Source organism: Myotis nattereri (genome assembly GCF_964212035.1).
Source record: "Myotis nattereri genome assembly, chromosome: 2".
Lineage (NCBI taxonomy): Eukaryota > Metazoa > Chordata > Mammalia > Chiroptera > Vespertilionidae > Myotis > Myotis nattereri.
In genome coordinates this window covers 162,107,224-162,678,941 of record NC_138076.1, presented here as the reverse complement: position 1 = coordinate 162,678,941, position 571,718 = coordinate 162,107,224, and the positions used below count along the sequence as shown (strand labels likewise).

At 46.4% G+C, this 571,718-nt stretch overlaps 13 protein-coding genes across 33 annotated transcripts; 4 read left to right on the top strand and 9 right to left on the bottom strand.

The window, feature by feature from the left end:
* Positions 1-6,297: 6,297 nt before the first annotated feature.
* CBX5 (chromobox 5) lies at positions 6,298-38,755 on the bottom strand. 6 transcript variants are annotated; one of them, XM_081083805.1, is made up of 6 exons: positions 38,487-38,622; positions 38,158-38,321; positions 19,386-19,564; positions 14,462-14,648; positions 10,891-10,991; positions 6,305-7,939 (listed from the first exon to the last, which is right to left on the bottom strand). In XM_081083805.1, the coding sequence occupies exons 2-6, from the start codon at positions 38,173-38,175 to the stop codon at positions 7,789-7,791; spliced, it is 636 nt and encodes a 211-aa protein (XP_080939931.1). In that variant the 5' UTR covers positions 38,176-38,321; positions 38,487-38,622; the 3' UTR covers positions 6,305-7,788. The 6 variants fall into 6 exon arrangements, with proteins under 6 accessions (XP_080939934.1, XP_080939931.1, XP_080939936.1 ...); XM_081083810.1 differs by lacking the exon at positions 38,158-38,321 and adding an exon at positions 33,387-33,488 and having other exon boundaries at positions 38,487-38,616; XM_081083809.1 differs by lacking the exons at positions 38,158-38,321; positions 38,487-38,622 and adding exons at positions 20,860-20,982; positions 21,650-21,988.
* Positions 38,756-39,155: 400 nt separating this feature from the next.
* HNRNPA1 (heterogeneous nuclear ribonucleoprotein A1) lies at positions 39,156-45,637 on the top strand. Of its 4 annotated transcripts, XR_013995562.1 has the most exons (12): positions 39,186-39,296; positions 39,844-39,960; positions 40,260-40,406; positions 40,532-40,742; positions 40,836-40,928; positions 41,008-41,100; positions 41,376-41,450; positions 41,672-41,830; positions 42,382-42,537; positions 42,764-42,829; positions 45,230-45,303; positions 45,496-45,637. XR_013995562.1 is itself a non-coding variant. In XM_081083778.1 (11 exons), exons 1-10 carry the CDS (start codon positions 39,282-39,284, stop codon positions 42,817-42,819), a joined length of 1,122 nt encoding a protein of 373 aa, XP_080939904.1. In that variant the 5' UTR covers positions 39,186-39,281; the 3' UTR covers positions 42,820-42,829; positions 43,066-43,403. The 4 variants fall into 4 exon arrangements, 2 of the variants coding, with proteins under 2 accessions (XP_080939905.1, XP_080939904.1); XR_013995561.1 differs by lacking the exon at positions 41,672-41,830 and having other exon boundaries at positions 39,167-39,296; XM_081083778.1 differs by lacking the exons at positions 45,230-45,303; positions 45,496-45,637 and adding an exon at positions 43,066-43,403.
* A 2,992-nt stretch (positions 45,638-48,629) lies between these two features.
* Positions 48,630-55,822, bottom strand: NFE2 (nuclear factor, erythroid 2). 4 transcript variants are annotated; one of them, XM_081083801.1, is made up of 3 exons: positions 55,554-55,814; positions 51,101-51,270; positions 48,630-49,894 (listed from the first exon to the last, which is right to left on the bottom strand). In XM_081083801.1, the coding sequence occupies exons 2-3, from the start codon at positions 51,212-51,214 to the stop codon at positions 48,887-48,889; spliced, it is 1,122 nt and encodes a 373-aa protein (XP_080939927.1). In that variant the 5' UTR covers positions 51,215-51,270; positions 55,554-55,814; the 3' UTR covers positions 48,630-48,886. The 4 variants fall into 4 exon arrangements, with proteins under 4 accessions (XP_080939927.1, XP_080939928.1, XP_080939930.1 ...); XM_081083802.1 differs by lacking the exon at positions 55,554-55,814 and adding an exon at positions 51,500-51,755; XM_081083804.1 differs by having other exon boundaries at positions 48,636-50,249; positions 55,554-55,822.
* Positions 55,823-77,178: 21,356 nt separating this feature from the next.
* On the top strand, positions 77,179-104,094 carry COPZ1 (COPI coat complex subunit zeta 1). 5 transcript variants are annotated; one of them, XM_081084338.1, is made up of 10 exons: positions 77,179-77,246; positions 89,109-89,177; positions 90,682-90,763; positions 91,374-91,465; positions 93,086-93,141; positions 94,477-94,554; positions 94,743-94,794; positions 95,985-96,023; positions 101,184-101,260; positions 103,516-104,094. In XM_081084338.1, the coding sequence occupies exons 1-10, from the start codon at positions 77,229-77,231 to the stop codon at positions 103,658-103,660; spliced, it is 708 nt and encodes a 235-aa protein (XP_080940464.1). In that variant the 5' UTR covers positions 77,179-77,228; the 3' UTR covers positions 103,661-104,094. The 5 variants fall into 5 exon arrangements, with proteins under 5 accessions (XP_080940464.1, XP_080940466.1, XP_080940467.1 ...); XM_081084340.1 differs by lacking the exons at positions 101,184-101,260; positions 103,516-104,094 and adding an exon at positions 96,805-98,273 and having other exon boundaries at positions 77,206-77,246; XM_081084341.1 differs by lacking the exon at positions 101,184-101,260 and having other exon boundaries at positions 77,209-77,246; positions 103,516-103,666.
* A 3,833-nt stretch (positions 104,095-107,927) lies between these two features.
* On the bottom strand, positions 107,928-110,025 carry GPR84 (G protein-coupled receptor 84). The gene is made up of 2 exons (XM_081085211.1): positions 109,845-110,025; positions 107,928-109,355 (listed from the first exon to the last, which is right to left on the bottom strand). Exon 2 carries the CDS (start codon positions 109,345-109,347, stop codon positions 108,139-108,141), a length of 1,209 nt encoding a protein of 402 aa, XP_080941337.1. The 5' UTR covers positions 109,348-109,355; positions 109,845-110,025; the 3' UTR covers positions 107,928-108,138.
* Positions 110,026-126,059: 16,034 nt separating this feature from the next.
* Positions 126,060-146,706, bottom strand: ZNF385A (zinc finger protein 385A). 3 transcript variants are annotated; one of them, XM_081084292.1, is made up of 8 exons: positions 146,649-146,706; positions 140,433-140,569; positions 132,218-132,328; positions 130,483-130,645; positions 128,360-128,602; positions 127,792-127,961; positions 127,500-127,595; positions 126,060-127,361 (listed from the first exon to the last, which is right to left on the bottom strand). In XM_081084292.1, exons 1-8 carry the CDS (start codon positions 146,656-146,658, stop codon positions 127,131-127,133), a joined length of 1,161 nt encoding a protein of 386 aa, XP_080940418.1. In that variant the 5' UTR covers positions 146,659-146,706; the 3' UTR covers positions 126,060-127,130. The 3 variants fall into 3 exon arrangements, with proteins under 3 accessions (XP_080940418.1, XP_080940419.1, XP_080940420.1); XM_081084293.1 differs by lacking the exon at positions 146,649-146,706 and adding an exon at positions 141,603-141,701; XM_081084294.1 differs by lacking the exons at positions 132,218-132,328; positions 146,649-146,706 and adding an exon at positions 141,603-141,694.
* A 3,737-nt stretch (positions 146,707-150,443) lies between these two features.
* ITGA5 (integrin subunit alpha 5) lies at positions 150,444-173,687 on the bottom strand. Of its 2 annotated transcripts, XM_081084124.1 has the most exons (30): positions 173,441-173,687; positions 165,758-165,888; positions 164,357-164,469; positions 164,103-164,223; positions 163,392-163,453; positions 163,256-163,301; positions 162,869-162,994; positions 162,595-162,639; positions 162,426-162,469; positions 160,010-160,066; positions 159,781-159,833; positions 159,065-159,273; positions 158,637-158,828; positions 158,366-158,411; positions 158,091-158,192; positions 157,842-157,897; positions 157,550-157,704; positions 157,125-157,262; positions 156,927-156,994; positions 156,424-156,574; positions 156,245-156,337; positions 156,020-156,099; positions 155,805-155,885; positions 155,595-155,700; positions 154,780-154,932; positions 153,779-153,862; positions 153,565-153,678; positions 152,859-152,960; positions 152,171-152,293; positions 150,444-151,529 (listed from the first exon to the last, which is right to left on the bottom strand). In XM_081084124.1, the coding sequence occupies exons 1-30, from the start codon at positions 173,668-173,670 to the stop codon at positions 151,446-151,448; spliced, it is 3,165 nt and encodes a 1,054-aa protein (XP_080940250.1). In that variant the 5' UTR covers positions 173,671-173,687; the 3' UTR covers positions 150,444-151,445. The 2 variants fall into 2 exon arrangements, with proteins under 2 accessions (XP_080940250.1, XP_080940251.1); XM_081084125.1 differs by lacking the exon at positions 158,637-158,828 and having other exon boundaries at positions 173,441-173,686.
* A 36,820-nt stretch (positions 173,688-210,507) lies between these two features.
* On the bottom strand, positions 210,508-229,300 carry GTSF1 (gametocyte specific factor 1; the record flags this gene model as incomplete). Its single annotated transcript, XM_081083986.1, has 7 exons — positions 229,261-229,300; positions 224,927-225,027; positions 223,023-223,149; positions 222,531-222,614; positions 222,011-222,074; positions 220,571-220,665; positions 210,508-210,536 (listed from the first exon to the last, which is right to left on the bottom strand). The coding sequence occupies exons 1-7, from the start codon at positions 229,274-229,276 to the stop codon at positions 210,508-210,510; spliced, it is 516 nt and encodes a 171-aa protein (XP_080940112.1). The 5' UTR covers positions 229,277-229,300.
* Positions 229,301-233,089: 3,789 nt separating this feature from the next.
* Positions 233,090-233,498, bottom strand: LOC308512816 (cytochrome c oxidase assembly protein COX14-like). The gene has a single exon (XM_081082481.1). It carries the CDS (start codon positions 233,459-233,461, stop codon positions 233,288-233,290), a length of 174 nt encoding a protein of 57 aa, XP_080938607.1. The 5' UTR covers positions 233,462-233,498; the 3' UTR covers positions 233,090-233,287.
* An 18,172-nt stretch (positions 233,499-251,670) lies between these two features.
* NCKAP1L (NCK associated protein 1 like) lies at positions 251,671-295,215 on the top strand. The gene is made up of 31 exons (XM_081084263.1): positions 251,671-251,802; positions 252,858-252,968; positions 254,336-254,428; positions 256,463-256,519; positions 258,295-258,437; positions 259,614-259,704; positions 259,795-259,932; positions 260,839-260,887; positions 260,985-261,141; positions 265,708-265,764; positions 265,998-266,094; positions 267,018-267,127; positions 267,298-267,430; positions 267,804-267,885; positions 268,078-268,136; positions 268,354-268,499; positions 269,673-269,805; positions 270,098-270,217; positions 272,390-272,535; positions 272,842-272,973; positions 275,896-276,114; positions 277,582-277,712; positions 281,177-281,274; positions 281,422-281,515; positions 281,666-281,748; positions 282,092-282,172; positions 285,704-285,797; positions 287,118-287,234; positions 287,816-287,925; positions 290,390-290,479; positions 293,618-295,215. The coding sequence occupies exons 1-31, from the start codon at positions 251,701-251,703 to the stop codon at positions 293,747-293,749; spliced, it is 3,405 nt and encodes a 1,134-aa protein (XP_080940389.1). The 5' UTR covers positions 251,671-251,700; the 3' UTR covers positions 293,750-295,215.
* Positions 295,216-300,720: 5,505 nt separating this feature from the next.
* PDE1B (phosphodiesterase 1B) lies at positions 300,721-327,289 on the top strand. The gene is made up of 16 exons (XM_081082898.1): positions 300,721-300,878; positions 300,966-301,088; positions 317,631-317,744; positions 318,677-318,859; positions 319,028-319,094; positions 319,424-319,540; positions 321,907-322,047; positions 322,431-322,531; positions 322,638-322,763; positions 322,888-322,989; positions 324,054-324,174; positions 324,587-324,668; positions 325,018-325,126; positions 325,619-325,749; positions 326,224-326,343; positions 326,875-327,289. Exons 2-15 carry the CDS (start codon positions 300,979-300,981, stop codon positions 326,325-326,327), a joined length of 1,608 nt encoding a protein of 535 aa, XP_080939024.1. The 5' UTR covers positions 300,721-300,878; positions 300,966-300,978; the 3' UTR covers positions 326,328-326,343; positions 326,875-327,289.
* Positions 327,290-329,236: 1,947 nt separating this feature from the next.
* Positions 329,237-534,798, bottom strand: PPP1R1A (protein phosphatase 1 regulatory inhibitor subunit 1A). 3 transcript variants are annotated; one of them, XM_081082900.1, is made up of 8 exons: positions 534,760-534,798; positions 340,830-341,052; positions 336,369-336,429; positions 335,393-335,430; positions 335,018-335,081; positions 330,835-330,990; positions 329,856-329,968; positions 329,237-329,372 (listed from the first exon to the last, which is right to left on the bottom strand). In XM_081082900.1, exons 2-8 carry the CDS (start codon positions 340,911-340,913, stop codon positions 329,364-329,366), a joined length of 525 nt encoding a protein of 174 aa, XP_080939026.1. In that variant the 5' UTR covers positions 340,914-341,052; positions 534,760-534,798; the 3' UTR covers positions 329,237-329,363. The 3 variants fall into 3 exon arrangements, with proteins under 3 accessions (XP_080939026.1, XP_080939025.1, XP_080939027.1); XM_081082899.1 differs by lacking the exon at positions 534,760-534,798 and having other exon boundaries at positions 340,830-341,559; XM_081082901.1 differs by lacking the exon at positions 534,760-534,798 and having other exon boundaries at positions 329,237-329,369; positions 340,830-341,076.
* Positions 534,799-542,833: 8,035 nt separating this feature from the next.
* Positions 542,834-548,128, bottom strand: LOC308513104 (uncharacterized protein). Its single transcript, XM_081082897.1, has 5 exons — positions 548,019-548,128; positions 546,774-546,821; positions 545,419-545,595; positions 543,428-543,517; positions 542,834-542,953 (listed from the first exon to the last, which is right to left on the bottom strand). The coding sequence occupies exons 1-5, from the start codon at positions 548,074-548,076 to the stop codon at positions 542,934-542,936; spliced, it is 393 nt and encodes a 130-aa protein (XP_080939023.1). The 5' UTR covers positions 548,077-548,128; the 3' UTR covers positions 542,834-542,933.
* Positions 548,129-571,718: the final 23,590 nt, after the last annotated feature.

The window sequence follows — 571,718 nt, the reverse complement described above, 5'->3', positions numbered from 1 at the left end:
CATATTTGAAAAGCAACCATTTTATTAGAATCAATACAAGAGTATGAAAAGAGGGAAAACAGGAGGGTGGAAGAGGGGGAGAGAATGAGGTCTGCATTGGATGTCAGTTGTGGAAACACATAAATTGCCTACTTTGGAACATTTACATTTAAAAGGTGAACATATATATATATATATCACTTATTCTAAAAAAAAAATTAAAAATCAAAAGCAGAAATGTTTGGCTAAAATAAAACCAAGAAACACAACCAATACTCCCCCGCAAACCAGAAAGTCCAGAGAGAATTTAATTTTCCATTCAGAAATCTGGCTATAAAGTGTGATTTGTTTTGCTACTCAGGATGGTATGGTGCTGAGAAACCCAGCCTCTTGAGTCGCTTAGAGCCCACCTGTGGGAAGGCTGTGGGCCATGGCTACTCGGCAGGATGCCAGCCAGTGCTCTTCATCCTCCAGAACTCCACAGAACATGTTGCCGCCAGTGCTGGGTGAACAGAGGAGCAGAGTCCACAAAACACGGAGAACCGGAATGTGACGGCAGCGGGCGGCCAGGACCTTGTGCTTTTTCATGGGTTACACATCTAGGGCCAAGGAGGGGAAGGAGAAAGAGCCCTGCTGGGAAAAGGAGCTGGGTGAGCCCCTAAACTGAGATGGAGAGTAAGGCTCTTGAGCCCACACCTGGGCAAATAGGAAGTGTCCAAAATTCTCCCAAACTACAGGAAAAAGTCAGTCGGGTTCACTGTGGACACTGTGATGCTGAACGCAGTGAACTGAATGAAGCTTTAAAGCATAGCAATGCCCAATTCCAAGTATTAAACATGCCTCTAGAAAAAATTTCCTAGTGTGGCTCTTTTGGGGTGGGTGGGTGGGTGGAGGAAGTGGTTATGTTTTTCAAACCAGGTGGTTTCTGTGGGGAGGTGGAGGCTTGGGTACAGGTACCATGAAGGGCTGCAGTGTCCCAGTTGTCTGGGGGTTAGTTTGGGGAGTGATAAGCAACAATATAAATCAAACCCAATGTCTTTACTTTGCTTCTGAGACAGCTCGAGTCTGTTCCAAGTCCCTGGGGCATGGGACCTTAATTCCCAACCTGCAGAGAGAAACAAGCAGTAGCTCCCCTGCCTGGTGATCCCTGAATCCAATGCTCTTGGGTCTAAAACAGCCTCTCTGTGGATGCGAGATACAGAAAATACTAAGTGCCTTCCCCCTAAACATTCTAAGTCTGGACTATTAAGACTCCAACATTCACAAAAACACTGTCAACATCTGAACTAGCAGCTTTGATGAGGGGTGGGGGGCAGAAAACTTTCTGAGCTCCAACCATGGGATAGCTCAGTGAGGACTAAAGCCTATGTCAGGCCTGGACTTAGGCTCAAAGCGTCCTCCATTGAGGACCCTAAAGTATTTTATCAACTTTTTTGATTTACAATGCCTCACAACACCCCTGTGAGGTAGGTCAGTATTATTACCCCCATTTGACAGATGGGGAACTGAGGCATTGAAAGGAGTGACTTGCCCAAGGTCAGCCATTATGAATCAGTTGAGGAGGTTGGCACACATAGTCAGCATCCACTCAATTCTTATTCCACTCCCCTGAGCATCTGATTTCTTAGAGTGCACTTGGGAGCAAAAGGAAGCCAGTTAAGTACACATCACTCTGCAAACTAGATCAACTCAAGCAACCCACACGTATTAACTGGGGGCGATTATGTATCTAGCATATGTGAGGAACCTTGGAGAAACAAACTGCTTCTGAAAGCCATATGTTAATAGATGTTTTGAAAATAAAATTACATTTAAAACAGTAAGGTGAAGGACTAAGTCACACTGATTTCCCCAAGTTCTGCACCGAGTAATCCAAATTCCTAAAATCCAGAATGAAGCAAGACCACACTCAACCAGAAAGATTAGAACCATTCCCCCAGCAGTGGTCTTGGTAGTGCTCTGAGCTGCAAGGTTGGCGGGGAAAGGCTAACAGTAATGGTGACAGCAGCCACATCTCTACAGGCTAAACCAGGAGCCTAGGAACCCAGCACCACCAACCTCCCTCCTGCAGCTTCTAGAAGACAATTCTAGAAGACAGAATCTTACCAACCTTTCTAGACTCAGCTCAACTTCTGGAATTGCAGCATCTTCATAAACAGCTCAAGATTAAGGATATAAATGGTGACCCCCTACTTTTCATTTCAGAGAGAGGGGATAAAGTATTCTCTATAACTAGTCATAAGACTCTTATAATATTCTTTCCTCCTGCCATAACACTTTAACAAAAAGCAAGCAAAAAACACGTTCCCCCGCTCCGCTGGATTTACAGTGGATTCTGGTAGAAATCATTATGACCCTCTTCCTAAAATTAGGGGGGAGTGGGGCGTTAGACTAAATCCACAGCCTGCCTTGGCTTAGAATCAAATACTAAACCCATACCTCCTTGCAGTGGCCAGAGCAGCAAGACCCTACATACATCAGAAGCCCAAAGAATGATTTATCAACACACACAGCATATATTCAGGGATACTCTACTTCCGGGAAGGACCAACCATTCCAAGACCTAAATATAAACCTTTTCTCATTGATTGCTGATCACACCAAGTCCAAAGGATGAAGTTCAAGACCAATTAACAGTGGCAATGACAGTTCAGATACAGTCTGTGTTTGGAACTCCTCAAAGTGTGACAAACTGGCCACTGGGGCCCGGATCAACTGTGAGGGTCACACCTGCCAATGCCAGGGGACATCACACACACAAACACAGAATGGCAAGATTAAAAGTTCATTGCATTCAATTTGACCTAATTTCTTGATAATAGTTTCCTATTAGACTTTCTGATTAATACTGATGGCTCTTACCTAGGCTGTGATAATTAGGTTTTGATCTATTGTGACATTAATGATCACAATCAGTTGACTTTGAAATTGTCTTAATTAATGGCTCTTCCCTTGTAGGCTGCCTCCAGTGCAGTTCTGTCCCGCCTCCCCCCAGCCCAACCCCGCCTTATTTTAACTCCTTCTCCTACTGATCTGAGACAAATAGCATTTGGATAATCACTTTCTTTCCATAAACCAAGATTTTAAAACATTTCTCTGAGAAACAGTATGTTAAGTGAAATGAGCATTGGGATGAAAGGCGAGAGAACATGCTGCCAATGAATAGGAAGAAATCCATCTTAAAAACAGCCAAAGTCAAGCATGTTAGAGGCAATGACAAGTCGAAGTAACTCTAGAAAGACAAGATGAGGTAGTTTAAAATTTAAGAAATCCAGCGCAAGCAAAAAGAAACTAAGATTGTTTTTATGAAACGATCCCAAAAACCTTCTCACTTTAGTTTTCCAGGAGTTATTCTAATTCTTGGGAATTCTGACTTCTAAATAGTAGCCAATTCTCAATCGTCCAGGCAGAAAAAAATATCTTTTTTTGTGGTCGGAGCTAAAAAATTTCTCAAGGTCAGATTGTTACTCAGTGAGGCTAGGCCCCGCCCAAACTGATTAAATAGAAAATCCCAGGATATGTATGTTCATGGGGTTCCACATAACTGAGACAAGTCTCTGCTGAGAAATCACCATCTCGCAGTGCTGGATAAAACCACACCGCCCGGAGCAGATGCCCAGGGGCCAACAGAGGTGCCCCCGCCTTCTGTACAGTAAGTCTCCCATCACTGTCAAAAATGTCCCTGTCTTAGGCTTAAAGCCAGCCTCATGTTCATTCCTCCAAAAGAAAAGAGAACGTGAAAAAGGCGTGAGAAACTGATAAAATGTCCATGAGGAATAAATGTTACAGAACCCACAATAACATAGCAACACATAATTGGATCTGCAACACAGTATTCTCCACAATAAGGATTAACTATACCATGACTTTGGCAAAGAGCCTATATTAGGGATCAAAATCTGGGGTTCTCAAGCCCCACCCACCTGTTGTTCTCTCTCAGTAATAGCAGCATTTCTAACCAACCTTCAGTTCTTTTTATTTTCTGGAATAAAACAAGCCCTTGTGGTCTATCTATGACCAGTTAACTCAGTTCATCCAAGGCCACAGGTCTTTTCCACATGTCAACCAATTGTTAGCCTCCTGCTTTAGGGCCACAAACTGTATCAACTGCCGTCTCTGCCTCCAAATCAGAAATGTGTATCCACTTAAAGCATTTATTACACTGAATATTAATAGTCAGTTTACTCCACACCAGTATGACAGTTCTTTGAAGTCAGGAAGTGCATCTTTTTGAACTTTGTATCCCCTGGGCCAAAAAATGTTGAATGGATGTTGATATACACTAGTGTAGCTGGATATGGATGGCTGAATACAAATCTGCCACTATTAATTGGGTAGAGGTACCCAATTCTTAACATATGCTCTTGGATGCATGGCTTGGTAAAGTCTGTTTTTGAAAACATAACTTTCACAATTAGTGGTAAAGCCAACATGAAATTGGAATACTGGGTCCAGACCTTTCCTTTTTCTGCTTTGCTACAGGTATGCTTGCTTGGTGGTCTGATTACAAAGGTACAGACCTCAACACTAAATTTTTAGTCTAAAACTTTTTAGTCTAAAAATCTAAACCTAAAGAATGGAGTCATGGGTGCAAAATAAGCTTTTCCTTTGACCTAATTTGTGAGAAACAACTTCTACATTTTAAATCTAATGACATAACCCTTCCTGGGGTTCTCATGTCACTTTAGGCCTGTAATGTCAGATCCTAAGGGCAAAGACAATCACTCTCCAACCCAAAACAGATCCCGCTGTATGTCAGGTGAGCTGGCCTAAACACAGATCCAACAAAATCACAGGAAGAAAATCCCAAGCACCTCCTCCAAGGCCCTATGATGTGATCTAGTAAATTGAAAGTAAATGGACGCCAGGGTGGCTACAGAACAGGAACAAAAAGTTAAGAATAACTGCCCAGGCTATGGGAGCAGACCAACCTTTCATGAAAAAACAAAAGGTAACACACAGATATGGCTGGGGGGGGACAGCCAAGGACCATCCAGACTTTTGTGTTCGAGAGCACCACAGGTCCAAATGCTCCCGAGCAGACAAAAACTGCCTGCCTCTCTCCAGGTTAAAAATGGGTGCTACCATCAGGGCTGATGTTTCTAACAGTTGATCTTAATGTGAGGGTATCAGTCCTGCCCAGAGCTCAGAAAAGTGGCTACATTAATCTTGGTAGACTGCTGGGCAAAGCTTTACTCCATTCTGTGAAAGAGAGATCCTTGAATGTTGATCACTAAAGAAATTATTAGAAAAATGTTTTCAAAGAACACAGCAAAAACATACTGAGCATCTAAGACCTAGATGTTTGAGTGCTTAGCCCATGGCTGTTAACTCTTCTAAGAGAAAACCCCATGAAAACAAGTTTCTGTTTGAGGGTACAATTCTCCAAGGGCCAGGACAGCTTCTCAACATTAAGACAAGCTTGAGGCCTAGGAGGGCATCTGGTTTCCTTTCTGCTGAGGGCTGAAAGCAGTACTGGCTTCTGGCTCCCTATTCCTATAGAAGCAGCTGTGGACAGGCAGGAGAGGGAGAGAACAAAAGTTGTTTTGGTGGCACTCAGTATTAAGACCTTGATTCAATAAACTGTGGACAGAAAAAGGTGAGCAAAAAGTAAGGTACTGAATGTATAATATAATACTGGGGTTGTTAAAAGAAAATCAGATTTTGATAAATGGCTACATGGTTAAGCAGTCATTTTCTCCACCTGCCAACTGAGACCCAGATCACTTCCTCAGGGACTCTGGCCCACTCTAGTCCTATGCTTATATACCCTAATTGATATCCCCGATTATCAGTATGACAAATCAATTTCCTGACCACCCTTTCTTGTGAATGCCCATCAGATTAGTAGTAACAACTGTCAATTACCTAGCACTTGATCTAGGCCTTTAATTCCTTCAGAGAGTAAAGGAAGATGGAGATAAAACCCTTACCTACTTGAGATATGGGTAAGTTCTTACCTAATCACAATACCATTCAGAAGGATTTTCCTGGATGACTTAAACCAAAATCTTCATGGTTCCAGTCTGTCATGTCACTGCATCAACAGCTGTCTTTTCAACTGTGCAGTATAATTTTTGACATAATTTATAGAAGCACACAGAATTCAATCAACAGCTAAGCAGGGAAGCAATGTTAACAAATGCTATGAATGGGTATATGATTTGCATATTATTCAGCTCAGTTCATCTGTGGACTAGAAGCAATCTATTCATTCCCCTCATTACTCAAAATAACCTAGAAATGGTTGAATACTCCTGCCAGCTATGTTTTAAAAATCAAAGCAACAACAAAAACAACCTTGATGACTGGTGAACTCGAGTTAAGGCTATTTCAAGCATTTATTCTTATTCCCTCAGCTTTGGGCTAGGACAAGGATGCTCAAAACCCTACTATTTCTCCTTATTTTTAGTTTTGAATTTTTAGCCTCACCCTCCCCCAAAAGAAAAAAAGAATAAAGAGAAGTAGGGCATTTCTTAGCAGATAGACAGGTTATCAGAAAAATAAACTCTCAATATAATGGCAAAACAGGAGGAAGCTAAAAGGAAAACGGTTGTGTCAACATGCTAATGCCAGGGCCTGTCATCTTCTGAGGTGATAGTCTTCCATGGAAACACATTTTTAAAAAGATACAGAGTTTTAGGGTGGAAAAAGGAAGAGCACTGGGGACTCTTGGCAAATCCAGGAGTCAACAAAGCAGGACATTTATGACTATAAACAGTATGAATATTTAAAACTGATAGTGTTGCCAATGGCTCCCCTCCAAGAATTCCTCACTGAAAATAATGGCGTACAGGGGAAACTGGTGTCCACTGAGAAGTGAGGGTCAGGTTCGAAGCCTCTTTGGTTAACAGGAATGCTTTGGGAGGCCACAGACATTGGCAGGGTTGGAGGGTGCCTAGCACCTTGGCACAAGCAAGCACCAGGCAGTCACTCACACCTACATAAATATATAGTCCAAATGTGAGGAACGGAAGGAAACAATACATATATACCATATGTAATAATAAAGACAACTGTATTCTACCCCGTCAGCTTCATGTCCTAATAGCTAAAAAGCTCCACAGTTATTAATCTTGTCATTTTATGACAGACTACACCAACTTACAGAAGCAGAATTGGGGATTGCTAAGAAACAAAGCCACAAGTCCTGGGGCTAAAAGGAGTGCCTTGACAAATGTGAATGTAAAATTTCAAGTCCTCCAAGGATGGAGCTACTCTGGGAGGATGGGTGAAGATGAACAACAAAGGGTGGCCCAGAAGACCACACCAGAAACCCTGTATTCTCCTGGGTAGAGCTGAATGAGGTTGGGAAAGCCCCAACAGGTAGGCAGTTGCTATCGGCTATTTAAAAAGACGGGTAACATCTTTTCCATCCCAAGATCTCAAGCAAAGGCTAGCTGGTCATCAACATGTTTTAAGAACCAATTTTACCATCACTGTAGCAAAATCCCCCAAATCTAAAAGTGACCAACCCTGAAAAGATCAAGACTCTCAGGTGATTAAAAAGTTAAAACTCATCTTGAGGTCACAGGGGAGCAGAAGAAAGAGATCAGGGCAAAGGAAAAAATTGTGGGAATTTTACACACAGTATGCAAATGCCTGGTCTTCACAGAGAGACACTAATCATGAATCAGACCATCCGTTATGTTACAAGAAAACCAATACCAACATTTCTCCCGTGGAGCACAGTGATAAGCACATTTTTGTATGAATGTGTTTAGGATAGAAGGGGTAGGTAGGAGGGAGAGGAGGCAGGGAGGTGAATGTATTATGTACAAAGAGCAATGACAGAGACCACCCCCTTCTTTAGCTCTTTGCTGTTTCTTTCTCTTTGTTTTCCGCATCCTCAGGATATGCATGCCACGTCAGTCTCTCTTCATAAAATGCTATCACAATCTGTGGACATTTTACATTAGCTTCTTTTGCAAGAACCAGGTCTGCTTCATCTGTGTCTTTCCTGGGGAGAAAGAACAGGAAAGAGACTTAAGAGAAGAGGAAGTAAGATTGAGTCTGTCCAAAAATAGGTTCCTGTATTTAGTTAACTTGATTTCCTCTTCATCCTGATTTCAAAGTGAGAAGAAGCCTACCAGTTCAACAATTTCTTTTTAAAATTTTTATTAAATTTATTGGGGTCTAATTCAGTATTTTCAAGGAGAAATTTAAGTAAATTAATTAAATGATGGTAGTCCACCTCTTATTTGTGGTTTCACTTTCTGCAGTTGGTTACCCAAGGTCAACAGTGGTCCACAAATATTAAATGGAAAATTCCAGAAATAAATAATTCCTAAGTTTTAAATTGTGTGCCATTCTGAGTAGCATGATGAAATTTCATGCCAGCCTGCCTAGGATTTAAAATCATCCCTTTGTCCAGTGTATCCACGCTATACATAAAGATATCTTGAGCCCAGCCAGTGTGGCTAAGTGGTTGAGCATCGACCTATGAATCAGGAGGTCAGGGTTTGATTCACAGTCAGGGCACACATGCCCGGGTTCCGGGCTCAGTTCCCAGTTGAGGGGGAGAGAGGGAATGTGTGCAGGAGGCAGCCAATCAATGTTTCTCTCTCATCATTAATGTTTCTAACTCTCTCTCATTCTCCTTTCCTCTCTGAAATCAATAAAAATATCTTAAAGAGAGAGCACATAAATCTGATTACAGTAAACTGTTCTATTTTATCATAGATTATTGTTGTTAACCTCTTATGGTGCCTAATTTATAAATGTAACACTATCATAGGTATGTATGTATAGGAAAAAAACATAGTACATATAGGGTTCCATACTATTTGCAGTTTTCAGGCATCCAGTGGGCAAGAAGGGGGGAGAGGTTGGAATGTATCCACCACAGATAAGGGAGGATGACTGTATTACTAACTATTGCATTAGTGAATATCACTTAACTACTACATCAGACAAAAACAGCAATCTTCACAGCTAGAATTTAGTTGGGAAATAGCAGGTGTAATCAAAAGGCTGAAAATTATATAAATTCTGTTCCCATAATTTTTATTTGTATGTGTGAGCATGTGCACGAACACACAATCAAACCTACATTCACTCCTACTGATTATGCATAAAGTGATCAATCCAGTTTCTGGATCAAGTGAAAGCGTCCTAACCCTCCTCATCTGGTGTCCTTTTAAACATTCTTTATCCTTTTAGCCAGAACTGTAGATTGGAACAATAAGAGAACAGAAATTTAAGTCAGCAACAGTACTTATAAAAGGGAGAAGAGTAGGAAAAATGTAAAATCTAGTACTAAAATGAAATGTAGGAATTAACCTGCAAAGTTCAATTATCCAAGTTACATAGGCTCTACTATAATATATAACAAAAAATACAGCAAGTTTCTTAACCAGGATTCCAAATCAAGGAAAAAAATTTGTAATCAAAATTCCACTGAGATGTGAGTAAAGACAACTACGTCCTTGCCTAGAAAATGGAAATGTTTAATTCATAAAGGTAAGTATTATGTGTGAGAAGAGGGGAAAACTCATGGCTTAGAGAAGATACTCAAATTTGGACGGTGGTGCAAAGAGCTAGTTAATATGTGACTATAAACCATAAGTAGCACACATGATGGAGTGGGAAAAGCAGTCAACACAGCTCCTTACTTCTGAAAGAGTATAGTGACTCTCCAAAAAATAGGTTTTTGGGTAATTTACCAGCAAAATTTTGATCAAATAGCCCTAGCTGGTCTTTCTCAGTGGTTAGAGCATTGGCCCTCAGACTGAAAGGTCACGGGTTCAATTCTGGTCAAAGGCAGGCTTGATCCCCAGTGCTGTTTGGGGTGAGAGGAGGAGGCAACTAATCAATAGATCTCTCTCACATGGATGTTTTTCTCTTCCTCTCCCCCTCCCTTCTAAAAATCAATGAAGAAAATATCCCTGGGTGAGGATTAACAACAACAAAAATGGCCAAATTGCTGCTCAGAGAAAAGAAGAACCCAGGAACTTCGTAGGGGATCATCCCTGGCAGGCAGGCTGGCCCCACCCCAGGATCAAATAAAATGTTACACCTTTTGATTATACATTTAAGATAATTAGCTTCCTAAGTGGTACTAGAGCATGAACCCTCTATTTAGAGACCAAACCTAAATCATAAGCTCAGAGCACTTGGATAGAGAAGGTAGTGGGGCCAGACCATAAAACACCCTGTCTTTTAGAAACCAAATTGAGTGGAAGTAACTACACTTTCCTCTAAGAGCCATTCCCTCCACTGGATGAAATTCTTGTGCTTTGGCCAGTATTATCCTTAATTTTTCTCTTTTATTATTATTTTTCTCTTTTAGACATTATTCATTGGTCTTGGTCCTCAGTGATGGCAGAAAGCCCACTCGCTCCTATCCTATGGCCATAGGCTCATGGTCTAAGGCAGTGGTTCTCAACCTGTGGGTCGCGACCCCTTTGGCAGTCGAACGACCCTTTCACAGAGGTCGCCTAAGACCATCCTGCATATCAGATATTTACATTACGATTCATAACAGTAGCAACATTACAGTTATGAAGTAGCAACGAAAATAATTTTATGGTTGGGTCACACCATGAGGAACTGTATTTAAAGGGCCAGAAGGTTAAGAACCACTGGTCTAACGGTAAATGATTCAGAACTGTGTAAAAAAAAAAAGTGGTTAGGTCATGTTTATGTTTCCCACCTCAAATCTACCCTTGCCTGGAATCTGGGCTAATATAATTTGGCTTAATACCAAAACTTGAGAATGTCTTGAATTCTTTAATTCATTCCAAACCATAATTCTCATTTAATACAGATAGTTGGTGTCAAATAAAGGTCCTTGACAATCAAAATATTTGGTTGGGAAATACTCAGTCTTCCCTCCCTATCTTCCATACAAATTCAAGTCACTGGCAAAAGAAACCCCACAATTGTAGAGTAATATCCAATCGCTCTCACCATTTCATTAGGAACATTAAATCGCCACAGGAATCTGTTGCCCCAATGATCTTTTCCGGTTCCAGTCCTCTCTCAAAGCCCCGAGCAATATCATTGCTTTGCTATAAACAGAAGATGAAGAAAAGTTACAGCTGCATAAAAGTTAAAACCTATTTCTCAGCTTAGCAAAGCACAACCTAATTTAATATCACCAGATACCATTTTTGTAATAAAATTCTTAAAATTTAAGAAATACAATACTGCATCACCCAGTGACAGTGATGCCAAAAGATATTTTTGCAAGAAGATGCAGTTGTCCCACCAGTATTCCTTCAAGATTAGGAGTGGCCCCTAAAACTCTTTAATATCCCGGAGTCATCACCTAGGAACTCCTCTAATCCAATCTCCTTAATGATATCAATTGCTTCTGAGATGATAAACAAGTCCATGTTTACCCAAACTAGACCCTTTTTTATATTATAAAGTTCAAGTATACCACATCTCTCAATCTTTACTTTTTTAGACTTTCAGTTTACCTTAACACTGACCAGTATTTTTAATACTTCTTTTCACAAAGTCATCCATATTTATGAAAGAACAGAGGTACGAATGATTCAAGGAAGTACCATAAAACAACAAATTTCTTTCAGAGTTCACACAATGCATTACGCATGCTCTTGAAGAGGCCCTGGTCTGTGCCTATCCGCTCCTAATGTGGGTGAGTCATTAGCATTAGAGAACAGAACTGGAAGTGATTAAAAACAAACAAGCTGATTATTCTCTAGGGGAGTATTCAAATTTGGCCAGAATGCAATCAAGGTAAGGAGTACAGGGTCTGATCCAGGTCTGATGGCACTGGTGAGAACAAAATTTTATGCAAAGCAGGTAATTTTTAATTTTGTTCGTTTGTTTGTTTCAGAGAGAAGGGGGAGAGGGAGAAACAGCAATTTGTTGCCTCCTGCATGCACCCCGACTGGGATCAAACCCAAAACCTGGGTATGTGCCCTGACTGGGAATCGAATCTGACACTTTTTGGTGTGCAGAATGATGTTCCAACCAACTAAGTCACACCAGACAGGGCACAAAGCAGGTGACTTTAAAAACCTTATTATGGAAGATAAAGACTGCACAAATGAACTCACATCTGATGTCTGATTTTCATCAAATCTCTTTGATCTGACATTCACCTCCCTTGCTCTCTTCTGAGACATACAAACATTCAGGGTCCAGGCGGTCTCCAAAGATACCAGAACCCACACTGGGAAGGAAATTCCATGCATGGATCAAGGGAGACACTGACTCAAAAACATAGCCTTTTTGGGGAGCTCTTAGGGGAGGAGGTTCCCAGATGTGCACACAGATGGTCACAGCTGGAATGCTGGCACATGAACTGAGTCGTAAATCATAGCTGGCAGCTGAAAACAGTTTGCCACATAAGGAGGGAGGGGAAGAAAAATGTTCAAGCTGCTGAATAGGTGACGAGGCGAGGAAAATGCAAAAATCATCACACAGGCAGTAATCTTAAATCAGGCATAATGCCAACTGACAAATTTCTTCTGCAGTGGTCAAAAGAAAGAAAGGCAATCCCCTCCTGTACCTTTAAAACTTACATCACCTATCTTCCTAGCTGCCTAGATGACAGCCACCAGCACTGTTGAGAATGCTGTCGGGGCCCCAGATGAACATTACAATATGAGGGACGAGTGGGGACTGTTTTCAAGGTCGGCAGCATCAGAACCTGGCCTACGAACAAAACTCTGCTTTGGCCAGTAGCTCTAAGCCAGACTGTTCCTTTTTAAAAACACAGAAACCTTAGGTTGAGGATATAAACACTGTATGTCACAAATGGCTAAAGTCTTATGCTGTGTTGTTTTCGGTCTCTTTACTTAGCTGTAGAATTAGTCAAATGACAAAAGCCAGAATACAAAAGGACTAATAAAAAAAAAGAAGGTATTTTAAGTGTACACCTGAAAGGTATATATTAACCAAGGTTACCCCAATAAATTTAAAAAAGAAAAAACCAAATCTTAGCTCCTTAGAGAAAGGCATTCTCAAATTCTTTATCAGCAGTTTATTATAACGATATAGTTTATCACAATGATATACACACCTCACCAGAATAGAGCAGTTTAAAAAATAAGGTAAAAATAAAATCAATGAGGGAAGCAAATAAGGAGACAGCCACAAACCCAGAGTCCTTTTTCACTTGCAGCCTCCAATCTTGCACTCTTATATCAATTCTTTTGGGAAAGCTGGTCTCCCATTTTCTCTATGGAGACCAGATCCAACCCACAGAAATTGAATTTAACTGGTCTAGGGTACATTTTTGGCTCTGGAGGTTTTTAAAAGCACACTCCCCACACCCCCGTGGTTCTAATGTACAGCCAGAGCTGAGAACTAATGCTCTAGAAAGACAGGTATCCAAGTAGAATGAAGATAAACAGGGATGCTTATGACATTGATGCTAGAAGATTCAGAAGCAGACTTAAGCTTTTATTTTATTAAACTTTAAGGGTATGATACATCCTTCACCACAAAACGCTTCACGACCTTGAAATAAAGGAAAGGAGTGGAAGCTTGAAGGGGGTGTATATGTATATGTATATGTATATGTATATGTATATGTATATGTGTGTGCACTGATGGAAAAGATATAGATGAAAAAAGAGGCACTAACACTGTTCATGCTGGTCATTTGAGATCTAAAGCAGCTGAATAAAACCAAAATTTTATAAACAGACTTTACAAACTGAACAATAAAAAGATTTCAAAAAGAGATGAAGTCCTGGCAAGTGTGGCTCAGTTGGCTGGAGCATCATCTCGTGCAACAAAAGGTTGTGGGTTCAGTTCCCAGTTGGGGCACATAACTACATTTCGTGTTTGATCTCCGGCCCTAGTCGAGGCGCAGCCAATCAATGTTTCTCTCTCATATTGATGTCTCTATTTCTCTCTCTCCCTCCCCGCTTCTCCTTTCTCTCTCTCTCTAAAAAAAAAAAAAAAAAAAATGAACGTGTCCTTGAGTGAGCAAGGATAAAAAAAAAAAAGGATGAAATTAATTTCTTATGTAAAGTACATAAAAATAAGATCTAAAAAGAATATACATGTCAATGAACTATACACTTTAAAATGGTTAATTGTATACATGTGAATTTCATCTCAATGAAAAAAATGAAAGAATATAAAGGATTGAAAATAAGGGACTATCTTTGGAACAAAAGAAAAAAGAAAGTAAAACAGTAAATGTTTTAAAGCCCTTTCTATCCTTAAAATTCACCAAAAACATTCCTCTTTAAGACAGCTTAGCCTTGTTTGAAGACAGACAGTGGCGGAATGTTTTATAGGGATTTAATTTTGCCACCTTAATATAATTCAGTGTACACATATTACATTTCTCATTCAGCCAGGAGGGGGCACTGTAGTTAATCAACATACCTCCCTAGAAGCTCTTTTGTTCAACTATTTTACCTTGAAGGCCATCCTTAGAACAGAAATAAACAAAATGAGGCTCTTTTTTTTTGGGGGGGGGGCGGGGGGGGGGAAGAACGGGGTAGCAAAAGAATAGTTTGTGGGAAAAGGGGGAAAGAAAACTTACCTCTCTCTTTTTTTTGGATTTGATATCATCAGTACTGTTCGAGAAACTGGATTTCCTCTTGTTAGTTTCTGACTTCTCCCTGGGTTTGTTATTTTCACCCTCCTTCATCTTCTTATACTTTTTCATAAACTCAGAAATTAGCTCAGGGCAATCCAAATTTTTCTCAGGTTCCCAAGTATTGTGCTCCCTGGACAAGAACAGAGAAAAGAATTAGGGGGGAGAGGGGAGAAATCTAACACCTTAGTTTAAAAAGGACAAATAGACAAAAGGGAAAGAGACCCTACACTTAAAAGGAACACATTTAATCCTAGGAATCTATCCAAGAAAAAAATGAAAAAAATTATATACCCACAAAAAAACTTGTACACAATTATTTATAACAGCATTTTAATAGCCAAAAGTTAAAAACAATTCAAATGTCCATGAATGGTGAATGGATAAACAAAATCTGGTATATCTATACAATGAACTTCTATCCAACAGCAAAAAGGAACACAATACTAATTAGTACACGCTACAACATGGAAGAACAAAACATCAAAAACATTATCTAAGTGAAAGAAACCAGATGCAAAAGTATATATTGTCTGATTCCATTTTTATGAAATGTCTAGGAAAGACAACTTGAGACCTTTAAAAGAAAGCAGATCAGTGGTTCCCTGATGCTGGTGTCTGGGTCTTGGAATTAACTAGATATGGGCTCAAGGAAATTTGTGGAGAGGTTATGAAAATTTTCTAAAACTGGAGTGTGGTTACACAGCTCTATAAATTTACTTAATAAAAAATTCATGAATCATTTATTTTCAATGAATGACTTTTACAGACTGTAAATGATACCTCAGTAAAGGTGTTAAAAACTCAAATATGAACTCTATAAGTGGCAAAATATGATTTCACACAATCATCTATGCAAATTGTGAGAGGACAATCTAATAAATCATACCCCGCCCCCAGTTAAATATGTTACTTATATCTTGAAAAAATGTCAACAAAATTATTGGAGGATTGGAAATCGTTATTAAAAAAAAAAAAAAAAGGCAGTTTCAATCATAAGAAGACTCAGAAGTAGGAATTGGAATAATTAATTCAATGGTCTGGATTCAAGTCTACTGTTACTAGTCATTCAAAAATATATTATTATATTAATAAGCAAAATAAATAAACCCAAACTAAATAATTGGGTCTAATTAAACTTGAATCAAGGTAGTCCTATTGGGTTATATAGAAAGGACTAGTTTATATTAAGATACATCTGTAAACATATCAGAGAAGCAGTTCCTACAATACTTTCATTGACTTGGGAACATTATTTTATGTCCTATCCATTTTAGATATTTTGCTGCTTTTAAAATAAGGAATTTTTAGGTAGGAATGGTTTGAACACATGACATAACTTGATTCAGGTAAGAAGCAGAATGATGAAAAAATTTGAGATATTTACTCCAGACTTAAAACAACTTTCTGCAGCCCAACTGGTGTGGCTCAATAGTTGAGTGTCGACCTATGAACCAGGAGGTCATGTTTCAATTCTCAGTCAGGGCACATGCCTAGGTTTCGGGCTCGATCCCCAGTGTGGGCTGTTTAGGAGGTAGCTAATCAATGATTCTTTCTCATCATTGATGTTTCTATCTCTCTCTCCTTCTCCCTTCCTCTCTGAAATAAAAAAATATATTTTAAAAAAGATATTTGCAACAACTTTAACATAACACAGAAATATCTGCGGCTGCTATTAATGACAAAGTCATGGGTATTTCTAATAAAAAAAAAATGAGACAAAATTTACTTTTAAATCGTTTGAGCTAGAACTAGAAAAGGCACTTGTTCATAGCCCCTTTTCAGCCAAAAAAGATTCTGTACACAATAGCCTTCCCCATATCCACAGACCATATAGCTTACTATCCCAGAAGTAATTAAGGTACCAAAATCAAGAGGCATGACAACACTAGATGTAGGGGTAGGAGAGTCTCTGTTCACAGCATGAAAGGCCAGTCCTATAATGGGATTATCCCTTTTCCTACCATATTGATAATGCTGTTTCTACATCAACCAAGGAAGAATCTGACCACTGCCTCACAAGCAGTAGGTATTTAGTCGTAGACAATGCTGAAGGGGCAAAATTCCAGTCTTTAATAAAATCCTGGGCATTTCTGACAAATGCTTAATCTGTCTTTTCCTTTTCTATCTTTCTTTAGAAATATGAAGGGTATATTCTGATTGTTGTGATAGCTACCTTTATAGCGCTCTATGTGATAGAGATGCTAAGCATCCTATAATGCACAAACTATCCCACTTAAAACAATGCTCAAGATAAGAAAATTTGATTCATGTAATGAAATAACCTTATGTTCCAAAGGCTCCTGATTCATACCTTTATCCAAAGATACGTCAAAACATTGAATCTTTTAGTATACTTAAGCCTTACACTTTAAAGCTGTGATGTTCAAATATGGTAGCTACTAGTCACATGTGACTCCTGAGCACTTGAAACGTGACTAATCTGAACTATGTGCTATAAAATGTAAAATATACATCAGATTTTGAAGACTTCATATGAAAAAATAATGTAAAACATCTCAACAATTTTAAAATTATTGTTGAAATAGCATTTTAGTATGTTGTATTAAATAAAATACTAGTATATTATTAAAATTAATTTCACTTTTCTTTTATGTGGCCACCAAAATATTTAAAATTACACATGTGGCTTGCATTATATTTCTACTGGATATTACCACCCCAAGGAGCCTAAACCATGTCCTATCAGTTCACTGGAGTTCTGAGAAATCTATTGTTATCAGACATCCTGAGAAAAGAAGTAACCAGCAAATGAGGCAAAATGCCTCATGATTACTAGCTTCATATATTTCACCTTTCAAGCTACTACTTCTATGCTTCAATGTATCTAGTTCTATTTATTCCAAAGAAAATAATAACCTACTTTAGTACTTCAGCATAAAACCAGTTACTGCCTAACAGGCATTCTGGCCATCACTTTAACAGGGGTGGGCAAACTTTTTTACTCGAGGGCCACAATGGGTTCTTAAATTGGACTGGAGGGCCGGAACAAAAGCATGGATGGAGTGTTTGTGTGAACTAATATAAATTCAAAGTAAACATCATTACATAAAAGGGTATGGTCTTTTTTTTTTTTTTTTTAGTTTTATTAATTTCAAACAGGCCAGATCCAGCCCGCGGGCCGTAGTTTGCTCACGGCTGCTTAGTATCATCCTTAAAGCTGACTTAAAAAGGTTTTTAACTGGGTATTTTTCTTTTTTAAAATATATTTTTATTGATTTCAGAGAGGAATGGAAAGGGAGAGAGAGATAGAAACATCAATGATGAGAAGAACCATCAATCGGCTGCCTCTCCACGCCTCCCACTGGGGATTGAGCCTGCAACCTGGGCATGTGCCCCAAACCATGACCTCCTGGTTCATAGGTTGGCACTCAACCACTGAGCCATGCTGGCTGGGCAAATGGGTATTTTAAAAAAATAGAATGACAGGTAAAGGAATAGATACATTAAAATGTTTATTGTAGTTGCCCTGACTGGTTTGGCTCAGTGGATAGAGCGTCGGCCTGCAGACCGAAGGGTCCCAGGTTCTATTCTGGTCAGGGCACATGCCCAGGTTGTGGGCTCGATCCCCAGTGGGGGGGCCGTGCAGGAGGCAGCCGATCAATGATTCTATCTCATCATTGATGTTTCTATCTCTCTGCCCCTCTCCCTCTACCTTCCTCTCTGAAATCAATAAAAAAACTTTATAAAAAATGTTAATTATAGAAACTAGATGTTATGTATCTGAGTGTTCACTCAATTTCTTTGACCTCACTGTACATCTGAAAATTTCAAAATAAATACTTGGGGGCAGGGGGTATGGTGAGGGGACAATACACGGGACTGTGGCCTCGTATTTAAGTATCATTGGCTCAGTTGGTTAGAGCACCACCCCAATATGCCAAGGTTATAGGTGTAATCCCCAGTTAGGGCACATACAAAAGTCAACCAATGAATGCATAAATATGTAAAATAACAAATCGGTGCATACCCTTTCTCTCTCTAAAATCAAATTTTTAAAAATCAAGTAACAATTGAACTGGAAGGAAGGAAGGAAGGGGCTTCATCCTAGGGCAGTTCTGAGATCCAGGGATCATTTTGGAAAGCTATGGGCTATAGAATCCATGATGATGACTATTTCTTTATCATCTTCTTCAACATATGTATTTTAGCTTAGTTATATACAAAAGAATAGTAACAGTAACAGTTTCTACTTACACTGAGCTTATGTGTCAGGCTCTGTATATCTACCCAACATCTCTATTACAAGTATTATTTCTTATCCCTATTTTACTGAGAAGGAAAAAAAAAAAGATTAAGGAACTTAACCAAGGTCACCCAGCTCACATCATCATAAGTGGTGGCATAAGAATCTGAACCCAGGCATCCTGGCTCCCAAGTCCATGTTCCTAACCAATTCATTATATTTACTGCCTCTCAAAAGCATTATCATTAGAATACCAGCTCCATGCCAAAACCGGTTTGGCTCAGTGGATAGAGCGTCGGCCTGCGGACTGAAAGGTCCCAGGTTCGATTCCGGTCAAGGGCATGTACCTGGGTTGCGGGTACATCCCCAGTGGGAGATGTGCAGGAGGCAGCTGATCAATGTTTCTCACTCATCGATGTTTCTAACTCTCTATCTCTCTCCCTTCCTCTCTGTAAAAAATCAATAAAATATATTAAAAAAAAAAAAAAGAATACCAGCTCCAAAGAAGGGGAAGACTTTGTTTAGTTTATTGCTGCATCTTCTGACTCTTAGGAAAGGAGTGCAGGTGGGGAAAGAAAAAGACAAAATGGTGGTAGTTCATGGGGAAATAAATCAAAGGTGTCTACCTCTGCAGAGTCCTAAGGCCTAAGAGAAGGCACTTACTCAGAAAAGCCTTTCCACTTCAGTAGATATTCCACTTGCCCCTTAACCACACGCCTATCTAGCACCTTCTCCACGACGTATTCCTCCTCATCCTCTGAAGAAGAACTGTCGGCTGTTCGCTTGGTTTTCTTTCCCATGTCGCACGCTGTTCCACCTGGAGGACTAAGGCCACTAGGTTCCTGCAAACGGGAAGGACATAATGGTCAGAATCCACGTGAGGAGTGAAAATCTGTCTCTTCTTAAAAATCCCCACCTGAGGATTTGTTTACTGATTTTAGAGAGAGAGAAACAACAACTAGTTGCCAGGCCAGTGTGGCTCAGTTGTTAAGTGCCGACCCAGGAACCAGGAGGTCACAGTTCGATTCTCCATTAGGACACATGCTCAGGGCTGCAGGCTCCATCCCCAGTAGGGGGCCTGCAGGAAGCACCTGATCAATGATTCTCTCTCATCATTGATGTTTCTATCTCACTCTTCTTCTCCCTTCCTCTCTCTGAAATCAATAAAAACATTTTTAAAAACCAAAACATCAATATTCGGTTGTTTCCTGTACCCTCCCCAGGGATCAAACCCGCAACCTAGGTATGTGCCCTGACTGGGAATTGAGCCTGAAATATTTTTGATGCACAGGACAATGCTCCACCTACTGCGTTACCCAGCCAGGTTTCTCATCCTTTAAAAGCCAGCCCTAGCCTCAGGCAGGCCCCCCTAAACTGTGAGAGACCTGCTGTGCGTTGTGCTAGACTCCCATTACAACTGGGCACAGGGGAGCAGAGAAAGCACAGGCCAGGACAAGTTTCTGTCTCTTCTTGATGAGATACAAAGGGTATAACACAACTGCCAGGTACCCTTCTCTCAGGCCTTGAAACATTCTACATATGAATCCTAAGAATTTAATGAAAAATGGGTCTATCCCCATTTTCCCAACCACAACTTTCTCTTCAACCAACAGGACCCAAATTAGATGGCACAACTGTCTAACTCCTCTAATTTCAGATTCCTAAAGTCAAGTAGTGTGATATGTCTCTCCTGGCTACTCCTGTAATTGTTTACAAGCCAGAAACTAAAATAGAAATATGGAAAACCTGCAGTTAAAAGAATCATGATAGATAGAACCTTTCCCTCTATAGTAAATAAGGTTCTTTATAAAACTGAAAAAAGAAAAGCCACCAAAATGTAACTTTCTGCTCTGAGCATCTTGACTGGTCAGTCTCTTAGCAGCACAAAAAAAAAGCATCTTTCACCACATTTTCAGTGACTCGGTACATTTTCCTTAAACAAATTGAGCTTGTCTCTTCAGGACGTCCATCAGCTCACAATAGCAGGACATCTCAAACACCCTGAAGCTCCTTTTTCATTTGGGGCTGGGAGGGAGGCAGGGAGGAGAGAAAAAATTTTGTCCTAAAAATCAAAATTAGTCATTGGATTGCTCAGTAATTCTCAAAGCTCAACTAATACAAATAGTTAAGGAGGTACCTCTCCTAACTTGAGTTGGCTTCAGGCCAAAGAAAGAGGAGGAGGAAAGAGAAGTCTGGCCCCAGACTCACATCAACATGAAGCCTCAAAACACAGAGGAACCATTCATTGGCCCAAGGAAAGCTGAAGGCAACACAAATGGAAATTGAGTTAAGCTCAGAAATATGCACAACCAGGGGGTACTCAACAGAGAATCTAGTTTTTTTTTAAATTCCCACGTTGTTACCATAATCATTTTTAAGAATACTTCTTTAACCATGTTAAATGGTGCCTACAGTCTGGATTATAAATTAGCAGGAATTGTTTTCTTAGCTGAACTCCATATTTATCTTTAAAGATTTGTTTCAGCAATCTCTATAAAAATATTTCCATCTTGACCAAGACCATTCCCAGAATTAGGGAAGGTCACTACTAGTCTCAGAATTTTGTTCAGGCCAAGTAGCATAAAAAGTTGCATTTAATTTACTTCAAATAGCAAAATTTAAGGAATTATTCCAAGAGTAAATAATTGGACACCGTATCTTCAGAACTTGCTAGCAATAGGTCTGCCCACCAAAAAAACTGTCTGTACCCATTACTGCCCTGTAATAAAACTAAGCTTTCATTAAAATACTTTATTTGGAAGAGGAGGTGGACGGGAGAATGTAAGTATGGGGCTTCAAAATAATTTTTCAGCTTCAAGAAAAAAAATATCTGATTTGATTTATTTAAAATTAAAATAGCCTCCGACCTCACCAGAGACAGGAAATGTCATATTCCAGGGAGAGCACCCCACCCCACCCCCACTCACCTTGGAATTTCCGGGAGCTGAGCAGTTTAGTTCAGAGCGCTGGGGTTAAAACCAGCCCTGGGTTAGATGCATGCAGTTAAGCATTGTGGCCATGGCCTCCCCAGCCTCACGAGGAAAAACAAGGATTTACATATGTGTTCTTCAGTTTGAGGGAGAAAAGGGGAAAATCTCCCTTTACAAATTCATGCAGAAGGGGCTCCCCGAAGGGAGCAGATGAAGGGGGGTTCTCTCCTTTACCTACCGGATCGCCCCACTTCTTTCTTTCCCTCTGGGCTAACAGGAGGGCCTCCCCTCCCAGATCTGGGGCTTGGCGGGCAGGCAGCTCCCCCGCCCCCACCCAGCTGCCTGGGCGCCACTGCGCAGCTGTCCCAGTCCGTTGCCATAGCAACTGGCAGCAGTACTAGACTAAGAGGGGGAGAGGCAAACTGAAAAGTTAAAAGCCTTAACTTTCCTTTTCAGTGAAGACTGGGCGAAGAAGTTGGAAGGTACCTACCTTGGCCTCAAGAGCTCAAGGGAATTGGTTCTTGGGTTTTAAATCCAAAACTGTGCTTATTCCTAAAACCACTGGAAATTAATCAGTAGCATTTTAAGATCATCCAACAGGATTATAGCTCAACTGGAAGGGGGAAGGGAAAGGCTAGGTTCCTCTACAACAGAATCAGTGCAAACCACCCATCCCCTAATCCAGCCCACCAGAAGCACTTTACACAGGGCCTCTTCTACCATCTGTCACTGAACAGTTAATTAAAATTGCTTGGAGAGTATTTGGGATACGATATAACTGTCCTTATTTAAGAGATTACCAGATACAGAAACAGAACCCAGAGCCTAGAAGCACTACCGAAGAACTTTTCAACTGAAATTATAGATAGAAAAAAAATACTTAATCCTTAAGTACTTTTAAAAAAGCGTAGGGGAAAAAACAAATGAAAATAAAAAAAGAAAAAAACAAATAAAAAACAAAACAAAAAAGCGTAGGGGAGAGCAGTCCAACCCAACCATTACTGTTAAAACCGCTTCTCACTAGTTGTTCTTGTAATGTTATATAGAAAATTTTAAAATAATTACTACCCATCCAAAATATATATAACTAAAAATTATATAGATATCAATAGTCCCTATACTTGAGAAAAGAAGGACTGAGACAAAGAAAAATACCTAGAAACCTGCAGTCCCATAAATTTGCATTTCTCCTGGTCCTAAAGAACATTTTAGAGAACTCCAAAACCCTGCTCTGCTTTATAGATACTTGTCTTTAGAGCTAGAAGTGGCTGCCGTAGGCCAGTAATAAAAAAGGGATGATAAAAAAAAAAAAATCAACCTGAGGAAAAAGCAGAGAATGGTTATTATTTTGGTTATCAAACAGAAGAAATTATAGGGTATGACAGCAAAGCAGACAAGTTTTCAACTACAGATTTTCTCAACTTTGAATGAATCCATCATGATATCTGAGTAAAAGTTGCTTTTTGTAACTTTTCCTAACTTTAACTTCGCAGCTAAGGGATGAGAAGAAAAATATTCCAAGATGTTCTAAATTAAAATTACAGCAACCAGAGTGAGAGAAAGAGAACATTAGTCTGGTAATAGCTGTGGACCAAGTCTGAGAAAAAACTTCTCACATTTCCTATGTATCCGTTGGAATTTAGTATTAATTTCCAGGTGGCTATTTCTGTGATTATCCAAAAGGGAAAAGCCAGGTGCAACAGAATCCCAGGAGACTTCGCATCTTATTTACACATGAATTTTCCAATCTACTGCCCACAGCTAATCACAAGAGGAGACATTTCTTCCTTAAGGACTTTACTTGTGCTATCCCAGAACCAGTCCTGTTTTACCTTCTCCCATCCCCTTTGTCTAAAACTAACGTAAATCCTTTCAGAACAATTACATCTTTCTCCTCCCTGATATATAAAAACGCTTGCAAAACTCTAGGACAACAGACATGTTGTCTCTCCTACCTAGCCATGCTTCTGGTGGTTTAGACACCATGCCCCAAGACCAGTCTTTTTTTTTTTTGCTAGCAATGGCATGATAAACCTATTTAAAAAAAAAAAAAAAAAAAAAAAAAGACTTGCTTTAGTGGAAACTAAAATTTTTTTGTTTAACTGGTATATGAAAATAATGCCAAGGAATTAGATCAGTGTTCTGATTCTGTGATGAACTTGCCAAGTGTGATCTTGAGTAAATAAATTTTCAATCTAATCCCAGAATCACTAAAATGGGCCAAATAAATCCCCACCACCTACCTCCTAGGGAAAGAGTGAGTTAATGTTGAAACCAAAGAGCTGTTCAGTCCCCTAAAGAGAAGCTTTTGTAAAAATATTATAGGGCCGAATACAACAGCAGCAGGAAATATGACCTTCCAAATTCCTAAGCCATTAAACCATATCACATATGCAGTAACTCCTGCAGCTCAACATGTTAGACAGCAAGAAAGGAGGAACAGTGTCCCTGTTAATTAGGCAATGGTAAACTAATAAAACTTCAGAGGATAGGTATGCTCTCTCTTAAGGGTAAAATACTTATTCTTATGCTTTAAAACTCAAAAAAGCAAAGGAGATGGCAGAAATAGTAATTCTGTGAAGGGATAAAGGACAGGAAAGAAGATTAACACTTTAGCAACACTATCATTTCAGGGAAAAAACAAGTGAATTCAAGGAGGAAGGGACAAAAATATTCTGGAGTCCACCCTTCTCGCTAAAATAGCAAGGACTAAAGAGCCAGATCAATTTCCTTCTTCCCACTCTTAAGACCTGCCTAAAGGGCACACTGCTGAAGTCCCTTATTCTTTGGGAAATGGGTTTTGTAACAGCTGACAAATCAAATTGGGCCTGATGCCAGGAGTCAGAGTCCAACCATAATATTCTGTAAAGAATGGCATGCAATTGTCTTGTAAATCTCCTGGACAGTCACAGATCAGAAGCTGGCAAGGATGACGACATAGTTCTGATGGAATGTGTCTTATCTTAACCTTGAAGTTACAGATCTGCTCAGGAGCAGCAGTAAGAAATGAGAAATGCACCCTGACATCGGAGGGGACATAATTCTCCTTTAGACAGTGCGACCCAGTGTATTAGGGTCAAATGAAACACAAAGCCAGACAGACAATTTAAGGGCTAGAGCCTGGACCAGATAAAGCATCAGGACTGGTGGTTCAAGCTGAGCTTGGGAGGAGGGAGCGTTCCAGTATGAGAAATGAGACATGGCTGGCAGGATGATGGAGTGATTATGGTAGAACCCCAATACGATGCAGGAGGAAGAGAGGATAAGCCTCTGAATGCAACCTTATCCTTGTGGAAATCTCCATGGGAAGCGGTGAGTAGCTTCTCAAATTTCTAGTCTTTCAGGCATAACAGTTCTCACAGACCCTTTCTTGAATATACGCAGGAACTCTCTGTTAAAGATATCAACATCTATAGACAAACTCCGGCAACTTAACTGCCCATAAGGATACAAGAAAAGAGCAGGCCCCACCAACCCTTTATATCAATGATACAAGGCAAATTCACTTTGCAGGCTTCTCCGTGTCAGGGAAAAGACACTAAACCAGGGATCTAGTGAGAGTCAGCCTTGGAAAAACATCAAAGAGCACTAAAGTCAGGCACAGTCAGAATCCACATTCCAAGTTGATAACAGAAGACATTTTTAACAGATGAATCTTCCAGGGGGGAAAAGGGGGCACGCGGGGTGGGGAGTGAGGAAGTGAGGCAGAAAGAGAGGAACCAAAAACCCCACACATTACAAGGATAAAAGAAAAAATGTGTTAAAGCTGCCAACCCCCAGAAATTAAAGAGGAAAGCTAGGGAAATCCAGAACAGATAATGGTTAACAGTTGTATTAACCAATCAATCCTGAAACCACAGAACCACCCACATTGGGTCTCTGATATGGGTCTGCTCTGTATAATTCAGGCTCTCCTCTAGCCCCTCTTCAACACTACCTGTTTTGGCGGCTTTTCTTAGAGCTTGGTGTAGCAAATTTTATTTTCATCATTACTTACAAGCAAAGGCATATATATATATATATATATATATATATATACACACACACACACACACACACACATATATATATATATCATAATTCTAAATCTTTCTTAGGCTTTTTGTGTATTATTTAAAAAGTTATGAAAAATCACTGGTGCCCTAGCCAGTTGGGCTCAGTGGATACAGCATTGGCCTGCGGACCGAAGGGTCCCAGGTTCGATTCTGGTCAAATGCACATGCCCGGGTTGTAGGTTCAATGCCCAGTAGGGGGTATGCAGGAGGCAGCTGACCAGTGATTCTCTCATTGATGTTTCTCTCTCTCTCTCTCTCTCTCTCTCTCTCTCTCTCTCTCTCTCTCTCTCTCTCCCCCTCTCCTTTCCTCTCTGAAATAAAAATATATATATATATATTTTAAAAATTAGAAGAAGAAAAAGAAAAAGCACTGGTAAGTTGCCTCACTGAACTACTCACTTAACTATTTGATGGTGGTAGTCAGATCAAAGGTTAAAATGTATAATCATTGAGCTCTCTCTCTTCATTTTAGAGTTTCAATATAAATTCTGTAAGTCTAATAAGAAGGCAAAATCCTCCAGGAAAAAAAAAAAAAGCCATTCTAAAGAGTAGAGTAGGTTGAGGGCATATGCAAAGCTCCCTCTCATATGTATTAATTAAATATGCCACTGATGGGTGACTTTACTAGGCCCAGCCTTAAGAAATTCCCATTTCCCCTCTAAGGCCCTTGGGGAAGGCTAGTGGCCTAGGTAAAGATTATATTGTCAGCTACAACTTGTCTTCAAAGCATCCTCTATCCAGTCTTATTGTGACAAAACAGATGAAAAGAAACCAAATTTATACAACTATTTTAATCGGGTCATGTTCTTTGCTCTTTAGGACCTATAAGTACAAGTGGTTTTAGGTTTGTAACACATACTGCATAAAACTAAAATACCCTCTATAAAGATGCTTCCTTCCACTAGATTTATGTTTTCCAAAGTATCAGCTACGTGGCATTTTGACAAAAACACAGCATAGAGATGCACATTACAGCTGTCCTGGCGATCTCAGATTTTGTTAAATGGGCTGATAACTACCATTCCACCTCCACCAAAAGCCCATGAGTTCCCAATTCAAAAGGAGTTAAAAGCTTTTTAAGAGACTGGATTAGAAAAGAGTTGAGAAAAGATTAACTGTCGTCATTAACACCCCTATCATTAACAAGTCACATATAGACAACACAAACTTTATTAATAGAGAGTGTAGGAGGAAATGTTCTCCCTTTGGCTAGCACAGGTCCAGTTTGCAATCCTTTAAAATCAGGCCAAGGCACTGCTTCAACAAGTCACAGAATGATTCTGAGGCCAAGCATTCTGCTTGTTGATTATCCAAGCATCATGTTCCACTGCGTAAGGGAATAAAGGGCCTTTTTCTTTCAGATTAAAACATATACATCACAAATGGAGATAAAGGCTGCTCTGTCTATTCTATTTGGCTGCTCTGTCCTCCAAAATCAAAGTACCATTAAAAAATATAATGAGTATGTACTACAGCAATGTCAAAACTGTTTGAGTTGTAAGTCTGGTTCACTGGTATATTTGCAGTAGCACACAAATTCTTGATATCTCATTATCAGATCACATTCCCACAAAATAAAAATTTTATATGGGATTTGTTTCTTTCCTTTATTAAAATCTACTGAATTTCTTCTCTCAAATGTCAATCTTTGTTAAATTCAGTTAGGGTGCACTTAAACCATCACAAAGCAAGAGATTAGATACCAAGATTTATGAGAAGGTAGAATTCAGCAGCACTATGGGCAAATGTCTTCCAGATGGTACTTTCCAACAACTCTATCCTTGGAATATACTGAACTCATCTCAAAGCACTATGGCCTCAGGTGGGTGTTAAATCTCACACCTACCCTCTCTTAATTAAATGTGATGATGCATGAACTAGATCCTGTTATCTTTTGTAAAGAACCTGGAGATTTCATCATAAACAAATCTTAAGAGAAATGAGTAATAGCCATGTTTGAGTACATTACCATGAATCTTATAGCAGAACATGTTCACAAAATATGGAAGGGTTAAAAGAGAACGAAAGAGTCCACCCCCAAATAAAATTATGGTCATAAAGCATTTTTCAAACAGCCATAAAATTAAGGCCTGGTACTTACCGCTCTCATTTGTATAGATTTTAGAATTCAGCAGCTTAAGGGTAAAAAGGCCCTTTCAGGTCATTTTAAACAAATCCTCATTTTAAGGAAGAGTTTCTACTATGTCAGACAATTTATATTCTCTCATAATCTAAGTTTAGTGAAGACATTCAAGAGATATAAAAATTAATTTGTATAACCATAACTAAAATTTCTAAAATACCTCTATTTTAACTGTTGAGATGGTATTAGAATTTAAATCAATATGCTAAAATCTGATTAATAGATGCTAACAAAAAAGGGAGGTTTCATATAATTGGAATAAGAAAGATATCTCAGACTATAAAATTTCAGGGAGTAAAAGAGAGCACTCATTCAACATATGGGATAATTTTGTGCTTTGCCGTTACCTTGGTATATTTGCAACATGAATTATATTGAAGTCATAGCCTACAATTTAGATAAATAAAATCAAGCCAGTATTGAACTTTTCCCCATCCCATACAATAGAATCCTTGGCAGCTCCTTGGCCATCTATTATGATCTTGACCAATTTCTCTCTGTGGCAATTTAAAAGCTATAAAAAAATACATAATGGGTGATGACAGGAGAAACAAACCCACACCAGAAATTATTGAACCTTGTAGGTCTTTGCAAGTATCTATATTGACATTTAAGTATGAGTTACTATGCCACAATATCATAAAAGTGTGCTCTACACCTCAGATATATTGATAGTTAAATGCAAAGGCAGGCCACCATCAGATAAACGACTACAGGGATGGCCAATCTCAGACCACCCAGCTCTTCCACCGAGTATTCTGATGTGTTACTTAAGACAAATAAGATGTTCCTAACTCTCTTTTTGTCCAGCTTCCAAATACAATCCTGACTCAAATCCTAAAGGGATGATTAACATAGTAATTCTGATCCTTGCTCTAAAATTGTTTGCTTGGTTACTGAGGGCATATTAAGAGTCTAGCCCAGTCTTCAACTCAATGGCTGAGGATTCTAATAGTTTACCCTTGGTTAAGTCAGTGGTTAGCCCTGTCTCCAAAGGTTGTTATAAGAAAACTACTAAAGAGGTAACTTGGTTTTTTTTTTTGTTTTGTTTTTTTTAAATATATTTTATTGATTTTTTACAGAGAGGAAGGAAGAGGGATAGAGAGTTAGAAACATCGATGAGAGAGAAACATCGATCAGCTGCCTCCTGCACATCTCCCACTGGGGATGTGCTCGCAACCCAGGTACATGCCCTTGACCGGAATCGAACCCGGGACCCTTGAGTCCGCAGGCCAACGCTCTATCCACTGAGCCAAACCGGTTTCGGCTAAAGAGGTAACTTGTTAACAATGGTAAGATTAGGGGTAGGACCCTGGCTGGTGTGCTCACTTGATTGAAAGTCATCCTGTGCACCAAAAAGTCACCTGCTTGACTCTGGGTCAGTCTGCATGTATCTTTCTCTCTCTCTCTTTCCTTTCTTCTCTCTCTAAAATCAATAAAAACATATTTTTTTAAATATCAGGATTAGGAATAAGATGTGGGTCCTATTCCAACTAAATCACTGAAAGGTTGAACTGAACAGTTCGCTTAACCTTAAGGATATTAGTTATTTGCTCTACTTATCTCATAGGTCTGCTTTGTGAGAAAAATAAAACTAGAAAACACACCCTAACCGGTTTGGCTCAATGGATAGAGCGTCGGCCTGCAGACTCAAGGGTCCCAGGTTCGATTCCGGTCAAGGGCATGTACCTTGGTTGCGGGCACATACCCAGTAGGGAGTGTGCAGGAGGCAGCTGATGGATGTTTCTAACTCTCTATCCCTCTCCCTTTCTCTCTGTAAAAAATCAATAAAATATATACTTAAAAAAACAACTAGAAAACACTTCAAAAATGTAAAGCAAAAGAATTTAAGTGTCTGATAACAGATGAAGTTAAAAATAACAAATGCTTTGGTAAGTGTTCCCTCCTCTTACATTTTCCTGAAACATTGTGTAGAATTGATATTTCTTCCATGTCTCTTAAAATTCACCAGTAAAGCCATCTGGACCTGGACTTTTCTCTGTGGGAAGGTGTTTAACTACAAATTCTATTTCCTTAAATTCTATAGGGCTAGTGAAGTTCTGTATTCTGCAGTAAGCTTTAGTATTTTGTCTTTTAAGGAGGTGATTCATTTCATCTCAGACACTGAATGTACTGACATAGTTTTTCATAATATCCCCTTACTGTTTTAATGTCTGAAGGATCAGTAATGATATGTCTTCTCTTATTCCTGATCCTAGTAATTTGTACTTTATTTTCCCCTAATCAGACTGGGTTTATTAACTTTATTGTCCTTCTCAAAATACCCACTTTCTCTACTGTTTTTGTTTTATACTTCTATTCCTTACTGCTTCCTTTGGGTTTAATTTGCTCTTCTTTTTCTAGGTTCTTAAGACGGAAAAATAGGTCACTAACTGTAGACCTTTCTTCCTTTTTCTTTTTTTAATCTTCACCTAAAGATATTTTTCCATTGATTTTTAGAGAGAGTGGAAGAGAGAGGGAAAGACAGAAACATCAATGTGAGAGAAACACATCGATTGGTTGCCTCCTGCCTGCACCCTGACGAGGGCCTGAGTCAGGGAAGAGCCTACAACAGAGGTACCTGCCCTTGACCGGAATCAAACCCAAGACCCTTCAGTCCACAGGATAAGGCTCTATCCACTGAGCCAAACTGGCTAGGTTGACCTTTTTGCTTTAATTGAAGCACTTAATACTATAAATTTCTAAGCACTGTCTTAGTTACATCTCACAAATTTTGATATGTCATGTTATCGTTTTTATTCAGTTCAAAATATATTCTAATTTTCTCTGTAATCTCTTCTTTGACCCATGGGTTACTTAGAAGTATGTAATTGCAGATATACATTATTTCAGTTCTATTGTTTTTTTCTTTCATACTAGCGGCCCAGTACACGGATTCGTGCACTGGTGGGGTCCCTTGGCCTGGCTGCAGGGATCGAGCCGAAACCTGCTCTCCAACATCCCCGAGGGATCCCGGATTGCGAGAGACGGTGCAGGCCAGGGCAAGGGACCCTATGGGTGCACAGTCAGGGCTGGGGAGGAACCCCAGGAGGGCTCCAGGGTGTGTCTGGCCCATCTCACCCAGTCGATCAGCGGGACCCCAGCAGCAAGCTAACCTACGGGTCAGAGCATCTGCTCCCTAATGGTCAGTGCGCGTCACAGTGACTGGTCGAACAGTCAGACACTTAGCATATTATATAGGATATTTTGAAACTTTATTATTAGTTGTGCAAAATTTAGGATTGCTGTGTCCTCTTGATGAATTGATCCCTTTATTATCTAACCTAGTGTTAGCTATGTCCCTTACTTACCTCATGCTGCTATGGAAAAAGAACAAGAAAACACTTTGGAAAATATACAGGAAACAGAAGGTAAAACGTTTGATGATAGAGGAAGTTAAAAATAACTTTAATGAATTTTCTGAACTATCTGTAAGTTTTATCTATGCTTGTCTCCAACTATTCATATAAATAAGGTTTGCTTATGTTTTATCAGATCCTTTGATATAATTTATTGCTGTAAAGTACTGAACAAATTAGCAGTATATTACACTCCACATCTCCATCTGAGGTGAGTCTTACTGATTTACTCCATGTGCCCTGATGAGAAACAAGGCACATGAAGTTAAAGTATTTGCCTCAGAAACCAAACTTAAGACAGAGTTCCCAACCTGTTGGTTGACCTCGTTAGCACAGGGCATTTTATTCCAACATAATTAAATTATGCCTGCTGGCTCAGATATAAATTTGCTTTATTCTAAGAAATGTAGATTATAATCAGAAAAATACTTGAATTTGGTTCCTCCTCTCCATGAAGAAATAGATGAATGTGTTATAAAACTTGATCTTGAAATAGTCCTTTCAGCAAATAATTCCATAATTTCTAGTGTCCTTCCTAGCAATGAAGCACAATGCAACAGGAACTGAGTGAGTTTGAAGAATCAGACTACATTTGAAAAATTCTAAAACTAGGCCCATGACCTAGTTTCAGGTAGAAAAATCTGTCAGTGTTTAATTTTGAGAAACTACTCTTACTAGAAAGGAAATCCAGCCTACAAAGTCCACAGCCCAGCTAGTCCACTATTCTCTTTTTAGAAAATCACACACAATTAACAAGTACAGGTTTGTTGCCCTGTGTTAATAATACTGCAGGGAGTTGACAACCAGCCAACAACTCAATCTTATGTCTCTCAAATCCTAGGCAAGACCACACCACCAAACTACATTGACCCAAAATATTAGATGAGTTTTTTATTTAAAATTATTGACTTATTGACTTCAAAAACAAACTCCTGGACATTTTAGGAGTCACTTCATGGAAGTGTTATGTCTAGAAGGTTATTAGCTATCACCTACCCAAATTCTTCCATCCTATATAATAAAAGCGTAATATGCTAATTAGACCAGACGTCCTTCTAGACGTCCTTTGGGAGGAAGCTGAGGCAGAGGCGACCACCATGGTGGCAGGGGCCGAGCCCCGTGCAAGAATTTCATGCATCAGGCCTCTCGTGTAAGAAAAAGAAACTGAGGACAAAAGAGGAGAAATGGCTCACCCAAGGTTACTATATCAATGCTTCACGGCAGAAATAAGAACCCAGGTTTCCTGAGCCTTTTTCCCATTTGCCTCTCTCATTTGCTTTAAAGTAACCTTTTCTTTCTTGAATTAGCTAAAATTTATCTGGATAGGAGTTAGAGACCCAGAGTGTACGGATATGAATGACTCCAAAAAAAAGATATCCATGTCCTAATCCCTAGAACCTGTGAATATTACCTTATATGTGATTAAAAGATGGGAAAGGAGAATTTCTCTTGGATTATACAGGTGGGCCTGAAACGCAGTCACATGCATCCATGTAAAAGAGGCAGAAGAAAATGGTAAGACAGAGCAAAGAGAGATGAGACCACAGGCTGAGGCTGAAAATCACCAGAAGCTGAAAAAGGAAAGAAGGGACTCTCCCCTAGAGCCTCCACAGGGGGCTCAACACTTAATTACAGATTTCTGGCCTCCAGAATAAGGTCCTGTTATTTAAAGCCACTAAGTGTGTGGTAATTTGTTATAGCAGCCACAAGAAACTAACACCCAGGGAGACAAGAAAAAAGGAAGGAAGGAAGGAAGGAAGGAAGGAAGGAAGGAAGGAAGGGAGGGAGGAAGGAAATGAAATTAAAACAGGGGAAATAAAAACTTTAAAATCATAAACTGAATATATATAAAACCAATTACTGATACAAAAAAGAAATGTGCTTCAAGTGACCCAAAGATTGCCTAAAACCTCCAATCCCTCATTTCAAAGGGTAAATTGAGGCAATCACAGGATGCAATTTACCCAAAAATTTTGGCAGAATCTGAGTAGACAAAACCAAAAAGGTTTAGTATTTACACAGCTGCTAAGAAAAACAGTGTAGGCTTCCCCTCAACATGCTAGCTGGTAGAGCTCCTGGACAGACTAAACATAGGCAACAGTTGTCACTGCGGGTGTTCTGCCAACAGAAGTGTAAAGTTGTCATCAGAAATGAATATGTGGCTTCAAGTGGCTTACAGAAATCCAACAAATCTGCGTCTTGGACTCTGCACAAGCCAAATCTTCTCAGGATGACCTGGACTCCTTCCCATTAGTACAATGATCAGCTAAAGCCATACTCTATAAGGAGCGAAGGAAAATCAAAATTTACATCAGGAGAAAAAGATAATAGCCCAGAGTCCAAGTTCAGGAATAACAATATGTAAATAGCAGCCATAGTGACTGAGTCAGTTACAAGTGATATTTCACACTATAATTTATTACTTCTAAAATCACAGTACACAGCTTTAGGCCCAATTTCAGATAAGGTGAATGGAAATAAAAATAGAGCAAGTAAAAGAACAAAAAAGGAAAGAAATGCCTTACCAGGGGTTGTTAACCCGTGGTCGGCAAACTGCAGCTCGCGAGCCACATGCGGCTCTTTGGCCCCTTGAGTGTGGCTCTTCCTAAGCCTTAGGAGTACCCTAATTAAGTTAATAACAATGTACCTACCTATATAGTTTAAGTTTAAAAAATTTGGCTCTCAAAAGAAATTTCAATCGTTGTAGTGTTGATATTTGGCTCTGTTGACTAATGAGTTTGCCGACCACGGGCAATAAAATAAATAAATCATGCTATGTGTTTAAATAAAATACTGTACCTCCATAAAGGCAAAGAGTACTTGTCTTCCTCAGAAGTTTGTATTCTGGACACCTTTCTCTCTTTTCTGGAGCTACTGTCAGGGCTCTGTAAACCACCAGAACTTTGCTACACATATAAAGATCCACTCAGAGGTTATGTAATTTCTTTTTCCTCAACCATCATTCTGCTCACCTATTGATGGGTTTTCAGTAAAGATGTGTTATTTTCCCTTTTAGGTTTGGCTGCAATAGTATGCCTCTAAAGACTGAGCACAGTGCTCGAAATTTAATTTTTGTAATATAAGCTCAACATTTTGTCTTGTTAACAACCAAGACAGGTACTCCGAAGGCAAGAAAAAAAGCTCTGGCTGGGCAGCTTAAATTGGTTAGAGCAGTGGTTCACCTTTTTTTGGCCATGCCCCACCTAAGCAACTCTAAAATCCTAAGCTCCCCCACCCCGTGCCATATAATTCTTATTATTCAAAAAGTGAGCTCCTATTCACGTGGAGGAAGCCTAAAAGGTCATTAACTTGGTCTAAACAAGCTTCCAAAGAACATGGCATCCATGAAAAAGAAAAAGAAAAAAACGAAAGGACAGTTGTATTGAGGAAGAAATCACTAAGAAATTGTTTTAAAAAATAACAATATGAAGTGATATGAAAAAATAGCAAATAAAGTTTCAAAACATAACAGAAATGCATAAATAGGTCACAATATATACTTATATACTGTATATGAAGCCCCTAGAACCACAAGAAATGCATAAATTTCACTGTTAATAACTCATTCTCGAACTGCCCCCCTTAAAAATCAAATTGCCCCCCTGTGGGGCGTGTGCCCCACATTGGGAACCACTGGGTTAGAGCATCCTCCCCCTGTGCCAATGCTGCGGGTTTGATCTCTGGTCAGGGCAAATACAAGCATCAACTGATAAATGCATAAATAAGGGAAAAACAACTAGATTTTCTTCTCTCTCCCTAAAATAAATAAATAACTTTTGAAGGCAAGGGAAAAATAAAAGGCCTAGCATTGGAATTTTCAATGTGATACTCTCAGAACATCAATGAAAAATTACCCACTGCCCTAGCCGGTTTGGCTCCGTGGATAGTGTGTCGGCCTGCAGACTGAAGGGTCCCAGGTTAGATTCCGGTCAAGGGCACATGCCCAGGTTGCATGCAGGAAGCAGCTGATCAATGATTCTCTCTCATCACTGATGTTTCTCTCTCTCCCTTTCTCTCTTAAATCAATAAAAATAAATAACATAAAATTATTTTTAAAAATTACCCACTAAAATTTCCCCATCAGAGAAATGTTCATCAGACCTAGTAACTATGACACTGTAAGAGAGTTCTTAATAAGACAAGCAATTTTTACTTGCACACCACAGTAAACCAAAAACTCCTATTCGAATCCTGAAATCTTTCAAATTAAAATATATAAGAAGCATCAAATAAGGGTTCATTGATTATTTTGTTTATAAATCTAAGTAACCTGGGCTAGAGATGGGAGGAATTCACTCAGAGAGTAATTTAAGGTGGCATAATTTGGTTACCTATTCTATAGATCAGTTGTGTTTCTTTCTCTAAACTGTAGGTCAGTACACAGCTGCGAAATCAGTTCAGTAGAAAATGACCTACGTTTTTAAGAAAATGAAAGTGTACTGTAGATGCAAAAAATATCAGTGTGTGCACTTGTATTTGTACAGTGAAAATTGTTTCATTGTATGCACAGGGTCAGAATAAATGTGTTTCTTATTAAGGATCAAGGTAAAAAAAGTTTGAAACGGATCCAAAAGAATCCCAGTACAGAGGCTTAACTCACATGAAATGCAAGAAGCATCTAAAGCAAGTCTACCTTCTTAGAAAACACATTTGCCATTACTTTTGGAAGCCAAACATAAGATGCAATCAATGATAAAAAAAAAAACACAAAACTTCATGCCGGAACCGGTTTGGCTCAGTGGATAGAGCGTCGGCCTGCGGACTGAAAGGTCCCAGGTTCGATTCCGGTCAAGGGCATGTACCTGGGTTGCAGGCACATCCCCAGTAGATGTGCAGGAGGCAGCTGATCGATGTTTCTCTCTCATCGATGTTTCTAACTCTCTGTCTCTCTCCCTTCCTCTCTGTAAAAAATCAAATATATTTTAAAAAAAAAAAAACTTCATGAAATTTTCCCTTTATCCAATGGAACAATGATCATATCTGAAGAGATAATCATTGGGATTTAGTGATCCATTTACCAAAGGCCACTTCCCAAACACTTCACTCATCTTCTCCCTCAATTTCTAATTGGTAAAAGACTTAGACAAGAAAATCAACTCTAGCATCTGCAATTTTATTTTTTTAATCGCCTGAGGATATGTTTTTATTGATTTGAGAGAAAGAAACATCGATCCTTTGCCTCCCATACACGCCTGGACCAGGGATCAATGCTGCAACCTGGGTATTTGCCCTGACCTAGAATCAACGCCAACCCCTCAGTGCAAGGGAGGAAGGATGCTCAACCAACTGATCTACCCGGACCAGGGCTAGCATTTGTCATTTTAGGTCAATAGTTTTCAACTGATGGAGATTTTGCTCTAATACCCCCCCAAGACATCTGGCAATGTCTGGATACATTTTGATGGACACAAAAGGGGGTAAGGAGAGGTGAGATGCATTCCTCCTACCAGAAATGTCAACAGTACTGAGGTTGAGAAATCTTGTAGACCAAGACTGTAATCTTTTCAAACCTAAAGAAATCACGGAAAGATATCCTGAACCTATAGCCCTTTAGTTTTTATAAACCAAGCAGCTATATTATTAGCATACCTACAAATAGTTCATAACCGAATATGAAATAGGTTTGTCCTTTTGCAAGTGCCAGAGAACGTGGAAATCCCTCCTCTATTCACTATAAGCTCAACTAAAATTATCTGTCTTTTATGTTAAAAGGTCTCTAATCATAAGGGTACTTCATATGTAGCTGAACCTGTTACAGTATTTAAACATTTTTCCCTTGACCCTAAATAAATCAGTGACTAGAGCAGCATATATTCTGATATAGCCAAAATGTAATGAAAATTTCTATATTTTGCTAAAAATCTTAGAATAAGCAAAATGGGCATTACCAACAGGAGATGGACTACAAGTAAACACTTTGAAGGAAATATAATCAAAAGACAATAATCTAAGTGATGAATGAATCCTCCTGCCACAAACAACCTAAATATCACCCTCCTCAAGCAGCTTCCTTCTTATCCAAATTCAGAAAATCTCAGAGAAGTAGCAAAAAGAGAGGATTAGAAGCTCTTTAATGGTGTAAAGAGACATATGTGGTGGGAAAAGTTCCTCAAAGAAAAAGGCAATGGGAAAGATGAATATTTCTTGTAAAGGACTTAGCATGATGCCTAGCAGATACTAAGTACTCAAAAAGTTACTTTTTTATTTATATGTTTTAAACCGAGAATGGCCTTAGTTTCCTAAGGGGAAAACAGCACTCTTTCGCGGTGAAAGGAGAATGGTGGTGAGAAGTACGCGATTATGAATGGAAACAAACAAACAAAAAAACTTGACTTTTTAGCTTAATCTTAATCACAAATTCTTATAATCGCTGCAAAGATTTAAACATTAGAGATACAACTTGCCTCGATCCCACTGTATCATGAAGCTTTCCAAAACTTTCTCTATGTTTTTACAAATATTGAGTTGCCCGTGGAAATAGGCATCATGTAGATTTTTTTCGGATGCCTTTCCACAATACATAGAGCCTTATCCCATTCATTCTAACACTTCAAGGAAGTCTTCCTAATGGAGCTAGTCTCAAAGTCAAAAACCTCCCATGGATGGTGGGAAGTACAGAGGTGGGAGAAAATGGCAAACTCAAGGTATCCAGGAGCAAATGCAGTTTCCCTGCCAGGGAGGTTTATAGGATGGAGGCCTAAAGGCTTCGTTAGAGAAGTCAGTGTGGACAAAATACCCACCCCCGACGCGCCATCACGGGCATCGAATACCCTTCCTTGCCACCCCAAACCTAAGACCTCTGTCTTTTGGAGCGCTGATTGGACGACCAGCCGAGCGCTCTCCATAGGATGTTTTACTGGCTCCAGATTTGGTCCATCCGTTTAACCGCCCGACTCCCTCATTCCCCATTGGAGTCAAACCGCTGCCTCTGGGAGGAGCCCAACCTACCGCGCGCTTCGTGCTCATTGGCTCAGTGAAATGCTGCTCAGGAGGAGAAAACCCGCCTCCCACATTCCGATGGCCCAAGGGCCGATCAGTCTGCAGCTAAAGACAGACTCAATTGGTCTATACACATGCCAGTCAAATTCTTCGTGGGCAAAGCTCCACAGAACCTGCGGGGGTAAAACATCCGCCCCTGTCCTTCCATTGGTTAGCCAGACCCACCGCTCCCCCTTCACTAGCCCCCACCCCGCGATCCATTCATTTCACACAATAACGGGCTCAATTGGAGTCGGTTCGAGACCTCCCATCGGTAGGCAAGACTGTCCGCCACTTACCCGGGATCGAGACCGATCTCTCACGCAAATGTCTTCTCTGTTTCTCTGTGATGAGAGCCGGACCACAAGCCACCGCTGCCGCCGTCTTCTGCGCAACGCCAACCGCCCGCCAAAACGGATCCTTCCCTGCGCCTGCGCTACCAATCCTGGGACCAGACCTTTTCTCCGCCCATTACGCCTGCGCAAAACGAGGCACAACTCCCGCCATTACGCAGGCGCTGTAGGTTCGCCACCGTCTCCCGCCCGCCATTTCACGTGTTTCTTGAGCCAGGCGGAACTTCTTAATGCGCCTGCGTGAACTCGCCATTTTACTACACATGCGTTCAGCTGGTGGTTGTTGCAAAAAATAAAATTGTCACATTCTACTTTTTGATACATAGTATTAATCATGCTTTGACAACTGAGTACAATGTAACATTTGCAGCGTGGAAGATTAGAATGTTATTTAAATACCCTAGGTATATTTAAATATGAATGATTGGTTGGGTAGCCAATCAGAAGAGTTAAGAATAATACTACTCGGGAACCAATAGTCTCCGAGGGGTGGGCACTGCGTAGAACGCCCAAGGGTGACGTTGCAGCAATGCGGCACCACAGACCAATAGGAGCAGGAAGCTATGTCAGTTATCCTATCAGAGCTACCAAGGGGCGGAGTCTACCAATGCCGCAAGGGAGGAGGCGGGATAAAAAAGCGAGGCCGAAAGTAGGCTGGCAGATACGCTCCTTAGATCACTCCTTTCTGCTGGTGAACGCCGCGGAGTAAGCATCGTTGGCATTTCCCCTGTAGCAGTCATCATGTCTAAGTCTGAGGTGAGTTAGACGCTCTCTACAACTTCACTTTCTCCCTCGTCCCTTCCTGAGTTCCATGGGATGCAGTGTGGATGGGCTGCTTGCACCAGCCCATTCGGCAGTTCTTGGGTCGCGCCCAGGGCCTACCCCTCCCGAAGTTCAGGTCGCCATTTTGTCCTCGTCGTGGCCATGAGGCCGTCGTCCTGAAACCCTTAGTTATCAGCCGCTCGTCCCTCCCAGTAAGACTCTTAGGCATTACACCGATTTTTTTTTTTTTTTTGCTTTGTCTCAGAGGCGAATTTCTTAAAAGCAATTGTAATCTCTTACTGGCAATGGATCCCTCCCACCTAGTCCTTTTGTTGCGCGTGCGTCGGGAAGCAGGGACGCATGCGCCCGCGGTTTCCCAGCCCAACAGAAGGTCTCCCCCACGGGGAGAAGCACGTGGCCAGTTGCGACCCGCGGGAACAGTATGAGTGCTACCACCGTGCTGTCTAGTTCTGCTTCTCTTACGGGAAAGGTGTTTGGCGTTAAGCGCCCACTTAACGCTCCCCCCCCCCCCTATTCTTAGTCTCCCAAGGAGCCGGAGCAGCTGCGGAAGCTCTTTATCGGAGGTTTGAGCTTTGAAACAACCGATGAGAGTCTGAGGAGCCATTTTGAGCAATGGGGAACGCTCACGGACTGTGTGGTAAGGCCTGGAAGAGACAAAAGGGCAGTAGAACCAGTCGATTTTCCTGGGCTTGTCATGCTCTAGTTCTGTCTGAATGCTTGGGAAAATTAACAGGATTCCAGTTGCAGATAACTTGGGCGGGAAGGTGTGGGCTTAAGTGATTAAAAGGCTTTTATTCCTAGATTTACTCTAGGTGGGTAATGGGAGCTGCAGGGCTTTGTATAAAGGGCCAGTATAAAGTTTCCTGTACCTTATTCAAGGTGGAAATGTCAGTGGCTTTGGGGATCTTACTGTGTGTTAAATGAATTACATCTCAGGTGATGAGAGATCCAAACACCAAGCGCTCCAGAGGCTTTGGGTTTGTCACCTACGCCACCGTGGAGGAGGTGGACGCAGCCATGAACGCGAGGCCACACAAGGTGGACGGAAGAGTGGTGGAACCAAAGAGGGCTGTCTCGAGAGAAGTAAGAGATGCTTTTTCTTTCCCCTTGGAAGTGTGCCGTTATGTACACTAGCGATGGCAAGAAACTTCGGTCCTGATTTTGGGATAGGTCCTGCTCTAACTTAATTGGGGCCTTTTCCCTCTTAGGATTCTCAAAGACCTGGTGCCCACTTAACTGTGAAAAAGATTTTTGTCGGTGGTATTAAAGAAGACACTGAAGAACATCACCTAAGAGATTATTTTGAACAGTATGGGAAAATAGAAGTGATTGAAATCATGACTGACCGAGGCAGTGGCAAAAAGAGAGGCTTTGCTTTTGTAACCTTTGACGACCATGACTCTGTAGACAAGATTGTCAGTAAGTATCAAGGGACATGTTTGCTAAGGGTTCTGAAGTCTGGGTTGTGTTCTAAACCCTGAGATACTGTGTTCTTTTTATCTTCAAATGTAGTTCAGAAATACCATACTGTGAATGGCCACAACTGTGAAGTAAGGAAAGCTCTATCTAAGCAAGAGATGGCTAGTGCTTCTTCCAGCCAAAGAGGTGGGTTTTTTGCTTTTATTAAACCTTAAAGTCCAATTCTAATTTGTATGGTTCAACACTTAAAACTTTTCTTGTTAAGGTCGAAGTGGTTCTGGAAACTTCGGAGGTGGTCGTGGCGGTGGTTTTGGTGGAAACGACAACTTTGGACGTGGAGGGAACTTCAGTGGTCGAGGTACTGGATTATACTCCACTGTTACCAACTGATAGTAAGCTTGTAAGTTAATTAACGCAGATAATCTGTGGCAGTATTGTAACTACTGGTCAACATTTCCAAAGTTACATTTTATCCAAATGTTCTGACTTCTCACTAACCAGAAGTTAAAGACTCTGGTATGGAAATCATTTTTATAGTGCAGGAACTACTTCCTAGAGTTCATACTGACAAGGCTGGAATTTGTATGCAATTTATATACTTCAAACCTGCTTTAAAATTTTGCTCTCTTTCAGGTGGCTTTGGTGGCAGCCGTGGTGGCGGTGGATATGGTGGCAGTGGAGATGGCTATAATGGATTTGGTAATGATGGTAAGTTTTGTTCGTTGTTTTAGGAATTAGACAAGTGAGAAGGTTTTTTGGCTGTCTACAGAGTAGATGGGTAGAAACTAAAACTTGAGTGCATCTAGTGCATGACAAGCTAAACTCTGACCATAACAGCATGATTCAAGCAGGCTGTTTCCCATTAGCCGTAAAACAGATTTTGATTGTTGAATACTTTTGTCTTATTGAGAAGAATTGTATTCTTGTAGGTGGTTATGGAGGAGGCGGCCCTGGTTACTCTGGAGGAAGCAGAGGCTATGGAAGTGGTGGACAGGGTTATGGAAACCAGGGCAGTGGCTATGGCGGGAGTGGCAGCTATGACAGCTATAACAACGGAGGAGGCGGAGGCGGCTTTGGCGGTGGTAGTGGTAGGTATCCAGTGATCCAGGTACTTGGTGCAGTAGCTAGATTAGTCTTGTAGAGTTATGCCCATGTGGGGATGAGATGCTCTTAAAAGCATTATGTGGTACACTGCATGGTACTTTTTAATGGGCTTGCTATGCTACCTCCTAGCTTTAAGCTGGGGCCGCCTCACTCCCAACTAGTTGAATAAGTGGATAGTGGCGTGTTCAGCTGGAACTAGATGAGCTGTAGTAGGATTTAGTGTTTTAACTTCTTTGGGACCATAGGCACTTAGTTGATGTATCCAGCATGTGTTTGCTGTGCCCCTGGATGGATAAAGGCCTTCAAGGCTAGAGAATATGCTCTGTTGTCATGGTGAGTTGGGTACTTTTTTTTTTTTTTAACTACTGGATTATTCAACTGAATGCCTTGTCCAGAAAATATAAAATGCAAAGATAAACGTTGGAGCCATCCGAGTTTGGGAGAAAGAAAGGCAAGGCAGGTCGTGCAACCTCGTTTCCCCCCCCCCAACTCTGAACACTAAATAGATTCAGTACAGCCCTCTTTCCATTCCTAGGAAGCAATTTTGGAGGTGGTGGAAGCTACAATGATTTTGGCAATTACAACAATCAATCTTCAAATTTTGGGCCTATGAAAGGAGGAAACTTTGGAGGCAGAAGCTCTGGCCCTTATGGTGGTGGAGGTCAATATTTTGCCAAACCACGAAACCAAGGTAGGGTGCATGTATATGTAGTATTGGGGGGCTAAGTGTATTTCTAACTGGTACTGGTTATAAAAAGCTGATTTAAAGCCTTCAAAATACTGAAGTGATTGGTAGTTTGCAATCAAATTGAAAATATCATCTGAGCTTAAACTCAGATTTTAACTTTATTGCTTCAAATATAAACGCATTACTATAGATATTTCCAAAAGTTTAAAGGAACAACGCTTATTCGTAGGTGGCTATGGCGGTTCCAGCAGCAGCAGTAGCTATGGCAGTGGCAGAAGGTTTTAATTACTGCCAGGTAAGTAAACATCTTTTTGTATTTTGGCTTAGTTTTCATAATTGATAATGAACCCAGTAACCCTAATGTAGCTAAGCAGTGCAACATAGTTAACATTATAACTTCAGTAAAATTGTGGATATTAAGCTAATAATTCAGATCAGCAAAATTTGTGGGAAACAAAACTTGATATTGGATTGTAGCCTTTAAGTCTTAATATGTTTAGATTAACAACTTTATTCCATATTGTTCAACAGGAAACAAAGCTTAGCAGGAGAGGAGAGCCAGAGAAGTGACAGGGAAGCTACAGGTTACAACAGATTTGTGAACTCAGCCAAGCACAGTGGTGGCAGGGCCTAGCTGCTACAAAGAAGACATGTGTTAGACAATACTCATGTGAATGGGCAAAAAAAACTCGAGGACTGTATTTGTGACTAATTGTATAACAGGTTATTTTAGTTTCTGTTCTGTGGAAAGTGTAAAGCATTCCAACCAAGGGTTTTAATGTAGATTTTTTTTTTTTTTGCACCCATGCTGTTGATTGCTAAATGTAATAGTCTGATCATGACGCTGAATAAATGTGTCTTTTTTTAAATGTGCTGTGTAAAGTTAGTTTGCTCTGAAGCCATCATGGTAAATTACCCCAACAGTGTGAAGCTAGAATTCCTTCAGGGTGATGCCAGGTTCCATTTTAAATTTACTTACAAACTGCTTGGGCACAGAAGCCATTGTCTTCAGAAACTTTGGTATAGTTGAATTGACAGTTACTGTGTTGTGACCTGGAGTTCACCATTAAAAGGGTCACCCAAGCAGAGTCATGGAGTTTATTTGGTTATTAATGATTGTTGGCACATCCTATGCAATATATCTAAATTGAATTATGGTACCAGATAAAATTATAGATGGATATGAAGCTTGTGTATCATCCATTATCATGTGTAATCAATAAACGATTTACTATCCTCTTGAATGACAACTGTATGGATTTGGGACTGGCAGAGCTTTGGACTTTCCCTACCCACCACCCCTGATAATGTTGAATACTTCTATCACAATTCAAGTTCAAAGCTTTGCCAGAGAATAGAAACCAGCTGCTGGCTAATGCCACCCCAAAAGTCAACAGATTTAGAGTATTTGGGAGATGTTTTTTAAAATTGGCCAGCACCAGTAAGAAATTCTTACTCCTACACAAAATAGGCTTACATTAAAGGAAAACTGCAGTTTCCTTTGTTCTGGTTGGGTGGGCCTTTATAGAGGTTTATAGATTTTAACCACACTAGTTGCCTATTTGGAAACAAAAATTATGGGCATGTTTAGGAACCATACTGCTTACAAACATGATAACTGCAGTTTTCCTTTAAACATGGCACAAGATCACACAACCATCCTAAAATGTTAATTGTATGGAAAATGGTTTCTAAATCTTTTAAGTTACATACTATCCAGTCATTGTTATTTGTATATAGGTTCTTTTGAGCCCTCCCCTTTGATATTTTCAGTGCCATTGTACTTACCTAGTAGCATAGAGATTTGTTTATCACTAGGACTGTATTTCATCCCATGGGTGTGTTACTTGGAAGTCTGGGGGCGGGGTGGTGATGGGTGGGAGGTGGAGTGGAGGCGGGTGGGAAAGCATGGATGGATGATACAGTTCCATGGGTTTGATATTGGCTGAGTTTGCAATGGCAGGTGGAACCTTAACTATTGAGGGAGTTTGCAGATACCTCAGGATTCCTGACAATGCCTTTAAAGATCCAGGAGAGATGTTCAGCTACTAGGAACTGCTAGCAAGCATAGCGCGAATGGCTCCGAGCTCAGACACTCTACAGCTGAGAGTAGACACTTGTGGTATGTGGAGTACAGATAAGCCAGGGGCAGGCCACGGCACGCTCCATGACAGCTAGGAGGGAGTGAATTTTCAGTGACCATCGCAAGGAAGGAGGCAGACAAAAGTAAGGCACACCTGACTCTTAGGACTAGCAGTCAGAACCAGGAGGAAAGGTTTTATTGCTATGCTGGTAGGTAAGAACAGATTTTACTTACATCCATATAGTTATGTAAAGTCCAGTTTTCTGTTATATTTCCTTATTATATTGAGCCAAAACTAGTCCAGTTAAGCTGAACTTGGTTTTTCTGGAGATGGATTGTTTTAAATTGACACCCTAGCCTTGGTGGATAACAATTGAAGGAAATGAGTGCTTTAACTGTATCTACTATGAATAATAAATTTTTGGCCTTTAATTTTATTTCCTACTTCTTTGACCCATTTCCTTAAAACAATGGCTCAAAGTAATGCATTAGACTCTTCCCCAAAGTGATGGTGGGAGGGTGGGTGGACCATTAATTGGGGGGTGGGGGACTTAGCCTGAGATGGGACTTTATCTCAGAAAAGCTAGTTCTAAAGGTTGTTTGCTTTTCTAGGGAGGAGTCTGGTACTACAGGCTTATCAACACGTCTTAAACAGAAACTCATCTGTCCAAGCTCATGGCTAAAAGGTAAATTTTTATAAAGCAATGGTAAGCAAATGATTGGTATTGCCAAAATAGAATGAATCTGCCTCAGAACCAGATTTGCTAATCTGATCTAAAAGAAGTCTGTTAATAAAGCAACTGGGTTCCCAGTAAAAAGAATGGGAATCTTTCATCTGCTTATGCAAATACTTGATAACTTTTTTTTTCTTTTTGCAGGACGACCTTATGAGGACGACCTTTATCTGAGCCAATGTGTACTTCATTTTCACTGCCATGCAGTTTTCGTTGGCTGTGTTGCAGCTTGAATTAATCATTCAGTCTTATGAATGGGATTTTAAATAAAATGCTTTTAACTTTTGTTTCTTACTTTCATTTTCTCCTTTTCATGATACTTAGGGTAAACTTGACACTGCACCCCTCAAGTTTGAGAATGGGAAATAGAGGAGGTAATGATATACCAGGTGTCTGCTAAACCAGAAAACTTACTAGCAGAATCAATCTAAAGAAGCAGGGCCTCATGTAAAAAGTCATTGCATTTTGAACCTAGCAGTTAAGGTAAATGTTTTAAATCACAGGCTGGTGTTCAGATTAACAAGGAAGGATTGGGTTGTGGGAACTGAAATCTGAGAGGCTGGGCTCTCGCTGCAGGGCAGAATTGTGACTGGTAGAAGTACGCTGGTAACTGTTGCTCCACTTGAGAACACATCTTTTTTTCTAGTTCTGGCAAGAGAGAAGTTGTAAAAGCCAGAGCTGCTCCACTCCAGTCTCACAAGAGCTATGCTTATCTGTTAAATTCTGGAGGCGCATAGTGGATATCCTCTTTGGTGAACAAGTATGTATTGGCCAGGTATCTTAGGCAATGTTAGCAAAGGTTTAACATTTTTCCCTGCTATTTTTAGGAGGTCATCCTGCCTCAGTTTTAATTAGCTAAGGCGGGGTGGGGTAGCAAGTACGATATCTTGCTGCTTAATCTCCATTTGTGACAAAGTTGCTAGATGTGGTTTTTCACATGGTGGTTTGGTGGGATAGGGCAACTTGGGCTACCAGAGTTTACTAAGTACATTTTTATTTAATTTCCTGGGATGATTGGTTAATAAGAGCTAAAAGCATTCTTATTGAAGAACTTCAACCCTGTGCAGTGTGGTGTGGTTGGCTGTTGTCTCATACACCAAAAGATGGTTATATTCCATTCCCAGTCAAGGTACATGCCTGGGTTGCACTCTCAGTCCCAGGTAGGGGGGCATGCAGGAAGCAGCCAATCAATGTTATACTCACATTAACATTTCTCTCCTAAAAATAAAAACAATTGTATTACATTCTGTGTACTTGGATGGATGCTTTACTGATACAAGTTAGAGGAAATAGACTCGAGGAAGATAATTACCTTGTGCTAGTTATTCAAAATTGGCTCACACCCAGTTTACTCTCCAAAAGCCTATTCCCCCTGCTTTAAGCACATACCAAACAATGTATATGATCGTCTTCGTGGTAATGTGTACATAAGCATAGCATTGTCCTCACTATGTCTCATTCTTTGAACCAGAGCTTATTTGGTGTTCAGTGAATTGTTGCCTTTATGAGCTGGATTAGAATGAAAACTGGTGTCCCTTAGGGCAGCCTACAGTCACCAACCAGTGGTCCATGAGGTCTGAAAGGTTTGCAACCACTGCCTTAGGGGAATAATAAGTTCCTGAACAGTTAACCCCAGGCCCTGCCCTCTACAACTTGGTCCCACATGTTCAATTTTTTGGAAGAACAAAAGTTGCCAGCACCAGTTTGGCTCAGTGGATAGAGCGTCTGCCTGTGGACTGAAGGGTGCCAGGTTGGATTCCGGTCAAGGGCATGTACCTTGGTTGCGGGCACATCCCCAGTAGGACATGTGCAGGAGGCAGCTGATCGATGTTTCTTTCTCATTGATGTTTCTAACTATCCCTCTCCCTCTCTGTAAAAAAATCAGTAAAATACATTTTTTTTAAAAAGTTGACAAGTGTGGACTCTTCAGATCTATTAGGAATAGAAAGCATTACATTACTTTCAATTCCCTAAACTTGGACATGTTTTGCAGAACGTGCAGATATGAAGATTTCACATCTTTGACCACTTTTCTGCTTTTGTCTCACAACTGTAGTGTCACTATCAGAATCTGGAAGTAGCCTTTGCCGCTTTGGCTCAGTGGACAGAGCGTCAGCCTGCAGACTTAAGGGTCCCAGGTTCAATTCCAGTCAAGGGCATATGCCCAGGTTGCAGGCTCAATCCCCAGTGGGGGGGCATGCAGGAGGCAGCTCATCAATGATTCTCATCAATGATGTTTCTCTCCCTCTCTGAAATCAATAAAAATATATTTTAAAAATAAATAAAAATCTGGAAGTAAGGTTTCCCCATTGGAATGGAGCTAGTAAAGTTGAATAGAAGTATAAATAGAAGCGAAATGCCAAAACAAGTTTGTGTAATTCAGTGCCTGAGAAGATTGGGAACCACCCAACTCCAAGGATATGAAAGTGTCAGGGAGAACTCAGATATGACATCTGAAAATTATTGTTTCAAGAAAATTCTATTGAAAAAGTACACACTAATAAAAGGCCCTTGGTCTTCAAGGATCTAGAAAAGGGTGGGGAACAAGAAAGTGTCTAACGTAACTAGGGAGATAGGAAATTTCACAGGACCTGGCTGGGTTGGGGGTTTAATCCCCAGTCAGGACACGTGCAGGAATCAACCAATAAATGCATGGGTTGGGGAATGGTGGGTCGATGTTTCCCGTTCTAAAATCAATAAAAATTTTAAAAAAGGAAAAGTTCACCGAAATGCATATGGTGCTCTACTGTGGAGCAGGTTTTACTCAGACTTGGGTGTGAAATCCCCTAAAACAGACATCCAATCAAATTCTCATTCCAATCAAGAGTTGCTCACTCGGTTGTCTTAGGGAGCTCTGGAATATTACCCCGCCGGGCGGAGGGAGTCCTATGGAAATAGGCAGGAGGAGGGAAATAGCAAAAAGGCCTGTGGGTATTCTAGGCTCCTGTGTTCCAAAAATTGAGAGAGGAAAAGCCTAAATAAGCCTCAGGGACCTTGCATAGAAACTCTAGCCAGCGTTGGCGGCAACCTCAGCTCTATAAATAGGGGGCCGCCAGGGAGGGTGGAGTTCCTCGGATCATTCACAGCCCCTGGCTCTAAAAAGGATGAAGGTGGTAGATCGCATACTGCTAGAGCCAAAATTGTGCGTGCCGCTCTTACAGAGAGCTGTAGGGGAAAGAAATGAGCTTGGCAGGATTTCCTCCCCCCAAAACCAAGAAATGAGCTCTGAGGAGAGCTCCGCTTCATCACCCTCCCTGGAGAAGGAAGACACGGTGGAAAACTGTTTCTGTAGAGTGCTTTATAAACCAAAGCTCAAACAAGAGGTGGAGGTTGGAGACCTGGGGAGCTGAATCACAGAAAGATTCCAGCTTTCCCCTCACACACTTGTCTCACAGCAAGCCTCATTGAACACACCTTGGACCTAACGTGTCAGGTTTTTCACTGTTGTCCTCTTCCGGGCCTCGGGGCCGGGGAGTTCCTTTATCAGAAGGGAATGAAGGGAATCTCCATCACTGGTCCGCCCAGCTGGGCCAGCTCAGTCTGAGGCTTCCATCTTGCTTCCCCGGGGCACAAGGAATATGGCCCCATCAGCAGCCTGTTGCAACGCATACTCTTCAGGGGAGTAGTTGTTGCCAGCTTCATCCCGAAGGTGCTGGAAAATGTCACGGTACAGCTCGGCCAGCTGTTGGCGCATCACCTCTAGGGTCCTGTCGGCCTCCCCACGGGCCCTGAGCAGCCGCTCCCGCTCACTGCCCAGCCGCTCCAGCTCCCGCTCCAGCTGCACGATGGTTTCCAGCTTTCTCTTGCGACAGTTCTGGGCAGCCACCTTATTCTTGCCCCGCCGTCGAATGTCCCGGACTAGTGCCAGCTGGCTTTCTGTCAGCGGGTACCGTGCCAACAGCTCATTAAAGTCATCTACCGGCAAGTTGACAATCTTGTCCGTAGGGAAGGGGATCTTCATGGCCAGGGCCCGACGCTCATCCCGACTCCCTGCCTCCCCCCGTGCAGTGGGCTTGGCTCGCACAGGGCCTGAAGAGGGCTCTAAGGCTAAGGGGGTCTCAGCAGGTGGCAAGGCATAATTGGGGTGGGCCAAGGCGTTGGGCATAAGTGAGTAGGGGTACTCCACCGGATACATCTCTACATACTCGCTATGCCGCCGACCAGCCTCTGTCCCCTCCAGCTCAAGAGATTCAGCATCACTATAGTTCAGGGATAATCCTGAGTCGGATTCTGGGTCTTCTTGAGGCTTGGGTGGCTCCGCTGGCAGCCCAATATCCAGGAGGGCTAAGGGGTCTGGGAGGGGTTCACTGAGCAGGCCTGAGAGAGTCAGTGGCTTGGAGACTGGGATGGCCATGTTGCCATAAGAATATGGGGGGTCTGGGACATGAGTTGAGGATACTGGGAGCTCATAAGGTGGTGGAGGAAGGGGGAAGCCAGCATCTGGGTGGATTGAGCAAGGACAGTAAGTTGGGAGTGGTGGGGGCCCAGGGTATGGGGCTGGGGCTGGAGGCTCAAACGACGGCTCACTTGGGGCATTTAGGCCCTGCAAGAAAAGACATAAAAAGAGATTTGGAGACAGGCTGAGGAAGAGAACCAGCTCTCTCAGGACCAAGCTCGGTCCTTCTGAAAGACCCAGTGAGATAACAACAAAGGAACAAAAAGGCACTAAAAATCATCGAAAGCGTCTTGTAAAGTTGCAATGCAAGTCTTCCCAGAAGAAAGCAGTTTAAACAGGAATGGATATCACTGAGGTCGGACTTCAGAAAGAACTAACATATGGAATCTCCTCCTCAGGAATTCTTCTGGGTTGAAATGGCTCATGTTTCTTTATTTCTTTCAGGAAGACAAGGAGTTGTCATCCAAGATGACCCCTCAGAACGCTTTCCTGCTGTGGTTATCTAGGGTCAAAGGGTCAAGTTCAGGTCCTGGCCATGCCCTGGGTGCCCAGCAGAGGGAGCTGCTGTGTGGGAGCAGGGCTTAGGGCAGATCCCGGGGGCCCATGCATAGTGGTAGGGGAGAGAGGGTCAGGCGCAGAGCCAGTTCCATCTCACCCAGCTCCGGAGTGGGCAGCTGTGTCACCCTGGGGGCTAAGAGGCACCTTGGGGAGCCCGCGCCAGCTCTACCCTCCACTCTTCAGTCCCTCTGCCCCTGCCCAGGTGCAGAGAGGAGAGAACATGCTAGAAACAGGGCCCCCAAAGCACGTTGGGGAGCCACCCTGCTCTAGCCCAGCTGGGGACAAAGACCTTATTGTTAGGCCAACAGATACCCCTTTGTCCACTAGCAGGAGGAGAGGACCCTGGCATAAACTGACCCCCCTTCCTGAGGCCCTTGAACTACTGCTCAGCTACCTGGGGGAAAGGGGCCCAGCTGCTGAGGGCAGGGGGAGAAATGAAGGGAGAAGATGAGCAGGATTGGAGGAAAGAGAGGTCAGAATAAAAGAAGGTGAGGAAGGGAAGGCGGGGCCGGAGGTGGGGTAGAGAGATGTGTGCAGAGTGGCTGCTGAGAGCATACATTCCCCAGTCAAATCCTTCCTTCCCCACCACTCCTGTCCCCTGCTCTTCCACACCCTTTCCCCTACTGTTCTGGTCTAACATCCAGATCTCCCTTCTACTTCAGCCCTTCCTTTTCCAGTGCCTGGAACATTTCCAGCTTGAGACCCTGAGCCCTCCTTGTTCCAGCCCCCTGCCTCAGTCCCAGCGAGACTCTCTGCTTCTCTACTCTTCCCTCCCCCGCCCCCAGCTCCACTCACCTGAAGCTCAGTGATGGACATGATCTCTTGCCAAGTCAGTTCCATCTCACCCAGCTCCGGAGTGGGCAGCTGTGTCACCCTGTTCCTGCTCTGCTGGGGAGGACACGGGGGCATCCTACTGGGCCAGGGCCTGGTCCAGGGTCCCCCAAAACCCAAATGGCCCCAGCAACCTGTGTCAAAGGAGAAATGGGGTTAGGGCTCTCCTACTAGGGGGCAGCAATTTTATCCTGCCTGCCTCCAGAGAGAGGCTCCTTCCAATGTACCTGAGAGGAGAGACCTCATCCCCTCCCCCTCACGCCAGACTCATCAACCAGCTCCTCCAGCTAGAACGTCTTTTTCTGCAGTGTGACCTCCATCTCATCTGTAGTCAGTTCCTTTGGGAGCACATTAGGTCTTTACCTTTTTTTCAGGCAAGATGCCTTCTCTTTACCCTATTTCTTTCTCCCCAAAACTGTATCACTGGCTGGGGCAGAAGTCACGTCTTCTGGATTTTTCCTCCCCATTTTCTGAGGCAACATCAGGGATCACTCCTGCTTTCCTCCTCTGTTCTCAGTTTTAGGATCTCAGCCTTTTCTTCCCAAGATGAGAGCGAGTGCGCAGGCATCCCCAAGGACTGTGTTGTGGGAAGAACCACGCAGACAGTGCTCCCCTTCTCTGAGATATGGCCCAGGCCTGGTGCCTGATAGCTGCCCTGCCCTCTCCTCCTATCCTGGCCCTGGACTCCCCTGCCCGGGCCAGATAAGAGGTTTATCAGCTGCAAACAGCAGAGGAGGAATGGTCTCTGCAGTCACTGGACCTCTGCCCTGTGTCCCTGCAGGGTCATCTTGTCCATACCCCAACCCACAGCCCAGGACCTTTCCTCTTCCAAAGTAACAAAGATGTACTAAGCATTTGTCAAGAACTGTACTAGTGTTTTACAAGCATTCGTTTATGAGGCTGATTTTCACCAAGATCCTATAAGATCCATTCAGACATTGAAACCCAAGCTGGTAAATAGCAGTCAGGTCTGGAACCGCTACTGACTGAGCCTACTCGCGGCTAGTCTAATAGCCTGTATCGCCTCTAGGTGCCTTCTCGCCCTTTGCCTCCATACCCCAAGCCTTTACTAGTGGTCCACATCATGGATTCTTTCTGTGGGATCTTGGTCTCTTTTTTCCTCTTTTAGGGAATATCGCTTTAGAACAGCGGTTCTCAACCTGTGGGTCGCGACCCCTTTGGCGGTCGAACGACCCTTTCACAGGGGTCGCCTAAGACCATCCTGCATATCAGATATTTACATGACGATTCATAACAGTAGCAACATTACAGTTATGAAGTAGCAACGAAAATAATTTTATGGTTGGATCGCAACATGAGGAATGGTATTTAAAGGGCCAGAAGGTTGAGAACCACTGCTTTAGAGCCTTGAATACATTTTCCCCTCCAGCCCCTTTTCTTTTGATCTGGGCTCTAGCTGAAAGTCTGCCACAAAGTAGCTGTGTGATGTTGGGCAAGTCATCGCACTTCTCTGAGCCTCTTTCCTCATTTGTAAAACTAGAGTGTTGGACAAGTGGAACTCGGAGGTCCCTTTCTGCTTGGACAGCTTAACTTTCTCAGCAAACCCTCACCTCTGCCTTCATCTTCTCTCTGTCAGTCTTCTCCTCATCCTACCTCCCTATTCCCTGTCACCCTTTTCCCCTGCATCTGTTCTCCCTGCCTTCGGCAAGAAATTCCAAGTAAATTTGGCAGGGACCTCCTGATCTCTTAAGGCCGGACACTACTCCCTACTCCTGTCATATAAGTAGAAGCAGTCAGGCTATGGGGAGGGGAAACATAGAACAGAGGATGGGACGGAATGACCTCAAATTGCATGACCTTAGATTACCACAAGGATGGCCTGTCATAGCTATTTGGTTATGGAGTCCACTCTTCGAATCTCACAACATAATTAGAGAGAGCTGCAAATTATTCTTCAGAAAGAGGACCTCCTCCAGCCCCTGCCCCTACCCCCTTGTTCTATTGCCATCCCCAGAGCTGAGAGTTGGTATAGGCGCAGGCCCCTGGCCATTGGGCAGAGTGGGTGGGGTGTTTATGTCTGTCCAGGATGCCATTTCAACACCGGAAATCCACCCTCCCCCACCCAGGTTCTGAAGGAAATTGCCCAAAGGCAAAGTGAATGGAGAAGGGGTTTATGGGGCAGGGACATTGGCTCTTGCCTCACAGTCCTTCACACACCCACCTACCCCCACCCTTTGTCTCTCATATCTTCCTAGGCCTGACGCTTAGGTGCAATACTAAGATTCTGCCCTAGGAGGCAGGAGAAAGGTTCTCTGGCCTTCCAGATGCATGACCTTGGGCAAATTGCTTCTCATTCAGTCTCTTCCATTTAATGGAAACAGGATGAAGAACCTCCTTGCTGTGAGAGGCAGTAGATTATTTCTAGCTCAGGCAGTCACAAACCGCATTGTGCACCGCATTACCTGGGTACTCATAAAAACAGAATCCTGAAAGCCACCCCAGACCTACTGAATTGAATTCATCAGTGCGGGTACCCAGCAATCAGCATTTTAACAAGTGCCCTGGTGTTTTCGAGACACACTAAACTGGTCCAACCGGCAAGTGGTCTCCAGGCTTCTCCTATCTTCCAATCTTTGGCCTGGGCAACAGTGGGTTCTGACTGCCCCAATGGCTGAGACTAGATATCAGCCTCTTCTCATGAAGACCAGGAGCTCAATCTCCACCTCACCCTAGGACAGGGAAATGAGAACCAGAGGGGAGCAGAGAGAAGCAAAAAGTTGGGGAAGGGGGAGTTGAGAGAACCTCGGCATCAGCTTTCTGATATAGTGGCAAGTTTGCACCAGGCCAAAGGGGAGGAGTATGTTTTTCCCTAGACACTCAGTGATGGGTAGTGGCCTATATGCCAAGCGTAGGCCCCTTGAGTCTTCGGAGCCTACTCTCCTGAGGATCAGCCAGGGTGTAGCAGCCAGTGATATAAACCGGGGAAGAGAGTACAGTGAGAATTGGATCCAAAAGAACATCACACACACACACACACACACACACACACACACACACACACGAACATCACAGAGGGTGCAGAAACTAGAGAATACTGGGAAATGGAGGGGGACTCTCTGTGTCCCTTTTCTTTTCGAATAATCAGTTTCCACTTCCCAGTTTAGTGGTCACACAGCCATCTTACTCCCCTACATTGTGTATCAGGTAGGACTGGAGCCATCTCCAGGGACTAAAATCCACCCTCTTTATTCTCATCCTGATGGTCCTGATGGTCGTACCCAGAAAGCTCTCACCACAGTCCCTGAGTGCTCACAGAATGATGCCACCTCTTTGCTTAGGGATACAGGAGGACCGTGTAGGGAGGGATGCTGGGGGGAGGAAGACATTTGGCCTCAACTGCTGCCCGGAGCTCTAACTGCCTTGACAAGGCAGAGGGGCACTTGCCTCCAGGAGCCTCTTCTGAGGCTAACTAGGCCACTCTACCTTTCCAGGTGTCAACAGAAGCAGTGAAAGAACGAAGAGAGATCAGTGAAACTTGGGGTGTGGAGTAGCCAGTGAGCAACCTACTTGGAGAGATTAGGAAGAATCCCCGAAGGGAGAGAGGGACACACAGATGAGGGAGAAACAAAGGGAATGGAGGGAAAGGAGATGGAGTTGATCAGAACAAGATTCAATCTCCTGGGGACATACACAACTCAAACAGGTGAACGGGAACAAGGGGGAGAGGGACAAGTGTCTGCCATCCTGTCACATAGTCCCTAGACCCCAAACTGCAGTCCTTTGGCCAATGACTAGAGTCCCAGCCCCAGCCCCTCTCCCCTTCCACTGCTTCCCTGCCCACTCCCCTTCTGCTGCCATGACTTCCAGTTACGAGGAACTACACTGGGGATGGGACCCTTCCCCTCCCCTCCAGCCCAAGCTGATCTCTATTGCCCAGAGAAGAGAAGGGCAAAGGGAGGCAAGAACTAGCACCCCACCCTCCCACCAGCACATCTTGCTGCAACAACACTTCCAATGTCTCCAATTCCTCAGCCTCCACCAAACCGTCCCAGCCGGCTGGACAGGGCAGCATGATGAAATGGCGAGGAGAAAGAATGGTACTTTCTCCTGGGAGTCTACGATCTTCTCCAGGGCAACTAGCCTGCTGAAGGGTTACTCAGGGCTCAGGGTCATTCTCCAGCCCCTCAGGGGTGCCTCAGCGGATCACCGTCTGGTCTCCATCCACAGCCGTTCAACCCAAGAATCCCAGAACACTCCAGAAGCCATCTAGATCTTCTCCCGGAGGAGTTCCCAAAGATGTCAAATTCCTAAACCAGGGGCAGCTTGGGAAGGTCTGATATCTCTTAAGAACATGCCAAAAGTTGGGTATTTCCTCCCTCTTCCTCCTCCGCCCCCACCCCCCTCAGCCTGTCCCTGGATCCCACTAGAACCCCCCTCCCACCCCGCCCCTCAGCACCTGTGGCAGGCTCCAAGTTGGGTGCAGAGAGATGAGGCTCCAGGTGCTGTCTCTGGGGAGGCTGGGCCTGGGCTGACACCTCCTTCGCGAGGATCCCTGCTACCTCTGAGAACCTGGGAGGTCTGTGCCCCGCCCCCTGGCCATTGCTGAGCGCTGAGTCTGCAGACCCAGCACTGAGTAGGGGAAGCTGCTGGGCGGTGCACCAGCCTCCTCTATGAAGCCCTGGGCCGGAGTTCTCCGTCCTTCCTCCAACCCTCCCCTTTCCCTGTGGCCCTCCTCTTCTCCTGCCCCTTCTGGCCAAGGGAGGAAACTTGAGCCCGGTGTGGTTTCTGCCCACACCCCACCCCCACGCTGATCCCAGCCAGCAGGGGCACACATGGCTTCAAGCCTCTCCCAGCCCTCCTTTTGAGCCCAGGAGACCAGCCAGGTCTGTGCTTCTCCCATGCACATAATGAGTTCCAAGCGGATGTTCCACTCCAAAGGGACCTCTAAACATTATACAGGCTGTAACCTCCTTCCCTCTGCTCGCCTGACTCTCTTAGGGACAGGGAAACTGAGTCATAGCCAGGCGGAAGGGTGCAGAAGAAAAGGGCCAGGACTCTGTGTCCGGCTGTTTAGGCAGGTGGGCATTTAGGGCTCTGCTTTTGTTTAAGGAACGCCTGGGTTCTGGGAAAGGGGTAGGGGAGCTATTTGGGGGAGAGGCAGCGGCTGCTTTGATGTGTCCTTTCACCTGTAGCCTTCGCCCCTCCCCCTACAGCCTCAGATGTCCTAGGACAAAGGCCTCTTTCTTGGCCAGGTTTGCTGTCAGTGTGAGGGGAATTGGTGTGTGTGTGTGTGTGTGCGTGTGTGTGTGTGTGTGTGTGACATTATTCACCTCCCTTAAAGGGGACCCCAGGTGCCCTCTGTCCTCCTTTCTCCCAGGCAAGGCACCCCAACCACAAGGCAGCCACATACCCTGGGCAGGCCAAGGCACGTGTGTAGGATATCAGCTCTGTGTCAGGTCAGAAAGTACCCCTAGAAGTCACTCTTCATCCCTTTGCCTTCAACCCGCAACCCAAGTCCCAGGCCAAACATCTCTCTCCAGAGACTGTGAGAAAAGAACCTTGCTTCCTCCTAGCTCTAAGGAAAGTCCTTCCTAGGTCTAGCTTCAGTCCTTACAGCTGAAACTTACCCTTTTTCTCTAATTCTTTTTTCATATGGTGCTCAAGTTAAATTGGAAACAGTTAAAGACTGGGGAGGCAGACAGATGCCACCCCAAAGTAGGTCTGGCATTCAGCCAGTATTCTCTGATAGGATTGTGTTCACTGTTAAAACAATGAAAATGTTCTGCCCCAGCTGATAAAGAATAGCTGCTGGGAACCCTCCAAATATTCCCCACCACCACATCAGCCACCCCAGTTCTCTCTCAGGACCCCCCACAACCCAGCAATACAACTAAGCAATTCAAGAGGCAATGCCATACCACCTCGTTTCAGCCTCCCTGCAGCCTGTGTGTGTGGAATGTATCAATGCTCATGCCACACCTATGGTTAAATGTTTTGAATTCCATCCTTATCCCAGGAAATCATGATTCTACATGTATGATCTATGTAGGACAGGAGGTGACCCAGGGCTTCATTGCATGTTATGTGTGGGTTCAGAATCTCTTGATGACTTGGGCATGAATCTGGGTCACAAACTCGAACATTCAGATATAGCTCTCTCACTTGCACACTTATTTGGGCACCTCACAGGGGATTAGGAGTAGTGATAGTCACACTTATGGCTGATTAAATAATGATATCAGGTTATAGCTAGTCAACAAACATTTATTGAATGAAAACTACCAGTCAGGATACTGTGGCATTGTAGATACAACTATGGATACACAAACCTATTCATTTATTCATTCATTCAACAAATATTTATTGACTGTCTACTGTGGGTCACACTCCAGGATCACTAAGATGAATAAGACAGTCCATGTCCTCATTCATAGTCTAGCCGGGGAATTACACTAATAAAGTTCTGTAGCCCTAGCTGGTTTGGCTCAGTGGATAGAGCGTCGGCCTGCAGACTGAAGGATCCCAGGTTCGATTCCAGTCAAGGGCACATGCCCGGGTTGTGGGCTCGATCCCCAGTGGGGGGAGTGCAGGAGGCAACTGATCAATGATTCTCTCTCATTGTTGATGTTTCTATCTCTCTCTCCCTCTCCCTTCCTCTCTGAAATCAATAAAATATATTTTTTAAAAAGTATGCCGAAACCGGTTTGGCTCAGTGGATAGAGCGTCGGCCTGCGGACTGAGAGGTCCCAGGTTCGATTCCGGTCAAGGGCATGTACCTGGGTTGCGGGCATATCCCCAGTGGGAGATGTGCAGGAGGCAGCTGATCGATGATTCTCTCTCATCGATGTTTCTAACTCTCTATCTCTCTCCCTTCCTCTCTGTAAAAAATCAATAAAATATATTAAAAAAAAAAAGTAAATAAAATTCTATAGAAAGTACTGTGAAACTTAATTTCTGTTTGGTAAAATTCAAAGAAGACTTCACAGAGGGGGTGAAAATTAAGCTGAGCTGTGGAGAATGACTAGGGGTTCACCAGGCAGAGAAGGGGAGAAGGGTATTCCAAGCAAAGGTGTGAAGGCACAGAGGCATAAAACACAGCCTAGTACTTTGGGTGGGTGTAGGGGTAAGATGTAGTAGAAGATAAGCCTGGGAAGTTTGACTGGGGCTAGATTGTAAACTGTCTTGAAAGTCAAGCTAGGGAGGTTGTATTTCATCCTGTAAGCAATAGGCATTCATAGAAGCATTTGAAGCAGTTTACTACTCATTAGGGGGACAGACATCGACAGGTAGGCTGAGCGAAGTGAATAAGCAGCCTTCACTCAGGCAACGAGTCCGGTGGAGGTGTCTCTCCCACCTTCCCCTCACTCCCCTCCTGTAAAAAGAGGCCGTTATTGCGGTTCCCAGGCTGTGTACTGCCTCCAAACACCCTTTACAGCCCTTGGGGTGAGAATAGCTCCTTTAACTCCCTCCTCTCAGATTTCTCCTGTCCAGAGTCAACCCCCTTCTACCTTAAGTCTCCTTTGCTTAATGTAAGATTAACAGGGGATTAGGAGCCTGAATGGGTTGGATAGTGCCTGTGGCTTGGCAAGGTACGATACCTAAGATCTTCTTATCCCTCAAGATTCCCCCTCTTCAGCAAAGGTAGCAGAGACAGAACATGGAGAAAAATGTGGCCACGGATCTTTACTACTATACCATTCCCCATCCCTGCTACTCACCCCCCTCCAAAGACTGACTTCTTGTCATACCCCTGCTCCATCCACCCCCACCCTCACCCAAAAGCGTGTGCACACCACCGCCAGCATCAGGTCAAGCCACAAGCAATGTTGCCAAACACCCCAAGGGGTTATGCAACCAGCTTCCCGAGTAGGGTAGGGCGGGTAGAGGTGGAACCAGGGGAGGGCTTGGGTCCCAGAAGGAGCTGGCTGCCTTGCCTGCTTGCCTGCTGGTCTGACCGCAGTGGCCCCAGGGGGCGGGGGCAGGGCTGTCCCTTTATCAGTGCCCTGCAGTGTTGCACCCGCCACCCCCTGGCTTCCTCTCTCAACAGACGGAAAGAGGAGGCAGCCACAGGGGCAAGGGGAGGGGTGGGTGTTATCCTAGGCAGCAGAGCCTGGCGGTTGCCCGGATGGCAGGAGTAGGTAGTGGAGGAGGTCTGGGACCTCTTAAGGAAGTAAGTGGTGGGGGAAAGAGGGGATTTAAACTGAGGCCCAGATGGTGGGTCAGACCTCCTCAGCCATCCACTGTTTTTCCCTTGTGTTCTAGTTGGGTAAGGGTAAGATAGAAAAGTCATTGAGGAAGTTCCTTTCCACAGATAAGAATTCTTAGAGGATTGACTCAGGAGTTGAGGGGACACTGAGCCCCACTCTCAGACCAAAACAGCTGGCTGTTGTCAAGAGTCCAGGGAGTTGTAGGATTGAGGTTCCCACACCTGGTATTTAAGAGTTATGCCCTGCTAGCAGAGCCCAGCACTGAGCCTAAAATAGATGAAGGCTCATAGATGAGTCCAGAATAACCCAGAAGAAATAACCCCTTAACTCTAAATCTGGAGAGAGAAGTAGGTTGCGTGGCATATAGTAGAACGAGAGAGGACCAGATCTTGAATTTTAAGACCTGAGTTTGAATCCCTGTATATATTAGTTATGTGGCTTTGAGCAACCCAACCTTTCTGAGTTGTTTCCTCACCTGAGAAATGGAGATAGTGATGTTAACACCTATTTAGTGGAGTTGTTGCGAAGATAAAATGAAATCAATGAGAAAGTGATTCTAACCAGGCTGGTGCTGCTCAGTGATTGAGCATCAAGCTATGAACCCTGAGGTTACCAGTTTGATTCCTGGTCAGGGCACATGCCTGGGTTGCGGGCTTTATCCCCAGTATGGGGCATGCAGGAGGCAGCCGATCAATCATTCCCTCTCATCATTGATGTTTCTATCTCTCTCTCCCTCTCCCTTCCTCTCTGAAATCAATAAAAAAATATATATATATTTTTTTAAAAAGAAATTGACTCTTATGATTTAGATGGAGGCTTATAAACCTGGAGGCCAGGGTGCCTCAGGGGCTTGAGGAACTGAGAACAGTCTATCTGGAAGCCAGATTCTGATAGAAACATGCTTGGGACAGACAGAACTAAAGCCAGTGGGCAGCCAATTCTGGGAGAGAGCCAGCACTAGAATGCAACAGTGTTGGGGGGCCATGGGGTAAGGACGGTCGCAAGACTTCCAGGAACCAGCCCTCAGGCCATGGTTCTCCCACCCCAGCAATATTGGGCAGGGCCGGTTTTAGCCACACAACGGGCACAGTGCCAGCCTTATGGGCTTCAGTCATCTTCCAGGAACCCCAGAACCCCTACCCTCACCCTATCCTGTTGCAATCCTCTGCAATGGGCAGAGCTGCCTAGGAAGTCCCGCCCTCTGCTCCATAGAGCATAGAAGGCTTGATGCCTGTTTATTTCCTCCTTTTCAAGGCATCCTGTTTATTCCAGCCTATCTTTGCTCCTGCTGCTCCCTCCACCAGAATACTCGCCTCGGCCATATCTACCAACCTGAGGTCATATGGAGTGGAAGAGAGGTCTGGGTTTGAGTCTCAGCTCTCCACTTAGCAGTGTGGACTTGGGCAAATTATTTCATCTCTTTGAGCCTCAGTTTCCCCTTGGTTTCCATCACAGGTTCCTGTGAGGGATCAGATGAGACAATGTACATACTGTGCTTATGCAGGAAGTATGCTCATGTTGATTCCTTTCCTCTGATCCACTCTCCAAGGCCCAGTTCAGTTCAACTTTATCTTTGCAGCACTTTTACTGGCTGCCTCAGGCCATACACATATTTCTCTGGTCTAACTCCTTTTGTAATTATTATGTATATTAGAGAATTTATGACCTCACTTAAATATTTTCTTTTCTAATTGAACCATATTGTGTCTTATTATATCATCCTGTAATAGTGATAGTATAAACCAGGGGGGGGCAAACTTTTTGACTCCAGGGCCACAATGGGTTCTTAAACTGGACCGGAGGGCCGGAACAAAAGCATGGATGGAGTGTTTGTGTGAACTAATATAAATTCAAAGTAAACATCATTACATAAAAGGGTACGGTCTTTTTTTTTTTAGTTTAGTTTTATTCATTTCAAACGGACCGGATCCGGCTCGCGGGCCGTAGTTTGCCCACGGCTGGTATAAACTGTATTGTACAAAATTTGTCTCAAATACTATAGTATAATGTTTAAGAGCATGAGTTTTATAGTCAGAAAGGCCTGAACTCAAATCTTGGTCACTTTGAGATGTCAAGTTCTTTAATATCTCAGGACTTATTTTTACCCATCTGTAATTTGGGGATAATAATAATAATAATAATAATAATAATAATACTTATCTTACATGTTATTGTGAGAAGTAAATGAGTTAAAAACTGGTTTTGTATGTTTAATTCAGTGATTCAGGGCCCTGGACATAGTAAGCATTGTTAAATGGCACATACAGGGTGGGGCAAAAGTAGGTTTACAGTTGTTTGTATGAAAAATAATATAATAATTAATAAATAATAATACAAGAATAACTCTGTGGCCCTAGCTGGTTTGGCTCAGTGGATAGAATGTTGGTCTGTGGACTGAAGGGTCCCAGGTTCAATTCTGGTCAAGGGCACATGCCTGGGTTGCAGGTTCAATCCCCAGTAGGGGGCATGCAGGAGGCAGCCGATCAGTGATTCTCTCTCATCATTGATGTTTCAATCTCTCTCTCCCTCTCCCTTCTTCTCTAAAATCAATGAAAATATATTTTTTAGCCCTGGCTGGTTTTGCTTAGTGGATAGAGCGTCAGCCTGTGGTCTGAAGGGTCCCAGGTTCGATTCCAGTCAAGGGCACATGCCTGGGTTGCAGGCTCGATCCCCAGTGGGGGATGTGCAGAAGGTGGCCTATCAATGGTTTTCTCTCATCATTGATGTTTCGATCTCTCTCTCCCTCTTCCTTTTTTCTGAAATCAATAAAATATTATTATATTATATATATATTTTAAAAAGAATAGACTCTGTGTTTTGTGTCCTTTCAACTGTAAACCTACTTTTGCCCCACTCTGTATATGGCACATTGCTATTAAATAATTAAATAAATAGTAAATATATTAAATTAAATTGTTTAATAAACCTTTAAAAATATATATTTTTTTATTGATTGCAGAGAGGCAAGGAGAGAGAAATAGAAACATCAATGATGAGAGAGAATCATCAATTGGCTGCTTCCTGCACACACCACACTGGGGATGGAGCCCGCAACCCGGGCATGTGCCCTGACTGGAATCAAACCAGTAACCTGTTGGGTCATTGCTCAATGCTCAACCACTGAGCCACGCCAGCCAGGCTATTATTTTTTAAAAAATTTATTTATTTTAGAGAAAGAGGAAGGGAGAGAAAGAGAGAGAAACATTGATGTGAGAGAGAAACATCAGTGGGCTGCCTCCCATACTTGTCCCTAATGGAGATCAAACCCACAACTTGGGCCCGAACTGTTTTGGCTCAGTGGATAGAGCATCAGCCTGAAGGGTCTCAGCTTCAATTCCAATCAAGGGCACATGCCAGGGTTGCGGGCTTGATCCCCAGTAGAGGGCGGGCAGGAGGCAGCCAATCAATGATTCTCTCTCATCATTGATGTTTCTATCTCGCTTCCCTCTCCCTTCCTCTCTGAAATCAATAAAAATATATATTTTTAAAAACCCTACAACTTGGATATGCACCCTGACCTGAATCGAATGGTGACATTTTTAAAATATAGATATTTATTTTTTAATTGATTTCAGAGAGGAAGGGAGAGGGAGAGAGAGATAGAAACATCAATGATGAGAGAGAATCATTGATCGGTTGCCTCCTGCACGCTCCCCACAGGGGACCCAGCTGGAAACCCGGGCATGTTCCCTTGGCTGGATCGAACCCAGGACCCTTCAGTCTGCAGGCAGATGCTTTATCCACTGAGCCAGACCAGGTAGGGCTTAATTTTATTTTTTAAATAATCCATCTACTTCCCTTCATGTCCAGAACTACAAACTTGCAAAAATTGTTAACTTACTTGCTTCCCCTCCATTGAATTTTCTTAGAAAAAAAACACTCAAAACAATTTATGTTAAATCCAAAAATTTAACAAATTAGTTTCTCCACATCTATACCTGGACAGCTAAATATTGATGGAGAAAAATCTCAGAATCTTGCCTGCAACCCTGGCATGTGCCCTTAATTGGAATTGCTGACTAGTATCACTTTTCAATTTATGCTACCAAAACTCAACATTTCCAAATAATTCTATATTTTCCTGGCAAATTCTCTTTTCTATTCTGCTCAATAACTATTTCACACCTTCTTTCTTCTAAAATTTTCAACACCTCCTCCACTTCTCTCTCAGCAGATGACCTTGTCTCATGTTTCATTGATAAAATAGATGCAATTAGATGAGACTGCCTTATTTAATACCAAACCCATCAGCTCACTTGCATCTATTCCCACATGCTTGGCCTTCTACCTTATCAAGATGAAAGAAGTATCCCAAGCCCAGCTGGCATGGCTCAGTGATTGAGCATCGACCTGTGAACTAGGAGGTAGAGGTTCAATTCCTGGTCAGGGCACATGCCCGGCTTGCGGGCTCAATCCCCAGTGTGGGATCAAGTGTGCAGGAGGCAGCTGATCGATGATTCTCTCTCATCATTTATATTTCTGTCTCTTTCTCCCTTCCTCTCTGAAATCAATAAAAATATATACATGTATTTTTAAAAGTATCCCTGTTCCTGAGTAAGGCCAAATCCTTTTAGCTCTGTAAAGAGGTGAGGAAATTAGATTCCTGTGAATGCATAGCTAACATTCAATTCCACACCACAGCAAGGTTGTTCTCTATACAGCGGGCTAGGTGGGTTCAGCGCTGAGAAAGAGTGAGAAAATAATTCAGAGGTAGGACTGAATCACAAGGTGCAGTCTTCAGAGTTCATCCAGGTAGAACTCCCAACCCATCCCCTCAGATGGAAGCAGCAGCTGTATACCTTAGGAAGCTTCCTTTTTGTGGTCTTAAGTTTCATTGTAGTCGTATGTTGGGGAGACCCTTCTATACCTCAGAGATAAGGACAGATTGCTGCTAGGTCAAAAGATGCTACCTTCTTCTCTTTTCTCCTGAAGTCGTACTTCACTGTTAGCGACTGCCCCACTGAGCACCCAAGACTTAAGATGTCCTCACCAATAGTCTCGTGGAGGGCATGTGCCCACGTCTCCAGGCCAACAGCTGTTGTTGCCAATATTCTGCTGTCTGTGATTACCACTTTTTGTGCTGTTTCCCATTCGGTAATCTATGATTATTTAGCAAGAATCTACTATTCTTTAGCAAGAGGCAGAGCAAGCAGGGGGAGGGGTTAGGGTTAGTTCAGTGGTTAGCACCCAATCTAGGAGAACTGTATGTGGCCCTAGGCAACTTGAATCACTTCTGAGTCTCTGGATTCCCCCTAAAGTGGAAAAACAAAACAACATAAGCCTCCCTCACTATCTCTGTGGGTATCCTATCTAACAAAGAGGGAATATGCTTATTGACTGTCACACCCTCACAAGATGGCAGTGCCCACAGCTACAAGATGGCGGCACCCAGTCCCATTAGCCCTGCCTCATCCAGCCGGAGTCCCCCAGTCCCCTCAGCCCCGCAGGGAAAGGCAGTTGGGGGTGATCAGGCCAGCAGGGGAGCAGTTAGGCATCAATCAGACTGGCAGGGGAGTGGTTAGAGTGTGATCAGGCTGGCAGGCAGGCAAGTATTTAGGAGCCAGCAGTCCCGGATTGTGAAAGGGATGTCCGATTGCTGGTTTAGGCTGGATCCTGCAGTGGTCCCAGATTGGAGAGGGTGCAGGCTGGGCTAAGGGACCGCCCCCCCTGCAGCCACTGTGCATGAATTTCATGCACCAGGCCTCCAGTATATGAAATAAGGCTCCTTCTACACCTGGGTTGATGGGTTGATGGGTTAATGTTAGGGTTAAGGTGACCAGAGATAGAAACGTTGGTTTTTCTTCTTTTCAAAAAATCTTTAATTGTTGAAAGTATTACAGATGTCCCATTTCCCCCCTCCCCCCCCCACCGCCATTTGACCCCTTCTAGCCTGCACTGCCCTCCCCACCCCCCCACCCCCAGGCCTTCACCACACTATTGTCTGTGTCCATGGGTTATGCATATATGCATATAAATTCTTTGGTTAATCTCTTCCCACCCTCCAACTCATTCACCTACCCCCACCTTCCCTCTGAGATTCTACAGTCTGTTCCATGTTTCTATGTTTCTGGGTCTATTTTGTTCATCGGTTTACTTTGTTCTTTAGATTCTGTAGTTTCCACTTAATCCGCCACCATTTCTGATTTTTCTTCTTTAAGAAGATCTGACTCTTAGCTTGAATGCTCAGAAGTTGATTTGGTCAAATAATTTATCTTGTGAGAAATCATTTATGCTGACCAAACTTGAAAGAGCATATGGTTGATTTACATAAAACTTCCAGTGGCTTAGAAAATCCTTTTGGCTGATCAAAATATTTGACCATTTGGAAGTCATATATAATAATTATATTATATTTAATTGGATATAATATAGGATTGTCTATATTATATTCAATATAATAGGATTGTCTATCAGACCATCAAACCTCAGAGGGAAGGCAGGGGAGGGTGGGGGGAAGGAGGAGAGATCAACCAAAGGACTTGTATGCATGCATATAAGCATAACCTATGGACACAGACACTAGGTGGGTGAGGGCTCAAGCAGGGAGTGCGGGGAGAGGGGGGGGGCAAGAGGGGGATAAGGACACACATGTAATACCTTAATCAATAAAGAAAAATTTTTTTAAAATATATTTGACCATTTGGAAGTCAAATATAATAATTAAAAGGTTGTTTAGTGAACAATAGGAATTAGTTGGATTTTTTTAAATCCTCACTTGATATTTTTTCATTTATTTTATTTTACTTTATTTTAAACTTAGCTTTACTTTTTTAAAAGTATATTTTATTTTTAATATATTTTATTGATTTTTTACAGAGAGGAAGGGAGAGGGATAGAGAGTTAGAAACATCAATGAGAGAGAAACCGATCAGCTGCCTCCTGCACACCCCCCACTGGGGATGTGCCCGCAACCAAGGCACATGCTCTTGACCGGAATCGAACCTGGGACCCTTGAGTCCACAGGCTGATGCTCTATCCACTGAGCCAAGCCGATCAGGGCTTAGCTTTACTTTTAAAATATATATTTTTTTTTTATTGATTTCAGAGAGGGAGAGAGAGAGAGACATCAATGATGAGCCAGAATCATTGATTGACTGTCTCCTGCATGCCCCCATACTGAGGATCGAGCCTGTAACCCAGACATGTGCCCTTGACTGGGGTCGAACCCGGGATCCTTTGGTCCGCAGGTTGATGCTCTATCCATTGAGCCAAATCATCTAGGGCTAGTTGGATACTTTTAATGGCTAATAGAACTGCATCCACATATTTTATAAATATATAAAACTAGGGACCCAGTGCACGAATTTGTGCACCTTGAAAAAAACTATGGGCCATGAGGCTGCGGTGGGCACAGTGGCGGGTCTTGGCCCATCCTCCGTGCCCCTGCCTGGCCCTCCCGCCATGTCCCCAGTCCCCTGTCTGCCAGCAGCCACGCTCCTGCCACCATCCTCCCGTGCGCTGCCTGCACTGGCCCCACTCACATCCGCTGACAGTGCAGAGCAATTGGGGCTGGTGCTAGCAGCAGGGGTGAGTTGCAGTTGCTGCCCCAATCGCCCCTCAGGAGCAGGGGGAGGTGGAGAAGCCCTTAGGGGTGATCGGGGCCAGCAGCCACTGCTCGCACATGCTGACAGCTCCAAGTGATCGGGGCTGGTGCTGGGCGCCAGCAGTAAAGCGGGGCCAGCACTGACAACAGGTGCAAGAGGCAGGTGGAACCGCGGCACGCGGGAGAGAAGAATTTGCAGTAACCATCAGAGGCTCCCCCTGATGGCAGTGACCAGTGCCCCGCCTTGGTCTGGCGCTCCCACTCACCTGCTCCATCATCCCACTGCAGTTGATGCCCACCATGGTCTGTGTGCGCCCCCTGGTGGTCAGTGCACGTCATAGCTAACAGTTGTTCGGTTGATTGGCTGTTTGGTCTATTTGCATATTAGCCTTTTATTATATAGGATATTCACTTGGGTTGGCCAAACAAGGAATCTTCTTTCTATAAATGTCACTAGAGAAATATTGACTTTTTTTTTTTTTTTTTTTGGTTGGAGGGGGAATTCTATGCAGACAACCTCCCCCTTCTATGAAGACAAGGTACAATTCACCTGATTGGGTTTCAGCTCCAGCTTCAGCTCCAAGTTAATATAATTGATTCTGTTTATGTTCACTCCAGCCATTTTATTTTAATTGATTGGATTAGAGTTTGATTGTGTTAGGGCTCCAGCCATTTTACTCTAGGTGATTACATAGGCTACTAGAGCTTTAGAGATACTGTATTGATAGAATTATTCTTTCCTGAAACAACAGCAGTCACTTACTACTTTCACATATGGCTGACTTTGACTTTTTCTAATTTCACTTGTACACAGTCTTTTGGGTGTATTTTCCTACTGCTACTATTTTGTGTTCACTGCAACCTGAAGAATTGCAATGGATTCCCAGTTGGTTTTTCTGCCTTCATCTCCCCTCAAATCCTCCTTTTTTTTTTTTTTTAAAAGCAACAACATATATATATATATTTTTTTAATATATTTTATTGATTTTCTACAGAGAGGAAGGGATAGAGATAGAGAGTCAGAAACATTGATGAGAGAGAAATGTCGATCAGCTGCCTCCTGCACATCTCCTACTGGGGATGTGCCTGCAACCCAGGTACATGCCCTTGACCGGAATCAAACCTGGGACCTTTCAGTCCACAGGCCAATGCTCTATCCACTGAGCCAAACCGGTTTCGGCAACATATATATTTTTTTATTGATTTCAGGGAGGAGGGTGAGGGAGAGACAGATAGAAACATCAATGATGAGAGCGAATCATTGATCGGCTGCCTCCTGCACACCCCCACTGGGGATCAAGCCTGAAACCTGGCCGAGAATTGAAACATGACCTCCTGGTTCACAGGTTGACGCTCAACCACTAAGCCACCCTGGCTGGGCTCCTCTAATCCTTCTTGCACACAGTTGTCACACTAATCATCTTAAATTTTCTTCCATACAATCTCCAAAATAGGAGAAAATACTTGCAATTCAGGCATCTGAAAAGGGTCTACTATCCAGAATATGTAAAGAACTCTCAAAAAATACAAGCAAACTAACTAAAAAAAGGGATAAATAACCTGAGGAGATATTTCTCCAAAGAACATATACAAATGGCCAAAAAAGCACATGAAATGATGCTCAAATCATTAGTAATTAGAGAAATGCGACTAAAAATCACAATGAAACATCATTTCACACCAACTAGGATAACCTTTTTAAAAATAGGAAAATAAGCCCTAACCGGTTTTGCTCAGTGGATAGAGCATCGGCCTGCGGACTGAAGAGTCCCAGGTTCGATTCCGGTCAAGGGCATGTACCTTGGTTGCGGGCACATCCCCAGTAGGGGGTGTGCAGGAGGCAGCTGATCGATGTCTCGCTCTCATTGATGTTTCTAACTCTCTATCCCTCTCCCTTCCTCTCTGTAAAAAATCAATAAAATATATTTTTTAAAAATAGGAAAATAAGTGTTAGTGAGGCTTGGAGCAATAAGAACCCTCATACCTTGGACTGTAAAATGGTACAATTGCTGTGGGAAATAGTTTGGTGGTTCCTCAAAGAGTTAAACATAGAATTACCATATGATCTACCAATTTTACTCCAAGTTATCGAGTCAAAAAAATTGAAAATCGGTCCTCAAATATTTGTTATACAGGGGGGGAAGGGGAGCTTGAAAAAAAAAAAATATTTGTTATACAAATACTAATAGTAGCACTAGACACAATAGCCAGAAGATGGAAACACCTGAAATGTCCATCAATTGAATGTATAAACAAAACAGGATTTATTGAGCAATAGAACATTATATGGCCATGAAAGACACGAAATAATGATATATGCATCTTGAAAACATTATGCTAAGTGAAAGAAGTCAGATGCAAAAGATAAAATATGGTATGGTTTTATTTATTTGTGCTTTTCATAGATACAGAAAGCAAATTGTTGGTTGCCAGGGTCTTGCAGGAAGGGAAAATGGTAGAGGCTGCTTTACGGGCACCAGGTTTTCTTTGGGGGTGATGAAAAAGTTTTTTAACTAGAGATGTTGGTTGCACATCATTGTCAATGTACTGACTGCCACTGAGTTGTACACTTTAAGACGGTTAAATTGTTATATTAATTTTGCTTCAGTTAAAAAGAATGCTTCCATAATCTCATGCATCTGCTCAGAAGTTTTCACTGGTGTCCAATTACTTGTAAGATAATAAATAACAATAATAGACCTTTTTACCCAGCCAGATGTTATGTGGGTACCCTTCTAGTTGTGGTGCTCTCTGCTGGGGGGCCCAGCTTGGGGTTTAGACCCTAGAGTTCTCGGTGGCAACCCCTCAGAGTCGAGATATCTCCCTGGAACTTCAGTTGCTGTCTGTAGGCCTGTGGACAGCCCTTTCACGCCTCTGCCCTTCCTACTAGGCTCTATGTCAGCGGTTCTCAACCTGTGGGTCACGACCCCTTTGGCGGTTGAACGACCCTTTCACAGGGGTCGCCTAAGACCATCCTGCATATCAGATATTTACATTCCGATTCATCACAGTAGCAACATTACAGTTATGAAGTAGCAACGAAAATAATTTTATGGTTGGGTCACAACATGAGGAACGGTATTTAAAGGGCCAGAAGGTTGAGAACCACTGCGAGTCTATGTGGTCTCCATTTTTGGTCCTCAGTTGTCAGGGTCCTCTCCTGCCAGCCTCCTGTTGATTATTCTGGAAGTTTTTCTGTATTTTAGCTGTAATTCCAATTTGTTCCTGGGAGCATGTCCGCGCAGCATCCACTTATTCTGGCACCATTTTTAACCTCTCCATCCATCCATTTTAAACCTCAGGGTTCCTGCCTATTTCTCCCGCCCTGTGAGTTCAAACCTCCTTTCAAGTTTTTAATGAAATGTCCCCTTCTTAGTAAGGTCTTGACAAACCTACTGAACTTTCTCCCTGTTCCTCACGTCTCCACAAAGTATACAATACCAGTCCAAATTGTGCAACGTAGTGTGATCGTTCTGAGCCTCCTTTTCTTCATGACACTTATCACCACCTAACCTCCTTAGCATTTCCTTATTTGTTTGGTTATTGTCTGCTCCTGCTCCCCAACCACAATGCAAGTATTCCAAGAGCGCAATGACATTTGTCTACATTGGTCACTGTTTTTTATTTTTTAAAAATATATTTTTATTGATTTCAGAGAGGAAGGGAAGTGGGAGAGAGAGATGGAAACATCAATAATGAGAAAGAATCATTGATCACTGCCTCTTGCATACCCCACTCTGGGGATAGAGCTTGCAACCTGGGCATGTGACCTGATCAGGAATAGAACCACGGCCTCCTGGTTCATATAGGTAGACACTCAATCAATGAGCCACGCTGGCTGGGCTGTTCACTGTTTTTATATACTGGCTGGCCCATGGCCGGCATTCAATAAATATTTGTTGAAGGCATGAATGAATAGAATAAAATAGAAACATTTCAAACATAGTTATTCATAATTAGCCTTACATTTTTTAATTTTAAAAAAAGAAATTATACCCCATAAATTCCTCTTTAACTTTTGTCAATTAACCTTTCATTACCATTTCTCCAAATTAATGCATATAGTTCTAACATACATTTTTCTTTTCTTTTCTTTATTTTTAAAAATAAATATATGTGTTGTTGTTGTTTTTTAATTGATTTCAAAGAGGAAAGGAGAAGGAGAGAGATAGAAACATCAATGATGAGAGAGAATCATTGATTGGCTGCCTCCTGCACACCCCCACTGGGGATTGAGCCCACAAACTAGGCATGTGCCCTTGACTGGAATCAAACCCCGGACCCTTGAGTCCACAGGCCGACGCTCTATCCACTGAGCCAAACCCGCCAGGGCACATTTTTCTTTTAAATAGTTATTGATTTCTAGAGAAAGAGGAAGGAAGAGGGAGAGAGAGAGAGAAACATTGATTCAAGAGCACATCAGTTGACTGCCTCCTGCACGTCCCTCACTGGGGATCAAGCCAAAATCCCGGCATGTGCCCTTGACCAGACTCAAACCAGCAACCTCCCAGTGCACAGGACAACAGCCAACCAACAAAGCCACACCATTCAGGACATAACATATATTTTTATTAATTGCATATGAATCTACACTCTGGATGTACTATAATTTATTCAATATTCTCCTATTGATAGACAATAATATCATTTTAAAAATATGTGTTTTTTAAATTTATTTCAGAGAAAGAGAGAGGGAGAGAGGGATAGAAACATCAATGATGAGAGAGAATCATCGATCTGCTGCCTCCTGCACACGCCCTACTTGGGATTGAGCCTGCAACCCAGGCATGTGCCCTGACTGGGAATCTAACCATGACCTCCTTTTCATTGGGTTGACATGCAATCACTGAGCAACTCAGGCTGGACACAATAATGTTATTTTTGCCATTATAAACAATGTTGCATGAGCATTCTTATATATATGTATCATTATGTATTAGGTTGTATTTGTAATTCATTAGGAGAGGATGTACCCATGTTTTGTTTTGTTTTTCCTCTTTAATATATTTTTATTAATTTCAGAGAGGAAGGGACGGAAAGAGAGATAGAAACATCAATGAGGAGAGAGGACCACTGATCAGCTGCTTCCTGCATGCCCCCTACTGAGGTTCGAGCCTGCAACCCGGGGATATGCCGTTGACTGAAATCAAACCCAGGACCCTTCAGTCTGCAGGCCGACATTCTATCCATTGAGCCAAACCGGCGAGGGCTGTACCCATGTTTAATTTTACAGGATATTGCCATAATACTTCAAAAGAATGTAACAGTTCCAACTCCCACAATCATCTGGTCTCATTATAGCAGTTACCTAGGTTTGTATTAAAGGCATTACGCAATCTGGCCACAAAGTACCTTTCCAGTTTCTTTGTTGTTGTTAATCCTCATCCAACGATACTTTTCCATTGATTTTTAGAGAGAGTGGGAAGGAGGGGGAGAGACAGAAAGAGAGAAACATTGATGTGAGAGAGACACACTGATTGGTTACTCCCACATATGCCACTGACCAGGGCTGGGATTGAGCCTGCAAGTGAGGTGCATGCCCTTGACTGGGATTTAACCTGGGACCACTCAGTCTGCGGGCCAATGCTCTATCCACTGAGCCAAATTGACTAAGGCAGTATCTTTCCAGTTTGATCTCCATTCTCTTCCCTAGTTGAATCCTCTGTTTCATGAAATCAATCTCTCAAAGATTTCATACACAACCCTGAAGACATTAAATTAAGTGAAATGAGCCAAATACAAAAGACAAATATTATATGATTCCACTTATATGAGGTATTAGAATAGTCAAATTCATATAGACAGAAAGTAGAATAGTGGTTACCCAAGTTCTAGGGAGAATGGGGAGTTATTGTTTAATGGGTACAGAGTTTCAGTTTGGGATAATGAAAAAGTTCTGGAGATCAATAGTGGTGATGTTTACATAACGTATATGAATATGCTTAATGCTACTGAACTGTACACTTAAAATTGTAAATTTTGCCGAAACCGGTTTGGCTCAGTGGATAGAGCGTCAGCCTGCGGACTGAGAGGTCCCGGGTTCGATTCCGGTCAAGGACATGTACCTGGGTTGTGGGCACATCCCCGGTGGGGGATGTGCAGGAGGCAGCTGATCGATGTTTCTCTCTCATCGATGTTTCTAACTCTATCTCTCTCCCTTCCTCTCTGTGAAAAATCAATAAAATATATTTTTTAAAAAAATTGTAAATTTTATGTTACGTATAAAATTTTAAAAAATTGCTTATGCATCCCAGCCTCCATACCTATATTCATACCAAACACTATTAGCCATTTCATCAATGCGTGAATGAATCAAAACCTAACTTAACATCCTCTCTTCTCCTGGACCTTGACCCTCCTGCTCCCTAAACCCCCAGGGCTCACTCCCTTCTCAATTTCTGTGTCCCTTATTTGGCATTTAATCCTAAATTGTGCTTTAACACTGCTCATTTGTCTTTGTATCTTGCATTTTCATAAATATTGATTCTATTCAGTAAAAACTGAGTGGTTACCATTTGAGGGCTGGATGCTAAGGAAATAAAATGAATAGGAGAAAGTATGTCTCAGATGGCAAGTCTGGTGCATTAGAGTTATGTGTTAAAACATGGCTATGACCAGAGTCAATGATGGCAGCAAGAAGATGTTCCACCCAGAAAAGATGTTGATTTTGTCTTTTTTTAAAAAAAGCTGGTTTTTCTCCTTTTAAAATAGCACCCAGACATTTTATTTATTTTTTATTTTTATTTATTTCAGAGAGGAAGGAAGAGGGAGAGAGAGATAGAAACATCAATGATGAGAGAGAATCATTGATCAGCTGCCTCCTGCAAGTCCCCCACTGGGATTGAGCCCACAACCCGGGCCTGTGCCCTTGACCGGAATTGAACCTGGGACCTTTCAGTTGGCTCTATTCACTGAGCCAAACCGGCTAGGGCACACCCAGACATTTTAGAACACCTAAAAAATATGGAAACATTTTTTAAAAGTCCTAGCACTTTAACACAGCCATTGGTTCCTTTTTGGTATATTTCTTTCCAGTCTGTCTTTTCCTCTACACATTTTCAGTAAATTGTTTGTAACCATATATACATGCTTTTAATATATATATTTCCAGTTGACCCTTGAACAATGCAGGGGTTAGAGGTGCTGACACCCTGTGCAGTCAGAAATCCATGTGTAATTCTTGACTCCCCCAAATTTAATGTTGACCGGAAGCCTTACCAATAACATAAACAGTTGATTAACATATTTTGTTTTCTATGTATATAACAAATAACAAATAAGCTAGAGAAAAGAAAATGTTATTAAGAAAATCATAAGGAAAATAAAATACATTTCCAGTATTTATTGAAAAACACACACACAAAAATGGAACTGCGCAGTTCAAACCCATGCTGTTTCAGGGTCAACACACATATATATATATGGTGGGGAGAGCATATGCATTTTCCATTTGATTGGTTCTTAAGGGTTTTCCATTTGAAGAGGGGATGGAAGCAAAAGGAACAAGAATGATCATAGGACTTTAATGCTAGGTTCCCATTTTCCAGAAGTGGCAGCTGTAATCCAGAGAGGGTACAAGGATTTGCCAGAATTCTCGCACTTATTAAGGCAAAGTCATGACAAGAACTGTCTCCCATCCAGTTAGTTGTCTTACCCCTACTCCACAGTTACCCAATAGGCTGAAGAGCTAAGAATCAGCCATCTACTAAAACAATGTCTGACTATTAAAATTTGTCAAGTTAAACGAAAAGAAAAAAAAATTGTCAAGTTATTTCACAATCAAAGAAAGAGGAGCCAACTCCCTCCCCAACCAACTAACATCACACGCGTTTCCTCTTCATGGTCTCTATAGATCATCTGGAACTGGGGTAGGGCACTTAAGATAGGACCAGAACAGGCTATACCACAATCAGAGGAATGGATTGTGGGTAAGAACATGGTTTTAGAACCAGACTCCTTGTGCTCAAATGTATGTATCGCTGCCAATTAATACTTGTATGGCCTTAATTAAATTATTTAACTGCTCCCAGCTCCACCATTTTCATGTACTTAGTAATGTATTAAGATTTATCATGTGCAGGACCCATAATAAGTGGTCAATAAATGTTAGTATTATCATTAGGCTTCTAAGCCAAGGATAACCTTATGATGCCAGGCACAATGCTAAATGTTTGAATAACTCCCCAGTCAGAATAGATGAAGGCTAAGCCCTTGCTTCTTCCAGATAAAAGGCTTGTCCCCTTGGATTTTACCGGTACATCACATACACTCCTTCACAGCAAATGCTACCTCTGTAATTTGTTTTGTATTGCTCTATACTTTACTCTTAGGCCCTCTGACTCTACTCTGAAATTATTAGAAAAACTCCTGAGTAGGTTTGGAACTCCTCTTCTTAGGGGAACTCCTAAAGACATAATATCAGAGATGGGCGGATAGCTCTGGCGATATAGGAGAATGGGGGAAGAGGTGTGTGTGTGTGTGTGTGTGTGTGTGTGTGTGTGTGTGACCAAGGAACAGAGAGAGGGGTAGGGGAAAGTTAAACCTTTTTTAAAAATATGTTTTTATTGATTTTTATTTACTTTGTTTTTCTTTTTTTAAATTGATTTTTAGAGAGAGGAAGGGAGAGAGATAGAAGCATCGATGAAAGAGAAACATCATTAATTGGGTGCCTCCTGCACACCCCACACTGGGGATCGGGCCCACAACCTGGGCAAGTGCCCTGATTGGGAATCGAACCACGACCTCTTGGTTCCTGAGTTGACGTTCAACCACTGAGCCATACTGGTTGGGCAAAAGTTAAACTTAAATTTTTTTTATCTTTATTTTTTAAAGTATTACAGATGTCCCCCTTTATTTCCCCATTGACCTCCCTCCTTCCCACTCCTGTCCTCCCCAGCCTTCACCCACTATTGCCTGTGTCCATGGGCTATGCATATATGCATCTAAGTTCTTTGGTTGATCTCAAAACCCTTCCCTATTGTGAAATCCCTGCATTCGGTAAACTTCTCTTTTCTCATTTTGCAACGGCTTGTCCCTACTGGAGGACTGCAGACCCTACTCCCTAGAGCAGGGGTGGGCAACCTTTTTTGTGAGTGCGTGCCAAAACCAGCAAAATCTCTGACTAAAAATTCTTCTGCGTGCCAACCCTAATTTTTTGAGAACATGTTGTGCCTACTTGATATCTCTTAAGGTGTACGTATGTGAAGAACCTTAAAGAAATAATAAAATTCATTCGAGTGACAAAAACACAGTATATGATGATGAAAAATATATTTATTTTTTAATGTATACATGTACACTGATAGTCCGACAGAAAACTTTATGACTCTATTTGATATTATCAGTGGGGCTTTTGCTGCCTCATCACTGATGACAGAGATTTTACATCAGGTTTATATTTCGTGACCTTCAAAGATATGCACGAGCTACTACTTTCATTCGTCAGGCTACTCCATTAGGAGACTTAACAAAATTCATCACTGAGAACAAAGATTCACAATTGTAAATGGAAGATTATGAGAGGGTTTTGCGTGCCGCCAAAAGTTACTGGCGTGCCATGTTTGGCACGCGTGCCAGGGGTTGCCCACCCCTGCCCTAGAGCCTTCTTTATCCTGGACCTTTTACTTCTTTGTCCCTCCTACACTCTCCTCTCTGCTTCTCCAAAGCTCTAATAAAATAAAATTTGCTTTTACAAACTCTCTGGGTCCTTCCCGGGTCTAGCACAGCCTGGCACTCCACTTTGGGGAGATTATTCCTGTTTCAATCAACTTTCTGGAGGCTTCGGTTTATCTAGTTAACACTTGGGCAGCCCCTGGCTTTATTCTATGGCTGTACAGCCTTTTTGTGAGGATGCTTAAGTGATCTGAGCGAATCTGAGGGAAGAGCAGCAGGGTTTGCCAAAGCAACCATGGATATCAGGGACTTAATGAGAGCTCTTGGAATAGAGATTTGGGTAGGATTCTGACGGGAGCTGCCAGTTTTAAGGGCTAAGGAGACATAGCGCCCCCTAAAGGAAGTGCGTATTCAAGCGGCTAACTCAGGGGACGATATCACGTGCTCTTCTCCCTGCCAATTGAAAATTACTATTCGCTTCCTCTGTTCCCCATGGAAACAGCCCCGCCCCATGGACCTCCCGCCTCATTCAGTGATGAGGTTTTGGTATTTTATTGAGTGTTTCAGCTGACAATCAAATACCTGCGCCTTACGGTTGGACACCTTGCTTTCGCTAAGCAAACTAGTATATTTATTGGTCAATAAAGCAATAACTGGCACCCGGCCGTCCAATAATCCCCAGGCTAGGCGGGGTCTAATGAGGGCGTCGGGCCAATCAGCGGCGGCGTTGTTTTTTGCGGCTCCACGTCGGCACCAGCTGCGGGGCAAGATGGAGGCGCTGATCTTGGTAGGAGCCGGGGCAGCTGAGATGCTGCGGTGTCCAGAGGGGCCGGGAGTCGGGGTTCAGCCTGATTGGGAAGGGTTAGAAAGGGGAGTTCCGGGTAACCCTCGGGGGCCGAAGGCGCGGCCAGCCCCTGAATAGCGTGTGGCCTAGAGCAGGAGCTAAAGCCTCGGTTTAAAGTGGGAAGCTCTGCCGGGGAGAAGGTAGAGTTGGTGGAAAGTTGCAGGAAGCACAGGGAGTCCTGAGGACGCAAAGGTTCATGAAGGAACTGAATTGGGGTCTTTCAGGTTTCCCCGATTCTGAGCCTGGTGGGTGATATCCTGATTTGAGTTTCCCCAATCTCCAAACTCGCCCCGAATTGTAAGAATAGAGTGCAGGCTTCTTCTGTGAGTTGTCACAATCTGACACTCCTTTGATAATTGCCTTTCACATTCCTTCGAAAACTGTTTTCTCTTTACTTCGGTTTCCTGTTAATCCACTTTAGATAGACTTGTCATGCTAAAGAATCAGTCTTCCATCAAAGTTCGGGAATACCTGGTGGAGTTAGCGTGGCTTGTGGGACGTTTTTCCAGACTCCTTATTCTGCTCTCCCTTTTCCTGCCCATTTAAACTTGGGGAATTATTCCTGTAGGATCTGGGATGCTAACTCTCTCTTAGGTTATAGGCAGGGAAATCTTGGTGGTTAAAGGGGTGTGTGTCCACATGCTCTTTTATGCTTGTTCAAACAAATAAAACACGATTACCTCTTCTTTTAAAATTGGACCAGAGAATTTCTCTCAAAAGTGCCCCATCTGTTTCACAATTTGGAGGTGTGTATGGGAATTTAGCTCCCAGCTCCTTCCTCAATTGAATTGAGCTCTAGGCCTTTTTCTTGTCTTTTTTTCTTTCCTTCAGCTCTAATACATGTACACATTCAGATCTTCGTCAGGTAAAAGAGAATAACAGTTTCAGTTACCTTTTTCAAAGTAGCAAAGATAGAGATAATTGGTCAAGTCTAGGTAAAAAGCTTAACATTTGAGTAGTTTGTATTTTTTTAATCTGAGTAGTTTTTAATGAGCTATTGTCTGTCCCAAGCAGTTCATCACTGTTACCAGTTAACAGATGTGGGATAAGTTCCAGGGAATTGGTTTCTTGGGAAGCTCTTAGAAATTTTTAGACTTTCCTACATGTGTTTAGAAGGGAGCCTGTTTATAGGTAAATGAGTGAGGGAGATGATACTTGGGGAGCTGTGTGTAATGGTCAGTTGAAGGACTGATATGTAAAATCTCTTACATTTTCTCTTACCTCAGTTCTGTCTCTGCTTCCTCAGTGAAGCAGATTTCAACCTGCTTCTTTCTTATATTTATTACCTAAGATGCCCCATTCACAGATCCCTGATAACCTGGTCAGGTACCCCACCCCTGTACTTTGCTTTAGAAACCGTACTGATTTTCCCAGCTGGTGTGGCTGAGTGGTTGAGTGTCGACCTATGAACCAGGAGGTCACAGTTCGATTCCCAGTCAGGGCACATCACATGCCCAGGTTGCCACTGCATTCCCAGTCGGGGGCGTGCAGGAGGCAGCCAGTCAGTGAGTCTCATCATTGATGTTTCCATCTCTCCCTCTCCCTTCCTCTCTGAAATCAATAAAAATATAAAAACAAAACCAAACCCCTACTGATTCTCTGTCATGATGAACCTATATAGTGGGGTTAGGAGAAACCAATGTATAGGGAAAAGGGCTTGCTCAAATAAGTACAGTGTCAAAACTAGATTAGATTTTGATTCCCAATCCCAGAATAATTCTCTAACATTACCTCATCATCAGCTTCCACCTCTTCAATATACAAAATTGTACTTTGACCATCAGTTATGTAAAGTACCAACTGGTATCAATTCTTGGGCTGATCTCCAGAGTTCTTAGGATATTAAACTAGTATTTTCCTTTATCTGTGTCAATTCTTTCCAACCTTTTTTTTTCTCTTTACAATTTCAATGTATTTTGGGCTCCCAATGAATAATTTATATACCTTTCTCACCATTCTAGCCCTTCTCAATTGGAGTTCCTGGAGAAAATTAAGCCCTAATAACCTGAGGCATTGTATGTAATGAATCAACTTCTCTTTATCACAATGGTACTAGTTCTGTAACGTGCTTCAGAGAAGTGAGAAAATAGTCATGGAAATAATTTTCAGCATTCAGTGGTTCAGATGAGGAACGCTTGTTGGGATTTAGGTGATATTGCCTAAGTTTTTAATTCTCTTCTCACTACCCTCACATACTGGCCTACAAAATTTAGCTCCATCTGATTCAGAATCACCCTTCCTCATTGCTCCTTTTATTCTCTTCCCCTCTTCTGTCTACTCAGCAGTAGCTCCTGATTCTTAGGTCACCATTTTCATTATGAAAAATATGAAGAATCCTTGGATCTGAACTTAGCTTTCTTCTGAACTAAAGAGTTTACTGTAACTGCATAGTATTTAACAAGCCACTCCTTAGAAAGGGAGACAACTTCTAAAGTTCCTTTACGCTTCCTCCTTTCACTTAAAAAATTATTTTTTATTGATTTTTAGAGAGAAACATCAATGTGAGAGAGAAGCTTCGTTAGGCTGTCTCCTGCAAGCCCCTTATTGGGGATCGAGCCTGAAACCCAGGCATGTGGGCCAACCAGGAATCGAACACGGAACTCCTGGTCCATAGGTCAGTGCTCAATCACTGAGCCATGTTAGCTGGGCTCCTTTCACATTTTTATTACCTGGTTTGGCTGAACCTCTTCAGAAATCTGATCAAAGCTATTCTATCCTCACCTCTGCAAGCACATACCTGTAGAATATTGAGAAGAAAGGAAGGGTAAGCTAGAGGAGATCAAGAAGAACCATCAGTTGAAATTTGATCTGATTATGAGTATATCTAAATATCACTAGGTTCTCTTCATTTAAGGATTTTACAATGGGTCACATTTCTTTTTGTTTCGTTTTGTTTTAATTTTTTAAAATTTTCTTGTTTGTTAATCCTCGCCAGAGGATATTTTTCCATTGATCTTTTAGAGCGTGGAAGAGAGAGGGAGAGACAGAGAGAGACATTGATGTGGGAGAAACACATCGATTGGTTGCCTCCTGCATGAGCCCCGACCAGGGCCCAGGGCCCGGGCCGAGGGGGAGCCTACAACCAAGGCACATGCCCTTGACCGGAATCGAACCTGGGACTCCTCAGTCTGCAGGCCGACGCTCTATCCACTGAGCCAAACTGGCCAGGGCACTTTTCTTTCTTTAATTAAATAATCCAGCCCTAGCTCTCAAGCACATTCATCTAATCTTTCTCAGGTCTCCTTGTAGTCTCTAAGGAAACAACATTTCATTGCCTTCTGTTCCTAGTACTTAGTAATGATGCTCCCAGCCTTCATCTGTGGACTTAGCTTTCTCTCTCCTGCTGTTTTCTTTCTTTTTTTAAAAAAATATATTTTATTGATTTTTTACAGAGAGGAATGGAGAGGGACAGAGAGTTAGAAACATCAATGAGAGAGAAACATCGATCAGCTGCCTCCTGCACACCCCCTACTGGGTATGTGCCCACAACCAAGGTACATGCCCCTGACCGGAATCGAACCTGGGACCCTTCAGTCCTCAGGCCGACGCTCTATCGACTGAGCCAAACTGGTTAGGGCTCTCCTGCTGTTTTCTGCTGGTTATCCCTTCCTTGTGAATGGAGAGGGATCCCTTCAGGTCACCATTCTCCTTTAATAACCTATGGAATCTTAAAGATAAGGCTAATCTCCTTCCTTCCTTGGTTTACCTTTTTTCTCAAAACGAATTATTCTAGCAGACTAGATCCTTAAATCTTCCTTCATATATTTCATTTCTCAGTCCTCTTTGGATTCACTTTCAGAGTACTTTTCCAGTGCTTTATGGACCAGACTTCTTGTTTGAATCTTTTTCTCTCCCCTTAATAACTTTTTTGTCCTAAAAAAAATTACCAAATCCCGAATTGTAAACCTCATTCAAACACCAGGGCATCCAAAGTGCACAAGAGTATGCACATATGGAGGAGGAAACTATGCAGAATACATCAGTGAGTCTTAAAGGTTGATATTGCTCTGTGGCCTTCGCTCCCTGAATCATCTTAATGGGGCTTTTGTGAAATTCCTTTGGCACTAACAGTAGAGGTACTTGGCCTAAATGTCCCCTCCTCCTGCTCTGGGCAAAGGTATCAATTACATTAAGCCCCCAAAGCACTCCCATCTCCTTCCTGGCAGTCCCCTGTGCCCCTCTCCCAGCTGTGTCCTTGCTGGTGCCTGGCCCCTCCATTTCGTTAGGAGAAACAATCTCGTTCCTGCACTGTGGAGATATATTTCTCAGCTAGGGCGCGAGCAGTGCCAGCACTGCCCCCGGTGAGGTCCCTGGCAGCCATAAAAATTTTTATTGTGATTATGTTGGTGTCGGGGTGTCCATCTGGGTTATTGCACACCTAGTTTAATTGATTGAAGTTTAATTTATTGACACTTCAAATTAAATGATCAGAATAAACTGTGCTGTTGCTCTGGCCGGCTTGTTTTAATGGTTGATTGCTGGAAGCAGACCTCGGCTTGAACTAAAACCCCTAAAGAGCAATTGACGCTGCTTCTAACTCTCCCCATGTCTTGCCCTCCAAGAAGACCTCGTTATAGATTTCCGACGTATTTATATATATTTTTTCCCTCTCCTTCATAGTGGTGGGAAAGAGTTGGTCCCTGGCAAGGTATAAATTACATCAAAGGTCTAGGAGAGCTGTCACGGTCAAAAGAGGAGGAGGGGTGCCCACGTGAAGAGAGCCAGACCCTTGAGAAGCCAGGTCTTCCCTGGGAGGTAGAGGATGAATGCAATTATCCAAATATTTGAAGGAGCATAGTGGCAGATTTAAAGTCTTTCTCATCTGGATACTTGCTACTGTTTTTTACTTTACTCCACCAACATGACTTGACAGAATATTGACAAGCAAACTAGTTATGGAAAGGGGAACTAAAGAAGCAAATAAAGGATAGAACAGGAATAAAGAACCAGTGCCCAACTACCCATCTATGTTAGAGCAATTAGAAAGACAAAGGCAGAGTGCCCATGGGCAGCCGATGAAGATGGATTGGGAGGTTCAGTCCATGAACATTTTAAGATGCCCCTACTGGCAAGGGCCCACCCACTTTCTGCCTCTCCTGATTCTGCACAGAATAGGCTTTCTCCCAGATCAGAGTTCTCTGGTCTTTAGATTCCCTAGCCTGGTCACCTCTTCTGGTGTTCGACCACATCTCTTCAGGAAATCTTTCAAGGAAATCTTGCGTGCTGCAGATGAAGCCTAGGTCTTATTTGACTGTTTTTTAAAAAAATATATTTTTATTGATTTCAGAGAGGAAGGGAGATGGAGAGAGAGATAAAACATCAATGATGAGAGAGAATCATTGATCGGCTGCCTCCTGCACACACCTCACTGGGAATCGAGCCCACAACCTGGGCATGTGCCCTGACCAGGAGTCAAACTGTGACCTCCTGGTTCATAGGTCGATGCTCAACCACTGAGCCACCAAGGCTGGGCCTTATTTGACTTTTTTTTTTTTTTTTTTTAAATATATTTTATTGATTTTTTACAGAGAGGAAGGGAGAGAGATAGAGAGTTAGAAACATCGATGAGAGAGAAACATCGATCAGCTGCCTCCTGCACATCTCCCACTGGGGATGTGCCGCAACCCAGGTACATGCCCTTGACCAGAATCGAACCTGGGACCTTTCAGTCCACAGGCCGACGCTCTATCCACTGAGCCAAACCGGTTTCGGCCTTATTTGACTTTTTAACTTTCCCATTATCAAGGCAGATAATCCCCATTTATAGCCAGTTGGCCTGGAAAGCTTTGTTTACCAATTTTCTCCCTCCTTTTCTCTTGTGTAGTTTTTAGAAGAAGACCGAAACTAAGGGAGAGGCTAGCAATTCTGCCTCCAGGGTCGATTTGGGGGAGCAAATAGATTGAAAGATGAACAGAGGCTATCAATTCAGTCTTTTTAAGACTAGCTTGTTGGTGCTCACTTCAACAGCCCATAGACTAAAATCGGAATGATACAGAGATTACTTGCACGGCCCCTGCACAAGGGTGACACACAAATTCATGAAGTACTCCATATTTAAAAAAAAAAAAGACCAGCTTTTTGTTTTCAGGAGCAGATGGAGGGGAGGGGAGAGTTGGGAATAAATTAGGATACCGATCATGATCAAGGACTCATCAGAAATGGATCTATCCCCACTTGATTTTTCCCTTTGCTGAGTGATATTTAAATGAGGGCTCCTGAATTACCAAACTGGGAAAGCAGAATGTTCTAATGTGGCCCCCAAGCCTCAGGTGGAGAGTACTCTGATTTCTGCTGGTTCAATTCATTTCTCTTCCTAGTAAGTACTGCTTACTTTGTCCCACATTGCTGTAATTGTTTCACTTCCATAATAGTTTAAGAATTAGGGACTGTGTGGCCTCTGGGCATAAAATTCTCTAGCAGACTGGCTTTCTGAGTTTTAATACAGGAACAGCTTGGTTATCCTTGTCCTGCCTGCCTCAGAGCAGCCAAATTTAGTCTTCAAAAGCTGCAGGGTGTGGTGCTGATCTTTGCTCCCCTTGCTGGCTGTGTTAGTTTTATAAATCATTGATTAATTTATGAAGGTCACACACATATCTTTTTTTGTGTTTTTAAAAATATATATTTTTTTATTGATTTCAGAGAGGAAGGGAGAGGGAGAGAGCAATAGAAACATCAATGATGAGAGAGAATCATTGGTCGGCTGCCTCCTGCACCCCCCCCCCCCCCTACTGGGGGTTAAGCCAGAAACCCAGGCATGTGCCCTGACTGGGAATTGGACTGTGACCTGGTTCATAGGTAGATGCTCAACCACTGAGCCATGTTTGGCCAGGCGGCCATACACATATTTATTGAAGTCATTAACTGGTGCCAGGCAGAGGAAAAGGAGTGATTTATCAACGTATCACTCATTTCCCTCTTTTTCCATTCCCTCCCCACACCTTCTTATTCAGAGAGAATTTCATTTAATTCTAAACTTAGGTCGATGAACTCCTTCAAATCATAACAATTTGTGGATGTGTATTTTCCTGGTAACAAGGTCCAGAAATTCCATAAGCTTATCAGAGGGGTCTGCTCTACTTCAAAAAAGGTATTAACATGAACTGATCTAGCTCAGGCCTCTCATTTCTCCAGTGAGGAAGCTGAGTCCTAGAGAAATGTAGAACGTGATGTAATGGATGGCGGATCCAGACTATAATACAAGGATTTCTTTGGAGTTTAGAGACATTTTCTCCTAATGTAGTGTCAGAATTCTTGGTAACTGGGCATTCACGTTTTGTATCTATTTTCAGACAGGAAGATTCTTTCCAGGTATCTCTTCTGCTGTCAGTTCTTCCTTCCCATGACATGCTCAGTGTCCTGTATAACCAATATTTGGTCTTGTGTCATCCAGTTCTGTGGTACCTGTGGCTCCTGAGCATTCTTTCCTGAGCTGTGCTTCTTGAATCTAAGGAACCCTTGGGTAGTATATGAAAACTGCTCTTCCCTGTCAAAGCATTCACCTAATTCTTTTCATTTCAAGTCTCTAGGCTTGTGGCTGGCAGATTGGAGCCCTCAACCCCAGGGGAGCTTTTCATTTTCAAGAAGTCGGCACAGAGTCAGGGAGCAAATACCTGCTTAGGCCATGTAGAGCTGGGATTGGTATCTAGGAATTTCTCCTTCTAGTGTTTACTGTCTTGGCTTTACTTTATAAATAGGATTGAAGGAAGAGCATCTTGTTTCTAGTTGATAAAGATCTGCTACCAAGCCAGAGTACTACTTTTTGGCATGACCATAACGATTTCTTTATAAGTGGGGAATGAAGAACTTTCTAGGAATCTCAGCCAGATTCTTGTGCCCGTTCAGCTCGTGTACAGCATCCTCTGACTTCTCCAAGGCTTCTTGGTCCCCCTCCTCCAAGTGAATCAAGTAAAGTAATTAGAGCCCCCAAATAGCCTGTCTGCCTGCTCCAAACACTCCCCCAGTCATCTTCTGACGGCACATCTATGACCTTACCCCAAAGTGTTCTTTTACTATGTACATTGTGAACACACTTTAGTGCATTTTTAAAAATAAAGAACACAATAAATATATTTTTATATGTTTAATTGATTTCAGAGAGAGGAAGGGAGAGGGAGAGAGACAGAAACATCAATGATGAGAAAGAATCATTAATCGGCTGCCTCTTGCACACCCGACACTGGCGATGAAGCCTGCAATCCAGGCATATGCCCTGACCGGGAATTGAACCGTGATCTCCTGGTTCATGGGTCGAAGCTCAACCACTGAGCAACTCTGGCCAGGGCAATGTAGTGCTTTTTCCAGAGTCCATCTCTCCTAGTTTGGCTTACAAGACACACAAATAGCTCTTGTACAGAGCTGCCTTTTTAAAATACTTTTGCTAATGATTATAATCCTTAGGAAACTGCAGGTCATCGGAAGGCCCACAGGGGGCAGCACTAGGAATGACTCTTCCCCTCTAGTCCTTTGTGCTGAGAGGGGGAATACTGGGAGATGTTGATTTTTCCCCCCATCTGGCTTCAGAATCCCCTTATTGAGATCCAAGTCTCTTTTGCACCAGGCTGTTTGCTTGCTCAGTGTTGTTTTAGCTCTCCTGAGGAATCCAGTCTCGGTTTTTCTTTTCTTTTTTTTTTTCCAGTCTCGGTTTTTCTTGGTAATAAAAAGCAACATAAAAATCTATCTGAGCCACCCAACCTCCTACTACAAATTAATCTGCCTACACATCATTTCCAGGCACCATTAGCATTTGAGGTGAAGTTCTGTTATACACTTAGGCTGTGGCTCTCTGAAAGTCAGTGCATCACAGAACTTTGTCTCGAAAGCTTTCTAGCAGCTACCCATTTGGGCGTGGGAGGGAAGAATAGACCTTTTAAATCCCTTGAACATGGTCCTAAGCTTGTAGGGTCTTTCTCAATAATCAGCATTTAATGTGTTACAAGGTCAAGCCTAGTCCATTGTTGAGGAAGCCCATTTCTCAGTAGCTGGGTGTTATTTATAAACTTGCCCTTTGCTAAAACTTGAAAGTGAAATTACATTATCAGTAATGGCTTTTGGGGCCTTTAAACTGGCTGGTTTTATGGTGTGAGAGGAATTCCTGGCCCTCCCTACTCCTGAGATGTAAAGGCCCCGGGCTGAAGTGTAACCAGCTGCAGTCAGGAGGTGGCAGGAGAAGTAAAGGAGAAGCTGCTGGCTCCAGCTGTAGCAGAATAGAGAATTAAAGCAGCATTTAAGCTCTTGCCTAAATTCTCAGCCTGATTTCGTGTTGTTAGTCCTTTGGAAGTTTGAAATGACCAGCCTCTTCTCTCGTGCCTTCTTACCCCTTTCAGAGCTGTAAAATAAGTCCTATCTGGTCTTCTCCTTGACTTCCTTTGCCTGTCTTTTATCTTTCCCAGGAAGATCCAGTATTTTTATTTGGGGGTTTCCTTGATAGCATCTTCTAAAAAAACTCATGAAAAGAGCCAGAAATCTGTTTCTCTTTTTCTGCAGGCTGTTTTAGGTGCTCACACTTGGTTGGCCACAAAGGACATTGTCTGACTCTCCTAGTTGGCAGGTGGCCATAAGGGTTTTTCTTTTCTTTGGGATCCCATTCTTTCTAGGGATGCCAGACTCTATGGCTGCAAGAACTGGTTACCTATGCCAGCTCAATGCCCAGTTTAGACCATTAGGAAGCTCTCTAGGGTTGCTGTGAATGCAGATGGAGGAACAGAGCCAAACATTTCCAGGGAAAAGATTGTAGGGGAAAATATTTCTTCTAAATTTCCCTCCTTGTGGACTTCTTTTCCTCTCTTAAGGAAACCGATTCCCAATGGTGTCTCTTTTGGTGAATTGAGGATCCACGTTGCTATAGAACTGAGCCTGCTTTTTGGGAAGATCTTTCTGTGGGGAATTAGGAAACTGCTTTTATTTCTGACCTATTTTTTTTTTAAATATATTTTATTGATTTTTTACAGAGAGGAAGGGAGAGAGATAGAGAGTTAGAAACATCGATGAGAGAGAAACATCGATCAGCTGCCTCCTGCACATCTCCCACTGGGGATGTGCCCGCAACCCAGGTACATGCCCTTGACCGGAATCGAACCTGGGACCTTTCAGTCCGCAAGCCGACGCTCTATCCACTGAGCCAAACCGGTTTTGGCATTTCTGACCTATTAAATGAGAATCTAGAGTCTTCCCTCTGCTAAACACAGAGTTCCTTTGGTTGACAGAGGAGTTCTTCGTGCCTCATTTTCCAGAGTAATCTATATAGGGTGGGCATCTTTAAGGACTACTTATCAGAGGAGAGATAAGTTGGTAGTAATATCTCCCAAAATGGCCACACTAGATAAGCTACCTATATCTGGAAGTATAATTATAAGAGGATCCCCTAGATGTATACTACATCAAAAATTTTTTACTTTATTCTGAAACTTTAGTCTCATAATCATTCAAAAAATATTGAGAGTTTAGTATGGGTCAGGCATTGTTTTGGACACTTGAACAAAACACAGAAATTCCTATCCTCAAAAATTGAAGTGGGGAAAGCTTATACTCTTCACCTTGCTGTTAAAAGACTGGGTTGCCTTTCCTCATTCTTAACTCCCTGAGCTAGGGGTGGTTCATTGCAGGGAACCATAAACCTCCTGGAGCCTCATGGGACAGTTTACCTTTATAGACGCAGTTTCTGGGTCCTTGGCAGTGATTCTTTCCTCCTCTCTCTTGGGTCTTTGTTAAACACATGCTTGGGGAGTGTATTTGGCCCCTTTGAGGACTGTGGTTTTCCTAAGTAAGCCAGGAAAGGGAGATAGCAAAGCAACAGCCTTGTCTTACTGCACAGGGGACAGATATCAGTGGTTAAGTAATATTGATTAGAAAGTCAAGGAGTGTGAGCCTGTAAACACCTATACACATATCACTGCCTTCCCTCCATTCTCTTTCTTCCTCTCCTGGTTAGCAGGTTCTTTAGAAGTTGCAAGAGTAGAGGAGCTTTTAGCAAAGTGACACGCTTTGCAGTTATTTGAGTTTTGGTGAGACCATTGAGGTTGAGGCTGTGATTTCTTTATGAGAGCCCGTGTACTCCAAGTTTGATTCTTGGTAGTGAAGAAACACCCCCTCCTGCTCTTTATCTCCAGTCCCCAGAGTGGACTGGATCCTCTTAGACGGATCCTCTTCTCATTGCTTCTTAACTTCCCCAGAATTCAGATTAGTTTTTGTCCTGGCAAGTTAAGTGGTGGTGGTCTGAGTATAGCAGAAGAATTGGGATCATAGGGGAGGTCTTGGGAGATGGATGACTCACTGGGCTGCATTCAGAGTTGTGTGTGTGTGTGTGTGTGTGTTCGTGCGCTGACATTTCCCTCTGTTCGGTGTGTGGGTGTTTAGGGAAGGCTTGCTTTATGCCTCTGCATTGCTACTGCATTGGGACTGCGGAAACTTCCAAGTACATCAGGGCATTCGGCCCTGTTTTCAAATAGCCTTGTGCAGTGCCTATTAATTAATCTGGTCACATTCCATACTCACCTGTGAGGGAGGGTAATTTGGAAACAAGTGTAGCATAATATTTGGAAATAACAGCATGACCTACCTTGATTAAGCACTCTGTAGGTCTGGCTCAGAGAAACTTTATCTGATGCTGCTTTGGAGTCCTTTGTTAAAATGCCCCCTCTCTCAATTCACTTCATTCACCACTTGGTCATGCTCAGTGGGAAATGTCAGTATCTAATCAGGTTGGGATAGGAGACACACAGAGGTACCCAGTGGGACTAGGAGAAGGTATCTGGTTTGCCAGTGGTGTCAGGAGCCTTCAGGACTGAAGGTATGTTCCTATCTCTTCAGGAACCCTCCCTGTATACTGTCAAAGCCATCCTGATTCTGGACAATGATGGAGATCGACTGTTTGCCAAGGTAAGATTCCCTTTCAAATTAGTTCAGGAGCAAGACAAAGACTTACTCTGAGATTTGAATCTTGGGACTGTCCCTATTAACTGATATTCCTTGATACTGTAATTTTTAAAATTCTTCCATCTTTTCCATGTCTACTCCAGATAAAACCTAAACTGCTTCTGTCCCTTAGTTGCCCTGTTTCTCTGCTCGCTAGCCTCAGACTTTGACCTCCGTTGTTATCAGCATCTGAGCGGTGAAGAACTTTGCAACCTTGGTTTCTGAACAAAGCAGTGTCTAGATGTGAGAAGTAGCCTGCCCATGCCCATCACTCCAGTCCCTTTCCCTTCTACTTTTCACCTGCCTGGATTTTTCCAGGGAAATTTCTTGTAGTTCTAGCGTTCCAGCCCTAGGCCTGCAGTTACCACCAAGCTTGTTGCCTCCTGGCTTTCCCATTGTGATATTTCTAACTTTGGATCTATTAAAAAGAAGAGAAAGGACACCCCTCTGCTCTCCTCTATGTTCTCCCCCCTCCTGTAGACATTTTTTCTGTCCCTGGTGTATTAACTCCGGGCAAGCATAGCATAAATCAATCAGCAGGTAGAGATTAGTTTAGAATTCACCAGCTGTTCCTCCCTGTAATTGGATGTAACTATGCAGGACACCTTTTGAAACAGTTATCCAGTTACTAAATGCCAGACCTGTCATAGGTCTTCAGCTGACTGCGACGGATTAGCCCCTAAAGAGCAGAGCGATTTAGCAGCCCGCATCTCCGCCTCCTTGCCAGGGAGAGCTTGGGAGTGGGCTCAGCAATGTGCTAGATTGCCTCCTGCTTCTTTCAGTTTGCAGACAAGAAAGCTAAGCTATGAGAGCACATAGGGTAGGGGTTGCCTTTCTTTAGAGGAGATTTTTGTAGCCTTTCCCTATTCCTCAGCTTCATACAGTCTGTGCTTTTAGGGCCGTTTGTGTTCTCTAGCACTGCTCCCTGACCTGGGGTAGCTTCTGGGAAGCACTTGAAGAGAGTGGCCTCAGGATTGCTCTCCTAGAAAACAGAGAGGGGCAGAACCTCATCATAGGACTGGTAGGCCTCTGCCCTTACAGTCTTAGAAATGTAAGGTGAGGTTGTTTGGAGCAGGGTCCTTAAAAAATTATTTTTGTATCTGATTACTTGCTGCCCATTCCCTGCCTCTGTAGTTCTTCCTTCTTCTTCTTTTTTTAATATATATTTTTATTGCTTTCAGAGAGGAAGGGAGAGGGAGAAAGAGATAGAAACATCAATGATGAGAGAGAATCATTGATCAGCTGCCTCCTACACACCCCCGCTGGGGATCGAGCTGGGACCCTTCAGTCCACAAGCTCTATCCACTGAGCAACACCGGCTAGAGCAGTTCTTCCTTTTTTATGTCAGTATTTCTCCCTTACCCCATGCCTTGAAAGAGAGAAATCCAAGATCCAGGGCAAAACACAATCACTAATCATTCTGGGCTCAGCTCTAATGACCCAACCCTTCTCCTTTCCCTCTGGCCAGTACTATGACGACACCTACCCCAGTGTCAAGGAGCAGAAGGCCTTTGAGAAGAACATTTTCAACAAGACTCATCGGACTGACAGTAGGTCATTTTCCTTTTCACTACTCCCTGTGTTGGGGGAACCATGGTGGGAAGGGGGTGGCAGCAGGACTGCGGAGAAAGGATAAAATGACTCTGCCTCCTTTTTCTCTTTTTTCCTCCTCCCCTCATATAATAAACTCTTCAGAAATGTAATGGGGAGGTGAGTGTACCTCACGCGGGAATACCGTGCTGGAAGGTTGGCTGTTAGCTACCTGTCTAGTCTCTGGATTTATGAGCCTCACTTGACAAATTTAACTGCAGCTCTGCTTATTGTACCGCATCCATTAGGGCAGGTAAATGGAAGTCTGTAAAGGTGACCGCTCTGCATTTTCACCTCCGAAGGATCGACTAGTATCCTGTCTCTTATACAAGGAGGGAAATGAGAGTAGTGGGGGAGGGGTTAGAGGAGAAGATACATTTACTGGTAGACTTCCCCAAATTTATACTTCCCTTCTGCTACCACCTATAAATAAAAAGCAGATCAACTTTGGGGGTCATTCGACCTGCATTATCTCAGCCCAAAACAATTGGATACCAGGAGTTCATGGTAATTCCTTCTGTCCCACTTTCTTGTCTCAGGCCACCTACTGTTTCCATCTTTTCCCCCCAGGTGAAATCGCCCTCTTGGAAGGCCTAACAGTAGTCTACAAAAGCAGTATTGATCTCTATTTCTATGTGATTGGCAGCTCCTATGAAAATGAGGTGAGAATCCCCACCCCTTTGCTATCTCTGATCCTACTTCCTAAACCACAGGCAGGACATAGTTACTGCTTCTGGGCCTTAAGGAGTACCACATCCCTCTGCCTTCTGGCTGGGATAATGAAGTTTTTAGAGATTCCTGCTGGCTTCGCCAACGAATCAACCTAGAATAGGAGTTTTCCCAGATCTTTTTCCCAACACATGTAGGAGATGTGTTGGTTTTTTAAAATAATTTTTTAAATATATTTTTATTGATTTCAGAGAGGAAAGAAGAGGGGGAGAGAGATAGAAACATCAATGATGAGAGAGAATCATTGATCGGCTGCCTCCTGCACGCCCCCCATTGGGGATCGAGCCCACAACCCTGGCATGTGCCCTTGACCGAATCGAACCTGGGACCTTTCAGTTCGCAGGTCGATGCTCTATCCACTGAGCCAAACTGGCTAGGGCTAAAATAATTTTTAAAAATTGATTTCAGAGAGGAAGGGAGAGGGAGAGAGAGATAGAAACATCAATGATGAGAGAGAACCATTGGCTGCCTCCCGCACACCCCTTACTGGGGAGTAAGCCTGCAACCCGGGAATCAAACCAGTAACCTTTTGTTTCATGGGTTGATGCTCAACCACTGAGCCAAACCAGCTGGGCTGGATGGATAATGTCTTTTAAGATGGATTTCTGAGATATGGTCAAGGTTGGGGGGATGCTTGCTCCTCCTATAAAGATTCCATACCTGACTTGATTTTGGATCAGTTAGCCAACATTTTGGGTCATGTTGAAGCTATACATTCTGAATGGGTGTAGTCCTTGAGACTTGAGACTTGTACACTTGAGAAGATTGGGTGTAGTCCTAACCTGCTTCCTCTGCTCAGGAAAAACTACCTCAGGTAACAAGTTCTAGGAAGGAGAATAGATAAGTAAAAATAAGCACATAATTTGAGGCAAAATTAGAAGTTTGAGAGAACCAACTCTTACTGAGCTCTTGTTGCTATAAGTACTTTGTAAAGTACATTGTTATTGAAACCTTACAGCACTTCTTTGAGTTGTAGGCATTGGTGCCCTTGTTTTGTACATGAAGAACCATATGAAATTACTAATATTTAACTACTGTTGAACTACAAAAGTGGCAGTTTCATGTGGTTCAACCTAATTTTCCAAGGTTACACATCTAGAAAATGGCTCAGCTGGAATTTAATCCCAGATCTGTCTGACTTCAAAGCCCATGCTCTTTTGACCAACTTTCTGATCTCAGATATTGCTTGGTTAATGATTTCTCTAAGATATCAGATAACATATATAGTTGGTAAATACATGCAGAGCAAGCATGTCAAACTCATGGCCAGTGGGTTTCGAGTTTGACATGCTTGATGTAGAGGATTATGACAGGAAAGTTCTATTTAAACAGTCTGGTCAAAGAGAGACATCAAATTGTAAGATCATGTGGCAGAATTTATTTCTGGGAGAAACCACAGGTCCTCTTTCTGTTTTGCTCTCACTTCCACCTTATGCTTTTGATCCTTGTGAAAGCCTGTGTCTTTTGATGCTTAACCAATTTGAGGGTTTTATTTTCAAGTAGCAGCTTTCAGTCTCAAACCTTATCCTTCTGCTTCTTCTGTCTCCCAACAGCTGATGCTCATGGCTGTTCTGAACTGCCTCTTTGACTCATTGAGCCAGATGCTGAGGTGAGCAGTCCATTCTTGACATGTGTTTGGGAGAGAAAGTAACTATTCTTCAGGCCCAGGGATTTGTGGGGAATCAGCAGAGGCTCCAGAGAGCTGATTTACCTTCAGAAGTTGGGCTTATTATTTCAGGGTAACTCACACTGATGGGGAAGACTGGATGAATGGAGAGTATGTCCCTCTGGAATAATTCTCCTAAGAAAAAGGGGATTGGAAGGGAGCAGAGTCTTCCCCTCTGTGACTACTCTGTTCCCCAGTGGCTCTGCCAGAGTTCTAAGCACCCTCAAAATGCTCTCCTGGACTTCATTCTTTACATTAGAGATCGGAAAGGGGCAACCATAGGGAAATGTCTCAGATAAAACATCTCAGTACCTGGGGAATGGAGTCAGCGCTCCCAATTTTTCACTTTAGCCCTTAGTTTTTTCCCTTCTGTAGAACAGGAAGAATGTGCCAGTTACCCTCTCCTCCCTCCCATCACTCCACCAGTCCTCTGTTCCCCATGGAGATGGGCAGTAGACGTAAGATACTCTTCCTGAAAATATAAGGGCTCTGAATTTCATTCCCCCAGCAGCTCCCAAGTGAACCCAGCACAGACAGCCATCCGGAGCAGAACAGCAGGCATTCTCAGCCTCACAAAATCAGCAGGGTGAATGGCTCAGATTTCCTCAGGAAGGGGATGATTTATTTCTTAGCCAGGTGAATGAAAGACTTCATTTCGGGTAATCTAGTGAAAGAGTCAAACTGACGGATGTGACTGGCCACAAGCACTAACCACCGGATCTGAGGCTGGTGGATGCTGTGTGCCCTGACTGTTCCCAACCCCCTTGTTGGGCTTCTTTTCAAGACCTGAGCAGAGCTGTGGGGGGGAGCATGGGGCGGGGGGGGAGGAAAAGCAGCAGAGAGAGGCTTAGAAGGTTTGTCAGAGCTTGAGTGCAAATAGAGTTTGCACTCAACCCCTCCCCACCTCCTGCCACCACTAGATTGAGTTTTAGCTCTTTATTTCCTTTTTTCCACCCACCGATGTCAGCATTTATGAGCTATGTCATGAGCAGCATCATGGCAGGTAGGAAAGAAACAATAGCTCCGGATAATCAACCCTTGAATAGTCAGAAATTAACTGTATTTTTTGAATCTCTTTCCTGACATTACTGATCCTTTCTCAGCAAACAAGAGTAGGAAGGGGTTTAGAGTGGATTAGCTAAAAGGTTCTTATTTACCTTATTTCTTTGTGTGGTTGGTGGAGACATTTATTGGTCTAGTGTAGGATCCCAACTAGGACAATGTCCTAGGATTTCCTTTCACACATGGGCTCGTTGTTCTTTTTTCTTGGGGACTCAGGAAAAATGTAGAGAAGCGAGCTCTGCTGGAGAACATGGAGGGGCTCTTCTTGGCAGTGGATGAAATCGTAGATGGAGGGTGAGTTCTCTGACTTGCCTGGACCTCCCTGGATCTAGGGTGTGTGTGTGTGTGTGTGTGTGTGTGTGTGTGTAGGGGGCGGGGGGTAACTGCCCTATCCTAAGGCAAGTGGGCTGAGTGGCCAAAGTATCTCCACAATGAGTTGGTCCTTCAGGAGAGAGTGAATGATGGTCTCTCTGTCTTTGTAGGGTGATCCTAGAGAGCGATCCCCAGCAAGTGGTACACCGGGTGGCATTAAGGGTAAGCAGGAGTGTTCCTCTATATTCCTCCTCTACTCACTTTCCAGGGCCAGATTTGCTGAGTGTATCTAAGGGTCTGGGCTTGTAGAATATATACAGTCTTCTGCTTTTTCAAATTCTCACTGTCCCAAAGAAGGGAAGCAGAGGAATGTTATTTCTGCCCCTAACCTAGTATCTAGCACCTCATATGGTCTTTGCATAGAGCGCACATTTAATACATACTCATTGAATCAATGATGAAATAAAGATATTTTAATATTGCTGGTCCTGAAACTATAAAGGAACCTGAAGTTGGTTTATTCTTCCTTTGGGGATGGTTCACAGTCATTTGAAGAGAGTCTTCCTTGTCTTTTAAGGTCTTATAAAATGAGGATAACATCTCTTCATCAGGAAGTACTTATTTGCTAGAACCTCAGTCCCCTTTGGTGCTAGTGATAGCAGAAAGGGGTGTCTGAGTTAACCATAGAAGGCTCCAGGTCTGCTGGGGAGATAATGATGGGTGCTGAGAGAGTCCACCAGCAAATTGTGGGGGTGCAGAGATGTCTGAGCAAAGCAAATCTCCCCGTTCACAGAATGTCCCATCTCTGACCTCCACAGAGTGAAGGCTGACAGTGCTGGGTAATGGGAAATCTTTCCCTTAACTGCCGAGGGCTCCATTTGCATAGTTTAATCTTCTCCTCTAACATATGTCTCTATGTGGCAAGAGAGAGGGGCCCCCCTACCAACTCCCTCCTTCCCCTTCTCAGGCTGCTGTTGCAGCAGTTTATTTCTTCAAATTAACATGCTGTCGTTACCCATCGGGCCTTGCAGGATCCATTAAACTATCCCTGGCTCCCCCTCATCCTTTCCTTAGTGATATTGATATTCAGGGAAGGTCTTCTCTGACTAGGGAATCAGGTCCTCCTAAGTTGTGGATCACATAACCTGCTGATTACTTGGAATTGAATAAATCTTTTAAGAAGTCCTCCTGCCTTAAAATAGAGGATGGAGGAAATAACCATTTTTTGCTCACAGGCCCTCTGGCCAAGTAAAATCGTGACTGTACTAGTCCCTAGGAAGGACTGAGAAATTTAAGGTATCTGCCCTTTGCTTCAGTTTAAAGGACCATCTCTTCCTTGCCCACTACCAAATGTCAATCGGGTCTTGCTCCAGCTTTCTCTCACACGCAGTGCTGTTTCCTCTGTGTTGTAGGGTGAAGATGTCCCCCTCACAGAGCAGACCGTGTCTCAGGTATGACTTTTCCTTTCTTCCACTGGACTGGATCACTAAAGAGGCTAGCATAGCATTCCACAAAGTCTGAATGAAAGTAAAGATTGAAGGCGCATCTTCCTGGACTCCCTCTTATTCTAGAGAATTGGGATTCATACAGCCAAATTCTCCTCCCCCACCCCAACTTCCACCTGTTTCCTGTGAGCAGTGGCTATCAGCCTTGGCGTGTACCCTTCAAACCCCCCCTGCCGGATGCTTCATTCAGTGATTGATTCCTCAGCAGAGGCTTGCCTTAAGCAGATGGTCGGTGTGTGTACACACACACAATCTCTCTCTCTTATTATTCAAATGAGGGCTAAGTTGGAAATGCATATTCTAGAATATGCAGGTTTTACAGATCCATCCTGCTACTTTGCAAATAGATTTGTCTACCTGATGGGGGGAGCAAGGGAGAGATTCGGTTTTCTAGCCATTTGGAATTCTCACTAAGAAGTCCATCTGGGTGTGGTAACACACATACAACCCTTTGAACATATGCCCAGTAACCCCCAGTTTTTTTCTTTCCTCCCAGGTATACCTCTTCTCTCTTCATCCTCCTAATGGATTTGAAATTTTTTGCCATTTCCCAAACTGACAATCTTCTAGGGTCTTAGAGAGCTTCTTCCCATTCTTCTACCTTTGGGGATTTTCTACTTGCCATTCTTCTAAGGACAGGGAAGGCAAGTGAGGGCAAAGAAAGCCCCCATCCCCATCCCCACCCTCTCCCCCAGCAAGCCCCTCAATGCTGCCCTTGTCCCTGCAGGTGCTGCAGTCAGCCAAAGAACAGATCAAGTGGTCACTTCTTCGGTGAAGACCCCACTGTTCCTGGCTCCTCACCCCCTCAAAAAATCCACATGTCTGCCGTGACTTCTCATCCAGTCCCCCAACTGATGCTCTCAGGATCATCTCGGGGATCACAAGGGATCCTTAAATCACCATCCTGTCTGTGGTTGCTGCCCCCAAACCCTAGGCGCTTCTCTCTCTCTCTCTCTCTCTCTCTCTCTCTCTCTCTCTCTCTCTCTCTCTCTCTCTCTCTCTCTCTCTCTCTGCAGTTCTGGGAATTAAGCTCCCAGGAGATGTGGATGCAGGGCAGGGGAAGCACCTCTTCCTTTCTAGACTGGATTATGTTCCCATGTCCTCCTATCCCACTTATTTTCTTCTTCACTTCTGTGCCCTTTGCTGCAGCTACACGTCAGATCAAAGCAGGAGAAAGAATGTGCTGAGTGTTTATCTCCCTTTAGTTTTATCCAGCCTTCATCCCAACAGTCCATATGTCCAGCAAGGGGAGGGAGAGTGAGAATTCTTTTCTATAGAATGAGTGGGGGTGGGGTGGGGATAGGTATATCTAGTCTCAGCCACCGCCCCCCTTCTAGCCTCAGCATTTTCTCCCATTCCTTCTTACTGCCCCATCCTCCAGTCTTGGAAAAAAGATTGGAACAGCTCAAAGGCAGGGGACAGAGTGGAAGAAGTTATTTAAATTTTACTGGATAGGGCTTATAAAATTCTGTATTTCAGTCACAGCTGCATTCTTTACCCTGATTCTGGCTTATAGCTTCAAAACTGCTGTGGTCTGTGTGTTCACTGTGGGAGTGTCCATTTCTTGGTCCCATACCTTAACTCTACCTTCACTCCCCTGGGATGTTTGCCTGGCTTGTCCTCTCTGTACCCTGGAGGAAAGCCAGTCCCTGAACTAAAACTCTATTCTAGTCTTGGGAGGAAGAGTTTCTGCTCAGAACTAGGGAGGGGGTGGAATTTATGACTTGGGCCTCTGGGCTCTCAGTCCTGTTTGCTCCCCCACATGCTTTTCACTCCCCTGCCTTGGGCCTGCAGTCTCTGCCGCTTAACCCTATCCTCTCTCCGCCTCAGCCTTATATCCAGGCAGTAGGTCTGGGCTCTCCCTCTCTAGGTCGCTGCGAGAGAGATACCTTTCTTCAGAAAACCTTCAGGATGTGGATTTCCCCATGGAGATGGAGGATGGAATACCCACTCTTGAGTCTAATCTTTCCTCTTGACCCAAAACTTCCCAGGAAAATGTCTCAAAAAACCTTCTTCCTGAGACTTAGGGTTCTGCCTCACCCACTAACTGCTATTTCTCCAAGACTGAAGTGGGTGCACAACTGGGCATATTTGAGGGGGCATTTTTGTGTAAGAGATGTCTGGAGTCAGGGGATAGCCACCTTCATATACTGCTCTGTGCGAAGTGGAATAAAACAGATTTCTTTTTCCAAACTGCCTTTGTGTGATGTTTCTGTTTCTCTTCCTCTCTTTTTGGCAGCTGCTCCTATTCCTCTAGCATTCCCCTTCACTCCCCATCTTATAATATTTCTTCCCTCTTACCTCAGAGACTCCCCAGCATTCTCCCCCACCATCGCTGCCATCCCTAATTTACTGGCCTGTTTGCCTCCTTGGCATCTCTCAGTCCCCTTGCCTGGAAATTGGCGCCAGGGGTGGGGTGAGATGGTATTTTCTCAGTGGGAGTCCCAGGGAACAGTTCTCCTCCACTCCCACCCCCCCAACCCCCAAAGCCAGCTGCCTGCTCCCGCCTCAGCCATTAGTAACCCAGAGACGCGCACCTGCGTGGGGGCTCTCCTCCAGACCCTGCTCCCTTCCTGCACCTCCCACTCCTGCTCTGAAATGGCGCTGAGCGGGTTATTTATCGGAGCCAGTGCTGCTCCAGAAGGTCAGGACGGTGGTGTAAATAACCTCTTCTCGCCATTTCCCCGTCCCTCCAGAGCCTGCTCCCCTCCCCCTCCTCCACCTTTATTCTCACAAATGAATGTGGCTGGGCTGGCGCAGAGCCTGGCCCTGCATCTTAATGGGGCAGTGAGCTCACAAGATGGATTTAGCTGGGGGTTTTATGGTTGCCGCGGCGACAAGAGAATGCTTTGGTTTTCTTTCCCCCTTCCTCTGCAGGATTTTAAGGAGGGGAAAGTGTGGGGAAGTCTCCTCTGCACTGCTGTTTGCAGGGTCTCCTTCTCGGTCACCTCTACTGCTCATAAAATGGGCCTGCAATTCCAGAATTCAGCAGGAGAAACTGCATTTAGGACCTCAGATAGGAAAGTGTGAGGGAAAGAAGGTAACGAGTGGAAGAGCCTCTCCAGCGTCAAGACATGAAACCTAGCGTTGTCCAGTCTTGCCTGCTCTTCCGTGAGAACCTGGCGATTAAGCTGAGCAGCTATGGGCACTATGCTTGGGGTCCCCCTCAGCAGATAGAAAAATGCTTGGAAATGCCATCCCTGCAGTCCTGCATTGAAAATTGGGATATAGGGGCTGGATGAGGGCTAGGTACGTGTCTGCCTGTCCGCAGTGGGGAAGAGCATCACCCTCCTGTTCTTCCTGCTCATCACTCAGCATTGCCCCTGGCAGGGGGCATGTCAGTGTGAGAATCGGTAGGTGCTGATCACTGATAGTGTGGAGAATGGAGTTCTATCCAGTTCTCAAATTGGAAATTTTTCAGAGCTTGTTTTCCCAGCCTGGCCTGGTTTGAACTTTTCCTGCTTTCTGTTTCCCACTAGGAATGGAACTCTGGTTCCCTGACCTACCCAGTCCTCTGGCCAACAATTTTCTTTCAAGACTATGAGCAAATCATCCCCAGCACTGACTAAGCAGAGACTGGGGAGCAGGGTCTGATTATCTCCCTCCTTTGGTCCCTTTCTGTCTGATTTGGGGCCTCTTGTCTGTGTTTATGAGCCTCTCCCTCTTCCCCAGGGGATCCTGGGAAGCCCCTCCTCCCCTCGCCCCCTTCCTCCTCTTTGGCTGGGAAAGTGACTGCAGCCTGAACAGTGCCAGACACCTGCCTGCCAGATGTGGCGATTCCTCATTCTTCTCTCCCCGCTCCCCAAGTGTCTATCCTTTCCCCACCCCACTGAGCTCAGGCAGAGAGAGCCCCCCCACAGGGTGATTTAGTGCCACAGCCCCTCTTCCTCAAGTGCCCCCTCCAGTTCCTCTTCCTCCCCCTGGTACCCATGCCCCTCCCCCTCTTTTCCACCAAGTCCTGCAGAGGCTTTTCTGGTACTGCCTCCTCCCACTCCCACTCTGAGGACCCGGCTGTGTAAGCCCCAGCTCCTGGCCTGGAGAACGAACGGGTGGGGCGGAGGTGACTGGCCTGTTTCACCCATGGGAGAGTACATCAGCAGGGCTGAGGACAGTGGCAGCCAGAGCTGATGTCATTCTCACTGGTGGGGGGGGAGGCGGTCAGGGAGGAGGAGGTGAGTGGGGAGGGAACCAGCACTCCAACACTGCAGAGGAGAAAGAGGTCTCAGATCTGCCCAGGTAGGCAAGGGAGCTCAGAATTGTGGCTGCCTGGTAGACATCATATCTTTGTTTCTCTGGCTGGTTTCCAGATCTTGTCTCTGGACCTGTGTCTCAATATGACTCAGTAGATGCCCCTCAGCTCCTCCTCTCTAGACCTAAAACACACACTTAAAGGGGACTCTTAGTCCTTTTCCTCTCTTGTGTCTTTATAAATCTCTCTTCCCTCTCATTTCACCCCTTCTCCCTTAGTTGAGCTATCTTGGTCACCTGCTCCCCCACTCCCACTTTCATCCCATATCATAACACAATATGATCCCAGACTGCCCACCAAGGCAGGGACTCATTCAGAGCCTCTTTTCTCTTCCCCATCCCTCCTTGAAATCCGACTGTCCCCCTGGGCCAGAGGTCTCTGGGGTGGCACTGAGGTAGGGGAATGGCTGGGCCTAAGAGGGCAGACACAGGACAGATGGAAAGTCCAGTGAAGTAGGAGAAGGATAGGAAGATCCAAAGAGAAACACAGTGAGAGTGAAAAAGTGACTGGGAGGCAGAGGGGCAGAGGCTAAGAGTTAGCAGAAAGCCAGCATAACAAGCTGGGAGAGTGAGAGAAACAAAGAGAGCAGCGAGACTGGGAGCAGAGAAAAAGAAAAAGAATGGAGAGAGAAGGACGGGAAAGTCACAGCTAGAGAAGGCAGCTGGGGAGGGCTGGTATGGGTCAGGCTGGCTCTCCTGGGCTCGCTCCCTCCTTCTGATGGGCCATAAATCTGTGTGTGTGCGCACACTGGTGTCTGTCTGTCCATCTATGTGCATGCACGCACTGCACGTGTGTACAGGGGTTGGTGGTGGGCAGAGGGATGATTCCCACAATATCCTCATTCTCATTTGTTTCAGGAGTCTCCCTCCTTGAGGCACCCCACACCAACCCCTCATTTCCCAGCATTCCTGATGCTCCAGGGGCCATTCCCAAGGTATTTCCACATCTCAGGAATCCTGGCTTTCTCACTTGGAATGCAGACCTGCTGGAATGTGCAGTCAGAATCTATAGAATCAAGAGGCCCCATCCCCTCACTGCCCACCCCCATGCCTGCTCACCAGCTGCTCCTGTCCATCTTCTCCTCCCACTCCTTGTAGCTCTCCCTCCTCCTCAGTGACCCTCCCCCCAGCCTCTTACCCCTAGCTGGCTGGGGCCCAGGTTGGAGGGGAGACAAAGACAGGATTTATCACCGGGATAGAGAAGCAGCCAGAGACCAGGGCGAGGGCAGTGGCTGACCTCCTGGGCTGGGAGGGAGTGCTTCACCAGATGCCGGGAGGCTGGAAGCCTGGGTTCCAATGGCTCTTGCTAACAACCCCCACCTTTTCCCATTCCAACCTTGTTCTCTTCCCTGTCCCTGGAAACTTAGGAAACAGAGAGAGGATGGCCTCCAGATGATTTTAGGCCTCTGAAGGAAAACCTGGGAGGAGATCGATGTCTTAGGGTTATTCTCTTACGGATACTGAGGAGGATTTGGAAACCAGGGAGCAATCAGAAAACGATAATTTCCAAGACTAGAAGAGTTCAGGTTTAGCACTGCAACAGATGAGATGGAGAGGGACTTCCTCTAAAATAGAGGAACTTCTCTCAAGAACAGGCCCTGATTACCAGTAGAGAGAGAGAAAGGCGATTCTCGGTCCAGAAAGATGGGAGATAGGTTCTCACCTGGAAGAAAAGGGTTACTAGCTCCAGTCCCTCTGAGGCAGCCTTCCTTCCTGAGATCCCCCACCTGCCTCCTGAGGAGGTATGAGGAGTCGCTGGACCCTGCCTTTACAGTAAATAGGCGATTGGCCTGAAATTTTCTCTACTCAGCAGGCAGGGCGTGTGCGCAGAGAGGGAAGGAACGGTATGATCCAGGAGTTTCCGAGAAACCAGACCATCTATCTTCCGGCGGACAGCTCCTGTAGCTCTCCTAGCTGTCCTTGGAGGCCCACCTGCCCCTCCAACAGCTCCGTGTATCAGAAGCCTCCACAAACCCAACTCTGAAGCTCTCACACCCCTCTCAGCTCCTAGCACCCAATGCCCTGCTTCTTGCCTTCACCCTCCTGTCCTGGGAGGAAGCTGCCAGAGTTCCCTCCAACGGAGAAGGGGGTGGAGGGAAGAGAAACTGAGGTGACGAGAGCTTCCAGCCTACCAGTCTCACCACAGTCCCACCAACCCGTTCCCATCCGGGCCTGGTAAGGGAGACTTCTGTGGTTTCCTTCTAAATGCTTCGCAAGCTGGGACCATTCCTTCCGGTCCTGACGGAAAGCCAAAATTTGGAAGTTTCATTGGGAAGGGGTTATAAATTGGGGGGAAGAGACTGAGAGAGCACAAAAGAAGTGGGGGGAGGGGTGGCGCAGGGTAAGGATAAAATAGGAAAAAAGAAAAGATTCTCATTTTTTCCCTACTCCCCCTCCCCCCAATTGAGAAGGCAGATTTACAGCCATGGTTTGGGGAGGGGGTGGCGAGCATAAGGAAGACAGATCTGCAGTTCTGCCCTCTGAGTGTCTGGGTACTTAGCTTTAACTCCCCCATTAGCATCAATCCCCATCTTGCTGCCCATCCGTCTTCTGACATCAGCTCCTTCCCCTTTCTGTAGCCCAGGCTTTCTGACCCTAAGTGGCTCTTAAAGGGCCAGTCTAGACCCTTCTCTCCTTCCCTTCTCCCGCTCGAAGCAGCACAGCCTGGCGCTTGTGTGTGCTTTGGGGGGAAGAGCTCCTCCCTAGCTCTCTCTGTTCTCTTTAGCCCCCCCCTCCCCTTATATCAGGGACCCCATTTTTGTGCACTACCTACCCAAGCCCAGAGCAAGCCCTCTGCCTGGGCTGGGGGTCACAGCACATGGCTGTTGGAGCCGAGTGCTGGAGAAGGCACGTGGATCCCTGGGCAGATCCTCTTTCCTCCCTCATTTCCTGGAGGCCCTGGGGCCGGGTGTTTTCATTCCCCGCCAGCGGTGGGGGTGGACCGGTTGGGGGTTGAGGCTCCTAGGAGATGCCCCAGCCCCCCATTCCCAGCCTCCTTTCCCAGGGACCCAGGCTGCGATGTGTGTGTGTGTGGGGGGGGGGGGGTTCAAATCTTTCTCCCTGTGCGGGAGGTGACTTGCCAAAGAAACCTGCCTCTGCATTTCCTGGCCATTTTTCTATTCCTCAGCAACGGAGCTCAGGGCAGCAGAGGGGAAACTGGCTTCTCCCGATTTCTCTCTATCTTCTGCAGAAATGCTGTAACTGCACTCCAGGGGCTATGTGAATGCCGGATGCTTGGAAAGTTCCTCTCCCATCTGCCTTCCATCCTTTCTGCTGCAAAGATCTGTGGTCCTCCGAGGGGCTCTCCAGGAGTCAACCCCCTGCCCGATCTGTGAAACTCATTCTCCACCGCCCTCAGGGCCCCCTGCTCTGGCTCAGGAGCGAGAGGGAGATGCTGGGTGGGTGCCTGGGGAAGGTGGCCTTGCTAAAAATAGGGGCTCCCAACGGCACCCCCAGCCCCTTATTTATCGCCTTCCAAACCCCTCTCTCAAAGAAGCATAAATACGCATTCCTAATCCTGAAGGCCAGCCCCGAGCTCATAAATTTGACTGGGGAGATGGGCACGGGGGAGGGGCGCGGTGCGCGGGAACCGGGAGCCCACTGCGACCCTGGGGAAGCGGACCGTCTCGGGCAGGAGGCGCCGCCGTCCCGGCCAGCGCCCGGGGCTCCAAGGGGAGGGATGGTGTCTCCCTCAGTAGTCACCCTGGGGGGAGGCTTTTCTCACTGCCCCCCCCCCCCCACAAATAAAACCCTTGGCGCCGTCTTCTCCATCGGTGCTCATCTCCCTCCCTCTCTTGGCGATGGCCTCCTAGTCCTGTCCTGCTCCTCTCTCGCCTCTCTCCTGAGCTTGTCTCTACGTCTCTGCTCCTCTCATCCTCGCCCTTTCATTGTCTGAAGAGCACATTTTCCGTCTTATTCAGTCTGGGCAGTGCTGCTGGAAAAGTCCCTCTCAGTCCCCCTCAGCCATTTGCCGCCTTCAGTGCCCTTCCTTTCCAACCTCCTTCCTCCCCTCCCCTCACCTCCTTTTTCCCTCCCTCAGTCTGTGCTCCTCAGCCTTCCTTTTTTTTTTTTTTAAATCACCCCTTTGGCCTCCTCAGTTTCCCCTCTGCGCTTCAGCGCAGTATCCTCTCCCCCCACTCCCCCCTCAGACTCCTCCGCCCGCGTCTACCCGCTCCGACCCCCAAGTTCCCCTCCCGCCGGGTGAAAGGGAAGGGGGAGGAGGCTTGAGGCGCAGGTAGAGGGAGCGCGGGGCCTGGAGGGCGGGAGAGAAAGGAGAAAAGGGGGAGCGCGGGCGGAAGCGGGGGCGAGGGGAGGGGCATCTCACTCCCCGGCGGCGCCCCCCTTCCCCGCAGTCACTGAGCCGTAAATCAGGGCCGAGGCAGTTTGGCCAATGGTAGAGCGACTCGTAAATCGGCCTGTCAAGCTCAGCCAATGAGAGGTGGCGTTAAATCAAGTCCTGTCAGCGCTCGGCCAATGAAAGGCCCTGGGTTGACCATAAATCTGCCTGAAGGAGACAGCGACGGAGAGAGAGTGTGCGGGCGAGCGAGAGCGGCGGGGGCGGGGGCGGGGGAGCCGAGTGCGGGGAAGGCGGGAGCGGGAGGGGCTGAGAGGAGCCTATGCGCAAGAAGGCGATAACACTGGTACTCAGAGGTGAAGACAGCCGCAGGACAGACGGACAGATGGAGAGAGACAAAGAGAAGCCTTGAGAGACAGCGTCTGAAAGTCCGGGACTGAGCGCGGGCTCGGGCGGGAGACGGACACTGACGCACACTCAGGAGGCCCCCCAGTACACGTACTCCCCCAGACACGCGTGGGCTCCGCATCGTGAGGGACTTGAGGCTGGACTCGCGCACAGTGTGCACCCGCGCGCGCGAGAGAGCCTGAGAGGGCATCTTCTGCCTCCTTCCCCTCAGCCCTGATGGAGATTAGGGAGGGGTGGATGTGTGAACTGTGGAGGGTGAGGGAGGAGGGGCTTGCTTCTTGCTAAGATCTGTCCACTCGGTCTCAGGCTGCAGGGTGCCTTTCTGTGTCCCTTTGAGTCATTTTCCAGCGACTGATAGTTGGGAAGTCCCTCCTGAGGTCTAACCTCAATTCCTATTGCTGTTCATTTCTACTAACTAACACTTTTAAATTGCTTTCATGGAATATGAAAACGGAACACTTTACAAACCTTCAGAGAACTGTCAACTTTCAGAATCTTAGAAGGTCTGAGCAGGAAGGACATTTAGGGATCAATTGGTCACTTGATTTTAGTTTTATTGTTTTGTTGTTTTTATTTTTTAAATATATTTTATTGATTTTTTTACAGAGAGGAAGGGAGAGGGATAGAGAGTTAGAAACATCGATGAGAGAGAAACATCGATCAGCTGCCTCCTGCACACTCCCCAGTGGGGATGTGCCCTCAACCCAGGTACATGCCCTTGACCGGAATGGAACCTGGGACCCTTCAGTCCTTCAGTCCGCAGGCCGTCGCTCTATCCACTGAGCCAAACCAGCTAGGACTGTTGTTTTTTAATCCTCACCTGAGGATATTTTTCCATTGATTTTTTAGAGAGAGTGGAAGGGAGGGGGAGAGACAGAGAGAAACATTGATGTGAAAAAGACACAGTGATTGGTTGCCTCTCCCACACCCCCAACCAGGGCCAAGGATCCAGCCTGCAACTGAAGTGCATGCCCTTGACCTGAATGGAACCTGGGACCCTTCAGTCCGCGGGCTGACGTTCTATCCACTGAGCCAAACTGGCTAAGGTGATTCTAGTTTCAGAAAGGCTGCTGTTCGACACCTGGGCTGGTACTGACTGAGGTCAGACTCTGCCCTCAACTCATGGTCATACCACTTAATAGCCTTTTGACTTTGGACAAATTGCTTAACCCAAATTGTCTATTTTTCATTTGTAAAAAAGATATTATAATAGATACCTTATGGTCAATTTTGTGGGGATTACACAAAATACATTTACAGGATTTAGGACAGTCCCGGGGCACATAAAAGAGGGCACTCCTCCCTCATTTTTGTACAAATAATAAAGCCTGAGGCCCAGAATGGTCAAGGGTCCTGCCCGGGTTCACAGAGCTAATTATCAGAGAACCTGGACTGGAACCTGGTCTCTACGCTCCTGGGCACGTGTTGTTTTTGGCCCTTGTTATTGTTCACTCCGCCTGCCTGGGCCCAGCCGCAGTAGCTTGAACGCCTGAGCTTGATTCCGTTCAGGCTGCTGTGATTTTTGTGGAAGCGGATACTTCAGAAGCACGTGTTCCAGATCAGGAGGCAGCATTCCTGGGCCCTTGGAGTGTTAAATGTGAGAGTCTAGCTCTGTCCACCCCACTCTCTGAGTCTCTCTGGACTTGACTTTGTTCTCTCAGTCCATGGACTGGGGGGCAGGGGGGAACAGCATGCAGCCAGAGCAGTGTTGCTGTCAGCATGACTCACCTTCCATCCCCAGTGCCCACCCTGATCCACCACCCTAACCAAGCACTGTGCACAGTAAACATCTCATGAATAATACATGTATAATTAATTCTTTACTTTTCTCCCTAAGTTTAAGGAAGAGCGAGGGATGCAGATACCTGGGTCTCCAACCCTGCGGGCTGAGAGGAGAGCGGGTATCTCTGGACTCCCGGTCCCTCTGACACCGTGTGTCCTCCACAGGGAAGCCAGAAAGAAAACGCAGAGAACCAGCGTCACCTGGTGGTGACAGGTGCTTTAAATTCGAGAGTGAGCCTGCAGCAGGTTGACAGGATGCTGGGCAGTCTGGAGGAAGGGAATGGTATGATTTCCCCTCAGCCTGGCCCCTGAGCCTTCTTAACTAGAGTCTCTGTTCTGCTTTCATAACCCAGGCAGACAAGAGCAAGTCTGGGGGGAGTGCGGGGTCAGGTGAATTAGCTCCAACCAGTGTGGCCCTGCTAGGGCAACTAGAACTGTCTGTCATTGCTTCTGCTAAGCCAGTGGTTCTCCACCTGGGCTGCACATTAGAATCACCTGGGGATCTTTTTAAAATCCTGGTTTCTGGGCCTCATCCTCCGGAAATTCTGTTTCGTTGTTACTAATGTTGTGGCCCCACCCCATAACAAAGAAACAGAATTTCCGGAGGATGAGGCCCAGAAACCAGGATTTTAAAAAGATCCCCAGGTGATTTTAATGTGCAGCCCAGGTTGAGAACCACTGTGCTAAGCTCAGTTTTATTTCCACAGAGCGAGAGTCCTCTCCCAGGACCATTCTCTTTGGATAAGTCAAGAGTCAGGGGGCTAGCCTCACTTGAAGTGGTTTGGTTATCAAAGCTGAATTTAAAAAAATATTTTTTTAAACTGAAAAACATCTGTTTGCAGGGATGAGGGGGATCCTGGCAGCAGTAGTTAGGAGTAGTAGTAGGTAGGAGCCATTTCTGAGAAGTTAAAAAAAGGCAGGCTAATCCTTTTAAACCAAACTCACATGTTTTTTTAACCTGGAAACTCCTCAGCTGAAGGCGATGTCCTGACCTAGGCCCACTGCTTCCTGCTCCTGCTCTGACCTGACCCCCCTCCCCAGACCCTCCACTATTAAGTTCCAGCTGCAAACCAACACTGGCTTATTTCCTCCTTCTCCAAAGACCACACCTGAACATTAAAAGGATGGAATTCATTTATTAATAATTAATAATGCACCTTGGGCAGCCTGGGGCTGAAACACTGAGCAAGGGATAGAGATGTCTGGTTTGGGGGTCAAGGGGAGGTTGTCCGTGAAAATGCCCACAGGTTTTACTCTCATCTACTCCATACCAGCTGGCCACTCTAGTTCTGGATGAAACAGTCTCAGATTCTGGTGCCGAACACAGTTCTAAGGGAGCTTACGGAAACTCCGGAGCCTGCGGAAACTCTGGGGTCCTCGTTGTAGGAGGGAGACATACGCTTGGCGGAACTGGCGGTTCATGGCTGCATAGAGCACAGGGTTGATGCAAGCATTGAGCCAGGTGAAGTTGGCAGCAAGCATGTGGACAACCCGGGGAGCCCGGACCTTGGCATCCAGGATGTTGAGCAGCAAGAAAGGGATGTAGCTCACGGTAAAGCAGATGAACACAGCAAAACACATCCGAGTCACCTTCCCAGACTCTGATGGAGAGTCCTGAGCTTTTTGGGCTCCTTTAGTTGGCCTGGTCTTGGCAGGTGCCTCCGGAGGGCTTTTCTCTGTCATCTGCTGAGCGACCTTGCTGCTGCTCTGGTCCCCCACTTCTGACGAGTCTCCTTCCAAGGTCTGGGTGGTGACAGCACTGGCTGGCTCAGATGAAATCCCCTCACTGGGCCTTCTTGATGCCACCCCGCTGTCCAGCTCCTGGAAATGACCTGGCACGGCTTCATCTGTCCCAGCCACATAGTGGGAGCGGACATCCGTCTGGTGCAGCTTGTACTGAACCAGCGCCTGTGCTGCTCGCTTCACCTGGCGGTGGATGAGGCAATAGAAGACGCCGACACTGCTGAGCCCAAGCACAAAGTAGATGCCCAAGAGGATGGTGGTGTAGGGTCGGCCTCGGATGCGGTCAAAGCTGCAGGTGCAGACTACGGGCACCAAGATATAGACATTCCAGAGCGGGGCAAAGCTGGCCACACCTATCACCCAGGTGCCCACCAGAGCCAGCACTATCCCCTTGGCACTGAACACTTGGGGAAAGAGGTTAGGGTGGGCAATGAGGAGGTAGCGTCCCAGGGCGATGAGGCAGAGGGTGAGGATGGAGACAGAGTTGGACGTAAAGAGGAGGAACCCAAACACCCTGCAGAAAGTGGCGCCAGTTCTCCAGTGCAGGTGGAGGTAGGTGTCCACGGAGAAGGGCTGGAGAAGGGTGCAGTAGAGCAGATCGGCTACCGTGAGGTTGGCGATGAGCAGGTTGAAGTGGGTACGGAGCTTGGGCTGGATGGCCAAGGCCAGCAGGGTGAGCACGTTGCCCACGGTGCCCGTCACAGCCACCACCACCCCCCAGATAACTGCCACATAACGATAGCCCACCACAGACTCGTGGTAGCAGGAAAAGTTGGCATCAGAGGTGTTCCACATGATGGAGGCTGAAGGGAGTGAGTAGAAGAGGAAGAGGGAGTCAGAGCTTGACTTTGAATTTGGATCTCTTGAACTACTCTGCTCCCCTGGACACCTGAACTGCTCTGGGAGCTCACCCGCCTCCCGAGCCATTCCCGGCCTCTTCATCTCAAGATTCCCAACCCTCTTGGTCCTTTCCCATTCTCAATGATTCTCCCAAATTCTATCTAAATACCTTAATCTCTGCACACTTCAAACTCCAGGCCTTATTCAACATCTATCCACATTCTCGTAGTAACCCCAGTGCCCTTCAACATTTTTAATTCCTCCCCTGTCCGCTAAGACCACCCAGGAGTCCCCTGTCTGTACCCAGGGTACTCTCTGCTGTGCTTTGCTACACACACATGCTGGCCTCAATGTTGTGTGTGTGTGTGTGTGTGTGTGTGTGTTTCTGTTTTTACCACCTCTGAGATGCAGAGACAGAGAAAGAAAAGTACACCCACCACAAAATTACTCACCTGAGTCTCCCAGCCTTCAATTCTCTCTCCAATGGGAGAAGAAATCAAACTCACTCAAAGGGCAGTCCCTTCTAGTGGGCAGTCAGGCTTCACACAGGAGGAACCCTGCTCAGGTCTCTTTATACAAGGCTGAAAGAATAAGAAACTCCTCACTTACCCAACCTGAGCCACTTCCTTCCTCGTCGCTGGTTCTGCTTGTTCTGCTTTGGCTAGTGAAATCTGGGCTTCTCTGTTGAAGTTCCCCTGCTACTTACCCCAATGCCATATCAATTCCTTCCTTTCTCTTTTCTGAGGCCCACGCTGTTTCCTTCCTCTCTTTGCATAGCAGCACACCCGTAAGGTCATTGCCAAGAATTGTTGAGGCATGGAGACAGAGTACCAGGACATCTGGGTCACTTCTCACGTGGCCAACAGACAAGACCAAGTTCCAGGAGCAATTCTGCGTACCCCAGAGGCCTTGACTTTGTTTTGGGGGAGTACTACCTTCCCTCTCTCCAGGACTTGGTGATGGTTCAAGTCAGAATCCCATGTGATATCCTAACACATGTAGGACATTTGAGACAAAGGGCACAGGGTGCAGAGTCATAGAGGCTTTAGTGGAGGTGAACAAAAAGTGTGAGGTAAGAAGCAACAGAGAAGATCCTGGAGAGGTGAGCAAGGCTGAGATTAAGAAAGGCCTTGTGGCCGAAACCGGTTTGGCTCAGTGGATAGAGTGTCGGCCTGCGGACTGAAGGGTCCCAGGTTTGATTCTGGTCAAGGGCATGTACCTGGGTTGCTGGCATATCCCCAGTGAGAGATGTGCAGGAGGCAGCTGACTGATGTTTCTCTCATCATCGATGTTTCTAACTGTTAGGTCGGAGAGAGCCCAGGATCAGATACATGCAGACATGACAAGATAATGGACTTCCCCTGGAATTTCTCACAGATCAAGGTGCCAGACACAGATACTAGCTTCTTCTCCCTGAATTCACATACCCCCACACAGATAAGAACTTCGTCCTGAATATTCTGCCCATCCCCTGCAGCAGAGAATTCCTCAGCTCATGTCCCCGCCCCTCACCCAACCCCCTCACCCCACCGCAGTATAAAAAAAGCGCCCCCCTCCCTGTTGGCGTGAATCCACGTGCCCTGTCCTTGGGGTACGTGGGTCTCCCGGGGACGCAGAATAAACCTTTTCCTTTCCTTTCTTTTACCCCAACCATAAAATTATTTTCGTTGCTACTTCATAACTGTAATGTTGCTACTGCTATGAATCGTCATGTTTATCTGATATGCAGGATGTATTTTCATTGTTAACCTACAACCACAAGCCTTGGAGCCTAGGTGGATGGGACTTCACACTGTAATCCTCACAGTCCCCGCTTCACCAAGGCCAGCCCAGGTACCTTCTTTTGGTGCAACGGCACCTTAAGCAACTGCATGAACTCCTCTGACCCGGGCCTTGCTTCGTGGTCACAGTAGTTCCCCAACTAACCTTGTATGGAGAGTCGGAGCTCACTGGCTGCTCCCTCCATCCCACCCCCGGACCTGCCGGGCTGCCTTCCTCCCTGTCATGTTAGAGGTGAGTATCGCTACCTCGGTAGGCCTCACTGGGGGGCCCTCGGGAACAGTCTGGTCACTGCTCAGTACTTTAATGACAAGCTCCAGTTAGCCCTGGAGTCTACTACCGCCTCTTTTTAGCCTCCCTACAGTGACAAGTGACATCAGTAGCCCAAGTAGCCCTGCAGAAGCAGCTCGCCTCAGACCTTCTGACTGCAGAAAAAGGAGGAACCTGCATATTCCTTCAGGAAGAATGCTGTTACTACATCGAGTCCGGAGTAGTGGAGCAAAACGTAAACGTACAGACCCTGACTAAGCTGACTGAAGAACTACATGCAGGACACTTCCAGGACAACTCTCCTTCCGGCTGGTTCCAAAGCCCCTTAGCCACCTGGGTCCTACCCATGATAGGGCCCCTGATTCTCATCTGTGTTCTTTTTTCTCCTAGCCCCCTGCCTCCTCAAGTTCATCCACTCCCGGATCGCGGAGATGTCACGAGTGACTGTGAATCAGCTCCTACTCCATCCCTACACTCGGCTCCCCTCCGACCTGCCTCTGCCAAACCCTGGCCTTTAACTGTCCCCCCCCCTTCGCCGCCCATGGTCAGCTGGAAGCAGCCAGAACGAGTCGCTGTCCCTTATCACCAAAAGGCCGGGATGTTAGGTCAGAGAGAGCCCAGGATCAGATACATGCAGACATGACAAGATAATGGACTTCCCCTGGAATTTCTCACAGATCAAGGTGCCAGACACAGATACTAGCTTCTTCTCCCTGAATTCACATACCCCCACACAGATAAGAACTTCGTCCTGAATATTCTGCCCATCCCCTGCAGCAGAGAATTCCTCAGCTCATGTCCCCGCCCCTCACCCAACCCCCTCACCCCACCGCAGTATAAAAAAAGCGCCCCCCTCCCTGTTGGCGTGAATCCACGTGCCCTGTCCTTGGGGTACGTGGGTCTCCCGGGGACGCAGAATAAACCTTTTCCTTTCCTTTCTTTTACCCCAACCATAAAATTATTTTCGTTGCTACTTCATAACTGTAATGTTGCTACTGCTATGAATCGTCATGTTTATCTGATATGCAGGATGTATTTTCATTGTTAACCTACAACCACAAGCCTTGGAGCCTAGGTGGATGGGACTTCACACTGTAATCCTCACAGTCCCCGCTTCACCAAGGCCAGCCCAGGTACCTTCTTTTGGTGCAACGGCACCTTAAGCAACTGCATGAACTCCTCTGACCCGGGCCTTGCTTCGTGGTCACAGTAGTTCCCCAACTAACCTTGTATGGAGAGTCGGAGCTCACTGGCTGCTCCCTCCATCCCACCCCCGGACCTGCCGGGCTGCCTTCCTCCCTGTCATGTTAGAGGTGAGTATCGCTACCTCGGTAGGCCTCACTGGGGGGCCCTCGGGAACAGTCTGGTCACTGCTCAGTACTTTAATGACAAGCTCCAGTTAGCCCTGGAGTCTACTACCGCCTCTTTTTAGCCTCCCTACAGTGACAAGTGACATCAGTAGCCCAAGTAGCCCTGCAGAAGCAGCTCGCCTCAGACCTTCTGACTGCAGAAAAAGGAGGAACCTGCATATTCCTTCAGGAAGAATGCTGTTACTACATCGAGTCCGGAGTAGTGGAGCAAAACGTAAACGTACAGACCCTGACTAAGCTGACTGAAGAACTACATGCAGGACACTTCCAGGACAACTCTCCTTCCGGCTGGTTCCAAAGCCCCTTAGCCACCTGGGTCCTACCCATGATAGGGCCCCTGATTCTCATCTGTGTTCTTTTTTCTCCTAGCCCCCTGCCTCCTCAAGTTCATCCACTCCCGGATCGCGGAGATGTCACGAGTGACTGTGAATCAGCTCCTACTCCATCCCTACACTCGGCTCCCCTCCGACCTGCCTCTGCCAAACCCTGGCCTTTAACTGTCCCCCCCCCTTCGCCGCCCATGGTCAGCTGGAAGCAGCCAGAACGAGTCGCTGTCCCTTATCACCAAAAGGCCGGGATGTTAGGTCAGAGAGAGCCCAGGATCAGATACATGCAGACATGACAAGATAATGGACTTCCCCTGGAATTTCTCACAGATCAAGGTGCCAGACACAGATACTAGCTTCTTCTCCCTGAATTCACATACCCCCACACAGATAAGAACTTCGTCCTGAATATTCTGCCCATCCCCTGCAGCAGAGAATTCCTCAGCTCATGTCCCCGCCCCTCACCCAACCCCCTCACCCCACCGCAGTATAAAAAAAGCGCCCCCCTCCCTGTTGGCGTGAATCCACGTGCCCTGTCCTTGGGGTACGTGGGTCTCCCGGGGACGCAGAATAAACCTTTTCCTTTCCTTTCTTTTACCCCAACCATAAAATTATTTTCGTTGCTACTTCATAACTGTAATGTTGCTACTGCTATGAATCGTCATGTTTATCTGATATGCAGGATGTATTTTCATTGTTAACCTACAACCACAAGCCTTGGAGCCTAGGTGGATGGGACTTCACACTGTAATCCTCACAGTCCCCGCTTCACCAAGGCCAGCCCAGGTACCTTCTTTTGGTGCAACGGCACCTTAAGCAACTGCATGAACTCCTCTGACCCGGGCCTTGCTTCGTGGTCACAGTAGTTCCCCAACTAACCTTGTATGGAGAGTCGGAGCTCACTGGCTGCTCCCTCCATCCCACCCCCGGACCTGCCGGGCTGCCTTCCTCCCTGTCATGTTAGAGGTGAGTATCGCTACCTCGGTAGGCCTCACTGGGGGGCCCTCGGGAACAGTCTGGTCACTGCTCAGTACTTTAATGACAAGCTCCAGTTAGCCCTGGAGTCTACTACCGCCTCTTTTTAGCCTCCCTACAGTGACAAGTGACATCAGTAGCCCAAGTAGCCCTGCAGAAGCAGCTCGCCTCAGACCTTCTGACTGCAGAAAAAGGAGGAACCTGCATATTCCTTCAGGAAGAATGCTGTTACTACATCGAGTCCGGAGTAGTGGAGCAAAACGTAAACGTACAGACCCTGACTAAGCTGACTGAAGAACTACATGCAGGACACTTCCAGGACAACTCTCCTTCCGGCTGGTTCCAAAGCCCCTTAGCCACCTGGGTCCTACCCATGATAGGGCCCCTGATTCTCATCTGTGTTCTTTTTTCTCCTAGCCCCCTGCCTCCTCAAGTTCATCCACTCCCGGATCGCGGAGATGTCACGAGTGACTGTGAATCAGCTCCTACTCCATCCCTACACTCGGCTCCCCTCCGACCTGCCTCTGCCAAACCCTGGCCTTTAACTGTCCCCCCCCCTTCGCCGCCCATGGTCAGCTGGAAGCAGCCAGAACGAGTCGCTGTCCCTTATCACCAAAAGGCCGGGATGTTAGGTCAGAGAGAGCCCAGGATCAGATACATGCAGACATGACAAGATAATGGACTTCCCCTGGAATTTCTCACAGATCAAGGTGCCAGACACAGATACTAGCTTCTTCTCCCTGAATTCACATACCCCCACACAGATAAGAACTTCGTCCTGAATATTCTGCCCATCCCCTGCAGCAGAGAATTCCTCAGCTCATGTCCCCGCCCCTCACCCAACCCCCTCACCCCACCGCAGTATAAAAAAAGCGCCCCCCTCCCTGTTGGCGTGAATCCACGTGCCCTGTCCTTGGGGTACGTGGGTCTCCCGGGGACGCAGAATAAACCTTTTCCTTTCCTTTCTTTTACCCCAACCATAAAATTATTTTCGTTGCTACTTCATAACTGTAATGTTGCTACTGCTATGAATCGTCATGTTTATCTGATATGCAGGATGTATTTTCATTGTTAACCTACAACCACAAGCCTTGGAGCCTAGGTGGATGGGACTTCACACTGTAATCCTCACAGTCCCCGCTTCACCAAGGCCAGCCCAGGTACCTTCTTTTGGTGCAACGGCACCTTAAGCAACTGCATGAACTCCTCTGACCCGGGCCTTGCTTCGTGGTCACAGTAGTTCCCCAACTAACCTTGTATGGAGAGTCGGAGCTCACTGGCTGCTCCCTCCATCCCACCCCCGGACCTGCCGGGCTGCCTTCCTCCCTGTCATGTTAGAGGTGAGTATCGCTACCTCGGTAGGCCTCACTGGGGGGCCCTCGGGAACAGTCTGGTCACTGCTCAGTACTTTAATGACAAGCTCCAGTTAGCCCTGGAGTCTACTACCGCCTCTTTTTAGCCTCCCTACAGTGACAAGTGACATCAGTAGCCCAAGTAGCCCTGCAGAAGCAGCTCGCCTCAGACCTTCTGACTGCAGAAAAAGGAGGAACCTGCATATTCCTTCAGGAAGAATGCTGTTACTACATCGAGTCCGGAGTAGTGGAGCAAAACGTAAACGTACAGACCCTGACTAAGCTGACTGAAGAACTACATGCAGGACACTTCCAGGACAACTCTCCTTCCGGCTGGTTCCAAAGCCCCTTAGCCACCTGGGTCCTACCCATGATAGGGCCCCTGATTCTCATCTGTGTTCTTTTTTCTCCTAGCCCCCTGCCTCCTCAAGTTCATCCACTCCCGGATCGCGGAGATGTCACGAGTGACTGTGAATCAGCTCCTACTCCATCCCTACACTCAGCTCCCCTCTGACCTGCCTCTGCCAAACCCTGGCCTTTAACTGTCCCCCCCTTCGCCGCCCATGGTCAGCTGGAAGCAGCCAGAACGAGTCGCTGTCCCTTATCACCAAAAGGCCGGGATGTTAGGTCAGAGAGAGCCCAGGATCAGATACATGCAGACATGACAAGATAATGGACTTCCCCTGGAATTTCTCACAGATCAAGGTGCCAGACACAGATACTAGCTTCTTCTCCCTGAATTCACATACCCCCACACAGATAAGAACTTCGTCCTGAATATTCTGCCCATCCCCTGCAGCAGAGAATTCCTCAGCTCATGTCCCCGCCCCTCACCCAACCCCCTCACCCCACCGCAGTATAAAAAAAGCGCCCCCCTCCCTGTTGGCGTGAATCCACGTGCCCTGTCCTTGGGGTACGTGGGTCTCCCGGGGACGCAGAATAAACCTTTTCCTTTCCTTTCTTTTCTGATTCACTGGACTCTATTTCTTGCGCCGCCTCCTGAGCCACCTAACCTCACACTAACTATCTCTCTCCCTTCCTCTCTGTAAAAAATCAATAAAATATATTAAAAAAAAGAAAGAAAGGCCTTGTGCATCCTGCTGAGGAGCTGGGCGTTGTTTCTTTTCTTTTGGTTGTTGTTGTTTTTAATGTTTTTCTTGAATTTAGAGAGAAAGGGAGAAGGAGAGAAACATCAATCAACTGTCCTCCACTCGCCCCTCTGGGAATCCAACCGGCAACCTCTCAGTGCCTGGGATGATGCTCAACCAACTGAGCCACACCAGTCGGGGCAGCAGCTGGGTACTACCCAAAGGTGCTGCGGAGACTGGCACTAGGAGAGCTTCGAGGAAGAAGTGAAAGCTTGAGTTCCGGCAGAGAGCGCAGTGAGAAGCGCTCAAGGTTCCCAACCCTCTTAGTCCTCCTCCCGGCCCTCCGGCCCCGGCGGGTGAACTGGGGGGCCCCGGACGGGCAGCAGGCTCTGTCCTGCAGACCCGGAGCCCTCCCTGCGGGTGCCCACTGCCCAGGCCCAAGCTCAGAAGCAGCAGTGAATCTCTCTCTCCACCCCCACCTCCACCTCCGCGACCTGAGGGCGGTGGCCTCCCCCAGGGGCATCCTGTGCACCGCAGGATCTCCAGCCTGACCCTCCGGGCCTAAGCGGAGCCCCGCCAAGCCACCCCGACCAGCCCCTGGACGAGACCAGCCCCCCCCCCCCGCCCCCCAGGCCACGCTGCCTTGAGCCACGGGCGTGGCGGCGTGGCGGGGCGAGGGGAATGGCCGCCGCTGGAATGCGCAGGGGGAGGCCCATAGGACCTGGGAGGCCCAGAGGCGGGTCTGCGTGGACACAGCTCGCCCACCCTCAGGGCTCCTGGGGTGACTCCTCCGTCCCAGTGGGAGGAGACCTCACCTCGTCTGGACCCCGATGGACAAAGGCCTTCACCGGCCGAAGGTGAGCGGAGCCCCATCCATGGCGGGTGGAGCGGTGAGCGGGCCTTCGGGCGGTTGGTCTTTGTTCTACTATAAACCTTGATTTCGGAAGAGAAATGGCGGAAGAACATGCCACATCCGACTACTAGGAAGGGCCCGCCACCCTTTGCGAAGATTTACTGGCCCTTTATAGGCGCCTGTGTATATCATACGAAAAAGCTGCTCTCAACTTTCCCCCTAACCTTTCAAGAGAACTTTGCTACATCTAGGCCTTCTAGATGTAAAGAGGTTGCCAACGTATGATAAAGTAGAGTTAGAAAATCACACCTCTTGCAAACGCCCATTTTTAAAAAATGTATCAAAAGAAATGTCTTCTGGAAATGACTTTGAGATGGAATTGTCAAACCACCGCTAGAAACGGCGCGCGACACCCGAAGGGACACAGCCACGTTCCCCGTGGGTGAGAGGACCCGGAGAGAAGACCTTGGGCAGGAAGGAAAGAAGGTTCTATGCCAGACTGGTCATATTCAGAAGACATTTTCATATTATAGCCATTGTTTTATGTGTGCAGCTTATTCCTCACGACTGTGTAGTAGTTGACAATGCCAAGTACTTTTTTGAAATACCTGTCTTTCTATATGCTCTGAAGTGCCTGATAAAAGTAGAGGTAGTAAAAAAAAAAAAAGACATTTTAATAAATACCTTGTTAAAATTCATATCAAATACTCTTATTTTGGGAAATGGCCAAACCACCTCTTTGACAGTACACATTTGTGCACTGGTTCAAGGGAGAAGGAAGGGCAAAGAGCTGGATGCCAGTGTGTTTCAAAAGGAGGCAGATTAACCATTGTCCTTTATGTTCATGCATTTAGTTTTACTTAACTGTGTATATAATGTTTATATACTATATATATAGTGTATATAATGGACAAATGAGTTCTAATTTACAACATCTAGTCTTTCTAGATGCCAGTGTATGACAAAAGTAGAGTTAGTTAACTAATGCATTTAGTACATTTGTGCTAAAATTTCTAGGAAAGATTGTCTTCTGAATATTTGAGCATTGTAGCCTACATGGTTGGTGGAGGAGGGCAGGAAGGGAAAGATGGTCTTAGGTTACAATGTTCATATTTCAAAGACACTTTTGGATTATAACTGTTAAATGTGTGCAGTTTATTCAAAACTGCTGTGTATATAGTGGACAAATTAAGTCCTTTTTTGAAACATCTAGTCCATCTAGATGTTTAGAAGTGCCCAACGTATGTTAAATGTAGAGGTAGTAAAATATCACTTTTGTAAATATCTTTTTACTAAAATTCATAGGAAATACTATCTTTTGGGAATGGAATTGTTAAACCACCTCTGTGAGCAATATACTATAGTCGATATTTGTTCAGTAGTTTGGAGGAGGTGGGAGGAAAAGAATTGCAAAAGGTAATATGCTAGTGTGTTCATATTTGGATATTTTCAGATAAAGCCATTTTTTTTAGGTGATTTTTTTTTAATTTATTGCTTAAAGTATTACAAAGGGTATTACATATGTGTCCATTTTATCCCCCCGCCCTAGACAGTCCCCTAGCCTCCCCTATCCCCCAATGTCTTATGTCCACTGGTTATGCTTATATGCATGCATACAAGTCCTTTAATTGATCTCTTAGATAAAGCCATTTTTATATGTTATGTGCATTTTGTTTTGCTGTGTATATAGTGAACAAATAAGTCCTAAAATTGCAATAGCTAGTCTTTAGATGTTAAAGAGGTTGCCAGTATATGACAAAGTAGTAAAATTAACATATTTTGTACACTTTGTGTTGAAATTCATAGGAAAGCTTGTCTTGTGTAAATGACTTTTGGATATGAATTTGTTGAACCACCTCTAAATATTACACACACCTGTACTTGTCCACTGGATTGGTGGTGAAGAGAAGTGAGTGAGGGAATGGTTCAGGCCAACGTGGTCATATTTAGTAGATTCCTCGGATTATAACCATTGTTAGTATGTGCAGTTTTAACAGTGCTGTGCATATAGTGGGCAAGTAAGAATTATATGAAATATCTAGTCTTTCTAGACATTTAGAAGTACTTGATGTACTTAAAAGTAGAAGTAGCAGAATAATGCTTCTTGTAAATAGCTTTTAAAACCTGATAAAAAATATTTTCTTTAGAAATGGAATTGTTAAATCACCTCTTTGAACAGTGTACTCTATATACTTGTTCACTACTAGGTTGAGGGAGGTGGGAGGGAAGAAATTGCAAAAAGATGTTTTGCTAGCGTGTAATAGAAAATTTTAGCTTATCCTTTGCCGCTCTATATGTTACATGCATTTCATTTACCTCTACTGTATATATTGTGAATATACTGGACAAATAGATCCTAATTTTATAATATCTAGTCTCTAGATATTAAAGAGGTTGCCAATGTATGACAAAAGTAGAGTTAGTAAACGAACACATTTTGAACACTTTGTGTTAAAATTCATAGAAAGGCTGTCTTCTGCCATAACCGATTTGGCTCAGTGGATAGAGCGTCGGCCTGTGGACTCAAGGGTCCCAGGTTTGATTCCGGTCAAGGGTATGTACCTTGGTTGTGGGCACATCACCAGTAGGGAGTGTGCAGGAGGCAGCTGATTGATGTCTCGCTCTCATCGATATTTCTAACTCTCTATCCCTCTCCCTTCCTCTCTGTAAAAAAATCAATAAAATATATTTTTTTAAAAAAGAAAGGCTGTCTTCTGAAAAGGACTTTGGAAATCAGATTGTGAAATCTACCTGTAAGTGACACATGTGCCTACTCAGCCCCTCGAGTTGGTTGTGGCCAGGAGGAAGTGGAGGGCTCCAGACTAGAATGTTCCCATAAGGAAGACACTTTCAGATATAACCACTGTTACATGTGTGTAGTTTATTCAACTCTACTGTGTAGATAGTGGACAAACTTAAGTCCTTATTTGAAACATCTAGTCTTTCTAGATGTTTAGAAGTAAACAAAGTATGTTAAAAGTAGAGGTAGTAAAATGACACATTTTGTATATATCCTTTTGTTAAAATTCATTTCAAATACTATGTTTTGGAAATGGGATGATCAAACTACCTCTCTGAGCAGTACACATTATTATATTTGTACTGATTCAGGGAGGAAGGAGAAGAAAGTGCAAAGGGCTTTATACCAGTATGTTCATAGTTAGGCAAGATTAACCATCTTCCCTGTGCCTGCGCATTGTGTTTTACTTAGCTGTGCATATATTGTATGTGAAGGACAAACTGTTCTAATTTACATCATCTAGCCTTTCTAGATGTTACAGAGGTTGCCAGTGTATGACAGAAGTAGTTAGTAAACAAATACATGCTGTCCAGTTTGTGTTAGATTCCTAAGAAGAACTGTTCTGAAAACATGAGAAGTAAAATTGTTAAAATCCTCTCTAAGCATTACAGATGCTTATTGTGCTGTCCACTGTGTTGATAGAGATGAGAAGGGGAAGGGTTTTAGGCCAGAAAGTTCCTTCCTATTCAGAAGACACTTTCAGATTATAGCCTCTATGTGCAGTTTAATCAAACAAATCCTTATTTGAGATGGCTAGTCTTTCTAGATGTTTAAAAGTGCACAACATACATTAAAAGAGTTAAAGTAACACCCTTTAAGTATTTTTTCTGTTAATTTATAGGAATGGTGGTATTTGAGGAATGGAATTGTTAAATTTGATGTCTTGGAGAGTATGCTGACTGTTCACAAGGGAAGGGGGAGGGAAGGAAGTACAGAAAAAAGGGTTCTGTGCCCATGAGTCTTCAGAAAAATTAAAATTATCTAACCATTGTTACATATGTGCATATTAGTTAATATTGCTGTGTACTCAAGGATAAAGCCCGAAGTATATAAAAAGTAGAGGTAGTAAAATAATCCCTTTATAAAAGCCCTCTTGTTAGTTTTTAGGAAGGACTGTCGTCTGGAGTGCCTTTGTTAAGCCGCCTCTTGGAGCCAGGTGTTCTGTATTTAGTCACTGACATGGTGGAGGAGGGAGAAGAAAAAGGGTGAAGGGAAGGGCTCTTTGCTAATATCTCCATACCTAGAAGAAAGTTTTAGGTTATAACTATAGGTCTATATGCATTTTTGTAAAGTTCCTGTGTTTATTGTGGACAAGGTTCTTTTATTTTGCAACATTGGAGCTTTTTAGATGTCCTGAGGTGACAATGTCTGATAAAAAGTAGAGCTAGTGAATTAACCAATTTGTAAATATCTTTTTGTTATCATTGTTACAAAAGAGGCATCTTGGACATTGAGCTGTTGAACCATCTCAGAAATGGACATCAGGACTTGTTCATACCGAGGGGTGTGTGTGGATGTGTTTGTATTCACATTGTGGTGATAACCACTGATGTGCGTGCATCTCTTTAGACTGTGCTATAGGAATATGTTGTTGAGTACTTCCGTCAAAACTTGCCACCTTGCTAATATTTTAAAGTATAAATCATAATTCTATTAGAAGCATTATACTTTGTGTACTCTTGCTTTGGGTCTCATTTTTAATGGAACATGAAGGGAACGCATTATTTTAATTGTAACTTTGTGAATATCTTTTATCTAGAGGTTTGTTGCTATTTTTGTCCTTCATGAAATTTTTGTCACCAAGTAAGGCAGGATTACATTTTCTTCCAGATTGAGTTGATGTTCGGTATTCTTGGTTATCAAAATACTCATAGCTTTGGGACTTTGAAATGGTAAATATTCATGATGTGTGAGAAAGCATGATACATAACTGTACCATCTTAATTACATAAAAGTGAAAGTTGTGTAGATACACAGGACTTGGACACGTCAGACTAAACTGCTTGTGATTCAGGAACTGGGAGGAGGGGAGTTATGGGGGGAAAAAGAGGAACAAATGTAATAATCTGAACAATAAAGATTTAATTAAAAAAATAAAAAAAATAAACTGCTTGTGATTATGGATGGCTTAGTTCTTTGCTTGTGTTTTTCAGTTTCCTATATATGCACATGTTAACTTTAAAAAAATAAATGTTAGCCGTAACCGGTTTGGCTCAGTGGATAGAGTGTTGGCCTGCGGACTGAAAGGTTCCAGGTTCGATCCTGGGCAATGGCATGTACCTCGGTTGCAGGCACATCTCCAGTATAAAATATATATTTTATATTTTATTGATTTTTTACAGAGAGGAAGGGAGAGAGATAGAGAGTTAGAAACATCGATGAGAGAGAAACATCCATCAGCCGCCTTCTGCACATCTCCTACTGGGGATGTGCCCGCAACCGAGGTACATGCCCTTGACTGGAATCGAACCTGGGACCCTTCAGTCCGCAGGCCGACACTCTATCCACTGAGCCAAACCAGTTTCGGCAATAAAATATATTAAAAAAAAAAATAAATGTTATTTTAAAAGCCAAAAAAAAAAAAAAAAAGAAGAAGTGAAAGCTTGCAGATCAGAAATGAGAGAGAGCAGTAGAGGCACTACAGTTCAGACAGGAGACAGGCATGACAGGGCCTGAGCTAGGCCAGAGTCAACTTCATGAGCATGCTACCTGTTCATTGCACTGGGCCAACGTCCAGTGCTTGGTTTAATGTTCTGCAGTCACTGTCTTGAGATCTTTTTTGAACATGGGGTCCTGCTTTTTTTTATTTTGCACTGGACCCCACAAAGTATGTGGCCAGTCCTGGTTAGGGCAGTGGGTGAGGGGATAGAGAACAGTGATCAGGACCTGCAGGTTGTTAAGAAGTCAAACAGGACTTATTTAGTGACTCCTTTGATGAAGGGTTGGAAAGAAGGAAGACTAGGATGAATCCCAGTTTTCCAGGTGGGTGGTGGTGCTCTTAATAAGGTAGGGAATGTGGGGAGCGTGACAGGTTTAGGGAAGAATTAAATCATGAAGTCAGTTTTAGACTAGGTTTGAGGTGGTTGTGGACAATGCTAGTATCCCAGCTTCTCTAACCCCAATTTCTTCCAGCACCCCTATCTCTCCCCACATGTGACCCTGACCCTGCCTTTCTGGATATACAGGGCAAGACTTCTGCATATACAGTCTCTGCCTGTAATTATTATTATTACTATTACTATTATTATTATTATTATTATTACTAGAGGCCTGGTGCATGAAATTTGTGCACTGCGGCAGAGGCGGGGGTCCCTCAGCCCGTCCTGCGCCCTCTCGCAGTCTGGGACCCCTTGGCGGACATCCCTCTCACAATCCAGGATCCCTCGCTCTTTATGCTCAGTTCACTGATCCTTAGCAGAAGGCTCTTTACCACTCGGTTTGCTGCTCCTTAGTGCTGCTGCGGAGGCAGGAGAGACTCCTGCCACCGCAGCTGCGCTCTCCAGCCGTGAGCCTGGCTTCTGGCTGAGCCGTGCTCCCCCTGTGGGAGCACACTGACCACCAGGGGGAAGCTCCTGCATTGAGCATCTGCCCCCTGGTGGTCAGTGCGCATCATAGCGACCTGTTGTTCTGGTCATTCTGCCAAGATGGTTGCTTGGGCTTTTATTATATAGATTATTTTTAGCTAGAAAGACCTAACACAAACAAGCAAGCCCAAAAGTCATTGTTGGGTTCCATGAACCCACAGTAAGCTCCAACCTGACTTCACAGTTGACAAATCCAGGAAGCCCCTATTCCCCTTTCCTTCCTCTTTCAGAGCCATCACCCGCCCTCCCTTTCTTCTCTAAGACTGAAAAGGGGGTAAAGAGAGAAATGAGCAAAGATGACACTCAGGAGGACCCATGGCCATTCTGAGTTCTGGTCTGGCTTTTTAAAAAAAAATTAAAATTTTTTTTTGTTGATTTCAGAAAGGAAGGGGGAGAGAGAGAGATGGAAATATCAATGATGACAGAAAATCATTGATTGGCTGCCCCCTTACACCGCACGCTGAGGATCCAGCCCACAACCCAGGCATGTGCTCTGTGACTGGAATCGAACCCAGGACCTTCAGTCCGCAGGCCAACGCTCTATCCACTGAGCCAAACCAGCTAGGGCTAGTCTGGCCTTTTTTTTTTTTTTTTTAAAGCCTTATCTTTATTGTTGAAAGTATTACAGATGTCTCCCATTTTTTTCCTATTGACCCCCTCCACCCTGTACCCACCCCTCCCATGGACTTTTTTTAAGTCCTCACCTGAGGAGATGGTCTTGCTGAATTCAGAGAGAGAGGGAGGGAGAGGGAGAGACGGAGACAGAGGCAAGGACACGCTGCCTTCCTTTCGTGGCACCTAGACCAGTGATGGTGAACTTCTGACACGCGAACTCATTGTTTTGGTTGATTTTTCTTTGTTAAATGGCATTTAAATATATAAAATAAATATCAAAAATATAAATCTTTGTTTTACTATGGTTGCAAATATCAAAAAGTTTCTATATGTGACACGGCACCAGAGTTAAGTTAGGGTTTTTCAAAATGCTGACACGCCGAGCTCAAAAGGTTCGCCATCACTGACCTAGACCAAGGATCGAACCTGAGCCTGGGTATGTGCCCTAACCAGGAATCAAGCCCATGACCTTTCAGTGTACCGGAGGACACTCAAACCAACTGAGCCACACCAGCCATGGCTGGCCTGGTCTTTTTTTGTTTCTTTTTTTTTGTCACCCAGCAGGCCTAGAGAGAGTCACTAGCTACTCTTGGGAGTGTGTGGTTGAACTGAATTCTGGAGATTCTGGGAATAGGACACCTATGTCCCCTCAGCCCCGTTATGTGAGAGAGGAGTGTGCTCTCCTGTCCCACAGACCATTTAGGGGACCAGATGAGAAGGTATTCATTCTAGCATATCTTAAATAGCATGGTCCCAGTTTTTTGGTCTTGGATACATGAAGTCTCAATAAATTTTTAAGAGACCCAAGCCTGCTTATTTTGCAGATGGGGAAATTGGGGTCCAGAGAGGGGAAGGACTAACCCCAGGATACTATTTATATGAGGCCAAGCAGAGCATAGAGCTCAGATTCCCATTCCCTGCCCCCACTTCTCATGCCTCGCGTGTCTCTGGCATGGGTTTCCCACCAGAGGCACAAAATCTTTTTGTTTTTTTTGTTCTTGTATTATCATTTATTTATTTTTTATTGCTTAAAATATTACAACGAGTAGTACATTTCTCTCCTTTTTTTCCCCCCCTTTACCTTCCCCCAGCTTCCCCTACCCCCCAGTGTCTTGTGTCCATTGGTTATGCTTATATGCATGCATACAAGTCCTTTGGTTGATCTCTTACCACCCCCCACCCCCCGCCCCCAACCCTCCCCAGCCTTCCTACTGTAGTTTGACAGTCCAGAAGCACAAAATCTTGATTCTTTCCTTTGTCTGAGACTGGGTCTAGCTCTGTCTCCCTAGATTCGTGAGACACACTGCAGCTGTCTTAGACTAGGGGAGACTCCTTTTTCATGTGGTTGGCGCCGCCTGGTGGAGTTGCAGAGAATTCGCAACAGCCGTGGCTGCAATCCGAGACCTGGGCTCAGAATGATTCCCTAAGGCCAAGTTTACACTTGAGCTGGGCCCAAGGGGGGGTGAGTGGGATGGGGAACCCCTGCTCGCTTTGCACAAGCCTCAGATCTTGCCTCCTCCCACCCCCATTTCCCTAACCCCGTCCTTCTGATCCCACTTCCTGTGTCAGTCTCCCTCACCATACAGATACATATCCCGGTGTGGTGTCCTTGCTCCCCCAAACAGCGGGCAAAGATTGAAAGTCTGAGTCTGGAGAACAGAGGGCAACGAATCCAGACTTTATTGTCAGGGAGAGGGAAAAGGGAAAGACACGGGCGGGGGCCAGGGTTGCTACATTATCAAGCAGAAAGAGTTGAAGGCCAGTGGGGGGCCGTCCCCCTCCCGGGTCAGTGTTTGGAAGGGCTGACAATACGGAAATCACAGGGGGTGGGGGGAGGTCATGCCCCCGCCCAAGTCGTACTGTGGTGTCTGGTGGGAGGGGACAGCTATTAGGTCTAGGGACTGGGATGGGGGAGGCTACAGACTGCAAATCCTGCGGAAAGGGGCGGGGGGCGGGGGCGAGGCTTCTATTGCTTTTTGCTCACAGTTTTGCGGAAGGCGAGGCGGGGGTGGGCTTGGACTGGACACCCCTTGCCCCCCTCGGTACCCCTTGGGCGATGGGTGCTGGTGAAAAGAATGGAACCCGGACTGGGGAGGAAGGTGAGGGAAGGGTCTATAGGGGCATCTACTTGGTCCCACCCAAGTGCCAGAGATGCCTCCAAGTGCTGCACCTGCGATGGGCCCAGCTAGACCTGGGGCAGGAGCATGGTGCGGGGCGGGCACAGTGAGGTTGCAGGCGGTAAAACCAAAGTGCTTATGAGGGATCCCGCCTATTCCCCTCCCCCTGTGGAGGACGGGGGTGTTCACGGAAGCGCTTCAATTTTGGGGTAGGGGGCCGGAGTCCCAGAGTCCGCTTATTGCCAAGAAAATCCATTTCTGCCCCCTGGACCCCGACCATGGCTTGTGAACCCCGTTTTGTGCTAGGTTTGGGGGGAAGGGCTGGATGGACATGGCTTTTGGGAGGGGGGGTGTCTCCAAGGGGGCTCCGGGTGAGACGGCCCCCCCTTTTCTAGGGGAGAGGAAAGGGCAGGGGGCGGGGTTCCCTGAGATCTGGGGTGTTCCCCCCCTTCTAAAGCCCCCCTCCCCCATCACCCCTCCCCTTTCCTGGAACCCCGTACCTCGGGGTGGGGGGTGGGGAGGAGAGAGATCATTCAGGGAGTGCCAGGAGGAAGCCTGGGTCCCGGCTGTAGGTGGGGGCATTGAGCGGGAGGGGGTTCAGGGTTCCGGTCAGTAGGGGGAGAACAGGATGGGTCCATGCGCCGTTCGGATGGGCCCGGGGGCCGGGTGGAGCAAGGGGTGGGTGATGGGCGGTCCCTGGAGAAGAGGAGCTGCTGGAGCTGGGCGCAGGGACAGCGGGGAGCCTGCTGCCGCTGCCATTACCGCAGCCACCGCCAGGGGGCTGGGGAGCAGGCCGCCGGCCAGGGACTTGGGCAGCTCCTTGGAGAAAGTCAGTGTGCTCTGCAGGGGTGGGGGAGGAGACGGGAAGAGAGAGGGAGAAGTCATTGTTTGGCCAGTAAACCCCACCTTTCCCCGGTGCCCCTTCTTCTCCCTGCACCGGTTCCCCAGTTCCGAATGTTGCAGCCCCCAGTGCCTTACCGCCAGCTCCGCGGCGCCCCTAGGCTTCTTGTGACGGCTCAGTAGCGGGTTGGGCTTCCCGGCCACACCATCTCGGTGCCGGCGGCTGGAAATGTGCTGCGGGGTGAGTGGGTAAGGGACTGTGAGCCCCCAGGAAAGGAGCAACTACCGGGAGGCAGCAAGTGCCTGGCCCCGCCCCTCCTGCAGCACCAAGGGCAGCCCCATACAAGAATCCTCACTCAAATTCCCTATTCTCCCTTCCCTCTTAGAGGGGGGAACTCCCCAGAATTCCTGGGAAGAGCCTTGGACCCACCTGTTTCAGTTGGACCTCCGAGTTGACCTTGACATTGCAGATCTCACAGTGGAAGGTTCGGTCCTGGGCAGGGGCCTCTGGTTCCCCAGGAGTGGTAGGCCCCAGCCGAGGGTAAGCTTTGATGGGGCCCAGACCACTTCGGGCCTCCAGAATTGTCTTGTGCTTAGTACCTGAAACCCACAGAGAGCAGAAGGTAAGGAGCGAAGGAAAAGTTCTCCAGGCCTACTAGGCCTCAAATACCCACATTCCCAATTACAATATGGGAAGCATCAAGTATGAGTGTGTGTGTGGGGGGGGGGGTGGGGGGGGATAGGGTGGTTCCAAGTCCCTCGGGATCCTCCTACCCAAGTAAGCAAAGGGTGGGTCCGGAGAGAGTCATAAGTGAAAGAAGTAGGGTGGGCAGGAGGACTGAGGCAGTAAGGGACTACGGAATGGTGGAGATGATTAGGGAGGGGGGGAGGGAGGGAGGGAGGGAGGGTACATGGGTATTCAAAGCTAGGAGAGTCAGGATGTCGGGAGCAGGAGGGGGCTGAGACAGGGGACCTGGGGTGGGGCAGGGGGCCCATACCTTTGTTATGTGCCTCAAGCTGGGACAGGGAGTTCACTGCCACCTTGCACAGAGCACAGTAGAGCAGCCGCTTGGCCTTTTCCTCCTCGTCCTTGCTACCCCCAGGCAGGGAAGCTGAAGCTGGAGTCCCCGCTTCCCCTTTGCTTGCACCCTGACCAGTCTCCGGAACGCTGGGAGGGGATGGGGAGCCAGGCTGTTTCTCTGGGGATCCTGGGGCTGGACCCTGTCCATTCTCCATGGAAACTGTTGTTGGGGGAGAGACATAGGGATCACTCCAGGTGGCTTTTGGAGAAGACTCTTTATGTGGAGGAGACCCACCCCATTTCCTGGAGGGCAAGAGCCCAGGAGTCCCCACCCTGTGACAACATGCATGCTCTCATGCCCTGGGCCAGAGCCAGATGTGGTCCAGCTGCTGCAGGCTGGGAGTGAGACTGTGAGGCCTGGCTCACTCTCCTAAGCTCCACTGGTGTCCCCTTCAGGGTGAAGCTGGTAGCCAGCCTTGCCAGGGGGGAGAGGCCAGCCTCGCCAGGGGGAGAGGCATGGAACAAGGATTCACCCCTCAATGGCCTGCCAGCCAGCCTGGGCTTCCTGCCTGGCCAGCCCCCTTCCCAGAGTCCTGCCTAGTACCCAGGGAGGCATATGCCCAAGAACTCTAGGAAGGCACAGAGGCGGGATGAGCAAGGAGAGGTTGGGAGAGACAGACACAGACATAGTAAAGGGAAACAGAGACAGCAGAACCGGAGAGGACAGAGACAAGGATGCGGGCTGCTCTATAATTCATGACTCGATTAAAGATGCACAGGCCTAGGCCTCAGCTCTGGGTTCTGGCTTCTGTACAGGGGAAACTCTAGCGCTCCCATTCTTGCTCCAGTAGCTGATCCAGTTTCCGGGTCATGGGGAGGCTGGCTCCTGAGGAGGCTGGCGGTGGGGGTGGGAAGCTGATGGGAGGGGACCTCCTGACCCCTGCAGGTGTCCGCTTGCTAGTGCACAGTGTGGCGTTTCCCTTTATTTCACTTATTCGTTTCTGACATCCTTTATCTCAATCTCGATCCAGACAGCACATCTCAGGCTGGATAGGACTTAATGGCTTACAAAAGCGGGGCAGGTGTCCTGATCTCTTTAGAGAGAGTACCATAGGAACTGAGTGAGGTAACATGCATAAAGCACCTACAACAGTGCTACTGAGGAAATGTTACCTACCACCACCATCACCCCCTCTTTACTGAGATGTTATCAAATTAACCCAAGATGATTAGGCGAAGAAGCAGCCAGAGCACAGTTAAAACTCAGCTCACCTGCCCACCCTATCTGTGCGTCCCCGAGGGGTGTGTGTGCCTGGTTCCCAAGCTGGTGGTACAGATGCTTGTTTCTCATTCTGCTTAGTGGGGCAGGAAGGACAGGCAAGGATAAGGAGGAACTAGGCTGCTGGGTCTCTCTGGAGTTGGCCATGACTGACATCTGATGTGGTAATCCTAGGATGGGGGTGGCTCATATCTTCCAGTCATGATATTCCTTCTTCCCAGTTTCTTGGCTGGGAATATGGTTGAAGATGGCCACTAGCCATGAGGGAGAAAGAATCTCAGAGTTGCCTTCTGTAAACCCGGAAAAGACCTCAAAGATCTTAATGTTTCCCTCCCCTATTTCCCAGGAGAGAAAACTCTGGCCCAGAGAGGTCAAAAGATCTACCCAAGATTATCCATAAAATTGCCTGGGGGTCCTGGACGTGCAGTCTTTCCTGAGGGCAGCCGTCATGTGCAGGTCCTCAGACATCCTGACTTCCTCCCCTGCCCCTCTTCCCAAGATGAGGGGCCTCTCCCTGGATCTGATGGTTCCCTTTTTCTTGAGGAAGTTTGCCAGGTGGCCTCACCCTAGCCCCTCTCTGAGTCACGGGGCAGTGGGGAGGAGAGACAGTGGGAACTCTGTTGAGAGGACCTGGGGTGCGGGTGGGGTGACAGAATGGAAATTTTGCATCACTGTACTTGGCTCCAGGACTCACCTTGGGTGGGGGTGGGGGTGAGGTGGGGGCTGAGGAAGAGAGAGATGAAAGCAGAGGAGAGTTCTGGGAAGTGGGGAAAGGACAGGGAGACAAGATCAGTTGAAGAATGTAGGAGAGTCAGACATACCTGGGTGGGGGGCTACTCCCTCTCCATTTGCGGGGGTGCTGCCTGTGGGAGCTGTGTCTCCAGGTTCCCGGATGCCAGGCTCCCTGCCTCGGGTCTTGGCAGCCTCAATGCCTTTGACTCTTCGGGCGTGGCGATTACCCTTGTAGTGTGCCTCAGCCTGGCTCTGTAGGGGTGGAGAAAGAAAATGGAAACTGAGATCACCTTTCATCTGACAATTCTGCCCACAGAGCTCTTTCAGGTCCTGGGGGGGTCTCAGCAGGATGCAGGGAATCTCTCCCTACACCAGTGAGATATAAAGCCCCATGCCCAGGAGACCTGCTTACTCCTGGGGCTCCGACTAGCTTCTCAAGTTTGAGCCCAGACTCCACCCACTACCACACCCAGGGCCTGGTTGCTGATTCAGGCTTCCCACCTAGTCCTGAGGTGAGAGGGGAGGGCATCACACCTACAGAATCCTAAGTGGGAGGGGCCTAGCAATCAGGCCAGTTAGCATCCTCTTAGACTCCGGGCCTGTGTCCCCTGGTCCCAGGATCCAGCCTGTGCTGCTTCTACCCTCAGCCTGGGAACCCCAGAAGCTCTGGGGCCTGGGCGCTACACTGGCTACTGTCCCCTGGGTCTCATTTTCCCTGTAGCCTCTGCAGACACCCTGGAGGACCCTGGCCCCAAGCCCAGCTCTGGAGACAGAAAAGCAGCAGAGACAGCTGTCAAAACAGAGCCTCTTGGTTGGGGAAGGATAGGGAGGGCAAACAGAAGGGAGGGCTGCCTGCCATTGGCCCCCACCCCTCTGGTCTTCCACCTTCCACCAATGAGTGGAGCCTGGGTTGGGAGAGGGGATGCCTGGAGTTGAGATGAAGGGGAGGCCTGAAGCTGGGTTGGTCCTGGCTCCCCCCACCCCCATGTGTACCCCCTGCTAAGAGCACACAATCCTGGAGCTACAAGGTCACCCAGACAGGAATAGAGTAGAAATAAAAGGCGTGGATAGGCAGAAAAAAAGACCGACAGCCTAGGGGTGGGGCAGTGGTGTTCAGAGCCTGGCAGCATGGTGTGTACATGTGTGGGCTGGGTAGACAAACAGAATATGCTTTATTTTGCCATACTCAGCAGAATGAGGCTCTGCTGTTTTTCTCCAAAAGCTCTTGGAACCTGCACCTCACAAAGCCCCCTCTAAACCCACACAGAAGTCCCAAGGGAGCCTTGGAGGGAGGAAATCTGGGAGGCCAGACACCGGGTTTTGAGTTCTTGGTGGCTTCTCCCCATGGGAAAGTCCCATGGGAGGGAGTGGGGGGTCAGGCTTTGTGTGTGATTTGGAGGGAGGAGGGGGAGAAAGGAGGAAGCCAGGAGGTTAAAGGGAAGTGGATGGGCCAGGGAAAGAGTTCAGCAGAGGCCAAGGAGGGCACAGGCTCGGCAGGGGAGCCAATAACCTAACTCAGTTCTGCACCCAAGGACCAGTGGGCCAGAGGCCACATTCCCACCCGGACACCGATGGCCACCTGTGTTCCAAGAAGCTCTGAGCCAGAGATACAGCAGTCCTCAGGGAGGAGGGCTCCGCCTTAGCAGACTTCTCAAGTGCCTTCTGTCATTTCATGCCCTCCTACAGTACCCCATTCCCTGCTCTGTCCCTGAGAGTCCCTTAATCCCTGCCCCTTACCCAGAGTTCCCAGCCTATGTCCTCTCCCAAGATCCCCTGGCTGCTTCTGCTCCACCCATTGAGTGGGTGGGTGGCTGGGCTTCTTACCTGAGAATTGAAGCGGATCTGACAGACATTACAGGAAATGATGGGCCTCTTAGTCTTGAGCAAGGGTCCCCCAAAAGTGTGGGAAAGCACAGCCTTCTGTACAGGGTCCATCTGTGGAGGCAGGCTGGGGTGAGCCAGGAGCCCCAGCACAAGCTCATGTCCATCATCCCCCCAGTGGCAGGAGCTGGGTTGAACCAAAATCGCCAGGGCCTCTTCCTTATCCTTCAGTATCCTGGGGGCTCTGAGTCTCCATCCTCTGATTTCCTCCCAGCCCAATCTTCACAGCACTGGAAGGGACCTGAGGGATAGACTGGCCCAGGATTCCCATTTGACAAAAAGTGGGAGCAGTTTGCCTAAGGTCACATCATGAGTTAATAGGAGAGCTGGAACTTGAACCTGGACTCCTGTCTTGGTTCCTCATACGCTGAAGACCCACTCTGACACCCTGACCTATCTCCTACAGCTCGGCTGATCCACCAGAGGCACACTGACAGGAAGTCTCAAAGCACCCCAGATCCTAGAGCCTTCAGTTAAGGCCTTTTTGGGTGTTTTTTTTTGTGTGTTGTTTGTTGTTTTTTTTACCTCCTCTCTGGGGCAAGACTGTCTACTAAGCTAAGCTTCTGGTCCCAGGAGACAGATGATCCCAGAGTCCATCTCTGGGCTCCAAGTTACCTTAACATACTCACTCCCTGGACCTCTTTAAGGCAACAGTTTCTAGAAGGAGTCAATACTCAGGAGAGAGTAGGGGGCTCTAGCAGATAATGGGGAATAAGTGGGGGAACCTAAGAAGCTGGGTTGGCCTGAACCTTCCCTGACCACAAGGCTTCTGGGGCAGGGCTGTGGGGCTGGGCGGGATTAGAAGCAGGCTCTGCCCCCACCCTGGGTCAGCAGATGTCTTTGCAGTCTCCTGCCAAGAGTTCACATGAGGAGGGGAGTTTCTCTCTGAGGCTTTCCGCTATCAGGGGATAAAGCCAGGGGCCTGGAGGCAAAAAAACAACAACACTGCCTCTCTGCACAGTCCTCCTCCCTTCTGGCCCCTGGCAGCCAGGGAAAGGGGAGACTGGAATGCAGCTGAGGTTGAGGAGGGCTGGGTGATCCTCTGCACTTCTCATAAAAATGGAACCAAATTAGAGCGGAAACCTTATCTTCCAGGTGGAAGGCTCAAGTAAAAAACAGTTGCTGGGGACTTGGAAGGTCCTTAGCTCCTCAGCTGAGCCCCTCCTTGGGCCTAGGACTTCATGGTTCCAAGTAAGACACCAGAGGCAGGAATGTGAAGCAGCGGGAGGAAGGTGGTTCAAGTCTGGAAAGCCCACACATCCTGTCTTCCCTCGCTCTCCCAGTAGTCTCCCCGGCTGGGTGGGGAATGTCAGGAAAGGGGCTCTAGCATCCCTGGGAAATGTGCTGCCCAGGTGGTAGTGGTAGAGGCAGGACCATGACCAGGTTCAGGTCACTGGTCTTACTGACAAGTGTTTGGCCTGCCTGCCATTGGCTGGAAGCAGCCTTTCTAGTGGCTCACTTTCACCTCCTGAAAGCCCAGGAATAGCCAAATGGGAAGAATGGGTGTGTCTGTGTGTGTGTGTCTAGGCAGGCTGTGATCAATCTGTGCATGGGTGGAGTGTGAAAGAGTATCATGTGCTGTGTGTATATCATTTATGTATCAACATTTCTGTGTCGGGGGTTCTGCTGACGCCATGAGTGGCCAGGTTGTGTAATCTTCAGCTGGGTGTTTATCTGTGTGAATGGATGATGTGTTTGGCAGAAAGAAAGACAGACCAAACTGGAGACGGACTTTAATCAGAAAAAGGAGACAGATGACTGCTCTCAGCTCCCAGTCTCCAGTCTTCGGTCCTTCCTATCCAGAGACACCCCCTCCCCAACTCTGCCCCAGGGTTCTCAGTCCCTGGGCTTCCTCACATGCTGGGTGGGGAATGGAAGTCAGCCCAAACAGAAACCCAATCTGGGCTAGGAAACTTAAGTAGATTAAAATAATAGGGAGAGAGGAGCAGGATGGAGAGGGGCGAGGGGAGGCCCCTGATTCTGTCTACGTCCCACCCCATCACCCCAGCCTGCTCCCCTGAGTGGCTGAGGACCCAGCGCCCTGAGGATGACTTGCGGGCTGATTACCCCAGCATCCACCCCCTGAGACTGGTCCCTGCCTTCCTTGAGTCCTTCTTCCAGGGTCAGAGCCTTTTCTCTTGCACAACCCACTCCCCAGGTACAAGTCCATAAATACCCACTAGGGGTGGGCACGGGCAGGGAAGAGGGCATCAACCCAGTCAGGTGTGTCCTTCCCACCCTCTCCTCCAAGAACTGAGGAGACACCAGGCTGAAGATGAGGGCTGCTGGGCCCAATCCCTGTGCAGGTGGAATGTGAGCCACTGAAGTGCTGCTTCAGGCCAAGGTCAAGAGGCCCTGGTGACCTAGATGAGGGCTCTCTGGGGAGGGGAGGAGGCCAACGTCTCCCAGAGCCCATTCCCCTCCACAGCCCCTTCCCTGGGATTTTGGCCTAGGAACTGCCTAGGAAAGTCCACAAAATGGTCCCTTCCCACCTGCCCTCCACCAGCAGACGTGAAGGGGAATTGCTCCCTGAAGCTGGGGCACAATGAGTTGGGAAGGGCAAAGGGGAGGGGAGGGGGAAACCAGATCAGGAACACGAGGTGGGGGGGGGGGGGGCTATGATTATATTTCCTTCCATTGCCCTTTATCTGCTGGTAACTGCTGCCCCTTGTCTGACCACCCTACTTCCCCATCCCCCCAAATAAAGGTGAAAAGGGATGGGGGTGGAATCTTAGCGATGGGAAGACCTGAGGGACAGGACAGACAGAAATCGGAAGGAGAAGGAGCTAGGGGGTATCTGAAGAGCAGGTGGAAGCGGGTGGGGGAGGGATGCTGGGAAGGAGAGACTGGGATGGGGTCAGGCTGGGTGAGGGATCTGAGCGGCATGGTAATTTTAGGGTGGGTGTAGGACCTGATGGGATGTTTGAAGATCTGGGGGACTCCGAGGACCTGTAAAGCTGAGTCTGGGGTATCCGGTATGGTGGCAGCAGCCTGCGGGCACTAGCTGGGACCCAGAGATTGGTTGGGGCCGCGCCGCCGGTGGTGGGGGATGGGCCGGATAACCCGAGGACCCGGCGGAGGGAGAGGAGCCAGCCCCGCAGGGGCGGGCGGGCGGGGATGGGGTGGGGGTGGGGGGCGCTGCGGCAGCGGCGGGAGGCAGGGAGAGAGGAGGGGACGGGTGGCTTACCCTGCGGGACCCTGGGGGCCGCGGCTCCATGGCCCGGGGTGGCGGGCCCGGGCGGGGGCCTTGGGCCGGGCCGGGAGGGGCAGCCCAGGGAAGCGGCTCTCGTTGCCCGGGTGGTTCGGGGCTGTGCGGCCGGGCGGGCCGGGAGGAGGGGAGGCGGCGCCGGTAGGGACCGGGCCCGCCCCGGGGGCGGGGCCGAGGGCGGGCCGAGGGCGGGGGCGGGAATCGGGAGTGTAAGAGGCAAGAAGAGGGGCTCGGGCGGAAAGCGGAGGGAGAGTCCCTGGGCTGACGCTAATTCCAGGGAAGACCTAGTCGTGGTGTGAGGGGCCACTCGGCCTGGCATGGGGCATTGACCAGATGACCTTGGCTTTCCTCCACTGGGGACCCTTGCTGGGTCTAGTGTTCCCACCAATCCTATGGAGACCCTGTTTCTCTAGCTCGGACATTTCTCCTTTTTTTCATCCAGTCCTCCCTGACCCTCTCTCCCCTGCTGACAGGCTCTCTTCCGAGTTCCCAGACGATCCTTCCTTGCTCCCTCTGCACACGGGCCCTGTGCCCTTTTACATGCCACTTTCTCTGCTAGGGATGGGAAACGAGCCCAGGTAGCCAGGCGTCAGGCCCTGCTCTCTCGGCGACCCTGGACGGCAGGAGCTGCGGGCACCCAGGGCAGAACCGGCCTCAGGCTGGGACCTCGGTCCTTACCTCTTCCTACCTCCTTCCCTCGCCCGCCACCTGCTGGAGAACCAGGTTCCCTAAGACTTTATGTTTCATGCACTTGCTGCCCTCTGGCGGTCCAGTGGGGCAGCATTGGGTGATGGGGGTGGGGGTAGAGGGTGGCAGGAGAAAGCAGCCCACTCCCCTAGACACCTCATCCTCTCTGGACAGGTTCTAGGATTCCCTCTCTCACTTCTGGATCTCATCACCTCCCATTCCACCTAGGGCAGGGAGATTAGTGGAGCAGAGGACTGGATGGAGAGAGAGAGAGGGACAGAGAGAGAGAGAGAGAGAGAGAGAGAGAGAGAGAGAGAGAAGGGAGAAAAGGACTGTCTTTGGGAGACATGAGGGATGTCCAAGGGCAGAGGGACACATAATACAGGGAGGAGTCTAAGGGATAGGAACTGTCCAATTAGGAGATGGATCTAGAGGTATTAGTCCAGGAGGGAGAGACTCTGACATAAATAATAATAATTCCACTACCACCACCATCTAATGTTGGTTGAGCCCTTGGCATGTGCCAGCCTCTGTACTGTGAACTCTTTGCATGGATTATCTAATTTAATCTTCACAACCACTATTCTAAGTACGATTATTATCTTTATTTTATAGATGAGGGACCTGAGGTTAAATAATTTGCTCAAGGTCGTAAACTAGGAAGTGGCTGAACTGAGATTTGAATTTAAACCTGGGCAGCCTGACTGCAAAGCCATGTTCTTAACTGCTGCACAGAGCTGCCAAAGGCCTGTCTGCAGCTTTTCTGCAGTCCTCGTCCCCCTGCTGCAGAAGCCGACACTATTGATGCAGCCCACCACACTCACTCTCTTGGCTCCTCCAACCCTACAGGAACCTGCTTCTCTCTCCACTCCACCCCCTTCAGTGGCTCCTCCATTTCTTTTGCTGTGGCCCCCTCCGGTTCCCACTACCTATTTCTGCTTATTCCCCAAGGCTGAGGCCTTGGCCATACTATCGTTCTCTCTCTGATCCTCCCTTAAATAAAAACAGTAGCAATAACATAATAATCATAGCAGCTAATACTAATTGAATATTTACTTTGTGCTGGGCATTATGATTATATAATGTGATTCTCACAACCTTGTGAGCTGGTACTATTACTATCTTATTTTGCAGCTGGTAAAACTGAGGTTCAGAGTGGTTAAGTAATTTGCCTAAGGCCACACAGCCAGTGCTTTTATAACATCAATTCAAATCCTGCCAGTCAGATACAAAATACCCTGCTGCACTCTCCAAGCTCTGCTCCTGGCTTTATATTGCTATTCCTCAACCCCCACTAGAGGAAATGGAACCATGCACCCTGGGGAGTCAGAAACTCTGGATTATTCATGGGAATCACTAAGTAGCTCTGTGATCTTGGACAAGTCATTTAACATCTCTTGGTCATTATTTCCATATCTATAAAATGGGAGAGCCCAGCTGGTGTGGTTCAGTGGTTGAGTGCGTTGACCTATAAACCAGGCGGTCACGGTTCGATTCCCAGTCAGGGCACAGGCCACGGTTGCAGGCTTGGCCCCCAGTGGGGGATGTGCAGGAGGCAGCTGTTCAATGATTCTCTCTCATCATCGCTGTGTCTGTCTCTCTCTTCCTCTCCCTTCCTCTCTGAAATAAACAAAAATATATTAAAAAAAATAAAATGGGGGAAATGATGGGTGATCCGAGGGTAAGTGAAAATCAGGCATTTACGTGGGAGAAAGTCTTCCCAGCACTTTCTGCTCTAATTACATACAACCGGCTGCGCTTTCTCAGGTGCTCTTTTCTAGACCTTGTTCATGCTATTTGCTTCTGTCTGAAACGTTCTCTAAGACTCCTTTGAAAATCCTACTACGAATTCTTCAAAGTTCAAATAATGTCACCTGCTGCAAATTTTTCCTCTTCTCTCTTTTTCTCCTGCTTAGCTCACGTTGGTCCCAGGGGGACCACCACAGCCAGCGAGTTTTTCTTGACACCCTCTTGGGCTCCCATGCAAGCTAAATGCCTCTGACACAGCTCTCCTCACACTGTAGGGTAACTGTTACCTTGTTATCTTTCCTACTAAACTGTGAATTCCACAAGGGTGTGAACTGAGTCTTGTGTGCTTGACACCAGGCACAGTGCCTGGCACACGGTAGATGCTCAAAATAAATTTATTTTTTGTAGACTTGGATTGTTAGTGTCTGTTTCACAATATTTGTTAGCTCTTCCTCTGGTTTGCATTGCAGATTGCTACGGTCATGTCAATGTATCTCCCCTGAACGGCTCTTTCCAGATTGGGCCACCTCGTTTCATTCTCATGTCTCCGTCATGTCTAGAGCAGCACCTTGCTTATAGTAACTACTCAGTTTTCTCACCTGTAAAATGGGAATAAAATCACAGCTACTCCTTAGGGTTACTATCAAGATTGAGAAATGAAAAACATTTTGTAAACTTCAAAGTGCAATACAAATGTTGGTTTGGATTCTTTGGGAGAAGTTCGGAGGAAGCAGCTGGTATTAAGAGAACTCTATTTGGAGTCACAGGCTATGGGTTCAAATCATACCTTAGGCACATACTGTGTCAATTTAGATAAATTACTAAACCCTCTGAGCCTTAGTTTCTGTCTTTCATATGTCTAACAGGAAAAATAATGTCTACTTTGTTGGGTTGTGGTGAAGATTAAATGAGAGCATGTATAGAAACATCTACCATAGTGCCTGGTGCATAGTTGATGCTCAATAGATATTTATAGCTGAATATGGTTTGATGGTGGTTATTTGAATTGAATAAAGCTGACTTCCCCTAAACCTTTAGCTCTAGCCCAGTCTCCAGGCCCCAAATTCTAAATGTTCGAATTTTGGGCTCCATGTCCTCAAGGGGGTTCAGCAGCACCATGAGGGGTCAGCTTCCTCCTTCAACCCCCTGCCCCTGTCAAGGTGAGTTCTTCCTTCAAATCACAGCATCCCAAACACTGGAGTCATCGTTGACTCATCCTCTCTCTTCTCCCCAATCCCCAAATACCAGTTGGTTACCATGGTCTGTCAATATTTCCTTGGAAGTACCTTGCCCATCTCCCTTCCGCTTTCCTCACGCTGCCACTGTCATTAAACGCCCACTAGTCTGGTGCTCTAGGCTTCCCTTAGGCCCACATTGCTGGGACAGCCTCCTCACTGGCTGCCCTCCTCTAGCCTTGCTCCCTTCCATCCAGCTGTTCCACTCACCTTCCTAAACACTGTTCTTTATTGACTAATTTGAGAGAGAGAGAGAGAGAGAGAGACGAGAAGAAGAAGAAGGAGGAGGAGGAGGAGGAGGAGGAGGAGGAGGAGGAGGAGGGGAAGGAGAAGGAGAAGGAGAAGGAGAAGGAGAAGGAGAAGGAGAAGGAGAAGAAGAAGGAGAAGAAAGTGATTCGTTGTTTCACTTATTTATGCATTCATTGATTGATTCTTGTATGTGCCCTGACGGGGTTTCAAACCCGCAATCTTGGTGTATCAGGATGGCTGGGGCCTTAATCATTGCTCTTGCCAAATCACTCTCCTGCTCAAGAGTGGATAATGGCTATTTCATAGGGTATTAAATCTAGACAACTTTGCCAGCCCTCCAAGACCTACCCCACTGACCATACCCACCCAACTGTGGACTCCAGAGAGCTGGAACTTACAAACAGGCACGCTATGTCCCTGCTTATTTCCTCTTTCTGGATATTTCTGTCTTTATGGATAGCCTATCACCCCTCCCACCTCCTTGTAATCACTACCACCAATCTAAGTATTGATACTTCTCTAGATGATAGACTAGATGAGATGAGTCGTATAAAACACCCAGCACAGTATCTAACCCATAGCAAGACCTCAGCAAATATTAGCTATTGGTATAAATAATATACCATATAACCAACAATATTTGTAATAGACTAGAAGTAAGGGAGATGCGATCCTAATCCTCACCCAAGGATATTCTTTTCTATTGCTTTTTAGAGAGAGTGGAAGAGAGAGGGAAAGACGGAGGGAAACATTGATATGAGAAACACATCAATTGGTTGCCTGGCCCGGGGAGGAGCCTGCAACCAAGGTATCTGCCCTTGACCAGAATTGAAACCGGAATCAAACCCGGGACCCTTTGGTCCACAGGCCAACACTCTATCCACTGAGCTAAACCAGCTAGGACAAGGGAGATGGGATTCTAAAAAGAGACAAGGAATTAGATACAAGGGGAAGAAGAGAAAAGAGCAAGGGTGGGTCCAGGGAGAGCGGAGGTCAAAGGAGGGTTGGGAGACAGGCTGCTGCTACTCACAGTGCTGTAGTTGCCGAACAGGCCCAGGGTGGGGGCCGGCTCCAGTGGGAAAGGCAGGATTTGCTTGAGGTCCAGCGGGGGCTGCATGATGGGGGTCTGCCGAAGCAGAGGGAGGGGCCCTGCCCGGCTCAGGCTGCCTGAAGGGCAGAGAAAACATTGTGTGAAGCAGGAAGATTGAAGCCTGTCAGTCCCACTCCCCAGCGGGGGCCCCCACACTCAGAAGTGCGACCCCCATGCACACACACTTCCCCTGCTTGCTGGCTCCAGAGCAATGGAGCGCGGTCCCTGTGGGTCTGGGGGAGGGTGCAGGCCAGTCCTTCCCTTCTGGGTGGTTTCACTTCCCCTTTCTCTAGCCTCCCTCCTCCAAGACCATTCGGCATTAAACAGACCAGGAAGAGTACAGACCTCTGCAGACTGCCTGCGGGACCCACAGGACTTGGGAACCCTGAGCCCCACTCTCTTCTTCTGGGTTTGCTTTTCCCCAGGGAATCCCAAAGCCAGGCTTCACCTCAGGGAGAACAGTCCTGTGGGTGATTCATCCCACTGCCCAGAGGGGAAGATGAGGCCTAGATTTGGAGGAGGGCTAAGTAATCTTTCAGGCTACCCCAACAGTTATGATTTTTTTGAAATTCTTAATGAACCGTGGACACCTCTGGGGGTGGGTAATAGGTGCGCGGCATTGGCTCTGGGAGGTGGCCTCCCTTCCTGCCTTCCCATGGCCTCTGTCTAACCTGGAGTGCTCAGCTCCCGCTCTGCAGGAGGAACTACAACCAGGCCTCTGGGAGGGGAATGCCTTGGTCTAACCCAAATGGGAAATGAAAGTCCAGGCCAGCCACTCCACTGGCCCCCGCCCCCACTCAAACCTCCTTCTCCTCCCTCCAGAGCCATGGGAGGAGCCCCGCCTGGCTCCGAAGGGGTGGCCCCAAGGCCCTCAGGACCCTCTGGGCTCCCGCTGGCCCAGCTCCCTTCTTCGACCTCCCGGTCCACCAGTTGGGAAACTCTGGCTGCTCCTCAGTGCTTGAGCAAGCCCCCCGTCAGCAACAGGGGTTCCCAGCAACAAAGGCACACCCAGGAGGCTGCAAGCTTGGCCCTGTCCTCCCCTGACCTACGGGGCACAGGGTCCCTCAGATCCTTTCTTGCTCCCTCCATAGAGACAGCCCCTTTTCATACCTTCAGTTTCTGGTGCCCGCTGCCCCCAGGCAGTGGCCTGCCCCTGGCCCCCCAGGGGCCTGGGCCTGACAGCGTCCCCTTCACTTGGTTCTGCCCCCTGCCCTCTCCCTTGCCAGCACCCCCCCCAGTCCAGTCAGTAGAATCAGCCAATCAGAGTCCTGCAAAAGTGGGGCAGAGGGGAGGGCGGGGGAGCAGGGATTAGGGGAATCAGGAGGAAGAGAGGGAGGGGGTGGGGAGGGCTCAGGCACAGCTGGGGGCAGGGAGCTGGTCCAGAAAGGGCTGGAGGGGTCTGTCTCTTCCACCCACAGCTAGGACTGGGTAGCCATGGTGCCTGAGGCAGAGGGGGGGGTCAAGACTGCGGGAAGCTTGGACTCCAGTGTCTAAAGGTTGCAGGAAAGGGCAGGATGCTTGGCTTTGGCCCTCGGACATCTAGGGGTCTGTATACCCCGAGTCCATTTCCTCTTTTTCTGTACACCCTGTGTCCATTCCCTTGGAGTTGGGATGGGGTAGGAGGAGAGGAGGGAGGGAGAGAGGCAGACAGACACAAATGAGTAAGAGGGAATGGAAAAGACACAGAAGCAGGAATAAGTGACTGAGAAATGGACACATAGACACAGATAGAAAAGGACCGAGAACAACGGAGAGATGGAAGAGAGTGAAATGAGAGAGAAAAACAGGGCCACCGCTGAAACGCTGGATACAGAGCTAGAGACTAGGAGAGAGAGACCAAAGGACAGAACGCACAGTAAGACAGGGAGAGACAGACAGGGACAGACGGACTGATGGGGTAATTCAACCATCTCCCCTTCTCATAGCTTCTCTTCTCTATACCCCACCCTCCTGCCTGGCACACAAGGCCAGGGCAGCCTTAACGAGCCCCGGGTGGCATCAGGAATGGTGAGAGAAACCTGAGCACTCCCAGAGTCCCAGCACCCAGCAGCCACCTTAGCAGCTGGTTTGGGGCTGGCACTTGCCCGCTCCAGAGCACCAGAGGCAGCAGCTCAGCTCCTTGACCCTCTCTCCGGTTGAGTATTATCACATTGAGTCTCCGAGGCAGTGACAGTTCTATGGAGGTAGTTGATCCCATTTTCCCCATTTTTCATAGGAGGAAACAGAGGATCAGAGAAGTTGAAAACTTGACTGATGTCACACAGCGTATCAGTATCAGAGCTGGGATTTAAATCAGGATCTGTCGCACTCTGTAAAGTCTTTCTCTGCTACATAACCCCAAAGGACTTCGGTCTGACTCTGAAGCAGAGATCTGAGCGCTGCCTTCCGTCTTGTTCAAGGAGAGGAAGGGGAGAGCAAGTTCCAAGCACTTGCTGGGATTGGAAGAAAACAGGCTGCAGTCACTCAGTTTCCTACAGCCAGCAACTCATCTTTCCCACTGACAGGAGCCCCGGGGGTAGCGGGGAGAGAGGGAAGGGGAAGTGGGAGGAAGGGGTGAAATGAGGATGGAGTGAGGAAGGGACGCAAGGCCACAGGGGCAGATGGCAGCTGATAGGACGAATGGGCAGGAGCAGGGCTCTTGGTTTCAGGTGGTCCAAGACTCAGTTCCTCCCCCACCCCTTTCTGGGGAATAAGAACAGTTGCTACTTTCGGAGGGATAGCGTTGCCCCTATACGCCAGACACTGGACGTCCATAGTCTCTGTGATGGAGCCACTGCTCACCAGCTGGGTGACTAGCTAGTTTCTCGGACTCTCTTGGATTCATTTCTCATTTATCAAATGAGAACAGCAGAACCTGCCTCATGGAGTTGTTGAGAGGATTGAACAAATTCATGTACAGTACTGGCATGCCAGCAGGGAGCTCAGTGCATAAATGTTTGCTAAATAAATGAACCCTAATTTTGTAGATGATGACAAACAGCTCTGAGAAGGGGAGTTACTTGACTAAGTTCACACAACTAGTGAGGGATTTGAATCTGTGTGTCTGGCTAGACTAGGGATGGGAGGGGGGAAAAGGCAGGAATGAAGTAAGGACTGGGGAAGCAGGAAATGAGGTAGGAAATTTAGGTCTTCTGCTATTTGGCTAGGTGAGAGCTTCAGGCAGGTTTGGGGAAGGGGGTGGAGAGCAAATTGGAGTGTGTGTGTGTGCACGTGTGTGTCACACACCTCAGGAAGGGCAGGTAGAACTGGGGCCTGGCTGGGGCAGGCCACTCTGGAGCCTAGCTCATTAGAGTACATAATTACCTCCTGCGGATAGAGCCTCACCCATCTCTGTGGGGAACTGCCAAATGCTCTATTAAAGACAGTTCCCAATGAACTCTAGAGGGTGAACTCTCAGACCCTTGGATGGATGTCCATCTGTCCATCTCTGTGCCCTACCTTGCCCCAGGCACTTGGATGCTGCTCAGGTTTCCCCTCCAGCAGCAAGCCACAGCTGACTCCTTCCATCCCACTGAGATCTCGTCTTTTCCTTCCTCTGCTCCCCAGAAGTTCTGGCCTGGTCCGAGTCCCAGCGCCGTGGCTAGCTTAGGTTGGGTCTGGGGCTTCAAGCCCTTGTGGTAAAGAGTGGGAATGTCCGCTGTGAGCTGGCTCGGCGAGTGGCTGCGTGGGAAGAGCGGCCAGGAAGGTGCTAGGGCTTGGTTAGTGCTAGTCTGGAGAATGGGCCAGGAGGAGATGCAGGTTAGTTAGAGGTATCTGCGTTATGGTTGTAGGTTGTGCTAGGGCCCACGGTGGTGAAAAGCAGAGGAATTAGACTCTGGGGCCAAGAAGAAATTGGATTCGAGTCTGAATTAGGATTTTTTTCTCTCTAATTCATCTTGTTTTCTCTTCAGGCCCTTTGGCCTCTTCTCCCTCCCCAGAAATGCCTAATATTGGGCATTGAGAGGAGAGCCTTGAAACCCTGGGTCTTGCCTTCTTGAGCAAGTCCCATGGAAGTGTCCCCTTCTGCCTCAATTTCCCCCATCTTGGCAAGAGGCAGGCTGAGGGCTGGAAAGGCTTTGAAGTCGAAGATGAAAGCAACAAGGGGATGGTTATGAACAATAACTCAAAACATCAGCCCTAATAACCCAGGGTTAGATGTGGGTGGGGGCAGGGCCAAAGGGAGAAGGTAGCCAGGAAGGGAAGAGAGAAAAACAATCCTGGGCCATCTTCCCAATCTGACAGGAACGGTCCTCTTTCAATGGCTCCCCCTCTACCGCACGAGGGGCGCAGCTAGAGAGGGCAGTAAGAGGGACCTGGACCAGGGAACCTGAGCCCAGAACCACCGCCTTAAACCTGGGCCCAGCAGCCTGGGCCTTACCTGCTGCACATTGACTCCACAGATCTCAGCATGCAGAACCCGAAAACCTTAGTGCGGGCCCTGCGCCCAACCCCTTCTTTCCTCGAAGAGGGCTAAGCTGCACGGGGGCCCAGGCCACCAGGCTTCCCACCCCACCCCCCACACCCCGTGGGGTGGGCACAGGAGGGAGTTCATTAGTGCCCTCCAGGGAGATGTGGTGGGGTCCCCTTGGTGGCTCCAGGCATGCTCCCTGTGGTGGGCTCTTGTCCGGTTTGGGCAGGTCCCGGGAGCCCTCTTTAGGAACTCTTGATCAGGGAGAGTATGGCTCACACCGGCCTGTTCTGGACAAACACGGTGCTGCCCCCGGGCCTCACACCTAGGGTGGGGCCGTTCCCAGGGTGGGGCCAGGGCACAGGGATTGCACAGGACGGAGGAATGTGGAGCCTGTGCTCTGGGGACCTGAGTCCAAGTTGTGGTGGTGAGGGTCCCTCTAGGTCATCTTCACAGATGGGTGGGACTCTCTCCCTGCCGGGGACACCCTTGGGAAGGAGGCGGGCAACCAGCCCGCCATGCCTTCTTCCCCTCATTCATTTCATAGCTGAGATGGAGGGCCAGGTGGAGACGGTCAGACATTAAGTGGTGAGAGTGAGGAGACTCAGGAGGGGGAGAGAAAGAGATGGAGGAAGATGCAAAGAAGGAAACAAAGACAGGTAGTGGGAAGTCAACAGGGGTCAAGTGAACGAAGAAAAGCCGAAGAGCCAAGGACACGCACAGCAGAGGCTGAGGCGGAGCCTGGGGCACCAGCTTGGAGCCAGGTGTCCCCAGCGGCGGGTGGGGAGACCACAGGTGTCTGGGCCTGGATGGTAGGGCTCCCACCTAAGCAGGCCCAGGAGCTGCCTTAGCCTGGGCGGAGGGCAGAGGGCAGAGGACAGAGCAGGTCTGCAGACGGTTTGGAGGCAGGGGCCTGGAGCCCAGCACACAGCTAGCTCCTCGGCCCCTCTCTCCCCCCCTCCCCTCGGGGTTCCCTCCGATGTAGGTCATGAGGATGGGGTGGCTGTGGCTGAGGGCTGTCAGAGCCCCGCGGGAGCTCCCCTCCCCCACCCGTACCCTTCCGTTGCCCCTTCCTCTCGGGGCCTCCCCGGCCCCCCGAGGCAGGTGGGGGTGGGGTAGGGGACGAGAGAAGAAGGGAGCCGGGAAGGAAGGGCCCAGGCAGCCAGCGCAGGAGAGAGGGGGCAGGTCCTGGCGTGTTGGGGCAGGATGGTTGCGGAGGCAGGATCTGAACCGCAGGGGCCCTGGGATGGACAGTTTCCCACCCCGTCTTCTCCCCAGCCCCCTAATCGCCACCCCCCACCACTCACACCTCGAAGCTACACCCACCATCTTCTCCCCTCGCCCGCCCCCTACTTCCTCCTTTTCCTCTAACCCTGGGCCCAGAGGAGGTCGGAGGGCCAGAGCTCAGGGTGGGGGGGCCCGGTCAGAGCCTTCCCCTCAACTCCCCCAGCGGGGCCCAGCCCCCTCCCCCAGCCTCCTGTAGACGGTCATATAATATTCATGAGCCTCATGAATACGCAATGTTTCATTCTGGGGAGGGGGTCTCACCTAGCTGTCTGCTCCTCTAGCATTCCCTAGATTGCCGGGAGAAGCAGCAGCTTCAGGAAGAGGGGAAGAGGGGACCCCAGCTATGGAGCCCGAAGAAGGGGGAGGGGGAACCGGTCGCTGACGGGCGGCCGCAGTCACCGCGGTGCCGGGAGGTTGGGGGGGGGGTGACCTACTGAGAGGGACCCAGGAGCCTGGAGCCTGGAGCTGCGGAGCCCACTCACCGAGGATCATGCTGGGGACCCAGGCGCCCGGGGTTCCGCGTCGTTCTGTCCCGGGGGCCGCTCTGGCCGGGCTGGGGGTACGGGGGGAGGAGTCGGGGGAGGAGCAGAGGCCGGTCTAGGCGGAGCGGGGGCGGAGCCCGCAGCAGGTGAAGACGGGAGGAGGGGGGATACCGGCGCCCAGGGCTCCGTGAGGGGGCGCCCTGGTGGCTCCTCTCTTCCTCCCGCTTTCTTTCCTATTGGCTGCCCCGGGGTCTCCTGGATTTGCGGTGTCACTGCAGCCAGGGCTGGGGAACAGACATCTGGAAGACGGAGTGAGGTGATGGAGGAAGCTGGAACTAAGATGCCCGAGTTCTTGGGAAGGGCTGAGTCTGAGGGCGGGAAGTCTGGTCGAGGGGCTGACATGGGGTGGAGGATGGCTAAGTGCTCTGGGGAGGCATGGGCCCAGAGTTGGGTGGGTCACCTTGATCCTCTCCAAAGTGATGGGTTGGGCGGTGGGGGTGGGGGTGGGGCACAGAGAATGTTGGGGTCCTACTTGTTTCTCTCACTTCAGAGCAGGGTGCCTGGGGGCTGGGTCTCAGGTGAACTGTGGGGTTGAAGATGGTTGCCAAGTTGATCTGTGACTGGAATCCAAATGCCTAGGTCCTTAGGGAAGGTTCCAGTGAACAGACTGTAATCAATGGATCCAAAAAGGTGGAAATAGAAGCTGGCAACTGGGATCACTGGGGAACCAGAAGATCCAGAACTGAGGCTCAACCTTGTAGGGATGACAGGGGGTGGGGTGGGGGTAGGAGTATCTATCCAGGGCCTGAACTCAGGGCCCGCCCCACTGAGGTGAATTGGGTTGGAGAGGACTGGTGGGAGGTGTTTGGTGAGCTGGAGGGGAGGATGGAGGACAGGACAGAATGTATGGGCTGGGGACCATGTCCGCAGAGGCGGGGCGGAGTACGGGACACTGGGTGTACCCTAAAGACCAACAAAGGGACTTGGCTGAAGGCAGACAACTGGGACGCCATCATAAGCCTGGAGTCTGTGAGTCTGTGAGGTGTCTGGGGAAGATGCAGCTGCCGCAGCCTGACCTGTCTGTACCTGCCCCAAGTAGGAGGGTGGCGGGAGGCCTCCCACAATGCCAAGCAGCCAGCATCAGGCCAACCCCAGGCGGAGGGAAAGGAGGTGTGACTGGGAATCAGAACACATAAGATTTAGGGAGGGTGGCAGCAGGAAGGAATAGGTTGGTGGAAAGGTGGTGGGACTGGAATCTTAGAAGACTCTGGCAAGGGAAGGAGAATGGAGACCAGCATTCCTGGGTTCTGCAGGGAAGCTGGACTAGATGGCTAATTAAAGTACAGGAAGTTCAAGTTCCTGTTTCTGAGCCTTAGCAGTCTCTTGCCCTCACTGCACTGATCTGGTTGGTTTGAAGGAAAGCTGTTTCTGCACCTGCCAAGATGCTCCAACTCAAGGGCACGAGAATACTGGGGTTGCCAATGCCTTGAGCTTGTTCTGATCTAGAGGCCAGAGATCTCAGGGTACTGTGTCCCCGCTGTTCAAGTCTGGCCTTGGGGGAGAATGTGGGGTCTCTGAGCCCATCAGAGGAGGTCCTCTTGCTCTGGATCTGACCTTCCACGATGCCATCCAACCCTAGCATCACAAAGCCTGCTTCTCACCCCCCACATCTATCCCTCCTTGTCTCTTCCCACTCTTCTCCTCCTGGGTGGACTCCTAGAAGCAGGCATGGCTGATTGGTGATACAGACCCCTTTGCCTTGTCCACCTTCCCACACTGCCCTAGAGACTCTGAGTTAGGGAGGTCTCTGCAGGGGTGGCTTAGCTTACCAAGGGCAGGCAGCTGGTAAAGGGCGGGGTGACCTTGCAGGCAGCTGGTGGGGGGGGGGGGGGGTAGTGTGTGGGGTGAATTCATTATTGATGAGCCCTGCACCCCGGGCTACTAATGAGCCCAGGCCGGCCGCTCTAATTGATGTCAAGAAACTTGAGACCCCCAGATCAGCTTCCCGCCTGCCAGCTGCCTCTCCTGGGCCTCCTCCCCCTCCCTGCACCCCCAGCTGCTCTGTTCCCTTCCCAGGGCCTCCTTTCCATCTCTACCAACAGACAAGGAAAGGGCCCAGGCCTCCCAGTCCCCCCACCCTAGTCCCTGGACCACTCAAGTCTCTATGGTGGGAGGCAGACAGAGCTGGAGGGGCTGGGAGATTGGGAAGGGGAAGCAGACCAGAGCCTGAGAATGACAGTCCAGGGACAGAGTGGCTGGTGCTAGATTACATCTGCAGCGTTTCTGAGCCTAAGGAATTGCTTTCTTAGAGAGACCTTGTCATTCTCTGAGACTCGAAGCTACAGGCCCGACACAGACCCATGACACCAACCCAAAACTCAAAGCCCATTTCCTTCTCAGATAGTGTAAGAAATCTCAGATCTAGCCCATGAGGTTTCGCTGATGCCACTCCCACCCCTCCCCCAGGAGTGGGGAGTACGGAATTTCTTTCCTTGAGAATTCCCAGTGCCTTGCTATGCCACAGCTGCTATTCTTGGAAATGCTGGGTGGCTCTTTACTTCCTCAGGTCTCTTCTTCCCCACTAGTCCCTCTTCATTTATAGGTTCTGGGAAGAAGGTCCTGAGGGACAGAATTACCAAGAAGTCACAGATGGAGTGTGGAGCAACCTTGGTCTTTCAGGAGGGAGATTATGGGTGATGCAGTCATTGCTAGGCAGGAGCCCAAGGTAATAAGACTAGTCCTGGCCCTGGCCGGGTAGCTCTGTTTAGAGCGTTGTCCCAGTACACCAAGGTTATGGGCTAGATTTCCGGTCAGGGCACATACAAGCCAGCGAATGCATAAATTAATGGAACAACAAATCGATGTCTCTCTCCCTTAAAAAGAAGAGTCTTGGTGTGGGAAGAGGGTGAGACGGACCTCATAGCCTCCCTTCCCCAAATTTCCATAAATTTGTAGCTTTGCTGCCCTCTGGTGGCTGAATTCTGGTCTGGCATGACACGGACAATCCTATTAGATTTGAGCACCCCTCTCCTTTCTCTTGCTGCATGTTAGCACGGGCCTTAAGGAGGCAGAGGACCTTGAGGGGCTCCCTCACTTTCATTTCTCTTCAAAGGCCTGAACCTTATGGCATGTTGGTGAAGGAGGAGGGCTTTCACAGTCAGACAAGGCCGAATTCGACTCTGCTCTGGCACTCCTGTGTGAGTTGGGCAAGTTACATAACCTCTCTGGACCTCAATTTCCTCTTGTGTAAATGAGGTTAATTGTACCTACTTCACAGGATTATTTGTAGAAATTAAAGGGATAATGTAGAATATTTAACACCCCCCCCCCTCTACCCACCACCATACAATAAGTAATAAAAAACCAAAACAAAACCCTAGCTGATTTCTTCTTAGTTTTGTGGCCTTTGCTCTCAACCCATTTCATTATCTGATTTAGGGATGCCCAAGTGAGTCTTCTGGACCATCTTCTCCCAACTTCAACCTGGACCTCCCCCTCTGCCCTCTTCCCTAACCCTCAAGGAGAAGGGGTTTCTCTCCTTCTCTCTGGGAGGTGTGAGGGACCAGGTCTGTGGGGCTGAGAGATGGGCAGGGGTCAAGTCTTTCTTCCACTCCTCCCATCATTTCTTTCACCTAAGAGAAGGGAACCCCAAAACAAGTTCCCCAATTCCTGGGGTTTATAATCCTGGCCCCCGGTGGAAAGAAGTTGTGAGAAACACAGGCTTTTCCTACCCACCAAGCTGTCTGGTACCAGGATGGGTTTGGAAAACATATAAAAGAGATTCCAGCTCTGGTCAGCGGGGGCACCGGGCCGGGTTTATTGCACTGCAACAGAGTTTAAATAAGTCCCGGGTGTCCCGAGCCGAGGGGGGGGAGGGTTGGGCAAAGAGAGGAAGGGCAGCGTCAGTGCAGCTGGCGGGCAGAACCCAAATCCTGCAGGCCCGAGAGAGTGGGCTCCCCTTTCTCTGGGGGACTGGGAGGGCCTGCCTTTGGCCAGGCTGAGGTTCCAGATCTGTTGCCATCATGGCCCCTTCAGAGTCCTGGGCAATTCCTGACTTCTCCCGAGTCAGAGGTGGTTTGGGCCTCCAGGCCCAGGTGTCCGGTGCAGGTTCAAACGTTGTCCTGAATCTGCCTGGCTAGGTTATCAATGGCTGAGTCTGGGTCCCAGATCAACCCCAGGCCCCAGGTTCAATCTGGCCCCATTTGAGTTCGGATTCTCCTTGGAGCTGGTTCTGGGCCAGCATCGATCCTTGTTTGGAATCTGTCCTGAGCTGGTCCTGGGCACCATCCACAGTTAGTGTTCCTTATTTGCCCACCGAGGTGGGGGCTGTCCAGAGCTGCCAGGGCTCACTCCCCAGGTTCCAGGTTCTTAGCCGGGGCCCCGGTGGAACTCTGGCAAGGCTGTGGACAGATCTCTGCAGGCTGGAGCTGGTGGCAAGTCCTGGTGGCAAGTCTGGCCCAGAGAACTGGGATTGGCTTCCCCAGTTCTGGTTCCAAGTTGTTTTCAGGAAACTCTCTCCCAAATGCAAAGGCTGTGGGGAGGCTGGCCTCTGTCCCTGGATCTCAGTTCCCCCGTCCGTGGGGAGGGCATGTGTAAACGAGGGTCCTTCACAGTGCATGGGGGGTGGGGATCCGCAGCTCCTCACCTCCCGGCTCTGGCCCTTCAAGTATGTCTCTGGGCTGGGAGAGGAGCGTCTCCCTGGCCCTCAGCACCTTCAGGAAGCACCCAGCCCCCTCCCCGTCAGTAGACTGAGGGTGAGGGGACTGAGCCTTCAGGATTGGAGTCTGGGAATAGGCGTCAGGCATCTGAGGTGGCTGGAGGCTTGAGCTGAGCTTTTTCCATGGCGGTGCCATAAGGGAGGGAGCGTTTGAAGAATCCGAGCTAATGATGGGGAAAGGAGGGAGAGTTTAGATACTGTGGCTCCCATTTCTCCCCAGATCTTATGCCAAGGGGGAAGGAAGAGGACTCTCTAGTGCTTCCAATCTCCCTATCTTGCAAAAGTGGCCTAAATTCAGGCTGTCATGTCTACCTCTCCAAGAGGCCCAATGGGCCAGGAGGGCTAAAGCTGGGGGTGCTTTGGTATAAAGGGATCTTTCATCAGTGCCATAAAAGTGCCCCTGGGTGAGCCAGCAATAGCAAACAGGTTTGAATTCAAGTTCCAAGTATTGGACTGCCTAGTATTGGCTGCCTCTGGAGGAGGATTCTGAGGCCACTGCTAGGGTCTGACCAATTAGTGCACCTGCCATGGGTCTTTGGAGGAAGTGACAGCACAAATGCCAAATTTGCCACCTGCAAGGAACACTGATTTTGTAAGTAGAGGCAAACTTATCAGGTTGAGTCAAGAGACTCTAAGATAGGGGCTGAAGAATGAAGGGGAAGATCCTATAGGCAGGGTCAGGATGGGATGCGTGTGGCCGGCGCACAGGTGGGGGCATGTGGCTAGAGAATTGGTTTGGAGGAAGATGCTTGGGATTGTGCTGGGTCAAGGGCAGAACCTGATGAGAGGGTAGGATGTATCGGACCTTGTAGAGGATGTAGATGAGCAGACCGAGGAGCAGGAGGCCAATGAGGATGGCGAGGATAATAATCCACAGTGGGACGCCGTGGCCGCCTTCTGCCTTGGTCCACTGCACAGCTGTGGCCACCTAGGGAGCAGGCAGGAGAGGTCACTGAGAGGCCGTGAGTCCTTCCCACCTACACTTGGTTCCCACTTGCCTCTGGACCGAGACCCACCTCTCACCTCGCATCTTGGGCTAACAGAATTCTGAACTTAAAAATTTAAATTCTTAAAAAGTGTGTTATTGTCGCTGACTTTTGGGCCTTCACACTTGCTGGTTTCCTCTCTCCAGAGAATATTCCTTCCCTGAGTGGTGAGCCTGGTAGTTCAGGCCTCAGCTTAAACGTCACTTCTTTCAGGAAGCCTTTCCTGACCCTGCAAGACTGTGTTCACGTGTCCCTGTGATGTGATCCCGTAAGTATTCTGGCCCTCCGCACACTGTGTTCTTATTGCCTGCGAGGCCATGGACTCAGGAGTAAAGATGCCCTGTCCATCAGGCTTATCATTATATCCCTGGAACAGGACATAGTAGATGCTCAATAAATATTTGTTACAATCATAAGGCCAACCCCCATCGATGTCCCTGTCCTAGCACCAGGCCCAGCACTCTGAGCCTCATCTTCCTTGGCCCAGACCTCTGGCCCCGGACCCACCAGAAGTTCCTTTCGGGGAAGCTGCCGAGGCAGGATCCGGTAGGGCATCTTCAGAGCTTCGTACACAGCTTCACACTGCAGGCTAAATGGCTGGTGCTCTCGCTGTGGGTGGAGGAAAGGTGTTCAGGGCAGTCCCCCCACCCCTGTCCTTGGGATCTAGAGGACATAACGGCTCCCCATGGTCTGGTTCAGGTTCTGATCTTTCTCTATTTTGGGCTCATTCTCTCCTGAATCTCTGTGTCCCTTACCTGAGATAATAAATGTGTAATTGAATAGTTATAACTAAATAATACATATTTAGATGGCTGCATGTAAAAAAGAATTTTAAAAATCATTATTGTGGGTTAAGCACCTAGGACAATACCTGGCCCGTAGCGTGCACTTCATAAATGACTGCTCTTTATTTACTACTCTTACAGCTGCTTGTCTCTCCACTAGAGATTCATCTTCCATCTCTTTTTCCACGTTCTCTGCACACGGACCACCCTCCAGCCCTACCACCTTCTTTGAATGGGCCAGGAAAGGGAAGCTGTTACTCTTCTCAGTGTGGCCACTAGGTGGCGCCAAGGACACAGCTCTGTTTGGGAGGGGAATGCCCGAGGCCCCTTTCCCAAAGGATGTAGCTAGGACAGTGGGGAAAGGGAGGGTCAGACCAGGCAGGCCCAAAGGTGGGCCTCAGCCCAGGGCTGAGGTAAAGCTCCCTTACCTGCAGGAAGGTCTTGGCCCGGACCCGGAAATGCAGTTGCAGACTTCGGCTCTCTTGCCGGTGGAGTGGCCCAAGCTCACAGCGCAGCCTGAAACACTCGGCCTCTGGGCATTTCTGGGGAGAACGAGGAAGCCTGAATCTGGAATTCTGCCCTTTGAGAACTCAAACAGGCGCTCAGCGCTCGGGCCCAGACCTTATTCCCAGGGCGACTTACCAGGACCTGAGGCCCAGAGGCTGGGCTCTGGCCTGGAGCTTCCCGTCTTTGCAGCCTGTGGTTCTGGGAACCCTCGGGATCCAGCTGGAAGAGGAAAGAGAGAGACTGTTAGCTGCCCCGTCCCCTCATTACAGCAGCTAAGTCAGCCTGCACCTGGGCCCAGAGCAGCTTCAACTTGTTCTTTCATCCATTCAGCGGACCACCTCCGGTGGCACAACACCAAGCCCAGCGTGAAACATGGAAATGAACAAGGCTGGGTCCTTGGTTTACAGGGAAAAGATGTGTAAATAAATACCTGGGTCCCTGTTGCGGCCTTAGGGCCTTTGCATTGGCTGTTCCTTCCTGGAATGCTCTTCTCCAAAGTCTTTCACACCCTTTTCCTTCAGGCCTCCAGGTTTTTTCCCTGATGGGTCAGCCTCCAGTTCCCTTCCCACTCAGAATGTTAGCACTGCGCTTTTATCACTTTTCAATACCTGTTAGCCTCTCTCTTTAATTTTTATTGTTTAGTGCCCTCCACTAAAATATAAGCTCCATGGGAGTGGAGACCTTGTTAATTTTGTTCAGTGCGATATTTCCTGAGCCTATAATAGGGTTCAGTGAAGGCACTCAATTAATTAAAAATTATTAATGAGTAAACATAAGGCTCGCCATGATCTGGTTCAGGTTCTGATCCAGGAGGACAGGGAAGCTGTTCCCCTGGGGCCCAGAGAAACAGAACTGGAAGGCTTCCCAGAGGAGGTGGCATGGAGCTGGGCTCCCAGAGTGTGCCAGGGCTGAAATAAGGGGGGAGATTTTAGGCAGAATGACGGAAGTGCAGTGCATAACAGAGTCTTTTTCCTGCCTAGGGCCTCGAGGTATCTGGCCTTTTCACGCCCTTCCCATGGCCTAAGTCCTAGCTTCAGGCACACTGTCAGCCATATCGCTCTTCCAGGCCCCCCCTGACATTCCCCAAACCTCTCAGCCTTGGTTCCCCGCCCCCCACCCGACTCCAGGCCTCTCACCTCCAGGTGCTCTGAGTTGGGGGGGTGGCTGGAGGTACAGTTGCTGAGTCCTGTAAACCTGGTCATGTAGAGGAGCTGCTGCCCTTCCAGGCTCTGAGGACAGCTGAGCTCCAGCACGCCCCGGCTAATGGAGCTGGGGCCCCAGTTGATGAGCTGAGGAGAGGAGAGGAGAGCACAGTCATCACGAGAAGGAAGGGAACAATCTTGCTCCATTGAGACACTGGCTCACCATGGCCCTTACACTCTGCTGCGAGTCTCCTGTCTCAAGAGTTAAAGAGGAGCCCTGACCAGTTTGGCTCAGTGGATAGAGCGTCGGCCTGCGGACTGAAGGGTCCCGGGTTTGATTCCGGTCAAGGGCATGTATCTTGGTTGCGGGCACATCCCCAGTAGGGGGTGTGCAGGAGGCAGCTGATCGATGTTTCTCTCTCATCCATGTTTCTACCTCTCTATCCCTCTCCCTTCCTCTCTGTAAAAAATCAATGAAATATATATTTTTAAAAAGTTAGTGAGAAAGTTTAAAAAAAAAAAAGAGTTAAAGAGGAAATCAGCGGGCAGTGACGAAATCCTCTCCAACCAATACCCTTCGAGGTAGCTCCACAATCCCCTCCAAGTCACTCAGCTGGCCTGTCCCTTCTCTCTGCCTCCCCAGCTGACCCTGCCCAGGCCTGACAGCGCTCCTCCTCCCTCCATGCATCCTCTCCCTCCCTCATTCTGCTCCCAGCCATCTGCCACTCATCCCAGCTCCTCCTTCCCTATCGTTCGCTGTGGCCCCACCCCTCCTGGTCCTGGTCTTCCCTGCCTCTATCCGTCCTCACCTCATAAACATGGTGGACAGCAGGGCCCAGGTCCCCCTCCTTCTGAGGCTGGTCTGGGGGGTGCCAGGCGCTCACTGGGAATAGCACTGCTTCAGGTTTGGAGACACTAAGAAGGAGGGTGGTTTTAGAGGACAGTGGAAGGGACGCTATATGCGCGCTTTCCTAGAAGTCTCCCCACCCCCAGCGAGGCCCCTCCCCCTGGACACTGACCTGTTCAGGGAGACCTGGGCTTGAGCCTCCACCGAGAGCCGGAAGGAAACCACTTCGCTCTGTGAGTTGTTGAGGTTCTTGCTGTGGGATGGAGACTGAGTTGGTGCTGGAGCCCAGCCAGAGAGGAGTCCGTGGCACAGGCCCCGCTCCCAACACGGCTGCAGCCTGCGCGGCGCCCGCCCCCGCCCCCGCCCCTGCCCCAACCCAGCACCTACCTGAGGATCTGGAAGTCAAACTGGATCGTTTTCTTCGTGTCCCGGAGGTGAGGCACTGTGAACCGAAGGCCACTCCAGAGCTGCGGGGCGGGCAGGAGGACAGGGAGGCTGCTGGATGGGGCCTTTGCCTTATCCCAGCCCCAGCCCTCCTTCCCTGTCCCACAGCACTGCTCTGAGCGGGCTGGCCGCTGCCCCCTTAGGTCCTCTCTCCTGCCCCAGACTTACACTGGCTCCTGCCTTCATGGGGTTGCCCAGGTCACACACCAGTAAGCGGCTCTGGTTCACGGCAAAGTAGTCACAGCTCAGGCTGGAGAAGTTCTGCAGGGGGCGCGGGTGTGCAGGTAAGGTTTCGGTGCCCCTCTGGCAGGGCTGCTCCCCAGACCCCCTAAGAGTTCCGTTCATACCCCTGGGTGTCTGACGAGTCCTGAGTACTCGGCCTCCGGAGGAGCCGTGACCCGAAGCTCAGCCTCATAGGCGCCACCCTCACCCACATTCTGGGCGTGGAAGGTTAGGTTCAGAGCGTTCTTGTCACCCAGGTACACGTGGTTCTGCTCCCTGGAGGGGGCACACAAGGTAAGGGACACTGGAATTAATCTCCAAACCAGGACAGCGATAATGATATAATAACAGACACCATTTACTCAGTTCCAACTCTATGGCAGGCACTAGGCTAGCTGCTTTTGGTAAATTGTTTCATTTACTTCTTCCAAAAGGCTAGGGAAATAGAGGCTATTATTCCCCCTACACGGATGAAGAAGCAAACACTCAGAGAATTTGAGTGGCTTCCCAAGGTCACACAGCTAGCTAGCACGTCGCTGTTGTACTTTTTCAGGTCCTTCCATGTTTCCTGTGTCCTGCTTCCAGACCGTGGCCTCTGAAACCCCCGCCTGATGTTCGTCTTACTTACCCAAACACTTCCAGCTGCAGGTCTGGCACACAGATGTTGTCTTCTCCACAGTCCAGTAAGATCTGAGCCTGGGAAGCAGGGGGGCCATGAGAGAGGGAGGTTAGAGCCTCTCCTGGGCTGTAGTAGGCTCCCCCACTCAGGGTCCTGCCGAAGGTGCCCAGGCCCCTCTCCTCCTGGCTCCCCCCACCCTGTCCTCACCTTGTCCTCGATACGGCTCTTGCTCTGGTAATGTAAGACTGGCCGGAGGCCGTGGCTGTCCACGGGGGCTTGCGGGTCCAGGGAGAAGTTGAGGGCAATGTGAATCGGGGAGAGTTTGTCTCGGAACTCTGACTCGTTCTGGGGCAGGGGAGAGGGTTCACAAAGTCAGGGGACAGTGCTTCTCATGTTTCCTTCTGTCCACTCAGGGCCTTCAAGAATTCAGGGGTCCAAACGTGACCGTCTTCATTGCTTGAGAGGCCCTGACAGCCTGGCTCCCAGCTCTGACTGAGGGTCCCCCTTCTCAGCTCCACCAAAGCCCCGAGCCTTTGCCTGGAACCTCCCAATCTCCCTCCCTTCAGGAAAGGCCCCAGTGCTCTATGGCCAGCCTCCCCAGGCCCATCCAGACCCTGCCCTGGAGGCCATACCCTGAGGTAGACCTTCATCTCTCTGCAGTCCTCCCGGGCCCCATTCTGGATGAGCAGGGTCTGGGTGAGGGTCGCCTGCCTGGAGGCCAGGAACAGCGCACGCCGCACTCCTCCCTTCTGCTTCTGCCAGTCCAACTGGAGCTCCACCGTGAAGCCTGCAGCGGGGGGGGGGGGGGGGTGTTAGGAGATCCTGCCTCTCCCGCTTCATCTATTCAGGGAGAGGGGCAGTGTCCACATCCCCAGTCCCTCCATGCCCTCCCAGGGACCGAGAGATTCAGGGAGTCTCTTTTACCAATGGAATCAGGAACATGCTTTCCAGAGGCGTTGAGGCAGAAGCTAAGGTTGATGCTGGAGGAAGACGAAGGGGAGAGCTGATGCACCCACTGGACAGGGATCCTATGTCCTCTACCTATCTCCCAGACAGACCCAGACTAGGACAACCCCCTTGTCCCCTGCTGCAGACCTGGTCTCCCTGCCTTCTCCAAGGCACAGACCGAGGTCCCCCAGACTGGTCCCTGCAATCTCCTGGGCCCCAGCTCACCAGGCCACAGGGTTCCCCTCCAAGCTGCAGCTGCGCTCCTCTGGGTTGAACATGGCAGGGAAGATGGTGAGGGAGGCACTGGCAGACACGATGGGGCGACCCCTGCCAAGAGTGGATGGGGGGACAATAGAACTCAGACCCTGTGGAACCTGGGCAAGAAGCTGATGCTCAAGCCCCAGGATCCCCCTGTCCTTTGTCCACGTTCCCAACCTCAGCCCCAATGAGGAACTCCCCAGTTCCCACTTCTCCCAGGCTGCCCATCCGGGAGTTCATACCTGTATACCACAGCCTTGTCCACACCAAAGGACCCCACAATCAGATCTGCAAGAAGTCAAGAAACTACCCTTTACAGCAAGCCTCAAAGTAGGATCCTTCCTTTCTAACCCTTCTAGTTTCATAGCTCAAGGAGGCCGAAGTGAGGGAACATCGCCACCTGGTGGCAGCGTCGCAGAGCTGCACCCAAGGACCTCCGGAAAGTGCACAGAGGGGTTAAGGGGGCCAGTGACAGGGAATTCCTAGTGGAGCAGGGCCTCGGGAACAACTCACCAGGGTACCCGTTGCCATCCAGGTCTCGGCCTCCTCGAAGGGCAGAGCCAAAGAAGTCTGGAGTGTGGCCGGTTGCCCAGAGGGGCAAGAGCACCTGGGAAGGCTTAGAGCCCAGCCCCGCCGGGCCCCCGGGGAATACAAACACCACTCCCTGCTGGGTCTCCCCACCAAAGGGAGCCCCAATGGCCACATCTGCAAGACACACAACACACACCAGTCAGCAGGCCCAGGTCCAAGAGTTCAAATCTTTACCACCACAACCCAGGCCCCAGGATCCTATTTTCCCGGCTGTCGTCCCCCATATTCTCATTCCTTCAAAGCCTCCAGACCTACACATCTTGGGAAGACACTGGGGGTCTGGGTATCGTAGCCACTCTTTTTCTAAATCCCTTCTGACTCTGGACTCCTCCTCAGCTCTGTGTACTTACCATTGTAGCCATCTTGGTCCAGGTCCCCCAGGGGGGTCAAGGAGCTTCCAAATCGGCCAAACTCGTCACGGCCAGTAAGGGTGAGGGTGGGTGTGGGCTCCATGCCGGCTGGCTGCTGCAGGTAGATGTAGACCCTGCCTACCTCCTGGAGCCGCCCATCGGCTGTCCGCTCCATGAGCAGGGGTGCTCCCACCAGCAAGTCATCCAGCCTGGGGGCAGGGCAACAATCTAGGCATCCTGTCACCCTGCCTGGCCGCCTCCCCTCCCCAGTCCAGTGCCAGGAACTTCCAGGCATCCTGATCCCAGGCTCCCTCCCACCCGAGCAAGAAGAGCTGAGGTCTTCTGGTCTTGGTGCTCAGCTCTCTCCTTGCCCTAGGCCAGGGGTCCTCAAACTTTTTAAACAGGGGGCCAGTTCACTGTCCCTCAGACCGTTGGAGGGCTGGACTATAGTTTAAAAAAAAACTATGAACAAATTCCTATGCACACTGCACATATCTTATTTTGAAGTAAAAAAACAAAACGGGAACAAATACAATATTTGTATTTGCATGTGGCCTGCAGGCCGTAGTTTGAGGACCCCTGCCCTAGGCAAAGGGATGTAGGCACCATGAGGAGAATTCAGGGGAGAAGCCTGGAGAAAAAACACTCCTTGAGTTTTCCTGTCCCCATTCTTCCTTCCTTCCTTCCATCGTGGTGTGCCTCTTCCCACTACTCACCCGTCCCCATTGAGGTCTGTTGCAGCCACTGCATAGCCATAGTAGGAGGCCATCTGGGGAGGACAGAGGAGCAGCTCTGGGTCAGAACTAGAGGCTCAATCAACAGAATCAACAGGGGCTATGGAGGGAGGGCAGAGACTCCAGGGAGAAGGGGGCTGAGCTTATTGGGTCAGAGCTGGGGCTTGGTGGGCAGAGGGCCCAAGTGGGTTGGGGTTGGGGGTGTCCTCACCTGTTCCCCTGAGAAGTTGTAGAGGGATCGAATGTCTGAGCCATTAAGGATGGTGACCTAGGAATGAGGAGAGATGCCCATTGGCCCCGGACTCCCAGCCCCTGGACGGAGGGCAGATATGTACTAACTACCCAAAGGCAGGCATTCCGTGGAGACAGAGATTACTTGTCCCCTAATTCCCTCCTGCCCTCACATCCCTATTTCTATGCCAGCAGCTCAGTCCCACAGCAACATTCTTCTTCTCCATATCACTTATCAACGACTGTCAGATCGAATATTTACCTATTGCCCATGCCTACCCACTAGAGTGGGAGATCAATGCAGGCAGGAGCTTGGTCTTGTTCTTTGCTTTTTCCCCAGAGCCTACTAGTAAAGTAGTAGACGCTCAATAATTATTAACTGAATGACCGAATGCACTCTGAGGCTGCACTCATTCTTTATCCTCCAGCCCTCCCAACCACAACACTCACATCTTCCCGACGTCCCCTCTGAGTGGCTGGCCCTATCAGTCACCAAGTCTTTTGACTCCTTGCTCTCTTCCCCGCTGTCTGGTGAGAGTCCTCTCACAGGACTGCTGGAGAGCCTCCTGCCCGCCTCCCTGCCTCAGGCTCTCTCTTCCCCTCAGCACCCTTTCCCCACTGCAGCAGGGCCTAGGAGGGACCCCCCCCCCCGGCTTGAAAACCCACAGGAGTGTTCTGGCCGGTGGCTCAGTTGGTTGGAGCATCGTTCCATAGAGCAAAAGGTAGTGGGTTCGATCCCCAGTCCAGGCAACCCATTGATGTTTCTCTCTCTCTCTCTCTCTCTACCCCTTCCTCTCTTTTTTAAAAAAAAATATGTTTTATTGATTTTTTACAGAGAGGAAGGGAGAGGGAAAGGGATAGAGAGTTAAAAACATCGATAAGAGAGAAGCATCAATTCAGCTGCCTCCTGCACATGCCCTCTGGGGATGTGCCCACAACCAAGGTACATGCCCTTGACTGGAATCGAACCCGGGACCTTTCAGTCCGCAGGCCGACGCTCTATCCACTGAGCCAAACCAGTCAGGGCCCTTCCTCTCTCTTCAAAAATCAATAAACACAAATCCTTGGGCGAGGGTTAAAACACACACAAAAAAACCAACCCACAATGGGTCCCTGTAGCCACTACCCAAGCCTGGACTTCTTGGCTGGTTCTGTGAGGCTCTGGATAACTGGCCCCAGCCTGCCTGCTTCTGCTCAACCCTTCCTCCTCCTCCTCCTCTTCCTCCTCCTCCTCCTCCTCAGTCAACCCAGAGTCTGCTAAACAGGCCTGATTTTTTCCCTTTCCCTCCACGCCTTTCTTCATGCTGCTGCATAGGATGCTCTGGCCTCATCGCCATTGACCCTCACAGGCCCGTCTCTGATCCACCCCGGCCCGGAAAGGAGGTTATTCCTCTCCCTGAACTGATAACCATCGTGCCCACTTCCTGAAACTGACCGTAGTGCAGGGAGAAGGCCGGCCTTGGAACAAGACAGACCTGCTTTTGGATCGCTATCCAGCCACTTCCTAACAGTGTGACCTTAAACAACTTATGGTAACATCTACCCGCACCGGCTTGAATAGAAATCACGAGTGGACCGTGCCCGACACACTGAGGGGCTCCTGAACAGGAGCTGTCCCTTAGGTTGTAATTATATGTGTCTTATCTTCCATAGTTGATCAGAGGCACCTTATGAGATGAGGGGCGATGTCTTATTCATCTTCTTATCTCTTACCTTGCTTTAATAAGTGTTAATTGAACAAACTCCTATGGCACTCTTATCTGTAACCTTTTTAAAGCACTTGTCATGGTCTAATAATAACAGCTACCAGTTGTACACTGCTCAGCAGTTCACTAAGCACTTTCACATGCGTTACCTCATCTCATCCTTACAAGAGCCCTGTGAAGTCAGAACTATTATTATCCCATTCTACAGGGAAGGATGAGGCTCAGAGAGGGTAAGCAGGCTCAAGGGTTTACGGAGTGAGGTAGAATATGAATAAATAAAAATTACAGAAGGATGCATCTAGAGTAAGACCAAGAACTTGAACCCAGGTCTGACCCCAGAGCCCGTGTCTGATCCACTTTTAGAATTCTCACAAACTGCCCTGCATGTTTTTTGTTGTTTTTTAAAAATCTTCACCAGAGGATACTTCCCATTGATTTTTAGAGAGAGTGGAAGGGAGGGGGAGAAACAGAGAGAGAGAAACTTCGATGGGAGACACATTGATTGCTTGCCTCCTGCATGCTCCCGGATCAGTGCCAGAATCAAACCCGGGACCCTTTAGTATGGGGCCTCTTTACACTGAGCCAAACCATCTAGGGCACATGTTTTTTTGTCATCAGCCAGCAGCCGGGGGCGGGGGGTGGGGGGAGGGAAGGAAGAGGGAAGGAAGAGGGGGTCAGGCAGGGTCTTACATAACCGTAGGTGAGGTTCCCTTTTGGCACGCCGGCAACAAAGTCTGCAAAGAGAAGAGAAAGTTGTGGACTAAGGGTGGGAAACAAGGAGTCACAAGAATGGTAAGCGTCTGGGTTCCTGGGTCTCCATCCACCCCCTCCCTTGGCCTTAGTCTGGGGACACACTCACCTTCTGTGTCATCACCACTGAATTCACCCACAGCCACAGAGTAACCTGGGGGACAGGGTGGGTGGGTATTAATATTCTTGCTTCGGGGACCCGTCTGCCCAGGCCCATCTCCACCCCGTCCCCCACCCCTGCAGGCCTTCACAGTCAGCCTGCACATGACAAGTCTGACAGCGGGGCTGGTGATGCCCGAGTGGGAAAGAGGAGGCAGGGGAGTGTGAGGACAGGGCAGGGGTGCCTGAGGTTGCCCCCTCCTCCCTCCCACCTGCTCACTCACCCAGATAGCTGTCGTCGTAGAAGGAACTGGCCTGGCGCGTCTGCAGCTGCCCCTGAACCAGGTTGATGAGGTACTCAGGGTAATAGGACCCTGCAATCTGCTCCTGGGTGGCCGACAGGATCTGGCCTGGGAAGAGGATGAGGAGGAGATGGATGGAGGAGGAGGGGCAGGGAGGAGAGAACTGGGGGTGGGGGTGACTGGGTAGGATTTTGGAAGTCTGGTTCAAGGAGGGCAAGCTTGTGCAGGGTGGTGGAGGAGGACACGTAAGTCTCAACAAAGGGAGAGGAGAACTGGGATGGCCAACAGGAGGGGATATGGCGACCTCAGGCCGGGAGCGGGATGAGAGGCCTGTGCCAGGGCCCTAGGAGTCAGCACAGCAGGACTTACCTTGCCAGAAATAGCTCCCTGGTCCACCCAGCACCACACGCCCAGTCTGTGGGGGGAAGGAGGCGAGTCTACGTAAGGTCCTGACCCCCCTGTGTCCACCACTCACAGCCACGTCCCTCCCAGGTCACCCTCTCACCTTGGTGAACTCAGCACTGAAGCCACCTTGGCAGTAACCCTGGCCTGCTGCCCAGCTGAAATCTGTGGGGGAGAAGGTGGTGGGCAGGAGGCCCACGCAGATGGGCCGAGCAGGAAAGAAGAGAGACTGGGGAAGGAGGTGGGAGAGGGCCCTGGGAAGGGCCGCCCTGAACCAGACAGTAAGCACGAGACCAACAAGGGGCGGGTTTAGCGCCTTCTAGGGCAGGGGTCCTCAAACTTTTTAAACAGGGGGCCAGTTCACTGTCCCTCAGCCTGTTGGAGGGCCGGACTATAGTTTAAAAAAAACACTATGGCCGAAATGGGTTTGGCTCAGTGGATTGAGCATCGGCCTCCGGACTGAAGGGTCCCAGGTTCGATTCCGGTCAAGGGCATGTACCTGGGTTGCAGGCATATCCCCAGTAGGAGATGTGCAGGAGGCAGCTGATCGATGTTTCTCTCTCATCGATGTTTCTAACTCTCTATCTCTCTACCTTCCTCTCTGTAAAAAATCAATAAAATATATAAAAATAAAAAAATAAATAAATAAATAAATAAAAACTATGAACAAATTCCTATGCACACAGCGGTGGCAAAAACACCTGTCGGGCTGGATAAATGTTTTCGGCGGGCCGCATGTGGCCCGCGGGCCGTAGTTTGAGGACCCCTGTCCTAGAGAGAAGGCAGACAAGGCGCGGGCCCACTCTTGCCCTACCTGAGCGGCAAGGTGCGTACTCCAGAATCCGGGTGAAGTTGTCTGTGGAGAGGTAGCAGGTGCCCACGGGATCGCTCAGCGGCTCCTTCTCTGTGCGCCAACTGTACAGCGGAGCGCAGGCCTGGGGAGGCCCCGGAGGAGGGAGCCTTAGGTTTAGACCGACAGAAGCCCTCTCCTCCCTCCCTGCCTGGGTTCCATTGTGCCCGACCACGCCCTACCCGGGCCCCCACCACCCCAGCCGGCTGGCCCCTCACCAAGATGGAGGAGCCATGGGCGCGAACGGTTGCTCCGAACCACTGAAAGGACTTGTACTCCACAGGCTCCTCCCCCTCGGGGTTGGAGAGGGAGGACTCCAGGATCCGAGAGCCTTGGGGAAGGGAGAAAGGGAGTCATGCAGGTAGTGGGCCCCCGAGCCCAGCACAGCCCCTACCCTCAGCTTGGGGGCGCCCAAGCACTTGCAAGCCTGAAGCCAGGACTTACTGGGAGGGGAATGACAAAGGGTCTTCAGGCTCTACTCGGTGTAGCCTGACTCACCCCCGCTCTCTGCGCACACCCTGGGGTTTCTGGAGTTGCCTGGCTCTGTCGCTCTGGTCCAGCGACCAAGGATGCTTGCAGTGAGGTGGGGGCAGGAGGTGGTGGGGGAAGAATGGCACCCCTCTGTCTGTACCTGGGCCGTATCTCTAAGCACCTTGCTCTTTTCTCGATCTTTTTCTCACATCTCTGCATTGCTGCCCATGGACCCCTTCTAGCCACCGCCTTCCCCACACCACTGTCTGTGTCCATGGGGTATGGATCTATACATCATACAGGACATCCTTTTTTATTCCTCTGATTCTTACCTGTCTTTCAGGCATAAAAAAAAAAACCCCATCTGTTTCATGATCTTATCTCCCACCCCCCACTGTCTCCATCTGTTTATGCGCTCCTCTTTTTGTCCCCTCACCCGTCTTTATCTCTGAAGCCAGATATAGCTCAGCAGTTCATATCCTTACTCCACCATTTACTAGTTGTGTGACCTTGAGCAAGTTACTTAACCTCTATTTCCTCAGCTATAAAATGGGGATAATAATATCTCATACAGTTGTTGAAAGGATTAAGTGAGTTAATATTTATAAAGTGCTTATAGCAGTGCTGGGCGCAGAGCAAGTGCTCTTGAAGTGTGAGCTGTTATTACTGTTTATCTCTGGTCTCTGTCGGTCTCCCCCCTCTCTATCCCTGCATCTACCCTGGGCCCTGAGCTCTTTGAGGGCAGTGGCTAAATCATGCTTCGACCCCCCGCAGCCCGAGCACAGGGCCTGGCATGCACTATCACTTAGTCAGTGCTTAGTTAAATGAATCAAATAGCCTGTGTGACTCTCCCTGTCTTTGTCTGTGTTACTGGCCTGGCCTCCCCGAGTTGTGGGTGATTCAGGGGAAATGAGAGCCACATGTTTCTGAATCATGCCCGCCCTCCTCGGGCTGGGCTGGACTGGGAACGTGGTGTGAGTGCCACGGGGAGCCGCTGCTCGCTGCACAGAACTGGAGCACCACCATCAGAGCTGGGCGGGCACGTGGCCAGGGAACTGGGCAGGCTCTGCCCTTCACGCCAGGCCCCACCCGGGCCCCACCCCCAGTCCCTCCTTGAACTTCCCAGGCCTGCCGAGGAGGTTGGTTACCTTTGCTGTCAAACTCAATAGGGGTGCACGGTGCCAGGCTGGTGCCCCAGGGGCAGAGGTAGACAGCACCACCCTGCAGCACGCCTGGCTGGCTGGTGTTAGCCTTGGGTGCTCCCACCAGCACGCTGACCCTGTGAGGGGAATGGAGAAGCAGTTCAGGGAGGCTCCTAGCCCTTCTTCAGTTTCCCAAGGCAGGAAGGACCCAGGCCTCTGGGCCAGGGGCTGGCTGGGGGTGGGGTGGATGCCCCCTGCGTTGTATTTATATCTCAGAAGATGCCACAGATGCCAGAGGCACAGGCTGGAGTCAGGCGGTCCCCATGTGCCGCTGTCACTAACACAACCCCTCCCCTCCTCCCATCACTCTCTTTCCTCTCCTACCTTCTTCCCCTGCTATTAGAGAGAGAAGGAGCCAGAGTCAGTTCTGGGAAGGGAAAGGGGGCCAGAGGTTCTGGCCTCAGCGTCTCCATCCCTCTATGGACCTGCCAAGGTTGGATGTGCAGCCTCTGGAAGCCAGGGTCCTCTCACCTAGCCCGTACGCTCTTGTCCCAAGCCAGAGCCTTTCTCTGGGCCAAGACCCAGGCATCCGGCTGCCCTGCTGTCCAGCCGCCCAGCCCTGGGGCGTGTAGGAGGAAAATGTGAGTCTTGGAAATCAGGCAGAAGTGGAGAGAAGAGCTGGATGGTGGTGAAAACAGACCGTTCCCCTGGGCTTGGGCCTGCCTTCTCCTTGGGCTCTGGTGTGAACTTCCCCGCTGGGGCTGGGCCTTTATCTCAGCCCCGGAACCCTTTTCCACACACCATCTCTAGGAGTCTGCATTCAGATCCTGCTGTACTGGAGTCTTAGTTCCAGACACCGTCCCTCAGTCCCCGCTGAAACCACGAGGAGAGGGTTGCCTTTGTCGGGGGGCCCATGCAATGGGGTGATCATAGTTAAGGTCCTGGATAATCTTCCCGTCTTTGGCTCTGTCTCCTCCATTTCTTGGTCCCTTGCCTCTGAGGCTTCTGCACAGCGGTCAGCCGTCTTGGCGTTCTCCTCCAGGGTCTCCCATGAGGACTGCCTCTGACAACCAGGGCTGGCCCTGGCCCTGGGCCAGTGTCCCTGCAGGCCTTGGCCTCTGCTCTCCTCCCTTACCTGCCTCTGTTCCGGCTTCTCAACCTCTGATCCTCTGCCCCTATGACTGTTTGCTCTCTTGGTTTCAATGTTTGAGTTTTCTCTCTCTTGATCTCAGATCTTAGGCTTCTCCATATCTGTTGATTCCTGTCCCCATTCGGCTTCAGCATTCCCGTACCCACTCCTTCCTGTTATTAGGATACCTTCTTCAGCCTTTCTTACCAGGAAAGAGCATCCAAGTGGGAGATTATGTTGGAGGTGACAAATGCTGGGTCTGCCTTCCAAGAGGACCGGGTGGGGAAGGAGTGAAAGGGGTGGGGTCCAAGAGAAATAGGGGATGGCAACCACAGAGGAAACAGCTCCAAGGGACTGCAGTGGGGAGTGAGCAGTCCAGAGGATGAGAATGGAGGGAGAGGCCAGGGTCAGGGGGATGGGGGGGTGCTGAGAGTGCAAGAGTTCCTGGAGTGATGGGGGGTGGGGTGCCAGCCTTAGTTACTGTGGGGACAGGAAATGTTTACTGCCTGTGGCTTCCTGTCTTTTTCCAACCTCTCACTTCTCCGTTTGTCTCCCACCAGCAGGGCCCCACCCTTTTCACTCAGGCACTACATACAGCTGGGGGGTGGGCCATGGGCGGTGACCTGGTCAGTTACCAGGCCCAGGAGGTAAGGCTGGTCATGGGGAGAGGCTGCGTTGTCCTAGGGCTGGGTGAGGAGAGAGGGGTACCACCCTCCCCTAGCTGGGGCAGCCCCAGAAAAGTTGTGGTACAGGAAGCAGTGAAAAGAGCACTTGACCAGCTTGGCTGATGTGGTTTAGCGGTTGAGCATTGATCTATGAACCAGGAGACCACAGTTTGATTCCTGCTCAGGGCACATGCCCGGGGTTACAGGCTCCATCCTGGGTGAGGTATTCAGGAGGCAGGAGATCAATGAGTCTCTCTCATCGTTGATGTTTCTACCTCTTTCTTTCTCCCTCTGCCTTCCTCTCTGAAATCAATAAAAAAAAAAAATTTTTTTTAAAAAGAGCACTGGACCAGGAGTCAGCCCTGGATGAGGGGCAGGCACTGGCTCAGTGTGGACTTGGGCCATACTTTTCCCCTCTCTCTGGGAGCAGAGGTTATGTCAAAGTCTCAGGGAGCTCTGATAGTCTATTTCCAGGAGAACACAAGGCTATGGCTAAGGGACCCAGTTCTCATTCCCCATTTTTTTAAAAAATATATTTTTATTGATTTCAAAGAGGAAAGAACAGGGAGAGAGATAGGAACATCAATGATGAGAGAAAATCATTGATTGGCTGCCTCCTGCACGCCCCCCACTGGGGATCGAACCTGCAACCCGGGCATGTGCCCTTGACCAGAATCGAACCTGGGACCCTTCAGTCCACAGGCTAATGCTCTATCCATTGAGCCAAACCGCCTAGGGTCCACTCCCAATTTTACAGCACCCCCAGCTCTTGAGGAGGAGCTGAGCTTGAGTTCTCCTGGGATGGCCCGAGGAAGAAGCCTGGAGTTTGTCGGACAGGGTTGGAAGGTGAGAGAGAGACCTTACGAAGATTGTAAAGCCCACAAGCTCATGGGCCAAGGGCATGTGCGTGGCTGTATGAAGGTTCAGCAGACCCGTTCTTGCAGGTAAGCCCACAGACTCCGATCCAGACCTGCCTCCACCACCCATGGCTTGTACCCCAGGGTTCAGTGGCCCTTCTAATCTAGTTCCTCCAAGTCAGTCTAATAACTAGTGCCCCTGCCTATGTGCCGAGGGAGGCACCTGGTGGCAGGGATGGCACTTCACATAGCTAATCCATTCTCCCATTTTTAGTTCCTGCTTCCTAAATCCTGGAGCAGTTGGGGCCCCTTAGGGGTTCAAGAAGGTAACAATGGAAAGTCCTTGGGCTATTTCCTTTATCTTTTAAAATCCTCACCAAGCCCTAACCGGTTTGGCTCAGCGGATAGAGTGTCAGATAGAGTGTCGGCCTGCGGACTCAAGGGTCCCAGGTTCGATTCCGGTCAGGGGCATGTACGTGGGTTGCGGGCACATCCCCAGTGGGGAGTGTGCAGGAGGCAGCTGATCGATGTTTCTCTCTCATCGATGTTTCCAACTCTCTATCCCTCTCCCTTCCTCTCTGTAAAAAAGCAATAAAATATATTTTAAAAATAAAAAAAAAATAAAATCCTCACCAAAGGATATCTTTCCCATTGCTTTTCAGAAAGAGTGGAAGCGAGGGAGGAGAAGAGGGAGACAGAGCAACACTGATGTGAGAGAGACACATCAATTGGTTGCTGCTAGCATGCACCCCAACCAGGACCAGGGATCAAACCTGCAACCCAGGCGTGTGCCCTTGACTGGGAATCGAACCCTAGACCCTTCGGTGTGTGGGCCAGTGCTCTGTAACCAGTGATCCACACCGGCCAGAAACTCTGGGTTATTTTCAATTTTTCAGAAAGCCTAATGGAAACATTCGTTTACTTGATAAGGCAGCCCAGGCTAATTAAAACCTCAAGTATATTTACTTTTGCTGGAATTATATCAACTCATGTAGAGAGCCTGACTATCTCATATTGGTCACAAGCTCTGATTGGCAGCTATAGATGTCTTCTTGTTCTCACGTCTAGCTGATAAAAAATGAGAAAAAAGAATTATTTCTTACTAAATGCAGTTGGGCAGATAAACCCTTCTAAAATATAGAGTTCAAGGGAAGAAATAATTGCCATCATTTATTTTGAAGACTTAGGACCCTGAAACTCTAGCGTTGGTTCTTGGAGACATGGCTGCCACCGCTGGAAGGCACCGCAGAGGGCACCCTCTGGTGTGAAGACTTTCTTGTAGAAGCCTCAGGGCTGCCACGTGGAGTCAGGGGCTAGTTTGGTCTTGACACTCCTCATCTTCCACAGTGGTCTCAACCTTCCTAATGCCGCGACCCTTTAATACAGTTCCTCATGTTGTGGTGACCCCCAACCATAAAATTATTTTCGTTGCTACTTCATAACTGTAACTTTGCTACTGTTATGAATCGTAATGTAAATATCTGATATGCAGGATGTATTTTCATTGTTTGCGACCCACAGGTTGAGAACCGCTGCTTTAGAGCAACCTCTTTTCCCTTTTTATATAGAATGTCCTATTAAGATATTATTTGAATTTTTTAAAAAGGAAACAAAGAAAAAAACTTTAATTAAAAATACCTGCTGACTGAGTCCCACGTCCTTATTTTACAGATGGGAAAATTATTAAGCCCCACAAAAGTGAAGTAACATGTCTAAGGTCACTCTGAATCCTTCTCCACAAAACCAGAAGCCAGGAATCCTGATTCCTAGGCCAGTGTTCTGGCTTACCCCGTTGCCAATTTATCTCCTCTCCGCTCCACTATCCCCCCAGCCAGGCTTCTGATTAACCAGGATCCTGTTCAATAGATGGTTACTGTTTGACTCTGTTGGCCTGACAAGGTCGGGGGCAGAGAGAAGCAAGTGGACCAGGGCCCAGACCCTGCAGGTCTGACAGCAGCCCTGGCCAGGCCAGAGGAGGACACCTAGTTCTGGTCCTGCAGTGTATTCTCAAAGACAATGCCTGGCTGGGGGGGGAGGGACAGTTGCCTCTACCTATGCCAACTAAGTATCCGAAAGGAATAAAGAGCTGGGCTAAGGCTAGTGCACCTTTTAAGTCTGTGTCCTAGGCCAAGTCACTTTCCCTCCCAAGCCTTGGATTCTCTACCCATAAAGTCATGGGTTGCCCTTGAATGGTCCCTGAAACAAACTCTAGTTCTAAACTTCTGTACCTCCTGAAGCTTCAGTATATATATAAAATAAAATGGAGCAATAATGCCTCCTCTGCCTAATGCAAAGATTTTGTAATGATCCAATGAAAAAACAGATATGAAAGTGCTAAGGAATGTGAGGGACTATTATTACTAAAACTGCTATAAGCAAATATTAAAAGCAAGTAAGAAATGGGGGAAAACTTGGAAAAAGGACTAGACGGTATCTAGGTTAGGAGAGAAGCAGAGACAGAAAAACAGTTACCTCATACAAATCATGCCTGCCAGGTATCGATCACCCCCCATGGACCAGGTGCCTTTTATCTGTATCGTCTCATTTAGTCCTCAGAACAGCCTCATAAGTTAGGTGTCTGACTTTCATAAGAACACCAGGCTCTAAGGCAGCGGTTCTCAACCTGTGGGTCGCGACCCCTTTGAGGGTCGAACGACCCTTTCACAGGGGTCGCCTAAATACATCCTGCATATCAGATATTTACATTACGATTCATAACAGTAGCAAAATTACAGTTATGAAGTAGCAACGAAAATAATTTTATGGTTGGGGGTCACCACCACATGAGGAACTGTATTAAAGGGCCGCGGCGTTAGGAAGGTTGAGAACCACTGCTCTAAGACCTTAAGGAAAGGCCCCAGGTCACACAGAGAGCAAGTGGTGGGGCCAGGTGCACACCCAGTTCTGCCTGGCTTAAGGCTTGGCCCTTGCCTACCTTGCAGACTCTCCTGTGTTCACCCTGCCCTTTGATGCTGTTTTGGTGTCCAGGGTGAGAGGTGATGCAGAGGGACCAAGAACACAGACGCCCTCCCTCTCCAGCGACGGCCCCAGGCGAGGGCTATGTTGGTCCCTGGGTGTAGGAGGGGGTTGAAGGTCCAGCTGCAGTGGAAGGGAGGTCACGGGGAGGTGGAATGTGCAGAGTCCCACTCTAAGGGGGTATTGTAAAGAGAAAGTGAGAGGGGGAGGAGTGCGAGCGAGACACCTGGCTCTCTTGGAAGGAAAGATGACAAGAAGGGGGAGGGGGGAGGGGTGAAAATGCTGGGTCCTGTTGTAGAAGAGGGCTTTAGGGACTGCGGCATCAGGCCAGGGGCCAGGCAGACACCTAGGGAACCGGAAGTATGTGAAAGCCCAGATGTTTGAGAGGAGTCTTTGAAAAGGGAGATGACACTTGCTAGGTGTGGGGCAGGGTAAGAGGAAGGTTACCCAGATATGGGGGAGGATCCCCACCTCTCCTTCTCTTCCTCTTCTTGACTCCATGAGGGATGTAGTAAGCAGCGGTTTAAGGGGGCCTTGGGGGAGGCCAGATCTGGCAGAAGTTCCAGGCCGGGGTGATGCAATGGGGTTTGGGCAAGAGGCCAGGGGTGTGGGGTGGGAGCTGGGTGGGGACCTTGAATAGCCCAGAACCAACAGCTAGGGCCTAACTACCTTTTTCCATCTCCACGTCCTCTAGACAATAGAGAAACTTACCCCTGTCCCCGCCTCCCCCCACAACTGAATTTAATCCTTTTCTCCAAACATTAAAGAAAATGAGTAGAGATCAGTTAACTGTATCAGGTGTAAAAACAGCTCACCTCCGGCAGAGGTCCTATCAAACCCTGAATGTGGTGGTGGGGGGCCGTGGGAAGCTCAGAGCCCAGAGAGGCTCATTGTGGAGGATCAGGAGTCCAGCATCTGGGAGTCCCTGATGCTGCCCAGGCACAGCTACCATCCCCTCTTCCCAACCCCGGACATTTAAATAAAAGCCCTAGTTCCAATGTTGCCTCAGCTCCAGCTTCGGTTCCCCCATGCCTCCCCATTTTCCAGGCGCGCAGGGTCGGGTCTGAGGGTCGCCCTGCCGAGCTGGGAATGGGGGTCCTCCTCTGAGCCTCCCCCCATCTCTGATGCCCTGTGTCTGTCGCTCCTGGGCCCAGCGAGCCCGCGCCTCCCCAGCTTCCGACCCCAGCCCCAGAATTCCGGTCTCAGTTCAGTTCCAGCCCACAAGCTACAGGAAACCAGCTTTTCTCTTCCTCCCGGAGCCAGAGGAAGAGGGAAACCGCCCACCCCCCTCAGGCGCGCACACACACCCCTCCCGACACATCCGAGCACCGCCCTTGGCGGAGCCCACCCCCAGCCCGGCGCCCCCAGTGCCAGGGTTCCGGCACTCTCCCCAAGTGCCAGGGTCCCCTCATCCGAACAGAGATGGGGGTGGAGGCGAGTAGGAGACCAAGGAGAAAGGGAAGAGAGCCGCGTCCGCTCCCGGGTCTTTCCCAGCCCGAGTTGAGGGGGGAGGGGAGGATGAGGCTGGCCCCCGTGTAACCTCCGGGCCCTCTCAGGCTCCGACTCCCCTCTCACTGCACACAGTTCCTGCTGCTTCGACCAGTTTCTCTCCGCACAATGGCCCTTGCGGACCTGAGGTCCTCCAGTCCTCGGAAAAGCCCTTCCCGGCCTCCGCGCCCCCTTTGCGCCCGCATCCGCCCGGGTCCCGGTGGCTCACAGGTCTCAACCGGAGACCCGCTGCTCCCCGTCCACGCGCCCGCCGCTCCCTCGGCCCCGAGTCCCCTGCCCAGACTTCTCCAGGTTCCAGCTCCGTGTCCTCTCCCCACCCCACACACGTCTCTCCACTGATCTCTAACTCCAGGCCCCCTCCACGCCGGCCCCTGTCTCCTCCCTAGTCCTGCGCAGGCCCCCAACTTCAGCGTGGGCCCCCAACTCCAGCCCCAGTCCTTCCAAACTCCGCCTCTCCAACTCAAGCCTTGGTCCCCTCCAGACTTCAGCCGCGCCCCCACTTTCCAGGCGTCCCCCCACCCCCTCCATCCCGCCGCCAACGCTCCTTACTCACCCGTCTGTCCCCGGCCGGTAAAACTCCACGGAGAAGCCGAAGAAGGAACCGGGGGGCCCCGAGAGCACAGCTGGGGCCTCCGAGTCTAAGTTGAAGCCCCCGACCCTGGGTGTCGGCGGCAGCAGCAGCAGCAGCAGGGGCAGCAGCAGCGGCAGCGGCGCGGATCGGTGCCGGGGGCCCCAGCGTGGCTGCACGGCGTGGAGAGGGGACCCTGGCGTCCGGCTCCCCATAGCGCCCGCTCTCCCCTGTCCTGGGGCCACCGACCCGGAGCCGCTTCCTAAACCTCCCAGAGGCGAATGACTCAACGCGGGGAGGAGTTTGCCAAACTCCCGGCTGAGCCCTCCCCCCGCCCGCCAGGGGGGTGGGCGGGGGGGCATTCCTGGGTCCTTGGAACGCTGAACCCGAGCCCCCCACCCCGGAGGGGCGTGGGGGGGCTGCACCTCTCCACTCCCCTCTCCCAGCCCCAGCTGGAGGCCGGTAGTTTGTACTGGGTCAGACTGGGCGGGATTGGGCTCTTCGCCCTCCTCCCTCGGCTTCCCCCTCCCTCCTCCCCCCTCCTTTCCAGATGTACAACGTAAACGCTCGGAAAAGGAGTCGGAAAAAGGGAGCCGAGAATTTCCTAATGAGGAAAAGAATCACCTCTGGAGGGCGGAGGGAGCCTGCGCGTGTGTGGGGGGTCGCCCTCACTTCTCCAGGGAGGAGACTTTTGGGTCGAAAGAGACAGGAGACACCTCTGGCGTCTGGCCAGCTGGGATTCCCCCTTGCTTTCCGGGGCCACCGGGTGCCTGGGTGCCTGCCAGCTGGATTTGGGACTCGGGAGTTGAGGGACAGAGTGGTCCCGATCTGATAGAGGGCCTCCACAGGCTCCTCGAGTTCTGCTGCCCCTCACCCCAAGGAGTTTGGGGTCACTCACCGGGAGGGTTCTGCGCCCGGTCTCAGCCTTCTCGGTTGTAGGGCATGGAAACCTCTGTTGAGCTCCGTCCTAGAATCTGGCAGTTGACCAAGAGCCTGGGAGTGATAGGGAGGGTGGTGTTATGGCCCCTCAGTGTCTTCTTGATAAAACCCATGTGACTCCTATAAACCTGGAGAACTGTAGCATGGGGTGGGGGGATGGGGGTGTTATCTTGCAAAGGGGCCACCCCATTCTTCCCAGACCCCCTGGGGATGTTGAGGAAGGAACTCCATAGCAAGGGAAGGCAGTAACCCCCTGCCCACCCCTTCCTCCAACTCTGGCTCGGTGTAATGAGATCACCTTTCAGGATTCTAGTCTTTATCTTAGTCTGGGGGAGGGGGACCTAGGGGCCTAGATTCTCTCCTAACCTCTTCTCCTTTCCAGCCCCCTTCCGGCCTTTTCCCTCCAGGACTTCTTTCCCTCCAGAACAATCATTCTCTGAATCAAGCCCTGCTCCCTCTGTTCCCCAGGCCCCTGCCCCACTCTGCCGAAGGGACTCAGAATAAAAGTGCCCATAATCAATGCTTTTTCTTTCGCTTTGAGTTTCCTTCTGCTACTCTACTTTCTGTCCCAAATCATCCAGCTTCCCCCCAACCCCCCTTTTTAAAAGCCTGTCTCTAGAGCCAGCTGCAGCCCAAGGGAGAAGCCAGCTGGTTAGACTGTGGGATGATGCTGGCCCCCAGCCCACTCTCACATCTGCAGGTCCTGATGTTTTCTTAGGTGAGGAACCCCAGCAATCTCTGGGTCAGGATCTTAAGCACAGCCCTACCACAAAGGTAACCTCTAGGCAAAAACTACTCAAGCCAAGGGGTGAGAACCCCCTTGGGGAGGAGAGGAGCTGAGGCCTGACTGCTGTATAGTCCAGTGTGAACCCAGCTCTCTCCTTTTTTCAGCCTAGGCACAAGCTCTTTAGATTTTCCCAGGATTTAGGAGCTTGGGGCAGAGGAAGGAGGGGTACAAGGAGGGAGGTGTGTGACTCAGCCCCTCCCAGGAGCCTTGGTAGGGGACAGGGGACATAGCGTCCTACTCCAGTCCTCTTCCCAACTCCACCGCCCCCCAGCCTTGGCCAACTCAAACAGGCCCCCTCCCTGTCCATTCCTTGCTCCTGTTTACACGGGTAGCCCCTTAGTCATTCTCTGGCTGGCTTTTCCACCCTCTCCAATATCCCTCCTCTCTTGGCTCTCTCTGCCCTTATAAGTCCTCTCCCAGTTGCCCCAACACCTCTTGCCTTCCCTCTCCCCATGCCTGCTCCAGGCCAGGCCTGAACTTGGGGTTTCCTCCTAGTTGGAGCTGCTTCGGCATAGCCCTCCGGGTCTGGAAGCTGGCTGAGAAACATCAGCCAGGAGGGCCCCTAGAGGTCATCAGCCCAGCTTCAGAAGGAGGAAATGGGTGTAGAAAGTTTAAGTGACTTGTCCAAGGTCCCATGGCTAGCCAGTTAGGGGTGAGTCTAGAACCTAAGTGTTTTGACTCTCAGCCCAATGCCTTCTCCTCTCAGCTCACTGCCCTCGAAATGCTCCATCTTCTCTCAGTGTTTTCTGTCTTGTGTATCTCTCAGCTTGTCTCTGATCCAGCCTGTGTGTCTCCAAGTGTCTCTGTTTTCTTTCTAGGACATGACCTCTCTGGTACCCTCTGTCTCTTCATCTCTCAGTAGGAATGATTTGCTGTGATGACAGACTATTATTAATCATGGTCTGCTTGACAGAGGAGCAGAAGGGGTGAAGGGCAAGGGCGGGACACTCACCAGGCTCCTGCTGTCACCAGCCTGCTTGCCCAGAAGGCTGGGGCTTTAGAACCAGAAGAGTGAATTTCCATAGAGATTTCCATAGAGGTGCAAATTCTAAAGCCAGGAGCCATGCTGAGTTTCAACAGGGTGGGAGTATTAATAATGTTATTTAGCATATGCCATATGCCTGGCTCTGGCCTTGACATGTAACCTGCCTTTATCTCATTTAATCTTCCCAACTATCTAGCACTAAAAATATTAGGATCTTCATTTTACCGTGAGGAAACTGAGTCCCAGAGAATGAAGTAACCGAGCCAAGATCAACAGAAATAAAGGGGCAGAGGTGGAATCCAAATTCATTCCCAGTTGATTCCAAAGCCTGTTGCTTGCCCCAATGCACTGTTACTTTAGTCCTCTAAATTAGGCTGGGTTTCTACAGGGGGAAGATTGTGGAGCAGAGATTTTATACCCAGGTCCATTATTCCCAGTGTGGGGTGGAGGGAAGATTGGGTGCATCATCCACTCAGCCTCTGGAACTGGATGGAAATTTGTGTGTGTAGGTACCGTGATTTCTCTGGAGTGAGACTCGATTGCCTCTTTTAGATTCTCAAATGCCTGGAAATTCGGAGGCTGGATGTCCTGACCTCAGGAATAGGCTTGAGCCTTGTTGAGCCTGTAAAAAGCCTGGCTGGTGGCGTTAGCTGAGTGAAATCTTCATGAAATTAAACTTCCCAACGGGTGTGTGGTAGCTACGCAAATAGGGTGTAGGTGCGCTGAGATCACGCCAATCCCCTCAGTCCCTGAAGTTGGCCAAAGCCCCCGGGGCTGGTGGCTTCTGGCCAGAGCGACCTCTCTTGCTCATTCCAGAGGACGGTACAAATATGACGTCAATATGATATGATGCAAAAATGACTGGGAAGAGTTCGCTGGACAAAGGGGCCAGAGGGGCTTGTTGGCTTGTGGCTCCTGGCGTTGGGCCTGGGGTCCCACTCCTGCCCTGTGGTGGGGTGATGAATGGGAAGAGGGAAGGAGGGAGGGATACTAATGGAAGATTATAGAGCTGCAAGGGGATTCCTGGAAGGAGAACAAGAGCCTGGTTATCCCGGGAGTCTGGGTCCAGAGCCAGCTAAAGCTGGGGCAGTGCTGTGTGTGTGTGAGTGTGTCTAAGAGAGAGAAATTGGAAAGTACAGGAGTGGGTCATTTGAACCCTGGGGCTCTGTTGTTGCCCTGACTCAAGGTCTCAGTCTAGGGAAACTGATGGCTCCATCATATGTGAGTCACCACCAGCACTTAAACTTCCTGTCTGACCCCATGTCCCAGACTTAAAATAACCCCGAACTCCCTCCCCTTCCCACCCCCACTTTGCTCAGAGCACTGGAGGGATGGATGAAGGATCTTGCAGGGTGACAAGATCAGGCCTGGGGGATGAGATGCTTGGGTTCACTTGGTGCTCCAGGACTCTGACATCTCTCTAAGGACCAAATGGGGAGTATTTCCAGGCTGGGCTAGGCTAGGGAGGGACGGGAGGACAGGGATTGGGGGAAGGGCACTGACTGGAGCGGGGCAGGGCTAAGGGAACCCTGGGGTAAAAGAATATAAGACCCAGGGGTCCAAAACAAGCAGATCAATGAGAAGGAATTTCCCCTACTCCAGCTAGTGCCTGCTCTTCCAAACCCTCTTCAGTTTTTCTATTTTTCTTTTTTGGCAATAGAATTCGGCAATAGAATGTAACAACCCCAGATAGGAAGTTAAAAGGGAAATAGGATTCTCTGGGGTGTCCTAACGCTGACATCATTTGATTTGCTCATCCACCCACCCCCATTGCTTTCTGTTCTTTTTCTCCGCTTGGCGGCCATGTACCTACCTTTGGAGAGGAAACGAGTGCCTGAAGCTTCTGGGCTCAAGGGCCTGGAAACTGGAGGAGAGATCTTCCGGGGTGGGAGCTGTGGGCCAGAGCATCAGTTTCCTGGGATGGTCTTCACAGATGTAAGCACATCTGGAGCCCATCAGGGAGGGACCTGGAGCATCAGGATTCTCAATACACATCTGATCGAGGCTGTGAGGCTCTGAGGATGAGACAGGCGTTCCCACTCACCCCCACAAATTTGCCTGCCATTTCTAGTCCTCTCATAGGAAGGATTACCAATCCTAGACAGGAAGTTAGGGCATTGGAAAGGGCCAGGAGGAGGGCAAGAGGGCCAGGGATTGACCCAAATCCAGACATACTTTTTCACTAGCTTCATCTCTTTCTGACTCTACAGAAGTGACGGCATCGCTGATCAGATAGGGACCAGGGTGTGAGTGTGTGTGTGTGTGTGTGTGTGTGTGTGTGTACAGCTTAAGTGTGCCATTTGTCCTTAACACAATAATATATTTGCTATGGCATCAGGTTGGGGATGGGAACCAGCACGTCCCCCCCTTGCTTTTCATGAAAAGGCCTAAGTCCTCCCGATGAGTTCCCATGAGTTCTCTGGACCTCTGGCACTTCTCACCCTTCTACCCACAAACAAATACACATACTCCTTCCTCAGCTGCAAATTCCTCCCTGTCCATCATCACCTTGTAATGAGCACTTCGTTTTCCAGGGATCATACCCAGGGCTAAGAATAGGTCCACCCTCTTGCCCTTTCCCTCAGGGAGATCTAACCATTTGGAGTGCAGAATTAGGAGGTAAATGGGTGTACAGTGACCTCTGCAAGGGATCCAGGGATCCCCTGCAGCCACCCCCTCAGGGTAAGATGGAAAGTCTCTGGGGCTGAAATTCAGGCTCAGTGCTATGGAGCACTCTTGAGGAGCAAAGCTCTCTCTCTCTCTTTCTTCCACAGCTACAGCTTGAGGAGGGGGGAACCAAGCCTTAAAAGAGTCTTAAAAAAATATGTGTGTATATATATATATATATATATATATATATATATATATATATATATTCATTGATTTCAGAGAGGAAGGGAGAGGGAAAGAGAGACAGAAATATCAACGATGAGAAAGAATTATCAATTGGTTGCCTCCTGCATGCCCCCTACTGAGAATCGAGCCTGCAACCCAGGAATGTGCCCTGATCCCAAATCGAACTGTGACCTCCTGGTTCATAGGTAGATGCTCAACCACTGAGCCACACCGGGTGGGCACAAGTGTTTTATTTCTGGGTCTAATTTACCAAAATTGGGTTTCCTGCCTTACCTGCAGCGAAAGTTGAATGGCTATGCCTTTTGAGCCTCCATCTCTTATCATCTCTGGCTTCAATCCTTGATTGGACTTCAAAAACCCCAAGGAGTGAAACCAAGGGGAGGAGATTTCTGACCTTTTGGCTTAGAGCCTTTTCAATAGCTGTCCAGCAGCTCAGAGGCCAGAGGCCCCTCTGTCCCAGTCTCTGATAGAGGTTTGGCTAGAGGGTCCCAGTTGACACAATTGTAGGGCTGGGGCCTTCAGGTCTCTAAGACAGAGGAGAAATGTGTGATAGAGATTGGCCTGGGAAGTTTGGGGTTTGGGTAGAGAGCTGAGTGGCTGCGGGAGGGAAAGGTAGGATGGAGCTCTAAACCCTTACTACCAGCTCAGCCCTTTCTTTAGACCACATCCTCACACCCAGCCTGCATTGGGAAAAGCTCTCAGCCCTATCCCCCAAGCCGATTGTTGACAGATGTTCTGAGGAAAGGGGTGGGGTTTGAAAGGAGAAAGTGAAGATAGGGGGTACAGGGAAGAAAACCTGAAGGAAGGAGGGGGAGATTCATGGAAGGGTGGTCAGGTTGTCAAGTCTGTGAAGATGAAGAGTGGGAGATAAACAGTTGGAGAGGAATGCCCAGCTGGTGTGGCCCAGCTGAGGAGCGTGGACCTATGAATCAGGAAGTCATGGTTCCATTCTCGGTCAGGTCATATGCCCAAGTTTTGGACTCAATCCCCAGTACAGGGCGTGCAGGAGGCAGCTGATCAATGATTCTCTCTCATCGTTGATATTTCTATCTCCCTCTCCCTCTCCCTTCCTCTCTCTGAAATCAATAAAAAAATGTACTTTTTTTTAGAAACCCCACACAGTTGGAGAGGGCAAGAAGAAATAAAAAAGAGGGTTTGTTTTCTCTGTAATTCACCCTACTCAGTGCAGGCAAATTAATCTTAAACCAAGGCTCTGATGATGTTCTCAGCTCAAAACCTTCCATGGCTCCATCCTTTTTAACCAATAAAGTTCTGTCTACTCCTAAGTGCCTAGAACGGCACCCAGGCACATAGCAGTGCCATTGACCCAATTCAGTGGGGGATAGAGGCGGGGGTGTGGAGAGAGAGAGGCAGGCAGGGGTGTGAGGTCATGGAGTATGGGGTCATGGAGTGTGGGAGATGGATAGGAATTTGGGGGGGAGCAATCCTTTCATCCTGCTGGGTTGGAAACTCTTTGCTGGCCAGTGAGAGGCAGTTTGAAGTGGGCAGGAAGCCTGCAGGCCACTGGGTCTGCTCCCCACCCCCTTCCCATTTAGGATCCAGCTTTCTGTGCCCTTTGCCATTTTTGGGTCCTTGAATTGCCTCTCTTCCTTCTCTGGTTCCCTGCCCTCCCTGGCTTCACCTCTCATGTACAGATTTCTGAAGGCAACTTCCTCCTCGCTCATCACACTGCAGGCCAGTCTCCCTTGTCCCTCTTCTCTAGGTTTCTTTCCCTGTATTGGGAGCTTGGGATGAAACAGAGTGGAGGTGTTTCCAGCTCTGGTTTGCTCTCAACTCAGAGTCCCTCTTCCTCCACCACACTGGTCCAGGGCTGAGATGTTTGTGTCTGAAGTCCCTTTGGCCTCTTTCCTGCTCCTGAATCCCTGGGGTGGTATTTGAGGGTGGGAGGAGGGGTAAGGTCCGAGGTGGAAAGTCTGACGCTGAGTCCAGGCCCCCAGCCCCTGTCAGACTGGCTGAGCTCATCTCTCCAAGCAACCACAGCTGGACATTTTCCATGTGATCACCTCAGGGAGGGCTGGGCTCCAGGAACTCAGACAGAGCTGACCAGTTTCACAAGGAGTCTGAGGCTCGGGAAGGAGCCCTCAGGTGCTGTCACGCACCTCTGCTGTGCTCTGCAGGGAAGCCCTGCACAGAGGAGACTCAGGGCTGGAGAAGAGCCAAAGCTGGGATGGCTTTTGGGCCCCAGTTGGCACAGGTTTCTCTATCCCTGCACATGAATGTTCAACGTTGTGCTGGCCGGGCTGGGAAAAGATACTGTGTGATGTGAATGTTTATGTGAGGTAAAAACACATGTGTTTGTGTGTGGTCCGAACATCTGAACATGCTTCTGACGGTGTGCATGTATGCGTGGGTGGGGGCATCTATGTTCAGAGTGGTCAATAGGTCAAAGTTGTGTGTGTGTGTGTGTGTGTGTGTGTGTGTGTGTGTGTGATTGCCTTGCTCTCTTCCCAGTGCAGGGGAGGTGAGACAGCTGCCTGCTCTCCCCACCACTCCATCACTTCTCTAACCCATGGCCTTCTCTCAACCACAGATAACAGGAGGGCCAGAGAAAGTGCCACAGAACAGAGAGGAAGGGGTCTCTAACCTCTCCAGAAGAAACTGGGGCAAGGGGCTAGTTGGACCGGCTGAGATGAGAGTCCCCCTCTCCCCCAGGAACGGATGCAGGGCCTGCAGTGAGAGTAGCCTGTGGCCCCTGTCATGAAGGCCACTGAACTGGAAGCATTAGAGGCTGTCCAGCATGGGTCTCTGTACCCCTTTTCCCCTCTCCCCCAGACCCTGAGATCTTGGGACAGAGGAGGAGCTTGGTAGGGAGTGTTAGGCGGGAGGCAGGGGAGGGGTGGGCAGGAAGTGTTGGCTGTTTGTTCCCTCTCTTTCCTGACTCCTTTGTGGCGGCAGACTGGCTTCCTTCCTCCCTGTGGTACCTTGGCTCCCAGCTCATTTCCACTCTTTGCCCCTTAGCACAGCTCCTAGTCTGGCATGGAGGAGTTTTTCCAAGCTGGCTCTTCTGGGAAAGGAGAGCCCTGGATGAGTGGGAATAGGGGCTGAGGAAGCAAATGAGAGGCCAGTCTGCCCTTCCATCCCATTCAAGGTCAGCAGCCCAGGCCTGAAACAGCTATGGAGTGGCTCAGCTGATGGGAGGTGCTCTGAGCAACACAGGGACCCAGGTGTTTGGTCACCTGGGGATTCCTCTCCTTCAGCCTGGATGTGGAGAGAACAGGCTGGGGAGACACCCTCCCTCACCCTGGCCTCACTCCCCTCTCTGTGTCCCTACTTGGCTGTCCTTGCCTCAGTCTGCCCCTGCCCCACCTCCCACCTCCATCCACTGCCCTACAAGTCAAGGAATGTAAGTTTCCTCTCTCACTCTCTCATTGATTAGTCATGGGCACCCCGATCCCCAAGGGAACCGTTACTCACCCTTGGGCCCCCCCCTCACCAGCAGTCCTCTCCCCAGAACTGGCTGAATTCCTGTAGGAGGAGCTCACAGAGTTGGACGTGGGTGGGAGTAGTGGGGGGTGTGGGTGGTGGACAGTGTCTTAGAGAGAGCCAAAGCAGCAGCCCTTCCCGCTCCCCAATACACATGCACAGGGAGGTCATACTCCTGGCTGTAGCTACTTGAATGGCCACAGAGGTTTAGGCAAAAGGGCTGGGGTTGAAGTAGAGGAGTGTGTGGAGAAGGACCCAAAACAACAGAGCATCTAGTCTCTTCACCGGTGCTGGCTCTGGGGCCAGAATGAGGGCCTAGGGCCTGCTCTTTGGACTTGGCTGAGTGCCCAGGCCTGGCCTCTGTCTCACAGAATCAGACAGGGGCCTTTCCCAATAAGGAGCCTCCCAACTCTGGGTCTAGTCCCCTGCTGCCCCCACTCCCTCTCCCCTGTAACGGCTCCTCTGCCCTAAAATGGCCACATTTTCCTTCTTCCCTTTCTTCTTTCATCCCCCACACCTAGGCTTGGGCCCCAGGGGAGAGAAGGGGCTGGGTGAGGGTAAGACTGCACAGGGGCCATATGGGAAGGTTTAGAGAAGGGTAATGGGATCTCAGGAAGAGAGGGGAATAAGGCCACAGGTAGGTATATAGGGGTGGGGATGGAGACACAGCTTCTTGGAGTTATGATTTTTTGAATAATAATAATAGCTTATGCTATTATTATACATACTATATGATATATATATATATGCTATTATACATATTATACACTAGAGGCCCGGTGCACAAAATTTGTGCATGGGGGAGGGGGGGCGGTGTCCCTCAGTCCAGCCTGCACCCTCTCCAATCTGGGACCCCTCGGGGGATGTCTGACTGCTGGTTTAGGCTCGATCTCACAGGGAATTGAACATCCCTCTCACAATCTGGGACTGCTGGTTCCCAACCGCTCGCCTGTCTGCCTGATCACCCCCTAACTGCTCCCCTGCCAGCCTGATCGACGCCTAACTGCTCCCCTGCCAGCCCAATTGCCCCCAACTGCCCTCCCCTGCCGGGCATCTAGTGGCAGGCATCTTGTGACCACATGGGGGCGGCCATCTTGTGCCAGGGCGTGATGGTCAGTTTGCATATTACCTCTTTATTATATAGGATATACATGTTATTACACAGATTATAATACATGCTATGTATTCTAAGAGCTTTACATGTGTATTAACGCATTTAATTGGCACTGCCACTCTATGCGGGAGGTGCTATTGACCTATCTGGTAAGGTGAGGAAACTGAGGCACAGCGATTCGGTTAAGAAACTTGCTCAGGGCAGGTGGAAAAGCTGGGTTCAAATCCAAGCAATTTGGCTTCACTTTAGGAGAAATCAACCCACATGCTTTGTCTATGGAGTACTTGATCCTCACTGTTGGAGGCATAAGGAATGCCCAAGTAGCTTATAAGGTGGTGATGCTCACAGAAGCTGCCATTCAAATGTGACCCACTATGGACCCTTGGGTGTTTGCATGGATTTAGACTAAACACTCCCAGAGAGCCATTGACCCATGTTTAAAAAAACAAAAACAAATCTGTTGTTGAGTGACATGCAAACGATAGGCAGGCTAACACAGAAGCCAAATAAGTGAGCCGGGTGGGAGGGATGCAAGAAGAGGCCAAAATAAGAGTTAGGGACGAGCTGGGAGAATGAAGAAAAAACTACAGGAGTGTGTGGAGGGACTTTCGTGGGCCCTTTTCCAGCCTTTTCTTATGTTCCAGGCGGTTAAAAATGGTGATTTATTCTTCCCAGCGAGGGGGAGAAAGGAAGAAGGGGTTGAGAATTCTCCTAGTCCTGAGGCAGACAGGGACTCCCTGGGGTGGATCTAGGTACTTGACTTGGAAGTTCCAGCTTAAGCAAGACTCTGCCCTTTTCTGACCCTCAATTTTGTCTTTCCTAAACTGAAGGAATTGAACTAGACGACCCCCGAGGTTCCATCTCCAACACATTTAGCTTCCTACGTAGGATCACCGTGGGGAAAACCAAGTGGGGGCTGGAGTCCTTGTGTGGGGCCAGGACTAAACAAACACTTGGTAACTAGGATGAGCTCAGGGCTCCTGGGGAAAGGCTCTGAAGGGGGTGATGGGAAAGAAGCCAGGCCAGGCAAGGCCCAACCCCAGGAAAGTGAATGGACAAAACTCTTTCATTCATTCAACTCTTCCTCCAGAAATTAAAATCTAGGAACCTGAACTTCCCATTCAGGGACTAATGAGAGTATGAGCTCTAGATGTCTAGGAAAGGCAAACTCTCAGGTCCCTTCCCTAATTTTTGAAGTTTTATGAGAAAAATTAGCATGTAAAGATATGCACCAATGTCACCTGACAAGTACCAGTTACAGATCTAAGCATTTTACATATATTACCTCATTTAACCTTGAAATAATCCCATGAGGCAGCATTTTACATATCTTTCACACCAATTTACCTATTTGGTCTTCACAACAACCCTCTAAAGTTAATAAGGGGAAGATCTTTTCTGACTCTGGGTTCAGAATCGGCTGAGCTGAAGGGAGGGTTGGTCTGCTGGCTTTCCAGCTCCTGACAGCTGGGAGATGAAGATGTAGACTACCGTCACTGACTGCCCCAAGTCAGAAGAAAATGGCAATCTGATATCTTTGAGAATGTTTCTGAGAAGTCCTTGGATAGGAACCTTAAATCAGCAAAAGGAATTTGAAAAGCCAGAGGCAGAATTCTGATTCAACTAGCTACCTTTGTTTCCACCAACAAAGGAGATAAGGAAATTAAATACGTAGTGGGGCTTCCCTATTGTTTGGGGCTGATGGGAGGATTTTGAGTCCTTCAGTGATTGTCAAGTAAAGGCATTCTTCAGCGGGAGGTGGAGGTGTGAGTGCTAGTGATGGTGGAGAAGGGGATGGTAGTGGAGATGGTTTCCCTGGTTGACCTCTGACCAGTTAGAAGAGCCTGAGATTTCTGAGGAAATTTGCCAAAAGGGCACTTGGGGGGAGGGTCCATGTGTTTGGGCTCCAGCCAGGGGTGAAGTCAGAGACATAAATCATGCCTCCCAACTGCCCATTTCCTCTTTGAGCTCAGTTCCCAGCCAAAAGCCCAGCTATCCTGCCAGAGGAGTGTGTGGATATGGGGGAGGGACCAAGATGCTGGAAGCCGGTGGTTGGAAACTAGAATTAGTAGGAATTAGCTGGGACTACAAATCTGGTCTCATTGGTGTCATGAAATGGGCTCAGGGCCAGGGCTGGTAGGACGGGGAGCCTGGTTGTAGGCTCCTCATCCCCTTGGGACACACCCACAGCCACACCCAGTCTGCTGAATTCTCTCCTACAAACAAAACCGCAGAGACATGCCTAGAGGCACAGACAACTACATAGACACACTTCCTACTCTTCCCTCATCCAACTGCTGCTCACTTTTGCCAGAAACCCCCATATCTTCTGGAGCAGCAATCTGCACTAGGAAAAAGGAGTGGGAGTTGAAAGGGATAGGTATCCTGGATTTTCATTAAGAAACATCCTCCTCCTCCTCCTAGCCAGTTTGGCTCAGTGGACAGGGTCCTGGATTTGATCCAGGTAAAGGGCATATACCTTGGTTGCAGGTTGCAAGTGGGAGGCAACCAATCAATGTGTCTCTCTCACATGGATGTTTCTCTCTGTCTCTCTCCTCCTACCTTCCACTCTCTCTAAAAATCAATGGAAAAATATCCTTGGTTGAAGATTAACAAAAACAAACAAACAAACAAAACCAGAAACATACTGCTCTAGTGATCTAATCGGCCTGTACTATATCATCTCTTTTGCCCTTCCCCCCTGGGGACAGGTCTGGATGACCTTCCCTTGCACTTCAGGAGAAAGCGGTCTGTTGTCCTCCTGGTGTGCAGTACATCTGAACCACAGGGATGGAGGAGGAGGAGCAGGAGGCTTGAGATGGAATATGCATGTTGGGTGGGGCATTGAGGGCAGAAAGTTGAGAAAGCTACTCCATGATATTTTCCATTGGCTTGGGTCCAGGCTGCTGGGTCTTGTCTGACCCTAATAGCCCCTCCTACTTCCTTCTTTGGTCAGCTTCACACTCAGTGCTCATTTTGGGGGTAAGACAGGAGAGAAAGGGTTCCTCTGGAGGAAAGGCACCCTTTCTGTCAGCACTTTTCCAGGTGACGGCTCTGGATTGCCTACAGGGACTTGCGGGCCTGAGTAACTTCATCCAGCCTGGGACCATCCGCCCAGGCCTAGTGGTCTCTTCCATGGCAGGGGGTTTGTCATGGCCCCATCATGGTACAACTATAAGCATCTGACATCTAATAGGAACCATGATGCTTTTATTTTGGCTAAGTTTGACCCATTCTGTTCTCTGAATTGTCTGCTTACATTCCCATTAGACTGGAAGCTTTAATGGAACAAGAATTGTGTGTGTGTCAGTTGGCGCAGCCCCAGACTAGCATTAGGAAAGTAATACAGGGAGGGGCAAAAGTAGGTTTACAGTTGTTCCTATGGAAAATAATACAATAATCTCTCTATATAAAAAGCCAGCGACCTTAACGACCAGTCGCTATGATGCCCACAGTGGCCAGCGAATGGCCCAATTAGCCACCCTACCCCATCAGCCCGAAGCCCTTCCTCTTGGCCCGCCACGCCCCTGATCGTCCCCCCCGCCCCCCGCCCCAATAGGGAGCGGGGTTTGCTGGCCAACTTCCTGCAGACGCTCCCCCCAGTCAGCTCCGGCCCCAATTGGCCCCCCCACTCTGATCAAGGGCAGGGCCTGCTGGCCAACCACCCATGGATGGTCCCTCCTCCAGGCTGCTGGTCCCTGATCAGAGCCCCCAACCCATTTGGGGGCAAGGCCAGCTGGCCCACTACCCACAGCCCCTCCCCACGGCTGGCCCCACCCCAGATCAGCCCTCACCACCCTGATCAGCCCCTCCCCCAAGGCCCCTCCCCCAAGCCAGTTCTGCACCCCATCGGCCCCCCCACACAGCAATTCAGGGGCAGGGCGGCTGGCCAATCACCCGCGGCCCCTTCCCCCAGCAGGCTGGCCCTAATCAGCCCTCCTCCCAACAGGCCCAGCTTGATCTACTGATTGGGGCTGGCTGGACCCCACCCGTGCACGAATTCAGGCACTGGGCCTCTAGTTAATAAATAATAATACAGGAATAAACTGTCTCCTATAGTCACAACTGTAAACCTACTTTTGCCTCACTTATACACTTTTTAAAAAATATATATGTATTTTTATTTCAGAGAGGAAGGGAGAGGGAGAGATAGAAACATCAATGATGAGAATCATTGATCAGCTGCCTCCTGTAAGCCCCCTACTGGGGATCGAACCTGCAATCCAGGCATGTGCCCTTGACTAGAATCGAACCCGAGACCCTTCAGTCCACAGGTGGATGCTCTAGCTACTGAGCCAAACCAGCTAGGGCTGTACACATTTCTTGATATGCAAAGAGACAATGTAATAATACTGGAGGAGGAAAGATCTTGGGAATGCTCAAATATATTTTTTCCAAGAAAAGGGGAGGGGGGAGGGGGTGGGCCACTGAAATGGAGGTAAACTGACACCAAGGCCTCCCTGCTCTCCCACCTCTGAGAACCTGAAAAAGCTCCTTCTTCTTCTTTTTGGTTAATAATCCTCATCTGAGGATCTTTTTTCCATTGAATTTTAGAGAGAGTGGAAGGGAGGGGGAGAGACAGAGAGAAACACCAACGTGACAGAGACATATCCACTGGGGGATTAAGCCTGCAACCGAGGTGTGTGCCCTTGACCAGAATTGAACCTGGGACCCTTTAGTCCGCGGGCTGATGCTTTATCCACTGAGCCAAACCAGAAAAGGCTTCTTTTAAATACACCCTCTATTACAGTCACTTGAGTCTCAGTGTTTGAGTACTGTCTCCCTGATATGCCCAGTCTCACTTGGTTCCTGAGAATCCAGCATCCAGAACGCACTGTCTTCATTCATCAAGGCCCACCCAAGCCCTGCATACGCTTCTCCAGCTCATTCTAACTCTCCGTAATGTCCCACTCTTCTAAATTCCTGCATTCATAGTCTGGACTAGACAGTCTAACACTTAATTATAACAGGGTATTTATAAAGTCCTTGTGCAACTTAGAAACTGAATACATTTGGATGTGCATATGATAGGAGCAACTATAAATATTTTATGAAAGCATAGCCCATAAAATTTTTAATGCTAACGTTTGCTTTTTGTTAATGTGCTTTTAACTTGCACAGGAAGAGTATGTGTTATACTGGAAAGACCTGGGCTTGAATGCTGCCTCTCTCATTTGATAGGTATGTGACCTTGGCAAGTTACTTAACCTCCCTGGGTCTCAGTATTTTAATCTGTAAAATGGAGATAATACCTTCCTCACAGATTTGTTGGGAGAATTAAACTAATGTACTAAATGTACAATTACCTACCACAGTGCTTGACTGCAAACACTACAGCCTCATTCAATCTGTCTGATAAATCTGAAATCTATTCAAATGGAATGGAATGTATTTTATAGGTCAGTTCTGAGCACAGACATTAAAAGCCTTCCTAATCTCCTCCCAGTACCCAGATTTCACTAGTCATAGCATTTATCCCACTGCATTGTATCTCCTTGTTTAATGTATCTCTCGACTAGACTAAGTTCTGTGAGCTAAGGATCTTGTTTCCTCCTGTTTTTCCATTGCCTAGCACATTGCCTACATCAGTAAATATTATTTGAATAAATTGAGCCTTAAAAAAGAAATGTAAACATAGCACAGTGATTTCTGAAGTGTATGACGAAGAATTTTAGTTTTTTATTTAGCAAGATAGTCTTCTAGCAAGATAGCATCTCTTGCTATCATGCTTTTAATGTCCATGCAATGCTTGAAATGTATCTGGAAATGTGATCCAATTACTTGTTAACCTGACCAGTCCCTATAGAACTGTATTTTATAGGTGTGGCAGAGACCCATGTTCCAGCATCATCTCCTCTTCTTCTGTTTAGTAAATATGACCCCTTCACCCTGTTTCCCACATACTGAGTTTTACCAGGATACATGGCTGCCAGCTAGATACTAGTCTGCTCAGCCTCTCTTGCAGTACGGGGTGGCCAAATAACTAAGTTCTGGTCAATGGGATATGAGTGAAGTTGTGTGTGTAACTTCTGGGTCAAGTTCTTAAAAGGGAAAGTTGATTGCCCCTACTTCCTCTTTCTTCCTTTTGCTTGCTGGGGCACAATGACAAATTAAGCAAATCACCTTAAACCAAGAGATGCAAGCCTTCTCTCTTAGCCAAGGACCATCTACTTCTGAACTATCACTTTATTTGAACCACCCTCTTCTATTTGTGGAGCTCTTTGTTATAGCGACATGGACTACATTCTTTGAATAAAGATTAAGATCACCATGTATCTGTTAGCCTACTCTGAAGAATGTTTTCAAGGAGCTCAAAAATAAAATGAGCCCTGGCGGGTATGGCTCAGTTGGCTGGGCATCGTTCTGTGCACCAAAAGATTGCCAGTTCGATTCCTGGTCAGGGCACATGCCTGGGTTGTAGGCTCCATCTCCAGTAAGGTGGGGGGCAGGGGGGAGGGCAGTGTGCAGGAGGCAGCTGATCAATGTTTCGCTCACATTGATGTTTCTCTCTCTCTCCCTCTCTCCCTCTCTCTCTCTCCCTTCCTCTCTAAAAATCAAAGAAAAGTCTTACAAAAACAACACCGAACCAAGTTTCAATGAAAATAGAATCTGCTAAAGTCTAGTGAAAACTGAAATTTGTTCTAGCATGAGCATATTCAAATTTCTTGAGGTTCACAAACATCCTATCTCTTCTATTTAACCTAATCTTTTATATATGATAACTTTGAAATCCAAGATGGATGATGTAGTATCCAATCTCCAAGATGGCCCAGTGATTTTCATCTCCTGGTATTCATGCCGTTTCTATGTTCCCTTACTACCTTGAATCATGGCTGGCCTGTGTGAGCAACACAATACTGTGGAAGAGAATCTAAAGCTCCCATGACAAAAAGGAAACGATGCTCATCTGGGTAACATCCCAGGCTAAGTCAGAAAAGATACTGCTGTTTCCATCTTGGTCTTTCCCTTGGTTCACTTGCTCTGAGGGAGGCAGCTGCCATGCCATGGCACTGAAGTAGCCCTATGGAGTGGCCCGAGTGGAGAGGAACTGAGACCTTTTCTTTCACCAAAAGCCATACCAACTTACCATAATTTGAGTTCACTTATATGAGTCATCTTGCAGGACAAGGTGGCCAACCCATCAAGTTTCAGATAAGTGTAGCCCAAATGATACCTTGACCACAACCTCATGAGAGACATCAAGCCAGAGCCACCTACCTAAGCTGCTTCTGAATTCCTGACCCACAGAAACTGTGAGAGAATGAATTTATTGTTGTTTTAAGTCACTAACTTTTGGGAATAATTGGTTATGCGTCAATAGATAACTAATATAGACTATAAATTCCTTGAAAATAGCATTTGTTTTATACTTACTTTACTTCAAGTTATTGCATCAACCATCTCCCTGGCCCTGTATTGGAGATTAAAGCATATTTAAACATCTGGTGGAATATGAGAGGTGAAATGACATTGCCCTTGAAATTCAGCGTAATACAACTAGAATGAAAAAACACAAGATGTTAATCAGTCAGAATATTCTGACCATTGTTTTCTTCCCTGTGGGTTTTTAAGATCCCCCAGGGTGGAGGTGAGGAAAAGGGAATAGAACTCAGGTGAGTATTGTTATTTGTCATTTTGGAGTTTCCCAAAACTCTCTGTTCTGTTATTAAGTGGAATATTCTCTTAAGCCTGGGTATAGGGAAGCTTTGGTAATGAGGAATCTTCAATAGCCTACGGAAACTCACCTAGGCAAAGGGAGTGTGACAATGCCTGGAGGGAAAGTAAAGGGATGGCTCTCTTCACAGGATAATTCAGGCACCAGTCCTTTCTTAGGGATCAGGTAAACACCGCTCTGGCACCCCGAACCAACAGAGTCATCCACTGTGGATATGAATGTGCAGGAAGGGACCTGAGTAAGGAAGGACAGCTCTGGGGACAATGAAGAGGAGATGAGAGACAGAACCACGTTAAACCCAAACTCTACTGGGCAATAAATGGATGTTACCCAGATGAGCATCATTTCCTTTCTGACATGGTAGCTTTAGATTCTTTTAGTTACAAGGTTGACTAGAGCCTCCAGCCTTTCAGTGTATAGAAGATTAAGAGATTTGGACCTCTGACCTTCAAATCCCTGTGGTGGTGGGTGCTGTGTGGGAATGGAGACAGTGGGAGTAGGGACATTGTGAACTCAGAGCCTTTCACTTCCCCCCTCCTACAGTACATGGTTCCCTTATCTGGGACATAGCTTATGCCTGGGTCACAGGGGGCTCTATGAGTGCTATGCTGGTAACCCTCAACAAGAGAAAGTCAGTCACTTCTTAAAATTGAATAGCAGATGTTAGAGAAGGAAGATATTATGGATAGCCCAATGTCCTTATCTTATAGACAAGGAAACTGAGGCTCAGGGAAAAGAAATGCCTTGCCCAAGGTCATACAGCTAATGTGGGATATAATCCAGGTGTCCTTATTCCCAGTTAGCTCTTTCCACCATCCACATTTACCTTCACTTTACTTTCTTTTTTTAAAAAAATATTTTTATTGATTTTAGAGAGGAAGGGAGAGGGATAGAGAGATAGAAACATCAATGATGAGAATCATTGATTGGCTGCCTCCTGCACGCCCCCCACTGGGGATCAAGGGCGCAACCCAGGCATGTGCCCTTGGCTGGAATCGAACCTGGGACCCCTCAGTCTGCAGGCTATCCACTGACCCAAACCGGCCAGGGCTACCTTCACTTTACTTTCATTATATATTCCATCTTATCCCATTAACTACCAACTTTATTCTGGGTCACATTCAGGAAGGTCCATTTCCAGACTACCCCCCTCCCCCATTGGAAGGGTAAAGAGCTTCTGTTTTGTGTTTAGGTAAAGTAGAGCATTTCTCCTTTTCCCTGTCTCCCTTTCTCCTGTTGTTCTCAATGAGGAACTGAGTCTATTTCTCCATACACAGGAGGATTCTCAGAAGTTCTGGGCTCCATTCAGTTGTGGCGGAGAAGCTGATGGGCACAATGCCTTGGGATGCCCTCCATGTTGGCAGGCTTATTGTACCCAACTGGTGGTCATGGCCTAGTGCCCATTGGCAGGGCGGATTCCCATCCATGCTTTAACTTGATGCCTGGCATCTGTGGGTGCCAGACGGCTGACTGGCTGGATACCTATGCTGCATTTTGCCCGGTTGGCTGGGCCTGGTTTGTGTCACTTTTAGATTTGTTTGTGTTTAGGAGGGTGGTCCCTCCATGGATTTGAGACACTGGCATTTCTTGATTGGCACTGCCAACCTAGAATCTCTGATAAACAGCACAGGACCCCCTGGACTTCAGGGAAGTGCTTCAAATGTCTCAGCAGTGCCCCTCCTCTTCTCATCTTTCCTCCAGCATAGAGTTCCTTGTATCACCCTTCCTAGCCTGAACAGAAGCTGACAGGTGACAGTCTCAGGCCAAAGTTCCTAAGAAAGTGAAGGAAGAGAAATGGGCATACATGGGTTAGGATGCGTGGGGACTAGGAAGCAGCCAAGTACCCTGCTTACTCTCCCACAGGCTTCAGAAGACTACGGGAGTAGCCATTTCCGGGGAGAGGTTGGGGGTTAATGGGGGGGATGAGGACACATGTGTAATACCTTAACTAATAAAAAAAAAAAAAGAAAAAAAAAAAAAAAAGAAAGTAGCCATTTCCACTGCAGTCCCAGGCAGCCTTAGACTGTAACTCCACCTGCTGGTCACCAAGAGACCAACAGCTCTGTCTCAGCTCTTTCTTTAACAGACAAAAAACTACTCCACCTTCATTTCAAGGTTAAATTCTTCCTTCTCAGAATCTGTTGAGGTTACAGTTTTCTCTTTTGGGAAACTGCCTTTCAGGGGACTGAATGTAGGGAGACCTGGCTATAACTTCCAGGGGTCCTTTCCCTTTCAAAACATCTCTGAGGCTAGCGCTTCACCTCCTTGCTTCCGTTGCTTTAGGTGTAGGGGGTTGAAATCTATGCCCCTCCACATCCTGGTTAACTACGCCCACAGAGAGCAGCAGCAGGTAGTGATGTTTTACTTGGACATAGATCACAGGATTCTTGTTAGCCTTATGGGAAGGAGAAGCAATTACTTTTATTATCTCTGTCCCTATCTGTTTCCGATATGGGAGAGCCTACATTTTTTTCATACTTACTCTTCTCCTCTTCCCATTCCTTTAGAACAATTAGCAGTAGTTCAGTCCATGCTGAAACCATGGGCCAGGAATCCTGAGACTCCCTGGGGCTACAGCTTCAGAAGTGAAGGTCATCTTTGGCAGGGAAAGCTCTCAAATTAATACTTTTTTTTTTTTGGTGAAATGGGACAATGTCAATGAACACCCTTAAAATTGATCAGGATGTCCAACATCAATCCATGGAGGTTACAGGGCTAGGAAAACAAATCAGATCCAGAAATTTACTCTCCATTCTGACTTATCCACGTTGAGTAAAAAGCAGTCATTTAAAAAATTTTTTTGAATGCCTAACCTTGATTGAAAATACCCTTTAAATGTCTCAAGTTTTGTCTTAAAAGGAAGATGTCAAGGAGTTAAGACAGTATACGGGGGTAATCTTATGCTGCATGTATTTCATGTCATTTCGGTGTTAGGTACCCTCAGTTTATTCATTAGAGCTGATGTGTATTGAGTGCTTAGTGTTAATCCTCTTAAAAATTTTAACGCATTTCCCCCACTTATACCTTTAAATCATCGTATGATTGAGGTACTGTACCTTTATTATCCTCCTGCTCTTAATCACTACTATGCTATACCCTTTGCTTTGTGATTAGTGTGTAGATTTTTAAAGGACCTATTTGGGTCTTTAAAAACTCAGTGTAATTATCTTCCTTGTAAATGCCTTTAAAAAAGCCTTTATTCAAAGTGATATGTGATTGTAGAAACTTGATGCATCAGAATTATATAAGGTGTATTGCTAAAAATAGATTCCAATGTGCTACTTGTAGATAATCCGATTCAGGAAATCTGGACCAAAGCCCAGGAATCTGCATTTTAAAATTAGCACCCAAGTACCTCTTATAGAGGTTGATAGGACTGTGTGGGTCCTCCACTGTCCCCTGTTAATCTAATTCGGTTGTGCTTCAAAATGACTGAGTATAATTAGAATTAGAAACTACATGTGGGCTTTGGAATTAGATTTTCTTTAACAATAATATGCCCAAGAACAGCGGTACTAAGGCAACTTTTGTAAGCTTAACAGTTTATCCTAATGGCCTTTTATAGGTCCAATGCTGTCCTGTCTTTTTTCTTCTTTTCTTTTTTCCCTTCCTTCCTTCCTTCCTTCCTTCCTTCCTTCCTTCCTTCCTTCCTTCCTTCTTTTTCCTTCCCTTCCCTTCCCTTCCCTTCCCTTCCCTTCCCTTCCCTTCCCTTTCCTTTCCTTTCCTTTCCTTCCTTTCTTAAAGATAGCTATGTGGTAAACTTTTGTAAATAAGTCATAAAAAAAAGCCCCTAAGTAATTGTGATGTAGGTGATATTTGGATTATGGTTTTTTTTTTAATATTCTTTTAAAATAATTTTTATTGCTTGAAGTATTACAAAGAGTATTACATATGTCTCCTTTTTCCCCCCCTTTGACATTCCCCCGGCCCCTACCCCCTAGTGTCTTGTGTCAATTGGTTATTCTTATATGCATGCATATAAGTCCTCTGGTTGATCTCTTAATACCCCCTCCTCGCCCCCCCGCCAAACCCTCCCAAGGCTTCCCACTGTAGTTTGACAGTCTGTTCAATGCTGCTCTGCCTCTGCATCTACCCCTGTTCATCAGTCTATACTGGTCCCCATTATCTGTCCCAACCTCACTGGAGCCGTCCCAGCCTCACCGGGGCCGTTTCGTCCTCACCAGGGCCATCTTGACCTCACCGGGGCTGTCCCGACCTCATCGGGGCCATCCCGACCTCACTGGGGCCATCCCTACCTCACTGGGGCTATCCCTACCCCACCGGGGCCATCTCAACTTCACCGGGCCGTCCTGACCTCACTGGGGCCGTCTCCACCTCCCCGGGGCCGTCCTGGCCTCACCGGGGCCGTTTCAACCTCACCGGGGCTGTCCCGACCTCACCGGGGCCGTTTTATAGATTATGTTTTGAAAAACACTGTCTTTGAATATAAATGGCCTGAAAGTAGGACTATAACTATAACAAATCTTCATGTGTACATCCCATTTAACTTGGCTGCATGTAGCAATAGAGGTAACACTGGGGTTTGTATCATCCTTGGCTAAGAACTAAACACTGCTCAGTCACTCTGATATATTTTTCACCCAGGAGAGGCAGCCCTATCTATTAGAGGCCCTTAGAAAAGAGGCGATGTTATATGTTATAAGTGTTTTTTTTTAAATTTGAATTATCTCTGTGTAAAGATTTGATGAAGGCTGTACAGTTTTCACATGTTGGCTTTAGTGATTCTTCAGTCTTCACTGAAGAGGGCAGAAAATAATATTATTTTTCTCTGCCTTTTGAAATGCACAATGCAGGGGGCAGGGTAAAGGGAGGAGAGTCAGGGGCTAAGCTAGAGTTGGTAAACAAGCTTGGAAGCAAATGAAGAGAGCATTTTCGTGGGGAGAAATGAAGGGCTGCACGCAGCTCCTGCACCACAGCATTCTCTGAAGACAGCACCAGTCACTGCTGGCTGTTTCCTATTCTGAAGGAAATAATAAAAAACAGTATTGGCAAAGCGACCCTGGGTTTGTTTGGAATTGATGTTTTGAAAAGCAGTTTACATCAGAGAAGACAATGAAGGAGAAATCTTAAGAAAGAAAGGAAAAAAAAATTGGGCCAAAAAATACAGCAAGCACCTCAAATAGCCCGAAGGAGGCTGCAGGGACCCGGTGGAAAACTATTTAATCCCCGGCCTTGCTAACAGCCTAGAGGACGCCTTTAATGCACTTTTTATAACAAGCCTGGCTTCTGAGGTTGTGAAGAGCCTTCTAGCTCCTAGAATCAGTGATGGTTCTTTGAAAATTTTTCTTCCCCCTTAACTCCTGGGGACAAATTAACCAAAACCCCAAAAATGGGAAACTAGGAAGCTTCCAAAGTTGCTCTCTGTGTTTTAAAAGACTGTATTCGATTCAATATGGTGAAGGCAAAAACCCCTTTCCTTTCTAGGTTACTTTCTTCCCCCACTGCTTCTCTCACCTCAGCTGGATGGTCTCTGAGAATAGTTTCAGGCTGATAGGAAAATTTTACCAAATGATCAAAAGCAAAGCAAGCCCTAGAAATGATTGCATAATCCTCATCCTCTTTAAAAATGCATTTTTTTTTCAATTGAATAACTAGAAAAACAAAATTTTCCAGTTGGACCAAACCACGGAGGTCATCTAGTTCAATCTCACTTTATAGAAGAGAGGAATGAAGTACAGAAAGCTTAACTGACGTACCCAATGTCACAGGACTGTTCTTAGAATCAAGATAAGCCTGTCAAACTCCTAGTAAATGTTACCTCTCTTAACTGCTTTCATAACCGCTTTTCTCAAGTAGTTTCTGCCTGCCCATGACTACTTAGTACGCAGGTACTATAGCAACACATTTTTGGCTTTCTGGGAGGCACGTGGGGTGGTTGGCAATGGTACCTTTTTCTGTGAACTTTGAAAGTAACTTATTTCCTTAAAAAAAAAGGCTGACCTCAATCTTGTCACAAAAACAAATATTCAAAAACCACAACACACTCGAGCAAACTCTCAATGCTCCAGGTACTGATTATCCAGTTTCCTTTTCCCTTTCTCTGCAGACCATGCCGTAGCTCTGCAAAAAGTCTGATATATGTTGTGGGATTGTTTGTGGCAGCTTCCTGATCTCTGACTGTAGCTATGGCGCCATGTTAAACTCAGCGTTCCAGAGGCTGGCGCTCCCTTGGTGGATTCATTCGGTAGTGTACTAGAGAGTCATTCCTATATACCTGCTCCTCCAGCTACTCAAATGGTTTTGTAAGCACTTAATAATTCTGTCTTAAATTTCCTTTATGCTTAAAAATATTGAGATTTTGAGAGTGGCTTCTGTTTCCTATTCTAAATCCCATACAGCAAGCATGTCAAACTCAAAGGCTAACATGGGCCAAATAAACAAGGTTTAAGGTTCTGTGGGCCGCAAAAAAACAAAAGCTTCCATTTTCATAGAAACGTAGGTTTATTTCGATAGAGACATGCTGAATACAAAGGGCTGAAATAAATGAGTAATCGTTAACATAAAATAATAGAACATTTTAATAATAATTAATATATTTTTTGAACATTAACTTACCAGACACTCAAAACTGCACAGATTAATAAGCGTAATGCAAATAAGCCTATTTTTCTTGTTTTCCTAAAGTGAAATATTTCCTGTTGCGCACACCAAACAAGTCAGTCTAAGACTAATGATGTGGCAATCAGCTGCTAAAATATTTGCTGCTAGTATTAGTGGAGAGAAATGGGGCGCCTGCACGTAAGGCTTGTAAGGGAAATGAATACGACAAAATTATAGTAATCAGTTTTTAGCAAAAGTTATAATTCGTTATTAATAATTATGTATAACAGGATATTGTAAAAATTAAGTTACAAAATTTTTATTAAAATGTTTCTTACATACTGTTATATTGGCTGGGACGCAAAAATACTCATTGTGGGACCGAGAGTTTGACAAGCTTGCAATACAGGCATTTAGAAAATAATTACAACATAACTCATGAACAGTTCCAGTCAAGATGGTGGGGAAGGTGGATGCTGAACTCACCTCCTCCCATGATTACATCAAAATTACAACCAGATTATAGAAGAATCAACCTGGATAACCATCTGAAGACTAGCTAAACAGAAGTCCTGTAACTAAGGATATGAAGAAGCAGCCATATGGAGATGTGAAGATGCAAAATGGAATGGCCCTGCATCCACGTGTAGCAGTTGAGAATCTGGAGGGATATCACAGCTGCAGTGGTCCCCTCTGAGGGGCAAGGGGTCTCAGCCCCAGGCCAGGCTCTCCAGCCCAGAACACCAGTGCTGGGAAGAGGAGCTCATATAACATCTGGCTGTGATAACCAGTGGGGATTCTGTCTGTCCAGGTAAGATGGAAGGCTGCTGGAAACCCAGGAGTCCTCTTAAAGGATCAACACACAAACTCGCACTTGTAGGCACTCACCTTGGGTGGAGTGACAGTGGCTCAGGGGCCATCATAAAAATACAGAGAGAAACTGAGTTGTGTGGCTCCAGGGTGAGGGATGGCTGCCATTGTCCCTGTGGGTGAGCCCTCTGTCCACAAGACTAAATTTGAATCTACATTAGCCTGGTGAACTCCACTAGCTCCATCCTGATGATTCTGAGACCCAGTCTTATCCCAAGTGCATGGCCTGAGGCTCTTTTGGTGGCCACCAGCCTGGGTCTGTATCAAAATACTTTTTAAAAAACCATTGAGCAATTTTGGTCAGGTTCAGGTTGGGGGTGTGCAAGAGATATGCAAGGAGAGACTGAGTTGTGTGGCTTTAGGGCAAGGGCTGGAGGGTCAGCTGCACTGTCCCTGTGAGCCCTCCCACCACATGACCAAATCTGAATCTGCCTTAGCCTGGCTCCACTAGCTCCACCCTGATGACTCTCTAAAACCCTGCCCCACCACAAAGGTCTGCAGGCCCCAGGCAGTGTCAGCTGGCCTTGGTGTACCCTGAGACTTTTGCTGAGTGGTCTCAGGGCCAAGCACTGGTGCAAAATTTGAATCTGTATTAACCTGGCGAACAGCACTTGCCCACCCTTGTGACTCCCTGAGACCCGCCTCACTCAGCTCCCATACTGAACTGACTGATGCTCTTTCAGTGGCAGCAGGTCTCAGGCTCCCTTGGGCCTCTTGATGACCTCCCCCAAGCCCAAGACTGGTGCCAGCTGGCTTTGGTTCATAGTGTGGGCCCTCCCATGTGCATCCAAGTGCAAGACAGGCAACTACCAACCACGGATCACTTTGTAGCTCCAAATAGGTAACCCTGGGCTGGTCTGACTTCTGTGGGCCCAAAACCAACACACCTGGTAGTTGGCTTCAGACCACAGTAGAGCCCCACCCGATTAGCTCCACAAGTGGCACACCCAAAGGGAGGTTTTGGCAGGCATCAGACCCTGCTGGGTTGAATCCCATTCCATGTGGTCAGCTCCCACAAAGTAGCTTATACACTGTGATCATGGCCAATCCTCACAGCCAGCCAGCCAGACAGCCTGTGGGGCAATCCCATCCACTGACATGCTAACAGCAACCAAGGCTCAACTACAATAGGAGAATACACACAACCCAAACAAGGGATACTGCTGGAGCACCAGGCTCAGGTGATCATGGAGACTCCACCACTGGGCCCTGTACGACACCTAGTACATTAAGGCAACCGTGCCAAGACTGGGAGACGTAGCAGATCTACTGAGTAAAAACACAGAAAGGCAGCCAAAATAGGGAGACAAACATATCCCAAATGAAAGAATAGGAGAAAGCTCCAGAAAAAGAAATAAATGAAATAGAGGTAAGCAATCTATCAGAAACAGAGCTCAAAACACTGATTATAAAGATGCTTAAAGAACTTAGGAGGAAGAGTAGATACAATGAGTGAGAACTTCAACAAAGAGTAAGCATAAAAAGGGCACAGAAACCATAAAAAAGAACAAGTCAGGCCCTAGCTGGTTTGGCTCAATGGATAGAGTGTCGGCCTTTGGACTGAAGGGTCCCAAGTTTGATTCTGGCCAAGGGCACATGCCTGGGTTGCAGGCTTGATCCCCAGTAGGGGGTGTGCAGGAGGCAGCCAATCAATGATTCTCTCATCATTGATGTTTCTATCTCTTTCTCCCTCTCCTTTCCTCTCTGAAATCAATAAAATATATTTTTAAAAAAAGAACAAGTCGATTTATTTATTGAGGGGGAGAAACCAAGATGGCGGCATAGGTAAACACTGGAGATTGCTGCCTCACACAGCCACTTCAAAAATACAACTAAAAGACAGAATGGACATCATCCAGAACCACAGGAAGGCTGGCTGAGTGGAAATTCTACAACTAGAAGGAAAGAGAAAAACATACTGAGACTCAGAGGAGGTGCGGTGCCGAAGTAAAATACAAAGGTGTGGAGGTGCATGCGGAGAGGGCTGGCGGCTGAGGACACGATTGTCTTTTTTTTTTTTTTTTTTAATATATTTTATTGATTTTTTTTACAGAGAGGAAGGGAGAGGGACAGAGAGATAGAAATATCAATGAGAGAGAAACATCACAAGGTACATGCCCTTGACTGGAATCGAACTTGGGACCCTTCAGTCTGAAGGCCAACGCTCTATCCATTGAGCCAAACTGGTTAGGGCACGACTGTCTTTTTCAATCGGGAGGGAGTCTCAAGCTCTGAGCTCCAGTTCCGGGCAAGTCTCTGGGGACCCAGACTCATACAGGGAGAAACTGGACTGTCTGGCATCAGTCGGAACTCGAGGGCAGCTTTCTTTCGGAGGCGCTTGCAGCAATTGCTGGTGTCTGAGGGCAGGACTGAGAGCAGCCATACTGCTCTCCACCCGCCCTGTTGATCCCCTGGGACTCCGCCCCACCCAAGACGTGCACAGAGGCTTTTGCATATGAAAGGCCCGGCCCTTTGTAATCTGAAAATTACTTAACAAACTGCAGCTGCCCCAAGGCCCCAGGGCAACTTGCATTGCATCACAGCTGGCTTCTGCTGGGTAGCCTCAGGCAGAGGCTAGATTAGCACCTCCTTAGATCCAAGAGCCAGTGTACCCAGTGGTCAGAGTGGGACCATCCAGATTACAACTCCTCAGATCCATAAGGGACACACTCAGGGGGCAGACTCAGTGAGCACCAAAGCCCCACTAAAGCAAGTCTTGCCCCATAAGGGTGTCTTCAGCACAGAAGTTCTCCCACCGTAGACACAGCTGATTCTCACAGCCAATTGGCCTAGAGGTCAATTCCTCCCAGTGATACTTACAACAATCAAGGCTTAACTACAATAAGACCATGCACAAAGCCCACAAGGGGGTGCACCAAGAGTGTCTACCTCAGGTAATCGGGGAGGCTGAGCCACTGGGCCCTATAGGACACTTAGCACAGAAAGTCACTCTATCGACACAGCGAAGCATAAAAAATGCCGAGACAAAGAAACAGGACACAAATGACAGAAATGGAGGAAAGCAAACTACTGGATATAGAGTTCAAAACCACACTTTTAAGGTTTTTCAAGAATTTTCTAGAAACCGCCGATAAACTTAATGAGACCCTCAAGAAATCTAGTGAGACCCTCGATGTTGTGATTAAGGGCCAACTAGAAATTAAGCATACACTGACTGAAATAAAGAAAATTATACAGAATCCCAACAGCAGACCAGAGGATCGCAAGAATCAAGCCAAAGATTTGAAATACGAAGAAGCAAAAAACACCCAACTGGAAAAGCAAAATGAAAAAAGAATCCAAAAATACGAAGATAGTGTAAGGAGCCTCTGGGACAGCTTCAAGAGCACCAACATCCAAATTATGGGGGTGCCAGAAAAAGAGAGAGAGCAAGATATTGAAAACATATTTGAAGAAATAATGACAGGAAACTTCCCCTACCTGGTGAAAGAAATAGACTTACAAGTCAGGAAGCGCAGAGAACCCCAAACAAAAGGAATTCAAAGAGGACCACACCAAGACACATCATAATTAAAATGCCAAGAGCAAAAGACAAAGAGAGAATCTTAAAAGCAGCAAGAGAAAGAAACTCAGTTACCTACAAGGGAGTACCCATACGACTGTCAGCTGATTTCTCATCAGAAACTTTGCAAGCCAGAAGGGAGTGGCAAGAAATATTGAAAGTGATGAATGCCAAGAACCTACAACCAAGATTACTTTATCCAGCAAAGCTATCATTTAGAATTGAAGGTCAGATAAAGAGCTTCACAGATAAGGAAAAGCTAAAGGAGTTCATCACCACCAAACCAGGATTATATGAAATGCTGAAAGGTATCCTTTAAGAAGAGGAAGAGGAAGAAAAAGGTAAAGATACAAATTATGAACAACAAATACACATCTATCAACAAGTGAATCTAAAAATCAAGTGAATAAATAATCTGATGAACAGAATGAACTGGGGCATAGAAAGGAAGTGGACTGACTATTCTTGCAGGGGAAAGGGGTGTGGGGAATGCGGGAAGAGACTGGACAAAAATCGTGCACCTATGAATGAGGACAGTGGTGGGGGTAAGGGCAGAGGGTGGGGTGGGAACCGGATGGAGGGGAGCTATGGGGGAAAAAAGAGGAACAACTGTAATAATCTGAACAATAAAGATTTAATTAAAAAAACCCCCAAAAAACCCCAAAACAAGTCAGAAACTGAGAATACAATATCTGAAAGGAAGAATACACTAGAAGATATCAATAACAGGTTAGATGAACAGAGGATAGAATCAGTGATTTGGAAGACCAAGTAACAGAAAACACCTAATCAGAACAGCAAAAATAAAAAAAGAAAATAAAAAAATGAGCATAAAAAACTTAAACAAGCAAGCAAAAACAAACAAACAAACAAAAAAAGAGCATAATGTAAGGGACCTCTGGGAAAACATCAAGCATAACAACATTCACATCATAAGGGTACCAGAAAGAGAAAAGCTAGAGCAAGGGATTGCAAACCTATTTGAAAAATATAATGACTGAAAACTTCCCTAATCTGGCAAAGGAAAAGATACAAATGCAAGAAGCACACAGGAAAATAAAAAAAGAAGCACAGAGAGTCCTAAACAAGATGAACCTAAAGAGGCCCACACCAAGACACATCATAATTAAAATGCAAAAGGTTAAAGACAAAGAATTTTTTTTAAAGATAGATTAAAAAAATTTTTTTTATTGATTTCAGAGAGGAAGGGAGAGGGAGAGATAGAAACATCAATGATGAAAGAGAATCATTGATCGGCTGTCTCCTGGGGATTGAGCCTGACCAGAATAGAACCAGGACCTTTTAGTCCACAGGCCAATGCTCTATCCACTGAGCCAAATCGGCTAGGGCCAAAGAGAGAATTTTAAAAGCATCACAAGAAAGAAAGTTAGTTACCTACAAGAGAGCACCCATAAAATTTCCAGCTGATTTCTCAACAGAAACTTCTCAGGCTAGAAGAGATTGACACAAAATATTCAAAGTGATGGAAAAGCAAGTACCTACAACCAAGACTACTTTGCCCAGCAAGGCTATTAGTTAAAACTGAAGGAGAGATAAAGACCTTCTAAGAAAGCAAGACCCATATATATTGCTGTTTATAAGAGACACACTTCAGATAGAAAGACACACACAGCCCTGGCCAGTATTTCCCAGTGGTTAGAGCACTGGCCTGTGCACTGAAGGGTTGCGAGTTTGATTTCTAGTCAAGGGCACGTATCTGGGTTTCAGGTTTTTTTTTTTTTTTTTAATACATTTTATTGATTTTTTACAGAGAGGAAGGGAGAGAGATAGAGAGTCAGAAACATCGATGAGAGAGAAACATCGATCAGCTGCCTCCTGCACATCTCCCACTGGGGATGTGCCCGCAACCCAGGTACATGCCCCTGACCGGAATCGAACCCGGGACCCTTCAGTCCGCAGGCCGACGCTCTATCCACTGAGCCAAACCGGTTTTGGCAGGTTTTTTTTTTAAAAAAATATATTTTTATTGATTTCAGAGAGCAAGGGAGAAGGAGAGTTAGAAACATCAATGATGAGAGAGAATCATTGATTGGTCGCCTCCTGCATGCCCCCCACCGGGGACCAAGCCCACAACCCAGGCATGTGCCCTTGGCCGGAATCGAACCTGAGACCCTTCAGTCCGCAGGCCGACGCTCTATCCACTGAGCCAAGCCAGCCAGGGCTGGGTTTCAGGTTTGATCCCTGGTCCTGGTTGGGGTACATTGTGGGAGACAACCAATAGAAGTGTCTCTCTCACATTGATGTTTCTTTCTCTCTTTCTCCCCCCTCCCTCTCTCCCACTCTCTCTAAAAATCAATTTTAAAAAATCCTTGGGTGAACAACAAAAAAAGACACATATACTAAAAGTAAAGGAATGAAAAGATATATTTCTTGCAAATGAAAATTTAAAAAAGCTGGGGTAGCAATACTTACATCAGACAGAATAGACTTTAAAACAAAGAATAATAAGAGATAAAGAACATTTCATAATGATAAAGGGATCAATCCAATAAGGTGATATAACTCTTGTAAACACTTATGTACCAGCATAGGAGCATCTAAATATATAAAGCAAATATTGATGAACATAAAGGGAGAGACTGACAGTAATATAGTCATAGTAGGAGACTTAAACATCCCATTGACACCAATGGAGCAATCTTTCAGACAGAAAATAAACAAGGAAATAAGTCTTTTTTAAAAAAAAATATATTTTATTGATATTTTACAGAGAGGAAGGGAGAAGGATAGAGAGTTAGAAACATCGATCAGCTGCCTACTGCACACCTCCTACTGGGGATGTGCCTGCAACCAAGGTACATGCCCTTAACCGGAATGGAACCTGGGACCTTTTAGTCCATAGGCCAACGCTCTATCCACTGAGCCAAACTGGTTGGGGCAGAAATAGCAGTCATAAGTGAACATTAGACCAGATGGATTTAATTGATATTTTCAGAGCATTTCACTTCAAAGCAGAAGAATATACATTCTTTTTTTTAAAAAAATATATTTTATTGATTTTTTATAGAGAGGAAGGGAGAAGGATAGAGAGTTAGAAACATCGATGAGAGAGAAACATTGATCACCTGCCTCCTGCACACCTCCTACTGGGGATATGCCCTCAACCAAGGTACATGCCCTTGACTGGAATCGAACCTGGGACCCTTCAGTCCGCAGGCCGACGCTCTATCCACTGGGCCAAACCGGTTAGGGCAAGAATATACATTCTTTTCAAGTGCACAAGGAATATTTTCTAGGATAGATGACATGATAGGTCACAAAACAAGTCTCAACAAATTTAAGAAGCTTGAAATCATATCAAGTATCTTCTCAACCACTATGGTATAAAACTAGAAATCAATTACCAAAAATAAAAAGAAAAAACACACACATGGAAATACACACAAATACATGGAAGCTAAATAATATGTTACTAAACAATTAGTGGGTTTAACAATAAGATCAAGGAATAAATAAAAGGTACCTTGAGACAAATGAAAATGAAAACACAACAACCCCAAATCTATGGGACACAGTGAAAGCAGTCCTAAAAGAGAAATTCATAGCAATATAAGCCGACTACTTCAAGAAACAAAAAAAACCCTCAAATAAACAATCTAAACTTACACCTAAAGGAACTAGAAAAAGAACAACAAACAAAGCCCAAAGTGAGTAGAAGGTAGAATATAATAAAGATCAGAGTGGAAACAAATGACATAGAGTCTAAAAAAAAATACAAATACAGCATAGGGAACATAGTCAATGATATTGTGGTGACTATGTATGGTGCTTGTGACAACAGAGGAAGCACTTTGTAGGGTATAGGATTGTCTGATCACTAAGCTGTACACGTGAAACTGGTACAAAATAGTATTGAATGTAAACTGTAATTGAAAAATAAATAAATAAAAGTTAAAAAATGAAAAAGTAAAAAATAATACGAAAGATCAGTGATATATAAGAGCTGGTTCTTTGAAAAGATAAATAAGATTACTTTCAACAATAAAGATAAAATTAAAAAAAGAAAAGATAATCAAGATTGATAAACCTTTAACAAGATTCACCAAGGAAAAAAGAGTACATAAATAAATGAAGTCAGAAATGAAAGAGAAATAACAACTGATACTGTTGTGGCAGAATGCATGGGAGAACGATCAGCCAGCACTCTGAGGGAGGAAAGTTTAACCTTTTTTCTGCAGATCTGGTAGAAAACGCACGGGATCCAAAGCCTGAACTGAATTCGTGGAGGAGGCTCTGGCCTCTATATCTCCTCCTGTGGTGGCCCCTGAGGGTCCCCTGCAGCTCTGCCCAAGTCAGTCTTGGCGGGGCCTTGGGGGCATGCTCCGCAGCTCTGCCCAAGTCAGCTGTGGTGGGGCCCAGGGGTTAGGCTCTGCAGCTCCGCCCAAGTCAGACTGGGGAAGTAAGACTACAGTTTTAACCAGATACTGAACTAGGTTGCAAGGCCCCCCATTTTTGTTTTCAATACCACAGAAATACAAAGGCTTATAAGAAAATACTATGAACAATTATATGCCAACCAATTGGGCAATCTGGAAGAAATGGTTAAATTCCAAAAATATACAATCTTCCAAGACTAAATTGAGAGGGCGAGGGCTATGCCCTCCATCTTACCCCGGATCCTCCATATTTAGGCAGCAGCCATCAGCCATGTGCTAGGCAAGGAGCTTCTTCCCGGAAGCCCAAGCCTCTGCTCTTTAAACTAACCTATGACGATCAAGGGAAGTGTGTGCCATAGACACCACCACATCCTGTGTAACAAGACCCCGACTTGCACCTGGCCAATCGGCAGGGCCCACAGTCCTCTCTCCTCCCCTTACTCCAACCCCCCTATAAAACCCCTCTTCCCACAGGGCTCTCGCGCTCTCTCTGCCGCTTGCCGCTGCGGTGGCGAGTGTGGTCGGGGAGCCGAGCTAGCTCGAATAAAGACTCTATCTGCTTTTGCATCAGACACGGCGCTCCCTGGTGGTCTTTTGGGGATCCTGAAATCTGGGCTTAACATAAATCAAGAAGAAACAGGAAATCTGAATGGACAAATTACTACCAATGAAATCAAATCAGTACTCAAAAAACTCCCAACTAACAAATGTCCTGGACCAGATAGCTTCACAGGTGAATTTTACCAAACATTCAAAGAACAATTACCACCTATTATACAACTATTCTAAAAAAATTCAAGAGGAGGAAGGCTGCCAAATTTGTTTATGAGGCCAGCATTATCTTGATTCTAAAACCAGACAAAAATATTACAAAAAAAGAAAACTATAGGCCAATATCTCTGATAAACATAAATGCAAAAACCCTTAAATATTAGCAAACCAAATTCAGCAATACATTAAAAAGATCATACACTATGATCAAGTGGGATTTATTCCTAGGATGCAGGTTGATCCAATATCTGCAAATCAATTAATGTGACACATCACATAAACAAAATGAAGAATAATAATAATATTATATCAATAGAGGCAGAAAAAGCATTTGACAAAATCCAGCATTTTAATAAGAACTTTCAGCAAAGTAGGAATAGAGAAATCATACCTCAACATAATAAAGGCCATAGATGATAAACCCACAGCTAACACTGTATTCGACAGGGAAAAGCTAAAAGTATTTTCCTTAAGATAAGGAACAATCTTTTTTTGCAATGGGTTTTCCACCAAAACACAGGTGTCATGAAAACCACTGCTAAATTTATAAAGAATTCATACAACTAAACATCAAAAAACAAACAATCCAATTAAAAGATGGGCAGAGGACCTGAGTAGACACTTCTCCAAAGAGGACACACAAATGGCCAACAGACATATGAAAAGATGCTCAATGTTACTAATCATCAGGGAAATGCAAATGAAAACCACAATGAGATCAATTCACACCTGTCAGAATGGCTATCATCAATTAATAAAAAAAACACTAGTGTTAGTGAGGATATGGGGAAAAAGGAACTCTTGTGTACTGTTGGTGGAAATGCAAATTAGTGCAGTCACTATGGAAAACAGTATGGAGGTTCCTCAAAAAATTAAAAATAGAACTACCTTATAATGCAGCAATTCCACTTCTAGGTATGTATTCGAAGAAACCCAGAACACTAATTTGAAAAGACATATGCACCCCTATGTTCACTGCAGTGTTATTTACAATAGCTAAGATAATGGAAGCAACCCAAGTGTCCATTAATAGACAATTGGATAAAGAAGAGGTGGTACATATATAAAATAGAATATTACTCTGCCATAAAAAGAATAAAATTTTACCATTTGCGACAATGTGGATGGACCTAGAAGATATTATGCTAAGTGAAATCAGTTAGACAGAGAAAGACAAATACCATATGATTTCTCTTATATGTGGAATCAAAAGAACAAAATAAATGAAAAAACAACAACACAGAAACATATTCATAGATACAGAGAACAAAGTGATGTTGTCAGATTGGGGGGTGTTGGGTGCTGGGGGGAAAAAGTGATGGGATTAAGAAGTTCAAATTGGTAGCTACAAAATAGTCACAGGGATGTAAAGTGCAGCATAAAAATATTGTCAGTAATATTGTAATAACTATGTGTGGTGCTAGGTAGATCACTTGCAAATTATGTATATCTGCCCACTATGCTGTACATCTGAAACTAATATAAAATTCGTGCACATTGAAAGGAAATTAATTAGAAGGTGGTTGGTGGGGTGGGACTAGGCTAGACAGGCTGGACATGCCCTGGAGCCAACCTCCTGTGGTCCCTCCCCAGCCAGTCACACCTTGGGTGGTGCTTTGGTTTGAAGGGTGTCTGCAGAGTGAGTGGGGTCCCTCTGGCAGGTGGCGTCCGTCAGCTTGGCCTGTGGGCCTGGCTGAAACCAGCTCTCTAATATCCCCCGAGGGGTCCTGGAGTGCAAGAGGGCACTCTGCAAAGTTGCTGTCCTATAGGGTGTGGAACGCAAATGCAAGTGTGCAGTAAACCAGATTTGGGGCCGACAGTGCCCCAGCAACAACCACCCATGGCTGAAGGTGGAATGGTGTGGCCCTGCAAGGAATTGGGCTCCTTCCTCTCTGGTTTTGGGATGTGTCACCTGAGAACCACTGCTGTCAAGTCACTGCAGCTCAGCTGCTCCTGTGTTGAGCGTCTGCCCCCTGGTGGTCAGTGCACATAATAGCTACCAGTCGAACAGACACTTAGCATATTAGTCTTTTTTATATATAGATATTGAATGTCAACTATAATTGAAAGTTTAAAAAATAGTATAAATAGAGGATAGTAGACCCCAGAGCTTGGAAAAGTTACACAAGGAGGTAATATTTGAGTTGGAACTTGAAGGTGGAATATACTAAGCAGAAAAGTGTTGGGAAGGGGAGGGAACACATACATTTTAGGAAACAAGAGTGCCAAGGTATGGTCATTAAAGAGTACAATGTGTTAGACAGAGATGGGTGAGTTCACCAAGTCTAGACTATGAACAGGATGAGGAAAGATGAAGTTGGAGCAATTATAAAATGCAGTGGGACTATGAATACTGCATTTGGGGGTAGCTGAACTGACTACAATTCTGGTTCTGCCACATGGTAACTAAGTAACTCTGGTCAAACCTTGTATACTAGTAGTTTATGATCCTCAGTTTCTTACCTACCAAATGGAGACCTAATAATATCTACTTCATGGGGCTATGTGGAATTAAACTGACAATGCATATAAAGTACTTGGCACATGCCAAGTGCTCAAAAAGCCTTTGCTATTATTATTAGGTAACCTGGGAACAGATTACTAAATATCTTGAATGCTATGTTAAGGCAGGTGGAGGATAAACTGAAGTGCGGAAAACCTAATGGCTAAAAGACTTATGGTTGCTCTAACAGGCCAGGTTGGGATGAAGATCTGAAATAAGACTGCGGCAGTGGAGATACAAAGAACCAGTTGGTTTCAGAAGTCATCTCTGGTATTGAAATGCCAAGATTTGTGGCTAATTGAATGTGAGGGAATTCTGAAAAGACTGAGTGAACAGTGACATTGTGAAGAAGAGCAGTCCTAGGTGGTAGCTGAAGTTGAAGGCTCTAAATGCCTCCAAGAACAAAAGCCTGTTTGAGGCAAGTGGTCTTAATTATTTTGTGCATGACACTGATGTGGCTCCTCCCACAAGCATTGTAAGAAACAGTCGACTGCTTTTTGAATGCTTCAGGAAGTGGGACTAAAACAGACCACTGGTCTTGCAAGTTAGGAGGCTGAGAGGAGATGGTGAAAACAGAGTAGGCAGACTGCAATGGAGTAAGGAATAAGCAGGAACCGGAGATCAAGTCTAGACGATTTTTTCAAGAAGTGCCAGCTCTAAAGGGAAGACGCAAGCAATAGCTCAAGAAGGAGTGTAGAGGGTGCTGTGTATTGGTTTACTGAACACCTGCAGTCCTTTAGTGTACACAAGCTGGAAAGCTAAAAACTACATTTCCCACATTCCCTTGTAGCTGGGGTTCAGATGTGATTTAAGTTTTGCCAGTCAGATGCACTAGTGTATCACTTGGATTTTGAAGCCAGCAGGGGTTAAGACAGAGGGTGCAGGGCATCTATATGGGGCTGCTGATAACCGCAGAGATGTGCTTCTTGAACTGGCAGCTTCAGTGGCAGCTTCCTAACTGTAGAAGTAGCAGCTCCCTGAGCAGTCTTTGGGAGTTATTTTTGGAAATTCAGTCTAGGATTTGTTTCTTCAAGCCTTCCCAATATTCTGTGATTCATTTAATGCCTTGTAACATTTCCCTTCCTGCTGAGACAAGCTCAAATGGATTCTGTTTTCTGCAACTGAACTCTGATTGATACAGGGGACAGGGTATGTGTTTCTTTAAAAAAAAAAAGAAAAAAAAAGAAAAGAATGTAGCCTGGCTGGTGTGGCCCAGTGGTTGAGTGCTGACCCATTCACCAAGAGTTGCTGGTTTGATTCCTGGTCAGGGCACATGCCCGGGTTGTGGGTTTGATCCCCAGTAGGTGTTGTGCAGGAGGCAGCCAAGTGATGTTTCTCTCTTATTGAAGTTTCTATCTCTCTCTCTCTCTCCCTTCTTCTCTAAAAATCATAGGTCAATGCTTAACTATTGAGTCACACCAGCTGGGCAATTTGTTTGTTACATATCAGTAGATAACTAATATGCTGGGATACAGTACAGGTAGAAGGGTGAGTTAGCTTGGAGAAGTAGTATACCTCTGAAATAAAGAAAAAGATGGGTGCTGTAAGAGTTAGATCTAGAAATGGAAAAAAGAAGGAGCTAAGTTTGATGACCAGTATTTTCTCTCGAGTGTAATAGGCAAAGCCATTGGCTGAAAGTGGTGGTGGGAAGTAGAGACTATAAAGTTGAGAACAATAAAAAGGGTGCAAGGGTAACCAGGCAAATCTGAATAAGCCAAATAGGAATGAGTGCCTGGGTTAAGAAATCATACATCTGCAGCAGAGTCAGTTGGCATATTTATGTGATTTTCTATCACTACGCACAATACTCTTAAACAGAGTAAGAGGTAGTGGGTTTCACTTGACTTTGGAATTTGTGAAGCGAGACAGTGGACAACAGTGGGGTCAAGGGAACCCTGGGTGATAATTTAGGCTACTGAAATGACTGACCATGGAGTCCAAGCTGGTAGACATGAAAATGAGTCTAGAAACTCTAGCCTGAAAGAATAAGAGGTTGAGTGCAAAATCAACATTTAGGGAAGCAGGATGGTTATAGAAGCCAAAAGCAGTAAATCAGAAACCAGAAGTTCCACGTCACGGTCATAGCTCACTACTGACAAGCTGTGATAAAATTTTCAGGGCTTGTTTCCCCCCCTACTCTAAAACACTAAGAACAGTGGCTTACCCACAGTAAACACTGTATAACGATTTTACTAGTAACAATTACTCTTGACTGTTTTAAAATTATACAGTATTTGATACATACGTAAGCAGCATAAGATAAACACTGAGAAATCCATCACCCAACTTAATAAACAGAATACTACTAATACACTGTATTCTTTCCTCATCCCATCCCCCTTCTCCTCCCCCAGAGATAACCACTATCTTGAATTTTGTTTATCATTCTCATTCCTTTATTAAAAGACTAGAGGCCTGGTGTACAAAATTCATGCATGGGTGGGGGGTGTCCCTCAGCCTGGCCTACACCCTCTCTAATCTGGGACCCCTCGGGGGATGTCTGACTGCCTCTTGCAATCTGGCACCGCTGGCTCCTAACTGCTTGCCTGCCTGCCTGCCTGCCTGCTCATCCCTAACCCCTCTGCCTGCCTGCCTGATCTCCCCTAACTGCTCCCCTGATTGCCCTGTCTCTGCCTCGCCCTGCACCCAGGACCCAGGATTCTCTCCTCTGGCCAGTCGCAGGCACCCAGGACCCGAGCAGGCTTCCCCTGGGGCCGGCCGCAGCCGCAGGGGACTGTGGGCAGGCGGCTTTGCCTGGGCTGCAGCCACAGGTGCCCGGGACTGCGGGGTAGGTGGCTTGTCCCCCTCCAGAGCCACAGCCTGGCTGGTCCCCATTCCTCTCTCACAAGCTCATTTGTGCCTGGCTGGTCCCCATTCCTCTCTCACAAGCTCATTAGTGCCTGGCTGGTCCCCATTCCTCTCTCCCCAGTGTTGAGTGTCTGAGCCATTAAGGCGTGAGGATGTGATGACCATTTGCATATTAGCTCTTTATTATATAGGATGACATGTTGCACATTTCCTCAGGGCCTGTTTCTTCATATGTAAGATGAAATTTTGGGTTCGGGGTTCTCTAAGCTCCCTCCAGTTTTAAGAATATATGAGATAGGTGGATGTCAGAGTTACATACCTAGTGGGACCGTATAAATGCTTATTTTTCAAGGTTTTGTAAAGTTAAAACACTGATTCTTCTGTTGAAACTGCCAAGTTAGCCGAAACCGGTTTGGCTCAGTGGATAGAGCGTCGGCCTGCGGACTGAAAGGTCCCAGGTTCGATTCCGGTCAAGGGCATGTACCTGGGTTGCGGGCACATCCCCAGTGGGAGATGTGCGGGAGGCAGCTGATCGATGTTTCTCTCTCATCGATGTTTCTAACTTTCTATCTCTCTCCCTTCCTCTCTGTGAAAAATCAATAAAATATATTAAAAAAAAAAAAAGAAAAAGAAAAAAAAGAAACTGCCAAGTCAACAAAAGGATATCTCAGTGGAGCTTCTAAGCTCAAGATCAAGACTTCCCATCACTTTCAATTTGCACCTCTGCTGCAAAGTTCCACTCCAGAGAAAACCAACACAAAGACCTAAATAACCCCGTCCACTGAAAATCTGAACTCCAAGCCCGAGGAAATAAAATCCAAACAGACAAACCGGGAAAGCACACTTTATTTCAGTATTTTAATAACAATTAAGAGGCATGGTTGGATTCATACTCAGCTTTTCATATAAACTGGACTTATTTCCTTTCTTTATGTGTGTGTGTGTGCATAACAAAGTAAAATACTAAACTTATCTTCACATTTCCTCCAAGGTTCTTACATTATTTTAGTTTCATATAAAACAGTCTTTAATTAAGATAAACACAAAAGCAAACCTTCTGACCATATGGTTGTTATTACGGTTACTGTTCGCCTAGGATGCTGTTCTTCCTTTTTATGTACAATCTTAGATTTTATATGTCTCACCAGTTACCAAGTTTATAAAACTGAGCTGCACCAGGCAGTAGAATGGCTATGTATAGGGCTAATCCCCTGTTCACACACAGGTGTGCATTCTTCAGACTGCTAGAGCTGGAACAAAGTCGGCTGAGACTGTTGTTATAACAGGTTAATGTCTCTAGTGGCCTCTGAAAAGGCCATGACTGTAAAGTAGGATATGAATATGTTCCAAAGCTTAACAGTACCAGGAAGATAGTGATCAAAGGAATGAGCCATCACTACAGTATTTTTCTCCTGGAATTTAGGTAGTTTTCCTTATTCTACCCCTTGTATTGATACAAGAAATGCATGTTTTCTCAGAGGTCTTTTCTTCGCAAGGCCAGTCCTGCTTTGATCATTTAAATTATAGTATACAAATCAACTTGATTTTTATATCCTGCATCTTTAAAAAAGGTAATAAGTATAATGTTATCTCCTTGGTTTCTGCCTACGTTTGAGCTTAATGTGAATTGTGAAAAGTACAAGTAAAGAAGTCTAAGAATGCCAATATAGATACACACATTTTGTCTAAGAGACTAACACAAGCAGCTACTGTTCTCCCTCACCAATGAAAGGGTACTGCGATGCATTATTCGAAATTAAATCTGCATACTTTCCTTGTTTAGCTCAGGTGTACAACTACCAGGAGAGCTAAAGGTCCTTTATTACTTACATTTGTTTATTCCTGGTAATAACATTTGCAAATCACAGTGGCACTTCTAGAACCCCTATAGAGAAAGGCAATTTTTCAAAAAGCAAATCGTCTCTTTGGGGTAGAATCTGGAAGCCCTACATAAGATCAAAACGTAGGACTCAAGAGGCTCTGGACTAAGGTTTCAAAACACCTCTGTATTTAACCATTACACCTGACTGTAACTGAAATTAAGGTAGAGTATTCAATTCTTTATCTTCCACTGTTCACATTCCAAAGGGAGGGTATCACCCCCAAAAGAGAGTCTCAAAGATTGGTAAACGTCTCCTCCCAATATCTGACAGAAGTGGTAAATAGTCACTTTTGTTCTAGTTTTTGAGAATCTCCAAAAATCTCCAGGAAACAAAGTCCAGACTAGTGAATCCTAGGCCCAATAAGAATCCCAGGCAGTCTCTGAAAGGTCCTGGATCAGACAAATTGGTTGCTTTAATCATTAGTTTACCAAAGAAACAACAGGATTGTCTATTTTGTGAGCTAATAACACAGGCAGCCAGTGATTCTACCATTGAGTGTTATACTCCAAAGGGTCAGATGTATTGTGATTAAATTCTAGTAGTCATGAGCAAAGAGCTGTTTTCCTAAAATAACAAAATCAGGGTTTTCATTTGCTTTTCATAAATGTTAGATGTTAGCCTATCACCTCTTTAAATATTAAATAAAAACACACAGTAACTATTTTCTGTTTAATTCTTTGCAATGAGACTCATGTCCCTGCTTATTTCTCCTAAACTAGGTGGGAGTTCTGGGTTACAAGTGTAACAGATGATAGTTTTGTTCTGTCATCACGTGAACAGTTGAAATCAAAAGGGTTTTGCATTTTCCAGTAATAAGACTATTTTTAAATAAAGTGTTTGTGAGGTATTGATTGATACACAAACATAAGTGATCAGGACTGGGGCATAAAGGGTGTCCCCCCCCCCCCCCCCCAGTATATTCACTACCCTCTCAGGAGAAAGGGCCTACTTATTCACTTAAGATCATGCAGCTAAGCAGAACTACTACTGTACTGGGGCTTATCTTGAACCTGTTTTTAGAGTTTGGAACTAAAGAAACAGACAGCTCTGCTTCATCAGGGAAGAATTTTGAGTAAAACTGGTGGGAGAAGGCCTGCTTCCCCTTATCTGTTACTCTGCTGGAGAGATCCCTTTTGGGATTGTCAGTATGCTTCATCCAAGTCCCTATCTATACCAGATCACAAACCCCTCCCATGCCAGACAGTTTTAAAACCAAACCAAGTCAAACTTGAAAACAACCACACAAAAACAATCCAAACAATCTCTGGGGAGACTTTGAAGTCTCCTTGGAAGGGCCAACAAGATGCTAAGATATCCAGAGCTTTGGATGTTTCAAAATCTAACTTATTACACATACATCCCAGGTAGTCAGCAGGGCCCTCACACATTTCAACTTTGAAACCTAAACTTCACACACAGGTGGAAAGCCTCTCTCTCTTCTCCACATGTACACTTGTTCCTCCCCTCCATTCCAATCTTCACTCCTATATAATCTATATCTAGTCTGACAACTAGTACGTCTAGCTGGAATGTAGGAGAGATAAATACAAGAAACCTCCCCTAGGTTGGAAATATTTAGACAGACGATGTCCTCAAGTTTCTAACAAGAATGGGGCATTTTGCCCTATAAATGCTATCAGTATCTGGTGACCCTGGATAAACAGATGCACTGATCAAATGGGTCCATTCATACTAATGGGAAAAAGAATTTGGTCCACATATGTCAGAGAACACAAATACTCAGTTACTTTTTCCAACCCAAGTTTCTTGCCTGCATTTGATGGCTTCTTTAAGATTCTTTAAATAATTATGTTTCATTAATGTGGAATGGGATGTGCTTTCTGATCTTGGGGCTCAGGGACTTGACCAAACTATCAAGCTATCTACACCAATGGTTTATTTGAAATAGTTTTAAAACTATGCGGAGTCTTTCTTGCATCAAATGAGGACTCAAAAAGGGGGAGAGAAAAAAAAGGCATTTGTCAGTTTGAAAGTCACAGACAGTTTATCTTTCTATAATTAGATTAGGAGAAAAATGAAGAACCCACTGATAGCAGGAAGAAGCAAGAGTCTTCTAGGTTCAGTCATCTGTAAGGAAATGAGAAAAAAATTTTTTTTAGTTCCTTTCAGTGACAAAGGCAACAACTGCATATGACAATGGGCCACACAACTACAACACAATTAAAATCTCTTGGTCGCTGGAGGAATCTGCTGTTTATGGCAGAGCACCAAGTATCTTCTGACCCTGAGCTCTTTAGTACCACTAAGCACAGAGAAACTTGACTTAAAAGCAATCTACGCAGAGATCAATGTATACTCCTGTGTCAACAGTTTTTTGACTCAGGAGAAAATCAGAATTGACTATCTAGGCAATTGACTCCTGCAGACAATTCTGGATTAATTCTAATTAACTTATATTGATCTTTTTTCTTTTTATTCACTCTACTACTAATTAACTTACCAGTATTTTCTCAGCTATTACAACGTACATCAGGTGAACAAAAATTAGTATTACTTGCTTTTGAGGCACCTATCTATTAAAAAATGGAGTGGTTGATACACACACAAATGGGATAAAGCATACTGACTATAAGTTAAACAAATCCTTTTCACTTCTGTGCATTCAAAAAATCTTTCCACCCATAATTAATTCCTTAAGGGAATAAGTCATGTCTTCTATTTCTTTTGTATCCTTCCATAGAAGCTAGAGAATTCTGCAACAACAGGCATTTAAAAAATGATAAGAAGGTCTGTGGCTGTTTAAAGAGTCTGAACTAACATAGGATAATTTTTTTTTTCCTGATTCCTCAGGGGTTACACAGAAAAATAAATTTAGTTCCAAATGAGAGGTGTGTCTTTTCTTAAGTGATAGAATAGAAGTTTCTCCTAGGCTTTTGCCTTAAGAGTAGCCATTTTTTACTAGGTAACTATCCATACTAGAGCACCAAGTATTTTGTACAGTGTGTAAGAGGATTTAAAGTTCATGATTTATCCAGATCTGTGTGCACTTTCCTGGCGCACCCTAGTGCTATTGTGTCTCTTTTCCTTCAGGGGCCAGATGTAATTTTATGCCTTCCTGATATATTTAACAATTTAATGTCAGAACCTATCAAGAAAAATGACTGATACTGGAAGCAACTGATAGTTATAGTCCATAGCTAAGGGGTGTTTACTTTTAGAATCTCCTTTCTACTTCTCACCAGAAGAAACATCAGCTTTCATATAAAATGAGCCCTAACTCACAGAAGACCCATCTGATTCACTGTCCAGAGGAAGTGAATGAACTCAAAGGCAAGAGGCCACTCACTCATTCATTCACTAAATATTCACTGAGGACTTCCTAGCTCAAGACAGTGGGGGATATAATCCCATCCCTAGCTTTTTTTAACATTTCTTTTGCCAGGGGCAAACGCAGCCAGGACAGCATTTAAAGCACCAAACTTGGCTCTGCTATGGGCATAGTAACCTCGAGGAAAGGCTTCATCTGTGGAAAGTAAACTTTTTGCTCTCTTCATATAGATTTTTTGAAGTTCTGTTCAATCAAATATTCAGATAAGATCAACAGTGCAAGACTCTTAGAAACCCGAAACTTTTAAGTGCTCATTAAAGAGTCTGAATATTTTGATGTGTTAAACTGTACTGCACAGGGAAAGAACTGCAGAGTAGTGAAGCACAGCTGTCTGATTAATCTCAGCCCATTAAAGGGGTATGAGAGATCTAGAATGCAATGCTGATAAAAAAAGAAAAAGAAAAAGGCAATGTGTAGTAACTCTAGGGAAAGCAACTTGGCATGTTAACCGAATTCTAATTTAATCAGTAAATGCCTATTCATTAGCGTGTAAAGCCATAACAGAAGCTATATACTTAAAAAACATAGGTACACACAAAGCTTTAATTTGGTACCATAATCTGAAAGAAAATTGGACCCAAATTGCTTTATGTCCAGTTAAATCTTGCTACCATCGGAGAAGGTAGTGAAATAAAACTGACTTACTTGATGAGATATTCAGTTACTGTGCATTTCCATCTATAGAGTAGAAATATTTCAAAATAAATACACCATGTCAATTGAAATTCACTCCATCCTCTACTCTTAACTAAACACAAACAATTTATTCTGAAGTATATTGAATCACAATATAAAAGTAGAAGAATGCATTCATTCATTCATTTATTTTTAAATTCTCACCCAAGGACATGTGCTTTTATTGATTATAGAGAGAGAGGAAGGAAGAGGGGGATGGGAGAGAAGAGGAGAGAAGAGGAGAGGGAGGAGAGGGAGAAGGAGTGGGAGAGGGAGAGGGAGGGAGAGAGACATCAGTTGGTTGCCTCCCATATGCGCCTGAACTGGGGATTGGACCTATAACTTGGATATGTGCCAATTGAGCCACACTGGGCTAAAAGTCAGGGCTAAAAGTAGAAGAATTTAAAATTAGTGATTGCATTCTACTCAAGTGCATGAAAAAAGAAGATAGTTCTTTACCTATCAAGCCTTCTGACATATGATTTGGTGAACTCATTTTTTGGGCAAGTATCCAAAGGGAAGTTTTTTTTAAAGGAAATCCTTTAGCCACCTAAAAATTAACTCAAACTGTGGCAAAGCCTGAAACCAAGGGACTCTGAATTGGGAGGCAACATTAGAAAAATAAAGTTTATATTAAATATGATGGTTATCTTGGGTGTTCCATATGTGGGAATTTCTTTACCAGGGTGGTATGATACAAATTTAGTATGTTTGCTCAGCATGGCCTCTGATGTCTAGGAAAGACATTCAAATACTATTTTTATGCTGATTCTTATGACTCATAACTTTCATGTTTTCTCTACACATTTCCTTTTAGGTCCCTGAAATCCAATTTCTAATCCCAATTCCCTATTGATCTTATGTCTTAAAAATCAAGGATGACTTCCTCCTAACGAAAATCAGTAGTCTTTTTTGTTGTTGTTAATCCTCACCTGAGAATATTTTTTCCATTGATTTTTTTAGAGAGTGGAAGGGAGGAAGTGAGGGGGAGGAGGTGTGGAGGAGAGAGGGAGAGAGAGAGAGAGAGAGAGAGAGAGAGAGAGAGAGAGAGAGAGAGAGAGAGAGAGAGAAAACACCACATCGATGTGAGACATCATCTGGTTACCTTCTGCATGCACTCCAATCACGGCCAGGGATTGAACTTGCAACCCAGGTACATGCCCTTGACCAGGAAATGAACTTGCAACCCTTTGGTGCTCGGGCTGACACTCTAACCACTGACACACTGGTCAGGGCAATAGTCTCCTAAAAAATATGTTCTTATTTTGTTTTTTAAAATGTTTTTATTGATTTTAGAGAGAGAGAGAAAGGGAGAGGGAGAGATAGAAACACTGATGAGAGAGAAACATCAATATTGATCAGCTGCTTCTCGCACACCCCCTGCTGGGGACTGAGCCTACAACCTGGGCAGGAATTGGTGCGTGGGTTGACACTCAACCACTGTGCCACAGTAGCCAGGCAGGGCAATAGTCTTTTTATTGCTCCCCAAATTTACTCATGGTATTTGACGTCAGTGGTCACCCTATCTTGAAAATATTCTTTTGGTTTCTGTGATCTTGTACTTTCCCGATACTAACCAGAACCAGGACTAGGGTGAACTGAGTGAAGCCCTTAGGGCAGTGGTTCTCAACCTACTGGCCCTTTAAATACAGTTCCTCATGTTGTGACCCAACCATAAAATTATTTTCGTTGCTACTTCATAACTGTAATGTTGCTACTGTTATGAATCATAATATAAATATCTGATATGCAGGATGGTCTTAGGCGACCCCTATGAAAGGGTCATTTGACCGCCAAAGGGGTCGCGACCCACAGGTGGAGAACCGCTGCCTTAGGGTATAAAATTTAAGAGCTGCTCATTCTCAGGTTGTGAGAGTGCAAGGTATTCAGACTAAACATGTTTTTGAATACAAAGACTAACTACATTTATTAGCACAAAGAAAATAATAAAAGCATTCTGTCTCATTACACTTACTGTTTTTCCATGGCAGAACATACGGCAGAGACTTGGGAACGCGCATGCCTGAAGCCAGGTTACTCTTATGTTCCATAACTATGTTGCTTGCAGGGCTGCAAAAAGAAAGATAAATCTGACTATGCCAGCATTCTTCAGGCAGGCACACACAAGACAATCAAAATGTGTTTTTTGTAATTTGGGGGGAAAACAAAACAGGCTACATTATGAAATGTAAACACATTTCCATCAAAACATTCTCGCAATTAGAATGATTACCATTTCTCTGGAAAGCTCACTGTTCTGTACAGGCATTAAGATGGGTCTAAGTATTTTCATTTCTTAGAAATTTATATAAACAGTAATGCCATCTACTGTTCAGTTGTATGACAAACACATCAATTCACTCAATAAACATGAGATAAAATAAAATGCCAAGACAATCAAACTAAAGGCAACAAATCTCAAAGAACTGAGGCAAAATTAAAATTGTACTAGTGAAATTCATTTTTAAGTTTTTCTATCTTAGTGCACACACAAAATAAGGTACAGTTACAATTACTAGCTGACCTCAGGAGCTAAGAAATAAAAATGGGTAAGTATTCAATTGGGGGAAAAATGAAGTCTAACATTTCAGTCCTTTATTTTCTAATCCAGAAATATTCTCATTTGGATTTGAAATGTGATCTTCTAAGGTTTAAAAATAAAATAATAATGAGAAATCTTACAGACTTCAAAATTATATGCAAAATCAGTGGGAAGAAGAGATGCATTTTTTTTTCCCTACCCAACAGGTATTTTGGATTCCCTACTCTTAAACAAACAAACAAACAACTTTTAAGATTATTTTTTCCTTAAACACTAGTTACCAAGAGTAAAAATGATCCACGTGGTATAGCTGGGGATTTTTTTTTTTATATATATTTTATTGATTTCTTACAGAGAAGAAGGGAGAGAGATAGAGAGCTAGAAACATCGATGAGAGAGAAACATCGATCAGCTGCCTCCTGCACATCTCCCACCGGGGATGTGCCCGCAACCCAGGCACATGCCCTTGACCGGAATCGAACCCGGGACCCCCCAGTCCGCAGGCCGACGCTCTATCCACTGAGCCAAACCGGTTCCGGCAGGGGATTTTTTTTTTTTTTTAAAGCATTAAAATAATATGAACCTAGTGAAAAACTCAACTAAGACATAAGAATATCTGGCTCCACTGTCTCCTTTGCTAGACTCTAAGCTAGTATTTTTGTGTTCCCACAGTGATTTACACAAAGCATGTGACCTTTTTATGAATCAAGGAAGAAATAAGAAAAATAATCCACCAAAACAATATCTAGACTAAGTTACTACCAAGTAACGCCATCAAGGAAAGAGATCAATTCATGCTTTGGTGGCTTTTTTTTGGTAACAAAGCCCTCTGATTTTGGGAGCCAGTGCTGGGAATGAGACAATTTCATTTACCTGTTCTTGCCACAGTAGCTGGCTGTGCCCCAGACAAATGGGGTGCTAGTTTGTTCCCACAAATCTGCCAAAGAAAGCAAAACATAGTTTGTGGTATAAGACACCAGTTTATGCTAGTTGAATTTGTAAGATGGGAAATAATACACCTAAGTTTAGAGAAGGAAGTAAAAATTGATCAAGTACCCTGCCTAAGTGACACAGTAGCAGGAATTTAATTGAAGAATATAAACACAAACGACATAAATAATAATAAACGTGCCCAGAAACAGCTAAACACAGATGGCATAGCACAATTTATGGAAGAAGACAGATGTAAAGAAGTGCTTTTTCCAATCCAGAAGAAGAGGCTGCTCCACGTGTCTGCACAGCCATACAAATGTGCTCATTTTGGGGCCCAATAAAAATCACAAAGCATTCTGCAAAACATGGCATGTCCATAAAACAGGAAAATCTTCCTTCTGTCTAAAGCAAATGACTTGAGATTTAGATATTGTGCAGAAAAAGATGCAGAAGCACTTACCTTTATCCCAGTCTTCATCACAAGGAGGGCACTGCCATGTGCTCTCAACCAGAGTCTCTTGTCCAAGGTTCCTGGTTTGGTTGACTGTAAGACAATAGAGATTTTGACATGAGAACGGGACATTGCTAAGTTATGTTTAAAGGGGTTAGTGGCTAAAGAGGTTGCAGGGTAGCTCAATGGGTCTTTGTTTCTCAAAGATAAACAGAGTGGTCTTATCCCCTTGGTGACAGAGGACATGAAAGAAATAGCAGAAACAAAGATATTTATCATATCTGTGGCAAGAAAAGGATTTTTTTAGTTAGATGAATTATTGGTAAAGTGAATAAGGCTGTTTAGAAGAGAAAGCATTCTAACAAACACAACCTGACAACCTTTTCCTTCTGAAAGTGTTCTTCAATATGGAAAGCCAAAAATCAAGGTGACAATGTAGCATAACACAAATTTAAAGGGGTTAACCTCTAGTACCAAAACATTTCAGCTAGTCAGTCTTACCAATGTCTTGCTCTATACAACTTTTGTCATCACAGCTTGAAATATGGTGACTGATTTCGGTCCGAGGAACCTGATGGCGAGCATTGAAGGGACAAGTAGCCAATTTGTTTGCGACATCAGGATGATTCTGTGGAACAAAAATTAAGGAGTCTATCAATTCTCTGGACCTCTTAAAAGTCCAAGGGGCATGGCTCAGCTTTATCTATAAATGGCTCCCCTAAAATCTCTCAATAAACTTGTAGCTTAGCTATGATAGATAAATTCATAGTAGAAAATTAAGAGGAATTTTTTTTATCATTCATACTGACCATATAATTTCTCAAAATCATCAAAACGTAAGCCTCTTTGTTATGACTATAGAGACTGACAACACAGATTTTAGGGTTAAAGCGGTTTATGTGGAGGTAAAGAGCAAATTTAGAATTGGGTATTTGAACCACATCTTCTCTCCCTGTTCTTCAGAGTCATGAGATTCAAGTGGCACAGCATGTAATGGTAGAGCTCTTTGGATGTCTTTGAAAGCTGATATTGAGGATACACAGTAATGCTAAAACACACTCCCAGTCTGCATTGCAGTAGTGTCCCTGTTATTGCAATACAATAAGGCTGGAAAATAATTGTTAGAAGGGAGCTGCAGAAGAAGCAAACCAGTGATTTTTCAGATTAACTTGGGAACACTTATTTAAAGTAATGATGCCTGAAATGAGGCTCTGAACAATTTGACCTTTATTTCAGTTATTTCACTAAGGAAAAGCCCAAATGATAGAGTCTACTCTGCTGACCAAGTTTCTTATTAAAACAAAACAAAGTATTTAATGTTACTCAAATCTTATGGTAATATACCAGCAATTAAGAAATTTACTTAATAGGAGAAGAAAAACATATCATACAATACTAAAAAAAAAGGTAAAAATAATGTGAAATGGGGAGAAGGCTGGAAAAAAAAAATAGAGGGCGGAGAAAATTGTGAGGGCATTTGTCTCCACGTTTTTGTAAGGGATATCAGGTATTCCAATGCAACGGTTTTGTGGCCAAAGATTAAGTGCATTAGAAGAGGACGTTGTGGTGGTATATTCAGATCCATACTGTCCATGTTCAACTTCAAGGGATCTTTGTTCAAAAGATTAAAAAGAGCTGGAGAACTAAAAATCGGCATTATAATCATATCTCCAGGACTACAAGAGAAATAGTCATGAAAGGATGTTAATACATATATAAATCGCATGCAGTTTGGATTAAGTACCAAAACTGTTTCCCAAGCATCAGTCCTGGCAGAACTTTGGCCTCTGTATCTGACATCAGCATTCTAACAATCTTTTCAAAGTGCCTCAGTTACTATACCAGCATTAAAGTAGTTTACATCAACTAAGTCTACAAAAGAATGACCAGAGAAAAAACACTAATAAGTTTTTTTTTATTTTCCCCCTCAAAGATGCTGTTGAAATTTGGAAAAAGAGTTAATTTTAGGAATAAGTTTTTCTTGGGCTAACCTCTAACTGTTCAACTTCTCTAAAATTTGTAATAAAAAATATCGGAAATCAGTGTATTATTGACTCAATCCTTATCAGCATTAATTTCACAAGGCGGAAGGGATTTTCTCATTGCTAGCAAAAATTAGTGTTTCCTCTTTTTACAAAGGGAGAAACGACTACAGAGAAGCTGTTTATCACTATGGGTGCTTATCACTAGTTTGGGGGGAAGGGGGGAACAAAATAGGAAAAAACTGATGTACCCAAGAAGTAAACAAACTCTATAAATGTTGGTATTTAATAAAAAGGTAGAGTCCCAAAACAATTCTGGAAATTCAATTTAACACATTAAAATTATCTGATATTTACAGAATTTGTTTTTTTAAAAACAACTCAGAGGGTATCACATGGCAAATTATGAAAATAATACCCTACCTTTCTGCACTTGATAAGATGATAAGGAAACCTGCAGGCTCTGATCTGGTGGTTTTTATCATAGGGACATTGTAATAGCTTTTCAGGGTCCAGGGAATCGACTGAGAGAGAGAAAGAAATAGGGTAAGTATAAAGCTTAATAGGTCTTCGGAAAACTACAGGTTTACAGGCACAATGTATTTTCTTTCTTTTAAAGCATTTTATTTATTTTAAAAATATTTTTATTGATTTCAGAGAGGAAGGGAAAGGGAGATAGAAACAGCAATGATGAGAGAGAACCATTGATTGGCTGCCTCCTGCACGACCCCTACTGGGGATGGAGCCAGCAACCCATTCATGTGCCCTCGGCCGGAATCAAACCTGGGACCCTTCAGACCACAGGCTGAACCGGCTAGGGCAGGCGCAATGTATTTTCATTTTTTTTTTTTTTAAAGCACAATGTATTTTCCAACAGAATCTGGAACAATAGAATAAGACAGTCTGAAAACAACTTGAAATTTAAATAAAAGTGTAATTAAACATTTGAAAATGAAGATTTAACTCTGATAAGATAAAATTGTGTTAAGACCAGCAAAACCAGTGATCAAAGGGTAAGGTCTTAGCTCATATTTGGTTGTACTTAAATATTGCTGTTTTCACCCAGCTGGCATGGCTCAGTGGTTGAGCATCAACCTATGAACCAGGAGGTCATCGTTCGATTCCGGTCAGGACACATGCCCAGATTGTGGGCTCAATCCCCAGTGTGGGGCATGCAGGAGGCAGCCAATCAATGATTCTCTCTCACTGATGTTTCAATTTCTCTTTCCCTCTGAAATAAATAAAAATATAAAGAAGAAAAAAAAAATATTGTTTTCATTGTTGGTTATCCTTACTATTAAACAAAAAGTTACATGACATTCTCTTTTCCTTTTCTAAAAGTGCTAATTCAGGGTCATTTATAGTCTAGCTAGCCAACCAGAGCTTCCCAACTAGTATGCTGAAGGTTGGAATGGATAGGGTGCCAATATTTCAATGTAGGGGTCCACACACATGTGTTCCCATACCTTAACAGTCCCAGGGCAAGTTGAGGATAGTTACTCCTGCTTAAAAGCATCCCTGTCTATTTGCTAGTATGCCATGACATGAAAAAAGCACTGCTCTATATCAGTGATATGTTCTATGGAAGATTGGGAAATTTTCATTGATAGATGACTTCTTTTTCACCTGTCTGCTTTAATTCATTACTACTATAAGTAGTTCCTGATCTTGGTTACTCAAGTTACCTCTCAAATGAAACCAATACCTTTATTAGATAAGTAGTTTTACCTTTTGTATTCTAATACATGAAAAAAAATCAGAATTCTTTAATTTAGTGATTATCGAATTTGCCATATTAAAAATAACAGAATAATCTGCAAACACAGAGCCTCCTGAAGTTAAGACACCTGCAGACATATGAAGCTGCTATGTGAAAGAAAGCCCCTAACTTATATCATGCTAGTTAAAACTACCCTTAGAAGGCTATACTTTCAGGGATTATTTCCATAGTTTGGAATTGTGGAAATTTCTCTGAACATATCTCTCAGAGAAGTTCCTCTGAACATGTAACTACCCTTAGGCTTTACAAGATGCCCCAGCTGAGCCCCAAATTTTAATAGGCTGGTTAAGGAAGGGAAATTAAATGGTTAAGCACAATCTCAGTATATTATGAGGATGAGAAGCAACCTAATAAAATGCTTTTGCCCCCACTGAAGGCAATGATAAAAGTGAAATAGGATAAACAATTCACATTTGATAAAAGGCTTATAAACCAGGAGACTGATATGAAAATCAGAAGCTAGTGGGGAATTGAAACAGACAGTTTCACTGAAGAGTGGTAAACATGGAATAAATTGCGAACCATGACCATGATGTAAATGAGCCAGAAAGGTGACGTGAAGGACAGAATGAATAGGAAGGAAAAATCTTAGAGGACAGGCAGGCTTATTATGCCAACCAGGCGTATCCTGACCAGCAATCTTTTCCTCTGAAGCTTCAGGACACCCAGGGAGAGTTCACAGATGAAATTCATATTAAATCCTTTCATTTAGTCCATTCCATCACTAGCAAATGTTTGTTAAGTCATGTCTGCAGCTGACAGAACTGGACATACCTTATGATTCATACACACTTTACTGCCCACACAGTGGCATACGTCAGACTTGATAATGATAGTTTTCTACCATAAATGCTTTACTTTTTGGTCTCTAGTAATTTAGGTTAGCTCTAACCTGTTTTAGATTTAAAATTTTTATTTTCTTTTTAATTAAAAAATTTTAAATGGCTATAAAACATATACAACACAAAATTTGCCATCTTAACCATTTTTAAATGTACAGTTCAATAGAGTTAAGTATATTCATGTTGTTGTGCAACCAATCTCCAGAATTTTCTTCATCTTGCAAGACTGAAACTCTATATCCATTAAACAACTCCCCATTCCCTCTTCCACCCAATCATGGCAAACACTCTTCTTTCTGTTTCTGAGTTTGACTAGTCTAGATACTTCATCATAGTATTTGTCTTTTTGTGACAGACTTATTTCACTTAGTATAATGTCCAAGTTTCCTCCATATTGTGGTGTGTGATGGGATTTCCTATACCCATTTTTGCTATTTGCTTAAAAAATTAAAAAAAATTAATCCTCACCAGAGAATTTATTTATTTTAGAGAGAAAAAAAGGGGAAGAGAGGGAGGGAGGGAGGATGAGAGAGGCAGCGAGAGACAGAGAAACATCCATTGGCTGTCTCCCACAGGAACCCCCAACCTAGGTATGTGTCCTGACCTGGAATTAAATCTGTAACCTTTTGGTGTACGGAACAACACTCTAATCAACTGAGCCACCCAGCTAGGGCTGCCCTTTTTTTTTTTACTTAACATATCTTTGTGTTCCTTCTATGTGAGTCCATATATTTCATTACTGGTGGCCTCCTGCGCACACACCCCAACTAGGGGAGGGGCTAGGAGTGAACCCGAAACCGAGGTACATGCCCTTGACTAGGAATCAAACCCATAACCCTTAAGTCTGAGGGCTGACACTCTAACCACTGAGTAAAACTGACTGGGCTCATAGATTATTATTTTTTTTTAATATATTTTAAATATATTTTATTGATTTTTCACAGAGAGGAAGGGAGAGGGATAGAGAGTTAGAAACATTGATGAAAGAGAAATATCGATCAGCTGCCTCCTGCACACTCCCCACTGGGGACATGCCCGCAACCAAGGTACATGCCCTTGACCGGAATTGAACCTGGGACCCTTGAGTCCGCAGGCTGATGCTCTATCCACTGAGCCAAACCGGTTAGGGACAGTTTTTACTTTTATATACAAATAGTCATGTAATGGAATTTGTGCACGGGGGTGGAGGTGGGGTGAGGGGGGAGGTCCCTCAGCCTGGCCTGTGCCCTCTCCAATCCAGGACCCCTTGGGTGATGTCCGACTGCCGGTTTACACCCGATCACACACCAGCAACCAGACATCCCTCTTGCAATCTGGGACTGCTGGCTCCTAACCGCTCACCTGCCTGCCTGCCTGAATGCCCCTAACCACCTCTGCCTGCTGGCCTGATGCCCCTCTGCTCCCCTGCCAGTCCGATCACCCCCTAACGGCCCTCCCCTGCCGGCCTTATCGCCCCCTAACTGCCTCAGCCCCCACAACCATGGCTTTGTCCGGAAGGATGTCCAGAAGATGTCAGGTCTAATTAGCATATTACCCTTTTATTAGTATAGATGCTGTGACTAACAATCTAGTATATACTTCTTTGTGCATTGTATGAGTATTTGTGTTTGGCGGATACCTAAGAGTGCAATATTGATGTATATGCCTGGGCAAATAAATTATTCTAGGTTTTGTTGTCTCAGTGCAAAATTTGAGTGTTAAATAAAGTCATTTTCAGGTCTTTTTTGGTTCTACACTTGTGTGATTCTAGTGCTGGCTCCCTTTTGATTTCCTTGGCCATCTAAGAATCCTAGGTCACTTGAGAAATAAGAATATTCCCTAGGATTTCTTTAATCCTAAAAACTCAATCTACATCAACATTATGTACACCATATTACTCCTGAAAATAGAAAGAAAACACAGGCGTCCCAGTTGCAGCCTTTTCAAAGCTTGATGACTTCTCATACCTCTTTAACTATTTAAATTTTAAATATCTTATTTCAAATTTGGGCACTTCTCTATATTACTATCACACAGACCGTTTCTCTTCAACAGTTTAGGAGAAATATGAATCTTTGCCACACATTAGAAGTCCTGTCAGACATAAAATTGTATGCAAGTTAACTTATTTTCTAAAAGCAATAAGAAATACATACTGTAAGTTTCTTCCATGTTGGAAATGAAGGAGCCGAATCCAAGTGCTGGGGAGGGGGGGGAAAAAGCAGTGGTTCAGTGAATCAGAAATGAAACGTATGTAAAGGTGGCCCTAAGAGGTAGAGTCAAACTGGGATTGAAGCTACCCAAGTTCATTATGAGAAACCTATAGTGCCCTCCTCCCTCACATATTTTTCCCCCTTTAAAGCATTCTTTGTTACTTTAAAGCATTTCAATATCATGGCTTAATTCACACTCTTGGAGTAAATTACAGGGCTCCCAAATAGTTAAGAAAAACCACACCTGACTACTAACTTAAAACGTATTCAGGGGATGTCAGTCTACGTTAAGTGCCATTACAGTAGCCAATCACTGTTTACCAGCTGTTAGGGTCTGATGCTATTTAACATTACAGAGGGCAAATCAAGACCACAAGAATACTGTTGTTTTAAAAAAATACAGGATGGAAAGGCTGCCAGTCTTGCTCCCCTCTGACACTTGGGAATGCTGGAAGCCGTCAGACAGTCTACACTCAGTCCCTCCCATATGCCCAGCGATGCTCTCGCTTACTGTTTCTATGACTTTCCTTAAACGTGGTCAGGAAGTGCCACAGGCTTTCCACTGATGCTTTGCCTCCCCTCGGTCACCCCATCTCCTATGCTAAAACGAGCAGACGTGGTTATTTAACCTCTCCGGTTAACAGTCATTCCCCCTATGCTTTGAGGTAAAACTTCTGAATGTTAGGACTAAAGAACTTCCCATTTTATGCATAACAGACCCATAAAAGAACAGGTCGGCAACGGAAATGCGGGAGATGAAAAGACAAGAACTGGTTTTGTAGTTTGAATTCTCTTCTCCTAGAGATCCCTCCTACTGAGCACTGTGATTAAATACACTTATCATTATGGGGGAAAACAACCCAAATTTATATAAAACCGCCCCGTAAGAACCTTCTGCAAATTGGCTCGATTTACAGTTACTGCCTCTGGAGCCAGCTCTCCTTTGGCCTCTCCTACAATTCCACACCCCTTCCCCCCCATTCTATGACATAAGCAGCCTTGGAATCCACGAAAAGAAATAGCAGTGACCAGCTGGAACCCTAGTTTAGTAATTGGCCGCAGAGCCCATCTGTTAATTACAACCATTAGTGAAACTGTCGTAAAAACACTTGTTATGTCTGGATTAAGAAATTCTGACCTTTCTTTCGACATGTTTTACTTGTACACGGTCACTCTATGCTTTTAAAATAAAAATAAAAGAGGTTTGGAAGGAAGAGCCAAGTATTATCTTCCTGGATTTTAAGGCATTTAAAGGAATGACCGGCATGGGAGTCAACAACCTGTAGGACGCCATCCTGTCCTTTCGGGGCAAAAAGACTAATTAGGGCAGGTCAAGGGCACTGGGACCCATGGCTCCTCTCAGCCTTGTCCATTCAGGTGTCGTCCCCAGCAAACTGTTAACGGGATCTTCTATCTTTTCCCCGAGGACGAGCCGCGCTGAAACGGGCCAAGGACACCACGTAGTTCCAGTTTGGGGGTGAATGTAGCCGGAGGAAACCGGTTACACTCAACAGAGCTGGGGCTCGGTAACATGGTTTTTCTTTCTTTAAACAGAACATTCCGAGTAGATTTAAGCGATGGGACTGAACAGGGGAAGCGCTGGATAACTTGTTTGTAGACAAAGGAGCTCGGAAGGCCCTCGAGGGGACGAAGCGGGAACCGCCTGCAGCCGAACAGCTGCGCGGAGGCCCACCAGGCGGAGGCCTGGGTGTGAAGGGGGGACAAGAGTTGGCGGGGGGACAAGAGTTGGCGAGGGCACCCCGACCCCCGAAGGTGCGTTGTTTGGGGGCCCTGAGTCAGGGCCGCGATGTCGCCCCTACCTGAGTCAAGACGCGCTCTCCACACAGTCGCCTCCACCCCGTGCCTTAGCAACGCTCCCTTCCGGGCGCCCGACGTTAGGGGTGGGGCCCACTTCCGGTGACGTAGGTCTCCGCTCTGGCTGGGGCTGCAGGTGCAGCCATTGCGTTCCTTGGTGCGCCCTCCTCTGGCCTTTCCTTCCCCGTCTGCAGATCAGCCCCTCCCTTCAGGTCCGTCCTGTTGGGCCCGGGAGGATGGCGGCCTTGCGTGGGTGGGACTCGCTCCTTCTCCGGCTTTGCGGTGCCATCTTAGGGAAGAGAACGAGGCCTTAGAGATGGGCCTTCCAGGAGGAATGGGGCCCGTTAGAAGTGGGGTGCTGGTTGGAAAGAAGCCCTGTTTATGGAAATTGTCTAGATCAGTGGTTCTCAACTTTGGCTGCACATTAGAATCACCTGGGAATCTTTTCAAAATCCTGATTTCTGGGCCTCATCCTCCGGAAATTCTGTTTCTTTGTTACTAATGTTGTGCCCCCGCCCCATAACAAAGAAACAGAATTTCCGGAGGATGAGGCCCAGAAATCAGGATTTTAAAAAGATTCCCAGGTGATTCTAATGTGCAGCCAAGGTTGAGAACCACTGCTTTATGGAGAAAAGGGACTTGTGGCCTTTGAAGATTAGACAGGAAAAAAAAAAAAAGGGAAGTGTTGACACTGCAGGTAGATCTGGTGATGCTATTTTGCCAAACCAAGAAGTAGAAGTGTGATATGACAAATTTGTGTACGGTCCGCGGTGTAGGTGGCAGTCTGGGAGATCAGTTTGAATGCTGAAGTATTGTATTTTTGGAACATTTACCTGGTTTATAGAGCTTAAATGTGACTTAGGAGAATCTGTCCTGACAGCAAGGAACTGAATATGGCTTCAGTGAAAAGGATCATGGAAGGGAGGCGTTTTATTTTTACATGAATAATTTGTAAACAAATGATGAGTTTGTGTTTTTTAAAAAATTATCAACCCTTGGGCTGAAGAGAGTGTGCTCTACAGCCTTTGCTTCATGTTAAGATCCTAAAAAGAAATGTGTTAGTGGAAGTTGGGCCCAAGCCATTCTTGTCAGCAGATGAGTCTTAATCTTGTCTGTGCGTTAGAATCTGGGGAGCTTTTAAGACATAGTATTCCAGTTTCCCATCCTGGACCAAGTAATCAGAAAGGGCTGCGCATAGCTATTTTTAAAAGGCTGCCCAGATTATTTCAATGTGCCGTTAGTGCTGAAGACCACTGACCTCGGCACTGCTTTGAATTTACAAAAGCTATTCTGTCACCTGGGTGCCCCGGGTGATTTCTATGAGGGAGAAGCAAGCTGTTAAAGTGCTTCTTAAAACATAATTGCTAAGAGTAAAAGCTTCATTTCAGCCTCAGCACAAAGCATTTTAGAAAAAGCTGCTGTTTTGGCAACTCAGTTTTAGATTGTTAGGAATATCTTAAAGTATTCTTTATGAAATCCTCAACCTCTGAATTTATCTCAACATCATTCATGCAGATTGGTGGGGCCAGTGTGATTTGAAGTGAAATGTGATTTTTTTTTTAAGGCTTTAAATTGCAGTAATCTGGTGAAAGTGTTGACACTTACTGTGACTCATAAGTGCTTTTCATTCAGACACCTGCAGATGGAAATTTCTGAGGAAGAAAAGGCTAAGGGTTTGCGAGGATGGCGAGCGGGCACCGCATCAGCATCCCCTTAAGGTCAGGCTTCACTGCATTCAGTAGTGCCCTGTGCAGGTGACAGGATCCTCAACTGATACCGCTGCTCTGTTTAGCACCAGTAAACAAGCCCACCAACTTAAAAAAATAAGCAAAAACCCAAACTGTCTTTCAGTAGAGATTTTAAAATAAAAACACACCACACATTCATTCTTTCTAGTTTCATTTTTTATTTTATTTTTATTTTTTTGACACATGACAAAATATTTAATGTCTGTGCATGTGCCTCCCCCTGCCCCAATTCCTGTTATGATTTGATAGCCTCCTTAAACTGGCAGTTCCAGAGAAAACATGGGCACTTATCCCCAGCAGGACTTGAAAACCATTAAGGCCCTGGTTCTCTTGATTTGGATGATTGTAGGTGAGCTCTTTCCACAGCATGCCCCAGGCCTCTGGTCAAGGAAAAGAGCCCCCCAGTTCTACAGGACTCCTGAGGTCTTCTGTTCTTCTGCAGCCTGGCACTGGGAGCTGCGCCGCTGGGAAAAGTGGTAGGCTCGAACACTGCAGAGGTAGCCCCCATACACAGTAAGCAGCATCATGGAGGTGGAGAAAGTCTTGTAGCCAATGTCAGCTATTTGCTTGGCAGTTGGCATGTCGTCCCCCTCTAGGATACGACTCCCAATGCAGAGAGAGCGCACCGCGTGCCAGACTCTGAGGCGGGAGCCGCGCCACCTGCTGCCCAGGCTGGGTGCCCTCCTTGAACTTCCATTCTTTCTATTTTTAAATGCTTTGTTCATTTCTTTCCAACCCAGAAAGTTCCTGCTTTATCTGAGATCCCTGCTGAGCTATTTCAGACTTCTTCTTCTTCTTCTTTTTTTTTTTTTTTAAAGCCAGGTTGAATATCTTTGAAAAGGAAAATACAATGAGAGACCAAGGCATTTATACAGGGTCATTCTAGAAGCTAGCTGGGATTAATACCCTAAATTGAATCTCATCTGTGCTGGTTCTGTCTGGTGATATATAATATTTTATTATATACTAGAGGTCCGGTGCACGAAATTTGTGCACTAGGAGGGTTGTCCCTCAGCTCAGCCTGCACCCTCTCCAATCTGGGACCCCTCACGGGATGTCCGACTGCCAGTTTAGGCCCGATCCTGGCAGTTGGACATCCCTCTCACAATCTGGGACTGTTGGCTCCCAACCGATTGCCTGCCTGCCTGATTGCCCCTAACCACTTCTGCCTGCCAATCTGATCACCCCCTAACCACTCCCCTGCCAGCCTGATCAACGCCTAACTGCTCCCCTGCCTGCCTGATCGCCCCCAACTGCCCTCCCCTGCAAGCCTAGTTGCCCCCAACTGCCCTCCCCTGCAGGCCTGGTCGCCCCCAACTGCCCTCCCCTGCCGGCCATCCTGTGGCAGCCATCTTTGTACCACATGGGGGTGGCCATCTTGTGCCAGGGTGTGACGGTCAATTTGCATATTACGTCTTTATTATATAGGTTTATATAGTGTTATATTTTGGAATTAATAATTATTAGTTAAAAATAAACACTCTGGACTAATGAGATCTCTAGTGATTGGAAAAAATATTTGTTAGAAAATCAGTTTTCTCAGCTTTTATTTTTATTTTTTTAAATTTAAAATTTTTATTGTTTAAAGTATTACATGAGTTTCCTTTTCCCCTCATTGGCCTATCGCTGGCCACTCCCACTCCCCAGCACATGCCCTCACCCCACTACGGTCTGTGTCCTTTGGTTATGCTCATATGCATGCATATAAGTCCTTTGGTTGATCTCTTACCCCATCACCCTCCACCCTCCCTCATAGGTTCTGTTTTTTTTTTTTCCTGCCACAGGTTTATTTGTACAAACAGCACAGGAGAACACCAGCGCCACACAGACAACAGCCCAGGGGCCCCACCAGTCCTTCCGTCCTCACGTTGGCAGACAGAGGCCTCTACAGTGGAGCCTTCGTGGGGGCCTGGGCACCTTTGGGAGCAGGAGCCTGAGCCCCTTTGGGAGCCTGAGCTGCAGCTGCAGCTGCACCCGCAGCCTGGGGCTTGGTTTCTGTCTTGGTTTCTCATTGGTAGTTAAGTATATAATTAAAAATAGGAAAATTATTCAATAAATGCAGTTGCAAAAGATTTCAAAATGAGGAATCTATGTGGGAAGCATTGCTTTAGAGGAGGGTGAAAAGTTGGGGCTGTTTACAACTTTTTAGGCAAAGTAGCAGGGAGCCATTCTCCCTTATTATTTCCATGATAAAGGATGTCCCCAAAAATGTATATACACACTTTGAATAATTATAAAGGCAGTGTTTACTAAAATACATGTTTATTTTCAAAATTGAGCTATTAGCTGTTAAAGTGTGTATTCCGAATGGGAATAAATTCATGTTAAAAAAAAATAGCAGTTAATGGGAGTTTGCCAAGAATAGCCAACATCCAGCTCTAGAACTACAAGATGATACAGGATGAATGAAAAAACCAGTAGTGATTTTTTTTTGTCTGTAGTTTAAATTTACTCTGTGTCCTAATAAGTAAATATTATATATCTGTGTAAGCCACATTGCCTGTAATAGTTATAAGGATACTTGAGAAATCAGTTCTCTATGTTTTACTTTGACTTCTAGGCAATTCCTTTCTCCAGAGTTCAGCAACAAATAGCCACTCACACCCTTTCTGGTGCTGGCATCTAAGATATAAATTATAAGTCAAAGTTTGTAAACCATTATTAGTATCACTTTGGCAATGCTTAATAGAACAGATAGGTAAGGAAATGGAAACTTATGAAAGTTGTTTGTTGAAAAGATGGTAGAATGGCAGAAATATGCTAAAGAATTTTTACCTACTAAAAACTGTAAAGGACTAGACTTATATTTTCTTGTGGCCTCCTCCTGTCCTCCTTCCCTCCCAGCACTTAAGTGATGTATCATACTAGTGGTTCTCAAAGTATAGTCCCAAACTAGCAGCATCTGCATCACTTGGTAACTTGAGAAAAAGCAAATTATTGGGCCTCACTACAGACTTACTGAATCCAAAACTCAGGGTGAGAGATGCCCTAAAATTTGTGTGTCTTTTAAAAAATGTATATTGTTAAAAGTATTACAGATGTCCCCCCTCCCTCCCTATGGACCCCTTCTAGCTACAATTTGTGTTTTAACAAGCCCTTCAAATGATTAAAAATATACATATTTTTATTGATTTCAGAGAGGAAGAGAGAGGGAGAGATAGAAACATCAATAATGAGAGAGAATCATTGCCTCCTGCACACCCCCTACTGGAGATAGAACCCACAACTCAGGCATGTTCTCTGACAGGGAGTAGAACCATGACCTCCTAGTTCATAGGTCGATGCTCAACCACAGAGCCACACCGATCGGGCCTCCAAATGATTTTGATAACCACTAAAGTTTGAGAACCATTGTCTATAGTTGTCAACATTGTTCCCTCATGATGAATCATGGCCACTACAGTTTTTAGCATAGTACCTCAAGCATTGTAGATACTTGATTTGACTTGAGAGCACAGGTATATTTTTTCAGGAGTTGCACCTATTGTAAGACATCATCTAACTTGTAAGAGAATAATACGTGGGAAGAAGAGACTAAAATATTTGAAGGTCCCCCTCCCCTCATTTATTTTAATACTGGAAAGAAACATCAATTGGTTGCCTCCTGCATGCTCCCTGATAGGGGTGGGGGAGTGGGTGGGTGGCGGGGGGAGGGTTTTGGAGAATTGAACCTGCAACCCAGGTATGTGCCCTTGACCAAGAATTGAACCTGAGACCCTTTGGTGCACAGACTGACTCTCTACCCACTGAGGAAGGTTGGCCAGGCCCTCTCCTGCTCCCCCCCCCCCTCCATTTTATACCACAGCTACTTGGAAAACCACAAAAGGGCTATAAAGTATGGAGAAGAGAGATGGAGAGAGAGAGAGAAACACTGATGTGAGAGAGATACATTGATTGGTTGCCTCTTGTATGTGCCCTGACTGGGCTGGGGCTTGAGCCTGCAACCCAGGTACATGCCTTGGACTGGGAATCAAACCCACGACCCTTTGGTCCATAGGCTGACGGTCTAACCACTGAGAAAACAGGCCAGGCTAGCCTCCTTTTTACTGGGTTGCCTCTCCAGAGACAGATGAAATTCTCAGATTTGCTATTTTGATGTTTTTGGCAAAGGATTTTGTGGGAGGAGTGGTAAGACAGTTATTCAGGGCTGCAGTACTTATTAGCTATGAAGGCCTTAGGATCTAAGCCTTCTTTTATGACTGTGTTCACTGTTTCACCCTTGCTCACCTATGTTCCAGATGTCAGGGTCAGGAATCTGATTGTCAGCAATAGAAAGTTTTTCAGTTGGTTCCAAACGCAGAGAAATCACTTTTGGAAGATTAAATGGCTCTGAAATAAAGTAGAACGGAAGTTGTAGAAACAGAGTAGAATGTTCCTTCTGTGTTTTATTCCTCTCACTCAACTAAGACTTCCATAGCTATGAAATATGGAGGGCAGGGAGCAATAGAATTTGATACCACTTATCTGCCCCCAAAATAAAAAACTTACGTTCACCATTGGCAATTCTGTTGACACAGTTAGCTTCATGTTCCTTGAGCCTTTTGATTAGGACAACATGACAAGCATTATATTTGCCATCAGCCATCTTTCTAGTTACATTTGGATTTTTCTAAAAGGCAAAAGTTCTTGTTAAATGGCTATCAGGTTTTTCCTGTATTCCACCCTCTATTCCTTTCTGGAAATGCTGAAGACATTAAGAACTGAGAACTGCTAGATGCTATGGATGGCCAGAAGCCTGTTCTTTTTTTAAAAGTATTTAACCTTTTGCATTTTGAGTTTATTTTCCCCCCTCCAGTGACTTAACAGTTCTTATGAGGAAAACGCACCTTTCTACATGAGGCCAGATGATATTGTAACCTGCTGGCTTGTAGCCCATTTTTTAGGTCATAAGAACATATTTCTAAGGTTTTTGGTTCCATGATGCCTAAATAGCAGGGACCATGGATTGGCAAAGAAAATATTGACATTTGAGATCAGGTGACCTATTTTCTGTTCTCAAAAGAAGAATGGTATGAAAGATATGGGTATCTCAAGTCCTACTTACGAAACTTTTGGATAACTCAAAGCAATAACCTAGCCAGTTAGATAATAGGAGAAATTCACTGCTTATGTGTGTTGGAAGAACAAAAACTAACATTTATACATTTTTTTTAGTTTTATAGGTTGTTTTAAGTAGAGCACTTTAAATAGAGTATTAAACAGGCAGGCTTCCTGGGAATACTCATAGTACTGGCGTAAGATGAAGTTTAACACCATAAGCTTGAGTGCTGGAGAAAGCAACCTGAGGCAGCTGGTTCATTTACCTGTTTAGCCTTGCCCTCTTCCACCTCTTCTCCAAACGTATCTAAATTAAGGTCTTTGCCAGAGGAGAATGCTACTTGTCAGATAAGTCAGCATAGCTACTTTTGGGGAGAGAGGATTGGAAGAAGGAACAATATCATGTTTAAATTTAGGCTACTTTTTTTTTTAATATATTTTATTGATTTTTTACAGAGAGGAAGGGAGAGAGATAGAGAGTTAGAAACATCGATGAGAGAGAAACATCGATCAGCTGCCTCCTGCACATTCCTACTGGGGATGTGCCCGCAACCCAGGTACATGCCCTTGACCGGAATCGAACCTGGGACCCTTCAGTCCGCAAGCTGACGCTCTATCCACTGAGCCAAACCGGTTTCGGCAAATTCAGGCTACTTTATACTTATCTAAGAACTAGAGGCCCAGTGCATGAAATTTGTGCAAGGCAGGGGGTGGGGGTGTCCTTCAGCCTGGCCTGCACCCTCTCACAATCCGGGACCCCTTGGGGGATGTCCTACTGCCGGTTTAGGCCCGATCCCATTGGCAGTTGGACATCCCTCTCGCAATCTGGGACTTATGGCTCCTAACCGCTCGCCTGCCTATCTGCCTGATCGTCCCTAACCACTCTGCCCACTTGCCTTGTTGCCCCTAACCACTCTGCCTGCCTGCCTGATCACCACTAACTGCCTCTGCTTTGGCCCCGCCCGCCATGGCTGCTGCCTTTGCCTAGGCCCCTGCTTCTGTGGCTTCGTCTGGAAGGTCGTTGAATGACGTCCAGAAGGTCATTTGGCTGGCTGGTCTAATTAGCATATTATGCTTTTATTATAGACTAGAGGCCCGGTGCACAAAAATTTGTGCACTCTCGGGGGAGAGGGGTCCCTCACCCTGGCCTGTGCCCTCTCGCAGTCTGGGACCCCTCGGGAGATAACGGCCTGCTGGCTTAGGCCTGCTCCCGGGTGGCAGAGGGCAGGCCCAATCCCTAGGTGCAGCCCCTGGTTGGGCTCAGAGCAGGGCCGATTGGGGAGTTGGGGCGCCACCCCCTGTCATGCACAGAGCAGGGCGGTTCGGGAGGTTGTGATGCCACCCTCAGTCACGCTCAGGGTAGGGCCAGTTGGGGGGTTGAGGCACCATCCCCTGTCACACTCAAGGCAGGGTCGATGGGGAGGTTGTGGCGCCACCCCCTGTCACGCACAGAGTAGGGCCCATCAGGGGGTTGGGGCTCTGTACTCTGTCACGCACAGAGCAGGGCCCATCAGGGGGTTGGGGCGCCACCCTCTATCACCCACAGAGCAGGGCCGATCAGGGGGTTGGGACGCCACCACTCTCACACTCAGGGCAGGGCCGATGGGGAGGTTATGGCTCTACCCCATCACACACAGAGCAGGGCCCGTGGGGCAGGGGTGGGGGGTGGGTTGGGGCGCCGCACCCTGTCACACACAGAGCAGGGCCGATCAGGGGGTTGGGGTGTTGCACCGTCACACACAGAGCCGCAGGGCGACCAGGGGGTTGGGGAGCTCTCCCCTATCAGGCACAGAGCAGGGCTGATCAGGGGGTTGGGGCGCCTTCCCCTGTCACGAACAGAGCAGGGTGGATAGGGAGGTTGTGGCCCCGCCCCATGTCACACACAGAGCTGCAGGGCGATCAGGGGGTTTGGGCGCTGCCCCCTGTCATGCTGATCCTGGTGCCGGGAGGCCTCGCGGCTCCGCTGATCCCAGTGCTGGGAGGCATATTACCCTTTTACTATGTAGGATAGAGGCCTGGTGCCCAGGCAGGGGCTGGCTGGTTTGCCCTGAAGGGTGTCCTGGAAAGGGGGGGAATCCCCATTGGGGTGCCTGGCCAGCCTGGGTGAGGAGATGATGGCTGTTTGCAGCTGGTCACACACCCTTCAGGGTGGGGGTCCCCACTGGGGTGCCTGGCCAGTCTGGGTGAGGGGCTGAGGGCTGTTTTCAGGCTGGCGGGTGACTGAAGCTCCCAACTGCTCCTTTTTTTCTTTTCTTTTCTTTTTTTTTTTAATTCTGGGCCAGCTTTAGCTCTGGCTCCAGCTCTGAGGCCTCTGCTGCTGAAAGCAGGTATCTGGTTTGTTTGGGTTCTATTATTGAAACACTGTATCAACTCCAGCTCTGAGATCCCCGCGGGCTGAAAGCAGGTTTCTGGGGTTTTGTTTAGCTTCTGTATTTGTAAAAATGTTTCAAACTGCAAGTTCAGAGGCCGGTAAGGCAGGCGGGGAACGTTGGAGTCCTCTGTCACTGAAGCAAGCAAGCCTCATGTTAGCTTCAAGCTGCCTGGCTGCCGGCCGCCATCTTGACTGGCAGTTAATTTGCATATCTCGCTGATTAGCCAATGGGAAGGGTAGCGGACCTATGCTAATTACCATGTTTCTCTTTTATTAGATAGGACTAGAGGCCCGGTGCACAAAAATTTGTGTACTCGGGGGGTGGGGGGGATGGGGGTCCCTCAGCCCGACCTGTGCCCTCTCACAGTCTGGGACTCCTCAGGGGATGACCACCTGCTGGCTTAGGCCCGCTCCCCAGGGGATTGGGCCTAAGTTGGCAATCAGACATCCCTCTGGCAGCCCGGCAGCCCTTGGGGGATGTCCACTTGCCAGCAGGGAGCAGGCCTAATCTGCAGTCAGACATCCTTAGCGCTGCTGAGGAGGCAGGAGAGGCTCCCACCACCACCGCTGTACTGGCAGCCATTAGCCTGGCTTGTGGCTGAGCAGAGCTCCTCCCATGTGAGTGCGCCCTGACCACTAGAGGGCAGCTCCTGCATTGAGCATCTGCCCCCTGGTGGTCAGTGTGTATCATAGTGACCAGTCCCAGTCATTCTGCTGTTAGGGTCAGTTTGCATATTACCCTGTTACTATATAGGATAGAGGCCTGGTGCACGGGTGGCAGCCAGCTGGTTTGTCCTGAAGGGTGTCCCAGATCAGGGTGGGGGTCCCACTTGGGTGCCTGGCCAGCCTGGATGAGGGGATGATGGCTGTTTGCAGCTGGTCACACACCCTTCAGGGTGGGCGGTCCCCACTGGGGTGCCTGGCCAGTCTGGGTGAGGGGCTGAGGGCCGTTTTCAGGCTGGTGGGTGACTGAAACTCCCAACCTCTCCTTTTTTTTCTTTTTTTTTTCATTCTGGGATTTATTTACCTTCTATGGCTATCACTGGAGCTGAGAGCTGGCTTTAGCTTTGAGGCTTGGCTCCAGCTCTGAGACCTCGGCTGCTGAAAGCAGGTCTGGGCTTTGTTTAGCTTCTATAATTGAAACACTGTTGCAACTCCAGCTCTGAGGCCCGGCTGGCTGAAAGCAGGTTTCTGGGGATTGTTTAGCTTCTATAAGTGCAACATAGTTGCTTAGAGTGCAGCTCAGAGCTGAGCGGCGGCAGGCGGGGAACCTTGGCTTCCTCCATCACTGGAGCAAGCAAGCCTCCTGTTTGCTTCAGCTGCCTGGATGCCTGCCGCCAGCTTGGTTGGCAGTTAATTTGCATATCACCCTGATTAGCCAACAGGAAGCGTGTCGGAGGTATGATTAATTACCATGTTTGTCTATTATTAGATAGGATGCCAGTCTGAAATCTCCAAAGTTGCAGGTATTAACATATGAAGACTCCCAGAAGTGAACTAAGAACACACTATCTAAAATCTGTTGCATTTTACTGCCTATAGGAGGCCTACTGTCCCTTATTCTGTCTTTAGCTATCCCAGCAGACATTCACTTCAAGGACTCCCAAGTTTCCAGGCAACAGCTATAGCTGAGATTTCTGCAAAGCAGGGACAGCATAGTCTGATAAGGGGGGAAAAAAGATCAAGACAGACTGGCATAAGCAGCACGGATTGAAAAGTGCCTAGAATAGTCCATTTCAATTCTGCTTTGTATCATGCCTCAGGCATAGACAAAGGGCACAGAACTAGACTGTTAAATGTCAGTTTTCCTGAGGGCATTTAGGTGATTAAGTCCAGGGATTTAGATTCAGGTACCTTTCAGGAACATAAACCAGGTTGGTTATTTAAAGTTTACAGTGCATATTAATGATTATATTAGAGCCATGAACACTTACTATGAAGTAAATTGGATTCCTGGAAAATAAGGACTACAGTGCAGCTTCTGGTCAAGATAGGGGTAGTAGGTAAATGTGATACACGAATCCTCCCATGACCACAGCAAAATTACAACTAAACTACAGAACAATCATCATTTAGAACCACCAGAATTTTAGCTGAATAGAAGTCCTAGGGACATAAAGAAGAAGCCACATTGAGACAGGTAGGAGGGACAGAGACATGGAACAGACTGGTTCCACACCCAAGTGTGGTGGATAAAAATTGGGAGAGATTTCTTGGTTGCAGAGGTCCTCCCTGAGGAGTGAGGGGTCCCAGCTCCACACTAGATCCCCCAGTTCAGGGTTCCAGTGCCAGGAAGAGAAGTCCCTATCACTTCTGGTTATAAAACTCAGCAGGGATTGAGGCTGAGTGAGATGGAGGGCAGCTGGAGTTGCAAGAGTTCCACTTAAAGGGCCCATGCATGGAATTACTCAGATTTTCTTACTCTTAGCGCAGCACTGGAGCAGCAGCTCAGAAGACACCAGGGACATACAGGGAGGAACTGAATTGTCTGGCATTAGGGCAAAAGCTGGAAGGGCAGTTTTCTCCCAGACAGAAGTGCTGGCAGAGGCCATTGTTCCTTTTCTAAGCTCTCCCCACACAGAGCCAGAAGGTTGATGTCATACCTGAGCCTCTGTCAACCTGCCTACCATCATTAGCCCAATCACTTGTGATTCCCTGAGACTCTGACCCACCCAACTTTCAAGCTCGACCAAGCTGTTTCTAGTGACTTTTCCAATGGCCTGTCTTGGCTCAGGCTTCAAACTTTCCTAAAAATCTCTCAAACAAGCAGCATCTGGCCTCAGCGTGCTCAGTATCTCATACTAAGTGGCCTCAGGTTTGGCACTAGTGGCAGCTTGCCTTGGTCCACAGCTTGGCTTTGCCTGGGCACTTCCAAGCCCAGCACAAGTAGCAGCCATCTGCAGATCACTTTGTAGCTCATGCTTGGCAACCTTGGGAAGAACACATGTGGTGGCTGACCTTGGCCTGCACCTCCCAGGAGACCCCAGAGATAGCGCACCAGATGGACAGCTTCAGACCACATCAAAGCACCACCTCAACAAACAACACGCTCAAGGGGCAGATTAAACAGGCATCAGGGCCCTGCTGAAGTAAGTCCTGCTTTGTGGGTTGGGCCTCTGCACAGTTGATCCTCCATGGTGGTTGCAGCAAGTCCTTGCAGCTGAATGGCCTTGGGTTAAGTCCCTCTCATGATGTGCCAACAGCAATTAAGGATCAACTACAACAGGAGGGTGTACATAGCCCACATGGTGGGGTGAGGATGTACCTGGAGTGTCCAGCTTGGGTGACTGGGGAGGCTTTGCCACTGGGCCCTACAGAACATCTATACTAATAAAAGGGCAATATGCTAATTAGGCCGGGAACTGGGAGACCTTCTGGACGACCGTCCTGGGATTTGATAGCAGAGCGCAGGCCGGGTGGGAAACACCTGCCTCTGCTCTGCCATTGATCCCAGAGTCCCAGCAGGGTGGGCAGGGCCTCTGTGTGGGCGGGGATCAATGGTGATCCCAGGCCTATTGGGAAAGGCCTCCCTCTGTTCTGCCATTGATCGCAGAGCCCAGGCCTAGTGGGTGGGGCCTCCCTGTGGGCGGGGATTAATGGCAGAACCCAGGCCAGGTGGTAAACGCCTGCCTCTGCTCTGCCATTGATCCCAGAGCCCGAGCAGGGTGGGCAGGGCCTCTGTGTGGGCAGGGATCAATGATGAGACCAGGCCTGGTCAGCAGGGCCTCCCCGTGGGTGGCAATGAATGGCAGAGCCCAGGCCAGGTGGGAAGGGCCTCCCTCTGTGGGGCATCAATCTGGAGGGGTGCCCATGATCCATCACCCCACAGAGGGAGGCCCAGGCCACCAGCCAGCGACACTGTGGCAAGTGGGCAGGGCCTGCCAGGTATCTCCCCACAGAGGGAGGCCCAGGCCAGCCAAGCAATGGTACCCTATGCCTTTTGCCTACAGAGGGAGGCAACCACTGGCGGAGTGGGGGTAGCACTGCACAGATGGCAAGCAGTGGCAGCCTTGGGGGTGGGGCCAGCTTCTGGCAGCTGTGGGAAGGAAAGCCCCAATAGGCCCCTTCCCCCACCAGCCCTGCCCCCAATTGCTGCCCCCCCCACTCCCACTCCTGACCCTGACAGTAGGGAAGAGGGAGCTTGATTCCAACTGTCCCTCCCCAGGCCTTTGTTGATGACAGAATATATCTGAAGACCAACTATTGTCACAATCTTCTATACTAATAAAAGGGTAATATGCTAATTAGACCGGGAGCCTTCCGGAAGACCTTCTGGACATCCTTCTGGACAAAGTCATGGTGGCAGGGCCAAGGCAGAGGCAGTTAGTGGCAATCAGGCCAGGAGGGGAAGGGCAGTTGGGGGTGAGCAGGCTGGCGGGGGTGGGGGGGCAATTGGGGGTGAGCAGGCTGGCAGGGGGGGACAGTTGGAGGCAATCAGGCCAGCAGGGGGCAGTTGGGGGTGAGAAAGCCGGGAGAGGGGCAGTTGGGGGCAAGCAGGCCAGCAGGCAGAGTGGTTAGGGGTTTTCAGGCAGGTAGGCAGGTGAGCAGTTAGGTGCCAGTGGTCCCAGATTGCAGGAGGGATGTCTGACTGCTGGGCTGAGGGATATCCCCCTCCCCCGCCCCCCGTGCACAGGGATTGGGCCTAAACCGGCAGGGGGGTGTCCAGGGGTCTCAGATTGGAGAGGGTGCAGGCCAGGCTAAGGGACACCCCCGTGCACAAATTTTGTGCACTGGGCCACTAGTCTACTACATAAGACCATTCTACCAAGACCAGGAGATGTAGCAGCTCTACCTAATACATAGAAACAAACACTGGGAGGCTGCCAAAATGAGGAGATAAGAAACATGTCCCAAATGAAAGAACAGAACAAAACCCCAGAAAAAGAGCTAAACAAAATGCAGACAAGCAATATACTACATGCAGAGATCAAAACACTGAACTTAGGGGAGGAGTAGTTGAATTTAGTAAGAACTTCAACAAAGATACAGGAAACATAAAAATGGAACTGGAAAACATAAAAAAGAATCAGTCAGAAATGAAGAATACACAGTGGAGTAGATAGAAGCAGAGGATCAAATCAGAGATTTTGAAGAAGCAGAAACCACCCGATCAGAACAACGAAAAGAATAAAGAATCCACAAAGTGAATATAGTATAAGGAGCAGCTGGGACAACTTCAACATACCAACATTTGTGTCATGGAGGTGCTGGAAGGCAGAAGAGAGAGAGCAAGAAATTGAAAACCTATCTGAAAAAATTATGATGAAAACCTTCCCTAACCCGGTGAAAAAAATAGACATACAAGTCTAGAGGGTCCCACTAGATCAACCCAAATTAGCCCACACCAAGACACATAAAAGCAGCAAGAGAAAAGCAGTTGGTTACCTACAAGGGAGCTCCCATAAGACTTTCAGTGGATTTCTCAACTGAAACTTTGCAGGCCAGAAGGGATTGGCAAGAAATATTCAAAGTGATGAATACCAAGAACCTACAACCAAGATTACTTTACCCAGCAAAGCTATCATTTAGAATTGAAGGACAAATAAAGAGCTTCCCAGACAAGAAAAAGCTGAAAGAGTTCATCACCACCGAACCAGTATTACATAAAATGTTAAATGGCCTTCTTTAAAAAGAAGAAAAAAAGATTTAAAAAATGAATAATAAAATGACAATAAATACATTTCTATCAAAAATAGAATCTAAACGATAAATGAACAAGCAGAACAGAAAGAGACTCATAGATACAGAGACCATTTTGATGGTTGCCAGATGGGAGGGGAGTTAGGGGGATGGGTGAAAAAGGTGAAGGGAATAAGAAGTACAAATTGGTGGTTACAAAATAGTCACAGGGATGTAAATAGCATAGGGAATATTGCCAGTAATTTTGTAATAACTACGTATGGTGTCAGATGGGTACTGGATTTATTGAGATGATCACTTAGTTATATACTGTCTAACCACTGGGTTACATACCTGAAACTAATATAATATTGTATGTCAGTTGTAATTGAAAAGGAATTTTTTTTTTTAAAGGGCTAGCCCTAGCTGGTTTGGCTCAGTGGATTGAGTGTCGGCCTGCGGACTAAAGGCTCCCAGGTTTGATTCCAGTCAAGGGCACATGCCTGGGTTGTGGGGTCGATCCCCAGTAGGGGGCATGCAGGAGGCAGCCAATCAATGATTTTCATCATTGATGTTACTATCTCTCTCTCCCTCTCCATTCCTCTCTGAAATCGGTAAAAATATATTTAAAAATAATAAAGGCTACAATATAATCCAGTATATATATAGTTATCTTTAGATTTTTAAAGGTAATGGGAAAAGATACATTAATACCTACCAGTAAATGTTGTCCTCAGAGAACCCCAAACCTTTATTTTAGTCAACAGCCTAGAAAAGTATGAAGTTTGACCACACTGATAAGACTGGTCTTAATAAACAAAGAGTGCTTCAGAATAGGCAGTGAGAATTGGCAACTTTGAACTATTCACCTAATCCTATATAATAAAACCCTAATATGCAAATCGACAGAATGGCGGAATGACCACTCGCTATGACGTGCACTGGCCACCAGGGGCAGACACTCAATGCAGGAGCTGCCCCCTGGTGGTCAGTGCGCTCCCACAGGGGGAGCACCGCTCAGTCAGAAGCCGGGCTCACAACTGGTGAGTGTAGCGGCGGTGGCAGTAGCCTCTCCTGCCTCCGCGGCAGCGCTAAGGAACCCTTGGGGGATGTCCAACTGCTGGCTTAGGCAGTTGGACATCCCCTGAGGGGTCTCGGACTGTGAGAGGGCACAGGCCAGGCTGAGGGAACCCTCCAGTGCACAGATGTTGTGCACTGGGCCTCTAGTGATTAATAGTTGAATATTGAAGTATGGAGGCCAACATTATAATGGAGGCCATTTGGTTTAATATACATAGCCTTGGCAAGACCTTGATGTATCTTGACACTAAAAGATCTTGAGACCTACCTTATTCTTGAAGCATTTATCTCAAGAGCCCAAAGGGAAGTGTCATTCAAAGAGGGAAACAATTCTCTGTAAGGCAAAACAAGGCAAATAGCTGAAATTTGAGGAGAGGGAAAGCACAGTACCTTTCATTCAAGTGATATGAACCAATTTTCTGTTCAGGCTACTCAATTCCTCTTCTTCCACCATATGTTCTATGGTTTCTCAGAGATTTGGAAATTTTTGATATTATATTTAAGTCTTGGAGAAGTGGTTTTCAATCCTGCTTGTGTATGAGAAACACTGAATAGTTTTAAAATGACAGATCCTTTGGCCCCACTCCAGAATGATTGGGTTAGATCCTTCACAATGGGGTCTGGCTAACTATGGCTTTAAAAGAGTTCTACAGGGGATTCTGATTTGTATCTAGGGTTACGAGGCCCTGCTCTGGTGTAATTAAACTACCTTTGGATGGGCTCCTTTCGTTTCTAGGAGGAACTGCCACATGATCTCGCCAATGAAGTTTCTCTAAAGACTACTAATTGGCATAATTAATCCCATTTTAAAACCTGGACCTTTTCTTTATGGGGTGCCAAATAGAATTCCACAGAAAGTGATAAGCTCATGCATACTCAGAAATCAAAATTTTACTTTTTTGTTGGCATTCCTAATTTAATGTACAGGTCTTGAGCCAAATGTTTATATATACCATATTATTTAATCACTTCCACAGTTATGTGAGGGATGACTACCATTTTATAGGTTAGGAAATTGGCTCAGTGGTGATAGATAGCCTAAAGTTACAGAGCTAGTACATGTTTGAATACCATTATTGTTATTTGAGGTAATACATTTAAGTACTTAAAGTATCTGGTTCACAGTAAATAGCTAGGTCATCACTTTATGTGTAGTAACTTATTTAATATTTCCCCCGAGTTAGGAAATATTAGCAATATCACTCCCATTTTATAGGGAGGGAAACTGGTTTATAAAACTGAGCTGGTGAGAGTTGGGATGTGAATTCAAGCTCTCTGGATCCAGAATCTAAATCATAAGGCTTAGCTCACTGTATTCAACTACATTTGAACTCAAAATTCTGTCTGATGTGCAGACTGGTGCAGCCACTATGGAAGACAGTATGGAGTTTCCTTAAAAAACTGAAAATGGAACTCCCATTTGACCCTGTGATCCCACTTCTAGGAATATATCCCAAGAAACCAGAAACACCAATCAGAAAGGATATATGCACCCCTATGTTCATAGCAGCACAATTCACCATAGCTAAGATCTGGAAACAGCCTAAGTGCCCATCAGTAGATGAATGGATTAGGAAACTGTGGTACATCTACACGATGGAATACTATGCTGCTCTAAAAAGGAAGGAACTCTTACCATTTGCAACGTCATGGATGGAACTGGAGAGCATTATGCTAAGTGAAATAAGCCAGTCAATGAAGGAAACATACCACATGATCTCACTCATTCATGGATAATAGAGACCATTATAAACTTTTGAACAATAATAGATACAGAGGCAGAGCTGCCTCAAACAGATTGTCAAACTGCAGCGGGAAGGCCGGGGAGGGTTGGGGGGCAGGAGGTAGGGGGGTAAGAGATCAACTAAAGGACTTGTATGCATGCATATAAGCATAACCAATGGACATAAGACACTGGGGGATAGGGGAGGCTGGGGGACTGTCTAGGGCAGGGGGATAAAATGGACACATATGTAATACCCTTTGTAATACTTTAAGCAATAAAAAAAAAAATTCTGTCTGATGATGAAATATAGGCTTTTCTTATATACCAAGTACAGGCAAATAAGTGTTTCCAGGCCCATCAATCTTACAGTTCAGCTGGGGTGGCAGTATAATATGAAATGGACAATTAAAGGTGGACCCGAATTTAGATGTAAAGTATGTACTATAGACCAAGTGTGCAGGAGTTCAATAAAGGCTGGACTTGGGTCTATTTGTGTTAGATCCAGGAGATTGACTGGGATTTGGGTCAGCAAGAGAGAAAAGCATACATAAGGGAGAAAAGTAGAATGAACATAGCATATTGACAGTATACTGAGAACATGGTTCCCATAAGGTTGGGAAGTTCATATTAGGATACAGCAGAAAATAAGATTATCTTGATGTGGAAAGTCTTCAACACAGTTTCCAGGATGAGGATAAGAAATGCAAGTGAGAAAGACCCAAAAGAACTATACTAACTTGTAAGAAGGCTACTGCTACACTGCTGCTCAGCTTCCTAGATGTTGGTATCTTACTGCCTTCTCTTTATTCTTCCCCATCAAGGTGAAAGACCAGTAGAAATCCTACAGATCTACCTGGGTTTCTTTGATAACAGCAGGTGATTCAAATATTCAGGGCTAATATTCCTAATGCCATGCCCATAGCTTGCCAGGGACACACCAGTAAATAAACTGGAAGGCAGATTCTGTTTTCCAAAACTGCATTTTCCCTTGGAGATGTTTGAAATTTCACGTGTTAAGCATTGCCATCTTCATGTTTCTTTGAAAAAAAAAAATACATTCTCTTGAAGCAAACATACTATGCATTCCTTAAATAATAATGTTAATCAGCTTCCCTCTCCCTTGGTCCCAGGATACATTGGGACAATGTGAGAGTCCTGGATATGGAAAGTGGCAATGGCTGAAAAGTGTGGAAAAGGTATTAGAAAGGAGGTATTAGAAAGGAAGATAACTCTTATTTGATTAGAATTTTTCTGAGGATCTTCTGCCTTGAAAGATGCTTGAAAGTGAGTTGGTTTTCTTGAATTAGGGTGTTATAGCCTGGTTTGAATGGCAAGAATGTTTTAGTACTAAAGTTCACTCAGTTTTCTAAGATTTAAAGTTTATTATTAATATCCGTTAATTTATTTCTTCTTTGTGGGCCTATTTCCCAATTTAATCTTAATAATTCAACAAATGAATCAGCATATTTATTGAGTGGCTATTGTGTCCAGGAGGTGGTATCAGTGTTTCTCAACATGTGTCTGATGGAACATTTGCATCCAAACCTCCTAGTATTCTTATAAATGCAGGATTCTAGGCCCCACTGCATATCTATGAATCCTGAATCTCCAGAGACAGGGATTGATCTCTTTCATAACTACCTTTATATTTTTATTTTTATTTAAAAAATATATTTTATTGATTTCAGAGAGGAAAGAAGAGGGAGAGAGAGATAGAAACATCAATGACTAGAGAGAATCATGAATCGGCTGCCTCCTGCATGCCTCCTTCTGGGGATCGAGCTGCAACCCGGGCATGTGCCTGTGACCTGAATTGAACCTGAAACCCTTCATTCCGCAGGCTGATACTCTATCCAATGAGCCAAACCAGCTAGGGCCATAACTACCTTTAAAAACCATTGTAGCCCTAGTTGGTTTGGCTTAGTGGATAGAGCATTGGCTTGCAGACTGAAGGTCCTGGGTTTGATTCCGGTCAAGGGCATGTACCTAGGTTGCAGGCTTGATCCCTGGCCCTGGTCGGGGCATGTGTGGGAGGTAACCAATGGATGTGTCTCTCTCACATCAATGTTTCTCTCTCTTTGTCTTTCACCCTCCCTTCCACTCTCTAAAAATCAAGTGAGAATTAACAAAACCCCCCCACCAAAAATACCACCATTGTATTAGAGCAGTGTTCTCAAACTTGAGGGTGCATTGGGATCACCTGGAGGACTTGTTACACCAGAGTACTGGACCTACCCCAGAGTTTTGGATTTAGTAGATCTGGGGCTGGGCCTCAGAATTTGTACATCTAATAGGTTTCCAGGTGATGCTTATGTGACCACATTTTGAGAATCACTGTACTACAGCATTTCGAGGAGTATAAAGAAGTATAAAATACAATACTTATCATTAAGGAGCTTATGATGTAATTGGGGGAGATAATACATACACTTAAAAATATAACAAGAAATTCAATTATATATATATATATTTGACATTGGATGGGATAATTAAGAGGAGCTGGGACTTAATCTGGGCCCTAAAGGATGGATGGGCCTAGGGTTCAGAAAAGAATCACATAGGCATTCTTGATGGGGATATAAAAAAAAAGGAAATATAAAGGTGTATGGGAGTGGAGTGGTCAATATTTGTTTGTCTGATATAGAGCTTTATAGTGGAGGAGTAAGGCCGAAAAGGTTGATGCCAGACTTTGAAGAGCCTTGAAAGCCTGTCTCTTTCCCCTGCCTCCACCCATTTCACAGCCTTAGCTGCACAGCTAGAAAGAGGAAGTCTCCCCTGCTGAATGTGCAAGAGGAAGCACAAGAGGGTTCTGTGGGCCTGTGAGCCGCACTGACTGCTTTTACCCATGAGCCAATCATAGAGGCAACAGGAAGACCAGCACACCAAAAGGGCTGGGTGCCTCCGCCCAGAGGGTGTCACCACCCAAGCTGAAAGGTCTGGGGAGATCAGGCATTGCTGTCCCATGTTCCGCTCTCTTGGTGGCCATCATGTCTTTGACCTCTGCCTACCAGCATAAATTAGCAGAAAAGCTCACTATCCTGAATGATCGTGGTCAAGGGGTTCTCATTCGTATGTATAACATCAAGAAGGTAAGCATGAGCAACTGGACTAGCACTAATTATTCTAGCAGTAGTAGGGCTGGGGACTCTGAGGCCAGCAGGTCCAGTGGTTAGACTTTCTCCTCTTTCCCGCTGGCTTAACTGGCCTTCAGTCACTTGGATTATATAGATGAAGCGGACAGGAAAGCTTTTTTCAGGGCTTCCCTTTTCTAGGTTTGATTCTCATCCCAATGAGAGTGTTTGTTTTCTGCTGGGTATGGGGTAGGGGTGGTGTGGCAAATAATTGTGTTATAAGTCACTTGGGTAACAGTCTGGGGTCTAAAATTCTGGGTTGTATTGTTTATTGCTGACCCCTCACCCTCTGAAGATATCCAAAGTTGGGTCTCGGCAAAAACATCTGAAGAAGTACTTCCCAAAAAAGGGGAAAAAATTGTTGTGATATTTACATTAGAACAGAAAGAGTAGTTGTTTTCTGAGGTACTCAGGGTCTGAGACAGCTCATGCTGTGGTTGCATATTTGTGTGTTTAGGATAGGAACTGTGGCATCAAGAGAAGCTGGCGGCAAGGGAAGTAAATAGACAAAGACTGGGGTGGGAGTGGGGAGTTTCTCGAAGAGAGAATAGTGGACCTGGGGAGGGAACTTATGTGCATTTTTAAAGTAAAGCAAATCACCAGGAACGTGGTTTCTCTGTCCCCACGTCTTCTTTAATAGCCCTTTGGGATGATTTACTTATATAGTGGGCATAATTGTGACACTGAGTCTCCTGCAAAGTCTAACTCCTGAGCAGCTGCTTTTCTGACTCCTTCCGGCTTCAGCTGAAGGGTGGAGAGAGCTTCCTCTTTGTGCTGGGGACAAGCAGACATTAAACTTTACACAGCAAGACAAGATGCCAGGTTATTTAGCTCTTCTGATAGTTGGCTTAATGTCCTTTAACTTGTTCCTGACCTACTCTTAAGCTTTTATAATGAATCCCCAGATTTCCTTTCCCTAAGAGAGATTTTTGTGAGAATGAATGATGAAGGAAGAGATATGTTTATGGGGGGCAGTGGAAAGGGTTGAAATATAGTGTGGCTTTTCTGTGCAGACTTGTTCAGACCCCAAATCCAAGCCACCTTTCTTACTGGAAAAGTCCATGGAATCATCTCTCAAGTACATCAACAAGAAATTTCCCAACATAGATGTCCGAAACAGCACGGTAAGAATGCGATTCCTCTTCTCTCCTTTCTCTGAAATAACTCTATGCTTGGATGGCAGGAGATAGCATAGTCTTCTTTTAGTTTTCCTAGGCTCAATCACAGGGCTTCAGGTTATTGTAGTCTTGAGAATTCTGAGAAAGAATTTTCCCAGGGTAAGTTGGAGCAAAGCATTGCCTCTTTCTCCATCGCAAAATTCATGAGAACACCATTTTTGTAGAGGAAGACAGCTCTACCAACTCAGCAGGGTGCATAAATCTTATTGTTGTTCCTGTTTCCCACTCAGTGTTTCCTTGTAAATTATCTTAGAACTAGAGGCCCAGTGCACGAAATTTGTGCAGCGGGGGTGTGGCCCTCAGTCAAGCCAGCACCCTCTCCAATCGGGACCCCTCAGGGGATGTCCGACTGCCGGGGATCGGGTCTAAACAGGCAGTTAGACATCCCTCTCATAATCTGGGACCACTGGCTCCTAACTTCTCACCTGGCTGCTTGCCTGATCGCACCTAACTGCCCCGCCCCCGCTGGCCTGGTCACTCCCAACTGCCCCCCCCCCACTGGCCTGGTTGCCCCCAACTTCCTCCCTCCCCTGCTGGCCTGGTTGCCCCTAACCCCCCTCCACCCCCCCCCCCCCCGCCGGCCTGGTTGCCCCTTACTGCCCCCCCCTGCCAGCCTGGTTGCCCCCAACTGCCTTCTGCTGGTCTGGTTGCCCGGAACTGCTCCCCTCCTCTGCTGGCCTGGTCGCCCCGAACTGCCCCTCTGCCTGCCTGGTTGCCCCCAACTGCCCCCCTGCTGGCCTGGTTGCCCCACACAGCCTGCTTTCCAGTCATTTGGTCGTCCCTCACTAACCCCCCTGCCAACCTGGTTGCCCCACGCAGCCTGCTGTTCAGCCGTTTGGTCATTCCTCTCTAACCCCCTTGCTGGCCTTGTCACCCCATGCAGCCTGCTGTTTGGTCGTTTACTGCTACTGTGATGGTGTCCCGGACAATTTGCATATTCCTCTATTATTAGTATAGATTATGCATCTGGTGGGATATCCCTTATGAATGTTAGCACTAGATTTCTTATCATCTCACTTGTAGCATCTTCTCATTCTGCTTCTTTTGACTTTGATAAATCTCTAGGGATCTTGAATTTTCCTTTCACTTAGCACTCTGTATTTAGTCAGAATCACATGCAACTATCCTACCTCCTAGGTAAAAAATCTCCTCTGTTTAAAGGCCCTCAAAGAGTGGGAGATTTCCCAAGTTCCTTTGTCAGTGTATTTCAAGTCTCTTCAAGAATGTTTTAGGTATAACACCTATTCTTCTTGGGTTACTTTGAATACTTGTCTTCTTACTTTAAAAAACAATTTGTTTTGTATTTCTCTCAGCAACATTTAGGACCAGTACATCGGGAAAAAACTGAGATAATTAGATTACTCACCAACTACTACCAGTCATTTGTGGATGTCATGGAATTTCGGGTGAGCTCCCTTTAACTCAGGTCCCAGGGTGGGCATTGTCTTTCTGAGGCTATTCCTTCTTTTATAAATGTTCATTTATGTTGCTTAACATGATTTCTTTCAAAAATAAGATGTACTAATATGGAAGGGTATCTAAGTTATTAAATGAGCGTGAGTTATAGAATAGTGTATGATACAATTATATTTTTATTTTAAAAGATACTAAGCTTATACACTACACATAGTGTTAGTATATACGTAGGAAAGATTTGGAATATTATACATTAAACTAAAAATAACTAATTTATTAAACTTTACATGTTATATCATTTGAGTTAAAAATTTTTAAAGTATTATTTCCCCAATATTTTATTACAAATATACTTCTCCTGGATTTCCTAATTGTTAGTATTTTGCAATGTTTGCTTATCTTCATTTTTTTCCTGAACCATTGAATTAATTGCAGACATCATGACATTTCCTTCCTAAATATTTTAGCATACAGCTGGTAAGGATGAGATATTTTCTTACATAACCCAAATACAATGATCATACTCAGGAAGTGTAAAATTTCTACAATATTATTAGTTAATATATAGCTCATATTCACATTCCTCTAGTTCAGTGGTTCTCAACCTTCTGGCCCTTTCAATACAGTTCCTCATGTTGTGACCCAACCATAAAATTATTTTCGTTGCTACCTCATAACTGTAATGTTGCTACTGTTATGAATCGTAATGTAAATATCTGATACGCAGGATGGTCTTAGGCGACCCCTGTGAAAGGGTCGTCCGACCGCCAAAGGGGTTGCGACCCACAGGTTGAGAACCACTGCCCTAGTTGTTTAGGGATCATACACTGATTTTAGTTGTCATGTCTCTTTAGTTTGTTTTCTTTTAATCCTCACTGGAAGATGTTTTTCATTGATTCTAGAGAGAGAGAGGAAGGGAGGGGGGAGAGAGAGTGAGAGATAGTGAGGGCGAGAGACATTGATGTGAGAGAGAAACATATATAGGTTGCCTCTCACATGTGCCCCAACTGGGGATCAAACCTGCAACCTAGGTATGTGCCCTGAGCGGGAATTGAGCCCATGACCCTTCGGTGCATGGGGTGGTGCAATGCTGATGCTCTAAAAACTCAGCCACCCACCACGGGCATGCCTCTTCAGTTTTTAATCTAGAATAGTTCCTAGACATTTTTTTGGTCTTTCTTGACACTGACCTTTTTGAAGAGTCCAGACTAGTTATTTTTGAGAATACCCCTCAATTTGGATTTGTCTGATTGTTAGCAGTGTTTGGTAGCAATATTACATGAGTGATATTTTATTTGAACTTTAAACCATGAGCATGTATTATTTTTGTCAATGTAAACAAACTAAACATTATTGAGTACAATACTTTTGAAAGGCAAATTGATGTGTTTCAAATACATAAAAAATATTTTTATTGATTTCAGAGAGGAAGAGAGGGAGAGAGTTAGAAACATCAATGATGAGAGAAAATCATTGATCATCTGCCTCTTGCATGCTCCACACTGGGGATTGAGCCCACAACCTGGGATAGTATTATAGTATTTCTTCAGATAGTACCATAGCATGGGACTCTGCCTCATGACCTGTGTCTACCCTATGGAGATAATTCAGGCCATTGATCAGATCACATAATAAAGAGGGAAGTGGGGACATGAAAAACTGTAAGGTCTGAAGGAGGGTCAGGTCAGAGCTTATTAATCTTGGAATTAAGAGTAGTGATTAAGGAGGAGATAGACATTGGTAGAGGTAGTGGAAAGAGTGCTGGAAGCACTGGGATGATAAGATCAGGAAGAGTATATATGACTTGTGTCTGTGGAAATATGGCATTTGGCAGGCTAAAGCCCTATAGGGGCCCACTGACAACTTACTGGGGAGGAACTCCCTCTATTCAGCTATGCCTTTCTTATGTTACTCAGTAGTTTCCTAAGACTTATAAGGGAGAGAACTCTTCCCTTCAAATTCTGGTAGTAGATGTCATACCCTCTTTGTTCTTTACTCATTCTCATCTCCAATTCTACCCTCAGGATCATGTATATGAACTTCTCAACACCATGGATGCCTGCCAGTGCCATTTTGATATTGTAAGATTCTGTGCAATTCTCATTTATCTACAGAAAATGTCTCAGTTGGGACTGTGTGAAGTGGGAGGGAGTAGAGGAGTAGCTATTCCTCCAGAACTATATAATATATAATATATAATATATAATATATAATATATAATATATAATATATAATATATAATATATAATATATAATATATAATATATAATATATAATATATAATATATAATATATAATATATAATATATAATATATAATATATAATATATAATATATAATATATAATATATAATATATAATATCCTATCTAATAAAAGAGAAACATGGTAATTAGTGTCACTCCACTACCCTTCCCATTGGCTAATCAGGGCGATATGCAAATTAACTGCCAGCCAAGATGGCAGTTAACCGCCAACAAAGATGGTGGCTAATTTGCATACTGCAGGCAGGATGGGACAGCGCCATTCTGCCTGCCCTGCCGCCATCTGGGCCTGCTATCTGTGACCTGGATGTTGGGCGACCCCTGTGCGACTCGACCCAGGGCTGGCGGGCATGATCCTGGCGGTCCGCCAGCTGTCACGCCCTCCCGCTGGGAGATCCCAGGCGATTGCGACCGCCAGGAGTCTCCCCACCAGCCCGGATCTCCCACAGCAGTCGCCCCGCCAGCCCGGAACTCCTGCAACAGTCGCCCCTCCAGCCCGGATTAATTAATTAATTAATTAATTCCCTTTCAATGTGCATGAATTTCGTGCACCGGGCCACTAGTATAATATATAATATATAATATATAATATATAATATATAATATATAATATATAATATATAATATATAATATATAATATATAATATATAATATATAATATATAATATATAATATATAATATATAATATATAATATATAATACATAATATATAATACATAATACATAATATATAATACATAATATATAATATATAATATATAATATATAATACATAATACATAATACATAATACATAATATATAATATACAATATACAATATACAATATATAATATATAATATATAATATATATAACATAATGTATACACAAAAGTGGGCAAAAATAGGTTTATAGTTGTGAGTATGTGAAACACAGTTTATTCTTTTTTAAATATATATTTTTATTGATTTCAGAGAGGAAGGGAGAGGGAGAGAGAGATAGAAACATCAATGGTGTGAGAGAAACATTGATCGGCTGCCTCCTGCAAGCTCCACACTGGGATGGACCCTGCATGTGCCCCGATCAGGAATTGAACCATGACCTTCTCATTCATAGGTTGACACTTAACCACTGAGCCACACCGCCTGGCCAGAGTTTATTCTTGTATTATTATTTATTAATTATTGTATTATTTATTTGTATTACAACTATAAACCTACTTTTGTCCACCCCTGTATATAGTATACTATGTAATGAATGAATGAATAGCTCTTCATTCCAGGACTATAGTTCTTTCATAAAAAGTGCTGAAGTTAAAGTGTGTTTACATGTGAAGCAGATTAGCAATGTGATTTATTTAATATAGAAATTACACAGACAGTTTAATTTAGAGGTTGGAGGAAGTCCTTGTTCCATTTCCTCCAACCTCTAAATTTACCTTATTTCCTGGCCTTCTTGTATCCTGATCTCACTTTTGAGATATTCCAATTTTCTCTTGAATTTTTAGCCCTGTGAGTTCCTCCTACTGAATAGATCCTTTGAGAGTTTATTTGGCACTGTCTGGAATAGTTGGCCTTTCTCTTCTTGGGTTCCTATGTGTCTTTCTTATAGAGTCTCAACTTTGACTTCACTCGAAGTTATCTGGACTTGATCGTGACTTACACCTCAGTTATTTTGCTTCTGTCACGGATTGAGGATCGACGGTTACTAATTGGTGTGTACAACTGTGCCCATGAGATGCTGCACGGGCATAGGTGAGCTAAGGGGATATAGATGGTGAAGAATCTCATACATGGTGCTATGAGGTTGGGGGTGGACACAAAGGAAATGATGCCATGCTTCCTCATATGAGAACTTGTAATCTATGTGATGACCCAGGTAAAATCAGGCAACTTAGAATACTTATAAGTGCACATACCAACAAGTGCACTTTTACATGTAGTTAACTCTTAAAAATCTGGTAGTGGGTTAACCAGTTTTCATTGTTTCTGATCAGTTAAAAAATTTTTTAAAAAGAAATTTTTTAAAAAGAAATCAATATTTTTATTGATTTCAGAAAGGAAGAGAGAGGGAGAGAGAGATAGAAACATCAATAATGAGAAAGAATCATTGATCGGCTGCCTCCTGCATGCCCTACACTGGGGATTGAGCCTGCAACCTGGGCATGTGCCCTGACTGGGAATTGACCCATGACCTCCTGTTTCATAGGTCAATTGGTCAACCACTTAGCCACACAGGTCAGGCTCTGATCGATTTTTAATCCTGGTTGGCTTCCCTTCTCTTCAGGCTATTGTAAAAGTCAAAGAAAATTTTTTTTGTAGTATTGATTGGAATAATATTAGCAAGGTAAAGCCATTAGAAGTAAGCACTGTATGATAATACATTTGAAGCAAAGTAGAAATGGATTTTGGAATATCTGCAATTCTGTGCTCCTCTGTTAGTTCAAATAAAAGTATTTAAGGGCTGAAAAATGAAGACCAGAGGGATCAGAGTAGCCTGTGGCACATTGTTCTATGCATGGTGTGTGTTTCCATGTGTCTACATGAATACCTAGGCATATGCCGAATGTGTCTATATCCTTTTGGGTTATATACAGATTTGGGTCCAGATATGTTACTTGATTTACAACTAATTGACATAAATTTATAGAGTACTTATCATGTCTCCAACCCTATTTTGGGTGCTTAAATGGAAGGCATTTTCATGGATCTGCCCCCAAATATGTAGTTCTACCTAATCATAGCTTAATATAGCTGAGCCTGAAGTGGATTTTTCATATATGTAATTCAAAGTTTTTAGTATGTATTTCTTTGGAGGTGGTGGAGAATGCCAGCCAGCCTATGCATGTGTCTTTATCCTATATCAAACATGAGAGTTTATGTCATGGTTAAGGGAGGCCTGAAACTCCTCTTCCCTCTGTTTTCTTTCAGTGACCCCAGCTTTCCCCGTCTAAGTCAGATGGTCTTGGAGTATGATCACCCTCTGAAGAAGCTGACAGAGGAGTTTGGGCCTCACACAAAGGCAAGTTCCCGAGAGAGTAGAGAATTCCTCAGGCAGAAATACATTTTCTCCTTTGTTGACATTAAGGATTCATTTGTTTTTCCCCCACAGGCTGTGAGTGGTGCCCTCCTCTCTTTGCACTTCCTCTTTGCTAGAAGGAACCAGGGAGCTGAGCAGTGGCGCAGTGCCCAGCTTCTCAGTCTCATCAGCAGCCCCCCTGCCATGATTAACCCTGCTACTTCGGACACAGTAAGTTCTCCTTTCCTCTTGTCAGTGGAGGCGTTCTCTCTGCCAAGGCCATCTCTGTAGAGGGTATTTCCTTCAGGAAATATCAGCCCTAAGAGTACTTTAGCCCTCTCCTAGGACATCCTCTAAGTTGATCACCTCCTGTAGCTTAAAAAAAAAATCTTCTAAAAAAAAATCCTCTAAATTGACCACCTCTTGTAGCTTAAAAAAAATTGTGATTGGGTTGGATCATTTGTTTGGACCAGGATTAGTATGTGTCTGTCCATAGAAGCAATTTAGTAAATATTCACAGAATGAATGAATGAATGAATGGATGGATGGATGAAACTGAGTCATTAGGCACCTATTCAACCCAGTAGGTACTTGAGCATAGGCATAAATTATTTAACAAATGTTTTTATTTGACTACTGTGGGCCCAATGTCCTTGCTTCAAAGAACTTATTGTCTAGTAGGAAAGATATGACAAGTAGTCATAAAAATACAACTTACTGCATAAGATGAATGAGAAGTGCCAAATGAATGATTTATACTTTACATGGTAAAAGAATCCAAAGGAGGAAGAAATCATGAGAAGGTTTTGAGTCTTGCTCTCCTGTTATTAAAAATATTTGAACTGTTAAAGAGAAGTTATGTTAAACCTTTTGTTTGTCCTGACTTCTATCTCAAGCTCCTTTTCTTTTTCTCAACTATATTTTCCCCACTTACTTCACTTCCATGATTAGCCCTGCTAATTCAGACACAGCAAGTTCTTGGCAGGTTTCCTAGCTATTGGCTTCTTAGAGTTCTGTGATCCAGCCTGGTGAAATAAAAGTTGGTTTTGGTACTCACATTTTAGCTTGACTGCCTTAATCCTTATGGGAAGACCAAGTTAAATAACTGCTTGACTACCTCTGCTTCTCTTCCCGCAGATGGCCTGTGAATACCTGTCTGTGGAAGTGATGGAGCGCTGGATTATCAGTAAATTTTGTGGGATTAGGTGGGAGGAGACATAGCAGCATGTTACATGGACAGCAAGCTCTGAAATCTTCCTCTGCACTCTTTTACCCACCTGCAGTTGGGTTTCTTCTTTGTCATGGGTGCCTCAACTCCGATAACCAGTGCCAGAAGCTGTGGAAGCTGTGTCTGCAGGGCTCCCTGTACATCACCCTCATCCGGGATGAAGTGCTACAGGTGCACAAGGTCACCGAGGACCTGTTTAGCAGTTTTAAAGGGTGAGACCTGGCAACCAAACTCATCTTCTTTTGGGACTTTTAGCCCCTTCTCACATGCTTTTCAGTCTCCACGAGTGTCCTGAGTTATGGGTGGTAAGGTTTAAGTCTAATGATTGAAAAAGTACTTATTGAATACCTGCTATTTAATAGTCACTTCACTGAATTTTAGGGATACGTTAATTACTAAGATAGCATAGAGGTTAAGAAGATGGACTCTGGAAATAGGCTACGTGGGTTTGAATTTTAGCTCTATGACTTACTGGCTTTGTGATCTTGGGCAAGTTACTTAACTCCTCCTTGCCATACCTCAATGTCCTCATCTATAAAATGGGAATAATAATAGTACTTCCTTGTGACTTACCTCACAGGGTTGTTATAAGGAATGAAATAATTGCTACTTATAAAGCACATAGAAAATTGCCTGGTACATTGTAAGTGCTATATATGTGCTTATTAAATAAAAAAAAGACAGAATCTTTGCTCTTAAGGAGATTATAAATTGATGAAAAATAGACAAATTGTTGTGATATAGTAAGGCAGTGGTTCTCAGCTTCCTGATGCCGCGACCCTTTAATATAGTTCCTCAAGTTGTGGTGACCGCCAACCATAAAATTATTTTCGTTGCTACTTCATAACTGTAATTTTACTACTGTTATGAATCGTAATGTAAATATCTGATATGCAGGATGTATTTTCATTGTTATAAATTGAACATAATTAAAGCATAGTGATTAATCACAAAACAATATGTAATTATATATGTGTTTTCCGATGGTCTTAGGTGACCCCTGTGAAAGGGTCGTTCGACCCCCAAAGGGGTCGCGACCCACAGGTTGAGAATCGCTGTAGTAAGGGCTTAGGATGCATGAACACAAAGTACAATAGAAGCATTTAGAAGGACACCTAAATTGGCTTTGGAGGATCCAGAAAAACCTGGAGACAGATAGACCTGAAGAGTTAAACAGGTGAAGTGGTGTGTGTGTGTGTGTGTGTGTGTGTGTGTGTGTGTGTGTGTGTGTAAAGGCAGGGAGTTGCTCCAGGAAGAGAAAGATATTCTAGGCAGAGAAACTATCAAGATTTTGAGGCAAGAGGGAGCATATCAAGTTCTAAGAAATACATGTAGCTCAGTGCCTGGGCAGCTGGGTTACAAAGGTATGGATGTCAAGAGACTGATTTAGTCCTGGCCGGGTGGCTCAGTTGGTTGGAGCATCATCCCATGCACCAAAAGGTTGCAGGTTTGATTCCTGGTCAGGGAACATACCTAGTTTATGGTTTTATCCCCAGTTGGGGTGCCTATTGGGGGCAACTGATTGATATTTTTCTCTCATATCGATGTTTCTCTCTCCCTTCTGCTCTCTCTCTCACAAAATCAAAGAAAACATATCCTCAGGTGAGGAGAGAGAGAGAGAGAGAGAGAGAGAGAGAGAGAGAGAGAGAGAGATATATGATTTCTGACTTTGTATGTCCTGTCACAGAGTTTGAACCTGTCCTAAAAAGGATAGTGAGTCATTGAATGATTTCAAACAGGGTAGTGCCATGACCATATTTGTATTTTAGAAAAAATCACTCTGGCTGCAGGGAAGAAAACTAGAGGGCAAAAGTAGAAGCAGAGATTAATTAAGTAAATTAGTAGGATTTGCAGATGAAGTCAGGATTTCTGGTACAGATACTTGATATTCCTTAAGATAAAGAACATGTGAATAAAAGCAAGTTTGTGGGGGAAAGATGGTGAATTCAGTTTTGCGCAGGTTGAATTTGAAGTGTCTATAGATGCATTTTAGACCATTTATGTTGTGGCTCTGGAATTTAGGAGTGAGATCTGGATTCAGATAAAGATTGGTAAAATGGTGGTCAAAGCCATAGGAGTAGGTGAGATTACTCAAGGAGAACACGTAGAGTGAGAAGTGACTTGGACAGATCTCTGGGGATATTGATATGTAAGGGCCTGTGGAGGTAGGGAAATCAGTGTGATGTTGAGAAGAGGGAAAGCAGAAGTCAAGAGAAGACATTATAAGACAGACGGGCTGGTTATCTATGTTAGATGATGTTGAGAAGTCAAATAAAAAATATTTATTGGATTTGGCTGTATATAAAGATGATCTTAGCGTTCTTCTTATGGACAAATTCAGTTGAGTGGTGAGGTTCAAAACTGGGTTACAGCAGGTATAGGAGCAAATGAGAGATAAGGAATTTAATAAGTAACTTTCAAGAATTTTGATTGTAAAGGGAGAGCTATAATGAGGAGGAGGTGTGGGATTAGGGGAGGGGTAAAATGCCTTCATTATACATTATAGTTGCAAAATGAACATCCAGAAATGTAAAGAATACAAAGTAGAAGTTGGCTACAGTCTCATCTCCCGAAATAGTTTGGTGTATTTCCTCCAGATGATTGTGTTTATATATAAATCGGTGCATGAAATTCATGCATGGGTAGGGTCCCTAGGCCTGCCAGGTGGTCAGTGCCGATTGGGGTCTTCTGGCTGCTAGCCAGGGCCTTCCTTCATTTCGCACCGCCCCCTGGTGGTCAGCACATATCATAGTGAGCAATCGAACTCCCAGTTTCCCAGTCGAACTTCTGAGGGGACAATTTGCATATTAGGCTTTTATACATATATAGATAAACATGTAAAGGTGTGTATGTACTTTCAACCTTATGTAAGCAATTTTAAAAAAGCAATGGATCCACACTCCACATTATGTTCTACAGTTTGCTTTCCCCCCACTTAGTGTATTTTGGATATCTTTGCATATCAATCTATAGAGACTTATCTTATTATTTTAAATAGTCAAATAGTATTCTATTATGTTGTTGTAACAATTTATTTACCCAATCCCCTATTAATGGACATTTGAAGGGTTTCAACTCTTAAAAAAATTTATAGACAAGGCTGTAATGAATGTTCTAAGATGTATATCTTTGTGAACATTTCTATAGGGTAAATTCTCAGAAGTGGAATAACTGAGGTAAAGTTATATTTCAAATTTTAATAGCCATATAAATTTCCATATAAACAAATATATTATCTATAACCTATCTGAATACTGATTCTTCCTACTCTCAACAATTGAGTATTATCATAAAAGAAATAATTGCCAGAATTAAGAGAGAGTAAATCTAAGATTAATAATCTGAAGTTATAGGAAGTGATTTGGATCTATATCTGTATATGTATATAGATCTAGCTATATCTGTATACCTAGATAGATCTAGATATATAGAAAACTTTCTAGTGATTACCAATCTGAGGATTAGAAGGGATATTTGACGAATGTTCAGTTCCCCATCACTAAGAACAACAACTAACACATAAGGTTTATAGTTTAGGGAGCCTTTGGCATAAATGATATAATTTGATCTTCGTAATACTTATAAGCAGGTATAAGTATTTATATCCTTTAAAATAAATGATAAAATGTAAACAGTCTAAATGTCATTCAGTTAAGAGGTGTAATTAAGAAGTAATTCTAGGTTTTTCAACTCTTAATCCTGTCTCTATATCATACTGTGTAGTGGGTGAAATAATTATTTGCCAGTGGAGTTGAATCCTGATTTAATTAAGATACCTTCCAGCTTTAAATTTCTTTGATTGTGTGCTAAATTCAATAAGGGTGTGGTTTGGAGAAGGGAAATGAAAGGTTATGAAGTTCGACTAATGTGGTGGCAACAGTGATAGAGGACAAGAGAAGACAGATATGAGGAACATAGAGAGCAAAGAGCCTAATATAATGTAGGGTTTTGGAGCACAGGTCACTCATAGAAAAAAAGAGATATTGTGAGGAAAGTAAAATATTACATACAGACCAAGGACAATGAAAAGACCACTTAATTTGGTGATTCCAGAGTTCACATTGACCTTAGAGAGAGCAATTTGTTTAGTGTTAAAGGTTTGTGGGGTTCAAGGGTGAAAGGTAAAGAAGTAAAAAGAGCATAGATGTTCCTTTGAATGAGTTTGGTGGTGTGGGAGAACAGCCAAAGTTTAGTAGATTGTCATAAGGGAGGCTTTGAACTTATTTGTTGGGGTAAGAGAATAAGCCAGTGGGGAGGGAGCAATTTAAATGACAAAGGGATAATTGATAAAGTTAAATTCTAAGAGGTGAGGGGTGGGGTAGGAATGGGATCCAAGGTAGAGCTAGAGTAACTGTTTTACTTGAGAACAGGGTCTGTGTCATATTTATGTACTGCTGTTTTTATCTCCATCAAACCTGGAAGAGTACTTTGTCTTGAAATTGTCAAGGCAGGAGCATAGGACAAGGAGTCTACTACCAGCTTTGCCATTAAAACCCTATTTGATCTTGGGCAAGTCATTTCTCCCTCCTCCCCCCCGTCCCCCAAGATATTATTTTATTCATCTGCAAAATAATGAAGGGAACTGAATGGTCTCTAAGCCCTATAAGTCTCTTACTAATTAATGGGCCAGGGTTAAAGTAGGGTTTGCAAAGATCCTGACAGCGAGGGCTGTCCATGTGCCACAGGCTATAGTTTGGCATCTCTGAGGACTGGGAAGGTGGGACAAGGGCTCTGACCAGTGGTATGGTCAATCCTGCTGTGCTTGTGTCAATCCTCAGGTATGGCAAGCGAGTGGCAGACATAAAGGAAAGCAAGGAACATGTAATTGCAAACAGGTAAAGGTGGGGGGTGGATTCTCCAAGAGGGGATGGAATGGGAATCTCTTCTAGTCTTTGTTCTTGCCCCCAGTTTCTGAACAGTCTTATTGCCTCAACCCAAGAACTTGCTGCTACTCTCAGATTCTTGTGTTTTCTTACAAAGTCTAACTGTAGCATTGGTCTTCCTCTGCCTTTGGAGAGTTTTTAAGGGTGGGTGAGGCCATGTTCTCATGTCCACTTTTGTTTCTCAGTGGCCAGTTTCACTGTCAACGACGTCAATTTCTGCGGATGGCAGTGAAGGAACTAGAGACTGTGTTAGCTGATGAACCAGGACTACTGGGTCCCAAAGTAAGAAAAAGAAATGTTGGGAGGGAAATGATGATAAAGACTCTATGTGGGAAGTGACTTGGCATTCATGAATTTTTGCATTTCTGAGTCTTCTGATATCTATTTGTATTTGTATATGCTAATCCCATCAAATCTTCTTGGAGTACCCCAGACTTCTTGTATCTCTTTTTTGAGCACTATCATAGTACATCATTTATTTTAGTATTTGTGTACTTATCCTCTATTTGAGTATGAACTAATTGAAGACAGAACTTGCTTTTTAAAAATCACATAATGTCTAATAAATTTTTTTAAAATTTAATTTGATAGGGAGGAAAGAGGATTGACTGTGAGCTAATGTCAATACATCTACACTAGAGGCCCAGTGCACTAAATTCATGCGGGGGGCGGGGGGTGTTCCTCAGCCTGGCCTGCATCCTCTCTCAATCCGGGACCCCTTGGGGGATGTCCCTCTCACAATCCGGGACCACTGGATCCTAACTGCTTGCCTGCCTGCCTGCCTGCCTCATCACCCCTAACTACTTTCCTGATTACCCCTAACCACTTGCCTGCCTGCCTGCCTGATCACCCCTAACTGCTCACCTGTTTGCCTGATCACCCCTAACCACTCTGCCTGCCTGCCTGATTGCCCCTAACTGCCTCTGCCTCAGCCCCTGCTGCAGTGGCTTTGTCCAGAACGATGTCTGGAATGACGTCCGGTAGGTCATTCGGCTGTCCGGTCTAATTAGGCTATTACGCTTTTATTATATATGTACATGTCTGATTCTGTGCCACATAGTTTTTTGTGGGTCTCTGTGTTTATTGGACACTATTGTTGATGTGGCTACACAATTGTATCCATATACATATTATGATAGTTTTCTCTGTGCTTTGAAATCCATTTTTAAAGTTGGAAATTCTCATAGTCCCTGTCTTCTCCTTAGGCCCTTTATACTTTCATGGCCCTGTCCTTCATTCGTGATGAGGTCACTTGGCTGGTTCGTCACATGGAAAATGTCACCAAGACAAAGACACCTGAGGACTACACTGACTCGTTAGTACTTGACATGGTTAAAAATCTTGACCTTAAATGGACTGGGAAAAGGGACAGGGAGGCATCAAATGACCTTAGGAAACCTCTGTTCCCACCCTGTTATCACTGTCTTTTGTCAGTTCATATTTCTAGTCTCATACATCTCTCCGTTCTCATCATTGACTTTGTAGGAGCATCGCAGAACTGCTTTTCTTGTTGGAGGAGATTAGGGCACTGGTCCGAAGACACATCAAAGTGCTACAGCAATACCACCTCCAGTATCTGGCCAGATTTGATGCTCTTGTGCTCAGTGACATCATTCAAGTATGTTTAATTGCTTATACTTTGGAAATTTCAGGGTGATCCCTAGTCATTTCCCCTGGAGAACACCCTGGCTGGATCTCAAAAAGTGTGATTTCCCCCTCTACATTTGTTAAGAGAAAAAAGAAAGACTAATAATCTCCCCCTACTGCCCCCAAGGTGAAGCTATACAGAAATAGGAGAGAAAAATAAAGAGAAATTAGGTGTTAGCAGGGCAGGGAACCCAGGAAGTTTCCTCCATCTTTTGCTTGGTTCTTTCTGTTTGTGGTACTTAATAATTCTTTCTACCTGCATACGCTGACTGAACCTTGTGGTCCTCATTTCTATCCTCATAAAACATATGTGCATTTGATGGTAACTCCACCTTCTCTCTTAGAACCTGTCAGTGTGTCCTGAGGAGGAGTCCATTATCATGTCCTCATTCGTCAGTACTCTCTCTTCTCTGAATCTCAAACAAGGTAACTGGAGGGAAGTGGAGGAGGCAGGGTATATATGAGGGTGAACATCTTTCTTTTTCCCTCTAGAAATATTGATCTCTTGAGCCAGGGAATGGGACAAGATGACTTCAAAGAGCATCTCCCATTCTACATAGTTGGATATAGAGTGCTGCTTTATTATTTCCTTTTAAACTTCTTTTATTTTTCTTGCAGTTGATAATGGAGAAAAATTTGAATTCTCTGGATTGAGACTGGACTGGTTTCGCCTACAGGTAAATCTGTTCCTGTTAATGATTCCCCATTCTCAGGTTCTCCCTCCTCCATAATCCCTTCTCTTTTTATCTCCTAAGATCTGCTATATGGAGTGATTCAACATTGACAACTGTTAATTGGACAGGAAAAACCACAGCCAAACTGTAGCTCCAAGGCTGTTTTTTTCCTTTCATTTATCTTGTTTTTCTCCACCCTTTTCCCCAACTCCAACCATAGGCATACACCAGTGTGGCTAAGGCTCCCCTGCACTTGCATGAGAACCCTGATTTAGCCAAGGTGATGAACCTTATTGTTTTTCACTCCCGAATGCTGGATTCAGTAGAGAAAATGCTGGTGGAAACATCTGATCTGTCTACTTTCTGGTATGTCCTGAGTCAGAGCTCTTTGTCAGTTCACCCGGTCTCTTGCATGGCCTCTGTAATTGCCCTAGAGTGGTTCTCAACCTTCCTAATGCTGCGACCCTTTAATACAGTTCCTCATGCTGTGGTGACCCCCAACCATAAAATTATTTTTGTTGCTACTTCATAACTGTAATTTTGCTACTGTTATGAATCGTAATGTAAATATCTGATATGCAGGATGTATTTTCATTGTTTGCAACCCGCAGGTTGAGAACCACTAGACAGATGGGAAAGTCTTGTTTTTTTTGAGATTTCCTTAAATGCAGATGCTCAAACTCCTCAGCTTACTCATTCCAGCTTCTACTAAGTAATAGGAATGTGAGCCTTTGTTCTGGCTTTCTTTAGGAAAACCATTTGGACTTTATACAGGCTTCCTTTTTCTAGGATAATTCATCAGTATATCTTCTTTTTTTGCACTGTTATCTTTGGAACCTTCTTTTATTCTTAGGTTATTGTGATTTAGTAGAGACATGCAAAATTTGGGGGTTTAGTGGGGAGAACTGAAAATAATCAAAAGGGCTGGAGAATAAGGCATTTGGAGAATAAAAACTAGTTTGTCTTTCTTAGTATCATTTATTAAGTGACCTTGTACATAATTTTACCCATTGAGCCGATCAAACAAACAACACAGTATGTTGTCTCTTCTCTCTGCATTGAATATAGATGGAGAGATATAACACCCATGTGTGAAAGGGACATCATAATATTTGCAGATGTAAGAAAGTGTAAAAAGAGTGTATGATATTCAGAGAATGTAGGTTGAGGAAAGATCAGTCTCATGGAATTAATCTGAGAAAGTTTTTTAGAGCCTGAGTGTCCAGTTTGGGAGTGATGTGAATCAGTAGTACTGAAAGACTTCTAAATTAGGGGGAATGGCCCAAATTATGCAGTGATTCTGCGGGAGGAATAGCAAATTTTGTATAAAGAAAGGGAAGAAAATTAGCCCTAAACTGCTCTTGAGTCCAGTATAAGAGTCTGAAAGGGTTGTTTCTTGAGTTCCTGTCTACCTTAAGGGTAGGAAAATTAAAAAGGGAGTGATGAATATCAACAGATATTTGTTGAAAGAATGAATACTGTCTCCACTTCAAAGTGACCTAAACCTTGGTTTAAGTCTCCTTCCCTTTTTTCCTGCAGCTTTCATCTCCGTACCTTTGAGAAGATGTTTGCTATGACCCTGGAGGAACCTACCATGTTGCGTTATGCCATTGCCTTCCCCCTAATTTGTGCTCATTTTGTTCACTGCACTCATGAGATGTGCCCAGAGGAGGTGGGTACCCTGAACTCCAAACCCTGTTATCTCTCCAATCACATCTCATTCGTATTCCCTCAAAACACAATTCCAAGGGTTGATTTTGGTCCCAAGAAGGGCGCAAACATAGGTATGTGATATGAGTCCCCAAGTGTCTCAGCTTTATGTAGACTATGTTCTCTCTTGGGTTTCAGATTCCTTTTCTGTAGAAGGGGTAGATAGCTCAGGCCAGAGGAGCAGAGCGGTATTATGAGGAAGAAGTGACTCTCCTGGTGATGATAATTTTTTCCGGGGTTCCTCTTTCCCAAAGTACCCCCACCTGAAGAACCATGGCCTTCATCACTGCAACTCCTTCCTGGAAGAGTTGGCCAAGCAGACCAGTAACTGTGTCCTGGAGATCTGTGCTGAGCAGCGAAACTTGAGTGAGCAGGTAGGTTCAGTCCTCTCCCTGTAGAAATTTCCCCTTTGCCATCCCTCTGTGCCTTTCCCTCTAACTACCTTTTTCTTCTCATCAATTGTCAAGTTCTCTAGACCCTTTCCTTCAAGTAGAGCTAGAGCTTCGGTGTACTTGAGTTTATGGTAGGATTCTTTTCTTAGTGTAGTCCCTTAAGTGTTTACTCCCATAGGACTAGATAGAGGTATCTAAAAATACTTATTTGAACAGCTGCACTCCAACAAAATCTATGCTGTCATTTGTAGAGTTCTGAGAGATGAGTTAACATTCTAATTTACTTCCCTTCTCCCTGTCTTGTGTTCATATACTTGGACAGTGGCCCCTAGATCACCAGTCTCGTCTCACCTTCCTGTCTATGTGCAATCTAATCTGTGGCTGTCTGAACATTTTTAGGCACCTCCTCTGTGTTTATCCTCAGGGCTGCTTTCTTGTTTTTGTCTGCTCGTTTTTCTCTCCCCTCCCCTCCCTTCACTGACTCATAGCACCTGGTCATGATTAGCTCAACCTAAATTTCAGAAAACTTGAGAATGAGGAACTTGTTTTACTGTTGCCCTGGAGTCTTTTAGGTTGCCCAGACTACCCACCCTTCCTGGGTTTGAGACAGGCTTTGAAGCACCTTTGGCAGAAGGGGATCCAGGTTGTGTGTGTGTGTGTGTGTGTGTGTGTGTGTGTGTGTGTGTTTGTGTACATATGCACAGTTATATTATTACATAACCTTTATATTTTCTTATTTGTAAAATGGGGATAAAATAGTTTCTTCATAGAGGTATCATAAAGATTAAATGAAATAAAGTATGTTACAAATAAAGTATGTAACTCTCAATAGATGTTAGCTGTTACATTATTTGGTACTTATTGGGTACTTTTTGGGATGGGGTCCTGGAAGGAAGGTATACAGTCCCTGCCCTAGGGAAATTTTCAAGTTTAAGGGAAAAAGAGGAAAAACACATGTTTAAAAGACATTTAAGTAATTAATGCAAGGAAGATGTGCAAGCAAGTACATTTATGGCTATATTCATCACTCAGTTTGAATAGTTACTACATGCAAGGGACAAAGTTTTGCTCAGTGCTGAATCAGGATGACTAAAACATGTGAGCAGCGGTTTTCACACCTCCCAGAACTTTAGCAAAATGAATATTGGTCCTTCCAAAGTTACAAATTTGAATGAGTAATTAGTGATATTGCCATTACTAACAGAATTACATTTTTTGGCATTAATTTTGGAATGTATCACAGACATTTTCACATGATTTCAAGGTTGACACGTCTTTGTCTATCAAGGTGGACTTGATTTTTTTGGAACAGTAAGGTCTATCTTAGATTTTCTGTATGGATAACTGGGATATCTATCTGAAGAACTGAAGAGATCCAGAACGGATGTTTAAACTAGCTAGCAATAAATATGATATCTTATTTAAAAAAAAGAAGAGCCCTAACCGGTTTGGTTCAGTGGATAGAGCGTCGGCCTGCGGACTGAAAGGTCCCAGGTTCGATTCCGATCAAGGGCATACACCTTGGTTGCGGGCACATCCCCAGTAGGGGGTGTGCAGGGGGCAGCTAGTCGATGTTTCTCTCTCATCGATGTTTCTAACTCTCTATCCCTCTCCCTTCCTCTCTGTAAAAAATTAATAAAATATATATATTTTTAAAAAAATCGAAAGGAAGAAAAGAAGTAGAAAGAGAGAGCTGGCCACATTGTGAGCTCTGAGTTTTCGGTGGGCTGTAGTAGTATGGGTTACTGTCTCAACTGGACAGTATATGAAGGAATGCAGCAGGTGAGAGGGTTGTTCCAGCAAAAACCCCCAACTATCTTCTAGGTTGGAAGACCCTAGAAAGTGCAGTTGAGTGGAGCTCTTAGATTGCATTCTTTTTACTTGACTTTTTCCATTAGGAAAAACTCTCTTTCAGATGTGGGTAGGGGATTTGAGCTGAAACATGGGGAGATATTTAATAAAAACGAAAAGAGGTGAGCACTTTGTAAATAGGCCCCCATTAGAGAAAGAAATGCTGGGAGGAAAGAGAGAGAAAGGCAGAAAAATAAAAGGACAGACAATCATGGAGGAACCTTTTTATAATTGTTAGATGGGCTACTTGGCAGGTTTAGGAACTAATCTCATTTCTTTATTCACGGGTGTTTTTTTCTAAAGCTTCTGCCTAAGCACTCTGCTACTACCATCAGCAAGGCCAAGAACAAGAAAACCATGAAGCAGAGGCAGACTCCCAAAAAAGGAGAGCCTGAGAGGGAAAAGCCAGGAGCTGAGAGTCACCGGAAGAACCGCAGCATTGTCACCAAGTGAGGATCTGGGCCCTCGAGGACCAAAATGGGCACTGCATCAAAGAAGGGAGAACTGGGAAGAGGGAAGGGGGTACAACAAAAGAATTCAGGAGTGGTGGTGAGGAATGACATATGGAACAGCACTGGAATGTGAATTTTCTACTTTGCCTTTGTAGCTGGTATCAATGTGTACTGTCCTAGGCTGAGTGTTCCTAGCAGATGAAAGGGGTCTGAAGGTCATGGCCCGGCAAATCCTTCCCAGATAATAGCAGGTAGAGCCAGACCCATAATCAAGGCTCATTATACTTTCTCAATTTTACGCAGCATGGACAAGCTACATGTAAACTTGACAGAACTGGCGCTGACAATGAATCATGTGCACAGCTTCTCTGTGTTTGAACACACCATATTCCCTTCTGAGTATCTCAGCAGCCACCTGGAGGCCAGACTCAACAGGTAGCACTCTCTCCTTGTCTTCTAAGTATGTATAGTGTGTTCATTTTCAAAGCTGGGTTCCATTAGATTCATCTTGGTGGTCATGCTACACCTAGAAATTTTGATGCCGTCAATCTGGCGTACGTTCCCAAGAATCTCTATTAAAAGGGAATAAACAAAAAAGAACCCCAAACTTCTACTGGTGGGTTTGTTGAACAGCCAGAGTTGATCACCACTGGTTTAGAAGAATGAGCAGAGCCTTTGCAGTCAGCAGAACTGTGTTGAGATCCTAGTTATTAGCTAAGACACTCGAGTAGGTTATTCAACTTGTTTGGGCCTTCGTTTCCTACCCTGTAAAGTAAGGATAATGATATTTATTTTACAGACAGAGAATTGAGAATTACCTGTAATTGAGAATTGGTAGAGATTATAATGAGTGCAAAGTTCCTGACAGACATATGTGTAATAGGCCTCCATAAAATTGATTCTTTCCCTCCACTTTACCCCTCATTTCTTTGCCCCTGGCCCCCAAAGCAGGAGGAACATTCCTTATATTGGAATTGGGCGCTATAGTTAGCAATTAGGGGAATGAGGAGAAGAGTTATTGTGAATAATCTCCTAATAGTCTATGTTTTCTTTGGGAATATGTAGTATATTCAGTCATTCATTCAACAAATTTTTATTGAACAAGCAGCGTTCAAGAAGCTGTTAATACAGCAGTATACAGAACATAAAATTCCCTGCTCCCAAAAGCTTGCCTTCTAGTGGGGGAGCTTGCCTGGTATGTTCAGGGGACATGGAGGAGATCAGTGTGGCCAGTTCATGGAATAGAATGAGCTAGGGCAGTGGTCAGCAAACTGCGGCTTGGCAAACCGTGGCTCGGGAGCCACATGCGGCTCTTTGGCCCCTTGAGTGTGGCTCTTCCACAAAATACCGACTTCTGCGCATGGGCCATGAAGTTTCAATCGCACTGTACGTGTGTGCCCACAGGTGGTATTTTGTGGAAGAGCCACACTCAAGGGGCCAAAGAGCTGCATGTGGCTCGTGAGCCGCGGTTTGCCGACCACGGAGCTAAGGGGAGATGGATAGGACGTGAGGTTAGAGAGGCTGGGGGAGCGGCATACTGTGCAGATGCTTCTGTGTCAATGTAAGGACTTTGGCTTTTATTCTGAGTGTGATGGGGAGCCATGGCAGGGTTTGAGCAGAGCAGCACAAGATTCCACTCAGTATTTCAATAGGATCACTGTGGCTGCAATAAGAGAGCAAGGACAGAAGGAGAGCAGATAGTTAGGAGTCTGTGTTTTCATTGTAGGGGATGCAAATTATTTTTCAATTAGATTTTGCTTGTGTGACAGCAAATTTAGTGTTTTTTTTTTCATCCTATACACTAGCTATATGGAAAGAAGTATGCCAGGTGCATAGATAACACCAAGAAGATGACAAGCCACTAATTGTCCATGTATAAACCTGGAAAAGCTGGCAGTGGTTTCCAGGCCTTGGCGCGGCGTGGGTGTGATCGTCTAGTTTTCCCTGAATATCTCAAATACTTTCTTTACTGACATCACTGTTCCTACGGCCCCAACACTGGCCTGGAGGTTTGGCATCAATGAAAATTCTAAAATAGATTAGGCTTGCCCCCAGTCTGTCCCTTCTGTATTTTTCCCCCCTCAGGTTTCTTTGGGGAGCAGGTCCTCCTGTTCCCTTCTTCTTCCCTACCATAAATATTTTTCCAAAAACAAAAACAAAAAGCTCCCCAGGTATCTGTGGCTTTAGGAAGAATCTGACTAACTCATTCATGTTGAGGTGCAAATGACTGACAAAGGCTTTGGCAAAGTGCTATGTTTCTATCTTTTAACAAGGAAAAAAGCCTTAGAACTGAATTCTCAGGTTCTTGAGGAAGGTATTTTGGAAGGAAATGGTGGTGCAGTGGGAAGGGATGTTCCTATGTGCCCCTAAAATAATACAGCAAGACCTCATTTAACATAGTTGGTAGGTTCTGTGATTTCAAGTGAAACAACATGTAAGAACCATCTATGTATATAAAAGCTGGTCACTATGATGTGCACAGGGGAGGCCAACTGGCCTGATTAGGGCCCTGATCGCCCCTCCCCCTGCCCATGGCCCCTTCCCCCAGCTGGCCTGGCCTCCGGTCAACCCCCCACCTCAATAGGGGATGGGGCTGGCTGGCCACCCTCCTACGCGCCCCCCCCCCCCTTTGCCGGCCAGCCCGATCGGCCCCCATTGGGGCGGGCTGGCTGGACCCCACCCATGCACGAATTTGTTACTGAGCCTCTAGTTTTACCATATAAACAAGAGTTAATTACCTGTGGCATCTCATCAATTTTTCAATGAAAAGATCAATGCTAAAACAAACATATATTCTTCAAGGACCTGCGGCACAGTGTGAACGGTTATCCCACCTTCTCTAGGGTTGGCTATAGCTGCATGCCAGCCAAGTGTGCTCCTCATCCAGCTCTGGCATCCTATTTGGCCACAGGGAATAGAACTGCACTCCCAAGGATTGCTAGGTGTGGCTTTCCATTTCTGACAGTGATTGGTCCTGCGAATGCGGGTGGCATGAGCCCTCAGGTAGAGTTAGATGATATTTGGGAGCCCAGGTCTTTTACCATCTGACCTAATTTCTCCAGAGAAGGCAGAAGAGCATAGTTAGGAATCAAATGTTATTGGATTCAAGTCCCAGCTCTGCCATTTACCAGCTATGTGGTCTTCACAGATTAGTAAGCGACTTACTATCTCTGTGTCTTAGTTTATTCCTCTGTAAAATGGGGATAATAATTGTATCTACATTATTGGGTTGTCATGAGGTTTAAATGCGATAATGTATGCAGTGAAATCATAGCACAGCACCTGGACCACAGTGTAAATGTGGTAACTGTTACTATGTTTATCATTTTGATTGTAATTATGATCTTTGTCACCTAGAGCCATTGTGTGTTTGGCTGGCTACAATGCCACGACCCAGGAGATTGCAAGGCCTTCTGAGCTATTAGCAGGAGTCAAAGCATACATCAGTTTCATACAGTCACTGGCCCAGATTTTGGGTGCAGATGTTTCCAGAGTCATCCGCAATGCCCTCCTACAGCAGACACAGCCACTGGACTCATGCGGGGAGCAGACTATCACCACGCTCTACACAAACTGGTCGGTGTTGCTCATCCTCTCTCTGCCTGACCTCTTTGTTACACGTTTTCCTTACAGCAGGACTCGGATCCAAGTATTTTAGCTCCTAGGGTCACAAACCCTCAAATGAAACCTTGTTTCTGTTTGACGACTGAGGGTGAGGCAGCCCAGATTCCCTTCTGTCCACCACGAGGTTTCTTTCTAACCTTCCATGTAACATCCACTGACCTACTCTGTAACAGTTGGGCCTTTTCCTGTTAATTTCCAGTTCCTGACCTTCCTTTTCTGGATTCTGTTTTAATTTCAAATGATCTTTCGTTCTCTTTCTGAAGTTCTCTTGTTCCTCTTTTCACCCAACTTCTTCCTCTGAAAACCATTCTAACATTATCTCTCTGGAACACTAGCTTTTCAATCCCAGACATGACCATTTCCCTAGTAGGTTGCTCTTAACAGGATGGGGGCCTCCTCCCCAAAACCAGAGGTAGGAGCAAAATGTCCTTTGAGATTTAAGGTTAGAAAGGAGATGGATTTCTACCTCCCCAAGCCACTGGGTGGCGCTCTTAATCCAGTATCAGCTCAGCAATAAGGCTGGAAAGAACCCTTTGAGAAGGGGGAAAGACAGACTAGGTTTGCAAATACAAATGCCAACAAGGACCCAGGAGGGAAGGGACCTGGGTGTTGTGGGTTAGGTGGGAACTTTGGGTAGTTGTGGAAGGCATGCCTTTCTAAAGGGGGCAGCAGCCACTTTGCTCCTCCTGCTCGCTGCCCAGCTGCTAGTAAATCCTTAATTTTAATGTGACATCATCAGTTTCAAACTTTTGAACAACTAGTTTAAATTTTAAAAACAGATCACATTTAGTGAGTGAGTTTGGTCCACCGTGGTTAGCTTGAGACATAAACCCAGAGCTAGTGCCTGGATGAGTGGCGTGGGTTGTCCAGGCCCTCCTCTGCTGACAATGGCTGGAGGCCTTCTCAGCTTACTCTGAGGTCAGGAGGGTATATTTGGAGACTGGATGACTCATGTTCCTGGGGCTTCTCTCTGTCCAGGTGCTTTGACTTGAGATCCACTTCCAAGATCCTAGGTTTTCAGTCCAACATTCTCACTGGAGGGATTGAGGCTAAGTATATTTCAGAGGAGCCCAATTAGTAGGAACTTTTTTCTTGTCATCTTGGGCTTGCCTTACCTGACAGAGGAAGGCCAAAGGTGAGGGGAGTGCAGTAACTGGAAAAGAGCAGGGGCTGAGGGAGGGGAGTGCATTTGATAGCCCTGCAGATTAGAGGCAAGGTGGAATTACATTACTGCTAGTTGTTTTTGCACCAATGGTTTGGGATGTTAATTAGGGTGTTTTACATCTTCTTTGAATCTCTTCTCTCCACCCCAGCCTTTGGTGGAGTTTCTCTTCCTGAGCCCACTGGTAGTGGTAGGGAGCAATGGTAGGGAGAAGGGATTGAACACTAATTTTTGTGCTTTCTTTGCCAACCCTTTAGGTACCTAGAAAGTCTGCTTAGGCAGGCAAGCAGTGGGACCATCATTCTCTCCCCAGCCATGCAGGCCTTCGTCAGCCTCCCCAGAGAGGAGGAGCAACACTTCAGCGCAGAGGAGTTCTCTGACATCTCTGGTAAGCTCAGGCCTTGTTGCCTCATCTAGGAGCTGAGTCTTTCCCCTCAATACAGTATCTCAGCCTATGGACGTTATCTAAATTCTCTCATCTTCTCAGAAGCTCATTCTATACTCTCAGCATCTCTGCTAAATTCCACTTTAGGGGCAATAAAAAAGATTCTAAGCAAGACCCAGAATTGAGGAGTGGCCTGGGGGTTGAAGGTAGAGAGGGAAAATGAGGGGAGGCCTGGACAGAATGGCTCAGTGGTTGAGCATTGACCTATGAACCAGGAGGTCATGGTTTGATTCCCGGTCAGGGCACAGGCCTGGGTTGTGGACTCCATCCCCATGGTGGGGTGTGCAGGAGGCAGCCGATCAATGATTCTTTCTCATCATTGATGTTTCTATCTCTCTCTCCCGCTCTCTACCTCTCTGAAATCAATACAAATATATTAAAAAGAGGGAAAAAAAGAAAAAGGAAAAAAGAAAATGAGGGGAGTTGGGAATGGGGCAGGTGTACTCCAGTCCCTGAAAGGATTTATTTTTTGAAGGGTAGTAAATAGTTATTTTTCCATCTTCCCAAAGAATTAAATAGTAGGACATACATATAATGAAGAGTAAAAGATAAATGTAAGGAGGATATTCTCATGCTTGGAATTATTATTATTATTTTTAATATATTTTTATTGATTTCAGAGAGGAAGGGAGAGAGAGAGAGAGAGAAAGAGAGAGAGAGAGAGAGAGAGAGAGAGAGAGAGAGAGAGAGAGAAACATCAATGATAAGAGAGGATCATTTATCGGCTGCCTCCTGCAAGCCCCCTATTGGGGTTCGAGCTCACAACCCAAGCATGTGCCCTTGACCAGAATTGAATCAGGGACCCTTCTGTCCGCAGGCTGATGCTCTGTCCACTGAGCCAAACTAGCTAGGGCAGTGGTCGGCAAACTGTGGCTCGCGAACCAGATGCGGCTCTTTGGACCCTTGAGTGTGCCTCTTCCACAAAATACCGCGTGCGGGCGGGCATGTACAGTGCGATTGAAACTTCGTGGCCCATGCACAGAGATACTGTATTGAGGGGAAAGAAGAGCCACATTCAAGGGGCCAAAGAGCCGCATGTGGCTCGCGAGCTGCAGTTTGCCGACCATTGAGCTAGGGTATGCTTGGAATTATTAAACACTGATCTGATGTTAAGGTATCTTCTTTCTTAGGAATAAATTTTAGAGTCTTAATGAGTGCTTAGATTATTGATGTTTAATAATGATAAAATAATGGGTGGCATTTATTGCGGGCTAAGTTGTCAGTGTTCTTGTGTATAAACTCATATAATTCTCACAAGAGCCTTCAGGTAGATATTCTTATCACCCCCATCTTACAGATGAGGACACTGAGACACAGAGAGGTTAAGGAGCTTGCCACAAGTCACACATTCATAAATGGTTGAACTGGAATTTCAACTCAAGGCAGTCAGATTTCAGAACCTGGGTGCTTAATCACTATATAGTGCTGCTTCCCAGTGTATAGAAGTGCTTTTGTGTCTCAAGGGGAGCCAGGTAATGAGTGTGTAGTGAATGAGTTGGGAAGTCATTCTCTTTTTAAAGAGGGCTTTGAGCCATACAGATCCTTTTTCATAGATTTGTTTTACTGACTGACTGATGGATGAACTCTTCTCCTTCCTCTCACCTCCATAAAAATCAGGGCACCTGCATGGTATCTGGTATAGGTAGGAGATGTTTCAGTGACCTGCCCTTTCCATTCTTCCTCTTCCTTAGGGATGTTATCAGAGTCAGAGTAGCAGTTCTGTTTTTCCAGCTCTGCCTTCTTCCTATGCTCATTCTCACTCCAGCCGTACTCTTCATCTGCTGGAGGCTTCAGGTGTCCCCTTCTCATCAACTCCACCCACAAACTGTAGGCAGCATCTAAAATCAGCTTTAGGTCTTGCTGACAACTGACAAGCAGCCGGAGATAATGCCGATTCCCCAATCTGCCACCCCCACCCCAATTTCCCTGAGTTACCATGGTAATGGGACAATGCTACTCCAAAAATAGAGAGATGAAAAGAGGAGGATGCCCTAGGGTTACTAGCCTAAAGTAGAAGAGACTAGAGTAAGGAGGTTTGGCAGATCCAATCTGTCTCCATCTGCTCCAGAGAAGACAATTCAGCCCCTTTCCCTTTTGTCAACCATTTTAGCATTATCTAAGTTGACTGGTTAGGAAATCCTTTTCTAGTTCTCAACTTAATCTTCCTACTGTAAATATGTGACTCTAGAAATGTATTTGCTCTGGACAAGGCTCTGTGTCAGCTGCTGTGACCAGTCCCATGTCCTCAATCATTGACCTCAGTCAGGAGGTCAGCCGGTCCTGCTTTCAAGACTGGGGTGTGGAGCCTTGATTTTCTTTTTCTTCTGAAATTGTATTAACTATGTTAAACTCACTTTTTTTTTCTACTGGTCTCTTGTTACTTCTGGTCTTTTATAGTTTTCTTTGCTGGGATAGTCCACACCCAAAGGCTATCACAACTAGAGCTTCCCCCTATCTGAATTTGTCATTGGTGTTTCTAACATGGGATTTCCCAGGTAGCTTTCTTTGATTAACAAAGAGCCAGAAGCAGGCTGGGTAGGGAGGGATAAAGCATTGGGGCAGACTAGAGGAAAGAAGGATTTTGAGGGAAAAACAGTTGGAACTCGGGATATGTGTTGATTATGAAAAAAGAAAAGGTAGCTTAAGAAGAGGAAAACTTGGACAGTGAGGTGTTAAATAAGGGAAGCAGAGGGAGGGACATAGACAAAGCCAAACCTTAGGTAAGGAACTAGTTGTGGTATCTGCTGGGACACAGGAAGGGGCAATAAGGCAGTGTGCTAGGGTTCTAGTACCAGCTCTTGACTTGGTTAAGTGACCTTGGACACCACTTAACCCCACCTTGTTTGTTAAATATTTACCTCAGAGAGCTGCTAATAATGATCAGAAAAGCCCTTATTTCTATATATCTTTATCGTGTTCTAAGGTTTTTATTCTGTTTCTTATTATAAAATTTATCTTATTTGTTCTAATATCAACTTTATTATTATTAGGGCAGATATTAATTTCTTCATTGTACAGAAAAGTAACCTGAAACTCAGAGCGGGTCAATGACCTGTTTAAGGTCTTACAATTAGTAAAGCTACAACAACTGGTCCAGCAAGAGTGAAATCCAGGTACCACATAAAGGGACTTGAGAAAGTATAGATTCTTACAAGAATGTAAAGTAAATAGTTATCATTTGTGGTAAGTCTTGGTGTGAGTACCAATGGGAAGAGGGTAAATTGTCCTGTCACAGGCAGGCCAGATCTGTCACTTTAATGCAGGATATCAGGTCACTTTTGCTCCTCAACTTCCTACTTCCTTTCCTTGCTGAAAACATTTTAAATGTTCAAATTGCCCTATAGCTGTTACGCGAATGCTCCAGGGCCCTCAGAGCCTCACCTGGGACCTCTGAAACTCTTTTCCAGAGATGCGGGCCTTGGCTGAACTCTTGGGCCCCTATGGCATGAAGTTCCTGAGTGAAAACCTGATGTGGCATGTGACCTCGCAGATCGTGGAGCTGAAGGTGCTGTGGAAGCACACCCCGGGTGAAAAGTTTAGCCACAGTGGAAGTGGGTCAGGAGTAGGAGCCTGGGGGGAAATGTACCATGGCTCTTGTCTTTTCCTTAGTGCTTAATGTTTAATGCTTAATGTTTCTGTGTCCCCACTGCAGAAGCTAGTGGTGGAAAACATGGATGTACTTGTTCAGATCAGATCTAACTTTAGCAAGGCGGACTTGATGGCTTCTCTGCTGCCCCAGCTGACCGGTGAGCACCTCCCCTAAAGGGAATAGGAATTGTGGGAAAGCATTGTGGATGACAGGGGTTTTGGGGGATCTGGGGCTAGCTTGGTCTGAAGTAGCAAAACCATCACTATTCTTCTGTGTTCTCTTCTCTAATACTCTTCTTTCCCCTCAGGGGCTGATAATGTGCTGAAGCGCATGACCATCATTGGAGTTATTCTCAGTTTTCGGGCCATGGCCCAAGAGGGACTTCGGGAGGTGTGTTGGGGGAGTGAGGGCTGCCACAGAATCCCAGACACCTCCACGGGGAGGGCTTGTATGAGAAGTTGTGGAAAGGGTTGGTGAGCATTGAGGAGAAAGGAGCTTACTTTGGTAGAGGCCCTGGAAGATCTCTGGGGATAGATGAGCTGAGGAAACCTGGAGGCATGAGGGGAGGGTGGGGAGTTTGTTTAAGCTGATGTTCTTATTTAAGCTGATGTTCTTATTTAAGCTGAGACATCCCACCCCCCCCACCCCCCGCCCCCTGCTTTTGTTTGTTTTCACCTGTTTTTCAAGGCACTGGACACTGTCTATTAATTCCTCTATGTTCTCTTTCCTCCAGGTTTTCTCCTCTCACTGCCCATTCCTTATGGGTCCCATCGAGTGCCTGAAAGAGTTCGTCACTCCAGACACAGACATCAAGGTAGAGTGGAGTACAAAGTGGACTCCAGTGGGGAGTTATGTTATTGAAAAAGGATGTAGCTAGGATCTTATAAGGGAGAGAGGGCTCTGAGGAAATACTGTAGAGAGATGAGCCAGGATTTGAATAGGAAAACACTGGGGGAGATTTTATGAATAGAGAGAGGGGCATTGGTCAGACAAATATTCTTGGAGAGAGAGGGCAGAGCTGGGGAGGCATGTGGGGATGGAGAGAAGTGGGAGCCTGTTGAGGCTGGGGAAACATTACAGGAGGGAGAGGGGTATGCTCTAAGACAATACCTGTAGGTTTTCACTTAAGATGTGCACACAAGTTCTCTCTTTAGTCAGGAGCTTAGGTACTTCTTATAAAAAGATTTGTTCCTTTCATTTCCACCCACCCTGCCTGCTGTCAGAGTTTCCTTTCTTTTTCTGGCCTATTCTTCCTACTAGTTTCGAAACTTTCTGGTTCCTCTATCTGTGTCACTTGCCTCAGGCCCCATTCTGCACTACAGAGATGGAGAAAGAAAGAGGGGCTTAGGAGACACCCAAAGTTAAACATTTCTCCCCGCTCCCCTTCCCTTCTTGCATTATCTTGTCTTCTGAATCATCTGGAACAAACAAGCATATTATGCAGGAAATACAGCTGAAGGTTGGGAACAAGGGCCTTCAAAACGCATAGGGCAGGCTATTCTCTTGTTGATTCCTTTAAGGGAGGGAGATCTGTGCTAAGAGGAAATTGGTCAACAGGAAGAATTAAAGTTAGATGTTAAGAAAAACATCCTTACCTCTAGATCAAAATAGTTGGGAAATACCCCTGTCTGTGTAAAATCAGGTAAGGGTCAAATGGTCATGGGGGCCGTTAGAGGGCGATGTTTCACTGGATGGCTGCGTGTTTTGACCAGTCTTTGATTTTATGGTGAGCTTGGATTTCTGGCAGCTGCTGATGTTGGGGCCAAATGCTCTAGTCTAGCCTGTCAGGAGCTTGTCTAGGTGATATCTCCCAGGAAGCCCTGAGCTTTAGGCTCTACCTGCTTGTGAAAATAAGCAGGTAGAGGTGGAGAGGGGGAGAACCTGTCCATCAGAGATTCTGCTACTGCCTCAGGGGGTAAAAAGATTAGGAGAAGAGAAAATAAGACCCTTTCAATCATCCCTTTCTTCATCCAGAAAACCACATGTCATGGATCAGGTCCCTGATCTCAGGCCATGGTTGTCATAAGCAGGGTCATCTAGTTAGTAGGGAATTTAAGTAAAGGACAAAGCAGAATGTAGCTAAGGTTTGCCTTCTGTGTCGAGTACCATAAGCAAAGTGTGTGTATATTGTTGTTTGTGGGGTTCTTTGCATACGATACTCTACTTGGTTGTCTACAATTATCCTTGTTCTCTCAGAACATTTTAAAGGTTGTTTTTTTTTTTTTTTCAATGTCAAGAGGGGTATAAGTACTTGGTGTGGGAGTGGGGGGTTTGGGACTAGATCCTGGGAACTTGATTCTAAATACATTGAGGGATTCGGGTATCAATCAATAAATATTAATTGAGTGCATTCTGTGTGCTTAGCATTGTGTTAAAAACTAGAGAGGATAAAAAGAAATGTTCCTCGCTTTGAGATAAAGGAAGAAGGGAAAGGAATAATTTTTATTAGTTTATTTGTGGCTCCATCAGTCCCTAGGGTAGATAGAGACTTTACACGTGTGGTCTAATTTATTCTTCACAAGAATTCTGAGGCGAGTACTATTACCCCAGTCTTACAGATGAGGAAACTAAGGCTCAAAGAGGTTAAGTAACTTTTAGCTAAGGTCACACGTTTAGTAAGTTTAGAATTTGAACCAGATCTTCTTACTCCAAAGCCTTTTTTTCTCTCTTCTCCATGCCATAAAGTTTAAAAAAGAATTATAATCTAGTTGGTGAGATAAGTCATGTTTCACCTCCTGTCTGAAAAGACAACTGAAATTACCAGGTGGTGTGTATGACCAGGGCTAAGTCACTGGTAACAATTTAAGGAGGGAGACATGCGTTTGGGCTGGAGTAATCAGGGAGACCTTCACAGTGAATATGAGATTTGAGTTAAGCCTCAAGGAATGGGTGTCACCTAGATATAAGTAGAGGAGAGGAAAGGACACTGTGGAAGAGGAAAGCATATGAACCAAAGTATGGAAGTAAGGAAGTAAATTGTAGTTTGGAAAGTGAATAAATTACCCTTGCTATATTGACTGTAGGAAGTGTTTGGGGAAATAAGGTTGTCAACATAAGAAACATTCAAACATTCAAATTTTTGTGAGCTTCTTTGAGCCAACCTGTTGACAAATGCCAGGAAGCAGACTCTCAACGGATTGAGATGATGCTCCAGAAAATGGCAGTTTTGCACCTTGTTTTATATATTACAATCAAAAGAGAAGAAGTAAGTGGGTTACATGAAATCCATTAGTGATAGATTATGGAGGTGGGAGAAAGCAAAGTGGAGAGGCCTCTGGGATTGGATAAAAAGTAAAATGAGCCCTAACTGGTTTGGCTCAGTGGATAGAGCGTTGGCCTGCAGACTGAAGGGTCCCAGGTTCGATTCCAGTCAAGGGCATGGACCTTGGTTTCGGGCACATCCCCAGTGGGGAGTGTGCAGGAGGCAGCTGAATCGATGTTTCTCTCTCATGGATGTTTCTAACTGCCTCTCCCCCTTCCTCTCTGTAAAAAATAAATAAAATATATTTTTAAAAAAGTAAAATGATAGACACAAGCTTCTTTTACTTAGGTAGGTGCAGGATAGTTAACTGTAAACAATTAACTCAATAGCAATGAAGGGATCTGCTTTGAGGGGTTCAGAGAAAGGAAAATTACTTTGACATTCTAAAATGACATGTTATTGTAGATGCAAAAGACAATAGACAGGCTCAGGTAAGGTAAAGATTGACCTTTGTCAGGGACGATACCTGCCTAGGACATGACTACTCCCTATAAACTGCTTTTAGTTAAAAAAGTTTTAAAATTTAAAAAAAAATTTTTAAAAATTGATTTCAGAGAGGAAGGAAGAAGGAGAGAGAGATAGAAACATCAATGATGAAAGAGAACCATTAATTGGCTGCCTTCTGCATGGCCTACACTAGGGATCAAGCCCGCAAGCCGGGAATGTGCCCTGACTGGAAATCGAACTGTGACCTCATAGGTCAACGCTCAACCACTGAGACACGCTGGCTGGGCTAAAAAAGTTTCAATTTCCAGACCGTTCTTTGTGTTGACTAGTACTTTAGGTCTCTGAATTTGCAAGGCCGCCGTGTAACCTGTCTCTTGAGTAGTCAGGTTACCAGGTGGCTCCTTTTTGTCCACAAGGTCAAGACAGTAAATTTGTACTATGGCATATGTGAATGACAAGCTAAAACATTTGGGTTCCCCACCCCCCATAAGTTTGAGCTATGAAGGAATACCTAGAAAAGGTGATATACACCAAAAGTTTAAAACCTGTCATCTAGGAATCCTGACTTTCTGTAGCTTTTGCCAAGCACTTCTCTCCTGGGAATTGTCTCCAGAATGTTGTTTTCTTCTCTACCAGGTGACCCTGAGTATCTTTGAGCTGGCATCTGCTGCAGGAGTGGGCTGTGACATCGACCCAGCTCTGGTGACTGCCATTGCTAATCTGAAAGCTGGTAAAATTGGGAAAAGGGAGGGCTTGAGCCATATTTTGGGGTGGGAAAATGCCAATGTCAAAGAAGCCTTTTGTTTGGGATTGTGAATTCAGAGAATATAAACTGGTAACTAAGAAAAGACTTAAAGTGTGGTCCCTAATCCCCACAAAATATTTACACAGGCAATTTGGATTTCTAGTTAGAATCCAATCAATTGACTTGTCAATCAGCTAAAAAGTATTGAGAGTCTGTTTGATGCTTAGCAAATGCTCAAAGGAATTTATAATCTGGTTGGGGAAATAAGATGAATGCAAATGAAATGAGAGAACAGTACACAGTAGTACATAATTTCATGCTGAGTTGTGTGCTATAGCATCTAGTTCCCCAGAGTGATCTTGTGCTCTCCCCTCCCATATAATCACCATGACACTGCTCACTTCTTCCCCACGTCTCCCACTTGTCTCTCATACTTTCCATTACACATTTCCTGTGATTAGCACATTCATACTTATACACACTCAGGACCAAGGGACTGGTTTTAAGCCCTTTTATAATTTCTAGATTGGTTCTCCTTCTTCTCTCCTGGTTTTGATGAGACTCTTGCCTTTCCTTCCTGCCTCTCAACCTCATCACAGGTGACAGGGTGTCCCCAGACTGCTTGTCAGCAGAGCCTTTTGCTAAGAGCTTTGTTCAGTCACCAGAGGAAGCTTCCAAGGAGTTAGGCCCCTCATTACAAGTGGAGGCTAATCCTGTCACCTTCAGCAATAAATGACCTGCCAATAGTGCTTTATAAAGCAGTGGTCACCAGCTGGTGGTCTGTGGACCACTGGTGGTCCATGAGGTCCGAAAGGTTGGTGACCACTTTTATAAAGTACTAGAGGCCCAGTGCACAAATTTGTGCACTGTTATAAGGTACTAGAGGCCCGGTGCACAGATTTGTGCACCAGTGGGGTCCCTTGGCCTGGCCTGCGCCCTCTTGTGCCCTCAGAGGATGTCGGACTGCTAGTTTTGGCCCTATCCCCACAGGCACTGGGCCTCTAATATGCATATAAGATCTTCCGTTAATATCTCAACACTCTTCCCCCACCCCCCTTCCCTCTGAGATTCATCAGTCTGTTTCATGTTTTCATGCTTGTGTGTTGAGTGTCTGCCCCCTGGTAGTCAGTGCATATCATAGCTACCGGTCAAACAGTTGAACGGTTGAATGGTTGCTTAGGCTTTTATATATATAGATGTTCATAGATATTTCTTATCCTCAGTAACTCTGTGAAGCAGAACCCCTGTAGAGGAATCAGGACTCCTGTTGGCCAACCTTACTTCTACTCTTTTCCTTCTTACCAGATACTTCATCCCTTGAAGAAGAATATAAGGTGGCCTGCCTGCTCTTGATCTTTCTTGCAGTTTCCCTCCCACTCCTCGCCACAGACCCTTCTTCCTTCTATAGCATCGAGAAGGATGGTAAGTAAGGAGTAGGGTTGAGGAACCAGTGCTGTTTAACCCTACCAGACCGCTGTACTGATTTTTCGGTAATTTCCGAATCTGCCGCTATGCCGCTGTCCCTAATTTTTGGTACTTTGCCTAGACATATTTTCTACAATGTCTCCAAGTTCCATCTTATTCTAACCACTTGTTTGCATGTAACTAACATTTTTCTATATCATGTTGGTTTTTTCTCTTTAATGCTCAGGAGCCCAGGTATAGGGGACAGTTAGGGTCAGGGCCTCAGGTCTGGTAGGGTTAAGTTACTGTCCTGGGGCAGGGAGAGGAGATGGAGACAGGTATCTATCTGGAAAATACAGACTTCTGGCCCAGGTGTAAAGTTCTATTTCAAAAAGCACTTGAGAATGGACTATCCATAAAAGTCAATTCCAGTGAAATTTCATAGGAATATCCTCCTCCTAATCTCCAGATGCCTCCTATAGGTGTTAAATAGGGGTGGCCCAGACTGAAAAAATGAAAACGTCTCAGTTGGTCAGCCTGAGGTGACTCACTTTGTTAATTGCTTCTGTTTCTCTCTCCCTCTATCAATAATAACCTAGGTTACAACAACAATATTCACTGCTTGACCAAAGCCATCATCCAGGTGTCTGCTGCACTCTTCACACTCTACAACAAGAACATTGAAACTCACCTCAAGGAATTTCTGGTGGTGAGTGGGTCTAGGTGATAAGGAATGGAAGGTTGTAAAGTCTGGTGAGAATTGGTTTGACTTAAGTCCATAGATGGTTATTGTTGAGCAGGCTTTGGAGTCTAACCTCCCATCTAATTCATTCAGTAAATAGAGGCCACTTTGTGAAAGTTCCCTAACAGCTATTGTTTCAGCCTCTGCCCAAATGCTTGCAAAGAGCATCGGTCTATGAGTCAGAAAAATCTGAGTTCGGGTTCTAGATCTGCCAGTAAGAAGTTGTATGACCTCTGAAGGGCCAAACTTTTCGGGCCTCAGTCTTTTCACTTATTAAATAGGGCGGGCAGTTAAACTAAATCCACCATTCACTACCTTATCATTAGGATCCCGAGGATCTTGTTCAAGTACAGATTCCTAACCCTTATACCAGTTCTACTGAATTAGAATATCCTAGGGTGAGTCCAGATCTCTGTTTTTATTTTTCTCTCTCTATTTAATAAAAAATATTCTTTTATTGATTTCAGCAAGAAAGGGAGAGGGAGAAAGGGATAGAAACATCAATGAAGAGAGAGATCATTGATGGCTGCCTCCTGCACACTTCCCTACTGGGGACTGAGCCCGAAACTGGGCATATGCCCTGACCAGGAATCGAACTGTGACCTCCTGGTTCATAGGTCGATGCTCACCTACTGCCACACCAGCCAGGCCAGGTCTCTGTTTTTAATAAAATCTCCAGGAGATCTGAAGCACAATAAAGTTGGAGAGACACTGAGTTTTATAAGGCCCTTTCCAACTCTAATACTGACAAAAGGACAAACCTTTTTCAAATTCTCAAACTTTATCATAAATCAGAACCACCTAGAAAATTTCTGAATCAGTGAATTAGAGGCAAGGCTGGAAAATTAGCATTTTCAACAAGTTCCCAGGTTATGTTGATGCTGTTCATCCTGGGATTTCACTTTGAGAACCACTGGTCTAGATTATTACTAGGGTCTGGTGCTTATAACCTTAGGCTATGTCCAATTTGTTAAAAAAAATTGTTTTAAAACAAATTTTAGCCAAAGTTAGACTCTCTATAACTATCACCATTGATCTTAGCTTTGCTTCTGGAAAAACACAGAATAAGTATAATCTCTTTCCATTATTAAAAAAGGTCTGGAGTTTTCCATTCTAAATCCTTCATGGAGGAATCACATCCATACACTTCTGATACATGGTCCATTACCCACCGTCTCCTTGAGCATTCTTAGCAATAGGGAGCTTATTCATTTACAAAACATGGTCCTGACTTAAGAACCAGGGCCTCATCTGCCTCTTTTCAGGAGGAAACACAGAAGGTCATATTCTCTTAGGAATCATACCATTGTCTTAAGAAGTATATGTCAGGGACTTGGAAGCTTAGTGAGTGAGTCTCTATTTAAACTGAAACAGCCAGTCTGACAGAGATGGACTCTGAGCATATCTATACTAATAAAAGGGTAGTATGCTAATTAAATCAGACGTATTCTGGACGACTATCCGGATGTCCTTCCAGACAAAGCTGCATGGGCTACCTGAGGCTCAGGAAAGCCACGGATGGTGGCTGCCACTGCCCAGGGATGGCCCGAGGCTTAGGCAAACCAGGGATGGTGGCTGTCCAGTCGCCCAGGGCCGGCCCGAGGCTCAGGCAAGCTGCCGATGGTGGTTTCCCAGCAGCCCAAAGCTCAGTTAGGGGGTGATCAGGCTGGCAGGGGAGCAGTTAGGGGCATCAGGCTGGCAGGCAGAGGCGGTTAGGGGTGATCAGGTAGGCAGGTAGGTAAGTGGTTAGGACCCAGTGATCCCGGATTAGAGAGGGTGCAGGCCGGGCTGAGGGACACCCCTCCGTGCATGAATTTCGTGCACCAGGCCTCTAGTTAGATATAAAGAGGACTTACACCAGATCTCTATGTTTCCCTTTTACCCTTTTTGTTTGCTAAATGCAGGAAATCTGAGTCTGGGATACAATTAATCATGTTTAATTCCACCCCCCCCCCCCCACACACACACACCTCTTTGACTTGCTGGGGACCCAGAGGTGAATGGAGAGGACAGATATTCGGCAGTTGACAGGAGGAGAATAACAAGCAGACTGTGTCTGAATCAGAGGCCAGGCTCTGTCTCTAGTCTGGTGGGGAGTTAGCTGTAAACAGCCGATGACAGTGGTATCTGGAGGCTGCCTAGGAAAAGAGATGAATCTCCTGGCATACAGCATTACCTGCCTTAGTTCTAGGTTCTTCCCTCCCCCTTGCATCTCTCCCCCAGACTCCCTCCTGTTGTCCACGCTGGCTGGTTTACAGGCCGCGTGCATCTCTAAAACCTAGGGAATTTGCTGCTTTTCCACCCTGAGATTCCAGGAACATTCCAGCCCTTCTTAACTTTTCTCCTTGATCTTTTAACTTCCTGTAGCCTGAGGCTGTCCTACTCTGACCTCCATAAAAAACTGCTTCCCTTACAAACTCTTCCCTTACAGGTGGCTTCCGTCAGCCTCCTGCAGCTGGGCCAGGAGACGGACAAGATTAAAACCAGAAATCGGGAATCCATTTCTCTGCTCATGCGCTTGGTATGTATCTGGTTTAAGTTGCTCTGGTGAAAGAGAGAGGAGAGCTAGAGGGTCTTTTGGTTCCTGGTATTGTCATCACTCAAAAGCATTAACTAAGAATTTAATTCTGCCTGATCCTCTGGGTCTAGGTTTCATATTCTGATTAACATTCTAGACTTGTCCTGTAATCTCAAGGTAGAGTCTTCAAGGACTTCTCTGCAGGACAGGGCCTTCCTGGCCCTTTTTCTGCAATGTTCTAGAGTCTGACCTGGTGGGGCAGCTGTGTCCCTCCGCCATAACTACTTTCCCAGTGCACATTTGACTTTTCTTGACCACTTCCTACCACCTAATTTCTTGTCCTTAAGAGTATTATGAAGAGGGTGCTGAATAGCACCAAGCTGAACTGGGGGAGGGGGAGGAAGGCTCTGAGGAGGAAGGGCTCTTAGATGAAAAGCTATAAGGCTGGGAGCCAGGGGAGCCAGGCATTAGGCAGTTCCTGCTATCTCTTCTTTCTTCACAAGCTGTGCGCTTTTCCCTGCTTTGGCAGAAAGTTCTGGGAACTCTGACTCAGTTAATTTTTTGAAAATCTTTTCCCCATGATTCTGTTTCCCTCCTCAACACACTTACTCATTGTTTTGCTCAAAAAGTCCAATTCTCCAGGTTAATATTGCACTTAGCTGTGGAGGAGGGGTTCCTGCCCTGGGCCCTGTGTGTAAGAGGCCCTCCTCTGGCCTATGGGGAGAGGATATGCCCACCTGGAGGTTGAAATATCGACTAGTATACTAGTAGTTTATTTGATTTATTTAGCCATATGGTATGTGGCCTTCCATTTGGACTCTTGGCCCAGGACCACAAATGTTAGGAGCAGGCATACCTGGGACTACCCCTGGTTTCCTTTAAATATATGGGCACTGAGTGGTATCCAATCTCAGTTTCTCCTGCGGCCAAAGGCCCAGGTTGGGCTGATTAAGGATTATGATGGAGAAAAGAATGGACATGAGGGTATGTGGGTGGCAGTGTATATGGTGAGGGGTGAGAGGGCAGAGGAGGCAAATGAGGGCAAATGCTAGTATTGTGCTAGAGAGAGCACAATTTTTGGAGCAAGTTAATTAACCTTTGTGAGACTGATTCTTTGTCCATCAAAGTGGACAATAATTTTTATGTTAGAGTGGTTAGTATTCATGAAATAATATACGTGAACGTGCTTAGTATATAGTAGATGCTCAAGAAATGTTAGTTCCCTCTCTCTGCTGTTCATTTTAGTTTCTGGATGGTTAAGCATGTCTCTTCATTTTCTCAGGCAGTTTGCACCTCTGTAGGGTTGGAGGTGATTCTGTATTGCCACCCAGCCTGACCTCTTCCTTCTGCTTTGCTCCCTCCTCCCCCACCGGCCCCAAAGTGTGAGGAGGCGGCTGCCCCTTGTGGCATTGCAGTGAGGCCTGCAGAGTGGCGGGAACAGAGAGCTAGGTCCTAACCAGGCGCTTTTTATTGGAGAGAGTGACAGAGGGACTAGCTGCTGCAAAGCAATTTAAATGCAAATGTTTCCACAGAGCAATTGGAAATTACTGAAGGGGAAGGAGTTGTATTCTGATATAAGAGGCTACTCATGTGGCCCCAAATCCTAGTCAGGCACTTCTCTCCCCCGGGGTCTTTCTGTCTTGGCTGTCAAGCCTGGGCAGTTCCCACCCCAGTATTGCCATCATGTTCCTGGGTTTCACAGGGGAAAGAGATGACTCAGTCATAGAATCGTGGAATCTTAGATGTCAGAATGAGGCCAGATCCTGGCAAGTAGTCCAGTCCTTCCAATTCATAGGTGAGGAAACCGAGGACAGGGAGAGAAAGATGACCTTCAAGATCTCCCCCAAGATATACAGGCAGATTTGGGACTACAAGTTTCTTGGCCTTCATTCTAGGGCTGTTTCCACTACTATGAATCTCTTCCAGTCAGGAGCCCTGTTATTTTCTGTGCTTAATGGAGCAAAGAATAGGAAGTCTTGGGCCAGTGAATCCTTCTTGAAGCTGTCACTCATTTCCCTGTACCCGAGGGTTGTATCCTGGAATAGAGATTTGATCTCTGTCTGGCTTAAGGTTTCAAAGTCTTGCCTAGCAAAAAATTCTTTCCTTTATCCAACCTAAGACCTGAGCCACAGTGTTACTGGGCAGATTTCCTCCCGTCAGCCTGCAACACCTGCTCTTCTGGGGCTGTTGTGTGTATTGTGTGTGCATGTGCTCGAGAATAGCAGGACCTGACACATTTCAAAGCCTGAAAAGGACTTCAGAGAGAGAAGCATGTTAGAGTAGATATGGTAGGTTCTCTTTTCTCAGTGAATTTTCAGGACTTGAAACACTAGCCATATTGGGGAGGCCCCATCTGTGTGAATTGCCAGAGGATATGGGACACTTCTCTCCAGAGTGTGTCTTTTAGTCCCAAACCTCTTGATGAGGAGAGTACTGAAGGAAAGACATCCTGTTCCTTTCTCAGAGGCAGGGACCCTCCAGCCCAAGGCTAAGTTGAACAGCTCTTGGCTAATATGCCCTCCTACCCTTTCTTATCCAGGCATCTTGATCTATCTTTCTGCTTGGCTGTGGGGGCTGCTGGGATTATTACCACAGTACATAAGCTTCTAATTAAACTAATTAATCATGCCCGCTTCTTTATGCGGCATCCTTACTGCTCCACCAGCACTGCACTGAGGGAGGGAGGACGCTGAGGCCCAGCACAAGAGGACCGCTGGGGGTTCCAGGCCCCCCTTTCTTGGCCTGAAACAGCCATTGTTTCTTTCTCTGCCAAGCTTTGTCATGATCACTTTTACTCATCCTTACCTGCATCTGTGCTGCCCACCTGCCTGTGCTTTGGTATCCAGAACAGGAGAGAATGGGCTTTTCTGCCACAAGGGAAGCGTTTCTTTCCTGCCTTCTGTTTCGGAGCCCTTCATATAACCTTGAGGAGGGGGACAGGGCCATTATAATGGAGGGGAAGAGGCCACATTACTTTCCTAGAGCTGAACCCAGTGGGGGAGACAAGGGAGTGTGACTTGGAACCCTGTTCACTGTAACTGGGAGGGCCTCCGAGGGCCCAGGGGACTGGATGACGAGGAACAGGTGTCACAGAGGTACGCCCTACCTGAGGTTCTCATCTCTTGGCCTCTTCTCTTCCAGGTGGTGGAGGAGTCCTCCTTTCTGACCCTGGACATGCTGGAGTCCTGTTTCCCTTATGTCCTGCTTCGAAATGCCTATCGGGAGGTTTCTCGAGCCTACCACCTGAACCGAGTGTTGACCAGTGCCCACTGAAGGGCCCTTTGGACCTGCCTACACCCATGCCATACTGGAAGCTGTGGGCATTTTCTCAAGGGGTGGGGAAATGGTGGGGTCTGGAGCCAGAGCAGATGAGCAGGCATATGGACGAACAGTCCAGGGCTGAGAAATCATCGAGAAGTGGGGCGGGCTGGGGGAATGGAGGACAGTTAGTAGGGGCATGGGGCCAAGAGTGTGAATTTTTACAATGAAGAAACGAGTACAAATATATTTCTGTTTCCTGGTGAGTAGAGCTTGAGCTCTGACTGGCATGGGTCTCTCCGACGACCTTCATCACTATTGTAGGGTAATGCGGGCGGACGGAGATGATCAATCATCATATTAAACTATAATGAGCTTATAATCCTCCCACTGGAGCTGCTATTGTCTCCTGCACATTCATTAGGACGATTATCTCCTCTCTTCCTTTCCCAAACGTGTTCAGCAAATATTCAGCCTGTTCCTACTACAAAGTCATAGCAAAGGAACCCCTCTTTTCCTTTAGGAGTCATAGGTCTCTTCCTCTGTCTCCAGCTCCCCTGCCTGCATGGGCAATGAGAGATATTCACTACCCCCAAATTTTTCACCTGCCCCACACACTTTGCGGGTAACAAGTAAGTTCTCCCATCTGCTTAATTTTCACTCCTCCTGACATCACCAAAACCCAGAGCAGAGGGTCAGTCTAGGTCAGGGGTGGGCAAACTTTTTGACTCGAGGGCCACAATGGTTTCTTAAACTGGACCGGAGGGCCGGAACAAAAGCATGGATGGAGTGTTTGTGTGAACTAATATAAATTCAAAGTAAACATCATTACATAAAAGGGTACAGTCTTTTTTTTCAATAGTTTTATTCATTTCAAATAGGCCGGATCCGGCCCGCGGGCCGTAGTTTGCCCACAGCTGGTCTAGGTAGTTCTAGGTCACATGACAAATTGGATCAGAATCATGTGGTTTCCTTCCTGGACCATTTGGGGTACTCTTCCTCCTATCTGGAGGGACTGATTTAACCCAAATCCCCTTGTCCTCTTGGGTACAGCTGTTGCTCCAGGCAGGGATTTCTCTTCTACATCTTAAATTTCACAGACCTCATTAGGTTATAGAGCCCATAGAGTGGGTATACTTGAGGGAGTACAAGCTGTTTCAACTTAGCCCTTTTCTGCCCTAATTAGAATTTCAAGTGTCACAAAGCCTGGGGCGTTCAAGATAGCACTAAACTAGATTTGGTTAACCCCATGGCAGGAAACACTGGCCTCCATTGCATCACTTCTGTGCACCCACTGCCAGGGAGGCTGGAGCAATAGATCATAGATGTCACAGGTGTAGAGTGGTTGGAATGGCAAATAATTAACTAGTTGATTAATCAGGGTCGTGTTCAGACTTCCCCAATAAAAGGGAAGCAATTATTGATTTTCAGCAAAACCATCTGGCTTTTATTAAAGCTATTTAATAGCTGTTTTTGGACTTCGTATGCTTGTTTGATTTTTATTTCTCGAGACCTAGGCCTTAGTCCATACTTTTAAAACTTGGCACCCATAATCAGTACCCCAGTTTTTCTTAGCAACAACTGCCTGCTCTTTAGGATAGAAGCAACAGCGGATCCTGCTTCCTGCCTCAGCAAGTTGTCCTTCCTTGCAGCGGAAAGGACATTATGGTCTAAGGCAGCGGTTCTCAGCCTGTGGGTCGCGACCCCTTTGGCGGTCGAACGACCCTTCCCCAGGGGTTGCCTAAGACCATCCTGCATATCAGATATTTACATTACGATTCATAACAGTAGCAACATTACAGTTATGAAGTAGCAACGAAAATAATTTTATGGTTGGGTCACAACATGAGGAACTGTATTTAAAGGGCCAGAAGGTTGAGAACCACTGTAGGAGTGATTTAGGGTCAGGCCTACTGAGACTGAGGGCAAAGTTGATGAGGAAGAGAAGGCTCAAAAGTATCTGAACAACCTCTCTTACACACGTCTCTGCTGGGGTCACCATCTCGAGGAGACGGAGACCCCCTTTTCATCTACATGTGGAACTGCTTAAAAGGAGCCTCCCAGAGGACCAAACACAAATTGCCGCAGGGGAATAGAGGGTAGACATAATATCTTTTATTTTTTAAATTAAAAATTATATTGAGCCCTGCCAGCGTGGCTCAGTGTTGAGCATCAACCTATGTACCAGGAGGTTGCAGTTTGATACCCTGTCAGGGCACACACCCAGTGGGCGGGGTGGGGGTGGGGGCCACACGCGTTTAGGAGGCAGCCAATCAATTGTTCTCTCTCATCATTGATGTTTCTCTCTCCCTCTCCCTTCCTCTCTGAAATCAATAAAAATATATTTTAAAAAATTATATTGAAATAGTTAACCCAATGAACTAATGCAGAGAGATCCTGTGTATCTTTACCAGTTTCCCTCAATGGTAACATTTTTCAAAAACGATAGTATACTATCATAACCAGGATATTGGCAGTGACACCATCCACTGAGCTTATTCAGACGTCCCCAGCTTTACCCATTTCTCTGTGTGTATGTAGTTCTGTACAGCTGTCTTACGTGTAGGTTCATGTATCCACCACCTCGATCAAGATACAGAACAGATCCAACACCACAAGGATCCCTCATGTTGCTCTTTTATAATAACACCCACTTCCCTCCTGCAGCCTCTTCCCCTCCCCGGACCCCTGGCAACACAAATCTTTCCCCTTTTCGAAAATGTCATTTGTCATCATATCTCTTTATAAACATATAACTACACATACATTTCCCTACCACATATACTTTTTCAAAGTGTTCTTGCATCCTTATGATATGTCTGCAAGGTAGCCAGGGGAGGCTTCCTTATTTCAGGCCGGTAAACAGATTCGGAGATGTTAAGTGACTTAATGAAGGTCATGGTTAGCCGTACATCTAGACCTGGGAGCTGAGTCTGATACTCGGTCCTAGACCTTTGCTCCCTGCCCAGACCGCCTCTTATTCTGGGAAGACTTAGTTGTTTGCATCCAGAGACCCTAGAACAAGCAAGCATAGGAGAAGGTTAGGACAAGATGGCCGGAACCTCTGGAAACAAAAGATGAATGCCTAGAGCTAACAGGACCTCTCAGCACTTTAGGCAGTTTGCTTTCCAGAAAGGCCAGGATGGTCTCTGACCCTTTGCAGCCTAGGACACAATCAACTGTGAACTGCTTTCTGCTCTCAGATCCCAGCTTGCTTTGTTCAGGCCTAAAAGGAACTGAGGCATGAGTATCCGGGAGAAATTCTGACCTTGATTGCTTGTCTTGCAGGCAGAGTAGGCTGTAGCCTCAGCGTTTTCATTAGTGCAGTGTTTTCATTACAATCTCCATTAACTTGTTTGCAGCAATGAGAGGGAATTATCCTTCCTACCAGGCCTGTTGGTGAGATGCTTGCAGAGGAGCTCCCATTCCTTTGGGCATTAAAGACACGATGGTGTTCAGTCCATTGGGCAGGTGAGGGCAGTCTCTAAATGCAGTGGGTCTGCGTTCTGGACAAGGGGGTTTATCTTTGGCACTCTGCCCAGGAGGTAGAGACAGCTGCGGTTTGAGCTGTACCTGGGAGAGGGAGATCCCAGCTCAAGTCAAGACTTCCTTAACCTTAGGTCCTCATGCCTGTATCAGTTCTTCTCCAACAAAGTTTCACTTTGAGAAGAAGCTGGCACATGGTTGAGATGCACTCACGAGGTTGGGGGGAAGAGTGTTCTTCCAGTCCTCCTCCCCACAGGGCCTCCTGCTCCTCCTAAGTACCTGTCATCAAAGGAGATGAAGATGAATCCCCCCCGCAGCCCCCACACTTCAAGGAGTTGTCAAGCACGCTCCCTCCCACCTGCGCAGGGAGCTGGAGCAGCAGGCCACCTTGCAGGCTGAGGAAGTGAGAAGTTAACTTGAGCTGAGTTTGCAGCTCTGGAGAGATTGAGGAGCAGGCTTTTCTTTTGTCACTTTGGAAGGAGAGGATTGTGAGGGCTCCCCTTGAAATAGCATCCCCGTAGGAGGCAGATCACATCCATCCGTCACCACTGCCAAAATGTCATTTTTGGTCTCCATCAAACTCAAAGCTTGTTGGGTGGGATTGTGGGTTAGGGGAGCGAGGAGGCACAGTCTCCAAGGGGCAGGGGCAGGGGCAGGGGCAGGAGCAGTTCGAAAGCGGAAAAGGAGAGGAAGGAGGTTGGGCAGAGGAGCCTGGGAAAAGTGGGGGCAGGGGACAGGAGCAAAAAAGACAGGGAGAGAAGAATAGCAGCACTTTTAAGCCTATGAATGGAATATATATATATATATATATATATATATATATATATATATATCTTGTCTAGAGCAGTGGTTCTCAACCTTCCTAATGCCATGACCCTTTAATACAGTTCCTCATGTTGTGGTGACCCCCAATTTCATTGTTACAAATTGAACGTAATTAAAGCATAGTGATTAATCACAAAAACAATATGTAATTATATATCTGTTTTTTGATGGTCTTAGGCGACCCCTGTGAAAGGGTCATTCAACCCCCAAAGGGGTTGTGACCCACAGGTTGAGAACCACTGGTCTAGAGGGAGGTTAGACAGAAATGGGATTGGATTGCAAGAGGAGTGAGGTTGAGGTTAGACACCAGGAATGGTGACTAGAGAAAGAGAAAGAGCCACAGAACGAAAACGCACTAGTAAAAGGTTGGAGCCTTGACCCAGGCTTTGTTGCGTACTCTCTGGGGGACCGCATAATTTCTCTGGGCTTAGCTTTCCCATTTGTTAAATGAAGGAAGTTAGATGGAGTCTAAAGTCTCTTTTACAAGTGACTTTTAAAATAATTATATTTTTATTGATTTCAGAGAGGAAGGGAGAGGGAGAGGGAGATAGAAACATCAATGATGAGAGAGAATCACTGATCAGCTGCCTCCTGCATGCCACACACTGGGGATCAAGGCCCCAAACACCCAACCCAGGCATGTGCCCTGACCAGGAATCGAACGGTGACCTCCTGGTTCATAGGTTGATGCTCAACCACTGAGCCACGCTGGCAGGGCTACAGTAACTTTTGGGGGTGTGCAAATTTTTCTTTTCTTAAAATGTGTTAGAAGATGGGGGCCTGGGAGAGCCGGGGTGGGATATACCACTGTGTTGATGTGAAATACCTGCTTAATTTGGGATTCTCTTTAGTTCTAATCCTCATTTTCTTTTCTTGTTAATCCTCACCCGAGGATATTTCTTCCATTGATTTGTAGAGAGAGTTGGGGGGGGGGGGGAGAGGGAGAGAGAGAGAAACATACATGTGAGAGAGACACATGGATTGATTGCCTCCCCCATGCGCCCCAACTGGGGCTGGGGATTGAACCTTGACCAGGAATCGAACCGGAGATCCTTCAATGTGCTGGCTGCTGCTGTAACTACTGAAACACACTGGCCAGGGCGCCCGCCCATTCTTTTTCAATTGGTAAGGACTGCAATTACTCTCAAATATTGAGAATTGGACTGTGTAGGAGCCTGACTGGGATCTCAGATGCAGCTATGTCTTGGCTGGCACTGTTCCTGGCAAGGAGGGGAAGGGTGTGTGTGTGATGAAGTTAGATGGACAGAGGGGGGGAGTCCCGGTATTTTTTCAGAGTTTTCTCCATCTCTGACTCTGCCATCTCCTGCTGTCTGTGTACTTCTGGGAGCTGGTTCTGCTGATACTTTTCAGTCCTGCCAGACCTGAAGGCCTGGCCTAACCTAATTGCCTAAAAGGCAGTTCTTGAATGTTGGGAGTCTTCACTCTGTCCCTTCACTTCTGTTTTTTTTTTTCTTTTTTCTACTCCATTGCTTGGGAAGTGGGGAGCCTCCACCTGATATTTAGAATGGAGTAAAGATCTTCTCCTGATCACCCCACCTTCCAATCTCCAGAGTTCTTGGAATTAAAATTTACACCCTGGGATCCTGGACTAGTTAGTGCATACATCTCCACCTTCTGTTTCCATAGGATTTCCCCCAATGCCAAAGCAAGTGGTCATTAAGGGGAACAATTCTAAGGAATGCTGAGGTAGTTCCTGCCAGAGTCCAGAGTAGGACTTGGTTTGATGGAAGAGGCTTTGTCCTGTTACAAAGTCTTGAGTTCAAATTCCAGGTCCTGCTTCCTAAAAGTGTTGTGATCAGCGAGGCTGTTTTGTGCTGGGTCCCCAGCCACTAGATTTCTTTCACTGAAGACAGAATAAGAGGAAATAATCTGGAAAGGCTTGGCGGGGGGGGGGGGCGGTTGAGACGAATGATTGGGAGTGATTTTCCGGCCCTCAGGGAGTTATATTTAACCAAAAGAAGATGTGGTGCTGTCTGCGCTGGTGGATTCTCTCTGGAAAGCTTTACACTTTGGAGAAACTTCCGTGGCCAGGAGGGAAGTTAGACACCAGCAGGAAGGCCACAGCGAGGAGGACATGTCAGGAAGACGAAGCAAATGGAAAAAAGCTCACCGCAAAAAGGAGTGGGATACCAGGCAACTCAGGCAGACCCTGAACTTTTCTCTTCAAAGGCTGGAGCCCAAAGGGAGCCTGGTCTGGGGCTGGGTTCTGATGGTGGTGGCTTCACTCGGCCAGAGTGCCAGGCCACACCCCCCCTCCCAAGGCAGGGAGAGGCGGACTCCAGTCCCGACCCCCCTCACACGGGACGCTAGGCACATGTGAATGCATGAAACCCACACGCACGTACACAGAAACTCAAACCGCACAACAAGAGGACCCACGCAGCACCCACAGCGAAGTCCTGCCGCCGCCGCCGCGGGCGATGCGCTGGGTAAACACGCACTTACATCCCCCCGCGGCCGGCACGCCCGGCCTCTTACCCCGGGCGCGGGGTGCGCGCGCCCGCCCTCGGGCGCTTTTGTCTCTGTGAGCCCCCGGCTTCCAATCGTTCCCCTGGGAGGAGTGGCTGCCAGGAGTGAGAGACGAGCCGGCAGGCCGACGAGGAGGGAGAGGAGCAGAGGGCGGGGGAACCGGCCGGGGGAGGAGGGGAGACCGAGGAGGCGGCTCTGGCTGCGCGCGGCAGCGGCGGCGCGGAGAGCTGGGACCGGGAGCCCAGAGCTGGGCAGCGGGAGAGGAGCAGCCGCAGGAACTGCAGCTCTGCCAGCTTGGGCTGAGCCTAGAGATACCGGCCTGGCTGGTCCACGCCAGCCGCAGGTGGGAAGGGGCTGGGATGGGGGTGAGGGTCTTCCGGTGAGGGGCTGAGGCTGAGCCGCGGCGCTGTCTCCTCCCTCTGTTCCGTAGACAGAGGCTGAGCATGGAGCTGTCCCCTTGCAGCCCTCCCGAGATGCTGGAGTCGGATTGCCCGTCACCCCTGGAGCTGAAGTCAGCCCCCAGCAAGAAGATGTGGATCAAGCTTCGGTCGCTGTGAGTCCCCGGCCCGGAGTGGGGGGAAGGGATCTCAGGGCGCCTGGAAAAAGGGGGAGGGGGGGGCAGGAGTCGGGCTGGTGGATGTTTTCCGGCACACATGTTGGCAGGTGCAAGGAAACACACTGCTCTGACACGAGTGGCCAGGCACATGTGCAAGGCATGTGCTGGCTGGGTAGAGCAGGTTTAGGAGTTGCAAAGCTGCCGATGTGGACCCCCGGTGACACGCAGCGCGGAGAGGATGTGCGGTGCAGTGTGTCAGGGCTGCAGACGGGCAGCATCCAGGAGGCGCCAGGCTGACTCACACGTATCCATGTGCAGGGTTGTGCAGATGTGAGACACATCACATGTGTGTGTGCATGAGTGTCTGAGGGTCACAGGGATGTTTGTAGAATGATTGCACACAGCTGCAGATGCAGTGCACGGGGATTCTAGTGCCAACCTGTGGGTCATATGAACCTCTGCTGGGATTGGTGGCCTCTGCCTCCTGCATCCTACATGGGGTGGGGGTTGGGGGACCCCCATACCTGAGCTGCTCCTTCCTCTTGAGGCCTGGAGCCCCACTCTGCACTTCTCCTGGGATCTGGAGAAGTGGTAGAACCCCTACCTAGGATCTGGAGGAGGGGGGTAGGGTCCCTGCCTGGGAGCAGGGAGGTGAAGAATGATTGATAGGGCAAGGTAACTGTCCAAGCCTGTTTGTTGCTATTGCGTCTCCCTAGGGTCTCCAAGCACATTTAGGCACCTTTTCTCATTGTTGCAGGATGAGGGCATGTGGGAGGGAATAAGGGAGGAGTAAATGAGGGAAGTCCCAAGGAGGAGAGGAACTTTTCTTCCTGTTCCTGAGAAAGAGAGGGTCTGGTCAAATGCAAGCCATGCGCCAACCTCCCAGTCAGCTGGGAGTGGGTAACCCCCGCAGTCTGTTGATTCTTAAGCAGAGAACAAGGGAAGGTGCTCCTCTCCCTCATATGACCCCCCCCCCCCCCGGACCCAGGAAAGAGGCTGTGGATGTTTAACGAGGGAAGACAAGTAACATAGCCCCTAAACCCAGTTCCTCCCCAGTATCCTCAATAGTGAGCACTGAAGCTTCCATTTCTGGGCTCTGGCCGAGAGGGAGAGATGAGGTAGGAGGTGGCTAGATGCTTATGATTGTGTTGTTTTAAAAAATACTTCGACTGCGGCAATAAGATGATGCCTTTTTCCTGGGTGGTGGGTCCGATTCATATACTAGCTGCTTGGAGAGGCCTGAGGGAGAACAGGCATAGTGGTAACAAGGCTTGGAATCCAAATGTGCTTCGCAGCTCACCCCTTTGCTGCCTCCAGCCAAGGCAATTTGCGGGCTCTCTGAAGCGCAGCCTTGGAATGAGCTCTGCGATGAAGAATGGGAAACCAGATTGAATTGATTTTTGTTGGGAGGAGCGCTGGTTGATTCTTGTTAGAAAACTGTGCTAGTAACGGTTAATAGTAACTAAGATCCGAAGAGGGACAGGTAAGGAAGTGGTTGAAAGGCAGAAAAGGGGCCTCAGGGTCTATAATGCGAGAATTCAAGGTATCCTGGGATGACCCCCTCTTAGCGCTAGTGGTCATCATATACTTCCCCAGCTGCTATTCCAGGTAACAGGTCCTGCAAAAGAGCAGTTTTTACCATCTCCCTTTCTAACCAAAAGTCTTTCCTGGAGGCAAATAGCTATTTCTTCTGATGTGAGAAGTTCTCAGTGGCGAGAGAAGAGGATCCCCAGAGGAGGCATTGAAACCTGGGGAACGAAGGGAGCAGAGGCGCTGCCCCCACAGAGTGTGTTAGTTGACCTGTCCTTACAGGAGAGGGTGGTGGACAAGGATCACTAATTATATTGATTAGATTATCTGGTCTTCACTCACTTCCGCAATCTGAACCTTAAGAGTGCTAGCTTATGCATAATAACATACCCAGAAAAGTACCATCTCCTCAAGTACCACCGAGACAGAGTCCCAATCTCACTTCCTCAGAGCAGAGAAAGATCTTGGTATCAAGGGAGATCCCAAGTTGATGGGTGACTGGATTTGGCCCTGTTTGAATATTGGGGAGGCTTTGCCAACCAGATGAAGGGAAATAAAAGGACTTAGGACTAGGGTAGGCGAGAGAGACTCTCTAACTCTCAGGGTTGAGGGCTGATCAAAAAAGGCATTCCCGCCGAAACCAGTGGATAGAGCGTCAGCCTGCAGACTAAAGGGTCCCGGTTTTGATTCCGGCCAAGGGCATGTACCTGGGTTGCAGGCACATCCCCAGTAGGAGATGTGCAGGAGGCAGCTGATCGATGTTTCTAACTCTCTATCTCTCTCCCTTCCTCTCTGTAAAAAACTCAATAAAATATATTAAAAAAAAAAAAAGGCATTCTCTCTTTTAGGTGGAAATAGAACACCCCTTCCTCCAACCCAATACCACCTGTTCCCAAATGGGCTTGAGTGGGAAGGGGTTTTTTAGTCTGGAAATGGGGGGGTGGGGGGGGGATGAAAATAATTATCTCAGGACTGGGTACTGAATAGAAATGAAAGCAGATGGAGTATATCTATATCTATCTATCTATCTATCTATCTATCATCTATAAAGGCTTTGATTCCCCTACTCAACATATCCTATATCCATTATGCCCTCCCCTTCCCCCCTATACTCTTTTAATTTCTAATTTAGGACATCTAGACTCTCTTCAGGGAGGCCAGGCCTGATGTTTTTGCCCCTGGTTAAAAAGCGATATAATAGCCCTGACTGGTTTGGCTCAGTGGATAGAGCGTCGGCCTGCGGACTGAAGGGTCCCAGGTTCGATTCCAGTCAAGGGCATGTACCTTGGTTGCGGGCACATACCCAGTGGGAGGGGTGTGCAGGAGGCAGCTGATCGATGTTTCTCTCTCATGGATGTTTCTAACTCTTTATCCCGCTCCCTTCCTCTCTGTAAAAAAATCAATAAAATATATATTAAAAATGTGATATAATATAATTGTGCAGGGCACTTTCTTTCTGGGAAGGGCATCCAGGAATTTTGTTCCCACACTAGCATGCTGCCAAAGATAAATCCAGAATCTGGAGCATAGGAGCTGGAGAGTCCCTAACTGTGGGGTTTCATCTCTACCTAGCAGGAAAATGTTCCTAACTAAGCAGACTCAAGCTGAGACATGAGAGGCTGGGGCAGGCAGTCTGGAGATGATGGGTTGACCAGGATGGTTTTTAGCATCTCTCATCCTAAGATGAAGGAATTGACTTCTCTGAGACCTGAGGGCTTTCAGGAGTAAGGGGGAAGGTCAGTAGGAGTAGAAGGGTTTTTTATGTCTTTTGGGAATCAAGAAAAACTATGAGTAGAGATTGGTTTGCTACCTTAGCTCATTCATTCATTCATTCAACAACTATTAATTTTCTCCTGTGTGCCATGTGATGTGCTGGATGCGGGGGATATAGTGCTGCACAAAATGAACACAAGCCCTGCTCCTATGGAGCTTGTAATTTGGGTCAACTCCAACATTTTGATACACCTGTTCCTCATTTTGATACTCCCACTCCAGTGGTAAAAGTCTACCACTCTGGTTTCTGCTTAATCTTTTCCTTTGGGGGTTACAGGAAAGTACAAGCATCACTCTCTTCTCTCTGCTTCAGTTTATCCTGGAATTTTACAGACAGAATCTTCCTCTTCCTTTGGGATAGTACAGACACAACCCCTTTCTCCACATGGTACACACTCAGGACTCTCAAGGTCTAGGCTCAATGTCATAAGCTGCTGTTCAAGGTCATTAAGGCGAGCTGTAGCAAGGACCCAGTTGGGGATTATTTTTGCCCATCTTGTTTCGTCAGTCTAATGTGGTACCTGGAATATCATAGGCACTCGATAAATAAAAGAAGAAACAAATGAACGAATGGTTATCTTTGAATATGTCACCGAGCCCAGGTCTGACTCTGATTCTGTGGTGCGTTTGTTCCTGCGTGCAGAGCGGGGAGTAGGAAATGGGGGTGGAAGAAAGGGCGATGTTGTTTTTTGAGAAGGTGATGTTTAAAAGGTGTGGGGTTTGAGTGCCTGAGAACAGAGCCTGGGACTGAAGGAGTTACAGAGAGGATACATAAACGACGTTATTTGGATGTGTGAACGAGATGTATCCTCATGATTGTGAATGCTCGACATGTTTACATACGATTCTGGGTAAAGGTTGATATATGTGCTGGGGAGTTTGTGGAGCCGGAGTTCTGTGACGATGTCTCTTTGTTTTTATGTTTATAAATGGCACATGTGATGATAAATATGTTGGGAAGGTATGCTGAATTAGGGTATGCTGAATGCCTGAAATTGTTCTATGTAGGAATGAGATGTATGAGTGTATGTGAGTATGTGTGTAGGTAATGGGATAATACGTGTGTGTGATCTTGTGTATGTGCTTGTGACACTCACATTTTTTGACAGTCCTGGGGCGATCCAATGGGTAGGAGGGGAAGCTGAGGGACGGAACGGGGGACTGATTTATCCCCCCTTTCGTCCTCATTTTGTGTGTGCCCCATGAGTGATCTTCTGTGGCTCTTACCAGTTTTGAAAACTGTGCTGCTGTCCTCCTTTTCCTGCATATGGCTGTGGAGCTGTTGTGAAGATTGCAGGGTAAACTATAGCTCCGTGGGTCGCTGGAGAAAAAGGAGCATCATTTCTCCCAGGTCTTAGCGAGATGATTTTTAGTGCCTTCCTCCCCGGATCAGCCCTTCCTCCTTTATTTCCAACCATAGCAAAGGGACTTTTTCTTCCTTGGGTTTATATTTCTCCCCACCCCCCCGCCCCCATCAGATGGCTTCCATCTCTCTATTCCCCCCATCAGCTTTGTCTGAATGAGGCATCCGGATGGTAGAGGGTGGAAAATTTCTGCAGTAAGCTGAGGGGAGGTGCAAAGACAGGGAAAATCAATTCAGATCAAAGGAAGAAGTCCACAAACGCCTGGTCAGAATAGGTGGCTGGAGGGAATCAGGGAGGCAGGGCTGTAGACGATCATTGGGGATATTGGGAGATTAGAGTTGGAGTTCATGTTTCCACTCTGCCTGATCTTGAAGTCACACAGTCTCTCTGAATCTCAGTTCTTCATTCATTGTCATCCATATGAATGTGACTTCTGATACAGTCTGGAGTTCTTTCAGCATGGGAGTAAGAATAAATGGGTGATCATTGGCTTGGATGGAGAGAAAATAAAGATTCAAGAGGCAGGAATATGAATTACTTAGTAGGTTTGAGTCCCGGTGTCTGGGACATGATTTGGAAGAGTCTTGTTGATGAATGGTAGTCTGGAGCAGGCGAGGCAGGTGTCTGAGCTTAGAGACTAGAAGGCTGGCTGGGGCTGAGGAAGGCTGACCTAGATAGAGTGTGGGCCACTGAGGTCAAAAGGAAGAGATGATAGCCCTAGCTGGTTTGGCTCAGTGGATAGAGCATCGGCCTGTGGACTGAAGGGTCCCAAGTTCGATTCCAGTCAAGGGCATGTACCTTGGTTGTGGGCTCCATCCCCAGTGGGGAGCGTGCAGGAGGCAGCCGATCAATGATTCTCTCTTATCATTGATGTTTCTATCTCTCTCTCCCTCTCCCTTCCTCTCTGAAATCAATAAAAACATATTTAAAAAAACATATTAAAAAAAGATGATACGCCTTATCATCTCTTTTCCGTGAAAAAACTAGAAGTGAGTAGAGCAATTGCAGTTCTAAGACACGGTGTGTGTGGGAGCCCAGGGACGGCCACTGGAGAGCTCTGTGAGCAATGGAGGAATTCCCCTCTGGCGCTTATCCTCCGTCCCCAGGCCTGGGTGTCACATGACCAGGGATGCCACGTCCTATTTTAGAGAATCTCTCAAGTCCCTTAGAACCCAAATATCTCCGCTTGCTCAGGAGCCCCAGGAGGCCAGTTGGAAAGACAGACAGATCCCACATTTGAGGTGGCATGTATCCCTCTTGCCAGGAGGGGGGTGAAGTAGCTGGGGGTGCTATGGGACTGGAAGGCCAGGTGAGACTCAGGAGGAGAGAGGCCTGGATGTCTCTAGACCCTTTCCACCTGCCCGCTGCCCAGGGGGTTCCTGACATCAGCGAATCAAGTCCTTGTTTTCCATCCCCCCCTGGTTTTTGGCCGCTGCCACCAGACTTTGAAGGAGGAGCGGGAAGACTTTCCTCTCATCGGGATCATTGAGGATTTGCTTCCCACTTCTCTGCTCCCTCCATTCTCCTCTTCTTTGATTCTTCCTGCATCCTTTCCTCTGTCCCTTCCCTCCTTTGTTCACATCTTTCTTGGCTCCTCTTTCTCTGCAAGGTCCGTTTCGCTCTCTCTGGTCCCACTTCCTCTCTTCCTGTTCCCTTTGACTTACCCTCTTGCTCTCACCTGCAGTGCTCCCACTCCTCGCTCACCTTGGCTAGGCGTCAGAAACCCTGGGGCTTCCCCCACCCGGTGGTGATGGTGCAGGGTAAGTTTGCTGCAGGCACCCCTTGGGGCCACCTTAGGAGTCCAGCCTCAACCCCTGTATTCTGCAAGGCCTTTCTGTTACCTTCTCAGTGACCTCATCCTCCCAGCGCCTCCGGGAAGGAAGCCAAGTAATTGCCTTTGGATCTCAGGGGGCTGATTTTTCTCAGGTACGGAATTTCTAACTCTTCAGGACAGCAGCAGCAGAGAAAGAGGGACAAAACCAGGGCAGCAGGTGGGGAGCAGGTGAGACAACTGGGAGACTGGAAGTTGTTAGATCATGAGATTGTCCCCCAAGGGAGGAAGACTTAATGGTCTGAGAGAAGTGGGAGAGAATCCTGGGAATGCTGAGGGGGGGCAAAGGGGGAACTGAGGGGGGAGAAAGGCGACTGAGAAGGGAAAAGGAAAAAACAGATGCCATCCATTCAATGCAGGGAGATAGATCCCCAATGCCAGTGCTCTTGCCCCTCTAGTACCCCCACCCCCAGCCCTGCAGCTGCTCCTCTCCCCTCAGCGCCTGCTGCATCTACGGAGCTTATCCCTTTCTGGGAAGAAAAGATGAGGGTTGCCTTTACCTCAGCATCCCAGACCTGGCAAAAGTCCACTGAGGGAATGGGAGTGGGGCTTTGGTGGAGAAACAGGCTTGGTGGGAAAAGGGCCAGGGCATATGGGGGGAGGGCTGGCGGCATGGGCAGGGAGAAGAGCTAGAAAGGGGGGCTTCAGGTGGTGCTGTGGATGCAGCCAGGCTCCCAGGTCAGTTGATTCCACAGCTGCAATGAGTAGTCAGATTTGCAAATAATTATGGCTGCAGTGGAATGAATAGGCTGCCAGCGGCTGATGGCACCATTTAGGTTGGGAAGGGAGCGTGGCTTCCTGGGGGCTTAGTGAGTCTCTGGCAGGCAGGACCTGGGGGCTAGAGAAGCTTCTCCTTTCATTCGTGTGGCTTAGCTTCCTTGCTCCCCTGTTGGTCAGCTCTTGTGGATCTAACTTGGCACCATCTCCCTAGTTCTCGCCTCTATGCCCACTTTGTTTGGAAACTTCTTGGGGCCCTGGCTGAGTGAGCTCACGTGCCAACAGTGTTGCCAAGTTCCCGAAGCCCAGACTGTCTCTCTACCAAGCAGTAGCTTTAGGAATTCCAATCTGAAAAATTAAAATAAATCAAATTGTACCAGACTCACCCCCAAAGACTTTTCTGTTCTGCCTGTTCTCTTCCTTTCTGTTTTTCTTTGAACTGTCAAGAAAATTTGCCGTGTTTTTTTGTTTTGTTTTGTTTTGTTTTTGATTTTTATTGTAGCAAGATGGATTAATGATAGGTATTCAGGAGAACTTCCTGGAAAGTTCATGGAGGTTAGAATGTGACCTTTCTATGATAAAGAAGAAAGCCACTCTCCTCCTTTAAGAACCAGGTTAGGGATGAGTTGGGGGAAGCGTTGATGAACTTGAACTCAGGATGAATCGAGACCCAGGCATCCTACTTCCCTGGTGTCTCCAATGCAGGCACTGCATCTGAGAACCATAAAGTTTACAGAGGAGGACGCTGATGCCATTGATAGTTGGTAAGGTGAGGGGCAGGGCTGGGACCAGACACAAATTCCACTGATCCCCAATTTAGTGCTGTTCCTGTCACACCTGCAGTCAGTCCCTTGCCAAGTTTCCAACTCACTTTTCCACCCCAGGCTGCTTTTAACATCTGTTAGGCCCCCTGGAAGCTGGACATCTGCTGGCAACATCTGTTGGGATGTGGTTTGGAGGGTCGGTGGGGTGGTTCATGTGGAGGTGCTTAATGAGCAGAATTAAACAGTGCAGGGAGGGAGAAGAGGGGTGGACAACGGAAGCAGAGAAAGAGTTCTTCTGGACTGCGCCTTGGGAGTCCCTTCTGACTCGTCTTCCTCTTGCCACCCCTCCCAGTTCCTCCCTTACTCAAGGGCTAAAGACGGAGGGAGAAGGGACTCATTTGTGTGCTGGGCTGGGAGCCAGGATATTGGGTCTTTTTTGGTCTGGACCAAGGCTCGAGCTGCTTAGATTACCCCCTTCCTCATCTGACCTGAGCTGTGCTGGGCTGTTGCTAGGAAGACCTGTTAGAAAGGGCTTCTGGTCAGGAGGCAGAGGGGGCTCCGCCTTCAGACACAGGCAGGGGTGAGCTGACTCCTTTCCCTCTTCTTCGGTATTTCTCAGACCCTCTTTACAGCTCCTTTCTGATCTCCCTTCCTTCCCTCCCTGTGCCTTAGTACCTCCTGCTCCTCTCTCTCCTTCCTCTCCACTCACCTGGTTTCTGTCCTTCCCCACTAACCCCGAGTCTTCCACAGGCTCTGCTCCATTCTCCCCCCACCCTCCCTCCACCCAGCTCCTCTGGCCAGTGCCTAGAGACCGCTGCCATGTCAACCTGCCACCTGCTACCTCCTGGGATGGCACCCCAGCTCTGCCACTAGGGGGGCTATTTTTATCTCTAGAGCCACCCCCGCCACTGTGCCCAGCCAGCTGCAAGAGCCAGGCTGCTCATATAGCAATGGGAAGCCAGGGGTGAGGGGAGCACCAGTGCTTGGATAGGTAGAGATCTGCTGTTCTTGGTTTCTGGAGCTCCATGCTCCATATATTCTCCAGCTTCTGCTTCCACTGCCTCCTGACCCCTTTGTCAGGAGTAAGGAGTCGGGGAGAAGTCCCAGACATCTGGAGTGGTGGGAGCAGGCTTTTCCACAGCAGGGAGCCTGGGTACAGGAGTGGGCCTAGGGGACTTCGTTCATGGAGGACTCTTACTAAACATTTGCCGAACTAATGAAATAAAGGATTGGATTAAATAATCTTTTGCTTCATGCATCACTTTATAGTTCCCACGGTGCTCTTCTGTGGGCTCATTTGATCCTTGTGAGAATTCTGTGAAGCGTGCATTATTTACCCATTACACAGACAAGGAAGCTGGAGCTCAGAGTATCTTGCCCAAGGACACACACAGTGATAAAGTCTAGGCAGAAGGCTCCTGATTTTAAGTCATGTCCTCTTCCTATTGGATTTAGATAATTTCCTTCATTCTCTCAATTTCTGAGATTTTGGAGCCTTGGAGCCAGTTAATCTCTTCCTCAATAACCCTCCCACCCTACCTCCTTCCCTCTCCCTCTCCCCACCTTTCCCTTAGTCCCTTCTTCTCTGACCAGAGGCAGTATCTCCTATCCTTTGTTCATCCCATCCCAAGTCCAATCCTTCAGTGCAGGTGGGGAAAGCTGGGGGTGGGCCAGAAAGGAGGCATGATCATTGGGCTCCTTATTATTTTAAAACTAAATTTAAGGGCTAAAGGAAAATCCATGCTGGACTGTTGGTTGGAGTTGTTATAGATATGCCCTGCCTGCCACCCAGGGGACAGTTTCCTTAGTTTGGGCAGAGGTAGAATGTGGTGTGTGTGTCTATATGTGGGTGAGTGGATATGTGTGATTTTTTTCACCAGGAAGGCATGGTGGTTTACTGATATCTTTCCTTATTAGGAACAGTTACAATAATAACTGTTATAATATAACAGTAATAATAATAATAATAATAATAATAATAATAATAATAAACAATCTGGGTTGAGTGATACAGCACGAATGTCAGTGGGGGGTGAGCGGTAAACAGTCATTTGTCCAACCAGCTTTGGTTCTACTGGGCAAGAGAGCAGAGGGATGGGTATCCTCTCCAAAGCTTTTCTAGTCTAAGAAATCTCTACTTCCAGTAGGAGGGTTGAGGTTAGTGCCTACTTGGTTAAGGTAATAGGGCTTGGAGTGAGGGCCTGGAGTGAGGGGAGGGCGGGGAGCTGCCTGGCTTGGTGTTTGTGCTGTACCAGGCTGTGTGCAGCTGCCTGCACTCCCACCTCCATCCTCTCCCTCCAAGCACGCATGGCCACAGAATAGGCCAGGTGACTGTCCCTCATCTCCTGGGTGGCAGTTCTGGGTCTCGGGCTCTGGGTCTAGTCCTTTCTTTCTAAAAACACTAACCAGTGTGTGTGTGTGTGTGTGTGTGTGTGTGTGTGTGTGTGTTGGGGGGCACAGAGTGTGGGTTTCAATTTTTCCCATCTCGGAAGCAGCCCTGCCTCATGGCTACCGGGAGTTCACTGGAAAACAACTTGTAGATATTTAACCTCTATTCCTCCCCTTGCTGTTGAATCCCGCTTTTACTTGTCCCATTACTCAGTGGAGCTGAGAAACAGCAGGTTCCCAAACTTCATTTGTTTATAATCTTTCAAGGCTTTGGCACAGTGACAAGGTATTTTAATTTCTCCCTGCTTTTGGGGGGCGGGGGAGGGAGGGAGAAGACTTCCTGTCATAAAATCCTGGCCCTTGGCCTGTTTCTTCTCTTTTCCCCTTTTCCTGTCATACTCATCCCCACCGGTCCCCTGTCCTCATTTCCACATGGCCCCAGCCCTAGACCCTAGATTAAGGAAATTGCAGTCGCGCAGAACTCTCTTCCTTGGATGTGTTGGGCTTCACTCCCGGCTTTCATCCTTAGCCCCGCCCAGCCCCTCAGCTGACCAATCGTAGCCCAATGCACTTATATTGGTGATGTCATCTCCCAGCCCACCCGGAGGCGGGCTGGGGCTGTGTGTTAACATCCACTTGGCCCTGGAGGCCAGGTTTTCTTCCTAACCTGAGCAAGAGCAAAGAGAGCCTGGAGGAGGAAGAGGGGGTTTCTCTTTGGCCATCCCATCACTTCTCTTCTCTTCCAGTTAACACAGTTATCCCCCAATCCCTGCTTTACAGATGAAAAACCTGGGGCTGGGAGTGTTAATGTAACTTGCCCAACCTCTTGGTGTCTGTGAGCAAGTCCTCCTGATTGTCATACACTGCTTGGGGTGTGTGTGTGGGGCGGGGGTAGGGGTGGAGTGGGGGTGGGGGGGTGGGGATAGGGGCTTCTCTCCTGGTTGGAAGGTCACTGGGTAAGGATCCCCTGATCCCTGGCTTCAGCAAGCCCCACCCCTGCAGTTTCTAATCCTCCTCCTGCTTGCTTCCATTCTTTCAGGTGGGTTAAAGCTCATATTGAAGAACAGCCATGGAAAAGGCTCCTGGGAGGGCACCGAGTCTGACCCCTCTGGGGGCTCTTGCAGAGTCCCTTCCCCTCCTACTACAGACTTCCTCTTAGGACAGATTCAGGATGGTCCCTGTCCCTCACCCTTCAGCCTCCTACTAACCCCTTCTCCTCAAAGAGGAGCCCCACCTCCTCAGAGCAGGGCCTGGCCTGTGCTATTTCTGTCCTTTCTGGGATTTTTCTGAGAACAGATTCTTGTTTTCAGTTCTTTTCAGATGTGAAACTTTTCCCGTGGCCTCTCACCCAGTTGCTGTGGGCTGGGTCTCTGCCTCATCACTGCCTTCTTCCTCCAGCCAGGCTCCTCCTGTTCCCCCCCAACCCCCCAAGTTCTCTCTGGTCAGTCACTCAATTCTGCGGAGACCTGGAGGAGGAAGTTAGGGGCCCAAGAGGGCGCCATTCCCCTCAGGGGCTCCAGGGTCTTGGGGGCAGCATATTGATGCCCTGAAGTAGGAGACTTTGATTCCCATGGCAAATCCTGTTCCTGTGCAGAGGAGCCACCTCCAGGGCCCCATCCTCCGGTAGGCGGTAGGCACCGGGGTGAGGAAGGGAGAGGGGAGGAGGATGGCAGGCTGCTGTGGGTCCACCAGTTGTAATTTGGTGGAGGGGAGCCATTAAGACTTGACATTTATTTAATGAGTATGTTGTGTGCGGGTGTACTTCTCTTCCATCTTTTACCCCATCCATCTTGCCCTTTACCTCATACTCTTCCTTACCCACCTCCCCTTCCTTTTTATCACTTCTTGACTACTGCAGGTGTCTTAGTAGACTTTCCCTCCTTTCTCTGCTTCCTGACCCCCAGAATCCTTAGGACCTCACATTCCTCTGACATCTCTTCATCTGGTCTTAAGAACCCAAAAGGAAACTAGGATTCTTCTCACAACTCTCAGCCCCTGGGCTTAAGGCTGCCCTGTGCTGAGCCCCCTACCTAAAGTGATCTTTTGGGGAATGTAGATTCTGGAAGTAGCGCAGGGATATTTGGAAATCGCCAGATCATCAGCCATATGGTAATTCAAAGAAATGAACTGGTGGGGCTGAGGAAGCTGAGCTCTTTTGGGGTTTAAGGATTATTACTGCCTAGAACCTTTTCCAGCTGGATACCCAGAGCTGGAAGACACTGGGACCTTCCAAGGGTTAGGATCTGAGGCTTTTCCCATGGTGCAGGGGCTGAAGGTAAAGGAGAAGAAGTGATGGTGGGGAAACAGAGTTAGGGGTGGAGGTGGAAGGAATGTTGGGGAAGCTTCCAGTTTTCCTTAGGTTTGGATGAGGATTGGACAGGGTTGAGCATCCAGTTTTGCAGGCAAAGGGACCCGTCCCTGACAGATTCTCCGAGGACTGAGTCAGAGGGGTGGGAGTAAAACTGATGTAGAGGTGGGAGTAGGATTTCTTGCAGAAGAATGGTGAGGTGAGGACTTTGGATGGGTCAAGGGAGATCTTAACTCTGAAGGATTTTAGAATCAGAGAGGCCCCTGCCAGGCCAGAAAGTGCCCTGTGGGGGTTCTATAATTTCAGGAAGGTGAAGTTCAGCACTTGGATCCTTCCAGCTGCCTGAGTCCAGGTTCCCCTTCTTGGACTCCCCATTTGACAAATATATCCTTTAACCTTTCTTTCCCTCTCGCTTTGGGAGTCTGCACTGGTGGTGTCTGGATTGTGTTGGGTTCAGATTTCAACAGGAGCAATTAAGGAACTCCTGGACGGGATCAGAGGTGGAGGCAAGAGGAGCTTGGAGGGAGAGTGTGTTGAAAGGCAGCCCAAGATCTCACTCTTCTCCCCAGGCTCTCCATTACACAGAAACCCGGCTGAGAGCGCAATTGTGAGTTCTGGCAGATAGCTCTTCACCTAATGAATCAGCCTTCTTTCCCATTTATTTATTTAATGAACGTTTACTGAGCACATATTGTGTGCTCTGCACACAGCAGCCAGGATAAACAAGTCCCTGTCAGTGCCATCAAGACACTCACAGTCTGCTAGGGATTGCCGGACACTAACACTTCATGAAGGGTGGATGGCTGGCCCAGCTGGTGTGGCTCAGCGGTTGAGCGTTGACCTATGAACCAGGAGATCATGGTTTGATTCCTGGTCGGGGCACATGCCAGGGCTGTGGGCTCAATTCCCAGTGTGGGGCATGCAGGAGGCAGCTGATCAATGATTCTCTCTCATCATTGATGTCTCTCTCTTTCCCTCTCCCTTCCTCTCTGAAATAAAATATATATATTTTATTTTATATATTAGATATAATATATTTTATAATATATTATATATTTTAATATATTTATATTAAAAAAGGATGGATGACTAAGATTCAAGAAGCTGTGATGGAATTAGTTCCAGCCTCTCCAATCTAATTACAAGATTGCGCTCCCTCTGCCCAACACTTCTGGTGTTTGGGGCACCGTTAAAGCTCCAATAGTGTGGGTTGTAGGCTTGCTGACCTGACTGAGATTGACAAGTTGTATGACCTTGAACGAGTCACTCAACCTCCCTCATCAGGTGACTGTGAGGCTCAAATGAGGGTTGTACTTGTAAAGGAGGATCATGACCATTTTCATCCTCCTATTTCCTCTGTTAGGGGACTTCCTAAGTACCAGTTTCCATCCAAACGAGACTCTCTTCTGGACTTGGGATAGAGAAGTCAGGCGCTGCTGGATTTGAAGGGAGTGAGCCATGAGCTGGGTAGGGCCAGCCTGATGCTGGTCAGTTAATTCCGATTCAAGTCACATTTATAAAGACCGGGAGTATATGCCAGGCCTTTTGCATACATTATTTCATTTAATCCTCTTATTAACAGCCCTTCACAAGTGGTTTATTATCCTCCTCACTATTTTATAGGTGAAGGAATTGAGGCTCCAAAATAAAGTCCTCAAACTTGAGTGTGCATGAGAATCATCTGGAATGTTTGCTAACTGCAGATCCCTGAACCATACCCTCAGCTATTCTGGTTCAATAGGTGTGTAATGAGACCTAGAATCTAAAATTTTCGTAAGTATCCCAGGTGGTTCTGATGCCAGTGGTCTAAAGGCCACATCTTAATAGATACTGATTAAGAATTAAGAATTAGTGACTTGCCCAAGGGCTCAGAGTCAGGTTTGATTGCTGCCTCCCCGCCCCCCTCCACTCCCATTGTGAGGATAAAATGAGATAATGTAGGAGAAAGCGCTTTTAAAAATGTAGAGCTGGCGGCATTGTTAGCGATTATGCGAATACATGCAAATGAACACCTGTGGGCTTGACTGTTCACTTTGGGAGTCTGCGCTGAGAGGTGTGTTTTGAGAGGCAGGTGGAGGAAAAAACTTTGGCGGAGGGCATTGGCCTCTAGGGGCAGAGCGTTTGGTTGTAAGAAGGGCTGACCAAAGTGGAAAATTAGGGCTAGGACAGGCATGGGGGGGGGGGGGGGACCAGATGCCTTTCTTCCTAGGTTGTGTGTCCCCAGTTTTGAGGGCCCCTGGCCACAGGGACTGACCAGGAGAGGGAAGCCTGGCTTGAGCCTGGGCCCCAAAGGCAGAGTGTACCTTTTTGTTCTGCGATGGCTGGGGGGCACTCTGGGAGATGCTGGCTCAGGTCCCCCTTTCTAGCTCATTGGCTGGAAAGCCTTTTCTGTTTCTATCTACTGAACTCCCAGCTGGGTCGGTCTGAGCTTTACTGAACTCAGCCTCTAACAGTGACCCAGTGTTTGCACATGGAGGGGGTGCAGCAGAAAGGCTGGAGGTGGGATTTGAAGCAGCGCTCCCCCCCCCCGCCCCCCCCCCCCCCCCCCGCCTTCCCTCGTCCCCAGGAGGCTGCCGTGTCACCTCCCATCTCCCTGATTTCCCTCCTGCCCCATGTGCAGACAGGTCTTCAGCCAGGTGAGAGTTGGCTGGTGATGCTTCCTGGGGCTGGCTGGCTGTTTTGGGTACCCCTCTTCCAGAGCTGCTGAGACCCCAGGATTCTAGAGCTGCTTTCCTTCAGGAATGCCATTGTTCTTCCTCCCCCGGTGTCCCTGGGAATTGATGCTAATTTCAGCCTCTGGTCCCTGACTCATTCTCTTCTGCTCCCTGACTCAGAGGGTGGCCTTGAGTTTCTAAACCCCCTCTCAGTGGGGAGTTGTGGTGGCCACCATTTCACCCCCATTTTGGTGGGGCTGGCAGGGCAGGGCTGGAGGAAGGAGCAAAGGGAAAAGTTTAATCGCTTTTTTTTAACATCACCATGAAGGCAGAAAGCATTGTTTGCTTTGTGACTGCCTGGGCTGGACTCAACAGACTTCTAAGAAGCCTCCCAGTTAATCACCAACCCCCAGAATTCGTGAGTGCAAACTGTGGGGGATTGTCCCTTCAGGCAACACATTCAATAACTGAGACCCCATGCCCACCACTCTTGCTCTGGGGGAGCTGCTGCAGGGCTGTGGTACGGGATGGGTCACCCGTTGCCAGAGGTTCTCTCTGGTACTGCCCTGGGCAGGCAGGGGTTAATCCTGCTTTGTCCTGGTTGATGGATTCTGGAATCATAATCCATTAGCTCTGCCTGGATGGAGTGAGGCCAGGAGAAAGCACTCAGATTGCTCTTTGTTCTGCGTCTTTGCCATCCTGCCGGGGACAGAGGGGCTAGGGACATGTACCTCCCTCCCCATCATGACCTAGAGACTCAGTGAGAGAGTCTTGGGTCCTCTTTTGCTCTCTGTTGATCCCAGAGCCCTCTCTCATGGGGGAAATAAGCAGTTTCAGCGCTTGGTTATTCAGACTATGAAACAGACCATCCCCAAAACTTCCCCCCAGGGGCTTGTACCTGCCTAATTCTGCTGAGCCCTGGCAGTCTGAACAAGAATGTTCAGGAATCACTGATTAAAGGGGAGTGTTAAGAGGTAGAGATTCATGGGGACAATGGAGTCAGGAAAAGCCTGGAATTACACCTGGGTGGGGGTGGGGGTGTAGATACATTTAGTAAGGTCAGTGGCAGTAGCCTGAGATGAAAAACATTAGCTGCTCTTAGTCTTACTGTTAGAACGATCAATGATTTATGGAAGACCAAAGGTATCCTGCCCGCATGACAAGGTAGCAGTGCCTAAGCAGCATGTCTGCGTCCCCCACCCCTTCCCAGGCTACGCTACATGGTGAAGCAGTTGGAGAATGGGGAGGTCAACATTGAGGAGCTGAAGAAAAACCTGGAGTACACAGCGTCCCTGCTGGAGGCCGTCTACATAGACGAGACGCGGTGAGAGTGGTGACAGTGGAGATGCTGGGCAGGGAGAGACCTACCCACGGAGGAGGAAGATACCAGACAGACACAGTAGCCCAGACCCTGGGGCCAGAGGAAGCTGGGGACAGAGACCTGTGCTGGGGTCAGCGTAGGAAGGAAGGGTGAGATGGGCAGAGAGGAAGAGCAATAGGTAGAAATACTGCAGAGGTAAAGAGGCAGAGAAACAGACACGGAGCTCTAGAGATGGAGGCAAACAGGTGTCAAGGAGAGAAGACTGTTGCCTTAAAGCTCATCTGGCCCCAGCCTCCCTCCCGGTGTGGAATCCCTCAGGCCTGCACTGCCCAGTGTGGGAGCCACTGGCCTCATGTGGCCATTGAGACTTGAAATATGGCAACTGTGAGCCGAGACGTGTATGTATTTGTAAAATACATGCTGGATTTTCAGGACTTAGAAAAGAGAATATAAAATATCTCATCAGTATATGTTATATTGGTTCCACATTGAAATGACAATATTTTGGGTGTATTAGGTTAAAGACAGTTTATCATTAAAATGAATTTCATGGTTTTTCTTTTTTTACATTTGAAATGTGGCGACTGGAAAACTTAAAGTTACTTACGCGTGGCTTGCATCTTATTCCTGCTGCGTGGCTTGCATCTTATTCCTGCTGGACAGTGCTGCTGGTCGCTAGCATCCCTGACGGGTGGTATTCCAGTGTCTGCTTGGACACTTCCAGAGCTGGGATGCTCACGACCTCACGCGGTGACCGGTGTTATGACTGGGGACATGAGATAGAGAAACAGAAAGAAAAAGACACAGAGAGAAGAGCAGGAGAAGGGAGAGAGCTGGCCTGAGCGTTGCTGAGGGTGCGGTGTGGCCGGGCCCAGGGTCCCTGGGTTGTGTAGGCACTTCTTGTCTTTCCTCTTTGACGCCCTCTGGTGCCTCAGGCAAATCTTGGACACAGAAGATGAGCTTCAGGAGCTGCGGTCAGACGCTGTGCCTTCCGAGGTGCGGGACTGGCTGGCCTCCACCTTCACCCAGCAGACCCGAGCCAAAGGCCGCCGAGCGGAGGAGAAGCCCAAGTTCCGCAGCATCGTGCACGCCGTGCAGGCTGGGATCTTCGTGGAGCGGTGAGGCTCGCCCGCCCCTGGCCTCCCTCTGTCTCTAGTCCTGTCCCTCGTCCCCAGCCACCCTGGTCCTCCAGGCCCCGCCAGTGGTATTGGCCCCACATGTCCAACTGGTCAAACCCCACCCCACAGACCTTCACACTTGGGCCTCTTTCCACTGTTTCCCCCTAGGATGTTCCGGAGAACGTACACCTCCGTGGGCCCCTCCTACTCCACTGCGGTCCTCAACTGTCTCAAGGTGATCCTGGGTTTCGGGGAAAGAGGAGAAGGTCGGGGTGAGGAGGTGGAAATAGTCGTTGGGACTTCCAGACTCGGTATAGGGGGTGTTTTTTGCCTGCCCTTTTAAGTATTGTTCTCATGTTCCTCAAAACAACGTGTGCCCACTCCAGAGGCAAGCTCCTGCCTCTTTGTGTAACACGGAGCGATGTCTGGGAAGGAAGGAAGGAGCCCACTTCACCACCTCCTTGTGTACTGCTTCCCAAGACTCTGTAACCATGGGAAAGCCCTCTCCGCTGCCGCTAGGAGCCCCCCTGGGCGCCTCCCTCCTAGTCTGTTGCTTCTCCACAGAACCTGGACCTCTGGTGCTTTGATGTCTTTTCCTTGAACCGGGCAGCCGATGACCACGCTCTGAGGACCATTGCATTTGAGTTGCTGACGCGGCATAACCTCATCAGCCGCTTTAAGGTTGGGTCATACCCTATTCCCGCCTTTGGGCATGATTCTCCACGCCCATTACTCCTGTTCTAGAAGATTCCCAGCCAGTAGATTCCATAGGATCTCTCACTTAGTCCCACCATCAGGGGAGTCTCCTCCTGCCCACTCCAGTCCAGCCTTTCTTTCACTTGCTGCAGTACCAGCCTCTGACCTTATTTTGCGCCCTAGGCTAAGATTCTAGGTGTGTAACTGTCTAGCCCAGGATTCTGTTCTCTCCCCTTTGCTTTCTTTCCCTCTAACTTGACCTCTCCAGGCTGGTTCGCCGTTCACCTCCTCCTTTCAGCTGTCCTGCCTCCTGCCTGTGGACACCAGAGGCCTAACGTCCAGATGCTGTCAGTCCTTTGGGACTAGAGTCTCTCCATGTGCTGGGGGCAGGGGGAGGGGATAACATTGGCCACAGCCACCCGGCTCTCCCACCTAGTGCTAGTCTCTGTCCAAGGAATTTTCTGGAGAGGATCAGCTCTTGGCAGTGCTGGGTAGGACTGTGTGAGGGGAGGGAGGGTGTGTGAACTCCATTTGCTCCTCAGCTTGGCCGGCCAAGAAGAATATAGGATTAAAGTCCTCTCCAGATCCTGTGCCAGGAGGGAATGTCTTTTGGGAATAGAGGCTGGAAAAAAACATTTCCACGTGGAAAACCACAGTTGGAAGTAGAGGGCGAGGGGTGTTGAAGAGTCGCAGTGGGGACTTAGGGGGGGCAGGCAGTAGATGTTAGCACAGAGGAAGCCATGTGTTCTGAGGGCCCATGTCGGGGTGGGAGTGGGTGAGAGGAGAGTGGTGAGGGCCCCTCCAGAGGACTTTGAAAGGTCATCCTGCCATCCTGGGCCCCATTTCACCGTAAGGACCACCGGCCGCTGTGCATGTCTGCCTTCCTCCGCCCGCTCCGCCTTTCACAAGGGCTCCCAAGAGGGCTTCCAGGCCTTTCCCGAGGTGCTCAGGGGGGACTTTGTTCAGTGCCTTCCTGAGGCCTGTCCTTCATAGTTTTCTTTTCTTCCCTTTGATCCTGCCCAGAGAATAGCAGGGTCCTCTTTTTCTCCGGCCTTTCCCAGCTCATGTTTCTCCAAACTGGTTCTCTGGCATATTCCAGACACCAGTTTCTTTTAACTCTGCTTCCTCACCTGGAAGGACTGGTTTTGGGGGGACCCTAAGAGTAATTGCATCAGGTTAGGATTGGCCCAACCCCAGCCCTAACCTGAGAGAGGGGAGTGCTTATTGCTTTAGTGTTCACTCATGGTAGATCCCCCAGTTAGAGCTATCCTTCTCAAACTCCACATTCCCTTCCTGGACACCCAGCCCTCCCCTCCCCCTTCCCTTCCCCTCTCCTCTCCCCCTTCCCCTTTCTTTCCCCTCCCCCTTCCCCTTCCCCTCTCCTCCCCATTCTCCTTCTCTTCCCTCCCCCTTCCCCTCCCACTCCCCCTCTCCCTCCCCCTTCTCTTCCCTTCCCTTCCCTTCCTTCTTTCCCTTCCTGTCCCTTCCCTTCCCTCTTTCCCTTCCCTTTTCTCCAGGGACACCATGGCAATGAAACAGTAAGGGCAGTTGTCATGGAAACAGCCCTTTAAAAATCCCTAAATTTGGGACACAGCCCTCCAGGGGTGGGGGTGGGAGACATTAGGGTCTGATTGATGAGTGGCACGTCCTCTGTGTCTAGTCACTTTCACTCATCTCTACAGAAGCTTCCTCAGGTCCTGAACCTTGCTCTCCTCCTTGCCTCAGGCGATCCAGGGACAGGTGCAGACACCAGCCCTGCCCTCTAGGAGCCTTGAGCCTTTGAAGGAGGCAGGCATACCCCAAGGGCATATGCTGCACCGAGACAGAATTGATTAGCTTGTGTGTGTCTGGGTCGGGGGAGGCTTTCAGAGGAGCGGGTAATCTACATCTGGCTGGAAGGGTCCTCTCTACATCTTCTTATCGGTTACCCTGCTTCTGAGCCCTTATCCGTGGTATTGGATTGGGTTGGGGTGGGTGGTTGAAAGGTAGGAGGGAAACTGTCTTTCCTTTTAAAAAAAATCTCCAGGGAAATAATAATACTTGTAGTTACTCTTTAGAGAGCACTTCCTAAGTGCCTTGTACTTATCTCATTAAATTCAAGGGGGGAGGTGGTATCTTCATTCCACAATTAAGTCTCTGAGGCACAGAGAGGCATGTGACTTGCCCAAGGTCGCGTAGCCAGCAGGTGGTAGAGCCAGGATGTGAGCCTAGGTTCACCTGACTGCTGAGCCAGTGCTCTCCCTGTGCCACACTGCCTTCTACAGAAAAATGGCATTGCTGATCTCAGACCTGGGCCTCCTGCCATTCCTGCAGATCCTCCACGCAGCTCTATTTCCTCCCTCCTGCTGCAGATTCCCACTGTGTTTTTGATGACTTTCCTGGATGCTTTGGAGACAGGCTATGGGAAATACAAGAACCCTTACCACAACCAGATCCACGCAGCTGACGTTACTCAGACAGTCCACTGCTTCTTGCTTCGCACAGGGATGGTGGTAGGTGCCCTGGAGACCACCCTGCTGTGACTGGGGGCTTTATGGCTGCATAACTGGGGTGTATACTCCCATTTCCCTCCTTCTCTCTTTGGTTCCTCCTTTGGCATCACAGTTTTCAGAGTCAGATTGGACTTACTCTGCAGAATTCCTGGGTGCACCATAATTTCACAGGATGTGTGCTGGGATGCAGTGGGAATGTTGCAGGTTGGAATGGAGGAGGGTCTTTGGTCATTCCAGGAGCTGAGAAACCTGGCTGCATTAGCCCAACAGCTGGCCTTGAAGAATGGAAGGGTGGTGTGAGCGGTCTAGCCTGTATGTGGAGATTTGGGGGCAGCGACTCAGAGAGGGTTGGCCCCCTCCCATCCTCTGTCTCTTTCTCCCAGCACTGCCTGTCAGAGATTGAAGTCTTGGCCATCATCTTTGCAGCAGCCATCCATGACTATGAGCACACAGGCACTACCAACAGCTTCCACATCCAGACTAAGTGAGGGGCGGGGTGTGGCAGGGCAGGAGGGGCCAAATGGAAGTGGGGAGGTTGCCAGAATTTCCACTTAACAGGGGGCTGACCATGATGACCTTTGGCTTTGCAGGTCAGAATGTGCCATCCTGTACAATGACCGCTCAGTGCTGGAGAATCACCACATCAGCTCTGTCTTCCGAATGATGCAGGATGACGAGATGAACATTTTCATCAACCTCACCAAGGATGAGTTTGTGTGAGCAGAAGCCAGGAGTGGGCATCCCTACAAGACCCCCTCACCCAACCCTCTCTCTCTACTACCTGCACCTCCTGCCACCAGTGCTCTGGGGCTAATCACTCTTCTGGTTCTGTCCATTCAGGGAGCTGCGGGCCCTGGTCATCGAGATGGTCTTGGCCACAGACATGTCTTGCCATTTCCAGCAAGTGAAGTCCATGAAGACAGCCTTGCAGCAGCTGGAGAGGTGGCATCTGGTGGGGTGTGGCCGGGGCTAGGCCAGAGCAAGGGGTGTGTGAATCGGGGGGCATACACATGGGTGATTGGTGTGCCAAGTCTTTACCTGGATGTAGAAGCTCTCCTGGCTCCAGATAGCTGAGTGTATCTGTGTGTGTGTGTGTGTGTGTGTGTGTGTGTGTGACATGTGTGTGCACATGGCCCTGGGTTTAGGTACAGTCTAGGCAGCTGGTATACTGGAGAGCACTTTGGGCTGGGAGTCTGAGATGGGCATTATCATCTCAGCTTCAGGACAGACTTACTCTGGAATGCTGGGAAAATCATTCAATCCTTCTGGACTCATTCCCTTATCTGTGAAATGTGAAAATGATATGCCTCCCTCCTCAACAGCTTGCCACCAGTTCCTACTATAAGCAGGCTACTGAGAGAGTCATGTGAGGTAAAAGACAAAAACACAGAATAAAGGCCATAATTACATCCACTGTTGCTTAAAAGTGGGAGTATCTAAATGTGTGGGAGTTGCTAAATGTGTGTAAGAACGGACTATGTGTGTGTCCTGAAGGTGTGTGCTAGTGTGCCTACGTGTGGGAGAATGTGCTGTGTCAGAGCATATCATTGTTAGAAAATAATAATTATAATAATAATAATTATAGCTAACATCTACTGAGTACTCACTATGTGCCAGACACTTTTCTAAATACTTTTACATAGCATGCCGTTTAATTCTCAGAACAATTCTATGTAGCAGATTCTACTATTATTTCCACTTAGGATTGAGGAAAATGAAATACAGCAAATTTAAGTAACTTGCTCTGTGTCACACAGCTAGTGTGTGATAGGTGTAGTGAGGATTGAACCCAGACCTCTGCTTCTAAGAGCCTGGACTGCTTGCTGTGTGTGTGTGTGTGTGTGTGTGTGTGTGCGCTTGCGCTTGTGCTTGTGTGTATCCTTAGAGAGTGTTTGAAGTTACCTGAGAGGACCTGAGAGAGGGCATGTGATGGGGAGTTAGGAATGGTCCACATTTCCTTTTCCTAAAAGCCCAGTCTCCCTTCTCTCGCCATCTGCCTTGACCAGGATTGACAAGTCCAAGGCCCTGTCTCTACTGCTCCACGCTGCAGACATCAGCCATCCGACCAAGCAGTGGTCAGTTCACAGCCGCTGGACCAAGGCTCTCATGGAGGAATTCTTCCGCCAGGTACCATGGCATCCTTGCCCACCCCCTGCCCATGGGCCTTCTCTCGCTTGGTTTTCCATGCTCCCACTCCAGACCTTCATTTAGCAACCTGCAGCTCCTGACCTGACCCCAAACCCGGGGGATAAATTGTCATCGTCCTAAGAGCTGAACAGTGGTTGATGAGAGGTGCATCCCATTTGCCTATCACTCATTTCCAGGTCACAGGCACTCAGAGGGGAGGGGATGGAAGACCAGCAGGCTTAGGGAGCCTCCTTCTTCTCCTCTTCCCTCTGCTAGGTACCTTCCAAGTCCACTTTGAGTGCCTGGGGGACATTCCTTTTCTACCACAACTACCTCCTACCACCCCAGCTTCACCCTGGGTCTGGTAGTCTGAGGTGCGCGCTCCAGCTTTCCCACCTGTCTTCTCCCCCAGGGTGACAAGGAGGCAGAGCTGGGTCTGCCCTTCTCTCCGCTGTGTGATCGCACTTCCACTCTCGTGGCACAGTCCCAGATTGGTGAGTATCCTTTCTCGCAGTGAGGAGAGGACTGCGAAGGGGAAAGAATGCTGTGTGGGGCCTGGGCCAGGACTTCCCCACGTCCCCAACCTCAAAGCCATTCTTCCCGTAGAGGCAAGCCTGCTGTGCCAGGGCATGGGGTCCTGGGTGGAAGGCCAGGGGCGTGCAATGGTGGGGAGGAGTTCCCTGAGGTCACAAATGCATCATCCCAAAGGCTGCCTTCATTGGGAACTTTTCAGCCATCGGTTACTCTGTTCTACATGCAGACCAGGGTCACAGCCATGCTGGCCACATCCACTACCCAGCCCTCCGGTAAGACATCGTCATGGTGTTACCCTCCGCACTGCAGGTTTCATCGACTTCATTGTGGAGCCCACATTCTCTGTGCTGACCGACGTGGCTGAGAAGAGCGTCCAGCCCTTGGTGGATGAGGACTCCAAGTCTAAAACCCAGCCCAGGTGCGGATGACTGGGGTAGCCGGCCTCCTGGTTCTGGGAGAAGGGAGCCAGACTCACAGAGGGCGGACCCCCAGGGAGGAGGTACAGCCATGGAAGGGGTGGCGGAGGAGCAGCCTACTCCAAACAGGAGAGCTGCTGTGCTGTGTGTCACACACAGGGGCGGAAGGATGGGGCCATGTGACCAAACGCATGTGCTTGCACCTGTATTCCCTCCACCATATTTTTGTTTCTTCCATTAGCTCTGTTTATTGCCTTTCTGCCAATCTTGTTTTTATTTTCCTTCTAGTAAGAGGGAAGGTGTGGGGAGGGAGGGGTGAAATCTGGGAGGAGGGGGACAGGGACTTGGAAGGTACCTAGCAGAGGGAAGAGGAGAAGAAGGAGGCTCCCTAAGCCTCCTGCTGGCCTTCCATCCCCTCCCCTCTGAGGGCGGTGAAGGTGGTTCTGGAGTGGGCTGGGTCCCACCTCTGAAGTTGGTGGGGGGGCTGCTTCTAGCTTTCAGTGGCGCCAGCCTTCTCTGGATGTGGAAGTAGGAGACCCTAACCCTGATGTGATCAGTTTCCGCTCCACGTGGACCAAATACATTCAGGAGAACAAGCAGAAATGGAAGGAACAGGCAGCAAGCGGTGGGTACCATTGTGGGCATGAAGCCGTGGGAGGAGGTGGCTAAAGGAGTAGTAGCAGGTCCATTTCCCTCAAGCCCCTGGAGCAGCCATTGACTCCGAGTTGGGAATAGAGCTGATCAGACTACAGTTAGATGACAGGAAAGACTGACCAGCTGATTGGCCAGAACTGTTCTAGAATGAGAACTGGAGAGAGAACAGGGACAACCATATTCCACAACCAAGGGGCCTTGTGCACATCGCGGCCTGTGCTCCTGTAGATTAGGGTCACTTGGTGGTCACGGCTGGGAGTCTTTCCTGTATGTGGGAGTTGAGATTGTGATTAGCAATCTGAAGGCCCGAGAGGCTATCCACAAGTGGCCGGGAGTTGAAGATAGGAGGATGCATGAGAATCTCTTACTTTTCTCCACATACTCCTGGGTTCTGGGGAAAACTACTTCTTAGTCTGGTCTCAGCTTCCTTCATGCCCCTCTGCAGGCATCACCAACCAGATGTCCATTGACGAGCTGTCCCCCTGTGAGGAGGAGACCCCGCCCTCCCCTGCCCAAGATGAACACAACCAGAATGGGAATCTGGACTAGCCTGGGGCCGGCCCAGGTGAGCCTGTCATGGTGGAGTGGGAGGGTCTTGATGTTGGGCGGGGAGTAGGGAGAGCTGGGTGTCCAACACGGCATTTTGAAGAGTCATCTCTGGGGTTCAGTGGATGTGAGGTTCTCCCTCCCTCCTTCCAGGCAGGAGAGTGGTGGAAGTGAGCACATAGAACTGAGTCAGGGCATGAATGTGAAGCCAGGAAATCCTCCCAGCTCTTCTGTCCCAGTCCCTGCATTTGGAAAGCAGGTAGCTCTTCAGAGCAGGGTGGGGCCTGAGCAAGGCCAGAGCCATCCAGGTAGCACCTTTGTGAGGGCTCGGGAAAAGGAACCAGCCGGGGCACAGGCTCTGTGAGGTTGGTTGGCACGACTTCGATTGCAGCTCCTGCTCACACCTTGGCTGAGTAACCTTCTGCAAGGCATTCTTTTGCACAATTATTTGTGGGACCGAGTGGGGATCTGGGCGGGACTTGGAGAAGGTAAGTCAGGCTGGAAATAAAGGCAAAGGTCCGAGCACTGAAACTTCCCCCTCTTTCCCCAGGTCCTCATTGAGTCCCAGTGTTAGATGTCATCAGCACCATCCATCGGGACTAGCTCCCCCATCTGCTCCAAGGGAGCATGAAGGTCGAGGAAGAGAAAACCCACCCGAAGGCCAAATGCCAGAGAACGTGGGGTTGGGGGAGGGCTCCTCCCCACCCGACACCCATTGGGCCATACTTTAATCTCCCGGCAGCAAGACTGGGGAACTTCAGGCTCCCAGTGGTCACTGTGCCCATCCCCCTGCCTCTGGACTCCCCCGTGGCCAGATGGATGTCTGGGGAAGGGGAGCTTCCTGCAGGCTCCCCAGGGTTTGGGGGGAGGGTCAGAGATGCCAGCCCCCTGGACCCTCCCCCATCTTTTTTGCCTCCAAGTTTCTAAGCAATAAATTTTGGGGGTTCCCTCAGCCCCCCACCCCAGATCTTAGCTGGAAGGTCTGGGTCCCCTTTTCCTCCCCTGGGAGGGGCTGGAACAGGAGAGAAAGCTGGGGGGTTTCAGAGCCCGATGCGTGGGGAGGGGAGTGGGCTCCTTCAGGGCATGGTATCATTTTAGGGCCTGGGAATGGGGGGTGGGCAGCCTCTTTACCCCAGACCTGCACTGCTTCAGCCCCATCCCCAGCTCGACCCCTTACTTCTTCCCTCCTCCCATTCTGTCATGGCAACTGGAGAAGAGGACCAGGGGCTGAGAGCGGGTCTTTCCTGGGGTCCTTAAGAGCTTGGGACTGGTCTGGGTCTGGGACATGGAACCTGCCCTGGCTGATGCCTGAGCCCTTTGCCTCCTTCCTCTCCCCTGGGCTGGAGGCTCCCATCCGACCAATGTCTGTAACGTGCTTTGAGTCTCCTCAACAAAGCACCTTCAGGATGCATCTTACGAGCACAGGCAGGAGAGACCAGCTGGGTCAGGGTCAAGGGTGCATGATGGGGGTGAGGTATAATCCAGTAATACTGTGTTACCACCAGAGGATCCCTCCCCTTCTCCATTCCAGCACTGGCCCAGCTGCGGGCACCAAGAGGCCCCTCCTCTGTGACAGTGGGGAGGGGTGGGAGGAAGGCAGATGGGGAGGGGCTCAGGGTACTGCTGTAATGCCCTCTGAAGAGAGCCCCCCCAGGCCCCCTGTCCCTTCCTCTCCTCAGGTTCCTCTCACCCCACCTTGTCCCAGAAAAGGCCCAAGTCCAGGTGACTGCCCTCCTTCTTTCTCGTAAATATCAATCATGCATCTGTACAGTGGGCCCTGTTCATGTGAAGTCCATATCCATGGTCTCTTAGACCTGCCACCCTGCCACCTGTCCCCCCACCCCACCCTGAGTAGGGCAGAGACGCATGTGACTCATCCCTGCCCTCGGTCTCCCAGAACCCTGCTATATAGTCAGAGATCAATAAAGAAGGGAGACCAGGCTCTGCTGTGTTTGGTGTTCACTGGGTGGAAGTCCACCACGCATCTTCAGATACACTGTCCCTTCAAGCTTGATAAAATCCGGTGCAGTCGGTGTTCTATCTGATATGTATATATAGTGGGCAAGCTGAGGCCCAGGAAGGTGAGATGTTGCCTGAGGGCACACAGTAGGGAGGGCAGAAGTGGGACCTTACACGTCTGAGGTTCTTTTTCTCTCCATTAAAGTGCTCCTTAAGGAGGGACAAATCTTTCCTTCCTTCCTTCCTTCCTTCCTTCCTTCCTTCCTTCCTTCCTTCCTTCCTTCCTTCCTTCCTTCTCCCCTCCACTACCTGGAAAAATCACAAGCAGTGGGCAGGAGAGGCCTGGCTTTGGGGCCTGAGGAAGTTTCCTCACCTATGCTCAGCTTTTGTCTTTTACCCCCGCCCCTTGGTGTCTAGGACAAGAGGCAGAGTGACCTTCCCAATTCCCAGCAAGGGCCTCTTAGATAATAGCCACTGTATTCTCAATACACCTTTGCTAATAGGTTGGAATAGGAGTGGTGGTCTCCTCACAGGTGGAAGTTTGGGAATCACCGAAGCTTGGAGGGCAGGCGAGGAGGCATCCATACAACACACCACCCACTCTTTCCCATGGGCCGCGCCAGGCTGCAGTTCCCCATTTTGTCCAGCAGATGATGCTCACACAAAGTCACAGTTAGGCTGGCCTTAGAGCTCCAAGGCTCGCAGCTGCAGGGAAGCCCGCCAGGTGGCGATATCCCTTCTTCAATAGGAAAAGAGAACCTGGGGTCATTCTTTCCTCTTGGTACCCTGGAATTTAGTCCTCCCATCTATCTGACCCCCATTCCTCTTCCCGCAGCAAGTAAGGCAGGGATGGAGAAGAACCCCCTTCTCGAGTCTCCTGCCCATTGGCAACTGGGGCAGGACAAGAAGGGAGAGGGAAAAGATTCTCCAAGTCGGGAAAGAAGGAAAATACCAAGGATCTAACACCAAATTTATCACTTTTTAAAAATGAGATTTTCCCCAAAGTGAAGAAATAAGAAACAAATCCAGTGTCCACGCACTCCCAGCTGCAGGCTTGTACCCAGGATCTCTCCTTCATCCTCAGACCTGCTGTGGGGAAAGGGGGCAGAAAGACAGGGTGAGTGAGAGGCCCCCTCCCGAGCTGGTCTGCCCAACCATCCCGTTAGTCAAGTATCTAATTTCTGATGTCTGACACCAGCTCCTTGTCCAGTCTATGCAGGGGAAGGATGACTGTAACATCGAAGCTCACGAGGTTATTCCATCAATGTCTCCACTCCAGGCAGGTCCACTGCTCATCAGCCTGGACAGCTGAAGGTTCCAAATGCCTTTTATCAGAAAACCCATGGTCTATTTCCATCACCTATTCCAGGAGCTGGAAGTCCTAACTCAGAGTCTAACCTTAGTCCCTGCTGCTGCAGCTTCTCATTTGTCCATGCTCTTGCCATAGAGACTAGCTCTTCAGGGACTAAAGCTGGTGCTCTGTTCCCCCTTCCCTGAGTCCAGATCTTAGCCCTCACCTTTCTCCACACAGTTGCTCTCCTATAGACCCACAGCCCAGCCTTGGCAGCTTACCGAGGAGGGGTGGGCTCCCTGGGAACCCAGTGGTGGTATATGGGGTGAGAGTTCTTCTGTGCTGGGTTTCTCACTGCCCCGCTCCTGAGTTTTTGGAGTGGATTCTGCAAGCTCTAAGGAGGGAAAACGAGGGTGGGAGGAGAGGTGGTATTCATGAGGGCTGGTAGAGAGGGCAACGCTCACCCCACCCCATACTCTAATGACCCAAGAGGAGCCAAGACCAAGCTGGGGCAATTGGCCAAGACCAACAGGGTTTTCTCTGATTACAATTCCTACTATAGAATCACTATGTTTAATTTTTTTTTTCCAAAAAGAAAAAAACCCTCCAAAGAAGTTTTCAAATTTGGGTACAATCTCAATGTGTGGCTATATCTGACCTGAACTGATATGAAGCTATTTATTGTCTACTTATCCCACTTAGTGGGACAGTTCATTTCACTGTAGAAATATTAATGTGTCTGATTACAGGGTGATACTATATAATATACTATATAATATACAGTATACATACTGTATCACCTTCATAAAATTGGAAAAAGTCTGACTTCTGGACTAATTGGGATAAGGGACTATGGACATGTATTTACAGTACCTCCAGCAGTTTCCACTTATTGCATGCTTTGTATGTGCCAGTTACTGGGCAGGTTCATTGAATTTTCACAAACTACCAGTGAATCAGGCACCATCATTATCATTTTATAGACTGAGGTTAAGTTGCTCGAGGCCTCTGGGCTGGGAAAGAGGCAGAGCTGGGACTCTAGCCTATGAATGCTGTGCCCATTATGATGGACTCCCCACATTCAGCCACAACAGGGAGCTCTGATGGCCAGCTGGGAAGGGTTGGGTCATTTGGTAAGGAAAGGGGAAGAGATGCAAATACATGCAATACGTGCAGATACATCCATATTCTGAAGATAGTTTCTGGCTCTTCCTAGACGCTTCCCCACCATAGGCTGCCTCCTCCCGGGCTGGAACGTACTTTGTGCTTTCCCAGAGGCGCCCAGTCTTGACTCCGCTTCTGCGTCTGTGGTCTCAGGGGGGCAGGTCTCTTGGGTCTCTTTGCTCTCAGCGGCTCCCTCAGGCTCCTCTCCCTGCTGCTGTTGCCCCAGGTGATGTTCAACCATCATCTGAAGCTCTGGGGATGCAGAGAAAGGGAGGGAACATTGGACATGACTGCCCAGAGCCTCCTCTGTGAACACTCAACTTCAGCAACCACGCTAAATGGCCATCACACACTGCCATGCCCTGAGATCTGAACAAGGAGGGACATTCGCTAGGCAATTAGGAGGGACTAAAGCTAGACAATAAGACATATTTCCTTCAAAGGTAAGAAAGGTGCCCTGGCTGGCGTGGCTCAGTTGGTTGAGCATTGTTCCGAAAGGCTGCTGGTTCAATTCCAGGTCAGTCAGTGCACATACCCTGGTTGCAAGTTTGATCTCCAGTCGGGGTGCGTATGGGAGGCAACTGATCGATGTTTCTTTCTTACATTGATGTTTCTCTCTTTCTTTCTCCCTGTCCCCTCCTCTCTCTCTCAAATCAATAAAAACATTTTTTTTTAAACAATAAGAAAGGTGAAGGGAAGAGCCTTTAAGAACAAAAGGCTCTAACTTGTTGGGATACTTGGTCTCCCTTGGGGGCAGGAGAAAAGACTCAAGTTAGAGTAAAAAATATTTGAAATCAAAACAGCATAAAAAGAGACACACAGACCAATGGAAAAGAATAGAGAGGCCAGAAATAAACTCACACCTATATGGTCAATAAATATATGACAAAGGGGGCAAGAACACACAGTGGGGTAAAATTAGTCTATTCAATAAATGATGCTGGGAAAACTGGACAGATACATGCACCCCCCCCCAAAAAAAACAACCTCCCCCCCACAAAACTAGATCACCTTCTTACACCATATAAAATAATATACTCAAAATAGATCAAAGATTTAAATGTAAGACCCAAAACCATAAAACTAGAAGAAAACATAGGTATAAACTCTCTTAATGCTCTTAGTAATATATATATATATATATATATATATATATATATATATATATATATATATATTTTCTGATATATCTACATAGGCAAGAGAAACAAAAGAGAAAACAAACAAATGGTACTACAAACTAAAAAGTTTTGGCACAGCAAAGGAAACTATCAACAAAATGAAAAGACAACCTGCTGAATGCGAGAAGATATTTACCAATGATACATCCGATAAGGGGTTACTATCCAAAATTTACAAAAAACTCATACAACTCAACACCAAAAACAACCCCCAAACAATCCAATTAAAAAATGGGCAGAGGATGTGATAGACAATTCTTCAAAGAGGACATACAGATGGCAAATAGATACATGAGAAGATGCTCAATGACACTAATAATCAGAAAAATGCAAATTAAATCTCAATGAAATATCACCTCACACCTGTCAGAATAGTTATCATCAATAAATCAACCAACAATGACTGTTGGTGAGGATGTTGAGAAAAGAGAACCCTCTTGCACTGTTGGTGGGAATGTAGATTAGTGCAGCCACCGTGGAAAACAGTATGAAGGGTCCCCAAAAACTTAAATGTGAAACTGTCTTACAACCCAGAGATTTTATTTGGGTACCTATCTGAAGGAATCTAAAACACTAATTTGAAAGATATAGGCACCCCTTTGTTCATTGCACCATTATTTACAACTAGAGGCTTGGTGCATGAAAATTTGTGCACTTGCTGCAGGGGGCAGGGGGAGGTTCCTCAGCCCGGCCTGTGCCCTCTCACAGTCTGGGGCTCCTTGGGGATGTCCACCTACCAGCTTAGGCCTGCTCCCCAGGGGATGGATCTAAGCTGGCAGTCAGACATCCCTCTGGCAGCCTGGGACCCCTCAGGGGATGTCTACCTGATGGCTTAGGCCCGCTCCCCAGGGGATTGGGCCTAAGCTGGCAGTCAGACATCCCTCTGGCAGCCCGGGAGCCCTTGGGGGATGTCTGACAGATGGCTTAGGCCTGCTCCCTATGGGGACATCCTTAGTGCTGCTGTGGAGGTGGGAGAGGCTCCTGTGAGCCGGCTTCTGGCTGAGTGGTGCTCCCCCTGTGGAAATGCACTGACCGCCATTAGGGTTAATTTGCATATTACCCTTTTATTAGATAGGATAGCCAAGATATAGAAGCAATTTAAGTGCCCAGCAATAGATGATTAGGTAAAGATGTGGTACAAATACACAATGGAACATTACTTGGCCATAAAAAAGAATGACATTTTACCATTTGTGACAACATGGGTGGACCTAAAGGATATTATACTAAATGAAATAAGTCACATAAAGACAAATATCATATGATTTCATTTACATATGGAATTGAAAGAAATAAATGAACAAACAAAACAGAAACAGACTCATGGATACAGAGAATAAAGTGATAGTTGCCAAATGGGAGGGCATTTGGGGGTGGCCAGGTGAAAAAGGTGAAGTGATAAAGAAGTAAAAATTGATAGTTACAAAATAGTCATGGAGATGTAAAATATAGCATAGGAAATAGTCAATAATATTTTAATAACTATGCATGGTGCCAGGTGGGTACTGAAATTATCAGGGGGATAACTTCGTAAATTATATAAATGTTTAACCGCTATGTTGTATACCTGAAACCAATCTACACTAATAAAAGACAAAGATGCTAATTGACTGTACCTTTGCTATGCTCAAGCCACGCCCATCAGCCTATCAGGGTGACTATATGCAAATTAACCCAACCAAGATGGCGGCCAGTAGCCACAGAGCTGGAGCAAGCAGGAGGCTTGGTTGCCCTGGCGATGGAGGAAGCCAAGCTTCCCACCTGCTCTGGCCTCCGCAAAAGGCAACAAAGTTTCCATTATAGAAGCTAAATAATTCCCAGATACCTGCTTCCAGTCAGCCTCCACTGGGAGCTTGGGTGGCTGGGGGCTGTGGCCAGCCTGCAAACAGCCATCAGCCCCTCATCCAGGCTGGCCAGGCACCCCAGTGGGGAACCCCACCCTGAAGGGGGTGTGGCCAACCTGCAAAAAGCCGTCAGCCCCTCACCCAGGCTGGCCAGGCACCCCAGCAGGGACCCCCACCCTGAAGGGGCTGTGACCAGCCTGCAAACAACCCTCAGCCCCTCACCCAGGCTGGCCAGACACCCCAGAGGGGATTCCCACCCTGAAGGGGGTGTGGCCACTCTGAAAACGGCCCTCAGCCCCTCACCCAGGCTGGCCAGGCGCCCCAGTTGGACCCCCACCCTGATCCAGGACACCCTTCAGGGCAAACCAGCTGGCCCCCACCCATGCACCAGGCCTCTATCCTATATAATAAAAGGGTAATATGCAAATTGACCCTTACAACAGAATGACTGGGAATGACTGGTCACTATGACACACACTGACCACCAGGGGGCAGACACTCAATGCAGGAGCTGCCCCTTGGTGGTCAGCGTGCTCCCACAGGGGAGCTCTGCTCAGCCACAAGCCAGGCTGCCGGCTGACAGTACGGTGGTGGTGGTGGGAGCCTCTCCAGCCTCCTCAGTAGCGCTAAGGATGTCCGACTTCAGCTAGACCTGGCCCTGGCTGGCAAATGGACATCCCCTAAGGGCTCCTGGGCTGCCAGAGGGATGTCTGACTTCCATCTTAGGCCCAATCCCCCGGGGAGCGGGCCTAAGCCAGCAGGTGGTCATCCCCTGAGGGGTCCCAGACTGTGAGAGGGCACAGGCTGGGCTGAGGGACCCTCCTGAGTGCACAAATTTTTGTGCACAAGGCCTCTAGTATAGAATAATACTGAATGTCTACTATAATTGAAAAAAAATTTGAGTAACTTCTATGTGTTACACCCTATACAGGGTGAGTTCACATAGTTTCTTTAGCTTAACTGCTGTAGTGAGGTTGTATTTGGGGCTCAGTAGGTTAAGAAGGCCACTCAGCTAGTTGGGAAACAGAGCTGGAAGACAAATCCAGTTTGTCTAGCAACAACCCCACTATAATACAGACTTAATGACTTCTCAAGGATTCTTTCCAAAGGGGCATTAGGTCAACTGCACAATCTCAGGCACAGAGGGGACGAAAGAGATGGGAGGAATTGGGGGTGGGCAGAGGTGAAAGAGGATATATGTGGGATAAATGGTGATGGGGGAAAAAAAAAAGAGATGGGAAGGATCTTCCAAACCTTTCATTGTAGGTGTGGTCCTCGTCACCTTCTTTCGTTGCCGTGGAGACATGGCCAAAGTGGACTGTGAAGGACAGAACACAGTGGGTGCCGGCTCTCTCACTGGCCTCCTCTGCCTTGTCATGCTTTTGGATTGCAATTGGGGGTAGGTGTGGACTTCAGAAAGTGGAGAAAGAAAATTCCTGCTTCTCCAGCCCCCACAATGGCGAGCAAGGAGACTGTGTGGGGGGCATGTTGGATGTGTGTGTGCATGCACATTTGGGGGGTACAGGGATGAGGAACTCAATGTTTCTGCAGATGGAGTGTTCTGAGGAATAATCCCTTAATGAGTCTGTGGGTTCCCTGGGCTGGGCTGAGTGGGAGGGGCCAGCTCACCTTGAGAAGGGGGTTGGGGATCCGGTCTTCATCTATCTCTGAGGGGAACAGGAAAAGGAGAAAGTGATGAGGATGGGAGATCAGAGGGTCCCTCGGAGCTGACTTCCAAGGGTAAGAGCCTGTGCAGTCACCTCCTTCCTGATGTGTCCCTCAGATCTGCCCCTAGGCAGTTAGCCCTGGAGGCTGCCCCTGGCCTTCTCCTTCCAGCTTCCTCCTGCTCTGCTGCTGGCTTTACCCCTGCATCTAATCCTGTCCTTGACCCTATGGGTTTATCTGTGTCTACATCCTTGCATCAGACCTGGAGGTTCCAGGATTGTGGTCCCTTTGCTGCATACGAGGGAACATTGGAAAAAGAATAGCAAATTGATCCCGTGCAGGGGCCAGGAAGGTGCAATCATTCTCACTAGTTGGAGGCCAGGGGAGACTCAGGCATCCTGAATTCCTGGCTAGCTTATAAGCATGACCACCTCTCTTCCACTCTCCTGTCAAGCTCCCCATGACATTCCCTGAGACCTTGCTCTCTCCCCAGACCTTGATGGGGACACTGGTGACCAGAATGCCAGCTGCTCCCTGAGCTTTTTCTAACTTTCCCTTTCCCCTCTGGGGGCTGTGAAGATAGCTGATGGAGGCGGTCCCTCCCCCGCACAGCTGTCATAGCCTCTGGGGGTGGGGGCAGCAGCATCTCAGTTGCTGGAGAAACCTGGAAGGCTGTTGCGAAGCAACCAGCACTCAGTTGACCACCCAATTCCCGAGGGCTTAGGAACCAGGTGGTCTCTCTCCCCTTCCTAGCATTGCTCCATCTTCCCAGAGCAAAGGAAATCCTCCTGCTAATCCAGCCATCACTTTTCTGCCTCCAGGATTGAGGAGATCTCTGATTTCTCAGACCTGCCCTTCTATCTAGCACTCACCTTCCCTCACCGGACCCAGCTGTCTTCAGCAGCCCCCACTCCCTTTAGTGACCCATTCCTGGGGTTACCTGGGGATGACTGGTCACTGGTCAGCACGAGCGTAGCAGGGGTGGGCCGACGCCTCCGAATCTGAAGGAAGAGGTCAAGTACATCAAAGCCCCACCCAATACCACTCACTCAGCAATGTAATCCAGGTCAGCCAGTTAGCACACCTCAAAAAATACTGTTACACAGAACCCGTTGTCTCAGGGTGGACTTTCCTGTGCTCATCCCTCTCTGTTGGGGACCCAAAAGACCACCCCCCATTCTGCATCCCCTACCCCTTTTCTGTATCTGAATCCCCCCTCCCCCAGTCCTGGCCCTAGCTATCTATCTCAGCAGTTGTATCTGCTCTAGTACATCGATCTCTGGCCCACTGTCTTTCCGTCCATCCTGGATCAATGGTCAGAAATAACCCAGGAGGTGCAAGGCTCTTCCCTCAGTCTCCCAGCCCACCCCGCAAGCAGACATTAACCCTTTGTGGATCAGCACCTGTAGAGAACACCCCTCAATCCCCACTCTGCCTGGGGGGACAGCACAGAACAGGCAGGTCTGAATGTGCATGTCCCTGGCCTGTGCTCCTCACTTCCTAATGTTTTCCCTATCCTTGGACACATTGCCTTTCTGGTTTGTCAGGAAATATGTCTGTGAAAATCCTTGTCATGGTAAATATAAGTGAGCAGTCCTGGGCAGGACCCTGGTCAGCTGAAAAATCTTATCCTGAGCTTCAGGTCCCATTCTAAGAAATCTATACTAATAAAAGGGTAATACGCTAATTAGACCGGGAGACCTTCTGGGAGACCTTCTGGACGTACTTCCAGACAAAGCCAGGGTGGTGGGGCCGAGGCAGAGGCGGTTAGGGGTGATCAGGCCAGGAGGGGAGGGCAGCTGGGGGTGATCAGGCTGGCGGGGGGAGGGGGAGGGCAGTTGCGGGGGATCAGGCCGGCAGGGGAGGGCAGTTGGGAGCAACCAGGCCTTCAGGGGAGGGCAGTTAGGGGTGACCAGGCTGGCAGAGGAGGGCAGTTGGGGGTGACTGGGCCGGCAGGAAAGGGCAGTTGGGGGCAACTGGGCTGGTAGGGGAGCAGTTAGGGGGTGTCAGGCTGGCAGGCAGAAGCGGTTAGGGGCAATCAGGCAGGCAGGCAGCCGAATGGTTGGGAGACAGAAGTCCTGGATTGTGAGAGGGGTGTGGGATTGGGCCTAAACTGGCAGTCAGACATCCCCCGAGGGGTCCCAGATTGGAGAGGGTGCAGACTGGGCTGAGGGACCCCCACCACCTGTGCATGAATTTTCATGCACTGGGCCTCTAGTTAACATATAAGAGCTGATTGCTGGGCTTCTGAGCCCCTTTTCCCATTGCTGTTCTTTTGTCATGCTGCCAATAAAGTTGATTGTTGTTGAAGTTGGTTCAAGGACTTTTGGGACATGTAGTTTTTTTCTGTTTCTTTGGAGGGTTTAGGGCAGCCGTGGGCAAACTACGGCCCGCGGGCCGGATCCGGCCTGTTTGAAATGAATAAAACTAAAAAAAAAAAAAGACTGTATCCTTTTATGTAAAGATGTTTACTTTGAATTTATATCAGTTCACACAAACACTCCATCCATGCTTTTGTTCCGGCCCTCTGGTCCAGTTTAAGAACCCATTGTGGCCCTCGAGTCAAAAAGTTTGCCCACCCCTGGTTTAGGGGCTTGGAAGCGAGGGTAAAGGTGGGATTGGAGTCCCTATAGTTCCCTCCAGGACAGCAGAAAGGAGGGAAGGTTAATGGGACTGGGAAAGGGGCTAAAATTATTCAGAGCTAAGAAGAGTAGGGTGAGGACACTGAATGATCAAATCCCCATCTTTGTGTGTCCATTTAGTATTATTCCCATTTGCGGTGAAGGTGGTAAGATGCCTGCCCGTCTCTAGGCCCCCAAAATGGGTATCGCCACAGCAAGAGGGGCAGTGTCAGTCTGAGAGGCAGACTCTCCCCAAAGAAGAAATAGAATGCACAGAATGGGGGTATGTAGAGGTAGGGCAGTGTTTCTCAGGATAATCCAGTGGCCTCTGTTCTGGTGACATTTCAAGGTCCCTGGCACGACCAGTCCCACGTGTGTGCACGCCGCATATATGCGTGCACCGCACAAACATTAGCTGAGTCCATCTCTAGCTATTCCTGGTGCAAATGTGCAGGGTGCCAGCCGGCAGGCATGTGTGCTTCCTGTATGTGGGTGGGGGCCATCCTTCTCCTAGGAGGGGACTCCTCTCCAGTTCTCTCTTGCTCTGCGGGAGGGGCTGGCTGTGAAAGAGACAGGGAGAGGGAGGGTGCGGATTAGTGGGAGTTGGGAACCTGAGAGGGAGACTTTGAAAGGGCAGCAGGGTTCTGTGATCCCTTCCTTACCCAATTTCCTTGCCTTGGACAAGATTTCTAAGCACTCAGTGTCCTTGAGAATGGTGAGGGAACAAAGTCAGACTTCCCGAAGCAGCTCCCAGACACCTGACCTATGCTCTTTTCTTTCTTCCACGCATCCCAAATCTCAGCTCTCAAGGACACTTGGTGCCTTTGCCTCTGATTTATCTTCAAACCTGTCACGCCAACGACCTGGTAGTTGTGGGCACCCCTCACCCCCTGCTGTCCTGCACTCCCTAATGCAGATCTTCGGAGCGTTTTTTTGCCTTCCCTTGTCAGTCTGGGATAGGAGCTCCTGCCAAACCTGGAGCTCTTTGCCTGCACACGTGGATAACACAGCAGGAGGGGTTGGGGTTAGACTGCAGGTAAAATTTCAGGCTTGGCAGACAGATTTCTGAAGATTAGAGAAAAGCAGGCTCAAGGCCCAGCTCTCCTTTTCCCTCTGGCTCCTTAGCACGGCCTGACCCTTCTCCTCTGCCCCTACACCCCCGAACCAGCTGGCCTCCCCCTCAACGCCCAACACACACTGCACCTGCCTCCTCTGACACCACACTGAGGCAGGTGTCACGTAGTGGTACCTGTTTGTGCCAATGGAAGGCATATCTGCTGGAAACCTCACCCCTAACCCCCACGTTCCACACTCTTGGGCCCTTTCTTCCTGGCTCTGAGGTTATCTGTGCGAGTCCCCTGCCTGCAGGCACCATAGCCTTTCTCCTGCCCCAGCGAACACTCCCCATGCTCCTGGCTCTCCACCCTCCTCATCCTCAGGAGCTTGGAGGTCTCCCCACAGTCCCTCACTCTACTGTCCCACCTCAGAGATCTGGAGATGCGGCTCCCCCAGGCCAGAGAGAGGATGGGGACCCAGGGACCTAACTCCTACCCACACTTGGGAAGCTGAAGTTATAGGGAGAGAGTGTGTACCTTCCCTGCCCCTTCCCACCCAGACCTTGTTCTACCAACCAGCTGGATCAACAGAAGGAACACTCTGTCAGCCCCTCCTGACAGGCCAGTGTTTTTTCAGGTGGGGAGGCCAGCAGGGCCTGGCAGCCAGTTGGGGGAAGTAGGGAACTGACCTTGTGGGAATGGATATTCGTTAGGAAGAGCGATGCCCAGGCAAATGGACAGAGGACACAAAGGAGATGGAGAAATGAACAATTATCTGGAAACAGGCTGTGGTATGGACCACGGGTGGTCACCTTCTCCACTCACGCTCACTGTCCCTGAGACACACACTTGCTCACACACTCTCATAGGCTTCTGCTGCCTCTGCCAGGCTGCTCAGAGCTAAAAATAGGCCAGGCCAGGAGGCTGGGCCGGGCTCTGGACTCCCACCCCTTGAGCAAAGGCCAGCACAGTGCTTCTCCCCTGCCTGTCGCTCAACTTGAACCCCAGTCCCTCGAAAGCCCCTGCCTGTGGCTTCCCAGTGCCGTTCTCTCCACACCACCCCCCACTCCTCCTCCAAAGGGCAGTAGTTGGGAAAAAAAGGACCCATGTGTCCGGACTTGCAGCCAGGGGAGCCTCAGTCTGCAGGGGGGACCACCCCTCTCCCCAAAGCCCAGCCCTCTCTGTTCCCCAGCCCTTCGTTCTCACTCTCTGGGATCCAGTAGGCGCGGTCCTAGTTAGGAGAGCACTGGGCGGGCTATTGCTCTTCTTTCCACTCCTACACCTACAGCATCGGGCTCCCTCCATTATCCCCCTCTCCTCGGACCCCTCCCCAGCCGCTGCGGGGACCCTTCGGCGCGGCGCCCCCGCAGAGCACAGAAACCCGCGGGGTTGGCTGGGTGGAGGACCCAGACTGGCGAAGGCCGAAGGCCGGAGGGGTCATGTCCTCAGGCAGCCCCTCTCCCGGGGCTGGGGAGGCAGAGAGCGACTCTGGTGGAGACGAGCTTCCAAGGGAGGCGCTCGTCCTTCTGTCCGTCTCCAAGAAGCAAGGATAGGGACGTGTGGCTCCCACGGTGGGGGAGGGGGTGGAAGACCCCCAAACTGAGCGCATCCGCCCTTCGAGGCGCACTGCTCGGGGAGGACCAGGCAGGGATCTCGGATCAGACAGTCCTGGGGTCCCTCGTCCTTGGCTGGGCGAGTCCCCTGCCGCCCCGCCCTGCTCCGCACCTGCTCCGCCGCCTCGGGGTCAAGGTGCGGCTCCAGCAGCGGGACCGTGAACTGGATCCTCCGAGGGCTGTTGTCCGGTTCCATGGTTGGGCGGTGGCCGCTGGCCCGCGCTGCGGCGGGGAAGGCGGCGGGACTCGGGGCTGGGGCGGGCGCGCTTTCTCTCCGCTCCGCTCCGCTCCGGCCCGGCCCCAGCCCGGCGCGCTCAGCTCCGGGCTCCTGGCTCCTGGCTCCGCGCTCCCAGCTCGCGGCCTCCGGGACTCTGCAGCCGCCTATTGGCTCCGCACCGCCCCTCACAGCCCCCTCCCTTCCCCCCGGCCCCTAGCCTTAACCCCGTCGTGGCTGCGCCGCTGGCGGCGGGGGTCCCCACCCCGAGGGCGGGCGAGCGGGGTGTGGCCGGCGCCAGTCCTGGTGGACAGCCCAGGCGCGTGTGCAGGTGTCCCCGGATTTCGGGCAGGGGAGGGGTGTGGCGAGCAGCTACCTAGAACTTCTCCAAGCCAGGCAGGGTTGAGGGCTGGGAAGGTGGAGGGGCCCTGCGCAAGAGAGGAGGCAGTAAACGCGAAAGATTTCATTTCCTTTCATGAGAAAGGGGGTTGTCTCCTAAAGAAAAGCAGGAAAGGGGATTTGGGTATGCCGCAGGAAGGATTAAGGCTAGACGTGGAGAGGGACTTTCCCCTGAGAGAAGACATTAGGGCGCAGGTGGAAACTTGGAGCGGAGGTGTGGGTCTGGGCACAGGTCCTGTGCTCCCTGGGTGGCAGGGAGGGGGACTGAACCCTTAGAGGGTCTCCAGAGACCAGAGCCTCTTCTCCAAGTGCTGATGGCAGTGGGTGCAGGGCCCAGGGAGAGAGGACCATCTGGGACTCAGCAGAAGGAGTAACGGGGGTGGAGAGCCAAGAGCGCTTGTGAAACAGATTTCTGTTTCTGCTTGCTAAATTATGGGGATGGAAAAGCAGGTGAAAGGCCTGCAAGAGGAGGATGGTGGAGAGTGGAGAGGGAAACTCCTTGGTGGGGTGGCTTGCTTACAGATGGCTTGGGTTTCCACTTTCACTATTGGCAGAATATGAAATAATCTGCTGTAACTGAAGGGATGGGGGTTAGACTATGTGAAGAACTTACTAGTTTGATGTAGGACCAGGATGTCAATCAATACTAGAGAGTAAAGGAGATAGAATATTCATAGGAGCTGTGGGCACTATGCCAGGTCTGGGGGCCTCTGGATAGATAGAGGAGAGGTGCCAGGACACTGAGGAGGGGAGGTCTGGACATTCTGGGGGCAGGGAAGGGAGAGGGGAAGAGAAGGACTGGGGTGGGGAGGACAAGGGACAGGGAATTCTAAGGGAAGGTCCCAGCAGCGACCTGGGCCAGAGATCTGTTCCTTTCGCTTTAAACTGAGCAACTGGCAAGTCCCATGCAATCCATGCCTGCTTCTCTGGGGACCCCATGGACAGCCTCTCCTGTACAGGGTCAGCCGTAACCCTCAGTTGCCTCTTCTCCCAGGCAGCCCTTCTTTGGCCTGGATTTCACATGGTCCCTTCCCGTATTACCTCCCAAAATAACCTCCTCTGCACCCACCCCCACCCCCACCCCCAGCCATATCACTTCACACATGCCAGGCCCAGCTCAGTTTTCTCAGGGCAGTGCCGGGGTTATAGGGGCCCAGTGGGCCAGCCAGACCTCCATTTGCCGTAACTGGCTCTGTTTTGCAGTCATTTGGACTCCAGGACCCCCTACACCCAGCCTGCATTTGCAGGGCTCCCTTGCTCTCTCTTTGATGTAGCAGGGCCGGCCTGGGAAACCGCTGATTGGAGTCCTCAGCCCCTCTTTGGTCAATTGCTACCCACTCCCTAGAAGTGACAGCAGAGGGAGGGGGTGTGTGGCAAGAAGCCAAGAGGAAGATGGAATGGTAGATACAGGTGCTCGCTCTGACTTCCTTTGCACTCACGCACCTCCTAAGCACACATGCACAGAGCAGGGTCCAAAGTATCCTATATAATAAAAGTGTAATATGCAAATCAACCAAACGGTGGAACATCCTGTCTGTGGGGGGGCAGGGCCGGTGAGCAGGCAGTGCCAGCAGGTAGATGGAGGGGATGGCATGGGGTGTGTGTGTGTGTGTGTGGTGGCGACCAGGAGCGGCGGAGGGCCGATGGGGGGCTGGGGCCGGCTGGTGCTGTCCCCAGATCACCCACTGGTAGCCTACCACAGAAGGAGACCAGACTGCAGCTTAGGCCAGTTCCCCACAGGGAGGGGGCCTAAGCCATCAGTCAGACATCCCCTGAGTATTCCTGGACTGCAAGAGGGCACAGACTGGGCTGAGGGACCACCCCTCCATCACTGCTGAGTGCACGAATTTTCATGCACCAGGCCTCTAGTCCTTTAATAAATAACTTGTCTATTCCCTACCCCTTCCATCAGGATCCTGGAACTTGAATTCCCACACCCTTGTCTCTGGGGCCTCGATTTCCTCATTTGTGCAATGGGCAGAAGAGTCCCTACCTGTTAGGGTTGAGTATCCTATGAGGTAAGGTATCTGGCACATGGAGCCCTCAACAAATTAATAGCTGCTGTTTTTCTTGTCTTGTTATCTCTTAGAAGGGCAGCGGAGTTAGGAGAGAGACCTTGCCAGGCCCTCATAAGACCTTCCACTCCCGCCCCAGTCATCCAGTTTGCCTAGGTCTCTTTCAGAGTCCCTTCTTCCTCTCACATTCGGCCTGGCCATGGAAATTCCTCCCAAAGTCTCATAACATTCTTCATGTTGCTTTCTCAAGCTCCAGAGTCTTAAGCTCTCTTCTCCAAAAGCTGTAGGTCAGGAGAGGTGCCCAGAGAGCTCAGGCTTTGGAGAGATGGCTGATGGAGGACTGCATGGAAAGAGGGGTCCCCGGAGCAGCTGGTGCTGGGGTGGAAGCGGAGGAGGAGAGAGCAGGGAGAGGGAGGAGAGACAGCTCTTGGTACTGGCTTCTGGAGGAGGCTGGGGGTGGGTGGTAAAACGTTTATGGGTAGTGGGGAGATGGCATGTGACTGGCTTGCAACCTTTGGTGCTGGGGTCTCCACATGAGCTGCCATGGGTCTGTCTGTGAAGGTGTGAGCATGTCGTTTTGACTTTTTTATGCTAAGAGCTGAGTGAGTGTCTGTTGGGCTTGTGGGTGGAAAAGGTGTGGGTTGCTCACCCACAGGGCAGGGAGTTGCAGAGCACACCATGCCTGCTCCTGGAGCCCTTCCTGGAATGAGTAAGAGTTGGAGCCCGCCTTTCCCAGCCCCTTCCCCCAGCTTGCACGGGCCTGTGCTTGCGTGTGCAAGCGTTCATGTCCCTGCTGCAGCCACAGCCCCTGCTGGGGGAGCAGTAGCTGTTCTGTATGGTACACTTCTGGATCCATGAAATATTCAAGGTTACAGGGATGTGACTCAATGGTGCAATCATTTAACAGCTCCCACCTGCCCCTACCCTCGGAGCTGGACCCTGGGTTAATAGGCTGCTCCTGTTGCTCTCAGCACTTTCTGCTTTTATTTATCTATCCTCCCCACCCCCGCAGCCTTCTCATGCATTATCACTAATCCTCACAACCCACCAGGAGGGAGGGCAAGTAGTATGATCTTTATTTTGCTTTTCAAGGGCAGAGTCCTGGAGAAAGGTCATACTGGATGGGCCGCCTGGATTGGTATTTGGGAGGTCAGAGTTCAATTTCTCCCTCTGCTACCAACTGTGCGGGCCACTGTGGGGTGGTCACTCCCTCCCACCCCCAACACACACACACACACACACACACACACACACACACACATCTCCGTTTCCTCTCTTGTAAAAAGTGGGAGCCAGAGGACTGCACGGGTTTCTTTCTGTTCTAATAATTTGCATTCTGAGTGGGGAGCTCCAGTCTCATAGGTAGGAAGTCTCAGAACCAGGATGAGACCCCAGGAGTCTGGGCCCTCACCTCCACCTTTGCATTTCTGCCTGCCTGGCTCAGGGGCAGGGGTGCACTCCTGCGTGTTGAATGCAAGATGCACACACTTTCCACCTGCACAGCTCCGAGGAGGGGAGGCTACCAACGGGTTTCATCCACCCAAAGGAGCAGGAGCCCGTCCAAGCGGTCCCCCTGGGGACCATATGCTCCTGCCAATTTGCTGCTGTTTCTCCAGCATTTCTGGAAACTCTTGGAATCATCTCAGAGCCTGTGGCATATGCTGTGAGTCCTCATGGGGAGCGCATGTCTGTCCTTTGGGTGGCTTGGCTCTTCTGGAAATGAGTGAGAGTCTTTCGGGGCCATGTCGTGAAGGCAGGAGGCCAGGTGGGAGCGGAACCTGATCTGAGGCAGGGGTGTGGGCACCCTGCAGGGATGCTCCGTGTCCCCGGGCACCCCAAGGCCCACCTAGAAGGCCTCTGTGCCAAAGTGTCCAGAGCTTCTTGTGGGCCCCAGCAGCACCATTAGCCTAGATGTGTGGCCTCTCAGGGGCTGGCTTGGAAGGCCCAGCCTCCTCTGACTGTCCTAGAAAGTCCTGGTTTGCCTGATAAGAAGCCCATCGTGGAATCCTGCCAGGCTTGGGTGTGCACCCTCCTGCAGCTGGCACTCTCGGGAATGGGTCCAGCGCTGGTGATTCAAACAGAGGAGATGCTCATTTCCAAAGTGCTTTGCCTCTTTTTGAACCACAAACTGGTAGAGGTGGAAGAGACTTAAAAATCAGCCAATCCAATTTCCCCAGCTTGAGAGGGGAACTGAGGCCCAGAGGGAGAAAGCAGCTCTCCCAAGGACTAGACCCCATGTTCACACTTTCCCCCCAGATTTGGTGGCTGTGACAGGGCAGTGGCTGAACTGAAGTAGGGGCATGGACCAGAGGACCCCTTGAGATGCATTTTTAACCCTACGACCATCACCACTCTAGCAGACCACTCACTCCCCAGCTGGCCTCTAGCTAGTCCCTTCCACCCGAGCTTCCTAAGAGGTTGAATTTATTCTTCCAACCAGTGATTATTGGGTAGTCACATGCGCCAGGCGTTATGTTAAGCACCGGGGATCAGTGGAGCACAGAACAGGTACAGTCTCCGTCCACTAGCATCTGACAGACTAGCAGGGGTCAGTGTGGAACAGGATGACTAAGTAATTATAATTGATGACTAAGCCATTATAAATTTTTTTAAAAGGGGAAGTATAAGAATGAGGCACATCGAGGAAGGGGGAAGGTCAGCATGGCCTCTGACTGCTCGGATGCAAACTCCCTCGCCCGCCAGCCCCTTCCAGCGCGGTGCCCTAGGCTCTGGAACAGTCTGCTTGGGTCCAAATCCCAGCTCTGCCACTTAGTAGCTCTGTGATCTTGGGCAAGTCACTTACCCCCTCTGAGCCTCAGTTTCCTCACTTGTAAATAACAGGCCTGTCTGTTACTGCAGTGAGGGGTGGAAGGAGGGAATGTCCATAAAGAACCTAGCTCAGTGCCTGCCACCCATTAAACACTCGAGAAATAGACACGAATAGGGAGGAATTCATCTTAGCAAATGTTCCTTTTGACTCTGGAACAATCAGGGATGAAGAAATGGGGATTTCCAAGCTTCCAGAGTTGGGGGCAGACACTCCTGCCTCTTTCCAGCCAGATTCAGCTCCTCCCACCCTTGTTTGAGCAGCTGTTCTTGATGTCCAGCTGTGTCCTCAGCAGCATGGATGATCACCCTGCCCTGCTAATTAACACCCGCCCTGTTAATGATTAAATTTAATGACTTTGACTTGGGGGTGGGATGGAAAATTCCCCAGCCACAGGACAGGACGAGGGTAGGCCATGGGGAGTTGGAGGGCAGGGCCCCCTGGGTGCAGGACGTGCTATGGATGGTAGGCAGCTGGGGGAACTGATGCCAGGTTTTCTCCCCAGGCTGCTCAGCAGGGGAGTGTGGGTGGAGAGGGGGTCATTTGAAAGTTACAGCCCATCTCCTCCCCCACTCCTCCTAGGCTTGGCAGAGGCTACTGGGCCCCAGCCCAAGCCGTAGCATTCCTCCTGCCAGGGATCCCCCATTGATTGCTGCTGGGGCTGGAAGGACTGGGGTGAGATGCTGTACTAGTTTCCTAGGGCTGCTATAACAAAGTATCACGAACTGGGTGGTTTAAAACAACAGAATTTATTCTCTCGCAGTTCTGGAGGCTAGGAGCCTGCAATTAAGGTGTCAGCAGGGCTGCGCTCCCTCTGAAGGCTCCAGGGAAGAACTCTTCCTTGCCTCTCTCAGCCCCTGGGGGCCCCAGGTGTTCTTCGGTTTGTGGCAGCAAAACTCCAATCTCTGCTTCTGTCTCCACATGGCCTTCTTCCCCTGTCTGTCCTCTCCTCTTCTTGTGAAGACATCAGTCATGGGATTTAGGGCCCACCCTAAGTCCAGGATAATTTCAGCTCAAGATCCTTAATTAATTACATTGTCAAAGACCCTCTTTCCAAATAAGGCCATGTTTTGAGGTCCTGGGTGGACATGAATTTCTTGGAGAGACCACTGAACCCGCTACAGGTGGTGAGAGTGCCCAAGGGGCCGTGAGGACTGTTGGAAGCTGGGGCTAGCACTGGAGGCCAGAGGCCTGTGTCTCCCCCTCCCCAAAACTGGAGGAAGTGCTCAGGACCCCTGGGAGTGGTTGGAGTGGGTCTCAAGAGGCCTATAAAAGGAGGCTACTGATGACAGATGAAGTAACAGGAGTTGGATGTTCTTGATTGGAGAAAAGAAGGCTGAGGGAACTTGGAAGGGAAAATCCAGGTGTCTGTAATTTAGACCGGTTGGAGGGGAAAGTATAACCTGAATTATATTATATACTAGTGGCCTAGTGCATGAAATTCATGCACTGGGGGTGGGGGTGGGGTCCCCCAGCCTGGCCTGTGCCCTGTCACAGTGCGGGAGCCCCGCGATCGATCACCCCAAAGAGGTAGGCCCCACCCACCCATCCAGGGCTCCTCCAGGATTGCCCCAAAGAGGTAGGCCGGAGCTATGGACCCCCAGGCCTCCATGCCACACGGGGACCTGCCGGACCTGCCTCCTTTGCACCGCATGGAGCCGCGGGACCCCCAGGCCTGGCCACGTGTGGAGCTGGGAGGAGGCTGGACTCCCAGGCAGGCTCCAGCCCCGCCCACCTGCAGGCGCCTGCTGTGCGCGCAGCCATCTTGTGATAGCGTGAGGGCAACACACGTGAGGGCGTGATGACTACTTAGCCTTTTATTAGTAAGGATCATACATATCTATACTAATAATAGCCTAGGTGATTGTCACCCCTCACGCCGTGATGCCCTCATGCAGTCACAATCCCACAATCCATCACCAGGAAGCTGTGTGTGCAGCAGGCGGCGCAAGTGGACAGGGACTTGGTGCTGCATGCGCGGTGCGGAGGCGGGGCGGTGGTTTGCCATACAGTGAGGCCTGGGAGTCCCGTGGCCCCACGTGGTGTGGAGGTGGGACCCCCGGCTCCCGCCTACCTCTTTGGGGCAATCCATCGAGGAGCCCTGGATGGGTGGGCATGGCCTACCTCTTTGGGGCGATGGATCGCGGCGCTCCTGCACTGTGACAGGGCACAGGCCAGGCTGGGGGACGCCCCCCCCCCAAGTGCATGAATTTTGTGCACTGGGCCTCTAGTTATCATATATGTTATATATTGTATAATATATATTACATGCTATATGACAACCATGACTTGCCATATAATGAAAAAAATAAAGTTGCATTTGGATTACATGACGAGTATGGTGTCATGAGATGATCCTTTATCCTTTATGGGGTCAGTGGGCAGAAGTAATTATTTCCCTTGCTTCTGGGTGAAAATTCAGGAAAACCTTTAACTATCCTGCTCACTCTCAGGTGAGACCAGCTCAATTTCAGAAATTAGAATGACCAGGCCAATATATGAATCAAAACCTTAACTATTTAATGTCACTCTTTGCAGCCTGTGGGCTCCTGCTGCAGCTGGAGCTGTGGAAAGGGGTGAGTGGCTGGCTTCTGTTCTATCTGTCACCATCTCCTTCCTCCCTCCCCCTAGCCCTGCCCTTCACCCACTCTCACTCTCTTTAGATGCTGTTTCTGGGTGAGGTGTGTTGGTGAGGAGGTTGGGTGGTGCAGAGCAGATAGGAAGGGGTAGGCGAGTTTTCCATCAGTTGTGACTCAGCCTCCTCCTCCATCAGCTGGTTGTGTCCTCGTCCCTTCCTCTCTGATGTCCTCTGGTGACTATTCTCAAGGGCACTTTCCTGGCCTCTCAGAGTCCCATTCACCTGCATTTATTTTATCCCAGAAACTTGAGCCTCCTCCCTAAGCTGCTGGGATCCCTCAGTCCCTTGAGGTAGCTGTATTGGACAGCACCCAAGATAGATGCATGGGGATACACCTGCTTCTCTCCCCAAAACAGCCAGTTCTTCAGTTGCCAGGCAAGCTTTGGCAGCCCAGGGCATTCCAGACCACCGGCTCTGCCGGCCTGCCCACACAGCCCTTCCTTGGCCCTTCTCTCTCTGTCTAAATATATGGGTGGCACCCAGGCTCCACTAGCTCTGCCAGGCTCCAGGACACTCTGCCACTAGCTCTAAGGATTACATATTCAGCTCTCGGGGCCAAGCATCCAGAAGGTTTGCTATAAAGGGGTAGTCCCCGCTCCCATTCTTGGGAGAGAGGGGATGGGGCTCACTACACAGCTTTGTCCATACATTTCCTCCTCACAAAATCTTCACTTCACTCCACACTATGATGCCATTTTATATCTTCAACCAGGCTGAGGGGGTCAGGAACTAATTCTTAATATTTTCTTTGAAATTCTTCAGAGGACGATTTGGCACCTTACTTTGAAATTTCATCGATTTTGCCTTGGTGCTTAGTTTAAATCTAATTTTAGGATTCTGCTATGTAAGAATCTGGGACAGTTAATGTGCCAGGAGAGGGGCATCTAAATCCATATGGTCGACTTCTCTAATGGCCACCAGAGGGCAGCAGATCCTGCTTCAAACTCTTTCCTTCCTTGAACTCATTGGAACTAGATTATTTTATTCAACTCCCAGACACCAGGTATTGTCCAGGTGCTGGGCCATGAGGAGGGCCTTAGCTCTCCCGATATAGCTCCTGGCTCCCTAATGTTGGTCGTGCTTTCTGACTTTCAAGCCACTGTTCTCTCAGTCGCAGTATCAAAAAAGTCAGTCTGCATCGACAGCAACAGCCATTTACTAAACACCTACATTGTAATGGGCCTGGAAATGAAAGCTACACTTTGCCCTGGACAAGCCCAGCCAGGGAGGGAGGCCTGTGAACAGACACAATGAATGCAAAATAGCAACAGCTGTTGTAGAGGCAGAACTACGGGCTTTGTACTGAACCCTTTGTACTAGAAACAGAGAGGAGGCGGGTGGTTGCCAGGGGCGGAGGGTGACGGTGGGGGAATGGGTGACGGTGTTCAAAAGGTGCAGACTTGCAGTTACAGTAACATGCAGCATGGTGACTATAGTCAACAATATTATTTGTGCATTTGAAAGTCTCTAAGAGAGTTGATCTTAAATTTTCTCATCACACACACTTTTGTAACTATGTGAGGTGATGCATGGGCTAACTAAACTAATTGTGGTAATTATTTCACAATATATACATATATCCAATCATTATGTTGCACACCTTAAACGTATACAATGTTATATGCCAATTATATCTTAATAAAGCTGAAGAAAAAAGAAATAAGGGCCTTGGGAGCACTGAGGAAGGAGCAGGAGCTGGAGAAGGCTTCATGGAGGATGGAGAATTGGAGTTAGTTTTCTTAAGGATGAGTAGGATTTTGGGGGAGAAGAGGCATCAGACTAAGGGGGGGATAGATTGACAAATCCTGGGGGATAAGAGAGTTGCCAGATGACAAGGAAGGTGGAGGGTAGCGGCAAGTGGTGGATTGCTAGGGGAGATTGGGGGCCTAGTAGGGGAACGTTGGGAGGACTATTTTCTGCTATTAGCAGAAGCAAAGCTTCCTTTTCAATTTCCCAGTTTCCAGGAAGAGGGTCTCAGGCTAGATGACTGCAAGGATTTTACTGAATTTAGAGGTTCTCTGAGAAAGTGAGGCGATGGGAGCCTTGTGCTTCTCAGGGAAGAAATGCTTGAAGGCTTTGATGTTATTTGGCCAGGATTAAACAAGACTCAGTCAGGGGTGGGGAGATCTTGGCATAACAGGGGAGGTGAGGGCCAGGAGTCAGACTGGCCTTGGAATGAATCCTGATTCTTCCGATACCCGAGTGAGCCTGGGCTGATTGCTTTACTTCCCCTGCTTGTTTCCTAATCTACAGAATGGGAATAATAATGCCGCCATGCTAGGAATGTTGTGTCCCTAAACGCTTAGCGCAGTGCCTGGTAAGCATTCGTGAGATGGTACCATTTATTATTAGAATGATAATTGCCTTCAGGTGTTTCCAAGGTTGTCACATGGAAACCACCAACTTATCTGTTCTGCTCCATCAGGCTGAATGAGTGACGCAAGTGCAAGGGGGACAGAGACAGGCTGCTGGGAGGAAGAACGCTCTTCCAGTGAGAGCCACCCAAGCCTGGAAGAGGCGGCACTGTGTGTAAGGAGATCCTGTCACTGGAGGTACTCAAGAAGCTGTCTGGGGGATCCTGCATTGGACCCGAAGCTGGACCTTCCTAACTCAGTTCACTGGGATCCTTTGCATGGCTCTGAAACTGTGCAGTAGAGTCTATGAATGGACGATTTTGCGATTCCCTTGGAGAAGGACCCCCGGGTAAGGGAAGATGGAACTGGCAGTGGAAAGAATCAGTGTCTCTTCTGGTCTAGGGCTAATCTCCTGAGGCTTTAGCCATCTGGTCTCCTCGGGTGAGAAAAGGCCTTGCAGAAGGCTCTGTGGGGCTTGCCCTGTCCCTCCTCCTGCCTCCACGTGATATAACTGCATATCCTGGGTAGGAATTTTGGGATTGGTGAGGGATATTCTTCTTTAAGACCCTTCCCTCATGCCCAATAAAAGAGTCCCCTTTCCGGGGTCCTCCTATCCATCCATGGTTAGAGAAGCCCTTCCCTGAGACATCACCTCCAGCCTCCTCACTGCAAGGTCTGGGCCCCTGGTACTGCACCTTGTTCTCAGGGAGTGTGGTCTTCTCCTCACCTCGGCACTGAATCTGTAGAGGCTGTGGACAGGAGCACTGGGACTGTGAGCAAAGACTTTCCAGTCCTTTCCAGAATCTTTTCTTCCCAACCACTTTGAGAGAGGGAGACCCTCATCTGCCACCCCTTCCCTGTGCCCCTTTCCATTAGAGGAGAGGACTCTGCGCCTTCTTCACCAGAGTGTCAGTGTGAAACCCTCTGGTTTCTCTCTGTCCCTTACCTGCTCCTTCCTGGGAAAGGAGTAGCTAATTTCACCAACTCATTCATTCATTCATTCATTCATTCATTCATTCAATTTACTCATGAATTCAGATTTATTCACTGACCTCCAACTGTTTCCGTAGTAATTACTGTTCAAGGTACTAGAGAGAAATGGTGAATAATAATGATCAACAAGTTCCCAGGTTTCATGGAGCTTGCATTTTGTGAGTCAGAAAGTATATACACCACTAAACAAGTGTATAAATAAGATATTTCAAAGCATGGTGAGTGCAATGAGGGAATAAATGGGTGAGGTGACAGAAGTAACTGGTGGGAGGGCAGGTGGGGTGGCCAGGAAGGCCTCTCTGGGAAGAGACCTTTGAGCTGAGACCTGAAGGAGGAAAGGGAGTCAGCTATGCAAAGAAAGCAGCTTCCATTTGAGAGCCTCATAGAGGCTGTGGAATTCTTAGGATATTTTAAAATGTCTTTTAGGAATAGGCAATAGAGAGAACATTCAAAACAAGACACAGACTGGGAATTCTCGAGGGCACAAGAAAAGGGCTTGGGAGCATGAGGCTGGGCAGAGGACTGGGTTGGGGGGGCGGTGGACAGAGCTGCATCAAGATGGGAGTTTGGTTAACAGAGTCCTGGAGGCTTTGGCTTGGTCCTGGTGATGATGGGGTGGTGGTGGTGGTGGTGGACAGAACAGGAGTGACAAGAGGGATTTGGTTGCCCACCTTCCTCTAAGAGCAATCGAGACAGGGTATAGACCTCAGTACCTAGTTTGGGGCCTTTGGCAACTGATTCCTGTGGTACCAAGGACTGAGGGGGGTGGGTGGTGGCTGATTCCATGGGAGCAGGAGGTGTGTGGTAGCAGAATGATGGGCCCTAAAGATGTCCATGTTCTAATCTCTAGAACCTGTGAATATGTTCTACTACCTGGCAAAGGCTGCAGATGGAATTATAGCTGCTAATCGACTGGCTTTCAAACAGGGAGATTATCTTAGATTTTCCAAGTGTATCCAATATAATCCCAAGGGTCCTTAAATATGAAGGAGGGATTCAGCAGAGAGAACAGGATGGATGGCAAAGGGAGAAGAACTTGGCTTGATGCTGCTAGTTGTAAAAATGGGAGGATGGGGCTGTGAGCCAGGGAATGCGGGCGGCCTCTAGACACTGGAAAGGGCATGGAATGGATCCTCTGTAGAGCCTCCAAGAGGACTGTGGCCTTGCTGACACCTTGATTTTAGCCTAGGAAGACCCGTCTTGGACGCCTGACCTCCAGGATTATTAAAATAATACATTTGCGTTCCTTTAAGCCAGTACATTTGAGGAAATCTGTAACTAGAAATTGTAATTAGCAAACAAATACAAGATGAAAGGACCCGCTTTTCACGGCGACTGCCTCCTCCTGTAGGGTGAGCGGCTATGGCAGCTGGAGAGACAGGATTTATCTGACATGTTTCAGCAGGAGTGGAGTTAATGCATTAACAGGAATTTAACAGACTAGCATTGTCTCTTTGAATGCTGTGCTCTCCTGATACAAATGCACACACTTGGACAGGGCTTCCTGCCCCTGCTCCCTTGGGGATGTCTGCTGTTTCTCTCTGCTTAGCGGCTCAGGCCAGGAGGAAGCAGAGGAGGCTCTCTTTGGACTCGTGTCCCGATTGCATTCTCCAGTTCGGCTTGCCAGTGAGGTCAGAGTGCTGTGGGTTGTCTGGCACTTATCTGGTCATTAATAAAACAAATACTTGGGTCTCCTTTTGGTCTGTGTTTGGGGTGCCTTCTCCATTGGCAGGATTCAGCGGGGTGAAGGGATGACATGCTGGTGGGCTTCCCTGGAACCTGGACGGTAAAATCAAGGACTGGCCTGGTGGGGACTCCCGTACCATGGATTTAATTAGGCAAAGGCTCGCAAAATAATTCTAACCTGCAGCTTTCTATGTGTAGTTGAAGCTGGAATGGAATTACCTCAGTTCCACATGGGTGCAGAACAAAGGAATACTCAATTTTGGATTCAGATTACTTGTGCTAATCCCTAGTAAGTGATGCTAGATTGGCTGTCCCGGGTCCTGATTGCCTCCTTTGCTTTGAACGGCAGTTAGGGCTGCAGAAAGAGCGATGGAGGGAGGTTATTTATGGCCTGTGCACAGGCTTTGAGAATGATTTCCTACCACACAGCCTCAAGTTGGCTCCGGGGTGTACATTTATTAAGCCCTGATTTCAGATGCCCACTGTGGGGATCGGCATGTCCCACAGATCCAAAGGCCCAGGACCCCTTATATGGAGGAAATGCCTTGGTGGAGAAACACTCAGTAGAATTATTACACACTTGGAGGATAAAAGAGACATGAACACATCGAGTGCCGGGAACACTCTGTCTCTAGAAACCAGATGTATTCAGGGAATCAGTCTTAGCTTTGTAGTGAGAAAAGTCAGCAAAAGAGAGAATGAAAAAGAAAGGAAGTTCTGTGGATTGAGCTGGGGGAAAAGACAATTTTCTTGGGAGAAATGTTGAGTTCTTAGAGGCCACGCTTGATATGTAGTAAGAGAGAAAGGAAACATTTCTATACCTACATGCTTTTAAGGATGGAACTAAAAAAAACCAATATTTACTCATTTCTGGATCAGGGAGGATGAGTGGGGTCTAGAGATTTAATAACGCTGCAAAGCGGAGTGAAGCCGCTAGAGGGAGCGTGGAACCAGGGAACTAGTGTTGACAGCAGCTTGTTTGGCTTGAAGGGAGGCCAGGAGGATTAGAGGTGAACACTGCAAGTATGGTTAGGCCAGTGGTCGGAAACCGGGGCTCGCGAGCTACATGCGGCTCTTTGGCCCCTTGAGTGTGGCTCTTCCACAAAATACCACGTGCGGGCGCGCACGTACAGTGGGATTGAAACTTTGTGGCCCATTCACAGAAGTCGGTTTTCTGCCTGGGCAAGTCTATTTTGAAGAAGTGGCGTTAGAAGAAGTGGGGGGTGTTGGTCGGTCTGGAGATGGGAGACGCAGTGCGGGGGAGGCGCGCGAGATTCATGCACGAGTTGAGTGAGCCAGTCAGTCAGCAGTCTCATGTGCAGTGGTTAGTGCTAGTCGTGTCCGCAAATCGCGCGCGGGTGACAAAAGTACCTACTCGAAGCATAAAGTTACCTGTATTTTTCCAACCAGCTGCAAATCCTACAGGTATTTTTGTCATCAATTTAAGGATTGTAATTATTTTGTGATGGCGGCTTTACTATTATAAAATGAAACATTTTTTAGGTATGTTGAGATGGTTTGGACATATAGAGAGAATGAACGAAAGGAGATAGACGAAACAAGTATACAAGCTGAGTGTGGATGGGAGAGTTGGAAGGGGTCGACCTCAGCGAATGTACCTCAATCAGATTGAGGACGTTTTTTAGCAAAGGCCAGCTTAGGAGTACCCTAGGTAAGTTAATAACAATGTCCCTACCTATATAGTTTAAGTTTAAAAAATTTGGCTCTCAGAAGAAATTTCAATCATTGTACTGTTGATATTTAGCTCTGTTGACGAATGAGTTTGCCGACCACTGGGTTAGGCAAGTCTGAAAGGGACAATCATTTGGGAGTGGGGAGGGAGTGGGGGAGGTATCGTCTGTACCCTGAGGGGATAAGCCGAGAATCTGTGGTCAGGACCCTCCATGTAGTTACTGGGAAGGTGAAACACACGAATGGGAAGTCATACAGGAGAGAAATGGATGTAGTCACATCTGAGTTAAATTGGGGCGACTGGGAGTATTACTTTAAATTTTTAAATATCACAAGATGACAGAATGTCTTCAGTGCCCCACTCCCAGAGAAGAGACAGTAGGCAGGCCCCCACCTCTAATGGGAAACTTGATGCCCAGTTAACCCCTCCATGGGGGATGTCGCCGAAAGAACACCCACACTGAGAGAAGAATTTCATGAGTTTATTTGGGCCTACATTTTGAGGGCATGCCTGGAAGCAAGATCTCAACGGATTGAGAAAATGCTCCTGAGAAGACAGTCCAGGTTTTCCCTATTCTCTCAGATGCCACCAAGTTTTGCCACCTTTCGTTGCTGGCTTACATAATCAAATGTAGTAATTTGATTCTGGCTGAGCTCAAAGGCCCCGTGTGTCAGGAGGAGGCTCTCATTGAGATGCCTTGTCATTTCTGTCTTCTGTTTCAGCTGCACTGGGCCCTGGCTAAGCAAGCCCAGTTCCAGCCCCTGTGCTGCCCCAGCTGCCCACTAGGGGGCCTCTCCGGAGGTACAGAGGAGATGGGCTCCCCCGCAGCAGCAGCACCGCTGCTCTGAAAACCTCCTTGGAGAAGGTGCACAGGAGGTGGCTGTGGCTCAGTGCCAGTCTCCGCCGCACCTTTTCCCTGCCCCTTAAATCCTCATCAAAGGTTTTTTGCCCCTATTTCTTCCCCGAATCCCCACAAAAAAACCATGCACTAGGTTCTGGGCACATAGTAGAGAATATGTTTGTGTTTCTAAGTTTTGCTGGTGTGGTATTCTGTGTCCTGGTTACCCTGACTTTGATAAAGAGGGACCCACGAGCTACTCAAGTGTGGATTAAGTCCACTTTGGAGGGGCTGGAGGAACAGCTCACCTTTCAGAGCAGAAAGACCAGGATATAGCCTTTGGAGGTGAGGTTAGACTGCAGGTAAAATTTCAGGCTTGGCAGACAGATTTCTGAAGATTAGAGAAAAGCAGGCTCCAGGCTTGCTGCCCTATCCCTCTCCCCTGCCCCACCCCGGAACCAGCTGGCCTCCCCCTCAACGCTCAACACACACTGCACCTGCCTCCTCTGACACCACACTGAGGCAGGTGCCACGTAGTGGTACCTGTTTGTGCCAATGGAAGGCATATCTGCTGGAAACCTCACCCCTAACCCCCACGTTCCACACTCTTGGGCCCTTTCTTCCTGGCTCTGAGGTTATCTGTGTGAGTGCCCTGCCTGCAGGCACCATAGCCTTTCTCCTACCCCAGCGAACACTCCCCATGCTCCTGGCTCTCCACCCTCCTCATCCTCAGGAGCTTGGAGGTCTCCCCACAGTCCCTCCCTCTACCGTTCCACCTCAGAGATCTGGAGATGCAGCTCCCCCAGGCCAGAGAGAGGATGGGGACCCAGGGACCTAACCCCTCCCCGCACTTAGGAAGCTGAAGGTATAGGGAGAGAGTGTGTACCTTCCCTTCCCCTTCCCATCCAGACCTTGTTCTACCAACCAGCTGGATCAACAGAAGGAACACTCTGTCAGCCCCTCCTGACAGGCCAGTGTTTTTTCAGGTGGGGAGGCCAGCAGGGCCTGGCAGCCAGTTGGGGGAAGTAGGGAACTGACCTTGTGGGAATGGATATTCTTTAGGAAGAGCGATGCCCAGGCAAATGGACATCACTAGGGTTTTTGGGAGTGAAACCTCCTGGTTAAGAATGAGCAGAAACTGTCCTAACTGGTTTGGCTCAGTGGATAGAGCATCGGCCTGCGGACTGAAGGGTCCCAGGTTCAATTTTGGTCAAGGGCATGGTTGCGGGCACATCCCCAGTGGGGTGTGTGCAGGAGGCAGCCGATCGATGTTTCTAACTCTATATCCCTCTCCCTTCCTCTCTGTAAAAAATCAATAAAAATATATTTTAAAAAAGAATGAGCAGAATAACAAATTGGGGAAAAATTGCAATTATTTTTTTCAATTATAGTTGACATAGAATATTGTATTAGTTTCAGGTGTACTAGTATAACATAGTGATTAGGCATTTATGTAACTTACAAAGTGATCATCCCAATAAATCTAGTACCCATTTAACACAATACATAATTATGACAATACTAGAGGCCCAGTGCACAGATTCGTGTACCGGTGGGGTCCCTCGGCCTGGCCTGTGGGAATTGGGCTGAAACTGGCAGTCTGACATTTCCCATGGGGTCCCGGATTGCAAGAGGGCACAGGCCAGGCTGAGGAACCCCACCTGTGCATGAATCTGTGCACAGTGCCTCTAGTATGCATATAAGATCTTTGGTTAACCTCTTCCTGCCCTCTCCCTTCCCTGCTTCCCTCTGAGATTCATCAGTTTGTTCCATGTTTCCATGCCTGTGGTTTCTGGTCCTGCGTTGAGCATCTGCCCCCTGGTGGCCAATGCACATCACAGCTATCGGTCAGCTGGCTGCTTAGGCTTTTACTATATATATATAGACAGACTATTGACTATATTTCCTTTGCTGTAGTTTAGATCTCTGGGGAAGGGAATAATTTTGGACTTTTATTTCCTTGCATTCTAATTTAAAAGAAAGTGACTTTAAATTTTGTTACTTTTTTTTTTTAATCCTGACCCGAGGATATTTTTCCATTGCTTTTTAGAGAGAGTGAAAGAGAGAGGAAAAGACAGAGAGAAATATCAATGTGAGAGAAACATATTGATTAATTGCCTCCTGCTCGCGCCCTGACCAGGGCTGGGCCTGGTGAGGAGCCTGCAACAGAGGTACGTGCCCTTGACCAGAATTAAACCTGAGAACCTTTGGTCAGAAGGCTGACGCTCTATCCATTGAGCCAAACTGGGTAGAAATCTTTATTACTTTTGACATTAAGAGGGGGTTTATGTTTAAATTTAGGGCATTTTTGGGCAGCTAGTGTTGAATGATTTGATAGTCTATGCTGCCAGGTAGTACTTATTTTGTAACTTGCAGGTGAGCTGAACTGAGCTGATTGGAGAGGAGAAATAGTGTTTAGGAGTTTCAGTGTCGGAGTTAGTTTTCATCCTATTTGTATCTAATTCAGAGCCCTTGGGGGGCAACAGTAAACTGATCACCCCGCTGGTTCCAGGAGAATATACAAAGATTGGTGGTGAGGACTTGCTACTTCATTTTCTTTATCTGAAAATAAGAATTGAATTTTTGGGGGGTCTTTTGTAAGGATTAAATGAGTAAATATGTGTAAAGCATTTGGAAACCTATTTGCACATTTGCTATTTGGAAATATACTTCTTGTTTGCTCCTGCCACATAGTTGGAACTATAAAAATCAATGGGCCATATGACATGGCCACTTTTGTAGGTCACAAATGGCTGAATATCTGCAAAGTGGGAGACATCTCTGATGCATGGTCTCTTCGCAGCCATCGCTCCAGCTGCACCTGTGGTTGGTCACAGATCAGAAGCCAACCCTTGAAATCCAAAGCGCTGAGCAAGGAGAAAGCTTCTCTGTTTGGGGGCTCTTCCTCTTAGATGTTCCCTCCCCACAGGGGTTGGAGGGAATATTTTTCAGCTTACTTTTTCATTCCGTGCTTACTCTCCTCTGGGGGAAGAGTAGATGATCTTACCTGTGACAGTGTGCCTGCGGTTTCCCCGGCCCTGTCCTTGTTCAGTCCCTGACTCAGGCAGGTGGGGGTGGGCACAGGGCAAGAGTAGAAGGCGCCTTTGTCCCGAGGTCTCCCATCCAGCTTTAGCAGGGAGCCCTGCCTTTGGGTTTATAGCACATCTGTCCAGCCATTAGTAAGGTAGATATTTTGCTTTGATCTCCATTAGGTAATGAGTATCATGTCATTTCTTATATTGATCTGAACTGGAGGGTCAAAGGATGAAAATGGAAATTTCCCTAATCTAATCTCAGAAACTCCCCCTCCAATTTCTTCCTGAATGACATTAACTTCCAATTCCCATGCCCCCCCTGCCCCCCGCCCCCCTCCCCCGCCCCGTTTCCAGCTCTGAACACATTTGCAGATTGCATTGCCAGTAGGACAGTCACTCTGTTGATCTTCTGAGTACACATTTTTTTTATTTTTTTAATCCTCACCTGAGTGGGGGATGGGGGGATGAGAGAGAGAGAGAGAGAGAGAGAGAGAGAGAGAGGTCAGAGAGAAACATTGATTGGTTGCCTTCAACCAGAGATTAAGCCTGAAACCCAGATATGTGTCCTGACTGGGAATCAAACCGGCAACACTTCTGCACACAGACTGAGGCTCAACCAACTGAGCACTCCGGCCAGGCTGCACACATAATTTTATATGTCCTGGGAGTAGAACAATATAGATCAGGGGTAGCTCCTGGGTTGGAAAAACTCAGCTTTCCACCTGTGAGTCTTTCTTTCTTTTTTTTCCTGTCACATAAAGATATTTTTAAATTTATGTAAAAAAATGTACCTCTAACAGGCAAACTACAAACTGGGGAATTTACCTGTAAAATACACGACTAAGAGTAACCTATTAAGAATTCTTACAAATTGGTAAGAAACAAGACAAGCATCTCAATTCACAAAACACAAAATTAATAAAGAAAATTTGAGAGTGTGGCCAGGCAGCTCGAACCGGGCAGTGGACTGTGTAGAATATATGGCCAGGCTCTTGTCTTCTAGTCACCTGGCTTCCTCTGATACCCAGGTTAGAGGACCGGGGGAAGCGTGCCTCAGGCCAGCCTTCAGAAGAATCCACCCCAGAACTCCCCCTTCCCTGCCCAGGAAGGAGGGTCTTTCCCGGGAGGAAATTCAGAAGAAGTTAGAAGCTGCAGAAGAAAGACGCAAGTCCCATGAAGCGGAGGCCTTGAAGCAGCTTGCTGAGCAATGAGAACAGGAGAAAGAAATGCTTCAGAAAGCAAAGAAGAGAACGAACTTTACTAAAATGGCAGAAGGGAAACTGACCCACAAAATGGAAGCCAGCAAAGAGGCACCAACGCTGCTGAAACGGAGCGCTGGTGAGAGAAGGACAAGCACATTGGAGAAGTTCGGAAGAAGAAAGAATCCGAAGATCCTGCTGATGAGACTGAAGCTCACCCATTTGTTCTGAGAACTGACCCCCCCCCCCCTTCCTAAAGCTCCAAGGACTGACTGGCCAGTACTTTGCCCTCCTGACAAATAGTCTAGAAGTTGAGGTGAGACCACAGGTGGATCCAGATGATGTTGTTTTAGGGGATTGAGGGGAGAAAGCTTTTCATTCGTTTTCTAACGTGTTGAAGTCTTTCTAATGTAGCTATTTTTCTTGATCTTTTCTACTTCAGTACACTTGGTGTGCTGGGTCAATGGCTAGTACTGTATTGGCTCTGCAAACACGTTTGTGAAAAGAGTATGTAGTGACTTCTCTTAAATTGTTAAGATGTTGAATATCAGGTCACTTAAAAAATGTATGTTTTCATAGATTTCAGAAAGGAAGAGAGAGGGAGGGAGAGATAGAAACATCAGCGATGGGAGAGAATCATTGATGCCTCCTGCATGCTTCCTACTGGGGATTGAGCCTGAAACCCAGGCATGTGTCTTGACTGGGAATCAAACTGTGACCTCCTGGTTCATAGGTCAACACTCAACCACTGAACAACACTGGCCAGGTTCTGTTCATTTTTAAATCCCACTTCTGTCCTGATATTACCAGATGCTACTGCTCTTGAATGGTTAATAAAACTGCACAGTGCTGTTAATAACATTTAAATATACCAGGTTTTGCCTGTCACAATGACAAGAGAGGAGAAGAGCGGACATAGCCAGTGGTGGTGAGTATGTAAAATATGAAAAACTGCTGACAATCGTATTGTTGGCAAGATGAGAATATATATCTTTTGACTTTACATATTTCTGAATTTCGTCTAAGAAAAATAAAAATGTGTAAAGAGTGTAATCAGGTTGAGCAAGTTTTCGTAAACATAAAGTGAGAAAGTCTAAGAGGATAGACAGCAAAACACAATGAATGTTTTCCTTTGTATTTATCTGCCTTTCTACAATGTGCACAGATTACCTGTGCATTTTTGCTTGTTTGTTTTTAATAGAATGGAACTCGAGTTCAGTAGAAAAACCCTAATTTCAAAGCATCACAGTTTGAACTGAATTGAACATTTCAGGTTAAATGCACCTGTTCAAAATCCAAGTTTGTCATTTTGTTTGGAACAATTTTTGAGAATCAAGTGGTCATGTAAATAAGGAAGCAAACAGGTATAAAATGACAAGAGAGCAATTGACAAAATAACTACAAACTTTGTTCCAATGGCTATTGCAGTGTAATAAATAAAATGACAATTAACCAAAATCACCTTTATTTTAGTCTTCAATGTCCTCTCCTCTCCCCCCCCGCCCCAAGATAAACACGATTAACTTAAAAATGGCATTTACAGTGCCATTTCCCTTCAACGGGAAACAGCCTCACAGAATCCAGACACTGAAAAGGATTATATTTTGTTGTCATTATAAGATAAAACAGAATCTAGCATAAGTCAAAGGAAATCCATTCATACTTCAGGTCCTCCTCCTCCACGAACCAGCATTGTTATATGATTTCCATTTAGCAAAATCTTGTATAATTTAGTGATCCACAGAGAGCTCTGGGTCACTGCACAGGTGAGGCCCTCTCCTCCCTCAGGCAAGAGGGAGGGAAGTGGGGGCTGGCAGTCACCCCCCAATTGCTCCAGTGCTTCTTCCTCTGAAGGCCAGCCAAGAGGTGAAGATTGGGCTGCCTCCCACCTCCCCTTCTCCCTGATTTCCCCTCTCTGCAGCACCCACCCCTCCCACAGGTCAGGGCGTGTAGGAACAGGACAGGGACAGAGGATGGCACCCACAGTGAGTCCTCAGGCCTCCAGGCTTATTTCCTAAGACCCATAATAGTCCACAGGTGTAGGTCTCCATTATTTCCAGACCAGGCTACCTTGGAGTTTCTTATGGCTCTCTGGCCTCCAGTCTGTCTCCACTACAGCCCATGTTCTGGGCTAATGCCTAAGGAATCTCCTGAAGTTCATGCCACGTCTCTACTTAAAAGTCTTTAATGACCACCCATTATCCATCGGATAAAGTGCAAACTCCTTGGCCATGTGTTCAAGGCCCTTCATCTCTCAGACCTCATCTCTGGCCTCTGTGAAGTATTCCCTGCTCGCTGTGGTGTTATATATATATTCATGCTATTTCTCTGCCAGGGGTGAGCTTCCCTGTCCGCCTGCCTACTGTATTCCACAGCAGATGTTGCCTCCTCCCTGGAGTGAATCCAACGTATTCACTATCACTCCTCCCTTGGTTAGTCACCTCACCTTTGTGGTTCCGCAATACATTGTTTACATCTTCATCTTTTCATTATTACATTCCACTGATACTTTTTTCCCCCTAAACTAATTACCCCTTTATTTATTTTTTTTAAAAATTTTTTATTGCTTAAAGTATTACAAAGGGTGTTACATATGTCTCCTTTTCCCCTTGCCCTTGACAATCCACTGGCCTCCCCTACCCCCCAGTGTCTTATGTCCATTGGTTATGCTTATATGCATGCATATAAGTCCTTCGGTTGATCTCTTACCCCCCCCACCCCCTTCTGCACCCCTACCCTTCCTGGCCTTCCCGCTGCAGTTTGACAGTCTGTTTGAGGCAGCTCTGCCTCTGTATCTATTTTTGTTCATAAGTTTATAATGGTCTTTATTATCCATGAATGAGTGAGATCATGTGGTCTTTTTCCTTCCTTGACTGGCTTATTTCACTTAGCATAATGCTCTCCAGTTCCATCCATGCCCTTGCAAATGGTAAGAGTTCCCTCTTTTTTACAGCAGCATAGTATTCCATCGTGTAGATGTAATACAGTTTTCTAATCCATTCATCTACTGATGGGCACTTAGGCTGTTTTCAGATCTTAGCTATGGTGAATTGTGCTGCTATGAACATAGGGGTGCATATATCCTTTCTGATTGGTGTTTCTGGTTTCTTGGGATATATTCCTAGAAGTGGGATCACAGGGTCAAATGGGAGTTCAATTTTTAGTTTTTTGAGGAAGCTCCATACTGTCTTCCATAGTGGCTGCACCAGTCTGCATTCCCACCAGCAGTGCAGGAGGGTTCCTTTTTCTCCACATCCTCTCCAGCACTTGTCGTTTGTGGATTTGTTGATGATAGCCATTCTGACAGGTGTGAGATGGTACCTCATTGTTGTTTTGATTTGCATCTCTCGGAGGATTAGTGACTTTGAGCATGTTTTCCTATGTCTCTTGGCTTTCTGAATGTCCTCTTTTGAAAGGTGTCTATTTAGATCCTTTGTCCATTTTTTGATTGGATTGTTTATCTTCCTTTTGTTAAGCTGTATATGAGTTCTTGTAATTTTTGGAGATTAGGCTCTTATCAGATATGACATTGGCAAATATGTTTTCCCATGCAGTGGGCTTTCTTGTTGTTTTGTTGATGGTTTCTTTTGCTGTGCAGAAGCTTTTTATTTTGATGTAGTCCCATTAGTTCGTTTTCTCTTTAGTTTCAAGTGCCCTAGGAGCTATATCAGTGAAGAAATTGCTTCGGCATATGTCTGAGATTTTGTTGCCTTTGGATTCTTCTAGAATTTTTATGGTTTCTCGTCGTACATTTAAGTCCTTTATCCATTTTGAGTTTATTTTTGTGTATAGTGTAAGTTGGTGGTCTAGTTTCATTTTCTTGCATGTATCTGTCCAATTTTCCCAACACCATTTATTGAAGAGACTATCTTGACTCCATTGTATGTTCTTGCCTCCTTTGTCAAATATTAATTGAGCATATTGGTTCGGGCCGATTTCTGGGCTCTCTATTCTATTCCATTGATCTATATGTCTGTTCTTGTGCCAGTACCAGGCAGTTTTGAGAACAGTGGCTTTGTAATACAGCATGATATCTGGTATTGAGATCCCACCTACTTTGTTCTTTTTCAGGATTGCTGCAGCTATTAGGGGTCTTTTTTTATTCCAGATGAATTTTTGGAGAGTTCGTTCTAGGCCTGTGAAATATGCCATTGGTATTTTAATGGGAAGTGCATTGAATTTATAGATTGCTTTGGGTAGTATGGACATTTTAATGATGTTGATTCTACCAATCTATGAACACAGTATGTTCTTCGATCTGTTTATGTCTTCCTCTATCTCTTCTTTCAACGTCCTGTAGTTTTCTGAGTAGAGGTCTTTTACCTCTTTAGGTAAGTTTATTCCTAGGTAGCTTAATTTTTTTAGTGCGATGGTAAATAGGATTGTTTTTTCAGTTTCTCTTTCTGAAAGTTCACTATTGGTGTATAGAAATGCCGTAGATTTCTTGGGGGTAATTTTGTATCCTGCTACATTGCCAAATTCATGTATTAAGTCTAGTAGTTTTTTGATGGAGTCTTCAGGGTTTTGTATGTATAATATCATGTCATCTGCAAATAAGGACAGTTTTACTTCCTCTTTTCCAATTTGGATGCCTTTTATTTCTTCTTCTTGTCTAATTGCAATGGCTAATATTTCCAGTGCTATGTTGAACAGGAGTGGTGAGAGTGGGCATCCCTGTCTTGTTCCTGTTCTTAGGTGAAATGGTGTTAGTTTTTGTCCATTGAGTATGATGTTGGCTGTGGGCTTGTCATATATGGCTTTTATTATGTTGAGGTATGATCCTTCTATTCCCACCTTGCTGAGATTTTTATCAAAAATGGGTGTTGGATTTTGTCAAATGCTTTTCCTGCATCAATTGATATAACTATGTGGTTTTTTTCTTTCAATTTTTTTATGTGATGTATCACGTTTATTGATTTGCGGATATTGTACCATCCTTGCATCCCTGGGATAAATCCTACTTGGTCGTGGTGTATGATCTTTCTGATGTACTTCTGGATCCGATTTGCTAAGATTTGTTGAGGATTTCGGCATCTATGTTCATGAGGGATATTGGCCTGTAATTCTCTTTCATTGTGTTGTCTTTACCTGGTTTTGGTATTAGGGTGATGCTGACTTCATAGAATGACCTTGGAAGTGTTCCTTTCTCTTGGATTTTTTGTAGTAGTCTGAGGAGGATAGGTTTTAGTTCTTCCTTGAATGTTTGGTAAAACTCCCCTGTGAAGCCATCTGGTCCTGGACTTTTGTTTGCTGGAAGCTTTTTGATGACTGCTTCAATTTCTTCCATAGTTATTGGCCTGTTGAGATTATTAGATTCTTCCTGATTGAGTTTTGGAATGTTGTATTTTTCTAGGAATTTGTGCATTTCTTCCAGGTTGTCTAGTTTGTTGGAGTAGAGTTGTCCATAGTATTTTTAAACAATCATTTGTATTTCTATGGGGTCTGTTGTTATTTCGCCTCTATCATTTCTGATTTTGTTGATTTGGGTCCTTTCTCTTTGCTTCTTGGTGAGCCTGGCTAGAGGTTTGTCAATCTTGTTTATCCTTTCAAAGAACCAGCTCTTTGTTTCATTGATTTTCTGTATTGTTCTTTGGTCTCTATGTCATTTATTTCTGCTCTAATCTTTATTATCTCCTTCCTTCTGCTCACTCTGGGGTTTTCTTGTTGCTGTCTTTCTAATTCTTTGAGATGTAGAGTTAGATGATTTACTACCATTTTTTCTTGTTTTTTTTTGAGATAGGCCTCTAGAGCTATAAACTTCCCTCTCAGGACTGCTTTCATTGCGTCCCAAAGGTTTTGGATTGTTGTGTTTTCATTGTCATTAGTTTCCAGGATGTTTTTAATTTCTTCTTTGATCTCAATGGTAACCCAATCAATATTTAATAACATGGTATTCAGCTTCCAAGTGTTTCAGTGTTTTGGGTTGTTTTTATTGTAGTTTATTTCTAATATTATGCCATTATGGTCTGAGAAGATGCTTGGTATGATTTCAATCTTCTTGAATTTGGGGAGACTTTGTTTATGACCCAATATGTGGTCTATTTTTGAAAATGTCCCATGAGTCTTTGAGAAGAATGTATATTCCGTGGCTTTGGGGTCAAGCGTTCTGAAGATGTCAATTAAATCTATCTGATCTAGTGAGTCATTTAGGATTGCTGTTTCTCTGCTTATTGTTTTTCTAGAGGATTTATCCAGTGATTTCAGTGGTGTATTAAAGTCCCCTACTATGATTGTATTGTTGTCGATCTCTCCTTTGATATCTTCCAGGAGTTTTTTATGTATGTGGGTGCTCCTGCATTGGGTGCATATATGTTTTTCAGGGTTATATCTTCTTGTTGTATTGGTCCCTTTAGTATTATGAAGTGGCCTTCCTTATCTCTTGTTATGGCCTTCACTTTGAGGTCGATTTTGTCCGATATAAGTATTACTACTCCAGCTTTCTTGTCATTTCCATTTGCCTGAAAGATATTTTTCCATCCCTTCACTTTCAGTCTGTGTGAGTCCCTTCTTCTAAGGTGGGTCTCCTGTAGACAGCAAATGTATGGGTCATGTTTTTTTATCCATTCAGCCACTCGATTTCTTTTGGTTGGAGCATTTAGTCCATTTACGTTTAAAGTTATTATTGAAAGGTACTTGTTTGTAGCCATTTCTTTTTTTGTGTAGCTGTTTTCTTTCTGAGCTTTTTAATTCTTCTTTTTACACCAGTCCCTTTAGCATTTCTTGCATTGCTGACTTGGTGGTGATAAACTCCCTTAGCCATTTTTTGTATGTGAAGCTTCTTATTTCCCCTTCAATTTTGAATGATAGCCTTGCTGGATAGAGTATTCTTGGATTCAGTCCTTTGCTTTGCATCACTTTGTAAATTTCCGTCCATTCTTTTCTGGCCTGATGTGTTCCTATTGAGAAATCATTTGATAAACTAGTGGGAGATCCCTTGTATGTAACTTTCTGTCTCTCTCTTGCAGCCTTTAAGATTCTCTCTTTGTCCTGAACATTTGTCATGGTAATTATGTTGTGTCTTGGTGTGGGTCTTTTTGGGTTCACCTTGTTTGGGACTCTCTGTGCTTGTGTGACTTTTTTCTTCTCCACCTCAGGGAAGTTTCCTGATATCATTTCTTCGAATAGGTTTTCTAATCCTTGTTCTTCTTTCTGTTGTTCTGGCACCCCTATTATTCATATGTTGTTTTGTTTCATGTTGTCCCAAAGCTCCCTTAAGGTCTCCTCCTGTCTTTTAATATTTTTCTCCAATTGCAGTTCAGTTTTGGTGTGTTTTGCTTGCTTCCCTGTCTTCTAATTCACTAGTTCAGTCCTCTGCTTCTCCTAGTCTACTGTTGAAACTTTCAATGGTGTTTTTTATTGCAGTTATATCGCTCTTCATTTTTTCTTGCTTCTTACATAAGTTGTTAATTTTTTCCTTCATCCGGTTTATGCACTCTAGGACCCTTATTCTGTATTCTTTTTCTGTCATGTGCATGCCTCTGTAACCCTTAGCTGCTTTTCTGGAGAGTCCTCCTTTTCTTTCCTTGGGGGTTTCTTTGTCTACCCATGTTTGATTGTACAGCCATATCTAGATGTTGAGTCATTCAGTGGCTGCTCCCTGGGTGGCTGTGGCTCCTCGGGCTGTGGTTGCTCCTTGGGGGGTTGTGGTAGCAGCTTCTCCTCAGTTGGCAGCAGCTCCTCTAGTGGGTGCTGTTCACAGCTGTGGTGGCTCTTCTGGCTGGTGAGGGGAGGCTTCACGTACAGCTGCTGTTCCTCAGACAGAGGGTGTGGTGATCAGGAGGCTGCTGTTGCTTGGATCTTCTGCGTTGATTTAAAGGCACAAAATACAACACAACAAGGCACAATGCACCAGGCAATGAACACAAATGTATTCACGATATTAATAACCCCAAATAAATGTTACCTCCCAAGTTAAGAGAGTTAGGGGATAAGGAAGAAAGAAGAGAAAAAGATAAAATAGAAAAAAGAAAAGAAAAAAAAAGAGAGTAGAAAAAAGGAGTGCAAAAATGAAATTGGGAAATAGGAGGGAAAAAAAAAGAGCGAAAAGTGAGAATGAAGTAGAAGAGGGGAAGAAACTATTTATATGAGGAGAAAACTTTGATAGAACTGCCACTAATCCCAACAAATTCCTGCAACAGATCCCTGGAGATGAATGGAAACTACAAACAACCAATAATATCAAGTGAGGTAAGGGAAAACAGAAGCACAAGAATAACCGGCGGGGCGGGGGGGGGGGGTGTAAGGGGGGGAGGAGAAAAAAAAAACCAGCAGGAAAAGCAAAAGCAAAAGCAAAACAACCTCACAACCAATCCTAAAAAAATAAACCAAAAAAAACCCAACAACCAATATACTCAATCAAGCAAACAGCAACAAAACAATAGAAAGATAAAAGAAAAAAAAATTTGGATAGTGAAGAAAGATAAGGGAGAGATGTATAAGGATTTAGAGCTGTCGATTGGAAGTAGGATGTATAAGTGGGGTGAAATTTTGATAGGGGGTATAAAGAAGGAATAGGGAAAATCTAAAGCAGGAATAGGGTAAGAGAAACAGGACAACAAAAGGGGAAAAGTGAGGAAGAGGGTTTTAGCATAGAGGTAAAATTGAGGTAGATAAAAAGTGATGCTAAAGGAATGATGAAAATAGAATGTAGAACACTAATCCCAAAATAAAATAAAGAGAAAATAAAATAACACTTTAAAAAATGGTAAAATGATAGCAGTAATAATACTGGTTAAAAATAAAAATGTAGTAATTAAAAGGGTAAAATCAGGTGATGGAAAAATAAAAAAAAATTGGTTTCTTAGTTAAAAGGTGAAAAAAGAATAAAAAAATAAATAAAAATTTGCAGTAGTGAAGGTCCTTCAGTTCTTCTTCTCTTCAGTCTGGCTCACCTTAGTCCTGCCAGGTATTCAGGAGAATGTTGAATTTCCCTGCGATACACTGTTCCTCTGTGTTGTAAACCACAGTCCTGATTTTAAAGCAGGCCGTATTTGTGTCCCAGACTGCCTTAATTTGTATTTACCTAAGAGTCAGTTTGTGGCTCAGCCTCTGGGTGGCAGTGTTTCTGGATTGGCCTCCAAGGCTATACAGCCTCTCTATCCAGTAGCTTGGGTTTATTTTCTCTATTGCACTTAAAACTGGTTTGTGGAAGTCCACTGCCCAGAGCTGGTTATTTAATTGTTACCCTGCTCTGTGTTGTTGCTGGGACTGAAAGTCCCTCTATAGGCCAGACCCTGTTAACACCCAGGGACTAATCAGATTATTTTAATCCTTCATCTCATTTAGGGAGGAATCTAGGTGTGGCTGTGCTCCTTGCCTGGGGGCTGGGTGGAGGGGTCCCACCCTCCGGAGAGAATGGCTGCCCTAGTCCTGGGCTCAGGGGTGACTCAGCACTCAATTTGCTGCCACCTCTCCTGGCCCCCCTTCTCTCCTCAGCCTCTCCCCAGATTCCACTCGTCCTCACCTTCTCCCTCTCTTCAGCACAGGTGAGTGTCTGTATCTGAAATGTCCTATGAACAGGGTTCAGTGAAAATAAACAAACAAACGCCGGGCTGTGGAAACGGGGAAGGCTGAGTCTCTGTAAGCTCCTCTCTTACTGGCACTGCATGGTCTGGTCAGCTCTTCAGGCTGCCCCTTTTAGGCTCAGCCCTCCGTAATTACAGAACCCAGATCTCACATCCCCAGGCACCAACAGTCACTCGGATCTCCTTTCTCCAGTCAGGGGCTGTGCCTGTCCCAAGAGACGCGGGTGTCTACCACGCGGTCTCCCTCTGCCCCTCTGGGCTCAGAGGTCTGGCAAACTTTCCTGCCCAGATCCCTGGTTTTTTTTACCTTTCCAGGGGAGCTCTGCCCTTCCCAGCTGTAAACTGTCTCACCAGCTGTGTAATTTCGCCAATTCAGGGTGGGTGTTATTAGTTTCAGCTGCTTACTCCATTTGCTCCGGGACAAGACCTGGGACGCGTCTTCCTATACTGCCGCCATCTTGAATCTCTTCCACTGTTACTTTTAAAAATTAATTAATTTATTGTCTAAAGTTTTTCATATGGCTCCTTTTCCCCCAACTGACCGCTCTCCCCGACCCCCAAGCCCAGTCCCCCAAGCCATTCCAACCCCGGGCAAGCTCCCACCACCCCAGTGTCTGTGTCCATTGGTTATTCTAATATGCATGCACACAAGACCTTTGGGTGCTCTCTAACCCGCCCCCCCCCCCCCCCCCCCGCCATTTGTCTCTGGATCTATCCTTGTTCATCAAATTATGTTGATCATTATATCCCACATATGAGTGAGATCATATGATATTTATCTTTCTCCGACTAGCTTATTTCGCTTAGCATAATGCTCTCCAGTTCCATCCATGCTGTTGCAAATAGTAAAAGTTCCTTCTTTTTTTTTTTTTTATAGTGGCATAGTATTCCATTGTGTAGATGTGCTACAGTTTTTTTAAAAAATATGGAACGCTTCACGAATTTGCATGTCATCATTGTGCAGGGGCCATGCTAATCTTCTCTGTATCGTTCCAATTTTAGTATATGTGCTGCCGAAGCAAGCACCTACTGCTACTTATTGAGTGTCTGCCATTTTGAAAATTTTGGGGAGATAATGGTAAGCAAAATTGCCTGACCCTGGCCCCATGACCTTTATGATCTAGCATTTGTCACACTCTGTTGTAATTTTCTGTTTAAATCTATTGCTCCTACTGGTCAATTACCATTTTGGGAGCAAGAGTCACCGTTTATTTATCTCTGTATCCCAATTTATTTAGCACAGATCTTAACACTTGTTAAGTGCTCCAGTTTGGGAAGTTGAATGAGTCAATTTGCCTGTTCAAAGCTGGCCCCTGGGAGCTTTGTTTACCCTCAGTGGGGAGGGAGGCATGAGATGGGTACTGGAACTTCAACACTGAGCAAAACAGACCTGGTGCCTGCTCTTCCAGGCAGAGTTGTCAGATAAAGTCTCCCAGTTAAATGTGAATTTCTGAGAAGCAGCTAATAATTATTTTTTGTTTAAGTATGTCTCAAACAGGGGACATACTTGAAGCATCAATCTTATATAAAAACTGCTGTTTGAAATTTTAACCCTGCTATTTCTGGCTTCTGTAAATGCTTGCTGGCTTAAATAATAAGGAAAATAAGAGTACTCCTATTTCAGAGAGGCCATTAAACCTTCTCCAGAGGAAGTTATCAGTGATGTCGTCAGGCCAAGCACATAGGGGCTCTTTAAGAACTTGCAAAGGGGACCAGAACAGAGCCTCATATTTGGGAGACAAAGAAGATAAAATGGTATAAGTACAGGAAACTTCCTGTGTGATTTCGCCCAGAATTTGAGAGACATTTTCCTCTGCGCCCGCGGGTAATAATAAATGTAACTCCATCTCTATAAACGTTGCTTGGTTCTTCTCTGGTTTTTCTGTAACATATTTATATTAAAAGGTTGTTTATTGTTTATCTGAATTTCACATTTAATGGGGTGTTCTGTGTTTTGTTTGCTAAATAAGGTTATCCTACCCCCAGCTCCAGATCAGCCTCCACCTTCTGCCATCTGTTCCTCCAAGAGCTTAGCCTCCACCTGTGTGCTCACTCCCCACCTGTGTAGAAGAGAGACGTACCAAAGAGGTGTCCAAGGGCCACACCTGTAGTTCTCTTCTGAGAAGAGAGATCACAGTGGTCTTTGCACACAAATTTCAGACTTTGGATCAGATGACCTTCTTACTCTGGACACTCCCATTTGGGGAGGAAGTCTTGGTCTTATCCAGAGGCATCCATCAACAGGCTAAGCATCAGAGGACCAGTGGCTTCTGAGGAAGTCTGGGTGAGAGATCTGTCCATTATTGGTGCTACATACTGAATGGTTCCTTGCCAATCAACAAGAACCCTCTCAGTGAATTTTGAATGTGAGACAGAAGGAAAACTCAGTGAGTTGTAAAAACAGTAGATGTAACTTGTGGACCTATTCTAAGAGAGGAAAGTCCCTACCAGGTAGTGGTTGGGACACATGGTTGCATCTGTGTTAGGGGCACTTCTGTTCTCCTTAATTCCCTCCTAGGGGTGGGTGGAGGGTTTGACACTGAGGCCCTTGATTAGGGATGTACTGGCTTTGAATGCAACCCAGAGCACTCTGTTTTCCTCGTCTCAGGTAGGAGGCTTTCACTTCCGAATAATGGTCGGTCCAATTCAGCTGTTGAAGACAAAGAGAAAGCAGTTATCTCTTGTCACAGAACACTAGAGCTAGTCTTCGTTAATTCGCAGTTCAAATAAGTCATCAAGGACTTAGATTCTTTCCATTTCTCCGCACTGCTATTCTCTGCCCAAGAGCCCTGGCTTCTGACTACTTCTCTTCAGGCAAGCAGGATGGCTGCCGCTGCTCCAGCTAGCACACCCTTGCAGTATCCAGAGGCAGAAAGAGACCTCTATCTTCGTGGATTAATTTTTTTTAAGAGCAAGAAAAACCTTTCTCAGAAGTCTCCATGGCAAAATTTTCCTTATGTTTCATTACCCAAAATTGCAACACATGCCGGTGCTCGAATCAGTCTTTGGCAAGGAGAATGGGACCACTTTGATTGGCTTTGCAAACTACCATTCATCCCTGGATGGAGCCTCCCTCCTGAAACACATGGCTACAAGGAACAGACCCGGGAGTAAATCAATCTGTTGGCAAAGAGAAAGGGGCCTATAGCTTTTGCATAGGAAACCAACAACAGGTAATGAACAGTCTGAAGCAGATAGGGTTCATATGTAATGGTTTTAATTTTTAAACTCACTGGGCTAATTTTCTTATCACCTTTTATCCCCTCTTAAAAATGCTCTGTGAAGCAACCATTTTGGGTCCCTTAATAATATCTCGGGAATAGCACATATATAGTCAAGTCCAGTCATAATTTTTAAATTTAATTTATTTAAAAATTTTTTTATTGTTGAAAGAATTACATATGTCTCCCTTTCCTCCCACTGACCTCTTTTAGCCCACCCCCATAAAAATTTTAATATTTCAGCACTCACTTGCTCCATCTCCTCTCTCTGCCTAATGTGATGTATCTCCAACTCTGACCTCTCCCTTCAACTCCAGTAGAGAAAGAGAGTAGGAAAAATTGCTGAAAAGTTGGTGAGAAGAAATGAGATTATTTCTAAGAAAATAAGTACTTTATGCTGATGTGTCCCGTTGGTCTTCCTCTCCACATCCCACCATGCTGATATTGGCTAGAATTTTAGTTCTATGGTATTACAGGTTCAGTTCTATGATATATTTTTATTTTTATTTTCCTTAGTCCTTCAGACAGTTGTTTAATGTTTGTTATTTTCCATATCTCCCTAGATAGAACTATTTGAATACTTCTTCCATAATTGTTTTCTACGTGGAAGCTTTTGTGGCACACCTTCTGGGTGTGCTTTTATTACCAGTATCATTTACATGATAAAGTCATCTTTAAGAAAATATGAATGTTGAATTCTTGCCAAATTCTTTTGCAGAATCTCGGGGATAGAACCATATGCTTTTCCGTCATTGATCACTGGTGTATATGATTATATTCATACCCTTCTTAGTATGGAACCATTCTTTTGCTCCTGCACTTACTGCTAGATTCTATTGCTAATAGCTCACTTAGGTTTTTGCCTCGATGTTTGCAAGTAAGAGAGATTGGTCTGTTAAAAACATTTTTCCCCCCCATGGACACTCTTTTGGGTTTTTAAATCAGTGTTCTGCTGGCTTCTTTTTGTCTGTGTGAGGTGTTCTCTCTCTGTGCTCTGGGACAGCGTAATGAAACTGAATTCCTTCAAGGGACTAGTGAACCCACCAGTGAAGCGCTATGGGCGTGGTGCATTCTTGTGTGCCCGCTCTCGATGTTTTCTGTTTCTTTGTTAGTAATTCATCTGTTTATGTAGTTTATCTCTTCTGGGGTCAGTTTCCTTGGATATTTTTCTAGAAAATAATCCATTTTACTCAGGTTTAATAAGTTCATTTGCAAATTGAAGCAAAAACAATCTTTTAATTATTTGAGTTTCTTTTTTATCTTTGTTATGTCCCCATTTTCATTTTTTAATCTAGTTTCTCTCATCCCCAATCCCCAACCCCCTCTTCTTTTTTTGCTGTTGTTGCTGGTAAGAGTTAGATAATGGTTTATCTAGTTTTTTCCCCTAAATAATCAGCTTTCGGATTTTTTTAAAGTTTAGGTTCTATAATTTTCTCTTTTCCATTTAATTAAGTTCTGATTTTACTAATTTTTTCTTTCTGTTTTCATTCTATTTAGTTTGTTCTTTAATTTTTTGAGTTGTTTGTTTAAGGTTAATTTTTTTCGTTTTATCTTGCATAGGTTTACTCTTTTTAAAAATTTATTTTTATTTTTTATCACCTTTTATCCCCTCTTAATTTTTTTTTGTGTGTGTAGACTTATTTTTTTTTATTGCTTAAAGTATTACAAAGGGTATTACATATATGTCCTTCCTCCCCACCCCCCGCCCTTGACAATCCCCTGGACTCCCCTACCCCCCAGTGTCTTATGTCCATTGGTTATGCTTATATGCATGCATACTAGTCCTTCGGTTGATCTCTTGCCCCCCTCCCTCCTGCCCCCCAACCCTCCCCGACCTTCCCGCTGCAGTTTGACAATCTGTTTGAGGCAGCTCTGCCTCTGTATCTATTATTGTTCAAAAGTTTATAATGGTCTCTATTATCCATGAATGAGTGAGATCATGTGGTATTTTTCCTTCATTGACTGGCTTATTTCACTTAGCATAATGCTCTCCAGTTCCATCCATGCCGTTGCAAATGGTAAGAGTTCCTTCTTTTTTACAGCAGCATAGTATTCCATCATGTAGATGTACCACCCCTCTTAAATTTTTACTTCATATTTTGACTAATGTTAATATTTCAGACTTTGAAGTTTCCCATGTACACCATTTTAGCTGTATCTCAAATTTTGATATGTAGTATTTTCATTATTGTTGCATTCCAGATATTCAGTATTTTTGGTTTTATTTTCTTCTTTAAATCAAGAGTTATTTAAGAGGGTTACAAATTTCCATATAGATGTGGTGTTTTTTTTGGGGGGGGGGTGTTATTTAGTTCCATTCTTAATTTCTAATTTTATTGTTTTATGATCAGGAAATGTCTATTTGCATTATTTCTACATTTTAGGGTTTATTGAAACATTGGTTTAGACGCAGTCGTGGGCAAACTATGGCCCGCGGGCCAGATCCGGCCCGTTTGAAATGAATAAAACTAAAAAAAAAAAAGACCGTACCCTTTTATGTAATGATGTTTACTTTGAATTTATATTAGTTCACACAAACACTCCATCCATGCTTTTGTTCTGGCCCTCCGGTCCAGTTTAAGAACCCATTGTGGCCCTCGAGTCAAAAAGTTTGCCCACCCCTGGTTAGAGTATAGACTCAGGAGCCAGACTGCCTCAGTTCAAATCCTTAGCTACATGATTTTATTTAACTTCTTTGTGTCTCAATTTTCATGATAGGGTTGTTATAAGCACTACAAAAAATTAAAATCTATAGAATGCTTAGAATAGAGTGTCTGGCACATTTTTAAGTTTTATAGAAGTGTTAGCTATTATTATTGCTGTAGTTGTTTGTCATTATATAATTTTTGATGCATTTTTTAGGATCAATTTCTGAAGTGCAGGAATATTTTCTCTTTCCAAGAGCATTAAATTAGCTCCATCTTACTGTTTAAGTTACTTGGATAAGGACGCCATAACCAGAGTTTCCTGGTCTACTTGACCTTTAGGGCCTGAGCTTAATCAGATACTCTCCAACTACTGATCTTGCGTTTCTTCTTCTTCTTCTTTTTTAATCTTTACTGTTCAGACTATTACAGTTGTTCCTCATTTTTCCCCCCATAGCTCCCCTCCACCCGGTTCCCACTCCACCCTCTGCCCTTACCACCCCCTCCCCCCCACTGTCCTCATCCATAGGTGTACGATTTTTGTCCAATCTCTTCCCACACCCCTACACCCCTTTCCCCCAGAGAATTGTCAGTCCACTCCTTTTCTATGCCCCTGATTCTATTATATTCACTAGTTTATTCTGTTCATCAGATTTTTTATTCACTTGATTTTTAGATTCACTTGTTGATAGATATGTATTTGTTGTTCATAATTTTTATCTTTACCTTTTTCTTCTTCTTCCTCTTCTTAAAGAATACCTTTCAGCATTTCATATAATACTGGTTTGGTGGTGATGAACTCCTTTAGCTTTTTCTTATCTGTGAAGCTCTTTATCTGACCTTCTATTCTGAATGATAGCTTTGCTGGGTAAAGTAATCTCTTGGTTGTAAGTTCTTGCTATTCATCACTTTGAATATTTCTTGCCACTCCTTTCTGGCCTGCATAGTTTCTGTTGAGAAATCAGCTGACAATCATATGGGTACTCCCTTGTAGGTAACTAACTGTTTTTCTCTTGCTGCTTTTAAGATTCTCTCTCTGTCTTTTGCTCTTGGCATTTTAATTATGATGTGTCTTGGTGTGGTCCTCTTTGGATTCCTTTTGTTTGGGGTTCTCTGCACTTCCTGGACTTGTAAGTCTATTTCTTTCACCAGGTAGGAGAAGTTTTCTGTCATTACTTCTCCAAATAGGTTTTCAATATCTTGCCCTCTCTCTTCTTCTGGCACCCCCATAATTCTGATGTTGGTACGCTTGAAGTTGTCCAAGAGGCTCCTTACACTATCTTCATATTTTTGGAATCTTTTTTCTTTTTGCTTTTCTGGTTGGGTGTTTTTTACTTCTTCGTACTTCAAATCTTTGACTTGATTCTCGTGATCCTCTAGTCTGCTGTTGGATCTCTGTATATTATTCTTTATTTCAGTCAGTGTATGCTTAATTTCTAGTTGGTCCTTTTTCATATCCTTGAGGGTCTCACTAGACTTATTGAGGGTCTTAGTAAATTTATCGGGGGTTTCTAGAAAATTCTTGAAAAACCTTATAACCGTGGTTTTGAACTCTATATCCAGTAGTTTGCTTTTCTCCATTTCTGTCATTTGTGACCTGTTTCTTTGTCCCGCATTTTGGCTGCTTTCCTTTGTTGATAGAGTGGCTTTCTGTGCTAGGTGTCCTATAGGGCCCAGTGGCTCAGCCTCCCCAGTTACCTGAGGTGGACACTCTTGGTGCACCCCTTTGTGGGCTGTGTATACAGTTTTGTTGTCATTAAGCCTTGATTGTTTTTGGTATCAGTGGGAGGAATTGACTTCCAGGCCAATTGGCTGTGAGAATCAGCTGTGTCTGCTGTGGGAGAACTTCTGTGCTGGAGACACCCTTCTGGGGCAAGACTTGCTTCAGTGGGGCCTTGGTGCTCACTGAGTCTGCCCCCGAGCGTGTCCCTTATGGATCTGAGGAGTTGTAATCTGGATGGTCCCAATCTGACCACTGGGTACACTGGCTCTTGGGTCTCTAAGGAGGTGCTAATTTAGCCTCTGCCTAAGGCTACCCAGCAGGAGCTATGGAGAGATCTGCAGATTCCTCTTCTTTGTTTGGGATTTGGAGGTGCCCAGATGAGGCCCAGCTGTGAAGCAATGCAAGCTGCTGTGGGGCCTTGAGCCTTCTTTTGGATGTTCTGGGTGTCTCTGACCCAGCTGCAGTTTGTTAGGTAATTTTAGATTGCGAAGGGCCAGGTCATTCATATGCAAAAGCCTCTGCATACAGCTTGGGTTGGGGGAGGTCTCAGGGAATCACCAGGGTGGAGCAAACAGCTATGGCTGATCCTCAATCCTGCTCTAAGAGGTCCCGGGTCTCAGTGCTCTGCGGTAATCGCTGCAAGCAACTCTGAGGGAAAGCCGCCCTCGAGTTCTGCCCATTGCCAGACAGTCTAGTTTCTTCCCATATGAGTCTGGGTCCCCAGAGACTAGCCCAGAACAGGAGTCAGGGCCTTTGGGAGCTTGTGTCTCCCTCCCAATTGAAAAAGACAACCAGGTCCTCAGTTGCCAGCCCTTTCTGCGTGCACCTCCGTACCTCTGCACTTTACCTCCACACCTCCTCTGAGTCTCAGTGTGCTTTTCTCTTTTCTTCTAGTTGTAGAATTTCCAGTCAGCCAGCTTCCTGTGGTTCTGGATGATGTCTGTTTTGTCTTTTAGTTATATTTTTGAAGTAGTTGTGTGAGGCAGCAATTTCAGGTGTTTACCTATGCCACCATCTTGGTTTCTCTCCTGATCTTGCATTTCTTAAAGTTTTGGTGCTCTTTTATAATGAGCAGAACTATTTGTGTCTGTTAAAATGTTTCTTGTGAATTGCAAACTTTGTTAATATACTCTTCCTTGTCTCACTTAATGTGTTTGTATTAAAAATAAATGTTATCTGATAGTAAGATCAATATTCTGTTTTCTAAAATTTGCATAAGTGCTTTTGCCATCCTTTGACTTTCAATATTTCTGAGTTACTTTTCTTTTCTTTTCTTTTTTAAATCTTCACCTGAGGATAGTTTTTCCATTGATTTTCAGAGAGAGTGGAAGGGAGCGGGAGATACAGAGAGAGAAACATCGATGTGAAAGAGACACATCAATTGGTTGCTTTCCATTTGTGCCCCCACTGGAGTCAAGGATTGAGCCTGCCTCTGACTGGACTCAAACCTGTGACCCTCAGTCCACCAGCTGACACTCTTACCACTGAGTCAAGCGAATTAGGGCCCAAATTACTTTTCTATTGAATTTTGTGTAATTCCTATGAACAAGACTATTTTCATCATAACCACAATACCACCATTAAAATCAGAAAATTAACATTTGATATACTATTGATACCTTATTACCATTTAAACCACAGGCCCCATGTGAATGTTGCCAGTTGTCCCAATAATGTCCCATATGACAAAAGGATCCAATCGAAGACTAGCATTTAGTTCTCACAGTTCCTCAGTCTTTCCTTGATTTTCATGAATTCCAGTTTTGAAGACTACAGGCCAATTGTGTAGAATGTCTCTTGATTTCTATTTGCCTAATGTCTTCTTATGATTAGAATTAGGTTCTGCATTTTTGGCAGGAATAGCAAGAAGTGACACTATATTCTTCATATTACATTTTATTAGGTGTTGCATAAGTTCCATTTGTCCCATTTTTGTGATGTTAACTTTGATCACTGTGTTAGGGCAAACTTTTTGACTCGAGGGCCACAATGGGTTCTTAAACTGGACCGGAGGGCCGGAACAAAAGCATGGATGGAGTGTTTGTGTGAACTAATATAAATTCAAAGTAAACATCATTACATAAAAGGGTACGGTCCTTTTTTTTTTTTAGTTTTATTCATTTCAAACGGGCTGGATCCGGCCCGCAGGCCGTAGTTTGCCCACGGCTGGTTTAGCATGATGTCTGGCAGATTTCTCCACTGTTGAGTTACTTTTTTTCTCTTTGTAATTAATAAATATATTGTGGGAAGGTACTTTGCGACTATGTAAATGTCCTGTTCCTCATCAAACTTTATCAATTAGTTTTAGCACTCATTGATGTTTTTTGGCTGAATTATTTATTCCTGAAATTGTTGTCAAATAGTGATTTTCTAGTTCATTCATCCCTTCTACATTCATACCTTAAGGAAAACCTTTCTCACTTCCCCATTTGTGAATGTATGTACACTAATACAAATAAATAATATATGCACATTTATATGGACTCATGACTTTTAATTTGATCAGTAAGTTATATCCTGTTACCATCATCATTATTTATTATTATTATTATTATTATTATTATTACTATAACTAGAGACCCGGTGCACAAAAATTTGTGCACTTGGGGGGGGGGGTCCCTCAGCCCGGCTTGTGCCCTCTCTCAGTCTGGGACCCCACGGGGGATGACCACCTGCTGTCTTAGGCCCGCTTCCCGGAGGAATGGGCCTAAGCTGGCAATCAGATATCCCTCTGGCAGCCCGGCAGCCCTCAGGGGATGTCCACTTGCCAGAGAGGAGCAGGCCTAAACTGCAGTCTGACATCCTTAGTGCTGCTGAGGAGGTGGGAGAGGCTCCCACCACCACCGTTGTACTGGCAGCCGTCAGCCTGGCTTGTGGCTGAGCAGAGTTCCCCCTGTGGGAGTGCACTAATCACCAGGGGGCAGCTCCTGCATTGAGCATCTGTCCCCTGGTGGTCAGTGTGTGTCATAGTGACCAGTCATTCCCAGTCATTCCCAGTCGTTCTGCTGTTAAGGCCAGTATGCATATTACCCTTTTATTATATAGGATAGAGGCCTGGTGCATGGGTGGGGGCCAGCTGATTTATCCTGAAGGGTGTCCCGGATCAGGGTGGAGGTCCCACTGGGGTGCCTGGGCAGCCTGGGTGAGGGACTGATGGGTGTTTGAAGGATGGTCACACCCCCTTCAGCGTGGGGGTTCCCACTGGGGTGCCTGGTCAGCCTGGGTGAGGGGCTCATGGCTGTTTGCAGGCTGGCCACACCCCCTTTAGGTGGAGGGTTCCCACTGGGTTGCCTGGCCAGTCTGGGTGAGGGGCTGAGGGCTGATTTCAGGCTGGCCAAGCCCCCCAGCGATGGAAGCTCCCAGCCTCTCCTTTTTTTCTTTTTCATTTTTAATTCTGGGATTTATTTACCTTTTATAATTGAGACTTTGTTGCCTCCAGTGGAGCTCAGAGCTGGCTGTGGCAGGTGGGAAGCTTGGCTTCCTCCATAACTGGAGCAACCACGCCTCCTGCTCGCTCCAGCTCCGTGGCTGCCGGCCGCCATCTTGGTTGGGTTAATTTGCATATAGTCGCTCTGATTGGCTGGTGGGCATGGCTTCAGGTGTAGCAAAGGTATGGTCAATTTGCATGTTTGTCTTTTATTAGATTAGATATTTTTCTTTCCCATTGACCTTGGCTAGTTTGATACAATTTGACAGTGATGGAATTAAGCTAGCTTTCTGGTTAGCTTATGTATTCTTTTGACATGTCTTCATTATTCTTTGAGCACTTTTTAACTTTATAGTACAACCAGGCATTCCAGGCTCATCATGTACTTTCTCTGTGCCACTCCTGGTATCAGATATTTCTCCAAGGTTCTCTGTTCTTTTAATGGTATTTAGAAATGAAGATATAGCAGCTTCTCAGAATGTCAGTGCTTCCAGGCCCTTCCATTGGTCAAAGATAGGGAATATATATTTGCATGAATGTATGTACATTCATACAAATAAATCATATATATATCTCACAATAAGTTCTCACTGTTGCCTCTAATTCCAGTCTGGCACCCCAGAATTCCAGCTCAGTCATCCTACACCATATAGACCCCCTTCTCATCCTGCGTGTACTCTGATACCCCACACAAGGTCAGTACTTGCACCCTCCCCCTCCTCTCACTCCCAGCACCCTTGGGCAGACACCCTCCTCATCTCTCTCCAATTCCAACACCCTGCTCCAGCTTTTCAGCATGCCCCACCCCCTGCCCATGCAGAGACCAACTTGCTGGCTCTATCTATTGGCTTTTGCACTGAATCATTAAGGGAAGAAGGGAGGAATCTATTATTTATAGTTTAGTTTTACTTTGTGACCCAATCTGGGAATGTTTTGCTTTTAATATGTGAATTTGTGCTATTTTTATTTATTCATATGAAATGTGCTAGTTTTATCTTCTTAATGCTATTCTCCCATCTTAACAATTTATTATTATTATTTATTTTTTGATATATGAACTATATTTCATTTTTATCTGTGTAGTTTTTCTGATAATCTAAAGATGTATAGTTTTAATAGTCCTACTGATTCTTGTTTAACTATAATTTTAAATAATGCACTCAATTCTTTACCATCTGATTTTCATGGATTATCGTATGAATTCTTGTCATGATTTCCTTTATAGCTTTATTATTGCATTAGCAGGTGAAAATAGTTTTTGATATTCTATAAAAGTTGTGTCAGTTAGCCTACTTTTATTAACTCCCATTCTCTCCTCTATCCTCATCATTCACATTCTGATGTTTCTGTTATATTCTCATAGTTTATAACAGTTACCTCTGCTCTGTAACCATAGCTCCTCAGCAATTTTAGCTTTTGTCTTGCATGAAAATGAATTTAGCACTTTCAGCTAATCCTTTTACCTCATTTTATCCATTTATCTCTTTGCTGGCTAGAGTTTATAATCTAATCGTTTTTTTTTTGTTTTTTTTTAAGCGTCATGGGAATGGAATGTCTTGAATTCTTGCATGCTGAAAATATTTGTCACCTTTAGACTGGTAAAATAATTTGAGGAAGTACAAAATGTTTGGGTCTCATTTTCTTCTTCTAGAAGACTTTGTAAAGATTTCTCTACCCTTTTGGTGTTAGTTTGAAGCCAGCCTGAATATATATATACACTAGAGGCCCAGTGCACAAATTCATGTGGGCCTGTGGGATTGGGCCAAAACCAGCTCTCCAACATCCTCCAAGGGGTCCCAGATTGTGAGAGGGTGCAGACCAGGCAGAGGGACCCCACCTGTGCATGATCAAGGCTGAGGAGGGACCCAGGAGGTTGGCCAGCTGGGGAGAGACTGCAAGAGGGCTCCAGGGTGTGTCTGGCCCATCTCACACAGTCCCGATTGGCTGGACCCCAATAGCAAACTAACCTACGGGTCTGAGTGTCTGCCCCCTGGTGGTCAGTGCATGTCATAGCGAGTGGTTGAGCGGCCTTAGCATATCTTTAGCATATTATGCTTTGATTGGTCGAATGGCCTACTGGTCGACCGGACACTTAGCATATTAGGCTTTTATTATATAAGACTAGAGGCCCGGTGCACAAAAATTTCTGCACTCGGGAGGGAAGGGGGGCAGTCCCTCAGCCTGGCCTGTGCCCTCTCGCAGTCTGGGACCACTCGGGAGATAACGCCCTGCTGGCTTAGGCCTGCTCCTGGGTGGCAGAGGGCAGGCCCAATCCCTAGGTGCAGCCCCTGGTCAGGCTCAGAGCAGGGCCGATTGAGGAGTTGGGGCGCTGCCCCCTGTCATGCACAGAGCAGGGTGGATTGGGAGGTTGCGATGCCACCCCCAGTCACACTCAGGGTAGGGCCGATTGGGGGGTTGGGGCACTGCCCCCTGTCACACTCAAGGCAGGGTCGATGGGGAGGTTGCGGCGCCACCCCCTGTCACGCACAGAGCAGGGCCCATCAGGGTGGTTGGGGCTCCTTACCCTGTCACGCACAGAGCAGGGTTGATCAGGGGGTTGGGGAGCTCCCCCCTGTCACACACAGAGCAGGTCCCATCAGGGGGTTGAGGAGCTCCCCTCTGTCACTCACAGAGCAGGGCCAATAGGGGAGTTGGGGCACCTTCCCCTGTCATGAACAGAGCATGGCGGATAGGGAGGTTGTGGCCCCGCCCCCTGTCACACACAGAGCTGCAGGGCGATAAGGGGGTTTGGGCGCTGCCCCCGTCACGCTGATCCCGGTGCTGGGAGGCATGTTACCCTTTTACTATATAGGATAGAGGCCTGGTGCATGGTTGGGGGCCTGCTGGTTTGCCCTGAAGGGTGTCCTGGATCAGGGTGGGGGTCCCACTGGGGTGCCTGGCCAGCCTGGATGAGGGTATGATGGCTGTTTGCATCTGGTCACACACCCTTCAGGGTGGGGGTCCCCACTGGGGTGCCTGGCCAGCCTGGGTGAGGGGATGATGGCTGTTTGCAGCTGGTCACACACCCTTCAGGGTGGGGGTCCCCACTGGGGTGCCTGGCCAGTCTGGGTGAGGGTCTGAGGGCTGTTTTCAGGCTGGCGGGTGACAGAAGCTCCCAACTGATCCTTTTTTCCTTTTTTTTTTTTCTGGGCCAGCTTTAGCTCTGAGGCTACAGCTCTTAGGCCTCTGATCCTGAAAGCAGGTATCTGGTTTGTTTCAGTTTTATAATCGAAACACTGTATAAACTCCAGTTCTGAGATCCCGGCTCGCTGAAAGCAGGTTTCTGGGGTTTTGTTTAGCTTCTATATTTGATAAAATGTTTGAAACTGCAGGCTCAGAGGCCTGCAAGGCAGTTGGTTTCCTCCGTCACTGAAGCAAGCAAGCCTCATGTTAGCTTCAAGCTGCCTGGCTGCCAGCTGTCATCTTGGCTGGCAGTTAATTTGCATATCGCCCTGATTAGCCAATGGGAAGGGTAGCGGTTGTATGCTAATTACCATGTTTCTCTTTTATTAGATAGGATTTTCCCCCCTAGTTCCTCAGTAGCTATGCTGATAGTTTTACCTGAATGCCCAATGATTCTCTTTTTTAAAATTTTAATTTTTTATTATAATTGAAATGCAATAGGATATTAGTGTCAGGTGTACAACATAGTGATTAAACATTTTTAAACCTTACAAAGGGATCACCACAATAAGTCTAGTATCCACCTATGACCGTACATAGTTATAATCCCTGTATTCCCTAGGCTGTACTTTACATCCTGTGACCTATTTTACAACTGGAGGTTTGTGCTTAATCTCCTCCCCTCTTTCTAATGATTCTTTTTTCAATTTTGAATATAAGAAATTTTATTAAGCCAGTTCTCAACATTTGTCTTTTTGAATCTGTTTTTCCTTTCAATCTGTAGATTCCCATTTTTTATTTTATTTTACATTTATTTTAAAAATATTTTTATTGATTTCAGAGAGGAAGTGAGAGGGAGAGAGAGATAGAAACATCAATGATGAGAATCATTGATTGGCTGCCTCCTGCATGCCCCCTACTGGGGATTGAGCCTGCAACCCGGCCATGTACCCTTCACCAGAATCGAACCTGGGACCCTTCAGTCCCCAGGTCAAGGCTCTCCCCTGAGTCAAACCGGCTAGGGCTCACATTTTTATTATTAATTTTAGGTTTTTTTTTTGTGGTAAAATACATATAACATAGAATTTACCATCTAAACCATTTCTAAGTGTACAGTTCAATAGTGTTAAGTACATTTATGTTGTTGTACAACCAATCTCCAGAACTTTTTTCAACTTGCAAAACTGAAATTCTTCATCCATCAAACAACTCCCCATTTTCCCCTTACCCCAGCCAGATTCAAATTTTCTTTTATTTTTAAGGAACACTTTAATTATGTCTTTAATTCTGCTTTTCTTTTCTAGGTGCTCAGTGCTCTTTCTCAGGAGCAGTCTCATACATGTGGTGGATCTAGTTACAAACAAGGTGTCTTTGATTTTGTTCCTCTGAGTATATCATTCACTTTAGAGAAGTTGTATTTGTCTGCTCTGCCCATGAGCTGTCATTATGGGACACTGTGTCAGCATCTTCCCTCAATTTGGTTCCAGTTTCACTGGACTTGGCAGAAGTTCTTCATAGAAAGTGTTATTCGGGCCCAGCTGGTGTGGCTCAGTGGTTGAGCATTGACCTATGAACCAGGAGGTAATGGTTTTTTTTTAAACATATTTTTTATTGATTAAGATATTACATATGTGTCCTTGTCCCCATGTTACCCCCTTCTCCCCCCACCCCCCTCCGCTCATGCCCTCACCCCCCCGTTGTCCGTGTCCATTGGTTAGACCTAAATGCTTGCATATAAGACCTTTGGTTGATCTTTCCCCTTACCCCCAACCTCCCCTACCTTCCTTCCAAGGCCCGACAGTCCAATCAATGCCTCTTCGTCTCTGGATCAGTCCTTGTTCATCAGTTTATGTTGTTCATTATATTCCACAAATGAGTAAGATCATGTGGTATTTATCCTTCATTGACTGGCTTATTTCACTTAGCATAATGCTCTCCAGTTCCATCCATGCTGTGGCAAATGGTAAGAGTTCCTTTTTCTTCTTCCTCTTCTTAAAGAATACCTTTCAGTATTTCATATAATGCTGATTTGGTAGTGATGAACTCCTTTAGCTTTTTCTTATCTGTGAAGCTCTTTATCTGACCTTCTATTCTGAATGATAGCTTTGCTGGATAAAGTAATCTTGGTTGTAGGTTCTTGCTATTCATCACTTTGAATATTTGAATATTTCTTGCCACTCCCTTCTGGCCTGCATAGTTTCTGTTGAGAAATCAGCTGACATTCATATGGGTACTCCCTTGTAGATAACCGACTTTTTTTCTCTTGCTGCTTTTAAGATTCTCTCTCTGTCTTTTGCTCTTGGCATTTTAATTATGATGTGTCTTGGTGTGGTCCTCTTTGGATTCCTTTTGTTTGGGGTTCTCTGCACTTCCTGGACTTGTAAGTCTATTTCTTTCACCAGGTAGGGGAAGTTTTCTGTCATTATTTCTTCAAATAGGTTTTCAATATCTTACTCTCTCTCTTCTTCTGGTACCCCTATAATTCTGATGTTGGTACGCTTGAAGTTGTCCCAGAGGCTCCTTACACTATCTTCATATTGTTGGATTCTTTTTTCTTTTTGCTTTTTTGGTTGGGTATTTTTTGTTTCTTCGTATTTCAAATCTTTGACTTGATTCTTGGGATCCTCTTGTCTGCTGTTGGATCTCTGTATATTATTCTTTATTTCAGTCAGTGTATGCTTAATTTCTAGTTGGTCTTTTTTCATATCCTCCAGGGTCTCACTAAATTTATCAGCAGTTTCCATAAAATTCTTGAAAAACCTTATAAACGTGGTTTTGAACTCTATATCCTGTCGTTTGCTTTCCTCCATTTCTGTCATTTGTGACCTGTTCCTTTGTCTCCCCATTTTTTATGCTTCCCTGTGTTGGTAGAGTGGTTTTGTGTGCTAAGTGTCCTGTAGGGCCCAGTGTCTCAGCTTCCCCAGTTACCTGAGGTGGACACTCTTGGTGCACCCCCTTGTGGGCTTTGTGCACAGTCTTGTTGTAGTTATGCCTTGATTGTTGTAGGATCACTGGGAGGAATTGACCTCCAGGCCAATTGGCTGTGAGAATCAGCTGTCTCTGCAGTGGGAGAACTTCTGTGCTGAAGACACCCTTCTGGGGCAAGACTTGCTTCAGTGGGGCTTTGGTGCTCACTGAGTCTGTCCCCCGAGTGTGTCCCTTATGGATCTGAGGAGTTGTAATCTGGATGGTCCCAATCTGACCACTGGGTACACTGGCTCTTGGATCTAAGGAGGTGCTAATTTAGCCTCTGCCTGAGGTTACCCAGCAGGAGCTACAAAGAGAACTGCAGATTCCCCTTCCTTTTTTGGAGTTTGGAGGTGCCCAGATGAGGCCCAGCTGTGAAGCAATGCAAGCTTCTGTGGGGCCTTGGGCCTTCTCTTGGAAGTTCTGGGTCTGTCTGGCCCAGCTGGAATATGTTAGGTAATTTTCAGGTTGCAAAGGGCCAGGGCATTCATATGCAAAAGCCTCTGCCACAGCCTGGGTTGGGTGGGGTCTCAGGGAATCAAAGGGCGGAGCAAGCAGCTATGGCTGATCTTCAGCCCTGCCCCTAGGGGCCCAGCATCTCAGTGTCCTGGTAATTGCTGCAAGCACCTCTGAGGGAAAGCCGCCCTCAAGTTCGGAGTTCTGCCTGCTGCCATACAGTCCAGTTTCTCCCCGTATGAGTCCTGGTTCCCCAGAGACTTCCCGGAACCGGAGTTCAGAGCAGTCGGGAGCTTGTGACTCCCTCCCAATTGAAAAAGACAGCCGTGTCCTCAGGTGCCAGCCCCTTTCTGTGCACGCTCGGGCCTCAGTACCTCTGCACTTTACTTCCGCAGCTCCTCTGGGTCTCAGTGTGCTTTTCTTTCCTTCTAGTTGTAGAATTTCCACTCAGCCAGCCTTCCTGTAGTTCTGGATGATGTCCATTTTGTCTTTTAGTTGTATTTTTGAATTTGTTGTGGGAGGCAGCAATTTCTGGTGTTTACCTATGCCGCCATCTTGGTTTCCTCCCCCAGGAGGTCATGGTTTGATTCCCAGTCAGGGCACATGCCAGGGTTGCAGGCTTCATCCCCAATGTGGGGTGTGCAGGAGGTGGCCAATCAATTATTCTCTCTCATCATTGATGTTTCTATTTCTCCCTTCCTCTCCCTTCCTCTCTGAAATCAATAAAAAAATTTTTTTTAAAAAGGAAAGTATTATTTGGGGTTGTAAGTCCTCTCCATTTTCATTCAAAATAGAATTTATAAATCTGTATTTATTTTTCTTGTGGTAAATCAATTAAATTGGTGTCAGAGATAAGATGTTGGTGGATGTATCTTTATTCCTTCTCATTATATTTGGAATTGTGTTATTGAGTGTTTCTCTTATTAATTTGTATATAATTTATTTAGAACAGTGATTTTCAGCTCATGGAACATATAAACTAATTACTCAAATTCTGAAGCATAGCAAAAATACATTTTTTGTCAATCTGACAAAAAAAAAGAGATATATTTTGATTCATTCACACTGGATGGCTGTTGTTGTGTTGGCCATTGTTATTTTTTTTTTATTTGACAATTTAAGGGAGAAGAGGTTAGGCAGTAGTGGGCAAACTTTTTGACTCGAGGGCCACAATGGGTTCTTAAACTGGACTGGAGGGCCGGAACAAAAGCATGGATGGAGTGTTTGTGTGAACTAATATAAATTCAAAGTAAACATCATTACATAAAAGGGTACGGTTTTTTTTTTTTTTTTTTTTTTTTTTTTTTTTTTTTTTTTTTTTTTTTTTTAGTTTTATTCATTTCAAACGGGCCGTAGTTTGCCCACGGCTGGGTCAGTGCTCCTGACTAAATAGTCAGGTATTGCATGTTTTAAGAATTCTTGTGGAATACCAGTTGAAAATCAATGATTTAGAATATATCACTCATAGCTGAACATCAAACGTCCATAAATTTGGAACTTAGGAAAACAATTGCAAACCCAGAAATAGTCCTTTTAAAATTGTTTATTATTTCTTGTCATTTCATGAAATTGGAGGTGGGAAGGGGGTGGAAAGCTGTGCTTGGCCTTTTAGCTGGACACAGATGCGTTTGTATGTGTCTTGAGTGGTTTGTGTCAGAGAGACCACCTTCTGCTCCCCACACCCCAACAAAGGTAACTTGTTAGAGTTACATCCACAAGGGAAAGCTGCCTATGCCTTTTTTCCTTGTTCGTCTGCTACGGCCTTTGGACTGCTGCCGTTGTCGGTGGGGATGAAAGATTTCACTGGGCCTGGGTTCTTCTCTGAAACAGTATCTGGGAAACTGCTTCCCCTTTATCAGGCTTTGTCATGGTCACTGTACCTTCCAAAGCACAGAGATTTGGGTGTGAGATGGTTAAAGTTTTCTCTCCTTGGAAGGGAGAGGACCTGGGGTGTGTTGGAGCGCGGGAAGGCAGATATCACCAGAGCTTGAGTGGGTGCTGTCAGTGGGGAGGATGGGAGAAGTGTTGTGCGCAGGTGTGGGCCTGAGTGCACGGTGCCTACATGGATCTCCATCGTTCAATACACAAGCCATTTGTGAAGTAAGCGTCTATTATCCATTCAGTATTAGGATATTGAGATGGATCACACATAGACTTGGTTCTGAAGAGTTATATTTCTGGTAAAGAGGTAGCACAAGTGGAGACATTAATTTCACAGGATGAGAATGGAGAGGTGGGTGGAAGTGGTGTAATACTTTCAATAATAAAGATAAATTAAAAAACATACTGAAACCGCCGAAATTGGTTTGGCTCAGTGGATAGAGCATCAGCCTGCGGACTCAAGGGTCCCGGGTTCGATTCCGGTCAAGGGAATGTATCTGGGTTGCGGGCACATCCCCAGTGGGAGATGTAAAGGAGGCAGCTGATCGATGTTTCTCTCTCATCGATGTTTCTAACGCTCTATCTCTCTCCCTTCCTCTCTGTAAAAAATCAATAAATTATATTAAAAAACAAAACAAAAACATACTGAAATAAAAGAATTAAATACTGAGAAATAAATTTAACCAAAGAGATCTGTGCAGTAAAAACTAAAAGTCATATATATCAATATAATGGACTATTATTCAGCCATGAGAAAAAGGGAAATCCTGCTATTTGCAACAGCATGGGTAGAGCTGGAGGATATTGTGCTAAGAGAAATACGTCAGAGTAGGACAAATACTTTATGATCTCATTTATATGTGGAATCTGAAAAACCCCAAACTCATGGAAACAAAGTAGATTGGCGGTTGCCAGGGCTTAGGAGGTGGGGGAACTGGGTGATGTGGCCAAGGGCTGTGACCTTCCAGTTATAAGAAGAACCAGTAGCCTGCTGAGATGTTGAATATGGGAATAGGGGTGTGTGTTAGTTTCCTACCATAAACTGGGTGACTTAAAACAACAAAAGTGTATTGTCGCTTAGCTTTGGAGGCTAAAAGTTCAAAATCAAGGTGTCAACAGGGCCGTGCACTCTCCGAAACCTGTAGGGAAGAACCCTTCTCTACCTCTTCTTGTTCCTGGTGTTGGCATCACACCAGTCCCTGCCTCCTTGGTCACATGGCCATCTATCCTTGTGTGTCTTTACATAATCTTCCCTCTGTGTATGTCTGTGTCCCAATTTCTCTCTCTCTCTCTCTCTCAACTTTGTTTTTGTTGATTTATAAAGAGAGAGGAAGGGGGAGGGAGAAACATTAATGTGAAAGTGACACATCAATCGGCTGCCTCCTGCACACCGGCATCAGTGCACAGGACGATGCCCAACCCACTGACAACACCAGCTAGGCTCAGTACATTAATTGGCCCCATGTGGAAATTGTGAGTGGAAGACAGGAGGGATTCATTTTTTACTAATGCCACAAGAAAGTGCCTTTGGTAGCAATAACTCAGGATTTGACTCTTTTCAGGATGACAAATCCTGGCTCTTTGGGGGTTCATTTAATTTTTGGAACTGCTCAAATGTCACTAGGAGCCGTGTGTGAAGAAGAAGGAGGCAGACTGAACCGAGTGGCATTTGGAGCAGGAGGCCCAGCACATGTGGCTGTGGCTCAGTGTGACTAAAAGGGCTTGTTAGAGGCAGTGTCCTGAAAGTGGGCTGTGACCGGCTCAGGGAATGGGCTCCAGGCAGGGCTTTTCTCCCTCCCCCTCAGGCCCACCCTACAGAACACAGGCACACAACAAGTTGAATGCTTTCAATTTAATTGCTCTGAGCCGTACACATGATTAAGGCATTAAGTCCCCAGATCCCATTCTTTACAGCTTCTCAAACGAAAAATCTGCCTAGATTCAATCTCTTCTTCGCAGCATCTTGAAGAAAGCAGAGACGCGAATGAGGCTTGAAGGGTCTAAAGCCCTACCCACCCATTCCATCCTCAACTCAATCTTCTTTCCAACCTCACTGCACCCTGAGGGCCTGACACAGAAGTCAGAGGGAGGGAGGATAGATTCACAGGAGGCCAAAGGATGAGCCCTATCCCCCAACCTGGGCAGGAGTGAGAGGAAGAGAAATGAGCAAGCAGACTCTGCAGTGGGAAGGTTGGGGGTAGGACTCCAGGGGCATCTGGTATCAGACAACCATGCATTTTGAACGTGGGTAAGAAATTTGAGCCATTTGAAGGCACAAATGAAGAAAATTTCAATGGAGAGGATCTGAGGTAGTCCCAGATCTCCTGTGTAGGGTGGTGGTGAGGGCATGGTCTTTCCCACCTCCCCAGTTGGCTGGTGGCTAGTGGCTGGTGAGTACTCCTGTTCCCACAAGCCTTTGCCGTAGGATGCACTTACCTTTAGCCTTTTGAATTTCTTCGTCCACCTTCTTTTGTTGTCTTTCAATGAAATCTTTTTGGTCCTGTCTACCTTTCTCTATCACGGATTCTAATTTTGGAGCAGAAGAATCACATCAGCAGAAAAGCCATGTCATTTAAAGAGAGTGCCCACCTCTTCCCCTCTTCCCCCATTATCCTTGTATAAATTCCTAAAGTGCAGAAGTTTTGCTGAGGGGCCCAGCTTCTCTCTTATAGGAACGTGAGTGGGCCAGGAGAGAAACCATGTATAGTGCAGGCAGCAAAATCTACTATTGCAGAGACTGTGTTTGGGTGCAGTGTTCACCTCATTTGTGCGTTGTGTTCAGGTGAATGAATGAATGTCTGCTTCTTCTGGGCTTGTCTTTGTGCACAGAGGCATCATGTAGACCTGCTGCCAGAGATTTCTTTGGGTTGTATCTGTTATAGAGACAGAGACTTACCCAGAGGATTTTGTCTTTGCTTGGTGGTTGGCTCCTGGGCGGCCGCTGGAGTCTGCGCTGCTATGGTTGTCTCTTGGGGTGCATCAGATTGCACTGGAGTTATAAACACACAGATTTGTTGATTTTAGCAAAGTCAGGTGTGTTTTTTTCTTCCTTAGGAATGGGTGGCAGAACCTCAGATACCTAATATGTGCTGGGTGCCAGGATACAGAAATGATATGGTATAAACTCTCCCTCTTAAGAGAGAAATGGGATTTCTACACACTATGTGCTCATTATAGATGTGTGTTTGTCTCTCCCCCCGCTCCCCCCGCCCTGCCCCAATGCATCTGGTGAAATCTTAACTTCCAACAGAATGGTATTAGGAGGTGGGGCCTTGGGGAGGTAATTAGGTCATGAGGTGAAGCCCTCATGAATGACGTTAGTGCCCTTGTAGAAGGGACCACAGAGAGCGCTCTCCCCTTCTTTCCACCATGTGAGGGTACAATGAAAATTTGGCAGCCTTCAACCTGGAAGAGGGTCCTCACCAGAACCTGACCATGCAGACATCCTGGTGTCAGACGTGTAGCCTCCAGGACCATGGGAAATACCTTTCTGCTGTGTAAGCCAGTCTATGGTTGCTTGTTGTAGCAGCCCGCCCGAATGGACTAAGCCAGAGCCTCTCGGGAGATGGGCAGGCTGGGCACGTGTTCTGGGCAGGGTTGGGGAGGAATTGGGAGAGGAGTGTGGGGGCAATCAGGGAGCATGGTAGAGAGAAGCTGGGTGTTGAATGCAGGATTTTGGCAGGGAGGTTGTTCTAAAGGGGCTTCCTTGGGGGCAGGAAGTGAGTCAGCAAGAGCTCTGGGGAAGGCATGTGTGGGACAGGTGGGCGGAATGCAAAGATGTTAAATTTAGCAGATATGGGTGGTACATGAGGGAGAGGCATGGGAAGAGGGTTGGAAATGGGGTCTGAGGCCAGATAGCGGGCACCTTGCAAAGGAGCTGGGAGTCACGAAAGCTGTTTACAGGTAAAGGTCTGCATACTGCATGGGACATTGCCCTTATTATTTTACCTTATTGTTTTCTCCCTTTTATTCACAAAAGCTTTTCCCCCATTAACCATGCCCGTATGAGTTCTCCTGCTTCTTCCCTATACCTGTCCCACCCCAATCCATGCTCTTTTATTACCACCAAGATCAGGACCCAGTCCCCTCTCCCTGAATTCCTCCCCCAGCCTCCACTGACATCCCAGCTGTTTGACCCTCCCCAGGGCAGGGACCAGAGGGAGAGAACTCACAGCTCGCAGGGTCCTCAGCAGCTTGTGCAGGACCAGTGGTGGCATCTTCTGTAACCGAGAAGACAGACAATGATGAGGACTGAACCTGATCCACACCAGAGCCATCCTCCCTCCCATTCCCAATCCTGAGGTCATGGTAACGTTTGTGGACACAGGGGGGCAGATTTCACTGTTGGCTGAACGGTCCTTCTGCCACACCAGTGGGTCCATCAGAGCATTCTTTCTGATGTTTAACTCCTCCCGCAGTTGTTTGAAGGAGGTTTTTCTAAGAAAAGTGGGATATTCCTCTGAAAAGTGCCTTCCTCCTGTACCTCTAGTTGTGAGGTGCCCTAAGTTAGTGTCAGGGAACTAGCCATGGCCTGTGGTGGTGGAGGTTGGTGCAGAGGCCCTTGAGTCACGCTCAGGTGGTTTATGAGATAGGACTCCAGCTCTAATTCCCCGTATTCTTTCAACACAACGTTTATGCAAAGCTCTCTGCTAAGTGAAGGGGTTCTATGATGAAGAAGGTAGATAAGACCCCGCCCTGACAGAGCTAACATTCTAACAGAATTATTTAGTTCCAGGTGAGATGGTGCAATATGGGCAAAAGAGGTCTAATTGATCCTTCACACATTTTGTTTTTGAGGAAGACTTTCTTGAAGAATTCATACCTAAAGTGAGATTTCACAGATGAGAAAGCACCTGGTTCGATGATATCCAGTGTTGGCTGGGGAAGGGGACAGGCAGAAGGAAGAGCAAGAAGGAAGGTCCCAAATTTTGAGGAGTGTCAGGGCTGTCTTCGCCCAAATAGTGCTTTTGTGCGATTGGAAAAGGCATCCTGAGAGATAGCCATGGGCAGGTTACGCTGCTCGGCAAGTGGAACATGGGCTCCACCACCTTCCCTGCCTGGTACCCTTGTGCATTGGACAACCTGCTCAGCTATATTCAGTGGCCCGGGGGCCCTGCAATAAGGCCAGTGTGACCATTATAGGGGGTAAAGGAGGATGTGTGAGGAGATGGCCAGAGGTTTCCTGCCCTGCCCCGCCCACCAGCAGTGAGGTAAATAGGCCACATGTGGAGAATTGGGGTGGGGGTGGGGGGGTCGGGCAGGAGTCACTTGCAGAGGGAAGAGAAGCCAGCATAGCACTGAGAGAGAAACAGAAGAATAAAGGCAGCAGCTAAGGCTTCCCTGGATTGTGAGGGCTTTGGTGGGTGCAGGGGGGGTGGGGGTGGGGGTGGGTGGGCATACTCACGGGCAACGACCAGGGCCCCAGCCAGAGCTACCAGAAGGAGAAGAGCTGTGAATCTCATGGTTGACGCTCAGGAGTGAGTATCACCACAGAATCCTCAGAGGGTCCCAAATACAGTTCTGGGACTGCTGGGCCCTTTTAAGGATACCAAGAGCCAATGGGAAACAAACTAGGAGGGGTGTGACTTCCTCCTCCTCCTCCCCTTCTTCCCCAGATTGTCACCTGCTAAATCAACAAGGATGAGCTGGGGCTGGCAGATACCTGGCACCAACCTTCTCTTTCCTTGTCTACCCCACCTGCCCTCTGGGTTCACTTCTCTGGGATCTCAGGGACAGGAAGCAGCTATTTGGTTTGGGTAGATTTTTAAATGTGTCTGTTGAGGGTACTGGTAGGACTCTAGTTTGGGCATCTCTCCTGGAGGAAGCTGCAGGCTTGGGAGACCACATTGCCCACCTCTTGCCTAGATCTCCACTGGACTCAGTGCAGGGGCTTGAAGGTTTCTCCAGGCTAAGTGAGCCCTGTTCTGTGGGGAGGCCACACTCAGAACACACTTGGGGACTGAGTTCATGGCTCCTTTATCCTCTTGAGAACATGGCTTTGAAAGCAGTGGTGCCTTCTCTGGAGTTGTCCTCTGTTCTTGCACTTAATCCCATAGGAAGAACTCCCCCAGCCCCACATAGGCCCCTGTCAGTCTCTATGCTCAGGTCCAAGCAATGGGATCTCACATTTCTGAGAGGATCTTCTGGTTAAAGGAAGCTGGTCATTCACTGAAGTTGGACTTTGGCTCTCCCTTCCAGTAGGGAGCTGACACAGTCAGAAAAGCAGATAATTCTCTTTGACTTGGGAATTCTTCTTGCCCTGAGTTGGTAACCAAGAAGCCTGGATTTTGAGTTCTGGCTTTGTCATATACATAAGAGAGGGTACTGTCATATGGTAAAAAAACTTTAGGATTTTCATTTGTCATCGAGGAGTTATGGCTCCTGTACAGGAGAATGGTGAGATAACATATGGCAAAGCATTTTATAGACAATACATTTCTATGGAGATGTGTGGGATTCTTGAACTTTGAGAGGGTTCATCTTTTTGGGTAGGTTGATTCAGGCTGGTGCTAAGTGCTATATCGAACGGGGCTGAGAAGAAACAAGAGCCACTTGAGGAACTGACAGGTAGAGAATAGGGTACTGGATACCAATTTGTGATTTCCCATTAGCTGGGTACTTGTTCTCGCCAGGCCCTGGGTGCTCCTCCAGGCTTCCCTGCCTCACAGCTGTTCTGCAGACCAGTGTGGACAAGGGGGTAGGAGGATGGTTGCATTGGTCCAGGTTCAGAGCATTAATCTCCTGAGGAGATAGAGGTGGGACATTACTGGCATGAGGAGTGAGTTCTTTTAGGCCATTTCACCCATCCTTAACCCCCAGTAAGATAACCATCACATTCAGGCAGCTGATCTGCTCCATACATGGGGTGTGGGACCTGGGGTAAAGTAATTGGGCCCCCACTAACTCCCTGTGTGGTTTCATATTTGAAATTTATCGGTATCTAATGGTGGTCAGTAAGTGAAGAAGAGGAATGCATTAAATTAGCATAGGGACAGGACTTGGCAATTGACTGCCTACCTGAGGAGGGTTGAAGGTGATGGGGAGGGCTGAGGGACAGGAGAAAGTGCTCTAGGGTGTGTGTGCATGTGTGTGTGTCCATGTATACACTAGACAAGGAGAAACTCTGACTCAAGAGCCCAAACAGTCTACCTGAGCACATTAAAAAAGCCAACAGAAGCAAACTATGATATTTGCACAAGTTTTTTCTAAGAGGAAATTAGAACTCTGGCATCAACATTAGAGCTGTCACAGAGCAAGGTCTTTCCAAATGTCACTGCTCATTCCCTTTCCTTTCCTAATCCCCCTCTTTGCTCCAGGCATTAAAAAGGCAGGTATTGACATAAATGGGGGTGGGGGTGGGGTGTAAGGTAGGGACACTTGTTCTATAGAAAAATTTCATAACTTTATAACAGGGCCAGTCCAATGTTACCCCAAATTGCAGGGCCTGGGAAAGAATTGGATTCGTATATTAAAGAAAAGAGATGCTTCCCATGTATCTGGGCGAGGGACTTGTCTTCTAGGGTGTTTGACCTCCATGATGACTGTCAGTTTGCCCATCTGTCTTTTATCATGTGCTGGTAATTCTCTGTCCTTCCTACTTCCCTCCCCTTTCTGTCTCAGATCCATTCTCTGACGATCTCTGCCCTGGTCTGGAAGGATGACCTTTGTGGGCTGTGTCACCTGGGCTTCCTTGCCCTCTAGCCTCTGGTTGAATTTGGTCAATGGCAGACAATGGTGGGCGATTAGAGGATGGGAAGAGAGATGGGTGAAGGATTTGTTCCTCCTGCTACCTCCCTGCTTTGTTATGTGTGGTAGGTAGACAGCTAACATACCCTGAGTAATCCCTATTGTCTAAACTTGGGCTGGATCTAGTGATTTGCTTCTAACAAAAAGAAAATGGCAAAAGTTTTGGGATGTCTGTCAATTTGAGATTAGGTTATAAAACACTGACTGTTGGATGGACCTGGAGAGTATTATGCTAAGTGAAATAATCCAGTCAGAGAAAGACAACTACCATATGATTTCACTTATATGTTGAATCTAATGGACAAACCAAATAAAGTAGAAACAGACTCACAGATAGAGAGAACAGACTGACAGCTGTCAGAGGAGGGTTTTTGGGAGGTGGAATGAAAAAGGAGAAGAGATTAAGCAACAATAGTATGATAGTTACCAGAGGGAAAGTGGGGTAAGGCAGGTAGAAAGGGTAAAAGGGGGAATAATGGTGATGGAAGGACACTTGACATTGGGTGGTGAACTACAATACAATATATAGATGATGTATTAAAGAATTGTACACTTGAAACCTATATAATTTCATTAATCAATATAACCCCAACATATTCAATTTAAAAAAAATTTCAAAAGAACTATGACTGTTATCTTGCTTATTCTCTCTCTCTCTCTCTCTCTCCCCCCACCCCCTCCCTGTCTTCTCAGCTTGCTTTCCCCAGTGAAGTGAGATGCTGTGGTGTGAGCTGCCCTATGGAGAGGGCCATGTAGTAAGGAACTGATGGCAGCCTTAGCCTGAAGCCAGGGAAGGATAGAGGCTCCCCGGTCCAGCAATCTTTGAGGAAGTGAATTCTGCCAACAAGTGTCAGTGAGCTTGGAAGTGGATCCTTTAGTGACTAACCTTGATAACTTCTTGCAGGCTTGTCAGAGATTCTGAGTAGAGGACCCAGCTAAGCTGCACCTGGACTCCTGGCCCACAGCAACCGAGAGATAAGAAATGATGCTGTTTGAATAGCACTAGGCTTTGGAATAATTTGTTATTTAGCCACAAACATTTAATACTGCATGGTGTGGCAATGGCGGTGTTCCTTTATGACTACAGCTTCTATCTAGTGGCCCTGGTTCCACAGCTCCTTCTCCTAACTGGTCTCAGAGAAAACCATTTTCTCCCTGTGCCGCTTCAGTTTTAGAGATGGTAATGGCTTCCTGCTGTTGTTAGTCCTTACTTGAATATATATATATATATATATATATATATATATATATATATATATATATATATATATATATATTTCATTAAAGAACCTCTTTAATAAGCTCTTCTGAATGGGCCATTCCTTTTCTTCTAGGACTCTGACTGATATACCCCCCCTCATCTGACCTGTGCTGAATGTCTTTTCCCTGTTCCCCTTCTGTGAAACCCTACCCTGAAGTAGGAGGGATAGCAAGGATTAAAAATGGAAGAAGTGACCCAGAGTTCTTGGGTAGATAGTTCACACATCCAAGACACAGCCATAAGCTCTGTCTATAAGACCAACTTATCCTGACTGCTATGGTTCACATGGCTGGTCTCTGCTGGTTTTGCCCAAGCTCTACCACACTCCCCTGTTGTATTTATTTGTTGAAGGAATTGGTTTACGTGCTTATGGAGCCTGGCTAGTCCAAAACCTGTAGTTCCAGTTTGAAGGCTGTCAGGTTGAAGACCCAGGAAAGAGATGTTGTGGTTCAAGTTGAAAGGCCACCTGCTGGCAGAATTCCCCTTCTTCCAGGGAGGTCAGTCCTTTGTTCTATTCACTCCTTCAACTGGATGAGACCCGCTCATATTATGGAGGGCAATCTGCTTTACTCAAAGCCCAGTGATTTAAATATTAATCTCACCCCAAAACACCCTTAAAGAAATATCTGAAATAATGTTTGACCACATATCTGGGCACTGTGGCCCAGCCAAGTTGAGACATAAGATAAACCATCACAGCCCTGGCCAGTGTTACTCAATGGTTAGACTGTTTGCCCCTACACCAAAGGGTTTTGAGTTCAATTCCCAGTCAAGGGCATGCACCTGGGTTGCAGGTTTGATCTCTGGCCTGATCGGGGCACGTGTCAGAGGCCACCAATTGATGCATCTCTCTCACATCGATGTTTCTCTCTTTTTTCCTCTTTCCCTTTTTCTCCCTCCCTTCCACTCTCTCTGAAAATCAATGGAAAAATATCCTTGGTTGAGGATTAACAAAACAAAAGAAAACACACCCCCCCCAAACCATCATAGTACCCTTTAATATTTTAATTTTGGAAGGCTAGTGAGTATCAGGTAGGGCCCAGAGAGAAAAAGATATGTTATGTGCAACTTCAGAAAGGCTTTTCCAGATCATAACATATTTTCTCTTCCTGGATTACAGTTGAAGTGGTAAGCTCCAGGGAGCCACAGAATAAGTCCTCAAAGAATCAAGAGCCAGCCCTCCTCCTGCCTGTGGACTTATCAATTCTCATGGACCCCCTGTGGTTCTGCCACTTCACTTGGCAATGTCTAGATAGGGACTTGGAGTCAGAGGCCAGAGTTTGGGGATGCAAATTTCAATGCCTATAGGAGTTAGGCAAGTAACAAAAGTGAGCCAGGCAGGCCAGGTGTAAGGCTGACAACAGTGCAGGTGCAATGATACATGATAAATGTCCCTCCCTACTGCCAGACATTCCAATTCTTCAAGGAAAATTCGGTATCTGGATTTCCAGGTGAAATCTCCCAATTTTCTTTCTTATCCTTTTTATACGTTTTATGTAATATTTTTACTTTTTACTTTTAAATATCTTCAGACTTACAGAGAATTTGCAACCCCCCCCCCCCCCCCCCCCCGCTTTCTAGATCCACTGGAGACTGGAGTCCCATATGCTAACGTTTACTCATGCTTGTGTTATCATTTTCTATATTTGTCCTTCTCTCTTTCTCTGTTTTTTCCTAAACTTTCTTGAGAATAGAAGCTGATTTTTTTTTTATTTCTTAAAGTATTACAAAGAGTATTACACATGTCTCATTTTTTCTCCCCCTTGACATTCCCCCGGCTTCCCCCACCCCCCAGTGTCTTGTGTCCATTAGTTATTCTCACATGCATGCATATAAGTCCTTCAGTTGATCTCCTACTCCTCCCAACCCTCTCCAGTGTTCCCACAGTAGTTTGACATTCTGCTCAATGCTGCTCTGCCTCTGTATCCATTTTTGTTCATCAGTCTACAATGTTTCTTATTATCCATAAATGAGTGAGTTTATGTGGTATTTTTCTCAGCTTCCCAGGGGCTGTCTCAGTCTCACAGGGGCCATCTCAGCCTCACAGGGGCCGGCCCACCTCACAGGGGCCATCCCAGCCTCACGCGGGCCATTTCAGCCTCACAGGGGCCACCTCAACCTCACAGGGGCCATTTCAACCTCACCTGGGCCGTCCCAACCTCACCGGGGCTGATTCAGCCTCACTGGGGCCGTTTCAGCCTCACTGGGGCCGTTTCAACCTCACTGGGGCCGTCTCAACCTCTCCGGTGCCATCTTGACCTCACCAGGACTGATTCATCCTCACTGGGGCTGTTGCAACCCTACTGGGGCCGTTGGAACCTCACTGGGGCCGTTTCAACCCCACTGGGGCCGTCTTGACCTCACTGGAGCCGTCTCTACCTCTCCAGTGCCGATTCAATCTCACTGGGGCCGTTTCAACCTCACCGGGGCAGTTGCAACCTCACCGGGGCCGCTGCAACTTCACCGGGGCTGTTGCAACCTCACCAGGGCTGTCTCAACCTCACCAGGGCCATTTCATCCTCACCGGGGCCGATTCAATCTCACCGCGGCCAATTCGACCTCACTGGGGTTGTCTCAACCTCACCAGGGCCATCTTGACCTCACCGGGGCCGTCTCGACCTCACAGGGGCCGTTTCAACCTCACAGGGGCCATCTTGACCTCACAGGGGCCGTTTCAACCTCACTGGGGCTATTTCAACCTCACCGGGGCAGTTGCAACCTTGCCGGGGCCAATGCAACCTCACCAGGGCCATCTCAACCTCACCGGGGCTGTCTCGACCTCACTGGTGCTGTCTCGAATTCACCGGGGTCGTCTCAGCCTCACCGGGGCCGTCCCAGCCTCAGCGGGGCCATCTCAACCTCACGGGGGCCGTTTCGACCTCACCAGGGCCGCTGCAACCTCACCAGGGCCGCTGCAACCTCACCAGGGCTGTTGCAACCTCACCGGGGCCCTTTCAGCCTCACCGTGGCCGTTTCAGCCTCACCGGGGCGGTTTCAACCTCACCAGGGCCGCTGCAACTTCACCAGGGCTGCTGCAACCTCACCAGGGCTGTTGCAACCTCACCGGGGCCCTTTCAGCCTCACCGGGGCCGATTCCACCTCACCGGGGCTGATTCAACCTCACTGGGGTTGTCTCAGCCTCACCAGGGCAGTCTCGACCTCACCAGAGCCTTCTTGACCTCACAGGGGCTGTATCAACCTCACCGGGGCGGTTTCAACCTCACCGGGTCAGTTGCAACCTCGCAGGGGATGCTGCAACCTCACTGGGACTGCTGAAACCTCACCGGGACTGTTTCAATCTCACGGGGGCATCTCAACCCCACGGGGGCCCTCTCGCCCCTGCTGGGGCCATCCCAGCCTCACCGGGGCTGTCTCAGCCTCACCAGGGCCATGCCAGCCTCTCGGAGGCCGCCTCGGCCTCACGGGGGCTGTCTCAGCAACAGGAAGTTTGGCATTCTGTCCCTTGTTGGGCAGTTCCTTGCTGGGCAAAATCTCCAGGCGTTTCTGGTGGCTGGATATCTGTTATGCTTGCTTGGATTTCATTTTCTACCAAGTGCACAGACTGCCTGTCTGCCGTCTCCCAGCGTCCCATGTGAGACTGGATCTGGTGGGCCTGCCTGTGCGTTTGCTGGTACAGCGGTTCCATGTCGCCGGCCCAGGTGGGTCAGGCTTCGGCTTCCTCTGAACCTGATTCTGCTTCTTTATTGTGTCCCTTATGTATGCGAGGAGTTGAAATCTGCATTTTGCTGGGCTGGGCTGCAAAAGCACAGGTGGTTCTCTTTGTGTCACTAGCACAGTTTGGTTTGGGATATAATTTGAGTAGGGCGGGGTCACCAGGAATCACCAGGGCGAGGCCAAGGGCAATGGCATCTCCCCATCTATTCACCTCTCCATGAGTTCCAGTGAGCAGTTCCGAGAGGCAGCCACTCTTGCTCTCCAGGTCGTTGCAAAGCCATCCCGCTTCTCCCCGTAGGGGTCTGTGACCATAGGATCCCGCCCCAAACACACTCAGTGGATTTGAGAGTCCACATTCCCTTCTGGTTGAAAAAAACCGTGCATCAAGTTGCAGCCAGCCTGGTGTGCGATTCCGTACCTCTGTTCTTGGAGCCTCTGCACAATGTACTCAGTCTCAATGCTCTTCTTTCTTTCCTTCCAGTTGTAGAGCTTCCACTGGGCCAGCTTTCCCATGGTTCTGAATGACAACTGTTTCTTTTATAGTTGGTAGTCTCAATGATGTTGTGGGAGGCAGCACGCACAGGTCTGTACCTTACGCCGCCATCTTGGTTCCCAAAGCTGAATTTTTAGTAGACATGACAAACGACCCCTTTGGAAATGGGTGTACAGTTCTTGACTTTCTCCATGATGGCAAATCCTGGCCCTTGTGTGTTAACATTATCTTTGGAAACAATGGTTTATTGACTAGTCAGGACTTGCTGGTGTTTTTTTTTTTTTTTTTCTGATAGTGCTTCCAAATATGCACTGTCTAATCTCCCTTTCCCATTTTTGATGACACATGAAGCAGATTCCACACTTTTTTAAAAAATATATAATTTATTGATTTTTTTACAGAGAGGAAGGGAGAGGGATAGAGAGTTAGAAACATCGATGAGAGAGAAACATCGATCAGCTGCCTCATGCACAACCCCTACTGGGGATGTGCCCGTAACCAAGGTACATGCCCTTGACTGGAATTGAACCTGGGACCCTTCAGTCCTCAGGCCAGCGCTCTATCCATTGAGCCAAACTAGTTAGGGCAGATTCCACACTTTTACAGTTCTTTTTGGTTATAAAGAATCCATCTAGTTTAAAACCTTTAAGGGGCGGTGAGACAGGGTAGGCAGAGATTCTGAGATACAGGTTACTGTGATGTGGGGAGAAGTCCTGATCTCTTTCTATCCAGGTCTCCATTCATCGGCTTCTCTGAGGGCCTCCACCGATGCATGGTATGCTCATCTTCAGGTGGCTGGTGTTCAGTTTTACCTGAGCTCCAGCCATTGCTGTGGAACCCCTCAAAGGTGGCAGTTCCCTTAAGCCCTGTCAGGGACCCACACTTCAACTTTCTCACCAGGTGCTCCCTCCCCTCATCTGGCCTGGAGACCCTATGCAGCCTCTGGGTGTCTGACCCCTCTTCCACATGCATTCATGGACACAATGGGAAATCCCGAGTTCTCTTCCTTTCCTTCCAAATTGCCTCAGGCAATTGAGGTGTGTCTTCTTGTATCTCTTCCATGGACTATCATGGAAAACATCCTGCCTCCAGAAGTTTCAGATGAAAAACACACACTAGTTTCTTTATTCTTTCTGCCCTGTGGCAAAAGTTGCTACAGGGACACCAACCGTCATTCTGATCATCTGTCTGAGACATTTAAACAACCTTCGGAGTTAAGTGTGGTCATGAGATTGCATTCTTGCCAACAGCACGCATCACCTGCTAGTGTAGTCCAGACATACCTCCAATCTGTTGCATGCTTCCTCCCCACATTTGTGATTGGAATGGTGGTGAAGGTGATACAATGACTTTGATGCCAGGTATTGAAGATGTAGAACAATTTCCAGCCTGAATCCCTAAACAACTACATGGAGAAGATGACTACTGTTCCCTTATCCCAAATCTGGTACATAAGAAAGATAGAAACTTTTACTGTCTTAGAACCATTATACTCCAGGTTATTGTTTATAGTAGTTAAGTCTTTTCTAGTTAACATATTCCTGATGCCTGTGGATATAGGTCGGCTTTAGTCTGGGCAGCTCCTGGTCAGTCTAGCAGTGGTTCTCAACCTTCCTAATGCTGTGACTATTTAATACAGTTCCTCATGTTGTGGTGACCCCCAATCATAAAATTATTTTCATTGCTACTTCATAACTGTAATTTTGCTACTGTTATGAATCGTAATGTAAATATCTGATATGCAGGATGTATTTTCAGGGGTCGCGACACACAGGTTGAGAACCGCTGGAGAGCAAACATCCCTCTGGGGAGGGTGACTCTAGTCTCTTCTTGGACTGGAACCTCCAATCTATGAGTGATTCTGATAACCCCTCACTCAACTTGGGGGGTGGGAGAAGCATCTCCTTCCCTTCCTCCATGGGGGCGATCAAGAAAATCCTCTTTGGATTCCCATATAGCCAGTCTCCTTCTCCACAGGGCAGGGAATGGTAGTCCTGAGACTGATTGGGGTAGGGCTGGCTTTTTAAACTCTGTCAGTTTCAGGGTGGTAGTCAGGGTGGTAGAAGGTTCCAAGTATCAAAGTTCTCCGTGGAATGCGGGGTACTTGTGCATGGCCTGTGGTATCTGGCTGTGCGCTCTAGTGCTAGTGCCAGGGCCATGGAAAAAGTGAACAAACAGTGATGCACTATAAAATGGTATTGGGCAAGGGAAGTGAGGAATAAGAAAATAACCAGTTTGGGAAGTGAGTCTTAGCCCTGTTGACATGGGTGAAGGGATAGATGTGCATCAACTTTATGTTCTTACCATCCTATAATTTTCCACCACTATCTCTGGGACAGAAACAATCCTTGTCAAGGCACCCAAATGCAATCTCTACTTTCCAGCCTGGAGGTTTGTGACACTGCTAACCACTCATCTTTTGAAAGGTTGGGTGCATTCTCTCTCTCTCCTTCCCATTCCCCTCCCTCCCTCTTTTTATCTCTGTTTCCCTCCCCCTCTGACTTACCTTTCCCTGCCCCTTAAACATTCTCCAGTGTTCTATTCTTAGCCCTTTCCTCCCCTCCACTTACCTACTCTACTGTGTGACTCATTCTTGGAGTTATGCTTATGGCTCCCACATCTTCATTCCAGCCCCTCTCCTGAACATTAATATCCACCAGCTGCTGGGTAATCATAGGATGTACTGAGTGCATCAAACCCTACAGGTGGAAAACCGGTCTCATCCAGCTTCCCCATCTCTCTCATCACCTGCTCATCCTCCTCCACTGTTTTCTGTTCTAACAACACCAGCATTCACTCAGTAATCTACAAAGAGATGGGAATGTGATTTTATATTTCTCCTCCCTGACCACCTATGTTACAAGGACATGGGTCTGTCAATCCTCCCTTTGACCTGCCCCTTATTCATTTCCAGGGCTTCTGCCTCAGCTCGGGGCCTGGCCATTTCTTATCTCCACTAAAGAAACAGCCTCAGTAGTGTGGGGGAGGGCTGGGATTGGGTGGGGACTGTGTGGAGTGGGCAAAAGAGAAAACTGGGAACATCAGTAATACTATCAATCATAGAAAAGAACAGCCTCATCACTGACTGTCCCCCTGACTGCCTCAGCTTTCATCTAGCCACTGTCCACGTGATTTCTAATACACAAACTCTGAGCCAGAGCTGACACGTTTTCTCAGGAGCAGGCTCCTATGTGTCCCTTTCATTTCCGCCCCTCCTCACTCTCTCGTCTGGACTCTGCCTTGGTCACATCAAATTCCTTGCATAGATTTTGTTTTTTTCTTGCCTTTGTCTCATCACATATTTTCCTCCACATACACACATGCCTTCCTGGCGATTCCTTGAGTCAGAAAAGAGCTTGCATGTTCCTAAAGGCATGGAGACTCTTGTTGGGGTTCCAAGGTGAAGAGGGCTGGCAGCTGGCACTGGGCCTTAAATTCCTAAGTAGTCCATGGCAGGAAGGGCCTTGAGGACAGGTTAAGATTTGGGGAATGTTTGGCTTGTGAGATTTTGGTCCTGCTCTGTTTAACTGGTGGCTTCCCGGAGGGTCTTCAGAAGGAAGGTAAGAAAGTTCCCAGTGTCCAGGGTGGGAATAAAGTGGCTAAGAGTTGAGAGTCGCGGGGTGATTTAATTGCATATCAAAAGTGGGTGTAGAGGCCTTTGGTAGGACAAGCATGGGGGATTCAGAGGAAGGTATGCTGGGGCACCCGTCCTGCAGATATTGGGCACTGGCATCGGAGGGAAGTGTAATGGGGTGTCTGCCCTCATGGAGCTCACAGTCAAGGCTCAGTAATCAAGTTAAATCGAAGAATTTGATATAAATATGGCCTGTAGTGGGGAGTACCTACAAAAGAAGAAAATGAAGGTTTGAAGTAGTACGGGGATATTGGGAGGGGAGAAAGGGGAAATGTTAGATGAAATACTCAGGTGTTATGATCAGCAGAGTAGAGAGAGGAAGTGTTACCTATGTTCCTGAAGATGTGAAACCAAGGAAGTGAGAGGGTCTGATATGGGGAGGGCTTGAACTGGGCAAAGGCTATCTCTGGACCACAGGGTGTGTGTGTGTATGTGTGTGTGTGTGTGTGTGTGTGTGTGTGTGATGTGTTTGTGTGGTGTGTGTGGGTATATGTGTGCGTATGTGTATATGGTATTGTGTGTGTGTGTGTGATATGTGGTATAGTGGTATATGGTAAGTGATATGTAGTGTGTGTCTCTCTGTGTATAATACGTGTGCTGTGTGGTATGTGTGCTGTGTGCATGGGTGCCAGGGTCCAACCCCAGCAGGTCGAGGGGTCCCCAAAGGTGTGGACGGAGTCGGCAAAGAAGGAATGACACGGAGACAGTGTTCAGTTGATCAGCAGCCTAGCCCGGATCTCTAGCCAAGTTCTGGTTAGGATCTCCAGCCAAGTTCTGGTTAGGATCTCCAGCCAGGTTCTGTCCAGGTTCTCCAGCCAGGTTCAGTCACCAGGTTCTAGTCAGGTTCTCTTGCCATGTTCTATCCAGGTTCTGTAGCCAGGTTCTGTCTCTAGGTTCTTCAGCCAGGTTTTCTCGCTAGGTTCTGTCTCTATGTTCTGAGGCCAGTTTCTGTCCAGGATCTTTTGCCATGTTCTCTCCAGTGAAGTTCTTCTGTTTCTAGATTCTGCGTAGGTTCTGTGTCTAGGTTCTGTGTCTCTTGGTTCTGTCTTCTAAGTCCTGTGCCCTGTTGTCTTGTTACATCTGTATTTATACCAGTTGATTCCAATCCTATCAATCTCTATTCCAAAGGTTAGGGCGTTTCTTATCTCCATTCCAGGGAGTAAAGATTATGTAGCTTAAGCATGATTGTTCGTAGTTTAAGTGATTAATTACCGGCCTGGCACTTAGTTAAGGGGTTTTATTCCCTCCCTAATTTCAGGGGAAAATCCCTACCTGGGGAAACAACCTTTCTCAGAGAGGTGACCTTGGTTAAAACACATAGTGCCAAGAAGGTGAGCAAACATATTAAGACCAGTATGCCATATATGCCAGGTCCCTTGAAACAGCAATGATGGACCGGCTCCCGGCACATGGGAGGTGTATGTAGTGTATGGTGTAGTGGTATATGGTTTGTGTCTGTGTGTGTGCACATGGGGGTTGTAATTTGTGTGTGTTTTTCTGTGTGTGGGTATGATGTGTGTATGTGGGTGTACTAGTTATGTACTGTGTGATGTAGTGGTGTCTACTGTTTCTCTGTGTGTGATGCATGTGCTATGTCGTGTGTGTGTACATGGGGGTGTATGTGGTGTGTGGTGTAGTTGTGCATGGTATGTGTGTGTGTCTCTGTGTGCATGTATGTGGTGTGTGGTGTAGAAGTGTGTGATGTAGTGGTGTGTGGCATGTGTGTGTATGGGGTGTATGTGCTGTATGACTTCACTGGTCTTTTGCAAGCACCCATGGGCACAGTAGTAATGAATTGTTTCCCTGAGCTGGTAGAAGTTTGGTCAAGGGCACCAGGTATGGCCAGAAGGTAAAGCAGCTGAAGTTTATATGTTCCTGCCAGGAAGATGTCCTCAGAGTCAATGCCCCAGGCTTGAAATAATGTCAAAGGGACACCATGTACCTCTGAAAGGTGAAAGTGGTCAATTATCAGTAAGAAGCAAGGGTGAGGAATAAAGTGGAGAGAGGCGTGGGCTGAAAAGCTCACTTTGTTACTTCTTCACAAGGCTCCCTTTCTTATCCAGCTCCTGAACTGGTTCTAAAAATCAATTTGAAAGGGGAGACAATTTGGAGCATTGGACATCCATTTGGGATGATTTATGGCTTTACAGGGTGACTAGTTTGAAGAATGTGGTGCTTGTTCCGATGGAGAAGTTCTAGTTTATTTGAGATAAATGTGTTCTCTCTTTATTACCATCAAGCTGGGTATTAGCCAGGTCTTTGGAACACTCAGTACTGTATGATCTAAATTCCTTTATCCTGATGGGCTGGGGAGTTGAGGAGTTTCAGACCTCAGGAAGTTGCAGGGGAGGGAATTAATCTGGGGAGACTTCTTAGACCAAGAGGCCTGTGGTAAGGAGATGGAAGTGAGGGCTTTCAGTGTCGGGGACTCGTTAGTGTAAGTTTGAATGCAGAATTGGGGCATATGAATTGAGTGGAATTGACTTTGGGGACCCTTAAAATAAGGGAATAAAAGAGATGAGTGGGGCAATTGGTAGAAAGCTAAGATAAGTTACAATGGCATTTTAAACCCCAGGAAAGAGAAGTGTTCTTGGTTGCCAGGTTAGTCCCTGATTCTGGATAATCAGAGCCAGTTCTAAAGTACTGAAGGGGTCCCAGTTGACCTCCAACTCTTGTAACAACCCCTTAATTTCCAGAGGTGCTGGCGGCCAGACCTGGCTGCACGGAGAGCCCATTTCTTCATGGAGAGTACTGGGACAAGAAAGAATTTAATATTCTTGCTACTTCATTTGAATCTGGAGGTTGAGGAAAGGAGTTTCCAGTGAGGGTTGCAGGAGGCAACTGGTCCTGTTCTTTGCTGAGATTCTAAGAAATCTGGGAGGCCACTGTCCTAAAATACTCCGAATTGGGCACATGTCCTGGCTGCCTCTGGTCCTCTGGTTCTCTCCTGGGTAGAATTTCAACCTCTTCCCTGCTTCCTGTTCTGAGTTAATGACAAGGAAGGAGGCTGCTGGGTAAGTGGGAACATTTAACCTCCTTAGAGACCTAGAGACACTGAAGGGGGAGGGTCTTAGGGAGAAGTCATTCCATCTACCGTGGGGCCTTGACTTAGGAGTGTCCCGACTAACGAGTTTTTTGAGTTATGAGCCGATTTTTTGCTTTGAGTTGAGAGCTAAAATTTGGGTTACGAGCCAGCTTCAAATACCCCACCGCTAGTTGGCGCAGCGAATGTCACAGTGAATGCCACAACATCAGCCCAGCATCACGTGTCTCACTCGTTCACTTTAATGATTTGACATATGAGTAATTTGAGTTACGAGCTCCGTCACAGAATGAATTAAACTCGTAAGACAAGGCCCCACTGCACTAGTGTATCCATCAGACTGGCAGAGAGAAGGGAAGCACATGAACCAGGTTGAGGTTGTAAAAGAGAGGGCGAGAGTCATTCCTTCCCTTCGACTCTGCCATATACTGCAAATGTGTAATTCTTGCTGTATCATCTGTTCTCTGTTTCGTGCACTTGTAGCTCAACTTTCTCAATGTGGGTACAGGGAAGGAAGTTTCTAGCTCTATCTGCTTCTCAAATACTTATTTTTATACCCAACAAACTGACTCGACACCCCTACCCCTGGGAGAACTCCAACTCCCTTGTGTGTGTGGATTCCCAGGTGCTTCTTACCTTTTGATCAGTTTTTTCTTGTGATTTCCTCTGCCTGCTAAAGCTGTCAATATCAATTTATGGTTTGATTCCTTGAGCTCTCCTCTGTGCCCTGAATCTCCCCAAATGTAGGACACAGCCCCTTTCTCTGAATTTCTCTGAGTACCACTGACATAAGGTTTTTGTCTTTGCTGAAAATTTGGGATTAAGTTCCAGAACAAGAACAAGTTAATAGTGAATACTAATCATTCATGTCCCAAGTATCATTGGCCCTCACTACCAAAGGAACCTTCATACTATCTCTGGCTCCTTAGGCCTCATCTCTCCTCTGCCATTCTCTTTACCCTGGTACCTCTTATCCATTTACCTAACCTTATTCTTCATTTGTTCTCAAAAAAATGTTTATTGAGTGCATACCATGTGCCAGGCATTGCTCTGGTCACTGATTAGTTTAAATATTTTGGTTCTCTTTGACTCCTACTAATCAGGGAAACCTATCTACCTCTACAGAGAAAAAAATCTGACAACTACTTAAAAAATGTTTTGGTTTTAGACAGAGAGAGGAATTGAGAGGGAGAAAGTGAGCGAGAGAAATATCGATGTGAGAGGTGAGAAAGAAACATTGAATGGTTGCCACCTGCAAGAACCTTGACCAGGGAGTGAATCTGCAACCTGGGCATGTGCCCTTACTGGGAATCAAACCGACAACATTTTGGTGCATGGGATGATGCTCAACCGATCACACCTGCCAGGGCCTGGCAACCATCTTTGACCAAGTGTGCACATCACATACCACCTTAGCCAGAGAATTTTGTCTCCTGTGATAAACCACAGCTCGTTCAAGCGTCATCCTTTTGTACTGTGAGTTGCTGATTCCTCAGGGAAAAGAAACGTACCTTTGACATTACAATACCAGTGGCTGCAGATGATATAATGACCTTTGCTGATATGACAGTCATGTGAGGAACTGCTCTTTTTCTACCAATAAATAAGGAACAGACCAACTGTGATTTTGCTATTATCCTTTACCTTCTGTGTGTCTTATTCAGAGAGCCCAGCTCTTCTAAAGGCATTCCCTGCAGACACTGGAAATAAAAATTCTTTCTTTTAAATGTTCAAATTTGCCTCTGAGTTTTCTTTTGATATCACCCAAATGTTCTTTCTTTTGACATTACCTGAAACTCACTGAACGATTGTCTTCAGCACAAAACCATGTATACCCGGATAAATCAGGCCATTACTTTGGAGGGCAGGAGGTCTGGAGCCGTTGTTTTTGTCATAAGTTATTCTATCATAAGAATGATGTAATTTGGTTTGCATATATGAGAAGGGCCTTTGGAGAGGGAACGGGGTCTCCCTGAAGGCTGGGCAATTCCCTGGGCAGTGGGTTGATCCTCAGGGCCCTACTGGTTCTGACACTGAGTCTCAGGGTCTGGCACACTCTCTGCCTCTCCTCCATTCCACCCCTGTGGCCCACCACCCCTCCCCAGCTGTCCAGTTCACTGTCATACAGAAACTAGAAGTGACTCCCTGATCCTAGATCTCATGAGTTTATGGAAGGCAGCACTTGGTTCTGTCATTGATAATTTTCTGGATCGTGGTGTGGAAAAGTGTTCTTTGGAATGAACACGGTTCTCTGGAGTTCTCTAGGGACCCGGGAGGGTCAGAACCCAGACTTCTGCCAGTTGTTTCAGCAGCAGTCTTGTGAGGCAGCGGGGAGCAGGGACAGCCTGTGAGCCCTGGCAGTGAGTGCTCCTGGTAGGGTCAGGATTCTGCTAGTTAAACTGTTTGAATACTGCTTTTTTTAAAAAAAGTTCCCTGTTTATTCTCCTTTCATAAAATCATGCCGAACATTCCAGGCTACTTGTGCTGTGCTAAATGAATTAAACAAAGTGTATTTTTCCATGCATGACCCAGGGAGGTTTTCAAGGGCCAGAATGAGGTGGGATGGCAGTGAGATTCTCCAGAACAAGTTATGGGGGCAGATTCTGGCTGCCTGGCCTGGCTCTCTCTCCTCCAGCATAAAACACTTTTAAAAAAATATATATTTTATTGATTTTTTTACCGAGAGGAAGGGAGAGGGATAGAGAGTTAGAAACTTTCATCAGCGGCCTCCTGCACACCCCCTACTGGGGTTGTGCCTGCAACCAAGGTACATGCCCTTGACCAGAATCAAACCCGGGACCCCTTGGCCCACAGGTTGACGCTCCATCCACTGAGCCAAATCAGTTAGGGCCAGCATAAATCTCTTACACAGGGTTTCTGAGTTTAGAGTTAAGAAAGGAAGACAGTTTCTCTATCCAGGGCTTGTTTGAAGGTTGAGTTTTCAAAGAAAGTCAGAGGTGTGGCGAAGAGCAAGAAAACTAGCTTTGTTTGAGTAGAGCATTTGTGGACATATTTTGGGTCTGGATGGGGGCTTCTCTTGGCCCCCAGCCTGGATTCCCATACCCATGAAGCAGAATTACCTGGTACTCCCTCCCTTCCCTTTGTCTTAGAATGTTTTTCACCTTGGCCATAGCTAAATGTGTATGAGCTGTGCCTTTCTGGTCCCTGGTTATATCACATCCATGGGAAGCATCTTACCATGTGTCTGGTTCACCTTTGGTCTGTGAAGGTCATTCCCTGGGAACATTACCTCTAAGTGGCTGGGAGAATCTGGAATTCTCATAGCTTTGCTATGGCTCACTAGGTCTCCTTGGAAAGTCACTACTCCTCCCTTGATCTCTGTGCCCTCCTTTGTCCAAAAAGCGGGCTTCATTAGATCCCTCGTAAGCTCTGGCCAGTTCCACCACTCAGTGTGTGGTCTGGCCCCGCCCCAGGTGTCCCAGGGCTCTCTGGCTGATAAAACACTGCCTGAGGCTCAGGCCTGGAGCCCTGCCTGGGTGGAAAGTTCCCTTCCCAGGGGAGATTCCAAGTCTGTGCTTTGGACTGACACCCACTTCCACCCCCTTGCCCCCAGCCTCAGGATACTTTTGCTTGAGAGAAACACTGGATTAAGAACAGTTTTCTACCATCTTTGTGTGTTTTTTGCTTCTCTCAGGTCCCAAGATCCACTGTCCTAAATGTTTCCCTCCATGTCCCGTGTGGTTCAGGGTTCAGGGTTCAGGATCTGGAAGAGGAGCCGCACACAAATGAAAGAAAAAAGACAAGAGATAATTTGTGAATATTGGGAGCCAGGTGGGTAAGTCCAACTCAAGAGGAAGGACTTCCACCCATGCTCAGGCCGCACCGACCTTTTATAGTCAGAGGTAAACAAGGCAGTGGCTATGATAGTTACACAGTTCTTTTGAGTTTCACCTGTTTTGACCATAGTTACACTCCCTGCACTTCCGTCAGCCCATTAGCTTCCCAGGTAAGATCTGGGGAATGTTATAAGGTCAAGCCTAATTATTCTAAGAGGACTGAGCCCTCTTAGCTGGGACATGTTTGTGACTTTGCAAGCTGTCAGTCCGAGGCTCAACCCTATATCGGTTCCCCACAATCCACTCTCAAGATGTGGAACCTGCCCTCTGTGTGAATGAGGATCCAAGTCTTTTGGGGAAGGCACCTCCCAGCTGGATCAGGAACTCCATATTGACAGCCACTGGCAAATCTGGGACAGCAGAGGGCGCTGTGGGAGCAGGCTGATGGGTCCCAAGGCTTTTCCTTTCCTTTAGAAGTCAACTCAGGGCACCCCTGCCTTCAAACCAGACTCTACAGCATCCAGCCCATTCCAGCCTCTGCCTTTTAAAAATCATTGTCATTCCACAGTGCACTGTACATAGAAGATATTTGGTGTGTGTTTGTCAAAAGAATGAATAATGGGGAGAAAGAGAAATCTTTTCACGGTTCCTACTTTCTATGGACAAAGACTACATGCCCTGACCCCAGTTGGTCACATGTGTGTCTCTAGCCTTATTGGCATACTGAGGTCTCACTCTAAGGCCTGTTTCTTCCAAGTGGTTGGAAACCATGGGAACAAGCGGTGTGGAGTCTTGACCAGCATTCTGGAATCACTGCTCTGGTTGTGTGCTGGTTCTATTCTTTTTTTCATTAAACCTTAGGGAGCTCCATCCAACTTCAAGAATATTCCTGAGAAGGAGACCAATAGACAGAGGGTCAGTTAGCCTCTGACCAGGACCATGCATTGGAAAGAAGGTGGGGATGCCCTCCTGCTGTCTCGGAAGGGAGAGTAACCAGGAAACTGAGGTCCTCAAAGGAGTGGGGTCCTGGGCAGCACGTCCTCCTGCTCTCCAGGCAATTCTGGGCTCAGTGTTGGGGTGAGGCCCGATGTGGAGGAATGTGGGACAATGGCCTCAATTCTTCAGTCTGGTCCCTTGGGGGAAGAACTCAGACTGCTAAGAATGGATGCATTTCAGAAACATACATGTCCTGTTGTTAGGGCCACTGACACATTGGTTCTCTAACTTCCACGCCCTCCTATCTGCCATCATTGTTACTTGCTAAGGCCAGGCTGCTACAACTCTTGTTTGTGCCTTCTAGCTGGCATCCTTGCCTCTAATCATTTTGCCCACAATGAGCTTCTGGAAAAAACACATTAAGTCAGGACTGCTTTTACTTTAAAAATCCTTGTTAGCCCATTACCTGCAGGGTGAATGCTAAACTCTTAGCATGGCATTAAAGGTGTAAAAAAATTAGCTCCCTTTTAGGGGATTCTGAGAAAATGGGGCAGCTGTGACATAGATTTAGAATTTTTCTGAACCTTCACTTAAAGACAGAGTAGCTGGATAGCAAAACCCCAAAGTAGTGAACAACATTTACAACAAAACTAGTGATAGGTATCCTTACAAACCCGAAAACACAAGAGGGCGAGGGCAGGTCACCTCTGACACTGGCTGTGATTGATGTCTAGGAGGGAGAGAGCAGGACAAGTGGTGGGAAATCCTGTAAACTCAAGAGCCGGAACACCCCTAGATACCCACAGCAATTCCCTGGAAGGCATTGCAGACCAACTTGAGAACAGCAGCTGGAAACGGGAAGGATTTTTCTCACTCCATTAGTGGTTGGGGCCTGTGGGAAATCTGAGCGGAGTAGCTGGAGCAGTTGAGCACTCAAACTGCTGACACGAAAGTATCAGAGCTCCTTTCCAGGAGAAACCTCTGGGAGTGGAATAAAAATTGAGCAGGATAGGGACAAGAGAGGCAAACATAGTGAAGAAACGGTAAAGGTGGAGTGGGGAACAGAGCTGGGAAACCTAAGTAAGCATCTATCTCTATCTCCATCTCTATCTCCATTTCCATCTCCATCTCCATCTCCATCTCCATCTCCATCTCCATCTCCATCTCCATCTCCATCTCCATCTCTATCTCTATATCTATCTCTACCTCTCTTTCTCTTTCTCTAGCTCTACCTCTATCTCTATCTATCTCTATCTCTATCTCTACCTCTATCTCTATCTCTATCTCTATCTCTATCTCTATCTATCTATCTCTATCTCTATCTATCTCTATCTCTATCTATCTCTATCTCTACCTATACTTATATCTATATATCTACTGATATATATACTGTGAAAATAACAGAAGAGGGATCTCCATGTAGTTAGAAAAGCCACCCTGAAACAAGTTCAGTAATACTAATTTTGTGTAAGAATGAACAACAGAAAAGTATTAAGGTCAAATATAACTTTTTATTTTTTAGTAAAAAATGTAAAAGAAATTGAGTAGCATTCCTACAGACTAAGAAAGCATGTCAAGTGCATATCAAATCTTATAATCTTTTATTTCAAAATGAGCTAAAAGGCATTGAGAAAATGATGCAAGACATAGAAGAGCAATAAAAATCAGAATTATGAACTCCGAAAAGAGGTGACCAACTCAGGAAATATTGAGAAGTAAAAGGAAAAATATCACTTCAGAATGAGCACAGTGAGGAGCAATATAAGAGTGAACTAACAGAGCAGATAATGCCTCAGGAAAGGAGGAAAAAACTAAATATAAAAAGACACTAAGAAAGAGATTAGATTCAAGAGGGAGTGACAGATATTAAAGAGACAAAGGAGAGCCACACACATAATAGAAGTCCCTAAAGCAGAAAGCCAAAAAGAGAGAACAAACTAAAAACTATACTTCAAGAAAACTTTCCTCAAAATGAAGGACATTATTGAGATTTTTTTAAAAAAGAAAACTTTCCTGAAATTGGAAAGATTTGAAGTTACAAATGGAAAGAGGGACCCTGTACTTGAGACTATCAGTCCAGAGTGACCAACATCAAGACAAAATGTAATAAAGTTGTTGGACTTCAAAGTACGATGAAACCTTTGAGCTGTAGGTAAAAACAGTAAGTGACTTAAAAGGAAATGAAAATTAGATTATCATCAGGCTTCTCTGACAGAAGTGCAAGAAGAAAATGAGGTAATATATTTAAGACTACAAGGAAAAAAATGTGATGCAAGGATTTTATATCTAGCAAAACTGATTTTAAAATATAAAGGCACACAATGTTATCAATGCGCCCTTCCTGAGGCATCTACCAGAGAATGAGCTTCAGACAATCAAAATGACAAGAGGGATATTACCATAAGGAATAGTGGCAAGCATTAAAAATATAGTTACATGTAGAACTAATTAATGAGAGTTAAAAAGGAGGAGGCAGCATGAAATGATTATAGGTTCAGTCAATTGAGATATGGGGTTGCAAGAATGAGGAAAATGTAAAGGCAATTAAGAAAAATCTCTGAGATTCAGAGGTGGTAGTATTAATATTGTTATTATTAGACTATTGTATAATGGAGGATAATGTAAATGATTAATTATGGGGCCATTCCATCATCCTATGTTTTCAAGAACTAAGATTCTTTTTTTTCCAGGAGAAAAATTGGCTGGGACTTTTATTGGGGTAAGATTGAATCTATAGATCAATTTGGAGATAATAGACACGTTTACAATTTTGAACCTTTTGATCCATAAATGTGATCTTTCCCTTCATTTATTAATATTATTGATTAATAATAGAATACTTAAAAAGATGTTGTGGTTTCTGTGTAGAAAAATTTCTTTAGATTTATTTTGACTTTTTGATGCTATTTTAAAAGTAAACATTGAAAACCTTTTACTTTCTAATTATTCACTTATTGTATATAAAAATACAATAGATTTTTCCAAACTGATCTTATATCCAATGACCTTGCTAACATTACCTAAGTCTGACTGCAAGTTTTTTTTGAGTTTTCTATACATACAATCATGTTGCAATTGTGTTGTGTGAGAATTACAGTTCTACTTTTCCTTTTCCAATTTTTATACTTTTTTACAATGGCTAGGACCTCTAGTAAAATATAAACAGACCTGGTGAAAGTAGGTCTTCTTTTTTTATTCTTGATCTCAGGTGGAAAACTTTCATAATTCATCATAAATATCATATTTGATGTAGGTCTTTTAAAAAAGATACTCATCAGATTAAGAAAGGTCTTCTTTATTCTTAGTTTGCTAAAGCTTTTATTATGAATATGAAATTTTATCAGATGCTTTTCTGCATCTATTAAGATGATCATATAATTTCTATTTATTCTGTTAATACGATGAATTGATTTAAATAATTTCCAGCTTTATTGGGGGTATAATTGACAAATTGAAATTAAATATATTTAAGGTTCACAATGTGACGTTTTAATATATGTATATGTTGTGAAGTAATCAACATAATCAAGCTAGTTAACAAATCCACCTCTTCACATAGTTACAATTTTTTGTGTGGTGAGAACACTGAAAATTTACTCTCTTTGCAAATATTAAGTACACAGAATAATGTTGATAACTACAGTCACTAAGCTGCACATTAGATCTCAAGCAATTTATTTATCCTGCATAACAGATACTTTATACTCTTTGACTAAAATCTCCTGGCAACCACCATTCTACTCTGTGCCTCTATAAGATTGATTATTTTAGATTCCATATACAAGTGATACCATGGAGTATATATCTTTCTATGTCTGGCTTATTGATAACTAGAGGCTGGTTGCAAGAAGAGATTTGTGCAATAGGCCTTCCTTTCCCCTGGCTGCTGGCACTGGTTTTCCTCCAGCACCCGGGGCCCAGGCCTTCACTCTGGCCGAGTTCTGGCCGGAGCCAGCCCTGGAAATGTCTGGCTTCGCTGCTCCTGCAGTCCCGGAGTCATGAGGCCTCGCTGCTCCGCCGGCCCTGGGGCCATGAGGCCTCACTGCTCTGCCAGCCCCAGAAACATCAGGCCTCGCTGCTCTGCTGGCCCCAGGCCATCAGGCTTCGCTCCACAGCTTGGAGCCTACGTATGCGAATTAACCGTCATCTTTGTTGGTGGTTAATTTGCATATCATGCTGATTAGCCAATGGGAGGTGTAGCGAAGGTACTGTTAATTACCATGTTTGTCCATTATTAGATAGGATGTTTGGAGGATGATAGAAAATTAATTTATTATCTTTAACACTGGTAAATAAAATGAAAGAATTGAGCATTTATTTTTTCTACATGAACTGGGTAACCAAATAGTAGATGAGGGAAGTGTCTGAATAAAAGCATTCCAAGTAATAAATTTACAAAAATGTTAGACTGTCACCACTTTGCAAACCCCAATTAATTAATGGTCTGTGACACTGGACAGCAATAACTGCTACCATCACACACCAAAAAGAGAGAATCAGGTATTATCTGCTTCTTGTTAAAAGAACACACCACCACCTAGGTAGTTTTACTAAAAGGTCAAATATCAGTCTGACCCAGGCTCTGGATACATCTGTCAGTTTGCTGAAAATATAGAGGAGAGAAACATATTGAACTGAATCATGAATATGGAATCAACAAAAATCAAGACTGCTAGAAACTATGCAGGTCATATGTGTATCTGCAGGTCAAATGTATATCTCCTCCTTCAATAGATATATTGAAAGGAAAAGCAAGGAATAGAGGGGGAATCTTTAGATTAAACAGGGCTTAAAGAGCATCTATAATGATAAAAGCATAATATGCTAATTAGACTGGACGTCCTTCTGGATATCCTTCTGGATGACCTTCTGGACGAAGCCGAGGCTGCGAGGGCCAAGCCCTTTGCGTGAATTTCATGCATCGGGCCTCTAGTCTATATCTATACTAGTAAAAGTCTAGGTGGAGTCTCACCCTTGTGACATCATAAGATCGCCACCCCCACATCGTCACAAGATGGCCGCCCCATGTCATTACAAGATGGCCACCCCATGTTGTCACAAGATGGCCACCCCCACCTCATCACAATATGGCCACCCCCATGTCGTCATAAGATGGCCGCCACAGGAGGGCGGGCTGGGGAGGGTGGTTGGGGGTGACCAGGCCTGCAGGGGAGCACAGTTAAGGGCAATCAGGCTGGCAGGGGAGGGCAGTTGGGGTGATCAGGCCAGCAGGCGAGGGCAGTTGGAGGATCGGGCCTGCAGGGGAGGGCAGTTGAGGGTGATCGGGCCGGCAGGGGAGCAAATAGGGGTGATCAGGCTGGCAGGCAGAAGCATTTAGGGGCAATCAGGCTTGCAGGGAAGAGCAGTTGGGGGTGAGATCATGCTGGCAGGAGCGGACAGTTAAGGATGATCAGGCAGGCAAGCAGAGGCAGTTAGGGGCAAAGAGACAGGCAGGCAGAGAGGTTAGAGGCAATCAGGCAGGCAGACTGATCGGTTAGGGGCAATCAGGCAGGCAGGCAGAGGCAGTTAGGGTTGACCAGGCAGGCAGGTGAGCGGTTAGGAGCCAGCGGTCTCAAATTGTGAAAGGGATGTCCTACTGCCAGTTTAGGACATCCCCTAAGAGTTCCCAAATTGGAGAGGGTGCAGGCTGGACTGAGAACCCCCCACCCCGTCATGCACAAAATTCATGCACTGGGCCACTAGTGTATATATATATCCTATATAATAAAAGGCTAATATGCAAATTGACTGAATGGTGGAATAACCGGTCACTATGACACACACTGACCACCAGGGTGCAGATGCAGGAGCTGCCCCCTGGTGGTCAGTGCACTCCCATAGAAGGAGTGCTGCTCAGCCAGGAGCTGGGCTCACAGCTGGCAAGCGCGGTGGCGGTGGTGGTGGGAGCCTCTTACGCCTCCGCGGCAGCACTAAGGATTTCCAACTGATGGCTTAGGCTCATTCTCCATGCAGAATGGTCCTAAGCTGTCAGTCGGACATCCCCCGAGGGTTCCTGGACTGTGAGAGGTGCAGGCCGGGCTGAGGGACCCCCTGAGTGCATGAATTTTGTGCACCAGGCTTCTAGTATATATATAAGCCTAAGCAGCCAGCTGGTAGCTATGACTTGCACTGACCACCAGGGGGCAGATGCTCAATGCAGGAGCTTCTGAGTGACAGCAACTTTGCAGAGTACCCTCTCACACTCAGGGACCCCTCGGGAGATGTCAGTCTGCTGGTTTTGGTCTGATCCTCACAGGCCAGGCTGAGGGACCCCACCTGCTGGAGGGACCCCAGGCACTTCACAGACGCCCTTTGAGCCCAGGTGCCATTCCAGGTGCAGCCATCCAGGGAGGGACCGCTGGAGGTTGGCTCCTGGGCATATCCAGCCCATCTTGCCCAGTCCTGTCCTGACAGCCACCTTCTGATTAATTTACTTTCTTCTTTTTTTTTTTTTTTCTGGTTTATCTTTTTCTTTTTTTTTTTTTATTGCTTAAAGTATTACAAAAAGTATTACATATGTCTCCTTCCCCCCCCCCCTCCCTTGACAATCCCCTGGCCTCCCCTACCCCCCAGTGTCTTATGTCCATTGGTTATGCTTATATGCATGCATAAAAGTCCTTTGGTTGATCTCCTACTCACTCCCCTCCTGCCCTTCCACCCTCCCCGGCCTTCCTGCTGTAGTTTGACCGTCTGTTCGAGGCAGCTCTGCCTCTGTATCTATTTTTGTTCATAAGTTTATAATGGTCTTTATTATCCAGAAATGAGTGAGATCATGTGGTATTTTTCCTTCATTGACTGGCTTATTTCACTTAGCATAATGCTCTCCAGTTCCATCCATGCCCTTGCAAATGGTAAGAGTTCCTTCTTTTTTATAGCAGCATAGTATTCCATCGTGTAGATGTACCACCGTTTTCTAATCCATTCATCTACAGATGGGCACTTAGGCTGTTTCCAGATCTTAGCTATGGTGAATTGTGCTGCTATGAACATAGGGGTGCATATATCCTTTCTGATTGGTGTTTCTGGCTTCCAGGGATATATTCCTAGAAGTGGGATCACAGGGTCAAATGGGAGTTCCATTTGTAGTTTTTTGAGGAAACTCCATACTGTCTTCCATAGTGGCTGCAGCAGTCTGCATTCCCACCAGCAGTGCACAAGTGTTCCTTTTTCTCCACATCCTCTCCAGCACTTGTCGTTTGTTGATTTGTTGATGATAGCCATTCTGACAGGTGTGAGATGGCACCTCATTGTTGTTTTGATTTGCATCTCTCGGATGATTAGTGACTTTGAGCATGTTTTCATATGTCTCTTGGCTTTCTGAATGTCCTCTTTTGAAAGGTGTCTATTTAGGTCCTTTGCCAATTTTTGATTGGGTTGTTTATCTTCCTTTTGTTAAGTTGTATGAGTTCCCTATAAATTTTGGAGATTAGGCCATTATCAGATATGACATTGGCAAATATGTTTTCCCACAAAGTGGGTTTTCTTGTTGTTTTGTTGATGGTTTCTTTTGCTGTGTAGAAGCTTTTTATTTTGAAGTAGTCCCATTTGTTCATTTTCTCTTCAGTTTCAAGTGCCCTAGGAGCTGTATCAGTGAAGAAATTGCTTCGGCATATGTCTGAGATTTTGTTGCCTTTGGATTCTTCTAGTATTTGTATGGTTTCCCGTCGTATATTTAAGTCCTTTATCCATTTTGAGTTTATTTTTGTGTATGGTGTAAGTTGGTGGTCTAGTTTCATTTTCTTGCATGTATCCGTCCAATTTTCCCCACACCATTTATTGAAGAGACTATCTTGACTCCATTGTATGTCCTTGCCTCCTTTGTCAAATATTAATTGAGCGTATTGGGTGGGGCGGATTTCTGGGCTCTCTATTCTATTCCATTGATCTATATGTCTGTTCTTGTGCCAGTACCAGGCAGTTTTGAGAACAGTGGCTTTGTAATACAGCTTGATATCTGGTATTGAGATCCCACCTACTTTGTTCTTTCTCAGGATCGCTGCAGCTATTCGGGGCCGTTTTTTATTCCAGATGAATTTTTGGAGAGTACATTCTAGGTCTGTGAAATATGCCATTGATATTTTAATGTGAAGTGCGTTGAATGTATAGATTGCTTTGGGCAGTATGGACATTTTAATGATGTTGATGCTAACAGTCCAAGAACATGGTATGTTCTTCCATCTCTTTATGTCTTCCTCTATCTCTTTTTTCAACGTCCTATAGTTTTCTGAGAAGAGGTCTTTTACCTCTTTAGTTAAGTTTATTCCTAGGTAGCTTAATTTTTTTGGTGCAATGGTAAATGGGATTGCTTTTTTAGTCTCTCTTTCTGCACATTCACTATTGGTGTATAGAAATGCCTCAGATTTCTTGGGGTTAATTTTGTATCCTGCTACATTGCTGAATTCTTTTTTTATTAAGTCTAATAGTTTATTGATGGAGTCTTTAGGGTTTTTTAAGTATAATATCATGTCATCTGCAAATAAGGACAGTTTTACTTCTTCTTTTCCAATTTGGATGCCCTTTATTTCTCCTTCTTGTCTAATTGCAGTGGCTAATACTTCCAGTACTATGTCGAACAGGAATGGTGAGAGTGGGCATCCCTGTCTTGTTCCTGTTCTTAGGGGAAACGGTGTTAGTTTTTGTCCATTGAGTATGATGTTGGCTGTGGGTTTGTCATATATGGCTTTTATTATGTTGAGGTATGATCCTTCAATTCCCACCTTGCTGAGAGTTTTTATCAAAAATGGGTGTTGAATTTTGTCAAACGCTTTTTCTGCATCAATTGATATGACTATGTGTTTTTTTTCTTTCATTTTTTTATGTGATGTATCACGTTTATTGATTTGCGGATATTGTACCGTCCTTGCATCCCTGGGATAAATCCTACTTGGTCGTGGTGTATGATCTTTCTGATGTACTGCTAGATCCGATTTGCTAAAATTTTGGCGTCTATGTTCATGAGGGATATTGGCCTGTAATTCTCTTTCGTTGTGTTGTCTTTACCTGGTTTTGGTATTAGGGTGATGCTGGCTTCATAGAATGAGCTTGGAAGTGTTTCTTCCTCTTGGATTTTTTGTAGTAGTCTGAGGAGGATAGGTTTTAGTTCTTCCTTGAATGTTTGGTAAAACTCCCCTGTGAAGCCGTCTGTTCCTGGGCTTTTGTTTGCTGGAAGCTTTTTGATTACTGCTTCAATTTCTTCCATAGTTATTGGCCTATTGAGATTCTTAGATTCTTCCTGATTGAGTTTTGGAATGTTGTATTTTTCTAGGAATATGTCCATTTCCTCCAGGTTGTCTAGTTTGTTGGAGTAGAGTTGTCCATAGTATTTTTTAACAATCATTTGGATTTCTGTGGGTTCTGTTGTTATTTCGCCTCTATCATTTCTGATTTTGTTGATTTGAGTCCTTTCCCTTTGCTTCTTGGTGAGCCTGGCTAGAGGTTTGTCAATCTTGTTTATCCTTTCAAAGAACCAGCTCTTTGTTTCATTGATTTTCTCTATTGTGATTTTGGTCTCTATGTCATTTATTTCTGCTCTAATCTTTATTATCTCCTTCCTTCTGCTCACTTTTGGGTTTTCTTGTTGCTGTCTTTCTAATTCTTTGAGCTGTAGATTTAGATGATTTACTACCATTTTTTCTTGTTTTTTTGAGATAGGCCTCTAGAGCTATAAACTTCCCTCTCAGGACTGCTTTCATTGCGTCCCAAAGGTTTTGGATTGTTGTGTTTTCATTGTCATTAGTTTCCAGGATGTTTTTAATTTCTTCTTTGATCTCATTGGTAACCCAATCAATATTTAATAATGTGCTATTCAGCTTCCAAAAGTGTTTGAGTATTTTGAGTGGTTTTTGTTGTAGTTTATTTCTAATATTATGGCCTTGTGGTCTGAGAAGATGCTTGGTATGTTTCAATCTTCTTGAATTTGGGGAGACTTTGTTTGTGACCCAATATGTGGTCTATTTTTGAAGATGTCCCATGAGCACTTGAGATGAACGTATATTTTGTGGCTTTGGGGTGAAGTGTTCTGAAGATGTCAATTAAGTCCATCTGATCTAGTGAGTCATTTAGGATTGCTGTTTCTTTGCTGAGTTTTTGTCTAGCGATTTATCCAGTGATGTCAGTGGTATATTAAAGTCCCCTACTATGATTGTATTATTGTCGATCTCTCCCCTGATATCTTCCAGGAATTTTCTTATGTATGTGGGTGCTCCTGCATTGGGTGCATATATGTTTATCAGGGTTATATCGTCTTGTTGTATTGATCCCTTTAGTATTATGAAGTGGCCTTCCTTATCTCTTGTTATGGCCTTCACTTTGAGGTCTATTTTGTCTGATATAAGTATTGCTACCCCAGCTTTTTTTTCATTTCCATTTGCCTGAAAGATATTTTTCCATCCCTTCACTTTCAGTCTGTGTGAGTCCCTTCTTATGAGGTGGGTCTCTTGTAGACAGCAAATATATGGGTCATGTTTTTTTATCCATTCAGCCACTCGATGTCTTTTGATTGGACCATTTAGTCCATTTACGTTTAAAGTTATTATTGAAAGGTACTTGTTTGTAGCCATTTCTATTTTTGTGTGTGGCTGTTTTCTTTCTGGGCTTTTTATTTCTTCTTTTTACACCAGTCCCTTTAGCATTTCTTGCATTGCTGGCTTGGTGGCGATAAACTCCCTTAGCCTTTTTTTTGTCTGTGAAGCTTCTTATTTCCCCTTCAATTTTGAATGATAGCCTTGCTGGATAGAGTATTCTTGGATTCAGTCCTTTGCTTTGCATCAATTTGTAAATTTCTGTCCATTCTTTTCTGGCCTGATGTGTTCATGTTGAGAAATCATTTGATAATCTGATGGGGGATCCTTTGTAGGTAACTCTCTGTTTCTCTCTTGCAGCCTTTAAGATTCTGTCTTTGTCTTGTACATTTGCCATCGTTATTATGACGTGTCTTTGTGTGGGTCTTTTGGGGTTCATCTTGCTTGGGACTCTCTGTACTTGTGTAACTTTTTTCTTCCCCATATCTGGGAAGTTTTCTGACATTATTTCTTCAAATAGATTTTCTAATCCTTGCTGCTCTTGTCCTTCTTGCAGCCCTATTATGCGTATGTTACTTCGTTTCATGTTGTCCCAAAGCTCCCTTAGGCTCTCCTCCTGCTTTTTAATTTTTTCTGCAGTTGCTGTTCAGATTGAGCTTGTTTCTCTGCCTTATCTTCTAATTCACAAATTCGGTCCTCTGCTTCTTCTAGTCTGCTGTTGAAACTTTCCATGGTGTTTTTGATTGTAGCTATATCACTTTTCATTTCTTCCTGATTCTTGCATTGGTTGTTGACTTTCTCATCCATCCAGTGAATGAATTGTACAACCATTATTCTGAATTCTTTTTCTGTCATGTTGCATGCTTCAACTTCATTAATGTCCTTTCTTGGTGACTCGTCATTGTCTTTCCTCTGGGTGTTGTTTCGTCTCTTCATTCTGATTATCTCCCGATGGTTCAAACGTCGAGTTGTGTGGGCCTGGGCCGTGTGCAGTGGGAGCCTCCCACCACCCTAGTGTCACAGAAGAGCTCTGACACTAAGACGTGTGGTTGTTGTGGGTTGGTGGGAACCAGGCTCGCTCAGAGTCAGTGTTGTCAGCGCTCAACGTGGCCTCGTATGGGCCGTTGCATCAGGGACCCTGCCTGCACCGTGCTGAAACAGAGACCCCCCTGAAGCGTGTTGAAAACCAGAGCCCCCTAGCGTTCGCCAGTAGTCAGAGTTCCCCAGAATCCAGTATCAGAGTCTCTGTTGCTTCTCACGACCTTGCCTTGAGAATCAGGGTCCCTGTGTGCCCTTGCACCAGGAATTGGAGTTACTGGCTCTTAGTATGAATGCACAGGATCTCAGGCGTAGGTGAAAAGAAACACAGTCAAGTCACCGGTGCTTGGTGCTGCCTCCTGCCCAGAGAATCGGGGTCCCTGGGCCTGTGCTACATGGGACAAATTCCCGGTGTTCTCGCGATTGCTCCCAGACCAGGGCTCAGAAGCTGGCCCTACACGCGGGATCAGTTCCAAGGTGCTGACGCACTTGCAGGCTAAAGTTCCTGGAGCGCTGAGGCCCTGCCAAGGGGTGGATCTATCAGTTAGTTACTCTGGAGCTGCCCGGGAGCCTGCCTGAAGGGGGGATGGGCTCTGTTACTCAGGGATCTGCCGTTGGGATTTCTGACCTTTTGGTGTCCGCAGGTCTGTAGCTGTGGTCACAGGTCTCTGTCCCCAGTGGCTGTAGGGTCCTGGTATGCGTCTGAGATCAGACTGGGTGGTGCTGAGGCCAGGATTGTAGTCTCAAGCAGCTCTGTTTCCCAAGATGGCGTGGTTGCCGTGCCTGTGCTGGCCACCCAGGACTGTCCGTGCAGGGAGCGTGACTCCCCCGCCTACGACTGCCCGGTTTAGCAGCCCCTTAGAAGACCTGCAGAATCTAACTGTCCCTAGCTCATACACACACACCACACGTGTCCACACACTCCTCTATCACTTCCTTGCACTCTCACACTCTCTCCCTCCCTACCTTCCTGCTGGTCGCCATTTTGGAATCTCTGTATAATATTCTTTATTTCAGTCAGTGTATGCTTAATTTCTAGTTGGTCCTTTATCACAACATCGAGGGTCTCACTAGATTTCTTGAGGATCTCACTACATTTATTGGCGGTTTCTAGAAAATTCTTGAAAAACCTTAAAAATGTCGTTTTGAACTTTATATCCAGCAGTTTGCTTTCCTCCATTTCTGTCATTTGTGTCCTTTTTCTTTGTTTCCACATTTTTTATGCTTCCTTGTGTTGATAAAGTGGTTTTCTGTGCTAAGTGTCCTCTGGGGCCCAGTGGTTCAGCTTCCCCAATTATCTGAGGAGGACACTCTTGGTGCACACCCTTGTGGTCTTTGTGCACAGTCTTGTTGTAGTTAAGCCTTGATTGTTGTAGGTAACACTGGGAGGGATTGCCCTCCAGGCCGATTGGCTGTGAGAATCAAATGTGTCTGCAGTGGGAGAACTTCTGTCCTGGAGCTCTAGGGAGGTGGTAGTCTAGCCTCTGCCTGAGGCTATCCAGCAAATGCCTCCATGCAAGGCTTGGGCGGGGCGGGTCCAAGGGGATCAACAGGGAGGGCAGAGCGAGCAGTTATGGCTGCTCTCAGTCCTGCCTTTAGAGGCCCCGCTTCTCAGTGTCCCAGCAATTGCTGCAAGTACTTCTGAGAGAAAGCTGCCCTCGAGTTCTGACCAATGCCAGACAGTCCCGCTTTTTCCGTGTGAGTCTGGGTTCCCAGAGACTCACCCAAAACTGGAGCTCAGAGTCTGAGACTCCCTCCTGATTGAAAAAGACAAACCACGCCCTCAGCCACCAGCCCGCTCCGCGTGCGCCTCTCTACCTTCATATTTTACTTCCGCACCGCACCTCCTCTGAGTCTCAGTATGCTTTTCTCTTTCCTTCTAGTTGTAGAATTTCCACTCAGCCAACCTTCCTGTGGTTCTCGGTGATGTCCGTTCCGTTTTTTAGTTGTATTTTTGAAGTGGTTGTGCGAGGCAGCAAACTCTGGTGTTTACCTATGCCTCCATCTTGGTTTCTCTCTCCTAATAGGTTTTTTTTAAGGGTCATAGGAATGGAATGTCTTGAATTCTTTCATGCTGAAAATATTTGTCACCTTTAGACTGGTAAAATAATTTGAGGAAGTACAAAATGCTTGGGTCTCATTTTTCTTCTTCTAGAGGACTTTGTAAGGATTTCTCTACTGTTTTGGTGTTAGTTTGAAGCCAGCCTGAATATATATATATTAGAGGCCCAGTGCACAAATTTGTGTGGGTCTGTGGGATTGGGCCAAAACCAGCTCTCCAACATCCTCCAAGGGGTCCCGGATTGTGACAGGGTGCAGACCAGGGAGAGGGACCCCACCTGTGCACAATCAGGGTTGGGGAGGGACCCAGGAGCTTGGCCAGCTGGGAGAGACTGCAAGAGGACTCCAGGGTGTGTCTGGCCCATCTCTCACAGTCCTGATTGGCTGGACCCCAGCAGCAAACTAACCTACGTGTCTGAGTGTCTGCCCCCTGGTTTTCAGTGCATGTCATAGCGAGTGGTTGAGTGGCCTTAGCATATCATTAGAATATTACGCTTTGATTGGTTGAACAGCCTACTGTTCCACCGAACACTTAGCATATTAGGCTTTTATTATATAAGACTAGAGGCTCGGTGCACAAAAATTTGTTCACTGGGGGGGGGGGTGGTTCTCACCCCGGCCTGTGCCCTCTCACAGTCTGGGACCCCTCAGGGGTTGACCACCTGCTTGCTTAGGCCCGCTCCCCAGGGGGTTGGACCTAAGATGGCAATCAGACATCCCTCCGGCACCCGGCAGTCCTCAGGGGATGTCCACTTGCCAGCGGGGAGCAGGCCTAAACTGCAGTCGGACATCCTTAGCGCTGCTGAGGAGGCAGGAGAGGCTCCCACCACCACTGCTCTACTGGTTGCCATCAGCCTGGCTTGTGGCTGAGCAGAGCTCCTCCCATGTGAGAGCACCCTGATCACCAGAGGGCAGCTCCTGCATTGAGCGTCTGCCCCCTGGTGGTCAGTGTGAGTCATAGTGACCAGTCATTCCCAGTCCTTCTGCTGTTAGTGTCAGTTTGCATATTACCCTGTTACTCTATAGGATAGAGGCCGGTGCATGGGTGGGCGCCGGCTGGTTGCTCTGAAGGGTGTCCTGGATCAGGGTGGGCGTCCCGAATGGGGTGCCTGGCCAGCCTGGGTGAGGGGATGATGGCTGTTTGCAGCTGGTCACACCCCCTTCATGCTGAGGGTCCCCACTGGGGTGCCTGGCCAGTCTGGGTTGAGGGGCTGAGGGCCGTTTTGAGGCTGGCGGGTGACTGAAGTTCCCAACCTCTCCTTTTTTTTTAATTTTTTATTCTGGGATTTATTTACCTTCTATGGCTGTCACTGGAGCTGAGAGCTGGCTTTAGCTCTGAGGCTCGGCTCCAGCTCTGAGACCTCGGCTGCTAAAAGCAGGTATCTGGGCTTTTTTTTTAGCTTCTATAATTGGAAAACTGTTGCAACTCCAGCTCTGAGGCCCAACTGGCTGAAAGCAGGTTTCTGGGGATTGTTTAGCTTCTATAATTGCAACATAGTTGTTAGAGTGCACCTCAGAGCTAGGTGGTGGCACGCGGGGAACCTTGGCTTCCTCCATCACTGGAGCAAGCAAGCCTCCTGTTTGTTTCAGCTGCCTGGCTGCTGGCCGCCATCTTGGCTGGCAGTTAATTTGCATATTGCCCTGATTAGCCATGGGGAAGTGTGTCGGAGGTATGGTTAATTACCATGTTTGTCTATTATTAGATAGGATTCTTCCCCGTCAGTTCCTCAGTAGTTATACTGATAGTTTTACCTGAATGCCCAATGATTCTCTTTTTTAAAATTTTAATTTTTTATTATAGTTGAAATGCAATATGGTATTAGTTTCAGGTTTACAACATAGCGATTAAACATTTTTATACCTTACAAAGCGATCACCACAATAAGTCTAGTATCCACCTATGAGCGTACATAGTTATATTCCCTGTATTCCCTAGGCAGTACTTAACATCCTGTGACCTATTTTACAACTGGAAGTTTGTACTTAATCTCCTCCCCTCTTTCTAATGATTCTTTTTTCAATTTTGAATATAAGAAATTTTATTAAGCCAGTTCTCAGCATTTGTCTTTTTGAGTCTGTTTTTCCTTTCAATCTGTAGATTCCCATTTTTTATTTTATTTTACATTTATTTTAAAAATATTTTTATTGATTTCAGAGAGGAAGGGAGAGGGAGAAAGAGATAGAAACATCAATGATGAGAATCATTGATTGGCTGCCTTCTGCATGCCCCCCTACGGGGGATTGAGCCTGCAACCCAGCCATGTACCCTTGACCAGAATCGAACCTGGGACCCTTCAGTCCCCAGGTCAAGGCTCTCCTCTGAGTCAAACCGGCTAGGGCTCACATTTTTATTATTAATTTTAGTGGGGTTTTTTTGTGGTAAAATACATATAACATAGAATTTACCATCTAAACCATTTCTAAGTGTACAGTTCAATAGCGTTAAGTCCATTTGTGTTGTTGCATAACCAATCTCCAGAACTTTTTTCAACTTGCAAAACTGAAATTCTTCATCCATCAAACAACTCCCCATTTTCCCTTTACCCCAGCCAGATTCAAATTTTCTTTTATTTTTAAGGAACACTTTAATTATGTCTTTAATTCTGCTTTTCTTTCCTAGGTGCTCACTGCTCTTTCTCAGGAGCAGTCTCATACATGTGGTGGATCTAGTTACAAACAAGGTGTCCTTGATTTTGTTCCTCTGAGTATATCATGCACTTTAGAGAAGTTGTATTTGTCTGCTCTGCTCATGAGCTGTCATCATGGGACACTGTGTCAGCATCTTCCCTCAATTTGGTTCCAGTTTCACTGGACTTGGCAGAAGTTTTTCATAGAAAGTGTTATTTGGGCCCAGCTGGTGTTGCTCAGTGGTTGAGCATTGACCTATGAACCAGGAGGTCATGGTTTGATTCCCAGTCAGGGCACATGCCAAGGTTGCAGGCTTCATCCCCAGTGTGGGATGTGCAGGAGGTGGCCAATCAATGATTCTCTCTCATCATTGATGTTTCCATTTCTCCCTTCCTCTCAGAAATCAATAAAATTTTTTTTTTTAAAAAGGAGCGTATTATTTGGTGTTGTAAGTTCTCTCCATTTTCATTCAAAATGGAATTTATAGATCTGTATTTGTTTTTCTTGTGGTAAATCAATTCAATTGGATTCAGACATAAGATGCTGGTGGATGTATCTTTATTCCTTCTCATTATATTTGGAATTGTGTTATTGAGTGTTTCTCTTATTAATTTGTATATAATTTATTTAGAACCGTGATTTTCAGCTCATGGAACATATAAACTAATTTCTCAAATTCTGCAGTGCCGGAAGCCGGTCCATCCTTGCTGCTTGACACAGTCGCTGCAGGAAAGAAACATCTGCACAGCATATGTTTCAAGGGACCTGGCGTATATAGCATACTGTTCTTAATATGTTTGCTCCCCTTAGCGCTGTGTGTTTTAGCCAAGGTCACCTCTCCGAGAAAGGTTGTTTCCCCAGGTAGGAATTTTCCCCTGAAGTCAGGGAGGGGATGCCTCTCCTAGAAAGGTTGTTTCCCCAGGTAGGAATTTTTCCCTGAAGTCAGGGAGGGGATGAAACTCCTTAACTAAGTGCCAGGCGGGTAGTTAATCACTTTAACTACAAACAATCATGCTTAAGCTACATAATCTTTACTCCCTGGAATGGAGATAAGAAACGCCCTAACCTTTGTAATAGAAATTGACAGGATTAAAATCAACTGGTATAAATACGGATGTAACAAAACAATAAACAGCAGAACCTCTCTGGAGATCGAGACCAGAACTTGGCTGGAGATCCTGGCTAGGCTGCTGATCAACTGAACGCTGTCTCCATATCATTGCTTCTTCACCGACTCCGTCTACGCCTTTGGGAACCCCTGGACCTGCTGGGGTTGGACCCCGGCATCTGGCGCCCGAACAGGGTTCCCTTAGGTAAGTCCCCCCGTACTTGGGACGGATAGGACTGCACCGTAGGGTGCTTCAGACCCCCCCTATAGAGGATAAGTAGGGTAAGCGGGTAGTTAGTACAGAACTTAGACTGACAAGATGGGCCATACTGAGTCTAAAGAAAAAAGACTCTGTATTAATCTTTTAACGCATATGCTTGCTAGCAGAGGAGTTAAGGTTACTCCCAGTAAGACAGAAAGTTTTATAGAAGACGTATGTCAATGGCTTCCGGAGGATGGAACTGTTAATTTAGAAACTTGGACTAAAGTAGGAGAGCAATTAAAGAACTATTACAGCTACCATGGATCTGAGAAGGTCCCGGCGGATACCTTTTCTCTCTGGAATTCAATCTGTGACACCTTGGCACCAGAGGCAAAAACGGTTCAACTTTCTCAAACTTTAAATAGTCCCTCGGCTCCACCCAGAGAGGATACATCATCATTGTCTTCAGCTCAATCTAAAAGCAGTTTAGCTATGCCTACTGATCAGGAGGAGAATAAATATCATAAACATGACCATTGGTCCTTTCCAGTCAGTAGAGAGGAGAGTGGCCCTCCCATTCAAAACAGGCTCCCCAAATTAGAAAGGAAGCCTAAACCAGGTCCTGTGGCTCCTATGAGCTCCATGTCTAAATTTCGAAGGGCGATAAGAGAAGCTGAAGCTAATGGAGATCTTGAATTCTCACTCTGCTTCCCAGTTACGTATGAGAATGAGTCTGGTGGGAATAGAAACCCCACCTTGGAGCCTATACCTTACAAAGTACTTAAAGAATTAAAATTGGCCTGCTCTGAATATGGACCTCTAGCTCCTTACACACAAACCTTGGTAGAAACCCTAGCCAGTAAATGGATGACTCCTTATGATTGGTCACAGGTTTGTAAATCCTGTCTCTCAGGAGGCGATTACTTATTATGGAAAACTGAATATGATGATCTTGCTAAGAAAGCTGTAGCCACTAGCGAAAAAACCAGAAAAGGAATAACCCTAGACATGATATTAGGAGAAGGTGATTTTAACACGGCTGAGGAGCAAATGAATATGCCCACAGAGGCACTTACCAAAGTAACCAGTTGTGCAATAAGTGCCTGGAAATCCCTACCTTATACAGCAGGAAAAACAACCACCCTTACAGAGGTTAAACAGAAGGTCGAGAAACCATATCAGGATTTCCTTTCTCGCCTCATGCAGGCAGTCAAGAGAGTAATCAATAACAAAGAGGCAGCCGATATCCTAATCAAACAACTGGCTTTTGAAAATGCTAATAATACCTGTCAGGCTTTATTAAGGCCGATTCGCAGAACAGGAACTATAAATGATTTTATAAAACAGTGTGCTGATGTAAGTCCAGCATTTATACAGGGTGTAGCTATAGCTGCAGCTCTCAAAGGGGAGACATACCCTCAATATGTACAGGCTATAGGACAAGCCAGCAATACTACAGGTAATAAAAGAAATATGAACTGCTACTCTTGTGGCTTATCTGGGCACTTTAGCAGAGAATGCCCAAATAAAAATAATAATAATACTCAGGCCAGATGGAAAGCTCCTCGACAGCCTGGAAATACATTAGGGAATAATATTAATCCTCCAAAAACCGTTTGTCCCTGATGTCAGAAAGGATTCCATTGGGCAAAGGAATGTAGATCAAAATACCATAGAAATGGTCGGCCTTTAAACTCTACAAATAGCTCCCAAGGAGGTTATATCCCATCACCTCAATCAGGAAACTTGAGAAGGGGCCAGCCCCAGGCCCCTGCAATAATAGGGGCATCAACCTTCAACCCCTTTGCAAATTTCGATCAGTCAGTGACCTCTTCAGGGCAACCCCAGGCAGTGCAGGATTGGACCTCCACTCAACCACCCATGCAGTACTAACCCCAGACTCGCCAGTAGCAGCCATTCCTACAGGAGTGTCTGGGCCACTGCCTGAGGGAACTGTAGGTTTAATATTAGGACGGAGCTCCACCTCGTTACAGGGGATCTTAGTCATCCCAGGAGTTGTTGATGCAGACTACACAGGAGAAATATAGATTTTACTTTCCCCACCCACCACAACTATACAGATTCAGCCCAACCAGAGAATTGCCCAATTAATCCTGTTACCAATACATAAAATAGGGACAGCTGTTACCCAGGAAGCTAGAGGGGCCGGAGGCTTTGGATCTAGTGATGCAGCATTTTGGATACAAGAAATCCATGCTACTAGACCTACAAAAATTTTACAAATTCAGGGAAAACCAATTGAAGGTCTATTGGATACAGGAGCAGATGTTTCCTGCATAGCAGAGAAGGATTGGCCCTCTTCATGGCCCACGCACACCACCTCCACTTCCCTAGTAGGACTAGGCAAGGCATCTAATGTAAAAAAGAGTTCTCAGATTCTAACTTGGACTGATGAAGATCAACATTCAGGAACATTCTGTCCCTATGTAATTACGACTATCCCCTTTACATTATGGGGAAGAGATATCTTGTCTCAAATGGGAGTTGTATTATATAGCCCCAGTGATAGAGTAACATCACAGATGCTAGACACGAGATTTAATCCAGGAAAGGGATTAGGAAAGGAAAGTAATACCTCACACTCCTCGACAGGATCTTTAATTGGGGCTATTGCCCTTAGGACTGCTGATCCCATAGTCTGGAAATCGTCACAACCAGTATGGGTTGAGTAATGGCCCTTAACATCTGAGAAAATATCAGCAGCCCGACAATTAATTGATCAGCAATTAGCAGAGGGACATATAGAGCCATCAAATAGTCCCTGGAACACACCCATATTTGTAATAAGAAAGAAATCAGGCAAGTGGAGACTTTTGCAAGATCTAAGAGCCATAAATGCCACCATGGAAGAAATGGGCTCCTTACAACCTGGATTGCCCTCCCCTGTGGCAATTCCACAGGAGTATTGTGTTGTTGTTATTGACTTACAGGATTGTTTTTTCACTATATCTCTTCACCCAGCTGATTGTCAAAGATTCGCATTCAGTATACCATCAGAAAACTTTAAACAGCCTTATCAGAGATACCAATGGAAGGTTCTCCCACAAGGGATGAAAAATAGTCCTACATTATGTCAAAAGTTTGTAGATCAGGCATTGCAAGTTATTGGAAAGAAATTTTCAGATCTATATCTTATTCATTATATGGATGATATTTTACTAGCTCATAAAGATCGGGCTACTTTACAGGAAATTCTTACTCAGACCATCCTTGCTTTAGAAGAACATGGTCTAAAAATAGCCACAGAAAAGATTCAGACTGAACCTTCTTTTTCATACTTAGGCAGAATATTACATACCTCTACTATCACCCATCAGCCTCTACAATTAAGAAAAGATCATTTAAACACATCGAATGATTATCAGAAACTATTAGGTGATATCAACTGGGTCAGGCCATATCTAAAAATAACCACTCTTGACTTAAAACCTCTATTTGACATTTTAAAGGGAGATTCTAACCCTAAGTCTCCCCGACAATTAACTGTAGAAGGAGAAAAGGCTATAGCAAAAATAGAACAGGCCATCAATAAACAGCAACTACAGTATCTAGATTATTCCAAATCTTGGGCCTTAATTATTCTAGCCAATAAATATACTCCTACAGGATGCTTGTGGCAGGAAGGACCATTAGAATGGATACATTTACCTGTCACTCCTAGGAAGATTGTACCACCCTATCCCTCCCTAGTGGCCACTCTCATTATCAAAGGTAGACGACGCAGTATTGAACTCTTTGGAAGAGAAGTTACTGAGATAATAATACCTTATAAAAGAGAACAATTAGACACACTATTACAATTTGAAGAAGAGTGGCAAATAGCTATAGGTAACTTCCCAGGACAAACTTTACATCATTTGCCAAGATCACCTATATTGCAATTTCTCTCCCTACATCCGTTTATATTTCCTATTAAATGTTCAAAAGAACCATTATCACCTCCTGCCTCCTTAGTATTCACAGATGGTTCCTCTAATGGTAGGGCAGTAACAATCATTGACTCAATAACCCATGTTCAACAAACTCTAGAGACATCAGCTCAGAGAACAGAGCTTTTGGCAGTCATTTATGCTTTTGAACAATTGCAACAGGTTCCCTTTAACTTGTACACTGACTCTCAATATATAGTTAAATTATTTCCTCATATTGAGACCGCCTCTCTCCCACAAGGAAGAACAGCCATTTTCTCTTTGTTAACTCAGCTACAAACTTGCATTCACAAACGAGAAAAGGCTTTCTATATTGGACATATTAGAGCTCATTCCTGCCTACCAGGACCCTTAAGCGAAGGAAATTATCAGGCGGATTTACTAACTCGCCCAGTAGTTTGTACAGCTCTAGAAGAAGCCCGGCGGTCTCATGCCATTCACCATCAAAATGCTTCTGCTCTCCGTCTATATTATTGCATATCTAGAGAAGCTGCTCGAAGTATTGTGCGTGACTGTGGCCATTGTCCTACTCATTTTCCTAGCCCTGCTACTGGAGTTAATCCAAGAGGACTTAGACCCTGTGACTTATGGCAGATGGATATTACTCATGTCCCATCTTTTGGCAAACTTTGCTATGTGCATGTTTGTATTGATACCTTTACTCATGTTATCCTTGCTTCTGCACGTACAGGAGAAGCCTTTAAAGATGTAAGTCAACATCTATTCCAATGCTTTTCCTACCTAGGAATACCAAGGGCACTTAAAACTGACAATGGGCCTGCCTATACCTCTAGAGCTTTTAAAAACTTATGCTCTACATTCGGCATTGCACATACTACAGGAATACCCTACAATCCTCAAGGCCAAGCAATAGTAGAAAGGGCTCACCAAACTTTAAAAACACAAATTAAAAAATTACAAGAAAATGAGTTTAAATATTCCTCTCCTCATCATGTTCTACAACATGCTCAATTTGTAATTAATATACTAAATGTAGATTCTGAGGGAAATTCCCCGATGTACAGGCATTGGAACCCTGATCTAACTAAACCTAAAGCCCTCGTCAAATGGAGAGACTTGCTTACAGGAGCCTGGAAGGGACCTGATGTACTTTTAACCCAGGGGAGAGGATATGCTTGTATATTTCCACAGGACGCAGACTCACCTGTGTGGATTCCAGACCGTCTAGTCCGACCTTATGTCTCACCGCCCGCCATCTCTGCCTCATCATAGCACACCTGACCAGTGCCCGTCTGCAGCAGATGTGCAGCCCTGAGCTGGAACAATCTGTCCATTGGGAGGATCACATGTGCCTCCGTTTTGTCTTTCCACATGTCCCAGCTTTGCCCCGCATCTCCTTTCCTTTTTCCTTTTTTAAAAAAATCTAACTACTTGTTTGCTGGTTCTTTGGCCTTTCTCCTTCTTTCCTGAACACAGCCTTTTCTAGAATCTCCCTACCCTACTGTTCCAGGAAGGGCACCTCCCTTTTATGCCGTGACTAGGGGTGTTTGGTATATGCCCCATACATGGAGTTGTCTTGTGCCAAGAGCCTGACATCCTGGGCTGAGAAAGCCCTGTTCCAGGACTCTCCTTTGTCCTGTATTGGCACCTTTAACCCTTGTGCCAAGAGGGACCCTCTTCTTACAATCCAATTGCCCATAGCTGTTGCCTGAGCTCTCTGCTCATGCTGAGGTTGAAGCCTCATGGTGGCTGGTACCATGGATCTGTCTCTGGCCCAATGGCATAAGCTGGGCCCTCTCTAGAGAAGAAACCTGAGTTCCCTATGATCAATGCCAGAGCCCCGCCAGCAGGCGAGGGAATCCAAAGGCAGTTGCTGGGCATGAAGGCCAGAGGGACATAGGCTACCAAGGAGACAGAACTGAACCTCACATCACCCTACTTGGCCCAGAGATGGCTGGTAGTCAAAGACGGGTAAGACCCCACAGGGTGGGGCAACCTAAGACAGGCACAGTCGGGGGCCAGTAGGAGAGAACTTGGGGTTCAACAGAGGTGGGGCACAGATCCTCACCCCCCCCAATGGTTCAGGGGCTTGAACACTCGCCCCTTCTGAGGAAGGTCTCCTGTCCCCATGGCTGCTTCCTGCTTCCCATGCCCAGCTCAGATCGGGACCCAGGTAAAGACAGAGACTGGCTGACAGCAGCTGCCCTCTCACTGCAACAGGACTTGTTTCCCATTTCTACCTGGGACCACAGGGAAAGGGGAAGCTGAAGGAAAGGGCTGTGTCAGGATGCTGCCTTCTTCCCTTTCTTCTCCCTCTTTTTTCTAAACACTTCCATGCCTTGTAGTTCTTTTGCTTTCTCTTCTTTTTCTACTACCCTCCATTTTCCATATCAGCTGGATCCAGAGGGCACAGCTTACTCCTCCTCGGACATTGACACCACCATCAACCACAGCCCTGATGGACCCTTTGATGCAGCCCTTCAACTTGCTGACGCTTCGGGAAGCCTGTCGCCAGTGACGCCGCCCACTAGCCAGACCAACAAAGACAATCAAACCAACAACTTGAGGACAGCTGAAATCCCTTGACTGAAGAGGCTGGCAACCTTCTACAGGAATGGGGCTCCTTCTGCGCTCCATCCACTATGATTATAGCTATGCTCACTATCATTGCTTGCCACTCTTCTTCCGAGACTTAAATGGCCCAATCTGAGAGGTGGCCACTGATTTGCATGCGTGATCATTTAAAAAATAAAAAAGGGGGAATTTGCCGGAAGCCGGTCCATCCTTGCTGCTTGACACAGTTGCTGCAGGAAAGAAACATCTGCACAGCATATGTTTCAAGGGACCTGACGTATATAGCATACTGTTCTTAATATGTTTGCTCCCCTTAGCGCTGTGTGTTTTAGCCAAGGTCACCTCTCCGAGAAAGGTTGTTTCCCCAGGTAGGAATTTTCCCCTGAAGTCAGGGAGGGGATGCCTCTCCTAGAAAGGTTGTTTCCCCAGGTAGGAATTTTTCCCTGAAGTCAGGGAGGGGATGAAACTCCTTAACTAAGTGCCAGGCGGGTAGTTAATCACTTTAACTACAAACAATCATGCTTAAGCTACATAATCTTTACTCCCTGGAATGGAGATAAGAAACGCCCTAACCTTTGTAATAGAAATTGACAGGATTAAAATCAACTGGTATAAATACGGATGTAACAAAACAATAAACAGCAGAACCTCTCTGGAGATCGAGACCAGAACTTGGCTGGAGATCCTGGCTAGGCTGCTGATCAACTGAACGCTGTCTCCATGTCATTGCTTCTTCACCGACTCCGTCTACGCCTTTGGGAACCCCTGGACCTGCTCGGGTTGGACCCCGGCACTGCAGCACACCAAAAAATGTATTTTTTGTCAATCTGACAAAAAAAGAGATATATTTTGATTCATTCACACTGGATGGTTGTAGTTGTGTTGGCCATTGTTATTTTTTTTTATTTGACAATTTAAGGGAAAAGAGTTTTCGCTTCTGACTAAAAAGTCAGGTATCGCTTGTTTTAAAAATTCTTGTGGCATATCAGTTGAAAATCAATGATTTAGAATATTACTCATAGCTGAACATCAAACTTCCATAAACTTAGAACTTAGGGAAACAATTGCAAACCCAGAAATAATCCTTTTAAAATTGTTACCTATTTCTTGTCATTTCATGACATTGAAGGTGGGAAGGGGGGTGGAAAGCTATGCTTGGCCTTTTAGCTGGACACAGATGCGTTTGTATGGGTCTTGAGTGGTTTGTGTCAGAGAGACCACCTTCTGCTCCCCACACCCCAACAAAGGTAACGTGTTAGAGTAACATCCACTAGGGGAAGCTGCCTATGCCTTTTTTCCTTGTTCGTCTGCTACAGCCTTTGGACTGCTGCCGTTGTCTGTGGGGATGAAAGATTTCACTGGACTGGGTTCTTCTCTGAAACAGTATCTGGGAAACTGCTTCCCCTTTATCAGGCTTTGTCATGGTGACTGTACCTGCCAAAGCACAGAGATTTGGGAGTGAGATGGTTAAAGTTTCCTCTCCTTGGAAGGGGGATGACCTGGGGTGTGTTGGAGTGGGGGAAGGCAGATATCACCAGAGCCTGAGTGGGTACTGTCAGTGGGGAGGATGGGAGAGGTGTTGTGCGCAGGTATGGTGTGGCTCAGTTGGATGGGCATCGTCCTGTGCACTGATGTGGGTGTGCACCTGAGTGGATGGTGCCTACATGAATCTCCATCTTTCAATACACAAGCCATTTGTGAAGTAAGCATCTATTATCCATTGAGTATCAGGATATAGAGATGGATCACATATAAACTTGGTTCTGAAGAGTTATATATCTGGTAAAGAGGTAGCACAAGTGGAGACATTAATTTCACAGGATGAGAATGGAGAGGTGGGTGGAAGTGGTGTAATACATTCAATAATAAAGATAAATTAAAAAAACATACTGAAATAAAAAGTATTAAATACTGAGAAATAAATTTAACCAAAGAGGTCTGTGCAGTAAAAACTAAAAGTCATATATATCAATATAATGGACTATTATTCAGCCATGAGAAAAAGGGAACTTCTGCTATTTGCAACAACAAGGGTAGATCTGGAAGATATTGTGCTAAGAGAAATATGTCAGAGTAGGACAAATACTTTATGATCTCATTTATATGTGGAATCTGAAAAACCCCAAACTCATGGAAACAAAGTAGATTGGCGGTTGCCAGGGCTTAGGAGGTGGGGGAACTGGGTGATGTGGCCAAGGGCTGTGACCTTCCAGTTATAAGAAGAACCAGTAGCCTGCTGAGATGTTGAATATGGGAATAGGGGTGTGTGTTAGTTTCCTACCATAAACTGGGTGACTTAAAACAACAAAAGTTTATTGTCGCTTAGCTTTGGAGGCTAAAAGTTCAAAATCAAGGTGTCAACAGGACCGTGCTCTCTCTGAAACCTGTAGGGAAGAACCCTTCTCTACCTCTTCTTGTTCCTGGTTTTGTCATCACACCAGTCCCTGCCTCCTTGGTCACATGGCCATCTATCCTTGTGTGTCTTTACATAATCTTCCCTCTGTGTATGTCTGTGTCCCAATTTCTCTCTCTCTCTCTCTCTCTCTCTCTCTCTCTCTCTCTCTCTCTCAACTTTTTTTTGTTGATTTATAAAGAGAGAGGAAGGGGGAGGGAGAAACATTAATGTGAAAGTGACACATCAATCGGCTGCCTCCTGCACACCCGCATCAGTGCGCAGGACGATGCCCAACCCACTGACAACACCAGCTAGGCTCAGTAAATTAATTGGCCCCGTGTGGAAATTGTGAGTGGAAGGCAGGAGGGATGCATTTTTTACTAATGCCACAAGAAAGTGCCTTTGGTAGCAATAACTCAGGATTTGACTCTTTTCAGGATGACAAATCCTGGCTCTTTGGGGGTTGATTTAATTTTTGGAACTGCTCAGATGTCACTAGGAGCCGTGTGTGAAGAAGAAGGAGGCAGACTGAACCGAGTGGCATTTGGAGCAGGAGGCCCAGCACATGTGGCTGTGGCTCAGTGTGACTAAAAGGGCTTGTTAGAGGCAGTGTCCTGAAAGTGGGCTGTGACCGGCTCAGGGAATGGGCTCCAGGCAGGGCTTTTCTCCCTCCCCCTCAGTCCCACCCTACAGAACACAGGCACACAACAAGTTGAATGCTTTCAATTTAATTGCTCTGAGCCGTACACATGATTAAGGCATTAAGTTCCCAGATCCCATTCTTTACAGCTTCTCAAACGAAAAATCTGCCTAGATTCAATCTTTTCTTCCCAGCATCTGGAAGAAAGCAGAGACGCGAATGAGGCTTGAAGGGTCTAAAGCCCTACCCACCCATTCCATCCTCAACTCAATCTTCTTTCCAACCTCACTGTACCCTGAAGGCCTGACACAGAAGTCAGAGGGAGGGAGGTTAGATTCACCGGAGGCCAAAGGATGAGCCCTATCCCCCAACCTGGGCAGGAGTGAGAGGAAGAGAAATGAGCAAGCAGACACCTCAGTGGGAAGGTTGGGGGTAGGACTCCAGGGGCATCTGGTATCAGACAACCATGCATTTTGAATGTGGGTGAGAAATTTGAGCCATTTGAAGGCACAAATGAAGAAAATTTCAATGGAGAGGATCTGAGGTAGTCCCAGATCTCCTGTGTAGGGTGGTGGTGAGGGCATGGTCTTTCCCACCTCCCCAGTTGGCTGGTGGCTAGTGGCTGGTGAGTACTCCTGTTCCCACAAGCCTTTGCCGTAGGATGCACTTACCTTTAGCCTTTTGAATTTCTTCGTCCACCTTCTTTTTTTGTCTTTCAATGAAATCTTTTTGGTCCTGTCTACCTTTCTCTATCACGGATTCTAATTTTGGAGCAGAAGAATCACATCAGCAGAAAAGCCATGTCATTTAAAGAGAGTGCCCACCTCTTCCCCTCTTCCCCCATTATCCTTGTATAAATTCCTAAAGTGCAGAAGTTTTGCTGAGGGGCCCAGCTTCTCTCTTATAGGAACGTGAGTGGGCCAGGAGAGAAACCATGTATAGTGCAGGCAGCAAAATCTACTATTGCAGAGACTCTGTGTTTGGGTGCAGTGTTCACCTCATTTGTGCGTTGTGTTCAGGTGAATGAATGAATGTCTGCTTCTTCTGGGCTTGTCTTTGTGCACAGAGGCATCATGTAGACCTGCTGCCAGAGATTTCTTTGGGTTGTATCTGTTATAGAGACAGAGACTTACCCAGAGGATTTTGTCTTTGCTTGGTGGTTGGCTCCTGGGCGGCCGCTGGAGTCTGCGCTGCTATGGTTGTCTCTTGGGGTGCATCAGATTGCACTGGAGTTATAAACACACAGATTTGTTGATTTTAGCAAAGTCAGGTGTGTTTTTTTCTTCCTTAGGAATGGGTGGCAGAACCTCAGATACCTAATATGTGCTGGGTGCCAGGATACAGAAATGATATGGTATAAACTCTCCCTCTTAAGAGAGAAATGGGATTTCTACACACTATGTGCTCATTATAGATGTGTGTTTGTCTCTCCCCCCGCTCCCCCCGCCCTGCCCCAATGCATCTGGTGAAATCTTAACTTCCAACAGAATGGTATTAGGAGGTGGGGCCTTGGGGAGGTAATTAGGTCATGAGGTGAAGCCCTCATGAATGACGTTAGTGCCCTTGTAGAAGGGACCACAGAGAGCGCTCTCCCCTTCTTTCCACCATGTGAGGGTACAATGAAAATTTGGCAGCCTTCAACCTGGAAGAGGGTCCTCACCAGAACCTGACCATGCAGACATCCTGGTGTCAGACGTGTAGCCTCCAGGACCATGGGAAATACCTTTCTGCTGTGTAAGCCAGTCTATGGTTGCTTGTTGTAGCAGCCCGCCCGAATGGACTAAGCCAGAGCCTCTCGGGAGATGGGCAGGCTGGGCACGTGTTCTGGGCAGGGTTGGGGAGGAATTGGGAGAGGAGTGTGGGGGCAATCAGGGAGCATGGTAGAGAGAAGCTGGGTGTTGAATGCAGGATTTTGGCAGGGAGGTTGTTCTAAAGGGGCTTCCTTGGGGGCAGGAAGTGAGTCAGCAAGAGCTCTGGGGAAGGCATGTGTGGGACAGGTGGGCGGAATGCAAAGATGTTAAATTTAGCAGATATGGGTGGTACATGAGGGAGAGGCATGGGAAGAGGGTTGGAAATGGGGTCTGAGGCCAGATAGCGGGCACCTTGCAAAGGAGCTGGGAGTCACGAAAGCTGTTTACAGGTAAAGGTCTGCATACTGCATGGGACATTGCCCTTATTATTTTACCTTATTGTTTTCTCCCTTTTATTCACAAAAGCTTTTCCCCCATTAACCATGCCCGTATGAGTTCTCCTGCTTCTTCCCTATACCTGTCCCACCCCAATCCATGCTCTTTTATTACCACCAAGATCAGGACCCAGTCCCCTCTCCCTGAATTCCTCCCCCAGCCTCCACTGACATCCCAGCTGTTTGACCCTCCCCAGGGCAGGGACCAGAGGGAGAGAACTCACAGCTCGCAGGGTCCTCAGCAGCTTGTGCAGGACCAGTGGTGGCATCTTCTGTAACCGAGAAGACAGACAATGATGAGGACTGAACCTGATCCACACCAGAGCCATCCTCCCTCCCATTCCCAATCCTGAGGTCATGGTAACGTTTGTGGACACAGGGGGGCAGATTTCACTGTTGGCTGAACGGTCCTTCTGCCACACCAGTGGGTCCATCAGAGCATTCTTTCTGATGTTTAACTCCTCCCGCAGTTGTTTGAAGGAGGTTTTTCTAAGAAAAGTGGGATATTCCTCTGAAAAGTGCCTTCCTCCTGTACCTCTAGTTGTGAGGTGCCCTAAGTTAGTGTCAGGGAACTAGCCATGGCCTGTGGTGGTGGAGGTTGGTGCAGAGGCCCTTGAGTCACGCTCAGGTGGTTTATGAGATAGGACTCCAGCTCTAATTCCCCGTATTCTTTCAACACAACGTTTATGCAAAGCTCTCTGCTAAGTGAAGGGGTTCTATGATGAAGAAGGTAGATAAGACCCCGCCCTGACAGAGCTAACATTCTAACAGAATTATTTAGTTCCAGGTGAGATGGTGCAATATGGGCAAAAGAGGTCTAATTGATCCTTCACACATTTTGTTTTTGAGGAAGACTTTCTTGAAGAATTCATACCTAAAGTGAGATTTCACAGATGAGAAAGCACCTGGTTCGATGATATCCAGTGTTGGCTGGGGAAGGGGACAGGCAGAAGGAAGAGCAAGAAGGAAGGTCCCAAATTTTGAGGAGTGTCAGGGCTGTCTTCGCCCAAATAGTGCTTTTGTGCGATTGGAAAAGGCATCCTGAGAGATAGCCATGGGCAGGTTACGCTGCTCGGCAAGTGGAACATGGGCTCCACCACCTTCCCTGCCTGGTACCCTTGTGCATTGGACAACCTGCTCAGCTATATTCAGTGGCCCGGGGGCCCTGCAATAAGGCCAGTGTGACCATTATAGGGGGTAAAGGAGGATGTGTGAGGAGATGGCCAGAGGTTTCCTGCCCTGCCCCGCCCACCAGCAGTGAGGTAAATAGGCCACATGTGGAGAATTGGGGTGGGGGTGGGGGGGTCGGGCAGGAGTCACTTGCAGAGGGAAGAGAAGCCAGCATAGCACTGAGAGAGAAACAGAAGAATAAAGGCAGCAGCTAAGGCTTCCCTGGATTGTGAGGGCTTTGGTGGGTGCAGGGGGGGTGGGGGTGGGGGTGGGTGGGCATACTCACGGGCAACGACCAGGGCCCCAGCCAGAGCTACCAGAAGGAGAAGAGCTGTGAATCTCATGGTTGACGCTCAGGAGTGAGTATCACCACAGAATCCTCAGAGGGTCCCAAATACAGTTCTGGGACTGCTGGGCCCTTTTAAGGATACCAAGAGCCAATGGGAAACAAACTAGGAGGGGTGTGACTTCCTCCTCCTCCTCCCCTTCTTCCCCAGATTGTCACCTGCTTAATCAACAAGGATGAGCTGGGGCTGGCAGATACCTGGCACCAACCTTCTCTTTCCTTCTCCACCCCACCTGCCCTCTGGGTTCACTTCAGTGGGATCTCAGGGACAGGAAGCAGCTATTTGGTTTGGGTAGATTTTTAAATGTGTCTGTTGAGGGTACTGGTAGGACTCTAGTCCGGGCATCTCTCCTGGAGGAAGCTGCAGGCTTGGGAGACCACATTGCCCACCTCTTGCCTAGATTTCCACTGGACTCATTGCAGGGGCTTGAAGGTTTCTCCAGGCAAAGTGAGCCCTGTTCCCTGGGGAGGCCACACTCAGAACACACTTGGGGACTGAGTTCATGGCTCCTTTATCCTCTTGAGAACATGGCTTTGAAAGCACTGGTGCCTTCTCTGGAGTTGTCCTCTGTTCTTGCACTTAATCCCATAGGAAGAACTCCCCCAGCCCCTCATGGGCCCCTGTCAGTCTCTATGCTCAGGTCCAAGCAATGGGATCCCACATTTCTGAGAGGATCTTCTGGTTAAAGGAAGCTGGTCATTCACTGAAGTTGGACTTTGGCTCTCCCTTCCAGTAGGGAGCTGACACAGTCAGAAAAGCAGATAATTCTCTTTGACTTGGGAATTCTTCTTGCCCTGAGTTGGTAACCAAGAAGCCTGGATTTTGAGTTTTGGTTTTGTCATATACATAAGAGAGTGTACTGTCATATGCTAAAAAACTTTAGGATTTTCATTTGTCATTGAGGAGTTATGGCTCCTGTACAGGAGAATGGTGAGATAACATATGGCAAAGCATTTTATAGACAATACATTTCTATGGAGATGTGTGGGATTCTTGAACTTTGAGAGGGTTCATCTTTTTGGGTAGGTTGATTCAGGCTGGTGCTAAGTGCTATATCGAACGGGGCTGAGAAGAAACAAGAACTACTTGAGGAACTGACAGGTAGAGAATAGGGTACTGGATACCAATTTGTGATTTCCCATTAGCTGGGTACTTGTTCTCGCCAGGCCCTGGGTGCTCCTCCAGGCTTCCCTGCCTCACAGCTGTTCTGCAGACCAGTGTGGACAAGGGGGTAGGAGGATGGTTGCGGTGGTCCAGGTTCAGAGCATTAATCTCCTGAGGAGATAGAGGTGGGACATTACTGGCATGAGGAGTGAGTTCTTTCAGGCCATTTCACCCATCCTTAACCTCCAGTAAGATAACCATCACATCCAGGCAGCTGATCTGCTCCATACATGGGGTGTGGGACCTGGGGTAAAGTAATTGGGCCCCCACTAACTCCCTGTGTGGTTTCATATTTGAAATTTATCGGTATCTAATGGTGGTCAGTAAGTGAAGAAGAGGAATGCATTAAATTAGCATAGGGACAGGACTTGGCAATTGACTGCCTACCTGAGGAGACTTGAAGGTGATGGGGAGGGCTGAGGGACAGGAGAAAGTGCTCAAGGGTGTGTGTGCATGTGTGTGTGTCCATGTATACACTAGAGAAGAAGAAGCTCTGCCTCAAGAGCCCGAAACTGTCTACCTGAGCACATTAAAAAAGCCAACAGAAGCAAACTATGATATTTGCACAAGTTTTTTCTAAGAGGAAATTAGAACTCTGGCATCAACATTAGAGCTGTCACAGAGCAAGGTCTTTCCAAATGTCACTGCTCATTCCCATTCTTTTCCTAATCCCCCTCTTTGCTCCAGGCATTAAAAAGGCAGGTATTGACATAAATGGGGGTTGGGGGGGGATAAGGCAGGGACACTTGTTCTATAGAAAAATTTCGTAACTTTATAACAGGGCCAGTCCAACGTTACCCCAAATTGCAGGGCCTGGGGAAGAACTGGATTCGTATATTAAAGAAAAGAGATGCTTCCCATGTATGTGGGTGAGGGACTTGTCTTGTAGGGTGTTTGACCTGCATGATGACTGTCAGTTTGCCCATCTGTCTTTTATCATGTGCTGGTAATTCTCTGTCCTTCCTACTTCCCTCCCCTTTCTGTCTCAGATCCATTCTCTGACGATCTCTGTCCTGGTCTGGAAGGATGACTTTGTGGGCTGTGTAACCTGGGCTTTCTTGCCCTCTAGCCTCTGGTTGAATTTGGTCAATGGCAGACAATGGTGGGTGATCAGAGGATGTGAAGAGAGATGGGTCAAGGATTTGTTCCTCCTGCTACCTCCCTGCTTTGTTATATGTGGTAGGTAGACTGCTAACATACCCTGAGTAATCCCTATTGTCTAAACTTGGGCTGGATCTAGTGATTTCCTTCTAACAAAAAGAAAATGGCAAAAGTGATGGGATGTCTGTCACTTTTGAGATTAGGTTATAAAACACTGACTGTTGGATGGACCTGGAGAGTATAATGCTAAGTGAAATAATCCAGTCAGAGAAAGACAACTACCATATGATTTCACTTATATGTTGAATCTAAGGACAAAACAAATAAAGTAGAAACAAACTCACAGATAGAGAGAATAGACTGACAGCTGTCAGAGGAGGATTTTTGGGAGGTGGAATGAAAAAGGAGAAGAGATTAAGCAACAATAGTATGATAGTTACCAGAGGGAAAGTGGGGTAAGGCAGGTAGAAAGGGTAAAAGGGGGAATAAATGGAGATGGAAGGACACTTGACTTTGGGTGGTGAACTACAATACAATATATAGATGATGTATTAAGAATTGTACACTTGAAACCTATATAATTTCATTAACCAATATAACCCCAACAAATTCAATTAAAAAATTTCAAAAGAACTATGACTTTTACCTTGTTTATTCTCTCTCTCTCTCTCTCTCTCTCTCTCTCTCTCTCTCTCTCTCTCTCTTCTCAGCTTGCTTTCCCCAGTGAAGTGAGATGCTGTGGTGTGAGCTCCCCTATGGAGAGGGCCATGTAGTAAGGAACTGACGGCAGCCTTAGCCTGGAGCCAGGGAAGGATAGAGGCTCCCCGGTCCAGCAATCTTTGAGGAAGTGAATTCTGCCAACAAGTATGAGTGAGCTTGGAAGTGGATCCTTTAGTGACTAACCTTGATAACTTCTTGCAGGCTTGTCAGAGATTCTGAGTAGAGGACCCAGCTAAGCTGCACCTGGACTCCTGGCCCACAGCAACCAAGAGATAAGAAAGGATGCTATTTGAATAGCACTAGGCTTTGGAATAATTGGTTATTTAGCCACAGACATTTAATACTGCATGGTGTGGCAATGGCGGTGTTCCTTTATGACTCCAGCTTCTATCTAGTGGCCCTGGTTCCACAGCTCCTTCTCCTAACTGGTCTAAGGGAAAACCATTTTCTCCCTGTACCACTTCAGTTTTAGAGATGGTAATGGCTTCCTGCTCTTGTTAGTCCTTACTTGAATATGTATATATATTTCATTAAAGAACCTCTTTAATAAGCTCTTCTGAATGGGCCATTCGTTTTCTTCTAGGACTCTGACTGATATACCCCCCCTCATCTGACCTGTGCTGAATGTCTTTTCCCTGTTCCCCTTCTGTGAAACCCTGTCCTGGGGTAGGAGGGATAGCAGGGATTAAAAATGGAAGAAGTGACCCAGAGTTCTTGGGTAGATAGTTCACACATCCAAGACACAGTCATAAGCTCTGTCTATAAGACCAACTTATCCTGACTGCTATGGTTCACATGGCTGGTCTCTGCTGGTTTTGCCCAAGCTCTACCACGCTCCCCTGTTGTATTTATTTGTTGAAGGAATTGGTTTATGCGCTTATGGAGCCTGGCTAGTCCAAAACCTGTAGTTCCAGTTTGAAGGCTGTCAGGCTGAAGACCCAGGAAAGAGATGATGTTGTGGTTCAAGTTGAAAGGCCACCTGCTGGCAGAATTCCCCTTCTTCCAGGGAGGTTAGTCCTTTGTTCTATTCACTCCTTCAACTGATAGGATGAGACCCGCTCATATTATGGAGGGCAATCTGCTTTACTCAAAGCCCAGGGATTTAAATGTTAATCTCACCCCAAAACACCCTTAATTAAATATCCAAAGTAATGTTTGACTACATATCTGGGCACTGTGGCCCAGCCAAGTTGAGACATAAGATAAACCATCACAGCCCTGGCCAGTGTTACTCAATGGTTAGACTGTTCGCCCCCACACCAAAGGGTTTTCAGTTCAATTCCCAGTCAAGGGCATGCACTTGGGTTGCAGGTTTGATCTCTGGCCTGATCGGGGCACGTGTCAGAGGCCACCAATTGATGCATCTCTCACATCGATGTTTCTCTCTTTTTTCCTCTTTCCCTTTTTCTCCCTCCCTTCCACTCTCTCTAAAAATCAACGGAAAAATATCCTTGGTTGAGGATTAACAAAACAAAAGAAAACACCCCCCCCCCCCCAAAAAAAACAAACCCAGCACTGTACCCGTTAACATTTTAATTTTGGAAGGCTAGTGAGCATCAGGTAGGGCCCAGAGAGAAAAAGATACGTTATGTGCAACTTCAGAAAGGCTTTTCCAGATCATAACATATTTTCTCTTCCTGGTTTACAGTTGAAGTGGTAAGCTCCAGGGAGCCACAGAATAAGTCCTCAAAGAATCAAGAGCCAGCACTCCTCCTGCCTGTGGACTTAGCAATTCTCATGGACCCCCTGTGGTTCTGCCACTTCACTTGGCAATGTCTAGATAGGGACTTGGAGTCAGAGGCCAGAGTTTGGGGATGCAAATTTCAATGCCTATAGGAGTTAGGCAAGTAATAAAAGTGAGCCAGGCAGGCCAGGTGTAAGGCTGACAACAGAGCAGGTGCAATGATACATGATAAATGTCCCTCCCTACTGCCAGACATTCCAGTTCTTCAAGGAAAATTAGGTATCTGGATTTCCAGGTGAAATCTCCCGATTTTCTTTCTTATCCTTTTTATACATTTTATGTAATATTTTTACTTTTTATTTTTAAATATCTTCAGACTTACAGAGAATTTGCAGCGTCCCCTCCCCCGCCTCCCCCCCCCCACCCCCCCCCCACCCCCGCTTTCTAGATCCACTGGGGACTGGAGTCCCATATGCTAACGTTTACTCATGCTTGTGTTATCATTTTCTATATTTGTCCTTCTCTCTTTCTCTGTTTTTTCCTAAACTTTCTTGAGAATAGAAGCTGATTATTTTTTTTATTTCTTAAAGTATTACAAAGAGTATTACACATGTCTCATTTTTTCTCCCCCTTGACATTCCCCCGGCTTCCCCCACCCCCCAGTGTCTTGTGTCCATTAGTTATTCTCACATGCATGCATATAAGTCCTTCAGTTGATCTCCTACTCCTCCCAACCCTCTCCAGTGTTCCCACAGTAGTTTGACATTCTGCTCAATGCTGCTCTGCCTCTGTATCCATTTTTGTTCATCAGTCTACAATGTTTCTTATTATCCATAAATGAGTGAGTTTATGTGGTATTTTTCTCAGCTTCCCAGGGGCTGTCTCAGTCTCACAGGGGCCATCTCAGCCTCACAGGGGCCGGCCCACCTCACAGGGGCCATCCCAGCCTCACGCGGGCCATTTCAGCCTCACAGGGGCCACCTCAACCTCACAGGGGCCATTTCAACCTCACCGGGGCCGTTTCAATCCCACTGGGGCCATTGCAGGTTCACTGGGGCCGTCTCAACCTTACCTGGGCCGTCCCAACCTCACCGGGGCTGATTCAGCCTCACTGGGGCCGTTTCAACCTCACTGGGGACGTTTCAACCTCACTGGGGCTATTTCAACCTCACCAGGGCAGTTGCAACCTTGCCGGGGCCGTCGCAACCTCACCGGGGCCGTCCCAACCTCACAGTGGCCGTTTCGACCTCACCAGGTCCATTTCAACCTCACTGGGGCGGTTTCAACCTCACCAGGGCCGCTGCAACCTCACCGGGGCAGTTGCAACCTCACTGGGGCCGTCTCAACCTCACTGGGGCCCTTTCAGCCTCACCGCGGCCGTTTCAGCCTCACCGGGGCCGATTCCGCCTCACTGGGGCCGATTCAAAATCACTGGGGTTGTCTCAACCTCACCAGGGCTGTCTCGACCTCACCAGGGCTGTCTCTACCTCACAGGGGCTGTTCCAACCTCACCGGGTCAGTTGCAACCTCACCGGGGCTGCTGAAACCTCACTGGTACTGTTTCAATCTCACCGGGGCATCTCAACCCCACGGGGGCCGTCCCACCCCTGATGGGGCCATCCCAGCCTCACCGGGGCTGTCTCAGCCTCACCAGGGCCGTCCCGGCCTCTCAGGGGTCGCCTCGGCCACACGGGGGCTGTCTCAGCAACAGGAAGTTTGGCATTCTGTCCTTTGTTGGGCAGTTCCTTGCTGGGCAAAATCTCCAGGCGTTTCTGGTGGCTGAATATCTGGTATGCTTGCTTGGATTTCATTTTCTACCAAGTGCACAGACTGCCTGTCTGCCGTCTCCCAGTGTCCCATGTGAGACTGGATCTGGTGGGCCTGCCTGTGTGTTTGCTGGTACAGCGGTTCCATGTCGCCGGCCCAGGTGGGTCAGGATCCGGCTTCCTCTGAACCTGATTCTGCTTCTTTATTGTGTCCCTTATGTATGCAAGGAGTTGAAATCTGCATTTTGCTGGGCTGGGCTGCAAAAGCTCAGGTCGTTCTCTTTGTGCCACTAGCACAGTTTGGTTTGGGATGTAATTTGAGTAGCGCGGGTCACCAGGAATCACCAGGGCGAGGCCAAGGGCAATGGCATCTCCCCATCTATTCACCTCTCCACGACTCAGGGACTGGCGTCCCTGAGTGCCAGTGAGCAGTTCCGAGAGGCAGCCACTCTCGCTCTCCGGGTCGTTGCAAAGCCATCCCGCTTCTCCCCGTAGGGATCTGGGACCATAGGATCCCGCCCCAAACATGCTCAGTGGATTTGAGAGTCCACATCCCCTTCTGGTTGAAAAAAAACGCTCATCCAGTTGCAACCAGCCTGGTGTGCGATTCCGTACCTCTGTTCTTGGAGCCTCTGCACAATGTACTCAGTCTCAATGCTCTTCTTTCTTTCCTTCCAGTTGTAGAGCTTCCACTGGGCCAGCTTTCCCATGGTTCTGAATGACAACTGTTTCTTTTATAGTTGGTAGTCTCAATGATGTTGTGGGAGGCAGCACGCACAGGTCTGTACCTTACGCCGCCATCTTGGTTCCCCAAGCTGAATTTTTAGTAGACATGACAGATGACCCCTATGGAAATGGGTGTACAGTTCTTGACTGTCTCCATGATGGCAAATCCTGGCCCTAGTGTGTTAACATTATCTTTGGAGACAATGGTTTATTGACTAGTCAGGACTTGCTGGATTTTTTTTTTTTTTTTTAGATAGGGCTTCCAAATATGCACTGTCTAATCTCCCTTTCCCATTTTTGAGGACACATGATGCAGATTCCACACTTTTTAAAAAATATATAATTTATTGTTTTTTTACAGAGAGGAAGAGAGAAGGATAGAGAGTTAGAAACATCGATGAGAGAGAAACATCGATCAGCTGCCTCATGCACAACCCCTACTGGGGATGTGCCCATAACCAAGGTACATGCCCTTGACTGGAATTGAACCTGGGACCCGTCAGTCCTCAGGCCAGCGCTCTATCCATTGAGCCAAACTAGTTAGGGCAGATTCCACACTTTTACAGTTCTTTTTGGTTATAAAGAATCCATCGAGTTTAAAACCCTTAAGGGGAGGTGAGACAGGGCAGGCAAAGATTCTGAGATACCGGTTACTGCAATGTGGGGAGAAGTACTGATCTCTTTCTGTCCGGCTCTCCATTCATCTGCTCCTCTGAGGGCCTCCACCGATGCATGGTATGCTCATCTTCAGGTGGCTGGTGTTTGGTTTTACCTGAGCTCCAGCCATTGCTGTGGAACCCCTCAAAGGTGGCAGTTCCCTTAAGCCCTGTCAGGGACCCACACTTCAACTTTCTCACCAGGTGCTCCCTCCCCTCATCTGGCCTGGAGACCCCATGCAGCCTCTGGGCGTCTGACCCCTCTTCCACATGCATTCATGGACACAATGGGAAATCCCGAGGTCTCTTCCTTTCCCTCCAAATTGCCTCAGGCAATTGAGGTGTGTCTTCTTGTATCTCTTCCATGGACTATCATGGAAAACATCCGGCCTCCAGAAGTTTCAGATGACAAACACACACTAGTTTCTTTATTCTTTCTGCCCTGTGGCAGAAGTTGCTACAGGGACACCAACCGTCATTCTGATCATCTGTCTGACAGACATTTAAACAACCCTCAGAGTTAAGTGTGGTCATGAGACTGCGTTCTTGCCAACAGCACGCATCACCTGCTAGTGTAGTCCAGACAAACCTCCAATCTGTTGCATGCTTCCTCCCCACATTTGTGATTGGAATGGTTGTGAAGGTGATACAATGACTTTGATGCCCTGTATTGAAGATGTAGAACAATTTCCAGCCTGAATCCCTAAACAACTACATGGAGAAGATGACTACTGTTCCCTTATCCCAAATCTGGTACATAAGAAAGATAGAAACTTTTACTGTCTTAGAACAATTATTCTCCAGGTTATTGTTTATAGTAGTTAAGTCTTTCCTAGTTAACATATTCCTGAAGACTGTGGATATAGGTCGGCTTTAGTCTGGGCAGCTCCTGGTCAGTCTAGCAGTGGTTCTCAACCTTCCTAATGCTGTGACTATTCAATACAGTTCCTCATGTTGTGGTGATCCCCAATCATAAAATTATTTTCATTGCTACTTCATAACTGTAATTTTGCTACTGTTATGAATCGTAATGTAAATATCTGATATGCAGGATGTATTTTCAGGGGTCGCGACTCACAGGTTGAGAACCGCTGGAGAGCAAACATCCCTCTGGGGAGGGTGACTCCAGTCTCTTCTTGGACTGGAACCTCCAATCTATGAGTGATTCTGATAACCCCTCACTCAACTTGGGGGGTGGGAGAAGCATCTCCTTCCCTTCCTCCATGGGGGCGATCAAGAAAATCCTCTTTAGATTCCCACATAGCCAGTCTCCTTCTCCACAGGGCAGGGAATGGTAGTCCTGAGACTGATTGGGGTAGGGCTGGCTTTTTAAACTCTGTTAGTTTCAGGGTGGAAGTCAGGGTTGTATAAGGTTTCAGGTATCAAAGTTCTCCGTGGAATGCGGGGTACTTGTGCATGGCCTGTGGTATCTGGCTGTGCGCTCTAGTGCTAGTGCCAGGGCCATGGAAAAAGTGAACAAACAGTGATGCAGTATAAAATGGTATTGGGCAAGAGAAGTGAGGAATAAGAAAGTAACCAGTTTGGGAACTGAGTCTTAGCCCTGTTGACATGGGTGAAGGGATAGATGTGCATCAACTTTATGTTCTTACCATCCTATAATTTTCCACCACTATCTCTGGGACAGAAACAATCCTTGTCAAGGCACCCAAATGCAATCTCTACTTTCCAGCCTGGAGGTTTGTGACACTGCTAACCACTCATCTTTTGAAAGGTTGGGTGCATTCTCTCTCTCTCCTTCCCATTCCCCTCCCTCCCTCTTTTTATCTCTATTTTCCTCCCCCTCTGACTTACCTTTCCCTGCCCCTTAAACATTCTCCAGTGTTCTATTCTTAGCCCTTTCCTCCCCTCCACTTACCTACTCTACTGTGTGACTCATTCTTGGAGTTATGCTTATGGCTCCCACATCTTCATTCCAGCCCCTCCCCTGAACAGTAATATCCACCAGCTGCTGGGTAACCATAGGATCTACTGAGTGTATCAAACCCTACAGGTGGAAAACTGGCCTCATCCAGCTTCCCCATCTCTCTCATCACCTGCTCATCCTCCTCCACTGTTTTCTGTTCTAACAACACCAGCATTCACCCAGTAATCTACAAAGAGATGGGACAGTGATTTTATATTTCTCCTCTCTGACCACCTATGTTACAAGGACATGGGTCTGTCAATCCTCCCTTTGACCTGCCCCTTTATCATTTCCGGGGCTTCTGCCTCAGCTCGGGGCCTGGCCATTTCTTATCTCCACTAAAGAAACAGCCTCAGTAGTGTGGGGGAGGGCTGGGGTTGGGTGGGGAGTGGGTGGAGCGGGGCAAAAGAGAAAATTGGGAACATCGGTAATACTATCAACCATAGAAAAGAACAGACTCATCACTGACTGTCCCCCTGACTGCCTCAGCTTTCATCTAGCCACTGTCCACGTGATTTCTAATACACAAACTCTAAGCCAGAGCTGACACGTTTTCTCAGGAGCAGGCTCCTATGTGTCCCTTTCATTTCCGCCCCTCCTCACTCTCTCGTCTGGACTCTGCCTTGGTCACATCAAATTCCTTGCATAGATTTTGTTTTTTTCTTGTCTTTGTCTCATCACATATTTTCCTCCACATACACAGATGCCTTCCTGGCGATTCCTTGAGTCAGGAAAGAGCTTGCATGTTCCTAAAGGCATGGAGACTCTCGTTGGGGTTCCAAGGTGAAGAGGGCTGGCAGCTGGCACTGGGCCTTAAATTCCTAAGTAGTCCATGGCAGGAAGGGCCTTGAGGACAGGTTAAGATTTGGGGAATGTTTGGCTTGTGAGATTTTGGTGCTGCTCTGTTTAACTGGTGGCTTCCTGGAACGTCTTCAGAAGGAAGGTCAGGAAGTTCCCAGTGTCCAGGGTGGGAATAAAGTGGCTAAGAGTTGAGAATCGCGGGGTGAATTAATTGCATATCAAAAGTGGGTGTAGAGGCCTTGGGTAGGACAAGCATGGGGGATTCAGAGGAAGGTTGGCTGGGGCACCCGTCCTGCAGATATTGGGCACTGGCATCGGAGGGAAGTGTAATGGGGTGTCTGCCCTCATGGAGCTCACAGTCAAGGCTTAGTAATCAAGTTAAATCGAAGAATTTGATATAAATATGGCCTGTAGTGGGGAGTACCTACAAAAGAAGAAAATGAAGGTTTGAAGTAGTACGGGGATATAGGGAGGGGAGAAAGGGGAAATGTTAGATGAAATACTCAGGTGTTATGATCAGCAGAGTAGAGAGAGGAAGTGTTACCTACGTTCCTGAAGATGTGAAACCAAGGAAGTGAGAGGGTCTGATATGGGGAGGGCTTGAACTGGGCAAAGGCTATCTCTGGACCACAGGGTGTGTGTGTGAATATATGTGTGTGTGTGTGTGTGTGTGTGTGTGTGATGTGTTTGTGTGGTGTGTGTGGGTATATTTGTGCATGTGTGTATATGGTATTGTGTGTGTGTGCGTGTGTGTATATGGCATTGTGTGTGTGTGTTTGTGTGTATGTGATATGTGGTATAGTGGGATATGGTGAGTGATATGTAGTTTGTGTCTCTCTGTGTATAACACGTGTGCTGTGTGGTATGTGTGCTGTGTGCATGGGAGGTGTATGAGGTGTATGGTGTAGTGGTATATGGTTTGTGTCTGTGTGTGTGCATGTGGGGGTTGTAATTTGTGTGTGTTTTTCTGTGTGTGGGTATGATGTGTGTATGTGGGTGTACTAGTTATGTTCTGTGTGATGTAGTGGTGTCTAGTGTTTCTCTGTGTGTGATGCATGTGCTATGTCATGTGCGTGTACATGGGGGTGTATGTGGTGTGTGGTGTAGTTGTGCATGGTATGTGTGTGTGTCTCTGTGTGCATGTATGTGGTGTGTGGTGTAGAAGTGTGTGATGTAGTGGTGTGTGGCATGTGTGTGTATGGGGTGTATGTGCTGTATGACTTCACTGGTCTTTTGCAAGCACCCATGGGCACAGTAGTAATGAATTGTTTCCCTGAGCTGGTAGAAGTTTGGTCAAGGGCACTAGGTATGGCCAGAAGGTAAAGCAGCTGAAGTTTATATGTTCCTGCCAGGAAGATGTCCTCAGAGTCAATGCCCCAGGCTTGAAATAATGTCAAAGGGACACCATGTACCTCTGAAAGGTGAAAGTGGTCAATTATCAGTAAGAAGCAAGGGTGAGGAATAAAGTGGAGAGAGGCGTGGGCTGAAAAGCTCACTGTGTTACTTCTTCACAAGGCTCCCTTTCTTATCCAGCTCCTGAACTGGTTCTAAAAATCAATTTGAAAGGGGAGACAATTTGGAGCATTGGACATCCATTTGGGATGATTTATGGCTTTACAGGGTGACTAGTTTGAAGAATGTGGTGCTTGTTCCGATGGAGAAGTTCTAGTTTATTTGAGATAAATGTGTTCTCTCTTTATTACCATCAAGCTGGGTGTTAGCCAGGTCTTTGGAACACTCAGTACTGTATGATCTAAATTCCTTTATCCTGATGGGCTGGGGAGTTGAGGAGTTTCAGACCTCAGGAAGTTGCAGGGGAGGGAATTAATCTGGGGAGACTTCTTAGACCAAGAGGCCTGTGGTAAGGAGATGGAAGTGACAGCTTTCAGTGTTGGGGACTTATTAGTGTAAGTTTGAATGCAGAATTGGGGCATATGAATTGAGTGGAATTGACTTTGGGGACCCTTAAAATAAGGGAATAAAAGAGATGAGTGGGGCAATTGGTAGAAAGCTAAGATAAGTTACAATGGCATTTTAAACCCCAGGAAAGAGAAGTGTTCTTGGTTGCCAGGCCAGTCCCTGATTCTGGATAATCAGAGCCAGTTCTAAAGTACTGAAGGGGTCCCAGTTGACCTCCAACTCTTGTAACAACCCCTTAATTTCCAGAGGTGCTGGAGGCCAGACCTGGCTGCACGGAGAGCCCATTTCTTCATGGAGGGCTGCACGGAGAGCCAATTTCTTCATGGAGAGTACTGGGACAAGAAAGAATTTTGTATTCTTGCTACTTCATTTGAATCTGGAGGTTGAGGAAAGGAGTTTCCAGTGAGGGTTGCAGGAGGCAACTGGTCCTGTTCTTTGCTGAGATTCTAAGAAATCTGGGAGGCCACTGTCCTAAAATACTCCGAATTGGGCACATGTCCTGGCTGCCTCTGGTCCTCTGGTTCTCTCCTGGGTAGAATTTCAACCTCTTCCCTGCTTCCTGTTCTGAGTTAATGACAAGGAGGGAGGCTGCTGGGTAAGTGGGAACATTTAACCTCCTTAGAGACCTAGAGACACTGAAGGGGGAGGGTCTTAGGGAGAAGTCATTCCATCTACTGTGGGGCCTTGACTTAGGAGTGTCCCGACTAACGAGTTTTTTGAGTTATGAGCCGATTTTTTGCTTTGAGTTGCGAGCTAAAATTTGGGTTACGAGCCAGCTTCAAATACCCCACCGCTAGTTGGCGCAGTGAACGTCACAGTGAATGCCACAACATCAGCCCAGCATCACCTGTCTCACTAGTTCACTTTAATGATTTGACATATGAGTAATTTGAGTTATGAGCTCCGTCACAGAATGAATTAAACTCGTAAGACAAGGCCCCACTGCACTAGTGTATCCATCAGACTGGCAGAGAGAAGGGAAGCACATGAACCAGGTTGAGGTTGTAAAAGAGAGGGCGAGAGTCATTCCTTCCCTTCGACTCTGCCATATACTGCAAATGTGTAATTCTTGCTGTATCATCTGTTTTCTGTTTCGTGCATTTGTAGCTCAACTTTCTCAATGTGGGTACAGGGAAGGAAGTTTCTAGCTCTATCTGCTTCTCAAATACTTATTTTTATACCCAACAAACTGACTTGACACCTCTACCCCTGAGAGAACTCCAACTCCCTTGTGTGTGTGGATTCCCAGGTGCTTACCTTTTGATCAGTTTTTCTTGTGATTTCCTCTGCCTGTTAAACCTGTCAGTATCAATTCATGGTTTGATTCCTTGAGCTCTCCTCTGTGGCCTCAATCTCCCCAAATGTGGGACACAGCCCCTTTCTCTGAATTTCTCTGAGTACCACCAACATAAGGTTTTTGTCTTTGCTGAAAATGTGGGATTAAATTCCAGAACAAGAACAAGTTAATAGTGAATACTAATCATTCATGTCCCAAATATCATTGGCCCTCACTACCAAAGGAACCTTGAAACCATCTCTGGCTCTTTAGGCCTTATCTCTCTTCTGCCATTCTCTTTATCCTGGTACCCCTTATCCATTTATCTAACCTTATTCTTCATTTGTTCTCAAAAAATGTTTAATGAGTGCATACTATGTGCCAGGCATTGCTCTAGTCACTGATTAGTTGAAATAGTTTGGTTCTCTTTGACTCCTACCAATCAGGGAAACCTGTCTACCTCTACTAAGAAAAAAAATCTGACAACTACTTAAAAAATGTTTTGGTTTTAGAGAGAGAGGACTTGAGAGGGAGAAAATGAGCGAGAGAAATATCGATGTGAGAGGTGAGAAAGAAACATTGAATGGTCGCCTCCTGCAAGAACCTTGACCAGGGAGTGAACTTGCAACCTGGGCATGTGCCCTTACTGGGAATCAAACCGGCAACATTTTGGTGCATGGGATGATGCTCAACCGATCACACCTGCCAGGGCCTGACAACCATTTTTGACCAAGTATGCACATCACATACCACCTTAGCCAGAGAATTTTGTCTCCTGTGATAAACCACAGCTCGGTCAAGCATTATCCCTTCGTACTGTGAGTTGGTGATTCCTCAGGGAAAAGAAACGTACCTTTGACATTACAATACCAGTGGCTGCAGATGATATAATGACCTTTGCTGATATGACAGTCATGTGAGGAACTGCTCTTTTTCTACCAATAAAAAAGGAACAGACCAACTGTGATTTTGCTATTGTCCTTTACCTTCTGTGTGTCTTATTCAGAGAGCCCAGCTCTTCTAAAGGCATTCCCTGCAGACACTGGAAATAAAAATATTTTCTTTTAAATGTTCAAATTTGCCTCTGAGTTTTCTTTTGATATCACCCAAATGTTCTTTCTTTTGACATTACCTGAAACTCACTGAACTATTGTCTTTAGCACAAAACCATGTATACCTGGATAAATCAGGCCGTTACTTTGGAGGGCAGGAGGTCTGGAGCTGTTGTTTTTGTCATAAGTTATTCTATCATAAGAATGATATAATTTGGTTTGCATATATGAGAAGGGCCTTTGGAGAGGGAACAGGGTCTCCCTGAAGGCTGAGGCAATTCCCTGGGCAGTGGTTGATCCTCAGGGCCCAACTGGTTCTGACACTGAGTCTCAGGGTCTGGCACACTCTCAGCCTCTACCCCATCCCACCCCTGTGGCCCACCAGCCCTCCCCAGCTGTCTAGTTGACTGTCATACAGAAACTAGAAGAGACTCGCTGATCCTAGATCTCATGAGTTTATGGAAGGCAGCACTTGGTTCTGTCATTGATAATTTTTTGGATCGTGGTGTGCAAAACTGTTCTTTGGAATAAACACAGTTCTCTGGAGTTCTCTAGGGACCCGGGAGGGTCAGAACCCAGACTTCTGCCAGTTGTTTCAGCAGCAGTCTTGTGAGGCAGTGGGGAGCAGGGACAGCCTGTGAGCCCTGGCAGTGAGTGCTCCTGGTAGGGTCAGGGTTCTGCTAGTTAAACTGTTTGAATACTGCTTTTTTTTTTTTTTTTTAAGTTCCCAGTTTATTCTCCTTTCATAAAATCATGCCGAACATTCCAGGCTACTTGTGCTGTGCTAAATGAATTAAACAAAGTGTATTTTTCCATGCATGACCCAGGGAGGTTTTCAAGGGCCAGAATGAGGTGGGATGGCAGTGAGATTCTCCAGAACAAGTTATGGGGGCAGATTCTGGCTGCCTGGCCTGGCTCTCTCTTCTCCAGCATAAAATACTTTTTTTAAAAAAAATATATTTTATTGATTTTTTACAGAGAGGAAGGGAAAGGGATAGAGAGTTAGAAACATTGATCAGCCACCTCCTGCACACCCCTACTGGGGATATGCCTGCAACCAAGGTACATGCCCTTGACCAGAATCAAACCCGGGACCCCTCGGCCCACAGGTTGACGCTCCATCCACTGAGCCAAATCAGTTAGGGCCCAGCATAAATCTCTTACACAGGGTTTCTGAGTTTAGAGTTAAGAAAGGAAGACAGTTTCTCTATCCAGGGCTTGTTTGAAGGTTGAGTTTTCAAAGAAAGTCAGAGGTGTGGCGAAGAGCAAGAAAACTAGCTTTGTTTGAGTAGAGAATTTGTGGACATATTTTGGGTCTGGATGGGGGCTTCTCTAGGCCCCCAGCCTGGATTCCCATACCCATGAAGCAGAATTACCTGGTACTCCCTCCCTTCCCTTTGTCTTAGAATGTTTTTCACCTTGGCCATAGCTAAATGTGTATGAGCTGTGCCTTTCTGGTCCCTGGTTATATCACATCCATGGGAAGCATCTTACCATGTGTCTGGTTCACCTTTGGTCTGTGAAGGTCATTCCTTGGGAACATTACACCTAAGTGGCTGGGAGAATCTGGAATTTTCATAGCTTTGCTATGGCTCACTAGGTCTCCTTGGAAAGTCACTACCCCTCCCTTGATCTCTGTGCCCTCCTTTGTCCAACAAGTGGGCTTCCTTAGATCCCTCGTAAGCTCTGGCCAGTTCCACCACTCAGTGTGTGGGCTGGCCCCGCCCCAGGTGTCCCAGGGCTCTCTGGCTGATAAAGCACTGCCTGAGGCTCAGGCCTGGAGCCCTGCCTGGGTGGAAAGTTCCCTTCCCAGGGGAGATTCCAAGTCTGTGCTTTGGACTGACACCCACTTCCACCCCCTTGCCCCCCAGCCTCAGGATACTTTTTCTTGAGAGAAACACTGGATTAAGAACAGTTTTCTACCATCTTTGTGTGTTTTTTGCTTCTCTCAGGTCCCAAGATCCACTGTCCTAAATGTTTCCCTCCATGTCCCGTGTGGTTCAGGGTTCAGGGTTCAGGATCTGGAAGAGGAGCCGCACACAAATGAAAGAAAAAAGACAAGAGATAATTTGGGAATATTGGGAGCCAGGCGGGTAAGTCCAACTCAAGAGGAAGGACTTCCACCCATGCTCAGGCCGCACCGACCTTTTATCGTCAGAGGTAAACAAGGCAGTGGTTAGGATAGTTACACAGTTCTTTTGAGTTTCGCCTGTTTTGACCATAGTTACACTCCCTGCACTTCCGTCAGCCCATTAGCTTCCCAGGTAAGATCGGGGGAGTGTTATAAGGTCAAGCCTAATTATGCTAAGAGGACTGAGCCCTCTAAGCTGGGACGTGTTTGTGACTTTGACAGCAGGTTAGTCCAAGGCTCAACCCTATATCGGTTCTCCACATCTCCCCCCCCCCCTTTTTTTTTGTATTATTAAGCTACTACAATGAAAATAAAACTTAAGCATCAAGAACAAAAATGTTTAAGTCCCAATTTCGATGTCCAACAGTTCTGAGTCCAAGTTTCAATGTCCGACAGTTCCTCACATGTCAGCAATGACATTTCAGTTCTGGATGGTGAACAAATGGTGGCAATGCAGGTCCGACCCTCTCTGGTTTGATCCTGGGCAACCTGCAGCGATGCAGTTGTTGACTGCTAGCATGGCAAAGCGTTGTCAGTGTCTTCCATCTCTGGATTGTTTTCCCTCTTGCCCTCATGGCTGTAGCATTCCTGATACTTCCTCTCTGTTGCAGGAATCCACATGGTCTTGAAGTTGTTTTCTCAAAATATACAAACATATTCTCGACCGAAGGTTAATTAAGGGAATTTTACTTGGGGTCCTTTTTATATTTGCCCAAATGATTTTCCTTTGGCTTATTTTGACACCATGTATGTTTTTCATGGGTGTCTTGCTGTTAGCATTACAAATGAAAAAAATTTTTCTAGATGTAAATTAGTTACAGGATATTTTTCCTTACATGGTATTTTTCCACTATCTCCGGTTTTTTTAATTTAATTATTAGGAGGCTTTTGGAAAACTTTTATAATGCAGTCTAGATAACTTTAAATTTTTAATTTTTTTGCACAAAAATATGACTGCTTTAAGTTCATTGCATGTTACGCAATTTTACCATGAAATGAAAATTTTGGTTAATACTACTTATTTCGATTAAACTCGTTACTGTCAAATTTAATACTCTAACAACAATCTTAGTTTACACTGTAAATATTAATGGAAAGGATTATTTTGCATCCTTGAGAAGGCCCTGAGCATTGCTGGTGTTAGGCTGGATTTAGATATAGGATAGCTGTTGTCAGCCAAGTCTCTGTTTTCTGGGTACCGATCTCAGCTGGGCTAAGTCTCTTTCTGTTATCTGGGTCCCGATCTGAGCTGGACATGGGAAACGGGAAGCAGCCATGGGGGCAGGAGACCTCCCTCAGAAGGGGCGAGTGTTCAAGCCCCTGCATATTTGGGGGGGGTGAGGATCTGTGCCCCACCTCTGCTGACCCCCAAGTTCTCTCCTGATGGCCCCTCTGCGACTGTGCCTTTCTTAGGTTGTTCCTTCCTTGAGGAATCTTACCTGTCTCTGGCTAACCAGCCATCCTCCAGGGCCAAGCAGGGTGATGTGAGGTTCAGTTCTGTCTCCTTGGTAGCCTATGCCCCTGTGGCCTCCATGCCCAGCAACTGCCTTGGGATCCCCTCGCCTGCTGGCGGTGCCCCAGCATTGATCACATATCTTAGGGAACCCAGGTTTCTTCTCCAGGGAGGGTCCAGCTCATGCCATTGGGTGAGAGACAGATCCATGGTACCAGCCATCATGAGGCTTCAACCTCAGCATGAACAGAGAGCTCAGGCAACAGTTATGGGCAATTGGGTTGTAAGAAGAGGTGTTTTAAAAATAACTCTGTAAGCTATGCATTTATTTTAAGTGGTTTTCTGCATCTGTATTTTATTTTACAATAAAAAGTTTCAAATAAGTTTAGTCCTTTTCTAGGAAGTCCTTCTTTCCATATCCAATCTCCTCGCACCATTTCATTTCTCCATTCTGAGAACTCCTGCCTCTGAGAAGTCGGTGCTGTTTGACACTGAATGATCAAATCCCCATCTTCGTGTGTCCATTTAGTATTATTCCCATTTGGGGTGAAGGTGGTAAGATGCCTGCCCGTCTCTATGCCCCCAAAATGGGTATCGCCACAGCAAGAGGGGCAGTGTCAGTCTGAGAGGCAGACTCTCCCCAAAAAGAAATAGAATGCACAGACTGGGGGTATGTAGAGGTAGGGCAGTGTTTCTCAGGATAATCCAGTGGCCTCTGTTCTGGTGACATTTCAAGGTCCCTGGCACTACCAGTCCCATGTGTGTGCACGCCGCATATATGCGTGCATCGTACAAACATTAGCTGAGTCCATCTCTAGCTATTCCTGGTGCAAATGTGCAGGGTGCCAGAAGGCAGGCATGTGTGCTTCCTGTATGTGGGTGGGGGCCATCCTTCTCCTAGGAGGGGACTCCTCTCCAATTCTCTCTTTCTCTGCAGGAGGGGCTGGCTTTGAAAGAGACAGGGAGAGGGAGGGTGCGGATTAGTGGGAGTTGGGAACCTGAGAGGGAGACTTTGAAAGGGCAGCAGGGTTCTGTGATCCCTTCCTTACCCAATTTCCTTGCCTTGGACAAGATTTCTAAGCACTCAGTGTCCTTGAGAATGGCGAGGGAACCACGTCAGACTTCCTGAAGCAGCTCCCAGACACCTGAGCTATGTTCTTTTCTTTCTTCCACACATCCCAAATCTCAGCTCTCAAGGACACTTGGTGCCGTTGCCTCTGATTTATCTTCAAACCTGTCACGCCAACGAGCTGGTAGTTGTGGGACCCCCCACCCCCTGCTGTCCTGTGCTCCCTAATGCAGATCTTCGGAGCGTTTTTTGCCTTCCCTTGTCAGTCTGGGATAGGAGCTCCTGCCAAACCTGGAGCTCTTTGCCTGCACACATGGATAACACAGCAGGAGGGGTTGGGGTTAGACTGCAGGTAAAATTTCAGGCTTGGCAGACAGATTTCTGAAGATTAGAGAAAAGCAGGCTCAAGGCCCAGCTCTCCTTTTCCCTCTGGCTCCTTAGCACGGCCTGACCCTTCTCCTCTACTCCTACACCCCCGAACCAGCTGGCCTCGCCCTCAACGCCCAACACACACTGCACCTGCCTCCTCTGACACCACACTGAGGCAGGTGTCACGTAGTGGTACCTGTTTGTGCCAATGGAAGGCATATCTGCTGGAAACCTCACCCCTAACCCCCATGTTCCACACTCTTGGGCCCTTTCTTCCTAGCTCTGAGGTTATCTCTGCTAGTGCCCTGCCTGCAGGCACCATAGCCTTTCTCCTGACCCCAGCGAACACTCCCCATGCTCCTGGCTCTCCACCCTCCTCATCCTCAGGAGCTTGGAGGTCTCCCCACAGTCCCTCCCTCTACTTTCCCACCTCAGTGATCTGGAGATGCGGCTCCCCCAGGCCAGAGAGAGGATGGGGACCCAGGGAACTAACCCCTTCCCACACTTGGGAAGCTGAAGTTATAGGGAGAGAATGTGTACCTTCCCTTCCCCTTCCCATCCAGACCTTGTTCTACCAACCAGCTGGATCAACAGAAGGAACACTCTGTCAGCCCTTCCTGACAGGCCAGTGTTTTTTCAGGTGGGGAGGCCAGCAGGGCCCTGGCAGCCAGTTGGGGGAAGTAGGGAACTGACCTTGTGGGAATGGATATTCTTTTGGAAGAGCGATGCCCAGGCAAATGGACAGAGGACACAAAGGAGATGGAGAAATGAACAATTATCTGGAAACAGGCTGTAGTATGGACCACGGGTGGTCACCTTCTCCACTCACGCTCACTGTCCCTGAGACACACACTTGCTCACACACTCTCATAGGCTTCTGCTGCCTCTGCCAGGCTGCTCAGAGCTAAAAATAGGCCAGGCCAGGAGGCTGGGCCGGGCTCTGGACTCCCACCCCTCGAGCAAAGGCCAGCACAGTGCTTCTTCCCTGCTTGTCGCTCAACTTGAACCCCAGTCCCTCGAAAGCCCCTGCCTGTGGCTTCCCAGTGCCGTTCTCTCCATGCCACCCCCCACTCCCTGCTCCAAAGGGCAGTAGTTGGGAAAAAAAGGACCCACATGTCCAGACTTGCAGCCAGGGGAGCCTAAGTCTGCAGATGGGACCACCCCTAATGTTATGGGTTCAATCAGCTAGATAGATCACCAACTCAGAATTTAAATTTAAGAGACTTTATTAAGCTGGCCAGCTGACTACAGCGTGTACCTCTTCTTAGAGATTCTCGCAGCTGCAGTAGTGACCAAGGGTACAGCAAAGCTTTTATTTGCAGCAACTACAAAGCGTTTCGTTAGCTGTTCCTAGTACTGGCAGGGTAAAAAGTGCACAAAAAGTTCACAAGTACAAATGGGAGGAAAACGGGGTTACACCTGGCTGGGTTTAATCATAATACATTGTTTTTCTAAGACAGTCAGTAATGTTTCTATGCCACGGTCCCTGCCCCTAGCACATTCCCTACTGGACCATGTCCAATGGATGATTTATAAGATCAAAATAACTTTCCTATTGTTAAGCCAAACAGCAGGGTTGAAGTGAAACTACAGTTTCCACCTGAGATGATTGCTACTATACTGCATTCTCCCCAAAGCCCAGCCCTCTCTGTTCCCCAGCCCTTCGTTCTCACTCTCTGGGATCCAGCAGGCTCCTCCTAGTTAGGAGAGCACTGGGCAGGGTATTGCTCTTCTTTCCACTCCTACACCTACAGCACCGGGCTCCCTCCATTACCCCCCTCTCCCCGGACCCCTCCCCAGCCGCTGCGGGGACCCTTCGTCGCGGCGCCCCCGCAGAGCACAGAAACCCGCGGGGTTGGCTGGGTGGAGGACCCAGACTGGCGAAGGCCGAAGGCCGGAGGGGTCATGTCCTCAGGCAGCCCCCTCCCCCGGGGCTGGGGAGGCAGAGAGCAACTCTGGTGGGGACGAGCTTCCAGGGGAGGCGCTCTTCCTTCTGTCCGTCTCCAAGAAGCAAGGATAGGTACCTGTGGCTCCCACGGTGGGGGTGGGGGTGGAAGACCCCCAAACTGAGGGCATCTGCCCTTAGAGGTGCACTGCTCAGGGAGGACCAGGCAGGGATCAGACAGTCCTGGGGTCCCTCCTACTTGGCTGGGCGAGTCCCCTGCTGCCCTGCCCTGCTCCGCACCTGCTCAGCCACCTCGGGGTCAAGGTGCGGCTCCAGCAGCAGGACCATGAACTGGATCTTCCGAGGGCTGTTGTCCGGTTCCATGGTTGGGCGGTGGCCGCTGGCCCGCGCTGCGGCGGGGAAGGTGGCGGGACTTGGGCTGGGGCGGGCGCGCTCCATCTCAGCTCTGCTCCTCTCCAGCCTGGCCCCAGCCCTGCAAGCTCAGCTCCCGGCTCCTGGCTCCTGGCTCCATGCTCCCAGCTCGCGGCCTCCGGGACTCTGCAGCCACCTATTGGCTCCGCACCGCCCCTCACAGCCCCCCCCCCCCCCTCCGGCCCCTAGCCTTAACCCTGTCCTGGCTGAGCCGCTGGCAGCGGGGGTCCCCACCCTGAGGGCGGGAGAGCGGGGTGTGGCCCTGGCGCCAGTCCTGGTGGACAGCCCAGGCGCGTGTGCAGGTGTCCCCGGATTTCGGGCAGGGGAGGGGTGTGGCGAGCAGCTACCTAGAACTTCTCCAAGCCGGGCAGGGTTTAGGGCTGGGAAGGTGGAGGGGCCCTGCGCAAGAGAGGAGGCAGCAAACGCGAAAGATTTCATTTCCTTTCATGAGAAAGGGGGTTGTCTCCTAAAGAAAAGCAGGAAAGGGGATTTGGGTATGCCGCAGGAAGGATTAAGGCCAGACGTGGAGAGGGACTTTCCCCTGAGAGAAGACATTAGGGCGCAGGTGGAAACTTGGAGCGGAGGTGTGGGTCTAGGCACAGGTCCTGTGCTCCCTGGGTGGCAGGGAGGGGGACTGAACCCTTAGAGGGTCTCCAGAGACCTGAGCCTCTTCTCCAAGTGCTGATGGCAGTGGGTGCAGGGGCCAGGGAGAGAGGACCATCTGGGACTCAGCAGAAGGAGTAACGGGGGTGGAGAGCCAAGAGCGCTTGTGAAACAGATTTCTGTTTCTGCTTGCTAAATTATGGGGATGGAAAAGCAGGTGAAAGGCCTACAAGAGGAGGATGGTGGAGAGTGGAGAGGGAAACTCCTTGGTGGGGTGGCTTGCTTACAGATGGCTTGGGTTTCCACTTTCACTATTGGCAGAATATGAAATAATCTGCTGTAACTGAAGGGATGGGGGTTAGACTATGTGAAGAACTTACTAGTTTGATGTAGGACCAGGATGTCAATCAATACTAGAGAGTAAAGGAGATAGAATATTCATAGGAGCTGTGGGCACTATGCCAGGTCTGGGGGCCTCTGGATAGATAGAGGAGAGGTGCCAGGGCACTGGGGAGGGGAGGGCTGGACATTCTGGGGTGGGGTGGGGAGGGGTGTGGAGAAGGACTGGGGTGGGGAGGAGAAGGAACAGGGCATTCTGAGGGAAGGTCCCAGCAGGGACCTGGGCCAGAGATTTGTTTCTTTCGCTTTAAACTGAGCAACTGGCAAGTCCCATGCAATCCATGCCTGCTTCTCTGGGGACCCCATGGTCAGCCTCTCCTGTACAGGGTCAGCCGTAACCCTCAGTTGCCTCTTCTCCCAGGCTGCCCTCCTTTGGCCTGGATTTCACATGGTCCCTTCCCGTGTTACCTCCCAAAATAACCTCCTTTGCACCCACCCCCACCCCCACCCCCAGCCATATCACTTCACACATGCCATGCCCAGCGCAGTTTTCTCAGGGCAGTGCAGGGGTTATAGGGGCCCAGTGCGCCAGCCAGACCTCCTTTTGCTGTAACTGGCTCTGTTTTGCAGTCGTTTGGACTCCAGGACCCCCTACACCCAGCCTGCATTTGCAGGGCTCCCTTGCTCTCCCTTTGATGTAGCAGGGCCGGCCTGGGAAACCGCTGATTGGAGTCCTCAGCTCCTCTTTGGTCAATTGCTACCCACTCCCTAGATGTGACAGCTGTGGGAGGGAGAGTGAGGCAAGAAGCCAAGAGAAAGATGGAATGGGAGATACAGGTGCTCGCTCTGACTTCCTTTGCACTCACGCATCTCCTAAGCACACATGCACAGAGCAGGGTCCAAATTATCCTATATAATAAAAGTGTAATATGCAAATAAACCAAACAGTGGAACATCCTGTCTGGGGGGTTGGGGGAGGGGGGGGGGCAGGGCCGGTGAGCAGGCAGTGCCAGCGGCACTTTCAGCTAATCCTTTTACCTCATTTTATCCATTTATCTCTTGGCTGGCTAGAGTTTATAATCTAATAGGTGTTTTTTTTTTTTAAATTAAATCTTTATTGTTCAGATTATTACATTTGTTCCTCTTTTCCCCCCATAACTCCCCTCCACCCATTTCCCACCCCCCCCTCCGTCCTCACTCCCACCCACTGTCCTCATTCATAGGTATATGATTTTTGTCCAGGCTCTTTCCGCATCCCCTACACCCCTTTCCCCCCCAAGAATAGTCAGTCCATTCCCCTTCTATGCCCCTGATTCTATTATAATCACCAGTTCATTCTGTTCATCAGATTATTTATTCACTTGATTCTTAGATTCACTTGTTGATAGATGCTTATTTGTTGTTCATAATTTGTATCTTTACCTTTTTCTTCCCCCTCTTCTTAAAGGATACCTTTCAGCATTTCATATAATACTGGTTTGGTGGTGATGAACTCCTTTAGCTTTTCCTTATCTGTGAAGCTCTTTATCTGACCTTCAATTCTGAATGATAGCTTTGCTGGATAAAGTAATCTTGGTTGTAGGTTCTTGGCATTCATCACTTTGAATATTTCTTGCCACTCCCTTCTGGCCTGCAAAGTTTTTGTTGAGAAATCAGCTGACAGTCATATGGGTATTCCCTTATAGGTAACTGACTTTCTTTCTCTTGCTGCTTTTAAGATTCTCTCTTTGTCTTTTGCTCTTGGCATTTTAATTATGATGTGTCTTGGTGTGGTCCTCTTTGGATTCCTTTTGTTTGGGGTTCTCTGCGCTTCCTGGACTTGTAAGTCTATTTCTTTCACCAGGTGGGGGAAGTTTTCTGTCATTATTTCTTCAAACAAGTTTTTAATATCTTGCTCTCTCTCTTCTTCTGGCACCCCTATAATTAGGATGTTGGTATGCTTGAAGCTGTCCCAGAGGCTCCTTACACTGTCTTCATATTTTTGGATTCTTTTTTCATTTTGCTTTTCTAGTTGGGTGTTTTTTGCTTCTTCATATTTCAAATCTTTGACTTGATTCTTGCGATCCCCTGGTCTGCTGTTGGGGGTCTGTATAATATTCTTTATTTCAGTCAGTGTATGCTTAATTTCTAGTTGGTCCTTTATCACAACATCGAGGGTCTCACTAGATTTCTTGAGGATCTCACTACATTTATTGGCGTTTTCTAGAAAATTCTTGAAAAACCTTAAAAATGTCGTTTTGAACTCTATATCCAGCAGTTTGCTTTCCTCCATTTCTGTCATTTGTGTTCTTTTTCTTTGTCTCCACATTTTTTATGCTTCCTTGTGTTGATAAAGTGGTTTTCCGTGCTAAGTGTCCTCTGGGGCCCAGTGGTTCAGCTTCCCCAATTATCTGAGGAGGACACTCTTGGTGCACCCCCTTGTGGTCTTTGTGCACAGTCTTGTTGTAGTTAAGCCTTGACTGTTGTAGGTAACACTGGGAGGGATTGCCCTCCAGGCCGATTGGCTGTGCGAATCAAATGTGTCTGCAGTGGGAGAACTTCTGTCCTGGAGCTCTAGGGAGGTGGTAATCTAGCCACTGCCTGAGGCTATCCAGCAAATGCCTCCGTGCAAGGCTTGGGTGGGGCGGGTCCCAGGGGATCAACAGGGTGGGCAGAGCGAGCAGTTATGGCTGCTCTCAGTCCTGCCTTTAGAGGCCCCACTTCTCAGTGTCCCAGCAATTGCTGCAAGTACTTCCGAGAGAAAGCTGCCCTCGAGTTCTGACCAATGCCAGACAGTCCCGCTTTTCCCGTATGAGTCTGGGTTCCCAGAGACTCGCCCAGAACTGGAGCTCAGAGTCTGAGACTCCCTCCTGATTGAAAAAGACAAACCACGCCCTCAGCCACCAGCCCACTCCACATGCGCCTCTGTACCTCAATATTTGACTTCCGCACCGCACCTCCTCTGAGTCTCGGTATGCTTTTCTCTTTCCTTCTAGTTGTAGAATTTCCACTCAGCCAACCTTCCTGTGGTTCTGGGTGATGTCCGTTCCGTTTTTTAGTTGTATTTTTGAAGTGGTTGTGCGAGGCAGCAAACTCTGGTGTTTACCTATGCCTCCATCTTGGTTTCTCTCTTCTAATAGGTTTTTTTTTAAGGGTCAAAGGAATGGAATGTCTTGAATTCTTACATGCTGAAAATATTTGTCACCTTTAGACTGGTAAAATAGTTTGAGGAAGTACAAAATGCTTGGGTCTCATTTTTCTTCTTCTAGAGGACTTTGTAAGGATTTCTTTACCCTTTTGGTGATAGTTTGAAGCCAGCCTGAATATATATATATATATATATATATATATATATATATATATATATTAGAGGCCCGGTGCACAAATTCATGCGGGCCTGTGGGATTAGGCCAAAACCAGCTCTCCAACATCCTCCAAGGTGTCCCAGATTGTGACAGGGTGCAGACCAGGGAGAGGGACCCCCACTGTGCACAATCAGGGCTAGGGAGGGACCCAGGAGGTTGGCCAGGTGGGGAGAGACTGCAAGAGGGCTCCAGGGTGTGCCTGGCCCATCTCTCACAGTCCTGATTGGCTGGACCCCAGCAGCAAACTAACCTACGGGTCTGAGTGTCTGCCCCCTGGTGGTCAGTGCATGTCATAGCGAGTGGTTCAGTGGCCTTAGCATATCATTAGCATATTATGCTTTGATTGGTTGAATGGCCTACTGGTCGACCGGACACTTAGCATATTAGGCTTTTATTATATAAGACTAGAGGCCTGGTGCACAAAAATTTGTGCACTCGGCGGGGGGGTGGGGGGGGTCCTCAGCCAAGCCTGTGCCCTTTCGCAGTCTGGGACCCCTCAGGGGATGACCACCTGCTTGCTTAGGCCCGCTCCCCAGGGGATTGGGCCTAAGATGGCAATCAGACATCCCTCTGGCAGTGCGGCAGTCCTCAGGGGATGTCCACTTGCCAGCGGGGAGCAGGCCTAAACTGCAGTCGGACATCCTTAGCACTGCTGAGGAGGCAGGAGAGGCTCCCACCACCACTGCTCTACTGGTAGCCATCAGCCTGGCTTGTGGCTGAGCAGAGCTCCTCCCATGTGAGAGCACCCTGATCACCAGAGGGCAGCTCCTGCATTGAGCGTCTACCCCCTGGTGGTCAGTGTGTGTCATAGTGACCAGTCATTCCCAGTCCTTCTGCTGTTAGTGTCAGTTTGCATATTACCCTGTTACTATATAGGATAGAGGCCTGGTGCATGGGTGGGGGCCGGCAGGTTTTCCCTGAAGGGTGCCCGGATCAGGGTGGGCATCCTGCTCGGGTGCCTGGCCAGCCTGGATGAGGGGATGATGGCTGTTTGCAGCTTGTCACACCCCTTCATGGTGGGGGTCCCCACTGGGGTGCCTGGCCAGTCTGGGTTGAGGGGCTAAGGGCTGTTTTCAGGCTGGCGGGTGTCTGAAGTTCCCAACCTCTCCTTTTTTTATTTTTATTTTTTATTCTGGGATTTATTTACCTTCTATGGCTGTCACTGGAGCTGAGAGCTGGCTTTAGCTCTGAGGCTCGGCTCCAGCTCTGAGACCTCAGCTGCTAAAAGCAGGAATCTGGGCTTTGTTTAGCTTCTATAATTGGAAAACTGTTGCAACTCCAGCTCTGAGGCCTAGCTGGCTGAAAGCAGGTTTCTGGGGATTGTTTAGCTTCTATAATTGCAACATAGTTGTTAGAGTGCACCTCAGAGCTAGGTGGTGGCAGGCGGGGAACCTTGGCTTCCTCCATCACTGGAGCAAGCAAGCCTCCTGTTTGCTTCAGCTGCCTGGCTGCCGGCCGCCATCTTGGCTGGCAGTTAATTTGCATATTGCCCTGATTAGCCAAGGGGAAGCGTGTCGGAGGTACCGTTAATTACCATGTTTGTCTATTATTAGATAGGATTCTTCCCCCTCAGTTCCTCAGTAGCTATATTGATAGTTTTACCTGAATGCCCAATGATTCTCTTCTTTAAAATTTTAATTTTTTATTATAGTTGAAATGCAATAGGATATTAGTTTCAGGTGTACAACATAGTGATTAAACATCTTTATACCTTACAAAGCGATCACCACAATAAGTCTAGTATCCACCTATCACCGTACATAGTTATATTCCCTGTATTCCCTAGGCTGTACTTTACATCCTGTGACCTATTTTACAACTGGAAGTTTGTACTTAATCTCCTTCCCTCTTTCTAATGATTCTTTTTTCAATTTTGAATATAAGAAATGTTATTAAGTCAGTTCTCAGCATTTGTCTTTTTGAATCTGTTTTTCCTTTCAATCTGTAGATTCCCATTTTTTATTTTATTTTACATTTATTTTAAAAATATTTTTATTGATTTCAGAGAGGAAGGGAGAGGGAGAAAGAGATAGAAACATCAATGATGAGAATCACTGATTGGCTGCCTCCTGCATGCCCCCTTCTGGGGATTGAGCCTGCAACCCGGCCATGTACCCTTGAGCAGAATCGAACCTGGGACCCTTCAGTCCCCAGGTCAAGGCTCTCCCCTGAGTCAAACCGGCTAGGGCTCACATTTTTATTATTAATTTTAGGGGTTTTTTTTTTGTGGTGAAATACATATAACATAGAATTACCATCTAAACCATTTCTAAGTATACAGTTCAATAGCGTTAAGTACATTTATGTTGTTGCACAACCAATCTCTAGAACTTTTTTCAACTTGCAAAACTGAAACTCTTCATCCATCAAACAACTCCCCATTTTCCCCTTACCCCAGCCAGATTCAAATTTTCTTTTATTTTTAAGGAACACTTTAATTATGTCTTTAATTCTGGTTTTCTTTTCTAGGTGCTCACTGCTCTTTCTCAGGAGCAGTCTCATACATGTGGTGGATCTAGTTACAAACAAGGTGTCCTTGATTTTGTTCCTCTGAGTATATCATGCACTTTAGAGAAGTTGTATTTGTCTGCTCTGCTCATGAGCTGTCATCATGGGACACTGTGTCAGCATCTTCCCTCAATTTGGTTCCAGTTTCACTGGACTTGGCAGAAGTTCTTCATAGAAAGTGTTATTTGGGCCCAGCTGGTGTGGCTCAGTGGTTGAGCATTGACCTATGAACCAGGAGGTCACGGTTCGATTCCTGGTGAGGGCACATGCCAGGGTTGCAGGCTTCATCCCCAGTGTGGGATGTGCAGGAGGTGGCCAATCAATGATTCTCTCTCATCATTGATGTTTCTATTTCTCCCTTCCTCTCCCTTCCTCTCAGAAATCAATAAATTTTTTTTTTAAAAGGAACGTATTATTTGGTGTTGTAAGTTCTCTCTATTTTCATTCAAAATGGAATTTATAGATCTGTATTTGTTTTTCTTGTGGTAAATCAATTCAATTGAATTCAGACATAAGATGTTGGTGGATGTATCTTTATACCTTCTCATTATATTTGGAATTGTGTTATTGAGTGTTTCTCTTATTAATTTGTATATAATTTATTTAGAACCATGATTTTCAGCTCATGGAACATATAAACTAATTACTCAAATTCTGCAGCATACCAAAAAATGTATTTTTTGTCCATCTGACAAAAAAAGAGATATATTTTGAATCATTCACACTGGATGGTTGTAGTTGTTTTGGCCATTGCTATTTTTTTAAAAAATATATATTCTTATTGATTTTTTACAGAGAAGAAAGGAGAGGGATAGAGAGTTAGAAACATTGATCAGCTGCCTCCTGCACACCCCCCACTGGGGATGTGCCTGCAACCAAGGTACATGCCCTTGACCAGAATCGAACCTGGGACCTTTCAGTCCACAGGCTGACGCTCTATCCACTGAGCCAAACCGGTCCCGGCTGTTATTTATTTATTTTTTTTTTATTTGACAATTTAAGGGAAAAGAGTTTTTGCTTCTGACTAAAAAGTCAGGTATCGCTTGTTTTAAAAATTCTTGTGGCATACCAGTTGAAAATCAATGATTGAGAAGATTACTCATAGCTGAACATCAAACTTCCATAAACTTAGAACTTAGGAAAACAATTGCAAACCCAGAAATAATCCTTTTAAAATTGTTAATTATTTCTTGTCATTTCATGACATTGGAGGTGGGAAGCGGGGTGGAAAGCTATGCTTGGCCTTTTAGCTGGACACAGATGCGTTTGTATGTGTCTTGAGTGGTTTGTGTCAAAGAGACCACCTTCTGCTCCCCACACCCCAACAAAGGTAACGTGTTAGAGTAACATCCACAAGGGGAAGCTGCCTATACCTTTTTTCCTTGTTGGTCTGCTAAGGCCTTTGTGCTGCTGCCGTTATCTGTGAGGATGAAAGATTTCACTGGACTGGGTTCTTCTCTGAAACAGTATCTGGGAAACTGCTTCCCCTTTATCAGGCTTTGTCATGGTTACTGTACCTTCCACAGCACAGAGATTTGGGTGTGAGATGGTTAAAGTTTTCTCTCCTTGGAAGGGGGAGGACGTGGGGTGTGTTGGAGCACGGGAAGGCAGATATCACCAGAGCCTGGGTGGGTCCTGTCAGTGGGGAGGATGGGAGAAGAGTTGTGCGCAGGTATGGTGTGGCTCAGTTCGATGGGCATCGTCCTGTGCACTGATGTGGGTGTGCACCTGAGTGCACGGTGCCTACATGAATCTCCATCGTTCAATACACAGCCATTTGTGAAGTAAACGTCTATTATCCATTCAGTATTAGGATATTGAGATGGATCGCACATAGACTTGGTTCTGAAGAGTTATATTTCTGGTAAAGAGGTAGCACAAGTGGAGACATTAATTTCACAGGATGAGAATGGACAGGTGGGTGGAAGTGGTGTAATACTTTCAATAATAAAGATAAATTAAAAAACATACTGAAATAAAAGAATTAAATACTGAGAAATAAATTTAACCAAAGAGATCTGTGCAGTAAAATCTAAAAGTCATATATATCAATATAATGGACTATTATTCAGCCATGAGAAGAAGGGAACTTCTGCTATTTGCAACAACATGGGTAGAGCTGGAGGATATTGTGCTAAGAGAAACTCGTCAGAGTAGGACAAATCCTTTATGATCTCATTTATATGTGAAACCTAAAAACCCCAAACTCATGGAAACAAAGTAGATTGGCGGTTGCCAGGGCTTAGGAGGTGGGGGAACTGGGTGATGGTGGCCAAGGGCTGTGACCTTCCAGTTATAAGAAGGACAAGTAGCCTGCTGAGATGTTGAATATGGGAATAGGGGTGTGTGTTAGTTTCCTACCATAAACTGGGTGACTTAAAACAACATAAATTTATTGTCGCTTTGCTTTGGAGGCTAAAAGTTCAAAATCAAGGTGTCAACAGGGCCGTGCTCTCTCCGAAACCTGTAGGGAAGAACCCTTCTCTACCTCTTCTTGTTCCTGGTTTTGTCATCACACCAGTTCCTGCCTCCTTGGTCACATGGCCATTTATCCTTGTGTGTCTTTACATAATCTTCCCTCTGTGTATGTCTGTGTCCCAATTTCTGTCTCTCTCTCTCTCTCTCTCTCTCTCTCTCTCTCAACTTTTTTTTGTTGATTTATAAAGAGAGAGGAAGGGGGAGGGAGAAACATTAATGTGAAAGTGACACATCAATCGGTTGCCTCCTGCACACCCGCATCAGTGCACAGGACGATGCCCAACCCACTGACAACACCAGCTAGGCTCAGTACATTAATTGGCCCCGTGTGGAAATTGTGAGTGGAAGGCAGGAGGGATGCATTTTTTACTAACGCCACAAGAAAGTGCCTTTGGTAGCAATAACTCAGGATTTGACTCTTTTCAGGATGACAAATCCTGGCTCTTTGGGGGTTCATTTAATTTTTGGAACTGCTCAAATGTCACTAGGAGCCGTGTGTGAAGAAGAAGGAGGCAGACCGAACCAAGTGGCATTTGGAGCAGGAGGCCCAGCACATGTGGCTGTGGCTCAGTGTGACTAAAAGGGCTTGTTAGAGGCAGTGTCCTGAAAGTGGGCTGTGACCGGCTCCGGGAATGGGCTCCAGGCAGGGCTTTTCTCCCTCCCCCTCAGGCCCACCCTACAGAACACAGGCACACAACAAGTTGAATGCTTTCAATTTAATTGCTGTGAGCCATACACATGATTAAGGCGTTAAGTTCTCAGCTCCCATTCTTTACAGCTTCTCAAGGGAAAAATCTTAGATTCATTTCCTTCCCAGTAGTTCTGGAAGAAAGCAGAGATATGAATGAGGCTTGAAGGGCCAAAAGCACCACCCACCCATTCCATCCTCAACTCAATCTTCTTTCCAACCTCACTGCACCCTGAGGGCTTGACACAGAAGTCAGAGGGAGGGAGCATAGATTCACCTGAGGCCAAAGGATGAGCCCTATCCCCCAACCTGGGCAGGAGTGAGTGGAAGAGAAATGAGTAAGCATAATCTGCAGTGGGAAGGTTGGGGGTAGAACCCCAGGGGCATCTGGTATCAGACAACCATGCAATTTGAACGTGGGTGAGAAATTTGAGCCATTTGAAGGCACAAAGGAAGGAAATTTCAATGGAGAGAGGCTGAGGTAGTCACAGATCTCCTGTGTAGGGTGCTGGTGAGTGCATGATCTTTCCCACCTCCCCAGTTGGCTGGTGGCTGGTGCTGGTGAGTACTCCTGTTCCCACAAGGCTTTGTCTTAGGATGCACTTACTTTTAAGTTGTTTTTCAGCGTTTATAATTCTTTCTTCAGCGACTCCAATTCTTTCTCTAGCCCGTTGTTTTACTTCATCAATGACATTTTTTAGGTCCGATATACCTTTCTCTAGCACGGATTCGAATTTTGGAGCAGAAGAATCACATCAGCAGAAAAGCCAAGTCTTTAAAGAGGGTTCCCACCTCTTCCCCTCTTCCCCCATTATCCTTGTATAAATTCTTAAAGTGCAGAAGTTTTGCTGAGGGACCAAGCTTCTCTCTTATAGGAACGTGAGTGGGCCAGGAGAGAAACCATGTATAGTGCAGGCAGCAAAGTCTACTATTGCAGAGACTCTGTGTTTGGGTGCAGTGTTCACCTCATTTGTGCGTTGTGTTCAGGTGAATGAATGGATGTCTGCTTCTTCTGGGCTTGTCTTTGTGCACAGAGGCATCATGTAGACCTGCTGCCAGAGATTTCTTTGGGTTGTATCTGTTACAGAGACGGAGACTTACCCAGGAGACTTTGTCTTTGCTCGGTGTTTGGCTCCTGGGCTTCCGCCGGAGTCTCCGCTGCTATGGTTGTCTCTTGGGGTGCATCAGATTGCACTGAAGTTACAAACACACAGATTTGTTGATTTTAGCAAAGTCAGGTGTTTTTTTCTTCCTTAGGAATGGGTGGCAGGGCCTCAGATACCTAATATGTGCTGGGTGCCAGGATACAGAAATGATATGGCATAAACTCTCCCTCATAAGAGAGAAATGGGATTTCTACACACTATGTGCTCATTATAGATGTGTGTTTGTCTCTCCCCCCGCACCCCCCGCCCTGCCCCAATGCATCTGGTGAAATCTTAACGTCCAACAGAATGGTATCAGGAGGTGGGGCCTTGGGGAGGTAATTAGGTCATGAGGTGAAGCCCTCATGAATGATGTTAGTGCCCTTGTAGAGGGGACCACAGAGAGCGCTCTCCCCTTCTTTCCACCATGTGAGGGTACAATGAAAAGTTGTCAGCCTTCAACCTGGAAGAGGGTCCTCACCAGAACCTGACCATGCAGACACCCTGGTGTCAGACGTGTAGCCCCCAGGACCATGGGAAATACCTTCCTGCTGTGTAAGCCAGTCTATGGTTGCTTGTTGTAGCAGCCGCCCGATGGACTAAGCCAGAGCCTCTCGGGAGATGGGCAGGCTGGGCACGTGTTCTGGGCAGGGTTGGGGAGGAATTGGGAGAGGAGTGTGGGGGCAATCAGGGAGCAGGGGAGAGAGAAGCTGGGTCTTGAATGCAGGATTTTGGCAGGGAGGTTGCTCTAAAGGGGCTTCCTTGGGGGCAGGAAGTGAGTCAGCAAGAGCTCTGGGGAAGGCATGTGTGGGACAGGTGGGCGGAATGCAAAGATGTTAAATTTAGCAGATATGGGTGGCACATGAGGGAGAGGCATGGGAAGAGGGTTGGAAATGGGGTCTGAGGCCAGATAGCGGGCACCTTGCAAAGGAGCTGGGAGTCACGAAAGCTGTTTACAGGTAAAGGTCTGCATACTGCATGGGACACTGCCCTTATTATTTTACCTTACCGTTTTCTCCCTTTTATTCACAAAAGCTTTTTCCCCATTAACCTTGCCTGTATGAGTTCTCCTGCTTCTTCTCTACACCTGTCCCACCCCAATCCATGCTCTTTTATTACCACCAAGATCAGGACCCAGTCCCCTCTCCCTGAATTCCTCCCCCAGCCTCCAATGACATCCCAGCTGTTTGACCCTTCCCCAGGGCAGGGACCAGAGGGAGAGAACTCACAGCTCGCAGGGTCCTCAGCAGCTTGTGCAGGACCAGTGGTGGCATCTTCTGTAACCGAGAAGAGAGACAATTATGAGGACTGAACCTGATCCACACCAGAGCCATCCTCCCTCTCATTCCCAATCCTGAGCCTCAGGAATGTTTGTGGACACAGGGGGGCAGATTTCACTGTTGGCTGAACGGTCCTTCTGCCACACCAGTGGGTCCATCAGAGCATTCTTTCTGATGTTTAACTTCTTCTGCCGTTTTTTGAAGCAGGATCTCCTCAGAAAAGTGGATAATCCTCTGAAAACTGACTTCCTCCTGTACCTCTAGTTGTGAGGTGCCCTAAGCTAGTGTCAGGGAACCATCCATGGCCTGTGGTGGTGGAGGTTGGTGCAGAGGCCCTTGGGTCACGCTCAGGTGGTTTATGAGATAGGACTCCAGCTCTAATTCCCCGTATTCTTTCAACACAACGTTTATGCAAAGCTCTCTGCTAAGTGAAGGGGGTTGTATGATGAAGAAGGTAGATAAGACCCCACCCTGACAGAGTTAACATTCTAATGTAATTATTTAGTTCCAGGTGAGATGGTGCAATATGGGCAAAAGAGGTCTAATTGATCCTTCATACATTTTTTTTTGAGGAAGACTTTCTTGAAGAATTCATACCTAAAGTGAGATTTCACAGATGAGAAAGCACCTGGTTAGATGATATGCAGAGTTGGCTGGGGAAGGGAACAGGCAGAAGGAAGAGCAAGAAGGAAGGTCCCAAATTTTGAGGAGTGGCAGGGTTGTCCTGGCCCAAATAGTGCTTTTGTGCAATTGGAAAAGGCATCCTGAGAGATAGCCATGGGCAGGTTATGCTGCTCGGCAAGTGGAACATCACCTTCCCTGCCAGGTACCCTTGTGCATGGGACAATCTGCTCAGGTATAATTAAGTGGCCAAGAGGTCCTGCAATAAGGCGAGTGTGACCATTATAGGGGGTAAAGGAGGATGTGTGAGACGGTGGCCTGAGGTTTCCTGCCCTCCCACCCCCCAGCAATGTGGTAAATAGGTCACTTATGGAGAATTGAGGGTCAGGGACGGGGGCAGGAGTCACTTGCAGAGGGAAGAGAAGCCAGCACAGCACTGGGAGAGAAACAGAAGAATAAAGGCAGGAGCTAAGGCTTCCCTGGATTGTGAGGGCTTTGGTGGGTGCAGGGGGAGGGCCATACTCACGGGCAACGACCAGGGCCCCAGCCAAAGCTGCCAGAAGGAGAAGAGCTGTGAATCTCATGGTTGATGCTCAGGAGTGAGTATCACCACAGAATCCTCAGAGGGTCCCAAATACAGTGCTGGGACTGCTGGGCCCTTTTAAGGATACCAAGAGCCAATGGGAAACAAACTAGGAGGGGTGTGACTTCCTCCTCCTCCTCCCCTTCTTCCCCAGATTGTCACCTACTAAATCAACAAGGTCAAGCTGGGGCTGGCAGATACCTGGCACCAACCTTGTCTTTCCTTCTCCACCCCACCCGCCCTCTGGGTTCACATCTCTGGGATCTCAGGGACTGGAAGCAGCAGGTTTGGTTTGGGGAGATTTTCAAATGTGTCTGTTGAGGGTACTGGTAGGAATCTTAGTCCTGGCATCTCTTCTGGAGGAGGCTGGGGGCTTGGGAGACCACATTGCCCACCTCTTGCCTAGATCTCCACTGGACTCAGTGCAGGGGCTTGAAGGTTTCTCCAGGCTAAGTGAGCCCTGTTCCGTGGGGAGGCCACACTCAGAACACACTTGGGGACTGAGTTCATGGCTCCTTTATCCTCTTGAGAAAATGGCTTTGAAAGCACTGGTGCCTTCTCTGGAGTTGTCCTCTGTTCTTCACTTAATCCCATAGGAAGAACTCCCCCAGCCCCACATGGGCCCCTGTCAGTCTCTATGCTCAGGTCCAAGCAATGGGATCCCACATTTCTGAGAGGATCTCCTGGTTAAAGGAAGCTGGTCATTCACTGAAGTTGGACTTTGGCTCTCCCATCCAGTAGGGAGCTGACTCACAGTCAGAAAAGCAGATAATTCTCTTTGACTTGGGAATTCTTCTTGCCCTGAGTTGGTAACCAAGAAGCCTGGATTTTGAGTACTGGCTTTATCATATACATAAGACACTGTACTGTCATATGCTAAAACTTTAGGATTTTCATTTGTCATTGAGGAGTTATGGCTCCTGTACAGGAGAATGGTGAGATAACATATGGCAAAGCATTTTATAGACAGTACATTTCTATGGAGATGTGTGGGATTCTTGAACTTTGAGAGGGTTCATCTTTCTGGGAAGGTGTGACTCAGGCTGGTGCTAAGTGCTAAATCAAATGGGGCTGAAAAGAAAGAAGAGCCACTTGAGGAACTGACAGGTGGAGAATAGTGCACTGGATACCAACTTGTGATTTTCCATTAGCTGGGTGCTTGTTTTCACCAGGCCCTGGGTGCTCCTGCAGGCTTCCCTGTCTCACAGCTGTTCTGCAGACCAGTGTGGACAAGGGGGTAGGTAGGAGAGTGTTTGTGGTGCCCAGGTTCAGAACATTAATCTCCTTAGGAGATAAAGAGGTAGGACATTACTGGCATGAGGAGTGAGTTCTTTTAGGCCATTTCACCCATCCTTAACCTCCAGTAAGATAACCATCACATTCAGGCAGCTGATCTACTCCACACATGGGTTTTGGGACCTGGGTTAAAGTAATTGGGCCCCCACTAACTCCCTGTGTGGTTTGACATTTGAAATTTATCGGTATCTAATGGTGGTCAGTAGTTGAAGAAGAGAAATGTATTAAATTAACATAGGGACAGGACTTGGCAATTGACTGCCTACCTGAGGAGCGTTGAAGGTGATGGGGAGGGCTGTGGGACAGGAGAAAGTGCTCTAGGGTGTGTGTGCATGTGTGTGTGTCCATGTATACACTAGACAAAGAGAAACTCTGACTCAAGAGCCCAAACAGTCTACCTGAGCACATTAAAAAAGCCAACAGAAGCAAACTATGATATTTGCACAGGTTTTTTCTAAGAGGAAATTAGAATTCTGGCATCAACATTAGTGCTGTCACAGAGCAAGGCCTTTCCAAATGTCACTGCTCATTCCCATTCCTTTCCTAATCCCCCTCTTTGCTCCAGGCATTAAAAGGGCAGGTATTGACATAAATGGGGGGAGGGGGGGTAAGGCAGGGACACTTGTTCTATAGAAAAATTTCATAACTTTATAACAGGGCCAGTCCAGTGTTACCCCAAATTGCAGGGCCTGGGAAAGAATTGGATTCGTATATTAAAGAAAAGAGATGCTTCCCATGTATGTGGGTGAGGGACTTGTCTTCTAGGGTGTTTGACCTCCATGATGACTGTCAGTTTGTCCATCTGTCTTTTATCATGTGCTGGTAAATTTCTGTCCATCCTATTTCCCTGTCCTTTCTCTCTCAGATCCATTCTCTGAGGATCTCTGCCCTGGTCTGGAAGGATGACCTTTGTGGGCTGTGTCACCTGGGCTTCCTTGCCCTCTAGCCTCTGGTTGAATTTGGTCAATGGCAGACAATGGTGGGCGATCAGAGGATGGGAAGAGAGATTGGTCAAGGCATTTGTTCCTCCTGCTACCTCTCTGCTTTGTTATGTGTGGTAGGTAGACTGCTAACATACCCTGAGTAATCCCTATTGTCTAAACTTGGGCTGGATCTAGTGATTTGCTTCTAACAAAAAGAAAATGGCAAAAGTTTTGGGATGTCTGTCACTTTTGAGATTAGGTTATAAAATACTGACTGTTGGATGAACCTGGATAGTATTATGCCAAGTGAAATAATCCTGTTATGGGTTGGCTCAGCGAGATAGACCACTGACTCAGAATTTAAATTTAAGAGCCTTTATTAAGCTGGCCAGCTGACCACAGCGCCTATCTCCCCCTCTGGGAGCTTCGGAGCATGTGGCAGAGATCAAGGGTGCAGTATGATCCTTTATAGCACAACAGTGTTACCTTAGAAGTTCATAGAAAGTTCATAAGCACAAAAGGGGGCGGGGGTAAACAGAGTCACACCTGGCTGGAGCGTATCATAACACATTGTTTTTCTAAGACAATCTAGCAATTTTTCTTCTATGGTTCCTAACCCTGACACAATCCTCTATACGTCAGTCCCCCCTCCCAGCACATTCAATTTCTCATGTCCCATTTCCTCCGCTTAGCACATTCTGTATCATTTTGTAACCCTTCCATGCCGCAGTCCCTCACCCTAGCACAATCCAGTCAGAGAAAGACAACTACCATATGATTTCTCTTATATGTTGAATCTAATGGACAAAACAAATAATGTAGAAACAGACTTACAGATAGAGAGATCAGACTGACAGCTGTCAGAGGTGAGGGGTTTTGGGAGGTGGAGTGAAAAAGGAGAAGAGATTAAACAACAATAGTATGATAGTTACCAGAGGGAAAGGGGGTAAGGCAGGTAGAAGAGGGTATAAGGGGGAATAAATGATGACGGAAGGACACTGACTTCGGGTGGTGAACTACAATACAATATATAGGTGATGTATTAAAGAATTGTACACTTGAAAGCTATATAATTTCATTAACCAATATAATGCCAACAAATTCAATTAAAAAAAATTTCAAAAGAACTATGACTGTTATCTTGCTTATTCCCTCTCTCTCTCTCTCTCTCTCTCTCTCTCTCTCTCTCTCTCCCTCCCTCCCTCCCTCCCTCCCTCTCTTCTCAGCTTGCTTTCCCCAGTGAAGTGAGATGCTGTGGTGTGAGCTGCCCTATGGAGAGGGCCATGTAGTAAGGAACTGATGGCAGCCTTAGCCTGAAGCCAGGGAAGGACAGAGGCTCCCCAGTCCAGCAATCTTTGAGGAAGTGAATTCTGCCAACAAGTGTGAGTGAGCTTGGAAGTGGATCCTTTAGTAACTAACCTTGATAACTTCTTGCAGGCTTGTCAGAGATTCTGAGTAGAGGACCCTGCACCTGGACTCTTGGCCCACAGCAACTGAGAGATAAGAAATGATGCTATTTGAATAGCACTAGGCTTTGGAATAATTGGTTATTTAGCCACAAACATTTAATACTGCATGGTGTGGCAATGGCGGTGTTCCTTTATGACTACAGCTTCTATCTAGTGGCCCTGGTTCAACAGCTCCTTCTCCTAACTGGTCTCAGGGAAAACCATTTCCTCTCTGTGCCACTTCAATTTTAGAGATGGTAATGGCTTCCTGCTGTTGTTAGTCCTTACTTGAATATATATATATATATATATATATATATATATATATATATATATTTAAAGAACCTCTTTAATAAGCTCTTCTGAATGGGCCAGTCCTTTCCTTCTAGGACTCTGACTGATATACCGCCCCCTCATCTGACCTGTGCTGAATGTCTTTTCCCTGTTCCCCTTCTGTGAAACCCTGTCCTGGGGTAGGAGTGATAGCAGGGATTAAAAATGGAAGAAGTGACCCAGAGTTCTTGGGTAGACAGTTCACACATCCAAGACACAGTCATAAGCTGTGTCTACAGGACCATTTTATCCTGACTGCTATGGTTCACATGGCTGGTCTCTGCTGGTTTTGCCCAAGCTCTACCACACAACCCTCTTGTATTTATTTGTTGAAGGAATTGGTTTATGCGCTTATGGAGCCTGGCTATTCCAAAACCTGAAGTTCCAGTTGGAAGGCTGTGAGGCTGAAGACCCAGGAAAGAGATGTTGTGGTTCAAGTTGAAAGGCCACCTGCTGGCAGAATCCCCCTTCTTCCAGGGAGGTCAGTCCTTTGTTCTATTCAGTCCTTCAACTTATGGATGAGACCCGCTCATAGTATGGAGGGCAATCTGCTTTACTCAAAGTCCAGGGATTTAAATGTTAATCTCACCCCAAAACACCCTTAAAGAAAAATCCAAAATAATGTTTGACCACATATCTGGGCACTGTGGCCCAGCCACGTTGAGACATAAGATAAACCATCACAGTGCTGGCCAGTGTTACTCAATGGTTAGAGTGTTTGCACCCACACCAAAGGGTTTTGAGTTCAATTCCCAGTCAAGGGCATGCACCTGGGTTGCAGGTTTGATCCCTGGCCTGATCCGAGCACGTGTCAGAAGCCACCAATTGATGCATCTCTCTCACATCGATGTTTCTTTCTTTTTTCCTCTCTCCCTTTTTCTCCTTCCCTTCCACTCTCTCTAAAAATCAATGGAAAAATATCCTTGGTTGCGGATTAACAAAACGAAAGAAAACAACCCTCCCCCCCCCAAAAAAAAAACACCCCAGCACTGTACCCGTTAACATTTTAATTTTGGAAGGCTAGTGAGCATCAGGTAGGGCCCAGAGAGAAAAAGATACGTTATGTGCAACTTCAGAAAGGCTTTTCCAGACCATAACATGAAGAACTCCTATTTTCTCTTCCTGGGTCACAGTTGAAGTGGTAAGCTCCAGGGAGCCACAGAATAAGTCCTCAAAGAACCAAAAGCCAGCCCTCCTCCTGCCTGTGGTCTTAGTAATTCGCATGAACCCCTGTGGTTCTGCCACTTCACTTGGTAATGTCTAGATAGGGACTTGGAGTCAGAGGCCAGAGTTTGGGGATGCAAATTTCAATGCCTATAAGAGTCTGGCAAGTAACAAAAGTGTGCCAGACAGGCCAGGTGTAAGGCTGACAACAGTGCAGGTGCAATGATACATGATAAATGTCCCTCCCTACTGCCAGACATTCCAGTTCTTCAAGGGAAATTAGGTATCTGGATTTCTAGGTGTAATCTCCCGATTTTCTTTCTTATCCTTTTTATACATTTTATGTTATATTTTTACTTTTTATTTTTAAATATCTTCAGACTTACAGAGAATTTGCAACCTTCCCCCCACCCCCACCCCGCCCCCAGCCTCTTTCTAGATCCACTGGGGACTGGAGCCCCATATGCTAACATTTACTCATGCTCGTTTTATCATTTTCTATCTTTGTCCTTGTCTCTTTCTCTGTTTTTTCCTAAACATTTGTGAGAATAGAAGCTGAATTTTTAGTAGACATGACAGACGACCCCTTTGGAAATGGGTGTGCAGCTCCTGACTGTCTCCATAATGACAGATCCTGTCCCTTGTGTGTTAACAATATCTTTGGAAACAATGGTTTATTGACTAGTCAGGACTTGCCGGATTATTTTTTCCCTTTCAGATAGTGCTTCCAAATGTGCACTGTCTAATCTCCCTTTTCCATTTTTGATGACACATGAAGCAGATTCCACACTTTTTAAAAAATTTTAATTTATTGATTTTTTACAGAGAGGAAGAGAGAGGGATAGAGTTGGAAACATCGATGAGAGAGAAACATCAATCAGCTGCCTCCTGCACAACCCCTACTGGGGATGTGCCCGCAATCAAGGTACATGCCTTTGACTGGAATTGAACCGGGGACCCTTTAGTCCACAGACCGGTGCTCTATCCACTGAGTCGAACCAGTTAGGGCAGATTCCACACTTTTACAGTTGTTTTTGGTTATAAAGAATCCATCTAGTTTAAAACCTTTAGGGGAGGTGAGACAGGGCAGGCAGAGATTCTGAGATACAGGCTACTGCAATGTGGGGAGAAGTCCCGATCTCTTTCTGTCCGGGTCTCCATTCATCTGCTCCTCTGAGGGGCTCCTCTGAGGGCCTCCAACGATGCATGGTATGCTCATCTTCAGGTGGCTGGTGTTCAGTTTTACCTGGGCTCCAGCCATTGCTTTGGAACCCCTCAAAGGTGGCAGTTCCCTTAAGTCCTGTCAGGGACCCACACTTCAACTTTCTCACCAGGTGCTCCCTCCCCTCAGCTGGCCTGGAGACCCCATGCAGCCTCTGGGTGTCTGACCCCTCTTCCACATGCATTCATGGACACAGTGAGTTCTCTTCCTTTCCCTCCAAATTGCCTCAGGCAATTGAGGTGTGTCTTCTTGTATCTCTTCCATGGACTATCATGGAAAACATCCTGCCTCCAGAAGTTTCAGATGAAAAACACACACTAGTTTCTTTATTCTTTCTGCCCTGTGGCAGAAGTTGCTACAGGGACACCAACCGTCATTCTGATCATCTGTCTGACAGACATTTAAACAACCTTCGGACTTAAGTGTGGTCATGAGACTGCGTTCTTGCCAACAGCACGCATCACCTGCTAGTGTAGTCCAGACAAACCTCCAATCTGTTGCATGCTTCCTCCCCACATTTGTGATTGGCATGGTGGTGAAGGTGATACAATGACTTTGATGCCAGGTATTGAAGATGTAGAACAATTTCCAGCCTGAATCCCTAAACAACTACATGGAGAAGATGACTCCTGTTCCCTTATCCCAAATCTCGTACGTAAGAAAGATAGAAACTTTTACTGTCTTAGAACCATTATACTCCAGGTTATTGTTTATAGTAGTTAAGTCTTTCCTAGTTAACACATTCCTGATGACTGTGGACATAGGTCGGCTTTAGTCTGGGCAGTTCCTGGTCAGTCTAGCAGTGGTTCTCAACCTTCCTAATGCCGTGACCATTAAATAAAGTTCCTCATGTTGTGGTGACCCCCAATCACAAAATTATTTTCATTGCTACTTCATAACTGTAATTTTGCTACTGTTATGAATCGTACTGTAAATATCTGATATGCAGGATGTATTTTCAGGGGTCGCGACCCCTAGGTTGAGAACCGCTGGAGAGCAAACATCCCTCTGGGGAGGGTGACTCCTGTCTCTTCTTGGACTGGAACCTCCAATCTATGAGTGATTCTGATAACCCTCACTCAACTTGCAGGGTGGGAGAAGCATCTCCTTCCCTTCTTCCATGGGGGCGATCAAGAGAATGCTCCTTAGATTCCCACATAGTCAGTCTCCTTCTCCACAGGGCAGGGAATGGTAGTCCTGAGACTGATTGGGGTAGGGCTGGCTTTTTCAACTCAGTCAGTTTCAGGGTGGAAGTCAGGGTGGTATAAGGTTTCAGGTATCAAAGTTCTCTGTGGAATGCGGGGTACTTGTGCATGGCCTGAGGTATCTGGCTGTGCGCTCTAGTGCTAGTGCCAGGGCCATGGAAAAAGTGAACAAACGGTGATGCACTATAAAATGGTATTAGCCCTGTTGACATGGGTGAAGGGATAGCTGTGAATCAACTTTATGTTCTTACCATCCTGTAATTTTCCACCACTATCTCTGGGACAGAAACAATCCTTGCCAAGGCACCCAAATGCAATCTCTACTTTCCAGTCTGGAGGTTTGTGACACTGCTAACCACTCATCTTTTGAAAGGTTGGGTGCATTTTCTCTCTCTCCTTCCCATTCTCCTCCCTCCCTCTCTTTACCTCTATTTCCCTCGCCCTTTGACTTACCTTTCCCTGCCCCTTAAACATTCTCCAGTGTTCTATTCTTAGCCCTTTCCTCCCCTCCACTTACCTACTCTACTATGTGACTCATTCTTGGAGTTATGCTTATGGCTCCTACATCTTCATTCCAGCCCCTCCCCTGAACAGTAATATCCACCAGCTGCTGGGTAATCATAGGATGTACTGAGTGTATCAAACCCTACAGGTGGAAAACAGGTCTCATCCAGCTTCCCCATCTCTCTCATCACCTGCTCATCCTCCTCCACTGTTTTCTGTTCTAACAACACCAGCATTCACCCAGTAATCTACAAAGAGATGGGAAAGTGATTTTATATTTCTCCTCCCTGACCACCTATGTTACAAGGACATGGGGTCTGTCAATCCTCCCTTTGACCTGCCCCTTTATCATTTCCAGGGCTTCTGCCTCAGCTCGGGGCCTGGCCATTTCTTATCTCCACTAAAGAAACCGCCTCAGTAGTATGGGGGAGGGCTGGGGTTGGGTGGGGACTGGGTAGAGTGGGGCAAAAGAGAAAATTGGGAACATCGGCAATACTATCAACCATAGAAAAGAACAGCCTCATCACTGACTGTCCCCCTGACTGCCTCAGCTTTCATCTAGCCACTGTCCACGTGATTTCTAATACACAAACTCTGAGCCAGAGCTGACACGTTTTCTCAGGAGCAGGCTCCTATGTGTCCCTTTCATTTCCGCCCCTCCTCACTCCCTCGTCTGGACTTTGCCTTGGTCACATCAAATTTCTGGCATAGATTTTGTTTTTTTCTTGCCTTTGTCTCATCACATATTTTCCTCCACATACACACATGCCTTCCTGGCGATTCCTTGAGTCAGGAAAGAGCTTGCATGTTCCTAAAGGCATGGAGACTCTCGTTGGGGTTCCAAGGTGAAGAGGGCTGGCAGCTGGCACTGGGCCTTAAATTCCTAAGTAGTCCATGGCAGGAAGGGCCTTGAGGACAGGTTAAGATTTGGGGAGTGTTTTGCTTGTGAGATTTTGGTGCTGCTCTGTTTAACTGGTGGCTTCCCGGAGGGTCTTCAGAAGGAAGGTCAGGAAGTTCACAGTGTCCAGGGCAGGAATAAAGTGGCTAAGAGTTGAGAGTCAGGGGGTGAATTAATTGTATATCAAAAGTGGGTGTAGAGGCCTTTAGTAGGACAAGCATGGGGGATTCAGAGGAAGGTAGGCTGGGGCACCCGTCCTGCAGATATTGGACACTGGCATCGGAGGGAAGTGTAATGGGGTGTCTGCCCTCATGGAGCTCACAGTCAAGGCTCAGTAATCAAGTTAAATCGAAGAATTTGATATAAATATGGCCTGTAGTGGGGAGTACCTACAAAAGAAGAAAATGAAGGTTTGAAGTAGTACCGGGATATTGGGAGCTGAGAAAGGGGAAATGTTAGATGAAATACTCAGGTGTTATGATCAGCAGAGTAGAGAGGGGAAGTGTTACCTATGTTCCTGAAGATGTGAAACCAAGGAAGTGAGAGGGTCTGATATGGGGAGGGCTTGAACTGGGCAAAGGCTATCTCTGGACCACAGGGTGTGTGTGTGTATATATCTATGTGTTTGTGTGTGTGTGTGTGTGTGTGTGTGTGTGTGTGTCTGAGATGTGTTTGTGTGGTGTGTGTGTGTGTGATGTGTTTGTGTGGTGTGTGGTGTGTGTGGGTATATGTGTGCAGGTGTGTATATGGTATTGTGTGTGTCTGTGTGTGTGTTTATGTGATATGTGGTATAGTGGTATATGGTGAGTGATATGTAGTGTGTGTCTCTCTGTGTATAATACGTGTGCTGTGTGGTATGTGTGCTGTGTGCATGGGAGGTGTATGTGGTGTATGGTGTAGTGGTATATGGTTTGTGTCTGTGTGTGTGCACATGGTGGTTGTAATTTGCCTGTGTTTTTCTCTGTGTGGCTATGATGTGGGTATGTGGGTGTACTAGTTATGTACTGTGTGATGTAGTGGTGTCTAGTGTTTCTCTGTGTGTGATGCATGTGCTATGTGGTGTGTGTGTACATGGGGGTGTATGTGGTGTGTGGTGTAGTTGTGCATGGTATGTGTGTGTGTCTGTGTGCATGTATGTGGTGTGTGGTGTAGAAGTGTGTGATGTAGTGGTGTGTGGCATGTGTGTGTATGGGGTGTATGTGCTGTATGACTTCACTGGTCTTGTGCAAGCACCCATGGGCACAGTAGTAATGAATTGTTTCCCTGAGCTGGTAGAAGTTTGGTCAAGGGCACTAGGTATGGCCAGAAGGTAAAGCAGCTGAAGTTTATATGTTCCTGCCAGGAAGATGTCCTCAGAGTCAATGCCCCAGGCTTGAAATGATGTCAAAGGGACACCATGTACCTCTGAAAGGTGAAAGTGGTCAATCATCATTAAGAACCAAGGGCGAGGAATAAAGTGGAGAGAGGCGTGGGCTGAAAAGCTCACTTTGTTACTTCTTCACAAGGCTCCCTTTCTTATCCAGCTCCTGAACTGGTTCTAAAAATCAATTTGAAAGGGGAGCCAATTTGGAGCATTGGACATCCATTTGGGATGATTTATGGCTTTACAGGGTGACTAGTTTGAAGAATGTGGTGCTTGTTCCGATGGAGAAGTTCTAGTTTATTTGAGATAAATGTGTTCTCTCTTTATTACCATCAAGCTGGGTATTAGCCAGGTCTTTGGAACACTCAGTACTGTACGATCTAAATTCCTTTATCCTGATGGGCTGGGGAGTTGAGGAGTTTCAGACCTCAGGAAGTTGCAGGGGAGGGAATTAATCTGGGGAGACTTCTTAGACCAAGAGGCCTGTGGTAAGGAGATGGAAGTGAGGGCTTTCAGTGTCGGGGACTTGTTAGTGTAAGTTTGAATGCAGAATTGGGGCATATGAATTGAGTGGAATTGACTTTGGGGACCCTTAAAATAAGGGAATAAAAGAGATGAGTGGGGCAATTGGTAGAAAGCTAAGATAAGTTACAATGGCATTTTAAACCCCAGGAAAGAGAAGTGTTCTTGGTTGCCAGGCCAGTCCCTGATTCTGGATAATCAGAGCCAGTTCTAAAGTACTGAAGGGGTCCCAGTTGACCTTCAACTCTTGTAACAACCCCTTAATTTCCAGAGGTGCTGGCGGCCAGACCTGGCTGCACGGAGAGCCCATTTCTTCATGGAGGGCTGCACGGAGAGCCAATTTCTTCATGGGGAGTACTGGGACAAGAAAGAATTTTATGTCCTTCCTAATTCATGTGAATCTGGAGGTTGAGGAAAGGAGTTTCCAGTGAGGGTTGCAGGAGGCAACTGGTCCTGTTCTTTGCTGAGATTCTAAGAAATCTGGGAGGCCACTTCCCTAAAATACTCCGAATTGGGCACATGTCCTGGCTGCCTCTGGTCCTCTGGTTCTCTCCTGGGTAGAATTTCAACCTCTTCCCTGCTTCCTGTTCTGAGTTAATGACACGGAAGGAGGCTGCTGGGTAAGTGGGAACATTTAACCTCCTTAGAGACCTAGAGACACTGAAGGGGGAGGGTCTTAGGGAGAAGTCATTCCATCTACAGTGGGGCCTTGACTTAGGAGTGCCCTGACTAACGAGTTTTTTGAGTTATGAGCCGATTTTTTGCTTTGAGTTGCGGACTAAAATTCGGGTTACGAGCCAGCTTCAAATACCCCACCGCTAGTTGGTGCAGCGAACGTCACAGTGAATGCCACAACATCAGCCCAGCATCACGTGTCTCACTCGTTCACTTTAATGATTTGACATATGAGTAATTTGAGTTACGAGCTCCGTCAAGGAACGAATTAAAGTCGTAAGTCAAGGCCCCACTGTACTAGTGTATCCATCAGACTGGCAGAGAGAAGGGAAGCACATGAACCAGGTTGAGGGTGTAAAAGAGAGGGCGAGAGTCATTCCTTCCCTTAGACTCTGCCATATACTGCAAATGTGTAATTCTTGCTGTATCATCTGTTTTCTGTTTCGGGCACTTGTAGCTCAAGTTTCTCAATGTGGGCACAGGGAAGGAAGTTTCTAGCTCTATGTGCTTCTCAAATACTTATTTTATACCCAACAAACTGACTTGACACCCCTACCCCTGGGAGACCTCCAACTCCCTTGTGTGTGTGGATTACAAGGTGCTTCTTACCTTTTGATAATTTTTTCTTGTGATTTCCTCTGCCTGCTAAAGCTGTCAGTATCAATTTATGGTTTGATTCCTTGAGCTCTCCTCTGTGCCCTGAATCTCCCCAAATGTGGGACGCAGCCCCTTTCTCTGAATTTCTCTGAGTACCACCGACATAAGGTTTTTGTCTTTGCTGAAAATTTGGGATTAAATTCCAGAACACAAACAAGTTAATAGTGAATACTAATCATTCATGTCCCAAATATCATTGGCCCTCACTACCAAAGGAACCTTCATACCATCCCTGGCTCCTTAGGCCTTATCTCTCCTCTGCCATTCTCTTTACCCTGGTACCCCTTACCCATTTACCTAACCTTATTCTTCATTTGTTCTCAATAAAATTTATTGAGTGCATACCATGTGCCAGGCATTGCTCTGGTCACTGATTAGTTGAAATATTTTGATTCTCTTTGACTCCTACCAATCAGGGAAACCTATCTACCTCTACTGAGAAAAAAATCTGACAACTACTTAAAAATGTTTTGGTTTTAGACAGAGAGAGGAATTGAGAGGGAGAAAGTGAGCGAGAGAAATATCGATGTGAGAGGTGAGAAAGAAACATTGAATGGTCGCCTCCTGCAAGAACGTTGACCAGGGAGTGAACCTGCTACCTGGGCATGTGCCCTTACTGGGAATCAAACTGACAACATTTTGGTGCATGGGATGATGCTCAACCGATCACACCTGCCAGAGACTGACAACCATCTTTGACTAAGTGTGCACATCACATACCACCTTAGCCAGAGAATTTTGTCTCCTGTGATAAACCATAGCTCAGTCAAGCATCATCCCTTTGTACTGTGAGTTGCTGATTCCTCAGGGAAAAGAAACACACCTTTGACATTACAGTACCAGTGGCTGCAGATGATATAATGGTCTTTGCTGATATGATAGTCATGTGAGGAATTGCTGTTTTTCTACCAATAAATAAGGAACAGACGAACTGTGATTTTGCTATTGTCCTTTACCTTCTGCGTGTCTTTTTTAAAAAAATATATATTTTATTGATTTTTTACAGAGAGAATTGAGAGAGACAGAGAGTTAGAAACATCGATGAGAGAGAAACATGGATCAGCTGCCTCCTGCACATCTCCCACTGGGGGTATGCCCGCAACCCAGGTACATGCCCTTGACCGGAATCGAACCTGGGACCTTTCAGTCCGCAGGCCGACGCTCTATCCACTGAGCCAAACCAGTTTCGGCTGTGTTTCTTATTCATAGAGCCCACCTCTTCTAAAGACATTCCCTGCAGACACTGGAAATGAAAATACTTTCTTTTAAATGTTCAAATTTGCCTCTGAGTTTTCTTTTGATATCACCCAAATGTTCATTCTTTTGACATTACCTGAAACTCACTGAACTATTGTCTTCAGCACAAAACCATGTATACCTAGATAAATCAGGCCATTACTTTGGAGGGCAGGAGGTCTGGGGCCGTTGTTTTTGTCATAAGTTATTCTATCATAAGAATGATGTAGGAGATTAAAAATGGCGGCAGAGTAGGAGGATGCTGCATGGTCATGCTCCCGGGAACAAGCTGGAATTACAATTGAAATACGAGAAGGCTTCCTGAATAATCAACCGAAAACTCACAGGAGAGAACCCTGATACCCAAGTACAGAAGGTGGAGCCAGCACAGAGACTGGTAGGAGGGGCAGAGATGTGACCCAGAGAGGGGAACTGGAGTCCCAGAGAGATATCTCAGCCCGTGGTGGAGTAGGGGGAGGTGCCACTGAGAATTCTGGCATCTAATCCCGGAGCTGGGATCCCCAACAGAGAGCACCAAACTGAGGAAGGTATCCACATAACATCAAGCTGTGAAAAGCAGTGGGGTGCGGTCTGCCAGGGAGTGGCAGCTGAAAGTTCAGCCACCCCCTTAAAGGGCCAAGGCAAAAACATTCCCTGTGGAGCCACCCACCTTGTGCTCTGGTAGAGGGAGGGTGAAGTGGACTGGAGCTGTGAGAGCAGAAGCCAGCACTGGGGACTTGGGGCCAGAGCTCGGAAGGCAGACACCCCAAGTTTCCTCAGCGAAGTCATTCCCTCACACAGCCACATAGACATCTGCCTTGGCTGGGGGGATAGACATCTGCCTTGCCTGGGGGGATAGCCATCTGACTTGCCTAGGGGGAAGACAGTTGACACACCCTATTAGAAAACACCTTTCCCTGAGGCTGCTTAAGAGATTAAAAGTACCAATTCGAAGGAGTAGCAGCTGCTTGTGTAGCCCGCCCCCATCCAAGGAACAGCAGCCTCCTGATCACCACACCCTCTGTCTGACGAACAGCAGCTGTGTGTGAAGACTCCCCCCACTAGCCAGAGGAGCCACCACAACTGTGAACAGCACCCGCCAGAGGAGCTGCTACCAACTGAGGAGAAGCTGCTACCATAACTGCCCGAGGAACAACCGCAGCCCGAGGAGCCACTGCCACCCAAGGAGCAGCCACTGAACGACTCAACATCTAGATATGGTGGTACGAATAAACATGGGTAGACAAAGAAACCCCCAAAGGAAAGCAAAGGACTCGCCAGAAAAGCAGCTAAGTGATACAGAGGCATGCAACATGACAGAAAAAGAATTCAGATTAAGGGTCCTAGAGTGAATAAACTGGATGGAGGAAAAAATCAACAACTTATGCAAGAAGCAAAAAGAAACAGATGAAAAAATCAATAAATTATGTAAGAACCAAGAAGAAATAAAGAGTGATATGGCTACAATAAAAAACACCATTGAAAGTTTCAACAGTAGACTAGGAGAAGAGGAGGACCGAATTAGCGAATTAGAAGACAGGGAAACAAAGCACACCCAAACTGAACAGCAATTGGAGAAAAAAAATAAAGACAGGAGGAGAGCCTAAGGGAGCTTTAGAACAACATGAAACAGAACCACATACGAATAATAGGGGTGCCAGAACAACAGAAAGAGGAATAATGGTTAGAAAACCTATTTGAAGAAATAATATCAGAAAACTTCCCTGAGGTGGGGGAAGAACAAAATCACACAAGTACAGAGAGTCCCAAACAAGGTGAGCCTGAAAAGAGCCACAATAAGACAAATCATAATAATCATGGCAAATGTTCAGGACAAAGAGAGAATCTTACAGGCTGCAAGAGAGAGATGGAAAGCTACATACAAGGGATCTCCCTTTAGATTATTCAATGATTTCTCAACATAAACACACCAGGCCAGATAAGAACGGACAGAAATTTACAAAGTGATGCAAAGCAAAGGACTGAATCCAAGAATACTCTATCCAGCAAGGCTATCATTCATAATTGAAAGGGAAATAAAAAGCTTCACAGAAAAAAAACAGCTAAGGGAGTTTATCACCACCAAGCCAGCAATGCAAGAAATGCTAAAGGGACTGGTGTAAAAAGAAGAATTAAAAAGCTCAGAAAGAAAACAGCCACACAAAAAAAGAAATGGCTACAAACAAGTACCTTTCAATAATAACTTTAAATGTAAACAGAATAAATGCTCCAACCAAAAGACACTGAGTGGCTGAATGGATAACAAAACATGACACATACATTTGCTGTCTACAAGAGACCCACCTCAGAAGGAGGGACTCACACAGACTGAAAGTGAAGGGATGGAAAAATATCTTTCAGGCAAATGGAAATGAAAAAAAAGCTGGGGTAGCAATACTTATATCAGACAAAATAATCCTCAAGTGAAGGCCATAACAAGAGATAAGGAAGGCCATTTCATAATACTAAAGGCATCAATACAACAAGAAGATATAACCCTGATAAACATATATGCACCCAATGCAGGAGCACCCAAATACATACAAAAACTCCTGGAAGATATCAAAGGCAAGATCGACAACAATACAATCATAGTAGGGGACTTTAATACACCACTGACATCACTGGATAAATCCTCTAGAGAAACAATAAGAAAAGAAACTGTAATCCTAAATGACTCACTAGATCAGATGGACTTAACTTGACATCTTCAGAATACTTCATCTCAAAGCCACGGAATGTACATTCTTCTCAAGTGCTCATAAGACACATTCAAAAATTGACCACATATTGGGTCACAAATAAAGTTTCCCCAAATTCAAGAAGATTGAAATCATACCAAGCATTTTCTCAAACCACAATGGCATAATATTAGAAATAAACTACAATGAAAACAACCAAAAAAACTCAAACACTTGGAAGCTGAATAGCATGTTATTAAATATTGATTGGGTTACCAATGAGATCAAAGAAGAAATTTAAAAAATCCTGGAAATTAATGACAGTGAAAACACAATAATCCAAAACCTATGGGATTCAATGAAAGCAGTCCTGAGAGGGAAGTTTATAGCTCTACAGGCCTATCTCAAAAAACAAGAAAAAATGGTAGTCAATCATTTCAAAGAATTAGAAAGAGAGCAACTAGAAAAGCCCAGAGTGAGCAGAAGGAAGGAGATAATAAAGATTAGAGCAGAAATAAATGACATAGAGACCAAAAAAACAATACAGAAAATCAATGAAACCAAGAGCTGGTTCTTTGAAAGGATAAACTAGATTGATGAACATCTAGCCAGGCTCACCAAGAAGCAAAGAGAGAGGACCCAAATAAACAAAATCAGAAATGATAGAGGCTAAATAACAACAGACCCCACAGAAATACAAATGATTGCTAAAAAATACTATGGACAACTCTACTCCAACAAACTAGACAACCTGGAGGAAATGGATAAATACCTAGAAAAATACAACTTTCCAAAACTCAATTAGGAAGATTCTAAAAATCTCAAGGCCAATAACTATGGAAGAAATTGAAGCAGTCATCAAGAAGCTTCCAGCAAACAAAATCCCAGGACCAGACAGCTTCACCAGGAATTTTACCAAACATTCAAGGAAGAACTAAAACCTATCCTCCTCAGACTACTACAAAAAATCCAAGAGGAAAGAACATTTCCAAGGTCATTCTATGAAGTCAGCATCACCCTAATAGCAAAACCAGGTAAAGACAACACAATGAAAGAGAATTACAGGCCAATATCCCTCATGAACATAGATGCCAAAATCCTCAACAAAATCTTCGCAAATCAGATCCAGAAGTACATCAGAAAGATCATACAGCACGACCAAGTAGGATTTATACCAGGGATGCAAGGATGGTACAATGTTTGAAAATCAATAAACGTGATACATCACATAAACAAATTGAAAAAAAAAACACCACATAGTCATATCAATTGATGCAGAAAAAGCATTTGACAAAATCCAAAACCAATTTCTGAAAAAAACTCTCAGCAAGTTGGGAATAGATGGATCATACCTCAACATAATAAAAGCCATTTATGACAAGCCCACAGCCAACATCATACTCAATGGACAAAAACTCACAGCATTTCGCCTAAGAAAAGGAACAAGACAAGGATGCCCACTCTCACCACTCCTGTTCGATATAGTACTGGAAGTATTAGCCATTGCAATTAGACAAGAAGAAGAAAAAAAGGGCATCCAAATTGGAAAAGAAGAAGTAAAACTGTCCTTATTTGCAGATGACATGATATTATACTTAAAAAACCCTAAAGACTCCATCAATAAACTATTAGACTTAAGAAATGAATTTGGCAATGTAGCAGGATAAAAAATTAACCCCAAGAAATCTATGCCATTTCTATACAGCAATAGTGAACTTTCAGAAAGAGAGACTAAAAAAACATTCCTATTGACCATCACACCAAAAAAAATTAAGCTATCTAGGAATAAACTTAACTAAGGAGGTAAAAGACCTCTACTCAGAAAACTAGAGGACGTTGAAAAAGAGATAGAGGAAGACATAAACAGATGGAAAAACATACCATATTCTTGGATTGGTAGAATCAACATCATTAAAATGTCCATACTACCCAAAGCAATCTATAAATTCAACGCACTTCCCATTAAAATACCAACAGCATATTTCACAGGCCTAGAACGAACTCTCCAAAAATTCATCTGGAATAAAAAAAGACCCTGAATAGCTGCAGTGATCCAGAGAAAGAACAAAGTAGGTGGGATCTCAATACCAGATATCAAGCTGTATTACAAAGCCACTGTTCTCAAAACTGCCTGGTACTGGCACAAGAACAGACATATAGATCAATGGAATAGAATAGAGAGCCCAGAAATCTGCCCGAACCAATATGATCAATTAATATTTGACAAAGGAGTCAAGAACATACAATGGAGTCAAGATAGTCTCTTCAATAAATGGTGTTGGGAAAATTGGACACATACATGCAAGAAAATGAAACTCAACCACCAACGTACACCATACACAAAAATAAACTCAAAATGGATAAAGGACTTAAATGTATGACGAGAAACCATAAAAATTCAAGAAGAATCCAAAGGCAACAAAACCTCAGACATATGCCGAAGCAATTTCTTCACCAGTACAGTTCCTAGGGCATTGGAAAGTAAAGAGAAAATAAACAAATGGAACTACAGCAAAATAAAAAAGCTTCTGCACAGCAAAAGAAACCATCAACAAAACAACAAGAAAGCCCACTGCATGGTAAAACATATTTGCCAATGTCATATCTGATAAGGGCCTAATCTCCAAAATTTATAGAGAACTCATACAACTTAACAAAAGGAAGATAAACAATCCAATCAAAAAATGGGCAAAGGATCTAAATAGACACCTTTGAAAAGAGGACATTCAGAAAGCCAAGAGACATATGAAAACTTGCTCAAAGTCACTAATCATTTGAGACATGCAAATCAAAACAACAATGAGGTACCATCTCACACCTATTAGAATGGCTATCATGAACAAATCCACAAACGACACGTGCTGGAGAGGATGTTTAGAAAAAGGAACACTCGTGCACTGCTCGTGGGAATGCAGACTGGTGCAGCCACTATGGAAGACAGTATGGCGTTTCCTCAAAAAACTAAAAATGGAACTCTCATTTGACCCTGTGATCTCACTTCTAGGAATATATCCCAAGAAACCAGAAACACCAATCAGAAAGGATATATGCACCCATATATTCATAGTAGCACAATTCACCATTCCTAAAATCTGGAAACAGCCTAAGTGCCCATCAGTAGATGAATGGATTAGAAAACTGTGGTACATCTACACGATGGAATACTATGCTGCTGTATGAAAGAAGGAACTCTTACCATTTGTAATGGCATAGATAGAACTGGAGAGCATTATGCTAAGTGAAATAAGCCAGTCAATGAAGGAAAAGCACCACATGATCTCACTCACTCATGGATAATAAAGACCATTATAAACTTATGAACAAAAATAGATACAGAGGCAGAGCTGCCTCGAACAGACTGTCAAACTACATCGGGAAAGCCGGAGAGTGGTGAGGGGCGGGAGGGGGGAGTAAGTGATCAACCGAAGGACTTGTATGAATGCATATAAACATAACCAATGGACATAAACCACTGGTGGGTAGGGGAGGCCGGGGGATTGTTAAGGGTGGGGAAAAAAGGAGACATATGTAATACTCTTTGTAATACTTTAAGCAATAAAACAATAATAAAAAAAAGAAAGAATGGGGAGAAACCAAGATGGCGGCATAGGTAAACACTGGAGTTTGCTGCCTCGCACAACCACTTCAAAAATACAACTAAAAGACGGAACGGACATCATCCAAAACCACAGGAAGGCTGGCTGAGTGGAAATTCTACAACTGGAAGGAAAGAGAAAAGCATACTGAGACTCAGAGGAGGCGCAGTGCGGAAGTAAAATACTAAGGTGCGGAGGTGCATGCGGAGCGGGCTGGCAGCTGAGGGCGAGGTTGTCGTTTTCAATCGGGAGGGAGTCTCAGGCTTTTAGCTCCAGCTCCAGCCGAGTCACTAGGGACCCAACTCATACAGGAGAAGCAGGACTATCTGGCATTGGTGGGAACCCGAGGGCAGCTTTCTCTCTGAGGGGCTTGCAGCGATTACCGGGATATTGAGAAGCAAAGCCTCTGAGGGCAAGACTGAGAGCAGCCATAACTGCTAGCTCCGCCCTGTTGATCCCGTGGGACCCGCCCTGCCCAAGCCCTGCAGGGAGGCTTTTGCTGGATAGCCTCAGGCAAAGGCTAGATTAGCACCTCCCTAGAAATCCAGGAGCCAGAAAGTCCAGAGGTCAGAGTGGGACCATCCAGTTTGCAGCTCCGTGGAAACATAAAGGACACACTCAGGGGGCAGACTCAGTGAGCACCAAAGCCCCATTGAAGCAAGTCTTGCCACAGAGGGGTATCTCCAGCGCAGAAGTTCTCCCACGCAGACACAGCTGATTCTCACAGCCAATTGGCCTGGAGGCCAATTCCTCCCAGTGATACCTACAACAATCAAGGCTTAACTACAACAAGACTGTGCACAAAGCCCACAAGGGGGTGCACCAAGAGTGTCCTCCTCAGGTAATTGGGGAGGCTGAACCACTGGGCCCTAGAGGGCACTTAGCACATAAAACCACTTTATCAACACAGGGAAGCATAAAAATGTGGAGACAAAGAAAAAGGACACAAATGACAGAAATGGAGGAAAGCAAACTACTGGATATAGACTTCAAAACCACACTTTTAAGGTCTTTCCATAATTTTCTAGAAACCGCCAATAAACTTAATGAGATCTACAGGAAATCTAATGAGACCCTCGATGTTGTGAGAAAGAACCAACTAGAAATTAAGCATACACTGACTGAAATAAAGAATATTATACAGACTCCCAACAGAAGACCAGAGGATTGCAAGAATCAAGTCAACAATTTGAAATACGAAGAAGCAAAAAGCAACCAACCAGAAAAGCAAAATGAAAAAAGAATCCAAAAACACGAAGATAGTGTAAGGAGCCTCTGGGGCAGCTTCAAGCGCACCAACATCCGAATTATAGGGGTGCCAGAAGAAGAGAGAGAGCAAGATATTGAAAACCTATTTGAAGAAATAATGACAGAAAACTTCCCCTACCTGGTGAAAGAAATAGACTTACAAGTCCAGGAAGCGCAGAGAACCCCAAACAAAAGGAATCCAAAGAGGACCACACCAAGACACATCATAATTAAAATGCCAAGAGCAAAAGACAAAGATAGAATCTTAAAAGCAGCAAGAGAAAGAAAGTCAGTTACCTATAAGGGAATACTCATATGACTGTCAGCTGATTTCTCAACAGAAACTTTGCAGGCCAGAAGGGAGTGGCAAGAAATACTCAAAGTGATGAATGCCAAGAACCTACAACCAAAGCTACCATTCAGAATTGAAGGTCAGATAAAGAGCTTCACAGATAAGGAAAAGCTAAAGGAGTTCATCACCACCAAACCAGTATTAAATGAAATGCTGAAAGGTATCTTTTAAGAAGAGGAGGAAGAAGAAAAAGGTAAAGATACAAATTTCGAACAACAAATACACATCTATCAACTAGTGAATCTGAAAATCAAGTGAATAATCTGATGAACAGAATGAACTGGTGATTATAATAGAATCAGGGGCATAGAAGGGGAATGGACTTACTATTCTTGGTGGGGAAAGGGGTGTGGGGGATGGGGGAAGAGACTGGACAAAAATCATACACCTATGGATGAGGACAGTGGGTCGGGAGTGAGGGAAGAGGTTGAGGTGGGAACTGGGTGGAGGGGAGTTATGGGCGGAAAAAAGAGGAACAAATGTAATAATCTGTAGAATAAAGACTTAATTAAAAAAAATAAAAAGAAAGAATGATGTAATTTGGTTTGCGCATATGAGAAGGGCCTTGGGAGAGGGAACAGGGTCTCCCTGAAGGCTGAGGCAATTCCCTGGGCAGTGGGTTGATCCTCAGGGCCCTACTGGTTCTCACACTGAGTCTCAGGGTCTGGCACACTCTCTGCCTCTCCTCCATCCCACCCCTGTGGCCCACCAGCCCTCCCCAGCTGTCTAGTTCACTGTCATACAGAAACTAGAAGTGACTCGCTGATCCTAGATCTCATGAGTTCTTGGAAGGCAGCACTTGGTTCTGTCATTGATAATTTTCTGGATCGTGGGGTGGAAAAGTGTTCTTTGGAATGAACACAGTTCTCTGGAGTTCACTAGGGAACCGGGAGGGTCAGAACCCAGACTTCTGCCAGTTGTTTCAGCAGCAGTCTTGTGAGGCAGCGGGGAGCAGGGACAGCCTGTGAGCCCTGGCAGTGAGTGCTCCTGGTAGGGTCAGGGTTCTGCTAGTTAAACTGTTTGAATACTGCTTTTTTTTTTAAGCTCCTGTTTATTCTCCTTTCATAAAATCATGCCGAACATTCCAGGCTACTTGTGCTGTGCTAAATGAATTAAACGAAGTGTATTTTTCCATGCATGAGCCAGGGAGGATTTCAAGGGCCAGAATGAGGTGGGATGGCAGTAACATTCTCCAGAACAAGTTATGGGGGCAGATTCTGGCTGCCTGGCCTGGCTCTCTCTTCTCCAGCATAAAACTTTTTTTTTTTTTTTAAATATATTTCATTGATTTTTTACGGAGAGAAAGGGAGAGGGATAGAGAGTTAGAAACTTTGATCAGCCGCCTCCTGCATACCCGCTACTGGGGATGTGTCCGCAACCAAGGTACATGCCCTGGACCAGAATCGAACCCGGGAGCCTTCAGCCCACAGGTTGACGCTCCATCCACTGAGCCAAATCAGTTAGGGCCCAGCATAAATCTGTTACACAGTGTTTCTGAGTTTAGAGGTAAGAAAGGAAAACAGTTTCTCTATCCAGGGCTTGTTTGAAGGTTGAGTTTTCAAAGAAGTTCAAAGGTGTGGAGAAGAGCAAAAAAAACTAGCTTTGTTTGAGTAGAGCATTTGTAGACATATTTTGGGACTGGATGGGGGCTTCTCTAGGCCCCCAGCCTGGATTCCCATACCCATGAAGCAGAATTACCTGGTACTCCCTCCCTTCCCTTTGTCTTAGAATGTTTTTCACTTTGGCCATAGCTAAATGCGTATGAGCTGTGCCTTTCTGGTCCCTGGTTATATCACATCCATGGGAAGCATCTTACCATGTGTCTGGTTCACCTTTGGTCTGTGAAGGTCATCCCTGGGAACATTACCTCTAAGTGGCTGGGAGAATCTGGAATTCTCATAGCTTTGCTATGGCTCACTACGTCTCCTTGGAAAGTCACTACTCCTCCCTTGATCTCTGTGCCCTCCTTTGTCCAAAAAGCGGGCTTCATTAGATCCCTCGTAAGCTCTGGCCAGTTCCACCACTCAGTGTGTGGGCTGGCCCCGCCCCAGGTGTCCCAGGGCTCTCTGGCTGATAAAGCACTGCCTGAGGCTCAGGCCTGGAGCCCTGCCTGGGTGGAAAGTTCCCTTCCCAGGGAAGATTCCAAGTCCATGCTTTGGACTGACACCCACTACCATCCCCTTGCCCCCAGCCTCAGGATACTTTTGCCTGAGAGAAACACTGGATTAAGAACACTTTTCTACCATGTTTGTGTGTTTTTTGCTTCTCCCAGATCCCAAGATCCACTCTCAAGATGTGGAACCTGCCCTCTGTGTGAATGAGGATCCAAGTCTTTTGAGGAAGGCACCTCCTAGCTGGATCAGGAACTCCATATTGACAGCCACTGGCAAATCTGGGACAGCAGAGGGCGCTGTGGGAGCAGCCTGATGGGTCCCAAGATTTTTCCTTTCCTTCAGAAGTCATCTCAGGCCACCACTGCCTTCAAACCAGACTCATTCCATCCAGCATCCAGCTCATTCCATCCTCTGCCTTTTAAAAATTATTGTCCTTCCAGAGTGCACTGTACATAGAAGATATTTGGTGTATGTTTGTCAAAAGAATGAATAACGGGGAGAAAGAGAAATCTTTTCTCGGTTTCTACTTTTTATGGACAAAGGCTAGATGCCCTGACCCCAGTTGGTCACATATGTCTCTCTAGCTTTATTGGCATACTGAGGTCTCACTCTAATGCCTGTTGCTTCCAAGTGGTTGGAGACCATGGGAACAAGCGGTGTGGAGTCTTGACAGCATTCTGGAATCACTGCTCTGGTTGTGTGCTGGTTCTATTCTTTTTTTCATTAAACCTTAGGGAGCTCCATCCAACTTCAAGAATATCCCTGAGAAGGAGACCAATAGACAGAGGGTCAGTTAACCTCCGACCAGCACCATGCATTGGAAAGAAGGTGGGGATGCCCTCCTGCAGTCTCGGAAGAGAGAGTAACCAGGAAACTGAGGTCCTCGAAGGAGTGGGGTCCTGGGCAGCATGTCCTCCCACTCTCCAGGAAGTTCTGGGCTCAATGTTGGGGTGAGGCCTGATGTGGAAGAATGTGGGATAATGACCTGAATTCTTCAGTCTGGTCCCTCGGGGGAAGAGGTCAGGCTGCTAAGAACGAATGCATTTCAGAAACATACATGTCCTGTTGTTAGGGGCACTGACACATTGGTTCTCTAAATTCCATGCCCTCCTATCTGCCATCATTGTTACTTGCTAAGGCCAGGCTGCTACAACTCTTGTTTGTGCCTTCTAGCTGGCATCCTTGCCTCCAATCTTTTTGCCCACAATGAGCTTCTGAAAAAAACACATTAAGTCAGGACTGCGTTTACTTTAAAAATCCTTGTTAGCCCATTACCTGCAGGGTGAATGCTAAACTCTTAGCATGGCATTAAAGCTGTAAAAAAATTAGCCCCTTTTTAGGGGATTCTGAGAAAATGGGGCAGCTGTGACATAGATTTAGAATTTTTCTGAACCTTCACTTAAAGACAGAGTAGCTGGATAGCAAAACCCCAAAGTAGTGAACAACATTTACAACAAAACTAGTGATAAGTATTTTTACAAACCCGAAAACACAAGAGGGTGAGGGCAGGTCACCTCTGACACTGAGTGTGATTGATGTCTAGGAGGGAGAGAGCAGGACAAGTGGTGGGAAATCTTGTAAACTCAAGAGCAGGAACACCCCTAGATACCCACAGTAATTCCCTGGAAGGCATTGCAGACCAACTTGAGAACAGCAGCTGGAAACGGGAAGAATTTTTCTCACTCCATTAGTGGTTGGGGCCTGTGGGAAATCTGAGGGGAGTGGCTGGAGCAGTTGAAAACTCAAAACTGCTGACATGAAAGTATCAGAGATCATTTCCAGGAGAAACCTCTGGGAGTGGAATAAAAATTGAGCAGGAGAGGGACAAGAGAGGCAAATATAGTGAAGAAACGGTAAAGGTCGGGTAGGGGAACAGAGCTGGGAAACCCAAGTAAGCATCTATCTCTATCTCCATCTCCATCTCTGTCTCTATATCTATCTACATATCTATCTATAATCATCTACATCATCTATCTCTATCTCTTCCTCTATCTCTTTCTTTACCTCTCTCTCTCTCTCTCTCTCTCTCTTTCTCTCTCTCTCTATCTCTATCTCTATCTATCTCTATCTCTACCTATACTTATATCTATATATCTACTGATATATATACTGTGAAAATAAAAGAAAGGGGATCTCCATGAAGTTATAAAAGCCACCCTGAAACAAGTTCAGTAATACTAATTTTGTGTAAAAATGAGCAACAGAAAAGTATTAAGGTCAAATATAATATTTTATTTTTAGTAAAAGAAGTAAAAGAAATTGAATAGCGTTCCTATATGTGGGTAACTGTTTATTGCCTTCACTATCTGATAAGCATAGACAGAGCACTTCCCAAAACCCCCGAAGGCTGGGTGCCTTTGAAGGCTGGGTGCCTTTGAAGCCCTCCCAAAGGTCGGAGCTAGGCACCACCTCTGTTTGTCCAGACAGTGGTAGCTGAAACTACTCCCCCATTTATTATTATGTAAATCCTTGCTGATGGGCTAGTCTGCTTGTTACTAGGGGGTCACCTGCCTAGGGCTATGCTATGGGTGCATCCCAGATCAATAAAAGCTTGGTGAGGCCTGAGCATAGAAGAAGTCCTTCGGGACTTGCCGCCTGGTCCCCCAATATTGCAAAATTATCTCGTGTCTTTTTCTCTCATTTGCTGTGCAGCTCCTCTTTCAGATACCGAACCCTACTCCACGCGAGTCGTGGAAGGAAACACACTCAACATCTGGCGCCCAACGGGTAATCTGGAAGTGCAGGTCTCGCTGGAGCGAGAAAAGGAAGTTTTCACCGAAAAGGTGTGGAAAACTCACCGAAAAAAGGTGAGGGGGATTCTACCGCACGCAATGCCCAGGATCAACTACAGAAGCCCGGGTCTGTAAGTAACTGGGAACGTTTTCTTAACCAGGCTAACAAACGGGGAAGGATTTGGCTTTAAGAAAGTAGATTTGGCTTTAAAAAGGTATATTTGGCTTTTAAAAAAGTAAGAAACTTTATTATAGACTTTTGATTTACATGTTTAAAGTATTAAAATTTTAGAAGGTAATCTTTTTACAGTTTTTGCATGTTATTATAGAACATAACCCTTGGTTTCTTGAAAAAGGTACATTAGATCTTAAAAGTTTGCCAAAAAGTTAATCAGAACTTGCCAAAAATTGTTTTCCCTTGTGGAACACGGCATTTCATTTCCTAGAGGCTTAAGAGAGGTCAAGGAGGATGGATCTCCTCCCCCTTGCAGCCTCTGCTCCTTAAGAGGAGCAGAAAGAAAAGAAAAAAATGGGAGGAATGGCCTTCATGGCTCCCTCCACCTCCATGTCCTAATCCTTAAATGTTTAATTCTCCATTAATAGAATCACCTGTGCAAAAAGGCCAAATTATAAAGAAATTGGAATATTAAAAGGTACTCCTTTAAATCAAGCTGAAAAAAGAGTGCCACGGTCACATCAATGTGGTTTCTTGTTCAAATTAAAATCTTAATTTGTATTTGCAATCAATCTGTAATAAGAAATGAAACCCCGCTACCGAATCTCTCTCTGGTGTGGAGAGATTCGAAGGTGGCAGGAAAAGGCAGAGTTATAAGCTCTCCCACAATGAGATTACTTAATGTTTTATTTAAAAATTACTGGAGAACATCTTATGACAACCAAACTTTGGCTAAGATAACCTTGGGTGCTAGCCATGACTTTAGAAAGCGAAATAGGGAAAAATTTTAAATGTTTTCTATTAAGCATGACTTTGGGAAAAATACGCCATCTGAGTCATTTGCTGAAACTTCCCCCAAAAGCAGAAGGTGGGGAAAGGGAAGAAGGAGCACGTGGCGATCCAGTGTGGACGCCCCCTCCCCAGTATTCTAATTTAAAGTCTCCTTCTCTTAATTGAAAAGTTTTACAAAATTTAAAAATGCGTCTGGGATTTCTGTGCACGTGTAAAGAGAAACTGGCTTGGAACTAAGGCGCGCATCGTCCGATTTTGGACATTTAGATAGAGTTTTGAGCTGAAATCTCTTTCCAAATGTACAGAATAAAACCCAAGACTGATTATTTCCTAAGAAAAATGGCAAATTTTACCCAAAGGAAAAAAGATGCTGGCTAGATTCTAGCAACAAGATTGGTATATTTCCATAATAAAGAACAGTTTTTAAATGCTAATGAAGGGTGTTAAAAAGTTAACTTCAAGGCCGAAAAGAAAATTCAGTAAAATTGTCTCTGTTACAAAAATTTGCTAAAGAGTATGCCTTAAAATAATAATTTGGATTTGAATCTCAAGAATTATTGAACTATATTAATTATAAAAATCTAAGTAGCCCAGGTAAAAGATGGCTATGCCCTTTAATTAAGACTGGTTTCCCAAGGCGATTTAAAGTAGCTTTTGAAATTTCCCGCCCTGAGGCAAGTACCACCAGGAAATTGATAGTCAAGTTTACATGTGAATAGCTTTGTTTAATACAAAAACCAGTTTAAACTTAATATTCTTTAAGATAATTATAAAGGGTATAAACAGCTAATGAGATTTCTGTTTGTCTACAATATAATGTTGGCCATCTATCTTTTAGGAATTTTGGTTTCCTCTTCCCTTGTTTATTGTGAGAATAAGGAAATCATCTTTTCTGTCAGAGAACAGTTTAGACAGCCGCCACTTTGAGCTGCCTGACTTGGCAGCCGCCATGTTGGCCGCATGGCCTGCCGCGCCCCTGGGGGCTGCCATCTTGGAACAGCCCCTCCCTCTGACTTAGCCAATCACAGAAGGAGTGTCTGCTCACTGAGGCAGGGTGGAATTTCAGGGGTGGAGTTTTAAGGCGGAGTTTTACTGCAGAAATGCGGATGAGGCAGAAAGTGTGCTTTCCTCGCGGATTTATTTAATACTACTTATAAGAAAATATTTTTAATACTTAATAAATTAGCAATCACGGTCTTAGTATAATTTCAGTGGTATGATAGACCAATGTTTTAAGCAGTTGGCTTTATAAGGGCCAACAATAGAGCTCGTATTTCTTAAAAGGCTTGTAGATAGAGACATTTTTAAAAGATATCTAAAATTCTCAGTAGAACCACAGTTATACATATATCATACACAAATTAATAGTAATTGATTCCATGGTCAAGACTAGATCCTATTATGTTGAGAACTGTTTTTAAGTGTTTAATTAGATATGTATTTGACAGTTTTTCCAGAGTACAATATTTCAAAATATAATATACTTGGTTGCAAAAGGAATTTCTGCCAAATAAAAGAAAAAATTGATTTATTAGTAGCAAAGTCTTTACTTAAACTAGCAATGTCTTTTATTTAAAAGCTCCTCACCGCTGCATTTTAAATTAGGCTGGAGGTGGGGCAGCGTTTGCACCTCGTGTATCAGACATAAAACTTTACTAAATTTACTAATCTTTGTAAGCAATTGAATTCTAGTAAAGTAAAATTCTTCTAAAAAGGTTACTGAAGGCTTCCCATGATTCCTCTGTATATGCAAATATGCCAAAAGGGAATGCTGTTTAAAAACATTATTGTAAATTTAATAAAAAGGAGAAAGTTTAATATTTTGAAATATCTTCCACTAATATTTACAGGATAATCTAATGATTTGCTGTTAAAATACCAAATCTGAAAATAAGTACAGTCACCATAAATGTTTAATGACTTGGAATACATGGCCTTGCGGCACTATCAGTCAACATCCAAGAAGTAACCCTATAAGTTACTTTGTATAAAAAAAAAGAAAGATTTTTCTTTTTTAAGTTAAAATTTTCTAAGTGTAATCCAGCAGGAGGAAGACAAACCAGACAACCAACAGCCCAGAGACCATCTGGGGCATGGTAAAGTCAAGTATGGTAACAATTAATTCAGGTAAAAACTGTAATTCAGATAACATGCTTAAGTTTTACCTAGGTTACCCAAGGACTATAGATTTACCCAAAACTGTAATTTAGATAGCATACTGTCTCTGCTTCTGTAAATTTCTCTTTTTTTGAAAACTAGGTTCCTCATTCCAAACCTTGAGTTTAAAATTAAGTTGTCATGACCTAGAGCAAAAAATATTCCTACATTGTATTATTCTACAAAGTTTCATTAATAATTTTTGATGCTTTATAACAGTATATTGTGCATTTATCCCAAACAAATTTACAAATGAATTTGAATGTTTTACATGAAGGGATTTATTCCTCTCCACTGTGTGGCGGGCCTCCTGGGGAAGGCACTTAAGCATTCTGTATTGACCTATCTTGACTTTTTTTGCCCAGAGGAATCCAATTGCCTACAGCTGTTACCTGAGCTCTCTGTTCAAGCTGGGATCATGAAAAGCTGGTACCATGGATCTGTCTCTTGCCCAATGGCGTAAGCTGGGCCCTCTCTGGAGAAGAAACCTGGGTTCCCTATGATCAATGCCGGGGCCCCGCCAGCAGGCGAGGGGACCCAAAGGCAGTTGCTGGGCATGGAGGCCAGAGGGACATAGGCTATCAAGGAGACAGAACTGAACCTCACATCACCCTACTTGGCCCAGAGATAGCTGGTAGTCAACGACGGGTAAGATCCCAAAGGTTGGGACGACCTAAGACAGGCACAGCTGGGGGCCAGTAGGAGAAAACTTGGGGTGCGACAAAGGTGGGGCACAGATCCTCACCCCCCCAATGGTGCACGGGCTTGAATGGTGCACGGGCTTGAACACTCGGCCCTTCTGAGGAAGGTCTCCTGTCCCCATGGCTGCTTCTTGCTTCCCATGCCCAGCCCAGATCAGGAACCAAATAGAAGAGATTTGGTCCAGCTGAAATCAGTACCCAGATAAACAGAGGCTTGGCTAACAGACCCTATGTCTAAATCTAGCCTAACAACAGGAATGCTCAGAGCCTTCACAAGGATGTAAAGTGATCCTTTCAATTAATATTTACAGTGTAAATTAAGATTATTGTTAAAATATTAAATTTGACAGCAAAATAGTTTTCAAATTAATTAAATTTGGCTAACTTGAAATAAGTAATTATTCAAAAAGTATTAACAAAAATGTTCATAGTAAACATGCTATGAACCTAAAGCATTTTCAGGTTCATTTTTTTTGTATGCAAAAAATTAATATTTAAAGCTATCTAGACTGCATTATAAAATTTCCAAGAAGTCTCCTAATTAAAAAAAGGGGAGATAGTGGAAGAGTACCATGTAAGGAAATAGATCCTGTAACTAAATTACATTTAGAGGAAAAAATTTTTTCTTTTATAATGCTAATAGTGAGACACCCAGAAAAACCACACATTAGGCCAGGGTAAGCCAGGGAAAGATCATGTTAAGGAAAAGACCCCAAGTAAGGTTTTTTTTTCCTTTAACCTTTGGTCGAGAATATGTTTGTATATTTTCAGAGAACAGCTCCAAGACCATTTGGATTCCTGCAACAAGGGATCCCGGAGAGAAACTGACCAGATTGCTCCAGCCACAAAGACAGGAGAGACAGTTCAGAGATGGAGATGGTGGAAGACGCCTTGCCATGCTAGCAGTCAACAGCTGTGCGTCGCTGCAGGGTGCCCAGGACCAGACCAGAAAGGACCGGACCTGCATTTTCCACCATCCAGAACCAACATTTCATTGCTGGCGTGTACACATGAACTTTTGGACATTGAAACATGGACTCAGAACTTTTAGACATTGAAATTGGGACTTGATTATTTTTTAAAGAAAAAATAAGGGGGAGATGTGGGAAACTGTTTATTGCCTTCACTATCTGATAAGCATAGACAGAGCACTTCCCAAAACCCCCGAAGGCTGGGTGCCTTTGAAGGCTGGGTGCCTTTGAAGCCCTCCCAAAGGTCGGAGCTAGGCACCACCTCTGTTTGTCCAGACAGTGGTAGCTGAAACTACTCCCCCATTTATTATTATGTAAATCCTTGCTGATGGGCTAGTCTGCTTGTTACTAGGGGGTCACCTGCCTAGGGCTATGCTATGGGTGCATCCCAGATCAATAAAAGCTTGGTGAGGCCTGAGCATAGAAGAAGTCCTTCGGGACTTGCCGCCTGGTCCCCCAATATTGCAAAATTATCTCGTGTCTTTTTCTCTCATTTGCGGTGCAGCTCCTCTTTCAGATACCGAACCCTACTCCACGCGAGTCGTGGAAGGAAACACACTCAACACTATAGACAAAGAAAGCATGTCAAGAGCATATCAAATCTTATAATCTTTCATTTCAAAATGAGCTAAAAGGCATTGAGAAAATAATACAAGACATAGAAGAACAATATAAATCAGAATTATGAACTCCGAAACTAGGTGACCAACTCAGGAAAGATTGAGAAGTAAAAGGAAAAATTTTACTTCAGAATGAGCACAGTGAAGAGCAATATAAGAGTGAACTAACAGAGCAGATAATGCCTCAGGAAAGTAGGAAAAATCTAAAAATAAAAAGAAACTAAGAAAGAGATAAGATTCAAGAGGGAGTGACAGATATTGAAGAGACAAAGGAGAGACACACACATAATAGAAGTCCCTAAAGCAGAAACCCAAAAAGAGAGAATAGAACAAACTAAAAACTATACTTCAAGAAAACTTTCCTCAAAATGAAGGACATTATTGAGATTTTTTTTAAAAAGAAAACTTTCCTGAAATTGGAAAGATTTGAAGTTACAAATGGAAAGAGGGACCCTGTACTTGAGACTATCAGTCCAGAGTGACCAACATCAAGACAAAATGTAATAAAGTTGTTGGACTTCAAAGTAAGATGAAACTTTTGAACTGTAGGTAAAAACAGTAAGTGACTTAAAAGGAAATGAAAATTAGATTATCATCAGGCTTCTCTGACAGGAGTGCAAGAAGAAAATGAAGTAATATATTTAAACTACAAGGAAAAAAATGTGATGCAAGGATTTTATATCTAGCAAAACTGATTTTATTTTATTATATTTTTTTACTTTTATTTATTTACTAGAGGCCCGGTGCACAAAAATTTGTGCACTCGGGGGGGAGAGGGGGCCCCTCAGCCCGGCCTGTGCCCTCTCTCAGTCTGGGACCCCTCGGGAGATAATGACCTGCTGGCTTAGGCCTGCTCCCGGGTGGCAGAGGGCAGGCCCAATCCCTAGGTGCAGCCCCTCCTCGGGCTCAGTGCAGGGCTGATTGCGGAGTTGGGGCGCCACCTCCTGTCATGCACAGAACAGGTTCGATTGGGAGGTTGCGATGACACCCTCAGTCATGCTCAGGGTAGGGCTGATTGGGTGGTTGGGGCACCGCCCCCTGTCAAACTCAAGGCAGGGTGATGGGGAGGTTGTGGCGCCACCCCCTGTCACTCACAGAGCAGGGCCCATCAGGGGGGTTGTGGCTCTGTACCCTGTCACGCATAGAGCAGGGTTGATCAGGGGGTTGGAGAGCTCCCCCATGTCACTCATAGAGTAGGGCCGATAGGGGAGTATGGGCACTGCCCCCTGTCACACACAGAGCAAGGCCGATCAGGGGTTTGGGGCACCACACCCTGTCACACACAGAGCTGCTGGGCAATCAGGGGGTTGGGGAGCTCCCCACTATCAGGCACAGAGCACGGCTGATCAGGGGGTTGGGGCGCCTTCCCCTGTCACGAACAGAGCAGGGCGGATAGGGAGGTTGTGGCCCCGCTCCCTGTCACACACAGAGCCGCAGGGCGATCAGGGGGTTTGGGCGCTGCCCCCTGTCACACTCATCCCGGTGCCGGGAGGCCTCTCAGCTCCGCTGAACCCTGTGCTGGGAGGCATATTACCCTTTTACTATATAGGATAGAGGCCTGGTGCACGGGTGGGGGCCAGCTGGTTTGCCCTGAAGGATGTCCTGGATCAGGGTGGGGGTCCAGAATGGGGTGCCTGGCCAGCCTGGATGAGGGGATGATGGCTGTTTGCAGCTGGTCACACCCCCTTCAGGGTGGGGGTCCCCACTGGGGTGCCTGGCCAGTCTGGGTTAGGGGCTGAGGACTGTTTTCAGGCTGGCGGGTGACTGAAGCTCCCAACCTCTCCTTTTTTCCTTTTTTTATTCTGGTCCAGCTTTAGCTCTGAGGGTTGGCTCCAGCTCTTAGGCCTTGGCTACTGAGAGCAGGTATCTGGTTTTCTTGGTTCTGTAATCAAAACACCATTTCAACTCCAGCTCTAGATCCCGGCTGGCTGAAAGCAGGTTTCTGGGGTTTTGTTTAGCTTCTATATTTGTAACAATGTTTCAAACTGCAAGCTCAGAGGCCAGCAGCGGCAGGCGGGGAAGGTTGGCTTCCTCCATCACTGAAGCAAGCAATCCTCATGTTCGTTTCAAGCTGCCTGGCTGCCGGCCACCATCTTGGCTGGCAGTTAATTTGCATATCACCTGATTAGCCAATGGGAAGGGTAGCGGAAGTACGACTAATTACCATGTTTCTCTTTTATTAGATAGAATTTAATGTCTTTGCTTAAAGTATTACAAATGGTATTACATTTGTCTCCTTTTTTCCCCCACCCTTGACCATCCCCTGGCCTACCCTACCCCCCCAGTGTCTTATGTCCATTGGTTATGCTTTTATGCATGCATATAAGTCCTTCAGTTTATCTCTTACCCGCCACGCTCTGCCCCCCTACCCTCCCTGGACTTCCCACTGCAGTTTGACAGTCTGTTTGAGGCAGCTCTGCCTCTGTATCTATTTTTGTTCATAAGTTTATAATGGTCTTTATTATCCATGAATGAGTGAGATCATGTGGTATTTTTCCTTCATTGACTGGCTTATTTCACTTAGCATAATGCTCTCCAGTGCCATCCATGCCGTTGCAACTGGTAAGAGTGCCTTCTTTTTTACAGCAGCATAGTATTCCATTGTGTAGATGTACCATGGTTTTCTAATCCATTCACCTACTGATGGGCACTTAGGCCGTTTCCAGATCTTAGGAAGGGTGAATTGTGCTGCCATGTACATATGGGTGCATATAAACTTTCTGATTGGTGTTTCTGGTTTCTTGGATATATTCCTAGAAGTGGGATCACAGGGTCAAATGGGAGTTCCATTTGTAGTTTTTTGAGGAAGCTCCATATTGTCTTCCATAGTGGCCGCCCAAGTCTGCATTCCCACCAGCAGTGCACAAGTGTTCCTTTTTCTCCACATCCTCTCCAGCACTTGTCGTTTGTGGATTTGTTGATGATAGCCAGTCTGACAGGTGTGAGATGGTACCTCATTATTGTTTTGATTTGCATCTCTCAGATGATTAGTGCCTTTGAGCATGTTTTCATATGTCTCTTGGCTTTCTGAATGTCCTCTTTTGAAAGGTGTCTATTTAGGTCCTTTGCCCATTTTTGATTGGGTTGTTTATCTTCCTTTTGTTAAGTTGTATGAGTTCTCTATAAATTTTGGAGATTAGGCCCTTATCAGATATGACATTGGCAAATATGTTTTACCATGCAGTGGGCTTTCTTGTTGTTTTGTTGATGGTTTCTTTTGCTGTGCAGAAGCTTTTTATTTTGATGTAGTCCCATTCGTTCATTTTCACTTTAGTTTCAAGTGCCCTAGGAGCTGTATAAGTGAAGAAATAGCTTCGGCATATGTCTGAGGTTTTGTTGCCTTTAGATTCTTCTAGAATTTTTATGGTTTCTCGTCGTACATTTAAGTCCTTTATCCATTTTGAGTTTATTTTTGTGCATGGAGTAAGTTGGTGGCCTAGTTTCATTTTCTTGCATGTATCTGTCCAATTTTCCCAACACCATTTATTGAAGAGACTATCATGAATATATTTTATGTTCTTGCCTCCTTTCTCTAATATTAATTGATCATATTGCTTCTGGCCTATTTCTGGGCTCTTGATTCTATTACATTGATCTATGTCTGTTCTTGTGCCAGTACCAGGCAGTTTTGAGAACAGTGGCTTTGTAATACAGCTTGATATCTGGTATTGAGATCCCACCTACTTTGTTCTTTCTCAAGATTGCTGCAGCTATTTGGGGTCTTTTTTTTATTCCAGATGAATTTTTGGAGAGTTCGCTCTAGATCTGTGAAATATGCTGTTGGTATTTTAATGGGAAGTGCGTTGAATTTATAGATTGCTGTGGGTACTATGGACATTTTAATGATGTTGATTCTACCAATCCATGAACACGGTATGTTCTTCCATCTGTTTATGTCTTCCTCTATCTCTTCTTTCAACGTCCTGTAGTTTTCTGAGTAGAGGTCTTTTACTCTTTAGTTAAGTTTATTCCTAGGTAGCTTAATTTTTTTGGTGCTATAGTAAATGGGATTGTTTTTTTAGTCTCACTTTCTGCAAGTTCACTATTGGTGTATAGAAATGCCATAGGTTTCTTGGGGGTAATTTTGTATCCTGCTACATTGCTAAATTCATGTATTAAGTCTAGTAGGTTTTTGATGGAGTCTTTAGTGTTTTGTATGTATAATATAATGTCGTTTGCAAATAAGGACAGTTTTACTTCCTCTTTTCCAATTTGGATGCCTTTTATTTCTTCCTCTTGTCTAATTGCAATGGCTAATACTTCCAGTACTATGTTGAACAGGAGTGGTGAGAGTGGGCATCCCTGTCTTGTTCCTGTTCTTAGGGGAAATGGTATTAGTTTTTGTCCATTGAGTATGATGTTGGCTGTGGGCTTGTCATACATGGCTTTTATTATGTTGAGGTATGATCCTTTTTTTCCCACCTTGCTGAGAGTTTTTATCATAAATGGGTGTTGAATTTTGTCAAATGCTTTTCCTGCATCAATTGATATGACTATGTGGTTTTTTTCTTTCAATTTTTTATGTGATATATCACGTTTATTGATTTTCAGATATTGGACAATCCTTGCATCCATGGGATAAATCCTACTTGGTCGTGGTGTAAGATCTTTCCGATGTACTGCTGGATCCAGTTTGCTAAGATTTTGTTGAGGATTTGGCCTCTATGTCATGAGGGATATTGGCCTGTAATTCTCTTTCATTGTGTTGTCTTTACCTGGTTTTGGTATTAGGGTGATGCTGGATTCATAGAATGAGCTGGGAAGTGTTCCTTCCTCTTGAATTTTTTGTAGTAGTCTGATGGAGGATAGGTTTTAGTTCTTCCTTGAATGTTTGGTAAAACTCCCCGGTGAAGCCGTCTGGTCCTGGGCTTTTGTTTGCTGGAAGCTTTTTGATGACTGCTTCAATTTCTTCCATAGTTATTGTCCTTGAGATTTTTAGAATCTTCCTGATTGAGTTTTGGAATGTTGTATTTTTCTAGGAATTTGTCCATTTCCTCCAGGTTGTCTAGTTTGTTGGAGTAGAGTTGTCCATAGTATTTTTTAGCAATCATTTGTATTTCTGTGGGGTCTGTTGTTATTTCGCCTCTATCGTTTCTGATTTTCCTTATTTGGGTCCTCTCTCTTTGCTTCTTGGTGAGCCTGGCTAGAGGTTTGACAATCTTGTTTATCCTTTCAAAGAACCAGCTCTTGGTTTCATTGATTTTCTGTATTGTTTTTTTGGTCTCTATGTCATTTATTTCTGCTCTAATCTTTATTATCTCCTTCCTTTTGCACACTCTGGGTTTTTCTTGTTGCTCTCTTTCTAATTGTTTTAGTTGTAGAGTTAGATGATTGACCACAATTTTTTCTTATTTTTTTGAAGTAGGCCTTAATAGCTATAAACTTCCCTCCTAGGACTGCTTTCATTGTGTCCCATTGATTTTGGATTGTTGTGTTTTCATTGTCATTAGTTTCCAGGATGTTTTTAATTTCTTCTTTGATCTCATTGGTAACCCAATCAATATTTAATAACATGCTATTCAGCTTCCAAGTGTTTGAGTATTTTTTGTTGTTTTCATTGTAGTTTATTTCTAATATTTTGCCATTGTGGTCTGAGAAGATGCATGGTATTATTTCAATCTTCTTGAATTTGGGGAGACTTTGTGACCCAATATGTGGTCTATTTTTGAATGTGTCTTATGAGCACTTGAGAAGAATGTATATTCCGTGGCTTTGAGGTGAAGCATTCTGAAGATGTCAATTAAGTCCATCTGATCTAGTGAGTCATTTAGGATTGCTGTTTCTTTGCTGATTGTTTGTCTAGAGGATTTATACAGTGATGTCATTGGTGTATTAAAGTCCCCTATTATGATTGTATTGTTGTCGATCTCTCTTTTGATATCTTCCAGGATTTTTTTTCATGTATTTGGGTGCTCCTGCATTGGGTGCATATATGTTTATCAGGGTTATATCTTCTTGTTGTATTGATTCTTTTACTATTATGAAGTGGCCTTACTTTTCTCTTGTTATGGCCTTCACTTTGAGGTCTATTTTGTCCGATATAAGTATTGCTACCCCAGCTTTCTTTTCATTTCCATTTGCCTGAAAGATATTTTTCCATCCCTTCACTTTTAGTCTTTGTGAGTCCCTCCTTCTGAGGTGGGTCTCTTGTAGACAGCAAATGTATTTGTCATGTTTTGTTATCCATTCAGCCACTCAGTGTCTTTTGGTTGGAGCATTTATTCTGTTTACATTTAAAGTTATTATTGAAATGTACTTGTTTGTAGCCATTTCTTTTTTTGTGTGGCTGTTTTCTTTCTGAGCTTTTTATTTCTTCTTTTAACACCAGTCCCTTTAGCATTTCTTGCATTGCTGGCTTGGTGGTGATAAACTCCCTTCGCCATTTTTTGTCTGTGAAGCTTCTTATTTCCCCTTCAATTTTGAATGATAGCCTTGCTGGATAGAGTATTCTTGGATTCAGTCCTTTGCTTTGCATCACTTTGTAAATTTCTGTCCATTCTTTTCTGTCCTGATGTGTTTCTGTTGAGAAATCATTTGATAATCCAATGGGAGATCCCTTGTATGTAACTTTCTATTTCTCTCTTGCTGCCTGTAAGATTCTCTGTTTGTCCTGAACATTTGCCATGGTAAGTATGATGTGTCTTGGTGTTGGTCTTTTCGGGTTTACCTTGTTTTGGACTCTCTGTGCTTGTGTGACTTTTTTCTTCTCCACCTCAGGGAAGTTTTTTGATATTATTTCTTCGAATAAGTTTTCTAATCCTTGTTCCTCTTTCTGTTGTTCTTGCACCCCTATTATTAGTATGTTGTTCCGTTTCATGCTGTCCTAAAGCTCCCGTAGGCTCTCCTCCTGTCTTTCAATTTTTTTCTCGAATTGCAGTACACTTTGGTTGTGTTTTGCTTCCTTGTCTTCTAATTCAGTAATTCGTTCCTCCGCCTCTCCTAGTCTACTGTTGATACTTTCAATGGTGTTTGTTATTGCAGGTATATTGCTCTTCATTTCTTCTTGTGTCTTACAGAAGTTATTGATTTTTTCATCTGTTTCTTCTTGCTTCTTGCAGAAGTTGTTGATTTTTTCCTCCATCCGGTTTATTCACTCTAGGACAGTTATTCTGAATTCTTTTTCTCTCATGTTGCATGCCTGTGTATCACTTAGCTGCTTTTCCTGTGTGTCTTCCTTTTCTTTCCTTTCAGGATTTCTTTGTCTACCCATTTTTGAGCTCACTGACATATCTAGATGTTCAGTCATCCAGTGTTTGCACCTTGGGTGGTAGTAGCCCCTCGGGCGGTTGCAGTAGCAGCTGCTCCACAGTTGGAAGCAGCTCCTCTGGTGGGTGCTGTATGCAGCTGTGGTGGCTCTTCTGGCTGGTGGGGGGAGGCTTCACGTACAGCTGCTGTTCCTCACACAGAGGGTGTGGTGGTCAGGAGGTTGCTGTTGCTTGGATCTCCTGCTTTGATTTAAAGGCACAAAATACAACACAACGTGGAACAACATACCAGGCACTCGCAAAACTTATTTTAAAATATAAAGGCACACAATGTTATCAATGTGCCCTTCCTGAGGAATCTACCAGATAATGAGCTTCAGATGATAAAAATGACAAGAGGACTATTACCATAAGGAATAGTGGCAAGCATTTAAAATATAGTTACATGTGGAACTAATTAATGAGAGTTAAAAAAGAGGAGGTAGCATGAAATGATGATAGGTTCGGTCAATTGAGATGTGGGGTTGCAAGAATGAGGAAAATGTATAGGCAATTAAGAAAAATCTCTGAGAGTCAGAGGTGGTAGTATTAATATTGTTATCTTTAGACTATTGTATAATGCAGGATAATGTAAATGATTAATTATGGGGCCATTCCATTATCCTATGTTTTCAAGAACTGGGATTCTTTTATTTTTTCCAGGAGTAAAATTGGCTGGGACTTTTATTGGGATAAGATTGAATCTATAGATCAATTTGGAGATAATAGACACCTTTACAATATTGAATCTTTTCATCCATAAATATGATCTTTCCCTTCATTTATTAATATTATCCTATCTAATAAAAGAGAAACTTGGTAATTGGCATACGATTGCTACGCTTCCCATTGGCTAATCAGGGCAATATGCAAATTAATTGCCAGCCACGATGGCGGCCGTCAGCCAGGCAGCTTGAAACTAACCTGAGGCTTTCTTGCTTCAGTGACGGAGGATTCCAATGTTCCCCGCCTGCCGATGCAGGCCTCTGAGCTGCAAGCAACTATGTAACAAAAATAGGAACTAAACAAAATCCCAGAAACCTGCCAGGCTTCAGCCAGCAGGATCGCAACATTGTAAGCAAAGGCCAGAAACCTACTTTCAGCAGTGGAGGCCTAAGAGCTGGAGCCAAGCCTCAAACCTAAAGCTGTCCCAGAATAAAAAAAAAGAAAAGAAAAAAGGAGCTGTTGGCAGCTTCAGTCACCCCCAGCCTGAAAATAGCCCTCAGCTCCTCACCCAGACTGGTCAGGCACCCCAGTGGTGACCCCCACCCTGAAGGGGGTGTGACCAGCTGCAAACAGCCATCATCCCCTCACCCAGGCAGGCCAGGCACCCCAGTGGAGACCCCCACCCTGATCCAGGACACCCTTCAGGGCAAACCAGCCAGCACTCACCCATGCACTAGGCCTCTACCCTATATAGTAAAAGGGTAATATGCCTCCCAGCACCGGGATCAGTGGAGCCACGAGGTCTCCCGGCACCGGGATCAGCATGACAGGGGGCAGCGCCCAAACCCCCTGATTGGCCCTGCTCTGTGTATGACAGGGTGTGGCGCCCCAACCCGTCCCCCTCACCCCCCCACGGGCCCTGCTCTGTTTGTGACGGGGTAGAGCCATAACCTCCCCATCGGCCCTGCCCTGAGTGTGAGAGTGGCGGCACCCCAACCCCCTGATCGACCCTGCTCTGTGGGTGATAGAGGGCGGCGCCCAAACCCACTGATGGGCCCTGCTCTGTGAGTGACAGGGGGAAATGCCCCAACCCCCTGATTGGACCTGCTCTGTGCATGACAGGGGGTGGCACTGCAACCTCTCCATCGACCCTGCCTTGAGTGTGACAGGGGATGGTGCCCCAATCACCCAATTGGCCCTACCCTGAGCGTGACTGAGGGTGGAATCACAACCTCCCGATCGCCCTGCTTTGTGTATGACAGGGGGCGGCGCCCCAACTCCCCAATCGGCCCTGCTCTTAGCCCGACCAGGTGCTGCACCTAGGGATTGGGCCTGCACTCTGCCACCCGGGAGCCGGCCTAAGCCAGCAGGTCATTATCTCCCGAGGGGTCCCAGACTGCGAGAGGGCACAGGCCGGTTGAGGGGCTCCCCTTCCCCCTGAGTGCACAAATTTTTGTGCACCGGGCCTGTAGTTGATTAATAATATAATACTTAAAAAGATGCTGTGGTTTCTGTGTAGAAAAATTTCTTTAGATTTATTCCTGCAATTTTGACTTTTTGATTCTATTTTTAAAGTAAACATTGAAAACATTTTATTTTCTAATTATTCACTTATTGTATATAAAAATACCACAGATTTTTCCAAATTGATCTTATATCCAACGACCTTGCTAACATTACCTAAGTCTGACTGCAAGTTTTTTTTGAGTTTTCTATACATACAATCACGTTGTAATTGTGTTGTGTGAGAATTACAGTTCTACGTTTCCTTTCCAATTTTTATACTTTTACAATGGCTAGGACCTCTAGTAAAATATAAACAGACCTGGTGAAAGTAGGTCTTCTTTTTTTATTCTTGATCTCAGGTGGAAAACTTTCAATAATTCATCATAAATATCATATTTGATGTAGGTCTTTTAAAAAAGATACTCATCAGATTACGAAACCTCTTCTCTATTCCTAGTTTGCTAAAGCTTTTATTATGATCTAGAGACCCGGTGCACAAAAATTTGTGCACTGGCCGGGGGGGGGGGGGTGGCGGGGGGGGGGGCGGGGAATGTCCATCAGCCCCACTTGTGCCCCTTCACAGTCTGGGACCCTTCGGGAGATAACGACCTGCTGGTTTAGGCCCACTCCCGGGTGGCAGAGGGCAGGCCCAATCCCTAGGTGCCTGCCCTGCAGCTCCTGGTCGGGTTCAGAGCAGGGCCGATTGGGGAGGTTGCGGTGCCACCCCTTGTCACGCACAGAGCAGGGCGGATTAGGGGGTTTTGGTACAACCCCTGTCACCCACAGAGAAGGGCCGATTAGGGGGTTGGGGCTCCATACCCTGTCACACACAGAGCAGGGCCAATCAGGGGGTTGGGGAGCTCCTCCCTGTCACACACAGAGCAGGGCCTATCAGGGGGTTGAGGAGCTCCCCCCTGTCATGCACAGAGCACGGCTGATCAGGTGGTTGGAGCACTCCCTCTTGTCACACTCAGGGCAGGGCCCATGGGGAGGTTGCGGCTCCATTCTGTCTCACACAGAGCAGGGCCCATGCGGGGGTTGGGGCGCCTCACCCTGTCACACACAGAGCAGGGCTGATCAGGGGGTTGGGGAGCTCCCCCCTATCAGGCACAGAGCAGGGCTGATCAGGGGGTTGGGGCACCTTCCCCTTTCAGGAAGAGAGCAGGGCGGATAGGGAGGTTGTGGCCCCGCCCCCTGTCACACAGAGCCGCAGGGCAATCAGGGGGTTTGGGCACTGCCCCCTGTCACGCTGCTCCAGGGGCAAGGAGGCTTCCTGGCTCCGTTGATCCCATTGCTAGGAGGCCTCACGGCTCCGCTGATCCCGGTGCTGGGAGGCCTCGCTGCTCTGCTGATCCTGGTGCTGGGAGGCCTCGCTGCTCTGCTGATCCTGGTGCTGGGAAGCATATTACCCTTTTACGGTGTAGGATAGAGGCCTGGTGCACTGGTGGGGGCCGGCTCATTTGCCCTGAAGCGTGTCCGGGATCAGGGTGGAGGTCCCGCTTGGGTGCCTGGCAGCCTGGATGAGGGGATGATGGCTGTTTGCAGCTGGTCACACCCCCTTCAGTGTGGAGGTCTCCACTGGGGTGCCAGGTCAGCCTGGATGAAGGGATGATGGCTGTTTTCAGCTGGTCACACCCCCTTCAGGGTGGGGGTCCCCACTGGGGTGCCTGGCCAGTCTGGGTGAGGGGCTGAGGGCCGTTTACAGGCCGGCGGGTGACTGAAGCTCCCAACGTCTCCTTTTTTCCTTTTTTTTTTTTTTTTTTTAATTCTGGGAATTATTTACCTTCTATGGCTGTCACTGGAGCTGAGAGCCGGCTTGAGCTGTGAGACCTCGGCTGCTGAAAGCAGGTTTCTGTGCTTTGTTTACCTTCTGTATTTGAAACTTTGCTGCGACTCCAGCTCTGAGATCCCGGCCATCTGAAAGCAGGTTTCTGGGTTTTGTTTAGCTTCTATGTTTCTTAGAGAGCAGCTCAGAGCCCAGCAGTGGCAGGCGGAAAACCTGGCTTCCTCCGTCACAGGAGCAAGCAAGCCTCCTGTTCGCATCAGTTGCCTGGTTGCCAGCCGCCATCTTGGTTGGCAGTTAATTTGCATATAGCTCTGATTAGCCAATGGGAAACGTGTTGGAGCTATGGTTAATTACCCTGTTTCTCTTTTATTAGATAGGATATAAAATTTTATCAGATGCTTTTCTGAATCTATTAAGATGATCATATAATTTCTATTTATTCTGTTAATAGGATGAATTGATTTAAATAATGTCCAGCTTTATTGGGGGTATAATTGACAAATTGAAATTAAATATATTTAAGGTTCATACTGTGATGTTTTGATATACGTATATGTTGTGAAGTAATCAACATAATCAAGCTAGTTAATATATCCACCTCCTCACACAGTTACAATTTTTTGTGTGGTGAGAACACTGAAAATTTACTCTCTTTGCAAATTTCAAGTACATAGAATAGCATTGATAACTACAGTCACTAAGCTGCACATTAGATCTCAAGTAATTTATTTATCCTGCATAACAGATACTTTATACTCTTTGACTAAAATCTCCTGGCAACCACCATTCTACTCTGTGCCTCTATAAGATTGATTATTTTACATTCCACATACAAGTGAGACCATGGAATATATATCTTTCTATGTCTGGCTTATTGATAACTAGAGGCCTGTTGCAAGAAGAGATTCGTGCAATAGGCCTTCCTTTCCCCTGGCTGCTGGCATCGGTTTCCCTCCAGCACCCGGGGCCCAGGCCTTCCCTCTGGCTGAGTTCTGGCCGGAGCCGGCCCTGGAAACATCAGGCTTCGCTGCTTCTCTAGCCCCAGAGCCATGAGGCTTCGCTGCTCCACAGGCCCAGGAAATGTCAGACTTCACTGCTCCACCAGCCCTGGAAACATGAGGCCTCACTGATCCGCTGGACCCAGGCCATCAGGCTTCGCTCCACAGCTTGGAGCCTACATATGCAAATTAACCGCCATCTTTGTTAGTGGTTAATTTGCATATCGTGCTGATTAGCCAATGGGAGGCGTAGCGAAGGTACTGTCAATTACCATGTTTGTCTATTATTAGATAGGATGTTTGGAGGATGATAGGAAATTAATTTATTATCTTTAACACTGGTAAATAAAATGAAAGAATTGAGCATTTATTTTTCCTACATGAACTATACCACTGGGTAACCAAATAGTAGATGAGGGAAGTGTCTGAATAAAAGCATTCCAACTAATAAATTTACAAAAATGTTAGACTGTCACCAGTTTGCAAATCCAAATTAATTATGGTCTGTGACACTGGACAGCAATAACTGCTAACATCACACACCAAAAAGAGAGAATCAGAAATTATCTGCTTCTTGTTAAAAGAACACACCACCAACCTAGGTAGTTTTACTAAAGGGTCAAATATCAGCCTAACCCAGGCTCTGGATACATCTGTCAGTTTGCTGAAAATGTAGAGGAGAGAAACATATTGAACTGAATCATGAATATGGAATCAACAAAAATCAAGACTGCTAGAAACTATACAGGTCAAATGTGTATCTGCAGGTCAAATGTATATCTCCCCCTTCAATAGATATATTGAACGGAAAAGCAAGGCATGGAGGGGGAATCTTTAGATTAAACAGGGCTTAAAAAGCATCCTATCTAATAAAAGAGAAACATGATAATTGGCGTACAACCGCTACCCTTCTCATTGGCTAATCAGCAAGATATGCAAATTAACTGTCAGCCAAGATGGCGGCCGGCAGCCAGGCAGCTTGAAACTAACATGAGGCTTGCTTGCTTCAGTGACGGAGGACTGCAATGTTCCCCGCCTGCCTTGCCGGCCTCTGAGATTGCAGTTTAAGAAACATTGTAACAAATATAGAAGCTAAACAAAACCACAGAAACCTGCTTTCAGCAAGCCCGGGATCTAAGAGCTGGAGTTATACATTGTTTCGATTATAGAACCTAAACAAACCAGATACCTTCTTTCAGCAGCAGAGGCCTCAGAGTTGGAGCCAGAGCTAAAGCTGGCCCAGAATAAAAAAAGGGAAAAGAAAAAAGGAGCAGTTGGGAGCTTCACTCGGCTTGAAAACAGGCCTCAGCCCCTCACCCAGACTGGCCAGGCACCCCAGTGGGGACCCCCACCCTGAAGGGTGTGTGACCAGCTGCAAATAGCCATCATCCCCTCACCCAGGCAGGCCAGGCACCCCAGTGGGGACCCCCACCCTGATCCAGGACACCCTTCAGGGCAAAGCAGCCAGCCCCACCCATGCACCAGGCCTCTATCCTATATAGTAAAAGGGTAATATGCCTCCCAGCACAGGGATCAGCGGAGCTGAGAGGCCTCCCGGCACCGGGATGAACTTGACAGGGGGCAGCGCCCAAACCCCCTGATCGCCCTGCGGCTCTGTGTGTGACAGGGGGCGGGGCCACAACCTCCCTATCTGCCCTGCTCTGTTCGTGACAGGGGAAGGCGCCCCAACCCCCTGATCAGCCGTGCTCTGTGCCTGATAGCGGGGAGCTCCCCAACACCCTGATCGCCTTGCGGCTCTGTGTGTGACAGGGTGCAGTGCCTCAACCCCCTGATTGGCCCTGCACTGTGTGTGACAGGGTGTGGCGCCCCAAACCCCCTTCTCCACCACGGGCCCTGCTCTGTGTGTGATGGGGTAGAGCCATAACCTCCCCATCGGCCCTGCCCTGAGTATGAGAGTGGCGGCGCCCCAACCACCTGATCGGTCCTGCTCTGTGGGTGATAGAAGGCGGTGCTCCAACCCCTCCCCACTCCCCCACGGGCCCTGCTCTGTGTGTGATGGGGTAGAGCCATAACCTCCCCATTGGCCCTGCCCTGAGTGTGGCAGTGGCGGTGCCCCAACCCCCTGATCGGCCCTGCTCTGTGGGTGATAGAGGGAGGTGCCCCAACCCCCTGATCCACCCTGCCCTGAGTGTGACAGGGTACGGAGCCCCAACCTCCTGATGGGCCCTGCTCTGTGCATGACAGGGGGCAGCGCCCCAACCCCCTGATTGGCCCTGCTCTGTGCATGACAGGGTACGGAGCCCCAACCCACTGATGGGCCCTGCTCTGTGTGTGACAGGGGCTGGTGCCACAACCTCCCCATCGACCCTGCCTTGAGTGTGACAGGGGGTGGTGCCCCAACTCCCTAATCTGCCCTACCCTGAGCGTGACTGAGTGTGGCATCGCAACTTCCCAATCTGCCCTGCTCTGTGCATGACAGGGGGTGGCGCCCCAACTCCCCAATCGGCCCTGCTCTTAGCCCGACCAGGTGCTGCACCTAGGGATTGGGCCTGCCCTCTGCCACCCGGGAGCAGGCCTAAGCCAGCAGGTCGTTATCTCCCGAGGGGTCCCAGACTGCGAGAGGGCACAGGCCGGGCTGAGGGACCCCCCCGCCCCCCCAAGTGCACAAATTTTTGTGCACCAGGCCTCTAGTCTATAATAATAAAATCATAATATGCTAATTAGACTGGACGTCCTTCTGGATATCCTTCTGGATGACCTTCTGGACGAAGCCGAGGCTGTGAGGGCTGATGCAAGCTGCCATGACTGCGAGGGCCAAGCCCCTTTCATGAATTTCATGCATCGGGCCTCTAGTCTATATCTATACTAGTAAAAGCCTAGGTGGGGTCTCACCCTCGTGACATCATAAGATCGCCACTCCCACGTCATCACAAGATGGCCACCCCATGTCATCACAAGATTGCCGTCACAAGATGGCGGGCTGAGGAGGTAAGTTAGGGGCAATCAGGCCAGCAGGGTAGGGCAGTTGGGGGTAACTGTGCCTGCAGGTGAGGGCAGTTATGGGCAATCAGGCTGGCAGGCGAGGGCAGTTGGAGGATCAGGCTTGCAGGGGAAGGCAGTTGGGGGTGATCGGGCTGGCAGGCAGAAGCTTTTAGGGGCAATCAGGCAGGGAGGCAGGCAAGCAGTTAGGAACCAGCAGTCCCAGATTGTGAGAGGGATGTCTAACTACCTGCAGTCAGACATCCCCTGAGGGTTCCCAGATTGGAGAGGGTGCAAACTGGGCTGAGGGACACCCCCCAGTGCACGAGTTTTGTGAACCGACCTCCAGTTCTAATATATAAAAACCCTGGGTCTGTCATGACCAGAGGCTCGACCCACTGGAAGTCAGTCCTGCAGTCAGCGCTGGGTTGCTGTGGTGACACAGCACTGACTGATATGGCTGCAGGAGCAGTGACCCAGCACTGACTGATATGGCTATAGGAGCGGTGACACAGCACTGACTGCTATGGCTGCAGGAGCGGTGACCCAGCACTGACTGCTGAGGGGGCTGCGAATCAGTCCCGGAGAGAGGCCTGAAGAGAGAAGCAGGGTCTGATCCATAGCCTATGTGGCAGTGTTGATCAGCACTTGCCTCTCTCATTCTCTCCAGGCCTCCACTAGGGCTGCTGATCAGCCCTACATTTCTGATCAGGTTCTGTTGATAAGCCCAGAGACACTGACTCACATAGAAACTGACCAATCAGAACCAAATCTGGGTGAAATGTGAGAAGCCAATGGCTGCCTAGGAGGTGGAGCTTTTGATGCTGACTGGTATAGAAACTGGCCAATCAGAACAAATCTGGGTGAACTGTGAGGACCAAATGGCTGTCTCAGAGACAGAGTTTTTGATGCTGACTGGCATAGAAACCAACCAATCAGAACCAAATTGGCCAACAGAGGAGGGAAGTTGGGGGCAAGATCAGGCTTGCAGGGGAGGGCAGTTGGGGGCAGATCAGGCCATCAGGGGAGGGCAGTTAGGGGCGATCAGGCAGGCAAGCAGAGTCAGTTAGGGGCAAACAGGCAGGCAGAGGCAGTTAGGGTTGACAAGGCAGGCAGGTGAGCGGTTAGGAGCTAGCGGTCTCAGATTGCAAAAGGGATGTATAACTGCTGGTTTAGAACATCCCCTAAGAGGTCCCCGATTGGAGAGGGTGCAGGCTGGGCTGAGGGAACCCCCACTTCATGCACAAATTTCATGCACTGGGTGACTAGTGTATATATGTCCTATATAATAAAAGCCTAATATGCAAATTGACTGAACGGTGGAATAACCGGTCTCTATGACACACACTGAACACCAGGGTGCAGATGCAGGAGCTGCCCCGTGGTGGTCAGTGCACTCCCATAGAAGGAGCACTGCTCTGCCAGAAGCTGGGCTCACAACTGGCAAGCGCAGCGGCGGTGGTGGTGGGAGCCTCTTCCGCCTTCGTGGCAGCACTAAGGATGTCCAACTGATGGCTTAGGGCCGTTCTCCACGCAGAATGGTCCTAAGCTGTCAGTAGGACATCCCCCGAGGGCTTCTGGACTGTGTGGTGCAGGCCGGGCTGAGGGACCCCCTGAGTGCACGAATTTTGTGCACCAGGCTTCTAGAATATACATAAGCCTAAGCAGCTGGCTGGTAGCTATGACTTGCACTGACCACCAGGGGGCAGACGCTCAATGCAGGAGCTTCTGAGTGACAGCAACTTTGCAGAGTGCCCTCTCCCACTCTGGGACCCCTCCGGGGATGTCGGACTGCTGGTTTTGGCCTGATCATCGCAGAGCAGGCCAAGGAATCCCACCTGCTGTAGGGACCCCACTCACTTCACAGACGCCCTTTGAGCCCAGGTGCCACTCCAGGTGCGGCCATCCAGAGAGGGACCTCTGGAGGTTGGCTCCTGGGCGTATCCAGCTTATCTTGCCCAGTCCTGTCCTGACAGCTACCTTCTGATTAACTTACTTTCAATGTGCATGAATCTGTGCACTGGGCCTCTAGTTATAAGATAAAAAAAGAAATTTTAAACTATGGCAGACAGGGATGAACATATGGATGATAAAATCATAAACAAACATAAGGAAAATATCATCAACATCAAGAAAGTGGCCACTTTTGTTTGGAAGAAGGCAGCTGTGATCTGGATGAGAGACCTGGAAAGGCTGCTACTGTGGCCAGCAAAGTTCTATGATGTGTGTGGTGGGGTAAGTGGTGTTTTAAAAATAACTCTGTAAGCTACGCATTTATTTTAAGTGGTTTTCTGCATCGGTATTTTATTTTATAATAAAAAGTTTCAAATAAGTTTAGTCCTTTTCTAGGAAGTCCTTCTTTCCATATCCAATCTCCTCGCACCATTTCATTGCTCCATTCTGAGAACTCCTGCCTCTGAAAAGTCGGTGCTCTTTGACACTGAATGATCAAATCCCCATCTTCGTGTGTCCATTTAGTATTATTCCCATTTGCGGTGAAGGTGGTAAGATGCCTGCCCGTCTCTATGCCCCCAAAATGGGTATCAGCCACAGCAAGAGGGGCAGTGTCAGTCTGAGAGGCAGACTCTCCCCAAAGAAGAAATAGAATGCACAGACTGGGGGTATGTTGAGGTAGGGCAGTGTTTTTCAGGATAATCCAGTGGCCTCTGTTCTGGTGACATTTCAAGGTCCCTGGCATTCCAGTCCCACGTGTGTGCACGCCACATATATGCGTGCACCGCACAAACATTAGCTGAGTCCATCTCTAGCTATTCTTGGTGCAAATGTGCAGGGTGCCAGCCGGCAGGCATGTGTGCTTCCTGTATGTGGGTGGGGGCCATCCTTCTCCTAGGAGGGGACTCCTCTCCAGTTCTCTCTTGCTCTGCGGGAGGGGCTGGCTGTGAAAGAGACAGAGAGAGGGAGGATGCGGATTAGTGGGATTTGGGAACCTGAGAGGGAGACTTTGAAAGGGCAGCAGGGTTCTGTGATCCCTTCCTTAGCCAATTTCCTTGCCTTGGACAAGATTTCTAAGCACTCAGTGTCCTTGAGAATGGCGAGGGAACAAAGTCAGACTTCCCGAAGCACCTCCCAGACACCTGACCTATGCTCTTTTCTTTCTTCCACGCATCCCAAATCTCAGCTCTCAAGGATACTTGGTGCCTTTTCCTCTGATTTATCTTCAAACCTGTCACGCCAACGACCTAATAGTTGTGGGACCCCTCACCCCCCCTGCTCTCCTGTGCTCCCTAATGCAGATCTTCAGAGCGTTTTTTGCCTTCCCTTGTCAGTCTGGGATAGGAGCTCCTGCCAAACCTGGAGCTCTTTGCCTGCACACGTGGATAACACAGCAGGAGGGGTTGGGGTTAGACTGCAGGTAAAATTTCAGGCTTGGCAGACAGATTTCTGAAGATTAGAGAAAAGCAGGCTCAAGGCCCAGCTCTTGTTTACCCTCTGGCTCCTTAGCACGGCCTTACCCTTCTCCTCTGCCCCTACACCCCCGAACCAGCTGGCCTCCCCCTCAACGCCCAACACACACTGCACCTGCCTCCTCTGACAGCACACTGAGGCAGGTGTCACGTAGTGGTACCTGTTTGTGTCAATGGAAGGCATATCTGCTGGAAACCTCACCCCTAACCCCCATGTTCCACACTCTTGGGCCCTTTCTTCCTGGCTCTGAGGTTATCTGTGCGGGTCCCCTGCCTGCAGGCACCATAGCCTTTCTCCTGACCCCAGCGAACACTCCCGATGCTCCTGGCTCTCCACCCTTCTCATCCTCAGGAGCTTGGAGGTCTCCCCACAGTCTCTCCCTCTACTGTCCCACCTCAGAGATCTGGAGATGCGGCTCCCCCAGGCCAGAGAGAGGATGTGGACCCAGGGACCTAACCCCTACCCACACTTGGGAAGCTGAAGTTATAGGGAGAGAGTGTGTACCTTCCCTGCCCCTTCCCATCCAGACCTTGTTCTACCAACCAGCTGGATCAACAGAAGGAACACTCTGTCAGCCCCTCCTGACAGGCCAGTGTTTTTTCAGGTGGGGAGGCCAGCAGGGCCTGGCCGCCAGTTGGGGGAAGTAGGGAACTGACCTTGTGGGAATGGATATTCTTTAGGAAGAGCGATGCCCAGGCAAATGGACAGAGGACACAAAGGAGATGGAGAAATGAACAATTATCTGGCAAACAGGCTGTAGTATGGACCACGGGTGGTCACCTTCTCCACTCACGCTCACTGTCCCTGAGACACACACTTGCTCACACACTCTCATCGGCTGCTGCTGCCTCTGCCAGGCTGCTCAGAGCTAAAAATAGGCCAGGCCGGAAGGCTGGGCGGGGCTCTGAACTCGTACCCTTCGAGCAAAGGCCAGCACAGTGCTTCTCCCCTGCCTGTCGCTCAACATGAACCCCAGTCTCTCGAAAGCCCCTGCCTGTGGCTTCCCAGTGCCGTTCTCTCCACGCCACCCCCCACTCCCCGCTCCAAAGGGCAGTAGTTGGGTACAAAGGACCCACGTGTCCGGACTTGCATCCAGGGGAGCCTAAGTCTGCAGACGAAACCACCCCTAATGTTATGGGTTCAATCAGTGAGATAGACCACCAAATCAGAATTTAAATTTAAGAGCCTTTATTAAGCTGGACAGCTGACTACAGCGCGTACCTCTCCTCAGAGAGCCTCGCAGCTGCAGTAGTGACCAAGGGTACAGCAAAACTTTTATTTTCAGCAACTACAAAGAGTTTCATTAGCTGTTCCTAGTACTGGCAGGGTAAAAAGTGCACAAAAAGTTCACAAGTACAAATGGGAGGAAAATGGGGTTACATCTGGCTGGGTTTAATCATAATACATTGTTTTTCTCAGATAGTCAGAAATTTTTCTATGCCACGGTCCCTGCCCCTAGCACATTCCCTACTGGACCATGTCCAATGGGATGATTTATAAGATCAAAATAACTTTTCTATTGTTAAGCCAAACAGCAGGGTTAAAGTGAAACTACACTTTCCACCTGAGATGATTGCTACTATACTTCATTCTTCACTAGTTTTATATACATGAGTCAAATCATGGACTCATCCTTAATAGTTAGGGAATTGTACTGCCCCCCACTTCTTTTAGGGGCATTCTCTAATTTGTTCTCGCTCTCCTATCCCCTAGCACATCTAGCCCCACTTGGCCCTGGACTTTCTTACTGGCCAGCAAAAATGTTCTTACAGTTACCAAGTCCCCTAGTGCCACGGTCCCCGTCAGTACTTGTCCTCACTGAAGCCCATTTCCACTCCTGCAGGCGTCGAGCCTCCTCCTGGCCTGCGTGGAGCTCAGGCTAGGGATCTCATGGGTGAGGCCGCTGGCTGCTATGATCCAGGCCTCTTCCTGGTGCAGGAGCTGGGAGTGGTGTAGCCAGGTCTGGATGCCGTCAGCAGGATGACAGTGTATAATCCTTTCCAATTTGGGGTGAGTCCTTGGGTAGTGAACTTCTTTGCCCATACTGAGTCCCCAGGCTGGAAAGGATGTACAGGGTCCAAGGTGGGCACTGGCAGGGTATCTCGAACAAGCTTATGTGTGGCTCTCTGGGTATACTGCAGAGCCTGCAAGGACTTGAGCAAGGAATGGTTATGACTTTTAGCTTTTAATTCCTTCCCTAACTTTGGGTAGGATAGGGGGAGGTTTACCAAACATGATTTCAAAGAAGAGAACCCCTCCCGGTTGGGAGTACACCTGGCCTGTAAGTAGGCAAAGGGCAGGAGGTTGGTCCAGTTTTCACCGGTTTCTGGCGAAATCTACCTCCCAATGCTCTCCTGGGGAGTTTCCCTGGGCCTAATTCCTAGGGGGACCCCCTTACCTTGCATTGTACCTGTGATCTGCCTCACAAAAGTTCAGAAGTCTTGGTGACACCTATATGGGTAGCCTGGTGCAACTGGGCAACCAAAGTCCGACCTAGAGACCCTGGGACCAACAGTCTGCCATCTGATAGATTCTACCAACCATTTGATCCTCTGGTAGCTTGTTTCTGTTCTGCCAATTCCTTGTCTTGTAAAGGCCCCACTGGTTTTTGGGTGGCTTTCTTGGCAGCTTGGTCTGTAGCTTGGTTCCCTTGGGCGGTCTAGGGCGACTACAACAACCACTGTATACCAGATTTCACAGGAGTTCAAATCTCGCTGGGGCCTCCAAATGTTATGGGTTCAATCAGAGAGATAGACCACCAACTCAGAATTTAAATTTAAGAGCCTTTATTAAGCTGGCCAGCTGACTACAGTGCGTACCTCTTCTCAGAGAACCTCGCAGCTGCAGTAGTGACCAAGGTTACAGCAAAGCTTTTATTTGCAGCAACTACAAAGCATTTCTTTAGCTGTTCCTAGTACTGGCAGGGTAAAAAGTGCACAAAAAGTTCACAAGTACAAATGGGAGGAAAACGGGGCTACACCTGGCTGGGTTTAATCATAATACGTTCTTTTTTCTAAGACAGTAATTTTTCTATGCCACAGTCCCTGCCCCTAGCACATTCCCTACTGGACCATGTCCAATGGGATGATTTATAAGATCAAAATAACGTTCCTATTGTTAAGCCAAACAGCAGGGTTGAAGTGAAACTACAGTTTCCACCTGAGATGATTGCTACTATACTTCATTCTCCCCAAAGCCCAGCCCTCTCTGTTCCCCAGCCCTTCGTTCTCACTCTCTGGGATCCAGCAGGCTCCTCCTAGTTAGGAGAGCACTGGGCGGGCTATTGCTCTTCTTTCCACTCCTACACCTACAGCACCGGGCTCCCTCCATTACCCCCCTCTCCCCGGACCCCTCCCCAGCGGCTGCGGGGACCCTTCCATGCAGCGCCCCCCGCAGAGCACAGAAACCTGCGGGGTTGGCTGGGTGGAGGACCCCAGATTGGCAAAGGCCAAAGACCAGAGGGGTCCAGTCCTCAGGCAGCCCCTCTCCCGGGGCTGGGGAGGCAGAGAGCGACTCTGGTGGGGATGAGCTTCCAGGGGAGGCACTCGTCCTTCTGTCCCTCTCCAAGAAGCAAGGATAGGGACCTGTGGCTCCCACAGTGGTGGAGGGGGTGGAAGACCCCCAAACAGCGCATCAGCCCTTAGAGGCGCACTGCTAGGGGAGGACCAGGCAGGGACCTCGGATCAGACAATCCTGGGGTCCCTTGTCCTTGGCTGGGCGAGTCCCCTGCCGCCCCGCCCTGCTCCGCACCTGCTCCGCAGCCTTGGGGTCAAGGTGCAGCTCCTGCAGCGGGACTGTGAACTGGATCTTCCCAGGGCTGTTGTCTGGTTCCATGGTTGGGCGGTGGCCTCTGGCCCGCATTGCGGCGGGGAAGGCGGCGGGACTGGGGACTGGGTGGGATGCGCTCCCTCTCAGCTCCGCTCCAGCCCGGCCCCAGCCTTGGAGCTCAGCTCCTGGCTCCTGGCTCCTGGCTCCTGGCTCCGTGCTCCCAGCTCCTGGCCTTGGGGACTCTGCAATTGCCTATTGGCTCAGCACAGCCCCTCACAGCCCCCTCCCTCCCCCCTGGCCCCTAGCCTTAACCCCGTGGTGGCTGCGCCTCTGGCGGCGGGGGTCCCCACCCGGAGTGCTGGAGAGCGGGGTGTGGCCTGCGCCAGTCCTGGTGGACAGCCCAGGCGCCTGTGCAGGTGTCCCTGGAGTTCTGGGCAGGGAGGGGTGTGGCGAGCAGCTACCAAGAACTTTTCCAAGCCAGGCAGGGTTTAGAGCTGGGAAGGTGGATGGGCCCTGCGCAAGAGAGGAGGCAGTAAACGCGAAAGATTTCATTTCCTTTCATGAGAAAGGGGGTTGTCTCCTAAAGAAAAGCAGGAAAGGGGATTTGGGTATGCTGCAGGAAGGATTAAGGCCAGACGTGGAGAGGGACTTTCCCCTGAGAGAAGACATTAGGGCGCAGGTGGAAACTTGGAGCGGAGGTGTGGGTCTAGGCACAGGTCCTGTGCTCCCTGGGTGGCAGGGAGGGGGACTGAACCCTTAGAGGGTCTCCAGAGACCTGAGCCTCTTCTCCAAGTGCTGATGGCAGTGGGTGCAGGGGCCAGGGAGAGAGGACCATCTGGGACTCAGCAGAAGGAGTAACGGGGGTGGAGAGCCAAGAGTGCTTGTGAAACAGATTTCTGTTTCTGCTTGCTAAATTATGGGGATGGAAAAGCAGGTGAAAGGCCTACAAGAGGAGGATGGTGGAGAGTGGAGAGGGAAACTCCTTGGTGGGGTGGCTTGCTTACAGATGGCTTGGGTTTCCACTTTCACTATTGGCAGAATATGAAATAATCTGCTGTAACTGAAGGGATGGGGGTTAGACTATGTGAAGAACTTACTAGTTTGATGTAGGACCAGGATGTCAATCAATACTAGAGAGTAAAGGAGATAGAATATTCATAGGAGCTGTGGGCACTATGCCAGGTCTGGGGGCCTCTGGATAGATAGAGGAGAGGTGCCAGGGCACTGGGGAGGGGAGGGCTGGACATTCTGGGGGGGGGGGAGGGGAGGAGGGAGGAGAAGGACTGGGGTGGGGAGGAGAAGGAACAGGGAATTCTGAGGGAAGGTCCCAGTAGGGACCTGGGCCAGATATCTGTTCCTTTCGCTTTAAACTGAGCAACTGGAAAGTCCCATGCAATCCATGCCTGCTTCTCTGGGGACCCCATGGTCAGCCTCTCCTGTACAGGGTCAGCTGTAACCCTCAGTTGCCTCTTCTCCCAGGTAGCCCTTCTTTGGCCTGGATTTCACATGGTCCCTTCCCGTTTTACCTCCCAAAATAACCTCCTCTGCAACACCCCCACCCCCACCCCCAGCCATATCACTTCACACATGCCAGGCCCAGCTCAGTTTTCTCAGGGCAGTGCTGGGGTTATAGGGGCCCAGTGGGCCAGCCAGCCCTCCTTTTGCCGTAACTAGCTCTGTTTTGTAGTTATTTTGGACTCCAGGACCCCCTACACCCAGCCTGCATTTGCAGGGCTCCCTTGCTCTCTCTTTGATGTAGCAGGATTGGCCTGGGAAACCGCTGATTGGAGTCCTCAGCCCCTCTTCTGGTCAATTGCTACCCACACCCTAGAAGTGACAGCAGCGGGAGGGGGTGTGAGGCAAGAAGCCAAGAGAAAGATGGAATGGGAGATACTGGTGCTCGCTCTGACTTCCTTTGCACTCACGTACCTCCTCAGCACACATGCACAGAGTAGGGTCCAAATTATCCTATCTAATAAAAGAGAAACATGGTAATTGGTGTACGACCGCTACCCTTCCCATTGACTAATCAGGGTGATATGCAAATTAACTGCCAGCCAAGATGGCAGCCGGCAGCCAGGCAGCTTAAACTGAACATGAGGCTTGTTTGCTTCAGTGATGGAGGACTGCAACGTTCCCCGCCTGCCTTGCCGGCCTCTGAGCTTGCAGTTTAAGAAACATTGTAACATATAGAAGGTAAACAAAACCCCAGAAACCAGCTTTCAGCGAGCTGGGATCTCAGAGCTGGAGTTGATACAGAGTTTCGACTATAGAACCTGAACAAACCAGATACCTTCTTCCAGGAGCGGAGGCCTAAGAGCTGGAGCCTAAGAGCTAAAGCTGGCCCAGAATAAAAAAAGAAAGAAAGAAAGAAAGAAAGAAAGAAAGAAAGAAAGAAGAAAGAAAGGATTAGTTGGGAGCTTCAGTCCCAGCCTGTAAACAGCCCTCAGCCCCCCACCCAGACTGGCCAGGCACCCCAGTGGGGACCCACACCCTGAAGGGTGTGTGACCAGCTGCAAACAGCCATCATCCCCTCACGCAGGCTGGCCAGGCACCCCAGTGGGGACCCCCACCCTGATCCAGGAAACCCTTCAGGGCAAACCAGCCAGCCCCCACCCATGCACAAGGCCTCTATCCTATATAGTAAAAGGGTAATATGCCCTCCAGCACAGGGATAGCGGAGCAGGGGGCAGCGCTCAAACCCCCTGATCACCCTGTGGCTCTGTGTGTGACAGGGGAAGGGGCCCCAACCCCCTGATCGGCCCTGCTCTGTGCCTGATAGGGGGGAGCTCCCCAACCCCCTGATCGCCTTGCGGCTCTGTGTGTGACAGGGTGCGATGCCCCAACCCCCCCACCCCACGGGCCCTGCTCTGTGTGTGATGTGGTAGAGCCATAACCTCCCCATCGGCCCTGCCCTAAGTGTGACAGTGGTGGCGCCCCAACCCCCTGATTGGCCCTGCTCTGTGGGTGATAGAGGGTGGCGCCCCAACCCCCCAATCGGCCCTACCTTGAGCATGACTGGGGGTGGCATTGCAACCTCCCGATCTGCCCTGCTCTGTTTCTGACAGGGGAAGGCGCCCCAACCCCCTGATCGGCCCTGCTCTGTGCCTGATAGGTGGGAGCTCCCCACCCCCCTGATCACCTTGCGGCTCTGTGTGTGACAGGGTGCGACGCCCCAACCCCCCCACCCCACGGGCCCTGCTCTGTGTGTGATGGGGTAGAGCCATAACCTCCCCATCGGCCCTGCCCTAAGTGTGACAGTGGCGGCGCCCCAACCCCCTGATTGGCCCTGCTCTGTGGGTGATAGAGGGTGGCGCCCCAACCCCCCAATCGGCCCTACCTTGAGCGTGACTGGGGGTGGCATTGCAACCTCCCGATCTGCCCTGCTCTTTGCATGACAGGGGGCGGTGCCACAACTCCCCAATTGGCCCTGCTCTGAGCCCGACCAGGGGCTGCACCTAGGGATTAGGCCTGCCCTCTGCCACCTGGGAGCAGGCCTAAGCCAGCAGGTCATTATCTCCCGAGGGGTCCCAGACTGCGAGAGGGCACAGGCCAGGCTGAGGGACCCCCCCCCCCCACCCCCAGTACACAAATTTTTGTGCACCGGGCCTGTAGTCCTATATAATAAAAGTGTAATATGCAAATCAACCAAACAGTGGAACGTCCTGCCTGTGGGGGGCAGGGTCAGTGAGCAGGCGGTGCCAGCGGGCAGAGGTAGGGGATGGCACTTTCAGCTAGTCCGTTTACCTCATTTTATCCATTTATCTCTTGGCTGGTTAGAGTTTATAATCTAATCGGTTTATTTTTTTTTAAGGGTCATAGGAATGGAATGTCTTGAACTCTTGCATGCTGAAAATATTTGTCACCTTTAGACTGGTAAAATAATTTGAGGAAGTACAAAATGCTTGGGTCTCATTTTTCTTCTTCTAGAGGACTTTGTAAGGATTTCTCTACCCTTTTGGTGTTAGTTTGAAGCTAGCCTGAATATATATATATATATATATATATACACTAGAGGTCCGGTGCACAAATTCATGTGGGCCTGTGGGATTGGGCCGAAACCAGCTCTCCAACATCCTCCAAGGGGTCCTGGATTGTGAGAGGGTGCAGACCAGGCAGAGCGACCCCACCTGTGCACGATCAGGGTTGGGGAGGGACCCAGGAGGTTGGCCAGCTGGAGAGAGACTGGGGGATGGCTCCAGAGCAAGTCTGGCCCATCTTGCAGAGTCCCGATTGGCTGGACCCCAGCAGCAAACTAACCTATGGGTCTGAGTGTCTGCCCCCTGGTGGTCAGTGCATGTCATAGAGAGTGGTTGAGTGGCCTTAGCATATCATTAGCATATTACGCTTTGATTGGTCGAACGGCCTACTGGTCGACAGGACACATAGCATGTTAGGCTTTTATTATATAAGATTCTTCCCCCTCAGTTCCTCAGTAGCTATATTGATAGTTTTACCTGAATGCCCAATGATTCTCTTTTGTAAAATTTTAATTGTTTATTATGGTTGAAATGCAATATGATATTAATTTCAGGTGTACAACATAGTGATTAAACATCTTTATACCTTACAAAGCGATCACCACAATAAGTTTAGTATCCACCTATGACCGTACATAGTTATATTCCCTGTATTCCCTAGGCTGTACTTTATATCTTGTGACCTATTTTACAACTGGAAGTTTGTACTTAATCTCCTTCCCTCTTTCTAATGATTCTTTTTTTTAATTTTGAATGTAAGAAATTTTATTAAACTAGTTCTCAGCATTTGTCTTTTTGAATCTGTTTTTCCTTTCAATCTGTAGATTCCCATATTTTATTTTATTTTATATTTATTTTAAAAATATTTTTATTGATTTCAGAGAGGAAGCGAGAGGGAGAGAGAGATAGAAACATCAATGATGAGAATCATTGATTGGCTGCCTCCTGCATGCCCCCTACTGGGGATTGAGCCTGCAACCCGGCCATGTACCCTTGACCAGAATCGAACCTGGGACCCTTCAGTCCCCAGGCCAAGGCTCTATCCCCTGAGTCAAACCGGCTAGGGATCACATTTTTATTATTAATTTTAGGCTTTTTTTTGGTAAAATACATATAACATAAAATTTACTATCTAAACCATTTCTAAGTGTACAGTTCAATAGCGTTAAGTCCATTTATGTTGTTGCACAACCAATCTCCAGAACTTTTTTCAACTTGCAAAACTGAAACTCTTCATCAAACAACTCCCCATTTTCCCCTTACCCCAGCCAGATTCAAATTTTCTTTTATTTTTAAGGAACACTTTAATTATATCTTTAATTCTGCTTTTTTTTCTAGGTGCTCAGTTCTCTTTCTCTGGAACAGTCTCATACATATGGTGGATCTAGTTACAAACAAGGTGTCTTTGATTTTGTTCCTCTGAGTATATCATTCACTTTAGAGAAGTTGTATTTGTCTGCTCTGCCCATGAGTTGTCATCATGGGAAACTCTGTCAGCATCTTCCCTCAATTTGGTTCCAGTTTCACTGGACTTGGCAGAAGTTCTTCATAGAAAGTGTTATTTGGGCCCAGCTGGTGTGGTTCAGTGGTTGAGCATTTGCCTATGAACCAGGAGGTCATGGTTTGATTCCCAGTCAGGGCACATGACAGGGTTGCAGGCTTCATCCCCAGTGTGGGATGTGCAGGCGGTGGCCAATCAATGATTCTCTCTCATCATTGATGTTTCTATTTCTCCCTTCCTCTCCCTTCCTCTCTGAAATCAATGAAAAAAATATTTTTTAAAAAGGGAAGTATTATTTGGGGTTGTAAGTCCTGTCAATTTTCATTCAAAATGGAATTTATAGATCTGTATTTTTTTTTCTTGTGGTAAATCAGTTCAATTGGTGTCAGAGATAAGATGTTGGTGGATGTATCTTTGTTCCTTCTCATTATACTTGGAATTGTGTTATTGAGTGTTTCTCTTATTAATTTGTATATAATTTATTTAGAACAGTGATTTTCAGCTCATGGAACATATAAACTTATTACTCAAATTCTGCAGCATGCCAAAAAATATATTTCTTGTCCATCTGACAAAAAAAGACAAATATTTTGATTCACTCACACTGGATGGCTGTTGTTGTGTTAGCCATTGTTATTTTTTTTTATTTGACAATTTAAGGGAAAAGAGGTTAGTGCTCTTGACTAAATAGTCAGGTATCGCATGTTTTAAAAATTCTTGTGGCATATCAGTTGAAAATCAATGATTTAGAAGATCAGTCATAGCTGAATATCAAACTTCCATATACTAGAAGTTTGGAAAACAATTGCAACCCCAGAAATAATCCTTTTAAAATTGTTTATTATTTCTTGTCATTTCATGAAATTGGAGGTGGGAAGGGGATGGAAAGCTATGCTTGGCCTTTTAGCTGGACACAGATGCGTTTGTATGTGTCTTGAGTGGTTTGTGTCAGAGAGACCACCTTCTGCTCCCCACACCCCAACAAAGGTAACATGTTAGAGTTACATCCACAAGGGGAAGCTGCCTATGCCTTTTTTCCTTGTTGGTCTGCTAGGGCCTTTGTGCTGCTGCCGTTGTCTGTGGAGATGAAAGATTTCACGGGGCCTGGGTTCTCCTCTGAAACAGTACCTGGGAAACTGCTTCCCCTTTATCAGGCTTTGTCATGGTCACTGTATCTTCCACAGCACAGAGATTTGGGTGTGAGATGGTTAAAGTTTTCTCTCCTTGGAAGAGGGAGGACCTGGGGTGTGGTGGAGTGCAGGAAGGCAGATATCACCAGATCCTGGGTGGGTGCTGTCAGTGGGATGGATGGGAGAAGTGTTGTGCGCAGGTATGGGCCTGAGTGCACGGTGCCTACATGCATCTCCATCGTTCAGTACACAAGCCATTTGTGAAGTAAGCGTCTATTATCTATTCAGTATTAGGATATTGAGATGGATCGCACATAGACTTGGTTCTGAAGAGTTATATATCTGGTAAGAGGTAGCACAGTGGAGACATTAATTTCACAGGATGAGAATAGAGAGGTGGGTTGAAGTGGTGTAATACTTTCAATAATAAAGATAAATTAAAAAAACATACTGAAATAAAAGATTTAAATACTGAGAAGTAAATTTAACCAAAGAGATCTGTGCAGTAAAAACTAAAAGTCATATATATCAATGTAATGGACTATTATTCAGCCATGAGAAAAAGAGAAATCCTGCTATTTGCAACAGCATGGGTAGAGCTGGAGGATATTGTGCTAAGAGAAATACGTCAGAGTAAGACAAATACTTTATGATCTCATTTATATGTGGAATCTAAAAAACCCCAAACTCATGGAAACAAAATAGATTGGTGGTTGCCAGGGCTTAGGAGGTGGGGGAACTGGGTGATGGTGGCCAAGGGCTGTGACCTTCCAGTTATAAGAAGAACCAGTAGCCCGCTGAGATGTTGAATATGGGAATAGGGGTGTGTGTTAGTTTCCTACCATAAACTGGATGACTTAAAACAACATAAATTTATTGTTGCTTAGCGTTGGAGGCTAAAAGTTCAAAATCAAGGTGTCAACAGGGCCGTGCTCTCTCTGAAACCTGTAGGGAAGAACCCTTCTCTACCTCTTCTTGTTCCTGGTGTTTGCATCACACCAGTCCCTGCCTCCTTGGTCACATGGCCATCTATCTTTGTGTGTCTTTACATAATCTTCCCTCTGTGTATGTCTGTGTCCCAATTTCTCCCTCTCTCTCTCTGTGTCAACTTCTTTTTATTGATTTATAAAGAGAGAGGAAGGGGGAGGGAGAAACATTAATGTGAAAGTGACACATCAATCGGCTGCCTCCTGCACACCCGCATCAGTGCACAGGACGATGCCCAACCCACTGAGCCACACCAGCCAGGCTCAGTAAATTAATTGGCCCCGTGTGGAAATTGTGAGTGGAAGGCAGGAGGGATGCATTTTTTACTAACGCCACAAGAAAGTGGCTTTTGTAGCAATAACTCAGGATTTGACTCTTTTCAGGATGACAAATCCTGGCTCTTTGGGAGTTGATTTAATTTTTGGAACTGCTCAAATGTCACTAGGAGCCCTGTGTGAAGAAGAAGGAGTCAGACGGAACCGAGTGGCATTTGGAGCAGGAGACCCAGCACATGTGGCTGTGGCTCAGTGTGACTAAAAGGGCTTGTTAGAGGCAGTGTCCTGAAAGTGGGCTGTGACCGGCTCCGGGAATGGGCTCCAGGCAGGGCTTTTCTCCCTCCCCCTCAGGCCCACCCTACAGAACACAGGCACACAACAAGTTGAATGCTTTCAATTTAATTGCTCTGAGCCGTACACATGTTTAAGGCGTTAAGTTCCCAGATCCCATTCTTTACAGCTTCTCAAGGGAAAAATCTTAGATTCATTTCCTTCCCAGTAGGTCTGGAAGAAAGCAGAGAAGTGAATGAGGCTTGAAGGGCCAAAAGCACCACCCACCCATTCCATCCTCAACTCAATCTTCTCTCCAACCTCACTGCACCCTGAGGGCCTGACACAGAAGTCAGAGGGAGGGAGCATAGATTCACCTGAGGCCAAAGGATGAGCCCTATCCCCCAACCTGGGCAGGAGTGAGAGGAAGAGAAATGAGCAAGCAGAATCTGCAGTGGGAAGGTTGGGGGTAGGACTCCAGGGGCATCTGGTATCAGACAACCATGCATTTTGAACGTGGGTGAGAAATTTGAGCCATTTGAAGGTACAAAAGAAGGAAATTTCAATGGAGAGAGGCTGAGGTAGTCCCAGATCTCCTGTGTAGGGTGGTGGTTAGGGCATGATCTTCCCAACCTTCCCAGTTGGCTGGTGGCTATTGGCTGGTGAGTACTCCTGTTCTCACAAGGCTTTGCCTTAGGATGCACTTACTTTTAAGGTTGTTTTTTCCTTCTTCAATTCTTTCTTTCACCTTTTCTTTTGCTTGTCCAATGACATTTTTTAGGCCTGAGATACCTTTCTCTAATTTTGGAGCAGAAGAATCATATCAGCAGAAAAGCCATGTCATTTAAAAAGATTTCCCACCTCCTCCTCTCTTACCCCATTATCCTATCTAATAAAAGAGAAACATGGTAATTAGCTGTACGTCCGCAACCCTTCCCATTGGCTAATCAGGGCGATATTTAAATTAACTGCTAGCCAAGATGGCGGCCATCAGCCAGGCAGCTGGAAGCTAACATGAGGCTTGCTTGCTTCAGTGACGGAGGAAACCAATGTTCCCCACCTGCCGCTGACGGCCTCTGAGCTTGTAGTTTGAAACATTGTTACAATTATAGAAGCTAAACAAAACCTCAGAAACCTGCTTTCAGCCAGCCGGGATCTCAGAGCTGTAGTTGATATAGTGTTTTGATTATAGAACCCAAACAAACCAGATACCTGCTTTAAGCAGCAGAGGCCTCAGAGCTGGAGCCAGAGTTAAAGCTGGCCCAGAATTAAAAAAAAAGGAAAAAAAGGAGCCATTGGGAGCTTCAGTCATCCACCAGCCTGAAAACAGCTCTCAGCCCCTCATCCGGACTTGGCCTGGTACTACAGTGGGGACCCCCACTCTTAAAGGTGTGTGACCAGCTGCAAACAGCCATCATCCCCTCACCCAGGCTGGCCAGGCACCCCAGTGGGGACCCCCACCCTGATCCAGGAAACCCTTCAGGGCAAACCAGCCAGCCCCCACCCATGCACAAGGCCTCTATCCTATATAGTAAAAGGGTAATATGCCCTCCAGCACAGGGATAGCGGAGCAGGGGGCAGCGCTCAAACCCCCTGATCACCCTGTGGCTCTGTGTGTGACAGGGGAAGGGGCCCCAACCCCCTGATCGGCCCTGCTCTGTGCCTGATAGGGGGGAGCTCCCCAACCCCCTGATCGCCCTGCGGCTCTGTGTGTGACAGGGTGCGGCCCCCTAACACCGCGCCCCCCCCCCACGCATGGGCCCCCTCTGTGTGTGACAGGGTAGAGCCCCATCAGCCCTGCCCATCAGCCCTGCCCTGAGTGTGACAGTGGCGGTGCCCCAACCCCCTGATACGCCCTGCTCTGTGTGTGACAGGGGTCGGTGCCCCAACTCCCCTATCCGCCCTACTCTCTGAGTGACAGGGGGGAGCTCCTCAACCCCCTGATTGGCCCTGCTCTGTGCATGACAGGGGGGAACTTTCCAACCCCCTGATGGGCCCTGCTCTGTGCATGACAGGGGGCAGCGCCCCAACCCCCTGATTGGCCCTGCTCTGTGTGTGACAGGGGGTGGGGCCTCAACCTCCCCATCGACCCTGCCTTGAGTGACACAGGGGGCGGTGCGCCACCACCCCAATCGGCCCTACCCTGAGCGTGACTGGGGGTGGCATTACAACCTCCGGATCCGACCTGCTCTGTGCATGACAGGGGGCAGCGCACCAACTCCCCAATCGGCCCTGCTCTGAGCCAGAACAGGGGCTGCACCTAGGGTTTGGGCCTGCCCTCTGCTACCCAGGAGCAGGCCTAAGCCAACAGGTTGTTATCTCCCGAGGGGTCCCAGACTGCGAGAGGGCACAGCCCAGGCTGAGGGACCCCCTTCCCCCCGAGTGCACAAATTTTTGTGCACTGGGCCTATAGCCCTATATAAATTCCTAAAGTGCAGAAGTTTTGCTGAGAGGCCCAGCTTCTCTCCCATAGGAAAGTGAGTGGGCCAGGAGAGAAACCATGTATAATGCAGGCAGCAAAATCTACTATTGTAGAGACTCTGTGTTTGGGTGCAGTGTTCACCTCATTTGTGGTTTGTGTTCAGGTGAATGAATGAATGTTTGCTTCTTCTGGGCTTGTCTTTGTGCACAGAGGCATCATGTAGACCTGCTGTCAGAGATTTCTTTGGGTTGTATCTGTTATAGAGACAGACACTTACCCAGGAGACTTTGTCTTTGCTTGGTGGTTGGCTCCTGGGCTGCCGCCGGAGTCTCCTGGGCTGCTGCTGGAGTCTCCTGGGCTGCCGCTGGAGTCTCCTGGGCTGCCGCTGGAGTCTCCTGGGCGGCCGCCTGAGTCTGCGCTGCTATGGTTGTCTCTTGGGGTGCATCAGATTGCACTGGAGTTACAAACACACAGATTTGTTAATTTTAGCAAAGTCAGGTGTGTTTTTTTCCTTAGAAATGGGTGGCAGGGCCTCAGATACCTAATATGTGCTGGGTGCCAGGATACAGAAATGATATGGCATCAACTCACCCTCTTAAGAGAAATGGGATTTCTACACACTATGTGCTCATTATAGATGTGTGTTTGTCTCTCCCCCCGCACCCCCCGCCCTGCCCCAATGCATCTGGTGAAATCTTAACGTCCAACAGAATGGTATCAGGAGGTGGGGCCTTGGGGAGGAAATTAGGTCATGAGGTGAAGCCCTGATGAATGACGTTAGTGCCCTTGTAGAGGGGACCACAGAGAGCTCTCTCCCCTTCTTTCCACCATGTGAGGGTACGATGAAAAGTTGGCAGCCTTCAACCTGGAAGAGGGTCCTCACCAGAACCTGACCATGCAGACACCCTGGTGTCAGACGTGTAGCCCCCAGGACCATGGGAAATACCTTCCTGCTGTGTAAGCCAGTCTATGGTTGCTTGTTGTAGCAGCCGCCCGAATGGACTAAGCCAGAGCCTCTCGGGAGATGGGCAGGCTGGGCACGTGTTCTGGGCAGGGTTGGGGAGGAATTGGGAGAGGAGTGTGGGGGCAATCAGGGAGCAGGGGAGAGAGAAGCTGGGTCTTGAATGCAGGATTTTGGCAGGGAGGTTGTTCTAAAGGGGCTTCCTTGGGGGCAGGAAGTGAGTCAGCAAGAGCTCTGGGGAAGGCATGTGTGGGACAGGTGGGCGGAATGCAAAGATGTTAAATTTAGCAGATATGGGTGGTACATGAGGGAGAGGCATGGGAAAGAGGGTTGGAAATGGGGTCTGAGGCCAGATAGCGGGCACCTTGCAAAGGAGCTGGGAGTCACGAAAGCTGTTTACAGGTAAAGGTCTGCATACTGCATGGGACATTGCCCTTATTATTTTACCTTATTGTTTTCTCCCTTTTATTCACAAAAGCTTTTTCCCCATTAACCTTGCCTGTATGAGTTCTCCTGCTTCTTCCCTATACCTGTCCCACCCCAATCCATGCTCTTTTATTATCACCAAGATCAGGACCCAGTCCCCTCTCCCTGAATTCCTCCCTCAGCCTCCACTGACATCCCAGCTGTTTGACCCTCCCCAGGGCAGGGACCAGAGGGAGAGAACTCACAGCTCGCAGGGTCCTCAGCAGCTTGTGCAGGACCAGTGGTGGCATCTTCTGTAACCGAGAAGAGTGACAATTATGAGGACTGAACCTGATCCACACCAGAGCCATCCTCCCTCGCATTCCCAATCCTGAGTCTCAGGAATGTTTGTGGACACACGGGGCGGGGGGGGGGGGGGAGCAGAGTTCACTGTTGGCTGAACAGGTCCTTCTGCAACACCAGTGGGTTCATCAGAGCATTCTTTCTGATGTTTAACTCCTTCTGCAGTTTTTTGAAGCAGGCTCTCCTCAGAAAAGTGGATATTCCTCTGAAAACTGCCTTCCTCATGTACCTCTAGCTTGTGAGGTGCCCTAAGCTAGTGTCAGGGAACCAGCCATGGCCTGTGGTGGTGGAGGTTGGTGCAGAGGCCCTTGTGTCATGCTCATGTGGTTTATGGGATAGGACTCCAGCTCTAAATCCACATATTCTTTCAACACAACATTTATGCAAAGCTCTCTGCTAAGTGAAGGGGTTCTATGATGAAGAAGGTAGAAAAGACCCTGCCCTGACAGAGCTAACATTCTAACATAATTATTTAGTTCCAGGTGAGATGGTGCAATATGGGCAAAAGAGGTCTAATTGATCCTTCATACATTTTTTTTTGAGGAAGACTTTCTTGAAGAATTCATACCTAAAGTGAGATTTCACAGATGAGAAAGCACCTGGTTGGATGATATCCAGAGTTGGCTGGGGTAGGGGACAGGCAGAAGGAAGAGCAAGAAGGAAGGTCCCAAATTTTGAGGAGTGTCAGGGTTGTCCTAGCCCAAATAGTGCTTTTGTGCGATTGGAAAAGGCATCCTGAGAGATAGCCATGGGCAGGTTACGCTGCTCGGCAAGTGGAACATGGGCTCCATCACCTTCCCTGCCTGGTACCCTTGTGCATCGGACAACCTGCTCAGGTATATTCAGTGGCCCGGGGGCCCTGCAATAAGGCCAGTGTGACCATTATAGGGGGTAAAGGAGGATGTGTGAGGAGATCGCCAGAGGTTTCCTGCCCCCTGCCCCCACCCCCCAGCAGCAAGGTAAATAGGCCACATGTGGAGAATTGGGGGGTGGGTGGGGAGGCAGGAATCACTTGCAGAGGGAAGAGAAGCCAGCACAGCACTGGGAGAGAAAGAGAGGAATAAAGGCAGGAGCTGAGGCTTCCCTGGATTGTGAGGGCTTTGGTGGGTGCAGGGGGGGTGGGGGTGGGGGTGGGTGGCCATACTCACGGGCACAGACCAGGGTCCCAGCCAGAGCTGCCAGAAGGAGAAGTGCTGTGAATCTCATGGTTGACGCTCAGGAGTGAGTATCACCACAGAATCCTCAGAGGGTCCCAAATACAGTTCTGGGACAGCTGGGCCCTTTTAAGGATACCAAGAGCCAATGGGAAACAAACTAGGAGGGGTGTGACTTCCTCCTCTTCCTCCCCTTCTTCCCCAGATTGTCACCTACTAAATCAACAAGGTCAAGCTGGGGCTGGCAGATACCTGGCACCAACCTTGTCTTTCCTTCTCCACCCCACCCGCCCTCTGGGTTCACATCTCTGGGATCTCAGGGACTGGAAGCAGCAGGTTTGGTTTGGGGAGATTTTAAAATGTGTCTGTTGAGGCTACTGGTAGGACTCTTAGTCCTGGCATCTCTCCTGGAGGAAGCTGGGGCTTGGGAGCCCACATTTCCCACCTCTTGTCCAGATCTCCGCTGGACTCAGTGCAGGGGCTTGAAGGTTTCTCCAGGCTAAGTGAGCCCTGTTCGGTGAGGAGGCCACACTCAGAACACACTTGGGGACTGAGTTCATGGCTCCTTTATCCTCTTGAGAACATGGCTTTGAAAGCACTGGTGCCTTCTCTGGAGTTGTCCTCTGTTCTTGCACTTAATCCCATAGGAAGAACTCCCCCAGCCCCACATGGGCCCCTGTCAGTATCTATGCTCAGGTCTAAGCAATGGGATCCCACATTTCTGAGAGGATCTCCTGGTTAAAGGAAGCCGATCATTCACTGAAGTTGGACTTTGGCTCTCCTTTCCAGTAGGGAGCTGACTCACAGTCAGAAAAGCAGATAATTCTCTTTGACTTGGGAATTCTTCTTGCCCTGAGTTGGTAACCAAGAAGCCTGGATTTTGAGTTCTGGCTTTGTCATATACATAAGACAGTGTACTGTCATATGCTAAAACACTTTAGGATTTTCATTTGTCATCGAGGAGTTATGGTTCCTGTACAGGAGAATGGTGAGATAACATATGGCAAAGCATTTTATAGACAGTACATTTCTATGGAGATGTGTGGGATTCTTGAACTTTGAGAGGGTTCATCTTTCTGGGAAGGTGTGACTCAGGTTGGGACTAAGTGCTAAATCGAACGGGGCTGGGAAGCAAGAAGAGCCACTTGAGGAACTGACAGGTGGAGAATAGGGAGCTGGATACCAACTTGTGATTTTCCATTAGCTGGGTGCTTGTTCTCACCAGGCCCTGGGTGCTCCTGCAGGCTTCCTGCCTCACAGCTGTTCTGCAGACAGGTGTGGACATGGGGGTGGGAGGGTGTTTGCGGTGGCCGCGTTCAGAACATTAATCCCCTTAGGAGATAAAGAGGTAGGACATTACTGGCATGAGGAGTGAGTTCTTTTAGGCCATTTCACCCATCCTTAACCTCCAGTAAGATAACCATCACATTCAGGCAGCTGATCTGCTCCACACATGGGGTGTGGGACCTGGGTTAAAGTAATTGGGTCCCCACTAACTCCCTGTGTGGTTTCATATTTGAAATTTATCGGTATCTAATGGTGGTCAGTAGGTGAAGAAGAGGAATGCATTAAATTAACATAAGGACAGGACTTGGCAATTGACTGCCTACCTGAGGAGCGTTGAAGGTGATGGGGAGGGCTGAGGGACAGGAGAAAGTGCTCTAGGGTGTGTGTGCATGTGTGTGTGTCCATGTATACACTAGACAAGGAGAAACTCTGACTCAAGAGCCCAAACAGTCTACCGGAGCACATTAAAAAAGACAACTGAAGCAAACTATGATATTTGCACAAGTTTTTTCTAAGAGGAAATTAGAACTCTGACATCAACATTAGAGCTGTCACAGAGCAAGGTCTTTCCAAATGTCACTGCTCATTCCCATTCCTTTCCTAATCCCCCTCTTTGCTGAAGGCATTAAAAATCAGGTATTGACATAAATGGGGTGGGGGTGGGGTGTAAGGTAGGGACACTTGTTCTATAGAAAAATTTCATAACTTTATAACAGGGCCGGTCCAATGTTATCCCAAATTGCAGGGCCCGAGAAAGAATTGGATTCCTATATTAAAGAAAAGAGATGCTTCCCATGTATGTGGGTGAGGGACTTGTCTTCTAGGGTGTTTGACCTCCATGATGACTGTCAGTTTGTCCATCTGTCTTTTATCATGTGCTGGTAATTGTCTGTCCATCCTACTTCCCTCCCCTTTCTGACTCAGATCCATTCTCTGATGATCTCTACCCTGGTCTGGAAGGATGACCTTTGTGGGCTGTGTCACCTGGGCTTCCTTGCCCTCTAGCCTCTGGTTGAATTTGGTCAATGGCAGACAATGGTGGGTGAGCAGAGGATGGGAAGAGAGATTGGTCAAGGCATTTGTTCCTCCTGCTACCTCCCTGCTTTGTTATGTGTGGTAGGTAGACTTCTAACATACCCTGAGTAATCCCTATTGTCTAAACTTGGGCTGGATCTAGTGATTTGCTTCTAACAAAAAGAAAATGGCAAAAGTGATGGGATGTCTGTCACTTTTGAGATTAGGTTATAAAACACTGACTGTTGGATGGACCTGGAGAGTATTATGCTAAGTGAAATAATCCAGTCAGAGAAAGACAGCTACCATATGATTTCTCTTATATGTTGAATCTAATGGACAAAACAAATAAAGTAGAAACAGACTCACAGATAGAGAGAACAGACTGACAGCTGTCAGAGGGGAGGGGTTTTGGGAGGTGTAATGAAAAAGGAGAAGAGATTAAGCAACAATAGTATGATAGTTACCAGAGGGAAAGGGGGGTAAGGCAGGTAGAAGAGGGTAAAGGGGGGAATAAATGGTGACGGAAGGACATTTGACTTTGGGTGGTGAACTACAATACAATATATAGATGATGTATTAAAGAATTGTACACTTGAAACCTATATAATTTCATTAACCAATATTACCCCAACAAATTCAATTTAAAAAGAACTATGACTGTTATCTTGCTTATTCCCTCTCTCTCTCTCTCTCTCTCTCTCTCTCTCTCTCTCTCTCTCTCTCTCCCCCCTCCCTCTCTTCTCAGCTTGCTTTCCCCAGTGAAGTGAGATGCTGTGGTGTGAGCTCCCCTATGGAGAGGACCATGTAGTAAGGAACTGATGGCAGCCTTAGCCTGAAGCCAGGGAAGGACAGAGGCTCCCCAGTCCAGCAATCTTTGAGGAAGTGAATTCTGCCAACAAGTGTGAGTGAGCTTGGAAGTGGATCCTTTAGTGACTAACCTTGATAACTTCTTGCAGGCTTGTCAGAGATTCTGAGTAGAGGACCCAGCTAAGCTGCACCTGGACTCCTGGCCCACAGCAACCGAGAGATAAGAAATGACACTGTTTGAATACCACTAGGCTTTGGAATAATTGGTTATTTAGCCACAAACATTTAATACTGCATGGTGTGGCAATGGCGGTGTTCCTTTATGACTACAGCTTCTATCTAGTGGCCCTGGTTCCACAGTTCCTTCTCCTAACTGGTCTCAGAGAAAACCATTTCCTCCCTGTGCCACTTCAGTTTTAGAGATGGTAATGGCTTCCCGCTGTTGTTAGTCTTTACTATATATATATTTTATTAAAGAACCTCTTTAATAAGCTCTTCTGAATGGGCCATTCCTTTTCTTCTAGGACTCTGACTGATATACCGTACCTCATCTGACATGTGCTGAATGTCTTTTCCCTGTTCCCCTTCTGTGAAACCCTGTCCTGGGGTAGGAGGGATAGAAGGGATTAAAAATGGAAGAAGTGACCCAGAGTTCTTGGGGTAGAGAGTTCACACATCCAAGACACAGTCATAAGCTGTGTCTATAGGACCATCTTATCCTGACTGCTATGGTTCACATGGCTGGTCTCTGCTGAGCTCTGTGGGTTTGCCCAAGCTCCACCATGCTCCCCTGTTGTATTTATTTGTTGAAGGAATTGGTTTACGCGCTTATGGAGCCTGGCTAGTCCAACACCTGTAGTTCCAGTTGTAAGGCTGTCAGGCTGAAGACCCAGGAAAGAGATGTTGTGGTTCAAGTTGAAAGGCCACCTGCTGGCAGAATCCCCCTTCTTCCAGGGAGGTCAGTCCTTTGTTCTATTCAGTCCTTCAACTGAGAGGATGAGACCCGCTCATAGTATGGAGGGCAATCTGCTTTACTCAAAGCCCAGGGATTTAAATATTAATCTCACCCCAAAACACACTTAATGAAATATCCGAAATAATGTTTGACCACATATCTGGGCACTGTGGCTCAGCCACATTGAGACATAAGATAAACCATCACAGCGCTGGCCAGTGTTACTCAATGGTTAGAGTGTTTGCACCCACACCAAAGGGTTTTGAGTTCAATTCCCAGTCAAGGGCATGCACCTGGGTTGCAGGTTTGATCCCTGGCCTGATCGGGGCACATGTCAGAGGCCACCAATTGATGCATCTCTCTCATATCCATGTTTCTCTCTTTTTCCCTCTCTTCCTCTTCCTCCCTCCCTTCCACTCTCTCTAAAAATCAATGGAAAAATATCCTTGGTTGAGGATTAACAAAACAAAAGAAAACAACACCCCCTCCCCCCAAAATACCATCACAGTACCCTTTAATATTTTAATTTTGGAAGGCTAGTGAGCATCAGGTAGGGCCCAGAGAGAAAAAGATATGTTATGTGCAACTTCAGAAAGGCTTTTCCAGACAGAAACATGAAGAACTCCTATTTTCTCTTCCTGGTTCACAGGAGAAGTGGTAAGCTCCAGGGAGCCACAGAATAAGTCCTCAAAGAACCAAGAGCCAGCCCTCCTCCTGCCTGTGGTCTTAGCAATTCTCATGAACCCCTGTGGTTCTGCCACTTCACTTGGCAATGTCTAGATAGGGACTTGGAGTCAGAGGCCAGAGTTTGGGGATGCAAATTTCAATGCCTATAGGAGTTAGGCAAGTAACAAAAGTGAGCCAGGCAGGCCAGGTGTAAGGCTGACAACAGTGCACGTGCAGTGATAAATGATAAATGTTCCTTCCTACTGCCAGACATTCCAGTTTTTCAAGGAAATTTAGGTATCTGGATTTCCAGGTGAAATCTCCTGATTTTCTTTCTATTCTTTTCATACATTTTATGTAATATTTTTACTTTTTATTTTTATTTTATTTTTCTTTATTTTTTATTTTTATTTTTTAGTTTTATTGCTTAAAGTATTACAAAGGGTATTACACATGTCTCCTTTTTTCTCCCACCCTTGACAATCCCCTGGCCTCCCTTACCCTCCAGTGTCTTATGTCCATTGGTTATGCTTATATGCATGCATACAAGTCCTTCAGTTGATCTCTTACTCCCCGCTTCTGCCCCCCTCCCCTCCCCAGCATTCCCACTGCAGTTTGACAGTCTGTTTGAGGCAGCTCTGCCTCTGTATCTATTTTTGTTCATAAGTTTATAATGCTCTTTATTATCCATGAATGAGTGAGATCATGTGGTATTTTTCCTTCATTGACTGGCTTATTTCAATTAGCATAATGCTCTCCAGTTCCATCCATGCCGTTGCAAATGGTAAGCGTTCTTTCTTTTTACAGCAGCATAGTATTCCATCATGTAGATGTACCACAGTTTTCTAATCCATTCATCTACTGATGGGCAGTTAGGCTGTTTCCAGATCTTAGCTATGGTGAATTGTGCAGCTATGAACATATGGGCGCATATATCCTTTCTGATTGGTGTTTCTGGTTTCTTGGGATATATTCCTAGAAGTGGGATCACAGGGTCAAATGGGAGTTCCATTTTTAGTTTTTTGAGGCAGCTCCATACTGTCTTCCATAGTGACTACACCAGTCTGCATTCCCACCAGCAGTGCAGAAGGGTTCCTTTTTGTCCACATCCTCTCCAGCACTTGTCGTTTGTTGATTTGTTGATGATAGCCATTTTGACAGGTGTGAGATGGTACCTCATTGTTGTTTTGATGTGCATCTTTCAGATGATTAGTGACTTTGAGCATGTTTTCATATGTCTCTTGGCTTTCTGAATGTCCTCTTTTGAAAGGTGTCTATTTAGATCCTTTGCCCATTTTTTGATTGGATTGTTTATCTTCCTTTTGTTAAGTTGTATGAGTTCCCTATAAATTTTGGAGATTAGGCCCTTATCAGGTATGACATTGGCAAAGATGTTTTCCCACGCAGTGGGTTCTCTTATTGTTCTGTTGATGGTTTCTTTTGCTGTGCAGAAGCTTTTTATTTTGATGTAGTCCCATTTGTTCATTTTCTCTTTAGTTTCAAGTGCCCTAGGAGCTGTATCGGTGAAGAAATTGGTTTGGCATATGTCTGAGATTTTGTTGCCTTTGGATTCTTCTTGAATTTTTTTGGTTTCTCGTCGTACATTTAAGGCCTTTATCCATTTTGAGTTTATTTTTGTGTATGGTGTACGTTGGTGGTCTAGTTTCATTTTCTTGCATGTATCTGTCCAATTTTCCCCACACCATTTATTGAAGAGACTATCTTGACTCCATTGTATGTTCTTGCCTCCTTTGTCAAATATTAATTGAGCATATTGGTTCGGGCCAATTTCTGGGCTCTCTATTCTATTCCATTGATCTATATGTCTGTTCTTCTGCCAGTATCAGGCAGTTTTGAGAACAGTGGCTTTGTAATACAGCTTGATATCTGGTATTGAGATCCCACCTACTTTGTTCTTTCTCAGGATTGCTGAAACTATTCGGGGTCTTTTTTTATTCCAGATGAATTTTTGGAGAGTTCGTTCTAGATCTGTGAAATATGCCGTTGGTATTTTAATGGGAAGTGGGTTGAATTTATCGATTGCTTTGGGTAGTATGGACATTTTAATGATGTTGATTCTACCAATCCATGAACACGTTATGTTCTTCCATCTGTTTATGTCTTCCTCTATCTCTTTTTTCAACGTCCTGTAGTTTTCTGAGTAGAGGTCTTTTACTTCTTTAGTTAAGTTTATTCCTAGGTAGCTTAATTTTTTTGGTGCGATGGTAAATGGGTTTGTTTTTTTAGTCTCTCTTTCTGAAAGTTCACTATTGCTGTATAGAAATGCCATAGATTTCTTTGGGGTAATTTTGTATCGTGCTACATTGCCAAATTCATGTATTAAGTCTAGTAGTTTTTTGATGGAGTCTTTAGAGTTTTTTATGTATAATATCATGTCATCTGCAAATAAGGACAGTTTTACTTCCTCTTTTCCAATTTGGATGCCTTTTATTTCTTCCTCTTGTCTAATTGCAATGGCTAATACTTCCAGTACTATGTTGAACAGGAATGGTGAGAGTGGTCATCACTGTCTTGTTCCTGCTCTTAGGGGAAATACTTTTTATTTTTAAATAACTTCAGACTTACAGAGAATTTGCAACCCCGCCCCCAGCCTCTTTCTAGATCCACTGGGGACTGGAGTCCCATATTTTAACATTTACTCATGCTTGTTTTATCATTTTCTATCTTTGTCCTTGTCTCTTTCTCTCCCCCCCCCTAAACTCTTTTGAGGATAGAAGCTTAATTTTTAGTAGACATGACAGACGCCCCTTTTGGAAATGGGTGTGCAGCTCTTGACTGTCTCCATGATGGCAAATCTTGGTCCTTGCGTGTTAACATTATCTTTGGAAACAAAGGTTTATTGACTAGTCAGGAATTCCTGGATTTTTTTCTTTTTTCTTTCAGATAGTGCTTCCAAATATGCAGTGTCTAATCTCCCTTTCCCATTTTTGATGACACATGAAGCAGATTCCACACTTGTTAAAAATATATAATTTATTGATTTTTTACAGAGAGGAAGGGAGAGGGAAAGAGAGTTAGAAACATGATGAGAGAGAAACATGAATCAGCTGCCTTCTGCACACCCCCTACTTGGGATGTGCCCGCAACCAAGATATGCCCTTGATTGGAATCGAAGCTGGGACCCTTTAGTCTGCAGGCCAGAGCTCTATCCACTGAGCCAAACTAGTTAGGGCAGATTCCACACTTTTACAGTTGTTTTTGGTTATAAAGAATCCACCTAGTTTAAAACCTTTAAGGAGAGGTGAGACAGGGCAGGCAGAGATTCTGAATACCGGTTACTGCAATGTGGGGAGAAGTCCTGATCTCTTTCTGTCCGGCTCTCCATTCATCTGCTCCTCTGAGGGCCTCCACTGATGCATGGTATACTCATCTTCAGGTGGCTGGTGTTCAGTTTTACCTGAGCTCCAGCCATTGCTGTGGAACTCCTCAAAGGTGGCAGTTCCCTTAAGCCCTGTCAGGGACCCACACTTCAACTATCTTACCAGGTGCTCCCTCCCCTCATCTGGCCTGGAGACCCCATGCAGCCTCTGGGCCTCTGACCCCTCTCCCACATGCATTCATGGACACAATGGGAAATCCTGAGTTCTCTTCCTTCCCGTCCAAAGGCCTCAGGCGATTGAGGTGGGTCTTCTTGTATCTCTTCCATGGACTATCATGGAAAACATCCTGCCTCCAGAAATTTCAGATGACAAACACACACTAGTTTCTTTGTTCTTTCTGCCCTGTGGCAGAAGTTGCTACAGGGACACCAGCAATCATTCTGATAATCTATCTGACAGACATTTAAACAACGCTTGTCAGAATGATATAAGGTTCCAGGTTAAGTGTTGTCATGAGACTGCATTCTTGCCAACGGCACGCATCACCTGCTAGTGTAGTCCAGACAAACCTCCAATCTGTTGCATGCTTTCTCCCCACATTTGTGGTTGGAATGGTGGTGAAGGGGATACAATGACTTTGATGCCAGGTATTGAAGATGTAGAACAATTTCCAGCCTGAATCCCTAAACAACTACATGGAGAAGATGACTACTGTTCCCTTATCCCAAATCTGGTACATAAGAAAGATAGAAACTTTTATTGTCTTAGAGCCATTATACTCCAGGTTATTGTTTATAGTAGTTTAGTCTTTCCTAATTAACATATCCTGATGCCTGTGGACATAGGTCGGCTTTAGTCTGGGCAGCTCCTGGTCAGTCTAGCAGTGGTTCTCAACCTTCCTAATGCCGTGACCATTTAATACAGTTCCTCATGTTGTGGTGACCCCCAATTATAAAATTATTTTTGTTGCTACTTCATACCTGTAATTTTGCTACTGTTATGAATCGTAATGTAAATATCTGATATGCAGCATGTATTTTCAGGGGTCGCGACCCACAGGTTGAGAACCACTGTAGAGCAAACATCCCTCTGGGGAGGGTGACTCCAGTCTCTTGGACTGGAACCTCCAATCTATGAGTGATTCTGATAACCCCTCACTCAACTTGGAGGGTGGGAGAAGCATCTCCTTCCCTTCCTCCATGGGGGCGATCAAGAAAATTATCTTTGGATTCCCACATAGCCAGTTTCCTACTCCACAGGGCAGGGAATGGTAGTCCTGAGACTGATTGGGATAGGGCTGGCTTTTTAAACTCTTTGTCAGTTTCAAGGTGGAAGTCACGGTGGTATAAGGTTTCAGGTATCAAAGTTCTCCGTGAAATTCAGGGTACTATTGCATGGCCTGTGGTATCTGGGTGTGCACTCTAGTGCTAGTGCCAGGGCCATGGAAAAAGTCAACAAAGAGTGATGCACAGAAAATGGTATTGGGCAAGGGAAGTGAGGAATAAGGAAGTAACCAGTTTGGGAACTGAGGTTTAGCCCCGTTGACATGGGTGAAGGGATAGCTGTGCATCAACTTTATGTTCTTACCATCCTATAATTTTCCACCACTATCTCTGGGACAGAAACAATCCTTGTCAAGGCACCCAAATGCAATCTCTACTTTCCAGGCTGTACGTTGTGACACTGCTAACCACTCATCTTTTGAAAGGTTGGGTGCATTCTCTCTCTCTCCTTCCCATTCCCCTCCCTCCCTCTTTTTATCTCTATTTTCCTCCCCTTTGACTCACCTTTCCCTGCCCCTTAAACATTCTCCAGTGTTCTATTCTTAGTCCTTTCCTGGCCTCCACTTACCTACTCTACTGTATGACTCATTCTTGGAGTTATGCTTATGGCTCCCACAGCTTCATTCCAGCCCCTCCCCTGAACAGTAATATCCACCAGCTGCTGGGCAATCATAGGATGTACTGAGTGTATCAAACCCTACAGGTGGAAAACCGGTCTCATCCAGCTTCCCCATCTCTCTCATCACCTGCTCATCCTCCTCCACTGTTTTCTTTTCTAACAACACCAGCATTCACTCAGTAATCTACAAAGAGATGGGAACGTGATTTGATTTTTCTCCTCCCTGACCACCTATGTTACAAGGACATGGGTCTGTCAATCCTCCCTTTGACCTGCCCCTTTATCATTTCCAGGGCTTCTGCCTCAGCTCGGGGCCTGGCCATTTCTTATCTCCACAAAAGAAACAGCCTCAGTAGTGTGTGTGTGTGGGGGGGGGTTGGGGTTGGGTGGGGAGTGGGTGGAGCATGGCAAAAGAGAAAATTGGGAACATCGGTAATACTATCAACCATAGAAAAGAACAGCCTCATCACTGACTGTCCCCCTGACTGCCTCGGCTTTCATCTAGCCACTGTCCACGTGATTTCTAATACACAAACTCTGAGCCAGAGCTGACACGTTTTCTCAGGAGCAGGCTCCTATGTGTCCCTTTCATTTCCGCCCCTCCTCACTCCCTCGTCTGGACTCTGCCTTGGTCACATCAAATTTCTGGCATAGATTTTGTTTTTTTTTCTTGCCTTTGTCTCATCACATATTTTCCTCCACATACACAGATGCCTTCCTGGCGATTCCTTGAGTCAGGAAAGAGCTTGCATGTTCCTAAAGGCATGGAGACTCTCGTTGGGGTTCCAAGGTGAAGAGGGCTGGCAGCTGGCACTGGGCCTTAAATTCCTAAGTAGTCCATGGCAGGAAGGGCCTTGAGGACAGGTTAAGATTTGGGGAATGTTTGGCTTGTGAGATTTTGGTGCTGCTCTGTTTAACTGGTGGCTTCCCGGAGGATCTTCAGAAGGAAGGTCAGGAAGTTCCCAGTGTCCAGGGTGGGAATAAAGTGGCTAAGAGTTGAGAGTCAGGGGGTGAATTAATTGTATATCAAAAGTGGGTGTAGAGGCCTTTTGTAGGACAAGCATGAGGGATTCAGCGGAAGGTAGGCTGGGGCACCCGTCCTGCAGATATTGGGCACTGGCATCGGAGGGAAGTGTAATGGGGTGTCTGCCCTCATGGAGCTCACAGTCAAGGCTCGGTAATCAAGTTAAATCGAAGAATTTGATATAAATATGGCCTGTAGTGGGGAGTACCTACAAAAGAAGAAAATGAAGGTTTGAAGTAGTACTGGGATATTGGGAGGGGAGAAGAGGGGAAATGTTAGATAAAATACTCAGGTGTTATGATCAGCAGAGTAGAGAGAGGAAGTGTTACCTATGTTCCTGAATATGTGAAACCAAGGAAGTGAGAGGGTCTGATATGGAGAGGGCTTGAACTGGGCAAAGGCTTTCTTTGGACCACAGGGTGTGTGTGCGTGCGTGTGTGCGTGTGTCTGTGTGTGTCTGTGTGTGTGTGTGTGTGATGTGTTTGTGTGGTATGTGGTGTGTGTGGGTATGTGTGTATGTGTGTGAGTGTGTGTGTGTATGGTATGGTGTGTGTGTGTATGTGATATGTCGTATAGTTGTATGTGGTGAGTGATATGTAGTGTGTGTCTCTGTGTATAATACGTGTGCTGTGTGGTATGTGTCCTGTGTGCATGGGAGGTGTATGTGGTGTTTGGTGTAGTGGTACATGGTTTGAGTCTGTGTGTGTGCACGTGGGGGTTGTAATTTGTGTGTGTTTTTCTGTGTGTGGGTATGATGTGGGTATGTGGGTGTACTAGTTATGTACTGAGTGATGTAGTGGTGTCTAGTGTTTCTCTGTGTGTGATGCATGTGCTATGTGGTGTGTGTGTACATGGGGGTGTATGTGGTATGTGGTATAGTTGTGCATGGTATGCGTGTGTGTGTCTCTGTGTGCATCTATGTGGTGTGTGGTGTAGAAGTGTGTGATGTAGTGATGTATGGCATGTGTGTGTATGGGGTGCATGTGCTGTATGACTTCACTGGTCTTCTGCAAGCACCCATGGGCAGAGTAGTAATGAATTGTTTCCCTGAGCTGATAGAAGTTTGGTCCAGTGCACTAGGTATGGCCAGAAGGTAAAGCAGCTGAAGTTTATATGTGCCTGCCAGGAAGATGTCCTCAGAGTCAATCCCCCAGGCTTGAAATGATGTCAAAGGGACACCATGTACCTCTGAAAGGTGAAAGTGGTCAATTATCATTAAGAACCAAGGGTGAGGAATAAAGTGGAGAGAGGTGTGGGCTGAAAAGCTCACTTTGTTACTTCTTCACAAGGCTCCCTTTCTTATCCAGCTCCTGAACTGGTTCTAAAAATCAATTTGAAAGGGGAGCCAATTTGGAGCATTGGACATCCATTTGGGATGATTTATGGCTTCACAGGGTGACTAGTTTGAAGAATGTGGTGCTTGTTCCGATGGAGAAGTTCTAGTTTATTTGAGATAAATGTGTTCTCTCTTTATTACCATCAAGCTGGGTGTTAGCCAGGCCTTGGAACACTCAGTACTGTACGTTCTGAATTTCTTTATCCTGATGGGCTGGGGAGTTGAGGAGTTTCAGACCTCAGGAAGTTGCAGGGGAGGGAATTAATCTGGGGAGACTTCTTAGACCAAGAGGCCTGTGGTAAGGAGATGGAAGTGAGGGCTTTCAGTGTCGGGGACTTGTTAGTGTAAGTTTGAATGCAGAATTGGGGCATATGAATTGAGTGGAATTGACTTTGGGGACCCTTAAAATAAAGGAATAAAAGAGATGAGTGGGGCAATTGGTAGATAGCTAAGATAAGTCACAATGGCATTTTAAGCCCCAGGAAAGAGAAGAAGTCTTCTTGGTTGCTGGGCCAGTCCCTGATTCTGGATAATCAGAGCCAGTTCTAAAGTACTGAAGGGCTCCCAGTTGACCTCCAACTCTTGTAACAACCCCTTAATTTCCAGAGGTGCTGGCAGCCAGGCCTGGCTGCATGGAGAGCCAATTTCTTCATGGAGGCCTGCACGGAGAGCCAATTTCTTCATGGAGAGTACTGGGACAAGAAAGAATTTTATGTCCTTCCTAATTAATGTGAATCTGGAGGTTGAGGAAAGGAGTTTCCAGTGAGGGTTGCAGGAGGCAACTGGTCCTGTTCTTTGCTGAGATTCTAAGAAATCTGGGAGGCCACTTCCCTAAAATACTCCGAATTGGGCACATGTCCTGGCTGCCTCTGGTCCTCTGGTTCTCTCCTGGGTAGAATTTCAACCTCTTCCCTGCTTCCTGTTCTGAGTTAATGACAAGGAGGGAGGCTGCTGGGTAAGTGGGAACATTTAACCTCCTTAGAGACCTAGAGACACTGAAGGGGGAGGGTCTTAGGGAGAAGTCATTCCATCTACTGTGGGGCCTTGACTTAGGAGTGTCCCGACTAACGAGTTTTTTGAGTTATGAGCCGATTTTTTGCTTTGAGTTGCGGACTAAAATTCGGGTTACGAGCCAGCTTCAAATACCCCACCGCTAGTTGGTGCAGCGAACGTCACAGTGAATGCCACAACATCAGCCCAGCATCACGTGTCTCACTCGTTCACTTTAATGATTTGACATATGAGTAATTTGAGTTACGAGCTCCGTCACGGATCGAATTAAACTCGTAAGTCAAGGCCCCACTGCACTAGTATAACCATCAGACTGGCAGAGAGAAGGGAAGCACATGAACCAGGTTGAGGGTGTAAAAGAGAGGGCAAGAGTCATTCCTTCCCTTAGACCAGCCGTGGGCAAACTACGGCCTGCGGGCCGGATCCGGCCCGTTTGAAATGAATAAAACTAAAAAAAAAAAAGACCGTACCCTTTTATGTAATGATGTTTACTTTGAATTTATATAAGTTCACACAAACACTCCATCCATGCTCCTGTTGTGGCCCTCCGGTCCAGTTTAAGAACCCATTGTGGCCCTCGAGTCAAAAAGTTTGCCCACCCCTGCCTTAGACTCTGCCATATACTGCAAAAGTGTAATTCTTACTGTATCATTTGTTCTCTGTTTCATGCACTTGTAGCTCAACTTTCTCAATGTGGGCACAGGGAAGGAAGTTTCTAGCTCTATCTGCTTCTCAAATACTTATTTTTATACCCAACAAACTGACTTGACACCACTACCCCTGGGAGAACTCCAACTCCCTTGTGTGTGTGGATTCCCAGGTGATTCTTGCCTTTTGATCAGTTTTTTCTTGTGATTTCCTCTGCCTGCTAAAGCTGTCAGTATCAATTTATGTTTTAATTCCTTGAGCTCTCCTCTGTGCCCTGAATCTCCCCAAATGTGGGACACAGCCCCTTTCTCTGAATTTCTCTGAGTACCACTGACATAAGGTTTTTGTCTTTGCTGAAAATTTGGGATTAAATTCCAGAACAAAAACAAGTTAATAGTGAATACTAATCATTCTTGTCCCAAATATCATTGGTCCTCACTACCACAGGGACCTTCATACCATCTTTGGCTCCTTAGGCCTTATCTCTCCACTGACATTCTCTTTACCCTGGTACCCCTTATCCATTTATCTAACCTTATTCTTCATTTGTTCTCAAAAATGTTTATTGAGTGCATACCATGTGCCAGGCATTGCTATGGTCACTGATTAGTTGGAATAGTTTGGTTCTCTTTGACTCCTACCACTCAGGGAAACCTGTCTACCTCTACTGAGAAAAAAATCTGACAACTACTTCAAAAATGTTTTGCTCTTAGAGCAGTGGTTCTCAAACTTCTGGCCCTTTAAATACAGTTCCTCCTATTGTGACCCAATCATAAAATTATTTTCATTGCTACTTCATAACTGTAATGTTGTTACTGTTATGAATCGCAATGTAAATATCTGACATGCAGGATGTATTTTCATTGTTACAAATTGAAGATAATTAAAGCATAGTGATTAATCACAAAAACAATATGTAATTATATATGTGTTTTCTGATGGTCTTAGGCGATCCCTGTGAAAGGGTCTTTCGACCACCAAAGGGGTCGCGACCCACAGGTTGAGAACCAGAGAGAGAGAGAGAGAGAGAGAGAGAGAGAGAGAGAGAGAGAGAGAGAGAGACAGGAAATGAGAGGGAGAGAGTGCGTGAGAAAAACATCGATGTGAGAGGTGAGAAAGAAACATTGAATGATCGCCTCCTGCAAGTACCTTGACGAGGGAGTGAACCTGCAACCTGTGCATGTGCCCTTACTGGGAATGAAACCGGCAACATTTTGGTGCATGGGATGATGCTCAACCGATCACACCTGCCAGGGCCTGAAAACCATTTTTGACCAAGTGTGCACATCACATACCACCTTAGCCAGAGAATCTTGTCTTCTTTGATAAACCACAGCTCAGTCAAGCATCATCCCTTTATCCTGACCCTTTGTACTATGAGTTGCTGACTCCTCAGTGAAAAGAAACTTACCTTTGACATTACAATACCAATGGCTGCAGATGATATAATGACCTTTGCTGATATGACAGTCATGTGAGGAACTGCTCTTTTTCTACCAGTAAAAAAGGAACAGACCAACTGTGATTTTGCTATTGTCTTTACCTTCTGTGTGTCTTATTCAGAGAGCCCAGTTCTTCTAAAGGCATTCCCTGCAGACACAGGAAATAAAAATTTTTTCTTTTAAATGTTCAAATTTGCCTCTGAGTTTTCTTTTGATATCACCTTAAATGTTCTTTCTTTTGATATTACCTGAAACTCACTGAACTATTGTCTTCAGCACAAAACCATGTATACCCGGATAAATAAGGGCATTACTTTGGAGGGCAGGAGGTCTGGAGCCAGTTTTTTTTTGTCATAAGTTATTCTATCATAAGAATGATGTAATTTTGGTTTGTATATATGAGAAGGGCCTTGGGAAAGGGAACAGGGTCTCCCTGAAGGCTGAGGCAATTCCCTGGGCAGTGGTTGATTCTCAGGGCCCTACTGGTTCTGACACTGAGTCTCAGGGTCTGGCACACTCTCTGCATCTCCCCCATCCCACCCCTGTGGCCCACCAGCCCCCCCCCCCCAGCTGTCTAGTTGACTGTCATACAGAAACTAGAAGAGACTCACTGATCCTAGATCTCAGGAGTTTATGGAAGGCAGCACTTGGTTCTGTCACTGATAATTTTTTGGATCGTGGTGTGGAAAAGTGTTCTTTGGAATGAACACGGTTCTCTGGAGTTCTCTAGGGACCCGGGAGGGTCAGAACCCAGACTTCTGCCAGTTGTTTCAGCAGCAGTCTTGTGAGGCAGCGGGGAGCAGGGACAGCCTGTGAGCCCTGGCAGTGAGTGCTCCTGGTAGGGTCAGGGTTCTGCTAGTTAAACTGTTTGAATACTGCTTTTTTAAAAAAAGTTCCCTGTTTATTCTCCTTTCATAAAATCATGCCGAACATTCCAGGCTACTTGTGCTGTGCTAAATGAATTAAATGAAGTGTATTTTTCCATGCATGAGCCAGGGAGGATTTCAAGGGCCTGAATGAGGTGGGATGGCAGTGAGATTCTCCAGAACAAGTTATGGGGGCAGATTCTGGCTGCCTGGCCTGGCTCTCTCTCCTCCAGCATAAAACTCTTTTTTTTAAAAAAAATATATATTTTATTGATTTTTTACAGAGAGGAAGGGAGAGGAATAGAGAGTTAGAAACATTGATCAGCTGCCTCCTGCACACCCCCTACTGGGGATGTGCCTGCAACCAAGGTACATGCCCTTGACCAGAATTGAACTCGGGACCCTTCAGCCCACAGGTTGACGCTCCATCCACTGAGCCAAATCAGTTAGGGCCCAGCATAAAACTGTTACACAGTGTTTCTGAGTTTAGAGTTAAGAAAGGAAGACAGTTTCTCTATCCAGGGCTTGTATGAAGGTTGAGTTTTCAAAGAAGTTCAAAGGTGTGGAGAAGAGCAAGAAAACTAGCTTTGTTTGAGTAGAGAATTTGTAAACATATTTTGGGTCTGGATGGGGGCTTCTCTAGGCCCCCAGCCTGGATTCCATTACCCATGAAGCAGAATTACCTGGTACTCCCTCCCTTCCCTTTGCCTTAGAATGTTTTTCACTTTGGCTATAGCTAAATGTGTATGAGCTGTGCCTTTCTGATCCCTGGTTATATCACATCCATGGGAAGCATCTTACCATGTGTGTGGTTCACCTTTGGTCTGTGAAGGTCATTCCCTGGGAACATTACCTCTAAGTGGCTGGGAGAATCTGGAATTCTCATAGCTTTGCTATGGCTCACTATGTCTCCTTGGAAAGTCACTACCCCTCCCTTGATCTCTGTGCCCTCCTTTGTCCAACAAGCGGGCTTCATTAGATCCCTTGTAAGCTCTGGTCAGTTCCACCACTCAGTGTGTGGTCTGGCCCCGCCCCAGGTGTCCCAGGGCTCTCTGGCTGATAAAGCACTGCCTGAGACTGAGGCCTGGAGCCCTGCCTGGGTGGAAAGTTCCCTTCCCAGGGAAGATTCCAAGTCCATGCTTTGGACTGACACCCACTACCATCCCCTTGCCCCCAGCCTCAGGATACTTTTGCCTGAGAGAAACACTGGATTAAGAACACTTTTCTACCATGTTTGTGTGTTTTTTGCTTCTCCCAGGTCCCAAGATCCACTCTCAAGATGTGGAACCTGCCCTCTGCGTGAATGAGGATCCAAGTCTTTTGGGGAAGGCACCTCCCAGCTGGATCAGGAACTCCATATTGACAGCCACTGGCAAATCTGGGACAGCAGAGGGCGCTGTGGGAGCAGGCTGATGGGTCCCAAAGCTTTTCCTTTCCTTCATAAGAAATCTCAGGCCACCCCTACCTTCAAACCAGACTCTACAGCATCCAGCCCATTCCAGCCTCTGCCTTTTAAAAATTATTGTCATTCCACAGTGCACTGTACATAGAAGATATTTGGTGTGTGTTTGTCAAAAGAATGAATAATGGGGAGAAAGAGAAATCTTTTCACGGTTCCTACTTTATATGGACAAAGACTAGATGCCCTGACCCCAGTTTGTCACTTGTGTCTCTCTAGCCTTATTGGCATACTGAGGTCTCACTCTAAGGCCTGTTGCTTCCCAGTGGTTGGAGACCATGGGAACAGGCGGTGTGGAGTCTTGACCAGCATTCTGGAATCACTGCTCTGGTTGTGTGCTGGTTCTATCCTTTTTTTCATTAAACCTTAGGGAGCTCCATCCAACTTCAAGAATATCCCTGAGAGGGAGACCAATAGACAGAGGGTCAGTTAGCCTCCAACCAGGACCATGCATTGGAAAGAAGGTGGGGATGCCCTCCTGCAGTCTCGGAAGGGAGAGTAACCAGGAAACTGAGGTCCTCGAAGGAGTGGGGTCCTGGGCAGCATGGCCTCCCGCTCTCAGGCAGTTCTGGGCTCAATGTTGGGGTGAGGCCCGATGTGGAGGAATGTGGGACAATGGCCTGAATTCTTCAGTCTGGTCCCTCGGGGGAAGAACTCAGGCTGCTAAGAACGAATGCATTTCAGAAACATACATGTCCTGTTGTTAGGGGCACTGACACATTAGTTCTCTAAATTCCATGCCCTCCTATCTGCCATCATTGTTACTTGCTAAGGCCAGGCTGCTACAACTCTTGTTTGTGCCTTCTAGCTGGCATCCTTGCCTCCAATCTTTTTGCCCACAATGAGCTTCTGAAAAAAACACATTAAGTCAGTACTGCTTTCACTTTAAAAATCCTTCTTAGCCCATTACCTGCAGGATGAATGCTAAACTCTTAGCATGGCATTAAAGCTGTAAAAAATTAGCTCCCTTTGAGGGGATTCTGAGAAAATGGGGCAGCTGTGACATAGATTTAGAATTTTTCTGAACCTTTACTTAAAGACAGAGTAGCTGGATAGCAAAACCCCAATATCGTGAACAACATTTACAACAAAACTAGTGATAAGTATTTTTACAAACCTGAAAACACAAGAGGGTGAGGGCAGGTCACCTCTGACACTGAGTGTGATTGATGTCTAGGAGGGAGAGAGCAGGACAAGTGGTGGGAAATCCTGTAAACTCAAGAGCAGGAACACCCCTAGATACCCACAGCAATTCCCTGGAAGGCATTGCAGACCAACTTGAGAACAGCAGCTGGAAACGGGAAGGATGTTTCTCACTCCATTAGTGGTTGGGGCCTGTGGGAAATCTGAGGGGAGTGGCTGGAGCAGTTGAGCACTCAAACTGCTGACATGAAAGTATCAGAGCTCCTTTCCAGGAGAAACCTCTGGGAGTGGAATAAAGATCGAGCAGGACAGCCCTGATCGGTTTGACTCAGTCGATAGAGTGTCGGCCTATGGACTCCAGGGTCCCAGGTTTGATTCTGGTCAGGGGCATGTACCTTGGTTGTGGGCACATCCCCAGTAGGGAGTGTGCTGGAGGCAGCTGATCAATGTGATATTTCTCTCTCATCGATGTTTCTAACTCTCTATTCTTCTCCCTTCCTCTCTGTAAAAAATTAATAAAATATATGTTAAAAAATTGAGCAGGATAGGCACAACAGAGTCAAAAGATAGTGAAGAAAAGGTCAAGGTGGGGTAGGGGAACAGAGCTGGGAAACCTAAGTAAGCATCTATCTCCATCTCCATCTCCATCTCTATCTCTATATCTATCTACATATCTATCTATAATCATCTACATCATCTATCTCTCTCTCTACCTCTACTTCTACCTCTATCTCTATTGCTATCTCATCTCTATCTCTATCTATACCTATACCTATACTTATATCTATATATCTACTGAATATATATATATATATATATATATATATATATATATATATATACTGTGAAAATAACAGAAGAGGTATCTCCATAAAGTTAGAAAAGCCACTCTGAAACAAGTTCAGTAATACTAATTTTGTGTAAAAATGAGCAACAGAAATGTTTAAGGTCAAATCTAATTTTTTATTTTCAGTAAAAAAAGTAAAAAAATTGAATAGCATTCTTACAGACCAAGAAAGCATGTCAAGAGCATATCAAATCTTATAATCTTTTATTTCAAAATGAGCTGAAAGGCATTGAGAATATGATGCAAGACATAGAAGAGCAATAAAAATCAGAATTATGAACTCTGAAAGAGGTGACCAACTTAGGAAAGACTGAGAAGTAAAAGGAAAAATATCACTTCAGAATGAGCACAGTGAGGAGCAATATAAGAGTGAACTAACAGAGCAGATAATGCCTCAGGAAAGTAGGAAAAATCTAAAAATAAAAAGAAATTAAGAAAGAGATAATATTCAAGAGGGAGTGACAGATATTAAAGAGACAAAGGAAAGCCACACACATAATAGAAGTACGTAAAGCAGAAAGCCAAAAGGGGGGGTGGGAGGGGGTGGGAAAGCATAGACATTCCAGAAAATGGGATCTTAAGCCAGCCAAAGGAATGACATTTCAATTTTTCATTTTATTATTATTTTGTTAGCTTTTTTTTTTACTTTTTCTTTGTTTTCCTTTTTTTTTGTTTTTTGCTTTATTTCCTACTTCTTTTCACAATATTTTTTCCAACCATGTGAGCAGCAGACACGTGAGAAGCACTCTCTTGTCCAAGGAGCATCAGCCCGTGAGCAGCCTGCCTTAGGCCTAAGAGCAGCAGCCTCATGTGGCCTGCCCCTGTCCAAGGAGCAGCAGCTGTGTGAACGGCCTGCTTCCCCGTCTGAGGAGCAGCAACCACGTGAGCAGCCTGTCCTGTCCAAGGAGCAGCAGCAGTACCAGCAGTCTAACCTACGTATGAGGAAGTGGCAGCCCTGAGCAGCCCGCCGCCATCTGAGGAGCAGCAGCTGTGCGCAGCCTGCACCCTGCACTAGTCCGAGGAGCAGCAGCTGTGCAAGCATCTTGCCCTCATCCAAGCAGCAGCAGCAGCATGAGCAGCCTGCCCAATCCAAGGAACAGCAGCTGTGTGAGCAGCCCGCACCCATGTGAGGAGCAGCATTTCTATGAGCAGCCCATCCCCATTTGAGGAGCAGCAGCAGCCCACCCCGGTCCGAGGAGCAGCAGCCACACAAGCAGACCACCCACTTCTGAGGAGCGGCAGCCCTGCACAGCATGCACTGGTCTGAGGAGCAGAGCCACACACAGCCGGCAACTGTCTGACGAGCAGTAGCCAGGTGAGTGGCCCGTCCTCATCTGAGGAAGAGCAGCCACGCATGCAGCTCACACCTTTCCAAAGAGCAGCAGCTGCACAAGCAGCCTACCACATCAGAGGAACAACAGCAGCATGCAGCCAGTCCCCATTGAAGGAACAGCAGATATGTGAGCAGTCCACCCCAGTTCAAGGAGAAGCAGTTGTGTGTGTAGCCCACCCCTATCCAAGGAACAGCAGCCTCGTGATCAGCACACCCTCTGTCTTAAGAACAGCAGCTGTGTGTGAAGCCTCCCCGCACCAACCAGAGGAGCCACCACAGCTGTGAACAGCACCCACCAGAGGAGCTGCTTCCAACTGAGGAGCAGCTGCTACCACAACCGCCTGAGGATCAACCACAGCCCGAGGAGCCACTGCCAGGGAGCAGACCCTGAAAGAATCAACATCCAGATATGTTGGTGAGATCAAACATGGGTAGACAAAGAAACCCCCAAAGGAAAGAAGAGGAGGACTAGCCAGAAAAGCAGCTAAGTGAAACAAAGGCATGCAACATGACAGAAAAAAAAATTCAGATTAAGGGTCCTAGAATGCATAAACCGGATGGAGGAAAAAATGAACAATTTATGCAAGAATCAAGAAGAAACAGATGAAAAAATCAACAACTTATGTAAGAATCAAAAAGAAATGGATGAAAAAAATCAATAGCTTATGTAAGAACCAAGAAGAAATGAAGAGTGATATAGCTGCAATAAAAAACACCATTGAAAGTTTCAACAGTAGACTAGGAGAAGCAGAGGACCGAATTAGCGAATTAGAAGACAGGGAAAGAAACACACCCAAACTGAACTGCAATTGGAGAAAAAAATTAAGACAGGGGGAGAGCCTAAGGGAGCTATGGGACAACATGGAATGAAACAACATACGAATCATAGGGGTGCCAGAACAACAGAAAGAGGAACAAGTATTAGAAAACCTATTTGAAGAAATAATATCAGAAAACTTCTCTGAGGTGGGGAAAAAAAAAAGTCACACAAGCACAGAGAGTCTGAAACAAGGTGAACCTGAAAAGACCCACACCAACACACATCATAATTCCCATGGCAAATGTTCAGGACAAAGAGAGAATCTTAAAGGCTGCAAGAGAGAGATGGAAAGTTACATACAAGGGATCTCCCATTAGATTATCAAATGAGTTCTCAACAGAAACACATCAGGCCAGAAAAGAATGGACATTAAAAAGTAGACCACATATTGGGTCACAAACAAAGTCTGCCCAAATTCAAGAAGATTGAAATCATACCAAGCATCTTCTGAGACCACGATGGCATAATATTAGAAATAAACTACAATAAAAATAACCCAAAATACTCTAACACTTGGAAGCTGAATAGCATGTTATTAAATATTGATTGGGTTACCAATGAGATCAAAGAAGAAATTAAAAACATCCTGGAAACTAATGACAATGAAAACACAAAATCCAAAACCTATGGGACGCAATGAAAGCAGTCCTGAGAGGGAAGTTTATAGCTCTACAGGCCTATCTCAAAAAACAAGAAAAAATGGTAGTAAATCATCTAACTCTACAACTCAAAGAATTAGAATGAGAGCAACAAGAAAACCCCAGAGTGAGCAGAAGGAAGGAGATAATAAAGATTAGAGCAGAAATAAATGACATAGAGACCAAAAAAACAATACAGAAAATCAATGAAACCAAGAGCTTGTTTTTTAAAGGATAAACAAGATTGAAAAACCTCTAGCCAGGCTAACCAAGAAGCAAAGATAGAGGACCCAAATAAACAAAATCAGAAATGATAGAGGAGAAATAACAACAGAACCCAAAGAAATACAAATGATTGTTAAAAAATGCTATGGACAACTCTACTCCAACAAACTAGACAAACTGGAGGAAATGGACAAATTCCTAAAAAAATACCACCTTTCAAAACTTAATCAGGAAGAATCTAAAAATCTCAATAGACCAATAACTATGGAAGAAATTGAAGCAATAATCAAAAAGCTTCCAGCAAACAAAAGCCCATGACCAGACGGCTTCACAGGGGAGTATTACCAAACATTCAAGGAAGAACTAAAACCTATACTCCTAAGACTACTACAAAAACTCCAAGAGGAAGGAACACATCCAACATCATTCTATGAAGCCAGCATCACCCTAATACCAAAACCAGGTAACGACAGCACAATGAAAGAGAATTACAGGCCAATATACCCCATGAACATAGATGCGAAAATCATCAACAAAATCTTAGCAAAACGGATCCAGCAGTACATCAGAAAGATCATACACCACGACCATGTAGGATTTATCCCAGGGATGCAAGGATGGTACAATATCGAAAAATCAATAAACGTGATCCATCACATAAACAAATTGAAAGAAAAAAACCACATAGTCATATCAATTGATGCAGAAAAAGCATTTGACAAAATCCAACACCCATTTTTGATGAAAACTCTAGCAAGGTGGAAATAGAAGGATCATACCTCAACATAATAAAAGCCATATATAACAGGCCCACAGCCAACATCATAGTCAATGGACAAAAACTAACACCATTTCCTCTAAGAACAGGAACAAGACAGGGATGCCCACTCTCACCACTCCTGTTCGATATAGTACTGGAAGTGTTAT

Bases quoted from the DNA above. Each gene is read 5' to 3' on its own strand.
- CBX5 (XM_081083805.1), bottom strand. The intron at 14,649-19,385 runs GTAAGTGCCTTC...GTTCTTGTCCAG, and splicing joins AAGTGGAAAGGCTTTTCTGA to GGAGCACAATACTTGGGAAC. The intron at 10,992-14,461 runs GTAAGTTTTCTT...TTCTGTTTATAG, and splicing joins AATCCAAAAAAAAGAGAGAG to CAAAGCAATGATATTGCTCG.
- HNRNPA1 (XM_081083778.1), top strand. The intron at 39,961-40,259 runs GTAAGGCCTGGA...ATTACATCTCAG, and splicing joins GAACGCTCACGGACTGTGTG to GTGATGAGAGATCCAAACAC. The intron at 41,451-41,671 runs GTAAGTTTTGTT...GTATTCTTGTAG, and splicing joins TAATGGATTTGGTAATGATG to GTGGTTATGGAGGAGGCGGC.
- NFE2 (XM_081083801.1), bottom strand. From the start codon at position 51,214: ATGCCCCCGTGTCCTCCCCAGCAGAGCAGGAACAGGGTGACACAGCTG. The intron at 49,895-51,100 runs GTGAGTGGAGCT...CTTTTCTTGCAG, and splicing joins TGTCCATCACTGAGCTTCAG to GGCCTAAATGCCCCAAGTGA.
- COPZ1 (XM_081084338.1), top strand. The intron at 94,555-94,742 runs GTGAGTTCTCTG...CTGTCTTTGTAG, and splicing joins GATGAAATCGTAGATGGAGG to GGTGATCCTAGAGAGCGATC. The intron at 101,261-103,515 runs GTATTTCCACAT...TATCTTCTGCAG, and splicing joins CTCCAGGGGCCATTCCCAAG to AAATGCTGTAACTGCACTCC.
- GPR84 (XM_081085211.1), bottom strand. From the start codon at position 109,347: ATGTGGAACACCTCTGATGCCAACTTTTCCTGCTACCACGAGTCTGTG.
- ZNF385A (XM_081084292.1), bottom strand. The intron at 130,646-132,217 runs GTAAGAAGCCCA...CCACCCCTACAG, and splicing joins AGATCCGCTTCAATTCTCAG to AGCCAGGCTGAGGCACACTA. The intron at 128,603-130,482 runs GTATGTCTGACT...CCCCAACAACAG, and splicing joins GGGAGTAGCCCCCCACCCAG to TTTCCATGGAGAATGGACAG.
- ITGA5 (XM_081084124.1), bottom strand. From the start codon at position 173,670: ATGGGGAGCCGGACGCCAGGGTCCCCTCTCCACGCCGTGCAGCCACGC. The intron at 158,412-158,636 runs GTGAGTTGTTCC...GACTTCTTGCAG, and splicing joins GGATGGCAACGGGTACCCTG to ATCTGATTGTGGGGTCCTTT. The intron at 156,995-157,124 runs GTGAGGACAGGG...CCTGCTTCCCAG, and splicing joins AGAGCCGTATCGAGGACAAG to GCTCAGATCTTACTGGACTG.
- LOC308512816 (XM_081082481.1), bottom strand. From the start codon at position 233,461: ATGCCAACTGCCAAGCAAATAGCTGACATTGGCTACAAGACTTTCTCC.
- NCKAP1L (XM_081084263.1), top strand. From the start codon at position 251,701: ATGTCTTTGACCTCTGCCTACCAGCATAAATTAGCAGAAAAGCTCACT. The intron at 258,438-259,613 runs GTGAGCTAAGGG...GTTTTCTTTCAG, and splicing joins GAGATGCTGCACGGGCATAG to TGACCCCAGCTTTCCCCGTC. The intron at 276,115-277,581 runs GTCGGTGTTGCT...CCAACCCTTTAG, and splicing joins ACCACGCTCTACACAAACTG to GTACCTAGAAAGTCTGCTTA.
- PDE1B (XM_081082898.1), top strand. From the start codon at position 300,979: ATGGAGCTGTCCCCTTGCAGCCCTCCCGAGATGCTGGAGTCGGATTGC. The intron at 322,532-322,637 runs GTGAGGGGCGGG...TTGGCTTTGCAG, and splicing joins AGCTTCCACATCCAGACTAA to GTCAGAATGTGCCATCCTGT. The intron at 325,127-325,618 runs GTGCGGATGACT...GGCTGCTTCTAG, and splicing joins AAGTCTAAAACCCAGCCCAG to CTTTCAGTGGCGCCAGCCTT.
- PPP1R1A (XM_081082900.1), bottom strand. From the start codon at position 340,913: ATGGAACCGGACAACAGCCCTCGGAGGATCCAGTTCACGGTCCCGCTG. The intron at 330,991-335,017 runs GTTTGGAAGATC...CTGCATCCCCAG, and splicing joins GACCACACCTACAATGAAAG to AGCTTCAGATGATGGTTGAA. The intron at 329,969-330,834 runs GTACGTTCCAGC...TTCCCTCCTTAG, and splicing joins CGCCTCTGGGAAAGCACAAA to AGCTTGCAGAATCCACTCCA.
- LOC308513104 (XM_081082897.1), bottom strand. From the start codon at position 548,076: ATGAGATTCACAGCACTTCTCCTTCTGGCAGCTCTGGCTGGGACCCTG. The intron at 545,596-546,773 runs GTGAGTTCTCTC...TTGTAACTCCAG, and splicing joins TGCTGAGGACCCTGCGAGCT to TGCAATCTGATGCACCCCAA. The intron at 543,518-545,418 runs GTAAGTGTCTGT...CTCCAAAATTAG, and splicing joins GCAAAGACAAAGTCTCCTGG to AGAAAGGTATCTCAGGCCTA.